The sequence below is a fragment of the Ursus americanus genome, chromosome 9 (genome assembly GCF_024610735.1).
Source record: "Ursus americanus isolate L20-20 chromosome 9, mUrsAme1.1.p, whole genome shotgun sequence".
Classification (NCBI taxonomy): domain Eukaryota; kingdom Metazoa; phylum Chordata; class Mammalia; order Carnivora; family Ursidae; genus Ursus; species Ursus americanus.
In genome coordinates, this window is record NC_142135.1 from 38,040,952 (window position 1) to 38,526,186 (window position 485,235).

The window sequence follows — 485,235 nt, forward strand, 5'->3', positions numbered from 1 at the left end:
TTTCCAAAGTCTCACTCTACCCAAGTTGAGTCCACAGGATACTTCAGTATTTTTCCATTCTATCTCTTAGTTTTTCTGCAGTTAATTTAAATGTATTTCTGTGACTTACCTTAGAAGGCTGATTGAGAGGGTCATGATGACAGTGAAGACTCCACGGCTCAGCCCCTTAGCTCACACATGGTGACTCTCCACACATGGTAACTTCCATGTTGTCTTTCTCACAGGGAAAGTCACCCTCAAGTGCTCATTACTGGATTAGAAATTGTAGAAAAACAAGTACAAAATCATATTTCCCTCCTACTGTCATGAGTAAGCCCCAGTTTACACAAATGGTAACACAACAAGCTCAGTACACTGGATTTTACATGGAATCTTCTGGTGTAATAACACATTTCTGATTTCATGAGCTCTAAGTATGTTGGTAAGAGAATCAGTTCTTGCCCTTACTCATTAACCTCCATGCTGGTAAGTTCTTTTTTTTTTTTTTTAAGATTTTATTTTCAGATAATCTCTACACTCAATGTGGGGCTTGAACTCACAGCCCCGAGGTCAAGAGTCGCACACTGCACTGACTGAGCCAGCCAGGCACCCCCATGCTGGTAAGTTCTATTTACCATTTCCTAATAGAATGTTTATGCAACTATTTCAAAAAGAGCCATTTTCAGTACTCAGAAAAGTTGGCCAAGTCTTTATGGGAAATTGGAACCGGCACATAAAACAAATAAATGATTGACTCAATTTTTTTAAGAACAAAATTACCTAGAAGAGAATGTGAAAGTCAATCAGGATGGGATGAACAAACAGAAAACCTTCCCTGACCTTTGGAAGTCAGGGAATAGTCAACAAACTGATTTAGGCAATTTCACTGTTTTGAAGGTTTCAAAGAAGACTGATTTCTGTTTGTTCAGCCACCATTTGGAAGTGCAAAGATCAAGGACATCGAAAGTGTTATCTGAGCTTTTGAATGTGTTTGTGAAATTGCCAATATGTCATGGAGGCATTTCTCGGAGATCTGCATTGTGGCACTTTTTAATCTGTGTCAGTTTGGCAGGTGCCATCTGATCAAGTGAGCGGCCCTTCCGGCACACCAAATGCCTTCCAAACGCCTTCCAAAGGCTTGCCAGAGAGAAAAGAAAACCAGCCATTTCCTGTGATTGGGAGTCCGAGTCAACCAAAGGGTCTATGATGACTTCCTGCGGATGTTTAGTCAGTCACTCCTGTGGCTGACAGCTGGTGCACGAAGCTTGTAGTCTACACTTCATGAGCAGCAGTATTCAGTCTTCAGAATCACAAAGGCGTCTCCAGTCACCCACTGTAGTAAGTGCTACTTCAATAAAGTTTATCCGAGGGAGTCAGTCCAGGGCTGATATGGTACCCCCATCATCAGGGACCCACACTCCTTCCTGCTTGCTTCTCTGCTGTGCGTGACTTCCACTCTCAAGTTCACTTTATGATCCAAGTCTGCTGTTGATGCTTCAACATTTCGGTAGGAAAGAGGATGGGAGGAGAAGAATGTGCCCATCCCCCTGCCTCCCTTTTAGGAGGCTTCCTGGAAGTTTTTTAGAATTTAGTCCCATGGCTACACCTAATGATAAGGTAGTTGGAGACTATAACCCAGCTAAAATTAGGGGGTCTGTTACCATAGCAAAGGTAAAATGGATTTAAAAGGACAATTAGCTAGTTCTGCCCCATCATCCTTCAGGACTCAGTTCAAATGTCCCGTCTTTAGAGAGAGCATCAGAGCCCACCCTGTCAACAGCAGGCCTTCCCTACTTATTCTTCACCACAGAACCTGGTCAGCTCCATAGATGTGATTTTCTTCTTTTGTTTACTTCTACTTTTTATATTCTTGCTCCTTCACTAGACCAAAGTTTGCTGAGTGTAGGGACCTTATCTGTCTTGCTCTTCACCTCCATACCCTAGTTTCTCACAGTGTCTGGCTCATGGTAGAAGCTTGATAAACATGTGGAATGAGTGAAAAAATCATGAATGAGGGTCCTTAACAGAGAAAACCAATGTGGTATCGAGGCTAAACATATAAGCTCTGGGGTTAGACAGCCTTGATTAAAATCTTGGCTCCACCTCTTATTTGTAACGTGACTGTGGGCAGTGACTTTACTTGTCTAAGTCTTGGCTTCTTTATTTGTAAAAATGGAGGAGGGTGTTTTTGGGAGAATGAAATGAGTTAATACATGTGAAATGTTACCTCTCTGCCTCCTGGATAACTAACAATAAAGGTTAGTCTTTATACATGAGCATAAAAATAATTATAATTTTTGTTATTATTGGGATCTATCTAGTCCAAAGACTCAAAGGAGGCATCCCAGAGGAAGATACCTTAGAGATGAGCCCAGGGGATAGGCAGCAGTTGACTAGACCAAAAAAATGATAAGGGGAGAACATCCTAGGAAGAAACAGAGGTCTTGGGGCAGGAAGTGATATGTTAGAAGAATTAGGAAAAAAGTCAATGCGGCCAGAGTGGAGAGAGGCAGTGTAGTATGTAAACTGAGACCAGAAAGGAAGATAGGGTTAGAACATGCAGGATTTTGTACTATGACCTTTATCCTAAGTGCAAAGAGAAACTACTGAAGGGCTCCAAGCAGGGGAGTGCAGAATCAAATTTGTAATGTATATGATGGGATTATTGCCCTTGAAAAAGTGGAAGAGACATGAGACCTCCCACGAGAACACACCAAGGAAAAACCATGTGAGTGCACAATGTGAAGATGACTGTATACAAGCTAGGAAGAGGGTCTTCACAAAGAATTGAATCTGCCAGCACTCTGATCTTGAACTTCCCAGCATCCAGAACTGTGAGCAATAAATCTGTGATTTAAGCTACCAGTCTATTTTGTTAGAGCAGCCTGAGCTAAGAAAACGTCCCTTATTTGTGGATTGGAAAACTTAATGCTCTTATCAATGCTACCCAGAGTGATCTACAGATTCAGTGCAATTCCTTTTAAAATTTTAATAGTATTTTTTTACAGAGATTAGAAAAATCCATCCTAAATTTCATATGGAATCTCAAGGGACCTCAAATAGTCAAAACAGTTTTGAAAAAGAACAAAGTTGGAAGTTTTGCACTTACTGATTTCAAAACTTATAAAGTTACAGTAAATCAAAGCGTGGTACTGCCATAAAGGCAAACATATAGATCACTGGAATAGAAAAAAGAATCTGGAAACAAACCCTCCTTTATAGATAGTTGAATGATTTTGGACAAGGGTGCCCAACTATTCAATGGAGAAAAGACAGTCTTTTCAATAAATGTTGTTGGAAAAACTGGGTATTCATGCTCAAAAGAATAAAGTTGGGCCCTTACATTACACTGTATATAAAATTGACTCAAAATGAATCAAAGACCTAAATGTGAAAGTTAAAACTATAAATAACATAATAAAAAATTATTATAAAAAAACTATAAAACTTTTGGAAAAAAAAACATAGGGGAAAAGCTTTATGACAAGAGATTTGGCAATGGTTTCTTGAATAAGACACCAAAGGAACACGCAACAAAAGAAAAAAACAAACTGGACTACATCAAAATTTAAATATTCTCTGCATCAAAGGATACAATCATCAGAATGAAAAGTGATCCATGGAATGAGAGAAAATATTTGCAAATCACACTTCTGATGAGGGGGTTATATACAGAATATATAAAGAACTCTTACAACTCAATAACAACAACAACAAAAAACCCAAACAATGTGATTAGTAAATGGACAAAAGACTTAAACAGACATTTCTTCAAGATAAAGACAAATGACTAATAAGCACATAAAAGATGCCCAGCATCACTGATCATTAAGGAAACGCAATTCAAAACCACAATAAGATACCATCTCACACCATTAGATGGCTACAAAACAAAACCATAAACAAAACAGAAAAACAAACCAAAAATACAGGGGGGGGAAAAAAGGGAAAATAACAAGTGTTGGTGAGGATGTGGAGAAATCAGAGCCCATGTGCACTGTTGCTGGGAATGTAAAATGGTGCAGCCGCTGTGGAAAACAGTATAGTGGTTCCTCCCAAAATTAAACATAGAATTACCATGTGATCCAGCAATTCCACTTGTGGGTTTAAGTACAATCTGGAAGGGATATTCATAAACAAATGATCATTGCAGTATTATTTACAATGGCCCCAAAGTGTGAAAAACCCAAGTGTCTGTCAATATTGATGGATAAACACAATGTGGTCTAAACATACAATGTAATATTATTCAGCCTTAAAAAGGAAAGAAATTCTGACCCATCCTACAACATGGATGAACCCTGAGGATGTTATACTAAGTGAAATGCCAGGCACAGGACAAATATTGTATGATTTCACTTATATATGGTACCTGGAGTAGCCAGATTCATAGAGACAGAAAGTTGAAGGGTGGTTGCCAGGGGCTAGGGGCCCTGGAGTAAGAGGATACTATTGTTTAGTTGGTACAGGGTTTCAGTTTTGTAAGACGAAAAGACTTCTGGAGATAGATGGTAATGATGGTTGCACAAAAATGTGGATGTACTTAATGCCACTGAACTGTATACTTAAAAATGGTTAAGATGGTAAATTTTACGTGAGGTGTTTAACCACTGTTAAAAATAATAAACAATAACTCTTGAATTAAAAAGAAATACAAATTATAATTAATGAATATCAAGAGTTTAAATAAAAAATAGTGAACATTTTTAATTTAAATTTTAAAATGTTTGTTAAATATTAATTTTATAAAAATAAAACAATTTGCAGTTCTAACATAGACTGTCCATCTAGTTGCCAGTTTAAGTTATGGATATTAGATTTCAAAAGTGTTATGCCTAGATCAACAGATACTCAAATTTATGAGGAATACGCATCATTTAATATTGCAGATATGTCACCATGTACAACTGTTGCGAATGCCACGAGTACCTTCCGAACCACAAATTGGGACACAATGAGAATCAAGAAGAAAATGCTCAACACTTCTGGGAAACAATAGCTCATTAGTGCCAGAATCTATTGCAATCGTGCTCTCTGAGAGGAAAGATTTGACAAGTTAATGAATTTGTCTTTTCTTCTTGAGTATTTCTGCTCCTCAAGTCTTCATGCTCTTAGGCAGTGTCTATGTTCACAACATTCAGATAGAGTCTTCTCTCAAAGGCGGGACCTGAGGAGCAGTGCTTCCTTGGAGCCTGTAAGTGGAGGCTTAGAGTCATGAGCCATGCTGTGCTAGCCCTGAGCACCAGATCCCTGGTGACTGAAACACCCATATATCCCTCAATAAATTTGTTGTTGGTTGTTTGTGATATGTGGGGCCCTCTAAAAGCACAAGGCCCCTCTTTCTTGGGCCAAAGCATGACACTGTTGTAGCCCCACTTGGTATTCCTTGAAATGAAAATGCTCCAGTTAGACTCAATCTATCTACACAGTGAAGGGTAGAAGGGAGGCTATCCGGAGAATTTGTCTGTCTGAGCGGGATATTCGGGTTTGAATTTTCTAGATTTCAGCCATATTTTATCAGCTCCATGACCTTGGAAAAGCTATTTATGAGTTGTATATCCAGGTTTTCTCATCTTTAAAATGGGGATTAAAATAGGACCTATGTCATTGCATTGAGTGAAGAATAAATGAGAAAATGCATAGAAAGTTCTTAGCAGTACAGTTGGCCCAGGGTGTTTATTAGTGGTAATGGTGAGGATGATTTGTATGACCAGGCAGATCTTGGGGAAAATTCATGTTCCATTACAGTTTCTGGGATAGACTGGCTGGTACTTAGAATTAAAAGAACTATTTGGATTAGGGTGTGACTTAATCATCAAGATCTGAGGCACAGCTAATGTTTTTTAAATCTGGAAAATAGAACAAGGCTTTCTGAGGTACCCTGAAACCTACGGATAGTTGTGTGGCTGCTTGAGCTGACCCAGAATGACGACCAATGATATTAAGAACATCAGGTTCTCTGAAGAATTTGAGCACCCTTGGATACGCTGCAAATATATGAGTGTTTACTTGTCAAGTTTCAGGGCCACAGGGAGGCCTCAATGTCCCGGGAAAAGGTCTTCGCTTGAAGTTGAGTGATTGATTGATTGATTGATTGATTGGAAGACCTGCTTTGATGAGAACTATGAGTGCTCCTCTCTCATTTTGTGAACAAAACTCCATAACAATTGCTTTTTGCCATTCCTCTGCTGAACTGTGGACATCTAAGGTAGAGAAAAGAAAAAGAAAAAAGAAAAAACTTCAAAGGTAATTTCTTTCCGCTCCAAAAACAGTCTTCGGTTTCCTGGTTTAACAGAGAATTGAGAAGTAAGCATGCATCATTTATTTCTATGCAAAAAACATTCTTCACTTCAAACGGCAATTAGTGATAACATTTCTCTCTTGTGTCGTGATGAGATTTTTATGCTAATCATCACATAGCAGTAAATTAATCATTTGGGCACAGTTAGAGAGAATGTATATTTCATGAGACAGATATAGATATCAAGATCTGTTTGATATTTACTCAAGGTAAATGGGAAGCATCTCGAATTATTACGAAGGGAGCACACTGAGCAAATAGGACTGTGTGGCGATGAAATGTATGCGGCGTAGAAGCATGAGGATTTTCAGAACACTCTTGGTGTCATAAGTGTAATTATCATGAGGACGGTGGAACACTCCGGGGAACCTAAACTCCCAATCACTCGCAGACACATCAGAACCCTCGAAGCCACATCTTAAAAACGTCAAGGGCAAAATCAGCAATCGACCTCCTTTCCCTGAATCCCCTCCTTTTTCTGTTGTAGAATTCACCCTTTTCACATTATACAATATTTAAATGGGTTTCTCTTCACAATTTGCACTTAAGTCTACTCAGCCAAATGAATCAGAAAAGCAACTTGACCCTGAAGTCAAATTGGAAAGCTGCTGCTTGCACGGGAAGTAGGCCACCACTCAAATGATACACCATTTCTTAGCAGATGAACAGTTCCTTTTACAACAATTTATGGAAAATAAGACAATTCTACTAAAAAATTCCTATAGCTATAGTTACTCAATAGCATGTGCTAGGCTCCTTGGCTGTCTGGTAGACCTAAGCAATTAGGATGTGCAGGTTGTCATGAGTTTTTTCTCATATTCCTTCTTCCACCCTCTTATTTTTCCAACTCCCAAGTACTTCTATATTATTGGTGTTACTGATAACCACACTCACCAACACACTCCCTTGCCTGAAAATATTCACGTTGTCTCCCAACCCGGCCCTTCTATACTCTTCCAGTAAGGCAGCAGTTAAGGGGATCAGTTAGGAAATGGGCCAATTCTGCTACCATTTGGCCCTATACAATTCTACCTTCCCCTGGGAAATAAACGACTCTCTGGGGGAAAGGCAAAGAGATGTAATAAGATCCACTTCCTAGGAGCCATTTCTAGGATATAGGCGATGGGCTCTGATAATTCATAGATGCCATTTATTTTTAATCTCGGTCTTTGGGCAGTTCATGAAATCCCTGAGAATTCCACATTCCCAAAATGGAATCAAGTAGTGAGAAAAGAATGCATCAAAATGTATAAGACATAAAATGAATATGGTTGTGTACATCGGACAGAAATTATTGACCTGATACTCACTTCTGACCAAGCAGAAGTAATAAGGATCAGACTTGTCTTTAGGTATTAAACAATTAAAAATCCAAATAAAATGTATGAAATAAGACAGTGGACATGAGGAAACAAAGGACAATGATACCCAAGAGACAGAAAACAAATGAGGTGAGCCCTGTGCTGGCCCTAGATTACTGCTGTAAGAGTTTCCAGTTGCAGTTCTGAGAAGGGAAACCCAAGCAGAGCCCAGCCCACCATGAGTTGAGGAGAGGGATCTGAATGTTTCCAGAAGGCCCAAGCAGCCTTAATTTTTTTTCTTTTGACTGTGAGTTCATATTTATCATAACTTTATCTATGGGAATTTCTCCAGACCCTCCACTCAGCACTTATTCAATAATGGTAATTTTCCTTCAGTCTTCAAATTTATTTTTAGTTCATCATGGTATTGAGGTCTCAATTTTATTGGAGGTTCTCTAGTATCCTTAATATGGCAGGCTTTGGGATTTGTCTACGGTACCCTGAACCCTGAAAGGTAGCGAGAATGGAAGTGAAGTTCACCACCTTCTGCAAATTTTCTCACAGAGAAAGCTGGTTTAATGTTCTATGTCTCCCTCTTGGTTCTTGCCCTCACTTAGTTTTTTGTCTAATATTCTTTACCTTTTAACCAGTTAACTCATACATTTAAGAAAGCACTTCTCAGATGGTATCCAGAACGTTTGGTTCTCAGTGTAAGGGTCAAAGTACCAGTTTGCTGCCTTGCCAGAAATGAAAGACCTACTGTGTCTGTCATTCCTTTTCATTACTACCATTAACAAAACTGACACTTTGCGTTCTCCTTCTGGAAATTCAATTACATGTATGTTAGACCCCTTGATAGCCAATTACATGTATATTAGACCACATACATATTAGATCGCAACTCTTGGAAGCTCCATTCTGGTGCTTGTTTGTTTATTTTCCTTCACTATTTCTTCCCTTCGTGTTTTGGTTTGGGCAATTTTTATTCAACTATTTTCAAGTTCATCTATTCTTTCCTCGGCCTTGTTCAGTCTGCTAATACACCCAACAAGGAAATGCTTCATCTCCGATATTATATTTTTTATTTTGGCATTGACATTTGACCCTTTTATAGTTTTCATCTCTCTGTTGAAATCCTCCTTCTTCTGTGCATACATGTAGTCCTAGATCTTTAATGTATCAATCGCAGTCACGCTAGAGTCCCCTCTGATAGTTCTAGCATCTGGGTTATCTTTTAGTCTGGCTCTCATTTGCTTTAACTCTTGACAATGCATTTATTTTTTTCTTGCAGTTTTTCAAATTATTTTTTTAAATTGAGTACTGGACATTGTGTGTGGAAAAATAGTCGGTATTATTCCCAGAATGGATGGGAATCAATGTTTTTGCTCTATTGGGCCCTGTAAGTATTATTTAGCCTCGTTGGGTCTCAACTGCATTAACAGCAAAATGGGAATAAGCTCCAACTTCATAGAAATATTATGTGAATATATAAAACATAATCATAGAAATATTGTGTGAAATATATAAAACATAAATGTAAAATATTGTTAACACTTACCTGGTGATAGACCTTAGTACTTATGTTTAATAAGGCAACTAGTTTATACACACTTGATTTTTATCTCCAAATGGTGATATCTTTTTTTTCTGTTAATTAAAAAAATTCATATTTGATTTTAAAAATTCTAGTGAAATGAAAATGTACAAATTAGAAAGCCAAATGCCTCCACACATTCAATTAAGACCATGCTACAATTGTGTATTCCTCAACTCCTTTGAAAAATAACATAAAAATTGGTGTCACTGTATTTGATTTAATGTTTATCAATACACACATAAAAACCAGAGTGCTTCCAAATATTTATCCAGTATTTACTTTCAAAGCAGAATCAATAATTTTTACAGGTGGTATAAAGAAAGGTCCCCACTGTGATCCCTACCATATTTTGACTCCATGTGGGGGTGGGGATCATTTCTTCCTCTAGAAACAGAGAATTTGGAAAGTATCAAGAAAGATAGTAACAAAGTATGAGAAAGTACTGTGCTTTGAAAATGGATCAGGTGAGATGAAATTGTTAGTTGCAGAGGGACTTCCTGGAGCTGCAGGCCCAGCATTCCTGGCCAGAAAGGACAAAAGTGCTTGCTTTCTTGTTCTTGCTAAGACCTGGGCAGCATTTCTTCCATGTCTGCAATGACATAAGAGACAACAGCCCAAACAGCGGCAGCCACATTCATCTGCTTTGGGTCCATGACAGTCATGGTGTCTCCATGGGAGTGATGGAAGGAGAAATATTTATAGAGATCATCAAGTAGACTGGCTCCTGGGGAGAAGAGAGGAAGAATTCTTAGTGAAGTATTTCGACAGAGATGGCCAAACAGCTGCTCAGAAACCATCGCTACTCTTCCCCACTTCACTCTTCCTGCTCCTACTATGCAGGTCCCAATGGCAAAGTCGTTACTTTCCCAGGCTCTCCGGCAGCACGAAATGGCCAAGTGAACACCATTCTTACTATTAGGATATGAGTGGCAGGCTGTGGGAGAGTTCTAGGAAAGCCTTTACTTTGCTGACAAGGGTCAGGAAAATGTCCTAGTGCTGCATTAAAAGTAGATGAAAAGTTTGGAGCTGCATGGGCCAAAAAGCCCACACACCCAAAACGGCCGAGTGGAAAGACAGAAGGAGCCTGGATTTAGAAAACACTGCTAGCCCACTGAACAGGCTCTACGTTGCCTGCTTCTGGACTATCTGCCACGTTAAAGAAAATAAACCTTTATTTGTTTAAGTAACTGATACAAATGTCCTATTTATTTATAAAAAGATAATATCTGCTTTTGTATCTGCAAGAGTACAAATTATGTACCTTCCTGGATACAAGAGAAAACCCACACTCCTTTGCTCAAGTTCTCTTCTCAAATCACTCATCTACTTCCCATGAAATTTCCCAACGACTCTAAGGGCCCCAGCAGGCATCTCTGCCCCACTTAAGAGCTTTCTTCTCTCCCTAGTGAAGCTTTCTCTAGCTTCCACCATGGACCATAGCTCTGGGGAGTCTCTGCCGTCTGTTAGTCATCCTTCAGAACCTCCGGGGCCCAGTTCATGGATTCCAACTGCAGTTCTTTATCGTCTGGCCGTATTAGCTTATGTACATACTGTCTTATTGTGAACTACAGAAGATTGCAGAGAACACAAATGCGTATCACGGATGGGTGACTATATAAAAAGTATGCGTATGCCCACAATCCAACGCGGGAAAAATAATACCGGTACCTTTGAGGCCCATTTTATGAGTTCCCCCACCCCCTGCCGATCTTTTCCTCCCTCCAGGGGTACCCACTTTCCCATTCTGCTTGTGTGTTAATCACTCTTCGATTTAAAAAAATAATGATTTTGCCGTATATTTAGATGGCATTACAAATAACTAACTAACTAAATAAATAAATAAATGTTTAACACTGTCTGCCTTTGAAACATATACACTAGATATATTTCTGTGACTTGCTTCCTCCGCTCAGTGTGTATAGCTATAGTACTTTCATTTCTTATTGTTGTATGTTATTTCATTGCATTTATTTATCCATTTTTGTGATGATGGACATTTAGGTTGTTTCCAGTTTTCTGTTATTATATGTTGCTAGCAGCATTCTCTAGCATCTAAATAAAGGAATGGAATTGCTGGGCTATACAGTAGGTGTGTGTTTAATTTTATCGTGTAATTCCAAAATGTTGCCCTTTCCAACGTGCATTTCCGCTGTCAGTATATGAGTCTTCCTCTTGTTTCACATCCTCTCTAGCACTTGCTCTTGTCAAGCTAATATTTGCTAATCTGGTAGGTATGAAATATTATCTCATTATGATTTTAACTTTAATTTTTAAAATTATTAGTGAGATTGAGCATGTTTTCTTATATGTATTTTTTGTCATTTATGTTTCTCTTTTGTGTAATGCTTTTTCATGCCTTTTGCCCATTTTTCAATTGATTTGTCTTTTCTTACTGATTTGTAGGAATTCTTAAAATATTTTAGATACTAAGAATAAGAAGTGTCTTAATTACGACTAGTAGCTTAATTACTACTGTTTTCTATTTCTTGTAATCTGGCAGAGCAAATTCTGTCACCTTCTCTTCCTTCCCCTTCAGGAATGTCTTACTATTCTCAACTGATCTTTCAGATGAAGTTTGGAATCATTTTAAAATTGTACAAAGAATATTTTTAGATTTTGATGGAAATTGTGTTAATCGACAAGTCAGTTTGGGGAAAACTCACATCTTTCTATTAGGATATTGTATTCTTATCCATGAAAATGTTGTATTGATATGTTTCCATTTATTTATTTATTTTTTAAAAAGATTTTATTTATTTATTCGACAGAGATACAGACAGCCAGCGAGAGAGGGAACATAAGCAGGGGGAGTGGGAGAGGAAGAAGCAGGCTCATAGCAGAGGAGCCTGATGTGGGGCTCGATCCCATAATGCCGGGATCACGCCCTGAGCCGAAGGCAGACGCTTAACCGCTGTGCCACCCAGGCGCCCCATGATATGTTTCCATTTATTGAAGTCTTCTGTAGCATCTTTATTTAGTTTTGTGATACAGCTTGCATACCTTTTTGTTAGTTTTCTTTTCTCCAAGGCTTATACTTTTTGTCGCTAATTGGAAATTATACATTTAAAAAAATTGCATTTTCTGTTTGTGGCTATCCATTTTTAGCATCAAGGATATATCTAATTCATAAAAAGGCAGGTGTTCCTTCTTCTGTACACTCTGGAGCAGTTTGTGTAAGATTAGAATGAATCACTTCCTGGTTTTTTTGTAGAACTCTTCACAAAACCATCTAAGTCTGATACTTTGCTTATGGTAAATATTTTAACTAATGATTCGATTTCTATCCTGGTTATTGGGCTATTGGGATTTTGTATTTCTTCTTGAATTAACTTTGGAAATTATATTTTTTAAGGAATGTGTGAGTTTTGCCCAAATATTCAAAATAATCAAAATCAAAATAATCAGCATGAAGTTATCAGGAATATCCTGTGTTTATCTCTGTTGATGTCTGCATGTATGGGAATGCACTTTTTTTCATTCTCCGTATTAGTTACTAATGTCTTCTCTCTTTTTTGTTCATCAGTCTTGCCAGCAGTTTGTCAGTTGTATTAGTCTTTTGGAAAAAAAAGAAAAAGACAATTTTTTTAACACACTCTACTATAGATTGGTTTTTCTTCCATTGATTCCTACTCACATTTATTGTTTCCCTCCTTCTTGCTTTGGCTTTATTTGCTTTTCTTTTTAACGTCTTGAGTTGCATGTTCAGTTTATTGCTTATCAGCTTTCTCTGTCTCCAGCATAAGCAAGAAGACTACAATCTTCCTCCTACTGCTGCTTTAGCTATATCTATATCCCACCAATTCTGAGCAGTATTTTCAAGGTCACTCAATTCTAAATAGTCACCAATTCCTGGTTTGATTTTTTTCTTTGACTCATAAGTTACAATGTGTTTTCTAATTTTTAAAAGTATGGGGGTTTCCTTAGTTATTTTTTCATTATTGATTTCTAATTTAACTTAGAGAATGCAGGCTGTATGATACAGATTCTTTTCATTCTATTGAGATTTTCTCTGTGGCCTATTGTATGATCCATTTTTATAAATGTTCCATGTGTGGAAAAGAATGTGTTTTCTGTGTGTTGTGTATATGTGTGAGATCAAGCTTGTTTCTTCAAATCGTTTAACATCTTACTGATTTATTGTCTATTTGAGCTATCAGTTTTGAGAGGGATATGTGAAAATGTCCCTCTGTGATTCTGTATTTTTTTTTCTTGTAGTTCCAGCAATTTCTTTTTTATATATTTCAAACTTACGCTATTGGGGCATACAAATTTAGAATTACAGCTTCCTGGAAAATTGAACATCTTTATTAATGTTTAGTTATTCTCTTCAGTTTTAGTAATGCTTTTTGTCTTGAAGTTAGCTTTTCCTAATATTTAATATAGCCCTACCTTCTTCCTTTACCCTAGTATGTCTTCTCCCATCATTTTACTTGCACTCTACCTCGCTCCTTATGTTTTTAGAGGTTTCACTTATGAAGACTTTAAAGTTGAATTTTAAAAATCTAGTCTAACAGTCTGAATTTTAACTCGACAGTATAATTTCTTTATGAAGACTGTGATTACTATTAAATTGAATTCATTTATGCCATCCTAGTTTTTGCTTTCTATTTGTTAATTTTGTTTTTTAGATTTGGTTTTTTTTCCCCTTTTCTTTCTTGCCTTCCTTTGTGTTGACTTACCCCCCCCCCCCCATCCTTCCTTTATTCCCCTCCTACTCTACTAGTTTGGAGGTTAGATACTTTATTTCAATTCCATCAGTGGAAACCTTAGAAATCATAGCTCACATATTTAGCCAAAGTTAATCAATATCTTACATAAGGACACTAGGGCCTCTTTATCTCCAGATGCACTCACTGCTCATTAAAAACCACTGTCCAGGGAAACAGGAATTGGCAGATACCCTCACACAAATGCCAGGCTCCAGAGTTTTCTTACCTCTATAAATTTTTGCTTTACCATTTTTCATCTCTGAGGAATTCCCTTGCTTGGCCTCACTAAGCCATGTATTATAGAAAGACAATTATCGTTTTACCCAAAATTATTTTTTGAGGGGAAGAATGTATCTACAAACTTCTGGTCTAGCATGTTAGCAGAGTTCTCTTCCCATAGTCCTCTACTTCCTGCCCTGTGGATTGGACCCTGTCCTTGTTCCTGACACCTTCATGGCCTCAGGATGCTGTCTACATTTTCTCTATCCCAACCCAAGTTTTTAAAACTTTGTGCCAAGGTCTTCCTCAGTCTATGTCCCCAGACTCCTTGCTCTGAAGTAGAATTTAGATTTCTCTCCATTCATATTTCACACTGAGTTCAGCTATGGTGCTATTAAACACAATGCAAGCCAGTGAGGCTAAAAAAAAAAAAGTATAAAAGAAAAACTCAACTCTCACCTCTGACAACTAATGACTCCAATGCCTGCCAGTAAATATCCAAAACCGGGTATATTAAACTGACAATGCCTATCAAACCCTTCACCCATGTGGAGGAGAGTTCTTCCAATTCCATGATTTTTCTTTCTAAACTAGTAAAACATGTTTTCTGTTAGCCCAGTGGCTCTGAAAAAGTGGGGTCTGACCATCCTCCCACCTGATAATGTAAAATCGTCAGTGAATGGGCTGGAGCTGAGGTCCACAAATATTCAGAAGGCTCGATCAGTTCAACTGGACAAGTACTTGAGTTCCTACAATATTCTAGGCAGTGGTCTAAGGACTGAGGCAGGCATAAAGGTGAAAAAGACACAGCTGCTGCTCTTAAAAGAGATAGCTTTTGACAGAGTGTCCACAAGCAATAATAACACAGAATGGACTGAGTGCCATGAGGAAAGGACAAAGAGAGCAGATGGCTCATGTAGCTGAATGACCTTCTTTGGCCCCTAGGCTAGGTCCCCTTGCTGTGTGCACTCCATACTTCTCTTATAATCTCCACCATCTTTTGTTATAATTGCAGGTTTGACATCGGATTTCCCCACTATGCTGTAAGCTCTCAGAAGGCAAGGCCTCCGTTTTGTTCTCTACTCTGTCATCAGTGTCTGTAACATAGTGCCAAGTAGAAGATGAAGGTGCATTTGTTGAGCTAATGAATGAAACTGGTGAATTTTATGAGTGAACTGGCCCTTGAAGGTGCTGTACCAGTCAGAGTTCTTGTCGGAAACAGATGGGATGCTCCAAATAGGTAACCTGGAGAATCTGGTGAAAGGACTATTTACAAAGAGTGCTCAGGGTTAAACAGAGCAGAAGAGATGCTGAAGCACCTAGGGCTGGCAACAAAGAGCGCCGAGCGCCATTACCACTCCCAGGCTTAGAAGGCAAAGAAAGCAGCTCTGGCTGCAGGAGAGGGTCACCAGAGGAGGCGTGGCTATTTGTAGAAGCCAGGGAATCAGTCAGTTTCCTGCTGGTGCCTCCCATATCCTATGGGGCCTCCCCATTGCCAAACCCAATCATAAGCCAGAGGGAAGGCGTGATTTGTTAATGCAGTCCATAACAGCCTCCAGGGCCACAATATAAGACAGTGAAAGGTGAGGATTGATACAGAGTGGTAAAAGAGAATTTTAACGTAAGTACTTAAGATGCCAACAGACAAGAGATGGGGCGCAAACATTCCAGGTGAAAGAGTACATCAGCATTCCAGTTTGGGTGAAGTGTGTATGGGGGGGTAACTTAGGTTAATTATTGGCAGATAAATTATTGGTAACCAGCTGTGGAAGGTCCTGAATATAAGGCTGAAAATAGATGGAATGTAGTTCATTGTACATTCATTATATGTACAATTGGTTCCCAAGAGCCCTTGGGAGCCATTGGGCAGGAAGGCAGGGAGACTAGAGTTGCACCTTAGGGAGATGCTCCAGAGGAATGTAGAGGTGGAGTTGTGTAAACACCACGGTGGTGAAGAGAAGGCTAGGGAAGAGGTATAGTCTGGGGGGCAAGTGACAAAGACCAGGGCCACATGAGAATATCCTAGTTTCTGAAATTCTCTAGAAAGCATATGGACGAAGATAACCAAAATTCCCAGTGAAAAGGCCAGAGGTCCATTTTAAAACCAGAAGATTCCTTATTCATGATCTCACTGCACACCCAGGAGAGACAAATCTGTGTGTTTACTTTGGTAGGAACAAGAAGCATTTGCACAGAAACCGTGACATTTTAGAACGAGCTGAAACTGGTGAGGAGCATATGCTCTCTGGGATCCAGAGAATGCAAATTCAGGTACAAGTTAAGGACAAAGTCAAGGAGTCCAAAGAGTGAAAGTCACCGAGGGTAGATGGAAGATGAATTAGAATCGTGTACACGAAGAAACAGGAAAGGACATTTCATTGCAGCAGACAGAGTATGGCTCACTTGGGGCTGTTTTCCTCCAATCCAGCGCTTCTTAAAGACACTGCATGATGGCTGACAGGAAAGGCTCCAAATTCCATATTGAAAAAATAGAAGCAAGATATACTTGTGTATGCCCTCTCCAGGCCTCTGAAATTCCCTTTCAGTCTCAGACTGAAAGAACTTGCCCTCCAGATGGGTGGGAATTTGGCCGCCTCCCCTCACCACTGGAACATTACAGAAGGCATTTCCTCAGAGAGCATCGAAGTTCCCACGAACATTTTATAAAACTAAAACAACTCCAGAAAATCCGATATTACCAGTGAGAATGCTGATAACCACAGGCAATAGAAGGTGGGCCTGCTGGCTGCCTTGCAGCTTTGTCTCTGCAATTCCGAGGAGACATTTTATCAGTGACAGCTACTGCTCTAAAAGTCCAGCACGGAGCGAGAGCCTGCATTTCAATTTCTAAGAGCACCTGACATGCTCTCATGGGTGGAGGGAATGTTAACTATCCCTGGGGATAAATTGCAGTCTCTTTTGACAGGTATATGAGCTCTGAACAGGGAATCATCAAATGCTTTTTAGAAATAGAAAGCTGGTAGGAAGGAGCCTGCTCTGAAGGCCAACATTCACCCCCTGGAAATAAACCAGAGCATTATTAGGGCAGCTCACTGTTAGGAAATTATTTCTAAAGGAGGTTTGGAATTTAAGGATGTGAAGACATATCCTTGAGATTGCCAGCCAAGAAGTTGGACCTATGGAGGGAGATACAGCTGAGAACACAGGGGTTAGAGTCAGACAGGCCTGGGTTCAAATTCAAACTCTTCTGCTTAATAACTGGGTGACTTTGGGTGACTCATAGAAGGCTTTTTAGCCTTAGTTTTCTCACTCATCAGATGGGGCTATTAAGATCTGACTTTCAAGGTTCTGGTGAAAATTAGTAGGCACTCAATTAATACTTATTACAGATGTTATAGATCCATAGGGATGACCCAATACATACACAGCAGCTTGATTAATTAAATGCAACTTAGAGGGACCTAAAATTCTAATTTAATAAGCTGAAATTCTGACAACTGTTTTTAAAGATGAAATACCTGGACCACGTCTATTCTATATGACCCCACCTTGAACTGGCTTGGATTATTGTTCCTTCTCCTCCTTCTCATCCCTTTCTCTCCTCTCCTCTCTGAATCTTTTCTATAAACATTCATCTCAGAAAGTATTTTCCAGCTGTGTGACTGGGTGAAGATGGTCCAGTGAATATTGTAAGAAATATCCAACCTGCCCCATCCTGTTCACAGCAGATTCCAATCTTCACAGAGAGATCTCAGTAATGACTGTGCTCTGTGCAGGATATTGGAACAAGACTGAATACCTACTAATTCCTAAAAAGATGGGGGGGCAAATATACAAAGATTCTCACAGCCTCCTCTTTTTGTAGGTTGACTCTCATTCATTTGTCATCAGTGGATTTTCATGTACACAAATTAAGCAATTCATGCAATGAGAAGTTTTTGAAAGACATCTGAAAGCTTTGAAAGTTTAAATTCAAGTCTGTTATTTCAGCACATACATTGGCTGCTGCAACGTTGCATGAAAGATGCACTAACAGGCAAGCAGCTGTGGAAAATCCATTTCTCCTTTATAAACAGATCTTGAACAGTCTGGGGTATGCAATTTAATTGCAATGGAATGTATTACAGACATTCCCCTGGTCATAATTGTGGGGTTAGAGAAGAATGTTATGGTCTTAACTTATTCCCTGCAAGAAAATGGTCCCTCTAGAATCTATAAAAACTGAAAAGACATTTAAACTTTAATTAAAATTATTTCTTTTAGCAACATTATCAATGAAAAACATTATTGCCAAAACAATTAGAAAATCAATTCATGGACTTTGCAGACATTTAATCTTCCTTTTCAAAAAGGGCAGCTTTATCCCTACTGTATTAAATCTCTTTGAAAATCAGAGTGCGAAGCAGTTAATTAATAGTTTCCTAACCCATAGCTCTCCAGAAGAGAAAGCAACTTCTAAGCAGGAAAGGAAAAAAAAAGAACAGGAAAGGAAAGGAAAGGAAAGGAAAGGAAAGGAAAGGAAAGGAAAGGAAAGGAAAAGAAAGGAAAAGAAAAGAAAAGAAAAGAAAAGAAAAGAAAAGAAAAGAAAAGAAAAGAAAAGAAAGGAAAGGAAAACACATCCCCAGTCAAAACTCCATAAAAAGTATTATAATTTTAGTTTCTAAACTCTTAATTTACCCAAGAATTGCCGAGTCTGTGCTGAAAAGGTTCAGGGCATAAGCCTGCACCTTCTATCTCTTTGTAAAGCTTGGATTGGCTGCTGGCATAACTTTGACCACATAGCTTAAGTCAACACCACCAGACCTGGTGAGCCTCCAGTTCCCATGTACCTGAACTCTATGATAATGATTCATCTTTCTATAACGTTGAAGACCTATATAGCAACCTCAAGACTAATTAATCCCTGCTGCACAAAGCTGGTACTACAGACTCTCCCACAGCAGGAATAACAAGGACACTATTTGTTGAGTGCTTCTTGTGTGCTTAGGGCTTTATGGAGATTATTTCATGTAACCCCGTGAGGGGCTGATCAACACGTGTCATTAACAGATGGAAAATAGATTTAAGGAACTTGTCTAAAGTCATACAATAGTAAGTGGTAGAGATAGGATTCAAATCCAGGTGTCTCTGATCTAAAAACCGTGCTCCTAACCAGTGTTCTGTACCTTCTCTCACTGTCGTATCCCAGGAATCTGTAACTACTTACTCCACAGTGGGAAACAATTTGCACAATTTATCCCGTTCATTGCTCTGGTCCCCCATACCAATTTCTGCCTCATGACATGGAGACAGAAATTCAAATAGGAGGTGTCCTGGACCATGAAAAAGTGAAGACTTAAATTATGTTCATACAGTGGGGAGCCTGGGACTACCTATCAGAAGATGAACAGCAGAGCACATCTGTCACCAAGTCCTCTGCTCTGTCTGGGCCACACTCTCATGGGCCTGCCAGTCCTCCTGAGAGTTCCTGGGCCATTCTATCTAGAATTCCTCCCCTCTGATCTCTCATTCTCCTCCTTTTCACTGTCTAAAAGTACAGTATTCTTGGGGTGCCTGCGTAGCGCAGTCATTAAGCGTCTGCCTTCGGCTCGGGGCGTGATCCCAGCGTTATGGGATCGAGCCCCACATCAGGCTCCTCCGCTGGGAGCCTGCTTCTTCCTCTCCCACTCCCCTGCTGTGTTCCCTCTCTCGCTGGCTGTAGCTGTCTCTGTCAAATAAATAAATAAAATCTTTAAAAGTACAGTATTCTTGTAACAGTTTCATTATTTGCTGCCTGTCTTTCCCATTGGAATATAAGCTCCACAACGGCAAGAACTTTGTCTTTTTGTCCCAATTCCCAATGCCCGGCGTGGAATAGAAGCTCAATAAATATTTGTTGACTCGCTAAATTGATAGATGAAAGAATTATTAAATATCAAATTGGACAAAAGTAGAGAAGAATATTGATTGGTTTCATTCTCTCTCTCTCTCTCTCTCTCTAGCAACTTTTGGTAAGTAAAGCCTGCTTTCTGGGGATTCTACTCTCAGCTCTTGCCAAGTAGGTTCTCATTACTAAAAACGTGTGATATTTCATATACAAGCTGAGATCCAAACGCTCTGTTCCGGGTTACACATATGTTCTTTACTTTTCACCACTGTTAGAGAAATCAACCACGACTTAGAAATAGGCCAGAAAGGTGGGCGGCACATCTTTTCCATGTCATTCAGGAGCAAAGTCCACCTAAAGATTTTCTAGGAGAATGTACTTAGTTTGACTCACTGCTTACTATTGATTGGGGTTACAGACTTAGTGAATTTATATTTTAACTCATAGATTTTTGTCTAGTAGAGATGAAAATGATTTCTGTCCTGAAGAACAGACAATCCTAAAGGTTACAATTTATTGGCCTCTAAGACATTAACCAGTTTTTTTTAATCTAATCTAGCAATCTTATCCTAATATTTCTTTATTAAATTGCATAGTTTCTTAAATGCTCTATCAATTGGTATTAATACCTACTGGCTTCCTTATTAATTAATTGAATAAAATTCTTTGATATGTGTTTATTTTATATTTGCATGAACATCATGATTTTACCTTTTAGAAAATTATAACTATTAATATAACTATTAATTATAACTATTAACCACCATACAAACCATAAAAGAACAATCGTATTCTCACTTCTCAAAAGTTAAGTTTCTCACAAAGTCATCATCTATAATTTTACCAATGAGCACCCTAATAAGCAAAAGCACCGAGCAAGCACTGATAGATATAAATATATATCTGTGTTTCTGTTTAATATTGGGCTTGTCCTTGACATCTCCCAACCCCTTAATATCCTTATTTCTCTCTTGAACTGCCTTCCACCTTCCACACGAGGGTCATGATTTTACCTTTCAGAAAATTATAATTTAATACCATCTACCCACAAACCTTAAATGAACAATCACATTCGTATGTGATAAGGTCCTTATCTTTGAGTTTATGATTTATGTGTGTGCGTGTGTATTTCTAGCTTCGTATAGAGCTGTAAAGAAACACTCATACCACCTGTCTTTCTCTCTGTTTTTGTAACACAAAATAACATCGGTACTACTTTGGGAGGGGTAATTTTGAATCTTCCTCATTTTTATATACTGGTTCCAATTTATTTTTCTCCCTTTGTCCATACAGAACTTATTATCCATTCTTCTTTCATGGCCCCATGTCAATAAGATTCCCACCTATCGGCGCCAACGTGATTCCTTGTAAATGCTTTTTTGCAGTTTCTCTCCACACTTGGGGAATGACGCCTACTAAGAAAACATCAGTAAAAATGGTTTCTGACAGAGAACACTGTCAGAACATTCAATGTATGTGGGTCTTGGACTTGGAAAGACTCTAAAGATTGTTTCTAGTATGGTATTTACAATGAAAGCCTTAAAATTATCCTGGGTTTTCCTATAATCATGCTCAAATGAACAAATTTTGATTTCTGGCTACAGATGCAAAAAAGTTACAAAGCTACTGTGCAGCAGAAGGCAGGTGTTAAGATACAAACCTTTGTCTCTGCTTGCCATCTCCCATTCTGTTGGCCAGCAGAGACAAGGGAATGAGACAGACTGGAAGTATTACGTGGACATGCTGTTCTAGACTTATTTTCCATACTGAATATTGATAATTCTGGAAGGCTGGTTGGCAGGAGTACTGCAGAAATGCCTGGGTGACATGGGAGAGCTGGAGCCCCAGTTTTGTCACCCACTGTTAAATGATTATGGTATTGAAGGCCAACTGGTTGATAGGAAGATGTCCGTTCATGAAAGCGGTCACAAGGGAGACTTTATGAACCCCTGACCAGTGATTCTCACTTCCACATGGCCAGGCTAATGGATTTATAAAATCCAAGCACTTAAACACATAGCTTATAGGGAAAAAGAAATCATGACTTTTGTAAGAGGAAGCTTTGGCTTCTTTACGCTCATTAAAAAGGTTAAAAAAAGAGGTTGTAAGCAAAGACAGAGGAGGTATTTTACCTATTCAAAGAACCTTTGATTAAACTATGCTACAACCAAAAAGGTTGGCTTGCTGTGGAATTGAATGTTTTGCTGTGCATAGAGAATGAACTGGCTATGAGACAAAGAAAAGAAGCAACAGGTATTTCTTAGCAAGAAAGTCCACCTGAGGGCTGGTATCATTATTTGGAATTGGAATCAGTCTTGAAAACCTACAAATGCCTTTCCATTTACACTGTGGATCTCCATTATCCCCCCAATAAGTAGGACAGGCTAAAATTGTACCTTTTAAGGTAGCGAATATAAATTCACAGCTGATTAAGCCATACTAGGTTTCAAAGAAATGAGGCTATTTGAGAGGGTACACTTAATAATTTTAGGTCATGTCAAGGTGTGCAGCCAAGGCCTCCACAAAATTCCTCCGGGGGCCATTGTCAGAAGCAGAATTATGGGCTGGATGGACCAAGAGTCTGCCCTGAGATGGGCTTTTTTTCATTTCTAGATACCGTAGTGTCAAGGTCACAAGAAGCTACACCATGGAAAACAGGAAATACATATATAAAATTAAGTTTTACTACTAAAAACAATCCCACCTGAAAAGAGGCTATATAAAATAAAATTTAAGTACTAATGAAAACATGTATCCTGTCCAGAAACCAGGGGGATGGTGTTATGTGAATCAATTTAGAGGTAGCTTAGGCCAATGAAGAAAATTAATCTGGGAGTGAGAGTCTCTTGATTTCTTTCTATTCTCCGTATTCATTTATGTGTCAGACAGCATAAATTTATCCAAAATAAGTGTGGTCATGATTTTGTACAAGACAGCAGGTTCAACAAAAAGAGGACAAACTACTTGGCTAATGCTGCAAAGTATTAGTGAGGTTTCCTCCACCTCACCTTCCAAGGAGAAAACAAGAATAGACACATAGTGAATGATTCTTGCCTCAAGCCATCATCCTTGAAAATGGAGCAAAATTAGACATTGACAGTTGTGAAAATTTTGGTAAATATTGGCTCAGTTATTGAGCTTTCATTTTATTTATGCAAATAAGCTTTTTACATATTGGCTTTCATTTTATTTATGCAAATAAGCTTTTTCTTTCTTGGTCACCCAAGAGGTTCCCATTTGGCAGTTAAATGCAGCCCCTTTAGTTGACTATCTGCTAAAAGGATGAAAATTTTTTTTACACAAAACCTTCTAAAATATAACTTTCTACAAATTATTATTCAGTGAAGGAAAAAATAAGCTAAACACGAAAAGCTTTGTGAATTCCAAAACAAAAGAAGCAAATGTGTAAGATGGAGCCTGGAAATGAATATGCTTTTAACGCAAACACATTTCACTTAAGGTAAAACATCAGTTCGAGGACTATCCTCATGAAAAGATCCTGGCCCATGGCAATCTGCTTATAGGGAATCTACAAGGCTGAGGTGCAAATTTAACATTTAAATGTAGCTAAATTTCCAATGCTTTTATGGTTGACCCTCATTAATGTAATTTTTAGGAAATTCTTATAATGAAGAAATAGTGATTATTCTCAATAGCCACCCAAAATATAATTATAGTACATTTGATTAAATGCTTCTGTGGTGAGATAAACCGCAATTTACACATTTCTGTGTGTTCCTTAAAAAAAAAAAAGAAAAAGTCCAAGGATGACAAAGGACACTAATGCTACTTTGTGGGGTAACATGTCATTAGCTCTTTCATCATTTATGCTCAAACTCCAGAATTATTGGATAAGGTAAATGGTGCCTGAGATTTGCTGCTACAGACCCTGAAATAGTTTCCAGCACAAAATTTATAAATAACACCAGGAGTCCTGCTGTTTCATCTCCTGAGTCATTTTTCTTAAAGCCTTTTGAATTCTTTTTTTTTTTTTTTAAAGATTTTACTTATTTATTTGACAGAGAGAGACAGCCAGTGAGAGACGAAACACAAGCAGGGGGAGTGTGAGAGGAAGAAGCAGGCTTCCAGCAGAGGAGCCTGACGTGGGGCTCGATCCCATAACGCCGGGATCACGTCCTGAGCCGAAGGCAGACGCTTAACGACTGAGCCACCCAGGCTCCCCAGCCTGTAGAATTCTTGACAAAGGTGAAAAGTATACTGTCCTTTACTAACTAATTAAACTGGTAAGAAAACCTCATTATGAAGGATATGGAACATGAAGCATGGATTTCTTCTTGTTTAATTTCATACAGAATAGAAACAATTGTCCAGTTATTATAAATAGGTTAAATGACTACTTAGGATCATGGTGACATTTACAATGTACTAAGCTTGCACTCATTGCTGCATAGTAAGGCAGCCACTAGGGATTCCGCCAAACATGACTTGGATATAAGACTATTGAAAAGAAGATCATAATCACGCATCTGATATCTATGGAACTCCTACTAAGTACCAAGTACCTTGCTAAGCTCTGGACAGACAACAGCGGGCATAACTAAAATGTGTCTGCTCTCACGGAATGTCATGAAACTTTCAATCTAGTAGAGCACATCCGTAGAAATAAGTTGACTAAGGCTACATCCAAAACTGCGTGGGATTCCGCAGATGAAGCTCAAAAAGGAAAAAGCCTCGCTCTCCCCAAGTTACTGACTTTAATGCAGTAAAGATTGTTTATGAGCATGCTGGAGGGTGGCACAGGCTCTCTCACGACGGGCATGGTGCAGAGACCGGGAAATAGCACTCCTAATTATCGTCTCTGGGATATTAGTTCTGTACAATGACATATCATTTAATGATGAAAAAGGTAACAAAATCGTGACCATAATCGTAGCCAGGATTTACTAAGTACTTTCTATGTTCCATGGCCTTAACTAAACATTTGACATTCATTATCTTATCAAATCATCATAATGATTCTCTAATTATTATTATCCTCATTTTACAGATGAATAAACTTCGGCTTAAAGGTTATGATGATGATTAGAAGCAAAGAGTCTGGTGAGAGGATCTGTAGACTTTTTTTGCCTTGTGCTGAATTCATCCCTTCATCGAAAGATGAAGACCACAGGACGAGGAGTCTCGGCCTCACAGAGCGGTGGGAAAGGGCAAGCCTATGAATCTGCCATCCCCCGACGACCCATGCCCACACAACCGCCCATCTTTTCTTTCCAGGTAACTTCTCACATGAACCTGTGTTTTTTGAAATTCCTTCTATTAAGTTCCATAATAGAATGTCTGACTTAACATATCACCAAAATTATATCCTTCCCTTTCTTCTAATTCAACCTTACATGCTTGGTAACAAATATCTGATCCCATTCTGCTTGTTTAGGGCAAAACTCACTCTGCCTGTGGTCAATGGATTCAGAGTGGCTACTGTCCCTCTTGACTTTTATTAGGATTACCTCTGTCTGGGGAGAAATGCCTTGTCTCCTTGAAAGCTTTCTTTTTAGGGAGAAATCTTCTCCAGTCTGTCAAATGCACCACATACCCAACAAGTTTGCTCCACTTTGGCTCATCAGAATTAAAAATTTTCCCAGCCCTGTGGGCTCTAGGAATTGTTCAGCCTTGAGCTCCCTGATAGCTGTTCTTTGCTGTGTCTTGTAGAATTTTAACCCTATACATGCTCAGCTCAATGAGCAATAAAGACTCAAAGAGAACCTCAATGAGGATTTCTGGATCTCTTTTTCTGTTTAGCTACCTCTCCTTTGGTCTTCTGTCCTATAAACATAGGAGCCTCAGACTCCCTGAACTCTAATCTCTGTCTTTGCAGGTTAGCAAGGCTACTGTGTAATGCTTGGGTTTCCCCTCCCTGGCCCATGGCTGGAAATGTGTCTCCAGGCAGAAAACTGGGGCAATCATAGGAGTCATCTTTTGTTTTCTTTACCTTAGGGATCATGGACCTCACTTTCCTATTGTCCAATGTATGAAATTAGCTCTTTGATGTATTTTGCAGTTTCTTAGTTTGTTTGTTTTAAATATTTTATTTATTTATTTGTCAGAGAGAGAGTGCACAAGCAGGGGGAGAGGCAGGCAGAGGGAGAAGCAGGCTCCTTGCTGAGCAAGGAACCCAATATGGGGCTCGATCCCAGGATCGTGGGATCATGACCTGGGCCGAAGACAGACGCTTAACCCTCTGAGCCACCCAGGCATCCCTTGTTTGTTTTTTTATTTATTTTTTATTTTTTATTTTTTAAGATTTTATTTATTTATTCGACAGAGATAGAGACAGCCAGCGAGAGAGGGAACACAAGCAGGGGGAGTGGGAGAGGAAGAAGCAGGCTCATAGCGGAGGAGCCTGATGTGGGGCTCGATCCCAGAACGCCGGGATCACGCCCTGAGCCGAAGGCAGACGCTTAACCGCTGTGCCACCCAGGCGCCCCCCCTTGTTTGTTTTTTTAAAAGCAGAGGACAAATCTAATACCAGTTCTCACTTATGGGCCAAAGCAGATACTCTTATTAGCTTCTTTTCAAAAATTAAAAAGAAGTTTTTGTTTTTTTTTTAAATTGAGGTGTAATTGACATACTTACTAGTTTCTTGAAAGTAGAAAATGTATCATAAAGTGCTCTTGCTCCTACGTTTCAGCACCTGACAGTTGCTTTACTCATCAATATAGCAGAGTGGCTAATAGCACAAATTATTGAGCCCAATTCACTGAGTTTGAATTCTGACGGGGCTTGTTATCGGCGTGTGGTATGAGGAAGGATATTTTACCTCTCTGTGCCTTGATTTTCCCATCTATAATATAGGAATAATCATAATTATAACTGCCTTTCAGGTTTGTTTGAGCTTCAATGGGCTAGTGAGGTAGAATGCTGCTTGGCATATAATAACGCTCAGTATGGTAGTTATTATTAATATTACTATGACTCATCACCAAAAGGCCAGTTAGCTTATTCCTGTATGACTGGTCCTTCCTTTTTTGAAATTTCATGCAGATAATCAGAGTGAGTTAGTCAATAAAATCATATACTATTGTTTCATTGTTATAAGAGAGAATCATGCACCCCATTCCTCCCAGCCAATCATGAGTAAGTAACATTAAGTTTCTAGGCTGAGAACAAAAGACATTGACAAAAGCTACATTTTAGGATGCAAGGGGATTAAAGTGCACCCTGCTTTTCATCTTTCCATCCAGATTAGCAATGAAAAAGCATATGCGTACTGCATTTCTACCAATCAGATTTTATTGGAACTGCACTAGTGGTTTTGCTAGATCAGTGAAAGAACGTGGCAGTGAATCAGCTTGTAAAGTGAAGACTCCTTTCATAGAGCAAAGAATTGCCTACTAATTTATCTATGCCATAAATCTGGAGTTTTGTACGTAGGGTCTGTAACGGGCTGCACCTGGGCTAGGGTCACTTTTAAAGATCAGGCTTGGCCTCCTTAGCTGCTTTCAGACACATTAAGAGTTGCTCCTTTAGGGAGATTCTCCCTGGAGCTTTGATGGAGTTCTTAGGAAAGAGGAGGTCCCAATATTTGCACTTGCTAGGCAAAGATTTGAGAATCACTTGTGCGTGTGCTTAACCAGCCTGGATATCAGTCATGCGTCCAAGAATCAAATACAAATTAAAGTTTTAACATAAACAAATATCTTTGGTATTTGCTCTGCAAACCAGCCCATGTGCTTCCACCACCACTGTTCTTCTGTCTGGGGAATAGTCCTTTCTTATATGCCTGAAGCCCACCCACCCCCCCCTCTGGATTAAAATGGCCAGCTGTCAGGTGACCTCAGCAGAGATGTTGGCATCATCTGAAGTTCATGTCTTGTAAATATTTAATGATAGTCTTCAGAGGATAAAGGGATAAAGAAGCAATTAAAACTCACACTCCTGACTGGATACTGTGATTAAATTCAATTCTGGCGCATTATTTTAGTTTGATGTAGTTCCATGGTGCAGGGGTCTGTATGCTCTCACTGATCTAAGTAATCCCCCACTGAGGTACACGAGAGATCTCATATCAAACAATAACAACACATCAGTCATCATTTCTGAATCATCCACCTTATGAATAATACTTTGAATAATCTTGCTTTTAGAAAAGATCAATGCTTTTGTTTTCTTACCTATCTTAACAGCATTTCTGGGAGGACAGAAGGGGTTGGACTTGTACTCCCCTGCTTTTAGAAATATGAGAGTCAGAGAACCAGACAGAGGGAATCATTTGCTTGAGATCATATAGTGACACAGAACGTAAGAGGAGCCTTGGACATTGGAGCACCAACCTGCACCCTTTCTGCGAGATCAGGGTTAGTGGAGCATTTTTGCAAGGGGCTAGAGACTACATATTGTAAAGTTGGCAGGTCATACAGTCTCTGTTGCAACGTAACTATTCAGCTCTGCTGTTGTAGCATGAAAGCAATCACTGGCAGGTTATGAATGTAATTGGATGAGAATGACTGGTTATGAGGACTCTATGTATATATACGTGTATGGGTGTGAGTGCTTTACAAAAATAGGTGGTGGGCCAGATTTGGCCTACAGGCCATAGTTTACTACCCTCATGCTAAAGTGTGACCCATGCTAAATGCTGCCTTAAGCTGTAGGGGCCACTGTGTAGGACAGCAGAATGTGACATTTGTGCATGCTTCCTACATTACCATGATCTTCATAAGAACCATGCTCTGTAGGCTATATGTGGCTTTCCATTTTGTGTAGGAGGAAACCGAGAATCTAACTCACTTGTCCAAGGCCACGTGGTCGTAAATGAAGCACGAAGATTATAGCACGAGTCTCCTGACTTCTAATATTTCTCTTCTGCCAGCTGTCCCATGGGAAACTCTTGCCAATGCTTGGCGTTTCCCGATGAGGACATTCTAGGACCTGGGGAACTGAATGGCTTGTCTGGGGCCAGTGGTCTGTTAGTAACTGTGCCAGGAGTAGACATACCACTTGCTGGCCTTTAGGCTAGTCTTCATGTGTAAACGTTTACATTATTGTGAACGTTATTGTGAACATTATCCAGGGGAAAAAAGTTGTAACTAGATAGAATGATGATATGTCCATTTCATGTGTATTTTATTCTTTAAATTCCCCGAAATGCTACTATTTCATAAATAATCTCTCTGATGTACCAAGTAGTATACAGGTGCTTACTAATAATTTTTGATTCACTTTATGTTTTTGACTAATTTTTAAATCCCAACCTGGATTATAAAAGTCTTATTGGCACATTGCAGTATCTTTTGTTTAATTTTATCTTTAATGCAGTCTGATGGTTACATCATCAATCGTGGTACTTAATTATTTACTCCAATCTAAAAAAATACCTGAAAGAGAAGGAAAATAAACTGATAAAGAGGACTCCTTCATTTTAATTAGCACTTTAAAATGAGTGGGTAGGAATCACTGTGATTTCTAGGGTCTCTGCTAGCTGTATCAGCACATGGTAGATGGTAAGGTGACCAACCATTCTGGTTTCCTGGGACTAGGGGCTTCCTGAAATGCAGAACCTTCAGTGCTAAAACCAGAAATGTCCCAGGAAAACCAGGATACACTGGTCACCCTGACTGCTGAATAATCTGTTTGAACGAAGTGACCACTGACTTTAACTCTGCATACCTGGAGATAACGATCTTCCTCTAGAATGAGGACTGGCGACAAGAATAGGAGGGTTGGCCAGCTTCTCAGAAACACTTGAGCATGGTAGGGCCTCATGGTTTTGTAGAGATCCAAACCTAACTATAGTAAAATATAGCAGGATATATATGAAAAAGCAGCCTATTGACAAATATAAATTAGTCTGTATTATTATTGCTTCTCATTAATGAAAATCACGTACGCTATGACTTAACCTAAGAAACTTGTAAGTAAAGACGGCCTTTAGCTCCAACCGTAACGGAAGGCATCTGCTCAACACAGAAAACTATCCACAAGCTACTGGTGATCATCAGTTTCTAGACTCAACAGGGCACCAGTCGCCAGCACGGGATTGACAGCAAGGCCGGGAGGTAGTGCCAAGTTTCCAGACTCTGGATCTGGACCGTCAGCCAAATGACACCTTCCCAAGATTTCTCAGGCCTCCTGCCATTTCTACCTTTCTCTGACAGCTCCGGTTTTGCAGATTTGGGCTGGCTGAGAAGACCTGCTCTGGATTTCCCAGCTTTGGGGGAAGGAGTTTCTGGTGGTCCCATTAGAATCCAAGTCCCTCAAAGGTTTCTTTGTTCCTGTAGAATTAACATTCCAGGCAAGGGGCTTCCCTTACATCACAGGTAGGAACCACTCTCCCTGCCCTGCAGAATGTTAAAAAGTAAATACTAGAAGGATTCACACAGTCCAGCAATGGAACAGTTGCTAACATACTAGCCAGGGTTAAAAACCACAAATGACTAAAAACTTTGGAAAAAGCAACATGAAGGGTTTTCAGACTTTTCCTACAGGAACACTCACGACTGAAAGCCTTCTTCTAATTTTCAGTTACATCTGGCGACTGTTTATTTAAGACCTTGGTTAGAAAATTCAGTTTAAATATGCATCAGTGAATTCTGTTGCCATTAAAGGCTGGCCAAACTCAGTAATGAGTCTTGGCTGGCTCTTATTTTAGAGTCTGAATTAGCATATGCAGCGGACAGTTCCCCGTCAGATCGTCCAAAGGAATTCAAACACCTAACTTCCTTAGGGATAGATCTACCCCTCTTCACGTACCCCCAGGCCACCACCAATCTGCAGTTCTTGAGACACAGATGTCCCTGACCCTTTTTCTCCATAATTCTTACTCTGGCCTTCACTTTTCTATTTCCTTGGTTGAGTCCATTACTCAAGCACATATCCTTGCCTTTCCTGTCTCTCTTCTTCCCTTCTGCTTCTTCCTTGACCCTCTCCCTTTCCAGTTTATCCTCTGTCAACCTCACCCACTTTTCTTTGTTATTTTATTCTCCTTTTAACTGTCCTTGTCTTTATTACCTAATTTCTCTTCCTCTTTTGCAATTTGTTCCCTGTTTTCCACTCGGAATTTCTTTAAGCATTTTAAAAAACCAATTATCACCATGTTGCTTCATTTTTAATAAACTTGATTTTTAAAGTGGCAACTCTGTTTTCTTAGTGTGCTATGGCAGAGAGGTAAAGACATGAATTGATTAGAGCTGGCTGAGATGGGCAACAGAAAGCCAGTCTGCAGCTCTGTGCCAGAATGAATATGGAGCAGGTGGCGAGGTGTATGAACACATACCTAGATCCAGTCTAGCACACACTGTGCTCGCCACATATATACAGCCTGTCTGTGCCCAGAGAAAAATCAGTTTCTCCTCACTGAATGTCAAATGAAGGCTGGTGAAGTCAGGTTCTGGTCAACTATTTTTCAAAAACATTTTTATTGAGGTATTATTGATATTTAACATTATATTGGTTTCAGGCTTATGACGTAATGATTTGATATTTATATACATTGCCAATTGATCGCTGTAATAAGTCTAGTTACCATCTGTCACCATATAAAGTTAACGTTTAGGATTTACTCTCCTGGCAACTTTCAAGTATGCTCTATAGTATTATTGACTATAGTTACAGGGCTCTACGTTACATCCCCGTGACTTATTTATTTCATACCTGGAAGTTTGTACCTCTCGATCCCCTTTACCCATTTTACCCACTCCCCAAACCTCCTTCCCACTGGCAACCACCATTCTGTTCTCTGTATCTACGGGTCTGGTTTTGTGTTGTCTTGTTTTGTTTGTTTGTTTTGTTTTTTAGATTCCACATATAAGTGAAATCATATGGTATTTGACTTTCTCTGTCTGACTTATTTTGCTTAGCATAATTCCCTCAAGGTTCATCCATGTTGTCACAAGTGGTAAGATTTCATTCTTTTTCATGGCTGAGTAGTATTCAGTCTATCTATCTCTATCTATCTATATTTATATCTATATATATCTATATATTTATATCTATACATATATTTCTATCTATATATTATTTCTCTATATCTCTATCTATATCTCACATCCTCATCCATTCATCTGTCAACGGACACTTAGGTTGTTTTCATATCTTGGCTATTGCAAATAACGCTGCAATGAACATAGGGGTATGTGTATCTTTTCAAATTAGTGTTTTCATCTTCTTTGGATAAATACCCAGAAGTCGAATTATTAAATTACATGGTAGTTCTATTTTTATTTTATTTTATTTTATTTATTTATTTTTTTAAATGATTTTTTATTATATTATGTTAGTCACCATACAGTACATCCCCGGTTTCCGATGTAAGGCTCGATGATTCATTAGTTGTGTATAACACCCAGGGTAGTTCTATTTTTAAATTTTTGAGGAAGCAGTATACTGTTTTCCATAACGTCTGCACCAATATGCAGTCTCAAAAACAGTGTGTGAGCACCCTCTTTTTTCCATATCCTCACCAACACTTGTTATTTCTGATAATAGCCATTCGAACAGGTAGTGGGGTGATACCTCATGGTTCTGATTTGCATTTCCCTGATGGTTAGTGTTGTGGAGCATCTTCTCATGTGCCTGTCGGCCATCTATTTGTATGTCTTCTTTGTTTTGTTTTTGTTTCTTAACGATTTTATTTATTTATTTGAGAGAGAGAGAGCGCGCACAAGCACAAGCAGGAGGGAGAGGGAGAAGCAGGCTCCCCACTGAGCAGGGAGCCCAACGTAGGACTCATTCCCAGGATCCTGGGATCATGACCTGAGCTAAAGGCAGATTCTTAACTGACTGAGCCACCCAGGCACTGTACCTCTCTTGGAAAAGTGTCTATTCAGATCCTCTTCCCACTTCTTATGTCAGATTGTTTGGGGGGCTTTTTGATACTGAGTTTTATGAGTTCTTCATAGAAAATTATATAAACCCTTATTAACCTCTTATGATTTCCAAATATTTTCTCCTATTCAAGGGTGTCTTTTCATTTTGTTGATGGTTTCCTTCACTGTGCAGAAGCTTTTTAGTTCGATGTAGTCCCACTTATTTATTTTTGCTTTTGTTGCCTTTGCTTTTGGAGTCAGATCAAAAATTTATCACCAACACCAATACTAAATAGCTCACTGTCTATGTTTTCTTACAGGAGTTTTATGATTTCAGGTCTTACATTCAAGTCTTTAATCTATTTTGAGTTAATTTCTGCAATGATATAAGACAGTAGTCTAATTTCATTCGTTTGCATGTGACTGTGCAGTTTTCTCAACACTGTTTATTGGAGACCATCTTTTCCCTGCTGTATATTCATATCTCCTTTGTCATAAATTAATTGGCCATATATACATGGATTTATCTTTGGGTTCTCTATTCTGTGCCACTGATCTATGTGTCTGTTTTTATGCCAAATCATACTGTTTTGATTACTATAGCTTGGTAATATAGTTTGAAATCAGGGAGCGTATGCTTCCAGATTTGTTCTTTCTCAGTATCTGATAAACTGTTTAAAGAGGACAAATTCAAAAATGGCACAGAGCTTTGTGAAATTTCTATGAAGTCCAGTTTCAGAAACATGAGTAATTAAGTCAGCTGAGGACAGTCCTACAGGGACTGTCTATGCATTGCCTGAAATACTCTGGAATATTCTCTAGATACCCAGACATTCTGCTAACATAAAATCTGAAAAACATAGGCCCACTAGCTAAAACAAAATTGCTTCAGGTTGATAGACCTTCAATAGCTTCCCTGAGTTTTCAGGAGGCTCAGACTCACACCTGCTAACATAGCTTTTGATTGCAAAACACAACAGTTGGGCAGTACAGGTAACAATAATTATCTCAGTAATTAGATTCTGTCATGCACTGTATGCTCAGGGCCCTGGGCTTTTGTGGAAATAGAAGAGGCACCTAGAGTATCTTTAGAGCACTTGGTCTCTTCCAGTGAGCAGGTTGATAATAAGCTCTTCCTGAAACAATGAGAAGGCAAATTGCTTCTCCTTTCATACCTCCTTCCTCCCCTTTCTGGCTCAGCAAATTTCAGTTGTGTTGCAGAATGGAAAAGAAGGGAGAGAGCTACAAATGAGGAGGGAGGATGGAAACTGTCCAGGAAGAAATCCAATTTCTGTCTTGTGCTCTGTGCATTTCAAAATGGAAATGCTACACTTATTAAAGTGCCCATTAAGCAAACAATGCAGGAAAACATGATAGGGTTTAGGAGGCTGGGAAGGAGGAGAAGAGGCAGGTCCGAGAGAGGGCATTGTTTTTAAAGGAGACTGCAAATGTTCAACCAGGGAAAAGAAAATGCCTGCACACACTTCATTGAAGAGTGAAGGAGTACATCACCTCAATACTGACAACTGGCAATAAGATCTCTATTGCAGCCACACAAAGATCTGCTGGTGTCCAACAAGACAGTGGAGAGTCTAGGTAATGGTGTGACTTCCACACAGTGAGTTTAATGCATCAAGGGGAGGTGTACTAAATACTTGATATATTGACTTGATGTGAAGAAATATATCAGATTTAGGACAGTAAACATGGTTACCTAGTAGTCAAAATAGGGACACAGAGAAGGGAGAAGAAAAAACATGGAATACCTACTGTGTGCCAAGTATTTCCATATACGCTGTCTCATTTAATCCCTAAAACACACTGATGCAGTGGGTATTATCAGGCTTTGTTCACAGATGAGGACAAAGGGCTCAAGAAGAGATGTAAATAACCCAAGTTCATACAGCTGCTCAAAGGCAGAGCCAAAATTTGAGGGCAAATCCCACATGGCTTCCACTCTGTCATTCTGCCTTATGAGAACATTGTCTCGGTACCTTCCAGAAAGGAAACCAACACTTACGGATCACCAACCATGTGCTAGCTACTTTGGAACATACTTGCACATTCTTCATCTCCTATAATTTCAGCTCCACCAACATGCAGACGATCTGACAGACAAACAGTGTGCAGCCTCTTCAAAAGACAATTCAAATCTCCACCACGGCAATTACATAAATCTGGTGCCTAGGGCTGGGAGTATTATGAAATCCCCAGCATCTGGCACCCCTCCTGAACTGGGAAGTCTCATTTGAAAAGCAGAAGAAAGGCTTTGGAAAGAAACGGGGTAGGAATCCACAAGAGATTTCTCAACTGTGAACACACTGCCTTCATGACGGATGCTTCTGTTGCCCCTACTGGAGCCAAGCAACACAGACATTAAGTACTTCTACACATGGAACGGTCCCAGCTCTTGAAGACAGGTCTGATTTTCAACAATTTAGAAAACAATGGCACAAGGACGTGTTTTTTAGTATCTTTAGCAGCCTGGGTGAGAAGCCACTAGACAAATTCTTTTCCCGGAACTCTGGGTGTCAGCGATGATTGTCCCTGGTATTTATTAAGTACTTGCCTAGTATGTACCAGGTGCTGTTCTAAGCACTGTTCTACCACTTCAGGTAGAGAGATTAGATGACTTGCCCAAGGCCTCCCGCAGCTGGGGATGGACCCCAGGGGTTTGCTCCAAGACATGTCCACTACGCTACTTCTACCCCAAGGAATTGGCAGAATTTTGTTGTTATTAAGAGGACGCACTGCTTATATTCTCCCACCTGTTATTTGCTTTATAGCCTACAATTTCATTCATTCATCTTTCTACTTCCCTCTAAAAATACATTGAAGTCCCTGTTCGTGTTTCTCCCACTGTAAAACAAAAACAGCGGCATTCTTTTACCCCATACTCCTCTCTAGCTACTGCTTTTTCTGTCTCCTCCCTTATAGCCAAACCTCCTGGGACAGTTTCCTTTCTTGCCATCTGTATTTCCTCATTTCCTACTTGCTTCTCAATCTACTTCACCCCCAGTATTCCCCTGAAATTGCACTTGCCAACCTCACCCTTCTGGTTTTTAAATCCAATGGGTGTAAGAGTGTTTTTTTCTGGGACGTTGGACCTGGTCGACCATCTGTCCTTCTTGAAAGACTTCCCCTGGCTCCTGTCAGGGGGATCCCCTCTCCTGGTTTGCCCTCTCCCTAGCTGCCTCTTTTCAGTCTTCTCTATATGTTTCTTTTCCTCTGCCCATTCTTTCATGTTCTCAGCCCTCCTCTCCTCCTGGACTGTCTAACCCACTACTGTGGCAGCATGACCATCGAATACTGATCACTTACACCCCCACAGTCCCAGTCCTCTCCTGAGGCCCAGACACATCTCAAACTACCTAAAGGATATTCTGTCTCTGCCCTCCAACCTGAAACGCCCTGTTCCCCACTTCTGTAAATGCATCACCGTTCTCCAAGCCTGAAACCTGGCCTCATCTTTTACCTTTTCTCCTCCACCTCTCATATCACATCACCAGGCCACAAAAATCGCCAGTTCACCCACCTTCTGCATCCACCCTGCCACTCCTCTTGCTGAGGCCATCAGCACCCCTGTCTTGTCTTCTTGCCTATTTTGGCTTTGCCCCTGTAATTGGTGCTATCAAAGCCACTGCCAGAGTGACCTTTCCAAACATAAAGAAATCTTTCTACTCTTTTACTTAAGCTCCCCTTTGCTAGAAAAGGTCCCTACTCCTTATCACAACTTAGATGAAAGTTGTGTTATGATAATGCCCTGCTTACCTTTTCAGCTTTTTTCTCACCACTCTCTAGCCTCCCGCTTTCCAAACACACCAACCTCTTTCAGTTCCTTACTGCGCCACGCTCTTGGTTTCTGGGTGTTCCTACATATGTCATTTATGGGAACCATCCCACATTCATGTCTTTCAGCTGACTTACGGGTAACTCTTACTAGCTCAAATGTCACTTCTTTGAAGCCTTCCCAGACCTCTAAAGCGTGGACTTGGTGCTCCTTACAAGTGTCCCTATAGTCCCCTGTACTTTTTAATAAGACAGCAGTTAGGACACTGTTTGGTAGTTGTCTCTTTGTGTACCTACATCTTCTAGTAAACACAGGTTTTGGAAGTAGGCACTGGTTCTATCTTGACTATTGGTGGAATTCTAACTCCTACCATAACGTCTCGTGGAAAAAAAATTTTAAAGGTATTAAGTATTTTTGAATGAGTATCTTGTAGGGGCTAGGAAGTGAGGAGAAAATGGAGTAGCATAACCAGGTGAAAGGATGACCAGAAGGGCAAAATAAGGAAGCGTGGGAAGGCAACAGTCCTAGGTACTCTAGCTCCCATTTTCCAGTATTACAGATGAGGGGTTTTTCCGGAGTCCAGTGAAGACAACGGGAATTGAAAGAGAAGACTCTGCTTTCCAGGTTGTCTTTCAGGATGACACCTGGGATAACTGCCCAGAGTATATGATGGAACAGACAAGGTTCTTGTTTGTTTTGATAGATAGCAAGAGAGAACAGAGGGAAAAAAAAAAACTTAGAGAGTTATTAACCCACCCCACCTTTTGTCTTGTTCAAGATATTTGCCAAATTTAAGCTGACCATTTCTTTGTCTCCCAGGGAAAATGAGCAGTCTGTACTGATGGCATGAGGGAGAGCCATATTACTCAGTGCTTTCCCACACACCCAGAGGACTGAATGCTTTAATATGTGCTCTTGAATGCAACTCAAGCTTTCAACTGACTGGTGAGTGATGAAACATGGTCTGAAGCAATTTATTGCTTCAAGGTGATGGCAGGAGGCTGATAGTGCTGGCTAGGAGTAGAGTGGCTCATTTTGAGCAAGGGATATAACAAAAGAGGTTCTGCATAGCAGCTGGCCCTCTGGAACAGGGCCACAGACATCTGGGGTACACCTGCCATTTAGGGAGCTCTCTTCTGCCCTGGGATACCCCTACTAATCTAGAAGCCCTGTAAACTAGGATGGGGGTCATCACCCTATTTGGGAAGATTATAATAATCCATAGGTGAGAATAGTTACTGAAGGATGAAGCAGCTGGGACAGCTTCATAGAGATACTGGCATTTATGCCAGGCTTGAAAATCTAGCTTATAGGAAGGAATAAGGGAAGACACTCCAAAGTAAGAATTCTCCCCATACTGTGGGGGAAAGGCATGGAGGAGGATATGAACAGGGTATGCCCAGGGAATAATGATTAGACCAGCTTGGCTGGAAAGGCAGGCTCTGGTCATAGAATATTGGAAGTTAAGACAGGACAAAAATACCCTGCAGTGTTCTACAGGTAAGATCAATGGGGCTCATTTACCCAGCTTCAAAAGGCTGCAAATAGCTATTTTTTATGTTGGAAAAGAAATCCAATAATTTGTATCACTTGCCACTATGAATCTGATAAAAAGCCTTTCCTGAAGACTGTAACAAATGGCTACAGGGGCCCTGCATTCAGCTGTAATATTATAATAGATCCCAGGAGAGTCAGATCATATCGATTTCATTGGGTCACTCGGCTGTCTGTACAGAAATCCCAGAGCCCCAGCTCCTTCACTGGGTTCCATTTTATTCTTTTTTGTATAGGTTTAGAGAGATTCAGCTCTAAGGAAGGCTACACTATCGGTGTGCAAAGATGATGGAGGCACAAGTACAGTCCTTAAGAAGCTCACATGAAGGGGAGATAAGATGCTCTAAGAATGCAGGGCAACATGTCAAAGAGAAGCATGAATGAGAGCATAAAAGTAAGAGACGGATGTAGAGCAACGGAACTCTCTGTTGGTGGGATGCATAGTGAAAAATGGTAAAACCACTTTGGAAAACGGTTTGGCAGCTTCTTACAAAGTTTAACATACCTCTACTCTATGACCCAGAAGTTTTACTCGTAGATAGTTTCCCAAGGGAAAAAAATGCACACACGCGCACGCGCGCGCACACACACACACACACACACACACACACACTAAACTTGTATAAGAAAGTACACAGTAGCTTTATGCATAAATTTTTAAAAAACCCAAAAAACAAACCCTGAAAAAAAGGTAAATGTGTATTTAACAGAAAAATGGATAAACAAATGGTGGTATATCCACATAATGGAAAATACTCAGCAATTAAAAACAATGAACTGATAAGGCCAAGAACATGGATGAAGTTCAAAGACAGGATGTAGTGCTAAAGAAATATATGGTGCAATACCCTGTGTTTTATTTCATTTATGTAAAGTTCAAGCATGGGCAAAACTAACCTCTGGTGGTAGAAATCAGAATAGTGGATGTCTCTGGAGATGGGAGTGAGGTTGAGGGTTGACTGGAAAGGAGAATGAGGAAACTGGGGTGATGAAAATGTAATATCTTGATTTGGGTGGTGGTTACCCAGGTGTACATGATTATCAAAACTTATCAAACTGGGTGCAGTTTACTGTATATGTCAATTATATATCAGTAAAACCATGAAAACAATATAGGAGTTGGGTAAAGGACAGCATGGCTTCGTGGAAATGCTACCTTGATCAGGCTTCATAGGGAGTGACCCTCAAAGAATGGCTGAGGGAAAGGCAATCTGGGGAGATGAAACAGAGGTAAAGGGTTAGGAGGTGGGAATTGTATTGTGGGTCTCAGGAAGGGCTATGTCAGCCATGAAAGGTATGCTGTGAGTGGGGATAGTAGGAGCAGAAAGTACTGACTACATATCCCATAAGATTCACCAACAAAGACAAGGCAGGAAGAATAATAACTTAAAGGGATTAAAAAGCCTAGGGAATATTTTTCTTTTCTTTTTTTTTTTTTTGGATTTGTTCATAGCTTGTTTGTAGGCCAAAGGGCAGAATCACTGAGGAAGAAATATTGAAGAGAGGAGATCATTTATAGAGTAAAGTTCTGATAGACATGGATAGTTCACACTTAGAAAGATGAGGGAACCTGTGACCTCTCTGTCAGGAGGGAAGGTGGAGGGCTGAGCAAAATTGTGAAGGTTGGGGGAGAAGAAAATCATGAGCTCATGATGGTTAATGTCTTCTAATGTCTCAGTATGGTGGGAGGAGAGATCATCATTGAAAGTGACAGAAGGGCGCCTAGGTGGCTCAGTCGGTTAAGTGTCTGCCTTTGGCTCAGGTCATGATCTCAGTGTCTGTGGATCGAGCTCCAAGTCAGGCTCCCAGCTCAGTGGGGAGTCTGCTTCTCCCTCTCCCTCTGCCCCTTCCCTGGCTTGTGCTTGTTCTCTCTCTCTGTCTCAAATAAATAAATAAATAAATAAATAAATAAATAAATAAGATCTTAAAAAAAAAAAGAAAGAAAGTGACAGAGGTAGGGCTGGAGCTTGGGGGGGCATGAATAAGGTTCAGAACAGGGTGCTATAGAAAATTTGAAAGGGGATTTTCCTGAGATGAATGGAAAAATTCTGAGAGTTATATAGCATGGGTTGATGAGGGAGATAATTACCCAGCTGGGGACTAGCAAGTCATGAAGAATGAAAGCACATGGTGGCTATTGAGAACATACTTGAAATGGGTCCTGGCTAGAGGTGGGGATGAGATGGGGCAGGGCCAATGGGGATTACAAAAAGGTCAAGGGTCTGGAAGTCAGGAAGGAGAGGAGCAGGTTCAGGAGGCATAAGAATCTTGGTAAGTACAAGGTAGTTTCTTCAGTAAAGGTTGTTTTATGGCTCAAGACGTTTGAAGGAGAGTAGTTCTGAAGGACGATGAGTTCCAAGGTACACTGATGGATGGGCTGAATGTGATGACGTTCAGCACTGGAAGTTGGATTCACTATGGATGATAGCAGAAGACTTGTAGTGAGGGACTGAGCAAAAGACTGAAGTCCTTGAGAAAATGTGGTGGAGTGTCCCCACTGACAAGTTTCTTTCTTCCTAGGTGAACTGGAAGGTGACCTGAGCTTTGGTTACAAAGTACTATTTTAAATACTATATTAATTGCTGTATTTAACTCTGTTTATTCTATGAAGTTAAAGATATTTGAAGGTATGTTTTAAAATTGATCTTAATCAATTCTCTATGAGTAACACAAAAGTGGTTTTCATCTTCATTTTACAAAGGGGGAGCCTTACACCAGTGCCCCTCTCCACAGCCTCCCTTTCAGTTGGGGTAGGATTCGGGTGCACAAAAGTAATTGCTGAAATCACCTGACTATTCAGAAAATGATTGCATTAGGCAAAGGGCACAAAATGTCCCAGGTTTCAGTATCCGAAAAGAAGCATCATGTTTTGACACTTAAAAAAAATAAAATTTATGAGAAGAAAGGAGGGTTTTCTTGTTCTTATTCATCTTTCCAATTCTTTCATTTTTTTAATTGGAAAAACTTCTTCAAGCTTTTAAAAATCAAAATTCTTATTTAGGGACTCCCAGACCCCCAAATCAAAAAGTATATTCAAAAGGCCAGTGGGAGCTTTTTGGTTTATCATGAGTCAGAAGGAAATGGCAGAACTGTATTGTGTATCTCTTGACAAAATACTGCCTGTCTGGGCCTCGATTTCCTCATGAAAAAATTATGCAAGTGAAGAGCTATACAATGTGGAATATAAATACTTAATGCACTAAAAAACAGTGAATCACCAGTGAGTCTTTAAATAGAAATTAAATTAACAACAACAACAACAACAAGCCAACTTTGACCTGAAATAGCACTCTGGCAAGGCATTCCTAATCAGGGATCTTCTAGAAGTGAGTGCTGATTAAAGAGATGAGAACTACATACCCTCCCACCACATCTGCTTCTTCAGCAGCATCAGCATCAGCATCACACACTGTGCCCTCCTGCCTGTGACCACTGAAGCACTAGTCAAGCCTACCCCACAGCCTACTTCCATACTTGTGTACTGGATCCTCTCCCCTTTGCCTGCTTAGAGAATTGCTTTAGTCACACTTTTCTCTTCCACATCATCTATTTCCTTCCTCTCCCCAATTTCCTCCACTGTTCTCACAAGCAAATAAACATGTTATTTCTCTAGCTCAAAAATCTTTTTCTCTACTCCATCTCCCCACAAGCTCAGAGAATATGTTGGAGGTTCCTTGCCTTTGGCTCATGTTTCAAAGGCCACATTCTAGTCCTTCTCTAGCCACACAACTCCCTGTGGGGTGAGGAATCTGTTGGGGTAAGAAGTGCTTACCCAGAGCTGATGGTCTCTGCATTGTAGACCACACTCTGGGCCCCCCACACCCCAGAGTTCTCTGCCCACATAGCCCTTAGACCCTTACAGCGTGTTCACAGTCCGCTGCACTGGGTCCATCTTCCCTAAGGTACACCATGCTGCTCATTTACACACTCCTAGGCCCCACTGATATTCCAGGGATGGCCATTTGTGGGTGTGTGGCCAGAGCTTGGGCACGAAGGCTGAGGTGTCCCCACCCGAGCACACAAAGCCCCTCATAGTATGGGACTGAGCTGGGGTTTGGAAGTGAAGGCGTGTGGTCCACAGGCCCTTTCCCTGTGCCATCAAGTAATGGCATGAACTCCAAAGCCCAAGAAGTCTATATCTGAGTCTGATTTTCTGGGTTCTTAGGAAAGCATATTTGTAATATAATAGAAGGAACACATCTTATTTAACAGTATTTTCAGCTTAATATTTAAATTTTACATACTGAAAATATTGAATGTAGGCCTCCATTTGTTCTTTTTCCCTGGACCCCATAAATATTAAGGGTACAACACTACCTTAATAACCTAAAAAAGGATTACTTTAAAAAATATTCCGCTTTGTGGTAAAATTCCAATAAAGAATGGTCTATAATCAATAGCTCCAATTTCTCTCCTCCTGTTCTCTCTTAAACACACTTGTATCACCACAGTCTATTGCACCATGCATTTGCTTTTCACCATCTATTAAAACTGTTCTTGTCAAGGTCACCCATAATTCACTTTGTTAAGTCCACTGATTGGCTCTCAATCCTCATTTTACTTGATGTTCCAGCAGCATGTGACACACAGATCACTCCCTCCTCCTCAAAGTACTTCCCTTGTCTTCAAGGGTTTCACTCTCTCTGGTTTACCTCCTACCTTAAGTGTCTTCTTTCTTACCTCTTAACTGCTTTCTCCTTTTATCTTATCTCCAACCTCCTAATGCCAGAATTGCCAGGTCTCAGTCCTTGAACCTCTTCTTTTCTCTATATTCACTCCCTTATGATCCATCTAGTGCATGGCTATGTTGTTGACAATTCCCAAATGATTTCTCCAGCCTACACCTCTTCCTTAGCTTCATACTCTCTGACATTTCCACTTGGATGTCTAATAGGTATCTCAGACTTCACATTTCCCAAATGAACTCCTCCTTTCCCAAACCTGTTCTAATCACAGCCTTCCACATCCCAGTTTATGCCAACTCCAGCTCCCAATTGCTTCGACCAAAAAACTTGGAGTCTTTTGGAATCATCTTTTACTCTTGGCAATCTATCAAGAAATCATATGGGCTCTACATTCAAAATATATCTTGAATAGGACCATTTCTCACTATTTCCATTGCTAGTACACCTTGGTCCAAGCTCCTGTCACCTCTTGCCTGGACTACTGCAATAGGTTTCTCACAGGTCTCTTTTGGTCTGTTCTCAATTAAGACACCAGTGTGATACCATTCAAATCTGACAAACCATGTCATTCTGCTCAAGACCCTGCAATGATTTCCCTATTTCACTAAGAGTCAAAGCCAAAGTCATAACTACTATTCAAAGCCCTATATTCTCTAGTCCCTGTTGCTCTGATCTCACTCACCTTCTCTCCCTTGCTCCTTCAGCTCCAGCCACACTGGTCTCTTGCAGTACCTGGAACATGCCAAGCATGTTCCTGACTTGGCATGTTGCTCTAGCAATCTGCTAGAATGTTCCTTCCCCAGTTATGTTTAACTAACATCCTCCTTCAAATCAGTTTAAATCTTGTCTTCTCAGAAATATTTATCCTGACCACCCTGTTTAATACCACAACCTGTCTCCATCCACCTCTGGCACTCCTGATTCCCCTTACTCTTCTCTATCTTTCTCTTTTCCATAGCACTTGCCACCTTCTAACATTCTGTAGTTTGCTTATTTATTATTTGTCCTTCCCATACCATCATCCAATAGTTTTCCTCAATGATGGAAATATTCTATATCTGCAGTGTCCGATACAGTAGCCACCAGCCACATGTGACTATCGAGTACTTCAAATGTGGACAGTGCAACTAAATATTTGAATTTTTAACTTTAATTAAATTAAATTTTTATTTTAATTTAAATAACCGCATGTGGCTAGTGGCCACCATATTAAGAACAGCTCTGGAATCTGAGTGCTATGAGAATAGGGAGCTTTGTCTCATTCACCAAGATCTCCTAAATACCTGGCAGAGTGTCTGACTCATAGGTACTTGATGAAAATGTGTTAATGAATAAATCATCAAATCAAAGCCCAACTTTTCCAAGGCCTTGCAGTCTATCGTTGGAAGAATTAGAGGCAGAACCCAGGAACTCATCCCTAAGGAAACCCACCACTTTCCCAGCATATTAAGGAGAGATCCAGAAGTCTGGACAGGTGCTTTCTGGCAGGCACACTCTGTAAGGAAGCACAATGTCTAATCTGTGGTTTTCCTGATTTTACAAACACATATACTCACGCACATAAATTAGGGAAATGAACAACCTCTCCTCCATGGAATCCAAATCTCTAGTCTCTGCCAATATGTAACCAACTTGGTTCATTTGTGGCTATCATCAGAATTCAGGACAGATGCTCTCCACACCCATGGTCTTACAAAGGAAGATATATATATATATATATATCTATATATATATCTATATATATATATATATAGTTCCAATATCCCTGTTCCAATAGTGAGGAAGATGAGGGAACATTTTGTCATTCACAGATGAAAAAGTTGCAGTCACAGAACATAAGGTTTTATGCAACTGCATCCTGGAAACCAAATAAAATTACCAAATAGCTATGGAAATTTATGTGGTTTTGGTAGAATGAAAGTATGATATAGGAAATTAAGTAACCATAGAGTGAATGATATTTTAAAAGCTATTTTGGAAATGAAATATAAAATCAATCTTATGATACCAAATCAGGAGTTTCAAACTGTTTTCTTCCAAAATCTTATTTTGAAGATCCCTAAAACCAATGTTTTCTGTTGTACTGAAGTAGTGAAGAAGTTACAAGTACTTTACTAAACTGCAATAAAACTAAGGATTAGGCAATATTCTGCCTGTATTATCTGCTTAGTTCCTTAGGTTCCTAATAAAAGTAGCAGATTGTTAAGTCTATAATTTCCTTTCAAATACTTCAGGATAGACTTGTCCACCAATGTTCACAGCAGCATTATTCACAATAGCCAGAAGATGGAACCAATTCAAATGTCCATTGAGGGGTAAACAGATAAAGCGTGGTATATATATATATATATATATATATATATATATATATATATACACAGTGGAGTATTATTCAGCCTTAAAAAGAAATGAAGTTCTGACACATACTACAAGATACGTGAAACTTGATGACATTTTGCCAAGTAAAATAAGGCAGACGCAAAAAGAAAAATATTGTATGATTCCACTTACACGAAAGTCCTGGAGTTGTCAAATTCACACACACAGAAAGTGGAGTGGTGGTTGTGGAGAAATGGGGAGTTACTGTTGTTATTGTTTTATGGGGACACAGTTCAAAGTTTTGGTTTGGGAAGATGCAAAGGTTCTGGAGTTGGATGGTGGTGACAGATGGCAATGTAAACTCCACAGAACGGCACACTTAAAAATGGTTGAAAGGATACGTTTTATGTTAGTTACATTTTACTACCACAAAAGAATATAGGTCAGCATGTGCGGTGTGATCATACGTGGCCATTACTCAGGGTAAGTAAGCTATAACCAGTTCCTGCCTTCATTCTAATCAAGAAAGCACAATGCAGGCATGGTCTTTCCGGTTAGCTACCGCACTCAGGTCTGCGTTTTCTGCATCTCAATCCACAAGCAATGCTTTGCTAATTAACATAACTGAAAGTCACCAATGGGTTTTTTTAATTGATGAAATTAGTAATCCGTTATGTAGCTTGGTAACTGTTAGAAATGGGCTCTCATTAGTGAAATCAAAAGTATTTGTTATATTTATATGTGGATTGGCAGAAATATTTTAGGGACACTCCCCACACTTGCTCCACAAAGACATAAGAATCCAAGTAGGCCTGTATCCTTTAGCCTCAGGGATGACAGTTTTGGCTAAATCCCTAAATAGTCCTATGCCCAGCCAGGAGCACTGGAAGATCCTGGGTCCCTGATGATATCAGCCACAAGGTTGACCAGATCCTGCCCCCTGGAATCTTCATGATGGCCCTCAGTGAATATTTTGTGCAAACTGGGGGTCAAAACACCTCAAAGTAGAGAGCTAGAACATATTCAAGTTTATAGAACTGGCCATATGAACTCTGTGTGTGTGTGTTTACTTGCTAATAAATGTTTACTGAGTAGATATTTTATATGTGGTAATATTTGCCTGAGATTTCTGTTCATTATAACCTAGTAGTGAAGTTATTAGCTAAGTAGGAAACCTTTACCTCAAAACTCTCCAGAGGTTACCATGACTTACCAAGAGACCCTAAGGGTCACCCATGACCAAATTAGTCCAGGTCAGTTGACAATCACAAACACAGAGGCCAGAGGGAAATTTCAGTGTCAAAGGACAGGGAAAACCAAACCAGAATCAGATTACAAATCCTGGCGATGCATAAAGATGGTAAACTCTAACATTTACCCTCCTCTCTGATTTTAGAGATAAAAAACCTGGGGCTCAGAAATCACTGAAGGATCTTCCCAAGTACAAATGCACTTCATAAGCAGAAACTCAAGGGAAATAGTATCATTATTTAAGAGTTACCAGTTGTTGTCCAATTATCATGTGCCATACCTACTACTAGGTGCTTTAACACAGGGTTGCTAATTTTCACAAAATCCCTGCAAAGTGAATGGTGCTGTCCTCAGTTTTCAGAGGAGGGATGAAAGTTCAGAGAGGTCACGCCAGCAGATGTGGTCAGTGCCCCGTTTATGGCCCCATCGCACTCAGTATTCCTCACTAGTTGTTGGCATCCTACTACAAACATTCCCCTAGGGAGGGGAGCAGACTAGAAGTCCTGGAGATAACGGCCCTGGCATCACCCCTTGGCTAATGATGAAACCTTCCCCCTCCAGGCTCGCTACCTGCAAGCACGTCCTACTGTTTCCCAGACCCCAGAGCTCACGAGCTAACAACACATTGCTTCTTAGCTCCCTTCTAGTCTCTGACTCATTTCCTCACTCCCCATCAGTGCTTCCTGGATTCACCTGTCGAATAAACTACCTGCCTCAAATCCTTGTCTCAGGGAATGTTTTCTGGGGAATACAACACCAGGTGATGCAGCTAGCAGTATTCTGCCAGGCTGCAGATTTCAACAGTGAACCCAGGGCCACCTGCGCTGGGGGATCACGCTGCTCTCTTTCTTTACATATTTGAATTGCATCTTCCTTTCTTCATCGGTAGAGATAAGACAGAAGTAAAAGGAGAGAATGGATGTTACAAAAAACATTCCTGAGTTTTCTGAATGGCTTGTTCAGTTAGTATCTCAAGGTCTCGTGTCCTCAGAGTTCACACTCACCACCCTGCATCATAGCAACATGGAACAAATCAGCTCGACGATGTTCAGTAACCTGATTAGTCAGTGGGGCAGGCCGAACAACAGCCCTCAATATGTCCACACTCTAGTCCCCAGAACTTTAAGTAAGGAATGTTACTTTATATGGCAAAGGAAACTTTGCAGATGTGATTGAGTTCAGAATCCGGAAAAGGAGAGATTATATTGGGTTACCTGGGTGGATCCAATGTAATCATGAGGGTCCTTATAAGAAGGACATAGAAGGAGCCAGGGAGGGAGGAAGGCAATGTAATAGGAAGGCAGGGATTAGACTGATGTGCTTTGCAGATGGAGGAAGGGGCCACAAGGCAATAGGAGGCACAAAAGGTAAGGAAATGTGCTTTTCCCCTCAGATCCTCCAGAAGGAACCATCCCTGCTAACACCTTAACTTCAGCCCAGTGAAACTGATTTCTGGCTTGGAATCTACAACTGTAGAAGAACACATCTGTGTTGTGTTAAGCTACTAAATTTGTGGCAGTCTGTAGCAGGGGCAACAGGAAACTAACACCGTCAGCAAAGCAGTGCTGGGGATAATAACAGCATAGCAGCAGATAATCTTCATTCCACCCTCACGATATCTACGCAGAGCGCAGGGCACTTTATTGGACCATTTAGCTTCGTTCCCCCAGAAGCCCCTTTGAGGAACACTGTAATCTCCTCACGTTACAGACGAGGAAGCTGAGATTTAGGGAGGTTCAGAACTTGCTTCGAATGGCACAGCTAATACCTGAACTCGGTTCTTCTGATCCCCCAAATCATGTTCCTAATAAAAACACCCAAATCTGAGTCCTTGAGACTGTGAGCAAAAGAGGCAAGTGAAAGGACACTGAACACCAGTGTTGCAGAGCAGCTGGCCTTCAATTACATGCTGGGCAGAGAGAAACAGCCCCATGCACAGCGCTGCTGCTGAACCCTGTCCCCACCGCTTTCCCCGCCACAGAGCCTCTTCCCTGTTCCCCTCCATGTTTCTGGGAAAGGGCAGCTGAACTCAAACAGTACTGCCGGTTGGACCAGGATAATTTAGTAATTAGGTGTTTTTGTTTCTGAGGTCTTCCTAGCCTCTAGGTTCTAGCAGAAGCGAGGCAACAAGACATTCCTCCAGGAATGGCTTTGAAAACCCAGAAAGAAACACATCCTTCTTACTTTTTTTTTTTCAGTTTGAGTGCACTTTAATTTTTAAAACAAACAAAAAGCTCAATGATCACACTGATTCTAAAAGGGAGCAGGATTTGACGGGTTCACATAGCTAGATAGAAGAGCAGGAAGTAGGTTTTACATACCTTTTCTTTAATAGCTAATATAAGATGAGCTATCAGTAAAGAGAGAGAGAGAGAATATGAATCACCAGTCAAATGAATAAATAATGAAATAATGAAGGGCTAAGTCAGTGAAGAAAGCAATACGTGGGAAGGGAGGCTGAGACATTACTTTCATGTAAGCCTTGCATCTATGTACTTTAATCATGTATACACTTGCAGGCCATTAACAGTGATAAGGGGGTTTCTTTGTTTGAAACTCGGTAAAGCCATCCTTTACTCCAGGATAGTCATAGTTTTCATTTTGCCTGTGCCAACTCTGACCTCCTGGTTTTGGCTTCTAGAACCCTATATGGCAAAGAGAATTAATGGCCAGATCAGACTCAGCTGGAAGGAACGTGTGACTGATTGGTAATGTCAGCTTCGGACTCAGAATAGGGGAGTTGTAGGAGTGCTGGCAGAGCGCACTGCCCAGATTTGTTTTAAGACCATGCCATCATCTCTAAAACTACATTCTATGACTATGCAATTTTCACTTCTGCTTCTTCAATAGTTTCTTTAACTGACAAACAGCAAATTTTACTTTTCACTTCTAAGCATACTCAAAAACAATGACTTTAATTTAAGAATGTATTTGAAAAGAAGTTCAAATCGATGTCTGTCCAGTTCTCTGAAGATAAGGAACATTACACGCACCAAGAACCATTAGCAACAATAAAGCTCTAACATTTCTTAACAACACAAGTGTGGTTGGCTATTACTCTAACCAAGTTTCTTTATCAACTCAGTGAATGAATGGACCTTTACTTCCCACATAATAATTCTGTGAAATGAATGCGTACAATTCATAATAATTTAAATCAATTACAAATTTAACTTTAAAATCACTTCTAAAACTTACTTGGGAATCTTAAAAGAATTTTTTCACTTGTTTTGAAATTACTCAATAAGCAATCGCTAGGTTTCACCTTTTTACCTGATCTTCCCAGGTACACATGGTAGGGCCATTCTGTGAACCATTTCCCACTCCAAGAAAACCACCAGAATCAAAAGGCTACCCTGAATATTGTTTTCATCAATAGTAATAATAATGGTAATAATAATAATAATACCATCTTTAAAATAGCTCAAGGGTGCAACTTTTTTACCTATCGTATCTACTTGATTTTTATTTAATATATATCCTATAGTATTATTCCCAGATTATAGATATTAACTGAGGTTACTGGATAAATGGCAGAGCTAGGACACAAATCCGAATAGTGTGATTAAGTCCGTTCTCCCATTCCTGATCTGCCTGCTTTCTGTTACCTCACCATATGATTCTCTGGCCCGAGTTAAACCCATTTCCCTACTGCACCATGATAACTCCCTCCTCTGCTGCTCCTCTCTACTTCTTCCTGGCCTGGTCTGCCTCCCCCTCGCCTCCACCTATTTGAAGGCCATAACTCCTCACGGCTCTGCTCAAGTGGGCCATCTTCATACATCTTCGCCATTCTTGCTGAACTCCGTCCACTCTTACATTTTTAATATTTATTGATATATTCCTCGATGCTGTTTGATGTCCATTCACCCAACAAATAATTCTTGAGGATCTACAATATGCCAAGTAGTGTTTAGGCACTAGAGATTCCATACTGAGTAAGGCTGCCTCTTGTGGGGTTTATGTTACAGCTGGGGTTCCTGCTTTACTATTCACATCTAGATTTTAAGGTCCTTTGCAATGGTAACCATGCTTGTGTTTTCTCTATGAAGGAACAATGTAATTTCAATGCTGTATAGCTTATCACGAAATTAATAAAGTGGTGCCCTGGTGGTGTAAGTATACAGGTAGCTAATGTCAGGGCACTAGACAGGTAAACTTACTTGATATACCAACTCACTCCATTCCCCCTTAATTTTCTCTCTTTGGGAAATCTACATTACCATTGAGTAAGGTACTTTTGGAATTCTCTAAGAGGGAACTTGTAAAGGAATTGTAAGGAGGAAATGCCTGGGGATTGGTTTCCTGTGCAAGATCCAAAATACCCATTTCTCAGGGATATGCCTGAAAGACCCAGCACACTTGGGAACAACATTTTAAGAGGTTTTGAATTATTGTGCTCATTAATATATTTTTCCTTCCTTTGATCTTTTCCTTGAGGACAACCAGAGCTGCTCTTGTAACATTTCAGGGGTGGTGAGAATTTAGAACTAGGAAAAACCACTTGCTCAGAAAAACATATTTTAAGACTTTTTACTATAACCAAAATGAATAAGGGTGGAGTTGAACTCACCAAAACATAACACCTTTCCCATCCAAGTCTGATAGGAAGTGATCAGAGAGTGAGTTTTAGGACTTCTTCCAGAGAATTCATCTTAGGAAATTTGGCATCTTGGGTGTTTTAAAAACTTGGTTTAAAAATACTTGGTTTCTGTGTTAAATTAAACTTATATTTAACAGGCCTAAGGCACAAAATTTCTCTCTGAATTTTGTACACTCGCACACAAAACCCCACGTTATTATAGAGTTTAGTTTGCATGTCTCCCTTGAGGAATCATGACATACCAACGGCTGTTTCTAGGACCCAATTTGCATAAATACCTCCTTTCCCTATTTGAGGTCAGGTGAAGGGAAACTTGGGACTCTTGCCAAGTCTTCTAATGACCTAAGATCAAACTTCCTCCAGAGGACAGAGAGATCCATTCACATAGCATAAGAGCTCACCTTGTGCCAAAGAACACTGTGAATTTGTGTCATACCTTAGAAAACAATCTAAAGAGAGTCTTAGTAATAAGCAGGGTTATAGCACTGGATAATGCTATTTCGATGTATCTCTCAAAATTAATTCTAGGGATGTTTCTCAAAGGTCTCTGAAAACACAGTGACCCTGGAGAAACAAGGAAAATTTTCGGCAGAGAGCTAATGTCTAGAGCTGGTGTGGAGAGGGGAATATGCCTTCTCTCTCAAGAACCTAGAAGCAGTCTGAAAGGGAGAAAGGTACTGGAGAAGGCCATTTGGAGTTGATGTTAGGACATGACATGGTAGGACTGGCCCCCACTACACTACATATCTTGAGAGTAGAGACTGTCTTGTCTGTGACTGACTCCATAGGACCTAGGACAGCAATTGCCTCATGGTAGAAATCCAATTAATGTTTTGTAGCTGAATTGGATGGAAAGCAGCTGCAGAAAGTCATGATTAAAAAAAAAAAGTGGGTCGTGCAAAGTTAGAAAGACTGTATTATTTGTGTATTTCCATCTCTCTCTCTACCAATCTATTATGAGACCCCATTGATATCTGAGAGGGGAGTAGGGAAACTTTAAAAATAAAATAACTGGAATAATGAAGAGGATAAAAGCTGTGACAGAGACAGTGCAACGTGTTCACCAAACCATTCTTCTCCTGGACACATAAGAAGGCTCTCCTAGCTCCTTTGCACCCAGACAGGGCTATGCAACTAGTCCTGGGCAATGGCATTTGGGCAGAGGTCACACATGCTAATTCAAGGGCTGGCTCCAAAAACCTCTCTTGTAATATTCCAAGTTTATACTCTCTCTGTGTCTCTCTGTCTCTGTATCTCTCTCAGTGTTTGGTTGACCACGTGCAGAGATTTCAATGGAAGACTTTGAGGGTCTAAGGCCTTAGGGCAGGCACAGAAGTCTGGTTACCTGAATAACTGCGTGGTACACAACATCCCCTCCGAAACACTGATCCCCACTGGACTGCGACATGAGTGAGAACTAATGTTGCTTTGTTAAGTCTTGAGATGAGATTGTTTGTTATAGCTGCCAACATTATATACCTTATAATATATATAATACAGAGGCCACTGGATTCTGTGTTAGTTACAAGGACATTGAACTCTGAGAGTAGGACTAGAAAATAGGGGTTACTAGAAAATGGGGGTAGACATTTGCATATGTATGTACTAAATCAAACACAATTTATTAAGCATTTTCCACATGCAAGATGTCAGATAAATAGCAATCAATGCATTGCAAAATGATTTTTTGTGTACTCATAAATTCAAAGAACAGAGAATGAAGTTGACATATTCACCGAGTAGTCATGTTGGAGTTGGCCACTTCCATTTTCAGGTTCCTTATCATTATTAACTATTTTCCCTAAGAAAATGCATCCAAAAAATAGTTCTTTACTAAAAAAAAAAAAAAAAAAGAACAGACTCACTGAGTAAAAGTACTTGAAGTCTCCTGAGAAATCACTTAGTAGAAGAGCCAAGCTCACCGGGCTATTTTCTGGGCAGAAGCAGCACAACTCTATGGTTTGGGAAAAGGGTACTGACAACTTTCTCAAGACTAGAACCACAGTGTCCAAACATGAGGTCTCAGAATAGCTCAATTCTCTCCCGGGATGTTAAGCTACATTAAAACAAAACAAAACAAAACAAGCAACTCAACTCATTGCCCAGGGAAGTGGGTACAGATAGAAGGCACCAACTACTATAGGAATGGACCAAGTTCTAGGAGGAAAGAGTTTCCAGAGGCGTACTTCCTTGATTCCAGAGATGCCTGCATGAGCAACCAAGGGATTCTGAACGATGAGGGATTACATTCCCCTACTGTCCTCCCTGCAGGGAAAAAGTCTCTGCCAAAGCCTATCATTTTTATTCTACTCCTTTGCCATAAAGCAAGGTAGTAAGAGGTCGTGGTTCGATTCCCTACAATTTTCCTTAAATCCCATCCATTCTTCATCCCTTGGCCATCTTCACCCTAGAGGACTCAACTTCTTGGGCACATAGTAAATGCCACCTCCTCCAAAAACCTTTCCCGAGTTTTCCTCAACCAGGTTTAAACTTAACTCTCTTTTCAATTTCTACAGCACTTGTAAATTCTATCCTTTATAATGTTTTGTCTAGTTATTAAGGTATGTTCATACCTTCTTTCCCTTTTTAGGTAGTAAACTTGAAGGAAGGGCTGTATTTTATTCAAAGACCGAATTCAATCACAAAGTCCAATTGACCCTTAAATAATGAGAGATGGGGGTTGCCAAACCCTCCTACAGTTGAAAATCTACATATAACTTTTGACTTCTCAAAAACTTTACTACCAGTAGTCCACTGTTGACTGGCAGTCAGTAACAGAAATGGTCAATTAACACATATTTTGTACATTATACATATTATGTACTATATTCCTATGATAAGGTAAGCTAGAAAAAAGAAAATGCTATTAAGAAAATCACAAGGAAAATACATTTACGGTTTTACACACACACACACACATACTCTATTTATAGGAAAAGATCTATGTGTAAGTGGACCCACACAGTTCAAAGCTGTGTTTTCAACAGTCAATTGTAGATATTTAATAAATATTTTGAATCGACTTTCCAGGCTGTCTCTCTCATAGAGTAATGATGGAATAAGGTTGATTATCAGGACATGGAAAATATTTTCCCTGTCTTTTTGTACTCTGGACTAGTACTCCATGTGTTCAAATCCTGGCTCTATTATTTATAAGTTATGTGACTTGGCTAAGGCACTTACCTCTCTCATTATTAGTTTCCTCACCTGTTAAATGGGATTAATGAGATTATATATGTAAAACATTTAGAAAGTGGCTACCATAAAGTAAGGATTCAGTAATTGTAATCACCATCACTACTAACCCCACCAAAATTTCACTAGAAAATGGTTGATGGTATTTGTTATTTTTAACAGGGAGAGCAAACCCAAATGCCTCTAGGGTCCAGACAGGTAATGTAAGCGAGTGAAATAAAGTAAAAACAAAATGGTTAAAGTTCAGAACTAGGTGGTAAGGAAAACAAGAGGCCAATTACTATATACATGTAGTAACATATAACATATATTACTATATATGTGTACATATACACACACACACATTATGATTAACACTATGTTACAGCCTTACTATGAGAATACACAGAATGAGTACCAAACAGCCATAATGATTGCTAACATTTCCTGGGTGAGCAGGTTAAGATGTTATTATATAAGCTGAGGCTTAGACTGTAAGTAGAAATTAGCTAGGAGGATTAGAAAGGCATAATGTTAGAAGCAAAAGGAACAGCATATAAAAGGAGGAATTGTGAAATAATTTGGTGTTTTGAAGGAACTTCTAGTAGGGTGTTATGGCTGGAGTGAAGGTCCACATGGAAATCCGGTCAGTGAGCAGGCTGCAGAGTTTGGCAGGTGTCAGGTCATGAAGGACCTTATATGCCATGATGAAGAGTTTGCCTAGAAAGCAATGGGATGCCACATTTTAAGAAGATAACTAGAACCAATGTACTAATGAGAAATTTTTAGTGCCTTAACTAAAGCAATAGAGAAAAGGTTTTATTCTGAAGGTAGAATTAGCATATCTGGGGATCAATTGAGTAGAAAGGGCTGAATGAGAAAGAAAGGTCTAAGTCAATGCAAAGCTTTCAGGCTGGTGTGAATAGGATGATAATGTGCTATTCCTAGAGATGGACTGGAGAGAGAGTGGGATAAAAGTTCAGCTCTGGGCATGCTGAGTTTAAGTACCTATTGGACATCCACATGGTAATGTTGACTATATGGATTTTAACACCTGGAGATATAGATTTGGGAATTTCTAGAGTTATCTTCTAGGAACACTGAACTGATTAAGAAGATAAGAGTCCAAGGATGACATCCTAGCACATACTAACACTTAAGAGACAAGCACAAGGAGAGAAACCTAAAAAGGGAGGTGCAAAAGGAGGGAAGAGAAGTGCACCAAAGCTAAGGAAGTAAAGAGCTTCAAGATGTGGGTGGCACTCAACTGTGCCAATGCTTCAGAAAAATCAAGTAAGGGAAGGACTTTGATTTGGCCAAAACCAAGTGAGTCCTTGGAAGGGTAGGTAGTCTTGATGGACTTCTCCAGGTAGAATTGACACCGCAGTACAAAAAGGAGTAAGTGGGAGGAGACATGCTCGGCTGCAGAGAAAAAGAGCTGGAGGGCCATGGAGTCATGTGAAGGTGCTTACATTTTTTTTTTTTAAATGGAAAAGACGAGAATATTTTATATTCTGAGGGGGAAATGTTAGTGAGGAGAGAAAGTTGAAGCTCTGGAAGAGAAATAATTGCTAGTTTGAGGGGCTTGGGAGTGTATAAGCTATAGGACGCAGAACATAGCCCTGGAGAAGACAGACATATATCCTATTATAGCCAAAAGGGAGAGTGGGAATGGCTGGATAATGGACTTTCCTCTCCTGAGCAAGGAAGAAAAGGGAAAGTGGGAGAATGAGGTCAGTGGTGATAGTCGGGGAGAGGAACTGACTGAGGACATACAGCAGGAGGCCTCATCAAGGGCCAGCTAAGGTTGGAGGCCATGAATTTGTACCAAATTACTGGTGTATGTGACTTTCTCAAGCAGCCTCAGGTGCCCAGTACAGATAAGGCAAAGAAGGCAGATGAACGAATTGATCCAAGATGTCTGGACATCAGAGGAAAAAACTCATGCTCATGAACTGTTTAGTGATTTCCTCAGCCTGAGATTTCATTATGAGTCTGAGCAATTTGCAAAACTGCAAATCATCTGAGATTTCCCCAAAGCCGTGTTGAATACTAATTTATCTAGATAGACAGTGTAACCTGCAAGGGAATTGGAGCCTTTAAACTCAATTCTCTCTTGACACTTGAGAAATGAATGGAGAATTATGTGTCCAATTCTTAATCCTTGGAGAGCCAAGCACAAAAGTGTTTTATAAGAGTTATCAGAGAAGAGTTTTGTTCTCAGAATGCTCATTCCGGAAAAAAAAAAAGAAGACGTTTTTTTTTTTAAAAAAAAAGGAGCAAGGAGGCTTTTACAAACCTCCAACAGGAGAAGGAGGGGCTTACCAAGGACATTGCCTACCTTTGTGAGGCCTCATACTTTATGGTACTGTAGGTATTGGTATGACAAGCCTTTAGATTTGAAGTAGAAGGCAAAGAAATAGTGAGCAAATGGATTCCCTTGAGGATTTCATATTCTGATTGGTGGTTTAACATCTCAGGAAGGTTAGTCCTTACAAAGAATACAGAAAGGAAGAGGGGCCACTGTCCTCTCTGCCCAGAGTAATAAGCATTAAGTGTGAGTTCAATCTCTAGAGTTGTCTATGCCACTCACATGCCTCAACTGGGTTCCTTCCCACAACTCTTGAGGAAGAATCCCTCTCTACCATTTCTGCAGAAGTGCCTGTTGGAAAAGGAATGTGCTCCTCCCCTCATACCCTGACTCCACTTTATGTTTATGTGAAAATGAACACTTCGTAGGCTAACCTTATGATTCTTTAGAATATAACCACAGCTGACAAGAGATTTCTGACAGATTTAAAAGGTAATGGATGTTAAAACTAAGTGTTGCACACAGATTTCTACTGAATTTTCATCCTACCTGTTTTCCTTTAGTTATGAACGAAGAAAACCTTCTGGAACATTAGATGCTTTTCTTCATAATTTCAGTATTATGTGTCAACATATGTGCAATACATACATAAACAAATAAATAATAAAATGGTAGGAATCCTGCGTTTTGTTGGTTATTGGTTCCAGAGGTATTCAGGATAACTGAAGCTTATCTGCAATGGTAGTAAGTTCAGATGGGCCTGCTATTTTGTATCCATTCATCCCCCCATCCATCCATCCATCCATCCATCCATCCATCCACCCATCCCTCATTTGAATAGACTTTGGCAACCATTTCATTCCCATTGCTCTTCCTTATAATTCCCCTAGTAACTCACTGTTTCATGGAGGGGAGTCTCTCTTCACTCTTCTTACAGTTCCTAAATCCCTACGTCTCTAATGTCTAAGTTCCTCAATGATAGGGACGTGCAATTTGAGATCAGATGAACTAATCATAAACAAACAATGGTAGAGTGGAAGATTAATCTTAAAAACAAACAAAAAAACAGCACCTACAAAGAGAACCTGAAATGTTCAAGAATCATACTCTACCTGGTCTGTCCTCCCTGCAGATAAGATTAAGATGTCCAGCCATAGGGTTCTACCCCTTCCTGAGAACAGCCAATCTAGAGCAAATCCCTGTTTCCATGGACCCTTCTCAAACCATGTCCTAACCCAAACCCAAACCCTTCAAGTTCTTTCTAACACATTTCTCATGGTGCATCTCCTCCCCAACTCCAATGAGTAATAAATCTGCCTTGTTTAACCACACGCATCTTCCTGATCTTTGACAAAACAGAGGTCACAGGGACTCTTGGGGTACCCTGTTCTGATGTGAAGTATGCATCGTGTTTGGACAGAATGAGGTGGGTAAGGCAATGAGAAAGGTTTCTCTAGTGAGGGTGGGCAAGGATGTTTCCTTTCAAATATTCTAATTCCAAAGAACCTCTGGAGAGCTTTCCCCCACTCAGCTTTCCCCCACTCCTCTCTCTTGCTTGAAGTCTTATATGGAGGCACCCACACACTGACTCATGATTGGGATGGCTTTTGTGGTAAACCTGACTTTTTATCCCATACCATATTCTAGGCCAGCTCAGCAGCTGTTTGTTATTTTCGGCAAGTCAAATATGGTTGACCTTCTAGGTTCTGAGTGTGGGAAATGCAAGATTTCCAAGGGTACCAGTTAGAGGGTGGTTAGGAAATGTGACATATAATCTGGCATCTCAATATCTTTACAAAAATGAATTGAGACAGGATGAAGGTAAAGTAGAAAGTTAAGGGGAAAGTCTCTGAGGAGCTGGTTTTACAAACCATCATTTAAAACTGAGGGAAATTATTATAAAACATAAGGAAAATGCAGAGTTTTCTATGGGTATTTGGTTTTTGGGAATCCATTACTTATATAACTATAGTACCGTGTAGAAAGTAGTTTGTTTTTACAAGTTGTGCCTCAATATTTGTCAGAGTCTTGGTATTGTGTGGGTAGAAGGCAAAGATGATTATCTCTACTCATACACTAGAAAACTGAGTCATGGTAATAAGTCTCCCAATACTGCAAAAGCTTCATCAGCAGGGCCCTGGAACTCACCCAGTTCTTCCCACTCCAGAACACTGTCAACATTATCAAACTGCTATTCATCCCAAGTAGGCTGGTTGTTATCCCTTTGGTTCTGAACCTGATAACGTTACTAAATCTGGGAAAACACTGCTAGATCATGTAATTCTCAGGTAATCACAGCAAGTAGTTGCTGTTTGAACACATGAGCAAGGACTCAGAATGTATCCTGTTCTTCAAAGGATGGCTCCTGGACTCCCTACATCTTAGTCATCAAGGAGACTTAAGAAAAATGAAGATTCTGGGTCCCACCCCAGATTTACTACATTAGTATTTCTGAGTATAGGACTCAAGAATCCATACTTTTAACAAGCATTACAGGAGATTCTTAATTATATGGTTGGAATACTACTGGTCCAGGGCAAGTAAGTGATTGCAAAAGGCCACTCAAAGTTTAAGAAAGCATCAACATCCCAACCCTCATCCTAAGTTGAGTTCAATACACATAAGGGGTAGTGTTGAAAAGGAAAAAGTGGCGAATGTTTCATTCAGGAATCATCAAGCAAAAATTTGAGAAGGAGCCCTCTTAGCTTTTAATAACTACAAAATAAATACATCTCCAGCAGAAAGGGATTTGATGTTTTTTTCAGATCTTGTAACAAAACTGCTGCTCTTACGCTCATGGGGGGGAGAGGGGGATCCCCTATGCCAACAGCAGATGAAAAGGATCTAGTAGACTGCTCTGATGTTAGAAGCTATGGCCTTAGGTCTGGTCTTGATTGAAGGGGAGACTAAGGACTAGATCCTGGATCATTAAAATTGCTTCTAGGGCTGTGCTTTAATAGGAAAGTAGCAAACATGTAGCAAGGGTAGAAGTAATGCGATTTACTTAGTAGCAATGGCTGCCTAGGTATCTTGACAGTGGTAACATTACAAACTATTATCTTTTTAAATAGAAGAGTTGCCTATAAAGGTTATTTCAAGCAGAGCTTGGACTTTTATATATTTTATAGCTAAGCTACATGCAATATAATCCTCTTCTTCCTATGTATGTAATAGTTTTAACCAAGCTGTTCTTTTAAGCTATCTATGGCTAAAATTAATCAAGTTTGATGAGAATCATGCTACAAACAGTCTGTTACCCTAAAGTATCATGTTTAAAACTACATCTTAGGTTCTGAATGCAAAAATCTCTGGCAAACTAATAAATGCCACACAAGGGAGTGAAGGGTCCTATGGTAACAAGAGTTAAGAGCTTAATCTCAATTATTCTCATTTTCACTATCAGGACGGATATTTCAGTTCTTCAACAATTGTATAACATTCGCAAACTCTGTACAATTGCATTCTGGGTTTTAAAAAGCCATTCTAGGTTATTCACTCTATAATAAGGTAGGCAAATTACATACAATTTCTCTTTACACAAGTCTCATTTGGGGCTTGAATGCAGCGCAGAGAACCAAACAGCACGCATTAAGTGAAGGCAATGAACCCTTTTTCTTCCTTTCCCCAAATGGTCATCTTGGACAGATGTTTAGAATGCCCTATAGATGTGTAAATCAAGGTGTATAGCTAATTATAAAATTAAATTCCACTGATCAAAGATGAAATACATACGTTTTTACCCCATGACCAGCTTGGCCACTAGTTTGGCAAAAATTAACTGTGCTTGCGTGAAATTTATTACCACTGCTTTCACTACTACCATTTCTTTTTCACCACTAACATTTTTAGGGCAAATACAGAGTATGAAATATTGTCAAAGAAGTAAATACTTTCTCTTCTGAAATCATATTATGAAGAAAAAGGGTGGAAAAAAGCTCATTTTCTCTTTTTCTTTGTTTTTAATTCGTTTGGATGTGAAATATTTAATACCTGGAAGTCAAATATCCTTTGACAACAAAAGAAATTTCCAATATGATCTTATAAACTGTGCTTGTATATCATCAGAATACAATAATCACTATAAGTATTTCAATTTAAAATGTGACCAAGTGCTCTAAATGTATCACTTCTTTTAAACCAGGTACTGCAAACAGGCACTTTTAAAACAAGGTACAGACTATGAATATAAAATATCCCACGTTAGCAATAACCTTTTGTGGTTTTTAGTGAGATCTTTTCAAATTAATCTTTCAACACTCATATTGAGAAATCCCAGTTCTTGTCAGTTCTCAAATTTAATGACAGCCTTTTGCATTCGTGATGTTGAGGATTAGAATAAGGTAATGATGCACACACTTGGCTAATGCAGTTTACCTTCAGTCCACAAAATTAATGCAACTGGATTCCTAGTGGAAAAGCTTTTTAAATTTAAAATTCTGTTTTGGATTTCTTAATTTACTATTCAAGATGTAATGCTAATTACCATTACAACAAAGGATTAAAACAAAGAGAAAAGCCTGTGTTACTCTCTTTGAGGTGGTGAGGACTTGCTAGTAAGGACTGTGGTTAGGCAGGGGTGAACTCGGAGACCTCAGCTGTAAGGCAGGGGTGAGAGGCAGCGATCTGAGTGACTGGCACCTGGGAAAGGAGTTCTCAGCCAGGCAGCTGCCTGCTGGAGCCAGGAGCCACAGGCTGTCTTGATTTCCCTTCCGTTTTTTCACAGTGCAACACCGTTCCTTCGGTCCCATGTAATTTGCAGCCATTATCATAGATATTAGATGTGGAAAGACTTGGCAGGTCACCTAATTCCCCAGCCCTTCGCACAGAATGCCCCTGTTGAATATGTATGAGGCAGTTGTTAGCCGGAGCCTGTGGAAACCAGGCTATTAGCACTCACGGTCATTTACCACTACCTGGGGGGCAAACAACATCAAAAGAGCCTTAAAACATAACTGTAAGTGGAAAAATAAATAATGAAGGAATGCCATATTCAAGACACTTGACTAAATAATGAGGTTTATGAAAAACTTCCATAGAAGCTAGATGACTCTTCTGTTTGGGCATCAGTTGCACAGGCTCCGCACAATACCTGAAAGCGGCTCTTTACTTCTGCGTAGGAAAGTCGCAAACAGGCTCTTCCATGCCAGACGCAGAGCGCGCTTCAAAAGCCAACCTCAAGGATTCCTGATCTGGGTATCACAAATTCAATTAATACAAGACGGCGCAGCGTATACTTGATTAACCTGAGACAACGTTCTTAGTATTCTTCTGGAACGGTGGGAGTTTTGAGACATATCAAGCTGGCTATGCAGCAGAAATTGGAGTGAGGATCTAGCATTAGTTGATATGTGGGATAATTTCGACACACATCCAGGTAAATCAGGCCCCAGGGGGATTTGTGTGTATGAAGCTGGGTGTAGGTGTCTTTGGTGAATCAGGCTGCAGTGATTGCAAAGCCTACATCAACTAAGAAGCTGCCACTCCTCGCTGTTCTCAACATAATCCCAGGGGTGTAGAGACAGCAGAGAAGAAAACAGGCTTGCAGTCAAACAGCTGGTTCAGAGCTGCAAGCACCACATACCAGTTAGGTACGTGCTCCCAGCTGGTTTTAGCCTCAGTTTCTTCCCTGTAAATACAGAAACAGTCATATCTACTCATACAGATATTAAGAGGAGAAGATGAAATCATGAATGTCATGCATTTGACACCACATGGGTCTTCAATAAACATTAGCTTCCCTTTCTTTCTAAGCATTCTATAGTTGCATTTGTATGTTCATTTCTAGAAGACTGACTTTTTTTAGGCATCCAGCAAAAATTTATTACAGGTAAATTTGCACGGCTCTAAATGCGATCAAATTCTCAAAATATTTCCAACCCATTGAACAGTAGAGCAGGTTTTGTAAGCGCCAAGCAATTAAACTTGCCCCCTTCACATACCCTTGAGTTTAACAGCAAACCAATGCAAAATTTAATGCTGGAGAAGAGGCGCGCTCATGCATCCTGTTTTCTTCATGTGAAGTAAGTGAGAGCCTGGGACCTAACAATTTCCTCTCTCCTGTAGAATTCTCCAACCTCCTCAAACTGCTCCTCTTCAATAAACACAAAAGAATTTGTAGATCACCTCCTCTTTTCTTCAATAAGGTCGTAATTCATTTTGGTATTAAGGATAATTAAGCATTACAACACACTGGATATTTGAAGATTAAGAAACATCATTAACCACTATGGGTGAAACTACCATTGACTTTAACCTTGTTCTCAACTTCTTTCTCTCCTAATTCATCTTTCATCCATTAGATAACTCCCTTCAGGTAGCTTTTCTAATAGAATTCATTTAATTGTTCATAATATTATAAAAAGTTAACAAAATTAATAAAAATTTAATAAATATTAATAAAATTTGGACAAAATTAATGCCCTAAAGCAAGCAGGACCTCTCTTTTAAATGAAAAAAAAAAAAAAACCAAGAAACACCCAAAAACTATGGTCACGCATACCCAAGGTTAAATATTTAAGTAAAAACCCAAAAACTATATTTAAGTAAAAACAGGTAAAAAGGTCAACATTTTGGATACTGCCAACTTTTTCAGGTGCTAAGATTAGAGAGATAAAATACCTGGTTAGGTGACTTATAGATTCAGCTCTACTTTTTGAGGTTCTAATACTTCCTGAATAATATGGATTATAGAATGAAAAATGCTTACAGGTCAGGAAGAGATCCAAAAGAAAGAGGGCATAACTTCGGAGAGGGTCCCAGGGACTTATAATTACATAGATAAATTAAATAGACATGTTGAAAAAAATCTGATCAAAATCTTGACTAAGAACAGGAGGAAATAAAACCAGAATTAAGCAATATTCAAAAAAACAAAATCCAAGAGAAGCCAAGAAATATGCTATTAACAAAAGAATGAATAAAAAATAAAAGCAATTTACGAGGAAGTTTGGTGGGTATGTAGAAGAAAGTCTTTGTGCTTATTCCTTGGCATGGTTCTTCCACAGAGTGCGGGCACACACACACATATACACACACGCACACACACCATGATAAGGAAAAGCAAAAGAGAATGACTAGTTCCTTCACAAGGTGCATAAACACGTTCTCAGGCAAAATTAAACTCTTTAGCTCCAGGACAGTTAAAAAGCACACACTTTGTAAATGGCCCTGAGGGCCTGTGACCCAAGGCACAGGGAAGCACATGCTATGATATGAATGGCATTGTATGTACCTCTGTAATTGTGAACAGATGTGGCATGCCGATAGACTAGGAATAGTTTCCACTTAACACATGTTTTTTGGTGGTTGATAGGATGGGAGTCTTGGAGAAATGAAGGTTTGATGAATGAGGCATACTGCTTAATTGTGCTAAACTGTTTAGTTCAAATTTTCATAAACAGATTCAACAGTTAAGAAATAGAAAACCTTTCCCTGATTCTCTCAAGGAAAAAGTAGGGAGGGCTAGGAGGGAAATGGAAGAGAGAAGTACAAGATTACGTTGCCATGGAATGCTTAAGCTGTATAAATCAGGCATTTGTGTGGCCATATTAATATTAGCAAAATTTGAAATAAAATTGGTAAGAAGACCAGATGTTTTAAAAATTAAGAAAATGTATTCCTTCAATTCCAAGATAGTCTCATCAGTTTGCTCCCTACATTTTAGTGATGTTGAAGTACCAATCTTTTGAACAATTTAAAGTTTATAGCTGACCTTTATTCATGTTTGTTTGATATAGGCAATTCTGTGCTCCTAAAAGGTAAAGGTTCATGAGTAGACTGCTCCTTTGTTAAAAACATCCCTGTTTTACACTGCAAGCAATTTTTAACTTCTGGAAATATTGGGCTTTTGGTTATGGAGTACTGACACTAGAAAAGGCATAGAAAGGTAATTCCTCAATTTTTAGGTAGATAGATAGATAGATAGATAGATAGATAGATAGATAGATACTATTTTAATATCGCTGTCTGGGATGAAGCTCCTTGCCAATCGAGAACACCTATCCAGTCCATATACCTAATCTGGAACTTGATGCTGCCCGTAAGTCAGAGTGCCATCTGTCCTTGGCCATGAGCCAGTTGGCTTTTACACATTCACTCATATAATCCTCCCACCAAGTCTTATCAACCCATAATCAATTTACTTTGGCTGAATAGGAACTGTAAAGAGGCCTCAAAATCCCCAGAAGTATCATTTGACATAGAAGAGCTAGTAATGCTATTAATATTTGACATTTTTCTTTTCACTTCCTTATCTGAAGTGTTGTACTATGTTCTGGTGAAGTGAGTCAGGTGCTTTCCTAAATAATGCCCTTGAACCAGTAAAGTAGCAGGGTGATTTACAGTGAATACCAGCAGCTCCATCACTCATTTATGTAACCACAAAGTAGGTGTGTTAAAACCGGAAGGTCAGTGAATACCAATAATACTGGTGTATCTTTTGCAATGTTTCCTAGGATATTCAAATATATGCCCAGTCATCCTCTCTACTGGATCTAAATACAGGAGAGCACGTTCATAGCAAGACCTCTTCAGTTAACGTTGTAAATATGAAACTATCCCCCAAACTGAAATTCCTTATTGAAGATCCAATGCGTCGAGTGTAATTGCCTTTCAAAGACCTTATCACTTATTAAATGCATTCAACTCTTCCAATAGTCCTGTGAAATATCATTGCCCTTATTTTACCCATCAGGAAACTGAAGGTCTGAGACGTTAAATCACAAGCACCCTTGCTATAAAGCGACGAGTCTCGTTCCTCTATCACGACACTTGTTGCCTCTCCACCACCAGGGTTAAGTAAGTGGCTAGAACAATTCAAATGTTATAGGGGGGTCTCTGGGCCTTTTGTGATTGTTCTTCCTCGCTGCCTTATTCTTGGATAACGTACACAGTAAAGTAGCTGTGGAGTGTGCCCCTATAAATAACTGCTAAGTTTTCCCACTCCTGCAGGTAAGGACAGACTGTGGGCTGGGAGTGGGAGAAGAGAACACCTCAGGTATGAGATAAGGTGGACTGCTGGGAATGTGACAGCAGTTTATCCAACTCCTCATCTGCCTGCCAACCTGAGTATCTCAGGTAAACTAGAACAGAGAGGCCAAGGAACGCTTTTGTTGTCAGAAAAGCATCTTATGTGGTCCATATATACAATGGAATATTACTCAGCCATCAGAAAGAACGATTACACAATATTTGCAGCAACATGGATGGGACTGGAGGAGATTATCCTAAGTGAAATGAGTCAAGCAGAGAAAAATAATTATCATATGGTTTCACTCATTTATGGAACATAAGAACTAGGAAGATCGGTAGGAGAAGGAAGGGAAGAATGAAGGGGGAGTAAACAGAAGGGGAATGAACCATGAGAGACCGTAGACTCTGGAAAACAAACCGAGGGCTTCAGAGGGGAGGGGGCGGGGGATTGGGATAAGCCGGTGATGGGTATTAAGGAGGGCACGTATTGCATGGTGCACTGGGTGTTATATGCAAATAATGAATCATGGAACATTGCATCAAAAACTGGGAATGTACTGTATGGTGACTAATATAACAAAATAAAAATTAAAAAAAAAAAAAAGGAAAAGCATCTTAGTGATTACTATGTATAGGTCAGGAAGTGCAGAGAGACTGGGTGTTTTAAACTCAAGGTATTTCTTTTTTGCTCCTGGGACCTTATTGCTGTTCTTCCTTATCTGCTGATAGGTCCTCAGATGGCAGAGGTTTTGTGCATTTTATGTAATTTGAATCAAGTCTCAGTAGTGAAAATGAAGGTGGTTATGTGTTCATCTGCACTTTGCCCTTCTTTCCATTGGAAGGACTGTACATCCTGACCACGGGGATGGATGTAAGAGCCAGGCTGGGTCACCACGATCTTCCCAGCTGAGCCGAATATAACAAGTTACTCTTCCGTGCATAAGAGGCTGTAGGGTGTAAGTCATGACTTGCCTATGGTCACAGGTTAGCCTCTACGAGGAGAGCTGGCTTGAGGGAATGAAGGCACCACCACAGAAATCAGAATAAGCACGAGAGAGACAGAATATGTGTCCTAATGGCATTCCAGTGCTGGTTCCATCAGACCAAATCCAACCCTACCCCTCTCGTGGCTTGCTTAAAGCTGCTGTTTTTGCTTCAGGTTGTCTAAGCTGGATTTCTGTCAGTTAGTACTGAAGAAGTCCAGACTAATGTAGACATTTTGCTTTAATAACTGAAATAATAATAGTGGCTTCTTGAGCACGAACATTGTACTGAGCATTTCACTTAGACTGTCTTTATTTTTTTCTTCTGTATAACCTCACGAGGCAGGTACTATTATTGTTTTTTTATTTATGAAGAAATTGAGGCTCCAAGAGGTTACATGACTTTCCTGAGGTTGTTCAGCAAGACAGTGGTAGAGCAAGATTTGAATCCATGTCTACACAGCTCCTAAATACATGCCGTTAATGTCTCCTGCAATTTTACGTCTGGAAGTGGTTCTCAATTCTGGCTGCATTTTGGAATCCTCTGGGGAGCTTCTAAAAACAGGTGTGCTCGTGCGCTCTCTTTAGGGTTCCAAGTTTGCACAAGTACAGCAGGCACCATTCACACAGAACACAACAGACTTGTGCTCTGGGAAGTCGGGGGGCCCTAGAGATGAATATGTTCTCAATAAATGGTGCTCCCTGGGCTTGTGCCACTGATGTGGTCCTACAGCCAGACCAATTAAATCTGAATCTTTGGGAGCAGGCCCCAGGTTGATATGATTTTAAAAGCTCCCCAGGTGACTTTGAAGTGCAGTTTAAGGGTGTGAACCACGACTCTAACCAAAACACATATCTTGGATTTATATGGGCTTTGACTGGGTCTACACTAGCACAGAATGAAAAATTAAAGCTTACGGTGGGGCAATTAAAGCTAATAGGACACGTGACTACAATTATCAGGATATCTCAGATAAAATCTGTCAGGAATAGTGAGTGTGGAATCAATGACCCTTCTGGACAACAGATCAATTTATATACTGCACTTTGTAGTACAGTGCTGACTAAAATCATTAAAGTGATATCTATAAATATCCTCATTCTTAAGTATGACATCAACAACAATTAATGGACTAACTCTTCAAAAATGTGGATTTTGTAAAGTTGTGTCCAGCAAACATTTTCATGCAGGTTTAAACTTTCCATAACCAGATAGTTTTGGGTATTGATGAAGGCCATGCCTTTTCTCTACTTAATATTCTGTTCTCTTACCTTCCAGGAGACTATTTCAGCTAATACAACAAGAAAGAAAGGAAAGAAAGAAAGAAAGAAAGAAAGAAAGAAAGAAAGAAAGAAAGAAGAAAGAAAGAAAGAAAGAAAGAAAGAAAGAAAGAAAGAAAGAAAGAAAGAAAGAAAGGGAGAGAGAGGGAGGGAGGGAGGGAGGGAGGAAGGAAGGAAGGAAGGAAGGAAGGAAGGAAGGAAGGAAGGAAGGAAGGAAGGAGGAGATGGAGGGAAGGAAGGAAGGAAGGAAGACTGAGGACATACTTCATAACTAGTCCTAAATAGGCAATAGCTCACTCAGATCTCAAAAGATCCATAACTAATAGATTTTACAGAGCTCAACTATATTTGATTTATGTTTTATGAACTGGAAAGACAATTAAGATAGCAAATGTCATATTATAAAAGAATCTTTAGTTGCCATGAATTATGCAATCTCACACTTTCTTATAAAAACAGGATAATAGGAATACTTAATTCACTGTTAGAAATCCCCATGAGGGGAATGTATGAGAATATTAGGTTAAGTGGTTGTTTTTTAACTTTAATGCTGAGCAAAGGAAGGATCTTAAGCCAACAAAGTTACCTGAAATAAGGAGTCTATTGTATACAATTGAGATATAACTTATTTCTAGAGTAAAAAGTCCTTATTCAAATCTGAATTCAATCTTACCCAAATCTCTTGAATTGTGATATTTTTCCTGTTCTTTTCATAATTCCATATTTATTAATCAAATGGATAAACATTTCTGGCAGAGCTCTTATAAGAAATTGATGAGCTGTCACAATACTCTAAGACTTACTTGACTCCAAGTATGTCCACTGACAGTCAGACTTCATTGCTGATACTGAGAATTCCAGTGCAACCAGTGTCAATCACATGTAATGTTTCATGTGACTACTCTAGGTCTCTCCAACAGGAAGGCTTAATTTGGCAAAACTTCAAGTAGCAAAACATCTAAAACAATTTCAAATTTAGTAAGAAATTGCTAGAAGACATGCAGACCAATCCATGAGATGTGTGATCTATGAAGCTAGGTTTTGCCTTAAGTCTCTCAAAGGAGGAGCATGTGGGTTAGATGGAACCTGCCCAGTGGCTGGGATTGAGCAAGCCCCATCATGTCTCACTTCTGGCTGCCCTAAATCCTCAGAATGGCATTCAGGTCCCAACTACGGTCCCAGGCACCTTTTCAGTTTTAGCTCTATTTCCTTATATTATGCTAAACTTCAGTCAAACCAGACTATTCATCATTTCAAGAACCCATTACACTTTTTAACCTATGCAATTTTGTTTATCTCCATCTTTTCACACGAAGGCACTCCCTCTCCATCCAACAAAATTTTATTGTTTCTTGAGATTCAGGCAAATTGTCACCTCTATTGTGATGCCCCACACGATTTAATGTCTCTTTTGCCTGAACTTCTACCGCACTTTGTTCTTCCTGTGCCTGAACACTCTCCTAACTCCTTAAGGATAGGGACGGTACCTTATGTATAATATTGGAATCAAATGGACCAATATCTTAATTCCGTCTTTTCCACTTATTAGCTTTGTCACTTTGGACAAAGGAAACCCATTGAGTCCCAATCGCCTCATCTGAAAAGTGGTTACAGAATAATGATGTATACTTCAAAAGATTCTTATAAAATTATGTGAGATAATGTATATAAAGCAGCTAGAATAACACTTGAGACAGAGCAGACAATACATGTTAAATTCTGTCTTTAGTCCTCTTGCCTGAATGTCATACAGTGCTTATTAGGTATCTCCTGAATGAATGAATGAATGAATGAATGAATGAATGAATGAAATTGTGAAATTGTCTGAGTCAGGTCTAAGAAGAAAGAATAGGCAATAGTATATCCTGAGGATTCAATAATGACACTCAGGTAATTATTTTAGTAAGTCTCATAATCATTCCTATCTGTAACCTTGTTCCTGATTAATAAAGAAAAATTATAAATAGGCATTTAAACATTTTGGAAATCAGTAGTTTGGGGTTTTAAGACAAAAATATGAAACATGGAAATGATATTACATTAAGGGTAATATGTACTGCTAAATACATTGTATTACATCTCCAGTGGAATATACACACTAAAGCCAGTCATGTAATAACAAACTTCTTTCAATAGTCATGCTGCTGCCGGTTGTGTGGTTCTGTAATTCTGAAACTACTGTGCGTGTGTTGCAGGATAAAGCAAATGAGTGCTTGTGCTGCTGCACTAAGGACAAGGAATTTTGGCAAGGGAAAAGGAGACATGGATATAATATCAGGGAGGTAAGGTACAACTTTGTAGTCCTGAACTTGAATTAGAAATATCATATAATTCATTACATACTTTTTCTTAGAGAAAAAATATACATATTTCCTAGTTCTATCCACTGAAAAGACCTAGAAACAATGACCAACCCACTAGCAATAAGCACACTTAATGTTCAGATTGTGGCCTCTACATACCATGATCTAGTAGAAGAAATTGGACTTTTTGGAGAAATAGCTGATTCCAGATCTGGGGAAGGAAATATAAAAGATGGCTAGAACACTTTGTCACATCACAAAGCTAGAACACAACAATGACTACCACAGTCAGGTTAAAACTCAGGAGCCAGCCTAAAAGGCTCTCGTTGGCCAGAGATGGGATAATTCGAACATAAAATTATACATAATTTTATACATAACAAAAAAGAATAGTTATTCTCCTAATCATTCCTAGTGGGGACACCTGCCTTAAAATCCACTAGTAAATAGCAATAGCACAAAATAATCCAACTAGTTATCCTTGGAGGATACTAGGGAACCAACTAATAAGTTTTAAAATAGGTAGGTAAAGGGAAAGGATTAACATTTATCCTGCCTTTCTTATACAAAAGTACCTCAGGGTGATCAGACAGTCAATAAGGGGAAAGTTCTTTTTTTATAGAATTATTTCAATTAATGATCAAAATTAATATTTTGCAATCCCAATGAAATAATGGATCTAGATAATAACCTTCCATGACCATTAACATCTTAAAAAGAGAACTACTGCTAATAGAAATAAAAAACAGCAAGTAAGAAGTATTCTTGCCAAAAAAAAAAAGGAAAGAAAAATCAAACTCGAATCAGATCAAGCCTTAGATTTAACTACCAATTCACAGGAAATACAAGGGAGAGTGAAAACATGTTAAATGATTCCATAGAAATGGAATTAGCTAAATCCAGACTACAGGGAATCCCAAAGGACAAATTACTTGGTTTCTGTAACCAATAAGCAGCAAGGAAGAAGAAAGATGAAGGTAAAACCAATGGATTAAAAAAGACCTAAGAGACACCAACCACATCAAGCGACTGCATTGTTTAAACCTTATTGGAATCCTGGTTTAAACAAGAAAACTGTGGGGGCAGGGAACAGTTTGGAGACACTGGAAACATTTGTAAACTGGCCCTGTATTGATTATGATATTAAGAAATTATTGTAAAATATTTCAGGAGGAACAATAATATTGCAGTTAGACACACACATATACACACACGAGTCCTTACATTTTAGAGATTGAAATTAAAATATTTACAAATGAAATAAAATAAGGAAGCATTTGCTTCAAAATAATAGATGTAGGACAGAGATTGGGTATGGATGAAATATTACTGCCCATGAATGAAGAATTCCTAAAGTGACGAATACATGGGAAGTCATTAGATTATTCTACTTTTGTATGTCTTTGATATTTTCTCTAATAAATTTTTAAAATCATGCTTTAAAATCAGCTAATATACCAGGCCATTCTGAATTTTATAGTCTCTAACACTTAAACTAGGGATAGACAAAGTTTACGTAGCTAAGAACAAGGGAACATATTTTGAAGTCCTACTGCCTTCTACTGTACTGGCTTTCATGTAATTTTAGGGTTTTTTCCCCTCAGAAAATTTCAATATAGCTTTATCCAGTTTTCCATGATGAAGTCTTCCTCCTTGTTTTCATGATTATTAAGTAAACCAACTCACAGTCAGTCCTTGATGGTGAGCATAAAGAGAAAAGGGGCCTCATCTTATTTTTGTATCCTCTATAATTTATATACAATATAGTTACCTGTTGAATGAAGTGTTATATAAGGAGTCAGTTAGAGTATCTGTAAAGTATTAAGTGAAATTGATGGAGAGTCAAACTCATGGGACAGGGAACCTAGAAATAACCCCGAGAGAGGCAATTAGTGAAGTAAAACTTTTCTAGGCTATGTCATTAGACGGCATGGGAAATAGTTGATAGAGAAATTTAAGTCATTTTGGGTCATTATAATACAGAAAATGGAGCAATAATTTAGTGTTCTCCTCTGATTTTCTAAAGTAATTGTTTCTAACCCTGAACTATTCCTCAAGCTGCTTTCTCACTCCCGGTCCTCTCACCGAGCCTGCCGCTTAAGTGTTAATGGGGTATCTGCCAGAATGAACTTGACGGACTCTCGTCTAAAACACTGTTCTCATCAATTCCCTCTTCCGCTGAAGACTTCTGATGACTTTGCATCAGCTACAAGAGTTTTTCACCTGAAACTTATGCCTCTTCTTCATCTGCCCCAGAGATACTTGACTGTTCTTACCACCCACTGCTCTCCAAGATGAATCCTCTGCTCAGTGAAGTTATTCTCCTAATCATTCCCAGTGGGGACACCTGCCTTGGTTCATACTATCTGTCACCAGAACTGCCCTTCTCTACTGCTTCTGTCCATTCTGATACTAGATAATCTTCAATATTCAGCTTAAGCTCACCTCTTCCACGCCTTTCCTGTCTTCCATCTTATGAGCTCCTGTAGTTTTTCTGCGTGTATTATTTATCCTGGTGCTATTCCAAAAACTCCTTTTTACTATGACTTAACTTTTCTTGTGAATCAATACATCTAGTCAGCAAACATTTACTGTGCCAGGTAATCTTGAGTATTGCGGGTATATAAGCATGAATAAAGTACTCTCTTGGGCCTCAATCCAGTTAAGGAGATAAAATACAAGGAATATTAACTTTAAAGTGAAAATGTGTGCTTTAAATAACAATTCAAGGCGACAATAGAAGAGACTTCATGAAACAGTGCGTGACTCACTGCCCAAAGGTATAAACAATGACTTCTTCGACCCCTAGGCAGTAGTCAGTGATACTGAGGGCATGAGCCAGGTCGGCAATGGCCAGATAGTCAATGGCTTCTATGGTGCTAAGCAGGTTTACTGCAAGGGGGAAGAACAGAACAAGCTTATTAGTTGTTGTGATGAGCAATTTCCAGTACTGCTCTATTGATGTGGATGGTATGCATACCTATCTAGCATGTAGCAGTCAAGGAATATTAAACAAGAGCTCTTTAAAAAAAAGATTTTATTTATTTATTTGAGAGAGAGAGAGCATAAGCAGGGGGAGAGGGAGAGGCAGGCTCCCGCTGAACAGAGAGTCCGACATGGGGCTCAATCCCGGGACCCTGGGATCATGACCTGAGCCGAAGGCAGATGCTTAACTGACTGAGCCACCCAGGTGTCCCTAAACAAGAACTCTGACTCACTCGAGTTAGAGGTAAGAGGCAGCCACCTTCTGTAATTCCTTGTATTACCCTTCTCTCTTTCTAATATCTTTCTTTGTTCTTGATTTTTTTGTTATAGCCTATCTCTTCCCACTTTCCTCTCTCCCTCCCCCGCCCACTACAATGTAAACTCTACAAGAGCAAGAGACCTACTAAGTTTTCTTTCATCTCTATCCTCAGTGTCTGGAACACCTGATTTCTACTAGGCACTCAAGCCACGCTTGTGGATGGGATGAAACTGCTCGCCTACTTAAAAGAAGACCACAGTCACAGACCAGAGAGTGCCCTTTTCATGTACCCAGTGGGGTAAGGTCTGCTCACCATGCAGCAATGATCTCTCCAGACATTACTGGCACAGAGTGTTTTCACCATAAAGGAGGAATCTTTTAATTAGGGACAGCAGGGGACATAGAACTGCTGTGCTGCACTATTCCATCTGGTGACTGGGAAACATATGAGTCCTGGGTCCAGAAACTCCAATTTACTTTACATTACCATTCCTACTTGTGTCCTGATCTTCTTCTTTCTTGGAACACGTTTGAAGAAAGGCCTTTGGAAATGTAGAAATGGAAAGTTTTAATTTAGTTCTGTCTAATGTCATATGAGGTATTAGACAGAAATAAGCAAGATGGAAAAATATGTGAAATTCTGAGTAATCTGCATATTTGGTACCTCAATATAGAGTCTGAACTATCATAAAAAGATGAAAGAAATTAAAATGTGATTTCAAAAACAATTCAATATGTGAGGTAAGAGGACAGCTCAATGAAACAAAGTTCTTTTTTTTTTTAAGATTTTATTTATTTATTTTGAGAGAGAGAGCGAGAGAGAGTGAGCAGAGGGAGAAGGAGAAGAAGGCAGGACTCAATCCCAGGATCCTGGGATCATGACCTAAGCTGAAGGCAGACACTTAACCCACTGAGCCACCCAGGTGCCCAAAGCAAAGTTCTTACTAAAGTAATCCTAACTTATAGTTATGGTATTAGAGTTTATAAAACCTCTTTCACATTATCTTACTCTTTCTACAACCCAAACCTTACCTATTCAGCATTTGATTCATGGACATTTTGTTGAGGGCCAGGCACTTCTTCTTAGGTCTGGGAATTTGGAGGAATTCACCATAACCACAAGAAAAGGCTACGTGCCACAAGGAGAGGGCGTTATGGGCGCATACCCAAGGGGCACTTACTGGAGCAGTAGGAGTCAAAGAAGGCTTGTGAGAGGAGGAGAACAAGTGGATGAATCCTGCATGAGTAGGAATTTGCTGTTGAAGAAGACAACGCAGGGTGCAGTGGCAAGGGAGAGTGAGAGCACAGGGTGCACCAGGAGCTTCGGTGACTGAGACTTGTTCTAAGAGGTGAGCAGAAAGGAGTGGGGAGCCATGAGACAGGAGGCTGCACAGCAGCCAGAGGGTGGAAAGAAAAAGGCCTTGAATTCCATGCCAGGAAAAGACATGATCCTCTGAAGACAATGGGGACACACTGAACAATTTTAAGCAAGAAGCAGAGATAATCAGATACTGCAGCTATTCTTAGTTGCGTACCAGTAGAAATCCTCATCTTGTTCCTAAGGAATCCCACTTTTTTCTCGTATATCAGGAGGCTACATTTTCAGTGATGACCGGGTTCTCTTCTAGGCCCAGAAAGTAGAATTGGGTCAATATAAGCCAATGTTGGTAATTCCACTCCACTGCCACTGCCTGATTCAGCCACAGACATATTTTACAGTTTTGGCCAATGAGACTATGGAAAAATCTGCTTTGCAGCTTCTGGGTGAGACTGCCTCACGATTCAAAAGATGGACCCATCAGGACATTCTCTCTCCCACTATTGCACAATGTGTGAGAATTTGTTGCTTAGAACAACTGCAGCTATCTTGGGACCAGGAGGCGACAAGCTTGAAGACAAAAGTCAACATGCTGAGGACGGCAAAGTGGAAAGATGTAAAGGACCAAGGTCCTTGATGTGGTAGATGACTAAATCAAGCATTCTGTAACCACCCATTCCAGAGCTCTTTTTAAGTGAATTTAAAAATCTCCTTACTGCCATTCTAAGTGGGGTCTTCTGTTTTATTTTGCAGGCAAAAGCAACCCAACTGATAGACTCATTTTCAATGTAGAAAGTTCATTTTGGAAGCAGTGAGCCAGATAGATGGAAGGGAACCAAGAATGTAGGTTGGGATGGTAGTAGGAAGCTGCCATAGGAAAGTCAGTGAATACTGATGAGACAAGGTCTGTGCGGTGGAAGAGAGTGAACAGGTTTAAGAAATAAATGAAATTCAGAGTAAATGGGACTTAGAGACCATTTTGATGTATGCTCTGGATGATTGTGTCGTTTCTGGATGGTTCTACCAGTCAGTGAGATAAGGGACAGAGGAGGAGAAGGAATGCACATTGAGGCTTGGTGGTTACCATATCTGTTTTGCATATAAGATAACCAAGTCTAACTCAGTAGAATGTAGAGTGTGTGAGAGTACAGATCTTGTCTATCTTCTTTACTACTGATTCCCCACTGCCGTACAGCAGATAATTAGTAAGAATGCTTAATAATAAATGAGTTCAGACATACAGATGACCAACAGACACAAAAAAGATGCTCAACATCATTCATCAACAGGCAAATGTAAGTCAAACACACAATGAGATATCATCCCACACCTGTCAGAATGGCTAGTATCAAAAAGATAAGAAATAACAAATGTTGACGAAGATGTGGAAAACAAAATCCTTGTGCACTGTTGGTGAGAATGTAAATTGGTACAGCCACTGTGGAAAATGGTATGGAGTTTCCTCAAAAAATTAATAATAGAAATACCATATGATCTAATAACTCTGCTACTGGGTATTCACCAAAGAAAATGAAAACACAAATTCAAAAGGATATATGCACTCCTATGTTTATGGCAGTATTATTTACAATAGCCAATATATGGAAGCAGCCTAGGTGCCCATCAATAGACGAATGGATAAAGAAGATGTGGGACACACACACACACACACACACACACACACACACACACACACACGAATACTACTTAGCCATAGAAAAGAATGGGAACTTGTCATTTGCAACAACATGGATGGACCATGAGGGTATTAGGTTAAGTGAAGTAAGTGAGGCAGAAAGACAAATACTACATGGTTTCACTGGTATGTGCAATCTTAGAAACAAAACAAATGAAGAAACAAAGCAGAAACAGACCCATAAATATAGAGAACAAACTGGTGGCTGCCAGAGGGAAGGGGCTGGAAGGATGGGCAAAATGGGTGAAGGGGAATGGGTGGTGCAGGCTTGCAGTTGTGGAATGCATAACTCGTGGAGATGACAGGCACAGCACAGGGAATATAGTCAATGGCACTGTGAGAGAATTGTATGCTGACAGATCCAGTGTGGTGGTAGCTACACTGTGGGGAGCACAGCAGCACATATAGACTTGTTAAATTACTCTGTTTGCACCTAAAGCCAACAGAACATGTGTCAGCTATACTTCAATTTAAAAAAAAAGATAAATGAGTGTGGCTGAGAAAAATTACATCATTTGCCTAAGATAGTACATGCAGTTAGAAGTCATAAAGCCAGAATACACACTCTAATTCTTTCCAGCACACTGTCCACCACACGCCAACCATATTAGAAAAAGGTTGACTCTCAGATTCCGAAGCAGACGAGGAAACTCTTATTGATAGATATGGAATCAGCGTGGGCTCACGCTCTCAGGTCATATTAAGAGAGTATCTACTTTTTCTATTAATGTATATTTTATAGAAGAGTTTCTAAAGAAAGATGTTCAAGAAGGATGCATGTGAGGACATCTGGAAAACATGGATTATATCTCATTGCTGACATATTCAGAGAGAAACAGACTCCTCTCACTCTCACCTGGAGCTCATAATTAGAGAATCAGGCTAAAAACTAAGATGGAAAGCCCCTCTGCTATCTGGAGTTTTCGAATAGAGACTAGCCTAAAGCCCTCTGAGACTACTCTAGTCATGCTCATGTTGTCTTTGAAACAGTCAGAGAACAACTGTTTCCCATTTTATGTAGGAGAACCATTAAATTACTAGAAGATATTCAGCACCTTCTCTCAGTCTTTATTCCTTTAAGACAAATAATCCTAGTTGTTCTAGCCTCCCTAATTTCTATCATTCTTCCAATATTTTTTCTGCCTTTATATCTCTTTTCTCAGCATCCTTTATTTTGTCCACAATCCTAAGGTGAGGGCCCCAAGCCTTGCTGAGAAAATATTTATTTCTGTGTTTGTTTTGTTTTCTCCTCTCATGTCAGATTTACAAGAATTTAAATGTTTCTCAAAATTAAACTAAGAACTATAGAGGAAGCAAAGTAGAAACCATTGATCTTAACCTCAAAGAACTGATCACTGGGTACTCCTAGTAATCCAAGAACAATATTAGTGTGTAATTCAAATGCCAGATTGTGGGATACAGAAGTGCTTTGGAAATTTAGAAAAGCAATAGGGTGTCATGGGCTATTAAGGAAGGATTCATGAACAGTGATGAATATAGAGTGAGCCCGAAGAATGTGTAGGATTTGGTGGGGAAGAATAAGAAGGAGTATGAAAGAAAGTGGCCATGGGAGCAGGTTGGGGTGTAAAAATACCTAAACAGGGAGTTTATATGGAAAATACATCAAAGATACTTGCCTTTAAAAAGCATCACTCTCAAAGCCTTATACTTCTGTAGACAGTTATCATGTCTGTTATGGACATCATCTAGACAGATGAAGGACAGCATCTCTCCTCTCCAAAGATGAACCCTTCTTCAATCAATCTACTTGGCTTTTATAATTAATGAAAATCATGTTGAATTTTAATTCTATCTGTGTTCTTAATTAGTATTTCACTACTGAGGACATACAGGACATGAAAAAAATTGGGGACCAGCCATCGGGCTACAGAAATTTGATAGGCCTAGGACACAATAGTGGCTCAATAAACATTTATTGAATCAATGGAGGAAAGGAAAGAAAAAGAGAAAGAAGGAAGGTCTGGTCTTCTTCTTTGGGGAATATTATTTCTCATTCATTTTTGAAAAGTTAGGTGAGCGGTTATGTAAATCATAACTTAATTAGTATTTCAAATTCCATCTTTAGGTTTAAGTTACTACAACTTCACGGTTTTCAGGAACACAGGGTATACAGCTGGCATATTTTTATTTTCTTTTTCTCTTTAACTATGGTTCTTCATCTTTTTCTAAAGCTTCTGAAATTTTCAATAGGTAATAAGAAATACAACATAAGCAGTTTCATTATTTCTTCCGGAAATTTTAAATATCAAAAGATAGTTCAATGGTAATAGGGGAGGACAGCAATAATTTGGTTCCATCTTATAGTATTCTAAAAGAAATTAAAAAGACTTCCAAGAAACACTAGCTGCAGTCTAAATGAACCACTAACTTTTTACAAACTTTCCTGATCTACAGAGGTACAGAGGGGAGTGGAATAAAGAATGTGAGAAGAAATAAGTAGTTATTTACAATAACAAACTCCTTTCCCCAGGGGTAAATTTTTCTGGAGCAGGAATGTACTGAAATCCTTTGCATAAGCAAGAGCTGAGTAAGACAAACATTTCAGACACTGCCATAGATTTGGAAGACCATCTCAGCATTCCAGACTCCCCTGTGTTGTTGCACGTTGTGGGAAAAGGGCCACCAGCCTTGAAAATAAAGTGGCCTGTTCTTAGGGTAACTTCTGCCCTTAAGAGCAGGATAGTCTTGGCTAGGTTATTTAGTCCCTCTGAATCCAATACTTCAACTGCAAAACAGGGATAATCGTACCTTCCTCTTAGGATGGTTTTATGGATAAAAAAGAGTGTCTGCAAAAGCTTCACAGAGTGCCTGATCAGTAACAGGAACTCAATAAATCGTAACTTGTATTAATTCTTAAGAAACCATAATGAGGCTCAAATTCCCCACTCCACTCCATTAGTTGGTGATCAGATCTGACCTTACCTCGGCAAGAGGGAAAAGGCCTCCCCACCTTTGTGAAGACAATCAAATCAACCTGCTAATTCCAAACAGAACTATTCTTACGAATATCTACATGGAAGGAATAAAGCTAGAGCGAATTCTCAATTATCCAATGCAACAAAAGCATGCAATCCCCGGGAGCAGGGAGTACCAGTTTCTTTGTTCTACTTGTGTTTTTGGTTTCAGCTCCTTCTCTGCGCCCCCCTTCTCCACTCCAGTTCACCCACAGTCTGTCAGTCTTTTCCTCACAGCTACCACCCTGCAAACTAACTCAGGTTTTCTCAATTTTTAAGGAAAAAAAATTAAAGGCTCCGGAAAAATCTAGAATTCAAACAAATTATTCCATACAACTTAAAAGGGCAAATTCCCTTTCCTTAGACCTTGATCATGATTAAAAATGATGGATATGTAGGGAGTCTCAGACATGTCCAGGTGAGGCACAGCACCATAAATGCAAATGCTGTTTGGAGATATTTCAAAATATGGTTAAAATGTACACACACCATTGAAGAGAATCTAGGTCCTTGTATTAGAATAAAGGAAAGCTCCTTCTATTTTTAGTTATGAAAGATCATAAAACTTGAAACCTAAAATATGCTTGAAAAAATCTACAACATCTCAAGAATAAGTTTTTTAAAAATCTTAAATCCCTGCAGGATGCTATTGGTGAAATCTACTTTGTAGGCTGGGGGAAAGGCAGTAGGGTGGATCTAGAGAGAGATGCTTTTCTTTTTTTTTTTTTTTAAACCTGTGAGATGTTTTGTAGCCACAGAAATGGTTCTGGAAACAGTAATGTTAGAACTACTGAAAAGGTAGACTCCTGTTGGCATAATACAAATACAGAAAAATGCACAAATAGATCCTTTAACGATACTTTTGATTATGGATATACTGAGGGAACAACTTCAGGTCATAGATGCTTAATATCATCAAGAACCCTTTCCCGTGGCCACTCTAGGCCAAATTTGTGAAGTAGTGTAAGTCTGTCTTCTTTAAGATTATTCTACTTTGCAGTCCTGTGACCTCCTGAGGCCTACTCCTATTCCATAAGTTCACCCCTTGCCAGGATTTGTCTTAAAAATATCAACCTAATAAATCACTGATCAGTGAAAATTAGTTTAGTCCAACCTCTTATAAGAGTCTGCATTAAGAAAAAAAAAAAAAACCCAACCCTCAAAGAATTAAGCTCTACTGGTAACATTTCAGATACCGTGGTATTTGGGTAGGGAATTATTTGGGTCAGAGCAGATTTCCTAGCACAGAACCCAAACTAGAAGCATATCAGTAGTAATAATTGCCTTGTACTCTATTTCTCAAATTTTGGTCATGAGATCACCATTTAGATACCTGTTAAAAAAATAACCAAAACCAAAAACAGATTTGTAGGTCCTATGCCAGAATCGTTAAAGCAGAATTTCTGGGAGTGAGGAACTTATAATTTAGAAAAAGAAGACAAATAGGTAAACAAACACAAATGAATAGTATTATCCCAAGTCTGGCAATCATCAGATTATACTTTATGGACAAAAGCTTAGCGTTGCCATGTATTAATTGGCCTATCGGTATTGCTGTGGCGTGTGTGAATAGCACTTTTATTTTAAATCATTAGCCGTCCCTGAAGAACACCGACTTCATTTTTTGGTCTTACCAGGCACTCCAGCTTGGATCCAGAAGTTAATGTCTGTTCCTTCTCCAGCCCTAAAGACCTGTGTGATATTGACAGGCTGCAGCAGGGTCATGACCTCCTCCACGATGGCCCTGGCCTTTTCACTGCCAGTGAATTGCAGCCCAGAGGGTAAGAAGGTTCCCTCATCAGACTCCATCACCAGGCTGTAGTTGGAAATATTTGCCTAAACAAAAGAGAAAAGTGTTTGGTTTGTTATCTGTTGCTCCTTTGCCTTCTCCTTGGGAACTATCAAGCAACAATAATCAAATGCTTTATCTCCTCGGCAGCTCTTGCCAAAACACATGCCGCTCTGCCTGACCTAGGGCCTGGTCTGCATGTTATCTAAGCGTTCTGAGATGCACAATTACTCATTCTGGGATTTGCCAAACTCAAGTTGACTTGGAAGGATTTAAAAAATATAATGAAAGAAAATATAAAGCCTCATATTGGAGTTACTCAATTATTTTCTACTAGCAATCATAGTCTTTGAACCAATTTTCTCAAATGCCTAGTGGGTACCGGGATACAATTCCTCCTACATGGGAGGTATCTCCAGATAGTGTTAGTCAAGCTCAGACAAAAGAAGGTATGCCCTGAGGACCTATTTCTCTGTACCTCTTTCCTCTAAATAGGTATTTGATCTTATTTTAATCGTGAGTTCTGCTGAAGCTTGTAGGCATCAAACGGACAGGTTTGTCCTGGGTTTCTGATGCTGTGGTCGTTCCATCTGTTGAATCTCCAGGGAGGGACGTAATAGGACAACATATGAAACCCTGCTCTCTCTGGTGTACAGCCACAGCACTGGAAACCCTGGCAACTCTGTGAGGCCACTACTTTGTACACTCTTTCCAAATAAAGTCGGCTAAGAAAGCACGCAGTGATTTCACATAGCCTCTATTGTCACTGCAAGAGCTTAGAAAATGAGATGCTGTTGGCCAGACTGCGCAACTAAATTGCCACACAGCCCTAAACTCACAAGTTTAAAGCCCTTAACATTGGCCTAACTCTCTGTTTCCCAGGAGCCATTCACTTCTCCAAGACTGATCAACTACCAACTACCAACTACCTAGCAGAGTTATTCCCAGGCTATTGTCGGACAGCACTGCTAATCATTCCTTATTCCTCACCTAGTACAAGTCAACCATAACATTTGTACAGAGCTTCCAGAGAAGTTTCACATTTGCAATCTCCTTTTATCTGCTTCTATAACCCATAAAGTAGATAAAGCCACTTTATGGTTATTGCTGTTTTACAGAAAAGGAACTGAGAGAGGTCAAGTGACTTGCTTAAAGTCACACAGCTGGTAAATGGTAGAGCTGGGTCTGGACTCCGCTGCTTTCCAGGACTCCATGCTGCCATCGCTAGCCTGGGACGGAGTGATAAGTAAGGCTTGTTGTGAATTCAAATGATTTTTCACTTACATAACAATTTGAGGGTCGCGGTTTTTTTGTTTGTTTTTTTCTAGAACGGATTCCTTTTTACAATGAGTTCCTAATTTGCCAGGGGAGTGTACTGTTGTTGCAAGGACAAGGACAGTGCTGGATTCTAAAGGAGGATGTTGCTGGCATTTATGGGACCGATGGGGTGGCCCTGGGATACCAACACGTTGTTGCTGCTGTTGTTAATGACCGAGAGAGTTAACAAAGCAGAAGTCTTCTCATATTTCCACTCTCGTTTCTAAGGGATTTCTGTCTTCATGGTGCTTTTCAGAGAGAGACCCGAGGCATTTACAATAGAAAGTGTCATCTCAGCGTGCAGCTGCGGCTACTGCCCCACAGCAGCGTCGTTTCAGCTAATTACATGTAAACTACTTGCACTGATGTCTCATGTTCAGGGCTCGCTCTCGTGGAACTGGCACACGGCCGCTAGGTCAGCAAGTTGACATGTCATTTGGCAGTCCTAGCCTTCTCCCTTTATATGCCCTGCTACTCCCCACCCCAAACTCGATTTCCCATAAAAAGGAGAATAGAAAACATTGCGATAATCTGCAAATGAAAATAAAATTGGATGATCTTGTATGTGAGGGTTCCCATACTGCAGGCAGATCCCATCCTTCCAACAAGAAAATGAGACAAAGCACTCCTAACCTTGCACTATTTAGGTTAAAGTGGGGGCAAGTTTGGCTGTCACACCCAACACTATTGAGCAGCCTGGACCCACTCTATTCTATTCTATGCTGGGCTACCAAGGGGGGAGGTGACTGGCTTTCTCCCTCTGTCTCCAAGTCATGTCGTCTTGGCCTCTGGCTTCTCCACCTGTAGAGTGGGACAAATACTCTTTTCCAAAGCTTGAATAATGAGCCCGTGCACATGGAGCTTTGAGCACCTTCAAAGGAAAGATCTTTGTGGGCCAAAGTGAAAGTGGTTGCACGAGTTGAACTTGCCAGGGCCCCTACAAAATGTGCATTAAGGAATTCTTGGCCCTCTTCAACTGCAAATAAGTAGATGTCCTAGGGACAGGGGGCTCTATAGTTTGTGAGTTTTCCTGTATAATGTCCCAGGACGTTGCTAGGAACGTAGAGAAGAATGTAGCTAAAGAAGCTTCTAAAGGTACGTATGGCAGCCAGTTTAGCAGAGAGATAAAGAGTATGGGCTTTGGGATTATTTGGAGTGAATGCGATCCTCAGATTTCCCCATCACTGGCTGTGCGACTTCATGCGGTCCATGTAAGCTCTCAGTTTCTTCTTCTATGAAATGGGTCTGATAATGGCAGCAGTTCCTGGAGTTGTAAGAAAGAGTTCATTGTAAAGCCTGGTGCATAAGTAGCACTTAATAAGGTTGTCCTTACCGGTCTTACTAAGCTTCTGGCCCTCTCAAACTGCTAAGGATGGCCTCCACGTAAACCAGTCAGTGAGCTGCTTACAATGATGATAGCAGGCATTTCTGCAGTGCTGCCTATGTGCCAGACTTTGTGTGAAAGGCTTTCCAGCTTACCCCTGTAATGCTCACAATCATTCTATGAGACACGTGCGATTATATTTCTCATTTCCCAGATGAAGCGATGGAGGTTTAGTAACATTACCTAACATTCCCGAAGTTACCCTGTTAGGAAGTGGAGCAGCCAGAATGCAAATGCAGAGGTCTGCCTCCCAAGGCCCGAGCTCTCAACCCCTCTACTACCCTGTCTGCTGAAGCTTTCTCCCAAGTTTCAGGCCACAAGTCCTCACTTTTAATTTTAAAACACAGGGACTGTACTTACATGTATAGTGTTTAAAATTATTTTTCATGATCATAATAGAAGGTCTACTTGGGCAGAATTTATCATCCCTGCTAACAAAGTAATTTGAAAAGTAATTAGGCAGAGGGAAGAGTAAACAAAACAAAAGCAAAAACAAACAACTCTTGCCCCACAATTTCCTTCCAACTAGGACTAAAAAACCTAAAATAATAAAACATCCTTTCATGCTGAATTAGACAGGATGTGCAGATGTCAGTAAACCAGAATTCTGGCGTAGGTAGAGACATGTTTAATTTCTATTCATGTAGAATTTTACTAGCTGCTGCTAACATGATGGCAGCATTCTATTGTTTTCTATTTATATATAAACATCTCCATATGTTTTCAATAAAGGACTAAGAAAACACACCACCCACCGTCCATGACACTCATTTATGGAGTCATTGTCTAATTGTTAGCACATGGTGAAGGACTTGGGAAAACAAAATGCCTCTGCACAAAGAAACCGGAATGAGTAAGCCAGGTCACTGGGCTGTTAGAACGGCTGCCTCTCAGGAATGTGTCCTTACAAACCTCCGTGTTCCTTACTACGCCATGAATTGCTGGCGACGCACTCAGTGCAGATTTGAAAAGCTGATTGTAGTTAGTGACACTCAACCATCTTAGAGCACGTAACACGATATTCGTCCTCCCTGTTTTCAGGGTGTAGAAAGACACCTGCTTCTAGAGACTGAATACTTTATTCCTGAGATAACCAGCACCAACTGAGAGAAGCCGTGGCTTATAGATGAGGAGGCCAAACCGTTCAGATAAGCTCAGGCAGTATTTGTAAGCCCCCACTTTGCTCTCGTAATAAAGAGAAAAATCTCTTTATTGGGAACCATGGGAACTGTCATTCATTACCATGTAATATATATAGTGCAATGAAGAGAAATGCTCCCAGGTAACCTGGGTCGGCATCATTGGATTAGGTCATATCTGCTCAGGGTTGAGGACTCAACTTTGTCTGGTGCTACAATCACATCCTATCACACTTCTTTTCTTTTTTCTGTTCTGGGAGGGTCAGGTTACTCTGCCAAAGGACAATTTGGTAACTATTAGCATTCTAATCTTGCAATGCAAGATTAGAAAGAAGGAAAATGTTTAAAATACACACTGCATGCTTTAAAATGCTTACTCCCTGATGTAAACACAAAGATGATGTTTGTGTTCTTTGATTTTGTAAAATTCCAGATGATTCTTCTTCAGAAATATAGACTCAAGTTCAACAACATCTCTCTCCCCAAATTTGGTTTCTTCTTCATTGAAAGCTTTTATTTTCTCATAACCTAGGTAACATGTCTTTGGTTTTTACCTAAATTGACACTGCAATCCCAAAATCAAATGAAGAAAAAAAGAGACTCCTAATCATTCGAATTCATCATGTAGCCTCCACTCAATCCTCAAAGAAGTAAACTCCATCCTGACAGAGGCCAGAAAGTCTCAGTACCACTTTCCTGCCCCATAAAGTTAATATTTTACAGATGATGGTGGTGATGCTGTTTGGTCAAGGTGGAAGGCTCAGAACAAGCTCTCAGAAGCACACCATCTTAGGATACCACGTGCCGAGTTGTTGCAATCATCTTTTCCAGCAGTGCCAGTGACCTTGGAATTCCCAGTTCACGGGGTGGAGCTGGAGCAGGGGTTTCTTCATAGAACTCCCACTCAAAGAGCTGTCATGATTGGATGACAGGCAGAGATTTCTCCCCGCTGTGCAGAGCCAAGGATAGGGTTGACTTTCTGGTCAGATCTCCCCTGAAGTTCAGCTTTTTATTTCTGATGGTCGCCAGTATGCAGTTTTGAACATCCCTGAGTACCCAAGGGAGGACCAGGAAAGGGATGATGACAAGATGGAAGGCCGTCAGTTATTTCTATCTGAGCGAAACTGGCTGCAGCGCGGGGGAATGGGCACTCCTGGGTTAGTGACATTACTACTAAAGTTGCAGACACCTAGTGTGGGTTAGCCACCGTTCTGCCTGGAGGCAGAAACAGAATAAATGGCTTCTGAAGATCCCTCTCCAGCCCTTTCATGCTCTGTGTACACACAGAAGGATTCTGTTGCGAGATGAACCTGTGTTTTCAGGCAATCCAATTTTTACAATGTCATTTGAAGCACTCTAGATCTCAGTGAATTCTCCTCTTGAGCTGGTTAAAGTCCATAGATAGCCTTTAAACTTACTGAAAATACATGATCCCTCCATAAATGTCACTATGGTAACAACAGTGAGTGGGAAGGCTGAAAATACGGCATAAACATAGGCTAAAAGAAATATGAATTTTATTTATATTACAGAGGAAATATGACTACTTTATTCACATTTCCTTTAGGAATAAAAAGAATGCAATATCTAGATTATTCGGTAGATAGACTTAAAAAAGGCTTCCATGGCAAGTTAATGTCAATCTCAGTTTTTAATTTTATTCCTGCATGTTGAAGCAACATAATCAATACTCAGAATCAGTGGGACTCAAGATCTCCACAAAGAAATTTTGATTCTTTTATTTTTTAAAAGATTTTATTTATTTATTTGTCAGAGGGAAAGAGAGAGAAAGAGCACAAGCAGGGGGAGCAGCAGGCAGAGAGAGGAGCAGACTCCCCGCTGAGCAAGGAGCCCGATGTGGGACTCAATCCCAGGACCCTGAGATCATGACCTGAGCCGAAGGCAGCTGCTTAACCGATTAGGCCACCCAGGCGTCCTGATTATTTTAATCTAATACATTGGTCAAGTATTTCATGCTTCCAGTTTTATATACATTTCAATACGCAGTCGTAGAAGAGAAATGTCCAACACAGCCAGCTTTGTGGAAGAAGCCTTCTCTGCCTTTTTCATTCTCTGTCCTTCTCCACCCCACCTTCTCATTGCATCGCCCTGTCAGTTTCTCCTCTTGTACCTACCACACTCCCATTCTTCCCCAGGTTCAAATGGAAGAATTTAATTGCCTAAATTAGGAAGCCTTCTTTCGGTTGACCTTTCTTCTTCAACACTGTTACGTGCTAAATAAACATAAAGACACGTTTCTTGTTTTTGATGGTGGTGTTTACTAGCCAAGACGGTGTTTTCCAGTTGACTTCTAATCCCCTTCTCCTGGCTGGGAAGACTATAGTGGCTTCTTTCAGACTTTCCCTAAGGATAACAGCTGAGTTCATCTTCTTATAAGTGGACAGGTTATTTGTTTAAAAAAAATACAGTGTTTTTTTTCTTGTCCTGAAAAAATAGAACACTCTATATTCTAGAGCACAGTACACATTCAATCCCGGGGCGTATCATATTCAAACACAATCATTAATTCCACTTTCTCCACAGCTTGTACACAAGCACTTACAATATTTTTGGATTATGACAATATTCTCATATGCTTTATTTGATCAAGCAGTCTTTACTAATAGTAAAGATGCTAAATACAGTTTTAGAAGTAATTTTTATAAGTATGCCTTTTTTTCTTTCTCAAAAGCATAATAGTGGGTCTCAAACCTCACCAAAAAACAATAATATGCAAATATGAGCTTCACAGCTTTTGGTCTACTCAAGTGACTTCATGCCCTACTTCTCCCCTCACGTTCCATTCCTAACACACCACACCCTTATCAAATGTGCTGGGCCGTTGCACTTTATTAGTTTTTTAAAGATTTATTTATTTATTTGAGAGAGAGAGAGAGAGAGAGAGAGAGCATGTGCACAAGCGAGGGGAGGGGCAAAGAGAAAGGGAGAGAAAGAATCTTAAGCAGACTCCCTGCTGAGTATGGAGCCCAATGTGGGGCTGGATCCCAGGATCCTGAGATCATGACCTGAGGGGAAATCAAGAGTCAGACACTTAACCAACTGAGCCACCCAGGCGCCCCCAATTTGTTTTTAATACCTGCCTTCTCCAGAAAGGATTAAAGACTTCCTATAAGAAAAGATCCTAATACCATATTTTATTTTATTTTATTTTTTTCCTAATACCATATTTTAAAAACAGTCAAACTCTCTGGAACCAAGAAGGCGAATATCACATCTGTGTGGCTCTCTGTCATATTACCAGCTTCAATAACAAAGCTCAGCACATAGTGGGTGCTCAAAAATGTTTGAGGAAAAAGAAAGTCTCAACTGGGCAATCTGACATGATAACCTATCAGCAATTTGAGGTTTATTATTTAGTTCTCGTTCGTGCTGGCAGGGTAATGGGGAAGATTGATGTATCACAGAGCTCTCATTATCTAGGAAAAGAAAGCAGCTCCTTGAGAAAAGCGCCAATCTCCCAGCATTCAATTCTAAGAGGAATTATTATGCGGCTCCTTATATGAGGAAAGTGAACAAACTAATAGAGTCTCCAATAACAGTTTTACGGAAGAGGCAGAAACACTTTTCTTGACATGATTTCCTACATATTGATCCTCAATTAAAGCAAAAAGCAAAATATTCAGCCGTATTTCAGTAAAGGTGTTTCTTCAGGAGCAAACGGTATTTATTCAACAGTTATTGAGATAGCAACAGGGCATAGGGTGACCATACATCCCTGTTTGCCCTGGGCAGTGCAGTTTATATCCTTTGTCTTGGTATGATTATTCAGAGCGCCCCCTTTCTCTTGCAAATGTTTCCTGGATTTAATAATAGACCGTACTGCCAACCTACCTACGAAGGAGTCTGTATATGCAGATGACACAGACAGGCTTGCTTCCTGACGAGAGGGCAGAGTTTCCCTGCAGAGGCAATAACTGGCTGCTGTATTAGATGTGTTGAGTTTTATGAAAGAGACACGTACAAAGAAGGGAGGGTAACTACTGGAAAAAACTGGGGAGAGACTGGTAGAGGAGGTGATGTTCGGCCTGAGTAAAGCCCCTCAATTGAAAATTCTCCCATTAAAACAGGGATCTTGTTATTAGTTTATTAGTGTACCTCCAGGGCCTAACCAAGAGGCATCTAATAATACTTGACAAATTAATAAATGAGTGAATGATACTGTTCTAAGTATCCAAATAATGTTGTCCTGATATGTAGCTTTCTAAGAGAGAAGCAGAGCTTAGGCAATCTCTAAAAGAATAAATATAAACATGTTCTACGGAGTATCCCACTCTCAAATATCGATTGTCCTTCCTAGAATTTTTGTAGCAAAACACTCAAGGTTGAAATCACTAGTGAGCATTAAATTGCAAATATTTGATGGAGTTGAATTTGACACTTGCTTACTCCTATAAATGCTTTCTTCCCTTGGCTTTTGGAACCTCAAATGCTTGGCTCTGCTCATGCCTCACTGGATACCCCTTCTCATTTTCTTTGGCTGGTTTTCCCATCTCCCTGATCTCTAGACGTTGGGGTGGTAAAAAAAAAAAAAAGTAGTCTGAAGGTTTCTTCTTTTCTCTACATACACTCACTCTGCTGGTGCTCTCATCACCTCATGGTTTTAAATAAATCTACATAGTGATGAGTTCCAGTCCATATTTCCACGCCTCTCTCCTGAACTCCAGACTCACCTCCAACAGCTACTTAGCATCTCCACTTAAATGTCTAATCATGTCTTAGTTTCCTATTGCTGCTGTAACAAATTACCACAAATTCAGGGGCTTAATACAACATACACTTATTCTCTTACAGTTCTGGAGATCATAAATCTGAAATGAGTCTTGTAGGGTTAAAATCAATGTGTTGGCAGGGCTGGTTCCTTCTGCAGGCTCTAAGGGAGAATCTGTTTCCTTGCCTTTTCCAGCTTCTAGAAGCTTCCCTCATTCTTTGGCTCATGGCTCCTCATCACATTGCCTTTTCCCTTCCTGCTTTTGTGATCACATTATCTTCGTTTGCCTTTGATCTTTTTGCCTGCCTTTTATGAGGAGGGTCCAACTCAGTAAACAGCAAATTCATCCTTCTAGTTGCTGAGTCTAAAAATTTTGACAACCCCAAATTCTTGACCCCTCTCTTGCTTTTACATCCCAAACGCAATCGATCAGCAAATTCTGTTGGCTCTACTTTCAAAATAGAAGTACTGTCTAATAGCTTCTCGCCAGCTCCACTGTTCTCAGCTGGTATGAGCCACTGTCATTCTTTGCCTGGAGTATTGCAATAGCTTCCTGTCTCCCTGGTTCAACCCCTGACATCCTTCAGTGTATTCTCTACACAGAAGCCATGGATGGATCTAGAGGGTATAATGCTAAGTGAAATAAGTCAGCCAGAGAAAGACAAATACCACACGATCTCACTCATGTGTGGAACTTAAACAAACAAACAAAAAAAGAGACAAACAGGAAAAAAACAGGCTCTTAACTATAGAGAACAAGCTGGTGGCTGCCAGAGGGGAGATGGCTGGGGGGATGGGTGAAATAGGTGATGGGGATTAAGAGTACACTTCTTATTATGAGTACGGAGTATTGTATAGAATTGTTGAATCATTACATTGTACACCTGAAATTAACACTGTATTTTAATTATACTTGAATTTAAAAAAATGTAAGTCTGATGATACTACTCCTCTTCTCAAGCCCTCCCTGTGGCTTCCATTTCACTCAGGCTAAAGGGCAAAATCTTCATATTTGCCAGTAAGGCCCCGGATGGAGATAGAGCCTTACCTTCCATAACTTCTCTGACATTACCTCCTATTAATTTCCACTTCACTTTCACTGCTCCAGCCACCCTCCATTCCTCAGTGATGCTGGGCGCCTGAAGCTTTTTGTACTTGCTACGTCCTCCGACTGTTACCCCCCCTTCCTCTCACTCCTTTCAGGGCTCTGCTGCAATGTCCTCTCCTTAGGAAGTCATCCTGACCATCTTAGACAAAGGAAGACCTCCACAACATCCCTGACAACACGTCCTAACCCCTTACTCTGCTTTATTCTTCTCTTTTATATCAACGATAAGCATTTATCGTCTGTCCCTTCCTGGAGTAATATTTGGTTCCTGATGGTGGGGATTTTTCTTTTGCATTTACTACTTGTGGTAGACTATCTAATGGCTATAAATCCTTCCCATTACTGTATATATGCCCCTTTTCAGTGTGGATTTGACACTCCTTTCATCAAGAAGCACAATCTTTTTCCTCACCCTCTGAATCTGAACTGGCACTGAACCTCTCTTTGGCCAATAGACTCTGGCAAAAGTGAGCCCTTGTGACTTCAGCGCATGGGCCATAAGAAGCCTCCCAGTTGCCACCTTGACCTTTTGCTGCCCTGAGACTGACTATATAAAGAAGGCTGGGCAAGTCTCCTTGAGACTGAAGTAGAATATAGAGAAAGCAGCCTAGCTGAGAGCCAGCCTCAGCTCCCATACATACAAGTGCAGCCATCCAGCCCACTCAGGCTGCTCTCTGAGGATGCTATAGCCTCGGTGACCAGATCAATCTGAAATTCAGATAAACAATAAACACTTTTTTAGTACAAGTGTGTTCTCTGTGATATTTGGAAGCCTGGAGGCTCCCTAATGACAGGGTGCCTGAAACAGCACCAAGAATACGTAACAGGTGCTCAACAAATACTTGTTGAATGAATGACTATCCTATATTACTGCTCCAAAGAAGGCTCGTGTGTTTATATATAATCTGGATAAGTGGGAAAGTTGGAATTTTATTTTTTAAAAAATTAAAGAGTCTGATTTGTAATATTGCCCATGTGTTAAATCATCCCATCTCTGCTAAAGTGGGTTAAGGATTATAACTATGAGCCAAAGCCAAAACTATTCTCAAGAAGCACCTTGTTATTTGCTGAAATACCCAGGTACTTGCTCAGTTGAATTCCCAGAATTCTTCACCAAAAGAATGGAAGAAATAATCTTGGCCAGGAAGAATCTGAGGAAAAGAGATACTACTTATTTGGTTTTATGATTGAAGAAGTCTTAAGTTGTCTAAGAATACTGAATTGAACCCAAAGAAGGTTGAACAAATTAGCCACAAAAACATCCCTATCCAACAGAATCAACTGATTTGTTGAATGGCATGGTGGTATACCCGATGGCTTGTAGGGGCTGGCGGTACAGTGGCCAGCACGGAAGGAGAGGAGAAGCAGAGACATCAGCAGTAGGAAGAGAACAGCTCAGAGACAGTGACTCTCATGAGGTTCATGAGGAGGGAGGGAAGAGGCCTGTGGAGAATGCTGACCCTGGGGACCAGAGCATCTCCAAGATGCCCCTAAGGGCACTATATTCCCTGAGCATTTATGTGGAGAAAATTCTATGACCAAGCCTACCTTTAGACCTCTCCCCTGAACTTCAGACTCTTTTACTAATTTGTGTACTTGACCGTTCCTTGTGACTGGCCAATATCTCAGACTTAACATTTCCCAAACTGAGCTCCTGATCTCTACCTAGCCATCACTCTATCCAACTCCTTCCATTTAAGTAGTTCAGGCCTCAAACTGGGGGGGTGGGGTCACACTTGACTCCTCTTTCTCTCACACTCTAAATACAATCCATCATCAGATCCTGTTGGCTCTTTCCTTAAAATACATCTGGTCCAAGCTACTGTTATCTCTCACTCAGAGAAAAATCACTCTTGAGGCCTGACATGATCTGGACTCCTTCATACTGATGACCTCATATCCTTCTACTTTTCCTTCACTGCATCTCTTCAAGCACATGGGCTCCTTGCTGTTCCTTGTACGCCACACGCATGCCCCCAACGGCACCTTTGCAACAATAACTCACCTTACCTAGAATGCTCTCTTTCAGATATCCACATAGCTCACTTCCTTGTCTTCCTCAGATCTTTACTCAAACACGATCACCTTGATGGAGTTTTCCCCGCTCTCCTGCAACTCAAACTCAAACCACTCCCACCCCACACTTCCTATCTCTGTTCCTTATCTTATTTTTCTCCCCAGCTGTCCCCTTCATCTAACATACCACTATACTTCTTTATCCAGTTTGTTTCACTCCTGATGCAAGAGGAGGGCAGAGTTTAAAGCAGTGCCTGGAATTCAGAAGGCTCCCAGTCAGCATGTGCTGAGTGAATGAATAAATATCTGTATTTATGTGTTTAAACACATACGTGTGTATATATGTAACTGTACACACTGCAAGCACATAACTGGAAGCTACTCTGGATGACCATAGTCACGGTAAAGATGGTGGTGATGAGGCCATGGCTGCTAGTGCTGGTGATAAGGCAAGAGCAGTTTTTCAGATTCTGGTTTGGTTTTTTTCATCTTCACAAGAAAGCACAGGTTCAACAACTAAAGTTGTAAGCTGAATCTTTAGTGAATATTTTATAAAGCTCTTAAAAAATATACAAGTGCTTTACAACATTCATTATAAACGCTAAAAAAATACTTCTAGGAAGACTGTATCGAGTGACAGTAATATAAAATGGCATTAGCTAAATACAAGTGAAACTTCTCCATTTCCTTCAGTCATGGAATAATAAGATATTCTTACTCTGGAAGTTGTGCAGCAAAAGCTGGCTCCTTCTCAAGGGGACATAGGGGCTGAATACATTCTTAGCAGACCCTATGTCATCATTATTTTACCATCAAAGATGAGAACCCTCAACATTTGAGACTTGCTAAAATAAAATGGCCATCATTCATAGGAGGAGAAAAGGATGAGCAATAACAACTGAATTGCCAAGTGGGTGTTTAAATAGAATTTTCCAGATATTAAGTAATTTTTAAAAGAAACCTTAAGGTTTGGTAGCTTTAGTACAACATAAGGATAATAACACACAGGGTAATCAGTAAGACTCAATTATAGAAACTAATAAATGCATCCTGGGACTACTTAGAGCTTTAACAATTGCTTTGCATACTTTGTAAGTTTTAAAGTATTCAGACAAAATGAAGGAAAAATAATAAACAGATGAGGCAATTTAGCTTTGAGAAGAGTTAAGATAATTTAATAGGTATAGTTTAGATAAAAGGAGGCTAAGGAATTATAGCGATTACAGAAAAATATCCAAGTAGGTACCCATACTGAGCTAAGGGAGGTATAGAAAAACAATTTTCCTCATCTGAGAATAGTAATAAGCAGCCTCAGTAATCACCTGAAGATAGAAGAGGAAAATACCTATGGTAGAAAATAGCACCAAATACGTTGGAAATAATTATTCTGGGAAGCCACCCAAGGACCACTGAGGGGAGACTGAACATAAGAAATGCTCAAGGTAAGTCAAATGAAAGCAGTCAGGTGCATAGCCCTCACCCCAAATTTCTCTTTGGATATCTGCAATCTTCATCAGGGTATCACTGGTGTTTGAAGGAGACACAGGTGATTAGGGTAACAATCCTGTGGGAGTTCAGTCTCAAAGTGGGATGGATACTACAATTCCCGCTTCAACAGTGATTGCCACTGGGGAGCTAGAGGAGGTGATGTACAGACACTAAAATGTTATTTGACACATTTCTTGGTCATTAAATGAAAGATCTCTTTTTAAATAGTTTTTATTTTGTTATATTAGTCTCCATACAGTACATCCCCAGTTTTTGATGCAATGTTCCATGATTCATTATTTGCATATAGCACTCAGTACACCATGCAATATGTGCCCTCCTTAATACCCATCACTGGGCTAGCCCATCCTCCCACCCCCCTCCCCTCTGAAGCCCTCGGTTTGTTTCCCAGAGTCCATAGTCTCTCATGGTTCATTCCTCCTTCTGTTTACGTCCCCTTCATTCTTCCCTTCCTTCTCCTACTGATCTTCCTATTTCTTATGTTCCATAAATGAGTGAAACCATATGATAATTGTCTTTCTCTGCTTGACTTATTTCCATTAAGTGAAAGATCTTAGGCAAGTTATATAATTACTCTGGGCTTCAGAGTACTCATTTGTAAAGTGGGGACAATAATAGTTATTTTGCAGGTTCATTCTAAGGTAGGCGTTCTTAATCTGGTATCCTTTGGGGATTCATAAATTTGGAGGTGGTGTGTGACTTAAATGGGAAAAAAATGCATCTTCATTTTCATTAACCTCGAACTGAATTATGAATGTAAGTAACAAACCAAGTAGTTAGTAGAAACTCACTTTGTCACCAATAGAAATCACAGATATTTTTATACCATGTTAGACTTGATGTAGAAATCTCAAAATAATCTTTATATTCATCACTATTTTGAAATTACAGTAATAATTAGATAATACTGCAAGATCTTATTTTATACATTTTTTAAAAACATGACTATATTATATTTACTTTAAAATTTTTGATAACTATTTTAATAAAATTGATATCCTTGTAATACTATGTATTAAAAAATATTTGAGAAGAAGTCCATGGCAGTGGCAGACTGCCAAAGTGCTCCATAGAACAAACAATTGTCACAAACCTCTGTTGGATAAGTGGTAGTTTTATTATTAAGGTAATGATGATGGTGAGGATGATGATTCCTGTTGTTGTTGTTATTATTATTATTTTATTATTAAGCTCACTAGAATTTGTCTGCCCTAGACATCTGGATTGGAGTCCTTGTTCTGTCACATAATTGTCATTTGCTCTTGGTGGCCGTTTAATCTCAATGAGTTTCATATCCTCTTCAACAAAGGAAAGACCTATCTAATAGGGCTTTTCTGAAGATTATATGAATTTACTACATGTATTCTAGGGCATACTATATATCAAACTATTCAATTCTATTGAGACTTTTTATTGTTATTGTCACCAAAAGAGTGAACAATAATTAGAATAGCCATATAAATTACCACCCAAATCAGGATGCCTTTGAGATGAAAGATCAATAATTATGGGAGGGCAATGTGTGGAAACTGGACTATGACAAGTAAATCAGAAACCAATATGCTATTTAAATGCTACTTTTCTGATGTTTTTGTGTGTCCTATTTTGCTACTATAAAATTCAACAGAAAAATCCCGATTTCCTTGCTTATAAGAATCACATTTTTCTCCTATTTTAACATTTTGGAAATTAGAAGGCATCTTGCTGTTGATACATTCCATAAGATACTTCCCAAATACCAGGCAAAGAAACTAACTGTGCCATGTATTTGTTGTCATTGCTTGCCCACGTGCAAATTTCATCACACAGAAAGGGCCTCTGGTAATTCATTTTACACCTTAGCTAAGTTATTTGCATTAGTATCAACACAGATCACTAAATTTTAAATTTGGGTCCCTGATTATTGATTAAAATTCTTCATAAAGTTTTGATGTATGCCAAAGATTGATTTTCACATGAGACAAAACGAAGGCAGTCGAAATCACCAAATCTTCAGATTAGATCCTAGAAGGTGCAGGGTTAGCAAAGCCTGGTATAACCAAACATGTATCTGGAGGCCCCAAGTAGGTCCTGAACAATTTGTTAAAGCTTCCTTAGTACCCAAAAATTGCTAGAAATGATACAGGAATTCAGCAAAGTTGCAGGATATAAAATCAATGCACAGAAGTCTGTTGCGTTTCTATACACTAACAATGAAACAGCAGAAAAAGAAATCAAGGAATCGATCCCATTTATAATTGCAAAACCCATAAGATACCTAGGAATAAACCTAGCCAAAAAGGTAAAGGATTTGTACTCTGAAAGCTATAGAACACTTATGAATGAAATTGAGGAAGACAAGAAGAAATGGAAAAACATTCCATGCTCATGGATTAGAAGAACAAATATTGCTAAAATGTCTATGCTACCCAGAGCAATCTACACATTCGGTGCAATCCCTATCAAAATACATCCATTTTTCATAGAGCTGGAACAAACAATCCTAAAATTTGTATGGACCAGAAAAGACCCCAAATAGCCACAGTAATGTTGAAAAAGAAAGCCAAAGCTGGTGGCATCACAATTCTGGACTTCAAGCTCTATTACAAATCTGTAATCATTGAAACAGTATGGTACTGGCACAAAAACAGACACATACATCAATGGAACAGCATAGAGAACCCAGAAATGGAACCTCAACTCTATGATCAACTAATTTTCAACAAAGCAGGGAAGAATATCCAATGGGAAAAAAAGTCTCTTCAACAAATGGTGCTGGGAAAATTGGACAGCCACATGAAGAAGAATGAAACTGGACCACTTTCTCACACCATACATAAAAATAAATTCAAAATGGATGAAAAACCTAAATGTGAGACAGGAATCCATCAAAATCCTAGAGGAGAACACAGGCAGCAACCTCTTTGGCCTCAGCTGCAGCAACTTCTTGCTAGACACATCTCCAAAGGAAAGGGAAACAAAAGCAAAAGTGAACTATTGGGACTTCATCAAGATAAAAAGCTTTTACACAGCAAAGGAAACAGTCAACAGAACTAAAAGGCAACCTATGGACTGGGAGAAGATATTTGCAAATGATATATCAGATAAAGGGCTAGTATCCAAAATCTATAAAGAATTTCTCAAACTCAATACCAAAAAACAAAAAATCCAGTCAGGAAATGGGCCAAACGTTGAACAGACATTTCTCCAAAGAAGACATACAAATGGCCAACAGATACATGACAAAATGCTCAACATCACTCATCATCAGGAAAATACAAATCAAACCCACAATGGGATCCCACCCCACACCAGTCAGAATGGCTAAAATTAACCACTCAGGAAACAACAGATGTTGGCTTGGATGTGGAGAAAGGGGAACCCTCTTACACTGCTGGTGGGAATGCAAACTGGTGCAGCCACTCTGGAAAACAGTATGGAGTTTCCTCAAAAAGTTAATAATAGAACTACCCTATGACCCAGCAATTGCATTACGAGGTATTTATCCAAGGATACAAACATAGTGATTCGAAGGGGCACCTGCACCCCAATGTTTATAGCAGCAATATCCACGATATCCAAACTATGGAAAGAGCCGAGATGTCCATTGACAGATGAATGGATAAAGAAGATGTGTTACACACACACACACACACACACACACACACACACACACACACACACACAAAGGAATACTACTAAGTCATCAAAAAGAGTGAAATCTTGCCATTTGCAAGACGTGGATGGAATTAGAGGGTATTATGCTGAGTGAAATTAGTCATTCAAAGAAAGACAAAAACCTATGATTTCACTCACATGTGGAATTTAAGAAACAAAACAAATGAACATAGGGGAAGGGAAGGAAAAATAAAATAAGATAAAAATAGACAGGGAGGCAAACCATAAGAGACTGTTAACTATAGAGAACAAACTAAGGGTTGCTGGAGGGGAGGTGGGTGGGAGGATGGAGTAAGTGGGTGATGGGCATTAAGGAGGGCACTTGATGTAATGAGCACTGGGTGTTATACAAGACTGATGAATCACTAAATTCTAACCCTGAAACAAATAATGCACTATATGTTAACTAACTTGAACTTAAATAAAGAAAACCAATAAGAAAAAAATTAAAGCCTTCCTTAGACTTTCAGGAGAAGCTTTATGGCTTTTAAAAATATTAAATTAAAAATAAAATGAAAAAAAAAGTAGCCAGATTGGAAATACAGAGAAAAGCCATATTCGTATTCATATTTGTATTCGATATGCCTCATAATCAGATGGTCAACCCTAAAGGCTCATCTTGAGCCCCTTGTCAAAACAAGGAGCACAAGTTACACAAAGTGGCCTCTCACCCTGATGCTGACACCTCGCCGCTGATGACCAAAAGGTATTTACTGCAGTGCAATCTTAGATTTGGACAGACTCTGATTGTAACTGCAAAAGTGTGAGTTATTGCTACCATCAGTTTAAGAAAACTGTACATTTAATATAGTTTTATTTTTCCTTTAAAGCTTTATAAATCCCAATTGCACTCCTTACAATTGATAATCCTTAGATCAAAGAAGTAAAGATTGAATTTCTTGCAACCAATCTCACAGTCACTCTTCAGTTACTTCTCCCCTCCCTCAGGCTCCGCCATTATTTTCTAGTTTAAATTTGAAAATATAATACTTGGCATTCTGTTGTTCTAGCTGAAAAGGTGTAAATGGTTGTGTTTTTTTAAAAGTAAAAGGAAGATTCTTTCACCACGATTCATGCATCTCCTGCTTGAGGCATGTTTAAGAAAAGAGGTATGCTCTAGACTGTTGTAGCCCCTGGTAGCCGTCCCCTTGACATACCCCAGGTTTCCCTGTCAGCAATAATTGACTCACATACATCTCACTACCCTACGTCAGTGCTCAATATCTGCTAAAAGAAGGTGGTATTATACTCATAAAAGTAGAAAGCATTTTTCACTTAATCAGAGTAGTCACAAGAGGAGTGCACTTCATTCCACTTGAAAATTTCAATATGAAAGTCCACAATTGCTGGCTCGTATGAAGACAATGTTAATTTATTACTTCACACATGTCACTTCTATATAATGAAATAATTAGCTGGGAAATTATATCTGCATTCTCAATATTTTTGTACAATAGGAGTGTCAGTATAATTAGGCATTAACTACAGTTTCTGGGAATTGAAGGTAGAAGCGTTGTGTACAGTTAATACTTTTTCCATCTTTATTTGCTCGATTCTTCACTTGGTGATTCAGAAAAAGTTGTTTAAATAGAGGCTTACAACGGAAGCCATCACTACACTATGCCTTATAAAGATAATTGCCTGAAAGACGAAAAGATAAAAATCACATGGGTGGTCACAGCCTTTCTGCCAAGCTCTTGTGGAAGCCAACAGGCTTAGTGCCTTAGGCTCCAACTCTTTGTTACACCCTTGAATACGTCTTTCATTTCTATTTCCTTTCCATTTCTGCTGTATTGGACTTCAGCAGGCCGAGCTACCCACAAGGAGCACCTCTTGATCATAGCCACCTTTCATTGAAGAAGAGCAAACACCAATCTATTTTGGCAGGTACAATTTTCCAACACACTCAGTAAACAGTTTGCCAATTAAAGTACTGACAAACTGAGCTCTCAATTTCGAAGAAAAGAACATGCTAAGGGTTGTAGATTATTTTATCTCCCAACCAAGGAAAGATTGAACTAGAGTCTACTTTCTTAAAAGCAAAACAAACAAAAAACCAGAAAAGTGTTGAATCATTTGTTCTTTGAGTTGAGTTTTGCAGATAATGCCCCTTTGGCAGTTCACAATTCATCTCCTGCCCCAACCCACTGATCTCTCCTCAGTGCGCTCACACTGAAACCCTTAAGGCAGATAGGATTAAGGGACACCACCCTTTGGAGACCTCACAGCTACTTTCTTTTATAAGGCTCCTCCAGTATCCTATGCTGCATCCTTAAATTTAGACACTGCTAAGTGGACATGGCCTGGAATATCCTTATTGTCTGATAATGTTAAAGAATATTGACCCAAGTAAAATCTCTGTCCTTTGAAATCTTTAAAAACAGCACAAGCAGGGATCCATCCGAGAGTATCTCTGTGCTTGGTTTATCAGGCCCAGTTACCTGGAAGTAGAAAGCTGAACTTGCTGTGTGGAGGCTCCATATATGTTTTCCTAGGTGGGTCTAAGCTCTACACATGTAGGGAATATACAAACGGATAAATACATACACTATTTCCATCTCTTGAGGATTAGAATTTTGCTCTTACTTTTCTTTTCTTTTAAGATTAGAAGCATTGGGAGATGTCCTGAGGTGATATCCCAGGGTGCCTCTGATCTGAAGACAATCTTTTAAATAGTGGAATGATCTTAACATTTATTTGTGTGAGAAGGCGTTTGATATCACTAAAAGTTCTCTTTGGATGTTTTTTGATTTTATCTACTGTCCAGCTAAAACTTTACTTAGAAAATGCCCCCAAGCTAAGAGAATATTATAGCAAAGATTAAAAAGTTTTTTTTTTAATCACTGTAGCAACCTTTAGACAGTTAACTTCAGGAACAAATACATATATTTATTTTTATACTCTCCAGAGCAAGCACCAATACAAAACATTGAGAATTACTGGTGATAGCTGATATCTGCATGATTATACAATATCATCTAGCCTTATACTTCAAAATGTTATAGAATGTGGTTCTCTGCTATGTATGTTTTTTTTTAAAGATTTTATTTATTTATTTGACAGAGAGAAAGACAGCCAGCGAGAGAGGGAACACAAGCAGGGGGAGTGGGAGAGGAAGAAGCAGGCTCCCAGTGGAGCAGGGAGCCCGATGCGGGGCTCGATCCCAGGACCCGGGGATCACGCCCTGAGCCAAAGGCAGCCGCTTGATGACTGACCCACCCAGGCGCCCCATCTGCTGTATATGTTTTAAACTAAGCATTCTGAAGTGGCTTCTCCATTCTTCCATTCATGTGTTCACCATAGCCACCACGCCTGATTTTATTGGTGTGTATGTACTTCAGACTATGACAAGTGGAGAGAGATATATATGTATATATGTACTCATATATATGTAAATCCTACATTTAAGATGGGCGGCAGAGAAGTACATGGTCACAGAGTCATTATGGCTGGTCTTGAGATAGAAAAGCTAGGTTCAAGTTCAGATTCTGTACCTCGTGGCTGTGCTGTGTAACATTAGAGATGTTCTTTACCTCCTGGGGCCTCTTCATTTTCATGCATAAAAAAGGAAAACAGTACCTTGCCTGGCAACTACCAGAGTCATTACTACTATCCAAGTCTGCGAAGGAGTACTCTTATTTATAAACGATCACGCTGATGCAAGAGATCACAATGACATCTTGTAAATAGTATGAGGTTGTTACAGATTTGTTTGGGAAACAGGATCTTCAAAAATTCTTAATGCTTTCTTTTCTTTCTGTAAGTCTATCCAAAAAGGTCTCTAGTACTGGATTATCAGCTCTATTAAAAGGAACAAATTACTTTCCCTTACATGGAAAAAAAAAAGGGCAATTTCACAAAGAACTTTTCCCTCCATTTACTATTACAGTCTCTTCCCTTTGACCTTTCCTAATTCAAATGACAAAACAGCTTGATTGCTTCCCATTTGGCTCTGCGGGGTATAATAAAGTATTTTCCAGAGCTTGGGAGAGGAAAAAAACCATCCAGTTATGCCAGTGATGGGGAAAGGATGCATGCCACACATTCTCCCACCTCTCGGTTAATGCCTTAATGCTGGGAGAGTTCCCCGAAATACATCTACAAGTATTTACTATAGCATTGCCTGTGATTTCATGGGGCGGTGCATCTCACTGGATGAGTTTTATTAAATGAAACTACAGAAATCTATAAAAGCCAATTATACTCCTGTTTTAACTAGTAATGGGAGTTTCGTCTAATCTCAAAATAGCTCATGCTATGAAACCATTTTAAACCTTTGTTGAAAGGCCTTGTTAAGCTTTTAAAATTCGAATTGTTGTTTATATATGTTTTGCCATGTGGGGCATAAAAGCCCTTTAGAAATTGATTCTAAGAACTCTCCTTTAAGAGAACTCTGAAACCAAAGCAGTTTAGACAAACTGCTGGTTGCTAGGGGTAACCTCAGCTTCTAGAATGAATAATCGCAAATGCAGGACAAGCACTTGATAAGAGTATGCAAGAGTGAGGTCTTCTGAAAGAAAATAAGGAATAAAAGCCCTAATCTTTGGGTTAGGAAAAACCATTATTCCAAGATCAACTCTATCAGCGGACAAGTGGCACATTTAAGACGCCACAGGACTTGGGTTAATACTTATAGGATGGCCCATTGGACTGCGTTCCACGGAGCAAGTCAGAGGACTATGGAAAGTCCTCCAGCTGTAGTCACAATGGTGTCCCGCAATTGTGCTTCTCAGTTCCCTGCTTGATCGTCAGCCCTGAAAGTAACATAGTTTTTGTCCCACCGATTGTGGCTTCTGGACACTATTTCTCAGAGAACAGAGTGAACTCACCACCCAGTAGTTGCTTTCCAGCATTGAGCTTGCTGGCAGCCCTGCCAGTTTTATTTTGCCCATTCATTCCTCAAGCCGTCTTTTTCAGACTATTCTTTGACAGTTATGTATTTATGACTCTAGCAGAAGGACCAAAAACCACAGCAGCCAGAAGTAGGGCACAAATGTCCAGAGGGGCTACTGATTATCAAAAGATATGATGTGCTGGGGGTCTCCTGGGAAAAGCCTCTCTCCCAGACAATAATTCAGGCTTAAAAATGAAATACTATAGGCAAATCTATGGATAAAACTAGGATGTGGGTATAAATCGTGAACGACAATTGTTAGGGATTAGGAAGAGAGTTGCTAAGATGTATTGGAGTGTTTGTTTCTTGAAAAGACCCTTCTACATGTACAGACTTTTAAAAAAATATGTCCTTCAAAATATATTTTTGAATATTATTGCATTTAGTTATCTTAATTAAGGGTTTCTGTTGTTGCTTTAAGAAATATTGGGCAAGTACGCTAACCCCTTCCTCCAACGAGGTTACTATCCTGTTGTGTGGCTCCTTGGCTGGCTATCACTAAGGCAATAGACTGACCTGCTGACGGTGTGTTCTGCTGGCAAAATACCTAAGGGGAAACAACTGTCACCTCTTGAGGCTAAGCTTACAAACAGTCCTATTAAAGCCCACTAAGACACATCTAAATGTTAGCTACAAGACACCCTCAATGTTAGAATTCCACTATGTGCTACAGACCTCTTTCACCAAAAGGTAAGACTGTGCGATTGGTGAAAAAGGCTTCAGAAGGAAGTTTCCTAAACTTGTTCCCCATAAGGGTTTAAAACAGGAGTCAGCAAATGTAACCAGCATGCCAAATCTGACCTGCTGCTTACTGTTGTTGTTTTTTTTCAATTTCGGGTTTCATTGAAACATAGCTATGCTCATTTGTCTAGTATTGTCTATGATAGCTTTGCACTACAAGATCATAGTTAAGTAGAGGGGCCATATGGCTTGAAAACCTAAAATATTTACTATTTGGACCTTTAAGGAAAAGCTTGCCAATCTTGGTTTAGAAGATGAATGGGAAGAAGACAGTCCCGGGCAAATTAAAATAGCGCTGGTGATTCAAAAGTGGTCTGCTGACTCCGTAACTTAGTAAGTCCCAAGCACATGTGATGGGACAATTTAGTTCCAAAGGCTCTGACCCATATAGGTCACTTGTGAGCCTAAGGCATGACACTTCAGTTCAGATTTGTGTGTCCCGGTGTGCCAAGCTGATTTCCTTAGAAAGCTCATGCACCAAATATGCTATGGGTCCTTCTGGGTCAGATCACGACCCGGTTGGCAATAGGAAGGCATTGAGGCAGAAACTATTTGTGCCTAGTTGGCAACCTCTAGTAAGCTGGAAAAAGAGGCCGGATGCAAACTGAAGTCCTTCTTCATGCTTTCAGGAATGAAGAATAAGTGAGATAAGATGTCAGCCATGATAAGTCACAACAAACCTCGGTGTTTGGGTACAATGTTCCCAGAACGAACCTTAAAAGTGCAGTTGCGTTATTTGGGTTACCGGTGGTAGCAGAGAAGTCAGGATAAGAATACCATTATTTACATGTATAGAGATCCAACCAACACTCAAGCCAAACTTCACTGTGATCTGAAGCCATAAGGCGTTATGGGATAAATATCGCCTCATGACTGTAGGCAAAGTCCTGCCATCCAATGAATATGGAAAGATTCCATTCTAGTTGTCACAGTCAGTCTTTTTACTTTAAACTATTCCTCTTCTCCTATATGGAAAAAATAATAAAAACCAGCTAAGAAAGAGCCTTCCTAAAGAGATATAGGAAGGAGGGGAGTCAAAGCCTACTCACATTCACAAGGTGACATGATGTGATTCCCTAATATCAAAGGGAATATTTTGATACTTCTGCCCAGGCTGACATGTATCTCTACATAACTACCGTACATACAGAGGACTCTAAAGCTCCACAGTCACAATGGAATTCCACCTAGGAGAATGCAAGCAAATACAAAAGACAGCCCTTTCCCTTTACTAAAAAAAAAATAATAATTTATAAATTCTAATAAGACTCCAAAGAACTCCCAGGTGTGCTGTAGAAATTATGTGAATGTTGGAACCACAAGGCTCTCCACGCCAACAATATACTGGGATAAATGAAATTTAAACCAATTTTGTGATGTGCTTGACCAACTAATGCAAATATCTAGGCGCTGAAAGAAAAACACGGGATACATAAAAACCCAGCAGTAACGATTCAGACAATAACCTCTGATTAGCACGTCTATACTGCACGGGACATTAACGATGGAAGAAAGGCCACGCTGGAGACACGGCGCAGACACAATTATGCTAAATGGGTATATCAGGTCTATTATTTTTATAACCGGAGCTGCAGATGAGCACAAAACTGTCCCCACTCTGGCCATGGCACCCCAGCTATCACTTTATAGAGAGGCAATAGGGCCGGTGACATAAAAATATCTAAGTACATTTGCGCAGATAACATAAAGAAGTCCCACAAGCATTTCTACCATCTCCCTTTATTTTAGAATGAAACATGAACCTGATGAGGGTTGGGAAGTTGGCAAGAACTCCACTACTAAAATAAGCTAGGACTTTCTTATTTTTATGTAAGAGGACATCTTGTTCCTCAGCATGACCACACAAGAAATTCCGACAAAACGTTATACACATTCATTTCAACTTTTTCTGCTTTAGAGTTGGTGAGAGTTAGGGTAAACGGATGCACTTAGAATGATCATATATCTATTCCCTCACTTAATAAAGCCTATTTAAAATATTGCCCTAATTAATGATTACCAGAACACAGCAGTGTTCATAATCCCTGTAATTCAATTGCCAGTAGTTTGTGTAATAAATCAGGAAAAGGTTAAAATATTTTTTATGCCAGAATAGAACATATCAATCTATTTTATTTGATTACCTTGTGTAATGAGGCTTTTTCAAGTCTAGATTACCTTACTCATTATAATTATGACAGATATTTTTGCTTAAAATGGGAAAGATTAAAAAATGTCAGCAATCTACTCGAGACTGTTCTAGGATGTTTTTTCCTCCTTTGTACATTTTGGGACATGAGCAATGACATTAGGCTCTCCTTCCAAGAGCAGAGAAGAGAATAACATGGTTCCCATGAAAAGCAGATTAGGCGAATGGCATCTGGACAACATTCATTTTATTCACTGATTTGAAAATTAAATAAAATCATATATAATATTTTCTAATTCCAAAGTTAAATTCTACTCTTCCAAAAGAATCTTTTTTTTTAATTTATTTATTTGACAGAGATAGAGACAACCAGTGAGAGAGGGAACACAAGCAGGGGGAGTGGGAGAGGAAGAAGCAGGCTCATAGCAGAGGAGCCTGATGTGGGGCTTGATCCCACAACACCGGGATCACGCCCTGAGCCGAAGGCAGACGCTTAACGACTGAGCCACCCAGGCACCCCATTCTTCCAAAAGAATCTTAAAAATTACTAGAGCACAATAATATCCTTCTATAGGTGGTGACATTCCCTTCTTAGTGAATGCAAGCTGAATTCAACTAATAAAGAAGTTCATATTTTTTTAAATATTTTATTTATTTATTCGACAGAGATAGAGACAGCCAGCGAGAGAGGGAACACAAGCAGGGGGAGTGGGAGAGGAAGAAGCAGGCTCATAGCGGAGGAGCCCGATGTGGGGCTCGATCCCATAATGCCGGGATCACGCCCTGAGCCGAAGGCAGACGCTCAACCGCTGTGCCACCCAGGCGCCCCAAGAAGTTCATATTTTTAACAAATAATTTCATCAATAAAGAATAACACAAAGGCATTCTATGCCATCTTTCTTCCCCTTTTCTAGAATAACCTATGTTCTGGGCATAAGAGAAATCTCCCTCCCTCAACTTTTTAGGGATCATTCTTGCCTAAGGCCCCCTTTTGCCTCCATTGAGTTCCAACAGCCCCCTACCTCCATGTGAAATCTGTAATCCTGGGAGTCAGCTTTAGTTATGAACAGAATGGCATTCCTATGTTCTGCTCTTCCAAGGGGTTTCTCTGAAATGAAATAAGGTCACTCCAACCATTAACAGCCCCACAAACCTCATGCAGGATAAAAGGGACTTGGGTCTCCTTTAAATCATAAGGCAGAACACAGAATGGAGGTGACAATCATACAGGAAGAAAGCAGGAGGGAGTGAGAGAATGCTGGCCATTAGAAGTGGAGGCAGGACTTTCCTTGGGACTCTGCAGAACTGTACCTTGAAAAACTTAAAAATATTACTCCCACAGGCATGGCCAGAAATAAAAAGTCTAACAATATAATGTATTGGTGGGGGGTGGGGAACAACTAGGACTCTCATAGCTTGCTGGTGGGTATCTAGCAAAGTTAGACATATACCTATCATATGACACAGCAATTCTACTTCTAGAAAAGAAAAGAAACGCATGTGTCCCCCAAAAGATTTGCACAAAATGTTCACAAGAGCCTTATTTATTATACCTAAAACTGGAAACAACCCAAATGGCCATCAACAGGAGAATGGATAAAGACGTTGTGGTCTGCTGATACAAAAGAAAAGTCTCTGTCATAGAAAGGGACGAACTACATGTACCAACATGGATGAATCATAGTACCATACCGTTTAGTGCAAGAAGCCAGACTCAAGAGTACGTACTGCATGATTTCATTTATAGGAAATTCAAGAACAGGCATAACCAAACCGTGGTGATAAAAATCAGCATTAATAGTTAGCTTTGGTGGAGTCAGAGGTTGATCTGAAAGGGAAGTTTCCTAGGTAACCAGAATGTTCTTGATCTGGGCGATGGTTACACAGGGGTGCACATTTGCCAAATATATTGAGCTATATACTTAAGATCTGTGCATTTCGTTACTGAATGCTAATTATATCTCAGTAAAACACTGTTAACATGAAAAACGTGTTACTTCCAAAAATCAATTATATAAAGTACAAGCAATATACGCATAAATAATTCTCAAGTCCTTGTGCCAATGTGAACAAAGAAAGTGGAAAGAACTTTATATCTGGAAGAGAACATTTTGCAACTTATCAAAATATGTGAAGTAGCATTTTTTTTTGTAAGAGAAAAATACGCATACATCCTTTATAGGACTTTCTGCTATGAATTGTTATGGGCATGCTGGATGAACCCTCAGGATTATTTCTATTCTAGATGACTCCAAAATATAGTAAGAAATTCATTTCCTGGTTGAATTATTTTACAAAGTTACTGCCTCCAAAATGCTCGTAGACCTTTTTGAGCCCAAGTTTGTTTTCTTGAAAAGAGTGTTTCAGACTTATTATAATAGAGTTGCATGTGAGTTTCAAAATTTATACACAAACCACAAATAGGCTGACATAGTTCACAACAATTTAGTAAGGCTAGCAATTATTATAATAATTTGGCTAAAAGTTCATTAAGAAGCATAATTATGAAGTAAAGATAACTATTAATCTGAATAAAATTTTGCTAATTAGTTTGGCAATAAGTTTCATCCTATAATTCTACATCACTTTAGTGTTATATTTTTCTATGAATATATTAATAAAAGGAAATTGTAAATGAAGATGTATTTACTAAGAAAAGGATAGTTAATATTACTTTTCATTTTATTCCCACAAAAGTGTAGCAACCCGTATCCATCAAAATAGCCTTCATAGAACTTCCGCTGTTGAAAAGATCACATGGAGAGGAAGAAGGAATGCATTCAGAGTAACAAAAGAAGGACTAATAATTTTCTGCATCCTGTTTTTATCAGTAAGTGATGCTATCTAAGTATAGCCAACTTGACTACTAAAGAAATACCTAATCAGAATGCCTAGAACAAAGGATAGCACGTGCACATTTGCAGTATTGCAATAATATCTTCCTGAAGACTACATATTAGCTCCAAGCAAAATTAATAAAATTATTATTTAGGTCATAAAAAGCCATAAAGAAATTGTTATATGGAAATAACCACATGAAAATATTTTATGGTTTTTATCATGTAGATTAAGGGTCAGAGACTTTTTTGGGTAGAGGGTCAGATGTTTAATATTTTAGGCTTTGCAGGCACATACAGCCTCTGTTGCATAGTCAGTTAACGATGTAAAGGACATTCTTAGCCTGAGGTCTGTACATGAACAGGTGGCAGGCTGGATTTGGCCTGCGGGCCACAGATTATTGGTCCCTTACTGATATAGATCACTAATAACCATAACTGTACCATAAAAATGCTAGGGAAATTATTTTAAAAGTTCAAATCTTTTATTTTTACAATCACCAAAATAGGTCCTCCCCAAATAAAAGTTCCGTTCCTCTTTGATAGCACCTACGCCAGAGCCAAAGGCATACCTCAGGTCTCAGTCCTCACCAATATAAAGGAGAGCAGCCTTCCCTTTTCTCCCTTCCTGATTACTCACTCAAACCCACGTATTCCTCAAGGTTTAGGTCTAGAGCCTTCCTCATGACTGACATGTCCTAGCCATTTCTCCCTTTTCGTAACTCCTTTACATCTGCTATGCTAAGCCTTTATAGCACTCTGCATCCTGTCAGTGACAGAATCCTTTGTAAAAGTAAGATACTTTTAGCAAATAATTTAGAACCCCATTATATATTGTTTGCTATACTAAATTTCTTATGGGTTAGTTTAAAGTTAATATTTAAGCAGAATGTAAGATCCTCATGGTCAAAAACTGACTTCTTTTATCCTTTCTTGCATTTTTCCCCTCTCATTCCCTTTCTTTCCTCCCTTTCTCCCTTCTTTCCATTCTTCTTTTCTATAGATTAGAAAGTATTCCACATTTTTAGAGATGTCTAGATAAGGCGTTGTATTTATTTCAAAGATAGAAATAGGGGTTGGAGAGTTAGAGAATGTTCTATGGGAAAGAGGGCATTTCAGTTCATCCTTGCAGAACATGCAAGAGGTGGAAAGAGGAGAATTCAAGGCAGAGGAATGGTATGATTAATGATATGAAGAAAGTCCAGTGTGGGATGCGTAAAGAACCGCTCTTTTTGGTCAGACTAGAGGACGATGGAGGAGAATGGTGGGAAACCATGGCATGGAGAACTATAAGGCCCAAGAAACTAAGCCGTTTGGGCTAGATTCTATTAGCACTGGGGAACAACTGAAGGTCTGGAGGCAGAGGGTTTATTTGAATTGAGCTGGGCTTCCAGAAGATTGACGATATGGTAGGTATAATGGAAAGCTGAACTAGAGAAAAGATAGGGGACAAAGAAATGAAGGATTCATCAAAAGCGACAGAATGTAGAATCAGTGGAGCTTTACCGTTTGTTAGATGTAGGTCGCAAGGAAGAGGAAGGAAGGCAAAGTGCCAGTGACACTGTGATACCTGGCAGTAGGGAGTACAATGCTGTCATTAATAGAAACAATAGAGAAGGAGTGGCAAGTGTGACAGAGATGATGACTGAACGTCTTTCAGGCTGGAGTGTCTGTTGTAGAGTAAATTTTTAATAATAGTTTACTGATCTACAGTTGTACTGCTGAAGATAATAGTGCCTTTTTTTCCCTCACAGATAATAATACTAGATCTTAGAATGGCATGCTTAATTGTATGTTTTAATTGTAAATAATATTACAACTTTGTTCTCAACAGAGTAAAGCATAGTTATTATATGAGATTCTCTCTACATCGTGAGGGTTGGGAGGGGAAGATAGACTTTAATAAATTGAGTTGAGGAAACTCAGTGTCTGAGACGCCAAAGGATCTCATTGTTGAGGTCTCATATTTACTTAGTGGCAGAACAAAGACCAGAACCTGTTCTCCTGATAGCCGTGGTGTATTAGTTTCTTATCTGAAGGGAGAAGGCAAAACACAGAGCCTTGGAAAGTTCAGATGTGGTACCATTCTATGCTCACACTTCGAAGTGTTTGGTAGGTATACTTGCAGGACGAGGAAGGATATATTCCCTTGTCTGCCATTTGTGGTTTAGAAGATATAGCATTCTCTTTAATATGAAATAGAAACTCCCATCAAGTAAATGTTTCCTGATGCCCTGTTCTTTTACTTAATTGTTTTCTTTCATTATTTTTACTTCACAAGAATTAAAACAATACAGTTATATAACTTACTCTATCCACCTAGTCCTAGCTTTCTCTTAGAGGTAACCATGGTTAGTGGACAATAAAGATCCTTTCAGACGTCAGTAAAGCAAACATAAGCTCTCTCTTTGCCTTTCCACATCCATTTCCAGAAGTGTCTCATAAAACCTTCCCACTCTTCCCCTGACCGCCAGCTGGATATGGACAGTCAAGGCAACACTGAGAGCCAGCGTGCTGAAGAGTCTATCCGCCGGGACCCCGGATGACTATGAGGAGCAAGCTCTCCTGGAGACTGGATGGCAAATGAGCAAGGAATAACTCCCTATTATGTTGAACCACTGGAATTGTAGGGCTTATTCACTTCAGCAGCTAGCACAACCTTCGTTAGATCAGAGGATCTCTTTGTTGTGGCTGGAGTGAACTGGACAGTGTCGGACTATTTTTGGCGTGCAAAAATGATGCTATAGAGAAGTTTAAGGACAATCTTCTCTGTTCTCCCTGGCTTGGCTCTTCTTGTTATATCTACTTCAGGTTAAACTCAGACGCTCCAGGAATGATGATGTTCTTGACAATGCCTTGTTTCGTATGTTAATCAGGAGAATACAGAATAAATCCTTTGAATTTGACTGTATCATATAAAGCAGGCAGAATGTTTTTTTAAAGGTGAGATAAAGAGCTATCTAAAAGTAAAAAGCCATGCTTCCCTTTCTGGAATTTCTTTCCATTCCTGAAAATGCAAAGCAGACCAGCCACCAACATATAGATTCTTGTATAGAGGCAACATGGATATTGTCAAGATAAACCAGTTCTGTTAATGTGATTGCACATCTTCTGGAAAAAAATGCATATATGTATTTCTCTGCCGACCTCCTAAAAGCTTAGAATCAAGTCATTTCCGATGGCATCCACGTATTTTAGTAGGCTACAGTGAAACCCAAAACCTTACAGAGGAATAAACCTTTCTTCAGATCTAAGGAATTTCAGTGGTTGAAGAAAGTTCAAGCCAGATCCATTGCAGTTTAAATCCAATTTCTTTTTTCTTGGAGAAGAGTATATTATCGAGAATAAATGTGCTTCAAAACAGTTCTCAGGTATTCTGTTTTTTATAGAGTCCAAGATGTATAGAATCTAAAAGTTCCTCCTTAAAAATAATTCAGTTACTCTTGTTGCCTCAAGATGAAGTGCGAACTTCTTTTTTTTTTTTTTAAAGATTTTATTTATTTATTTGACAGAGATAGAGACAGCCAGTGAGAGAGGGAACACAAGCAGGGGGAGTGGGAGAGGAAGAAGCAGGCTCATAACGGAGGAGCCTGATGTGGGACTCGATCCCAGAACGCTGGGATCACGCCCTGAGCTGAAGGCAGACGCTTAACCTCTGTGCCACCCAGGAACCCCTGAAGTGTGAACTTCTAAACATGGTGTATATATTCTTCTTGTTCAGGCTCTTGTTTACCTCTGACCGCTCTGCAGCTTGCGTTTCGGGCACCAGCCACTCTGAACCCCTTCAGTTTCCTCAGGGTGCTGTGCTCGCTTTACCTCCGGCCTTTGCAGGAACTGTTCTCACTACCCGATGCCCTGTCAACTCCTTTTCCTTAGTTTACTTCTGTTCGGTCCTCAAGTCTCTGCTTCAATGTGATTTCTTCCATGTAGCCTATCCTGACCGCTCTCCCAGGCCACGTTAGGCGAGCTTCCTGTCTCTGCTGTCCACACGTTATCAGAACACTTCGCACGTTATAGTATAATTGAAGTTCAGTGGCTGCTGTCCTTTAGATTGGAGTCTTGATAAGGTTAGGGTGAATCGTTAAATGACGCTAACCCTAGCACCTAATATGAAGCATAGTAGGTGGTCAGAAATATTAAGCGAAGGTTGCTGCATCTAGAATAGCTCTCATCTGGTGTGCTAGTCCACCACAACATATAGAAGCTCATGGTACCCACCCACCAACCACAGGACACTTATCTGGAATAGTCTTATTCCCCAGAATTACTTCAGAAGAACTGAAGAGGTCAAAGAGTTGAGCATAAAGCACGGTTTTCCTTTGTGCAGTGGTCAAATTCATGCGCCGGAGCTCCTTTCTCTTAAGCTCTAACTTACTGAAATAGGGTAATAGAGACCGACTCTGTAAATGATCCAAAAGGATATAAACACGATTCAAAAAAACAAACCTCTCTCTGATTTTGATAATGGAAGCTTGCCGATCTGTTCCTTCTAATCTGGAAATGCAGGACAAACACTCCAGCAGCGGCAGACCAGACCCTGCTCCTGTGCCCAGCCGTCGCTGCTCAGCAGCATACACGTCGATTTGAGAATTCCCCTCTGAACTAACATTTGACTTGCTCCAGTGTCTCTGTGCTTGTGCACTTTGCCGTCTCTCAGAGGTGGTTGTTGACATTAATCTCCCTGTCCCCAGTCTTAAATGGGATCTTGTATTTATAATCATGATCTTCCACTATCACCTTCTTGCCTCAAGCTTCTCTTTTGTCTTATTAAAATCAGTGTCAAACCAAGCCGTCCTCCACACGGCCAGGTCTGAGCTGCTGCCATTCCCACCGCCATTGTCAGCGCTCCCGCTGACTCAAGGACCCAGGACTTGGTTCTCAAACACTAGTGCTTCCAGACGATTTAGGGCATTGAAGTATGGGAGAGGGCTCCATGGGAAGAGGGAATGCTTACCTATTATTATTTCTCTGGCATACAAGAGTATAGCAGAACATAGAGACTTTAAGAAAATGGCAGCATGGCAGCTGGGATTTTTCTCAAGTCACAGACTGATGTAGAAATAGAGAAGCCCTCAGCCCCACACCCTCGGTTCACCAGTGCATTCTCTGCTATGGGACCGGATGAAGAACGCTTCTGCAAGGGGTGTTGGCTGGGGCTAGCCTACCAAAAAGTAGTGTTGAGAGTCTTTAGGACAACAGAGGGAAGCAGGGATGCTTTTGGTTTATTCACACTAACATTACATATGCAAATGCCCAGCAACCCATGGCTACTTTCTTACCTTGTGTGACTGGTAATACTGGAAGCCACCGATTCCACCTTGCTCCTCTGCAGTCCAGAGCACCAAACGCAGAGTCCTCTTTGGTCGTAGCCCTGGGAAAAATCATAAAGTAAGTGATCCTTCAGTTGATTTTAAATTTTTTAAAAATGGCAAGGCCCCTCATCTGTATTCTGGAGGCAGGAGGACATCAGAGGCACACATATTCATCTCCTGCTGATGCGATTCCGAGTGTGGCTGACACAGCAAGAAGCGCCCTCAGGGCTGATCTCCAGGGCAGGTTAATGGAGAAAGGGGTTGTGCAAATGCTGCCTTCAGGCCAGGAAGTGAGAGCCTCTAATCATACCCTGAACTGACGACCTGCCCAGCAGGACCCCGTGGATGGCCAAGGTCAGTGGAATGTTAGATTGCACATAGAAGATGCAGTTAGCAGGACTCTAGGCAGATCAGGCGGTCTTCCAATGATTAACTGAAACCCAGTCATTTGGCTCAACTTCCAGATAAGGTGTGTAGGGGATGGCCTCTTAGTCTCAATCCACAAGGATAGCTAGCTGCCCACGCTATCCTCGGTGATGTCATGGCTACGAAGCAGAGGTGATGTTGACGGCTACCCATGGTCATTCTCCTCTACTATTTGGAAATATGAGCTTATTCACTTAAGGTCAATGAAAACAAATGGAAGGCAGATGACATTTTACATACCTCATTACTTTACAAACAGCTTGATGACAATTTCATTGACTTGGGAAATACAATGTTGTATCTTGGAAGTTATTAAAGTTGTTTCCAGATCTGGCACATCTTGAACCATTTTTGAGTGAGTAGGTTAACCGCAAGGAAGTCAGTTTCTTAAACTTAAGAAAATGGGAACACAAAACGCTAAAAGTCCCATTTTGTGACCAAGAATTAATACCTGTTGTGATTTGGACCTTATAATGTCATTTCAGAGAAATAACAGTGACAGAAAAACAAGAAACTGGGCTTGAATCTTATTAAGAGGATCCATCCTCCTGCCTCACCACAGGGAGCCCCAGGGAAGGACCCTGAGTGGCTCTGAGATGGACCCACTACAAATCTCAAGTGTAAGCACATGAGGGCTGCCACCTGGGCACATGGCCTTCAAGGGAGCAGGCTGGTCAACTGCAGTCTGGAGGGGACATGCTCCTGGGGAACAGAGCGCGGACCTGCCTCCTCCCAGCACCAGCAAGGATTCTCCTTTTGTAGGCCTCGTGCTAAGAAGCTGAACAGGGGCTATGTTTTCCACTAAATTGAATATTGCTGTGAAGCCACTTTACACGTGAGCATTTTAACTTAATTAAAAGAGCACAGGTATAGGACGGAGGCTGACCCGAGTTCCCACTAAAGCCATAAAGCAAGACATTTCTATATCGAATTGTTCAGAAAATCCTATTCATGCTTTCTCCTAAGTCCATCTGGAACCCAGCTTCTCACCTCTGCTAGCACTTTGGTACAAACCCCACTGTCTTCTGCCTGGGCTGCTGTCACCCCCTAACTGCTCTCTCTGCAGCAGTCTCTCACCCCTGCAGCCAGAGGACCTTTGTAAGAGTGAAACTGGATCATGTCATTTGTCTGTTCAAAACTTCCCATAGCCAGAATGTAAGCTTCCAGAAGGCAGGGGTTTATGCTTCTTGGTTCCCTGTGATGCCCCTAGTGCCCAGCCTGTTTGGCACACATTAGGTGCCCAATAAATAGGTACCGAATGAATAAATGAATCCAAAGCTTGGTACATCGCTTAGAATAAAATTCAAAGCCCTCCATCACTTTCTTAGCCTCATCTCCTACAACTCCAGCTAGCTCACTCCCAGGCAAGCTGTTACAGTTGAAAAAGGTAGACAGGGGCTCCTGGGCGGCTCAGTTGTTAAGTGTCTGCCTTCGGCTCAGGTCATGACCCCAGGGTCCTGGGATCGGGCCCCATGTTGGGCTCCCTGCTCAGCAGGGAGTCTGCTTCTCCCATTACCCCTGCCCCATCCCCCCCCCCCGCTTGTGTGTTCTTTCTCCCTCACTTGCTCTCTCAAATAAATAAGTAAAGTCTTTAAAAAAAAAAAAAGGGCATGCAGAGCTGGTGAGCCCTGCAAACATTAGGCACTAGCTGTGTGACAAATGGGAAACTGATTTACCTGAAATTCAGCCTCCTTATCTGAAAAGCAGAGAGAATATTATTTACTTATTCTGTAACTATCTCATGGGATTATTGTGAGGATTAAATGAGATGTGATAATGTGGCATGTGATAGACATTTAATAAATAAACTATGAAACTACATAATGGATAGCCAGCCACAGAGCAATTTTACCCCTAGAGAGAAGGGGTATCTAAACACTCAGATAGAAAGTTCTTTCATAGGCATTTAGGTGCTGCTGACAAGGAATCCTGACATGCCCACTGCCTGCTCCAGAGTCAAACTAGCTGCTCACATTCAAAGCACAAATTTGTTGTGGGAAGACGTCTACTTAGTATATTTAAAAAATCACAATTTTTGGTTTCTTTAAAAGAAACGTGCTAATGCCGATTTAAATCAAATGACATTTTGCTTGCAACATAGAAGAAATCAGAAAGGATAAAGTACTGCAAATGAAGATTCTGAACTCTTTTTATCCATAAAAAGGAAAATAATGTACTCCCTTTTTACATCATCTCTGCACTTCCCAGCAAAACAGTACCAAATTGTTAAAATGATGGAATTCTCTCAATAAGGGTAAAGCACAGTTAGCACAGGTTAGAAAAAAAAATCGTTTTTTAAAAGCAAATGCCCTGAATATCCCTATAGATTTGGTGCCCCACCTGCAAATCATTATCGTCCAGGATGAGTCTCCTTCACATTTCAAATCAGCCAGATGGCCAATGATGTTATGTTAAGATAATAAAGAAGTAATCACTTCGAAACAAGGAATGCTAAGGCCTCCGAACAACAACAGTGTAGCTGTTGGTGCATAGCTGTCTCTAAAAAGACAAACGGAGCCTCCTTCAAGGCCTTGAGAAGCTCATTCCCGTCAGCACGGAACACCAGTGCCTGTCCCATGTCCAAGGTGAAGGGCCAGAGAGAGGGGTTAGGAAAGCGGTGGTCAAGCAAATGCTTGGCTGATCTCTGAGGTCTCTACTCTGATATTCTGGTTGTCTCTAAACTGAAGACAAATGCACGGGACTTCATTCAATGATTAGACCCTCAACCTAGCGTGGGGTTCGGGGTCCCCAAGCCACCTGAGTCTGCAGACGGGCAGTGTGGGGCACAGAAAGATGCTGGCCCTGAATCCGAGGAAGTGTTGTTTGATTTCCTGCTCTGCCTCTTCTGGCTCTGTGACTTCGGGCTAGTTACCTAATCTCCCTGGGCCTCAGTTTCTTCATCTCTACAATAAAGAAAATGCTCATTGCCTCATGGGATTGGTTTTTTTTTTTTTTAAGACTTTATCTTATTATTTATTTGAGAGAGAGAGGGAGCATGGGGCGAGGGGCACAGGAAGAGGGAGAGGCAGACTCCCCGCTGAGCAGGGAGAAGGAGGCAGGACTCAATCCCAGCACCCCGAGATCATGACTTGAATCGAAGGCAGACGTTTGACCCACTGAGCCACCAGGCGCCCCGCCTTATGGGATTGTTAAGAAAATTAAATGAAGTGAGGCAAATATATATTAAGCACAATCCGTGGCACATAGTAGGTTTTCAAGAATTGTTAGTTAGCTTCTTTCTCTATCGTCCCATACAACTTCTCAGTCTGTGCCAGTAATCACCAGCGAGATCTTGTGGGAAAGCCAGGAAAGAGGCGTAGTCCTCATTCCTCATCCTTAGGAACCGAAGAATATCTTTGTTTATTCAGAGTGTGTACTCAGCCAAGGGAAAAGTACAAATTTCATCTAACTTTGTAGAAAAACGCATACCACCTCTTTCAGTATGGAATGCCTCCTCATCCCAACATAGAGCATATCCACATCCAAGTAAATCGAAACAGGTTCTTCACTTTTTAAAAGTGAAGGCCAATCAGAATTGCTAGTTTCTGAATAAAGTCAAAGGGCTGGATAAATCTGAAAACTGAATCAAGCTGATGTAAGAATATCTATATTTACCATTTTTAAATGATACAGTTTATTGTGTATCTCAAATCCAAACTAGATTTAAAAGCTAAGAAAGAATTCGAAGTATATAAAATAGCAACAGCAATAATAAAGCAAAATCACCAAGAGCAACACAACACAGTGATAGGAGGCCAAACACAGGGCTTTCATTTTGCAGGAGAACTGGGGTAAACGAATAGCTCAGTAGCGATGCTGACTCACAACACTCGCTCTGGCTCCAGCTACACAGCACTGGGCCCTGGCAAGCACCGGAAAGAAAGTCTTAGAAATGGAGGTGAGAGGGACGACTCTGGCTCAGCTGTCCAGGGGTCAGGTCTCATTGAGCTTTTGTCAGAAGACAGGCAATTAATTCCCCGCTGGATGTATAGAAACGTCTCAGGGGTCTCTCGCCCTCCTGGGATTTCTATTAAGAACTCCAGATAGTGCAGCACACATTTTAAAGCATATGGTTTTCCTCTTTAAAAAACATAAACTGCTGATAATGTGTCAGAATTTTGTTTTGTTTATGAAATATGATACACATGCATTTCGCTTTCATTTTACTGAGGAAAGTAATAATGCTAATGGGAAAACAGTACCTAGGAGAAAAGGTCAAAACAATGTGGTTGGACTTTGTTTTTCATTATTATCAAACTTAAAGATGAGAAGGCTGAGAGGTGACTTTCATTAAACTGATAAACTGAAAAGGTCAGTTGATTGTCCTACACTTGCACCAAGGGGTCAAAGCAAAATAAACTCACATTAATCCTGCCTTGTAGATAGCTTTCCCAAATCACGAATTCTAACGAATGCTATTTGTTAACAATGTGTATTGACCCAAATGCTCATTTACTGTTCAGTTTCAGTCCCTCCAGAATTGTGAGCACTGTTCTCCCTTCTGTGACCTAACTTTGCAGAGAAAAGACAACTTTCTCTTACCGTAAATACTGTATACTTACTTTCCATATAAATGCACTAGTTCATAAATACACTTTTTGGCCAGCTCTCATTTATCAATAGTTCAGAAGAGTGCCTATACTTAGAGATTTCTATTCCTGCAATAAACCTGATTAATGTAATATCTGAGGTATAAAATAAATAATGAAATATTAGCAACAAAATTGAAGGAGAAGAGGCAGCAAGTAAGTGTAGTGGTTGGACACATGGTTTTGGGGTCAAGACCTATTTCTACCTTGGACAAGTTACATAATTTGTCATAAGGTATATAAGCACATTATCATTGTGTGGTTTTTTTTTTAATAGTAGGCATGGTTGGACATATCAATTATTTTAGTAAATAAATTGTAACTACTTTTTAGAATAAGGCAGGAACAGAAAGTCACTTTGAAGATCTTTTGTTCTTGAAAGTATTGCTTGGTATCTTAGTTATATAAATATAAAGCAATTAGGCACTTTGGGGGGGCACTGGGACAGGGCAATAAATTGGGTTTTTTAAAAAAATTTATTTAAATTCGGGGCACCTGGGTGGCACAGCGGTTAAGCATCTGCCTTCGGCTCAGGGCGTGATCCCGGTGTTATGGGATCGAGACCCACATCAGGCTCTTCCGCTATGAGCCTGCTTCTTCCTCTCCCACTCTCCCTGCTTGTGTTCCCTCTCTCGCTGGCTGTCTCTATCTCTGTCGAATAAATAAATAAAATCTTTAAAAAAATTTATTTAAATTCAATTTAATTAACATATACTGTATTGTTAGTTTCAGAGGTAGAATTTAGTGATTTAATCAGTTGCATATAACACCCAGTGCTCATTATTTCAAGTGCCCTCCTTAATGTCCATCACCCAATTACCCCATCCCACTATCTATTTACAAATGCACCAAAAACCATAAGATATCTAGGAATAAACCTAACTAAGGAGATGAAGGTTCTGTACTCTGAAAACTGTAGAACACTTTGAAAGAAATTGAGGAATACACAAAGAAATAGAAAAACATTACATGCTCATGGATTGGAAGAATAAATATTGTTAAAATTTTTATGCTACCCAAAGCAATCTAGGGATCAGTGCAATCCCTATCAAAATACCATCAGCATTTTTCACAGAGCTGGGACAAACAATCCTAAAATTTGTATGGACCAGAAAAGACCTCAAATAGCCAAAGTAATATTGAAAAAGAAAACTGAAGCTAGAGGCATCACAGTTCCGGACCTCAAGCTTTATTACAAAGCTGTAGTCATTGATATAGCATGGTACTGGCACAAAAACAGACACATAGATCAATGGAATAGAAAAGGGAACACAGAAGTGGACCCTCAACTCTGTGGTCAACTAATCTTCGACAAAGCAGGAAAGAATATCCAATGGAAAAAAGACAGTCTCTTCAACAAATGGTGCTGGGGAACATTGGACAGCCACATGCAGAAGAACGAAACTGGACCACTTTCTCACACCATACACAAAAATAGACTCAAAATGGATGACAGACCTAAATGTGAGACAGGAATCCATCAAAATCCTAGAGGAGAACACAGGCAGCAACCTCTGTGACTCGGCTGCATCGACTTCTTCCTAGACACATCTCCAAAGGCAAGGGAAACAAAAGCAAAAGTGAACTTTGGGGACTTCATCAAGATAAAAGGCTTCTGCACAGCAAAGGGAACAGTCAACAGAACTAAAAGGCAGCCTATGGACTGGGAGAAGATATTTGCAAATGACATATCAAAGGGCGAGTATCCAAAATCTATAAATAATTTCTCAAACTCAACACCCAAAAAGTAAATTGGCTTTTATACTCCATCTTGTAAGCTTCTACCTCTGAGTTATCAGGAGGAACAAACTGGACATTGGGCAGGAGGCAAATCAGTGTGTAAGAGGAGTCCAGGGCCTTCTAGGAGGAAAGCCCCAGTGTCCTCACCCGCACCTCCTTGGATTGGGAGCTGGGGATGAGAGGCCTGTTGGGTCAGGGCGACAATGACTAAGGTCCCGGGACAGAGAAAGTCCTGGAACAATTGAAATAAAGTGACCCTGATGATGGGAGGAGTCTGGGCTGTTACTGGGGCTTAGCACCGTCACCCAAGGTTCTAGGGGAAGGGCTAATTTCAGCCTCGCATGTGGCCAACCCCGGAAGCTCCTCCAGATCCAGCTACCCTGGCACAGAGGTTATGATTTAGGGAGTAACAGCTGAGGAGAGAGAGCTGTCATCTTGTTACCCCAAATCAGCACCACTGTGACTCAGGGGTACAAATAGTGCCATGCCGTGGCCAGATGGAACAGCAGTCACAGGTGGACCTAACTACAGGTTTCTGGGGGAGGACTGACCTATTCGGCCTCAGTAAAGTCCCAGGATTCATGGACAATCTGGAAGCAGTGGGAGGGACCTCAAGGGGAGATAACAGACTCCTTGCTAATAAGAACTATGGCGGTTTGAATGATTAACTGTAAAGGAGATTAAAGAGATGTGAACATATTTATAACCTGTGTTTGTGGAACAGGTCATAACAGTTATTAATTTCCATAATTCAAACGGAAGAGTCCTACCTCATTATAATGATTAGGATTCTTTTAGCCAGGAAAATCACCGTTAATCATTGCTGAAGCAGAAACACCAGGACTACCAGTGCGTGAGGCCATTTCTGGCCCTAACCGGTTTCCCACTCCCATCCACCGCTTCTGCCTCTTATCCTAAGCTCCGGTGACATCACATTTCCCATCCACCCCTGAAGACATGCCATGCTATCTCAGGTGTTTGGTCTTTTGTATATCCTTTTCTTCCTATCTAGAATGCCACCTCATTTTTTCCATCTGGCAAACTCCTATTCACTCAACAAAGCCCATCTCTAATATTACTTTCTCTGGGAATGCTCCCCTAACTCTAGGGCAAAGTTGGCTACTCCTTTCTCAATGTTCCTCTCGAACTTCATATTACCACTCTTTTCATTTTCTTTTTTTTTTTTTTTAAGATTTTATTTATTTATGTGACAGAGAGAGACAGCCAGCGAGAGAGGGAACACAGCAGGGGGAGTGGGAGAGGAAGAAGCAGGCTCCTAGCGGAGGAGCCTGATGTGGGACTCGATCCCGGAACGCCAGGATCACGCCCTGAGCCGAAGGCAGACGCTTTAACGACTGCGCTACCCAGGCGCCCCCACTCTTTTCATTTTCAACCACACTTAAATGTAGTTCTCCCCACAGACCATTAATTTCCTGAGACTGACTCATTTCTCCTTTTCCTCATCCTGGTCCAGGACCTGACAGTCAACAAACGGTGAATAAATGTTTATTGAATGAATGAATGAATGAATGAATGAATGAATGAATGAATGAATGCCTACATACATTAATGTAAGTGTAAATAAATTTAATTTAAATTTCATTTAATCTAGAGCGTATTAGTGCCTCCTGACTTTAGGAAGTTGGTAAGATATGCTCTTTTTTGTGGAACCAAAGCCCAGATAACACAAGTGAAACCACTCCAGTAGCCTAGAGACTTAGACATGCTTCAGCGTCAACGTTTGCTTCAGCTGCTATCACATTGACTTTTGCAGCATGGGTCTGGTGAAATGGAGTACAACAGCTTTTGTTGATCAAGTCATGAAATAAATACATTATGGTCAATAGAAATCTTTCCATCAGCTAACTGTTTTAAATTATAGGTATTTGTATTTTGAACTCCAAGAGTTCTCCCTAATTTTTTACTTAGATATTTTTTTCTGATTGTAAAAACAATATATATTCTTTTTAAAACTGAAAACTGGGGCGCCTTGGTTAAGCATCCGACTTTGGCTCAGGTCATGATCTCAGGGTCCTGGGACCGAGCCCCATGTTGGGCTCTGCACTCAGCAGGCAGTCTGCTTGTCCCTCTCCCTCTGCCACTCCCCCTGCTCATGCTCTTTCTCTCTCTCTTTCTCCCTCTCAAATAAATAAATAAAATCTGAAAAAAAAACACTGAAAACTAAGGAAAACAATAAAAAATTGGAAACAAAAACAATCTCTAAGCTTATTGCTATACTTCCTTATAAATTCTGTATGCAAATATGTATATACATACATATAAAAGTGATATTTTATATATAGTTTTATACTACTTTTTCCATTCAAAATTATGGCATATATGGCCTTTATCTACTATAATTAATAATCTTCAAGAAAATGATTCTTAATTGTTTCAGCTATTCTCTTATTATTGGACATTTAAGGTTTATAGCCTTAGGACAAGTTCTTAAAAGAAGAAATTTCAAGTCTAAATAGTATAAATGTTTTTAAGGCTCTTGAAAAATGTCATTAATGTCCTACAGATATGTTACCAATTTATACTCCCACCAGCAGTATGTAAGAATATTCACTTCTACTACTGTGGAATTTTATTCTATCTCCTTTGTTTTGATATGCGTCAATATGTTATATCTATTTTTCAATACTACATTCTAGTCATTTTCAGCCAAAATGATTACACACACACACACACACACACACACACTCAACCTGTAGTATTTTGTACTTTGATTGAGACAAATGTTAAGTTTATTTCTGCTGCCTGACTAGAGTTAAAATATGTGAATTTGTTTTTCTTATTTAAATTGTCTGGTAGTAGGTCTTTCCATCAGTATATTTCCAAGATTATGTTAGTATCACGTAGGGATCATAAGTCTGATGTAGCTGGCATCTTTAAACATACTATTTCTTCTTCCCTATCATTATTTAGAGTGTTTTTATCTGCAAGGAGAAATTGAGAAGCCTGGCTAATGATAAGATTTGAACTCTGAATCACATTTCTGTTAAGAGATCTACCCTACAAAAACATCCAATGGGGAAGAGTTAAACGCATAGTACAATATCTAAGAAAATGATGGTAAATCAAGTACAAGTACCAAGACTTCTCTTAACAAATTCACATTCATCAGTATGGTTCTTTAAACTTTATTTCTCGTGAAGATGGTAATGTGTGAGAAGAATGAATCTGTTTATACTTGAATCGGCGATTATCAGAAAGTAATACAGCTCCAACATGCAACGGAGATGAGGACATTTCTGGGATCCGCTTTCAATAGCAAACAGCAGACATGGAGCACGAGTTGTTTATAACGCAGGGCCCTCATTAAGCTTCTGGGAACTCTTTCAAGTGTTCCTTTTTAGGGTTATGGTGGACAGATTTTATCTTCATTTTTCAAGATGTTCTCTGTGTATAAAATTAGTTTGAGGTCACCTAAACTTGTTTTTGACCAATAATTAACCATAACTTTTATTCTTGGTTTCATTTAAGTTTAGGTTTTCAGGCCATAACACATTTGAGAGCATCAATACATTTTTTGAAATTAGTTTTGAACAACAACAAAACCCTCATCTTCTTGAGCACTACTCCACTCTTGGCTCCCAAAGTGATCAGCCAATGTCTCTGCTAAAGGAAAATCTCACCACGGAAAAAACAAGACCATCAAAACGTCCCCTCCTTTCCATTCCCACTGCACTGTGGCTACCATACTTTAAGCCCTTTCAATCACTGCAATCGCCGACTGTTTCCTCCCATTCTCTCTGTAAAACTGCCACCAGATTCATCTTTCTACATTACTGCTCTGAACATGTCACTGGCTTCATGAAAATCTTTAATCACTCCTTACCGTCTACGCAGTAGTCTGCCTCCGAACTCGTTTTGAACATGCGTCTCTATCAGTAACACAGTTTTGAGCATGCATTCATACATACGTATATTTATGTGTAAATGACACATACACAATACTGTCAATACACTTAATATATTAATTAGTAAAATGTATTTCCTTTTTTAGATAAAGAATACTTTCCTGTACCCAAATGATGATCCTATGGCGTGCCGGGCTTCAGAGGCCACTGGTCTATAACCTAGAGTCCACCGGCATTAATTAGCATGGCATTTGAGGCTTTACACAGACGAGTTCCAATCTGCCCTTCCAGACTTGGCTCCAGCTACTCCCCTTTCCAAAGCCTCAATTCCAGGTAAATCAGTCTCTTCATTTTCTTCCCATCTCTGTACTTTTCCTCAGACCCTTTATCCTGTCCCGTTTGCCCTTCCTTTTTCTCTTGACTTACCTATATCCCAACCATCTTTTAAAACCCAGTTCCAATTCCTCCTGTTCCACTCTCTCCTTCCTCTGAACTTCAACACTTCTATTTTCTGTTTCACCTATTTGGCAATTAATCACAATTAATGTACTTTCTGCTTTGGGTTTCCACACACAGCTCCTGGTAAATCAAAGGGCTCTATACATATTTGTTGATGACTGGATTAGCACACCTAATGGAAATAGTTGTAAGTTGCAATAAGACAGATATAGATTAGATCTATAAAAAGAACGTTTGGACGGAGAATATTTTTAAACATTAAATCAGTTACCAGTTACATTTGCCTAAGGGAAAGTAAAGCCTGGAAATAATTCTGGGCTTAGGCAGGTGGGGGACATGGAAGGAGGCCAGAATCTTTGAATCTCCGTTAGAGCTAGAATATTATAATTGATGCCTCTGCAGATACTGAACATATCCACAGGGACATGGGACTGGCATTTTCTCAAGAGAAGTGTTTGGCCTTCCAAGAGACGTGCTGTTTATCTCAAACATTTTTATTCCTCGGTTATGGAAAGTGTGAGACACATTTGTATTCTCCAGATAAAAGAAAACTCAGAGCAAACTCAGGGGTGTTTGCATGAAATTTCAATGCTTCAAAATTTACGAACCTTACACTACTAAGGTAATCGATTATTTGACCTTATGGAGCTTTTGCTTTTCTAGGTCATTGTGTCACATCTTATGTATAAAAGCTGTTAGGGTAAGAAAGAAATTTTATATAGTCTGTTTAAAGTATTTACGGGAGCTTGTCAAAATTTATTTCAGATCTCAGGGGACTGTCACCTTAGAAAGACTCCCCAGGTTTATCTGCTGCTCTCCTAGGGCTGAGCTTACAGGGTGTGTTTGGTGTCCGAGAACACTCCACTTCTGAAATGAAACCAAAGCCATGCAGTTATATGCTGAGTGTGGGAAGGAATGTGATGCCTCCATTCTCAGAACTTTTCCCAGGACCCCTGTCCTCAAACCTTAAAATCAAACTACTAGGTTTTTTTTTTCCCCCACTGTGTAGACACTTACGCTTCAAGAACATTATTTCCTGTGATAGTCTAACTTATTTATATTTAATTTCCATGTTTAACACTTATTAAAACATGTCATTGCTGTCCATCTTTTGATACACAAGCATACATTTAAGAATTATATTCTACAAAAGAAGAAACTAAAATTCCGTAATAGAAGTGAATATACAAATCAACAAATATTCAATTGGACTAACTGTGCAGAAATCAAAAGGATTAAATGACATAATCAAAGCCACTCAAAATATCAGACTCATTCATTCAATAACTTTCCCTGGTCCAGGAACTGAGGGATTTAGGACTGAGGAGCCCAGTCATGATCTTTGGACTTATGAAATTCACAGTCTAGAAGACAAAGACAGTAAGATACTCCCACATTATTCTTATCACCATTGCCATCACTATCATCATTGTTTTAGCACTTGGAATTCATCTAAAAAAACTGATCTTTTAAAAATGAAGTTATCATTTCTCTGGATGGAGAATGAAGTCGCTCCAGAGAGAAAGAGAGAGAGAGCGAGAGACTTGAACTGGGTTCAAAATAGAACTGGGCGGTAAGACAGAAGGGTAATGAAGGCAAGAACTACAGGAGAGCAATCACATCGTGGTACAGCATTTACAGCGTCACCCATGTGACTTTAGAGATGGACAACACTCAGGGCAAGCTGGGGGAGAGCGGACCAAGGTTTACTGGGCACTCGGTACTGTAGCAGACACTGTGCTAAGATGTTTCCAGATAATATTCCATATCATTTTAGAAACATTACCCTGTTTAATTCTGTGAAGCAAGTAATACTGCCTTCCCCTTTTACAAATAAAGAAACTTAATTTCTATACCTGAAATTAAGTCACTTGCCCAATACTACGCAACTAGAAAATGGCAGAGCTGGGATTCTAATTGCTCAAAATCCATGCCCAATCCATGCTTTCAACCACTTCAGGCTTTTGCTTTCCCAAGCAAGAAGCTGCACGAGAAGATCTGACTAGTCCTGTACCTTCTTCCACCTTTTTTTTAGGTGAAACTCTCACGTTAGAGAATATAATCGAACCAAACTACCGTATCTCTTCCTATTACTCAAAGGTCCATATTAGCACCTTCAAATTCCACCTAAAACTGTTCAATATCAAAAAGACAAAGTGGCAAGAATATTGCCTGTAGACAATGTGGTCAGTAGGGGTGGGAACTGGGACCAATGCAAAGAAGGACATTGGTGGAGATAAGCAATCAGATCCTAAGACATTCCAAAGCTGAACAACACTGGATTTCAGATTTACAGCAACAGGAACGACAAAAGTCTTGAACTGCTGGGTCTGAAAATCATCACTAACTTGAAATAAATAGGAAACAGAGAAGGAGAATAACTTATTTTCTATATAGGTTGCTGAAGACTCACTTGCATTTTGGGAACCTGAGCTCCAGAAATAATCAAATTGAATCTAAAAATTTATAAGCCTAGCATCCACTTAGACAAATCAACAAAATGCATTTTCTGTGCACAAAAATCACAGGGCTTCTCAAGAATCAGGAAAATATGATTATCAAGATTATTGTGCAAAAGAAGCTCTGAATGTAAATATATTAATTTTTGTGTCAACGATAAATCCTTTTGGAAAACACAACTCCCAAGGACATGCGGGGGTTTTAAGTTCTCCTACAGAAAAAGGATTTTTTTAAACATCCAGCTTTCAGTATTCTCCGCAGAGGGAGATTATACCAGAGGGAGAGACATAATTGAGTGTAGGAACAGATCTGGAGGGAGGGCAGAAAGGTGATCAAGGCGCAGATTGGTGGAGAGCCGTTACATAACAGCGCAAGTATTTACAGTTCCTCTGATGCTGTATTAGAGACAGCTGGCCAACTGGTGGGGCGGTAAAGCTGGGGGAGAGAAGGGAGCAGGATTTATTGGGTACTTACCACTATGCCAGACACTGTGCTAAGTTCTTTCCAGACATTATCTCACTTAACTTTCACAACAGTTCTATGATACCTGGAGTATTATGATGCCTGGGGGTATTATCCCCAAGTTACAGATAAGGAAACAAAGACTAAAAGAACGTAAGTGATTTGCTCAATGTCACGGAGCTAGTAGGTGCTAGAGGCTGAGTATGAACCCAGATTTTCTTTTACCCCAGTGTCCGTGCCTTTTCAACTAGACCACCCTGCATCAGGACCCCATACATTGAGAATATTCTCAGACACACGAAAGACAAAAATAATTAGGCAAATAGCAAAGGCAGAACCACTTCAATAAACAATGCAGAAGTAACTGAGTTGCTTTTTAATGAATGCTTCACAGTCGCCGTCCCGAGTCATCAGTGTTAAGTCATGGGGGTCATTGCAGAGGACAGGGCTTGTTTTCCACTCAGACCCCACCTTCTAACCCCTCCTCAAGTTTCCAGGGCAATGTCAGCCAGGAAAATGGGGATTGAGATAAACACCATGTGCGGGGAGGAAAAAAAGCAGTGTACGAAGATACAGAAAATCAAGCACCACCAGCCTGTTGCTTGTAGAAATCCCAGCAATTCTACAAATCCCACTGTGAGCAGCAGGCCTGGAGGCACCACCATCTTCACTCTCCCACACAGCACTCTGATAAAAGTCATCCCCTTCTGCTAGAATTTCGGAGGGCTGACTCTCTCACCTGGCGTTACCGATGGATGAGTGAGTGAAAGAACGAAAGAAAGAAAAGAAGGAGGGGAGGAAGGAAGGAAGGAAAATTAATGGAGAATTAAGAAGACCCAGGGAGCAAAATGACTAGGATATCAATGATACAGATATGATATAAACATTAAGTCCCATTTCAAATGATGAAACCCAGATGGCAACCTGTGTTTCTTTTTAAAGAATATACAGAATAAAGAACATCTTTTTTCCCATAGATAAGTAACTCCTTAAATAAAAACTGGTGACCATAAACGGCACTGTCACAAACTCAAGAAAAGATGTGGACACTTTACTCTGTCTCTTCCTGCACTTCTTGCCAACATCCCCCTCCTTGGGGAAGCCGTCAGCAAACCATACTTGCTCCTTAGGCCCTGCACTCACCCTCCACGATAAGGAAAAATCAAATGCAACATGGGGGAGACCACACAGAAGGAACGCTGGAACCTATCCAACATAGAATCGAAGAATCCAGAGAGGAAGATGTCCATCTGGCCTCGCTTTCTGCGGCATTGGAAGGTGCACTGTGGGTGCTAGACACTAGCACAGGGCTCATGTGGATAGAGGGCAAGAGCCCAGGGTTGATCTGCTGGGGCCTAGGGGTTGGCTGTGCAAAGGCTGCCAATACCGAGGGACTTGTATGTTAAGGAGGCATTGTGCGTAGGACCAGATTGTCTCCAAAGCCAAGAGACACAGAAAGGACAAGTGTGTGGCCCAGACCACAGAGCCAACCAGGTCATCATGTGAAGAAGCAGTCATGAGAGAAATACAAACCAGACAGACCTCCACGGGGCTGTGCTGATCCTGACACAGACAGGAGAACACCAACTAGAGAATAGAGATGTTTGATAATGTGGTAAAGGAAAAGGGAAGCTAGCATTTATCAAGTGCCTATTTTATGCTAAGGCAATATGCTAAGCACGTTCTATGCATTAGTTCCTTCAATTCTTCTCATTTGATCTTCACTGTAACACAAGGTTGCAGGCATTCTTATTTTTCCTATTGTATACATTAGAAAACTGAGGCTGAGGGAGGTGAAGCAACTCACTCACGGTCACATACAGTCATCCCCCCTTCTCTGCAGGGAATAGGGTCCAAGACACCCAGGGGATGCCTGAAACCACAGGTAGCACTGAACCCTCTATACACACTGTTTTTTCCTAAATGTACCCGCCTATCATAAAGTCTAATTTGTAAATCAGGCACAGGAAGAGATTACCAACAATAACTGATAATAAAATACAACGATGATAACAATACAACACAGTAATAAAAGTCATGGGAATGTGGTCTCCCGAAGGATCTTGTACCGTGCTCACCCTTCTTGTGATATGCGCAATGACAGACTGCCCACGTGGCGCGATGAAGTGCCGGGAGTGACACACACACCGTGACCACAGCAGCGCCAGGCTACTACTGACCTTCCGACGACACTCAGCGGGAGGATCATCTGCTTCGGGCGGCGGTTGGTGGTGGGCAACCGAAACCATGGAAAAGTGAAATGGCAGACAAGGGGGCTGTACTACTGCGCATAATGATAGCAGAAGCAGGACGTGAACCCTCTCGATCCTGAAGCCCACGGTTTAAGCCCATGTTCCCGCACAGGAGTCCCCGCGGTGAGCCCAGCGGGCGGGGGCTGACTCCCTGGGGGATCCAGCCTGTGAGAAGCAGGTGCAGGCAAGGGATGAAGTTGACAACAGGTGATATCATCAGACACGCACTCCCAGGACACCGAGCAGAAAAGTCCTCTCTGGCCAGTCACCAACTGAAAAGTGAGGAACTTAGTCCAAGGCAAGACCGAGTCTCTCAGCACTGGGTTTACCCTGGCCACAAGTCGAAGGTATATTTGTAGAAACAGACAGCCTAGAATGTCCAAGCATAAATCAACACATGATTACAGAGTCTACCGGGCAGTCGATCCCAGCTTCCCGGCTCTCCTTGGTTTGACTCACCACCATGTTGCTCAAGTCTATTTCTGTATACTTGCGGGATCGGTTGCAGAAAGCATCAAGTTGTCCTGAGCAAATAATTTTGTCTTTAAATTCTTCAAATGACAACAGGCATTAAAGAGGTTTTTAACGGCAAGTGTTGTCACGAAGAACCACCCCAGGACTGAGTGAGTCTGCAGTGGTCCAGCATGACCTGTTTCTGGTACGGGCTGCAGGCTGCCGGTCCTGTTAAACCCATTTTCCCTGATGGGCACTTGGCACCAAGTGGCCTGGAGACGACCTCCCCTGGGTGTCACCGACCCACCAGGACGTGGTCCTCTGCTGTGCCCCCGCCCCCACCACATCCTGGCCAATGTGCTGCCTTCAAAATCACGTGTCCCCGTTATTTGGAACATGCTGACATCGGGCACTCACATGAGGCAGCCAGTGCTTCGGCCGCCATTACCGCAGGCATCCCTGAAGCAAGTGTGACCAATGGCCAAGGGCACTGGGGCGACCATCACATAATCAGAGCAAGAACCGCCAAGGACAACATGCGCCACTTGGGTCTTTTGTCATTATTTGAATATTCACCCTGGATATGTGTTCCTGAAGTAATGTGGAGTGAAAATTCTCCCAGTCACTGGAAAAATAAATGTATTTTTATGATTATAAGGGGGGAAAAAAAGAGGTTTTTAAGAAATAGAGATGTCAGGTCATTTCCTCAAGGCTTAGGCTTTACAAGGACCTAAAGAGGGAGGACGGTTCATTGCCCAACCATACATACTAGCCACACATATGTTCAAGCCCTCTGTATGGCAACAATGTTGATTTATTCATTTGTGAGCCTTGAAGCTGGAGGACTCTGAGTCAACTGCCTAATCTAATCTTAGCTAGACTATTTTACTGTTCCAGTGTTAAATAACAGCACCAGAGTGCGTCTCCTCGTGCCTAACAGACCATGGGCATTAAATGTTAAATAAACAGGACTTATCCCAGTGTTTCACAGCCCACTTCTTTATAGTATTAAAACGGTTGCTTCATCCCCTTGAGTTTCCCAAGTAAGAAAAACAGCCTGTTCTTTATTATAAGCAATAACAATTTCCCCTCCCATCTAGAAACCCAGAATAAGGTTTATTTCAAGAATTAGATCACCTTAGACTGTGAAGCATAACTGTGTTCTGGCTGCCTGTGTTTTTGGGGAGAAATCACAATCCACTTTGAAAATTTACACACATTTGCCATTTTAGAAATAGTTCTTTGCTTTGGGTAAAAGATTCTTTGCATGAGTAAAGGATTTTTCTAAGGACAGTGTCACAGAGCCCCATGATTACTCCCATTTTGCTATGCTAATCATTATCTTCCATTACCAGGCTACAGACTGTCAGTTTTGAAAACAGCCTCTTTATGGAAAATAAAATATGAGTCAGGAGGCAAGCACGTTCTCAGTGGCATTTGCATGTGTCATTTTATTCTCCGCAGTACCTGTGGCATTTCTGCAGGGTGGGCCTGCTTTCATCAGCTGCCAAAGGCATCGTGAGAAGACACGAGCACTCAAAGATCTGGCTGGAAAAACACCACACAGCTTCTGTTGAAACAGTTGGAGGCTAAAAATTTAGGTGCATAGAAAACTGTAAAACTCCAAATGAAATGCAAGGTTGTTTCTCTCTTAATAGATGCCCCTCTCGTTGCAGAACCAGCTGGTAAGGACATCGGTATACTTGGGGCCTGTTTGGAGTTCGACAGAAAAAACCTCTTCACACAAAACTTTGGGAGGAGAGGGATGGGAGGAGGCAGGACTGAGACCTGGAGTACGCTATTTAATGACTGAGGCTAAATATGCTTTCCTCTGGTTTTCTTTTATGTTTCTTCATAAAGCATTTTTCATGCTTTCCTGCTATTTTGTAGCAGCTTGTTTTTCTCATATACTTAGGTTGCCAAACTAAAAAAAGCATCTCTGCCCCCATGTACTCCCTTTAGTTGAAAGACAAGTTTCAACTATTCCGCGCAGGAGAATGAGCCAGCAGCCTGCCCGAGAAGTCAGGTAACAAAAGGTTCCCTTGAGAGCCTGTCAATTACCAGGCCCGGCCACTCTGTGCCCAGAGAAGTCCATTCCCTGTGCACCTGGGTCCATCCTGGGCTGCCAGCAAGGTTGTTGGCACAACACATCAGGGATCCAACCAGTGTATTTACATTTTAATAAGTGTTTTGTTTGTATTACTTTTTCTTGTTTGTTTCCAGGGGTTCAAACAAAGGGAGAGACAAAATAATAACCAGCTCCCCATAAGGAAGAATCAGCTACATTTGGCTGAACTACAATTTGGACTAAGAAATCAGAGCTGGAATTTTTCAAATAGGACAAATATTTAGAAGGCGACAAATGTGCTTTGCGTAAATGTTATTTCCCTTGCACGTCTCTGTTCCGAGTGAGAGCAATTCCCTGCCGTCCTATTTACTGACTGTAACAGGTGTAGCTGGAGTAACAGATCCCTGTGAGGGTGTCTGCTGGATTCAAGCTCCTGACACCTTTCTGGGGTCAGGTTTGGGTAAATCTAAGAAACAGCAGGACATATATATGGGAAGAGAGTAAAAAAAAAAGCAACTCGATTCTTAGATGCTGTCACTCCCTATTCACTCTCACTTCTATCCCTTCAGCAAAGTGTACATCTTCTTGGTTTCAAAACTGCTTCCTCGCTTTTTTGGAAATTCTGAGAGCCTCTTTTTGACAACTGCAAATAACCTCTCAAAATACCACAGGTACAAGGATTTCAGACGGGTTGACAGTCTCAGCTGCCTGAAACCAAGGCCTCTGTTAGGCACTGCCGGCATTCTTTAGACTTTGCTTCCCTTGCCACGCATTTCTGGGGAAAGTATTCAGGATTCTACACTGCAGAGGGACTCCCTGGGATATCGGTGGTTATTGTCAGCACATTTCACGGAGCCTATGACATAGGCAATAACCTTTTTAAGTTCCCCATTGCTCGGTGCCGCAATGTGTGCACATATGGGGAATATATACCTCTGGGGTGGGGAGACTAGCCCTGAAGGACTACAGATTGAGATTTAATGTCCAGAGCAAAAACAACAACAACAACAAACAAAGCACAACTCTATATACTCACATTCACACATTTAGATGTCACTCCATTACACTTACAACCTCTTTGTTGTTTCATTTGTAACTAGTAACATTAATGTGCCGTTTACATGTCAAAGCCCATCAAGCGCCTTAGCATAGTTTAGGATTCAAGCTATGATAAAACTTTTCTTGCCATCTTCTTCACACTCTTAAATATTAGCTTAGGAGAAGTAGTCTTTGCTGGCTATTCGAAACAGATTTTATATCAGTCCATATGAAATGATCATAAATACTCAGTTGCTAGAGAAAAAAATCCCAAACCTTCCATTCAGGCCACGTTTGTGGAGACCTTTTCCCCAGTCCCATAGGAAATTACTTTGTATTTTTCAAAAAATAAATTTCCTTTTTCTCTTAGAAGAAATTGCATTAATCATGGAAATTTTAGAAAATATAGAGAAAAGAAGGCATAACCCTATTAACAAGAGATAATCTTTGTTAACATTTTGGTATTTTCCTTCAATTCTTTGACATGCTTTCAAATTTCTTTTAAGTTGTTCCATTATACATACACATATATGTGTAATATGTGCGTGTATATCTATATATCTATATTGATATAGACATATGACCCATCACACATGTATTTTTCATTTTACATTACAACCTAAATATTTATCTGTTATTTCACAGTCTCCCTAAAATTACATTTTTATTTGGCTGTAAAATAGTCCATTAGAACGAAGCACGACTTAACTGTCCTTCAGTGGTTATACTTTTCATTTATTTCCATTTAACATTACAAACGACATTATAATGACTGGTTTCAAACATAAAACTTTTTCAGATATTTGAATTTTTTTGAGGATAGGTTATAAGAAACAGAATTAGTCAAAGGGTAATTTTAAGGCTCTCGATATATATTGCCGAATTGCTATCCAAATAGTTGGTATCAAGTTATATTCTCATAAACAGTACCTGAACATGCCTTTTTCTTGTGCTCTTACCAGGAAGTATTCTGTGTTTTTAAATCACTAATGTAGAAAGGCAAAGATGTTACTTCATTGTTCGGAATCACATGTATTTGATTAGTACTGGAATTTAACATTTTTCAACTTGATTGCGAATTACATATTTTGAGCCTTTGCTAATTTATTTATTACTTCCTGGGGATTTTTCTTATTGGTTTGTTTGAATATTTTATGTATTAAGGATATTATTGATTATAATTTCATCAGAATTCCTTCACATATTTTGAATTAAATTCTGTGACTTCACTATCTGTCCTTCTTAATCCTCAGACTTCTTGCTAACATGTCAAAAGATGGCCTTACATTTCACATAACAAAAATGAATTAGGAGAATTAAAGAAAAAGATGTCAGCATGGTTAATTCCAAAATGTAATTTCATTTTTAGTATTATATATTCAATTTTACTGTTCTTCAACACATACCAAAATCCTTACTAAGTCTGAAAATAAAGACAGGTGCACATATCACAGGTCATAGTGATCACTGCTATCAAGAAAATAATATTATCTAGCAGAGGGATGAGGTGAAAGGTAGATGCTCCATAAATGTCCCCAAGAACCGTGAGAATTCTTCTCTCCCCACTTGGTCTGGCATTGTAAGAAACAGTACAATTTTAAAGGCCCCTTCCAAGCACAGGCTGTCAGTATGCACCCAGGCTTATCTCAGGCCTTTCTCCAACCCTTTAGTCATCAGATTCACTTGGCAAAGTGTGCAGATGACTGCAGGCTGAGCTAGGTAGCAGCAGGCTACCTGGGGAACGGAACCGAGGTAACTCCATGTTGGAATCTAGCGATAGAGTCTCAAAGTGCATCAAAGCTGGTTACAGCTGAAGGGGCCAAGACTCTCAGGCTTCAAGAGAAATATATAGGTGTGTATACGTACACAGAGTGTGTAGAGTCCTGGGAAGTAAAGTCGAAGAACTGCAGAACAATTGTATTCCTCCAAAACAAAAACTCCAGGTTAAGAAGAACTAAGCTGTGCTTTGAGGTGCTTCAAAAAGTTTTAACATGAATTTTCTTGATCTTCCCAAGAAATCGGTGTTTACGATTACATTAATTTTATCAATGCAGTAGCTAAAATAAGATAATTTCATTGAGGGGTCCCCAGTCACAGAATTTTTAACTTGCAGAGCAGAGGATCTAAGTCAGACCTATAGGCTGCAAGACTAGTCAACTCTGTGACCTCATCAATAATTACTAGGCTTGCTGTCCTCCTTATTCTCTGGCTGAATTATTGGCTTCAGTTTCTGAAGAAATTCTGCCATATCTAAAACCTTGATTCATGCAGAGTTAGCAGGAGACGACTTTTTCCCCTAAGGTCTCAGTGGAAATTTGGGAACAAATTGCTTCTTTGGTGGGTATGTTTCCTTATTCTGTCCTTCAATATGACCTCCACCATCCTCTCCTGATGTAGGAAAACCTCTGGGGAGAACTGCCATTGGGCAGCTACAATCAAGGAAGCTAGTCCATTGTCTGAAGGACTTCCTTGAAGACCAAGGAACTTTGACCTTCTGTGGAGTCATCCATCAGAAGCTCAAGCGGTCTTCTCATCCCAACCTTATAAAGTTCAAAAGTAGAACTGGCATCTGCTTTCAAGGGAAAGACATGAGAGTAGAGAGGAAATGCTCCTCTATTAGAATCCACGGAGTAGCTTGGGAAGACTTTGGAGTTCTGGCAACAGAAAATTCTTAGGGCTCTGTAAACGGCAAGTAAGTTCTATGCCTCTGGAGCCTTGAAGGGTTTTGGGTTCCCCAGAAACATATCATAGTAGGTAACCAGACTGGCTGACAGAGTACTTATGATTATGCACCTGAATGATGTTGGCCACGTGTGGATCTGAAAAAGTACAACATCTATAAAACAACCAATCACTGCGTAAGGAGGATCAGAATTCCATCAATGTCAATGTTCTAGAACACAATCTCACAGGAGAAAGTCTGCTGAGAAAGACTGCTGGGAGTCCCATAGCTTTCTTAAAGGCTTCTCTTTCTCAATAAAAAAGGTATCATAGAATAGTCACCAAGAATCTGGGCTCCGAATTCGACTGACTTAAAATCTAGGATGCACCACTGACCATACTAGTTAAAGCTACAGGACCTTGGGCAAGTGACTTCAGCTTCTCCAGCTAAGTCTCAGGGTCCTCATCTGGAAAATGCGGATGATGCAGTAGTACTAGCCTCACAGGGATATTATGAAGATTAAATGAGAAAAACCTTATAAACGTTTAGTAGATAGAAAACATCCCATAAAGATAAGCTATTGTTATTACAGCAGTAGTAGCTGCTGCTTTAAGTGCAGTCCTCTGTCTCATAGACAATTCTTACTTGTTACTCACAGAAAGTTTCTTAACAAATACAGTTTTGGGGTTGTCTAGTGAACAGTCAAAAACAGCAGCAAACTAAACTGAGTTGGAGGGCAACACAATGACTACATGAGAAGTGACAGCAGGCAAACAACTAAATCAATAAGGAAGAAAGCTTTCTTACAATAGAATGCAAGACTAAACCCCCGGTAATTAAGGGAAGCATCAGTGCCATTTCATATCTCCCCACTCCAAAAAGCAAACATTTTGTTCTTGATATTCTTTAGCTCCACCTAAATGTAAACATACGATGGAGTTTTTAAAATGTCATCTTGCTTGGCATCCTTTAAACTTTTTTGAACATGAATACTCATGCCTTGCCTTAATTCTAGAAAATATTCAGCAACTCTCTCTCTGTTCTCTCCTACTGGAACTATTTACTGATGTATAATAAAACTTCCTATTTTTCAAAATCATCAATATTTTCAATTCTTTTTTTCTTTCTTTTATACAATTTTCTAATTTACATATTACAGTTCATAAAGTCTCTCTTTGATGGCATTCTCACTTTGATTATTTATTCCTTCCGTTGAAATTTAAAAAAAAATCCAAATGACTATACGTTTGATTTCCAATAATTTTAATTGGTTTTCTTTTGTATCTGTACATTCTAATTTCATTATCACTTAGTTGTTATTTCATAAACACCTGTTCTTTTTTTTAAAAATGGATGCTATTCATTCTTTTATTTTTTGAAGATTTTAAACATACTAGTTTCTTATTTTCAAGTCTTTGCCACCATAATCATGCCACCCTATGATGACTGGGGTAGCGTAGCATGCTATTATAGATAAAAACTCAGTTGCTGCAAAGTATGAGACTGTTTAGATTGAAGGGAGAGTATAAACAGAAGAACGGAGGTGGTGCAGATTATATGAGAAAGCCACCATGGAATTTCCATTTTTCTCAAGTTGGATTTTAAAATATTGAGTGGATTAAGAAGTTGTGGTCCATATATACAATGGAATATTACTCAGCTATCAGAAAGAATGATTTCTCAACATTTGCTGCAACATGGACGGCACTGGAGGAGATAATGCTAAGTGAAAAAAGTCAAGCAGAGAAAGACAATTATCATATGGTTTCTCTCATCTATGGAACATAAGACCCAGGAAGATCGGTAGGAGAAGAAAGGGATAAAGAAAGGGGGGGTAATCAGAATGGGGAATGAAGCGTGAGAGACTATGGACTCTGAGAAACAAACTGAGGGTTTCAGAGGGGAGGGAGGTGGGGGAATGGGATAGGCTGGTGGTAAGGAGTAAGGAGGGCATGTATTGCATGGTGCACTGGGTGTTATACGCAACTAATGAATCATCGAGCTTTACATTAAAAAATTAAAATTAAAATTAAAAAAATAAAAAAATATTGAGAGAAAAATATCAAATTCTTTTAAGAAATAGGCTAGATTAGGACATAAGATAAATAGCTTGCTTTACAAATTCAAAATGCTAACTGTTCCCATTTAGTTTTCATTGTCCTTCGCTTAGCAAGAGTTTAAGGCTTAATACTCTTCTCATTGACTTTGAGTTGGATGGATGAATGAAGAATAGATGGAAGAATATTAAGTAATGATGAATCCTACAAATGGAAAAGCTCAGTCAAGTGAAATGATCATTAATATCATATCTCCTCAATTCCAAGAGCATATTTGTTTTGCAGCCAATGTTTCTGAAATTAGAACAGTCTTACGATCAATATATACATTCATCGAGAAAGTTTTTTTCCTTTAAAAAGATCTCATATGAAAGTTGCATCTTTGAAATAACGTTATTTGGAATTAAAGAAATAGAATATTTTAATATCATAATTTGAAAAGGTGTTACACACATGCACAAAAACAAAATGATAGCAACAATTTGGAAATTTCTAATTAAATGGGAGCAATAAAGACCAATCTCTAACTGAAATGGATAGGCTATATTATACCATAAAGTCAGCAAAACTCTGAGCATGGTCAAAACCAGAGGAAAATTAAATTATAGGTTTTGAACTCTTTGGAGGAAAATAATCTTTTCCGAGCTCCCTAGGGTCTGCCCATATGAGCAACTTTGACTCTTCTAGCTGAAGTGAATTTTCTAATAAACTAGTGGAAACATGTTTATGAGTTTATTCTGCCCAGCAAAGAGGACCTTAATCGGTACAGAAAAAACGAAAAGGGGATTTGTGAATGCTTTTGATCAAAACTGAGGTATCTCTGAGAGAAACTTTTCCCTTGAGGCTAAGAAAACATTTGAAGAGACTTTCCAAACAGAAGATCTCAGATAAAAGGCTGCAGTCCAGAATTAGGAGGCAGTCATCAATCCTGATTCTCCTATGCCCTAGCAAGACTAGAGGTGAGTGATGGGAGACCTGGGACCTTTAGAAAACAAGGCCATTGGCTCCTCCTGGTAGAACATTTCCAGATGCTTGGCCTACCTTATTTCATTAGTAGCAAACTAACTGCTTTGCTCTAGTCAATAAACCAACCAAGACTCTGGGGGAAAATGTTAAAGTCTTTCAAAAAATTGCCATTCAGTAAACCTCATCCAATGTTATGACCTAATTATTTAATAATTATTCTTTGGGAAAAGCTGGTAACATGGCATGAAAAAAATGGTCCAAAAAATAAACTGCGTATAAGTATAAGCAATTGGTTGAAAAGGAGCCAAAGAAAGAATTGTAAGGAACTGAATGCATGCAATACCAAGACATGAAGAACTCTACACATACAGTATGTATAGATATATGTTTGAACTCTAAGATAAATTTCCCTAAAGACTCATAAGATCAAATTAAATTCTAACTTAAATGTGTTAGGATAAGACAAATTTTATGTCTTGTCTGCAGGTAGCACACTGTGAAAATAAAAGCTGAACCTGGGAACTTATCAAGTAGAGAATCGTGGAATAATAAATACTTTGAGATGGAAAGGACTTTTAAGGTCATATAATCTAAAACATTTCCTGGTCTGCAAATCTCTTGTGCAACTCTGGGACCAAATGATCCTATAGGATCTGCTTTAATTTATTTTAATTTTTTTACCTTTAAGAAAATTAACATATAACGTTTTATTTGTTTCAGGGGTACAGGTCTGTGATTCATCAGTCCTACACAACACCCAGCGCTCACCACAACACATACCCCCAATGTCCATCACCCAGCCAATCCATCTCCCCTCCCCCCCCCAGCAACCCTCAATTTGTTTCCTAAGATTGAGTCTCTTATGGTTTTTCTCCTCTCTATTTTCATCTTGTTTCATTTTTTCCTCTCTTCCCCTGTGATCCTCTGCCTCATTTCTTAAATTCTGCATATCAGTGAGATCATATGATAATTGTCTTTCTCTGACTGACTTATTTCACTTACCATAATACCCTTTAGTTCCATCCACATCGCTGCAAATGGCAAGATTTCATTTTTTGCTGGCTGCGTAATATATATATATATATATATATATATATATATATATATATGTGTGTGTGTGTATATATATATGTATATATATATATACACATATATATATATGCCACATGTTCTTTATCCATTCATCTGTCGATGGACATCTGGGCTCTTTCCACAGTTTGGCTATTGTGGACATTGCAGCTATAAACACTGGGGTGCAGGTGCCCCTTCCGATCACTACATTTCTATCTTTGGGGTAAATACCCAGTAGTGCAATTGCTGGGTCATAGGGCAGCTCTATTTTCAACTTTTTGAGGAAACTCCGTACTGTTTTCCAGAGTGGCTGCACCAGCTTGCATTCCCACCCACAGTGTAGGAGGGTTCCCCTTTCTCCACATCCTCGCCAGCATCTGTCATTTCCTGACTTGTTAATTTTAGCCATTCTGACTGGTGTGAGGTAGTATCTCACTGTGGTTTTGATTTGTATTTCCCTGAGGCTGTGTGATGTTGAGCACTTTTTCATGTGTCTGTTGGCCATCTGGATGTCTTCTTTGCAGAAATGTCTGTTCATATCTTCTGCCCATTTCTTGATGGGATTATTTGTTCTTTGGGTGTGGAGTTTGATAAGTTCTTTATAGATTTTGGATACTAGCCCTTTATCTGATATATCATTTGCAAATATCTTCTCCCAGTCCATAGGTTCCTTTTAGTTCTGTTGACTGTTTCCTTTGCTGTGCAAAAGCCTTTTATCTTGATGAAGTCCCCAAAGTTCACTTTTGCTTTTGTTTCCCTTGCCTTTGGAGACGTGTCTAGCAAGAAGTTGCTGCACCCAAGGTCACAGAGGTTGCTGCCTGTGTTCTCCTCTAGGATTTTGATGGATTCCTGTCTCACATTTAGGTCTGTCATCCATTTTGAGTCTATTTTTGTGTATGGTGTGAGAAAGTGGTCCAGTTTCATTCTTCTGCATGTGGCTGTCCAATGTTCCCCACACCATTTGTTGAAGAGACTGTCTTTTTTCCATTGGATATTCTTTCCTGCTTTGTCGAAGATTAGTTGACCATAGAGTTGAGGGTCCACTTCTGTGTTCCCTTTTCTATTCCATCGATCTATGTGTCTGTTTTTGTGTCAGTACCATACTGTCTTGATGATTACAGCTTTGTAATAGAGCTTGAAGTCTGGAATTGTGATGCCACCAGCTTCGGTTTCTTTTTCAACATTCCTTTGGCTATTCAGGGTCCTTTCTGGTTCCGCAAAAATTTTAGGATTATTTGTTTCAGTTCTGTGAAAAAATTGATGGTATTTTGATAGGGATTGCTTGAAGGTGTAGATTGATCTAGATAGCATAGACATTTTAACAGTATTTGTTCTTCTAATCCATGAGCATAGAACGTTTTTCCATTTCTTTGTGTCTTCCTCAACTTCTCTCATGAGTATTCTATGGTTTTCTGAGTACAGATCCTTTGCCTCTGGTTAGATTTATTCCTACGTATCTTATGTTTCAGGGTGCAATTATAAATGGGATGGACTCCTTAATTTCTCTTTCTTCTGTCTCTTTGTTGGTGTATAGAAATGCAATTTATTTCTGTGCATTGGGTTTATATCCTGCCACTTTACTGGATTCCTGATGAGTTCTAGCAATTTTCATGTGGAGTCTTCTGTGTTTTCCATGTACAGAGTGAGAGTTTGACTTCTTCTTTCCTGATTTGGAAGTCTTTTATTTCTTTTTGTTGTCTGATTTCTGAGGCTAGGACTTCTAGTACTATGTTGAACAACAGTGGTGATAGTGGACATCCCTGCCGTGTTCCTGACATTAGGGGAAAAGCTCTCAGTTTCTCCCCATTGAGAATGATATTCTCTGTGGGTTTTTCATAGATAACTTTTATGATATTGAGGTATATACCCTCTATCCCTACACTGTGAAGAGGTTTAATGAAGAAAGGATGCTGTACTTTGTCAAATGTTTTTTCTGCATCTACTGAGAGGATCATTATGATTCTTGTCCTTTCTATTATTTACATAGTGTACCACATGGGTTGATTTGCGGATGTTGAACCAACCTTGCAGGGCAGGAATAAATCCCACTTGGTCGTGGTGAATAATCCTTTCAATGTACCGTTGGATCCTACTGGCTAGTATTTTGGTGAGAATTTTTGCATCCATGTTCATCAGGGATATTGGTCTGTAATTCTCCTTTTTGGTGAGGTCTTTGTCTGGTGTTGGGATCAAGGTAATGCTGGCCTCATTCCTTGCTGGCTATGGGTCTGTTCAGGTTTTCTATTTCTTCCTGGTTCAGTTTTGGTAGTTTATACGTCTTTAGGAATGCATCCATTTCTTCCAAGTTGTTTAATTTGTTGGCATATAGTTCCTCATAATATGTTCTTATAATTGTTTGTATTTCTTCAGTGTTGGTTGTGATCTCTCCTCTTTCATTCACGATTTTATTTATTTGGGTCCTTTCTCTTTTCTTTTTGATAAGTCTGACCAGGGGTTTATCAATCTTAATAATTCTTTCAAAGAGCCAGCTCTTGTTTTGTTGATCTATTCTACTGTCCTTTTGGTTTCTATTTCATTGATTTCTGCTCTAATGTTTATTATTTCTCTTCTCCTGCTGGGTTTAGGCTTTATTTGCTGCTCTTTCTCCAGCTCCTTTAGGTGTAGGGTTAGGTTACATATTTGAGACCTTTCTTGTTTCTTGAGAAAGGCTTGTAGTGCTACATACTTCCCTCTTAGGACCGCCTTTGCTGGCATCCCAAAGATTTTGAACAGTTGTGTTTTCATCGTCATTTGTTTCCATGAATTTTTAAAAATTCTTCTTTAATTCCTGTTGACCCATTCATTCTTTAGTAGGATGCTCTTTAGCTTCCATGTATTTGAGTTCTTTCCAACTTTCCTCTTGTGATTGAGTTCCAGTTTCAAAGCATTGTGATCTGAAAATATGCAGGGAATGATCCTAATCTTTTGGTACTGGTTGAGACCTGATTTGCAACCCAGGATGTGATCTATTCTGGAGATTGTTTCATGTGCACTAGAGAAGAATGTGTATTCTGTTGCTTTGGGATGGAATGTTCCGAATATATCTGTGAAGTCCATCTGGTCTGCTATGTCATTCAAAGCCCTTATTTCCTTGTTGATCTTCTGCTTAGATGATCTGCCCATTGCAGTGACGGGGGTGTTAAAGTCCCCTACTATTACTGTATTATTGTCGATGTGTTTCTTTGATTTTGTTATTAACTGGCTTCTATAATTGGCTGCTCCCATGTTAGGGGCATATTTACAATTGTTAGATCTTCTTGTTGGATAGACCCTTTAATTATGATATAGTGTCCTTCTTCATCTCTTATTACAGTCTTTGGTTTAAAATCTAATTTGTCTGATATAAGGATTGCCACCCCCACTTTCTTTTGATGTCCATTAGCATGATAAATGGTTTTCCACCCACTCACTTTAAATCTGAGGTGTCTTTGGGTCTAAAATGAGTCTCTTGAGGACAGCATATCAATGGGTCTTGCTTTTTTATTCAATCTGATACCCTGTTCTTTTGATTGGGGCATTTAGCCCATTTACATTCAGCGTAACTATTGAAAGATATGAATTTAGTGCCATTGTATTGCCTATAAGGTGACTTACTGTATATTGCCTTTGTTCCTTTCTGGTCTATGTTCCTTTTGGGCTCTCTCTTTGCTTAGAGGACCCCTTTCAATATTTCCTGTAGAGCTGGTTTGGTGAACACAAATTCTATTAGGCTCTGTTTGTCCTGGAAGCTTTTTATCACTCTTATTTTGAATGATATCCTAACTGGATAAAATATTCTTGGCTACATATTTTTCTTGGTTAGTACCCTGAATATATCATGCCCGTCCTTTCTGGCCACCAGGTCTCCATGGATAGGTTTGCTGCCAATCTAATGTTTCTACCCTTGTAGGTTACAGAACTCTTGTCCTGAGCTGCTTTCAGGATTTTCTCTTTGTCTCTGAGATTTGTAAGTTTCACTATTAGATCGGGGTGTTGACCTATTTTTATTGATTTTGAGAGGGGTTCTCTGTGCCTCCTGGATTTTGATGCCTGTTTCCTTCCCCATATTAGGAAAGTTCTCTGCTACAATTTGCTCCAATATACCTTCTGCCCCACCCCCTCTCTCTTCTTCTTCTGGGATCCCAATTATTCTAATATTGTTTCCCTTTATGGTATCCACTTATTTCTTGAATTCTCCCCTCATGATCCAGTAGTTGCTTATCTCTCTTTTTCTCAGCTCTGCTTTTAAAGAACCTCTAGCCATCAGCTGGCCCTTTCGTTTCCTTCATAGGCAAGTGAGCTGAAGAGAAGATCCATGCTTCATTACCTCCACACTCTCTTCTCTTTCTCACCTCAACTGTCTGTGACTAGCTTCCACTTTCCCTACTCTACTGAATCTCTTCTCATTAAAATCACCCAGAGCCTCCACTTGTTGAATCTATGAAACTAGTTTCTGTTCTTAACTTCTTGGTTTGTGTTTGGCAGTTTACACTGTTATCCAACCTGTTCTCTTTTCACATGCCTTGCTTATTCTTTACTACTTCTCTGGCTATTCCTTCTTGCCTTTTTCAAGGGCTTCTTTTCTTTTGCCCTTTAAGTACTGACCTACCTCAGATACATGCCAATAACACTTATTCTCTCACTCTGGATACTCTACTTGATCTGCCACATTTTCCTTGGTCCTGACCACCATCTGGATCCTAAAGACATATATATTTAGACTTTGGCTCAGAACTCTATTTGAGCCCCAGACTTAGATATTCAGATGCCTACTAGACATTGTCATTTGGATACCTTACAGGTGCTTCAAACTCAACATAATCAAACAGAATGCATTATTCTCTTCTACTTAAATTGGCTTTTCCTGTACTTACTCTTTTAGTAATACATTCAAACTGTATGCATATTTCTCTCACATAAATTGTCTTCCCTTGCATTTATTATTTTAAACAACCATCCATCACAACAGCCAAGTCAGAAATATGAGAGTTTTCTTAGATACTTTTCTCATATTCAGCCATTACAAAAAATCTCCTCCTCCTCCTCTTCCTCCTCCTCCTCCTCCTCCTCCTCCTCCTCCTCCTCTGTACCCCTCTTTTTTCTTCTTTTTCCTCTTCTCCTCCTCCTCATTCTTTTTTACTATTTGGGTCATAAAAATATTTATTAAGTGTTTGCTATATGTTAGGTACTCATAAGCTTTATAAATTTTTATCTCATTTAATTATCACAGTAACTGTGAAAACTATGAATTGAATAATTATTACTATCCATATTTTACAGATAAGATAATTGAGGCAGAAATTAGTTGGTAACTTCCCAAGTTAAGACAGCTAACAAGTGGTAGAGCTGGTATTCAAACCCAGACTGTATGACTCAAGAGCCTAAAGGTCTTAGCCACTGTGATGATTAGTTATCAATATCTGTACAGTTTAATTCTTCAACCTCTTTCAAATACGTCTCCTCTGTTCCATCCTTATAGCTATGACCATGTTTAGGCCTTTATCACTTACTGAACCAGACTCTAAGTTCCATGAAGGCCAGGATCATGTGTGTCTTTGAACATCAATGTCCCCAGTGCTTAGCATGATGATTAGCACTTACTATATTCTTAGTAAGTGTCCCCGAGGAAACAAAGTATTTTCACTATTTAAAAATAGGTAGATGGCCATACACTCTAGTATCCAAACAGAGAAACTTCTGAGATTGAAACAGGGCACTACCTATAATTACTCTGGGTCAATAGGAATTGGGACTGCTCCAGCCAAACTGAGACATATCATGACCCTAATAATTAGAATATCTGTGTATGCCAGATGGGTTTTTGGCAACTCAACACCATTTTCTCCTTCCACACTCTCCCTGGTAGTATAGGAATTAGAAGCCTGGGAACTACATTTTCAGGAATCTCTGCCAGCAGGGTTGTGGTGTTAGATGAAAACAATGAGCTTCATTCATGTAAGATTTCAAAGACAAAAGATAAATAGAAACCATCATTACTCCTTTGACGTGGGTAGTCACATGGGTCTTGGTAGATAGCATATGTGAGGTTTTGCCAACAGCTTCCAAATATATTCCTATAAATCACTCAGTTTAGTGCTGTGGGCAGCTGAAATCATTGGTGACTGTTTCCTGTAGCTCCTGTGCTTCTTGATTTTCTGATTACTAGTAGCTGCATCCCTGATCTTCTCTATCCCATGCCTTTCAAAGCATTAACTCTTTTTGCCATAGGCTCTAATTCCCTAAATTAAATCCCTTCCTGTTTGAAAAATCTAGAGTAAGTTCTCTTCTTATTGATACACTATGAAAGAATACATAATTGCAGAACCTAAATACATTAACTTTATGAAGAGGCACTAATCATCTGTTTCACACCTAAATGTATACATATTGGTTTTACTGTGTATGCATAAAGCATATTATATAAAATTTTACATATACACTTATTGTTTAGCTCATCTAGCTATTGATTGGATATTATTTAAATTAATAGACTCAATAGCAAAGACTAAGGATTAATGTCTTAAATGAAGAGAACAAAAATTTGTTGATATGTAACCTATTTATGCATATCTATCATTCCTTTGAATTAAAAAGATCTATATTTGTGAGTGAGTGATAATGCTTTTGAAATTTATAATTTATTCATCCATTGGACCTATGAAGACCAGGGTGAACATCATCATTTTCTTATACCAACATGTCCGATGATGCATAGGGTTGTACTAAAGTAAGCAAGAGTGGATATGAAATAGGACAGCAACTCTTGAATTTGGTTATCATCATATTTTCATATAAACTGATTAGCTTCTATTCAGCTCTTATTCCAGAAAAAAAATACATACACAAACCCACTCATGCAACACATTATCTTAAAACATTTATATTCACGTGCTTATAGATGTGGATGCATCGTATGTACTAGACTGTCACCTTTTCCATTTGAAGGTAATGTTCAATGGACAGACACTTATTTCCATCTCAGTGACTATGGTGAAGATGGGTTAATTTACAGGGATGATGTATAGTCAATGCAGGTGGCAGAGCTAGCCTACTCTATAGGCAACATTCAACTCCTGCCTGAATTGAGACATTCATCACTGTGTTCTGTCTATTCATGCCTCTGTCAACAAATGAAGGTCATGTTACTCCCTCCAATTTGTGCTATCAGGAAATGTGGGTACAGCAAGCAATCTGAAGGGTGAGTATGAATTGAGAGGAAGTACTTCTGGTGAGCTTTTATAGGACTCAAGTCTAATTCAGCCACTTTTCATTCAGGTTAATTTATGGAAAAGAAAAGGAAGAGAAAGAGAGTGGAAATTCACCTTTACTGAATACTTACTCTGGGCCAGATTCTGTGCTCAATAATTTCACATATTTCCTTACTGATTTATCACAACATCCTTGAAGAAGGAACTGTTATTATCTTTACTGTATAATAAGGGGGCCTGACTGTGTCACTTATTGTCTCAAAAACTTTGAGCAAAGCTTCTTGCCTTTCTCAGCCTTAGTTTTTTCACCTGCAAAATAAGAATAATCCCTGCCCTATATCTAGGCACTCTTCACACATGTAGTGATTGCTTTAACATTTTCCTTCCCTGCTAGACTACCAGCTACATTAAGCTTTTAAAAGCAGACTCGTCTAATGCCAAAGCCCTCTTTCCTCCAGGTCTCAGAGCCTACCTTAGAAGGGGCTTTAAAATACGAGCTCACCTAGACAATCTAGATCGTCCTCAGGCACGTGCTCACCCCCAGGCAGAAGCCACATTCAGTACAGTACCATTAGAAGCTTATCTTTGCCACTAAAAATACTCATACATCAAAGACCAAAGGGGAAAATTGCAGAAGAAAAGTGACCAGTGATGATAAGCAGAGAAGGTCATCTTGCTGTTGATGATTGCTGGCACACACACATCAAGGGACACAGAACAAACTTGAGTAAAGGTCAAACCCATCCACTTTGTGTGCCAGGTACTAAGGCTAGGGAAGAATCTACAAAGAAATATCATGAACTTTCAAAGTTACACACTTATGACCAAGGGTCAGTGGTCGGTCTCTGTGGATTCACTGTGGGCCTTTTGCCTCAGCTCCTTCTCAGTCATGGATAGTGAAGAATGGAAACCCAAACTAAAAATCGCCCCCTTCTATGGAACCTGAACAACACCCAAAGATACCAAGAATCATAATAACAGCTTGTAATGGCTTTAAACTTCTCCCTGTTATTCAGTCAATCAAGCAATGAGTACAGTGTATACCCTACAGGAGCTAAGTTCTGGAGATGTAGTGACAAACAAGACACAAAGAGACTCTGCCTCTGTGTAGCTGACAATCTCGCAGTGAAGGATATGTTAAAGAGATCATTATAGTATGAAGAGTGCCTAGATGTAGAGTAGGGATTATTATCCAAATTTAAGAGATGAGAATACTGAAGTTGGAATTGGTAAGGGGCTTTGCACAGAGTTATTGCAACAGTAAGTGGCACGGTTGTAGTCCAGGGTCTTTCTATAATGCTACACTGCCTGGCTGCCTGCCTGTCTCTAAAGACCCCTTTCTACGAAGGCATTCTGCTTCGTGTCTACTGAGGTTGAATATGGTTAATACAAACTAGGGTGGGAAAAGATTAAATAGATTTGATTCTCAGGTGACCTTAGAGTCTTTTGTTTTCTTGGCTTTAAACCATAGGGCTACTGTTTTAGGAGGAATTTTAAAAGGAGAAATTGTCTACGGATTGCACTATGATTCACATAAGCTCCTTTGCTTAGGATAACTACGGTCTTTATAAATTTCCATTAAAACGTCTATCCTCACTATACCGGTGAGTTTCCTAGCGGTCACTTGTCAGCTCTGTCTATGTTGAGTATCTACCATAATACCCATCCTGTGCATTCCATTCTTCTGAAAAGGGGAGCTTGAGATGAATCCGTGGGTCCCAAAACTATAAATTTGGCAAGACCTTTGGGACACTTTGATCTCAACAGTGATAGGAACTACCTCTCACTTGAATAGTCTCTGGAGGAAAGAGATAAATGGAAATGGCAGTTGATGCATGTGCTGGAAGTATCTGACCACTGGAGACTGATTCTGAGGAAGACCTGAACATCCGGGCATTTGAGTTCTGTGTGCTGGGCCTCTCTCTTACTTCTTCTACCTGCCCAGCAGAAGACTGTTCAACATGCCCATCAACAAGCTGGGAGTCATTATGTTCTTCACCAGGCAGGAGGTGCCAGGAGGACCACAGTGCAGAAGACAAAAACTTGGGACATTGGAGAGAATAACCTGGCTATGAAATTGAGACCAAACATGACACAGAGAATAAACACAAACCTGAAGGAGTCCCGAGACAGGAGAGGTTAATTTGGGCTGGAAGAACTACAGAGGCTTCACTTTGGAAATGGGCTGGGCATTGCGGGATGTGATCGGGTGGAGTAGAGGAGCAGGAAGAGAAGGGCACACCAAGCAGGGCACATGGCATCAGCAAGGGCGCAGAGGTGAGAGTGAGGAGGGTTTGTGGAGGACACAGGGGGAAGACCACCTGGTGAAGTAGGTGTGTCTTGGAGAGAAATGAGATTCAGCTGGTGTGTGCCCTGGGCCCTGAGTCAGAAAACATGGGTTCTGGTACACACTGTGACCTCTGTCCTTGCACAGGCCACATTCTCTCCGGTCTCACTTCATTCATGTGAATTATCATCATTCCACTAGATGATCTTTACAATCTCCTTCCAGCTGTAGCAACTGAGATCCCTTGATCCTCAAAGCTACTAGGGAGAAGGCATACATCTCCACTTGTGGCTAAAGGTCCAGGAGGAAACAGAACCAATGCCACAAAGAACAAACAAACAAAAATTCCTATTTTTTAGCACAGTTGAGACCCTCTAGAATTCCTTAAACCTGATGGAGGAAGTCTGGGTGGTTTAATGTTAGGTGCTGATGCTCACTATTATTTTCTCCCCAGGACTCACTGTCCAAGGTTGATGGTGTTTGAAAAAAATCTAGCTCAATGTTCATTTCTTTTCTGCTGCACACGCTTTTGAGATGGGAAGGCAAGCTTCAACAGTCACATCCTCTATAACAGGTCATGCACATTTCTTCCCTTAGAATCCTTTCCTCCTGAAGATGCTGCCTCACAGTCAAGGTTCTCAGAACTGGCCACTGCAGGGGCCTGCCTTCTATGGGCAGTGCTCAGAATGACAGGAATCACCTCTGCTTCCCAGGAGATGAGTGGGATGGCGGGAGCCTATCTTTCACACACGTAATTCACACAGCAGATAATCTCATCTGAGTCTCAATGCGGCCATAGCAAACATGACATCCTAAACGGACTTTTATATAAAACAAGTATTTTTGCAAAAAACTATTTTTATCTAGATGTATTTCCCTTAAAGAGAATAAATACATTGGAAAGTTCATTTTTAGAGACACATAAACCTAGGACTATATACACATGCTCATCAAGGAAAGCTTTTAAGATTTTGATTTTATTACTACTATGCAGCATCCTCAGCTCCTATTTAACTGAAGGAGGCACTTCTATTTGATCATTTTTATCTCCTCCCCTTAGCAAGTGTCTGCTTTTTAAATTGGCCAGCTGTTCTCAACAAGAAGCAGGATGACCAAAGTTTCCTTTTCCCGATCGTGTCTCATAAGGTTTTCGCTGCTAGTACTATTACTTCCACCATCGAATCATACAAGATTAATCTTCCGAAGTTTGTGAAGTCAACAACCAAGGTTTCGTCAAAGCTGGAACACAGCATCTGCACTTGGATGTTTCTCACGGTTTCAAGCAATAAATCACAGGGGGAGAGAAATAAAAAGGGATTTACTGAAATTAAATCATCTGCTTACAAATAGTACATGTTTTTCCCAGTCTGGAAGATTTGAAAAGAAAACAAAACTCTGGATGTGTATGTAGCAGACAGGGGAAAATGATCAGTCTTAAGTAATACACATATCAAAATTTTAAGACATAAGACTTGCATAGAGTAGTAGGAATATGATTTATTTAAAAATGTAATGGAATGAGAAAAGATAAAAGATGACTTTTCTTCTCTAGCCACCTTCCAGTAAGTAAAAGCAGGGGAAAGAGTATTTAAACTGCATCTGAATACAAAATTTGAGGACCGCTAAACATACCAGACCTACCCCGCAACTGAACTAGTGCACAGCAATCAGATCCAAAAGAAACAACAAAAAAATGTTTGAATCTCTTGGATGTAGATCAACTCCTCTCACACATTTTTGAATCTAAAACAAACCCTACATAGTTGCTGACAGACAGTGTGGAACGAAATATCACTTCAAAGATGATCACAGCAATTCACAATGACAGGACAACTCCCACCATGGGAATTCACTTCATGCCATTACGTTACTTTTTATAGCAATTGGAAAATTATGAAAAATGTGCCACTGTGACCACAACTAATCTCTCCACTTGAAAAAAATTATTATATAAAATCTGCCTTCTTCCAAAAGAGGAAATAACTGTCACTTTCAGCATGTGTCTGTCAAAGAGAACTGAATGCAGCTCACCTGGGAGACTGCCTAGGTTAGAGGAAGTGCTCTGAGTAGCACTGATGCGATGTTCGAGATGGAGCAAGGAAGGTCAAAAGAAAAATGAGTAAGTGATTAAAGTCTGAATGATTAACCTAAAAGGATAAAATCCAGAAACAGTGTAATGACAGTGACCAGATTAAACAGATGGAGATGTGGACCACCCGACTTTATGACATGCACCTCAAATGTCACTTCTCCCCCTGCCTGTGCTTCCAAGACTGGGCCCACTGTTGTCTGATTGTGTCTTTCTATTTTCTTTCTCTTTCTTCTTTCTGTTCCCCTTAGTCGTAGCTAGTAGCTATGCTTCCTTACCTGTCCTAGGTTTCTGTAAGAGATCAAGGGTCTCTATGAATGGATTCCGCACCCCCCCCCCCCACACACACACAGCGAAGCTTCCCCCTGGCCCTCTCACTTTCCTGGCCCACAGCACTTGCTCAGGGTCAGTTCTGCTAAACCTGACAGACACTATCCGTATTATCTTGTGTTGGGTGCTGGACATGCGGAGATTAAAAGTCATGCTAAAGAAGCCCAAATCTGACAACGGGAACGAGTACACATAACATGGAGGTGTGGTGAATAAGGAGAGATGAAAGAGTAAGGCATTTGTAGGGATCTGTAAGTAGCCGCAGCACGAAAGATCCCTGGATAGACAGAGCAGGTGCTGCCCCCTTGGAAGGATGTGAATGACCCGCGTGCGCCCACTTCACGTAAGACTCCTACTTGTGCCCATTCAGGGACCTACCTCCACTCCTTCCAGGCCACTGATTAATGCTGACCAACATCATTCCCCATTCCATTCTCCTTATCTATATTCCCCAGATTTAAATGTAGCAACCCTAAGTGTCCTTGCTAATATACCCACCCCTCACGGAATGACCTTTATTCATTATTTAAAAAAAAGAATAATACATGGGGGTAAGTCAGGTGAGTTATAAGGCTACAAGTGTGATTCACAAGCTTAGATAACAGAACTGCATTGTTTATCCCTCTAGCAAAGGCCATTCTAAAAATATGCTCTCTCTAACTTCATAAAGCAACAGAGATGGCGCCCCTCCTGATGACTTCCTTTTTACCCTCCCACTGTCACCCCAGGCTCTCTCTGTGATCAGTGCTCTGCCCACTGTCCTTCAAGGACAGGCTGGCTTCAGAATAAGCCCAGGTGTGAGTGTCATGAGGGACTCAGATTTGGAGTTAGGGATTTGTTTCTTTTTCAGTGCTGGGTGTTGGGGGTTGAGAGATGGGGGATGGAGGAGACCCGCCTAACAATTGCCAAGAAAAATCAGCAGAAATTTTCCCAAGGCCCTAGTTTGAAAGAATAAATAAATAAAAACCCATAGTGAAAAATCTGTACGTGAGGGCTGATTATGTAAGTGGCATTTACCAAAGCGGGGCAGAATCGCATTTGCTTTGATGGCCCAGGATTTTCTAATCTGATATGAAAATTGGGGTCATTTGTCAAAAGTGGCAACGAGATGATTCTGTGTGATCATCTCCCTGCTAGCCCAAATAACATCTTCTGAAAGCGTATAAATACCTGCGCCAGACCACTTATAAACTGCATTGCCAACCTGCGCAGAAGGCTGTGACTTGTGTCGGGAAGGGGACTTGCAGGGCCACAGTGCAGTTTCTGGACCAGCCAGCAAGAGCGATACCTTTAGAGAGAAAGGAGGTAGGCAGGAATGACTTCTCTTCTCTAGGGCCCTAATCCATAACTTTATGTCAGTGTTTCCAAACCTAAGATCATGCAAGGGGCTCGATGAGCCAATTTCAAATATTATTAAAAAATGTAGAAAAAAATATACCTTTATAAGTGAAATGGTTCCCTGAGCAAGTTAAATTGGCAAATTTCATTTCTTTGCTCTTGGTTGAAAGATCAAGTTGATACCATAACATTGCTCATCTCCTGTAAAATTCATTATGTTATAAAATTTTGCAATTGACAAAATTTGAAAATAAATCATTAGTTAATAATTTTCTTTTCAAAATCTTGCACAGCACATAAGTAAAGTTAAAATATGGAAACTTGATGGTATAATGATTGAGGGTCACTGGCCTTGGCCATTCATGATTTTCAGGATTTTTCTTCTCATCTCCTTCTCCATTATTCCCTGATACTGGACATCTCAGACAGGACCCCGCCCTGATTTTTCAGTTCTTATCTTCTCCAGATGTCAAGCATCAGGCTGAATGAAAGGCGTTTTGCTTCTTTAGAAAAGAAGTAGGACTTTGGCTGCTCAAGTTGATGCGAAGGGACCTTTTTCTCATAAAACTTACAGAAATGCTTAGAAAGTATGCATTTTCCCATCATGTAAATTTTATTAACAGTATGATTTTTTTTCCAGCTTTACTGACAAATAGTTGACACACATCACTGCATAAGTTTAAGGTGCACAGCATGATGGTTTGATCCGCATTTATTGTGAAATGATGAGGATAGGTTCAGCTAACATCCATCTTTTCACATAGATGTGATAAAAAGAAAACAAAGAAGAATAAAGGAGAAAAAAATTTCTCCTCGTGATGGGAACTCTTAGGATTTATTCTTTTAACAACTTTCCTATAGATCACACAGTGAATTTTAAAAACTATTGTTTAATGCAGAGCACAACTCAAAAAAGAGAAAGGAAGGGAAGAAGGAAGAGAGAAAGAGAGGAAGGAAAGGAGAGAGGGAGGGAGGGAAACAAGAAAAAGGAATGAAAAGAAAGAGGAAGACACAGATATCCCCAGACTTCAGAAACAATAAGGGAATTTAAGAGACAGCAGAAAGTAAGAGCTGATGCTACAGTGACCCATGAGATTTTAAAAACTCCAGGCTGAGAAAGTAACTGAAAGACTGGTCTAAGATCTCAGAAACCCAGAGAGATTAAGCCAAAACAAGTATAGATTTGCTGTGCAGGCACTTCCAGACTTCACTCTCTCCGTAAAAAAAGGACTCAATGAAGGAAGATAAGACCACAGTAAAAAAGTACACACACAAACTTTGCGTAATGACATATGACTTAAGCCATATGCAGTTTGAGTTAACAGTCAGTGGAAGAGACAAAAATAGAACAGTAGTTGCCAGGAACTGCGGGGAGAGGGGATTGGGGAGGTAGTGCTCAATGGGTTCTGAGTTTCAGTTTTGCAAGAAGAAAAGTTCTGGAGCAGGATGGTGGTGATGGTAGCACAGCAGTGTGAACGTCCTTCATGTTGTTGGACTATGTTTTTTAAAATGGTTACGATGGTAAGCTTTATGTGATGTGCATTTTACCATAATACAAAAATATTACAGAAATATGTAGCTAAATACAAGTAAATACTGGCTGTATAAAATAATAAAATTAATTTATCAGGGTCTTTTATATATAAAAATATGCAAATGAGCAAGTGTCACTATCCCTACTTCCTTTTAAAGAGTACAGAATGGAAGGGAGAGGGAAGAGTTACAGTGGAGGAAAATGATAAACACACCTCAGCCAGGTGATCAAGGTCAACACTATCAGGGATAAGTCATGTTGAGAGTACATATCCTTGATATGATGTGATGAGAATAGCACTTTACCTCTGTGATCTTCTTCCACAAAACCCATAACCTCAGTCTAACCCTCAGAAAAACAACCAACAAATTGCAACCAAGGGGCATCTACAAAATAACTGACCACTGTGCTCCTCAAAACTGTCCAGGTCAGCAAAAACAAGGAAAATCTGGAAAACTGTCACGCTAGAAAGAGTTTAAGAAGATATAACAAACTGAGGGCTACAGAGGGGAGGGGAGTGGGGGAATGGGATAGGCCGGTGATGGGTAGTAAGGAGGGCACGTATTGCATGGTGCACTGGGTGTTATACACAAATAATGAATCATCGAGCCTTACATCGGAAACCGGGATGTACTGTATGGTGACTAACATAATATAATAAAAAATCATTATATAAAAAAAAAATCACAATGGCTAAAAATAAAATAAAAAAAAGAAGATATAACAGCTAAAATTCACTGAGCAGTAATTATGTGTCAGGAACAGAATGAACTCATTTAATTACCATAATGAACCTATAGATAGATACTATTATAATCTCTCTCTCTCTCTCTCTCTCTCTATATATATATATATATATGGAAACTGAGGCATGGCACACTTACACAACTTGAAAGGTAACACAGCCAATAAGTGGCAAAGCCAAAATATATTAACCCAGTAATAACAAACTGGGGGAAGGTTTAGAAGTAAGGCATAATTTAAACACTAGTCAACAACAATATATATGATCGGAGAGGATATATTGGAGCAATTTATCATTGCTATATTATTTAATTCAGACAAACATATGTGTGACATTTTAATAGCAATGACTAAAAGAATAGAAAGTGTGCAAGTTTCCAAATAGCGGAGGGAAAGATAGGGAGAAAGTGAAAGAAAAACCAGTAAATCTAATTAAAAGCAAAAAAAAAAAAAAAAAAGAAAGAAAGAAAGAAAGGGAGAAAAAAAGAAGCAAAAATAGCAACCTTAAGAGAAAAAAAGTTAGAAAATGAGTAAAAGATAAGTAATCATGATACAGATAAGCAGAACAAAAACCCTTGTTAACTGATATTGTAAGGTTCAATATTTAAAAATCTAACTATATACTGTTTACAACAGCATCAACTAAAATACCATGGCCTACGTAAGTCAAAAATAAAGGAACAGAAAAAGAAAGAGTAACCAAAAGAAAGTTGGTTCCATGATATTAATTTAAGATAACATAGACTTGCATGGAAAAATCATTAATAAGGATAAAGGTCTCAAGGCTCAAAGCAACAAATTATATAAGCCTTAAATTATATAAGTCAAGCTGATGGAAATTCAAGGAGAAACCCCTGAATTTTAATTTACTCTCTCAAAAACATCAAGCACATAAAAAACTAGTAATGATACATTAGTTTTGAAAAACACAATTAAGAAGATTGCTCTAATGAACATATGTAGAATCCTATTCCTGGGGAAAGGAGGCTAATATATTCTTTTCAAGTCAACACAATACATTTTTAAAAAATTGACTATGTAATATTAACCAAAATTCTGTCTCAATGAATTCCAAAGAACTGGTAAACCATGCTTCACAAGCACTATGTAACAAAATTGGAACTCAATAACTCAATAATAACTTCAAATTTGGGGAAACTTAAAGAAAGCTATAATGATTTACAGAGCTAAAGAAGAATCATAATGAAATTTCCAACATATTTAATTGGATGGCCATTAAGGCACTATTTTAAGACTGTAGAAAGCAGTTAAACCAGTGCTTAGAGAGAAATGTGTGTTAGAAAATAAGACTGTCAGTTAATAAACATTCACTTCAAGAAGATAGAAGAGGGGCGCCTGGGTGGCTTGGTCGGTTAAGCATCTGCCTTTGGCTCAGGTCATGATCTCAGGGTCCTGGGATGGAGCCTTGCGTGGGGCTCCCTAATTAGTAGGGAGTCTGCTTGTCCCTCTCCCTCTGCTCCTCTCCATCTGTCCCTCTTCCTGCTTGTGCACTTTCTCTCTCTCAAATAAATAAATAAAACCTTTTAAGAAAAAAAGAAGATAGAAGAAATAAATAAAACAGAATAAACCCAAATACAGAAGAAAATAACATCACTTATGTAAATAAAAAACTATATGATACTGTTTTGTGATACACGCACTTACAGGATGATGTTAAAATAATCAGAACACTTGTTGCAACTACAGAGGAAGAAGAGGATGGATTGTGGAGAGGTACAAAACCGGCTTCAACTGTATTGATCATTTTTTATTTCTTTAAAATTAAGGATACGAAACAAATATTTGAAATTGTTAACATTTATGAAATCGGAGTGGAGGATATGCTTGTGTTTATTAGTCTACATATCTTCCAAATATTTGAAGTCTTTTTCAGTTAAAAAAAAAAAAGAGTGGGCAAAGAAAAATTTAAAGAAAAACATTAAGAAAAGGAAAAAATGAGATTTTCTACTTTTGTAAGTCGTAGGTAGGATCAGCCTTAGGCCCTTCATCTGTGCAAGGGATAATAGTAATTCCCACCTTCTCGACTCAATGAGAGCTGCCTATCCAGCACTTAGCTCAGAGGTCGGTCCAGTGTGCTCTAGAATGCTAACAGCCATCACTGTTTCCTCCTAGATTTGGAGAGTCTACTCTCATCTTCACATCAACTGCATGATCCTATTTCATTTACGTCCTAAAGCAAGGGTACTCACTGCTACTGTCAATTCTTAAAAAACAGACCCCCCCCCAAGCATCATACATTTGTAATTAGTGAATGGATGCTACGGTCATGAAATGTAGGACACTGATGAAGTGTTATCCTCCTGTAACCACTTTAAGGCTGCCTGTCTCCATATATCCGTAGTCACTTCTCGCCTGCAGGGCTCCATTTGAATCCCAAGTCAGTGAGGTGGCCATCATCAGTAGCAATCATGCCACTACAGTTTCCTTCAACATTACCTGCCCTGGATTTTTCCTCGTTGCAATTCGGATAGATATGTGTTTGTTTACATTATGTTTGATTCCTTTAACAGCCCTGCAAGCATATTGTCATTTATTTTGTTAATAAGGAAATAAGGCCCAGATAGGTCCAGTGATCTGCCAGAGGTAATAAGAGATACCTCAGAGGGCTGTTTTGAGGATTTAAAAAGGTCACGTAATGTAATTGACACATAGGAGACATTCCATAAATATTGGTTCTCTCCTCCCTTCTCCCAAGTGTTCAATTAATGTTTGTTGATATAACGTTCAATTAATGTCTGTTTATTATATTAAATAAAACTATAGGGCACAGGGTTCTTTTGGCATATATTTTGCATTTTTATCAAAGAGCTCTGCTTCATAAATCGAACCACTATTTTTTTACAACAATATATGGTAAAGTTCCAGAAAGGTAATCAATTAAAAAATTCCTCTAACTCTTCATTTGTGGCCAGAAATGACATGCAAATGATTTTATCTAAAATTATTCAACTATGAAAGATGAATTCACACTTTCCTCTTTCAGAAAAGGAGTAACTGCAGTACGAAGCACTTGATGAAATATTTCTTTGTTCTAACATGCTGCCTGAAACAAGTGAATTTGGGATGGCAAATGGATATATGGTCTATGGTGATGAGAACAGAAATATAGCCTTTGAAACGCTTCCTAATGATATTTTCCCACACACATTAATCATAGCAATAACTCAGAATAGTTTCAACTATATTTTAAATATATTCCTTTTAAAAGATGCCATTCAGAGGAAGAACAATCATACAAGCATCAGTGGTCATCGTCCTCAGTTTTCTATGCATGAGGATTTTCTGAGAATTCCTGGAAATTGCAGGGTTTTGACCATATTAAAAAAATAGAAAGATTTCTTGAGACCTCAGCCACCTGGGTAAATTGTTTTGTTTTTTTTTTAAAGATTTTATTTATTTATTCAACAGAGATAGAGACAGCCAGCGAGAGAGGGAACACAAGCAGGGGGAGTGGGAGAGGAAGAAGCAGGCTCATAGCGGAGGAGCCTGATGTGGGACTCGATCCCATAACGCCGGGATCACGCCCTGAGCCGAAGGCAGACGTTTAACCGCTATGCCACCCAGGCGCCCCAACACCTGGGTAAATTGTAAACAGTAAACACTAGATTTGATTCTTTGCTTTTCCCACCTTGATTTTCCCCCTATATTTCAAATAATTTACTTCGTAGTAGATTATGTTGCCCTCAACAGCTATTTCCTGTTTTAACTATTTTTTCTTTAGGTTTATTATACATCTTTGTATATACAGTGTTACTAGGTTAAGGACGTTGGCAGTGAGAACAAAGGGGACGGGAAAGATGAAGATCTCTCCTTTCCCATGTCCTGTGAGTGTTATTTTAATTCTGCATCGTATTTATGAAGCATCTGCTAAGTGACCTCTATGGCGATGAGAACAGAAGCAGCCTTACATACACTCAGGGATGGTGGCTACACTAGAATGATGGTTTCAGTTCGGCTCATTGGAATCTGCTGTTCTTTTCTTATGAGCACTACTCTGCTGTGGGGACCTCCCTGACCAAGCTAAACTATGCAACAGGATATAGTCAGAGACAGAGTCAATCCTCAGATTACACCCTCTGCTGCAATATCCACCCTTGTTGTTTTGGCAATTAGCATCTAACAATAAGAGTTGTTATTATTGATAACCTAGTGGGGGCCAGACACTGTCTAAATTATTTCAAATTATCCTATCAACTATTCAAGATTACATCGTTCCCATTGGAACATGAGATCTAAAAGATTAAATAATTTGTCCAACATAATACAGCTACTAAGTAGCATAGAAAGACTTGAATCTAACATACTCTTAACATGGAATATATGCTTATTCTGCTATACAGCCTGCCTCTCATTTATCTGCAGATTTTGAGTTATTTAAGGAGTAAGGAAGGCAATTGAAAGGGTTGAAAAGTCCATCAGACCTGGGTCCTAGTCTGGAGTTGCTGGTGTCCAGGCCACAGGCTGAATATCAGCTCATCAACAACGATGATCAGATATGAGGAGGGCATTAGGAGGATTACGAATAAGTAATCCAATAATAGTCCACTTCTCTCAATACTTTATTTAGCCTGTCATTGCTACCACATGCCTGGTAGACACTTTCCATTCCTAGAGCTTGATTTTGAGAATGTTCACAGGGCTCGAGGGGCCTAAGAATGAATTAAATTAAGCCTGGTCTCCCAGGACCATTTAAAAAATCCATTTAACCATAAAGGTCCAATCAGATGTTTATAGTATATTTTCTCGTTTCTTTGTTTGTGGACCTCTCTTTTTAGGCAAGTTTACTGGAACAGAAACTTGGGTAAGCCACAGTTTTTGCAAAATGCATCATTAGCATGATGCAGAGAAGTGTGTAGGCGAAGAATAATACAACATATCTGGAAACGCCATCACTTCCTCTTCGGTATATTTAGCATAGCGAGGTAGAAGCTGGCTTGTCAGCCCCACAGCAAACAAAATTTTCTTACTAACTCCAAAGCTGTGGTTTTCCAGACTCTCTATAGCTGGGATCTCCCCAGTCCATTTTCCTGTGTCTTCATTCTGTTCATCATACTTCTTCAAAAGTTAAAAGAGGACACCTACCTGGTATTTTTATTTTGGAAAGAAGTCCTACCACGTCAATCCCATGCTAAAGTTTTCAGGGGCTCTCTCTGCCTATAGCAACAACTCTTAACTTTAGTTTTGCATCTAGTGTCCTTGACAAGCTGACCCCGCCTTTCATTTGGCTCATTTCCAGCCAGTCCTCACTCACCTATTGCTCTACACTTAAAGAAACATCCTCCACTCCTCGAACTATGTACATTCACGAGCTCTAATTTTGTCCTTTCTTCTCCTACCTCCCACCCATTCAAGGCTTAGCTCAAATGTCTCTGTCCAAGTGAGGCTATTGCTGCCTGACTATGAGGTCCTTGATGGAAGGACTTCTATTCTATCCATTTTATTTGGCTGACATGAAAAAGGTGTTCAATATTTATTCCTGAAAAAGGAGATGTCCTTGTGAGCCAATTTGTGCAACACTGTGACGATACTCTTTTAATGAAGTAGCCTACGTTTTCCAGACTGTCCTGCCCTGGACTTCTATGGATCCCGTTCTTGGGTGGGAGGAAATCCACTGGGGCACTAAGCATACCATTATTAAGTCTTTCCGTAATCCTTCTTCTCCAGGATAAATAATACCAAAGCTTCCGATTCCTTTAACAACACCACATTTCTTAACTTTCTAAGGGCATGCAGGCCAAATCAAAGCAGATGTGGGGAGGAAGCTGAGCTCACTGTGGGGAAAGGGGCCCCCTGAGACTCACCTCTCTCGGCATTCATCTGCCATCCCTCCAGGCTCTTTGTTGGACAGGAAGGAATTGCTCACAGTTTGCAGGCCACTGGGCCTGGGTCTTGTCTATTTCTACACAGAAAGGGTATATTCTACCTAACTGATAAAATAATAACAGCAGTATTCATGCCAGCCTCAGGCTGTGAAATGACTACAGAACCTCCCATACCACATCCAAACTAAAAGGCGGAAGAAATTCTGAGTGATTCATTTTACTTCCTCTCATGGACATGTTTAGAAGATCAATCTACACCAGTTTGTCTTTTTACACATGCCAGTGAAAATGTCTATGTCGGCCGATGGGGTGGAAAGATGCTAAGTATTTTAGTGAAACTTATAAACATGATTAAATCTCAGGAAAACTTCTCAGCAATTCCCGAATGAAAAAAATATGTATCTGCTACAGGTCTTGTGGTAAAGCCAGACATGCCACTAGAGTAAATAACATATCCAAATAAAAAAATGAGCAGATCGTCCTCAAAACACCATGAGAAGAGGCCACAAATGCCAGTAAAGCTACTTTTAGAAGTAAAAAAGGAAGGAAGGAAGGAAGGAAGGAAGGAAGGAAGGAAGGAAGGAGAAAAAGAAAGAAAGAAAGAAAGAGAAAGAAAGAAAGAAAGAAAGAAAGAAAGAAAGAAAGAAAGAAAGAAAGAGTAAGCATATTTTTAGAGTCTAATTCTTCTACTGTTCTAGGTATTTGTGTCATTAAATACAATTATAAAAAGTCAAGACCAAAATTTATTCAGAAAAATAAAAGCAAACCACCATCTACACATTAAAATTCAAATTGATGAAAATGAAATTTAATGTTGGGAGAAAATATGTTTTCTTTAAGACTTAAAACAAGTTAATTTCTTAGCTCCACAGCAGATGTATTATTCCCCAAAGGTATTGAGGACCAGTGATTTTAAGAGGATACCTTTCCCAGGGCTATCAGTCTCCCTTCCTGTGTTCACAAAATAATTGCGGAGGAAGAGCATCCAAAGTAAGAGAAGGGAGATTTTGTGGCATGTTTTAAGATAAAAATCCCTTCTAGAAAAGAAAAATGCTACCAAATTCTGATTCCTTTGGGGCTATGGAAAAAACCTGGTAGAGAGCCCTTACCATATGTTGAACATTTCTGATAATACTACGTTCATTTAAATAAAACAGGCTCAGATAGCATGGATAAGAAGTTACTTGTTGGGGAGAGTTTGCACATGGGTACAAATGCTCTTCAAGAAGAAATACAAGAATAATCTCTACCATGCCAATTAAGGAAGCACTGAATGGTTCCATCCTCTCAATATTCTGGCAACCACAAGATCCTAAATACGGCCTAGAAAATCTAGAATGAAAACAAATCCAAGGCTATTTGTACTCAGTCCCATAAAGTGTACCTGAGCTTGTATTTTGGATTCTTCTTCGGTTCTGTCAACCCCAAGAATGCCCCCAGAGCAGTGTTTCCCAAAGTAAACTCTATCCACGAAGGTATATACTCTCCCAACGAATGTTTTTTGATGAATCAAGAAATTACCAAGAGGGAGTTTCTTAAATTTATTTGGCTATCAGACCTTTTTCCCCCTATATAACATCTCACTATCCTGAGGATCAGGTTTCCTAGAAACAGAATGGGCATGCTGTTCCAGGAAAATTGTATTAAAAATACATAGGAGTAAGGAGTCAGGCTGCCTGTATTCAACTTTTTTTACGTAACAGCTGTGTGATCTTGAGTAGAGTACTTAGCTTTCCTCTGCTTCAGTCTCCTCTTCTGTAAAATGGATATAACAAGTGTACTCACAGCTTGGAGCTGTCAAGAAGGAAAGATAGTATGTGCCCAGTGGAGTGCTTAGCACAACGTCCACCACATAGTAATATTTTGTAAGTGTTAGCTTTTAGAACTGTTATTCTACTCAGAGGCATGGCTAAGCCCCTGGGGGAGGTCCTTTCTGAGTGGGAGTGCCTTTCTAGTCTGGGCTGGTGCCAAGCTGGCTCCAGGGCTCTGGCTGTCTCTAGCTCTACCCCTTAGGTTTCCATTTCACTGGAAGCTGTTCACTTCCCTTGCCCAGTTATTCTGGATTGGACTTCCTGGGACTTTTCCAAGGGAGGCTTGACTGAGGAGAAGGAAATCCTCTTCCTGGATGGATGCCTCCCTCTAAGAGAGAATCCGCTGCTTTCCAAGTGGGTGCCTAAAGCTCTGACTACATCAAAGCCTCAGCACGCACGTGCTGTGCGCCCTTGTGTACCTCGGGGCCTGGAGGGCTTGATGACTCCTGCATCACTCTGCCTCCTTCCCACCTCTGCCCTGTTGTTCGTGTTGACACAATGTTTATCATAATGGTGATGCCAAGAATCTTTCTTTTGGCTTTTGAGGGTTTTTTTCCTGATTACTCAAATAATACCTTCTTATTATAAAAAAGATCTAATGTTATATAAAAATGTTAAATAAAGAGTGTACATTTCCCACAGTTTTGCAAATCCTCTCTTCCCCTACCATCCCAAGATTGCTACTGTCAACAATTTTCTCCTCATTTTTAATGAAGTGCAGGGCTGGAGGCTCTATACACTGCTGGGAATTCATCACTGTGCCCCTTCCACTTCAGGAATTTGTATTTCTCTTTGGAAAAGAAAGCTTCAATATTGGCCTTGTGAAGATGCCCTGATCCAGCCACACTGTCCTCGTCCCTCCCTTCACTAGGTGTCCAAAAGTCACTTGTACATACTTCAGTGAAAGAACTTAAAACAGTTTCATCGCAATTTTTGAATTCAACATCTCTCCCACTTTAAGGATTTTGGGGACCATGTCACATTCCCCTTTGGTACAAGGCATCTGGAACACGGACGTGCAATCCGGTGTACAATAAAAATTTGCTGAGCGAATGAGTGAAGGGATAGATAAATAAAATATTTTTCTAACCTACAGACTTTTGAGCCCTTATATAATAATCACAATCAGGACACTCACATTTAAATTTCTCTAGCAAGATGTTTCACATATATTCCAAATTTCGAAAAGTAAGTCGTGCTATTAATTCTGATTTTTTTCCTTTGTGTAGGCCCCCAAACTCAAAATTCCAACTTCACAGAAAATGGTAAAGTTGGAAGAATTTGGGGATGGATGGTGGTTTATTTTTCAAGTGCCAAGTGAACATTTTGAAGCATAGCATCTTTGGCCATAGGCTTTGTTCACTGACACTAGAACATTCCAGGAAATGACATTTCAAATAAACAGTTTCAAGTCCAGTAAACCACAAACACAAAGAAGTATTCACTAGCATTTCACAGCAAATAGCCTTCTGTTGACAGTTACTCAGGAGTGACTGATTATATTTGCAAAGCACAAATATCTCTTCTGTTAGATTAATTGAATATAGTTTTAGCTGATGGCCTGGGCAAAAGAGTGAATCCATTAGAATTGTAAAAGAAAAGAACAAAGGAGAAGAGATAAGAAGGATGAATCTTAGAACTATATTCCTAAATATCAGAAATCCTCGCTGGACCAACACTTCAAATTCATGAGCCCCACTGAGGGATTTTGACATGCATGCTGCATGACATATTGTCCAAGGAACATCAGCCAAAAGGAGTTACTTTTCATGGAAAAAAGACTGCCACAGAGCTTTCGCATTTCACCACTTAAACAGTTTGGGCTTATAGTAATATAATTGGGCTTAAGTAATATAATTATGAACCCATTTCCCAAAGTCCTATTTCTTGTTCAAGCATATCAGTAATTTTCAAACAGAACTCATATGTCACATGTTGGATCCAGTTCTTCACATTAAAACACATGGGCAATCTACAAATAGAAATCCACAATCTAATTTTAACTTTAGAATTAAAGAGTAAGACTCAATGGGTACAATCACAGGAAGTGAGGTACAGAGTGGAGACCAGGCATTTGACCTAAGCCAGAAATGGAGGCAGGAAGTGACAAGGAGAAAGTCAGATTCCTCAAAATTTAGTATGAAAGCAGAAAAAAGTGAAGGGGTCACTGGATTTCCATCATACAAGAGACAGCTGCTTAAATAGTAAAGAGAAAGCATTTACCATAGCAGCTGGACCTAGAGTTACATCAGTATAACTAACATATTCAGTGAGGAAGCAATATAATTACTATAAAAATTACCATCCCCCCTTACATAAAAACTATGGTACTGTCAGTGTCAGGTTTACTATATAATAAAAGTTAACATTTATTGAGTACTTGGGTTGGGTCGGGCACCTTTCTAACTACATTACATGAATAGACTATTCAATTTGCAAAGCAATTCTATGAGATAGGAACTATTATCATCCCAATTTCACAGATGAGAAAAATGAGGCACCGAAAGGCAAAGGCCACATGCTTAGGAAGATGCACGGCCAGGATATGAACTCGGGCAGTCTGGATCCAGGGTCCAATGCTTTTTTAACAGTATGCCATGCTGCCTCTTAACATCTTCTCAAAAGAAATCTTACTCTTTGGGGCACCTGGGTGGCTCAGTCAGTTAAGCATCTGACTCTTGGTTTCAGCTCAGGTCCATGGTCTCAGGGTCGTGAGATGGAGCCCCACATTGGGCTCCGTACCCAACAGGGAGTCTGCTTGAGACTCTCCTTCTCCTCCTTCCTCTCTCTCTGTCCCTCCCCCCAGCAGCGCTCGCTCTCTCTTAAGTAAATAAATCTTTAAAACAAAAGAAATATTACTTTTTATTTCAGAGTTTTATTCATATGTTTACATAGGTTTTCAGAAATCTATAGGAGAGTTGAGTCCTGAGTTGAAGAAGACTGGTTACTAGCTATCAAAAGCAACAGAAGTCAGTGTTGGAAAAAGATACTCAATTCACCTTTGCATGGTGTTACATTTATCTATGCAATTGAATTCAACTCAATTAACAATGATTTAGGGTCCCATGCTGAGTACTAAAAAGGTAAGATTCAAAGCCTAGAGAAGACACCACTTTTATTCCCATCTAGAGCAGATAAAAGACTCTGGAAGCTTACAGTTAAAAGAGATGAAGAAAATGAAGACCAGAAAGTTCAAATGACCTGCCCGAGGTCAAAAAAGGCGTTTGAGGCACAGAGGGACATAAACACCAATTCAGATGGGTCCAGTTCTCTTTTCGCCCTACCAGTCCGTTTCTAATCAAGCTGGCTGAACATACTGAAATAAAATTAACCTCCTAAATGCATATCTGGGCCCCATAAGGAAGAAGATGTTTGCTGCCTGTCTCATGTCTGGAACCCACTTCATTCTGGAATGAATGGATCACCAAGGGAATATTTTCAAGGGTAGGAGGAGAGTAGTCCCATATAAAGTCTCCCAGATCTTCTCTGAAGAATGTATGTTTTGGGGTTTTTATTTGCTGGATAACTCCTTTCTCTCAAACCTTAACCCAATTCTAAAGCAGACCTTGGAATTAGATGCGTACGGGCGCCCATATGAAAAGGCACGTGTGTACGCTCCAACTCTATTCTAAGGGTCTTAAGAAGAGAAGACATGCTTTAACCTTTCTGTATGCCCAGCTTTTACAAACTGCCTTCACCCAGTGCGTGTTTAGTACGGAAGTGAGGTCAAAAGCCTAAGTACCTTCAATGTAAGGTTTCCAATGAGTTTGCTTTCTTTCCCCCGCAAAATGGCCCTATATCAGGTCTTCTAGTGATTTTTTTATTAGATCATTTCAGTGGACCGATTTTATGCATTCCTCCACCACCAGCCCCGACCTGCCAAGGGACATTTGGCAACTTCTGGAGACATTTGTGGCTGTTACAACTTGAGGGGGATGGTGCTTATTGGCATCCGGTAGATAGAGGCCATGGGTGCTGCTAAACATTAGCATGAGACAGACCCCACGATGCAGAATTCTGTAGCCTCAAATGTCAGGAGTGCCAAGGTTAAGAGACACTGGCCTATTAAAAAAGAAAAAAAATGCATAACCACGTCTCCACCTCGCCGCTTTTTAAAACACAACTAAAACATAAACCAAAATGGTACACGGAAGATTTGCCCCAAGCAAGACCATTTCAGCAATCTACTGTTAATATGACCGATCATCTAATGGGCTTATTTACAGGATTAGAAGGGTTCATTAAACACTAGAAGAAAGGCAGGCATTTAAACGCATAGGTATTGAAGTAAGCAATGGAAAGCCTTCACCAAAGAGGATGTTCTCGTTTCCTAGATCTGAAGCGGAGGCATTCCATAGTTACGATACACAACATTCTGCTGATGAGGGATTTTATGGCCACCCCTGCTCTGACTTGATGTGGGACTCTTACTTCAGATTTTTTCATTATTTCTAACCTCACTTAAAATCTGCCTTTTTAACCAGCACACAAAGAGGAAATGCATGCTTTTTGTTCGCAAAGAGGGTCATCAAAACCACTTTCACTATTAGCTTTTCCTGTTAACGCCTGTCCACCTTCCTAATGTCTAGGTTCACCTGGAAGTTCCAGTTCTTCAGCCTGGATCCCTTATCGTGGGTAAAGAGATCGCTCCTTCAGTCCTGTGTAGCTCTCTTTGACTTCCGCCATGGAAAGACGGCTGCAGTAAAGCTTTCGTAACAGCCTGATAATGTCTTTAAGATGAGCAAGGAAAAGGAGGCAGGGAGAGCTGCTGACTTTTCTTTGCACTTGGTCATGGTTTCCTCACATAGTCTCTAGCTGATGTGGTTACATTTGCTACAGTTTTATGTGCTTGTTCATTTTCCCTGGTGGCTGATCATATTTGATACTTGGGATGTCTGGCATACGCTTGAATAAAAATTTCTTTCTTTAAGGGGACAAACTCATTCTTTCCTGAGAATCAACCGACAAAACACATATAGAACTTTGAACATATCACAGTAACTTATCTGTTCAGTATTTTGTGTGTTGAGTTAAACATGTCACTACTGAGATCCTCACACATTGGTTAACGACTTTCCAAATATTTACCAAGATCTTTGATAAGCGAGAGTGCTTCCCATGATATAAAGGCCCCACCGCCATCATCCATGGCGCCCTGCCCAACGTCCCAGCTGTCCAGATGTCCACTGACCAGTACAACCTAGGACAAATAATAAAAAGGGAAAAAAATAAAACTAAGCAGAAATGACATCAAAGAGGAAGCATTCACAGTCATTCCAAATACAGATATGAAACTTTTATATTTTCTTTTCTATTTTTACATCTTAAAAGATCTGTGTCATTACCAGTGGAAAACCTGGTAGAAGGCATTACAGAAGGGTTGGAAGCTCATCCTGATAGTAATAAAAATTCTCACCTAGTACTTCTCTTTATTAACATAACTTTGAATACTAAAGTAAAATGGTTTATTACTAATCAATGTTTGACAATTTATTACATGGCTTAAAACATAAGTGACATAAAATGGACCTCAAAACTTCAACCATAGTCTCAGCTGTCCCAAATTCTAGCAGACTTATAATAAACATGTGTTGGGTTGAATTCAAATGAAAAAGTGAGAACAATAATTACTTTTTTAAAAAAATGATTATGGTTTGTGTGTTATAAATCACTCTGGTGTTGAATAAATATACTGGAGTTACAAAGTAGAGTCTAAACAAAGAACTTTTTAAAAAAATTCAATTTACATTAGTGTTAAGTAAATCTACAGATTATGTTATAAATTTTAAATCACCATAGGTTTAAATTTTTTTAAAGAAACATTAGTAATTCTCTCCAGGAAAATATAAAACATATTTCAGTGAAACTAAACGTTATGAAAACATTTTAAATGAAGCAAGTAAAATGATGCACAATTAATGGGATATCCACATGGAAAAATTATATCTCGACCTCTATTTCACACAATATACAGCATCAAATCAGACGAATTACAAATCTAAATAAAGATGTTAGAGGAAAGCATAGAACAGTTTTGTCAACTTGGGGTAGGCAAAGATTTCTTAAACTGAATTCCAAAAGCACAAAGCATAAAAGTAAAAAATAATACACCGAACTTTGAAAAATAAGGAATGTCTGTTCATCAAAAGACCCCATTACATGAGTGAAAAGGCAACCCACAGAGAAGATATTTACAACACATATACACAACAAGGGAACTATACCCACATTATCTAAAGAATTCCTATCCAACAGTAATAAAGAAAGAGCCAATTGATAAAAACATGGGCAAAAGACTTGAAAAGACAACTCACAAAAACAGATATACAAATACTAATAATAATATGAAAGGGTACTCAGGTTCACTATCATCAAGGAAATATAAATTACACATTCAATACATATGCACCCAAATGACTCAAATAAAAAATGCAGAAAATGTCAAATATTGGCAAAGAGATGGAGTGGTTGGAACTCTCACACATTGCCCGTGTGAGTGCAAGTGCTTCCAACCACTCCAGAAAACTGGCTTCTCCTATTAAATCTGAACATACACACACCCTATGCCCCAACACTTCCACTCCTATATTTCCAACAGGAATGTATGTGTATATAAACTTTCACCAAAAGAGATGTACTAGAATGTTCAGAGTATTCATAATGCCCTCCTCCCCCTCCCCAAAAGGAAACTGTTTAAATGCCTGTTAACAGCAGAATGAATAAATTGTGTTGTATTGATTGATAGAACACCACACAGCAGTAAGAATGAAGAGACACAATACACGGTCAATGGAAATGAATCTCATAAAAAGAATGACAAATGAAAGAAACCAGACACAAAATAATATATCATGTATAATTCCAAGTATATAAAATACAAAAACAATCAGAAGAGGAGAATGGTGATCCAAGGTGAGAAGGGTTAGTGACATGAAGGGGGTACAAGGAGAGCTTCCAGGGTGCTGGTCACATTCTGTTTTGTGATCCAGGTTCCAGTTACACAGGTGTGCTGAGTTTGTAAGAAAGCTGATCTTGTTACACACTTAGGATCTGTGTACTTTCTCTGAGAAAATTACATATCAATAAAAAGCTTTCAAAAGTTAAGCGGACTGATGTCTATGGATAGCATGTAGTAAGCAAATCAAAGCTGAACCGATCTTCTTGATGAATGAAATAAAAATGCCCCATGATTTTGGGAAGCAGGATTTGGGTTCTGAAATATCCAGGTGACCCCCTGGCACTGCCTGCTTCCCCGAACAGCTGCAGGATCTCGCACTGAGTCTGTGTATACACACACACACACACACACACACACACACACACACACACACACACACAGATACACATACACAGACCTGGGCTACATGACTTCACTGTAATCAAAAACAAGTACAACGCCTTGTAACTAACAAGACTAACAAATGGCCATGTAATGAGCCCAAATGGATTGTTTCTAAGGAAAGGAAAAAAAAAAGAAGAAGAAAGAAGAAACCATGTTGCAATAGCAGGAAATTCTGATTCAGAAACTGGTGTAATCCCATGTGGGATGAACAAACCAATTAGTCAATGTTCTCACCATCCTCAGAGCCATTTTCCCAATGAAGTTAGAGTTTCAGTGGATTAAAAGTGTCAAAATGTGTTTTAATGAACTTTTTTCCAGTCACATAAGAGTGACTAAGTCAAGGCAGCTATTGTTTTATCCTTCAGAATAATAGAGGTTATTTTATAATCACACATCTTTATGTTTTCTAAAATGTCTCCATTATCCAACCCAGAATTATCGCTTAAATAATTAAAAGATGGGGAATATAGTTTTGAATGCTAGGAAACTAAATGATATCCCATAAGACAAGGTTTTTGGCACACTGCTAGAGAAGAATGGTTATAAACCATTTAGATTGTGAGAGCTTGTTTTAATATTTTTTTTAATTAGAAAATATATTGGGGGCCACCATGGGATAGCAGTTATAATTCTGATACAAAAACTAGATAATGACAATTTGGGAGCATTTCTGATGAACTTGAGCTTTCCTAATCGTAAGAGCTCTACTGTGAAATAATAGCGTACAAGGTCTCCTTTGTTACTGCAGCCTCACAGAGGATAAATCAGTAGAGCACACAAACTCTCCATGCCTCATGTCAGGGTCAGGCAGAAATGAACATTGCCTACAATACATTTGGATCTGATTTAGGAAAACGAAATAAAAACAGACTACCCAAAAACACAGAATGCTCCAGTTTCATGAAAAAGAATCACCTGATAAAAGAGGAAAACACACAGTCCCTTCACTCTCTCTGTTGCCTAATGTGGAGCCCTTGGCGCAACAACATGGCCTAGACGCAACAACATGGCCTAGATGCGACAGAGAAGTGGGACACCCACTTCGTTACCCATTTGTGTGCTGCTCCCTCAGCGGGCAGAGCACTGACCAATTCCCACCCTCCACCTTCCTCTTCACCACCATGTCTTCCAAACGCAGACAAGGGTAAAAATTAGTAAAACCATAGCAGCAGCAATGGCAGCCACACCAAAACCAATTAGGACGGCCAAAGGGGAACTGTGATGATGGGAAATGCAGTTTGTTGTTTGGGAGGCACACATTGGCCCTGACTACCAAAGACTAGGCCTTGGGGTGGGGGGTGGGGGTGGGAGGGGGAGAACCTAGCACGGTAGAGCAGAAATACACCGGCTGGAAACCCGCTATGATGAACAATTGAACTGGCGGTGGCTCACAGCCCCCTCCAGGCCAGCTGTGGGTCTGAGAGCAGAGATAAACCAAATCAAGGGCAGACAGAGAGCAGCCTCAAGCACAAGCCCCTTACTTCTTCGTAACTGGTGCATACGGAGACACTGAGTGCGGACAGATTTGCCTGACTCAAAGATGAGTAAGAACATAATCAAAATGGGACATGTGAAAAATACGCAGAACAAGGGAGAGAGAACAGCCTCAGAGCAAGCACATTCTTATGAAAACAAGCTAATACAAGATACTGGAGAAAATGTCGCATCTTTGGCATTCACTGCAAGCATTTAGTCAACAATTTGTATTGAGTTTCTATTCTAGGTCAGAGGTACAGAAATGGAAAAAATAAATATTCTATCTTAATGGCATTATTCTGGTAAGGGAGATAGACAATAAATAAATACGATATAATGGTAGTTTTAAGTGCTAGTAAGAAAAACAGGGCAAAGGAGGAAAACAGAGAGTGGTGGTGGCAGGGAGAGGAAAGATCAGTCTGCTTCCTCTTAAACTGGACGGCCGCAGGAGACTTCTGTGCCTGCCCTAACAGTGACAGAAATCTGGATAATCTACAAAATCATCACTTCTTAAGGCCCATCAGAGATCTCAGATTGTGATTCAGCCAGAGGAGCTAAATTCCAGAGAATAACAAGCTCACCCAAGGAGAGATGGCACACATGAACTGCTTGGCCTTTTGTGATGACAGGAGGAAGAGTTGACAGTGACAACAGATGGAGGTGACAGACGAAAGCAGGAATGAAGAAGACAAGGAAAATGTTTTAAAAATTCTGAAAAGGCGAATGTGGGCTAACGTGAGTGTTTAGAATCCCTGGGAACCTCCCATGTAAGGCACCAGAATACCCAATTTTAAAGCTCTCTTCCATTGGCCTCCCTGAGGCGCTCACAAGAATCCTGGGAGCAGGGCAGATGCCCGGAGAGAGCTTGCCTCAGTGGTGCAGGAGGGCAGATAGATGAAGACCAGGGGCTGTTGGGAGGCAGGCAGCAAACCCGAGCTGCTTCTGGGACCCTTCTCTCATAGGAAGCAGAAGTCATCTGCCCCCTGGGGAGAGGGAGAAAAAAACGGTCCCGCAGGGCAGTCCTGAGCAAAGGGCAGTAGCTAAGGGGAAGGGTAGAAAATTGCACTCCCACCCTGTACTGACACTAGGGAAAACACGTATGCCTCCGGAGGTCAGGGAACGTGCTCATGCCCACAGTCCTGCACCAATGCAAAGCAGAGTTCTGCGGCCACCGGGTAAGGGGCAGGGCGTCGGGTGGGCTACTTATTCCCACGACATATGGCAGAGTCTGGCTTCCACAGGGGCTGAGGGAGAGCAGAGATGTTGAGAAAGCTCCACTCTCGACCTCAGGCACACAGAGGGGCAGAAGAACAAGAGACTACCCTGTCCCCACCAGGGGCCTACGGTGAGTAACAAGCACCGCAGTAATAGCTTACAGCTCAGGGAAGGGCAAGAGCCCAGAGAGAAACACGGGCTGCGCTGCAGGCACACGGAGTCCGCTGAAAGCCGAGGATGAAGCAAGGCACCGGGAAAGCTCCTCCAGCAACCCAACCCCTACAGAGACTAAAAACAGTGTAGCAGCAACCCATGCCGGACAAATGCGAAGCAGGTGAGCACCAAAGGTAAGAACAGAAAGAATAAAATCCAAACCCAGCTCGGCTATGACAGATGGACTCACAGCCTCATACCAGTGGCTTGACAGAAGAGGCATAGTCACTTTTGGACTCACATACTACTCACGTCGGGCTCTGCTGTTCTCTTACATATGATACCCAGTATCCAATCAAAACCATGACGGATAAAACAAGAAATAAAACGATCCACTGTCAGGAAATACAGTATTTAATACGATACCATAGACCCAAATGGAGCCTGGAGATTTAAAATATCAGACAAGGACTTAAAAGTAATTATGATTAATATGTGAAAAATCTAGTGGAAAGGATGGGGAATTTCACCAGAGAGATGGAAACTATATTTAAAAAGTCAAACAGAAATGAAAAGTATAATTATGTGTAGATGAATTAAATACTTAAACGAAGTAAAAAATTAAAACTTATGTAAGAAAAAATATCTTCATGTCTCCAGGGGAGGGGGAAGAGTCCTTAAACAAGATACAAAAAATGCAAAGCATGAAGAAAAGATGCATGAAGTCAACTATGAAAACCGAAGACTTTGTGTTCATCAGGAGAAATCACAGAATGAGAGGAGTTGCTACAAGTTGGGGGAAGATATTTATTATACATATAACCAAAAAATGGTTTATATTCAAAGTATATAAAGAATTCCTACTATTCAAACAGAAAAGATGAGCAACACAACAGGCAAATGGAAAAAAGGCATAAATAGGCATTTCACAGGAAAGAAATTATGAATGGACACCAAGCATTTGAAAAGATGGCCACCCTCATTATTTGTCAGGGAAATGGAAATTAAATCCTCAACAAAATCCCACTCTGCACCTCTCTAACTGGAAAAAAGTTTAAATTTGACACTATGGAGTCCTGGCAAGGATGCTGAGCAAAAGGAATTCTCATCCACTGCAGGTAGGAGCAGAAAATTGTTAAACCCTTTAGGGAAACTATTAGGCATCTCCCTTTAAAATTTGAGCATATGTACATCTCACAACCCAACAATAGCACATTAGATGCATATGTTAGAGGAATTCCCGCACTTGAGTTCTTGGAGATGTGGGCCAAAACGGTCATACTGAAGCAATCACAAGGCCTCAAACTAGAACCAACCCAAATGTCCATCAACAGTAGAATGGATAAATAAATTGTGGCACAGTCCTACAATGGAATATTATAAAGTAGTGAAAATGACCTCAACCTACATCTATCAAAATAAATGAATCTCAAAACAAAAATATGGAAGCAAAGCAAACACAAAAAAGGAAATCACAAAAGAAAGAGAAGAGTATGATTCCATTATATAAATTTCAAAATTTGGCTGAACTAAAGAATATCATCTTTGGCAATGCATACAAAAATAGTAAAATCATGAAGAAAAGCAAAGTAATGGTAAGCCAAAATCAGGATAATTTTTCTAACAGATGGGGGTTGGAGCAGAGTGGAGGAGATGATAAGAGAGGGCCATACACAGATGATTCGAGTGGGCTTCTAAGACACTGGCAGTGTTCTTTCTCTGAAACTGAGTGGTTAGAACATGTGTAATCCTTTCATTATCATTCTTTATGCTATACACACACGTTAAATAAAGTCTTTTGCAAGTGTGCTATATTGAACAATAGCAAGAGTTATCAGAGATGTACCTGTGAAGGCATGGGGCTCAGATGGTTTTGTAAGTGAGTTCAAACAAACATTACAGGTCAGATATATCTCATTCTAATTCAGCTGTTGCAAAGCAAAGAAAAAATATGGAAAATGTCTGTATTGATTTACAATCATAATCTTGATTCTAAAACCTGAAAAAGATAGGATCCCCCTTAAAACCAACTAGAGATCAAAGATAAATGTAAAAATCAAAATACTTGTATTGAAAGTTATCGTGATAATGGCTCAATGGTCTCTAAATGCCCATAGTAAATGGAAGTTATATATATATACCAGATATGCTAAGAAAGGGCCACTATTGGCTCATACTTATCTTCTTGGTGTGCTTAGTTTTTAACATTCTGCATTTTAAGTTGGGAGTTGTGTAGGTGTTTATCTAAACCTGAGTTCTTACTGCTTGATCCTTAATAAACAGGATGCCCACTTAACTATGAAGCATGCTTCATTTTACAAATGTTTTTGCTCAATCAAAAACCAGAAAGACAACTACTCAGTGTTTTTATTTTTTGATTTTGTGATGTTTTGCTCTGCTTGCAGCTGCTTCAGTCTCTCAGTCTCATTTTATTTGGTATATTTTAAGAGGTAGAGGGAGGAGTATCGGGGTTGCAAAGTTCATGGCCTGGTGCATTTCCAGACACAGGAAATCCCCAATCCAATTTTCAACAACAAAAATCATTAGATAGTTGAAAAACATGACCTACAAAAAAGGGAGGAAAAAAACCTCTCATTATTTGGCCTTAGAGAAGAAGCCAAGAAGTGATCTAATAATGGGCTTCAGCCATGACAGGCCCATCTGTGGAGGGTATGAGCAGCAAAAGATACAGCAAGGGAACCAGTTCTGGGTTGTAGCGGTGACCGTGACGGTCATACACACGATCAAGAATTTTCTGATGGAAGGCTTTTGTAGAAGTTTAAACAAAAATGGCTAACAGGGGAAAGGTTATGGAAAATTTCATTCCTGGGAGGGTTTCTAAAACAGGATACATTCTTACGTCTTACATGGAAAGCTAACTACGAAGAGATAAAATCTTCCAAGGTTCCACCTAGTCCAATATTCCATGTCAGTTCTCAAGAATTCTTCTTCTATTCTAACCACTTTAAAGGGGGAAATTGTCCTTTGAGAAGTCTCCATAACCTCAACAGACTTTTCCCTGAGCATCTCCTAGATATTCTGGCTGCCAAGATCTTCCCACAATTTAGAATCTAAACACAGGTGGGCAGGCACTTCTCAAGAAATCCGTGTTTTCATAATCCTTGCCGGAGACAAAGCCTTGGCTTTCAGAGGACAGTTGCTGAATGTATTGTGCTATTGCTCAACACAGACAAAGGGGCTATGTTTGAACAAATATTGTCCTCCCCATTGAACAGACTAGGTGGTCTACAGAATAAAGCTAGGCTCCTGACCCACAGGGTGTATTCAGAGGCAATGCAGCGAACATCTGAGCTCCTTTTGAATTAATTTACATTCAAGCTTTATTTAGTGAAACTGTTGGGTATTGATTGTTTACAGGATACAGACTTCTTTCACAAGAAAATGAACCACCTGTCCAAATGCTCACCCATCACCACAGCTACTCCTGAAAGGAGCTGTTTCCATTCCTTGAGTGTCTCTTCTTACATGTGCAGGGCACTCAAATTGGCTTCATAAAAGAAAGATTGTGCCTGTTGCTAGTTGAATAGTCTGAGCACATTGCTAATATCTGAAGACAGGACAAGAAGGGCCTAATTTATCTGTGACTCACAAAAACCAAGTTTTAGGTAGATCTTTAAATGTGATTGCAGTGTACTTGGAAGAAATGGCTAAAACTCATTCGAGATTGACTTGTGGATCAGACACAGGAGAGAGTGTCTATGGAAGGAAATCATTCTGATTAAATGAAGGTAAGTGGCTTTCATCCAGAAGTCATGACTGGTTGCAACTGAAGATGATAATCTTTTAAGTGAAAGAACCATGTTCCTGAATCCCTTCTCTTTTGGCCTAAGCAACCACAGGATAAGTTGTCTCACTTGAAAGGATGGGAAGAGTAGAAAAGTTGAATGACAACACTGTATTTGAACTTCCGCAAGGGAGGAAAGGGAGACAGAGTTTAGGCAATTTCTGTCTCAATAGTGATCACCTTTCCTATGGTCAAATCCAACTATGGTACAGGGCACAGCTATAACTTCTCTATTCTGACAGCTATTCACTCACCACTATGTTCTAGGATTTTGTTAGACATGGCGCATAAGATTTAAAAATAAAAAATGGAAGCATTTGGTATTTTGGTACCAAATTTTCATTATTCAACTGAGACAAGCTAATAGAGTATCATCATTATAGAAAATAGAGGCCAAGGTGCTGAGAAAGAAGGAAAGAAAGAAAGAAAGAAAGAAAGAAAGAAAGAAAGAAAGAAAGAAAGAAAGAAAGAAAGAAAGAAAAGAGAAGGAGAGGGGAGGGGAGGGGAGAGGAGGGGAGGGAAAGGTAGGGAGAGGTAAGGTAGGGAAAGGAAAGGAAAGGAAAGGAAAGGAAAGGAAAGGAAAGGAAAGGAAAGGAAAGGAAAGTTAAGTTAGAATGAAAGAAGGGGGAGAGAGGGAGGGAGGAAGGGAAGGAAAAAGAAATCTTTTTTTTTTTTTTTTTTTTTGCCATTTAGGTTTAAAAACTAAAGGATCCTTTTTGGCCCCTAATGTTTTATAAAACCTCAGAAGCCTATGGGCTTAGAGTACTGTTTTTGATGTTTGTCTATTGATTGTGGAAACTTTCTCAATTCTATAACTTTCTGTGATCTTCTGAATGTTGTCTACAGAAGTCAATCTGCAAGATCAGCTGAAAGCTTCTGTCTATACAATATCTGCAGCCTCCAGCTCTGGACCTATTTGACGAGCCAAGAAAAGAAACTGAACAGCAGACCAGGGGTTCCTAACCAAATGAGTATTGTCACTTTGAAAAGCACAGTGAGGCTATACAGTAATTCCTCCTCTACCACCAGTTCCCATGAAGAATGAAGCAAAATGATAACTAGCACAAAAAAGAGGAGATGAAGTAGACAGATTAGAAGGCAAGAAGACTGCAAAGAAGCTTTGGCAAAGGCAGAGGAAGAAAGAAGAAAGTAAACCCAGGTCAAGATGTGAACGCAGGCTTATGTCCGGTTGCTGAGGCTCACATGACAAAATGAAGAGAAACCGCTTCACCGTGTGCTGATGAGCACCAGCTGGTGTCATCATGGGTGTGGCTAAGACTAGGTAAACTGAGAAATGGGAAAGAGGCTTTGAGAAATACTAACCTGCCATGATAGCCTGTATTTTAAATAACAGTTACATAAATTATTTCTACCGCAAACATCCAAGTTATTCTGTTAGCTCCTGCTTGCCAAGGCCTGGACCAGGTAACGGGGAGTCAGAAGTCAACCATCCCAAGTTGAAGACTTCGGCAGTGAACTTTGGCATAGCTGCACGGCTTCTAATGAGGTCAACACTTGAAGACAACTTTAATTTTGATGCATAAATTATAGCTTAAATAAAAGACAGTCAAATAATGTTATAGATGCCCCTAATAGAGGACTTTTCAAGATCTAATTTTTAGCTTCAGGACAGGGTGTCAAGAAACCAAGCTTACTTTGAAAGATTCCATGTTTTACAGGCAGCAATCCTGCTGTCCAAATACAGTGCTTCTGGCCTTTATTCCTCTCATCATAAGTCACTTTAGTTAACAGTCTCTGCATTGACTCTAGGAACATGTCAAATTTCCATTGGTATACAACATTTTATTTTCTTTAACTTTGTGCAAAAGAATACTATTTAGCCCTTTAACCCTGATTGGTCTTGTTTTCTATTGGAATTTTCATGTCCAGAAAAAAAGAATAGTTTTCTTAACTAGTATTATACCTAACGTAAAATGTTATGAGAGCCAGAGAAAAGTGTATGGTGTGTATATTTACCCAAAATGAAAATCTCTTCCTCTCCATTTAAAATATAATAAATTGAAACTTAACTTCAATATTCACAGTCAAATAACACATGTACATGAAGAAGAGAAGTAATAATTTTAGTCTCACAAGACTCAAAAGTCACTAAAAAGCTGATTAACCTCATAATGTTTGTACACCATGAATCAAAACAAATAATCTGAAAGTGATTTTTCCTAAGTCCAAACTAACTTGAAACATGGTCATGCTTTGCACAGCACAGAAAACTTCTCTTCCGCCCTCTTAAAAGTGAACTTCAAGGATAAGGAGTAGAAGCAGCCTCAATGTCCTAATGTTTGGTAATGGCAGACCTGCTGGACAGAAAGGGATAAAAATTGGCCCTAGGGACTCAGAGCCCATGAGGAATGACCATTAAAAATAATAATAATAATAATAATAATAATAATAATAATAATAATACAGGGTAATTTTCAGAACATAACAGAGACCTCAAACAATAATGAATAGTACAGCATTCTTCTCTCCAAAATGCAATTAATTGAAATGAAAGAACGTCATGATAAAAGAATGCTCAATGGATATTGTGACATTACTGTCACACTGCAGACTTAGATTTTTTAATGTCAACACTTATAAGATTACCCATGTTCTCCTAAATATTTTGGCTTGTCATGAGATTATATTCTTATCAATTTCATGTTGGTTGTAGCCATGTGTTTTGAATAATTAATCATATACCTTGGGAAAAGAAAGGAAGGAAGGAAGGACTGAAGGAAGGAAGGAAGGATGGAAGCCAGAAAGACTCTTTCCCCTCAATTGTGCATTTTCTAAAGACCCAAAATACTAATAAAAATAAATATTTATTAATTTAACTTGTATTTTATCAGCACAAACAGTATATTTTAATAGACTACAAAATTAGAGCAAGATTAAAAGAAATACAAAGTATAGTTCTCATGAAATTATATTTGTTGTAAGTGTTAGCACTTGTTTAACTTAAGTCAGCTCTGGTACAATCTCATACAATATTTCCATCAATACCTTGGAAACACACTTATGAATTCTAAGATGATAAAAATATAGGATGAATCCATCAATATGTTGGACCAAATAATCAAGACTCTAAAATATCATCCTGAAGCAGAAATAACAGCTTATAGCCAATGAGATAATTCAGCAGGGATAACTATGAAGGTGCACACTGCACTCTGAGATGGCGGGTTGATGGCAGTTCGTCTGGGGACAATCAGAAAATTCAGGTGGGCCTAACCATATTGAGTGAACAGTGTGTCTCAGCTACGGAAAGTATAAATAAGAGTTTAGAATCTGTTGATAGAAATATGGATTCTTATTATGTAAAGCAATACTCCCACTTTAATTAATCAATTACTTTTTTCCTCCCCCCCCCTTTTTTTGGTCACCCAGATACCTACGGAGACCTTCCAGAAAACAGACTGTGGTTGGAGAAGAGCTGTTAGGATTTCACAGTGTCTGGAAATAGCATTGTTTGAAGAGCAACTCCATGGAAAAGAGAAGGCTTCAAAGGGCTAGACGCTTCATCTATAAGAGGAGTGAACTTACTCAGAAGGTGTAACCAGGCCAGCAGGTGGAGGGCATATGCAGGTGGATTTCAGCTCAGCAGAAGAATAAATCTGAGCCGTTCAACAAGGGAACAGGAGTCCACAGAGGAGTAAGCTCAACAGTGTTCAAACAAAGTGGAAGGCACATCTGTCAGGTAAAGAATGGATCCCTGACCTGAGGGGGGACTGGGAACTGGGCCAGATAATGTCCAAAGGCACTGTCAGCTCTAAGATTCCATGATTCTAAAGGAAAAGTGGGCTTATCTTGGCCATTATTCAGTGAGAGCTGTTAATAATTTCTTGTAATACCAATATTTTTTCTACTATAAATTTCTATTATCATGTTTCCTCTTCAATTAAACTCAATAAAAATTTAAAGTTATATTTGTAGTAATATTTATTATTAAGGAAATATGACATACAAAAAAGGACTTTTTATGACTTAAAATTTGCCTTCTTGAATTGGAGCCATGCTGCATCGACTTCCATTGGAACCTAGTGGCATACTGTGGGAGGCATAATAATTACACTCACTGTCAATCTCAGCCTTTAGGGGTGGACTCCACAGCTTATAGTTTCCTTTGGTAAACGACGATGGACTGTCATTTCTTCATTTACATAAATGTTCTCAAAGTTATTTTTATTTTTTACATCCATGGGTGGAAAATTCAGTAAGTTCACCATCCCCATACGGTACTTCCTTTATCTCCCCTAAGATTACCTTCTCAAGTATATAATACATAAAAATCATGACTTTGTAGACATTTCTTTTTTTTTTTTTTTTTTTAAAGATTTTATTTATTCATTCGACAGAGATAGAGACAGCCGGCGAGAGAGGGAACACAAGCAGGAGTGGGAGAGGAAGAAGCAGGCTCATAGCAGAGGAGCCTGATGTGGGGCTCGATCCCACAACGCCGGGATCACGCCCTGAGCCGAAGGCAGACGCTTAACCGCTGTGCCACCCAGGCGCCCCGACTTTGTAGACATTTCTAACAAACACTTTTTTTCTTTGTAGAGTGAAGATTGCTACACTCATTATAATAGTGTCATCATACCATTTTGATGGTTCCTTTTAAACTTTCTCCAATTCCATTAGATTTTGGAGCTGTAACAATCAAACTTATAATGTATATATTGATAACATAACTTTTTGTGTACTATATAGAAACTATAACACCCTTCCTGATATTTCCCAGAATTTGCTTATTTTCTTTACTTGCATAGAATTAATTATATAAGTTAGGAAACCTACAATGTCTCTGGATTCCTTCTCAGGCTCCTGCGCTAGAATGACCTTAGGAAATTATGGCCAACGCTCTGCTTTTACACAGAGACGTGATCTGTCCAAGTGGCAGGACCTGAAAACAGAACCCAGGGCTTCCCACGCAGAGCTAAGCATTATTTTCATCACATCCCCCTGCCTCCTTCATAAAAAACAATGCAGAGACTGCTTGTGATTCCTTTTCTCTAATGCATTACCTTTTACTTGACCATGCTGAAAATTTATCTGCTACTTTTTGCCTACACACACAGTCTAAAGAGTTTTTTCAACAATTTATCCCTATCAGCTTGATGTGGGCAAGGTATTTAGCCTCTCTAAGCCTTGTTTCTCTATTTGTAAGGTGGGAATAATAACACAAACCCAACTTTAAAGTGTGTTATGAGAATGAAATGAGATGACATAGTAACTTCATCACTGTCATAGTCACTGGGCACAAAGCATGGACTCCTTCCATGGTGGCCATTATAGTACTGGTTACACCATAGTTACTGTAAGATAACCTCAAACACTGCAAGGGAAGTTCTCTCTAGGGAAGACTCCCTTGGGGGGCTGGAGAATATAGTAGATTTCACCCACACTGCTTTAGCGGGCACAGCTTTAGGCTGCTACGTGCTGCTAGCCTGAATTAAAGGGAGCATCAATCACAAGCACATGTTATTTAGAAATATGACAAATACTCTAAAAATGTTGTTTGGTGAGTCTAATTTAAAACAGCATGAACTTATCCTATTTGAAAACATTCATACACCAGGAAAGAGCTAAGTTACATTTTCATTTCAATAATAGGTTGCAAAGGGGGAAAAAAAAGTTATAGCTCAAGCAATCACAAACACACAGCCCTCCCTAAGAAACTCTGCAGTTACTAGGTAACCAAGTAGTGCCGGGTGAAAATGAATTCAGGTGTTTGAACTAGACCTTCCCATGCACCAAGGAGAGGTTTGTCCTGGCAGTGGCTAATTTAATAAATGATTCCACTGTTGATTGCTTTTCTAGAGCTGGCCAGACTGGTCACACAAAGGCTCTCTCTGTAGAATGACCTAGAATATAGGGAGAGAATCCAGAATAGAGTCTCGGAGAACACATCAAAGGCTGGCATATTTCATACAAAAATGAGAAGCTTAAGCCAGGGGGGAAAAAAAGCATATCCTGAGATAACATTTGTGCATAATCTCTGTGGAGAAGTTATGAAAATCGCCAAGAATAGGGAGTGGATGATAAAGGGCAGATAACAATTTTATGCTGTTATAGACAAATTGAAGTGTAGCATTGTTTAAAGATCAAAGAAAAAACTAAATGGCCTGTCAAAGAGCACTGTTTCATCTCTTTCAACTCTATACTCTTAACAATTGATGAATTTTAAGCTCCATATGTTCCTGCAGTAGTAGGGCATGTTTCAATCCTGTCTTTGCCCCTTTTCTTGTAAGAGTAGTTAAAATCATGGGCTTTAGAGGCTGGCAGGCCAGGATTTGAAGTCTACCTTACGAGGACCTTTCAGCAAGCTGCTTTGGTTCTCTGGGCTTCCATTTCCGTGTGTCTAAAAATGGACATTAACAACGCCAATAGTGTTGATATGATAACAACTGCAAGGAAAGGGCCCAATCCCAGTGAATATTCAGTCTATCTAGTTTCCTAACCCACCTTAGCACTTACTTATATGTTTTATTGTCATCAGAATGCCCAATTTATATGGTACCATTCTTAGAAAAAGTGGCTCTCTCTGTCAGTAATTCTCAAGCAAGGAATACACTCCCCTGGTGGTAGTAGGCTGGAAAGAGGAGATACGTGCAGTTTGAAAATAAAAAGCCTCCCATACCTGACTGATGCACTTCTACTGGGGAGAGAAAAGGAGCACGCCTTCCATCCTTAGCTCTCAGCTGAGAAATACCACACTCTCTCCTGATGGCAGAGACCTTTCTATTTCCTTCACATGTATTTCTCACAAGACTTGAAATACAGTAGAGAACCAACAAATCAACTTTGATTTGTTTCTGTTTAGTAATAAAATGATTCAGAATCAAGCTAGTTCAGTCCCTTAAAGAAAATAATATTAGTTTTTATGACCAATGCACAATCAAAACAAATTTCTAATTAATTACTTTGACCTCTACAATTCTAATCACATTAACCCATTAAAGAAATTTACTCTCAAATGCCGTATAATATAACTCCCTTTCTCTCAGTGATGAGTATAAACAATGAGTACATTTAAAAAAGATTAACTTTTAATGCATGCTTCAAAGGTCAGACCTATACAGAGCTATGGACAAAAAATTAGGACTAGAAATAAAGTAAAGCTTAAAAGTTAATTATGAGACTTCTGGTCACTAGGGTACAGCAAATTCTCATCTTCATGAGCCTCCTCTGTTCAAACATATGGCAATTAGAGATGAGTTAAAAGAAGTGAAAACTAAAAGTCTGTAGTTTGGCTCTAAAGACCAGATAAACATCTCTGTAGATGAGAGATGGATTTGAATCACAAGGCAGTGAGTGGGTCTAAAGTCAGGGGATCTGCAGGGCTTCAGATCTAGGAGTCGGCACTGACTGCTGGGCATTCTGTTCCCATAGGCAGAGAGAATCTAAAATCGCTTTGCTGGAGATAGGGGGACCTACGCAGGGTTAACTGTGTGAGAGGCTTGTGAGAGGAAGCTGAAAACAAACAAACAAAAAAACATGCCAAGAGGTACAGCTTTATAAAAAGTTTGAGCCTATGGAGGAGATACAGACAAAGACATGAATCAGAACCAGGCACTAAATCAAGCCACCCGCTGGCTTTGTATCAGAACATGTGATCTTCGTTATCACCATTGGCAATGGTGGCTGATACAACATAATAAAACCCGGTTCTGGACTGTCAATGTTGCAGGCCAGGTGAAGGCGATCACAAAACCTCCAGAGAGAGAACAGTGAGCCCAAAGGGAAAGAACACAATACAAACAATAATACAAATCGAATTTTAAAACATTTTACTCAAAACGAGTCAGCAAACCCAAATTCCAAAACATATGAAGAAGTATAGTGCTAAAGATGTCAACAAAATCAACAACTGGAATAAAAATTCCATTCTAGATCAAATTAATTTTATGGAAAAACTATATAACAATTTTTAAAATTATGCTTAGGGTGATCAAAGGACTAATATTCTAGAAAAAATTTATCTCAAGAAGAAATAAGAAAACCTGAAAATCTTAATAAACATTAAGAAATTCAATCAAGAATCAGAAGGTACTCTCTCTCCTCACACACACACACACACACACACACACACATACACACAACTAATCCACCAGACTCAAGAGGTTTTACAGGTAAATATTACCCAATATGAGGGAATAGAAAATCTTCAAACTAAGCCAACTCAAGGTATTATCTTAAGACCAAAACAAGACAAGGATAGTACAATAAAGTAAATTATAGACCAATCTTTTTTATAAATGCAATGCAAAATGATTAAACAAATATTAAACATGGTACAAAACTTCCTCCACTTTCAACAGATAAAATTAGAAAACAGACAATAAAGGTAAAAAATGGGCTTATGATTTCAGTCAATCTATATAATATATAAGGTGAATTTTTCATTTTTGAAAAAGCAAACATAAAAGCAAACAATATCCTATGTCTGGTCCAAAATGTGAAATATAAGTTAGTGATTCTCTATGAAAAACTAAAATCCACAACAACCCTGGTTATACATATGGAGGGTTCTGTGGATTTGTCCATGCAGACATGGCATTTGGAATGATCAATTCCAGCTTGTTGCCTAAAGATTAAACAATAATGTTGAGCAGAAAATGAGCCCATGGATTCATTTACTCCTGCTTCACTACCCATATCTGTAAAGCTTAATGGCACTGTACCCTAGCACCAGTTTATTTATTTTTATTTTATATATGCACATATGATTGCACTATCAGTGAAATACTCAACAATCTAAAAAACCAAAACAAAAGGAATAAAACAGAAATATAGGACTGTCTTCCATTTTGCCTTCTGAATCCAACAGAAGCCCTGAAGCAACAAGTGCCCGCCTGCCCACAGGTTTCTCCTTAGGAAAGTACCCTCAGGAATTCTCTCTGCATAGCATTGTTACGGCTCTTACCATGTATGTCAAAAGAAATGAGCTCTGCTTCCATGGTTACAAATAATTATACCAAAATCACTCCTAAGTCAAACTAATATAGATAATTAGACATGAGAGTAGCTCACCTTTGACTTGTCTTGGCTCTAAAACCAACTCAAAAGGGATTAGTTGCACTGGATGGCAAGAAGTTAGGGACACACAGAGAAGGGAACAGGGGAGTGTTGAGGAGGAAAAATTTACTCTACCCTTCAAGATTCTTCTGGCTGGCCTAAGAATTATATTGCATGAGATGGATTAAGAGGGAAAAAATCAAATTTAATTTTATTAGATACGATAGGGGAATCCATATAAACATGAAAGATTCCAAAGACTGTCAGGCAAAATGAGGTATAAATGTCATCCTGAACTGAGGAGAGGGGCTAGGGTCTGGGACTTCAAAGGGAAGGAAAGCAATTCACAGGAACATAAAAAAGTAAATGTTTGGTAAACAAATGTCTACTGGGCCACTTGGAAAAAATGGGACATAAAGAGGAATTTTAACAAGCAGACTGCTAAATTCCTCCCTGTCTACGTCCCCAAGTTCATATTATAATATAGTTATCTATAGTGATAGCTCCTTTCCTGGAGCAGGTCCTCTAAATTCTTAGGCGTTTAGGGGATGTGTCTCCCTGAATTTTTTGGGCTTTGATTGTTTTCAGCTCAAATAACCTGAATGCCCTGGTGGCACATCTTGGGGTGATTTGTTCTGAACCCCTACAGGAGGAAGGGGTTTCCTGTACCCTCTGGAATTCACCTTCATTCTTCTTTAAGCCTACTCTATAATGCAGTCTTAAAAGTATAGGGAATATTACTACACAGCTAAAAAGCAATTATGTACTTGCCATCCATATGTCCTCGTACACTTGCAGTAAATCACTATGTCATACCCATTCTATGTTCCACCAACTATCTATCTATCTATCTATCTATCTATCTATCTATCTATCTATCTATCTATCCATCCATCCTTAGATAAATACATTTGGTAAATGCCATCCTAGCATATACTGTTCTAGAGAAACCTGTTTAACCTTATCTTACGCAGTGTTTCCAAAATGTTTTATCCATTCCTTCAGCAAGCATTTATTAAACCACTATGTGACAGATGCCCCACTATGTATGTGCTTGGAATAAAGCAAGAAATTTGACAGACAAAGCCTCTGTTCTTCTGAACTTACATTCTAACTGGAGGACAGGTGATGACCATGTAAACAAAGATAACTCCAGACAGTGACACATACTGTGACAAAATAAAATCAAACGATATGTCAGAGAGTGGGAAGGGGCTCAGTGGCCAGGAAAAAGCCTCACCTTCAAAGGAAAGTTTGTGTTGAAACCTGAACGGTAAAAGCTGGCCAGGTGAAGATGTGGGAAAGAGAACTCAGCCAGAGGGAAGAGCTGCTGCAAAGACCCAGGGGTCAGAATGAGTTTGAGTGCTTAAGTCTTTCTTCACAACAAGCTGCGACACTGCTGCTTGTGCTCTCTCACTCACTCTATCTCAAATAAATAAAACCTTAAAAAAAAAAAACAGAATAGAAAATCAGGAAGCTGCATTTAGGAAATACCTAAGGGACCAGAAATAGTGGTTTAATTTGAATTTAGGAATTATAATGGCATGCTAACATAGGAAACCAAAGAAATTACCAAATGCTCATAAATCGATCCATCTGGAAATGATGATAATAATTCCCTTTCAAGTAGCGAAATGCAACATATTATATCTAGAAGTCCCAGGAAAGATTTAATGTAGCAAACTGAAATGCGATTTTCTAGAATTACTTTTCTAATCATAGACAGTCATCAAATAATTTTGTTTTGGAAACGAAAGTAATGCAAATATGTAATTGCTATAGAAGTCCTGTGGCAGGGAACCAGAAGGTAAGGATCATTTTTTTTTTTCTTTGAAAAAAGGATCTATGTACCAGTAAAAACTGGGGAAGAGATGAGCACTGATGATAAGATCAAATGGAAGAGGCCAGAGTTGGATGGCCAGGGGGTAGAAGCAGAGATAAATCTTTTCACAGTCAATTGGAAAACTAACGTCATGGATAGCAGCCCTGACGGGAGCACTGTGGGGCACTGGCAGCAAGAGGCTGGTCAGCACACTCCCAGGACTCCGCAGTGAGTGAAGGGAGCAGCCACTGCCTGACATAAGCCACTGGACATCCCCTGGCCCGACCACAATTCCCAGTGTCACAAAGTGATGAGCTGAGAGCAAATTTGGGAGAATCTGAAAGCAAACTAACAGTGTGGAGACCCTCCCCCAGAAGAGGACAGTGTAGGAGCATTCAGAAGCCAGTTAAGGAAGAATTCACCCAGGGCAACAGAACAAAATGGGGACAAGTAAACAAGTTAATGAGCAAGGTTGTGTTTTACATTTTAGTAAGAAATGGAATATGGTACCATTGCAACAGATTATCTTACAGAAATATATTGTAAGTTTCTTCAATTCCAAATCTTAAAAGAGGTGCTAAATTGGATATAAGCGCAAAAAATAACCATGCTGCTGGGTACTCTTTCATCTTGAGGAGAAAAACATGCTCAATCAAATAATTTATGGAATGGAGTGCTCTGATTAAATCGATTTCCTGATTAGATAGATTATATTTTTTAAATGCGGTTGTCAGTCTTTCTTACAGATATCAGCCATGATCGGTGCAACAGAAGAGATAGTCCTGAAGCAGATCTATGTATGTGTGTACAAAATAATTAAGCGTATTATAAAAAAAAATGCTTTGCAACACCAACAGACTATGGGCATTATGAAACATCCACAACAACAGAAATTTAAAATGAGATGATCTAAGGTTTATATTTCTTCCCAACATCCTCACAGATCTCCCCATACCCAGTTTGGAGATTTCTGTGCTTTGCCCACACGGACCCCAGAACTACAGCCGTGACCTCCAGGACGGAAGAGCTCATCACCTAATCCCTGGGACTTGGGAGTACTCCCTGGAGCGCTTTACCTCCTCAGGGGCTGAGGCCAGTGGGAGGAGACACTAGCTTCCTCACTGCTCTGAGCAATCCAGTTCTATGACCTCTGGGGGGCACTGAGGAGGACTTCTGCATCCAAGGACAGTAAACAAGTGCTGGTGTGGAAAGTGAGTCCCTTAGCCGAAGCCTACCACTGCAAGTAAAGGAGAAGTTTTTACGCCCTTTAGGGAATGCAAGCCTTTAAAAAGAGGAATTTGAGGTATTTCCCCACTACCCATGCCACTGGAAGAATTTTTAAAGTTGAAGAGCAAATATGTGAACACTGTAACCTTTTAGAAGTACAACTGTTTAAAGAGAGTATACTGGCAAGCTGCTCAAATATTCTAAAACAATGAGCAGCTTGACATTTTTCAAACAAATATTTTAAAACTCAGGTCCACATGTGCACTGGAAATTAACGCCATTTGTTCAACAATAATAGACTTGACTCATATCCACTCTCGTATGTTGGATTATATTTGCCGATTTCATTAAACCTTCAAAAGGTTACAGCTGGTTGATGTATGAAAAGCGCCACACCTCTGGAAGAAGGAATTGTGGACCAGTTCTTTTTTAACAAAACCACCCCTCAGAAAGAAATGGTAAGGCAGAGCACTCTGTTCCTTACTATCCGTGACTATGTATTTAAATGTTTATTATCTGTGGATTACTAGTAACGAAGCAGAAACAGATGGTCAAGAACAAACTTGGGCCTGAGAACATGGCAGATAGCACTGGGAACTCCGAGAATGGCCTGGAGACCGGGGCTCTTTAAGTACAGGGTCATAGAATGCAAAACTGGGCATAAACGTTAATGAGACCACTTTTGTACTCTTGGCTGGTCGGGCCAATGGACATTTTGATCATAGATAGGACTCTAGAATTCAGTACTTACCAATGCCAATTGTCTTTCTATCTGTTCTTTCTGAAACACTAAAAAAAGTCCTTGAAAGGGATTTCGCTAGGACTAACTCTAAGGGTTGTGTAACTCCAGAGAAACTGAAGCCATCCTTTAAATATGCTTTATAAAGCTACTTGAATCAGAGAAAACCTCATGACCATATTATGATCACTGTGGGTTAAATGAGGACTTCCATAATCATGACAGTAATTTCTGCAATAAGATCTTTAACAGTTACTAATGTACAAAATCTTCCAGCCTAAAAGGTTTAGTGACACAATAACTATTACACTGTCAAGTCCTGAGTGACAATGAAAGTCCTGGAATTAACCCCAATATGCATTAAAGCCTACAGCTACTGTGCCTTGATACATTTCTGAAAAACTTAAAAAAAAAAAGTTACACTTCTCACAAATGGTTGTGTTGTGCCCCTGTAATGCCCTTCACGTATTTATTTCCTTTCTCTTTTGAAAAAGAAGCTTCCTTGAGATCCCTCATTTTCTCAATGGTTTCGTTTTAACTTATACAAACCAAGAGGGCAAGACTGATGTTTTCTAGTTGTGCAAGTTATTCAATTTTCCTATGCCTTGGCTTCTTATCTATAAAAGGAAGATAATAATACTACTTAAATTGTGGTTATTCTGAGGATTAGCTGAATCTATGTCCATCAAGGAGGGCAAGGCCTGGACCATGGTAGTCAATTATAAAGGATCTGTATGACTTGTACTATTTCCGTGATTTATAAAGATTTATGAAAATAGGTTCAACCATGACACAGAGGAACTTTTCAAGTTCCTGATAATTTCCTGCCACGTCATTCGTCTCTCCTATCTAAAATTCCAGCCTAGGAATATCTCTTATTTTACACTGGATTTAATTAAAGGGCTTTCTGAAGGAGGAGCATATGGGTAGGTCTGGAAGGCTAGCAGTGGACTCCAGCTTTCAATCATTCAAACCACTAGACATTACATGAGTCTGACGGGAGCCTTCCAGAAGGTCAGATCTCTGGTAAATAATGTACCTAAAATCCTCTCAGATAAAGTTCAACGGGTTTAGATAAAAATACAGCACAGGAATTCCTGTAATGATGACATTACAAAAGTCATATTGAAAACCACTTCTTGAAGCAGAGGCAAAGCCCCAAAGGGTGTTTCTCTGAGTGTGGTCCCCAGACCACCAGCATCAGAATCGTCTGAGTGCCATCTCTGCAAGCACAGACTCCTGGACCCCACTCCAGACCTACTGGATCGGAATCTAAGTACGGGGCCCAGGAATCCACGTTTTTATGAAGCACCTAGATGAGTCCTGTGCAAGCTGAATTTCAAGAACCACTCCAGGAAATCTGACTCAGGTTATGGGACTGAGCCGCGAATCTGTGCTGTTGGTGATGGATGCTTTGCGTCAGTTAGAAGAACTATGGGATGGATGATCCCTGGCTTAAATGTCTTCTATCCCAAGGGTCCTTTTCATTTGCTTCATCCCTGCACCCTACTCCAGCCTCAATCAAAGAACTCAACTCTACAAATCGTACCAGGACCAAAGGAAGCAGCTGGGCAGAGCTGGCCACTCTGAGAACTTGGCTCCAAGAATACTGCCTTTGTAGGATTCCTTCCTCAACATGGCTCCTGGCAAGATGATCATATTTCCATTTACAAAACAACCATAGAGGTTTAGGCTAGATAGTAATGTCAGCCCCTGTCTTATAGGGATGAAAGAAGAGAATGGAATATAGAAAATATACCAGCTCATCGCCTTTTGTGGTTTATTTGTGAAATCAAGTTAGGCAGTCCTTGGAAGGACAATGCTATTTCAGGTTCTATTAACAAGAGTTGCCACGTTGTTTCTCTAAATTATAAATCAGTATATACCCCTCTCAGTTATTTAGATATTGCAAAGTAACTTATCTTCTCCAGAGAAAAGAAAAAAAAAGAGAAAGGATAAGGATAATAAAGCATTCTAGCACATATATCACCATTAAAGAAATTCAATATTTCAATAGTAGCTTGAATGGCTAAACATCTTCCTCCTTCAGTATTACCTGTCTTATTCTCCCTCTTTAGCAGCTCACTTTTCTTGCATGGCTGTATTTAAAAACAACAAAAATGATTACATTGGATCCCCAGGCGTGAGCACAGGACATGCCAGTGCACCATGTATGTGCAAAGATGTGGGACTGTGCTTACCCCACCCCTGTGAGGGGCGCAGAAGAGTACACAAACTTCCACTGCAGTAGTTTGAGAATCATGGTTCTCAGTTATGCTTTTGACGTCCCTAGTAGGAAGAGAAAAACATCACCTCTGGCAGGAGTGAAATAGGGCCCTGGAGTGACTTGGCAAATTCTCCAGAGTCCCACGGCATGCTGGCGGGGAAACCCTCAGCCCTGAGCCATCTCAATTGCTCCATCTACTCGACCACATACCGATGCTCAGTAACAACTCATTACTACTAATGGCAACCATATTGTCCACTGTTCAGATACACCGCCATGCCCTGGATAGAAGCCTACAAAGAAAAAGCTCTTTACAGAGTGTGAACTGGGGCAATATATGGGCAGCTGAAGTCTGAAGCTGATTTACATGCAAGCCAACCAGGACAAAAGATTAAAGAAACTAGGGACCCAGACAAATTCAGCTGAGCTCTGGAATGCAAATAAAGTTTACAAATGAGAAAGACATCAAGGTTATAATAGTAAGAGTGCAAGGCCAGCACAAGTTCAGCCAATCCCAGCAGCTTGTTAAAAGCAGTTCTCCCCTACCCTACTGAATGTGCTTCCGGATCTCAAAGTTACATAACCCTATCTGCAACAGCAGCTCGGCACTCCGTCCATTACCCACATTCCACCCAGCTAATTACCTAGCGCCAGACATGCTTCTATGGGAGAGGGCTGAGAGCAATTTTGTAAGTCCCTGTGTTTTCATTAATGTGAATTTCTCAGCTTTTCTAGGTCAGAGAAACACTGGGCGATTACAAGCTCCTACTTGCATGGAAGGGGAGGAAAGCATGCTGGCACATTAGAAGGAGCTAATGCCAGTTCCCAAGATTGGGGGAAAGAAGATGGAGTGCTTGGAAGAATGCAGAAGGTATTTTTTTTTTAAGTAAAATAAATTGATAGACTGCTTTATATTTCCTGAAGAAATCAATCAAGAGATCTTATAAGGTGCTCTGAGTATTAAATTACCAAAGAAGACTAACTCTAGAAATAGGAGGACTAGCTGTTGGGAATTCAACTCCATGTAGCTCTTCCTAAACTACGATGAGTGAAGAACTGAAAACTCTTTAGTTTCATTCGCTTATTATTCATTCGTTCATTCATTTAGCAAATACCTGGTAAAGCCTACCCACCCTAGAGACTGAGGTTGTTTTCTCCTCGGCATTCCAGAGACATCTGTCCATTCCTCACCATCCCATTTGCAAGGTACTTGCGAATATTCCTTGGTCTTCTCCACTAGATTTTTGGCTTGCCAGTGAATGAATACATAAAAGAAGGAAAGAAAGTTAGGGAGACAGATAGAGGGAGACACAATTCCTTTCAAAGAGCATGCAATCCAGTTTGTTGTGAAAGTCACGGTGGTCAGAAGTTTGGTGTAAAGGGGCCATGAAGGGGCATGGAGAACTGCTGGTTTGCTCTTTCCTCTCTGTGAGTAAACTCCTCCATATGGGACCAGCTCTAACCTTCAGCTGCTGAACCATAGTTTTCATGTGGAGCCCTCTCAGAATCACATTCATTTTAGAGCTAGAAAGAATTTCAAGATCCATTTGGCATATTTGTTTTCAATGCATCACCTACCTTTAAATATAGTTACATTGTGTCACAATCAGGGAACAACAAGACAAATCAAACAGGGTGGAACAATTTTTACAGAGAAAAGTTGAATTCAGTTTTAAGATAGCCAGGTTAAGAATGTTTGTTATGGTAAGAGAGATTTTCCCTGAGCTTTCACATGGCAACCCTGAAAGGGATATTAGTGGTAAAAATTAAAACGTCTGAAAATACCAAGCATTGGGGGGGGACAGGGAACAACCAGAATGCTTACGTACTTCTGGTGGGAATGTAAATTGGCACAATCCCATTGAAAACAATTTGGCATTACCTAGCAAAGTCGAAAATGTGTAAACCCCATGACCCAGAAATTCCACTCCTAGGTATATGCCCTAGGGCTATTCTTGCATGTATGTGCCAGGAGACATGGACCAAAAAATGTTCATAAGCAGCCAGCCCTGCTTGAAACAGCAAGAACTAGAATCAACCCCGAAGTCCATCAACAGTCGAATGGGGAGGTAAGCTGTGGCATAGTCACACAACGGGGTTTCATAAAACGTGAAAGTAAATGAGCACACCTGCATGCAGCAAAATGGGGGCTATGTTAAAAAAGAGAGCTAATTATAAAAGACTACGTACAATTAAAATGGTTCCATAAAGCTTTTTAAAGAGCAAAACCATATATACTATATTGCTTAGAGATACCTACATGGGAAAACTATTTTTAAAAACATCAAGGGATTAACACAAAAAATTCAGACTAGTATTTTCAGGGTCAGGGGACACAAAGAGACTGCCCAGGAAAGGAGCCCAAGGTAGAGGCCATGGGACTAAGTGATCTTAGGTTGAGAGGTGAATTTACAGATGATAGTTTCATTATTAGGCTTCACAATTACAGAGGTGATACATATTCTCCTTAAATGTACAAATTTTTAAAAATTCTGATATATTGCATGATGTAACACTGCATGGCTGTTAAAATAATTAGATCCATATGTACTGATAGGGAGAGATCTCAAGACAAATTGCTTATATTAATAAAAAAGTAAGACACAAAAAAATGCCATAGTGTAACTTCATTTCTGTAACAAGTTAGCAAAGAAACTAAAAGCTCATAAAACAAGATGGTAAGTATTTATTTGTACTGGATACCTCCTGTTTGCCCCTCCAGTCCAGCCTCCACCCTGCTCTCTGGCCAAGGAGGCTGACCTAGATGGACCGCATCAGTAAGTTCTCATGCCCCCAGCTTCCTGATGGATTCAGCCCATTGGGAGATTCAGCAGGGGAGTGGAAAGAGGAAGAAGAGGGAGGTCGGTGTGCTCATTCCCAGCTACGTCCCCTGGTCCCTGAGGACTGGCTGCAACCTTCCACCAAAAGTCTCAGTACCATCAGAGGGTCCTTTCTACAACACCTTCTCTGTGTCCACATTTCCACTTCCCCTCTGCGCCCTCTCAGGTCTCAGTGTAATAGACATGATCTCTCGTCATTTCCCTCCATCCTTCCCACACTTTATAAATAGTCCCTTTATTAAACTCAAATTATCCTCATTTAAATGCACCATCTATTTTCTGCTGGGACCTCAACTGACAAAATTATAGGTGGATATACAAGCATAGAAGGACTAGAAATATACACAAGAAAGGTTATCAATGGTTAACACTAGTGTAAGAAGCCAGAAGGAAACACTAATGTTTTGGCCTTTATCTTTCCGTATTGTATAACTTATTTCTAAGAGGCAAGTTTTCATGTATTATTTGGGCGAAACAAATTTTAAGAGTACCCCCAAAAATATTTTTTAAAAATGCAAAGCTGAGAAGCTGAAAGGAACAAATCCCTAATGCCCAGCACAGTCCCGGGCACACAGTGCGTGCTGATAAGGAAGGCTGACACTGTAATCCAATGAGCTCTAAGTTTAAAGGATTTCTCAGAAGCAAGGTTAGCATCTATGAAGTTACGACAAAGAGGGAAAAGGTAAGTACCTCCTAGAGTAGCTCCACAGAGGGTTCCCAGAGGTATAGGGAGTGGTGGTCCCCTCTGATACAGATGTGGGCAACAGCTGGGCTGTCAGCCTAGTTCCTGGCCTACGCGGTGTACCCATGGCAGAGGCCCCGGGCCCTCTGCAGGCTGAGCTGTGCCATGTTGTCTGAGCACGAGAACTGTACCTGACTGTGCTCGTACAGGTGTGTCTCCTACGGTCTGACAGGCTTCCAGTACTACTAGCTCTCTTTTTGGTACCCAGGGTCTGGATGCTTCTCTGGACTATGATCTTCGTGGTCAAGCCTTTTGACTACTGGACTGGACTCTATCTGGGCATCTGAAGCTGGGGTGGGGAGGTGCTCAACGGCACCTATCTCACCCTAACAGGTAGATTAAATCCAGTCCCAGATCCGCCCTCCCCCCCCAACCCTGCCCAATCTGGTCCACTCAGCCATAAAAAACAGGTCTGGCTAACTCAAATTGTCCTTCAAAACATGTCACTTCCTCTGATAAGCCTTTCATGATTCCTTGAGTTTGGGTTAAGTTCTCAAGTTTTCTCCTTCTTAAGTGGCCCATAGATGCTGTGTACTTTCTCTATCATAATATTGTTAATACTGTTTTGAAATGGCCCATTTATTTGTGTGTGTCTCTCATTAAACTGTAAGCTCTTTGAGGGCAGGAGTTAAGTTTTATCACTTCTGTATCATAAGGGACACTGACACAGAGTAGGGGGTTCATTCAATACTGGAAGGAAAACAGGAAGGAAGAAGGAAGAAAGGGGATGAGGGAGCCAAGGAAAGAGGAAGGGAGGGAAGGAGGGAGGGAGGGAAAAAAGACACCGCATGCTGCTAGACCCATAAATATGACAATACAAAATAGATCACGCTGTTTTGCCTGCTGTAATGACTTTTAAAGTCATGGATAACTCAGGAACCCAGGTAAAGATGAAGCCACTGATTCATCACATACCTACTGAGAAACTCCTCTCCTCCAATTGCTGTGCTAAGGGCCAACAATGTAATGGTGACAGAAGAAATCAGACTATATTTCCTTTCCCATCCCCATGCTTATATGGGGGGAATGTTTTGTTTTTAAAATTTCTGATGTTTCTAAATGTTTTGAAACATGTTCCAAAGGTCTCTCTGAGATCTTTGGAGAATTCAGATTGTTCGCTATTATTTCTACTAATTGTTGTCAGGCAAGGGATTTTGTGAGTGAGTTAACTGGCATTAGGTACAGCTATCAGAGACCTGCACTGGTTCCTCTGCACAGAATTATCTCGAGAATTCTTTGCCAAAGTAATGAAAATGAATGTTTAATGTTGGCCCCCTCTGTCTCTCTGATGGCCTCACAGAATTCTGTGGTATTTGAAAAGCACTGGGGAAAGTAAATAAGGAAAGTTTGGTGTTCCTTTTTTAAACACAAATGAAACCATTAGGCAAATGAGTCAGAAATCATATAAGAGAACATTAGAAATTAAAACAGACTTGAAAATATTTCTAAAAGACTTTAGGCAAAAATTCCATTCAATTCAGTCCAGAAAAACTGCAATAGTTCCACCACACTGAATGATGCTACCTTCTGACCCCTCCCACTCCTACCTCCTTCTAATATGTGACCACTGTACCGCATGACCTCACTGTATGAGAGTGAGAGAATGTACCACTTCGTTGTAACGAACAAGCCCTGAGTTTTCTCCAAGCACAGGAGAACTATACAAAAAGCCCATGAGAAGAAGAGAAAGAATACAACCACCACACAAAGTTATAATTTCCCATCTGACATTCACGACTTGACTTGGGCTCATGCGTGAGCTAAGCAGTACATGAAAAGAAAAGAGGTGGAACACATTGGGATGCACAGCTGGGAGGACAGTTAAATAGCATCAACTTTCAATTATCCACATGTGGTTAACCAGTGGAGACCTCTTCATCTCAGGCTGATTTCCTGCACACCCATCAGAACAAGATTTATAAGTGGACAGAGTAGACAATTTGTGCTACGGCTTGGGAGAGCCTGAAAAATCCTAAAATCCAAAATCTCCACCTTCTCCAACCCCCTGAGTGGTCTTTCCATGATACACAAAATTCCCATGTAATATGCATTAAAACTATGACGGTCCTTTACAACAGGAAAATGCTATCATGGATAAAACACCTTAAACTGTTATCAGTGTGTGGTTGGTGGTGTGTGGATGACGTGTGGCATATGCACATATACTAGCTCCATATCCATGTCCCCTGCCTTTGAAAACAGAAACTTGGTTTCCTCTTGCAAACCTCCTCTTTCTCACTCTTAGTCTGTGCTTTGGGCGAGACTGACCATGACTTATGGTTCTGGGGGTGGGCATCCTACCTAGTCCTGGACAATCACACATCTACAATGCCCCACCACAACAAAAGTAGACAAATGACTCCAGTCAAACTAATCAAAGTCCTATCTAGAACTTTTGCCAGAAAAAATTTCTCAATTTCTCTTGGGATGCTAAGATGGTAGGATATAAGCCTGGTGTGCAACAAAGGCCTTCTGGACACCACTTGTAGGCCATTTTCCTGAGAATGAATCATCATGAGAAAAGTAGAGCTTTGTGAAGGAGAGACAAACATCTGACATCTTCTAAAAACCTGGATTCAGCCCTACCAAAACTCTCCAGTTACACGAAGGAAGACATTTCTCTCTTATTAAACCAGTTTCACTAAGTTTCTGAAACCTAAAACTCCAAGGGTTCCTGATTAATACATAGGTATGGATGCCCTAATGTGAATGTATGGTAGAGGAACAGGCAGGCCACAGAGTGGAAGGGAAAGAACACAACTGGGGATCACAGAGATCTGTCTCTGTCCCTAAATGCTTAACCTTGGACATGGCCCTTCATAAAAAATAAGTAGGAGTTCTAACAATGAACCCTAAGCTCTCTTTAAGCTTTGACATACTATGATTATAGATATTCAATCTATATATAGATTTTGGGAGTGTGGAGGAGAGCCCGAAAAAGGCTGCTATAAATGGCACATTTTGCAGGCAAAGTGAGGTAGGAGTGGGGGGCTTGTTTAGCTGAGCTGACAGGAAGGCACGGACAAACGAAGGTGGGTGGCTGACAGGAAAATGAATGGTCATGCAGATGAACTTCAATGACTTGACAGTTTTGCCAGAATCAGCCCTGACTGTCAAAGAAACAAACTGAGCCAAAGTCAAGACCTTTGTATTATCCATTCTCCTCCAGGAGGAAGGCTGCCCCAGAGGTGAGGAGATGAAGGAAGCCTCTGTCATAACTGATGTGTGACTTGGCCCTTTTTGCTCCATTGTGCCCCATCTGGAATGCCCTCTTCACTTGGCTCTTCTGGCCTAAAGCCTGCCTGACCTTCAGCACCCAGTCGAGTCCCTTGTCCACACAGTCTTCCCATGTCATTGTATCACACAACAATCTCTCTGTTGTCCTTAATCCTAGGTCACTTGTTATGATTCTTCTCACTTAATTACTTAAAAAATAATCTCTCTGCAATGATGGGAGGTGCCCAGAGGATGCCAGAGAGCCCAGGCCCAAGGGAACTCAGCTTTACAGAAGTTGGCTGAGAACTTAGGTCTCTGGCCTACACATTCGGAGTTCTTCCCTCCATATCCACTAACGACACCTACACTACCTTCTCTTCATGTTCCTGTTGCCTTTTTACTGAATGTTCATTTTGACACTTCTCCCCCCCCCCACCAATTTCCTACTGAATGCCTCCTGTGTACCAGGCACTGCGCAGGCTCCTTATGAACATCCACAACCGTCACAACCACCTGGAGGTATACATCACCAGTATCCTTTTACAGATGAGCCACAGCGAGGCTGAGTGATCTGTTCAGAGTCACTTGTCCAGCTCCTGGCCAGAGCTAAGAATAGGAAGAGCAAGGATTTGGAACTAGGGTATCGAGCCGTGAAGCCATTCTTGTCCTTCTCTATCATCATCGTCACCACCAACATCACATTGCTATCACTGCTACGGCTTAGTAAGGAGTGGTCAATATAAAGACATTACCTAAAATTCTCCCAACCTTATGATGTCAGTATTAATCTGAAATGCTGACTTCCCCCAGGAGGCCGTTGCTGATACCACACCTCAGAGTAGGTTGGAGCCCCTCCTAAGTGTTTTCATACCACCCTGTGCTTTCTCTGCCTGTTTTCACATTTAGCTAATGGCTTGAGAACCCCAGCTTTCTGTCTCCACCGCTGAATTAGAAGCAACTTAAAGGCAGGGACCATGTCTTGTCAATTGCTTATTCTGTAAGTAATTGTTGCATAAATAAGGTTGACAAAAGTCCCCAAGAAGCTTTTGCTGACTTTACAGAACCATTTTCCATTTCAGCCTGGTCTCCACCATACTTTTCCGGAGGGTGCAGCCACTTAGAAGCAGAGCAAGAACAAACGGGCCTGGGGATGCCAATAACAGTGAAGGAAACAAGCATCTCCCTTTGGCTGGGGCTACACACTTGGCATTTCTCACCAAAGTCGGTATTTGTGACTTTCCTGAGGCCAAATCAAAGCCAAATCAAAGCTACTTTAAAGAGACAGATGGCAAAAGAGCATAACATCTGCCAGACCTTTCAAATCACCAATTCTTGGTGGCAAGAGCTTTTGGTGGCTCTTTGCAAACATCCGTGGGCCTCACTGAGCCATGCAGGAGTCTACAGTCTGTAAGTTAACAGAAATAATCTCTTTAATCTATTGTGGCAATTTTTGCAGGATAAACCAGTTGGAAAGAAACCAGTGGTTGCTGGAGAACAGTGTAAATATTTTCAGAAAGGCCTCAATACCCTCTTATGTGCATTCAGAATCACAGCATTTAACCCTTATTCCACAAACATCTACTTTCATGTGAGCAGACATTTGTCCAACAAGTATTATTTATCTATTAAGAATCAAGTACTCTCCTAGATGCTGGGGAGATAACGATGAACACACAAAACCTGGTATCTCAAATGAACGTTTTTACCCGGAAGAGGCTGCTTATAAGGCCATTTATACTCGCCAGGGTCAAAGCACAATTACTTTATCAGATAGACTGATGTTTCGTTTTGTTTTTTTGAAAAGCAGGACCACGAGGTAATTCGTGATGACTGGAAAGTCATGTTGGAGCCAAGTTGTGAAGAGTAGGGAAAGAACATCATGAGCTTTGCATGATTAAGTGATATTTAGAGCAACAATGACATTTAGTAAACTAGTTAGTTTACACAGTTAAAACGGATGAACTAGATATCCCAACATGGATTAAGTCTTTAAAAGTGTAATAATAATGTTGAATTAAATCAATTGAGTTGCAAAAGGATGTACTTTTTATGACACTACTTGTTTAAAAATTTAATACTAAAAATCAATAACCTAATTTGGGTATTGCATATGTAATAAAAACAATCAACATATGCATGGGAATGATATCTACAGACCTCAAGAAGTGAATTCTATGGGGAAGATACAGGGAAGATACGGGCAGAAATTTAACTATACCTATATTATTTTGTTTGCCTGCCTGCCTTTCTTCCTCCCTTGCTTCTTTCCTTCTTTTCTTTATTAAGGAAGAAACTGAAGCAAATATAGCTAATTGTTAATATCTGTTCAATCTGCAGAGTGAATATATACATGCTTGTCTTTTTCTGATTTTTTGTGGTTTTCTGATAAATTTAGGGAGATCCGGGTGGCTCAGTCGGTTAAGTGGCTGCCTTCAGCTCAGGTCATGATCCCAGCATCCTGGGATGGAGTCCCGTATGGGGCTCCTTGCTCAACAGGAATCCTGCTTCTCCCTCTGCCTGCTGCTCCCCCTGCTTGTGCTCTCTATCACAAATAAATAAAAATAAAATCTTTAAACGTAAATAAAAATTTAAAAAAATAAAAAGAATTAAAAAAAAAAAAGAAAGAAAGACTGAGTTTCGGGACTCAGTGTTAGGGACTGCTATATAGAAAATCCAGAATAAAAGATTTTGAGTTTCCCCCTGGGGAAATTACTGATTGGCTAGAGGGAAAGAGTCCACAGAGATCCATAAATATCATTCAGGGCAAGAGGACTAAACTCACACCAGGAAGATCTTGGTTCACTAGACCGAGTTCTACTCAAATCTTTCAGCAATCCAAGATGCAATCTGGCACTCTTCTCTCAACCCTGTCAAATGAGGCACCTTCTATTCAGAGCAATTTTTGCCTCAGAACTCCTTTTGGAGGTGGGAGAAATAGGGTATGTGGAGAGAGCAGTGGTCCTAAAAGTTTAAGGTACTCAGACTACTGCCTTGTTAGTCCCCGAGCTCAATGATACTAAGTAAGGGATAGCTGTAGGTGCTTCAAGTAGGGATTCGAGGCGAAGGAGGGGAGGATGTACAGAGCAAGCTAAGCCTAGGGCAGCCCCCTGTGCATTCCTCCTGCTACGTCTGCTCCTACTCTGAAGGCCAAGTATTACCCAGCGTGGGTGATCACAGGAGCTGTACAGGGCTCAGGAGATTTGGCTCTCCAAGGTGGTAGATAGAATAAGAGCAAAAGACAGACTAGGACTATAGTAAAAACAAACAAACACGCAATGGGATTGTACAAACAGTACGGCAATTTACCCAGGGCTACCATAAAAATGTAAGACTGAAACTTCGGTTCTGCCAAAACTTCTTTAGATAAGAAGGAAACATACTTGTCCTTTGTGGTGCAATAGAAAAGTTAAAGAGAAGAAAAAAGACAGAAATGAAACCATTTTACCCATTTCCTGTTCGAACCTAGCATGGCTATAAGGCAAAAAGGCCAGAACAGCATTGCTGAACTTTAGTGAATAGCCTCGATCCGTGTGATGCTCTTAAGTGCAAGTCAGTTACCTCTTATCCAGTAACATGATCTTTGCTTCAAAAAAATCTCTTGTGGGGAAGAGGGGAAGAGAGGCCAGAGGCCTGCACGTGCGTCTGATGAAAGGTCAATGCGGCCGTTGGTATGCACATAGTCACTGACAGAAGAAAGGGAGAACATTCTTGGGTTTCCTCTCTTCCCTCTGCCACCTGCAAGGGGACCACCTGCCAAGGGAGCTGAGGCAAAGGAAGGTTATAAGACTTAGCACATGATGTCCCTCTTTGCCCCATGAATACCTCTCTGTGGGACAAACATCTCCCTCCTCCTGGCAGTGTTGACAGATCCAGGTCCAAGGCGATATAAATCTGTCTGACATTCCAATAGCTCATCAGAATTCTTTCCTTATCTTGGAGTTCAGCCAGCTACAACTATCTCCATCCCTACCCTTTGCCAGGCAGTGAAATGACACATCTGTTTGTGCTCCTGTGAAGGGAGCTGGCACTGTCCTCTGCATTCTGCAAACTTGGAAAGTCTTCTCTGGGGGAGCCAGGGGGGCAATGAAGGCTTTCCAGCCAGACACTGGGAAATGGGGGTCTGCAAAATTATGCCTCCGGTTAAACAGATGGTTTAAAACTAAAAATCTCCAAAGAATACCATCCCTGTTACCAGAGATAGAACTTTTCGGTAATAGTGTTTGTGAGAATTTGATCTATTTAGAAATAGCCAAAGATCAAAGTTCTGAAAAAGCAATGCTATGGACTTCATTCTATAGTGGAGTTGGCAGGTACGATCAATTCTTTACTCCAAACAAACCCTGCGTAGATAAACAGGATTAACATTGCACTATCTCCAAAAAAATCACTCTAGAAAAAAAGAAATGTAACAGTTCTCTTAATTCCTCATCCATTGAAGATGTAACGAGTTATAGCTGCTAGCCATTTGTTGGGCTAAAGGAAACACGTGTCCTTCTTTGCTCTGTAACTTTCTGTGTATTTGAGTCCTTGGTCTTGGGCTCATGTGAAGCTGAGGGATTTTAAGGAGAGATGACACTGTGTTTTCCCTGTTCATTTCTACTGTGATAGAAACACCTATGGTTTCTCAGTACATTTCAGGAAACCTGGGTCTCCTTCTTGACCTCCTAACAGTGAGGTTCAGAAAGAATAAGCTTCTCCCCTCTTGGTTTCTGACTGTTCCAGCTGGGGATGTTTCTTGATATACCACCTGACCTGAACACACACACACTGAGATCTCAACACACAGAAAAGGCTGTTTTCAAAGCATAGCAATTTGTAAAGAAACTCACTTCTGGGACATAGACCTACTGAATACTGAATTCTTTATCTGCTTTTTTTCAGTCTGAAGCAAGCACAAGTAATTGTATTTGAGCATAACTCACGTGTGTGCTTACATACACACTCCTGGAAATAAGAGAATACAGTGAAAGTACATTTTCAACCCAAGCTCTACTGTGTAAGAACACTTAGGGGGGAAATTAAGTGTGTTTCAGAGAGATGGAATTGGCAAGAAGCCATGCTCTGAACCGGGGCTGAAGAAAACTATAGGAATATCCAACTGGATTTCTGAGATTAAGCCAGAGGAGTAACAAGAGAGGGGACTGCACTCCTGCTCTCTAGGAAACCTGAGTTTATTTGGGGCAGCATACAAGAAAGCTGAGAAAGATGAGCAATTTTGTTTAATCTCCTAAAGCAGATCGAAAGCGTCACAAGGATAACTTCTTTGCCGTACAACATGACTAAACGTCTTATCTTCCAGCATTGCTCCTAACCAATACAGAGCAAAACATTCCTCCAAACCAATACGATGGGTCTCATCTGCTCGCCAAGACTTTAGTAAGGCCTTCCTCATACCAATAAAATGAACGTTACACATTCTATTTCTTTCTCTCTTAAAAGAATCTCTCCAGGAAGTTTTGGTCCCCATCCCTCCCCAATGAAAGAAAGAAGGAAAGAAGGAAAGAAAGAAAGAAAGAAAGAGAGAGAGAGAGAGAGAGAGAGAGAAAGAAAGAAAGAAAGAAAGAGAGAAAGAGAGAAAGAAAGAAAGAAAGAAAGAAAGAAAGAAAGAAAGAAAGAAAGAAAGAAAGAAAGAGAAAGAAAGAACAGGCATCTGGGATTTTAAACTATCACTCATTTAAATCAGAATGATCCGTCATTCGAAAGCCTGCACAAACTCTTAATATAAATGCTTGTTAACAGTTCATTAGGAAGTCAGGTGCAAAAATAAGGTTGGAAGGGGAGGGCATCTTCTCACTGAGAATAAATTATAATAAAAATACAGTTTTAAATAATTTATAATTCCTTAAAAGCAACCTGGGTCAAGGCGTTCAGGTTTGGTTTGTTTCAGACTCCGCAGAAAGCCTTCAGGCCCTGGACTGCTCAAACTAAAATCAGATCCAAACCCAAGCAAATTGTTTCTTCGGATTCGCTGCTCTCAGACTTGGAGTATAATTTCCCTGCGTCAGGGTCTGAACTTGGAAGCCCATCTTGCAAGCAGCTTTCAGTCCGTGAACAAAGTTGAAGAGACCTCTGCTTTTCACTGGGAGAGTCAGTGATGTGGAGAATCTGGCGGCTCTTCAGAGCACAGCCCGGGTGGGTGCAGTCTAAACACAAGGCCATTTGCTGTCTGTTCTGGAACCGTTGAGCGTGGAGGTAAACTGCTTACCCGTGTTTGCCTGTTCAGACTACCATGGGCAGGAGAACCTGATTAAAAAGGCTGTAGCCGGCAAAAAGACAAACATCTGATAGACATGCCTCACTCACAAACCACAAGGCTGCCTCTCTATTGCGAAATACAAGGTCAGCATCTCTTTCTTTCTCTCGCAATCCTCTCTTATACCAAGGCCCAAGTGTTGGCTTTTTCTTAATTCGAAGTAGGCAGATATTAGACAGCTCACAAGAAAGGAACGTGAACCCCTTAATATTGAATTTCCTGACAATTGATTTATGCTACCATGCCAACGTTAACTCCATTTAATTTAATTGCTTTGGTTTACGTTCCTGTGAAAAGCACAAAGCAGGAAGGTTATTAGTGCATACATGCCCCAGGGTTTGGAGCTGAAGGAGCACTTTTCCCATACTCCCCGTCTTATGCTATTAGAAAATGCTTCCTGAGAGTAGCTGGGCATGGTCAACCTAAAATGAACTGAGTGATTGGTTGGTTGTAAAACACCATGATGAACTTGAGCTGGACAGGACCTGCTGGTCTGGCCCACAGATTTTCAATGAATGTGTCTGTTTTAAGGTGGATGCAACTGGGGGAGGGCGCAACTATTTCGTGGCATAACGTATACCATGGGATAAAGCATAGCGAGATGGAGAAATAAACCAGAATTAACCACCTGAGTGCAAATGTTGCTGTGCTGAAAACAGAGATTAGAAGGAATTCAGATCATTCCAGGGCTGGGTTTATTCGAAGGAAAGGAGGACCTGGGGTCTAAGCAGATAAGAGAGGATTGTGGAAATGTCTCAGCTAGCTTGGTTTCTGGAATATAAATTGCCTCTCTGACGTGCTTCTAGGTTGAGGTAAGTGGAATCATGTTCTAGTTCCCAGGAAAGAGTCCTTAGACCCCCTTACGTTCCCTCTGCTTGGACAGTAGTGAGTTTTCCACACTTCCTCAGCAGCACCAGCCCTTTCATAAGGATCACATCCCTACTGTGCCCTGGGGCCAGACCACCCCCTCACACTACCCCAGGGGGCATCATTCTTAGGGAATCAGGAAGGGTATGAATGCAACCCCTCAGAGCATAACAATGGGAATGGAGCCCCTGGAGCTCTGTGGCTTCCCTCTCCTTGAAGAAGTCTTCGAAAGCTATAGAAGGCCAGTGTGATCCAGAACTGCCCTTCCTGTGCTTTGTTTCCCAGAAAAACCTTTAGTTTTAGGGAACCACATGACCCAGCACTGCTGGACCAAGGTTCTGCAGCTGCATTGTGGGAACAGCAGGAGGGGACGCAACCTTGTTTATCGTCTCCGCCCCAAAAGTTATCAGGAAGTCAAACAGGTATCTCAATCAATCATTCACTCTCCCTTCCCCAGGTCTGCCTCCTTTTGAGCCATAGAATGACTCAGAAGGAACTCTGGGGAGTAATCTAAGACACCGCCCTCTGCCCTCAAGACAGTATATAAGTGAAGTCACATGAAAATATGTCACATTGAAAGCCTGAAGGAAAGATAGCACAACTTTATTCAGAAAACCCTTCCCAAAGTTTTCTCGTCATAACACTGCTACGTAAATTTCTCTGGTAGCTGAAGCCCACTTGGTCTTTTACTATTCCAGCCTAGAAACCCTTTAATGTAAGAAATGTGGCAGGTTAAAAAAAAAAACTTATTTCTAGAAATGAATATTGACTTTCAGATCCTCCTAGGAATCTGTACTTTTATTTCCAATAAGGTAGCCCAGGGCTCAATACATGGTTGGCATTCTTTAAATGTTTACTGAATGAATGATTTATTCAAACATTTCAAAACTTTGCTATAGTGGCAGAAACAGGAAGAATAGGTTGAAGCTAGAAAGAGACAGACTTAGACATGAACTGTTCGAACTACCCCAAGACTTGCATTGGAGAATGAGCTCCACATCACTGAAGGTAATCAAGCTGGACAACCAGAATGCTGTCAGAGCTATCTAGGAATTGGAAGGTGGCTGAGCTGATTGGATCCTCAGAGTAACTTGAACCAGAATACAAGGCCAACTACAGCAGTCTTTAAGAAGTATAACAAGATTTTCTGGGTCTTTAGAGAAGGGAGCAATCACATCCAGGCAGGGAGGTAGGTCTCTGCCTCAGCTGCATACTGTCACCACTTGAGCTTTTAAAAATAAAGAGACTTGAGGGGCGTCTGGGTGCCTCAGTCAGTTAAGTGTCCAACTCTTGATTTTGTCTCAGGTCAGGATCTCAGGATAGAGACTGAGCCCCATGTTGGGCTCCGTGGTCAGCACAGAGTCTGTCTCTCTCTCTCTCTCTCTGCTTCTCCCCCCACTTGAGCACAATCTTTCTCTCTCTCTCTCCCCAAATTAATTTTTTAAAAAATCAAGAGAATTAAATCTCACCCCCAGAAGTGCTGATTTAAATGATCTGGGGTGTGGCCTGGGTAAAAAGACCTTTGACAGCTCCCCAACTGCATCCCATTCCCCGAGATGCACTGAACTGGAAGAAATAAGAGAAGCTTCATTAAAGAAGGAGAAATTATGCCTGAGCCTTAAAGGTTGGGTAAGATTTGAAAAATGGAGAGAAAGACAGACACGCTCCTGATACAACCTCGTATATGTTTGATAAACACATATTATAAAGCACCCAGAAGTGAATGCAAAAAAGAAGAACAATTTACTAATTTTTGGTACAGTTCATGGGCTCTTGTTCTTAGGTATAAATTCCAAGTGGATTTCTTTCATGCATTCAATAAATATTTCCCATTTATTAGTCACCTACAGTTACTTTTGTCCTCAGCCCAGTAGTGTGGGATGTGTAGTACAGGGTTATACAAAAGGGCGGGTGGCTATGTTAAATTAAATCTGTACTTTTATATTAAAAACAAAACAAGACAAAAAAACAAAGTCAATTCAGTGATAAAGGGTTAATGAATATCTTTTCAATGGAGCCAGAGTAGAGGACATTTAAAGTCTGATGCCTGAGAAAGTATTAATAGCCATAGAGTTTCTTTCTTTTTTGGGTAGTTCAACAGTACCTAGTAAATTAAGCCCTGCAAACCAAGCACTCAATAATCAATCACTGTATCTAGTCTGGTTTTATATCCATCTTCTCTTCTCGGAAATCAAATATTTCTCTCCCAACTTTCCATGAAGAGTGTCGGCTTCCTAACACACATAATTAGGGAGTGAATGGGTGATAAAACAAACTGCATTAGCCATTAGAAGAGTTATGCTACATGGATGTAATCATTCTTCGTAAAATTAAAAAAAAATCATGGCACAAGAGTTGCAAAAATATTCTTTTCAAATGATAGATGATAAATCAAATGGGCATGATTAATGTCAGTACAGGGAAATTTGCAGTGGTGCTTTTGGTTGCAATATTTTTCTTGTCTGTATAAATCTGCTGAAAAGAGGTTGTAGGAAAAAGGGAAGCTATATATATTCAGGAAATGAGTAAGTCCAATTCTAAACATAGTGCTGTGTTCCTGTACGTGAAATAGAGTAAATGTTCACTCTGGTAAACTTTACTGGAAAATGGAAAACTCGCATGCATTTCCATTTCAAGCAGTTGGGACGGCCACAGAGGTTGAAGCAAATGCTTTGGCCACCCCACCCCACAGTCTGCAAGCCTACCTCTGGGTGCACCTGCAGTCCTGTTGAACAGAACCCGTTCATGACCCTGTCCTCCGCTTTTCCACCTGAGGGTTTTCTCTAGCACTGGAAGCCTACTAGGAGGCAACCCGGAAAAATGCCACGGATTTAATGCTCCCAGGGTAACTTCCAACCAAGGAAGACAACAGTCAGTAGATAAACATCCCAGCTTTGCCATCCTTCAGCGGGACAATTCTAAAACGTTCTACAGAGTTTCTCAAAAAAATCCCCAGCAGGATTGAGGCCAGGTGCCTATAGCAATTACCCAAGTCTTAAATATATCTTTTTTGGATTTTTTATCTTCCCTCTTTATCTCATTTTGGCTTCCTGGAACCACCTACCAAATTGGCTGTCCCAGCATATTATGGTCTGTTAAGTATTCACTTGGCAATAGAGATCACTACAAGGAATCTGGTTAAAATCGTTACAGATAAATAGTATCATTCTACTTAATCAGGAAAGAATGAAATATTGAAAGAAGCCTTTCAGGTTCAGAGAGACAATGTTGAAAGTTGTAGTATATTTCTACTTCTTTCTAAATAAAACAAAACCCTATTACATAGGGTCACGAAGAACAGGAAAACAATGAATTATCCCTGCCTCATGTTTCGGCAACTAGTCAGTCAAATAGTTTCCAATCCCGTTTGGCGGCTCAGGCTGAGTACATGGAATTCACAGCAGTCTATCCCCTTCCAAAGGAAAAAGAGAAACAAATTAGGGGGTTAATCCTTGCTGTCTGATGAACTCCCACTGTCCGAATCACATGCTGCTGAACAAACAGCTTTAAAGGCTCTGTTTGCAAAAAGCATTTTGATTATCGTCCAAAGCCCCCCCCCCCCCCCAAGCCCTCTACTTATGTCATCTTGTAAAACAGACAGTGGGGAAAGTATTAGGGGTTGAACCTGGTTGGGAAGAATGGGTTGTCATAGTTACTGTTTTATAAATATGGGCTCTGGACCAATTCCAATGCTGATCATACTTAGGAAACATCTTTCTAATTAGATGGCCAGAGAATTACAGTTACATATTCTGTGCTGTCACACAAGAATAGCGAAGGTCTCTGAAATTAAAACATTTAATTTAAGAGGATGAATTTTTAAATTATTGCTTCTCTTAGAGGGAAGAATAGGAGCATTCTTCATTTCTTGAAGTAAAATTTTTAAGGTGAGAAAAATATAATCTACATAAATGTCTTTAAATTGTAGTCTAAAAATAACAGAGAAGAAATCCCAAATCAAAGCTTTACTTCAATGTCCCCTTTCTGTCTAGTTACAATACTTCCACATATGAGCAAGCAGTTATCACTTTAAATAACTGAATGACTATGACCATAAACTAAGATTATATAAGACCAGTAATACCGAATCACTTACTATATTACTCTGAGGGCAGCTTTTGCAAATTTCTACAGACATTTTTCTAAGGAAGAGGGAGAACCTTGAAAGTTTAATTTGAGGATGGGGAAAGGTATATTTTCAATATAACAAAGAAATTACAGCATAATCTCATGGAAAGGAAAGGTCTCCCTGCCTCAAGAGCCAACAATTTTCTGTTCGGCCACATCTCTCCATGCTGAACACATTAGTTCCTACTTCAAAAACTGATGTCTAAACTTGGGCTCATAACAGGTACTCAAAATATATTCGCAGAATGAATGAACAAACTAAACATTGATCTAACCACATGGAATAGCTGGGAAGCAAAGACAAAAAAACAAACACACTACAACCACCACCACAATAGGGACATCAATATTCCATTCTTCACTCTCAGTGGAACAATGACAGAGAGCTGAAACACACTAGATTCTGGAAGGTGAGTAATAAACAAACATACTCTCTCTTCAGATTTGGCAAGTTTGCTGTTTTCTCCACTCCAGCATTAGGCAGAGAGCCACAGTTGCCTATGTTAACCTGTCAATGGTAAGCTGTCAAAACTATCTTATAACAAGTCAAGTATACAAACTACACCAGGAAGAACAGGTGCGTTCTCGACACTTCGGTAAAGTGAAAAGAGAAGGAGATTTAAATCAACTAGCCTGGCTTCAAACCCCACCTGTGCCCCGAGCAGCTAGGTGTGCGTATAGACTCTCTGAGTCCCCGGTTGCAACATCTGTAAAATGAAGTTAATAATAACACTTACTTTATAGGAGTGGGTGAGATTAAATGAAGTGTGCGAGAAGTGCTTTATAAACTACAAGGAATAAAGTAAAATCAGAAATTCCGGAGTAAATTTTACTCCTCAGTGCCAACTGTATTAGTTTGCTAGAGCCGCCTGAACAAGATACCACAGACTAGGGGCTTCAACAACAGAAATGTATTTTCTCACAGCTCGGGATACTGCAAGTTCGGTTTCTCCTAAGGCCCATCTCCTTGGCTTGCAGGTAGCCTCCTTCTCTCTATTTCTTTGCATGGTGGTTTCTCTGTGCACATGCACCCCTGGTGTCTCTTTGTGCGCCCCAGTTTCTTCTTCTTTGAATGACACCAGACATATTAGAATAGGGCTCATCCTAAGGGCCTCATTTTCACTTAATCACATCTTTAAAGACCCTATTTCCTTGGGGGCGCCTGGGTGGCACAGCGGTTAAGCGTCTGCCTTTGGCTCAGGGCGTGATCCCGGCGTTATGGGATTGAGCCCCACATCAGGCTCCTCTGCTATGAGCCTGCTTCTTCCTCTCCCACTCCCCCTGCTTGTGTTCCCTCTCTCGCTGGCTGTCTCTCTCTCTCTGTCAAATAAATAAATAAAATCTTTAAAAAATAAAATAAAGACCCTATTTCCAGACACAGCCACCTTCTGAGTTACTGGGGATTAGGACTTCAATGTATGAATTTGGGGGGAACAGACTTCAGCCCATAACACCTACTAAACATAAGTCTTAACATAAAAATGTGGTGAGGGGATGAGATATTGAAACAACGCTGAAGGCTGATCCGCTGCCTAATTAGCAGATTGCCAGAGTTAAATTATAGCCTTTGGAGAGAACAATATATTGTAATTGTTAAGAAAACAAGTCCATTACCAAATAACACATTTATTTACACCGATGGCCTCACAACATTAACAGCTAAATGGAGTAGCTAATGGACTTTAGATCATAAGAAATGATTCGTATAGCTGCGCTTTTCCTTGGCTGCTAGAACGCAATCTTTCAATTTAATAGGGCTTAGTGAAGAACGTACCCCTGCTCCCCAAGATGGCTAAATTTTCTTTGCCCGATCCCAATCCCCACCCCCCAATTTTTTTCACTAAACTTCTTCAAGTTATTTTAGGCAACCATCAAATACTTGCATGACATTATTTCCACTGTCAAATAGAGTAATATTTGTTGAAAGCTTATCACATTCCAGGCATTATGCTAAGTGTTTTACATACATTACCTTGTTTTATCCTCACATCACCCAGTAATGTATGTATTGTTATTACCCCAAATGCAGGACAGAAAAACTGAGGCTCTGAGAAATTAATGACTTACCCATTCGGTCAGCGAAGGAGCTAAGATTCAAGTTCAGCTCTAAGTCTAGAACCCACATTCTTAATTGTTACCTCAGTGGCTTTCTTATCTTAACCCTAACTAAACTTCCAAGTTAATTTCATCGCTAAAGTAATTAGTTGTAAAGGTTAGGCTATACCCCAAATCACAGCAAATCTGCACAGAAGGGATATTAAAGTATGAAAGATGTCTCTATCTAATTAGACAAATCCAGTTCTTTTGGCAATCTCCCAAATGACAGTATCCTCAATTTCTTACAATTCCTTTCCGGGTCACTCTGGAACACTGAGAGGCAGCACAGTTCCAGGACATAAAACTGAGTGAAAACTTGAAAATGTGAGATTCTAGTTCAGACCATTATCACTTAACTTCTAAGATGGTGTCTGCGCAACGGCAATGTGTTCCAGAAGTGTTAGGGTCTGTTCAGAGTGACTGTGGCAAACATAGTTCACTTCTTCTTAGATTCCAGAAGCATGTATGAAGTATACAACACACAGTCAGTGCAGTGCAAGGCTCACGGTGCCCCCACATTAGGTAGATGTGGCCCGTGCCCTAGATGGGCTCACAGTCTAGTGGGGAAAATGGACAGATGTATTACAATTACAATACTGTGTGGCAATGTGCATGGACAGAGGTACAGTCAGAATTCTACGGAAGCCAAGAACAACGTAACTTACTTTGCTTGGAGGACTCTGCCATTCCTTCTCCAAAGAGGTAACATGCACTAGTCCAGAGCAGGTCATAGGAAATGCAGCCCAGGTGCAAGACTTCTTGTTTAAGTTGGGGCTCCCTTTTCTTTTCAAAATCACCCCCATCCAAACAACCACAGTCTATGAAATGCAAACATCAACCCCATCTTTGAGGAAATGCAAAGACATCTGTGACACTGAATCACATGAAGTGACGGCACAAAGCAAATACAGGGATTTTTGCAGACTTGGCAGAGTAAATCAAGAAGAACCTATGTTCTCCAGATGGTATACCTGAGAGAACCAAGCTGCATGACTGCAGAGAACCTAAGGAAGGTACAGGAAGGAGAGGTACCAGCTACCTGGGAAGCAAGGTGAGACATAGGATTGAAAGCAGGAAATTTGCTTGAAAGTATTTATGAAAAGCATGTATACCCCCAGGTCTTCACTTCCTTCATGCTCACATAAGGGCCTGCAACCCACATTCTCCCAAGGCCAGCGAACAGACATGTAAATCTCACAGAAGGGGACTCAGAAAGGCTTGGAACTCGGTGACTGGACACAGTGGAAGGAAGGGTAATGCACCAATGTGAGAACAGGGGGATTAAGTGACAGCCTGCATAGAAAACAACAAGAGCCCCCGTCTCCTTTTCCACCCAGTTCCCACATACAAGTAGCCTTATTCCTGGCTCTGCATGCTTATTCTCAACAAAGTAGCCCAGAAAACAGAGGGTTCTGGGAGGTGAGGATAAGGAGTAAAAAGAACTGAAGGTTATCTTACAAGTTTGATCACATGGGGAAAAATGTGGGCTAGGTAAGAGCGATAAGTACATAAAATAAAGTAATGATTAATTCCAGGGTTTTCAAAAATTAACAAAAAGGTAAATAAACAGTGAATACTGACTTCATTAAAAAATTGTGGAGGCACCTGGGTGGCTCAGTCAGTTAAGTGTCTGACTCTTGATCTCATCTCAGGTCTTGATTCAGAGCTGGGAGTTCAGGCCCCATGGTGGACTCCATGCTGGGCGTGGAGCCTACTTTTAAATAAATACATAAATGGCTATAATGTGAAGAAATGGGTAAGGGGAAGGAGGTGAAATAAAGCTAATCCTGACCTACAATAATAGGAAATCAATGGGTAATGTTGAAACTTGACAGCTCGAGAGATAGCTTTAAGGCACATTACTCAGATGTATGGACATAAACAGCTAAGAGCTGGAAGTGCTGCTCTTGGGAAGCAGGTCAGGATGGAGTGGGAGTAGAAAGAGGGGACTGCTATTTTTATTCTAAGCCCTTCAGCACTATTTGACATCTTCAGCTATGTATTTATCCTTTGAGTAAATAAAAACATACTTTTAAAAATATAATGGTGTAAAACAACCCCATTGCAGAAGGAGGGGAGTAAGGTGTCCATCTAAGTAACACCGGAAACGAGTAGAGTCCATGAGGCTAAAGGTCAAATGAACTGCACTACAAGCACTGGCCTCCAGGTGAGGAAGCTGTTTCCCACAGGGGTACCAGTTACCAAATGCCGAAACAACAATACCTGTGTACCGGAACTGAACAATTAAGCACATGTAGGGACGCTGGTGGGAGCCAGCTTTCTCATTGTTGGGGTGGCAGGTTATGGGAAAGCAAGAGGACAAGGTTACAATGTGGTAAGGCATTAGAGCTGGAGACATCAGTATGAATTCCTGTTTAACTTAATATAGGCACAGACGATTACACATAGAATTATTAATAGATAATGCGCACACAAATGGGTTAGTGTACAAACCCACACCTCCTTGCTCTGTCAGCCGAGAGGATCTGCAAGCAGTGACACCCCAGGAATAACAAACATACCTCATGCCAGATCTTGGTTTTTCATGCCATTCTCCAATAAAAGAACTAGGGCTCCTTGGAGTAATGGCTGATTCTAGAACAAGGGCAGGAAATATGCAAGATAAACCTAGAGAATCTTGCAATGCGAGAAAGCAAGTGTTTAAACAAAAACAAATATAAAAAACACCACAATAATGGGAGTATGTCAAAGGGACACAGGAGCCAACTTAAAGAGCTCCCAATGGCCAAAGTAGAACAATCTGAGCAACAAAGTAAAGCAGTATTGGGTTATAACCCAAAATATAGGGTAAACATCCATGCAGCCATACTAATCAAATATATGATTGAACAGGTACATAGACAGACAGATAAGGGAAAATAGTCAAATCCCCCGTGCAGAAGAATTACAAATGATTTATGAGATACTCCACCCGTAAGGAGGTGGAGCGTAACTCATCAACTCTTTTTAAGCGTGGACTGCACACACTGACTTCCTTCCAGGGAACACAGTATATAAAGGGGGAACAGATTACAGGGAAGGAAACTGGCAAATACGACCTCAGCCAGATTTTCAAGGTCAATATCAACAGTGAGAAGTCATGTTGAGAGCATCTACCCTTGATGCGATGTGATGAGAAGGGCGCTTTACCTCTGTAGTCCTCCTCCCAAAAATATATCCCTCCGTCTAATCATTTGAAAAATGTCACACAAATTCCAACTGAGGGACATTCTATAAAATAGCTGATTGATACTTCTCAAAACTACAAAGGCCATCAAAACCAAGGGATGTCTGAGAATCTATCACACCATGAGGAGTGTAAGGGATGAGACTTCTAAATGTAGCATGGATTCCTGCGTAAGACTCTGAAACAGGAAAAGGACATTAGAGAAAAACTGAAGAAACGTGAATAAGATATGATCAACGTCAATATTGGTTCATCAATTATGACCAATGTGCCATATTAATGTAAGATGTTAATAATAACTGGGTGTGAGCTATATGGGAACTCTGCATTGTTTCCACAATAATTCTGTAACTTCAAAACTGTTCTTAAATAAAAAGTTCACTTTAAATAAGACTGCAAATTTCCATAATTTCTACTCTATCTCACCATTTTAAAATCACAAGTTTCTAAAACTCTTAGCAGAAATGAAGTGGTAAAAGGGAAAATATTACTTGGTTTAGCTCATATCCATGATTCCTTTGAATTCTAGAACTTTTGAAACTGTAGGCGACCACCTTCACGGTGCTGCACCCCATTGTGACATATACATGGGCACTAAAAGATGAAGTCTGTATCAGGATATTTTGTCAGCAAACAACAATCAACTCTGGCCAACTGGAACAAAACAAAGGGATTTACTGGAAAGATACGGGGCAGCTCACAGAACGAAGGTAAAACTACCCAACCAGTCTTTATAAAGGATGGGAAGCAGGAGCAGGGATCTCCTGCCTTCTCTTCAGAGAACTCCCTTGAGAGGAATCAGCTCTAGAACTTTTCCATTCTGGAGGAATTCTGCTAAAAGCTTCAATTCTCAGAACAGCAGATAAAGCAGATAACCCAGGAAACCAGCCTCCTCTATCACAAAGCTCTGTGGGGCCTCATTTGAATCTGTGACCACCTCCGGGCAGAGGGGAGGGGGAACATCTTAATTGGGATGCTACCTACCCTGCGTGCAAAGTGGGATAGAGTAAGTTCTCCCAAGTAGGTAGTGTCCTATTTCCAGAAGAAGGGGAAGCAGATGCTGGGTACGCCAGAGTATCAGCTGTCTACCGCAGTTGTCCCTTCAGGGAATTTACAATCCAAAGAAAAGGTTGACGCAAGCAGGACATTTCGACCCAAGCATAGAGGATGGAAGCAGCAAGTTATAAAGCAGAGATGGAATCAAGAAAGGCATCTTGGGGGCGCCTGGGTGGCACAGTGGTTAAGCGTCTGCCTTCGGCTCAGGGTGTGATCCTGGCGTTATGGGATCGAGCCCCACATCAGGCTCTTCTGCTATGAGCCTGCTTCTTCCTCTCCCACTCCCCCTGCTTGTGTTCCCTCTCTCGCTGGCTGTCTCTATCTCTGTCGAATAAATAAAATCTTTAAAAAAAAAAAAAAAGAAAGGCATCTTGAAGATCTGTCCTCAATCCTGGGAGTGAAGTGATGGAGGACATAGTCGAATAACTGTGAGGTCTTCTGGGAAAGGAGCATTAAATGAGACAAGTATGGAAAGACTCAAATGACTTAGATTTCATCAATGAGGAGAGGAGCCCATTTGGTCTACGTGGGTGAGTAGTGTGTTTTCTTATTTCCTCTTTTGCAAATCTTATTTTTAGAGTGATTTTTTTTTAAGAATATGTACAAATCCATGAATGGAGAGGAAAAAAGTACAATCAGTCATAGGCACGCTTGCAATAATCGGCTCTGGTTATTTTGGTGTTCAGCATTGCAGCTGCAGACTTCTAGGTGTACAATGTGCAGGGTCCCAAAGTCGGGAGTTACAGACGTTCAGGGAGCTTGTCTCCACCTCTCTTATTATGCCAAGGGCTGTAGACACAAGAGACATACTGAAAAAGAACCTTTCTAAGGCCCCAACTCTTTTTTTTTTTTTTTTAGCATTTTTAATTCCGGTTAGTGGGGTGTACTATACAGTGATTAAAACAATTCATACATCACCTGGTGCTCACCATGACAAGGGTACTCTTAAGGCCCCAACTCTTAAAAGTCATAGGCTCCTGCAGTGGCAGAAGGGAAAGGGCATTTGCAGGCATCAGTTAGCACTGAGCAAGGCAGTGCTAAGGACCACCCAACGGTTCCCCAGCAACGTCGTTCCTCTCCTCTTTCATGTCATGTGAGACAGGTAAGGTGGATAACCCGCGAAACCAGCATCCTGTATCACAATCCATCTTTTCTGATAACTTAGAAGATTTCCCTCTGATTACTCCATCAGTGGTTTCAGTGCCAAAGAACCAGCTGCAGTAAGTAATTTTTCCCATTTTTGACTGCACAATGGACCATAATTGGCAGAAATGCATCCCACAAGTCAGTCTCTAACCTACGATTTAGGCTTACATCAACAAATTCCTCCAAACTGCCAAGTGTTATTCCATCTGAGCAATTGCTTTATTCCTGGCACCCAAGCATGCCACTTCCTGTTCTATATGCTGGAGGTAGGGACCGTTTATGGCTAGTAGTTGGAGTCAGCAAACTCGGTTTGAAATTAGCCTGGTGGAATTCTGACCAAAAATCCCTTACTATAATTTTAAAATAAATCACCCCAAAATGACAAAGCAGGACCAAGGCTGTATTACCCTCACTAAAAACTAAGAAGTTTAATGGAAAGGAAAATGCCAAAGCTGCAGGGAAAATTACTATCACAAAAATCGTATTTCAGTTTTCTGAGGACAAGTCGATTATATTTCCTAAACCTGTTCACAGGACAGATAAAATGCCAGCCCCCCCCGCAGTGCTTCTATCTATTAATTTCCTACCGCCCATACGTGCTGTACGCTCTGCACACAGACCCCTGGAGCTCTTTTCAGGGCCCTGTTCTTGCCTTTTCACAATCTTGCTGCCATTACTGTAAGAGGCCCTAGGATGGAGCCATTCAAGGAATGAATCAAGGCTGGTTTTTTTCATATCCAGGTTGTAGTGAGTAACTACCACTGCCTTTTCCTAGCTATAAAGTCCTCCTTTCACAAAGCTAATCAAAACAAAAAACAAGTAAAAAGCTCAAACCCAAAGAGAGGAAAAGCTTCCTTATGACATGTTGAAGGTACTCAATACATGTTTGTCAAATTAATTTAAAAGTGAAAGTATAAGTGGCACTAATATAATCTGTCTATTGAAAAACAACTAAATTGTTTTGGCTGTGTGCCCCAACTTATCCACCAGTCTCCCAACGCACGTGTGGCACAATTATGTGGAGAAGCTTGAACACAATGAAAGGAAAGGGAATTATTTTCTTTAAAAGCCATTTAGAATCACTTTGTAAACCTAGCGTGTGTTGAGGCAGCATTATTCTGCAATTTCTTTTCAGTGCTGTTCAAGGGAATCATGTGGGTGTGTAAACAGCAAAGTAATGGCTGAGAAGTAAATGACCATAATACCATTTTTTTTTTTTTTGGTAACGTTTTCAGCAACCAGCAAGACTTCAAACTGAATAATAATTTATAAATAGCTAGACAACCAAAACCACTTCCCTTAAGTTGTCTTTTTGAAGTTTTGGAGGATGAGAGATGGGAAGCAGGACACTTAAAAATTACGAACAATATACTCTCCATCCTGAGTCACAACCCAGAGTCTTGGCTAGAAAGGAAATTGGAAAGTATCATCCCCTATGGCTTAAAAGCTTATGAGTGGGGGTCCAAGCCACTAAATTGAGAGAGTCCGAGCCATTTAATTTCCTCTTGGGACACCTCACCCTTGCCCCTTCTCCTTGCAAGAAGAGGGGTATGGCAAAGCTCCTTGCCCCTCACTGTCATTGGGATTAATATATCCACCACCTCGTGCTAGGGAAGCACGTGGAGTTCCCAGCTTGAGAGCAGTCAGAGATTTGCTTTCCTGGAAACAGCATAAGGATGATGTGGTTGGATCAGCAAGACTTCGGAAGCCAGAGCAACAAGCAAGAGACCATATATATTATGACCATTTTTTAAAATGCTGCCAGCCCCACCAGCAGTGTGGACAATGGCCCATATGTATGACACATCTGGAGCTACATGTGGTTGCCTGATTGCCCTGCTTAATGCTTCTGCATATTTAGTAGAATCAAAGGGTTGAATACAGAGTTTTCTTCATAGCAGGGAATAATGGTCCCTTTTCCTCAAGAACACCATTGCTTAAACGTTTCATGTCTAAGAGAAGAAGGGTGTATGCATACGGGGGCACATGAGCCCATGCCATGCGTGTGTGGTGGGAGCAGAGCAGCAAGGAGAAAGCACAAGAGAGAGCAGTCAGTCCGAGCTTCGCCAGGATTGAGGATGTCCTGATCCGATGAGACGTCTGTGTGTGGCAAGGCTTGTAAATTGTCTTCATCAAAGAGCTCCTGTTCCATGGCTGCTTCTCACACTGGGCTCAGAACAGCCCCATTTACAGATACAAAGAAGAAGTTTCAGAGGAGAGCATATGGAATCATTCTATGCAGCTAAGGCAGATTTGACCTTCCAGACTATTTAAAGATTCTAAGCCTGCAGCAATGTAACTGGGCTGTTTCTCTTAATACTCCTTTGAGGTAGGTCAGATTCTACTGTTTCCTTCAAAGAACTGGCAAAGGAATTCACATTCCTTTATTTTAGCATTAATTCTATAAAACTCAAAAAAAAAAAAAGCCTATATAAAGTCATGAATTTGGCTGGCACATGCTTGATTTAATACAATTACCAAAATATTATAACCTGTTTATATGCCCCTGAGTTCTCAAAAAGACCCTTATCTCTTAATGTACTTTTTCATAAGCATTTCCAGTCATTATTATTATTACACTGGAACTTGGAGATTTTTCTGACATAAAAAAAGGCTGGACTAAAACAAACAATATACTCACAGAGATGTACTTGGCACATAGAGGATATTTTGACGTTCATATGCAAGACAACAGAAAGAATGCCTTTCTTGCTGCCTTGCTCACAGTGAGAGGAAAAGAAATGAAAGTAACCTGAAGTGAAAACTTACTGACATCATAAGACTTGACTTCTAAAGCAAGGTACAGAGTGTTAAAAATAATATTTTTTCATTTCTTTCAATAAAATGAATATGTCTCACATGTTAAAAGAATCCTGAATGACCTTTGTCCAGCTCAAGCTTCTTAATGAGGAAAAAACATCACAAATGAATCAGTCATCTGGTTCTGGGGAGTGAGATCAGGCAAAACGCTGTTTTTGAATTACAGAACTTCACACGTGGCCACTCGTTTGATCCTCACAGCACTGGTGGTGGGTGGGTACCATTACTGTCACTTTACAGATGGGGAAAGCAAGGCTCAGAGCTCTTATGTGAGGTGACATGGTGAGGCTGCAGATCCAGGACTCAACCCCAGGTCTGGCTGATTCCACGGCCTGTGTTATTACCTTCCGAATCATGCTGCCCCTGTGCTGCTTTATAAACCTGGATTCAGTAAAATGCCCCCGGAAATAGCAGAAATAATGGGAAAATCAGACTAAATCGGGTTACATAGCAAAACCTCAGAATGTCAATATTTACATTTTAAAAATTTGCATGGTTTTCTGCACATGGTCAATATGAGGGTTTCTGAGATTAAAAGATTTAGTTTTATTGCCGGAAAGGACTGCTTTTCAGTAAGCCTGCTTATTATATGGTGGGCCTGGCGGCTCAGTGACACATGACAGGAGGAGCTTGGCATTACCCAAGGGAGACCGGATATAAGAGAAACTCATTGTGCTGTCCTTATCTCCAAGTATCACTGGCCGCAGAGTGAGGGACAGACAAAACCCATGGCCTAGAGGCTGGGAAAGTGCAAAGGGGACTCCTTGTCTGGATAAGACACTGGGACAAAAGGGCCAGCACAAGGCCCACTGACTCTTCTCTTGCTGAGCCCTCAGATGCCTGCTTGAGAGCAGGCACCAGCTTGACCCTTACTGGCCTGAACCTAGACTTGGCAGGAACAAATGACTCACATGGTCTCCTCATTTATGAGCTGCACTTTTGAAGTAGCAAGCCGCTCATTTGCATGTTGGAGCAAGGGCCTTTCCTGGATGCTGTACATTTTGTTTTCTTTTGGTTTGGTTCTGCAGCTCAGTGTGGAAACCCACTGTGGAAACCCACTGTCCCCTGCTCTACCTCTTTTCTCACCCAGGGGATCCTTCTGGTGGCTAGAAAACACATGGATCACTAAAACATTAACACAATTCAAGAAAACAGTTTTGCTCTTCCGGTAGCACCCTTGTCCTAAAGCATCCTACCAGCAGCTACTAACCTAGATAATAATTGTGATTGCTGTTTGCTTCATCTCTCTGTCCTCTGTCATATGTGCTGGTGTAACAGTAAGAGTCCACTTAGGACAGAGTGAAGCCCACACTCTGGAGTCTCAAGACCTGGGTTGTGGTCCTCACGCAATCTTCAGTGTGACCTCAATAAGATACTTGACCTTTCAGATATTGGTTTCCCCAACTGTAAAATAGGAGTAACGATGTGATTTCAATATGATTTCACCCACTGCACATTAAATGGGAATATACATCTTAAAAAGTATTTTACAGATTAAACAGTATTATACAAATGATAATTATTAGGGTTATTATTATACAAAGGTTCAATAGGTAACAAGGCTAGAGAAAGACAACAGGTGTAGACATGACCTAGTGAGAAAAGACCTTGGAATACACCGGTCTTGGAAGACTTTACTTCCAGCTCCCGTCCACTAGACGTGCAACACTGGGCCAGGCGTTCAACCTCTTTGACCAACACTTCGTCTGTCATAAATGTGAAGGGAAGGAAGGGAAGAAAACCATGCGCCACACATGGGATTTACAGGTTCTGTCTCATTTAGTCCAAACAGTAGGCTTCACAAGAAGTGTTATGATATCCACTGTGACCCAGGAAAAGAACCGGGACACTGAGGACTCAGGGAAAAGAATTCAAAGCACGCACAGGTGGCTCACAATTCAAACCCGGTTCTGCGGACTCCAAACTCATGCTCAACCTGATCAAGCACCAGACAAAGGAAGAGAAGTGACCATGGCTTTAATCTAGACGATTCCTAAGGGTTTCTTTTCATTCTAAAATGTTAGGAGTCTAAAACTGTGTAAGTTTTCCCACTTAATGAAAAATAAAAGCCTGAGTAAGTCAGAGCTACATACTCCTTCAATTTCTACATGACCTCCCTCCACAAATGTTTCCTTGTTATTCAGGGAAAGGCAGACTGGCTACTTGCGGGCTGATCATAGCCCCTTAGATGTCCACTCCCAGCTCTTCTCTGGGGGATGGACATGACTCATGTCATCGGGCTATTACTATTCATCTCTCTTCTCACAAAAACACTAGCCAATAACAGCAGGACAATCACACCACTGGCCTCTGATACTGTGAGAACGATCTGCCCACACATCCCCAGCTCCAAGGACACAGCTCCGTCTCACTAAAATGCTCTCGCTAAAATAAATGCTCAGTTTATAGCATGATACTTTCACGGTAAGTACATTGAGAAGAGAGAGAAAGCTGCTGAGGAATTCTTCTGTCTGACCAGCCAACGCTTGTAACAGAAGAAAAGCATTAGGAGAAGCCTGCCTGGCGTCAAGTACAAGGCCTCAAACTCCATTTTATTTCCACCGTTGCTGATGTCATTGTGAATTCCTGCTGCATTCATAATTAAGAAAGAAACAGATGGTAATGCTTAGGATTAAGCAATAAGGAGTGGCCACTAAAACAGTCGAGAATGCCAGCAGTTGTATATGATATCAGAGGGTTAGCTTACCATAACAAAGTTTTAGATCCATGGGAAAAGAGGAAGAGAAATTAAAGCCCTTTTTTACCTCATAAATCCATTCACATCACAGCTGTCCCCTTGCTGAAAGCACACTGCAGATCACAGGCAGAATCCTGGACACATGCATTGTTGGACAAAAAACAGGTCACATCTTGATTTTATTATAAATCGCTATCACAAGTGGCAAAACATAAAATCCAAGATGCAACATTCACCAAGCTATGTTGGTGAGGCCCTAGAGAATCACTAAAATCACTTGGGTGATGGGACAGGCCGAGGGTAGAGGGAAGAATTCCAGAATAATTTCAGAATACTGTGGGAACATGGCCGGCAGCCTAGATCTCCTGGAGAATATGAGGCTATTAAATTGTGTTACAAAATAAAAACAAACATCCCTGCCCAAAAATATATGTGTGTGTGTGTGTGTGTGTGTGTGTGTGTGTGTGAAAAACTGAAAAGAGAAATGGCTGCATAATCCTTCCAGTAAGACAAACTTCAATGACAATGTCAACTAGTTGTCAGAAAAGTAATCTATCTCCCATTTCCCACTTACACACATGAATGTTTCTGCCTTTAGTCATCTGAGCTTCCTGAACAATCTCAGTCCTCACAACCTTGCCTTCCAATTCTGTGAAGTAATTCACCTCACTGGAGTCACGTCACAGTGTCATAGGGATCCAGTTCCCATGGCAGGGAGGTCACTCTAAACCAACGTACCTATCTAGGCACAGCTCTTACTTGTACCCATCTGCTTGCATCCCCCTTAAAAGTGTCTGTCACCTGCCAACTTCCAGCCTAAGTCATTCATCTTGCAAGGTGCATGGCGGCCGAGTAGTTTCACCTTTGGAACATCCCAAGGCAGCTAATTATAAGACCTTGTTGTTTCACATAGCGCTATATATCACAAAATGACAAACTTTAGGAATCCAGAAATACATTGTCATGGTGGAACATTCTCTCCCTGACTTTCCCCAAGCCCCTAAAGAGAGGGGGAGGGAGGGAGGGAGGGAGGGAGGGAGGGAGGGAAGGAGGGAGGGAGAGTTTAAATAAAGAGGTAGTACAGAATAAAGAGAGTGCAGGGACAAGTGGAGCCTTGAGAATTATCAGTAAAAATGCTGAAAATCTGTGAACTCATTTTCTGCCTGGATGATCCTTAAGAAAACATTCTTAATGTTCAGAACCTCCGATTATGTGACAATAGTCACACTTGAGATTCATTATATCACAACTGTCAGAACAGCAAACGGAAGACAATTCATACTGGTATTTTTGCCGACATATTTCATCCAATGGCACCTTTATTAACTGTAGGACAGGGCTCTAAGTCTTTTCTCATGACCTTGCACAGGCTAAAGGAGGAGACCCCCACAATCGAGAAAAGGGAAAGACAACATCCACATTGCCCAGACTAACTCACAGGCTTAGATGGATACTAGGAATGACATGTGAGACAGGCTGGGAACAACACATCAAAGGAAACAGAGTACTCCACAGCACAGGCAGCAGCTCTGGCTAATTAGTGCAGCCACGAAAGGTAGTGATTGGCTCCACTTTCAAAGTTCCATATACCTTTCCTGTGGCAGAGACTGCTAGTTAGTCACCAACTCTGTTCTCCCCTTCATCGACGGCATTAATAATAGAGGTGTAGCTGGGTTTATTGCTATGCAGCTCGGCTACATTTCCCAGCCTCCCCTTCACTTAGGCATGGTGGTGTTTTTTAAGCTCACCAATGCCTTGTGAATGGATGTGATACGTGCCACATCCAGGTCTGAGCCTTGAGATGTTTCACATTCTCTTTCCCTTTCCCAGGTGACAGGCCAGCTTCTGCAACACAGGGATGACAATGCCCTAGGTGATAACAGAGCCACAAGATGGAAGGAAACTGTACCCTGAATGACCATGGGGGGCCGAGCTACTCAGGAGAAATGTACCACTCATGCCTGCTACCTGAGTGATAGATAAATTTATCTGTTACTTGAACCACTACATTGTTGATCTCTTTGTTACAGCAGCTAGATTTTAATTCATTCCCCAAATAGAAACAAAGTATATTATAAATATAAAATACATTAGGAATATAATTTATTAGTCAGTTTTTGTTTTCCTTATCTACTGGGCTCCCTCTATCAATCTGTCTTGGCAAATTCTCCTTCTCCATTACTCTGGAAGATCCTGTTTTCTAATAGGCACAGAGACATAACTAATAGCAGTTCTCTCATTTTGATATCCTAGAAATCTTTTAAAGGCTCCTAAGCAAATACAATAGCATATACTATACTATACTATACTATACCATACTATACTATATTATACTATGCTATACACTACTACACTATTCCACATATATGCATAGTACCTTCCATATGTATATTCCTGTACTAAGCACTGGGGATGGGAAGTGAGTTTACAGAAGCCCAGAACATGGACTTTAATTCATGAAGATTTCTATGGGTAAGTAATTAGCACCATCTCTTTTATTTTTTAATATTTTTTTTATTATATTATGTTAGTCACCATACAGTACCTCCCTGGTTTTTGATGTAAAGTTCGATGATTCATTAGTTGCGTATATAATGGGATAGGCTGGTGATGGGTAGTAAGGAGGGCACGTATTGCATGGTGCACTGGGTGTTATAAGCACCATCTCTTTTATCCAGTTTATGTTGAAAAGTTTTTCTGAGGCTTGCAATTTTGGTAGGGGAAAGTAACAATATTCATACTACATGGAGGGAATCTAACACTCAGAGGAGCTGATATAATTCCAAAGGAATACAAAGCTCTCTTCCAGGATGGAGTTCACCATCCTTCCTCTCAGCATCTAGGACAGGATTCTCAAAGCATGGTTCCTGGATGCTCATGTGAAATGAGGAGCCCAGGTGACCTCTCCATACCCACTGACTCAGAAATAGCTGCATTTTGGACACATGCTTCAGCTGATTTCCATGCAAACTAAGCAATGAACACACTTCATTCCGGCCTGCTCAGCAGCATCTTATTAGCTCATGAAAAAAAATATGCATTATAACATTTGATCTAATCATGACTCCATCCTAACAATCTTCCCCCAGGATTTTAACCTTTTATCTGTTCCAGTGCCCCTAATTCTTTTTCTAGTTTTTTATCAATACAGCCTAGCTTCTGGCAGCTACTATGATATTTCTATTTGGGCTTAGTTAGGTATGAACATTTTTTTTCTTTTCTTTGATTTGGATTAGTTTTTCAAAGGGAACTTCACAATATATAAAGGGAAAACAAAGCCAAATAACCCCCCAAACGAAGATTAGTTGGCAACTATAAGCTTGTCTTAGCTGGGAGAAAGCCCTGTTTCTCTTCAACTCAACCCTGTCTGGGGAACTCTGACCCAAGGCCCACCATTTGGACCAAGCCGCCTGTGATGCCCTACTTCTTCATGGACCTATCTCCTTCTTCTCAGATAGGTACCAGTAACACGGGAGACAATCCAATAGCCAGCTTCCTGGGGGTCAATGTTCCTTAGCTGTTCTTAAGCTGCTTCCACTTATATATCCTGTTCTCATAGCTACTGTGTTTCCACCCTTCACCACATGCTTCTGGGCCGCTGCCCACTCAGCACCTCACTGCACTCTACGGTCCTAACATCGAGGAGTATCATGCTTGGCAACAACCCTCTGCAGAACTCAGCTCCCACAGGGGTGCTGTGTTGCTCAACTCTCAGAAGCCCCGATCATATTCTGTTCCATGTGAACAGTGCCCATGAGTTCACGCAGGGCCAATAGCAGTACTGCATAAGGTGGGTCCTGAGCTGCGCATCAGAATGACCTGGGGAACCTGTTGCAGTTATGGATTTCAGGCCTCTGCTCCTTCCCTACTCTCCCTTGTCTTCCCTCCACCTGAATTGTGATGAGTAGGTCTGAGATGGGGCCGTTTTTAAAAAGCAGCTGTGGTGATTCTCATGATCAGTATAGTTTGGGAATAAATAATCTCACCCCACTCTCCCATTTTGCAGGTGAATGAACTGAGTCCCCAAAGGACTGGGTGACAGATCAAGGTCACACGCCACTGGTAAGCCACAGCTGCAGTCAGGTCCCAAAACTCATGACTTTCAACAAGGGCCTTTTGTCTTCATCATTTAAACCATAAATAGCAAAATCAAAGGAAAATTAAACAAAGACGACCACAAAAACATTAGTAGGAGGGTAAAAAGTGGTATGAGACATCTCAAAGTCAAATATGAAATGCAATTTGTATTCTCCTTTGCGTGGATCTCCTGTACCATGGCTTCCTTCCATGGCAAATATAGTCCTACTTATGCATGAACACAAAACTCTGGGGATGCCCCGAGGAGGGAAAGGTGGGAGAGAAGAGCTTTAGATCAAAGGAATAATTTTAAAGGAAACTTGGCTCCTCTAAGGACACCTATCAAGAAAGGTACTGAGGAAGAAGTCTGCTGGCTGCCGTGCGTTCAGGGTTGGGCTCTGCCAGGCAGACTTAGAGGACTTACCCATGCTGCTCCAGTACATAAAAGTGTGATCAAGGAGCCAGAGGGCCCATTTACTACTTCGCAGTGGGAGGCATTCTTGGCTTACAAGCACCCACAGTCCGCTACCCGGAAGCAGGCAGGCGGGCCCGGACGCTGTGAATCCCAGCAGCTGGCTCCACCACAAGTTGCTTTTGGACTAAATTAGGACAAAGGGAATAAGATGCTCCCCTGCCATATTTCCTCTCCATGTGGCACTTCCCTGCTCCAAGTAACTTCCCTTGATAAAGAAGTCTGCAGAAGACAGCAGAAGGTATCAGCCATGGGTGCAGGCCTCGGAGTTTGGCAGGCCTGGGTGTGAACTGTGGCGCTGGCACTCATTAGCTGTTTGGCAGGCACTTCACTGAATCTGTTTTCTACCTCAAGGGACTAAATGAGCGCGTACTGACCATTCAGGGAGGTGTCGGGCTTATACCTAAGCTTGTAGAAAATGGCGGCTCTCCTCACTGCTGGTAACGCGGAGAGGAGGGGGAGGCCTAATGGTCCGGTCGGAAAAGCAAACGCGATCTCCAATCAGTCTAATCAGGGAGAGAATACTCTTGCAAGGTTCTTCACTCCTACAATTCCCTCCTCCTTTGTAAGTGCTCGCGTTGTGGTAATATTAACTTCTTATTAAGCACTGAAACTTACCCATTAGTCATAAGATCAACTTCCACTCTATTCTAAATGCGTTTTTCAAAGAATCGATGTCCTTTTGTCATTCAACAAAGAAGTATTGCTGAGACATTGCCTGCTTCTCCATTTGTTCCCACTTTTTAGCCCAGGCCCACTTTCAGAGCTTGGCTTTAATGATTTTCTGGTGAGGGAGGTGGAATAAACCCAGAGCAGCAAGGGTTAGAAAGAAGGAAAGGGAGATTAGGAAGGATGTCGAGCAATGCCAAGTGAAGTATGACTATGCTGCCTCTCGCTCTGAGATAAACCACAGAGAGACACAACAGGTCCTCAGGCAGGTGAATCCATTTGACACAAAGGATGTTTCTGGATGTGCTAGAAGGAAAACCCGTGCCTCAGAGTCATATGTGAGATAGAGAAAAAATAAAGGGACTTATCTGGCCACTTTCAGCCTGTCTCTTGCTTTCCTCTGTCAAATTTCACCCCACAGGGAGTTAACACTCCTGCATTTCCAGAATGTACTATCCAGCTTCTTCCAATGCTTATAGGGCCTCATCCCAGGCCCCATGGTTGGGTGTGTCATGCAAGTACTGAAATGGCAAGAAGAGCCAGAAACTCCAAGCAGGGGACTGGCTGGTCAAGCAGCACAGTGACAGGCAAGGGCAAGGGCCCAATTCTCCCCAGGCAGGCTATCAGGAGGTTCTCTGGGCAGTGAATGCAAGAGGCAGGTGGCCCAGATGGATCTGAGGCGGCATATAAAATGTGTGTCTGATACGCCCATCTCCTTCCCTCCCCCAACAGATTCTGAACCAACCTCGGCTTTCCATCTAGATGCATAATATATAAGAAGCTGCTTCTTCAGAAGCAGGAGTGTAAGCACTAAGCAATATTCAGAAGAACGTGAACTTTGGGGAAAGACTGCCTGGGTCTGAAGTCAGGCTCAACCACGTAAGAGCCATCAGACACTAGACAACTTATCTGATCCCTTGTGCCTTAGTTAGCTCATACACTGAGAGGTTCAATAATAATAATAGCATCTACCTCACAAACTTACGGTGAGAACGAGATTACTTATATACACAAAATGATCAGAACAGCACCTGACACATAATCAAGTGTCATAATTAAATAAATATTTGCTATTACTAGGATTCTGTTCCACAGTCTGACATCTGACTTCCTAGGCTCTCTGGCTTGGACCCCCACCTATTTCTTTTCACTCAGCCTCCTAACTAAGCTGCCTGATCCTGAGACGAATTTCAAGAACTCAACCCTGTCTATCCCTCTTTGCCTTAACTGACCTTCCTCCTTCCATAGCTTGGATATCTGGTCTTGTTGATGTGTGGCTCTCACTAGCCCCCCTCCTTTCTCACCAGTCTCTCGGTCCTGGTCTGCTCATTTTGGTTTCTGCCATCCCTGGGATGACAAGTATGAAATTTTTGACATGTCTTGTTAGACAGTGCAAATACTACCAGGAGAGTCTTATGCAGGTCTTGGGACTCAAAGCTCTCCCAAAGTAAATAAAAATGGTAATTGGCTGTCTGACTACATCTCTCAAATCTCTTGAAGAAAGCCCATAGCTCTGCCACTTGGCACCCCAAGGCTGGCTCATTAGGAAGCTGCCGATGGAACGAGGGAGATCACTGGGACTCACCATTTCAGAGCTGAGTCACTAGTAGCTAATCCACACCCATGGGACGGTGGTCCCTACACAGAATGTGACACTACACCGGCACCTTAGTCCATGCAATGAAAGATGATCTTTCATTTGGATTCCAAGCTACTTTCCAATTCCCTTACTCCTCAACCCAATTTAACAATAAACTGCTGCATGGCTTAACACCACCAGAGTTAAATCTCTGTGACATTCAAAATGCAGTGGACACAGAGCAACTAAATCAAAGACATTAAAGGGACTCCTAGGCAAACCATTGTCAAAATACTTGGCAATAAATGTCCGCTATTGGTAGAAAAGCACAAGGAATGTGCAGACCTTTTATAGTGGTTTCTGCAGTTTCTCTTTGTGGTATTTTAATGTTGATAAGTCTAGCTAACCAAGATAAGTATTTTATTTTATGCATGAGTGAGCATACCACTTCACTACTTGCAATGCATCAGAAAGTTTTTCTACCTCTTAGATCAAAGAAGAGAAGCCTGGCAACAGTTCTATGGATTTTTTAGGAGAAAATCCAGTCCAATGCACTGTCTTCATAAAACCCATATACGAAGAAAGTCCCAGAAACACAATGTTATTGCTTGCAGCTATTACCCTGTATTGGTCCTTTCTTGCCCCATCTTTTATCTTCTCAGTCCAACTTTTCAGGCCCACAACTGCTGCAGCAACCAGTTGTGAACAGGCGTAACGGGACAGCATTTTGCCTCAGCCTTACCTGGCATGCCTCACTGTCTGCCCTTGGTTTTCTGTGCCTGCTTCCTGGGAAAGGGACAGGTACTCAGTCAGCTGTTCTGAGGCATGCACAAACCTGAAGATGCAAGGGAGTTAACACCTCATAAGGCAAGGCTTGACCCATGGGAATCAGGGAACCGATGGGTAAATTCTCTCTTTCATTACCTGGCAGACAGCTCTAGCTGGCTTCTCAGAGGGTCACAGTGGCAATGCATCCCAGGTGCTTACAATGGTGAGTAGCTCAGTCATGAACCCTTGGACTGGCTTTCCGTCCTTCGCAGTTTCTAGTCTTCCACTTTTGTCCCTTGGGATAATTTCTCAAAAACAAACTACTCATATGTAATCCCCATCTCAGGCTCTGCTTTTGAAGGGGAACCTAAACTAAGAAACCGCCACTGAAAAATTTCTCTCTCTACTATATCAACTTTCCACATTGGATTCATAATAATGAAAATTAATTTAAAATATTCTTCAAAGCCAAATGTATTATGATCATATAGAAGAATACCCCTTCTCACGAATGGCTCATGAAAAGACCTGCAGCCATCATTACAGATTGGATTCCCCGGAATCAAACTGCACCAGAGGTTGGCATGCACAATTTTATGCCCTTGGGATGAACACCTAACAAAGGGAGGGAAAGGATGCAAGAAGGAACAGAAGGAGAAGTCGAGTCGTAATGCACCCCAACAATGGCCTCAGCTGACCCCGCTGGCAGCTCTGAACTAAAATGGCTTGTCGGTTGTCACATATTGGACGGAAATAACTGGGCTTCTCTACCCCCTATGAATCAGTCATTGGATGTGGACCACACCAGGACAGGGCGTGACCTTGTAGGAGCAGCTCTCTGCCAGTGAAACAATCCCTGAAGGAGATGACAATGGAGGCCATCTGCTGAGTGCATTTCCAGAACCTGGGCCCATGAGTCCTTCCCCACAAGGAACCACTGAAGAGAGGGGAGGAGAAACTCAGCTCAGTAAGGAGAAAATTAGGAGATACATAAAGGCTGTTTCCAAATGTGCAATGAGCACTCATATGGAAGAATAAATGGGATTTGTCTGCTATGTTTGAATCTAGGAATGACTGTGGTATATCTACTTACAGGTAGGAAGATTTCACTTCAAAAGTGAGATCTTTCATAGAGGGAGTGCTACCTAAAGGACTGGGGTGTGTCAGTAAGGACTTCATGCAGGTGTAAACCAAAGTCTGAATATAGAGCAAATCCAAAAGAGAATATTAAGTTCCCTTCCGACCTTGAGATTCAATGATTCCAAGAGTCAGAGTAATGCTCATAACACAAAATTGTCACTTATGCATCATTCATAGGCAGCACTATCTCCCCTTAGGCACAAAAAAATAAATATGAAAGTTCTATTTGCCATAGCTTCATGAGGAAATAAAGTTGCTAAGCAATAGGAATACTGACTAGTGACTACAGACATTTCCCAACTTCCAAATACCCAACTTACCAACAAACTAATCTATCTATCTATCTATCTATCTATCTATCTATCTATCTATCTATCATCTATCTATCTATCTATCTATCTATCTATCTATCTATCTACATATATACATGCATGCCTTCTTACCTACCTATCTAGCTATCTGTCTATGTACCCACCTATTTCTCCTCCACTATTTGGCAGCAAATGAAACAGTCCAGCTGTACCCATAGTCACCTCGGAGCAACAAACCAGAATTTCTCTTGTGACCTGAGAGCAGGACACACCTATCCCAAGGCAGCTCAAAATCGACATATCTAAAACTCAATTCAACTTTCCTTTGCCTATACCCCACTCCAACCCATATTCCTTTACTTTGTTAATGGTGGCACTATTAACTCAGACATCACAAGACAAAAATGTCAGAATTCATGAGTTTTAGAGCCAGGCATATTTGATTATGAAACTGAGTTTTCCTGTTTACTATATAGACGTGAACAAGTTACATAAGCCTCTCTGAGCGTCATCTTTCTCAATTATATATCATTGGGATAATACCAACCTCATCAGGTTGTTTTGAAACAAGAGGGTTCTATTAGGAAGAAAAAGTACCAGGAACTGGAAAAGGACAAAAAAAGAAGGACCATCATTAAAGACAACATTATCTATTGTTAAGTTTTTGTTTTGTTTTGTTTGCCAAGTGTTGGCCCAAAGTATCTAGTCTTTTCCTCCATCACCCTAGACCCCTCACACCGATTTTCTCTTATCCTCATACCTTATTCTAGTATGCCTAATGCTATAAGATAAACAGTCATTTTCAGTCTCATGTCCATGTAGAAATGCATTCCAAATTCCAACCTATTTTTTGTACAACTGCTGGTAAATTGGAGATTATTCAAACTTGAAATAACAACAAAAAGTCAATTTTAAGTAGGTATGCAGCTGTACCTACAGCTTCTAATACTCTCTCTCCAGACCCCATACTGAAGATCAAAGATACATGCTTGATCAAAACTCCCCCAATAACTTCAAATCAGTGTTCCACCAGCCAGCAGGATCCTTTCTTTTTCCACCACAGCACCCTAATTCTCCCCACAACTTTTCATCAACTAGAATATACAAAGTCTTGATCCTAAGTTTCCTTAACACAGATGCCTCCTGGACATCTCATTTATAATTCTCTATATTCTTATTATCAAATCCAATATGCACTGTTTCACATTTTAAGTTCTCACCACCCACAGTGGAACATTTATTAATATGCTGGAGCAGCGCCATAACTCTATTCATTAAAAGAGGGATTTGGCCACTGGATGACTGGATGGCTATCCTTTTATAGACTAACATCCTTTTTACTCCCTCCATATCCCCCTCCAAACTCCTCATCCCCAAGAGGCTTGAGTTTCCTTCATACCATTGAGTTTTTTTAAGAATGAAGTATTGTGAGTTTTAACAAATGTTATGCTAGCGTAGCAGTGCGTCACTCCACAGTTCACAATCACCCTGATTATCTTTTGCTAATTCATCATTTGAATGGTTGGGTGTTCTTCTCCTGTACCGTCAATAATTCTGCATCTTATGCCTCCTTAGTAAAAAGAGTCTACTTTTTCCTTTCCTTCTTTAGGGGAAAAAAGAACCGTCCCTGAAATCTCAAAGCACAGTAACTATCATTCATTGGAGAACTACTCTGTGCCAAAGCTTTCATGGACAACATTTCACTGAATCCTCAGACCACTCTGCGAGGCATACAAACCCCATTTTTCAGAAGGTAAACCTGGGGCTCAGAGGTCCTGAACTGTGCAGAGCAACCAGATGAACGACTCATCCCCAACCTGCTCTGTCCCTGTGTGTTCCCTGCTCAAGATTCCAGTTCTTAGTAGTGGGAGTTGGCAGTCCACCACAAGCACAAATGTTGGGAGAGGAGCCATTCTCCAAGGAAGGAATACCGGGCAGACAAAAACACCTTTATCAAGCTCTGAAGCCTACATTAGAGGCCCCTTACCTTTCCCTTGCTTCTCTGCCCTAAATGTAAGAAAAAACTACTCAAAGTAACTCCAGATTTAAAAGAATGTTCAATCATCTCCAGAAGGAGAGTCAAACCTACTCTGCTTCAGAATGATGCACAGCCTCAAAATGGCACATTTTTTTTTTTGAGGTTCCCTTTCTGGGGTTTCAATAGTTTCCTAAAAACAAAACAAAGCAAAAACAGTCTTATTCACCACCCATAGCGCTAGTACAGGAACAACTATGTAAATAGAAATCATTCAAGGTAACTGAGAGGGTCTGCAATGTATAGTCACTGCCATGGCCCACACGTCTCCACCCTCATGAGTGGATAAAGAAGAGCACAGACGTTAAACAAGAGCGCAGAGCTTGAATCACGTGCTTCCTCTGCCCATCAACCACCCTCATTGTCCAGTGGGCATGGACAACGTGCCTAACTCTAAACTTTTGGTTCCCCATCTGTATAATGTGGAAAACAGAAGTTGTTTCATAGAGTTGTTTGGGGGATTAAATGACAAACTGGACGGTAAAATCCCGGACACGTGGTAAACACAAGCTCATAGTTATGATTATTGTTTTGATGGCTCACTTCTATTGGGAACTAATCAAGTTTCCTTGTTCTTATTGCTCAAAATAAATGGTTTTTCAAAATTACTTAATCTGCTGCTTTTCTCATTACTCTGGTTAATATATTTGCCTTTTTTGAATGCTAAAACAGGTTACTGGCACTCTGGAAGTGGAATCTTCCTTTTCAATAATGTCCTTAAAACACTGTCTTCTAATAAAAAGCAATGACAAAGTGTAATACTGCATTTAATATCTAGATAGTGTAGAATGTGGTAGAACACTGAGAAAAAAGCATTCATTCCCTTCCCTGTTGGAAACCGCATGGAGGATGTTTCACAGACTGGAAACCTACAACAATATTAAAGCTCTAGACCAGTTTCATCATTTTATTTTAGTTATTAGCTTCCACTGGTAGAGAAGGCAAACATTTTCTTTTAATCATTAATTCATTCATCTATTCATTTTTCTTTAATGCAAAAACCATTTTAGTGCATCAGTGAGATATAGATCACATCAATGAGATATAGATTAGTGACGAAACATTAGTATAAAAAAGACCAATGGAAGTTCTAAAGAGAGAAACTCATGGCTGAGGTGATTAGGAAAGGCTTCTTAGGGGAGGTGGCATTTGAGCTTGCCCTCGAACAATATCTGACATGCAACCACAACGCAGTAAATTTTTATCAAATGAATCATTCAATTAAAGTGAATAAATGAATAAGGAACGAGTAGGCCAGATTTCAACTAGTAGATACAGACAAGGGAATCAGTACGGAGAAGGCAAAGAAACCGAGACATGACACAAAACATGTGGAAGAGAGAAACTTCCAAGCTTGGAGGACATAGATTATCTGTGGGGAAAAGTATGACCAGTATAACATCTTGTAGATGCAAGGGTTTTTTGTTTGTTTGTTTGTTGTTTTTTCTTTTCTTTCTTTCTTTTTTTTTTTTCAGTAAGTGGGGAGTCACTGCCTATCTTAAGTAGAAGGTTGACAGAGGCATACTTCTGCACTGAGGCATCCCTGAGGAATCCTGGTCGGGTAGTGGTATACCAGACAGGAGAGGGGAAAGACTGGAACAGAGATGTTAAGATGGTATCTCTATCATCCACACAACATCCCCTGATGGCTAAAGAAGGAACAAGGTCCAGTTCTCTGATCTGCATTGAGTCCTATGCACTCGTAGCCAGGCCTACATCTTAGAGGCTTATTATAAAAATACACAAGTGGTAGTTTACAGTATAAACTCAAAGGGCCTCTGATATAAACACTGAGGGAAAATGGGAGAAAGTTCTGGTCAGAATAAATTTGGAATGAAATATTGTAATTTTGCAAAGAGATGAGGCATGACTAAGGAAGAACATGCATTAACTGGCCATAATTGCTGCTAAAAATTCACATGACATTAAATTAAGTTAGTTTAACCTTAAATTAAGAGTCAAGAATGTGCACAGAATAATAACGTTCTTCATCCAATCATTCATATTTAATTTAACTAACAGCATAACTATGACAGCACATTCGGCACATGGCCACACAGTGTTCTTAGAATGTTCCAAGGGCAGTTCTTTTGGCACAGAGAGAAACCATGTTAACCTCTTCCTAAGTTTCCCATTGATTATTATTTAAAATTACTCTGTTTTAGCAAAACCCATAAACAGTTCAAAAGACAACTTCAAAATTCCCTAGCCACATATTTATTTAGATGTAACATCATTTTTACTGAAAGATTCATGTATAATCAAAACATCTAATAACAGGTTAAGTAAATTACAGAATATCTATTTGTCAGAATAACTTACAGATACCAAAATTTCATTCCAAGGGATATTTTGCCTGATGTTAAACAAAAATCAGATCTGATACTATCTATAAAATATAGCTATATAAAAATATTCATAGAAGAAAACACAGGGAAGGAAATGCAGCAAGATGTTAACAGCAATTGTCTGAATTAGTTTGTTTCTAAGTAAAAAATTCTTTTTTTCTCTGTTTTTCAAATAAGCAGATAATAATTTTACATGAAAATCTAATTTAAGCAATAAACGCAGTCTTTCTACCAGGAGCTGCTACTAAGTCTAGAAAACAGTGGAGTTGGAACTGGGACACAAAGAGATTTCTGCAACCTAAATAAAAAGGTTCGGTTTATGGGCCTGCAACCTAAATAAAAAGGTTCGGTTTATGGGTGACACATGGGTAGCACTCAATAAATAGTCCATGAATGAGATATGGCATAGAATAACAAGTCAATTTGGGCAATTCTCTTTTTTAAGAATTCAGTTGGTTAGCAGGACGCCAAGCAAAACACATAATTGGTTATAAAATGTTAATTTCTACCTGATTGTTGCAGAAGAACTAGTGGAGTGAAAATCCTGGAGAAAATCCAGGTGTTCTTCATTAGCTATTTCTTGGCCCTACTTTTAAGCTTAAAGTTTTCAAAACACAGACCCAGACAATTTAGTGAAGGAACAACATAGGGAGGTGGCTATTTTGGATAAGCTGGACTCCCCTTTCACAAAGGATTTACACAGTACATTTTTTGTTTTAATTTTGAAGTAAATATTTCAAAGTTTTGATTGCTTTCCTGTCTTCCTAAATCACGCATATGCATCTTAATTCCTCGCAGACTCGTCACTCTTAGGGACATTAGTTGCTACATCATATGATATAGTAAGCTCTTAGTGAGGGCCTTATACCCTAAATGCTATGATTTTTGAGTTCCGAGTATGCCTTGTCCTTCATTAACAGTTCCTAAAATGTGCCTTGCTGTGGCATACTTTTTGCATACACTTTTCTCTTTGCCCAGAACACCTCCCAATAAATTCCTTGTCCATCTATTAAATTCCTGCTCATCTCTCTCACCTTTGAGAAGCCAGCTTTCCTGACAGCTCAGACACAGTATTCCTTGCCTAGTGGCTTAAAATAATAAATATTTATTACCTCACATAGTTCTTGTGGGTTAAGAATTTGGGAGCAGAGAAGCTGGGTGGTTCTGGCTCAGGGTCTCTTATGAGGTGTGGTCAAGATGGTGGCCAGGGCTGCAGTCATCTGAAGGCTCAACTGGAACTGCTGGATTCACTTATTGGCTAATATGTGCTGGTGGATAAGAGAAGGCCCCCAGTTTCTCATCACATGGACCTCTCCACAGGGCCGTTGAGTAACCTCACAATATGGCAGCTGGCTTCTCCCAGAGTGAGTGATCCACTAGAAAGGACAAGGAGGAAGCCACATGTTTTTTATGTTCTAATCCCAGACATCACCCACCATCATTTCTGCCACAGTCTGTTCATTAGAAGCAAATCACTAAGTATAGCCTACACATGGGGAAAGGTAATCTGGCTCAATCTTTTAAAAGGAGAGCAAAGAATTTGTGGACAATTTTAAAACCACTGAGATTGCTCTTACTGCATTATACAGTAATTATTTATTCAAACAATTTCATTTTTCAGGTTGCGTTTTAGAGCATCCTTAAAGCATTTGTTCTATGCTGCATTAAGTTTCAGGGCTCTGGACAGTGACTGCAGCAAGTTATAGAGAAATCGAACTTTGAATGTTAACTCCCACTTATTAGATGTGTGTCTGACTTGAGTAATTTACTTGAATCTCAGCTTCTTCATCTGTATGTATGTATGTATGTATGTATGTATTTATTTATTTATTTTACTGGTAGAAACCAACCCTGAGTTTTATTTTTATTTTTTTTATTATATTCAGTTAGCCACTGTATCATCATTAGTTTTTGATGTAGTGTTCAATGATCTATTAGTTAAGTATAACACTCAGTGTTCATCACAACACGTGCCCTCCTTAATACCCATCACCCTGTTACCCCCTCCCCTCTGAAACCCCCAGTCTGTTTCCTGGGGTCCATAGTCTCTCATGGTTTATCTTCCTCTCTGATTTCTCCCCCTTCCCCTATGGTCCTCCATGCTATTGCTTATGTTCCACATATGAGTGAAATCAAATGATAATTGTCTTTCCACTGCTTGACTTACTTCACCTAGCATAATCCCCTCCAGTTCCATCCATGTCGATGTAAATGGTGGGTATTCGTCCTTTCTGATGGCTGAATAATATTCCATCGTCTATATGTACCACATCTTCTTTATCCATTCACCTGTTGAAGGGCATCTCAGCTCCTTCCACAGTTTGGCTATTGTGGACATTGCTGCTATGAACACTGGGGTGCATGTGCTCTTTCTTTTCACTACGTCTGTATCTTTGGGTTAAATACCTAGTAGTGCAATTGCTGGGCCATAGGATAGCTCTATTTTTAACGTATTGAGGAACCTCCATACTGTTTTCCAGAGCGTCTGTACCAGCTTGCATTTCCACCAACAGTGTAAGAAGGTTCCCTTTTCTCCACATCCTTGCCAACATTTGTTGTTTCCTGTTTTGTTAATTTTTGCCATTCTAATTGGTGTACGGTGGTATCTCATTGTGGTTTTGATTTGTATTTCTCCGATGGCTAGTGACGTTGAACGTTCTCTCATGTGTCTGTTAGCCATTTGTATTTCTTCTTTGGAGAAGAAAACAGACACTTCCCGTTCATGTCTTCTGCCCACTTTTTGACTGGGTTATTTGGTTTTTGAGTGTTGAGTTTGAGAAGTTCTTTATATATCTTGGGTATCAGCCCTTTAACTGTAATGTCATTTGCAAATATCTTCTCCTATTCTGTGGGCTGCCTCTTAGTTTTGTTGACTGTTTTCTTTGCTGTGCAGAAGCTTTTAATCTTGATGAAGTCCCAACAGTTCATTTTTGCTTTTGTTTCCCTTGCTTTTGGAGACGTGTCGCAAAAGAGGTTGCTCCAGCTGAGGTCAAAGAGATTGCTGCCTGTGGTCTCCTCTAAGATTTTGATAGATTCCTGTCTCACATTGAGGTCTTTCATCCATTTTGAGTTTATCTTTGTATATGGTGTGAGGGAATGGTCCAGTTTCATTCTTCTATATGTAGCCATCCAATTTTCCCAGCACCACTTATTGAAGGGACTGTCTTTTTTCCATTGGATATTTTTTACTGATTTTTCAAAGATTAGTTGACCAGAGAGTTGAGGGTCCATTTCTGGAGTCTGTATTCTGTGCCATGGTCTATGTGTTTGTTTTTGTTCCAAGAGCATGCTGTCTTGCTGATCAGAGCTTTGTAATATAGCTTGAAGTCAGGCAATGTGATGCCCCCAGCTTTGTTTTTCTTTTTCATCATTCCCTTGGTGATTTGGGGTCTTTTCTGGGTCCATAAAAATTTTAGAATTGTTTGTTCCAGCTCTTTGAAAAATGCTAATGGTATTTTAATAGGGATGGCACTGAAAGTATAAATTGCTCTGGACAGGATAGACATTTCAACAATGTTTATTCTTCTAACCCATGAGCATGGAATGTTTTTCCATCTTTTTATGTCTTCCTCAATTTCTTTCATAAGTGTTCTGTAGTTTCTAGAGTATATACCCTTTACCTCTGGTTAGGCTTATTCCTAGGTATCTTATGGTTTTTGTTGCTATTGTGAATGGAATCGATTCCTTAATTTCTCTTTCTATGGTTACATTGTTAGTGTGTAGAAAAGCAACTGATTTCTGTGCATTGATTTTGTATCCTGCCACATTGCTGAATTGCTGTATGAGTTCTAGTAATTTGGGGGTGGAGTCTTTTGGGTTTTCCACATAAAGTATCATGTCATCTGCGAAGAGGGAGAGTTTGACTTCTTCCTTGCCATTTGGATGCCTTTTATTTCTTTTTGTTGTCTGATTGCTGAGGCTAGGATTTCTAGCACTATGTCGAACAACAGAAGTGACAGTGGGCATCCCTGTCGTGCTCCTGACCTTAAGGGAAAAGATGCCTCATTTCCCTATTGATAACGATATTCGCCGTGGGCTTTCATTGATGGTTTTTATGATATTGAGGAATGTTCCCTCTATCCCTATACTCTGAAGAGTTTTAATCAGGAATGGATGTTGTATTTTGTTAAATGCTTTTTCTGCATAAATTGAGAGGATCATATGGTTCTTGTCTGTTTTTTTTATTGATGTGCTCTATCACATTGATTTGCAAGTGTGCAAATCCCAGGAATGAAACCCACTTGGTCATGGTGAATAATCCTTTTAATGTACTTTTGGATCCTATTAGCTAGGATCTTGTTGAGTATTTTGGCATCCATGTTCATCAGGGATATTGGTCTGTAATTCTCCTTTTTGATGGGGTCTTTGCCTGGTTTTGGGATCAGGGTAATGCAGGTCTCATAGAAGGAGTTTGGAAGTTTTCCTTCTGCTTCTATTTTTTGGAACAGCTTCAGTAGAATAGGTATCATTTCTTCTTTAAATGTTTGGTAGAATTCCCCTGGGAAGCCATCTGGCCCTGGACTTTTTTTTTTTTTTAAGATTTTATTTATTTATTTGACAGAGATAGAGACAGCCAGCGAGAGAGGGAACACAAGCAGGGGGAGTGGGAGAGGAAGAAGCAGGCTCATAGCGGAGGAGCCTGATGTGGGGCTCGATCCCATAACGCAGGGATCACACCCTGAGCCGAAGGCAGACACTTAACCACTGTGCCACCCAGGCGCCCCAACGGACTTTTGTTTTGGGGGAGGTTTTTGATTACTGCTTCAATTTCGTTACTGGTTATTGGTCTATTCAGATTATCTATTTCTACCTATTTCAGTCTTGGTAGTTTGTAAGTTTCCAGGAAAGCATCCATTTCTTCCAGGCTGCTTAATTTGTTGGCATATAGTTGCTGGTAATAATTTCTAATAATTGTTTCTTTTTCCTTCATGTTAGTCGTGATCACTCCCTTTTCATTTGTGATTTTATTAATCTGGGTCCTTTCTCTTTTCTTTTGGATAAGTTTGGCCAGTGGTTTATTGATCTTATTAATTCTTTCAAAGAACCAGCTTCTAGTTTCGTTGATCTGTTCAACTGTTTTTCTGGTTTCTATTTCATTGATCTCTGCTCTAATCTTTATTATTTCTCTTCTCCTGCTGGTTTAGGTTTTATTTGCTGTTCTCACTCCAGCTCCTTTAGGTATAAGGTAGCTTGTGCATTTGGGACTTTTCTAATTTTCCGAGAGAGACTTGGATGGCTATGTATTTCCTTCTTAGGACCACCTCTGCAGTATCCCATAGGTTTTGGACTGCAGTGGTCTATTTTGGAGAAAGTTCCATGTGCATTTGAGAAGAATGAGTATTCTGTTGTTTTAGGGTGGAATGTTCTGTATATATCTATGAAGTCCATCTGGTCCAATGTGTCATTCAAAGCTCCTATTTCTTTATTGATCTTCTGTTTAGATAATCTGTCCAATGTTGAGGGTGGAGTGTTAAAATCTCCTACTATTAATATATCATCATCGATCTGATTATTGTGGTTAATGGCTGGCTTATGTAGTCGGCTGCTCACATGTTGAGGGCATAGATATTTATAACTATTAGATTTTCTTGTTGGATGGACCCCTTACGAATGATATAGTGTCCCTCTGGATCTCTTATTACAGTCTTTGGTTTAAATTCTAATTTGTCTGATATAAGAATTGCTACCCCAGCTTTTCAGCTTCTTCATCTTTAAAGTGAAACTGTAATAATCAGCCCTGTTGTCAGGATTAAATGAGATAATACAGGTGAGAATACACTGCAAACTGTAAAGTACTGCAGGGTATGTTTGTACTGGGCCAGCCAGAACAAACCACTGCAGGCACTGGGTCAGTACTACAGAGTCTGAATTCACTTCCTGCTTTACTTAACTGCCATGCAAGGGGCCCTTTACCATCTCTTTGCCTCAAAATACTTCCTGAGTTTGTAACATAGAGTTCTACACAGAATAGGTATTCAACAAGCATTTGTTGCTGCTGATAATAACGCTGACGGTTGTACTGGTTTTCTTTCCACTTAGGGTAAAACAGGAAACTCTTTAGATAGCAGTATCTCACAAACTAGAATAGAAAAAGACTAAGAAGTTCAGGATAATGAATTGTCAGAGTACAGGTTCCAGGATAGAATAAACTTGTGTTTACTCCTAGCTCTTCCATGCAGAAGCTTTGTGAACTTTGTGATCTAAGCCTCGGTTTCTTCACCTGTAACATGGGGATAACAGCATGGCTTACTTGACAAGGTCACAGTGAAAATTAAAGGAGAATATGCATGAGAAGCATCTAGAATACTGCCTGTCACATGGTAAGCACTCCATAAATGTGGATTATTATTCATCTTATGATTATTATTAAATGACTCCATCATTAATAAAAGAAAGGTGCTCAAATCTATGAAAGATGGCAAGTCCCATTTGCTTGCAAGTCCCATTTTGCCCACTAGGATGACTTATTGAGTCCCGGAAAGAGTACTCTCCAAGGACCGCCTTGTCTACCTGGGTGGCTATCTATCTAAAACAGCCTGTCTGGCTTGAGCTATTTCCATTTGCTGTCTTTATGAGCCCAGAGGCATGCACAGCTATGAGCACATTTCAGAAATTTGAAAAATAAACAATGAAATGCCTCATGCTTGCCACACATGTATTTTTCCTTCTATGATTTAGGTTGGCTCGTTCTAAGCCATAAAAAGTTTATAATAAGAAAGAAAAAAAAAAGAATGAAATTTGCCAGCTTCAAACTCTTTAACCCCACCCCCCAAAACTTTCCAACTCAAGGTTAAGATGTGCACAAATGTTCCAACCAATATGTTCATGAAAGATTTAATAATTACTTTGCTTATGAAAGTTTAAACAGCTGCTTAAGTTAGTAAAAAGGCTCCCACCCAGGCAAAAATAACTTGCTGTACCCATTAAGGAGGTTTTACAGATCATCAGACTACATATTCAGATGCAAGGCAAAACTGCATTTGCTATACAGCCCCTAACTAGTCAATTCTGTATGGCGTGATTTTGTTCACCAGGTCAATCAGGTTTTGTTTATTCCTTCAACAAGGTCTTGACAGCATCAACGTTAAAGCTGTTTCCAAAGGAACTGCTGAGCTTTTCAATAATTTATTTTTAAAACATATACATGTGGAAGAGGCCATTCATTTTTCTTTAGGTTATTTTACAGCATAACTCCATGAACACAGGGTTCGTTATCAGACAGATTTAGACATTATAGGAGGTCACATCACATTCCTTTACAAAAAGAATAACACTACTCTTTGGGCTTTCATACATACTACTCCCTCTGCTTGGAGCATTCCCCATCCCACCCCCACCCCCATAAAGTTTAGCTTGGTTAACTGCTTGTGGTTAACTACTTAACCACATTGAGGAATCAACTGGATCTCTCCAGAAAGGCTTCCTTGGCTTCCCTGACCAGGATGTTTGAGCCCCTATTATACCCGGAAATGAGCCCCTATTATACCACGTAGCTGCCGTACAATGACACTTACCACCTTCTACAGTGGTTACTTGTTTACTTACTTGTCTCTTCTGCCCCAAGTACTATGAGGGTAATGTGATACAGCCAGCATATAGTAAGAGCTCAATAAATTCTTGTAGAATTAAGAAATGAATTCCACCCAAACTGCACTTTTCCTTCTTTTTCTCCCCTGTATTCAAACTTTAACAACTTCTGCCAATTTTATTTCCTAAATATTTCCTGAATCCTTCTCCTCTTTCCCAACACTATGTCAACTGTCCCAGTTCAAGTCCTCCTATCTCCTAGCTGAATTTCAGTCTTTGCCCCTTCTAATGTACACAGTGGCCAGAGTGTACTAAAATGCAAAGCTCCTGCTAAAACACTTCAGAAACTTCCTATTGTCAACAGGACAAAACCCCAGCCTTGCACATGGCATGTTAAGGCTGTGCTCTGGCCTTCTGATGTGCCCCTCCTATTTCTCAACTCCTTGCTTCTGCATAAGCTCTCCCCTCTCCAGTAAAGGTCAATATATATTGAGGGTCAGAAAGGCAAAACGGCCTACCAAGAAAATGTAAGAGGTAGGATTTGAATTCTACTGGCTATATTTCTAACTACAGTGTTAAATGCTGCCCACTCGACACTATTGCTAACTGTCATGCCTGACACATACCGGGTGCTCAATAAATTTGTGTTGTATTAATGAGTGAACAGTTTTTTTAAATGAATATATAATAAACACCAAAACATAAGCTACCCAGTGACTCTTATGCCTCTATCCTACTGTTTCTCAAAAAGTTTGGGGAATATTACAAATATTTAAACTTTTTAAAATTCCCAGAGTATACTAACATAATAAAAGTTTAGGAAGTGTCACACACACACAAAAAAAAAGAGTTTATTTTACTTTTTCAGTAGAAGAGTTCCTAACTCTATCTGAACACAGAATGTTAAAAAACAAACAAACAAAACACTTACCAACACCGCTACTCTGTCAAATAATGAAAGGGCTCCCACTATGTCTTGTTATTATCTAACAGCATACAATGTGTGTACCAGCAGTCCGATGATAATCCCCAAGGTTTTTTGTTTTTTTTTTAATAATGTAATTTTAAGGCCGGAAATGACCTTTGAGTTTTCTCAAAGTCCCCCATTCTGTAGTTGAAGAATTGAGTGGGCCAAGGTCATTCACCTTATTCGTGGCAGAAATAAAACAGAACCAAGGCGTGGCAACACCCACGCTGTGTTCCTTCCATTATTCCATACCAGTGATTCTCAATCTGGGGTGACTTCTGTCCCAGACATTTGGCAATGTCTGGAGTTGTTTTGACAGTCATGGTTATAGGGTGTGGGGGAGAGGCCAGGGCTGCTGCTAAATATTCTACATCGCACAGAACAGACCCCACAACAAAGAATTATTTGGCCCCAAATGCTAATAGTGTAGATATTAAAAAACCCTACCCCCCCACCACACACAAAGAAAAAGTGAGCTATCCAGTTAACAAACTAGAGCTTTCATCTCAATGTTTCCCACTGGCCTGCACAGTGCTGCATTATATTTGAAATAATACTTCATATGAAACTGAAGTTGTTCTTTGAATCCATGAAAATAACTGCTATAGGAAAAATGCATGTATAGAAAAACAATTTCACTCATCAAGGCTTTATCAAAATGGGTTTGGATATTATCAACCAAAAAAAAAAAATCTGAAACACTATTCCACACAATTCCCTCAGAAGACTTCTGGAATATATTAACATTTTTAAAATACTGCATTTACTAGGTAAAACCTCAGAATAAGGCCTAGGAAATATCACTGAGGAGCAAAAGAAATGGGCCAGCCCCAAAAGTCAACACTAGAGAATCTGTTCTCAGGAGAGAGTCTGTCCTACAAGGTGCACTAACTCCCTAGTTTCAGGTCATTGGTCCCTTTGTCAGGTCAGTTTGAGCGCAACACTCCTTCTGTGTTTGCCTGTTTGTTGGAATGAAGTACCCTGGACGCATCATAAAGTAAAGCCAGGAAAGGGCTATTCGGCCTAATGGCAGGACAGGGTCCCCCCTACACTGGCATGATTCTGGGCTTGGAGGAGGCAAAACGTGTCACTGTGGGTTCCTTAGGAAGAGGGTAGCATTAATGTGCATAATACCCCTACTCTGCCGTTTTCACTATGGAAACTCAATAAAGTATTTGTATTACCATCATTTTTAAAAGCCTATGGTTAATTCAGTACTTAGAGCTTACGGCTGAATTATGCAATAGGGTTTCAAAATGTGTTAATGCTCCATCAATCACATATATACTTTTCTAGAGCTGAAAATCACCACACCTTGTCTATGGTTCTTGGGCCAAACGAGAAGGATTCTTTATGTGCTAACCACTTTTCTTTCACTGAAGTGCTGTGTATGAATAATGAGATATAAGGGGTTGTGCTGGGTGTTAGCACGGAAGAGTGTCTGCCGGCCACTGTGTGTCAGCCTACCCTCAAGTCACCCAGGACGTTTGATCTGCACGCAGAATAATAGAAATTGCAATAAACCCTCCTTCTTTTTAGAGCTAATTTCCACTGCAAGTCATTTGCACAGCATTATTTAACACTCTCTTTAGTGGGATACGGAGCAAGGTGGGGAGGATGTGTCAGACAAAAGTTAGTCAACCTAAACTATCAACCTACATAACCTAATGTTTATGGCACTGCTGCCATTACAGTAGTCCCCTCCTTATCCACAGGGCACACATTCCAAGATTCCCGGGGGATGCCTGAAACCACGGTAACATCGAGTCTTATTTATACTATAGTTTTTTTCTATACATACATACCTATGATAAAGTTTAACTTCTACATTCGGCACAGAGCCTAACAACAGTCACATAATAAAATGGAACAATTATAATAGCATGCTGTAATAAATGTGTGAATGCAGTCTCTCTCTGAAAATACCTTACTGTGCTGTACTCACTCTTCTGATGAGGATGTGTGAGGATAAAATGCCTACGCGATGAGCCGCAGTGAGGGCAATGAGGTAGGCACGTGACGTAGCCTTGGTTGCTGCTGCCTTGACCTTACTGCAGGGGGAGGAGCATCTGCTTCCGGACTGTGGCTGACCCCAGGTAACTGACCCGACGCAAGGCGAAACCGCGGATAAGGCAGGACTACTGGACTTATCCTTAAAAACAAAGCTGAGCGATCTTCAGCAAGTTTGCCGGAGTTGAGGAGAGCCGGACTCCCTCACTAGCCAATGAGAGAACGGTTCTTAGTTGGCATTTGAATCTCCATCAGACGTATCTTCCCCTCCTTCAGTCTCATTTTCTGCTCGCTTCTGAGCATTCATTTTCTGCTACATAATTTCCTCTTACCTATAACTGCCTCCCTCCCTCTACATCTCTTTTCCTCTGTCTTCTGCTCACCTCTGATTACTCACCCCAGTATTTATCTTTATCATAACCTTTATCTTATAGGGAACAGGAGAGGGGGTCTGACAGCAGGGAAACACCAGTTAGAGATCAGCATTTTAAAACAGCTCTGAGTTGCACTGCAAAAATAGGGGAGAGATTGGAAGAAGAAAAATCGGGGGGGGATGGCAAGGGCCCGAATTAGGACAATGATGACAGTAAAGGCAAGACGGAACAGACTTTTTTTTTTTTTAACATGCTGAAAGTAGACTTAATGGGATGTGGTGCCTGGCTGTAGGTCAGTGATAAAGAGAGAAAATGAAAACTAACGTGAAGTGCTTGAACCGTGCTGGCAGGTAAACATGGCTCCTTTCACAGAGACAAGAAACTAAAGCAGCTGATCAGGTTCGAAGGAGTTGAGGTGTTCAGGTTTGGACAATACAGAGCTGCCTTTAGGGGTGATGTCCAATATGTCAATGGACAATCAGTATTCTAAATGGGCAGAAGAACTTCTAGATTTAAAAGGAATTGAGCTTAAGAAAATTCTCCAACCATTTTCTCCTTTACCTCCTCTCTTCATTTTACTAAAACATAATATGTGTTGAGAAGCTGCTACATGCCAAGTCCTAGGATAGGCATTAATGAAAAGCAAGAAAAAAAGTAAACTGAGTGCCTGCTCAGGGCGTTAGCAAGCCCTGGCGGGAGATGACATAAGAGCACACAGTGCTGAGATGAGGGGAGGGTTACCTGAGGAATCTTCATGGAAGGGGCAGCATTTCTCAGGGATGGACTATGCTTTTTCAGGATCGTTAACTCACCTAACGCCCAGAGGGAAGAGCACATGCTTGCCGCTCCCCTGTGGTTTTAAGCAGACTCTGAGGCAGATTCCTCCCCTGTACTCATCCACATTCCTTCTGTGGAAGTAATACTGTGACTTCTTTGTGGGAGAACTTGTGTTAATTTTCTCCTTTGTGAATCTTGGTAACAACGTATTTATAACCAATGTCTGGAATGCTATGCAATGCTAGGGTAGAGGTAAAAGTTTAATCTGGAGTCTTGGGAACTCTCTGGAATCTACCCACCTAGAGAAGATGCTACCCCCACAGAATACAGATACTGAAGCACCTGGTGGAGATCAGGGTGCTTAAAATTCAGGCTGACCCAGCAATTCTACTCCTAGGCATTTACATAAAGAGAAATGAAGACGTAGGTCCACGGAAAGACTTACACAAGAGTATTCACAGAAGCTCTACTCAGAACAGTCAAAAACTAGAAACCACCCAAAGGTCCACAACTGCTGAACGGATAAGCAAGCTGTGGTATATCCATGCAATAAAATATCACTCAGCAGCAATATGAAGGGATGGACAACTGCTAAAACCACATGGATAATCTCAAAAGCGTTATATGTGAGTGAAAGGAGCCAGACTCGGAAGACTGCACTATGGTTCCACTTTCATGAAATTCTAGAGAAGAAAAAACTCTAGTTCTAGAAAGCAGATTAGTAGTTACCAGGGGGCAGGGGAGTGGAGGACAAGATGGACAGCAAAGGCACACGAGGTAAGGTTTGGAGTGATGAAAATATTCTCTATTAAGAGCGTTGTCGTGGTTACATTACTGCACACATTTTTCAAAGTTCAATGAATTGTACGCTTGAATTTGGTAAATTTATGTAATTATACTTCCATAAAGCTGATTTTTTTTTTTTTAATCAACCTGAGCTGAGGATTAGGCCCAAGCATTCCCATCCAGAAGATACCAGTGGCCCTTAGGAAGCTGTGTGAGCCAGCACTACCACAGCCTTCTGGCTGCTCCAGCCCCAAGAACTCCTTTAGCTCAGACCTTGACACGCCCTGGCTGCTTCCGACTAAGGCTCCCAATAACTCACGCTCCTCTGGCCACCCAGCCTAGGGATCAGAGCAGGCTGCTCACCCAGACAATGGATCATAGATAATCCTGACCCTTCCTGCCCTCGGCTCGCAGCCTTAACAATGGCAACACTTCATCCTGGAACTACTGACTGGGGAAAATACCTGGTAAGGATTATACTTTAAGGAGTCTGACTCCTTAGTACCTGGAATATAGACTCTGAGCTCTTCTGTGGTTATCAGGTTCCTAAAGGGCAAGGGGCTTGTTTGTTTGTTTTCTCAACATTGGAAACTAGAGTTTCTCTATAGCTATTTGACTCCCTATGGTCCTACTGAGATCTTGCTTTTCCATTATCCCTGTGGCTACAAGCCTAAGGCTGATGCATGCCTACATCCTGGATGTAATTTGGGAAGGAGGAAAAGAGTCCTGAACATAACACAAACCTTCACTGTAACAGAGCTCTCATGTCTGGGAGAGGTCCTGAGTTAGGACATGTACAGAAAATTTGTTTCTCCATCATTATTCACTTTTTCCTTCATCCCATTTACCTTTTTAAGCAAAATACAAGCCTGTAACTCTGGAATAACTTGATGTATACATGCTATTCTCAGAGTTTCAATAACTACTAACAGAGGAAATTTGCACCTGACACCTTATCAGACTGGTTTTTGGTATACTTGGTGTCATATGAAGTAAACTTCCATTCAGTGAGTGTCTGCATTGTAGCAAACACTGTGCTAGGCTGTTTGATGTGCGGGGCTAGTGGAGTCCTCACAATAATCCTGCTACATTACATATACCACGCCTTCTTTGCAGAAAAATTCTCAAAGACTCCGAGAATAAGTACCTTGCCAAACTTATTTAACCTTCAGCTAGCACAGAGTCTGAATTTACCTCTAGTATTATTTGATTTTCCAACTTTGCTAAGGAAAAAAAAATACTTCAGGAAATTACTGTGGTTTAAAACTTGGTTTAACATTTATAAGGTCCTGATTTTGAGTCCCTTCTCAGCCACTTACTAGCTGTGTAGACCTCAGGCACCTGAGTTTCCTTCTATGTTACTTTCCTCACCTGTAAAATGATGAAAATAAATCCTACTTCACTGAGTTTTGAAAGACTCAAATAACATAATGCACACAATGAGAACAGTAACTATTAGCTAGCGGTATGATCTCAATTGCCAACCTGGCTCCAAATGGAATAAATATCACACACACGCACACGCACACACACACGCACACATATGTGTGTGTGCGCACAGCTACTTAGAGGTTGAATTTCCACACCATGGATCCTATTTCACTCTTCAATTCATATAAAATTTTTGGTGGGAAACATATATGTATATAATTGTATACATACATATATATAAAGATCCTGCCTTCAATGAGTTTATAAGGACCATCTTTGTAAATTCATGTTCTCTCTTTGTCCAGCCATCTCTAAAAACTGATACTTGACCACAAAACCCTGCTCCCAGACAGCCCATGCACCTCCTCCACTCACCTGCTCTGGGTACTTGCTACCAATGATCTCTGCTACAGTGTTGAAGGAATCAGCATCTGGGTAGTTCTTTGCCCCCATCTTCAGCTGAATAACAATTCTGTTCCCACGAGAAGCCATTCTTGACATCATTTCTGCATCTTCCACTGTAATACAAGCTGTTGGGATTTTTGGCACACCATCCTGGTATTCCTGAATACCTGTGTGAGGACTTGAGAAAAGAAGCCACCAGGTTACCTTAAAAGTAGAAATGGACCAAAAGTATTTTTTTAAGTGTCCATATTTGGCATTTGACTCTCACTGATCTTTGTTTGCATATGAGAAATAGGACGGGTGGGCAATATTGGTTTATTTGCTTTTGATGTGAATTTTTCTTTTTGGTAAAAATAACTTAGAACTTCAATTTAATGATCATCCCATGGAAAACACTACATGAAATTTATTTTGGTAATTTGATGATCCTTTAAAGTCGCAAACTGCCTCAAACTCAAAAGAACATTAAGAGCGCCTTCATGACCAAGAGGTGAGTGAACACATGTGTTCGAGGAGACAAAGAAAGCTCGGAAGCCCATCAAGGCTATACTGCAGACGACCCACACATCTGGAAGAAAACTGCCCACATACATCCAGCTCTCTGGTCACGGCCTGGCTCTGGGGATACTCTCTTCCCACTCAAACACAGAGATCCAAACATGCAGCCCCGAACTGGTAGTAGAACACTTTGCAGGAAAACTGTAGAACAATGGGAAATATTGGTGTTTCCATGAAGAAAAGTGCTGAATAAACCCAGTCCCTGATTTCACTGCTACAAGAAAAAGAAAACTATGATAATTTTGGCACTAAAAAAGAAATATTACCCCAACAGTCAAGTTTTTCCTGGTAATTTCCAGATGCTTCTTAAATTACTAGAAACACTTGTAATTAAAGTTTCTATTAATCTAGTGTTGATTCAATCTCTATGCATGCTAATTGAGTTTATCAAATTCATTTTCTAAAATTGCTCTTTCAAACCGTCCCTTTTCGCTCCTGAGGTATGACTCCAAATCCTCCCAAACCACAGCTCCCTCGGGACCAAGCTGGCACAACTTCAGAGTGCGCACCACACCCTATCAGCCTATCCCCATCTTCTGTGAAGGTACAAGCTAACGGCCTCCCTTTTAACAGTAATTTTTCTTTTCCTATTTCCATGTTTGTCCAGGTTGCCTCATATTTGCAGGAAGCCCTGTCTTCTTCTCTCAGCCACAACACATTTCTCTCCTATAGATGTGACTCCAACCTCGACATGCATAAATATGATGATCCAGTCTTATCACTGCTTTCTTGGTGTGACTGCACTGTTGTGACAATATGTCTGGTGACTACTTACTTAGAGAAATTGCATAGCAAAATGATTAAGACTGTGGAGTAAAATCATCTAGGTTCAAATGGGGGCTCTGGCACTTATTGCTAATTGACCTTGGGCAAATTATATATACATGCTTCAGTGGTTTCATCTATAAATAAGAGCGATAATAATAATACTTAATTCACAGAGTTATTTTGTAGATTCAATCAATTTATACAAGTGAATCACTTGCCATGAAACATAGCACTCAATAAATGCTAAATATTTATTTTGTTAACTTGTCTATTACATTATCCCTGCAGAGAAAGTCTAATTTCAAATCCTTAGCATCATCTTAGCACACCCTCTATGAACATTTCTTAAATATCAGTCTTCATCAAGAGAGAGACAAACGACTTATAAACTCAAAAATTGTAATACAGAAACCCTGAATCTGAATCCCTGCTCTGGAATATACCTAATCCACTCTAACTTCAGGTTCAGGGTGGGCTATGGAGTCACATAACCTAGGTCAAATCCTGGTTCTACTATGACATGAAGCAACCCACATGAAACCTGTTTCTGAGTTTCCACATCTGTAAAGTAGAGAATAATACTAGTATTGACTTCATAAGATTGCTATGAGGATAAAAGATAGTATATATAAAGAATTTCAAACAGTATTTGGCATATTATAATTATTTAATAAATACTAGTTATTATTATTTCTTCAGTGCAATTTTTCCCTGAAAATTTCCCTGAGTTGGTAGGGTGATTAATGACCAAAAGTACTCTGAAACATGTAGGAAGACAATCCAAATATTTATTGTTCAGATTACCTTACATGATGTCTGGGATTCAACAAACTCTCTTTGTTCTCAGAATCTCTTACTCAAGAGGAGGTCAGTGTAACATTTCTCAACAGGCTCTTTTTTTTAAGTTTTTATTTAAATTCCAGTTAGTTAACACACAGTGTAATATTGGTTTCAGGTGTACAGTATAATGATTCAACACTTCTTACAACACCTGGTGCTCATCACAAGCGCACTCCTTAATCCCCATCACCTATTTAACCCATCCCTCCACCCACCTTCCCTCTGGTAACCATCAGTTTGTCCTCTATAGTTAAGAGTCTGTTTCTTGGTTTGCCAATCTCACTTTCTTTTCTTTCCTTTACCTCGTTTGTTTTGCTTAAATGATGTTCCTGAACAAATTTGTACCAATAAGTTACAGGTAAGTAAGTTGGACATGTACCCATGGCTCCAATGAGGAACCCAGCACTGAAAGGCATCTTCCAACTATGGTTCTGAATTCAAGATAGAAAAGCCTTTGTGATGGGGCGCCTGGGTGGCGCAGTCGTTAAAGCGTCTGCCTTCGGCTCAGGGCGTGATCCTGGCGATCCGGGATCGAGTCCCACATCAGGCTCTTCCACTGTGAGCCTGCTTCTTCCTCTCCCACTCCCCCTGCTTGTGTTCCCTCTCTCGCTGGCTGTCTCTCTGTCACATAAATAAATAAAATCTTTAAAAAAAAAAAAAAAAAAGAAAAGCCTTTGTGATTTGTTTCTGCAATTAAGAATGTCCTCCAGTAGTGCAATCCAGCACTGTTTAGTAGAAGTGGGCAGAATGAGGACTCAACACTTTTATCTAGAGTCCTGTACTTTCATTGCCAATTGTTCTATAGGGGATGACCAGCATTAAACACTACCTCCCTGCTCCCACTTATAACCCCACCTGCAATTTAACAATAGCAAAGGGTAAACTATAAAGGAAGCTGTAAAAAAAATCAAAATGATTATGTTTAAAAATTAATACCAATTCTTTAGAAACTCTTCCAAAAATTTAACTTACCCTACAAGGTCACTATTACTGATATCAAAACCAGACAAAGATATCAAAGAAAAGAAAACTACAGACTAACATCTTTTATGAATATAAAAGCAAAAAAAAAAAAAAATCCGCAACAAAATATAAGCAAACTGATACCAGCAACAAATAAAAAGGATTATACACCATGACCAAGAGGGATTTATCCCAGTAATGCAAGGTTGGTTTAACATCCAAGAATCAATCAATGTAATATATCATATAATAGAAAAGGACAAAAGCCACATGATCGTCTCAATAGATAGCGAAAAAGCATTTGACAAAAGCTAACACTCCTTCATGATATTAAAAAAAAAAAAAGGTATAGTAGTAAGAAATCATGGCACTGGTATAAGGATAGACATAGATCAATAGAATAGAATTTAAAGTCCAAAAATAAACCTTTAAAAGAATGGTCAGTTCATTTTCAACAAGGGTGTCAAAATAATTCAATGGATATAGAAAAATATTTTCAAAGAAACGGTGCTGGGCCCAACCAAATATCCACATGTAAGAGAAAAAAGAGAAAAAAAGCTATATATCACAACATATATAAAATATATATATATATATATATATATATATATATATATATATATATATACAAAAATCAATCACAGGGTGCACCTGGATGGCTAAGTTGGCTGTGTCCAATTCTTGATTTGGGCTCAGGTCATGATCTCAGGGTCATGAGATCGAGCCCTGAGTCAGGCTCTGTGCTGGATGTAGAGCCTGCTTAAGATTCTCTCTCTCCCTCTTTCTCTGCCCCTCCCCCACCTCCTTTCTCTCTCTAAAAAAATAAAAACAAAGATAAAAATAAAAATGAGGGGCGCCTGGGTAGCGCAGTCGTTAAGCGTCTGCCTTCGGCTCAGGGCGTGATCCCGGTGTTCCGGGATCGAGTCCCACATCGGGCTCCTCCGCTGGGAGCCTGTTTCTTCCTCTCCCACCCCCCTGCTGTGTTCCCTCTCTCGCTGGCTGTCTGTCACATAAATAAATAAAATCTTTAAAAAAATAAAAATAAATAAAAAAATAATAAAAATAAAAATGAAATAAAATCCTTAAAAAAAATAATCACAGACCTAAATGTAAGAGCTAAAACATTAAAACTTCATGACCTTCCTTGGGTAATGGAATTGTTCCTTAGATACAACACCAAAATCATAAGCAACAAAAGAAAAAATAGATAAATTGAACCACCAAAATTGTAAACCTTTGTATTTCAAAAGACACCATCAAAAAGTGAAAAGACAATGCACAGAATAGGAGAAAATTTTTGTAAATTATGTACCTGATAAGGCACTTATATCTAAAATATACACAGACCTCTTAAGAACTCAAAAATAAAATAGCTACCTAATTAAAAAATGGGTAAAGAATATGAATAGACTTTCTTCAAACAAAATATACAGATAATGAGCACCTAACAGGATGCTAAATATCATTAGACATCAGGAAAATGCAAATCCAAACCACAATGAAACGCCATTCATACCCACTAGGATGGCTATGATCAAAAAGGCAGAGAAAGTATTGCCAAGGATGTGGAAAAATTTGAAATCTTTGTACATTGCTGATGTGAATGTAAAATGGTGTAGTCACTTTAAAAACAATTTAACAGTTCCTTTAAAAGTGAAACATGTACTACTAGGTATATACTGAAGAGAAATGAAAATATATATTCACACAAAAACTTGCACACAAATGTTCATAGCAGCATTATTCATAATAGTCAAAGGTAAAAACAACCCTTATGTCCAGCAGCTCATGAATGGATAAATAAAGTGTACGTCCCTACAATGGAATATCATTCAGCAATTAAAAAATTATGTTCTTATACATGCTGCAACATGGAGGAACCTTGAAAACATTATATTAAGTGAAAAAAGTAAAAAAAAAAAAAAAAAAAGACCACATATTGTAAGACTCCACTTATATGAAATGTTTAGAATAGGTAAATCCGTAGAGGTAGAATGTAAATTTTACGTTGCCTAGAGCTGGTTGGGGGCAAGGAAAATGGGCAGTGAATGTTAACAGGTATGGCGTTTCTTTGGGAGATGATGACAATGTTCTAAAATTAGTGATGGGTGTTGTACAACTTCGTGAATATCAGCTCTCCTGATTCACCAGTTTGCTGCCTATAGATCTTGGGACTTCACAGCCTCCACAATCATATGAGTCAATTCCTCATAATAAATCTCTTCATCTATCATCTGTCTATCTACCTATCTATCTACTATCTATATCTATATATAGATATAGATATATCCTACTGGTTCTCTTTATTTCTAGAGAATCATGACTAAAACAGCCACAATGAGTCAAATTTCTTTTTATTTGCAGCCAAATATATTCCCAACATTTGCAATGACCAAAATAGCTAAATGGTGCATTACATATTTAAAAATTATAAATATTAATCTTAAACCTTTCTTTTCACAAACATACAGCTTCATATAAAATAAATAAATCCAAATCAAAATTACTGAAAGAAGCCATTATATCACTTAGCATTATCTATTCCAGTGCATGTATTGCATGGTGCACTGGGTGTTATACGCAACTCATGAATCATGGAAATTTACATCAAAAACCAGGGATGTACTGTATGGTGACTAACATAATATAATAAAAAAATATTAGTATAAAAAAAAAGAAGCCATTATAAAGGATTCTGGGAAGATAGTGAAGTAAACCTGCCCTATAAGAAGTGTTCAAGGGAGTCCTACAGGGTGAAATGAAGACACTAGACAGTAACTTGAAGCCATATAAAGAAATTAAGATCTCAATAAAGATAAATAGACAATTATAAAAGCTATTTTTATTGTAACAATGGTTTGTAGTTCCACTTTCATGTTTTCTAAATGATTTAAGAGACTAATGCATTTAAAATAATTATTAGTTTATTTGGGGACACATAATGTATTAAGATGTAACTTGGTGATATCAGTGACCAAAAAGCATGGGGATGAAGCTGAAAAGGATCAGAGTTTTTATATGTTATTGAAGTTAAACTGGTATAAATTCAAATTAAAGTCCTATAATTTAGGATGTTAAATGTAATCCCCATTGTAACCACAAAGAAATACTTCTAGAATATAAACAAAAGGAAATGAAAAAGAAATGTAAACATTCCACTATAAAAATCAGTTAAACACAAAAGAAGACAGTAATGAAGAGAATGAGGGACCAAAAAAAACCCTAAAAAACATAAAAAAAGCAAATAGCAAAATGAAAGAAATAAGTCCCTACTTAGCAATAATTACTTTGAATGTAAATAGATTAAAATCTCTAATCAAAAGGTGGAGATTGGCAGAAAGGATTTTTTAAATTATCTAATTATATTCTATCTACAAGAGACTCACTTTAGAGCTAAAGACACAAATATTTTGAAAATAAAAGGATGGAAAAAGATATTCCATGCAAATATTAAACAAAAGAGAATAGGGATGACTATACTGATATCAGACAAAATTGACTTCAAATAAAAAAGGGTTATAAGAGACAAAGAAGAACATTATCTATTAACGAAGAGGTCAATACACCAAGAAGATATTAACAATTATGAACATTTATGCACCTAATGGCAGTCAGCCAATATATATGAAGCAAAAATTGACAGAATTGAAGGTAGAAATAGACAGTTCTAGAATAATAGTTTGAGACTTCAATACTCAACTCTCAATAGTGGCTAGAATAACCTGTGACATACACCTGTTCATAAACGTTCTCCTCTTGAGTGGTCCCTCAGCATTTAGCTCTAGCCTCTAGGGATAAAAGCAAGTCCTAAAGGAGATGGTGTTTCAGAGATCTACTCGCCTCGTATCCACCCAAAACACACTTTTGTCCATGAGTCCCCTTGATAAACCATTTCTTATCAAACTGGACTTCTCAATCTTTTTCTTCAGTTTTATGTCTCCTTCAGCCTTTAGAAGTCATTTTGTGTATACTTTCCTTTCACAGAACAACCAGACAGAAGATAAGTAAGGAAACAGAGGACTTAAAGAACATTATTGTTTTAAAGCCACTAGATCTAACAGACCACTCTATCCAAAAACAGCATACACACTCTTCTCAAGCACATGGAATGTTTTACAGGATAGACCATGTTAGGCCACAAACTGAGTCTCAACAGATTTAAAAAGGTATATATATCATGCAAAGTATCTTTCCTGGCCACAACAGAATGAAGTTAGAAAAATGACAGAAGGAAAATGAAAAATCACAAATTTGTGGAAACTAAACAACAACACTCTTAGCCAGCCAATGGATCAAAGAAGAAATCACAAGGGAAATTATAAAATTTTTAGCTATGGATGAAAACAAAACCACAACATACCAAAATATATAGAATGCAGTAAAAGCACTGCTAAAAGGAAAGTTTAGAGTGATAAATGCTTACATTAAAAAACAGGAAAGATCGCAAATCAACCACCTATCTCTACAACTTAAGGAACAGAAATAGAAAAAGAAGAACAAACTAAACTCAAAGCTAGTGAAAGAAATGAAATAAAGTTTAGAACAGAGATTTTTAAAAAAAGATTGGAGCAGAGATAAATGAAACAGAGAATAGAAAAACAAAAGAAAAATCAATAAAACCAAAAGTTGGTTCTTTGAAAAGATCAACAAAATTGACAAACCTTTAGCTAGATGGACTAAGAAATAGAGAGAGAGCAGTCACATTACTAAAATCAGCAATAAAACTGGGGACATTACTACCAATTTCACAGAAACAAAGGATTATAAAAGAGTATATGGACAATTATATGCTAACAAGTTGGATAACCTAAATGAAATGGACAAATTTCTAGGAACACAAAACCTACCAACCCTATATCATGAATAAATAGAAAATCTGGTGATGGGTATTAAGGAGGGCACGTATTGCATGGTGCACTGGGTGTTATACGCAAGTAATGAATCATGGGACTTTACATCAAAAACTAGGGATGTACTGTATGGTGACTAACATAATATAATAAAAAATATTACTATAAAAAAAAGAGAAAATCTGAATACATCTGTAACTATAGTAAGGAAACTGAATTAGTAATCAAAAAATCTCCTGACAAGGGAAAACCCTGGACATGATGACTTCAAGGGCAAATTCTACCTAACATTTAAAGAAGAACTAACATCAACCTTTCTCAAACTTTTTTAAAAATTAAAGAGGAGGGATTACTTTCTAATTCATTCTATGAAGCCAGCATTACCCTAATATCAAAGCTAGGCAAGGACACTATGAGGAATAAACTATAGACCAATAACCCTTAGAAACACTGATGTAAAAATTCTCAACAAAATACTAGCAAACAACAGCATATTAAAAGGATTATACACCATGACTAAGTGGAATTTATTTTTGGAATTCAAGGATGGTTCAACATACAAAAATCAATCAATGTAATTTTCCACATGAACAGAATTAAAGGGGAAAATATGATCATGTTAAGTAGTGAAGAAAAAGCATGTGACAAATTCCAAGACCCTTTCATGATAAAAACACTCAAAAAACTAAAAATAGAAAGAAATTACCTCAATATAATTAAACCCATATGTGGAAAGCCCAAAGCAAACATACTCAATGGTGAAAAACTGAAAGCCTTTCCTCTAAAATCAGGAACACAGAAAGGATGCTAACTTTTGCAACTTCTATTCAATATAGTACTGAAAGTTCTTGCCAGAGCAATCAAACAAGAAAAAGAAAAGGTATCTAAATTAGAAAGGAAAAAGTAAAATTATATTTGTTCACAAGTGATGCAATCTTACATGTACAAAAGGCTAAAGACTCTGCACAAAAAAAACCTGTTAGAACTAATAAATGAATTCACCAAAGTAACAGGATACAAAGCCAACACATAAAAATCAGCTGTATTTCTATACATTAAGAATGAACAATCTGAAAAGGAAACTACAAAAACAATTCCATTCACAACAGCATTGAAAAGACTAAAATACTTAGGAATGAACTTAACCAAGGAGGTGAAAAACTTGTACAGTGAAAACTATAAAACATTGCTGAAAGCAATTAAAGAAAATATAAATGGAAACACATTCTATGTTCATGGATTAAAAGACTTACATTGTTAAGATGTCAATACTCCCCAAAGCAGTCTACAAATTCGATACGATCCTTATCAAAAAATCCCAAAGACATGTTTTGTGGAAATAGAAAAAACTATCCTAAAATGCTCAAGAGATGCTTAATAGCCAAAATAATCTTGAAAGAGAACAAAGCTGGAGGACTCACACTTCCTGGTTTCAATACTTACTACAAACTACCACAATCAAAATAGTGTTATACTTGCATAAAGACAGATGTTTAGACCAATGGAATAAAATAGAGAGCCCATAAATAAGCCCTTGACTATATGGGATTTTTGACAGGTGCAAAGACCTTTCAATGGGGAAAGAGCAGTACTTTCAACAAATGGTGCTGGGAAAACTGGATATCCACATGCAAAAGAATGAAGTTGGACCCTTATTTAACATCATACACAAAAATCAACTCAAAATGGATAAAAGGCTTAAATGCAAGATCTAAAACTATAGAACTCTTAGAAGAAAAATACAAGGCAAAAGCTTCATGACATTAGATTCCAATGATTTCTTGTAAATGATACCAAAGGCAAAGGCAACAAAAGAAAAAAAAGACAAATTAGACTTCATGAATATCAGAAAATTTTGTGATTAAAATACACTATCAAAAGTAAAAAGGCAACACACAGAATTAGGGAAAATGCTTGCATATCATATCCCCAATAAGGGATTCATATTCAAAATAATTAGAGAACTCCAAAAGCTGAACAACAAAAATCAGACAACCCAATTTAAAAGTGAGCAAAGACTTGAATAGGCACTTCAACAGAGAAAATATACAAGTGGCTAATAAGCCCCCCAAAAAGACGCCCAATCACTAATCATTAGGGAAATGCAAATCAAAACTAATGAGACACCACCTTACACCTATTAGGATGTCTACTATCAAAAAACAAAATAATAGATATTGGAAAGAAGGCAGAGAAATAGGAAATTTTGCACACTATAACAGGGAATGAAAAATGGACAGACTCTTTGGAAAACAGTATGGTGGTTCCTTAAAAAAATGAAAAATAGAATTATCATATGATCTGGCAATTCCACTTCTGGTCATATACCCAAAACAATTAAAAGCAGAGTCTCAATTAAAAGTAGAGTCTCAACCCATGTTCATAGCAGCATTATTCACAATAGCTGAAATCTGGAAGCCACGCTAGCGTTCAACTGTGGATGAATGGATAAACACAATGTGGTATATACATACAATGGAATATTTTTCAGCTTTAAAAAGGAAGGAAATTCTGATATATGCTACAACACAGATAAATTTTGAGGGCATTAGGCTAGTGAAATAAGGCAGTCACAAAAAAACAAACACCATATGATTCCGCTTATACAAGGTTCTTAGTAATCAAAATTATGGACGCAGAAAGTAGAATGTGGTTTTCAGGGGCTGGTGGGTAGTGGAAAATGAGAAGTTATTGTTCGATGGGTATAGAGTTTCAGTTTTACAAGATGAAAGAGTTATGGAGATAAATACATTATGAATGTATTTAATACCACTAACCTGTACACTTAAAATGGGTAAGATAAGGGCACCTGGGTGGCTCGGTCGGTTAAGCCTCTGCCTTCAGCTCAGGTCATGATCCTAGGGTCTTGGGTTCCAGCCTTGTGGGGAGTCTGCTTCTCCCTCTCCCTCTGTGCTCTCTCTTTTGGTCTCCTGCTCTCTCTCAAATAAATAAACAAAATCTTTAAAAAATGGGTAAGATGGTAAATTTTATGTCATTTGTATTTTAAAAAGCCATTACAGACATAAAATAAAACCCAATATTATGTAAATTATAGGGGAAAGTATACATACATTCCATGCTGATAGTACTGTTAATTTAATATTTCTAGAGTGTTATCTCCTAATATGTAGCAAGAACTATAAAATTTCTTACTTTGTTTATTCTATTTTGGAGAACGAACTCTTGGGCAATATTATAAAATGAGAAAAAAAACAATTTATATTAAAATACTTCCTGCAACTCTGTGTATAAATGTGAAAATCTAGAAACAATCCAGCAGAGGTAGCAGGAAAATGAGACTGGCAAGGCAAGTAAATGACCAAAAGCAATACATGGAAACATGTAGATGAAATAATGTTGAGTTAAAATAAAAGAACCGAATACCAAATGCACATGATAAAAATTGAACATGAATCTGGAGTGATATAAATTAGTAACCACTTGATTCTTTGAGAAACTACACTCATCCTGTTAGACTGTAATCACGTGAACTGCACAACATTACCAATAACCAAAATTAAATTCTTAAAAATCTATGCCGCAGTCTGTAAAATAACCCGGAAGCAAGCCTGAAGCTATCACAGTGGCAGTTTGAATCCTTGAAATACTAGGTCGCAGGCATTTGAGCACCTGTGGCAAATTAACAGAAAAATATCTGTTGAAATTTTCTTTTCTTCCACCATCAATTACGTGAAATACTTGCAGCTGAATCCTTCTGCAGCGCCGGCCCATCAATGTGCCATCTAGGCAGAATTACAAAGCTAATATTTTCTTGATGTCAATCGCATTTGTGTTCAAGGGCTCTTCCTGTGCATCTGGTAGTGTTTTAACTGTTTATTCACATTTGTGTACGTCTTCTCAGCCTCTGAGGCAATAGGTACATGTTTTAGTTTTCTAATCTTTAGAAAAATTGTATATGAAATCTCTTCCACAATGATATAGAGAAGCACGGAGTTAACTCTGAAAAGACTGCTGGCACAGATAGGAAATCAGCACTCAGTTATTTCAAAGGAGGAAAATAATGTCTACAAACAGCATCTGTGCATCATCATCAGTAAATTTGCTCAAATAAGACTTTTCCATAAAATAAAAAAGGATGCCCTGATCTTTGCTTTAAAATTTTTCCCCTTGGCCTTTTTAAAGCTCTATTTTGGTATTAGTTTTTTGTCCTTATTTTTAGGTACCACAAAAAGGTCTTTACTCAAGTAGTAGAGCCTTAAACCCTACAGATTTAAGGAAGTGATATTCTTTTTTTAAATCTTTTTTAAAGATTTTATTTATTTATTTGACAGAGAGAGAGACAGCCAGCGAGAGAGGGAACACAAGCAGGGGGAGTGGGAGAGGAAGAAGCAGGCTCATAGCGGAGGAGCCTGTTGTGGTGCTCGATCCCATAACGCCGGGATCACGCCCTGAGCCGAAGGCAGACGCTTAACGACTGCGCCACCCAGACGCCCCTAAGGAAGTGATATTCTTATCCCATGGGCCCCTAAAGCATAAGTCCCTCCATCAAAACTCACAACATACCATAAAGAAAAGTTAAACTTTCTGACAGAGCAGTCCATGGAACATTCCCCCAAACATGAATGATAACAATAACTAGCACTTACCGAACAATTGCTACAGGGCTGGTGGCGTTCCGAGTGTTTACATACATTAATTCATCTACCAGTCACTATAACCCTATGAAGTCAAGCACTCTTACTGTCCCCTCTTTACAGCTGAGGAAATTGAAGTACGGACAGGCTAAGCCATAGCCTCATAGCTAGAAGCTGACAAAGCCAGAATTGAACCCTGGCAGTCTGGCTGGAGTCCATCTTCTTCATTCATATAGAATCTATATTATATTGCCACTCACCACTCTAGGAACAATGATGATGATTTTGATGATGATGGTAGTGGTAATGATGATGGTTACCATTAACAGCAATCAAAACATTACTATCTATTGAATAGTTAAGACATATACCGAGCTAAGCAATTTCATTCATTACCTTATTTAATCTTCATATCCATTCTGAGATAGGTGCCCATACACCCATTTCTGAAAGGAACTGACAAATGCAGAGTTCATGAAGAGCTCAAGTGCTCTGGGCAAGAGAGAGTGAACTTTGAGACTGAACTCTTCCTTCCAGGTTCAAGGGAACCTATTCAAACTACATAGCACCTCTTAAGCTTTTATATTTCTTCTGATGGGCAGACTGAGAAAAATAATATATTGTGATGGAAAGCACTTGCAGTGTGCCTGACGGATAGTGTGTGACTTACAATGATAGTTATGACCATTACCACCCATATTTTACATACATTTCTATATTGAAGCATCACAGGGCATTGGAACTATTTATATATTTTATACCCATTACTCATCTTTTATCTATTCTAGACCATCAGCTCTATAAGAACAAAGACATTCTCTTTGTTGCTTTTGTCTACCCAGGGCTACAGCATAGTTTTTAGTCCAGAATATGTGCTCAGAAAACATAGAATTTTCTAACCTGTGGCCTCTGACACTAACTTTTGCTCATCATAATATTGTCTCCCTGAACTCTATTTCCAGTTTTCTCCAAACTTTACTATTTGTTGATCATGTATTATGGGTCAGAATCACATGGAGGTTTTGATAAAACACAGATCATTGGGCCCAACATCCAGAATTTCTGATTCACGAGGTGCAGAATGGGGCCAAGGAATATGCATTTCTAACAAATTCCCAGGTGATGCAGATATTGTTGGTGCCAAGTGTGGGAAAGTTCAAGCCTTCACCAGAAGAGTTTATTCAAACATAGGTGCTCGCCAATGGAAAAAGTGTATTCTCGACAGAGTATTTATTCATTGCTAGAGAATCTGTCACAAACATACATGGGTATGTTCTATGTGCAAGGCACGAATGCAGGTTCTATGAAAGAATCACCTCTGCTCTCAAGAAAGTGACATTATTTGGGGCAATATTTGTTTCATGAGAAGTGCGACTAGAGTTATGAACTTAATGAAAATAGTAACAAACCTACCCAAATTCACATAACAAAAAGGAGTGTTAGCCCTCCAAAGCTGTCACTGTGCGAAGCTGCACAGTTATTGCAGTAATTGCCCATTGCTCTATGCATTTTTGGCACTTTTTCCTCTAAAATTGGCTTCTGAACATTTTGGCAGCCTTCCAAATGGTCAAAATGGAAGCAAAATTAGGTATTTTAAAATTAGAATTGATTTTTGTAAACAGCCAAAATATGAACAAAAGAACAAATGATCTAGGGTCCAAAACCAAGATATGTTTTAAAATAATGAAACTTTTAATGTGTAGCTGACCAATTGGATCTGAAGACAATCTCAAAAAAGAAGTATCAGAAATGTTTACATCAATGGCACCTGTGTTAGACTATGTGTTTAGACTTAGAAGGTATTTACACAATAATGTTGATTAGATGTATATAGTCTTGCATATTTGTTTAAAATTATTTATTCCAACAGTATTTCTTTTAAAAAATGGAAGCAACCTAAAAGTTCAATGAGGAAATTGTAGTATAAATTACAGTATTCAATTTCAATGGAGTATTTTGTAGCCATTAAAATGTTAATTATGAAGTATATAAAACAATATGAAATTTTTGACATGGAGAAAATGACAAGGTCTTTGTAAACTATGACAAATGATATAAAGTTTTATGCACAAAGAATAGAAGGAAATATAGGATCATAGAAAAAATTTTAGATGGTAGGAGAAATGACAGCATCTTGTTCTTTTCAACTTTCTCATTTTCATACAACTACAAAATTTGGACTTAAAAAAATCTCTATCTTAAAGTTGCCATGGGTATTTGCCAGAGCAACAGAAAAATATGGATGAGGCTAATCATAAATATTGTGAGAATGAAGGTATAAATGCCTATATCTGTGTATGACACGAGTTATCAAATATGCCTAAAGTCAGCTACAGAAACACTTTGAAAATAGACGTGTAGGGGGAAATATTCCCAGTTGTCTGAGAATCTGAGGGGCTCTACCATGACCTGGCACAGAATTCATGAAAATGAAGGTGAGCATGGGTCCACTTGATAATCACAGGTCTAAGCCAGATTCCCAATCTAAATACAAAGGATCAGTGTATCAGTCAAGATGGGTGAAACTGTACTATAATAACAAATAGTCCCTACAATTGCATTCCTCAAACAATAGATTTTCTAATTTCAGCTTCTTTGAAGGTAGGATTGACAAATAAAACTGTAGGATATCTAAAGTGTACATTAAGATGATTTGATAATACATTGTGAGAGTATTCTTCTCATCTGGCTAATTAACATACCCACCACCTAACATATTTATCATTTTTAGTTTTGGTTTTGGTTGGTTTTGGTGAGAACGCTTAAGTTCTACTCTCTTCGCAAATATTAATTATACGGCACAGTGTTATCAATTATAGTCATTATGTTTTACATTAGATCCTCAGACCTTATTCACCTTATAGCTGAAAGTTTGAAGGCTTTTACCAGCCTCTTGATTATTCCCCTGGGATCCCCACCCGCCCAGGACAGGGCAATCACTTAGACGTTTCTTTTTTTTTTAAAACAATATATAAGTGATAACATGTAGTATTTTTCTTACCCTGTCTGGCTTATTTCACTTAACATAACACCCTCAAGTTCCATTCATGTTTTTGCAAATGGCATGAGTTCTTTCTTTCTCGTGGCTAAAAAGATTCCAGTGTGTGTGTGTGTATGTGTGTCTGTGTGTGTCTATCTAAACACCTATATTCATTCATCCGTTGCTGGACACATAGGTTGTTTTCCTATCTTGTCTATTGTGAATGCTGCTGCAGTGAGCACGAGAGAGCAGATATTTCTTCGATATCCTGTTTTCATATACTTTGGATATATGCCTCTAAGTGGGATTGCTAGATCATATGCTAATTCTATTTTTTATTTTTTGAGCTTGCACCAGTTTACATGCCCACCAACAGTAAATAAGTGTTCACTCTTTCCATATCCTCACCACCACTCATTATTTCTTCTCCATTTGATAATAGCCATTCTAACAGGTATGAGGTGATATCTCTCTGCAGTTTTAATTTGCATATCCCTGATGATTAGTAATGTCAAGTACCATTTCATGTACCCATTAACCATATACATATTTTCTGTGGAAAAATGCCTATTCTAGTTCCTCTGCACATTTCTAATTGCACTATTTGTTTTTTTACTATTGAGTTGTATATTCAAATTCTCTATATATTTTGATATTAACCCCTTATCAGATGATGTGTATGATTTGCAAATATTTTCTCCCATTCAATCAGTTGCCTTTTCATTTTCCTGATGGTTTCCTTTATGGTGCAGAAGACTTTTAGTCTGATGTAGTCCCACTCGTTCATTTTTGCTTTTGTTGTCTTGGTGTCTAGTTTGGTATCAGACATACCTCATAAAATGAGTCTGGAAGTGTTTTCCCCTTTTCTATTTTTGGAAGAGTTTGAGCAGGATTGGTATTACTCTTTTAAATATTTGGCAGAATTCATCAGTGAAGCTATCTGGTCCTGGCCTTTTCTTTGTTGGGAAGTTTTTGAGTACTGATTCAATCTTACTAGTAGTTGGTTTGCTCTAGTTTTCTACTTCTTCTTGATTAAGTCTTTGTAAGGTTATGTTTCTAGGAGCTTATCCATTTCCTCTAGGTTGTCACCTTGTTGGCATATAATTGCTCATAGTAGTCTCTTATGATCCTTCGTATTTGTTTGGTAGCAGCTGTAATGTCTCCTTTCATTTCTAATCTTGAGTCCTCTTTTTTTCTTTATATGTCTAGCTAAAGATTTGTCTATTTTTTGTATCTTTACAAAAGCACAGCTCTTAATTTCATCAATCTTTTCTATTCTCTTTTTAGTCTCTAATTTATTTCTGCTCTGATCTTTATTTACTTCTACTCGTTGATTTACAAATGGTCCCCAACTTATGAGGGTTTGACTTATGATTTTTCAACTTTACAATGATGTGAAAGCAATAGGCATTCAGTAGAAAATGTACTTCAAATTTTGAATTTTGATCTTTTTAAAGGCTAGGGATGTGTGGCCAACACTCTTGTGTTGCTGGGCAGCAGCAGAAAGCCACAGATTCCTGTCAGTCACACATTCATGAGGGTAAACAACCCATACACTTATAACCATTCTGTACCCATACAACAATTTTTTTCATTTTCAGGACAATAGTCAATAAATTACATGAGATATTCATCACTTTATCATAAAATGAGCTTTGTGTTCAATGATTTTGTTCAACTGTGGGCTACTGTAAGTGTTCTGAGGACATTTAAGGTACATGAGGCTAAAACTATGGTACTCAGTATGTTAGGTGTATTAAATGCAATTCGACTTACAATATTTTCAACTTATGCTGGGTTTATCAGGATGTAACCCCATCACAAGTCAAGGAAGATCTGTAGTTTGTTTTTCTTTTTCTAGTTCCTTCATGTGTAAACTTAGGTTGTTTATTTGAGATCTTTCATTTCTTAATGTGGCATTTATTGCTATGATCTTCCCTCTTACAACTGCTTTTGCTGCATCTTATAAGTTTTAGTATCTTGTATTTCTATTTTCACATGTCTCAAGATATTTTTTGATTTCTCTATTAATGTCTTCTTTGACCAATTGGTTGTTGAGTTACATATTGTTTAATCTCAATGTATTTGTGAATTTTTCAATTTTCTTCTTGTAATTGATTTTTGTTTTCATACCATTGTGGTTAGAAAAGATATCTGATATGATTTCAATCTTAACTTTATTAAGACTTGTTTTGGGACTAACATATGATTTGTCTTGGATAATGTTCCATGTACTGTTGAGAATAATGTATATTCTGCTCCTGTTGGATAGACTGTTCTGTAAATATCTGTTAAGTCCATCTGGTCTGACATGTACTAAATCCAATACTCCTTATTGATTTTCTGAAAGGTGGGTTGAAAAGGGGCACTGAATCCCCTACTATTATTTATTGTTATCTATTTCTCTTTTTAGGTCTGTTAATGTTTGCTTTATATAATTAGGTGCTTTTATGTTGTATGCATAAATATTTCCAAACGTAATATCCTTTTGTTGGATTGACCACTTTAGCATTATATAATGACCCCCTTTGTCTCATGTTATACTTTTTGCCTTAAGGTCTATTTTGTCTGATAATGGTATTGCTACTTCTGCTTTCTTTTGGTTTCCATTTACATGAAATATGTTTTTCCATCTCTTCACTTTCAGTCTGTGTGTTTCCTTAAAGCAAAAGTGAATCTCTTGTAGGCAACATGTAGTTGGGTCTTGCTGTTGTTCTTTTAATCCATTCAGCTACTCTCTGTCTTTTGATTGAGAAATAAGTCTAGGTACATTTAAAGTAATTATTCATAGATACAACCCTCCTATTGCCATTTTGTGAATTGTTTTCTAGCTGTTTTGTAATTCCTTTGTTCCATTCTTCTTTTGCTCTCTTCCTTTGTGATTCGATGATTTTCAGTAGTAGTATGCTTAGAATCCTTTATCTTTTATGTATCTACTATAGGTTTTTGGTTTGTGGTTACCATGAGGCTTACATAAAACATTTTATACTTATATGTCTATTTTGAGCTAGTAACAGCTTAACTTCAAATACATTCTAAAGCTCTACATTTTTACTCTTCTCACCCATGTTTTATGTTTTCAATGTTACAATTCACGTCTTTTTGCCTTGTGTATCCATTAACCAGTTATTGAAATTCAGGGCATTTTTACTTTTGTCTTTTAATCTTACTAGATTTATAAGTGATTTTCCCACCACCATTATATTAGAGTATTCTAAATTTAACTATATATTTACCTTTAGCAGTTGGATTTATACTTTTATATGTCTTCCTGTAACTAATTAGCACCCTTTCATTTCAGCTTGAAGAATTCCCTTTAACATTTCTTCTAAAGACAACCTAGTAATGACAAATTCCTTCAGCTTTTACTTATCTGGAAAACTCTATCTCTCCTTCAATTGTGAAGGACGACTTTGCCAAGTACAGTATTATTCTTTCTATACAGTTTTATTCTTTCAACACTTTGAATATATCATGCTACTCCCTTATTGCCTGAAAAGATTCTGCTGAAAAATCTGCTGATAGTCTTATTGGAGTTCCCCTGTACCTAACAATTTTTTTTTCTTTAACTTTGCAGATTTTAATTATAACGTGTCCCAGTGTGGGTCTCTTTGGATTCTTCCACAGAGCAACTCTCTGGGTTTCCTGAATCCAAATGTATGTTTCTTTCCCCAGGTGAGGGACATTTACAGTCATTATTTCTTTGAATAAGCTTTCTGCACCTTTCTCTCTTTTTTCTGCTTTTGGGACCTCTATAATGAGAATATTGGTCCTCTTGATAGTGTCCCATAAGTGCCTTAAGCCATCTTAAGTCTTTTTCTTTCACTTTTCTTTTTGCTGCTCTGTTTGGATGAATTCTACTACCATATCTTCAAATTCCTTGATCCTTTCTTCTGCTTGACATAGTCTGCTATAAAACTCTCTTTAAAATTTTCCATGCAGTTATTTTATCCTTCAGATCTGTGATTTCTGGTTTGGTGTTTTCTTATATTTTCTGTCTCTGTTTGAAATTCTCACTTTCTTCATAAATTGTTCTCCTGACCTCAGTAAGCATCTTCATGACCATTGTTTTCAATTCTTTATCAGGTAAATCACATCAACGTTTCATTATGGTCTGTTTCTGGAGTTTCACCTTGTTCTTTTGTTTGGAACATATTCTATTTCTTCATTTTTCTTAACTCTCTTTGTAGGTTTCTACACATTAGAAAAAACAGCCAACTTTCCCAGTCTTGAGGGAATGTTCTCATGTAGGAGATGAATCTTGTCATTTAACCCAGTCTGAGCTTTTGGTTGTCTCTCAAAACTTTGTGAATGTCCAAGCTACCATCTTTGTTCATAGTGGCTCTCAGTAGTTGAGGGTGTGCTAAGACTTGTCAGTGTTCCAAAGGGAGGATCTCAGTCAACATCTAGATGCAGGCTGATTGGAATTCAGACCCTCAGGCAGTCGCTTTTCAAATATGCAAATAGACTTCCTTCTGAGAAAGACTAGTAGATGAATTTTTGTGTCTGCAACCTATGTATTTAGCCCTGGGGAGATCACTGGTTAAGAACTGTTTCTTTGTTTGCCAATGTTCTGTGGGACTGGCAAAGGAGGCCCCACAAGAATAGAAGCTAAAAAAACAACGGAACAGATCAAGAAATCAGGAGCTTCTTCTTTGAAAAGATCAACAAAATTGATAAACCTTTATCCAGACACATCAGAAAGAAAAAAATGGAGAGAAAGAGAGAGGACTCAAATAAACAAAATCAGAAATTAAAGAGGAGAAATAACAACCAACACCACAGAAATACAAAGTATAATGAGAAAATATTATGAAAAATTATATGCCTAATAAATTGGACAACCTAGAAGAAATGGATAAATTCCTAGAAACATGTAACCTCCCAAAATTGAATCAAGAAGAAATAGAAAATTTAAACAGGTCAATTACCAGCAATGAAATTGAATCAGTAATCAAAGACAAGTCCAGGACCAAATGACTTCACAGGTTAATTCTACCAAACATTTAAAGAATAGTTAATACCTACTCTTTTCAAACTATTCCAAAAAATAGAAGAATAAGAAAAGTTTTCAAATTCATTCTATGAGGCCAGCAGTAGTCTGATACCAAAACTGGATAAAAACACTACCAAAAAAGAGAACTACAGGCAAATATCTCTGATGAACATAGATGCAAAAATCCTCAATAAAATATTTGCAAACTGAACTTAACAATACATGAAAAAAATCATTCATCAAGATCAAGTGAGAATTATTTCTGGGATGCAAAGGTGCAAGTGTTCAATATTTGCAAATCAATCAATGTGATACATCACATCAACAAGAGAAAGGATTAAAACCATATGATTATTTCCACAGATGCAGTAAAAGCATTTGCCAAAACCAACATCATACTCAATGGTGAAAAACTGAGAGCTTTTCCCCTAACGTCAGGAATAAGATAAGCATGTCCATTCTCACCATTGTTATTCAACATAGTACTGGAAGGTCTAGCCACAGCAGTTAGACAACAAAAAGAAATAAAAAGCAACCAAACTGGTAAAAAGAAGTAAAACTTGCACTATTTGCAGATGACATGATACTATATATAGAAAACTCTAAAGACTCCACCAAAAAACTACTAGAACTGATCAATGATTTCAGTAAGGTGGCAGGATATAAAATTAATATCTGGAAATTTGTTGCATTTCTATACACTAATAACAAAGCAGCAGAAAAAGAAATTAAGAAAATAATTCTATTTATAATTGTATGAAAAACAATAAAATACCTAGGAATAACTTAAACAAGGAGGTGAAAAACCTGTATTCTGAAAACTATAAAACACTGATGAAAGCGATTAAAGGCAACACAAATGGAAAAATATTCCATGCTTATGGATTGAAAGAACAAATATTGTTAAAATGTCCATACTACCCAAAGCAATCTAAAAATTTAATGTAATCCCTTATCGAATATCAACAGCATTTTTCACAGAACTAGAACAAATAGTCCTAAAATTTCTATGGAACCACAAAAGACCCCAAATAGCCAAAGCAATCTTGAAAAAGAAGAACAAAGTTGGAAGCATCACAATTCTGACTTCAAGTTATATTGCAAAGCTGTAGTAATCAAAACAGTATGGTATTGGTAAAAACAGACACATAGACCAATGGAACAGAATAAAGAACCCAGAAAGTATCCCTTAATTATATGGCCAATTAATCCTCAACAAAGCAGGAAAGAATATCCAATGGAAAAAAAGGCAGTCTGTTCAACAAATAGTGTTGGGAAAACTGCACAGCTACATGCAAAAGAATGAAACTAGACTACTTTCTCACACCATACACAAAAATAAACTCAAAATGGATTAAGGACCTAAACGTGGGCCCTGAAGCCATAAAAAATCCTAGCAAAGAGTACAGGCAGTCATTTCTCTGACATCAGCTATAGCAACATTTTTCTAAATATGTCTCCTGAGTCAAGGGAAATAAAAGCAAAAATAAATCATTAGGACTACATCAAAATAAAAAGCTTCTGCACAGAAAAGGGAACAAGCAATAAGACTAAAAGACAACTGACTGAATGGGAGAAAATATTTTCAAATGACATATGTGATAAAGGGTTAATATACAAAATATATAAAGAACTTATACAACTCAACACCAAAAAACCCCCCAAATAATCCAATTTAAAAATGGGCAGAATATATGAACAGCCATTTCTCCGAAGAAGACAACTAGATGGCCAACAGACACATGAAAAGATGCTCAACATCACTCAACATCAGGGAAATGCAAATCAAAACCACAATGAGATACCACCTCACCCATGTCAAAATGACTAAAATCAACACCACAAGAACCAACAAGTGTTGGTAAGGACGTGGAAAAAAAGGAACCCTCTTGCACTGTTGGGAATGTAAAGTGGTACAGCCATGGTAGAAAACACCAAGGAGTTTCCTCAAGAAATTAAAAATAGAATGACCATATGATCCAGTATTTCCACTATTGGACATTTACCCCCAAAATACAAAAAAACTAATTCTAAAAGATATATGCGCCCTTATGTTTATTACAGCATTATTTACAATAGCCAAATTACAGAAGCAGCCCAAATATCCATCAACAGATGAATGGATAAAGATGTGGTATATCTATAAATGAAATATTATTCAGCATAAAAAAGAGTAATATCTTGCCATTTGCAAAAACATGGATAGAGCTAGAGAGTACAATGCTAAGTGAAATAAGTCAGAGAAAGACAAATACCGTATGATTTCACTTATGCGAAATTTAAGAAACAAATGAACAAAGAAAAAAAAGAGACAAACCAAAAACAGACTCTTAATTATACAGAACTAACAGATGATTACCAAAAGGGAGGCAGATAGGGTGATAAGTGAAATAGGTGAAGGAAATTAAGATTACTCTTATAATGATGGGCACTGAGTAACGTACAGAACTGCTCAATCACTATACTGTACACCTGAAATTAACATAATGCTGTATGTTTACTGGAATTAAAATTTTTTAATTGAAAAAAAAAAAAAAGCAGGTCCCACTGGCCACCAGAGCCAGGCAATCCAAGGGTGTATCCTCCGGGCGGCAGCTGCAAAAGCCAGGGTGCCAGATGTGTACACACGCAGCTTCCAGGGAGACAACAGCAGCGTGGAGCAGGCCAGAGGGAGAACGCGAAGATGGTGTCTACTGCCTCGCGAGTCTCTGGGGAGGACTGCAGTCAGCCCCTAGATGTATGTTATATTTTAGAAGCCCAAACCTCAGCCAGGAGCTTGTAAAGGATGCAAACAGGCCTCTTTCAGGGAGATACTGAGAAATGAGCGTTTCCATCTACTCCCTGGTGCTGCGGCTGAGGTGGATAGCTACGGCGAGTCCTCACAAGCACTGTAGGAACAGTTTCTTTGCTATAGGTCTCATGTACACAAATCCTGTTGGCTTTTAGTGCTACGTATTAGGGGATCCTGTCCCTTAGGTGGAAGTCTTAAAAGCTGGGGACATTAGATGTTAGGTCCAAACACTTTGCTCCTCGGGGAAAAAGGTGGGAGTTACGCATTCGCTCCCAACTATGTATCACTCTGCCAGAGTTAAGGTTTATAGGGAGAGTGTGCCTGAGTCCTTCCTACCCATTCCCGTGAGGGTGTTTCCCTGTCTGGTAGGTAGGAGTCACTAAGCTAGCTTTTGAATTTCTTTCAGAGGGAATTGCTCCGTGCAGAGCTGTTGATTTGATGTGTATGTGGAAGGAGAGGAGTTTAGAAGCCTCCTGTTTTGGCATCTTTGACCAGAACTCCCAAGACACAGTTTTATTTCCTGCTCACATTACCTATCCATCCCAGTTCTTCGGGGTGCTCACCTTGGCCTCACCCTCACTTTGGGATCCAGATTAATGGAGCAGCCGCTCTCTGGAACACTGCCGGTTACTGTGGCAGAGGGAAAAGCACTCTGGAAGATTTCTCTCATCAATAATTAAACGTTCTGCTCACATCTCATTGGCTCGAAAAAGTCATATGTTTCACCAAAACCCAATGGGGCCAGAAAGTGCAGTGCTCTTTTATGTGTAGAAAGTGAACAGCCAGAACTATTTGGTGACAGGCAGTAATGAATACCATAGTGAACCAAGAGAGTCTCTGTGAAGACAAAGAGTGGATGCGCAGAAGCTTTTTATCTTGATGAGTCCCACAAGTTCATTTTATCTTTTGTTTCTCTTGCCTTTGGAGATGTGTCATGAAACATGTTGCTTTGGCCAGTGTCGTAGAGGTTGCTGCCTATGTTCTCCTCTAGGATTTTGATGGATTCCTGTCTCACATCGAGGTCTTTCATCCATTTGGAGTTTATCTTTGTGTATGGTGTGAGAGAGTGGTCAAGTTTCATTCTTTTGCATGTAGCTGTCCAATTTTCCCAGCACCATTTATTGAAGAGACTGTCTTTTTTCCACTGGATGTTTTTTCCTGCTTTATCAATGCAAATCACCATGCGACTGAGACTCAGCACCATAAAAAAATAGGAAAGACCAAATAAAGGATGGTAAAGTCATCACAAATAACTCTGCAGCCATTAAGCACCATATTTTGAAGGATATTTAATGACATGGAAAATGGTTAAAACATATTTTGAAATTGTGCATATACTCCAACCCCAGTAGTATATATGTAAATTTATGCAGCAAAAAATGACTCCAAAATCGATGAAAAAGTAAAAGAAGTGTGTTTTTTTTTTACCCTCCCAACTGGAATATAAAATGTCAGCTTTAATATTGCTTTATTCTTCTCTTTTTTTCTATTTCTTTCTCCCAGTATACCTTTCTAAGTCATCTTAAACTGATTAATAGTGATAAGTTAAGCAGATGGATTTTTCAAAGGATTAGACTCTGCTGCTGAGTTTTGAGGAAAAAGTGGGTGTTCCTCCACTCATTTTGAATAGTTTCAATTAATAATCTGGCTTTAAAAATTGAGAAATGAAACTTTTAGTTCCAAGAGAGAATACATTTGGGGGAAAGTAGAAAAGCTAGCAGAGGTATAAGAACCATTACCGAGGACTTAGTATTCACATGAAATTCCACAAAACAGGCTGAATTCTTATCATATGTCATGGAGAAAATAGGTGATGATAGGGAATAAGTCCCTTTAAGGCAGAAGGAATGAGGGTGAAGGGCTGTTGAACTTCTCGAGTATAATATTTAGTTGATGTAAAATACTTTCATCTGGTACTTTGAAGTAGGCAAATGTATTTCTTTACCACAAAGTCAAAGTATAAACAGGACATTAGTAGAATGGCATTTTATAAACATCTGGATAATGTATTCATAAGGCCTAGGCCTAAAGATTCAAGAATCACCTGGCAATAATTCCAAATCCATCACTGATTAAAACACTTTTCAAACATAAAACCTCTGGACTCGGTGTGGTTTCAGATTGCACTGGAACATTCCATAAGATTTAACCCACTTCATAAACATTATGTTGAGGTTCAGCCTTAAATTTAGAGTCTGAATTTTAAAAGGAAGGGGTAGCTAAAATCATCCAAAAATAGGTATGCCAACTCTAAAAAAAAATTAGTAATCAAATGGAAACTATTATTTCCATGTTTAGAGCTACGATTTAACTTTTGCAAGAAATTAAAATCTACTACTCCTTTGAACTACAAAAAAAAAATGCCATCAAATATCTAATCAATTTTCCGTATTTTGTTACTTTTTCAGGTAATTTCCACTTTTAAATAGCAAAATAGATGTAATTTTTCCTAGTTACCTTGCAAGAATATTATATAATCTAACAGGTGTCATATGATGGGAAATTTTCCTAAGCAACCTGGTGTAACGTCTTAAAACTGCCAACAGATTTGCTGAGCTTGTCATGAACCTTCTGCTTTTATTAAAAATAAATCATTCATCAAACCTGTGACTAAGCGCAATCATTAATTACCAAAATTTAAACATTTGGCTATCAGGTTCACTTTGGCAACCAAAATTTCCAGCTCACTAAAGGGAGCAAAAAGAACTCATGGACCGAATGAACTCATTCTGGCCACATGATCATGTAAATGGAAACATTAATAATATAATACATTATATTATAATAATACAATATTTGAAATATTAAGTCAACTCACAAAATGTCTTGGGTACTTAGCTAAGCCAGATTCTGTGCCAGATTCAGTGGAATTAGGCTATATCTGTGAGCAAAATAAATGCAATTCCTGTCCTCTAAGGGAAAAAAAATTTACACTTTCACAAAAATTTGCTGGGCATATATTTCCGGACAAACCTAATACCACCCTCAGGCTCTCCATTCCACTCTTCAGGACAGGCATTGCTCATATATTTATCCTTATATGTCTAGCACTTAGTATGCACACTGATATACAGTAGGCTTGTAATAAATGTTTGATGGATGGATGAATAAGATACAGGTTATTATTTCCAAGATGATGTCCATTACTAGGAGATGATGAGTTTAATAACAGACAACTTGAGTTTAGGAAAAATTTAACCTCTCCTCATCTGTGCTCTAACTGTTCTCAAACTCCATGGATCTATTTAAAATCGATATCATCTGAATTTCTAACTAAGTCTGACAAAGAGTCAGTCACACAACAACTCTAGAGAAAGCCCAGATTAAGAGGCAAGGGCATGTTGCAAACCCTCCAAAGTCAAGTGAACTGAAGTTGAGTGGAATAGGAATTCAATAAATGGCCACCCTCCGCAGGGTAGCATATCGACCACAAACACCAGCAAAGGTCCCGCTGGGCTCCTTTCACATGCACTTGTCAAGGAAAGAGACACCTGGGTATCTCAGCACATCATCTATGTGCTGCTCAAAACTAACTCAAAGCTAAGTGGGGCGTCCTCCTCCAGTCTCCCGCAAGACAGAACCAGCGCCATGGTGGCTCACTCTCAACGCCTGCCTCTCTAGTCCACAGACTCGCAGGGTCTCACTGAGTAGGAGAGCTAGCCTTTTGAAGTATTCACAGTGGATAGAGCTCAGCTGTCATTCAAGGAACTGTTGATTTTATGTTGAATCCTGGAGAGGCAAGGTCACCATATGAACCAGAGAGACCAGGGGTCAAGTCCATCTAGGACATTAACAGGATGACCTACAGTAGCTTTCATAACCAGGCTCGGCCTTAGATTTCTCATCTGTAAAATGGAGATAGTATCTAGCTCAGAGTGTTGGTGAGTCTCCAAAACAGCTTATACAAAATGCCGAGCACACCATAATTTAAAATAGCAGCCATCCTTATTATTCTACCTTCTGGAGCCACCAGCCTTCCTATCATCCAGGGGCCCAAGGCCCATATATTCCACATAAGCATTCCACTCATGCCTTCCTCCACAGACTCCACTCTCTGGAAGTGCTTCAATTGTTATTATTTTATTACTATTGCTATTGTACCAATAATAACATCCAACATTTGAATTGTCACTTAGAATTTACTAAGAAGGTTCTCATAAATTTAATTTACTTTTTACAAAATCATAAAAAGTGGGCATTGTTATTCAGATTTTAAAAACAAAGACACTCTGGCTCAAATTTAAGAAATATGTCCAATATCACACAACTAGCAATTAAAGGAACTGAAATGTGAACCAAGATTTTGCCAGTACCTACAATGAATATTTTATGGGGAAGACATAGTATCTCTCACTCCTCTCCCCATGCTATGCCTCATCTCCCATCCCATTCCTCTAAGTAGCTACTGGTGTTCATTTCTTTATGTTTAAAATTACAGAGCACACGTTAGATTTAGGATGAAGGCTTAAATATTCCTGAAATAAGAATTTACCCAAAATTCATTCAGCAAATATTTTAAGCACTCCTCTAGGTTTGGATGATATACCAGCAAATGTGCTATTTTGTTACATGGTTTGTGACTCTTTGGGTTTCTTAAGGTCTTGCACTCTGCATTGTTTCATCTTTGAAAACATGAAACATATAACTGTTTTGTATACTGCTACTCAGGTCAATACCCTGTCCAAGATACCTGTAACCTTTACAAACACAGCCCTACCCCTTTAGACAAGTTTCCATGGTCTGCAGCTTTCTCTTCTCCTGTTGGGGGGAAGAAAGGTTTTGGGTTGAGCCATGCATAAAGTCTCAAAGACGCTTCAGGAAATCAAGGAACCAGATAGCGATATCTTTCATCCTCTCCAAATGAGAGAATGTAGTTGGCAGATTTGCTGGTCCTGGAGAGTGGGAACTCGTGCAAGTAGACACACTAGGTGCTCAGCTGGGGGCAAGTCACTCTAGGCCTCCATCTCTAGAACAAGCTGGTTAGGAAGTAGGAAAGGAACAGTGCCTGCCTCCTTCCAATCCTTCATCTTGGCACAAACTTTCCTTTCCCTCACATTTCTCATTATTCCCCCCTTTAGCTATCCCCATAAATTTCTGGTATATATCCAGGTAAAAGTTATGCTGAGTATTACCAGTTATGGCCAGTTACTGGATGACCTCTCGTCACCAAGTCCAAAGATAATTATGCTTGCTATTGTAACATGTCAAATCCAATTTCTTATTATTCTTATTTGATGCCAATACCAAAAGCATTCATGAGTTCTCACTCTTCACGGTCCGTTGCTTAAGCAGCATGATCATCTGTTCAAACTTTAAAAACCATTAAGTGACTTTCCAACCAAGACCATTCATCCTCCGTGGAATTCTTTGGCAATTCTGTCACTGGGACACTTTGGTATGTATCTGCTCACTTGAGAAGAGCCTGCCCAAAGCTATAACCAAGCTTTAAAAGCAGAAAACAACCCTACGGTTTGGAATCGAAGTCCTCCCTGAAACATTCAACAAAAATAGCATTTTTATCCCTTAACAAACACATATAATCAATACAGTCTTAACTATGGGAAACCTGGAAATTCCTTTTCTTCTTGCACATTTCCTGCCAGGTGCAAAAGAAACAAGCTTCTCCAATTCAATCTCAACCCCTCTTTCTTTGACCCCTCACAGAGACCTCCCAGAGGGTCAGTTTTCAGTTTTTTTGCGCACATTTTTTTATACTCTTTCTACACTCTTCTCCCTTGGAAATTTCATACATTCAATTATCAGAGCTACTGAGAGGACCGTTACCCACTCCAATTCTATAATCTCCCACTCTGACCTCTCTTCTGGGCTCCTAATGCTGGTTGGTAATCATTTGACATCTCCACCTGGATTGGACCCCAAGCCAAAACATCATCCTCCTGCTCCAAACATGTTTCCTTTATATTCCTAATACTGCTGATGGCTTGAAATCCTAGAACCTAAGCTCCCATTCATTTTTTCCTCTGACTCTGAGTTGTCTAGGATTAGATTCTACTGCAAGTAACAGAATCTCAAAGTCTCAGTGGCTTCAATATAGTTTAATACTCTCTCATGGAGAGGTCTGGTAGAATTCAGTCTAAGACTGGAATGATCATCTGTTCCATGAAGTCTGAGACTCAGGCTCCTTTCAATTCATCCCTCCAATATTTCAAATGAGCCACTACAACTAGACCAAGACCAAAATGGCAGATTATCTAAATGATATAAAGTGATGGAAGAAAAGGTTGAGTGCCAGCCAACTTTTAGGTATGCCATATGATACTTCTGGCCAGAACACAGTCTCTTAGTTATACCTAGCCACAAGGAAAGTTGAGAAATATAGTCTTTATTTTAGATGGCCAAGTTTACAGCTAAATATCAGGGGTTTTATTACTGCGAAGGGGAAAAGAACAGATACTCAGGTGTGAGTAGCAGTGTCTGACACCATTTTCCATATCAAATTGTTCTAATCTTTTACACATTATTTCTACAATGAATCTGGCATCAGCACTGCTACCAGTATAAAATTTCAAATTCTAAACCTTAATCACACCATTCCCTAGCTAAAAATTTTCAATGGCTTTCCAATGCCTATATATAAAGTCTATATTCTTAAACTAGTTCCTTAAGACCATCCAAAAGTTGTCTTTTTCACAGGGTATTTTTTTCATTTTATCTAATACCATTACCCTAAATTGAGACAGCCTATTTACAATAATATTTGCTACCATTTATTAAGAGGCAGAGAGTTTACACAGATTATAACCAATCTTCACCACAAAAAAAAAAAATCAAAACACACACACACACACACACACACACACACACACACACCAAAACCAATATTATTATCCTCATTTTAAAGATCGGGAATCTGAGTTTGGAAAGGTTAGGTAGCATGGGCATAAGTAGAAGGAATTTGAAAACACTATGCGACCCCAAAGTACATTGTTTCTCTGCATGGTCCATCTCCCCCCTCTTCCCATTAAACATCAATAGTCATGAGACAGGTTCTCCTTCTTTATGGCTTTGTTCCTGCTGTTCCCTCACCAGTAATGTCCACATTCTCCGTCTCTGTTGAGATCCATCAGTTGTTGACATTCAAATCATCTTCCATGATCAGTTAGAAAACTATTCCCTTCATGAAAACTTCTCTGATTTGTTTACCCTCCTCCCCTCTACTCAATTCCCCAACAACCAGAAGTACTTTCTCCCTGAACAGCCACAATATTTTGTTTGAATTTTCTTTAAAGTCTTAATCATATCCTATTTTGTATCGTGATTGGGTATATACAAGCTTGTCCATCCTCAAGGCTTCTCAATCCGAGTGCTGGACCTGTGTGTTTGTCATGTGTATCCCCAGAGTGGGGAGCACGGGGTGCCAGGCATTCTGGGTAATCATCTAATTTTTGTTAAGTGAATTAATCTGAATTTAAACATATCAAGTTTGCTTTAGAATAGGCACACCTGTTTAAGATGTACCTCCATTCCCTGTTGAGCACATTCTCTGCAACAATTCTGATGCCAGAATTAGCAAAGGGAAGTGAGAATATAAAGAATTTATCACACCCCAGTGATATCTTCGTCATATCCTTACATCTTCAGGGTCACAATGTACTGATTGGGAAATAGAAGATCTTGTAAGCTAAGTGACCTAAGCAACCTTCCTCAATCCTTGTTGCTTTTCCTCCTTCTGTTCAAATTTTGTCCTCTCAGCTCTGTCTCCATTCCATTAACTTCTTGCCTCTTTCAGTGTTCTTCCCAATTTTCTGCTTAGTCTTAGTCATAAGATTCTAAGTTACTGGTAAAAAGCAGAGTACTTTCTCACACAACTGGTTGTACAATTTTGCTCCTAACTGTAGTATTTTTATTTGGTTTCTATTTTCTAAATTCTAAAACGTTTGTGCTGGCTTAAAAATCAATCTAGACAATTTTTATGATATAGTACCAACAAAAATATCACAGTCTTATTCATTTTCTATCACCAATGCAAAGCCCAATGGCTAATTCCTTGTAGGGTCTTAAGAACTGCTTAATGGAGAGTGAATAAATGAACGAATCCAGAACAGAGACTGCTTTATTGCTGACCCCTCCTCCACTATATTTCAAAGAATTAAACAACATCATTAAATCCTAATTCAATTTTCTTAATTCAAAATAAACAAGTATTTATTACCAGAAAACTCACATTGATAATCCATTTACTAGTTTTGAAAATAAGCACTACAGCTTTTTGTTTCAGTACAACAGAGAGTATATAAATGCTGCCTAAAGCTAAGTGTCTGCGAAAGAAAAAAGAATAAGGAATTTTCCTTTAGAATTTTAGGTTAAGTGTCCAGAGGCCTAAGACTTATCCTACCTCCTACCTATTCAGCCATGAGGTTAATTCTATCCTGGAGTGAAAGGAGACCCAAGACAACTACCCCAGCAGATCTACCCTATGCATTGGAGGAGCTCCTATAGGCTGAACACATTTGCACACCCCAAATTCACCAGCTCCAATCCTTCCCACTGCTTGATACCAATAAGTGCCTAGAGAAGGCTACCTTCCTGCTCCCCATACCTTGCCAAGAAAAGGAACTACTGGGCCAAAAAGCTTGAGGGGATCTAAAAAGGTATTCAAATACACTGATCAAACAATCCAAAGGATTGATGTTATAGCACGCACATGGGAAAATCAGTCACATGAATAAAGAGCAAGCCCTACAGCTTTGAAGCAGTGGCCAGTATTCTCTCAGTGCAGTAGCTAAGCTTTTCAGCTGGGAAATTGCCTGTATTGAAAATATGCTATTCTTGGTGATTTATTTCTTTCTACTGAATGTCTCCTCAGTGCCTACATCACTCCCCTGGTGTCTTATCGATTTTGTTGAACTCCATATTCCACTGCATGATCATCTAACATGTTGTAAAAGTACTGAACATATCCTCAGGAGGGCACTGAGGTCAGAGTGGCAAGGGCAACACAGCAGGTAAGCCCTCAGTGTGCTCAGTGTCTTCGAAAGAGTTAATAGGCCTTCACATGTTCCTAGGAAAACTATTTGGTACTAGGTCCAAGCCAAAAGATCAAACACAGACCTAAAAAGCATTGGTCCAGTAGAAAGGAAGCCTCAACTCTGAGATTCAAATTTAAATCATTTTGGAGAAAATTAGACAATCTCTATTAAAATTAAAAATCCATATTTTTCAATCCAGAAATTCCAGGTATTAATAACTGTCATAAATAAATAAATGTACAAACATGCATATACTAGATTTTTAATTGCAAGATTGTAAATAAAAGTGAAAAATTAAAATAATCTGTGTGTCTATAAACAGGGAAATGACTAAATAAACCATAGAAGATAATATGCCATGCAATGAAATAATCTGCAGAAGTTAAAAACAGTAAGAGAGAGTTCTACTTCTGGCTATAGAGTTGTTCACGGCTGGCCAACATTCCCAGTAAAATAGTAAGAAAAATCAAATAAACTATAAAAATCTTTTATTTAAAAACATTAGAGTTACTGAAGCAAAGAGGCCTAAAGAAAGTAAAATTCCAAAAAGAAAAGATTTCAGAGGTGCCCTAAGTCTATGCAGCTACCCTCAGGGGACACCTGCCACTCCTGAGCTGGCTCACTCTAGAGGATCAGGAAGACAGACTCAGAATAGGCCTGGGCAGAGGACAACCGCTGAGACTGAGAAACCAGCAGATCCTCTGGCAGCCATTTGAACCTCAGTAACAAAATGGGAAATTTGAGGGGTCCTGACCACACAGTTGGTCTCCGCAGCAAGTTATTTGTCAAGTTCTTTTTTTTTTTTTTTTTAAGATTTTATTTATTTATTTGACAGAGATAGAGGCAGCCAGGGAGAGAGGGAACACAAGCAGGGGGAGTGGGAGAGGAAGAAGCAGGCTCATAGCAGAGGAGCCTGATGTGGGGCTCGATCCCGTAACGCCGGGATCACGCCCTGAGCCGAAGGCAGACGCTTAACCGCTGTGCCACCCAGGCGCCCCTATTTGTCAGGTTCTGAAGCTTCACGGCACAACACTACAGAGCTAAGCCGAAATCTCCCAAAGGCAGACTAGAACTACTGCATTCCCTCAGTGCTGTGGATTCAAAGACCTACCAGGCTTTTGACTGAAAGCCCTGAAGGGCCATGCTCCAAAAATAGGGATAACCAGAAGTAGACTGAGACTTAATGAAACTGTAACCTATTCTGATCCAACATAATATATCATTGGATTAAGGTACTCAGGCCTTCAACTTAATCTGTGTAGCAGAGGAAAGATAAACCTCCGATGCTTCTACAGCTTTTCAAAACAATGTCTGGCATTCAAGCAAAAATTATAAGGCAAAGGAAGAGTTAAAAAAAATGACCATCAAGAGAAAAAAAAGAAAAAGAAAAGCTACGAAGTAGTATGTACTAACATAAAAAAATGTCTAAACTGAGTTGACAGAAAAAACACCAGACTACACATTTACATAACATTTGTATACATACATGTCATGCATGGAAAAGAAGTCTGGAAGAACACACATCAAACTCACATCAGTGATTCCATCTAAGAATACTGACGTGGATACAGTGCTGTTGGTGGGGAGAGTCAAGGAAAATATTTACATGTAGTGTTCAACTCTTCCTATTTTTAAAAGTAATTAGTTTTCAAAACTACTTAAATGTTTCAGTCACCTCGGAAGTAGAGAGATACGCATAGCTTCCTGCATTACAGGAAAGGAGGCACTTGATTACAACAGCTGGGGAATGAGTGAGCCAGCAACCTACTCACCTTGATAGGATAGAAGGAAAGAAGCTGGTAGGAGTACAGGGAGTGGGAGATCTCTTCCTCTTAACTACCCAGCAGTGGTGACTTTAGTCATACCCATTTTGCTAGTACAATTTTTCATCAGTGATCTTCACTTGGGTAGGAAACAAAGGAGTAACATTCCGAATATTTGGCCCTGCTGTGCAAAGAACTCTGAAGTTAAGCAAGGAATTGGAAACAAAGGGTAAACCCAAAGTAGGTAGAAGATTATCTGATAAAAGCAAACACAGACACACATACCAGGCTTGATGGGGCCTGCCACAAGCTGGAGAAAACTAATAATCCAAGAGAAACACTCAAAATTAGGAGCTGGGATAAAGTGTGCAGAAGGATACCTCGCTAGGCCTGGATTCCTCCAAGAAGTCAATATCTCCCTCTCCTGTGTTCTCACAAGACTTCCTATTTCTCTGATTAACTTTGGTATAGTCTTCCTTGAGATACGGTCTTCATGTACCATCTTTTGTGCACTCACCACTGAGGCCCCAGAAGACAGACACTGTGTCGGACGGATCTCCATATCCTGCCTCACTGCCAGCAGTGTCCTCCCATGGTCAGTGCTCTACACTTGTTTAGGGTCTAAGTCAAAATAAAGAGACTTCGGCGTATGGTGCTTATCAGCAAGAAAACAGTCAGGCACTCAACTTGCAGGGCATCACTCATTGAAAACAATCGGTTTTGTATTATGAATTGAGTTATCTCCTGTCTCCTTAGCATTATGCTAAGCTGTTTTTCACAGCAGAAAAATTGTCATGACTCATCTCTTCCTAGTCTGCTTTCTGATCAGCCTTGCTGTCCCTTTCCTCCTAAAGGTGCTAAATGGGTCAGCGATCTTGAGTTATGGGGAACACAGGGACAAGAAAAGTAACAAGAAGGCAAACCTTGAGGAATAGTTCCCGGTGGAGAAACACTATACAGGAAGCACGTAATAAATATTTATTGACTACCTGACAACCAAAAAGTCTGTTCTGGCTAAAACGTGGACAGTAGTTTGTAAAAGGACAACTGCAAAGTGTCGTGCTGCCAAGGCATTCCGTGCTTACTTCAGTTCGAGAAGGTTTTTCATTTTTCACTTTGATAGCTGACCAACAACCCAGGTAAAAATTTCCTCTAATTGTGCACCTTTATCTGAGGGAAAGACTGCTTAAGGGCAAACAAAGCTCTTTTGAAAATCTGTTCAAAGCAGATGCTGTGGAAGAAATGACTTCATAAGAGAAGCTCTAAATATGTTCCTTAAGTAGAGGAGGGAGGGTGGGGTTTTTTTGTTTTGTTTTTTAATAAACATGCAGATGCTCCTCAGATCCCTTTGGGCACTGCTTTCTGGCACTGCCTGTTTATTGGCCTAAGTTTATTCCCTTACAGATTTAATTCTTCCCTAGTGGCCTTGAGGCATGATCTGCTGCTAAATTTGCAGCAAGGCTGTGTGTGGGTTGGCAAAGCCATAGGTGGGCTTCCCATGCTTATTAACAACCAAAGCCAGGGGAGCATTTAAATTACAGGCCACAGGCACAGGCCCGTGGGTCTAGGTGTTGCTGACCTCCATGAAAAAGGAGGGGCTTTGTCAACTTCTCTCCTGGTCAGATTGCACAGATCACAAAACAGGGACCTAAGGTCCACCAGGAACCAAGCATGCCTTCTGGGCATGAGCATCCCATGGCTTCTGGGTACATATTCTCCTCTCAGAACTATTCAAAGAATATAAGAATTAGTCCTTGCTTTCACAGAAGTTACAACCTAGTGAACAAATGCAGCACAACAGAAAAACTAGAGATGTTTCCTTAACCACCCTACTGATCTTTTTCTCAACACAGAACTTACCAAAACCTGAAACAACTTAATTTATGTTTATTGTCCATCTCCTCCATCAGGATGCAGGCTGCATGCCTGTAGAGGGGTCTCTGTCTTGTTCTCCTCTCTATCTCAGCCTTAGGACAGGCCTGGTCCATACAAACACCTCAGTCAGTATTTATATATGCATTCATTCAATGCACCCACTATTCTAGACACTGAAGAAAGGGCAGTTCCTCAGTATCTGATAAGATAAGGTTATTTCTCTCACTGGGAGGAGACAGAAAGCCAAGAAATACACAATGAAATAAGATAATTTCCAATAAATATAAGTGCCATTAACAAAAGAAAATGTACGGATCAACCTTGAATCCTTTGTTTCCCTCTGTTCCCACATCCAATCCATCAGCAAGACCTGAAGACTTTCCTACAGAACAGCCAAATCTGACCACTGCCCACCATCTCCACTACTGCTACCACAGTCAGCTCTCATAATCTCTCACCTAGACATCTGCAACAGCCTTTTAAATGTCTGGTCTTCTTACTTCCATTCCTGCTCCCCATAATCTATGTCCCACCTAGAGGGTGGTGATTTCCTCACACATGAATCAGATTGTATCACTCTTCTGCTTAAAAGCCAATTCCATCAGGGTAAAACACAAGCTCCAAACCAAAGCCTAGTTTACCTTCCATAAAGATGTGGCTCTGTCAACCTTTATGCCAGCCAATCCCTGCGTCTCTAACCCTTGCTCCCCTCTGATCCAGCCACATCAGTTCCTGTCAGTGCCTGGAACAGGTTCTCCCTGTTGTTACCTCTGCCCAAGAGGCTCTTCCCCGAGGTCTCTAAATGGATAGGTCCTTCTCACCATTCAAATCCAAGAGGAATGTGATCTTCTAGAAAGGTCTTCTTTGACCAGTATAGCTAGTACAACTACTACTATGCCCAAATCAACACTCTACCACATTACCCTACTTTATTTCTTATAGCATTTATCACTATCAGAAATTACATTCTTTATTTGTTCTTTTAGTTTCTCTATGACCCCACTAGTGTGTAAGATGCATGGAAGTAGGGATTTTGTCTGTTATTCATAGTCATTTTTGAATCTCCAGTGCCTTTCATGGGGTAGGCTCTCAATAAATTTTTCTGAATGAATAAATGACAGCAGCTGAAAAGACTATTTTATTTTACTTTTTTAAAATTTTATTTTATTTAAATTCAACTTAGTTAACATATACTGTATTATTAGTTTCAGAGGTAGAGTTCAGTGATTTATCAGCCTTATACAATACCCAGTCAGTGCTCATTATATCACATGCCCTTAATGCCATCACCCAGTTACCCATCCCTCCCGCACCTCCCCTCCAGCAACCCTCAGTCCCTTTCCTATAGTTAAGAGTCTCTTATGATTTGTCTCTCTCTCTGGTTTCATCTTGTTTTATTTTTTCCTCCCTTCCCCTATGGACCTCTGTTTTGTTTCTTAAAATCCACATGTGAGTGAAATCATATGACAATTGTCTTTCTTCAACTGACTTACTTTGCTTAGCATAATACCCTCTAGTTCCATCCAGGTCATTGCAAATGGAAAGATTTCTTTTTTTTTGATGGCTGAGTAGTATTCCATTGTATATTTATACACCACATCTTCTTTATCCATTCATCCATCGATGGACACCTGGGCTCTTTCCACAGTAAGGCTATTGTGGACATTGCTGCTATAAACATGGGGGTGCAGGTGCCCCTTTGGATCACTATATTTATATCCTTTGGGTAAATACCTAGCAGTGCAATTGTGGGGTAATAGGGGAGCTCCATTTTTAACTTTGAGGAACCTCCATACTATCTTCCAGAGTGGCTGTACCAGCTTGCATTCCCACCAACAGCGTAAGAGGATTCCCCTGTCTCCGCATCCTTGCCAGCATTAGTTGTTTCCTGACTTGTTAGTTTTAGCCATTCTGACTGGTGTGAGGTGGTATCCACTGTAGTTTTGATTTGTATTTCCCTGATGCCAAGTGACGTGGAGCATTTTTTCATGTGTCTGTTTGTCATTTGTATGTGGTCTTTGGAGAAATGTCTGTTCATGTTGAAAGGACTATTTTAGACAGTGTCTAGGGACTGTCCCCCTGAGGAAGCAGTACACGAGTTAAGAATGGAATGAAAAATATGAATGAATGAATTCTTCACATAATTTAGAAGCTAACCTACCTATTTCCCAGAACCAGGCATTCTCCCTTCAGGGCTGGGTTTATTGTTTTTGCCCTGGATCCTTGGGCCTATGATAACACTATCAGCCTCCTTTTCCTGGCCCTTCTCAACAGCCACCAGCTGCCCAGAGATAGGAAGATATCTTAATGTGACTGACTGGAAGGATGGCTAAAATGGTGAATTTTATGTGTCAAATTGAGCCATGGGATGCCCAGATATTTGGTCAAACATCATTCTGGGTATTTCTATGAGGATGTTTCTGGATGAGATTAATATGAATGGGTCTCATCCAATCAGGTGAAGCCCTAAATAGAACAAAAAGACTCTCATCCCAGAATAAGAATCTCTCCTACCTGGTTGCCTTCATACTGGGACATCAGTTTTCCCCTGCCTTCAAACTGAAACATCAGCTCCTCCCAGGTCTGGAGCATGCCAGCTTTTGGATTGGAAACATATCATTGGCTTTCCTGGCCCTCAAGCCTTCAGACTCCTGGGTCTCTAGCTTGCAGATCTTGGGACTTAACAGCCTCCATAATTGTATGAGCCAGTTCCTTATAATAAGAAAGTAAATTATATATATAACACTTTTACTCGGACTTTAATTCCCCACCTTGTTTCTTAAAAAAAAAAGATACAACTTTTCTGGGTGATTCAATATTATACTCACGAACTTCCACCATTGTAGGTACGGCAATCTAGCTTTGTGGGTATACTTTAGCTCTCCTGTCTCTTCCTTTAAGTTCAGAATGTCCTCCATCATTCCTATGTCTGCTAATCTGATATGTCCTTAAAAATCAGAAATCTAGGGGCACCTGGGTGGCTCAGTCAGTTGAGCATCTGACTCCTGATTTTGGCTCGGGTCATGAACTCAGGGTCATGAGATCAATCCCCTGTCAGATTCCAGGCTCAATGGGGAGTTCTAATTGAGATTCTCTCCCTCGGCCCCTCCCCCACTTGTGCTTGCTCTCTCTCTCTCACCCTCTCTCAAATAAATAAGTAAATATTTTTAAAAAATCAGAAATCTAAACTTGTTTAAAATAATGTGCTAAGAATAGCCAACACAATATTGAAGAAGAACAAAGTTGAAGGACTGACACTATCCAACCTTAAGACATACTATAAAACTACAGTAATCAAAACTGTATGATATCGGTGAAAGAAAAGACAAACAGACCAGTGGAACAGAACAGAGAGCCCAGAAATAGACTCACATAAATACAGTCATCTGATCTTTGACAAAGGAGCAAAGGCAATACAATGGAGCATAGTCTCTTCAACAAAAGATGCTGTAACAACTGGACATCCACGTGCAAAAGAAAATGAATCTAGACACAAACCTGACACCCTTCACAAAAATGAGGGGCGCCTGGGTGGCTCAGTCGTTAAGCGTCTGCCTTCAACTCAGGGCGTGATCCCAGCGTTCTGGGATTGAGCCCCACATCAGGCTTCTCCACTGGGAGCCTACTTCTTCCTCTCCCACTCCCCCCGCTAGTGTTCCCTCTCTCGCTGGCTGTCTCTCTCATGTCAAATAAATAAATAAATAAATAAAATCTTTTAAAAAAAAAATTAACTCAAAATGGATCTTAGAATTAAATATTTGTGTTCATAGACATAAAATTCCTAAAAAATAACATAGGGGAAAACCTAAATGACTTTGGGTACAGTGATGCCTTTTAAGATACAATACCAAAGACATAATCTGTGATAGGATTGATAAAACTTGGCTTCATTAAAATCAAAAACTTCTGCTCTGCAAAGATAATATCAAGAAAATTAGAAGACAAGACACAGACTGGGAGAAAAAGGCATATCTGATGAAGGATGTTTATCCTAAATATACAAAGAACTCTTAGGGGCGCCTGGGTGGCACAGCGGTTAAGCGTCTGCCTTCGGCTCAGGGCGTGATCCCGGTGTTGTGGGATCGAGCCCCACGTCAGGCTCCTCCGCTATGAGCCTGCTTCTTCCTCTCCCACTCCCCCTGCTTGTGTTCCCTCTCTTGCTGGCTGTCTCTATCTCTGTCTAATAAATAAATAAAATCTTTAAAAAAAAAAAAACAAAACAACTCGTAAAACTCAACAATAAGAAAATAACTTGATTTAACGGTGAGCCAAAGGGGCACCTGGGTGGCTCAGTCATTTAAGTGACCAACTCTTGACCTCAGCTCAGGTCTTAATCTCAGGATGGTGGTTCAAGCCCTGCACTGGGCTCCACACTGGGCATGGAGCCTACTTAAAAATTAAAAAATAAACAAATAAATAAAGCCAACACCCTCCCCCCTCACCTCCTCCTTTCTCCAAAAAGAAGGGGGGAAAATTTAAAAATTAAAATGAGCCAAAAACCTTAATAGACACCTCACCAAAGAATACATAGAGATAGCAAATAAATATATGAAAAGATGACATCATATGTCATCAGGGAAATGCAAATTGAAACAACAATGAGATACCTTTAAATACTTATATTAGAATGGCCAAAACCTAAAACACTGACAGCACCAAATGCTGGCCAGGATGTAAAGCAACAGAAACTTCACTCATTGTTGGTGGGAATGCAAACTGGTACAGCCACTTTGAAAGGCAGTTTGGCAGTTTCTTACAAAACTAAATACGTACAACCCAGTAATCATGCTCCTTGGTATTTACCCAAAGGAGCTGAATACTTATGTCCACATAAAAACCTGCACATGGATGTTTATAGCAGCTTTATTCGTAATTGCCAAACCCGGAAATGATCAAGATGTGTTCCAGCAGGTGAATGGATAAACCGTGGTATCCAGACAATGGAGTATTATTCAGCGCTAAGAAGAAATGAGCTATCAAGCTATGAAAAGACATGGAGGGGCCTTAAATGTACATTATTAGGTGAAAAGAGACAATCTGGAAAGGCTACACACTGTAGATTCCAAGTTTATGGCATTCTAGAAGAGACAAAATATGGAAATAATAAAAAGAAAAGCAGTTGCTAGGGCTAGGAGCAGAGAAAGATGAGGAAGCGGAGCACAGAGGACTTTCAGGGCAGTGAAAATACATGGAATGATACTGTAATGGTGGTGATACGTCATTATACATTTGTCCAAACCCATAGAATGCACAACACCAACAATGAACCCTAAGGTCGACTCTGGTGAAAAATTTTACCATTCTGGGAAGTGATGTTGATGATGGGGGAGGCTGTGCATGTTTGGAGGCAGTGGGTACCTGGGAAATCTCTGTACCTCTCTTTCAGTCTTGTTGTAAATGTACAACTGCTCCTTAAAAAGAATTCAAAAAATTAAGTCCTTAATAATAACAAAATTAATAATAAAAATATGCTAAAGTTCCAAAAGCTCTTGGTGGGAAGAGCAGAAGTACAGTGTACTTTCTTGCCAGGTGGGGGCTGCGACAGCTCTGTGGAACTGCTCAGAGGCTGTTTCTCTGATTTCTACCTAAAATTGTTTATAAAACTTCAACCTTCAGATTGGTATGGCATTGTCAGCAATTGGTTTTGCCCAAACTATGGGATTCCTAGTACCAAGCACTTCTATCATTTCATAAAAATTAAATGAATAAATAATACAAAATTAAAGTAAATAAGTAAATTCTTTAAATAATAAAAAATAAAAGAGTGTGTTGTCCACACTATTCAGTACTTTATTTTTTTCACTCACAATAAGCCTTTTCTGTGAATAAGTTTCGTCACTGAGTTATCAACAACATCAAACTTCCCAAAACATGTAAACTCAGAGCCAAAGCTTACAGGCTAGAAAAATTAAAGGTTCTGATGTGAACCAAATATTGACCAAAACCAAACCAAACCAAAACATAACAAAACAAACCCTATGCCCAGCACTAAAAACATCTGCTTTGTTTATGTACCTAAAACATCATCTTGTACTGCTCTTCCAGAAGGTCTGTGAAGTGACCGGTAACAGTACAGTTTAAGGTTGAGGGAAAGAATTTCACTGCAAACATAAGCAAATAGCAAATGTCACATGAATTTCCAGTGTTCAGAGGAGAAATTCCGCCTGTGGCTATAAAGGTTGATCTCTCTCTTCCTGTTCTCAGGGTATGTTAAGAATATAATGATTCATAGATTAGAGCTTGCCACAGTGGCCTGGCCTTGAATTTTACAATGTTTTACATGGACCAAAAAAATCTCACGTTCACTAAATGCCTTCCCATGACACTTACGACCACAGGTTCCCTTTCAGGCAAGTAAGAATCCAAGATATCAATCTGTGTGGCAAAAGGGGGAAAAGGTTTAAGGACACTTCTGTTCATATCTTGGCAAGAATTGCCAAACTGTAGTCACAGTTGGGGACTGTCTAAAATGTCAAATTTCTTGCATCTTAGGTAACAGCCCTGTTTATTAAATAACTAGCAGGGCTCCAATTTGAGGCTTCTTTCCAAACAGGTCTGGGAAGCATCAGTGACAATAAATGTAAGTGACAGTAAATCAGCACTGGCTATCCTTTTGGGGAATGTATACATCTCATGCTGAGTCACTACCATTTCTGTTTCTGGGGAACTCAGAAGAAGAACTTCATTTGTATTTCAAGGTTTCTGTTTGGGTCAACCATGAACAAGTAAGAATAGGAATGAGAGAGAGAGAGAGAGACAGAGAGGCCACCTGGAACGTGAGCTGGGAGCCTGATAAGAGCTTCCCCAGTCATGCCATCTGGTGTGTCCTGGCACTTGTCATCCAAATTGCTGTTCTCCCGAACAAATTTAGTTTCCCCCAGACAGTTCAGCCTAAATGAGCTCATACTGTCTATCTGACACCTGTCAAAAGAAGAGTGAAAGATTTCTCTAAGCCCTGAATTGAAGAAGAGAGGGAGGCAGAGAGAGAGAGAGAGGTGAGCAGGAGCAAGGAAGAGGGCAAGGAGATGGGCTATGTGCAGAGCAGAAGCAGCTCTTTCTTGGAGGGCCAGCGTATTTTTATCTTCACCTATCAACCTCATGCCAGAAGGTGGGAAAAGAAGGAAAAGGGACCACTTCCGATCGTATTTGCTGAGAACAAATATGACTGAACACATGAAATATGAAAATAGTACAAACTACCTTAACGCCCACCTTGTATCATGGTTTGTTTTTTCGTGGTCGTTTTTTTTTTTATCCTGTTTGTTTTGTGTGGTGCTTTGTGTTGTTTTGAGTTCAGAAAGAAAGCAACAGCAGTGGAGAAATCTGATCTGCTTTTGACAGCACAACCAATGCTCTTTTTCCATCCCAGCTGGAGCAGGATTCAGTAACAGGCAAGGGCAAGTAGAGGAGTGATTTCATTAACTCAGTCTTGATTTTGAGGTTTGCATATCTGCAGATCTGTTTCTTCCTCCCTAGGTCTTGGGGAACTGCCAAAATGGGCAAAAGAACTGATGGTAATGGATCGAAGCTGCCACAGGGCAAATCTCTGGAAGGGAAGCTGTCATAAATAGTTGCCAGGAGGATACTGCCTGTGCCTCTGTCTTTCAAGTTGTAAGGTAACAGGGAATCAAATTTAGAAACTGTTATTTGCCACAAGAAGATACTGAATAAAGAGAAGGAGGAAAGAGACAAGACGGACGGGTAGGAGACAAATGAGCCTCACGGAAATACAACCAAGATGTCTTTCAAAATCCACCTTCCAAAGCAGAGGGTCCAAGACTGCAGAGGCCTCTTCGATGTCATTACTGCGGGTGTTAGGACATTTGTTGGTAGTTTCCTACCTTTTATTCTCCCAGCCTGGTCTCAGTTGGAACACACCGTTTGGTCTCTTTTGCAACCTTTAGTAACATGATCTTCCAAAAACCGTATCTATGTATTTTTTTTCTTTATTTCTAGTTCAATTATATCAAGACTATTAGTTCTTAAACTGGAAAACAGATAAGCAAAAAAAACCTTTTCCAAAATGTCCTATGATACAATCTTGATCGAGTTACTCAAATTTAAAATGTGTTTCAAGCTTCCTGCTTCCCAAGACTCTTGCTAAGGTTCAACCAAGAGGATAGACAGAAGCACAAATACTTAAAAGCTGCTGGATATATGTGAGCTCTTTTCTCTTCCTCTCTCTGAATTAAGAGATTACTAGAATTTATAGCAGAAAATCCAGATCCGTAATGGGCAGTATATAAGCATATGTCCGTAAACTTACGTTTTCTCGGAGAAATTATTCCAATTAAGATAAAAATCAGCATAATATCACAATGCTTAGTTGGGGTATTTATGAGCACCAGAGTTCCTTTCAAAAAATAGTCCAATGGAGCAGTATTTTAAATACTCCATGGTGCTATGGATACAGCTGGTGCTAAGCAACGTGAGGCACGTAAGCAGTGAAGATCTATTTCACAGCTTCCTTCCTTAGCAGGAGAAGGGGTGACATTTTGTCGGCCTCGCCTCCCTGGAGATTAAAAACCAAGCACCAGAGAAGGCCCGGCAGCTGACAAATAGGCTCTTCCCCTGCTGAGGAAAGGAAAACACAAAGCCTGTGGAAAGCTTACCTCTTGACAAGGTGAGTTTCCATTTCATGTGAGAATGTTCACGATACAGTTCACTTTGCTGAAAGTCCTATCAAAATGAGCAATGCCATGTGGCATTTCAGAAGCACACTGGGTATGCTAACTCTTAAAAACATCAACTGGAGTGGGTGGGAGGAGGAACCCCACAGCGATTAAATCAATGCATGCCTAAATCAATGTACTCATAATCCCAGGAGGCTGGGTGTAGTCTGATAGAGATCTGCCTAGGAGACTTGAGGGAAAGGAAACGTGGTATCGGAAGCTAAAAGACATGTGCCCTTGTTCTGCCATTAACTAGCTGAGTGACCTCAGCCCCAAATTCCTCATCTGTACAACGAAGGGGTGGAGCAGATGTTCTCTAAGGGGTCACCCAGCTCTAACATTTTTGAAATCTAGATTCTAAAAGGAAGTAGAAGTAGGAAGAAGATGCGTGTAAGAATTCCAAGTGCCAAACCACTAAAAACTGAAAAGTCCACCAAAATATGTATAGTGGTGAGAAGGAGGAGGATGGTGTTAACTACATCTGTGGATGCCTTACTAGGAGCCCAGCAGTGGTCTATGCACTTGACAGGTGTCAACTCTTGTAATCCACTCTGACTTCCTTTCTGTCATACTTCCCATCACACCGGACAACACTGGAATGTTCACAGGCATTCTGAGGATCCAGCCAAGAGGAAGTTGATTTGGGGTTGTATTAGTTTGGGTTTATGGGACTGTATTTATGCAATGCATAGTTGTCATTTCCATCCTGAAATGGCTCCCGGGACTACTGGTGTCATAATACAAAGGAGCAGGGCCAGAGGCCATCTCGTGCTAAGAACTATCCTGCAACAGCTGGCAATGAAAGTAGGGAGATAGTGGTAGAGACCCAGATGCTGGTCACTAGGAAAATTCTTCCAATTATCAAATCGTAAAACTGCAAATGAATGATTCAGTTCTCATCTACGCTTACTTTTTTTAAAAAAGACTTTATTTATTTGAGAGAGAGAGAGGAAGAGAGAGAGGGTCGGGGGAGGAAAAGAGGGAGAGGGACAGACTCCCCACTGAGCAGGGAGCCTGACAGGGGCACTCGATCCCAGGATCCCTGGATTCGAGCCAAAGGCAGATGCTTCAGGGACTGAGCCACCCAGGTGCCCCTCATCTATGCTTACTTAAAAAGGAAGTTCTTTCCTGCCAAGAACAGATTCAATAATTCAGCATATATTATGAACACAACTTCTAATTTTATATTTTACCTTTCCTTTTTGAGGAAGTCATGTACACTAGAATTTAACAGAATTTCTGTGTTTGTGGGGGGCAAACCTGTAGTTGTACCACAAACAGTGAGTGCACTTACATTCGAAATCACATGATTTATGTGTATCAACAATATTGGGTCTCATGGCAGCATATATAACATATTTGTCCTAATCAAGTCTGTCAATACCAGACAAAAGACATACAAAAACCATGATTTACTGAGAGAAAGAGATGTACTTTTCCATGGTGAACAGCCTCTTGGATTATTTAGGAATACAAATAGTGAAGAGTTAATCACCTTGAAAAAAGATTGAAATTTCTTATTGATTTGACACAAAATATTGACAGATATAAAGATAACAGAAAGTTGTAAGATGCCACTAAAGAGGAAATAGACACAAAACTCATTCAAATGTGGTGAAATCATTGTCACTATACAAGAAAGGGTATAATGTCCTGAAATCTTACTGCTCATACATGGAAGAAACTTAACAGCAGCTTTCCAAAATTGGACACAATCCTAAAAATGTATACGGTATTACCAGTAAAAAGCTGTAAACCTGAAATAAACTTTCCCAAACTATCAATAATAAAAACTACATTTCTATCCACTGTGCTGGAGGAAAGACTGAATTCTCTTTTTATTTGCTCTCTGGAAAATGTAATACAAAAGCATTGTCATATGAAAAGCAATCAAAGTGTAGGCAAGCAAAAAACCTAGAAAAAATACAGAAGCTTGACAGGTAGTTATTTAACAAAAACATTATGATATTTTTCTGAATTTTGTTATGTTTGTGTTATTTGGCAGCTTTCCTAAATTTGTAATTTGTTATAATTTTTGTTATTCTAAGTAAGTGTTGATTTTTATATCAAAATTTTTATTTGTACCTCCGTATTCTTATTCTTAAAGAGGCCCCCAAATTATGTAAGAGCCTAGTCCTATGAAACTTCGGTCCTCCCCTGGTCCAAAATATGCCAGACACTTAATAAATGTTTACTGAATGAATAAAATTGGAAAATGTTAAAAATTAAATTTTTCTCCTAGATGTCAAATATGTAATTTATGGAACAGCAACCAGGGTGGCAATTGACATTCATTCAGCTTTTAAACTATCACCGTTGACCTGCTAACCAAGGTTACCCTTTCGCAACCACTGATGACGCGGGAGAGGTGGAGTGGGTAGATAATTTACAGTGTTCTGTTCTCCACCTCAGAAATTAGGTAACCTCCTCCCAAAGAAGCATCCTTCCAGGCCTCTGCAAACCCACACTGAGACACTTATTTCTCCTGGAAAGGGCTCTTGGAAAACACACTCCTAACATCAGCTCTGCAGGGCAAAAAAGGAAAAAAAAATGTAGAGAAAATCAGAAGTAATTGCTGGATTTAAGATTTTTGCTCATTTATTTTAACAATTAACAGCAATTAGGTATGGGGCAAAGGATCTTCATTTGCATATGGTATACACTAGTAATGGTAAACTCTAAAAATAACTTCAGGAGTTATTACTCCAAAGCTCATGCTGCTAATGAGAAAGTTCAGAGGAAATGGTATTGATTACACCCTGCTAATTAGTTGGCTTATCTGAGATAGCTTGGGTTCCCTTGGATATAAAAGGTGAATTCCTTCCACTGCTTCAAATATTCAAGCTTATTGTGAAATACTAACTTTCACATGTATTAAGCACTTCGAAATTTTTGATGCTTTGTCAAAAAGAATAATGACTGTAATGAATTTTAATACATACGGTTTTAAAAATCCATGGAGTGATACTCAAAAACAGTAAGAGGAGGAAAAAGGTGAAAGCTCCTCTTTACGAAAGCAGGCCAATTAATAAACATGAGAGGAATCACTGAATTAGAAAAACATTTGCCACCAGCAATGTAATGACTGATTCAGACAAGAATCATTAACATCTGCTACCTTTTCATCGGGGGAAATTTTATTGGGGGACTTAAGATTCACAAAATCTCAAAGCATCTCACCATAATTACAAGGTATTCCCCCTAGAAATGTGAAAAGTGGCTTTCCAATGAAGAAATCCAGAGATGCTGCCTTAGACAAGTGATCACATCCAGGCTCACTAAGAAAGAAAACTGACATTATTTCCTTCTTTATGCGATGCAATAGGAGGGACGTAACATTATCCATATAGGATTCTTGCCAAAAATTATTAATCTGAATCTAATAATGAGGAAATAACAATTCCAAACTGAGAGACATTGTGCAAAACAGCTGCCTGTATTCTTCAAAAATGTCAATGTCGTAAAGTATTACAAAGGCTAGGTAAGATTTCAGATTAAAGGAGACTAAAGATACAGGACAACTAAATGTTAAGGACGTCCTTGATTGGATTCTGAAATTGGAAGAAAATAAAAAGCAGGGACGTTACTGAGAGCGAGGAACAACTGGAGCAATCTGCATATGGATAAACTTTGCATTATGTAACAATGTAAATTTCATAGGTATGATGAGAGTGACAACACTGCATTATGTTAGAGAAGGTTCTTGTTCTCCTGAAATACATGCTAATGTATTTCTGAGTGAGGTGTCTTCATGGCTACACCTACCTCACTTTCATATGATTCAGAAAAGGAGAAAGACAGAGAGAGCAAATGTGGCAAAATATTAAATAATAAATGTTGATGAAGGGTATATGAGTGAACACAGAAAGCAACTGATAAATTAGAATTCACTAACTTTAAAACTTTTCCTCACCAAAGACTGCTAAACCAAAAAACAAAACAAAACAACAAAAACAAGGAATAGGCAAGACGTCAACTGTGAGAAAATATTTGCAAAACATATATCTGATAATGCACTTGTATCTAGAATAAATGAAAAACTCCTACTACTCAATAATTTAAAAACAATCCAGTTGGAATGGCTGGGTGGCTCAGTTGGTTAAGCGTCTGCCTTTGGCTCAAGTCATGATCTCACGGTCCTGGGATCGAGCCCCACATCAGGTTCCCTGCTCAGCGGGGAGTCTGCTTCTCCTTCTCCCTCTGCCCCTCTCCCCAGCTCATGTGCGTGCCTTCTCTCTGTCTCTCTCTCTAATAAATAAATAAAATATTTTTTAAAAAATCCTGTTATAAAAGGGGGGAAAAGACAGGAGCAGACTCTTTCACAAAAGATGATTCAAAAATGACCAATTGTCACGTGAAGGAGTGCTCAACATCATTCGTCATAAGGGAAATGAAAATCAACATTTCAGTGAGGTACCAGCACACCCCCACCAGAACGGCTAAAATTAAACACTGACAGCCCAAATTTTGGTGAGAATGTGGATCAGCCTGAACTTTCACACAGGGCTGGTGGGAAAGTAAAATGGTACCACCTCTCTGGAAAAAGTTAGGCAATTTCTTATAAAGAGTTTATGAGTCATTTAATATTCTTTCAATTTTTAGCATAGATTGATATCACTCCCCCAAAAAAAAAGTTGGGGAAAAAAATCTGTGATACTTTAGAATGTGGCTTCAGAAAACAGACATGATTCAGTATGTATCTATTTCTGGTGGGTTCTCTATTCTTTTGATCTTAGATGGTTTCTTTAAATAATTATTCACTCGCAAATATCTCTCGTCAGTACCTGTCAGTGTCAGGCAATCTCCTGTGTACTGAAAATATAACAGTGTAGAAGAAGGATGCAATCCAGTCCTCATGGAATTTATATTCTCATGGGGACAAACATACTAAACAAGTAATAATAGGTAGATAGACAAAAGTTACCAAATGTTATTAGGATTCTGAGCATACAGAAGAGGTACTAGGTAAGAGAATTTGAGGGAAAATGCTACTCTACTTAGGATGGTCAGGAAAGGCCTTTCAGGGAAAAAAAAAAAAAAAAACCTTTCAGTTGAGATCTATAAATTGAAAGGAAGTCAGCCATAGAAAAAGCTAGGGAAACAGAATTCTAGACAAAGGAGGTCAATGAGTACAAAGGCCCTGAGGTGGAAAATAGCTTGGATAGCATTTAAAATAGAAACTTGCTGCATCTCCATCAGCTGGCCACCAATCGCTGGTCTGAGTCACCACAGCTTTAACACTTACATGCGAGAATAATTTCAAGCATTCAGTGTGAGGCCAGAGTGGGGAGAAAAGATAAAGAGCAGTTTTAAGCCAAAGACTGAAGGAGACGAGAGTAGTTCCTGAAATCAGGAGATAATCAGAACCAAGGTCTCTGGAGCCCACACTGTAGAGAATTCTGGAGTTCTGCTTTTTAAGATAAGTTAGTTCAGATCAAGCTACCTGCTCTGTCCTATCGTGACCTAATGATGACAATGACAATATTGACCATGATCAAAATAAGATGTCAATTATAATTCACTGAGTGCTTCCCATGTACGAGGTCCCATGTCTAGTGCTGATCTCATTCCATTCTGTTGACAACTCTAGAGGTAAACAGTATTCTCCCCACATTACAGATGAGGATACAGGCTCCCAGTGGTTAGGTAGTGTATGAAGGTGGGCCACACAACCTCTAAGTGGCCGAACCTGTGTTTGAATCCAGGTCTATCTGATTCCAAACCCCACAGTATACACTGTCAGCTTTGTTAGCCTCCAAAATGTCCCTAGTGGTACCTTCTGGTTGGCACTTTCTCCAGAAAGCTAAAGAAGCCAACAGGTCATTTGGATGCAAGAGGAGTCAAAGAGTTGTCTTTAGCTTTCATGAGAGAGAGAGGACAAAAGCACCCGCAACGGCGAAAGACTGACTAGAGGCTACTCAGGAGTCTTCTGATTCATACCCTACACTAGGCAGTTTCCAAAGGGAACTGCATAAGCAAACAACATTGTCATAATCCTGAAACCTGAAGTCAAAATGCATTAATTTCTTTTTACCACTAGAGAGTCAGGAAAACATGCCACGGTGATGTGATTCTTAAGCTTGTGCTTTCAATAATCAGAAAGCTGGAAAATAGAAGGTGAACATTTATATACATTTTAAAATTATGAATGCAAAATAGCAGCCAAGAACACATTTTTATATCAAGGTTATAAGCAGATGAAAAATGACAGTCAGTACTAGGAATGCAAACAGACCATTAATTATAGAAGCCGCACAAAGCACCAGAGTAATATGCAGTTTGCAACACTTTACCAAAATTTACATAACTATATAGTCTCCTCTCAGATTCCAGAGATTCTATTTTTGATAAGTAGCAATTCAAAAGGTTAGTCACCTCATCTATAGTATTACTCAACTTCTATGAATGTGAAATGGTGACACCTTGAATTCACATGTTAGCAAACTAGATAGGCTGCCCGTCACTCTTTATTCACTCATTCCAGCGCTACTGCGTGCCAGGCCTTGAGCATGGCCCCCGGGACACGACGATGATGAAGACACACAGTACGCCCCCAGGAGAACTTCCAGTCCAGAGACAGAAACGGACTAGCAAACACGTCACCCAGAATTTGGACAAACTAAACAGGTGGAGTTCAAATTGACAATATGGTGCTAGGTTGCAGAGTGCAGAGGGCTGCAATGACAACAGTAATAGCAAATAAATTATTTTTTTCTCCTCCCTCCTTTCTTCCTTTCCTTTTCTTCCTCCTTGCCTCTCTGTCACTCCACACTTCCCTCCTGTCCTTCCTCTTTTTGTCAATAAGTATATCCAGTCATTATTTAACAAGACTATACAACATTAGCACTTTACACGTATGTAAAACTATGTGTCAGGCAATACCAACATCTCATTTAAAACCGCACAAAACACCAGGAAGAAAGTAGTTATTTCCTCCCACTTTACAGATGAAACTGAGGCCCAGAGTTTACAGTTTGCCAAGGTCACACATCTGGCAAATGGCTAACAAAGATTCCAGAAGTGGGGGTGGGGTCAGGAGTCATTGCCCGATCCTTCCTATTCATTATAAGGAAGTGTGCCTTGTCACACCACCTGAAGCAATAATAAGATTTCGGTGATTAAAGAACATTTTGGAATTTCTAACAAAGGCCTTCTAAAAAGAATCTGCCTTTCAAAATCAGAGAGAGAGGAAAGAAAAGGATGATGAGAAGAAAAAAAAAAACCGCTGCGTTCAGTGTGGGTCTTCTCTGGTTCCCCCCTCGGGAGCACAGTGGCCCTCCACCTGCAGGAATGATGAGAACTGGCATTCTGCTTGATTACTGTGCATCTGTTACAAGCCTCAGAGCGAATGAAGCAAAAACAACGTAAGGCAGGAAAAGGACCTACTAATGGAGGCTGGCCCAGTTGCCTGGTTTTGAGTCACGGTGGTATGTATCTTCCTTATTTTGTAATCCCCAGCAGGCACATATGCCCCCCAAATTGCAACGATATTTCAAAACAATTTAAATCAAGCTTGATAGCTAATTATGCTAAGGTCACGCCAAAGAACCAAACCACCAGGACATCAAAAATGCAAGACGGTCTAAGTGTGAAGTAGCAGCATTAATTTTCTCCCATTAAAAAAGCAACAGGAGGTGGGGGGACAAGCTTTTTTTACTCTCTGGGAAGAACCGGTTTTCAAAAATCATCCAAAACAGACCTCTTAAGACATTTCACCTCTGCTCGGAACGTTTTAAGCTGGCCCTCTGATTACAAAAATGTTCATGTTAAATCTCATCAAGAAGCTTTCTTAAGATGAAGAATGTTTTATAAATTGTAATGGCTTTAATCAGAGCCTTCTTTGAAGCTATTTAACCCTACGATGTAGCCCAACCAGCGCTTCAATTAAGTCATTTATCGGCTCTGTATTAATTAAGTATCATTATAGGGATTGATTTATAGACTTTTTCACAGCTCTCTCACCAGATGGTATAACATTCTCCCTCTCCGACGCTCCATAAACATCACCTGGATTCACTCGTCTCTCTCTCTCTCCAGCTGAATGTTTAATCAGATCTCAGCCATCCTCAAACTGGATTGCTGCTCTTCCTCCCTCCTCTTCACTATCTTCTATTAACACGGTACATGAAGGCCAAGTGATATAAAACATAAACCAGGAGAATTTACAAAGCAAGTTCTAGCAACAACTCATCACCACCTCCATGCATTCTTACCCAGCGCGATGATGCAATTCTCAGTGAAGTGGAGGGAGAGCCTTTTGCTTCCTTAGCTGATTAAAACTTACGGTCTGTTCAATTATCTGGGGCAATGGAGAAAATAACTAGGAAAGAAAACGTGTATTTGGCAATGGGAGTACAACAGACAATTTGGCCTCAGTAGAGTTACCTTCTGAATTGCATTTTACTTGGGCTTATATAAAAATTACTTTGCATTCTTGAGCTCGCATGTTGAGAAGGCAGGAGTCCCAAAGTGTGCTGCATTGCAAGGAAGCCAGCCTAGAATTTTAAATTGCCTTGGGTGATCCAAAAAGTAGATAATAGAGAAATGGAAATGCTTACCTGTTCCCTGTTTTTTTCTTACAAAATATAAAAGCCAGGTTAATGGAACTTCCCACAGTTGCCTTAAACTCAAAATGTCTAAAAACCAAGCTGCTCATGTTGCCAGCAATCAGCTCTGTCTCCTGACCCCTCACACTTCTCATCATTCTCTAGTCACCAAGCTAGGTGGAGGGAAACTGGGAAACTTCCACAACTAGAAAGGGTACATCCCATCAACTAAACAGACTTGGTGGCTTATCCAATCCGTTGGCCTGCCTTATGGAACATACTAGATGTTGCCAGATCTGGTTTTTCTCTAAAAACCACAAACTCCTATTTCTATGTAATTCTCATGATTTTTAAATATTGGGCTGAACTGAACACAGATGCATCCCACGGTTTTTGATTCTTGCCTTACAGTAAATTTCGACCCTTCCTCCTGTTCCCCTTCAAATACAACCAAGTACTGATCACTTTTCCACACTATCCCTCTTTGCTGTCTCTCACTTTCCATTCCCACTGCCATCATTGATGCCCTCATTATTTCACATTTGCATTATTAGAGCACTATCCTGGCTTTCCTTCTCACAGCAGGCTATGCAGTCACCAGATTAATCTCTCTGAAACAGTAGTTCCCAAATTTTAACACGCATCAGAATCACCTGAAGGGCTAATTAAACCACAAGCCCCATCCCCAGGCTTTTTGAATTTAATGGGTCTCAGGTGGGGTCTGATAATTTGCATATCAACAAGCTCCCAGGTGAGGTTGATGACGGTGTTCCAGAGACCATCTTTAGAGAAACATTGCTCTAAAACAACTCTACCACATTCAATGATTCCCCATTTCCTCCACATAAAACTCAAAACTCCCCAATTTGGTAGTCTGGATTCTTCATAACCTGGTCTCTTCCATTCACCCCCAAATTACATTTCCCTGATCTCCTGTGAAACCTTCTGGCCCCGGCATACTGGTCTACTTAGGTTTTACCCAAGTGCATCATGCATCCCCACCTTGATCATGTGTAGAATGTCTATACACCCCCCTTCTCTTGCTCAAGTTCAACTTCTTTGTTGAGTGTACCCAAAATCTACATCCTCTATGTAGCCAGCCCTAAGCAGATTTCTGCTATCCCTTTAGACTCCAAAGCATTGGCTCTTCAGGTTGCTTGGTGCAATCCAAAGGGCATAGAATTTAGAAACAGAGACTCTAATTATGAATCCTAGTTCTTTCATTAGCTGTGTAACTTGATTATTTAAGCATTCTGAACCTGTTTCTCTTTCAGTAAAAGAGATACCAATTATCTGCCTCTATCGGATTGCATAAAGAATTAATTAAAACAAACTATTTAAGCCTTCAGAGATGCATAGTACAAACTAGTTGCTAAATAAATGTTCATTTCTTTCCTTCATTCCTTTCCCCATCACTCATTTAGCACTAAATATAAAAAGAGATTACATTAGTTTTATATTTTAAGCTTACCCTCCTCTCTTTTAGCCAGATAGAATATCTCTGAGGGACAAAAAACATGTCTAATTCATTTTAATAACCCTACGGCTTGGCAACTTCTGAGCACTGGTAAGCTCTCAATAAATATTTACTAAAAAACTAATTAATCTGGGAAATAATGTAAGACAAATGTTTCCTCTGCAGAACTTAAATTAAAAATTAATTTTATCCTTAAAATATCCTCCTATGACAAAGGCAAAAGGTATTTTACATACAGAAAACCTAAAAAAGATCTAATGAGAGTCCCAGTTGATACTTAATGGTGAACAAAAGAAAAGTCACCATAAAAAGCATCTCTGAAAAAAAAAGAAAAAAAAATCTCTTTGAAGTATTTGAGCACAAGAATACTAATAATGGCAATACAGAGCAATGACAACAATGAGCCTGGAGATATTGAAGGCAAGAAGTAACGGACGTTTTACAGATGTTTCTTAAAGACATCTGTCATGTAACCATGTGACTGTTGTATTTCCAAAATGGCTGACAAATACTGTTAACTGCACTGCAAACTGGTCAAATACAATTTCTGCCCTTCAGCAGATTCTCTGATTTTGAAGCTGAACAGAAACTAATTACAATTTATATTCTGTTCTCTAGTGTTGCTGATCTCTATGCTACTCCTAAACGGAATCCTGTGTCACCACCCCCACAGAACTATGTGTGAAATGTCTGCTAGAGAGAAGGGAGTGGTTTTAATCAATTAGCAATTCAAAACATCACTGTTCATGAATGTTGTGGCAGAAAAAAGATATTATCTGGCTTATAGGGCACCTGGATATTTTCCTTAAATACAGAGCAAAGTGCTCTAAAAATTCAAGTTGTTTTGAGCTTACTATACGGAGCCCACGCAGTTTGGTCAGAGAGCACTTAGAATCTGGTCACCTGGTTTGTCATAAAAGCCCTGCCATGACTGACTATACAATTCCAAATAAGTTCTTTCCTTCGACAGAACAGTTCCTGAGTGACTATTATGTAACAAACATACTAGATGATGGAGATATAGAAGTTTTAAATATATATAAATATACGTTTAAATATATTAAATATAATATTAAATATACACATATATTTTTTCATGTTTTTCTGGAACTTAGAGTGGAGTCAGGTGATTCGGATGGACTGGAGAGTTTACCTTTCACTGAGGGCATAAGGGCTGACCAAATTTCCCAGCCTCCACATAACTTCATTCTGGCCAGTGAGACGTGAGTAGAAGTGAGCTGTGCCTGTCCAGACCTGGCCATGGAAAACCTCCTGTTTGATTTTCGACTTTCTCTATCTTCTTACTTGCCAACTGGATGCAAAAGAGGACTCTGAGGTCTTAGAGGTGATGGTGTCACAAATGGAAAGGAGCAGAAGGCCACCTGCTGAACACCCTCTTGGAACCATTATGTGAGCAGTCAACTCCTATTGTGTTAAGTGACTAAGATCTGAAGTTGTTACAACAGCTGGTGTACCCTACCACACCACGAACCACAACTACCCCCGAGACATTATTATACAGAGTATGCACAGGATGATGTGGGAATACCAGAAAGAGGCGGCTCGCCTGGGCTGGAGTTAAGTATCAGGGAGGGCCCCCAGAAAAAGAAACACTTATGATGAATCTTGAAGGACAGTATGAGGCAGTGAGGAAAAGGATAGAAGGCTGCAAGAGAGAAAGCATATGCAAAGTCATGAAACCTCGAGGAAACGTGGTACGTCGGGAAGTGTGACTCCTGACCACTAGAATGCGGAGTGATGTTGGGAAATGGAGCTATTCAATATGTGTTTGCTGAAATGACTAATAAAGAGCAGAACCTAGGAGACATACTAATTATCAGAAATAAGGGAAGAGAAAAAAAAGTACTCAAGAACCATCTAACTTAAAAGGCAAAACAGATGACACTCTCTTCCCTGAGGGAGGAAATGCAGGATAAAGAGGTAAAAAGATGAGTTCAGTTTTGAAGAAAACGGAAGTGCAGATAGCTATGGAACATCCGAAAGATGTATCAGGAGGTGTTGGGATGTAAGGGCCTAGGGCTCAGGCAGCGGTAGGGGAAGGAGAGGTGGGTTTGAAAAGTGTCCCAGCAGAGATGGTGGCTGAAGCCACAAGCATGACAGGACTGCTCAGGGAGAATGTTCAGAGTGAGAAGCCAGGGAGACAGAAAAGGAAGAGGGAAAGTGGGAAAAGAGGGAAAGGGTGAGAGCAAGAAAGAGAAAAAGAATATGAGAAAGAAGTCGTAGAAGCCAAAGAGAAGAGATATTTAGGAAGCAGTCAACAGTGACAAAAGCTTCAGAGAGGGGAACTAAGATGATGGCCGGAAAAGTGTCTGTTATCCTTGACAACTAGGGCTGCTCTTTGTGACCTTCATAGGTTCCATTTCAATACTAGCAAAGCCAGATTAAAATGGTCTGCAGAGTGAATGATGGATAAAGAATTAGAGACAGGAACATAAAATACTCTTTAAGGAAAGTTAGCTCTAAGGAGCAACTAGCTACAAGTGGACAAAGAGGCAGAGTTTGTTTCACTCTCGTTTTATTTTTCAGGATGTAAGACTTAAACATGGTAATATGCTGAATTCTCCGAACTTTTATTTCTCTATCTGTAAAATGGGAATGATAATGTCCCTTTTGCAAGGTCCAATAAGTTGTCATAACAAGTAAGATGACACATGCGAAAGATTCTGAAGTAGTATGTAAAGGACAATGTTATTATGTATTTATAAATGTCAAAAATACAAGGTTATAAAAGTCAAGAGTCCGGTGAAATATAGTTAGCTATAAAAATCAATGAAAAATTATAATCCGTCTAGATCTAGAAATATGAAGAAAAAGAAAAGTGTCTTTTTAATATACACTAAAAGTCACTGACCCCAAATATTAGAAGCTAACAATAGATGTCTACATCTTAAGCTGGGCAAAATTTTTCTGGGCCTCCTAGGTTATAGCCTTGGTTTCCAGATGTCTTCATTATACCAGAAAAAAAATGTCAATTAACCCTGGCAGATTGCAGTATACTAAGTCATTTGGGAGTTTATTAGTCTTTTGAGTAGCAGTTCTTAAATAAATATTTTTGGCAATCACCCAGTTTCACAAAGCAATAGTCTAACTCCATAATTTAGATCTCATGACCAGTGAAACCATGGCGAATGGCCACAGCTTGCTGAGGAGTCTGTTATTTTAAGGGGCAATTGAGGTATTCTGGGAAGTAAGCTAGCCAGTTTAGGACTTCCCTTCTGGAAAGATTAACCATCCAAAAGAATATGGTCTAATGATTATTTCACTAGTCCCCAAACCTTTAGACTCTACAAAGAACATTATTTTAGCACTATGACATCAGTGGAACTAGTTTCTGTCTTATAAAACTTTTAAAAGTGGTTTTAACATGTCCCATCTTCCTCCCTGGGAAGATATCTTATCCACATAAAAGAAAAATGTCCCTTTCCTTTTTTTCTCGTGCTTTTGGACAACTCCCTTCTGACTTGGTTTCCTATGTGCTGGTATCCCCTCTCTTATATTATTTTCAAGGGTGCAGGGTGCTAATTAAGATCAAGCAGCGGTGTCTCCAGCTCCAAACAAAAATCGTGTAGAATAAATAAACTTTTCTTTACAATAGACACTAATCTGATCTTGAACCCAAAAAAACCCTATTTGCAATTGTTTCTTTATGCCATGTTCTCTTTTTTTTTTCATCTTTGGGAGCTCAGACTGTGACTAGAATGGTGCTTCTTTTATCCATGTTTATATCAAATACTTCACCCTTAATGTGTGACACTACCATATGTAGCTAAACTAGGCCAAATGTCTACAGGTCAAGTCTTGGAACTTTTATCCACTGCAATGCTAAATTTTATCCTAAGACTGAGGGTCAATAAAGCACTTCACAAGTACCTCAATCAGAACTACAAAGAAAAAGACGAAACTTATGTTGCCCTTAAATGCCACAAAATACTTACACAGACCTTTGCAGAAAATCAAGTATCTTTCATAAGTTCATCTCATTAATTCTCAAAGTAACATTGTAAATTTATAATTCTTCATCATTACTGATTCACAGAGGAGAATGCCAAGACCCAAGGAGTTTAAGAACATTCCCAAGGCCACATATGTGTTCGGGAGCAGAACCAGGTCTATATCCCAGATCCTCTGCTTCCTCCTCTCTTTCCACTATACCACAGACAACTCCCATCACGTTCCCCACTTTATTGTTATTTCACTTCTCTAGCAACAATGGGAAAAGGCCTGGCTTCCTCTGAAGTCATTAGGAATCTTTGATGAAACACAGACGTGAATTCAGTTCTCCCTCCAATGAAAATACATAACATATTGGTTACATAAGGAATGTTATGGGGTCATCGTGGATGTGGAAAGCTTTTTAAAAGAATGTACAAATAATGCTTGGAATCCTAAAAAGGCCAAAGAAGATGTTACAAACAAATGACCACATATGGAATGGGGGAAAATTCTGTAAACAATCAGTATTTTCATTTGAATGGTTTGTTTTTATTTCATAAGGGCCCCTCTTCCATGGACAATCCTGGTTTTTTAAAGAATTTCAAATGAATACCATGACCAACCTGTAGACAGAGAAGGAAGCCACTGAACGAATCAGGGACGCCAAAGCCCCGACTTTGGCAGCTTCCACTGCCCCCCGGACCCGGTACTGCACTGTCTTCGAGTAGTTGACGTAAGGCTGATTATAAACAACAATCTTCCCTCTTGCTTCTCGGGCCCTTCTCTGCAGTTCCTCGAAAGAGGTCACCACCAGAACTTCTGCCGTAATGCCTGCAAACAAAAGTCATACGGGATTAACTTATGGTTTCCGACCAGCCAGGTTGAATCGGCACACAAAAGGTCATACATGCTTTATCTGCTACATCTGACAAACTAGTCTGAGGACATCGAAGTCTTACAATGATCTGCCATGGGAGAAAGACTGCAGAGGTTAGCCAGTTTCCCAAGAGAGAGAAAAGGCATTCAAAATAATATGACGTATGACTCAGAAGGTTTTTCAACTCACTTGACCAGCTGGTACTAAATCACAAATTACTTGAAAAGATAGCTTTTTACCCCTTCTTTCCCACTCTAAGAAGTCATGAGTTTCACAGAATGACACTAATTATTTATAAAGAAAATGCACTTCAGAAAGCTCCCATTGGGATTAATGAAACACATATTTATCTTTTTATAAAATTATTTTGATATGTTGTTAAATAACCTTCATGGACAGCATACAAAGAATGGCAGTTCATGACGAATGTTCTTAGAAGCCAAGAATCTTCAAAAATCCAACTTTTGACAAATAGCTAATGTAACCTCTATCAAGAACTACAAAAAATCAGCTTGTTTTCTTTCCTCCTTTATACAAAACAGTCTTAAAGAATATGAAAACTTCCCATGCTTCTCGACTTAAAGTACTTGTCCATCTCCAAAACACATCGCTATTCTCCAGATAAAACTTCTGAAGATGTTGTGTAATTGTCCCATAATCCTGTTGTCTCATTTAGAAGAGACATGTCATCTTTCCTCCTATAAAACTGGCCCAGATCTTCCTGATTAGGGAACAGGGTTTCACAGCCTCCAAGAAGTCATTCGAAATTGCCAGACTCCTGAAGATCCAATTTGATGGAGCCATTTGAGTGACAAGGAGAAGATACTCAGCATCAAAGGCCAGGTGCAGTGACTAAAACTATGAAAAGAAAGTGGCCGGCGCCTACTGTTTTGTGGCTTTAGCCATGCAGTCATGAAATACGTCAGTAAAAACTGAAGTATCAACATGTATTTGGCATGCTTCCTTAATCTTGCAAAATAGAGAACTAGGTTTTTCTGGAAGGTTAACAGATGTCATTAAAATATTAACTGTTACTTGGAAAATCCTTTGAAAATGCACTGCAGGTATGAGAGAATTCTTGCTTTCAATACAGGCCTCATTGTAATGGACCCTTTGGGCTGGCTCCACTCCTCCTTCTGGTTCCCCTTTCTGGACTCAATTTGTACTTTTACTTTAAAGTGACTGGCCACAGATCTATAAGCATGTCTCCACCAACATTCAGAATTTAATTTATAATAAAAAAAAAAGCAATGTACAATTATAAAAAGGAAGCCACTAGCTTTTCCACATGATAAATACATACATATAAACATACAAGTAAGAGTTCAGCTAGACAGACTTTGAGATTCATAACTTTCTGAAACCTACCTTAATACTTGATTAGTGTTACTGTTGGCGTAATACAAGAATTTTGTTGATGGTTTTCAGTTGTTCATAATGAATAACAGATTCAAGGGTCCACCCAAGGCTGTCCCAGCACTGGGGTAATTTTGGCATCTGGATTAGAGCCACTAGAAATGAAGCTGGATTTCTATAAATTTTCATAGGTCGCTGCAGAATTAAAGTCATAGGAGGGTGGTACTTCACAATGGACTGTGGTACAAGTTCTTTTAACACATGAGAGTGTGACGGTGTCCTGAACAGCCAAAACCCATCCCAGACACCACCGTTCCCAATGCAAATCACTAGTAGAAGCTATAGGTCAAAACCTGTGACTGCAAACATGGAAGAACAGTTCAAATTAACTGGTTTCCTTAAAGCTTAGAGTCATCTCTGACTCTTCTCTCCTTCAGCTCCCACATCTAATTAATCCTCAAATACTGATAATTTTATGCCTTAAACATTGATTGAACCCAGGTCCTCTGTTCCACATTCTCACATCAGGCCCTCATTACCTCTGGACTGAGGGCCTGCTACGGCTCCCTCCTCTTCCACCCACCCACCACCACTGGTGCCCCAGGCTCCAGCCCAGCTCCCCCAAACTTCACCTCCACAGAGCTGCCTGAACTACCTGAACTACTGAGGTGTCAGATCAGCCTATGTCACCACCCCAGCCCTGCCCCTCTCCAGCTCTGCTGAAAACCTTCACTTTAACATACCATTCAAAGCCTGTCCCTCTCTACAAACCCAATCTCCCTTCTCTTCTAAGCTCCATCAAAAATGCACTGAGAGTTCCTGCTCTCACTGTGCCAGGACACTCCTCAGCATCTTTGTTCACATTATGGTACATCATGTCTTGTTGATCTCATTCTCCCAACTCCATCATGTGACTAACACCTACTTATCCTCCAGGATGCCATTTTAAGAATCTCTTCTTTAAGAAGCATTCCCTGGCCTCTGATCTCCTGTCTCATTTCCTCCCTGCCAGCCCCAAGAAAGGCTGGCTTATAAACCATCCTCCTCGGGGCTTTCAGAGTATGCTGGGCCTACCTGGGCACCGGACAACTGAAATTCTGCCTATTTATGACTCTTTCCACCACGTAAACTGTGATCTCAGGGACTGGGGCTATGTTCATTTTTGTTTGCATCTCCTGGGCCTAATATAGTGCTTGGCATACATGTAGGCAGTCGGTCAATAAACACTCCTTGAATAGCATTGCTCCAAGTAGGGTACCACTGACTGGGTCTAAAGCATTTCCATAAAAGTGCAATTTTACCTTTAAAGTTTGATAGCACTTCTCTCATAATAACTCAGCAGTCTGATTCTCTTACCACCCAGAGCACAGCTGCATAACAATAACCAAGCGAAAAAGGCCTTGGGGCAGTCAGAATAGGAATATAAATTCCAAGTATGAAAACTCAAGGACGTGAACATAAGCTCCTCTGCTCTCCGTTAGAGCCTCTCTACCCTTACTTCACACAAAATTCTAAATCTAGTATTTAAACCTATAAACCATGAAAAACAACAAATCAAAAGGGAGAGATATGGTTAGGAGCTGATAGTACCAAAAACCCCAGTGTCAGAGATAGGAACATGTAAAATAACAAACACTGACAGAAGTTTCTGCAGTGCTGGAGATGTTCTCTGTCTGTGCTAGTGCAGTAGCCATTACACACATACGGCTATCAAGCACTAAAAATGTGACGAATGTGACTAAGAAACTGAATTTTTAATGTCACTTACTTTCATTTGCAGAGCCGTATGTGAGTAGTAGCTACAATGCAGAGCTCACAACCACTGCGGACTCAGCCATTGTGGAGGCAAATAGCCAAAAGCATCCCTGTCGGCCCTGAGGACCCTGCTCCATGACAGCTCAGTAACTGACACGAGAGTCATGGTGATGACCAGCAGCCGTCACAGGCCAAGTGGACTGCATTCAGTATCCATCTTTTGGGAAGGCAGGGCATGGAGAAAAAGCATTTAAGGAAGATTTTTGCTCAAATTGAATAAAATAAAACGAGGCCACCGGGAAGACTTCACTCGTCTATATTAGTTGTGTTTTGACACGTTACACAAAGGAAATACTCATGTTCTCCTGCAAACCAGCATGCTCCTGTTCTTTCCCGTGCTCTCATCTCCCTTCTCCCCATTCTCCATTCTCCAAGAGAGTACATAAAAACCCCTAAGACCACAAAACCAGTGTCATAATCACACTAAGGCCTGCCCTGACCTCCCTATTCATAAGTGCAACCCACTCTCAGACTCCCTCTCCCTCTTCCCTTGCTTCATTTTTCCATAGAATTTGTCACCTTCCAGCTATACCTACTACAATCATGTAAGCTCCATGAGCAGGCAGAATTCTTTATCTGATTTATTCATTAATGTTACCAAAGTGCTTGAAATGGTGCCCGACACACATTATGTGAAACTCACACACACACACACACTATAATCACAAACACATGTACACATGCATATACGGAATGAAGGAAAAGAAACCAAAAAAGAAAAAATTAAAGCATAACAACACCCCATCCCTGATCACTCTCCAAAAAGGTATACTTTTCAAGGAACTTGTGTATTTCTGTGGGTCAGGATAATTGACAATAATAGCAATAAGAGCTATATTCGAGTATCTATTGTTTATACTAATGGCCAGAGAAATTGCAAAGTAGTTATTAGGAGGATACTGATATGCAGAGAAATACATTTACACAACTACTAGGTGTCGAAGCTGAGATTTGAATCAAGGATCACGCTCCTCCTATTAATTGCACTGCTATCTCCCTTCACACATGTACAATAGAAAGGCTCAGTATTTTCATTTTAAGGGGAATAAAGAGGAAAAATAAATAGGTATATAAAAAGTCTTGCTAAGTCACCACTTATTTTTCTTAGTCTACCCTGGATTTGACTCATAAATCAGAGTACTACTGTCACATTAGGTCCTGAACTATTAACAGAGGAGCTGGGAGGGAGACTTCACTCTAGGACAAGAGTCATCAGACTCTGTTAGAGTAATGAAAAGGATTATGATACTTAATTCTGAAGAAAACGTGGGACTGAAGCTAAGAATATTCACATTATAAAGCAAGTCTCTTGGCTACAGCTGATTATATCACAAAAACTGTAAAAATCCTCAGGTGCCTTTTTATTCTCCACACCTAATTTTTTAAATTGATCAATTTATTTTTTAAGCGACTTACCCTGAGCATAATTACTGCTGTGGTCTCCTTGCAGAGACAACAGATGCTGGCTGCTGTGGTGTTGGCTCAGAGATCATTTTTTCTATGAAGAATTTGATAAAGAGACTCCAAGCTTGGTATCTTCTAACTGGATTCACCCCAAGAAAAGTTAAAAATAGAAAGATAGTGAAGTGAGAATTTTTATAATGTCTTCTGTTATTAAAAGGAAAAGAAAAGACTACAAACAGAAAAACACGTCTCTGGGGCTCAATTCAATGTGGTATGTTTTAGAAAATTGATTCTGATTACAGAAGACTTAGCCTCCAAACAGGAAATACGCCAGCCCCACCCAAAAGGAAGCCTAGCTTCTTACTCTTATCACATAATCTTATGCTGAGTACACTACACAAGGTAACTAGGTCCAGTGGAATGGCTGGTTTTTCCTGAGCTCAGTTATGGAGAAGGGAAAATAGTTATTCTTGGAAACTCAGTGTTTTGGCCTGAAGTAGTAAGGAAATTGCAAATTCATGGCAAGATAGATAAAAGAACATCAGAGCAGTCCTTTTTGAGTGTCCATCTGTTTATGGAGAAAATTATAATTGTGCAATGTCCTTCTCATGAAAGAACAAGCCTTAAAGATTCAAATTCATTCAACAAATTTACAGCCCTCCTAGTAGATGTGGCTGCTTCATACTGGACATTGGGGGTAGCATGGATTTGACTAATTTTCAGCCCCTTCTTAAAAATTGGAAAATCTGGGCACCAAAAACCATAAGATACCTAGAAATAAACCTAACCAAAGAGGTAAAATATTTGTACTCTGAAAACTATAGAACACTTATGAAAGAAATTGAGGAAGTCACAAAGAAATGGAAAAACATTCCATGCTCATGGATTAGAAGAACAAATATTGTTAAAATGCCTATGCTACCCAAAGCAGTCTACACACTCAATGCAATCCCTATCAAATTAACGTCAGCATTTTTCACAGAGCTGGAACAAATAATCCTAAAATTTGTATGGAACTAGAAAAGACCCCAAATAGCCAAAGAAATGTTGAAAAAGAAAACCAAAGCTGGAGTCATCACAATTCCAGACTTCAAGCTGTACTACAAAGCTGTAATCATCAAGACAGTATGGTACTGGCACACAAACAGACACATAGATCAATGGAACAGAATAAGGAACCCAGAAATGGACCCTCAACTCTAGTCAACTAGTCTTCAATAAAGCAGCAAAGAATATCCAATGGAAAAAAGACAGTCTCTTCAACAAATGGTGTTGGGAAAATTGGACAGCCACATGCAGAAGACTGAAACTGGACCACTTTCTTACAGCATACACAAAAATAAATCCAAAATGGATGAAAGACCTAAATGTGAGACAGGAATCCATTAAAAATCCTAGAGGAAAACACAAGCAGCAACCCTTTTGACCTTGGCCACAGCAACTTCATACAAGACTTGTGTCCAGAGACAAGGGGGAAAAAAGCAAAAATGAACTATTGGGACTTCATCAAGATAAGAAGCTTCTGCACAGCAAGGGAAACAATCAATAGAACTAAAAGGTAACCTATGGACTGGGAAAAAATATTTGCAAATGTCTTATCAGATAAAGGGCTAGTATCCAAAATCTATGAAGAACTTATAAAACTCAACACCCAAAAAACAAAAAATCCAGTCAAGAAATGGGCAGAAGACATGAACAGACATTTCTCCAAAGAAAACATACAAGTGATTAACAGACACATGAAAAAATCATCAGGGAAATACAAATCAAAACGACAATGAGACGCCACCTGACACGGGTCAGAATGGCTAAAATTAACAACTCAGGCAACAACAGATGTTGGTGAGGATGCAGAGAAAGGGGAACCCTGCCTCCTACACTGTTGGTAGGAATGCAAACCAGCACAGCCACTCCAGAAAACGGTATGGAGGCTCCCCAAAAAGTCAAAAACAGAACTACCTTATGATCCAGCAATTGCACTACTAGGTATTTACCCAAAAGATATCAAAATAATGACTCAAAGGGGCACATGAACCCCGATATTCATAGCAGCAATGTCCACAATAGCCAAACTATGGAAAGAGCCCAGATGTCCATTGATGGATGAATGGATAAAGAAGATGTGGTGTGTGTGTGTGTGTGTGTGTGTGTGTGTGTGTGTGTGTGTAATGGAATATTACTCGGCCACCAAAAAGAATGAAATATTACCATTTGCAGTGACATGGATGGAACTAGAGGGTATAATGCTAAGCGAAATAAGTCAGAGAAAGACAAGTACCATATAATTTCTATGTAGTTAAGAAACAAAACATAAACATAGGGGAAGGGAAGGGAAAATAAAATAAGATAAAAACAGAGAGGGAGGCAAACCATAAGAGACTCTGACCTATAAGGAACAAATGGAGGGTTGCTGGAGGGGAGGTGGGTGGGGGATAGGGTAATTGGGTGATGGGCATTAAGGAGGGCATGTGCTGTAATGAGCACTAGGTGTTATATGCAACTGATGAATCACTAAATTCTACCCCTGAAACAAATAATACAGTATATGTTAATCAAATTGAATTTAAATAAAGTCTCTTAAAAAATTGGAAAATCTGGGGGAGAAAAGTAGGTAAACAAGAACTTTAAAAAGAGCATGGAATGTGACAAGTCTAAATGAATGTACAAAGTAAAATTTCACAAAATAATAAATTAATTCTGACTGGGGGAAATCTAGGAAGTGTCCTATAAGATGAAACATTAAATGAGGCTTAGAAAACTTCAATAGCCTGAAAATGAAGAAAAGGGCATTCCTAGGAGAAGAACAAGGAAGGGAAGACAAAAATAGACAAAACATCTATTCATTTACAGTGAATAGGAGGCTTCCTGCCAGGCCCCCAAACAGACAAGGAGACACTCTAAAATCTTCTAATTCTCAAACAAGATATTTATGGACCCCTATTCTCATTCTGTGAGTTCCAAGAAGGCAAGGAAAACAGTCTCCTTGAAAAAAATTTTCACCGGGAAAAAATATTAAAATGAGCTATTAGTTGAATGAAAGAAGAGCAAGAGGCAAAGTGCACCCCCAAATGATAGCTGCAGGTGTGTGACCCACCCTCTCCAAACTGTCTCCTGAGATCTGGCTCAAATTAAACCTGGTCTGGTACCTGGAGAGCAAGCCCAGACCTGACTTCAACAAAATCCATGGGCACAGCGAATTACCAGCATCTCTCGAGAGGCAGCTGTCTGGCTGATGGAGCATTGTACCACAAGCCGTCTTGCCACATGACACCTGAGGACGAGCCACAAGCCAAGTGACTGGTCTACTTTGACCTCAAAAATACAGAACTTACACATTTTGTTGTATAATGGAGAGCTACCCACCACAGGACCTCTGTGGTTAATTCGACCCGTCATGTAGCATACTCAAGTAGTACGGGAACCCAACCCTGCAACACACAATGGCAACAGTATGGAGCACAGACCAATCCTTAGCAATCCGACCACGGAGATCCCAAACTGCTTCTACTGGTCCGGCCACAGCATGAAAGGCAGTCACACTTTGGGGGCACTTTGATTAATTTTAGCAGTTATCACAGGGAGCCAGTTATAGTCTAAAACAGGAGGTGTACTGTGTTTGAAACACAGTTGCTTTGGTTGTCTTAAATATGGTTGCTTTGAAACCTGTTTGAACTCGGTTGCTTTCTCCTCAACCCCTGAGTATTTCCTTGTAATGGTGACCAGTGTGAGTGAGTGGGCACTTCCACAAAAAAACATTATTTTCTTAGACATCTGTGAAAATGAGCAGCTGGAAGGTCCTATGTACGTCAGTCAGCTTCCAGTGATATTTAAAAAGGAAAATCTACAGGTCTTAGTGATGGTGGGCTATGGAGGTGAGTTTCTGGCTGCAGTTGACTGAAACAGGACTAGTTATTGTAGTCTGGGGGTCATGGCTGGCTCTGCCGGGAAGGCGGGATCTGAGAAGGGAGTGCTAATAACTAGGGCAGGAAGCCAGGGAGGAGAAGAGATTAAAAACACAGAGCGAGGGAGAGAATGGCACAAGAGGAGGCTGGAGTTGGCAGGGTGACATCACATGGGAGCCCTGTTGCTGTAGTAAGGAATTTGGGTGGGGACAGAGAAGTCAGGCAAATTCAGAGTTACATTTTGAAAATACCACTAGTCTTAGAGTGATGGAAGGCTTGGAGGAGGCAAGGAGAGTATGGAGGGCTATTTAGGGGGCAACTGCCAAATTCTGGTTCAGAGCAGTAGTGGTTGGAGGAGGGCAGGGCAGTGGAGAGAAAGAAGACTGGACAGACCACTTCCAGCAAGAGTATGGAGGGGACGCCATTTACTGCGATGGGGAAATCGGCTTTATTGAGTGTTGTACTCCATAACCATATTGCCCAATCTATATAATGATTGCTTTCCCGGGGAAAGTTGTATGTAAACTGGTATTCAGTTATCAGATCACTCAAAACGAAGACTTTTTTTGTTTAATTTTAAGATGAATCCTACCTGTGAAACAACGACCTTCATCTAAAACTTCTTTACAATTTTTCTATTTTCTATACTACGTTATGCATTCTTCCGGATATGCTTAAAACAGGGTATGTCTTGCGGCACCTGCGTGGTTCAGTTGTTAAGCGTCTACCTTTGGCTCAGGGCCTGATCCCAGGGTCTTGGGATCGAGCCCTGCATCAGGCTCCCTGCTCTGCTGGACCCTGCTTCTTCCTCTCCCACTCCCCCTGCTTGTGTTCCCTCTCTCGTGGGCTGTCTCTCTCTGTCAAATAAATAAATAAAATCTTTTTTAAAAAAACAGGGTATGTCTTTATCAGTAACAAAAAGCATCCATTGTTATGTAAGCTGGCTTGAGTACTGGCTATAGAGCTCACTAGCCTTTGCTCATGAATAAGTTGCTTAACTTTTCCCAGCCTGTAAAATGGGATTCACAGTAATATTGACACCATCAGGATTCTTGCGAGTATCAAATGAGATGACAGAGGTAAAAATTGCTCTGTGTGCTATAAAGCAACATAAGACTAAAAGAGTAAGGTTTGTAAGGGTTCTGGACATGTATCAAATAGATATAAGCAGTAATTATCTGATTTATTTAAAACTTCACTTCAAAGTAATCACCAGGAATAAAACAAAAATGATGGCTATAACCAGCAAATACGGACCCTACCTGGCTCAGAGCAGAACTATCACACGTGACAGCTCCAGAGGCTATGTGGTTTCCTGTCAGTTTTGACTAAAGCAATCATGTAGGCACTGTATCATAAAGATGCCACAAAAAGCTGGGCAGAGAAGCTGGAGAGGTTTTGTGGGTCTACTTGGCAACAAAAAACACAGGGATGATGGAGGAATGTGTTGTGAGAGGAGCAGGGAAAGGACTTTTCAGAGAAGCATCAGAGGAACAGGACATGATAGAAAAAGATACCAGTGGCCCTGTCTAAAATTATACTGATGTTATATTGTATTATCGCCCCTCCCCTTTCCTGTAAGAGAATAACACATGCCAATCAATTGCCTTGTAAATTGCAGTGTCTCCCTTGGAAGACACCAACGCTGGGCTTGGCCATGAGATTTGCTCTGGCCAATGGAAAGTGAATGGGGAGGGTGTATGGCCACAGCTCAGCAGAAACTTAAAGAGTCACTGCAAGCTTTGATTGTCTTTTAAGAGATCTTTTCCTTCAGCCACAAGAATGACATGTCCCAGATGGGGACTTCTTCAGCCTGGATCCTGGAATGAAAAACATACTTGAGGCAGAAGCAAAGGTGCTACCAAGTTTATATATTTACACGCAAAGTGAACAAGAAAGAAATCTTAGGAGGGGCACCTGGTTGGTTCAGTGGGTTAAGTGTCTAACCCTTAGTTTCAGCTCAGGTCATGATCCCAGGATCCTGGGATCAAGCCCAACATCTGGCTCCGTGCTCGGCATGCAGTCTATTTGAGATTTTTCTCTCCCTTTCCCTCTGCCCTTCCCACCTCCTCTAAAATAAATAATTTTTTTTTTTAAAGAAACTCTTAGGAGGTCCAACCCACAGAAATTTGGGGGTTGTCTGTTACCACTGCAATACTGAGTGAGAGCTGACTAAAGTAGGAGCCCTGAATTTAAAGTTTCTATCAGAGCATTTCCTTATCTATAGCTGATGACAGATAAAATATAGAATGAATACATTTAATACCTTAGGGAAGACTGTTCAGTGAAAATTAGATAACTACTTTCTTCCTCCTATCACACATCAAAGTGGTCAAATGATCAACGCCAAACAATAGACAACCAACAAATCTGAAAAAGAATTTAGCAAGTGTCAGTGATTTAACACATGCAGACTAAATGACAAAGAATTTAAATAAGAGATAAACCCTAGAGATCATTAAAATACAGTCTTGGCAGCTTCAGTTAGCTAACCCACCTGATGTCACTTCTAAAGAAACAAGCAGCCCTATTAAATAATTCTATACACTTTCAATAGATTTCAATATTTCATATCTAAATGTGTTTTCCCTCTAAATTCCATCTCCAAAAACCAAGGGCAAAAATGATAGAAACTGGTGTGCTTATGTTTGTATCAAGTACAAAATAATGTTATTATAGTGTTATATCAGAGAGATAAAATAACTCTATGACAGCTTGGCATTCCAAAATGGGCTTTTTCATTTAGCTATGTTTTGAAATGTTAACTTCCTAGGCTGTTCTTAAAGAAGTAAAACTTGGAGAAAAAATACCGTAACAAAACAGAATTTTTGCCCTCAATAAGAAGAAACCTGACTCGCTTTCACAATTCAGTTTGACACAGCAATTTGCCACGAGAAGATTCTAGAGACATGATGGAAATATCAGAACCATAGGACTTATACATGAAAATTTCCTGAATGTTATTTATTAAAGTCCACTGGCTGGAAAGACATAAATCCAACTATCAATGTCAATCCCACTACAATTACAATTCAAAGCCATCATCATGCAGTTTAAGCAGGAGAGATTTAAGTACAAGAGCATTAACCACATTTCATTTGTTCAACATCATATACCATTAGGGAATTGCAAATTAAAAACAATGAGATATCATTACACACCTATTAGAATGGCAAAAATCTGAAACATGGACAACACCAAATGTTGGCAAGGATAAGGAGCATAAGGAACACTCATTCATTGCTGGTGGGAATGCAAAATGACATAGCCACTTTGGAAGGCAGTTTGGAAGTTTCTCACAAAACTAAACATAACTCTCACCATACAATCCAGCAAATGCACCCATTGGTTATTTACCCACAGGATTTGAAAACTTATGTCTAAGAACTACACACAGATATTTATAGCAGCTCTATTCATACCTGCCAAAATTTGGAAGCAACCAAGATTTCCTTTACCAGATAAGTGGATAAACTGTAGTGCTTAAAGACACTGGAATATTATTCAATGTTTAAAAGAAATCAGCTATCAAGCGATGAAAAGACATGGAGGAAACTTAAATGCATATTACTCAGTGAAAGTAACCAATCTAAAAAGACTATGATTCCAATGATATGACATTCTGGGAAAGGCAAAACTATGGAAACAGTAAAAAGATTAGTGGCTGCAAGGAGCTGGGGAGAGAGAGAAATGAATGGGCAGAGCACCGTGGAATTTTAGGGCAATGAAACTATTCTGCACAGTGCTATAATGGTAGATACATATCATTAAACATTTGTCAAAACCCATAGAATGTACAATACCAAGAGTGAAATCCAATGTAAATTATGGGTTTGAAAGATAATTTGTCAATGTAGGTTCATTAATTATAACAAATGCGCCACTGTGAATAGGATGTTGATAGTGGAAGAAATAAATCATCCACGTGCAGGGGGAGTGAGTATATGAGAATTCTCTATACTTTCCCTTCAGTTTTGCTGTGAACCTAAGCTGCCCTAAAAAATAAATTTTAATTCTAGTATAAGAAAGAAAAAAGAAAAGAAAAGAAAAGAAAAGAAAAGAAGAAAGAAAGAAAGAAAGAAAGAATTATATTAATTAAAAAATGTATAAAAATATATTTAAAAGAAAGTTTATTGCCAGTAAAGCCTGTAATCAGGAATGTCCCAATGGCAAAGGGAAGGCCTCCTTTATGTGGGAAAAACAGCATCTAGCATAGTATTAACCTCACACATTCGATCAACATCTATTGAGAGTTTAATTATGTGCTAAGAATGGTCCTAGGAGACCCAACAGATAGGACCCCTTCTCTCAAGGCATTTCAATAAATACTTGCCATTGGTTAATTTTGTTTCCATAATAATTTTACTCCCTGTATAAAGTTTTCTTACACATTTGAATCAGAATTTTAGAACAATTGTAACACTTGGGTTGCAGCTATCATGAATCTTTTTCCTAACTGCGAGATCAAAGAACATGTGGATTCTCATACTTGCAAGTGATAGAAAACCCCAATCGGCTTAAGCAAATTTCCAATTGGCTTAAGGAAATGTACTGGTGGGGCATCTGGGTGGCTCAGTTGCTTAAGCATCTGACTCTTGATCTCAGCTCAGGTCTTAACCTCAAGGTCATGAGTTCAAGCCCCATGTTGGGCTCCATTATACATATATATATATCGTCTCACCTGACCAGTAGAAGGGCTGGCCTCAGATAGTTCCTGGCTCTTGGTATTGCCCCCTTTCATCTTAAGAATCTGTGTGGTGCTTTGCCCCTTCACAGCTCTAGATTCTCCCAGACCTCATATCCTTATTATACTGCCCAAGGAAAGAGGGAGTGTCTCTTCCAGAAGTTCCCATGGGAAAAACAGAGCAAGCTTCATTTTTCAAGAAGCCCCAGGAAACAATTCTGTTTAAAACCATGTGTTATATGCCCACTCTGAATCCAAAACTATGGTCTTGAGGATGGGATGTGCCAAGTACCTTAAGCCAAGCAAGGCCCACCTCTAGACTTGGGTAAGGGGCCAATCCCACCCAAACCATATAGCTGGGAATGGGTGAAAGCCACCCACTCCCAAACAGAGGGAAAATGGATGCTGGGTAGCAAACAACAGATGGCCAGCACAGGGGATATCTCTTGATATTGTCACAATATGTAGTACAATGCTTTTCCCATATTCTGAATTCAATGTATGTTTGCTGTGTTTAATTAAATTGACCATATTTTTCATGATCCACTTTGGCAGAGTAAAGAGCCTCTCAGGCCATTCATCCCGAACCATTCAACAAAATGAATGGGAAGTTTTTGATGAGTTTCTAGAAGAGCTACCAATTAATGAAAAACAGGTGTCCATTTAACACCATTAATAGTTTATTAATCCATACCAGAAACTTAAGCAGAAATGCTATGTTAATAGAAACATCAATACAACAGAAATCCATAGTTTGCATGGTTCCCAAGAACCCATGTGGACGATTGATTAGCTCTGAACCATATCTGAGAAGTCACTATTTCATAAAACTTCATGATGGAAAAGTAAAAATTTAAACACTTGCAGGCTTCTCATCAAATTGTAGGGCAGGATTTTCAAATATTTAAAGAAAAAAAAATCAAGTTTGTCTATACTCAATATAAATCCAAGAAGTGAAACGTAATAGTTTCTCAGTTCAAAAGATTTGCATGAAACTGATGATAACAGGAATAACTATTATATGCGTGCTCTGACCAGGCACCATGCAAAGCTATTTACGTGCATTTTTCATGTAATCCTTATGCCCCTATGTGGTAGGTATTGTTGTTCCCATTTACTGAGGTGAAAACTGAGATTTGACCTATCAGAGTTTGGTTAGTTGCAGATCTGAGATTCAAACCCAGATCTATCTGATGGAAACTTTCTATCCCTAACTTGGAGAAAGGTAGAGAGAAAGCAACAGTCCTTCTAGTAATTGAGTCTAGTTAGCCATCCATATGTTTGTGTCTACAAGATGCCTAACTACCAGACATATGAACTATCTTAGAGACCGTCTCTAAGATTTTTAGCATATTATCTTACACAGCACAATGCACTTGCTAGCTCCTACACAGATTATAATCTGTAGACACAGAATAATTATTGATGAGTGACCCTTAAATATATAGCTTTATCCTTTCCCTCTTCATTTAACCTACTTTGAGAGTGTTCCTAAGACTGTCTTTTCAAGCAGGCTTACTTGGTGGTCACTTCAGAATAGCTTTAATTATAATACGAATACTGAGCAAACATTTATGTAGTTCTTATAGTATACCAGACACTGTTCTAAATGTTTTACTTACATTAACTCTTGATTCTCTCAACAACTCTAGGATATAGATACTTTCATAATCCTCATTAAACACAGGGTATTTTATTTATTCATAATTGCATTTTATTTATTTGTTTCCAACTTTATTACCAAAAGAATCTGAGGAGACCTATAAAAATACATTGAAAAAAGAAAAATAAGTCAATGAAGAGAATTCAGGTGTAGTAACATAATACCATGGTTAATATTCTAGAAGAAAATACATGTCATAAGTTTTGTGCAGTTGCTAGAGAGGACTATAAATTTAGCTATAAACTTCCTGGCAAACAAAGCAAAGAGTGAAACATAATTAGGCACAAAATAGAAATACAAACCAGTTGTCAGGAAAAGCACAAATTTACTAACAAAAAAGTTATTTTGTGGGTCATCATAAAGAAAATGCCATATGATATAATAGTAGACAAGAGTCCATTCCTACCACAAGTATAACATATGGGGACATTGTTCTCTTCCCTCATATCCTCTTTCTCTCTCTTTCAGTAATAGAACCTTTTAATACTGATGGAACATGACTACTTAAAAACAAACAACAACAAAAAAAAAAAAGACTCATTTTTCAACTTCTTTGTAGGTAGCTATGACCATGTTACTTATTAGGGAAGGCATGTCTTTATCGTCCTCTTGACTCCTTCCTGGTCACTCAAATGCAGATGGAAGATGCCATCTTTTAATGAGGTAGAGTTGAAAAGGAACATCGGGACAGGAGTCTGGGTTCCTAACCCATGGAGCACAATTACCTAGAATTTTATATGACAGAGAAAGAAACTTCAATCTTGCTTAAGCTACTGCTATTATTTTGAGCTTTCTATCATTCCTAACTAAAGAATGAGGGGGGACAGAAACCTCCTTCAAATCTGGGGATATTTAAACTGAGAACTGAAGGATTATGCTAAGGGTCTATCCACTAAGAAGAATGATGACAAAAGTACTCCTTCCAGAAGCCTTAAGGCAGGAGAACATTTCTGAGGAACTGAAGGAAGATCATTTGTCTGGAGTGTAGTGAGAAAGGGCAAACTGAAATATGAGACAGTCTGGGAAGAAGGCAAGGACCGTATCATGCAGGGCCTTGTGGGTCATGGTAGAGTTAAAATTTGTTCTATGGTCAGTGGAAGAATGCATGCAGCAAACAGTTGTCCCTCAAACATTTGTTGAATGAGTTTTTACATGTATATTAAAAGATAACTCTTTGTGATGATAATTTTTCTAGGCAGAAGGAGGTGGCAAGAGGCTTATGATAAAGAATACAGCTCTTGCTTTCAAAGAGTAGAGAAGGGAGAGACTTGAAGAGGTGAGACTGACTGAAAGGAAAGACCTAGACAAAGATGATGATGGCCTGGTCTAATTCATAGAAGAAATAAAGAAGGGAATGAATTTGCAATATATTTTAGAAATAGAATCAAGAGGTTTTGCTGAATGATTTGATGTGTAGACAGAAAGAAGGGTACAATGGGGGGGGAGAGAATGATTTGATGAGAATTAAAAAACAAAGAGTTAAAGTATAGATTCTCTATCAAAAACTTGGAGTGAATGTGTAGTCCATGTTGTCAATTCAAAGCAGGGCAATCCATATTGACGAGACAATTGATATCCTCCTACAAAATTAAGACTAAGAACACATGTCTGAATCCATGACCACCATACTACTACTAGTTGGTAGCCAATGAGCTCTGATTTTCTTCAGAATACAGTTGCTCAACACAGGCAAATAAATGGGTAATCAAGGCCCCACATGTACTGGAAAGGATCTAAAAGATATAGACATTTCCCTACCCTCAAGGAATTTAATATGTAAATACTTAACTAGTCTACAAATATATTAGCCAAAAAAATACATTCATATATTAATACATTAGCCTATAAAAGCATAAAAGTAAATCATGCTAAAAATGTGATTTGGACAAGAAGAGTTTCTGCTATCAGAGAATTCTCAGTATCTATAACTTCATCTTATCTTTGTTCCTACTCTCCCATCTCAGTAGGCATTGTCCCTCTTTTCTGAGTCAATCCTTCAACTTGTGCTCTGCTTTCCTAAAAAAATGAGTTAAATTAATTACCCATTCTGCTTCTTATTAAGCTGTACACTCTTTGGCAAGTCACTTAAGCTCTCCAAACTTCAGTCTCTTTATCTATATAATAAATTCACAGCAATGTTATGAGGATGAAATGAGAACATGTACTTGAAACTATTGTGTAAATTAGATAATATAAAAATAAAACATATTCCTTTACCACCTTCCCATTTCTCTACTTCCCGTCATGGGCAAATTATATGAAAGATCTATCTACTCCTTCCATTACTCACTCATTTTCTCTCTCTCCCTCTCCTTAGTTGCTACTAGCTTTATTGAGATTAAGTTGACTTAACACACAATTCACCCACTTAAAGTGTACCATTCGGTAGTTTTTAGTATATTCACAAAGGTATGCAACCATCACCACAATAAATTTTAGAACATTCCATCACCCCCAAGACAGACATCACAGCATTAGTAGACACACGCCATCCACGTGTCCCACCACCACCACCAATCTACTAATCTACTTTCTATTTCTATGGATTTGCCTATTCTGGACATTTCATATAAATGGAATCATACCAAATGCATCCTTTGTGACTGGCTTTTTCCACTTATCCTAATGTTTTTGAGGTTCATCCATATTTTAACACACATCAATATTTCATTCCTTCTTATTGCCAAATAATATTCTATTGTGTGAATATACTCTTTTTAAATCCCTGCAGCAGTTGCTTCAGGACTCATCTTTGTATTCCCTATAGCGAATCATATGATGCCTGTGAGGGCTGTAAGCCCCTAATATCAGCAATTACGTATTACTCATTTCTATACGAAAAGTATGTGCACCCAGCTGGCATAAAGCAGGTGTTCAATAAGTCTATTCAATGAATGAAAGAATGATAAAGATTTAAAAATCATTTATTGAAATAATTTATATGTTGAGGGCAAGATCTATATAAATGCACATATCTAGATTCAGATTAGTATATTTCATTCATTAACCCTTACATAGCCCTAATAACTAATTTTACAAAGCAAACTGACTGCTTCCTTCCAAGTAGCCTGAATTTCTTAACTTAGAATGAAAGCTCCTTTGGAGCATACATTCATCCATATGTCCCTTCACAGTTTTGCACCAAAAATCTTTGGCTTTCCAGCTTCTAGTCTTTCTAGTGAAAAATGCATTGTTTCCAAAATAGTCAGAATAATAAGGCACTTATTTGCCTTCACAGCACTCATAATCCACAGTCTAAGTGATAAAGTCCCTGTAGTTTTGTATTCCACTACCAGGGCAGGGGGGTGGGGGGTGGGAATAGAGCTTAAGGAAACCAATAGATTGATTTTATGTCCATTAAAAAATGAAAGCTAACTTAAATGAAATTGGGTTTATTGTGTGGTCTCATCCTTAATAATACGAAAATGTATTATTCATTCAAGAAGCACTTGATACCTGGGTAAGACCTAAAGAAAACTAAAAAAATAAATGTAAGACATTTCTTAGGCTGAAGTAACATAAATTAATTGGAAGTGATAAAATAATTAATCACATGCAATATATGGCTACCCAAATATCAGAATGAGGCCTGTTATAATGCCGATAGGATCCAGAGCAGGTGGACGTCAATCCCTGAAAGAATCTGCCCTGTCCAGTTGTCAAAATTAAAAGCCATTCACCTACAGGCTCTGCCTACGCAGGGCCTTGCAGTACGCCAGAGAATAACTGGAATGGTATGATGCATCTATCTGCTGTCTGAATGCCAGGGGTGATGAAAGTCCTAAGTACCAAGGTGAGCTGCTATCTTTCTAACTACCCCCACCTCATCCCCCACCTTCGGAGGCCAGTCTGACCACATATCCCCCAGGCCCTGTTTTTCATGGTAATTTCCTCAAGGACTCAAGTCCAGCCCCGAACACTAGACTGACAGTCCAGTGTCCTGAGTTTCTCACCTAATTCTTACTTGTCTTTTGGGATTGACTCCTTCTTCCAGAATCTAATACATCAGCTCCCAGAATACGTCCTGATCTATAAGTAAAACGACAGACTGGAACCAAGAAATGACACACTGTCTGAACAGAGTCACCTAGAGGAGCACTGTTCCCTTACCTTGGAAAGTCACCCTGGAAAGAGTATCAGTGTGGGCAGCACCACTGCTCTCTGTGTCCCCCCTGAACTTAGTGAGTTGGAATGCTAATTTCTGTCGGCAGTCCCCAGGCCTCACCCACTTCCAATCTTAGTTTTTTCTCTCCTTTCCCATCAGAAATGCCTAGAATATCTCTTGACCAGATAGAAGAATGGCTGAGCCACAATGAGGTTCAAGTTGGAAGATGGTAAAAGTTATGCTTAGTTTGGAGCCAAATTCCAAAGGCCTCCACCTGCCACCTACACTGAAGTATTTGGACTCTTTCCTATTGTCATTGTGGGAAAGTGGGGGGGGTGGGCAGTGGAGGTTTATGGTAGGAGAAGAACAAAAATGAAATCACAGCTTGTATTATAACCACGTCCTTCTGACCTAACCCCACAGGACCAAAATCACAGGAAGAAGTCTTTCACTCTATTTGAATGAGGGCCCAAATCATTGTCAGGCTTAATGACAAACATTTTAGCTTTCTTTAAGATGAGTATGTTGTTTCTTTCTTATGAAGAGAAGAAGTAACAGATACCAGCTCAGCTTGAAAAGAAAACCTTGAGAGGGACTCAGGATTTTCTAAAATCAAGCTCGGTTTTGTTTCTCTTGGCTGTTCTGGTAGCAACACTGTCCTTTCCTCCCATGTGAATGGTACTGCACGAGGCCCTTAGGATTTTACAAAAGATAGAGAAGACCCCATTCCTGTTCTCAAGGACTTCATTATCTAAGGATCCCTTCCAACCACTCTGTCATTCCCTGACCTCAACTGCCCTTACCCAGTTTCATGTTTGAACCTGAGACGTTTCAAACAGTCTGCCCAAGAGGAAAGATACTACCTCCCAATCACACTAGCATTTCAATCCCTCAAGCAATATTTTACAGCAATTACTTTCAAAAAGAGAAGTTCTTTATTATGCATGAGGCAAGAGACATAGACTAACCACATTTATTTTAATAAACAGTTATAAATTAATACATGCTGTTTAGTGAATAGACACACCATTTTTTAAAGTGCTTTTAATCCTTTTAAATTTTAATGTAAATTTAAATGTAATTAAAGATGAATGGCTGGGAAACATTTTTGCTATGGCATATAACCCAGTAAGGATGCCAAACCATCTTGAAAGCATATAAAACTCCGAGAGGTTATGATGCTTTTTTCTTTTTTTTTTTGGAGGGGTGGGGGTAGAGTGTAAACAGAAAAATATCTGTGTAAAAAAAAAAAGGCTATACTGAAATAAAGTAGTGTTCCTAAATGCAAATACTGCTACAGTAGAATATGGAAAAGAATGCATTTTGTAAAAATGTGATATCTCTCTTTGGGTACTCCAAAGAGAATTGCCTCATAAGAATATATAATGGTAAATGAAAATAAAAATCAACAAAGAAAAGGAGTTATTGGGTTAATATCCCAACTATCAGAGTCACTAATGTGGATTTCTAAATAAAGCCCATAAACAACCATTTGGTTTATATTCAAGTTCCTCTTCCTTTCCACTTACTCCCATTTACACCGTCACTCATGGGAAAATGCGATTTATGTAAAGTAAATAAGTACAAGTATTGGATTTATTCCCCAAATATTTTCACATCCTAACCAAAAACACATTTGGATAAATATCTATAAATGCTGCAAGAAGTTAGTGGCCCTTGACATATTTGAAAGGTTAAATCAACAAGGCAGTAAATGATTTTAAATTACTTACCAAGATTAGAACATAGGTTTAAATCACCTTGAAGTAGAAACACAGTTATTAATAATGACTATAATATAGACTTTTTGCTTTCTATTATAATTCTATCTCATAAATTTAAATATTTGCATAACATGCCAGTAAAATATTTCAGTATCTCTAACATTTTCTTGTCAATTTCATTTATTTTTTATCCTGTGTCTGAAAACAGTCATATTATCCATAATATTATTTTGATGAGTTCTTAATGTACCTCAAAATTTACACACTTAATTAGGTTTTATCCCATTTTGTTTTAAGCAATATCAATAAGGTTAGTAAAAATTAAAAATAATGACAAATCTAGCCAATTAGAGTGAATCAAGAGACTAGTGTTTATTCTGTTACCTAAAAATAAGACATAGTCCCCTTTATATAATCAAGGTAAAATATTATTTTTTAAAATGAAAACGTCTATGAAATGATGTAAAGAATACCACACTGATAACATTCTATAGGTCAGATTTTAGGACTTGAGGAAAATGGATCTTAGATACAGTGAAATTCTTTAGTCTTACAAAGTTCCAAAGACATCAGAAGACCTCCAAAGATCCAAAACATTTTATTAGCTTAAACTTGAAAGTTTCTGTGATAAATTATTTGAGCAGACTCCAACAATGAGAAGCAATTAAAATTTTATTTTGAAATGTAGCTTTGTTTATTTTTTTAATAAAGATTTATTTATTTATTTGACAGAGAGCACAAGCAGAGGGAGAGGGAGAAGCACACTCCCAGCTGAGCAGGGACTTGATCCCAGGACCCTGGGATCATGACCTGAGCCGAATGTGGGACTCAATCCCAGGACCCTGGGATCATGACCTGAGCCGAAGGCAGATGCTTAACTGACTGAGACACCCAGGCTCCCTGAAAAGTAGTCTTCTTTAAAAACAAAAAAACAAAACAAAACAAAACAAAACTTGGAAAACATTTCTCATACTTCTGTGTTAAGCTCTACTTGGTTTGTCATTTTAACATTTCTGGGTGCAATGTTTTCTATTAAGAACTTAGAGGACAAAGGGGCGCCTGGGTGGCACAGCGGTTAAGCGTCTGCCTTCGGCTCAGGGCGTGATCCCGGCGTTCCGGGATCGAGCCCCACATCAGGCTCCTCCACTATGAGCCTGCTTCTTCCTCTCCCACTCCCCCTGCTTGTGTTACCTCTCTCGCTGGCTGTCTCTATCTCTGTCAAATAAATAAATAAAATCTTAAAAAAAAAAAAAAAGAACTTAGAGGACCCAAAGATAAATAAGACAGGAGCCATGTCTTCAAAAATTTTACAGACTGGTTGGCAATTGCTTCCGTGCAAAATAACACAAGAGTGAATGGATTTGAAAAGTCTATAGATGTCTCTCACAAACAGAGGAAGCTCTAACTAGATGCCACAAGGAGTCAAGTAAACATGTCAATGTAACACTGAGGCTCCAGGTAAACAGTTGAAGGTGAACAGACTTTACCTAGTTGGTTTGGTTTGCATTACTATATCCTCGAGCTGAGGAATGACACTCTTCCAATGCTGTATGTGTCCAAACTGTGTTACTCTGTAGAGTACTTTCACATACATCTTTTTATTCATGTCTCACAACAATCCCATCCAGTGCAGAGAACTATTTCCCTCACTTTCTATCAGAGAAAACTAAGGCTAATACATTAAACAACTTGTCCAAAGTCACTCCAACCACTGAGATGCTGGGATTCTACCAGATTCCCTTCTTTTCCATTCTTTTCAATATCTCACTCTACCCCACCACAATTCCATGAGGCGCTCCCATTCATTCATTCTCAAACACTCACTGACCATCAGCAATGTGGTGGGCACCTGGGGTAAAAAGTGTGTAAGATATGGTGCCTTATCTCTAAAAGATTACCATCTTTTATGGAAGATAAATTCATAAAGAGCTAATTATAGTATAATCTGGTAAATGCAATGATAAAGCTGTCTTAACGTGCAGGGGTGAGGAAAAATCCAGGAGAGCCTCCTAGAGAAGGTGAATTCCAAACTGAATCTTCAAGGGTAGGTAGGAGTTTGCCAGGTGAGGGAAAGAGGAGGTGGGAGTCCCAGGGAGGGGCGGGGAGGAAGCTATTCCAGACAGGTATTGAGCATAAATGAACAGCAGCAAAGAGAGAAACAACAGGATGTATTAGCAAGTTTGGTGCTCTCAGAGACTAAGGCTCACTGCAAGAGATGAGGCTGAAAAATGTATTACTCAAAAGCTAAAACTGAAATATATAAACTATAAAGGAGATTTATGCTAATTTGTAATAGAATGTTCCTTTTTTCTCTTTCAACATTACATTTTCTACTTTTTCACAAGCAAACTATTTTTACCTACTTCAACTTTTTAATCAGCTTTTTACTGAAGTATAATTTACTTACAATAAAATTCATTAGTTTTCAATATACAATTCTTTGAGTTTTGACAAATACATATAGTCATGTAACCACCACCACAATCAACCTACAGAAAATTCCCATCTCTTCGGAAAGTTCCCTCATGCCTCTTGCCCTCAATCCCTCCTTCCCATCCCTGACCCCTGGCCATCAGTGATCTTCTTTCCATCACTAAACTTTCGTCTTTTATAGAATTTAGAACACATGGAATCACATGGTATGCAATGTTTTGTGTCTCTCTTCTTTCACTCAGCAGAATGCTTTGGAGATTCATCCATGTTGTGCTGTCCAACCAGCCTCCAATCCTCTGTGTTGCTAAATAGTATCCCACCATATGGACGCACCACACTGTGCTCATCTGCTCACCAAGTGATGGACATGTGAGCTGCTGCCAGTTTTTAGCTATTACGAATAAAACTACAGTGAGTAGTCACATACAAGCCTTTGTGTGGGCATGTGTTTTCCTTTCTCTTGGGTAAATATCTAGGAGTGGAATTGCTGGGTTTTATAATAAGCATATATTTAGCTTGATAGGAAACTGATTTCTAAATAAATTGGAACTGTGGGGCAATAATCGTTCCTTCTCATTAAAGATTCTTTTGGTCACACAGCCCAAAGCACTTCTCAGCTGTCCCGCCCAATTCATGAATTTGGCATCGTTAACCCAGATATGTGTACCCCTTGCAGTTTTCAGAGCATGTTCACATGCACGATCCTATTTTACCCTTCTAGCAACTCTGTAAGATAGTCCTGGTTGATATTCAGCAGGTAAGTGTCAGAGACAACCTTACCAGATGTGTATGTTATCTATCTGATTGGCTGACAGCCAAGCTAAACTGGCTGTCAGACATTCCAAATATCACTTTTGGAGTAGGTACTATAGGCCCCATTTGAAGACAAGGAAACTGAGGCTCAAAGAAGTTAAGGATCTTGACCACCATGAGACCTCAGAAAACATAAGGACAAAGGACTCCTACCTAGCACTTCTAAACTACTGTCTTTTCCATGTCTTGTGAGCACCACAAAGGAGAAAATAGATGGGTGCAGGGAATATTTGAACTATAATTAGATTAATAAAGAGGGTTCCTTTCTTCCCACAGACCTTGAGAAGAGTTTGTCCTATGATGTTCCCAAATTCAACTCTAGAAAATATTAGCAAAAATACGTTGAATTTCTCTCCCTAAAGAGGGACAAGAATAGAAAACAATATCAGAAATGCCAGAAGCTTCCATCTTTGAGGGGAGAGGGCGATAAGCCAAACTCTGTGATGACAAGGATCAGGGACTTTCCATGCTCTGTGTATCCAGGCTCATTGTGATCCCACAACCAACTCTGTCAGAGCCAGGCCAGACACCTGGCAGCTACAGCTCAACTATCAAGCCCCACTTCACTACTTCGTGAATTTTGTTTTTCTTTCTTTAGCTCAAAGAAAGATTCAAGTAATTTAAAAGGAGCTCTTTCCCCATTTTCATAAATAATAGCTATACTGCCACAATCTTACCAACCTTCCTAAAAGTCACTAACAAACATTTAGTTTGATAAAACTGAATAGAATACAAATGAGGACAAAATTAACAATACCTGGATCCAACAGCAACCCCAAGATGCAGTCATGGTCTCCACAGAGTGACTTGTAAAAGTAGCAACAGCACCAAATCCCCGCTTTCCAAGGCCATGGAAAGTGCATTTTTCTTTTAGGGGTGCGAATCGCTCACATATGTTCACCCTGGCATTGTCCCTGGTCCCAAGCTTAATATATTCAACTGTCTGACAACCCGAAACGGGAAAAGAGCTTTTCAAATCTAAATATAAACATACTTTATTTTCAAGGTTGATCTGGGTCTGAATACAATCTGTCCTTACAATTTAGTATCTAAGACTCATCCTATGTATCCTGGATCAGTGAGTCCAAAATTGAGCGTTGAAGAAACTACAGTTGTACTTACCTTCATGAAGCAGAAGTTTCTTGAGACAAAATTACCAGAAGTTATTGGATGAATGATCACCAAGATACATATAGTTTGGTGAAAAGAGCAAAGAGCATTAACTGTGCAAGTAGGAAAGGAAGGTTTCTACCCCAGACCACCATGGGAAGGATCCATGGACAACCGTTCAGAGTGGTTTTCTCTGGAAAAGGCAACAGGGACCAGGGGTCAGGGGTCAACAAATACTTACTTTCCCTTGCATTGCTAGACTTTCCCTTCATTGTGGTCATATATTAACACCCTCTGCCCCCGTTTCCCCATTTTAATAAGTCATGAATATGGTAATTACATAAAAATAGAGATAATATAAACATACTTCAATTTCCTTACATCTTAATACTTTGTCATCTTTGCTTCAGTTCTTATTTTCTTTAAATAAATATCCATAGATTACAAATGTGCAATGTTTTATCTTCCCCATCCCATTCTCTTTTTTCTCCAGAGACACTTATTATCAGTGGTGTTCAAACTGTGCATGTGTTTGTACCTTCAATACATATAAATGTATAAACATAGCATTACTTGCGTGTTCTTTAACATCATAGAAATTGTATGATAACTACCAATGTTTCCTCAACTCACTTTTTTAAATTCAGAGCTGTTTGTTAAAGTAATTCAGGCTGATCTGTGTAACACTGGTTCATCTATTTTAACTGTTTTCTAGTATTTCATTGTACAAACGTGCTCCAATTTATTTACTCATTCTCCCATAATAATAAGTTCTTATTATTACAAACAACTGCAATCAACACACATGTAGATGTCTCCTTCGAGACTGTGTGAGCGTGTCTGTAATGTGTGGGCCTAGACTCAGGATACGCTCATTTGCACAGGAGCTCTCAAGTGGCTGCAGCAGCCGCTCATTGCTCCATAGCACTTTGCTAAAGTCAAACTTTACAAGTTTTGTTAAATTTAAATATTATCTCATGTTTATTATATTTTCAATAAATATATAAGTAGGGGTGAGAGAAGGCGTATGGGACTCCAAGATGTCACCAAGGCCCAAAAAGACATACTGCTAAGCCAGTATCTCCAACTAAAAGAGCAGCAAATTCATTTAAAGCAGTGGCGGTCTCATCCCCTCATCCATCCCACCTCGCGCTAGTGATATCTGACTCCCCACCCTAAATCCCAGCCTGGTTCCATCGCCAGACATCAGTGCCCTGCTTAAAAGGGCTCTGGTGGCCACTCACATAAAATCCTATGGTTGACCCCATTGCCAGAGGTGGCTAGGATCCAGCCAGCTTCTAGACCCACCCGGAAGGTCATGGACAGCTCTATTACCAGCCCCGTTCAGCCAGGTTTCATTCCAACTGTGTCCTACTGTTGAAGGGAAATGAGAGAATGGCATCACTGCAGAAAAAATTCCCATGGCAACCAAGCGAGGTCATTGGTGTAACCGAATCTATATAAGGGTATGAGGGGAACAACTGACAGAGGTCCCAAGTTTCAGAAATCAATGGAAAAACTTCCACCTGGGACAACCTACAACGGGTGAGAGTCTGTCTCAGCAATTCTTTTTGTAACTGAACGAGACACACAGATCAATAACTGAATGGTAACGAACGTGATGATACCAACTGTTATCATGTAGCTTAGCAAACACTACATACAGGAAAAAAAAAAAAGACCCTAGAAATAACCGGAATATCCAATAATGAAGGACTCATACAATAAAATGCTATGTGCCAGGCAGTGAATGCTTTAAATGTATTACCTCATTTTGCCCTGACTCTAACCCTATAAGGTAAACACTATTACAATCCCCATTCTTGCAGAAAACAAAACAGGGCCTTTCAAATGTTAAATAATTTGGTAAAGGGTCACATTGTCAATTATGGATTAAATCAGGATTCACCCTCAAAGTCAGGTTCTGAACAACTGCTTTATATTCTCATTAAAAAGAGGAGAGGGGCACCTGGGTGGCGCAGTTGGTTAAATGGCCGACTCTTGGTTTCCGCTCAGGTCATGATCTCAGGGTCCTCAGATTGAGCCCAGCATCGGGCTCCGTGCTCAGTGAGGAGTCTGCTTGTGGATGCTCTCTCTCCTTCTCTCTCTCTCTCTCTGTCCCTCTTGCCCTCTGCCCCTCTTCACTCATGCTCTATCTCTATCTCTAAAATAAATAAATAAATAGATAAACCTTTAAAAAAAAAAAGAGGAGGAATATTCACAATACATTGTAAATATATATAAATATTCAAATCCATAGAAAGAAATAGCATATGCATATAAGCAAAAATGTTCATAGTTCTTACTTTGGGGCAACAGAACTTCATATGAATTTCATTTTATTTTCTACTTGTGCTGTTCTTTATTTTTCAAATTTCTACATTTGAAAATAAATATATTACTTTCCTAATCAAGAAAATATTATTTTAAGACACTGTATGAAACTTACACTTCCCATTTGCCCATCCATTTGCTATTTGGTTTTTGTTCAGAACACAGATATTATCCATAGCTCCCACAGATGAGTGCTTAATAAATACTCTTCAAGATGAGAATAACATGTAAGTGCGCTCTGAGGGCAAATGTCTTATTCCATGAACTAGAGAGAGAATCAAGAGCCTTCTCAGAAAACAAAGCGCTGAATGTTTTGTGGTAATCTCCCCCAAATTAAGTAGAGAAAATGCTCTTTAAGATAAGGTTCAGGAGCAGCATAATACGGTAGTCTGAGTTTTGTAAAAACAAAAACACATTTTGCATATTAGTTCTGTCACTAAAAGCTGCATTAGCTTTCAAGTCATCTGGACCATAGGAAGACTGACAGAGATAGGTTTTGAAATGGCAGCATAAAGGAGGAGAGGAATATTAGTAGGCAATGAGGCTAACCGTTGCCTGGGAAGTGGACATTGGCAATTACTTCATTGATCCCATACAACTGAGAGAGTATGAACTGTTTTTTGGTTTATTTGATGCTTAAAAAATCAAAAAACTAGATACCTTACTCAAAAAAACTCAGAAATCCTATCAAATACGAATTATGCTAACAATAATATCTGTAAGTACCATAGAAGCTGACGCCAGAGAATTTTTGTAACTTTGACCTGGTCACAGTAGTTAGTAGCAAAGATTAGAATCCAAAACTCTTCACGCCTAGTTCTCTACGCTTCCACTAAGAGATGCCAAATGAGGTGACCGTCTAACACCTCTACCCTTCTCCCCTCACCCTAGAAATAACGTTTATCCTAAGAAATGTAAGAACATGCGAGATGGCCTTAGCAAGGTTTTTTACAGTCTACCTTTGTACCTTTCCAGGCCCATCACCATCCTCTTCCATCTTCTCACCATGAACCTGGCTCCTCCAGTCACTAGGCAAGTATGTCTTATACTTTCACATCCTCATACCTTTGCTTGTCTTCTTTCCTGTCCTGAATATACCCTTTCTCCCTTCTTAGCCTCGGGGAATCCTTCATCCTTCCGTGTCATGTTCCTCTGAAGGCTTGTTCAACCCCCAGAGAGAACTAACCCGCTCCTCCTTGTTCCCATTTTACACCAGTCCTGGTTTGATTCATCTGTGTATCATCACCCCTAACCCTGTGCAGGGCATACAGTGGGTGCCAATACAGTAACCAATTACCAAGCATCAGTTAAGTGGCCAGTGTTGCCTTAGGGGCTGGAGAGACAGAGACTATAGGCATCCTGTGTCTGAATCGGGCTCACAGTACAGTGATTTGATACAGCAGTAAACAGGAATCACTGTTGCGGCAGCATCAACAGAGGATTCAATAGTTTATAGAATTGAACTGAAGAAAATAAGAAATGTTACATGGGTGCAGTCAGTGATCACTCTGGTCCACTGTTAGCACTTTGTGGCATTCAGGGATGTTGCATAAGAGAAGATGACTGTTTTCTATGGAATCAACCTCAAAAGATCAGTGTATTCAAACTAACCCTATTATCTACTGCCTTCAGCCAACTTCCCTCCCCAGCCTTTCTCTCTGTGATATCACTATGGTTTTTCTAAGACCCAGACTTTAAAGCTTTGTAATCTTTGGTTACTCCCATTCCTCATCTCTCATATCCAAAATGTATTAATTGATCTTCATTTAATAATATTTGGTTCTCGATTTCTGAGATCATTACTCCTCCAAACTATTAGTCCCTCAAATCTGAATTCTCTCTGGTCTTTCTCCTTTCCCATCTATTTGTCACAGAACCAAAAGAATGTTTTCCAAAAAACGTTTATCCAAAAATTCCCCTATTTGTAAGTGTGCAGTAGTTCCCACTAACAATAAATCCAACCTGGCCCTGTCCTAGGTTTCCACCATTATTCAGACATCATCTTCCCTCCAATGTGTCATCTATATGCACCTTTCAGAAATGCCCTATACATTCCCTTGTCAAGTATATGTAATAAGTAATGATCACCAACAAAATGTACTTCTCAAGTTCTTCTTGGGAGAATTCCTATAGAATGTGGTTCCAAGGAAAATCTGATCATTCTTAAGCCCAATGGCAACTAACAAGGGTTAAATACAATTTAACCAATCTTGATAATTTCACCCTCAATTTCCTTCAGAAATACTGGATGGATGTCATCTGGTCCCAGTGGTTTGCTGATCACCCACTTTGTCAATCAGGAAAACCTCTAAGCTGTCTATTTCTAAAGAAAACAAATTTTCTTAATGTTTTCCTCAGAAAAATGCTTCAATTTAATGATACAAAGCTCTGAAACTTCCTGGAAATTTCCCATGCAATTTTTCAATACAAAGGAAATCAAGAATGTAAGGAGTCCCGTAAGACTTTGGCCTTTGAGCTCCCCTGGAGAAATCAAAGCACCTTCTGTTAATTGATATTATTGATGCATTTTCCCAATAGCCATCAAAATGGCACTGATTCTTAGGAAACCATTTTCAATGTGAAATTCATCACAAAATTTTTCTTTACTGCTATGAGTACAAAATATGTACTCACCAGTTTGCTTCAGGGACTGTAATTCTCAGAATACCATGGGGCTGTCAAAGAGGACTTTTACAGACTAAGAAAAAGATAAAAGTTTCAATGAAATTCAGAGCAATAATCTGACATAGCTGCAAATACAGCAGCTCTGGACTACCCTGTGGGTGAGGCAAGAACCAGAAACTAGGAGGCAGAAAACAAAAAGAGACAAAAAAGAGAGAGTCCAAACCAAAGAAAGAGACAGGGAAAAGAAAGGGAGATAAAGAAGGGAACAGAAAGAAAGGCAGAGATGGTTAGTAGAGAGGTACAGAGAAAGAGAGAGACAAGCAGACTAAATAACAGAGACACAAAGAGAAAAAGGAGAGACAGAATTCAAACTATGAAGAAGAAATACTTAAATTTCCTAGTTCTACGTGATTAAGTTCAATGCTAATTATAACCTTTTGATTACTGAACACATTTCTTAAATTCACGCACAACATCAGTTATCAAAAACCTATAGTTATTAACCAGTGATATTTTCTGTTAGGAAAAAGGAATCGGAGAGATTTGCTAAAGAAAAGGAAAGAATGAAATGTGAGCTGGATAAAATACCTGGATCCAACAACCCACATTATTTCAGCAGTAAGTCTACAGAGCACATCATCCATACTTGCAGAATCTCAAAAGAAAACCTCTTCCTGGAAGATTTTTCTTAACATTAAACATTGAGAATATCACTAATGTGATCTAAAGGTCCGACTATACTAAAGGCTCTACAAAGCAAATGAAAAGAGACATCAGCCCTGCCTCCAGAAGCTTTGAAACTAAGAAGACAGCAATGATAAAGATAAATATTATATGAAAACTAAAAACACTAAGTAAAAAGTCAGGATTTCACATTGTATAAGCATAAATCTGAGTGAATGTCATAAGATTATGGGGGAAGAAGAAACCAGGTAACGTTTAAAAAGTAAAAGAGAAGCAGCTTTCTTTTCTCTTGGAGAAAATGACCAATTAGCCAAATATCTACCTTAACTTCATGCCTCAAGCGGCAAGTCGATTTTTGTTTTTAATATCAAATGCGGAGTGCTGGGTTAATTACACTCCTTAATTCAGAGTATACCATCATCATTGGCCTATTCAAGGCAAATCTCTTTTATTTGCTTGTTTTATTTTTTTTATTATGTTATGTTATTCACCATTCAGTACACCATTAGTTTTTGATGTAGTGTTCCACGATTCATTGTTTGCGTATAACACCCAGTGCTCCATGCAATACATGCCCTCCTTAATACCCACCACCAGCCTATCCCAATCCCCCACCCTCCTCCCCTCTGAAACCCTCAGGTTGTTTCCCAGAGTCCATAGTCTCTCGTGGTTCATTCCCCCTTCTCTTTACCCGCCCCCCTCATTCTTCCCTTCCTTCTCCTACTGATCTTCCTATTTCTTATGTTCCATAAATGAATGAAACCATATGATAACTGTCTTTCTCTGCTTGACTTATTTCACTTAGCATAATCTCCTCCAGTCCCGTCCATGTTGCTGAAACTTATTTATTCTCTTTTAACCCCATTCCTCATTCCCACCTCTGCCCCACATCCTAAGTGGACAACCATTCTAAGATGTTTTTTGTTTATATGTCTTCTTATAAGATGTGAAATATTACTCTGTGTGCATGCAAAATTGTATTTATATCTATGCAAATGTATTATGCATTTCATTCTATTTTTTATTATTTTTACTCAGCTTTATGTATGTAAGATCCATCCATGTTGCTATTCATATATTAGACTGTTGATTCTGACTTCTGTAAAACATTCCCTGTAAAACATCCACCATATCTTACATGTCTACTCTCCTAGTGAGGGACCTCCAGATGGACACTACCCCCACAAATAAGGCTATCATAATTATCTTTGTGTATGTACCCTTAGATAACTCAATGACAATTTCTTTGGGAAATGTACCAAGGAAGTGAATTACTGGGTCATTGAGTACGAAAATATATTTAAGTTGGCTGAATACTACCAGTATATTCTCCAAGTTGATGGCACCATGCTCCATGCCCACCAATCAGTGCATGAGGGTTTCTGCGTCCTCCCAACCCCACCAACACATTTTACATCTCTGTTGTAAAATTATTTCATTATTTTTAAAATTTTCATTGTTCTGATTACTAATGAGCCGAGCACTCTCTATACACATGTTAGCTTTTAGGGTTCCTCTTCTTTAAATTATTTATTTAGAACCTTCGCCCATTTTTCTATGAGTGTTACTGTCTTTTTATTGTTGATTTCCAATAGTTCATAACGTACATATTAATCTCATAACAATTTCAGACAGTGTTAAGATCTTCTCCCATTTTGTCATCTAACAGGTTTCATTATGGTATCCTTCCTTGTAGAAATACTTAATTCTGATGCAATCAAATTCAGTAATGTTTTTGTTTTATGGTCTGTGCTTCTCAAGTTGTGTTTTTGTGAGAGTGTGAAGGCACATAGGAGATAGATGTGTAAGTCCCATTCTTAAGGGAACATCTAAGAGGAAAATAGAAATACCTGGGAGATGTGGTTAGAAATACCCACCATGAGGCAAGGTGAAGAGGAAAGTCTCTTGGGAAGGCATGACTTGGGGGAGGGTTAGGAAGGCTCTGTCACATATCAGCTGTGAGACCTTAAACAAAGTGCTAAACTTCTCAGAGCCTGTCATCTGTAACATGTGAACAATACCTAGCCCAAAAGACAATGTAAGTAACAGAATCTGCACAGTGACTAGTGTATAAAAGGCATTCAATAAATGTGAGTCCCTTTGCCCCTTCCTCCTCATTCCTACTCCCGTCATGATGCAGAGAGAAAATGTGTAATCTCTAACACTTTGGAATTGGATCCTTCAGCTGATCCTATACCTGCAAATTCCAAGAATCAGGTTCTCTAGAACACTTTTGCTCACACTGTGATTAGATAGCAGACAAAGATTAAGCCCTGAAAAAAAAACTGCAAGTCCTACTTCCCTGATGAGACCAAAGGAGGAGAAGAGGACAGGCGCAAATAACTAATTATCTGATGATGGGGCCTTGTGCACAAATTAGCTAGCACTTCACTAAGAAATGGATCAAAATTATTGGCTACGGAATGTCTTCCTTTGGTAGATATGCTAAGAGTATGCAGGAAGGCTATTTTAAGTTCCTATGAGATGAATACAATAAGAGTTTGGAATATGCTTAAACTGCACTTTTCTAGACTTTCCAATCCATGCTGCTTAAATTTGCAGAAAGAATAGACTGAGGCAAACAATCTAATCATGATTTGACTGATGTTCATTTACCCTTCTCTTTGCTATGTGCCTTTCCTTTGGATGCTCACCAAAACTTATTGCTATTTGGATATGACAGGGACATAAAAGACATATGGAAACCACATAGGGCTAAAGGAAACTTGTTTGAGTATGAATACATTTTTAAATATTACTTTTAAATATGTGATATTTCTCCCAATCTATTCATCAGATCAATGGGTATTTAATATGCATCTATTACATAACAGGCACTGAGCCTATTGCTAAAGGACATACCAAGGTAAGATGCAGCTTTTACCCTGGAGGAGGTCACAGTTTCTCAGCAGAGAGGACCATGTAAACAACTGACTTCAATAAATTGTGATCATTGCATTCTATAGGCAAAGTGCTAAGAGAATAGAGATGAAAAAACAATTAAGTTTAAGGTTTGGATTCAGGAAAGACTTAAAGAAAAGATCCATTTTAAATGAGTCTTTAAAAACGAGTAGGAATTCTCCAAGCAGAGAAGGGTTGGGTTGGGTTGAGTTAGAAATAGGGTTAGCCAGAGGTCCAGGAAGCAGCTTTTAAGGCAAATTGGTATGAACATGTCGAGGCAAGAGCAATTAGGCCCATGTAGCTGAAGCATAAGGTGTGTGGCTAGGGAGGAACTAGACATAAGCCTAGAAACACAGCCTGGGGTCACTTTTTAAAAGGTTGTAAGAATTCGAAGGATACCCTGAACAATGAAAAGATTTTAAGGAAGGGAGTGGCATAATGAGATCCATATTTTACAAAGACAACTGAAGCAGCGGTATTGAAATGGATCAAAATGAGACTGGGGTCAGGAGAATCACTTAGGAGATGATTATAACACTAGTCAGGAGATGTTAGGTCCTGAAATCTGATGCGACAGTGAGGATGGAAAAAAGGAGTCATGTGTGACATTTTAAGACTTGGTGACCAACAAAATGTTGGAACAAGATAAATGGAAAGACTTAATTCATTCAACTAATATTTCTTGAAGCTTTTCTGTGCATGAGACATCATGCTAAGGAGTAGGGCAAAGTTTTTCAACTTCAACACTATAGGCACTTTGGAATGGAAAACTATTTGTTGAGGGGGGGAAAGAGGCCTCTTCTATACATTATGCGATGTTTAGCAACATTCCTGGCTTCTACCCGCTGAAGGCAAGGCAAGCAGTACCCCGTCTCAGTCACAACTACCAAAAATGTGTCCAGACATTGCCAAATTTCCCCTGGGGAGCAAAACTGTCCCCAGTTGAGAACCACTGAAACTGGGATCTCTAACGCTAAGAGGCTTATTATCTAGCAGAGAAATGCTTATGATATAAGCATATATAGAGTACAGGAAAAGCAGAAGGGAGGAAGAGGTCAATAACTGTTTGGGGATGAGCAAGCATAGAAAAAGTCTCCACAGAAGAGGCATTTGAGCTGAATCCTTAAATATGGGCATTCCAGGCAGAGAATAAAAACATGAAGGCAAGATACCACCTCAGACTTTAGATTTGAGGCTCCAAGCATGGGTGCCTGGGTGTATGATAACATCATTAACGAATATGAGAAACAAAGGGGAGATAGGATGATGAGTTTGTGGGACTTGTAGAACATCCAGTAGTCCTTGGAACTGCAGATAGAAGTCAAGCACATATATGTACAATTAAAAGTCATAAGTATACAGGAAGTACCTAAAGCCATGGGACTGGATCGTATTACTTAAAGAAAATGTTTATAGGCAGAAACCTTTGAAAACACCAACATTTAAGATGAGGCCTAGGAAAGAGAAGCATCCAAAAGGAAACAGCAGAATAGATGAAGGAGAGAACCCACTTTAATTTATATGGCAAACTTGACAATCAGCCTAGAACATTTCTCTTCAATCCATCAGCATGCCAAAGGAGACATGCCCCCTATTTTTTTTCACGATAACTCTCCTTATATTCTTTTTAGTCCTTTTAAAGACACTACAATTCATTTGCTACAGAGGATCAAATTGCTATTGGTGGTATTATGCGTACTATATAATCAATAGGTATCTTTTTTTTTTACTTGTTTATTTATGCAAAAAAGAATTCATATCATTTTGTTATCAAAGAGGCATAATGAAATGAGCATTGTGTTAGATATGAAAAATTGGCTTTCAACATCCATTCCAACCTTATTTATTTATATATGTATTTTTTTAAATAAGATTTTTTTAATTCTTTTTTTTTTTTTTTTAAAGATTTTATTTATTTATTTGTCAGCGAAAGACAGAGAGAGAGCACACAAGCAGGGGGAGTGGCAGGCAGAGGGAGAAGCAGGCTTCCCACTGAGCAAGGAGCCTGATGCAGAACTCAATCCCAGAACCTGAGATCATGACCTGAGCCAAAGGTAGGCACTTAACCCACTGAGCCACCCAGGTGCCCCTCCAACTTCCTTTAAATGTGTTTTTCTGTATATAAAGACTAAAAACCTAAAAACTAAATTTCTTCCTACAGCTACGGTCCTAGAAGTAATTAAAGTGTCACCACTTTTATGCACTTGAACAAGATCTGGAAGGCAGAATTAGGTGAACGCCTCTTTCTACTGCTTCTACTATTTCAGAGGCAAGCACAACTGTGCCAATGTCTTGATTTCCTACAGCAACTTCTTGATAAAAGCCATTGCTTAATCTAAGAAAAGCAACAGAAGTCTTGGTAGCCTCGTTCTACAGAATGGTTCTCAAATTCATTCCTGAGAAGCTCAAGTTACGAGGAAGTCTGCATTATGAAAACAATTTAAAACCCTATAATATATCCACATGTGCTCTAAATTTAAACCCCGGTAGAGTAGTTCCACAACTAAACATTAACTGCTAGTCAATTCTGCACACTAAGCCCAGGCTAGTGCTGTCTCTACCTCTCTCCCTCCCACTCCTGAATCACCTCCATGAAGAAAATCACGAAATACACATACTTTGACATGCCTCAGCAGAAGTACCGATCAGCACACTCAGCCCAAAATCTAAGTCCCAGTTGACTGGATTCTTAAGCTTGTAAGTGCCGTTTCAAGAGCAAGACACCCACCAGTCTGCAAACCATGAAGCTGATGTTCTAAAGCTGTGTAAACTGAGCTAAAGAACTCAGTTTCTTAGAGCACTTTGATAGGGCAGAGGGAGCATAAATTAGTCAATTTTGCTGTTTTACAGTCTTTTAACTATACTCCAGGGACAGCCAGCCTTCTGCAAAAATGAGAAATAAATAAGTTCTTAAGAAGAAATGAAAAAGGAGACAATGAATCAATACAAAGCATTTCAATAGCTTCAAAAAATCAATTTGAATCAGGTGACAAAGAATTTAGATCTTTATTATGTAATGAGTTCCTATATATCAATTCGAAAACCCTTAAAGTACCAATTGAAAAGTAGGCAAGCGATATTCACAGATAATTTATAGAAGAAAAATACAAGTAATCAATAAATAAATGAAAATATTAGTTTCACCAATAAGTAAAGAAATACAAAATAAAATAATAGTGAAATATCATTTTAAGCCGATCAAAATGGCAAAGATTAGAAAAAAAAAACCTAATGCATATGAAGACACAGGGATTAGAGATTAAGATACACTGCTGACAGGACAGTAGATGTGTACAATTTTCTGGAAAACAATTTAACAAATATACCAAGAGCCTAAAATATCAGTATTTATATTAAAATTTGAATAATTAAATATACTATTTACATTGTATTATAAATTTATATTATAATGTTATATAAATTCTATTGTATTAATATTTCACATAATTAAAAATATTTGGACAAAAAAATGGTTTCTAAGAATTTATTTCCATTTTTTATATCTATAGGAGTAGTTTCAAAGTTATTTTTTGCCACCCTCTTAAGACTCCCTAGAATATCCTAATCATTCTTCTCTTTCTGATATTCATCAAAAACATAAAAAATCTTTGAAAATCTATTCTTACTTCTGTATTACAGGGTCTGTGTAGTTATGTTATTTGAAACAGTAGGAAAAAAAGGAAGAAAGAAATAACCAAGATTCCAATAGGAGGGGTTTGGCTATGTTATTAATTGTATATTTGTGTTTTTTAACCATTAAAATTTATTTCAAAGAATATTTATTAATATGTGGTAAATGTCCACCATATATGGCATAAAAGGACACAAATATATGTAGTTTCATCTCAGATTTATAAAACAAAAATATGGGGTGCCTGGGTGGCTCAGTCAGTTAAGCATCCAACTCTTGGTTTTGGTTCAGGTCACCATCTTGTGGTAATGAGATTGAGCGAGCCCCTGTCAGGTCTGTGCTCAGCAGGGAGTCTGCTTGAGATTCTCTTCCTCTCCCTTTCCCCTGCCCCTCCCCTGCTCACACATGCATACATGCACGCTCTCTAACATAAATAAATGAATCTTTAAAAAATAAATAAAATAAGACAAAAATATATGTGCATATGGAAAAATCAGAGAAAAATTAAAATGTTAACAATGATTCTGGGAGAAAAGATCACAGACAATTGTTATTACTTTTATATTTGTGTACATGTTTTCTATAATGACCAAGTATTAGTTTTAAAATCAGAAAAATCTAAGCAAAATACGATGGGTCAACAACATCATTGATAATTAGAAGGAACCACTATTTTTTTATTACTACAAGTGAATAATATTCTAAGGAAAGACCTACCTAAAATAATTCACTGTTCCTCAAACATTGAATGAATAACTAATAAGCACTGAGTACGGTGCTAGGTGCTGAGGATAGAGAGATGGATAAGATTCAGTCCAGTTTTTCAGGAGCTCCCAGGAGCTCCCAATACAATATGCAACATACAATATTTTGGGAAAGCCCAGTACCTCTATAGAGATGCCAGTCTCCACAGAGGACTAATAAGTACTCAGTGATTTGCTGTTTGGGGTTCAGAGACTATATACCGAGACCTACCGAGTTACGTCTACAGAGGAAGGGTTAACAACACTCCGCCCAAGTTCCTCTTTCTTGCCCATATATCAGCCTTTCTTGGATTTGGCTGCTGGTTCTCATTCTTTCAGTCAGTCCATTTAAATCTTATGTCAGCTGTTATCTCAGGATTGATTTGAAATTATACTTTTGTCCTGTCTTACTTCTAAGTTTTGCTCAGTATCTTCATCTTACTTGGCCAACTTACATCTGTCTTCTTCCACTTCTCCATAGATAACTCACAGAGCCCTAACCCTGACACACAAATAAACTAACATTCACTGTAATACTCAACTCTAGAATTGGATGGTTAAAAACAATCACCTCTGGTTTTATAAGGAATCTACTCCATAGCATATGCCTGGGAGAACCCCCGCTCTCATGAACTTTAGCTTCACTGATCCGTTGTGGATTCTTAGAAAAATCACAACCTTTTCAATCTGGAAGAGACCTTACAGATTCAAATGTCAGACATCTCTCGTCTTTTTTTTTTTTAATAATTTTTTATTATGTTATGTTAGTCACCATACAGTATATCCTTAGTTTTTGATGCAATGTTCCATGATTCATTATTTGTGTATAACACTTAGTGCACCATGCTATATGTGCCCTCCTTACTACCCATCACCGGCCTAGATATCTCTCATCTTACAGGTGACGAAATTAAGGTCCATAGAGATTAAAAGACTAGACCAAGGTCACACAACTAGTAGGTGGCTAAACCAAGGACACAACATGGGTTTCCTAAGAGATGAGCACCGCAGAGCACTACCTGCATATAGAGGTCCCTTCATGTTGGCTTCACACTATCTCCTGTGGGAATTTTTCCATACCTGGTTCAGCCTAACTCTCCAGTATCCTCCAAGCTGAAAATAGCCAGACAACTGTTTATCTACTTTGAGCCCCATGGAATAAGGAGTGCGGTGAAAGTGAGTCTTGGAACACTACAATAGATTCTAGTGAGTAAAATTCACTTCCCCTGGGTTTTGAAGGCCCCAGGAGCAATCAGTAACTTGGCTCAGTTTTCAGTACCAGGAGGATAGCCAAGGAAGATCAGGCCCAGCCACAGAATGAGAAATGAGGATAAGAAAGAAACAGGAATGAGAAAACATGTCCAAAAAGAAAGTGCAGACACCAATATATTCTGCTGTCACAGTACAGGTATCAGCAGCTTTTGAGACAGATCTGTTTCAGTCAGATGGCTAAAAAGGAAAACCTTATATAAGTGAAAAGAACGTTAAAGTATTTGCATGTGAGGCAATATAGTCTAATAACTAAAAGCACAGACTCCTGAGTTTGACAGTTGGCCTCTTGCTAATTGTATAACCATAGGCAAACTACCTCACCTCTTGGAGTCTGGTTTTCTCATCTGTAGGAAAAAGGGCTAGATCTTTTAAGATAGTTGGAAAGATTAAAAAGGAAAAAGAAGTTATACATAATCTGGTGCCCAATACGGATTACTGAATAACAGAGGCAACTAAACAAAACTCCTGGTTGACACTATAGAACCCAGGCTGAGGGGTTCCCCTAATATCGCAGAGGTCACCTCTTCATGCAGTCTCAGAGAAATCAAAACAGACTACCCCAGTGGTACTTCAGAATGGTGCAGGGAGAAACCTGGCAGATCTGTCCTCTACAAAACATTTAACTGAGAAAAAATATTTTTTTAAAAAATCACTTAAAGTCTCGAAAAATTGTCTTAAGGGTCTAAAGCAAATGGAGAAACATTCATTCAAGAAAACTACTATATCTGAGAATAATGAGAGTCTATAGCATGCGGGCCATAACCTCCTTCTTCCCCCATCCCCAGTTCCATGTTATAAAAACACTATTATGGGCACTCCACTCCAAAAGGGCTGAGGCCCTATTCCTCTACCCAGCCCCAACTCATATGGTAAAAATCCTACCCTAAGTATAGCCACCAATAATATTTGGATCCTGATCCAAGACAGATCCTCTGTCTGTCTCAGTTTCCTCATAGGCAGAGGCCCCACGCTGGGAGAGGCAAGCTGAGAAGACCAGGAGCTACCACCCTCCCCTTCTAGCACCTGCTAAGGATATCACTCTGGGAGAAAAACGCCATTATCACTGTGCCTAGTTCCTGGGAAGTAGCAAGGTTCTTCCAGCAAAGAGGCAAGCAAAGAAAAGGAAGAGCTTTGCAGTTCTTACCCAGGACAGTGACTGTATTTGGAGCAGAACATAGAGAATCCCATGCCTAAGGGTGTTATTCAAAACAATGGACAGCTTGGAAAAAAACAATTAAAGGAGTGCTAGAAAACAACTAAAGGAGTGCTAGAAGCTTCATGATACTGCTAGTAACAAGCAAAATGGCAGAGCAATCCAAAGTTTAACAGAAAGAACCAAGAAAAGAAACAACCATGAAAAGCCTTCTTGGGATCACAGTAAACCCTGGTGACTGGAAAAGCTATGCACGTGTTCCTACTCAGGAACAATCAAAACAGGACCTAGGTCAGATTGAAAAGTTTTCCCAAGCTGCACACAGATCCATCAACAAAGGGCAGAAGCATCACTGGCATAAGAGGATTACACACAAACTCTGACCAAACGCAATCTGAATAATAAGCTATTCTGATACAGAGGAAAATACCGTTAAGCAAGATATAATAAAATCACCTGGACCCCACAAGGTGGAAGAGTATGTGCATGCCCAAGGCATGCTGATGGTAGAGAGAACTTCCAAGCTACTAGATTGTAGCTGAACTTGGGGCAAAAACATAAACTCCTTAAGTTTTAATAACAGCCCCCAAGTCATATGTACATCCAACAGTAAAGGGGGAAAATATAACTGACTAATGAGATCTGTGTAAACCTTTGACCAATAATTAGTTTATGGGGATCCAGGGCTGACTCCTAGTGAGCCAGACTAGAAGTTAAAAAAGGAGAAAAAAGCACTCTAAACAGGGACATCAGAATCTGTACACTGTGAGAGAAACTGACTTTATAGAGTTAGTATAACCAAATCATTAAACAAATAAAGGGCAAAGCAAACAACAAAAACAACATCAACCTCCATCAGGCAGGAGAGGGAAAGGGAGAATCAGTATCAAGAGTTGCCAGAATATATTATTTTAAATGTTCAGTTTTCAACAACAAAAAAAATGAGACATGAAAATAAATAGGAAAGTGTGACCAAAACATAGAATAAAAAGCAGGCCATAGAAACTGCCTTTGAAGGGGCCCAGTTGTAGGATATATGAGAAAAAGACTTCAAAGCAGCTTTTATAAATATGTTCAAGGAACTAAAGAAAACCATACTTAAAGAATTAAAGAAAAGTATGATGACAATGTCATAGCAAATAAAGAATATCAATAAAGAGACAAAACTTGCAGGAAAAAAATTCTGAAGCTGAAAATTATAACTGAAAAGACAAATTCAGTAACGGGCTCAACAGTATATTTAAACTGGCAAAAGAAAGAATAAGTGAACTTGATGATAGACTGATACAGGTTATATAACCTAAAGAATAGAGAGAAAAAAGGGGGGAAGAAAAATGAGCAGAACCTCAGAATAATGTGGGACACCGGAAATTGCACCTACATACTCCCAGTGGAAGGACCAGAAAAGCAAAAAAGGGTAGAAAAATATTCATAGAAATAATAGCTGAAAACTTTCCAAATTGGTTTAAAAAAAAAAAACAAAACTGACACATCCATGAAGCTCAACAACCTCCAAGCAAGAAAAAAGCAAAGAGATCCACACCTAGATACATCAAAGTCAAACTGACGAAAACCACAAATGAAAAGAAAATCGGTAAGAGCACAATGACTCATCCCATACAAGGGAATCCCAATAATATTAACAAGTGACTTCTAATCAGAAACGGCAGAGACCAAAGGACAATGGACGACAAATTCAAAGTGCTGAAGGTAAAAAATTGTTAGCCAAGAATCTCATATGCAGTAGAACTGTGTTTCAAAAATGAAAATTAAATAAATAAATAAGAATGGATGAAAGGTTGGAGAATTTTCTGCTAACAGACCTGCTTTGAGAAAAAAAAAAAAAAACTGAAGAGAATCCTTCAGGCTGAAAGCAAGTGACACCAAACAGTAATTTGGATCCTTAGCCTCACAAAAATAAAAATACTTCTAAGGAAATACTGTATAACCATATGCCAACAAATTACACAATTTAGGCAAAATGAATAAATTTCTAGGAAGTCACAAACTACTAAAATTGACTTGAGAATAGAAAATATGAATACATCTATAACAAGGAAAGATATTAAGTTAATAATTAGCGATCTTCCCACAAAGAAAATCCCAGGACCAGATGGCTTGTGAATTCTACCAAAAACTTAAAAGAATTAATACCAGTCTTTCACAAACTCTCCCAAAGAACAGAAGACCAGGTAGTACTTTCCTACCAATTATTTGAGTACAGAATTACCCTCATACAAAACCAGATGAAGATATCACACACATGCAAAATAAAACTATCGACCAATATCCCTTATGAGTATAGATGCAAAACTACTTGAGATAGTACTGGCAATCTCAATTCAGTAATATATAAAAAAAGATCATATGTTATGACCTAGTGGGATTATGGCTTCTCTGCCATATGAAAACAGTCCATGAACAGTCCAAGACTGACAGCTCACTAGTGACTAGCTATATATCCCTGATCTAGTCATTTATATTGTCTGATGAAGCTGAACTAGGGTGCTGATAAGTAAAGGTAGAAATTCACCCTGGGTAATTCCTTGCATTTGAGGCCTCCGGTTCTGTAAAAATAATTAAATCAATTCCATGTGTAAAGATCTGTTCCCCATTTCATTAACTCTAAAAATTTCTGTACATTGAGGCTGTTTGGAGGAAATTACAGTTTCTCTATCCTATACACATTTATCTCAATGCTCTATAGAATGAAACTAATGGTATACTAGTTACAAATTAGTAAGCAATAGGGCTGATAAATATCATGGATCAATAGTTGTAGATCTTCATTTAAAAAGTGACCCTACACAATAAACTTTCTTTCAGAAAGAAAGGAAGGAAAGGAAGAAGGAAGAAAAACGAATATAAGAGTAGAAAACTCATTACGCCAATGGAATGAGAAATGATTCTATCGTCCATCTTATCACCTAAATTATAATATGAGTCATTCATACTGTAATCACCTATGTTCCATGACACTGATTTTATAACGTACACAGCAAATTAACTTGAAAAGACAAAGGATACCTTCTGGGGGAGTCCCAATGCTGCTGCCAAGACCCAAAATAGCCATCTTGTGAATCCTTGGCTCCAGCATCACAGCAGATTCTTCTCCCCTTTCCCAGTGGGGTATTTTGACCGGCTCCAAGTGGACATTCTCCAACCCATCTTCCTGCAGGTTCTGGTACATGATTTGGATGGCTTTTTCCAGGCTCTTGGAGCCGCTCGGTCTGGGTCCAACAGTATCAACCAGAAGTGCCAATCGCTCATAGGATCTGTTCTGAGCTTTACCATAAACAGCAAGGTTGATGATTGCTTTAGCAACATCTCCATAGCGGGCTACTTCTTCTTTTATTTCTTGAAAAGTCCTCTGAGAGTTGTCATTCTTATATATCGCTTTCCCAGAGTTCAGCGAGAACAGGTGAACAACACCAACAAACGTGAAAAGAAGGAACTTCATTGATTCTTCCCGTTGGTTTTCTTCCTAAAATAATCTATGAAAGTAAGAAACATGTTTTAGGGGGAAAGAATCTCATAGCTATCTGCCATAACCCAGGGATTGGGTTTTCAAACCCAGGGATTTGCTTTTCAAATAGGAGTCCCCTTCCCTTCTCAACCACTGCCCAACTTCCACCATCAAATTCAGGCAACATAACTCCCAGGAATGAAGAAGTATAAAGAGGCAATGATTGGCATAATAGGCAGTATTTATTAAAACCACAGAATCGCATGTTACCTAGTGATCCAGTTTAAAATATGCTAAAAGGTTAAAGTAAGACAACTAGGAAACAGAGAAAGAAAGAGTGTTAGCAGTGTGGTGGTTAAAATGGTAGGGTTAAAACCATACTGTCTGCTGCCCCTCCCTCTAAATAGAATATGATGGGATTTAGAGTTCTCTGTACCTTATAGGCTCTTTCCTCTCTGCCTACTGAACTCGTCCATTGAGGATCCTGCAAATATCATCTTTTCTTGGTGCTTTCCCTAATGCCACCTGCTACAAATTTAATCCTCACAACAACTCTATGAAACAGTTTCTTAATACTACTTTTGTTTTATAAATAAGAATTCCAGAGTAGCAAGAGATTAGGTGACTTGCCATAGACCCACAAAGGATTTCTCACTCCAGAGTCCATGCTCTAAACAATGCTACTTTAAGGATGATCTGAGGACAAATGCCAGTCCACAGCTGTTTCTCACTAGTCTACAGTGGATACAGACATTAAGAGGAAACACATCCAGTGCTGTGCAACAAAGTAGCCAATAGCCTCATGTAGTTATTTCAATTTAAATTGACTTAAACTAAATAAAATGTTTAGTTTTTCAGTCCTACTAGCCCCATTTCAAATGCTTAATAGCCACATGTGGCTAGTAGCTCCCATACTGGGCAACACAGACATAACATTTCCATCATCATAAAAAGTTCTATTGGATAGCATTAATTTAGACATCTTTATAATCAGCTGACTAAATTTGTCAAATATAATGATTTAAAAATGGTGCTTCTCTTTGTATGTCTCTTTCATTTCATTTTTCTAATTTACTGCTGATCTATTTTGCAAAAAGTATCAGTCTGCAACAAATTTGAAATTTTAAAAGCTAGGCTTTCACCAAAAATAATTTGAGAATCACAGTAATAAGCTACTATATTATAGGGATAAATTCCAAATTCAGCCAGTATACAAGGCTTTCAAAATATGGCTCCAACTTTTCCCCCTCTAGAGCACACAAACGTTTTCATTCTTTTTTAAGTTTGTTTTGTTTTGAGAGAGAGAAAGAGAGCACAGGAGCAGGGAGTGGGAGGGAGAGAAGCTTAAGCAGGCTCCACACTCAGCACAGAGCCCAACACAGGCTTGATCTCAGGACCCTGAGATCATGACGTGATCTGAAATCAAGAGTCGGATGCTTAACCACCTGAGCCACCCAGACACCCCACAAATGCTTTCATTCTTTTTCTCAGTCTCTCTTTCTCTCTTCCCCTTTTCCTCTCTTTCTCTCTTAAACACACACACACACACACACACACACACACACACACACATCTTAGGGAAGCTTCTAGATACTGTGGCTAGCCCAAATTGAGATGTTTTCTAAGTGTAAAATACAGACCTGATTTAATCTTTAAAATCAAATACTTCATACTTAAGTACGAAAAAAACATAAATATTTCAGATGTATTAGGTTAAATAAAATATAACATTATTCACCTGGTTTTTATGTTTTAATATGAAATTTGAAATTTTTAACTTCATATTTATATTTATATTGAACAGTAATGCTCTAGCTGCATTGAACTTGACACTGTTCTTCCAATACCCAGGCCGTTTCATAACTCTGGATCTCAACATATTTTCCTTTTCTTTTCCTGCAAGACCCTTCTCCTCACCCTATTCCTCTTTTTCTGACAAATCTTCACCCATTCTTTAATGAAAATGCTTTAACAATCACCTCTTCTTTGGAGTCTCACCAAATACCACTCCGGAGTTATGTGCACCATTTTCCATGCTTCTACCATAATTAACAATATTATCAACTAAAATATTTGTTTGTAAATTTGTCTCTCCTACTCTTGAAGTCGAGTAGGGTAAATTATTCATCATTGTACCTTCAATCATTGTATCTGCGTATAAACACTCAGAACATTTTCATTTAAGGAATGAATGAGCCCTTAATCTCTCTAGATCTTAGAGTACTTGCCTTGCCTCCTTTACAAAGAAACTGAAGGAATAAGAACTTGCTATCATATTTAAAAATATTTTGAAAAATTATAAAAACTATACATTGATGTTGCTCTCCTTTTTATTGTAACTCTTTATATGCAAGGTTCTTGGTTTCTATACTCACCATTACTGATGCTTGTTTTTAAAAGCTAAATTTTATTAAACCATGAAAATATTTCACCAGATTGCAATTTATTCTTCAAAGTACATTCTTTCAATGTGGTCTTGGTGCAAAAAAAGAAGAAAAGGTCAATGACACATCTATCAATTAACACTAACCACAAGTATCTACTTCTCATTAAAAATTCTCTAAGCAGGGCGCCTGGGTGGCACAGTCGTTAAGCGTTTGCCTTCAGATCAGGGCGTGATCAGGGCGTGATCCCAGCGTTCTGGGATCGAGCCCCACTTCAGGCTTCTCCGCTGGGAGCCTGCTTCTTCCTCTCCCACTCCCCCTGCTTGTGTTCCCTCTCTCACTAGCTGCCTCTCTCTGTCAAATAAATAAATAAAATCTTTTAAAAAAAAATTCTCTAAGCATCCCTTAAACATTAAATATTCCATAATATCTTTCTAGTGATGGATTAGAATCTTATAATGGCAATATTGTGGAGATACAGGAGAGCTTAGGAATCCCTAGTCCCTACCCTTCTTTTGCAGAAACAGGGCCTGTGCTGTGATTCCTAGATAGCAGATAAACCAGCAAGTACAATCAAACAGGTAACTGCACCAACTAGTGCAGACTTCCCAGAGGATTACAGATTGTTTTCTTATAGGAAACTGTATGCATTTACATATAATAGAAATTCAATGAAGGACACCCAAATGCAGTCTGAGAAGCAAACGACTATAACAAAAACTATGTACTCAAACAGTCTCATATATAGAGTAGCACCAGAACACAGAGAAGAACAAAAGAAAGCATGAAAAGCTATAGAGAAGACATGACATCTCAAGACAGACTCGAGTAATGGCTCCACAGGCAGAGAAGGGATCACTTTCAGAGGGACAACTGGGACATCATCCCTAGGCTACATTCTGGTTAGAAGATATGTTCAGAAAATAAGGGTCTGCATCTAACATTTTTACATCTCTTTGCATATATGTCAGTTGAATTAATAGAAAACATGCCATTTTGATAATAATTCTTAATGCCTGCTAGCATGGTCAGTTAAATTAATTTTGACACTAAAAAATGATGTAATTACTTTAAAACATAAACCAGTATCTTTGAGAGTTGTTCTTAATAACTTAACTACACTTTATCTTCAATCCCACAAATGCAATAAATACTTATTTTTAAAAGTAGTTTAATTTAAAAGATGATAGATTTGTTCCCTTTCAATGGATCAGTTTTTCCCTGAATGTAATACCAGTACTTTAGAAAGTTTACTAAGATCAAAGGCACAGAACTACGTAAGAAATCACCTAAAACACCTGACATAAGTAAACACTAAACAAATATTAGTTGATTCTAAACCTGGCTTTCCCTAGAACACAATCTGAAAATTACTGATGTAATTCTTGGCTAAAATGCATAATTATATATCTCTCCAGTAGAACACTGCAAGAGTCTTTTATTATTATTCTTTTTAGGAAGGCACATTAGCCCAACTAAGATATGTTTTCATTAATAAATAGTAGAACATAATATTTATTACTAACAGTACATAGTTGGAGAGGTAACAAAAATGGAAGAAAATATTGCTGTATCGCATTCCACTTATGAAAAACACTGTAAATATGTAATTTGTAGTTTGTAACTTAAAACCAAATAATGTAATCCAATATATAATTTATACATTCCTAGCAAGAAATAGAGCTTTATAATAAAAATTAAAATAGTGAAATACAGAGACAGAATAAAACCAAATAAAGGCCAATATAATCAAGGACAGCTTGAGGAAATATTCTCCCAATTCACACATGCAAGGTCACCATACACCAAAAAATTCATTCTGGACTTGGAGTCAATTCAAAAGAGAAGAATGATCAAAGGCACCAGTTCATTTGCATGAAAGAATCAAAAAACACCCGCCCTCCTCAGTGTGAAAAGACATAGGCCAAAAGTAGAAATAGTTTGGTGTATGAAATCAAGAAGGGTTTTGATAACACAAATAAAGATTTACTCACTAAATCTTTTCATATTAGTACTAGGGAAGAGTCCTAGTAGCTCACAGCTAATTTTGGGAAAATCAAAATGTACAGTTTTTCACAATGAGTGATAAACATGTGAATAGTTCCCTCAACAGAAGAAAGAATTTGATAAAATCATGAATGATGCAATCATTGGAAGTTATTTTAATCTACCAAAAAGCACTGGCTCCACACTGACCCAAGCAAAGTTCCCTGAGGGTCACTCGGAGGATCTGCTGGCCTGAAAGACCTAGTCTGCCCTGGCTCAGATATACAAATATCCCTACACCATCATTTCAGTGAAATAAAGTTAAGCAAGCTAGAGTAGTATTTTTTTTTTTTTACAACCTGCAAAGAGAGAAAAGAATTCTATGGTGATCAACAAAGACAAGTAGTACTACTCATTTCAAACATCTCCTTTTTATTAACCGTAAAAAGTGTTCTGTTTTGGGTCATAACTTCATCTCGCCATTCATTTACCAAAAATCTATTGATCACCTACTGAGCACTGAAGACACAAATGTGTGAGAGAATATCCACACCCTCAAAGAGCTACCAAGTATAAATAGGAAGACAGAATGTAAAAATCCCTGTAACTAGGGCAGTTACAAGGTTCTGTGAGAACAGAGGAGAGGAGGGGATGAAGAGGCCAATGCCTGAGTTGAGGTTTCAAGGGTACTGAAGGGCATGTGAAGAAGGTGGGAGTGGCACTGAAGAAAAGGTAACCCAACACGGGAACAACCCAAGCAAAGACACAGTGGCTTTACAAAACATGGGCTCCGGAGGAAAGGGCAAGTAGTCGGGGGTAAATAGTGGACGATACAGTAGTAACGGGGTCCGACTGAGATCTACTGGTGAAGCTCCAACATATAGGGAGCAAAACGCCCCAGGGTGCTGAACAAGGGATACAAAGAACGTTTCCCATCCCTCAGGCAGCTGGAAAAGGAAGGACGCAAGGAAGGGAGGAAGGGAGGGGAGGGAAAGAAGGAGGGAGGAGAAAAAAGGAAGAAAAGTTTGTTTGTTTTTTTAGTTTTAATTCAATTAGCCAACCTACAGGACATCACTAGTTTCAGATGTAGCATTCAACGATCCATCAGTTGGGTACAACACCCAGTTCTCATCACACCACGTGCCCTCCTTAATGCCCATCGCCTAGTTACCCCATCCCCCCCACACACCTCCCCTCCAGCAACCCTCAGTTTGTTTCCTATAGTTAAAAGTCTCTGATGATTTTTCTCCCTCTCTGATAACTTCCCACTCTGTTTTCCCTCCCTTCCCCTACAGTCCTCTGCCCTGTTTATTTCACGTAAGAGTGAAACCATATGATAATTGTCTTTCTGTGATTGACTTATTTGCCTCACCATATTACCCTCCAGTTCCATCCACATCGATGTAATGGTAAGTATTCATCCTTTCTGATGGCTGAGTAATATTCCATTATATATATACACCACATCTTCTTTATCCATTCATTTGTTGATGGATACCTCTGTTCTTTTCTTTCTGATCTTCACTACCTCCCATATCCTCAGCACAGAGAACGCATCCAGATTCCACCTCAGGGCAAGGATAGCATATGAAGTTCCTCAAAATCCTCAAACACACCACTACTTATTACTATCTGGTTATTCCTTGGAATTTTCACTGAGGGAAAAGTAACCCACGCTTACAAAAGGTGCATTAGTCAAGCAATTCATTTATAAAAAAACTCAAGATTTTCTTCCATTTAAAATTCCTAAATACTCGTAGCCTAAGTGACAAAAAAAAATCTAGTGCACTCTTGAACAATTACAGGGCATATGAAATATCTAAACTTAAACTGCACATTTTCTAAAAATACTGTTTATTTTTTATACAAAGGTTGAAGTCATTGTTCCTTTACTTGAATTCAAACTATAAAAATATTAAATATTATACCCTTCAAAATCTTAAACAACTATTTTTAAACCCATGCGGTATCATGCCTTTGAATTCAGAAAGTTCTATATTCAAAGGAAATTGGGAGCACTATTTGACAAAGACTTGCTTTTCATATATTGTCTTCATGATCCATAGTTACAGATTATCTTTTTCATAAAAAGAGATAAAGTTCTTTATAATGTCGTTTTCTTTCTTTTTTACTTAAATCTGGAAGCAAACTGAAGCAAAACCAACTTTTCTCCTACTGTGAATTATTTTCTCTCTAATAATAGGTTTATATGTTGAGGAAACAAAACAAAATCCTTTGCTTCTATTTCTAAATATTTTTCCTAGAATAATATTGCTTAAAAATGTCTCAGGCTATGACAGAAATGCCAGGATGAATAGACTAAGTGAAGTGGAAAGGGACACGATGAAAAGAGAATGAACTGAAAGACAGAAGGAGTAGGATTTAGGGACTGAGGCTTTCACTGATTTTTAATTGTGTCACTTTTTTCTTCTGAAGACTGAATATACTACCTACATGAAAACTTAAATATTTCCCCTAAACTTTCCATTGCTGAACAGAGCTCACTGATATAAATTTAACTCTTAGTCTCATTCTAGAGCATGTCACAGACATAAAGACCAGAAATTCTAAATGCTGGCAGAGACAGTGGCACATCGAAGCTCACTTTCTGACTCCTGCTAACATGCCTAGATTTATAATGATTAGCCCTTTAACCATCTTAAGGAAGATCATCCTTTCCTTTATTAAATTCAAAATTCACACAGTGCCGGGCTTCCATTTTCCATAGCTGATATTACAATTATTCATTCAATCATTCAAGAAAGCTCATTGAGAACTTATGACATGTCAGAACTATGCAAGAATTTGGAGAAGACAGAAAAATAAGCAAGACTCAGTTCCTGCTATTGGCAGGCACTATTAATTATCTATTCCATAGCCATTCCCCCTTTTTCTTGCTAACCAAAGTTCAATTTTGTTTGAAATGCAAAGTGTCCGGCCTCATTCATCTAAGCCAGTTGTTCTCAATATGGATGGTGCTACCCCTAGGAGTCGTTTTTGAATGTGTGGTGGGGGAGGGAGCATTTCTGGTTGTCATGAGAGCGTGGGGGTCCTATTAGTAATTACTCGGCAGGGGTCACAGATAGTAGACGGACTGTGACACAGGGTACAATCCTGTATACTAAGAACTCTCTAACATTCCACATAGATTTTTTTTTAAATGTGAAAAACCCATTATGTGAACCTTAAACCTAACTGTATTGTATGTACAAAAGTAGTTTTTTTATAGTTTTGATGCAAGTTAACTTCTTCAAGAAGCAACTACCATGTATATCCAGGGAGGACTATGCTTTATTTTCTTCAGAACTTTACTGTGGGCTGGTCCTCATCTCACCAAAACACTCATGACTACGCCGCTTCTGGTCCTGGAAACACCACCACCACACCCCTGGGCCATCTATGCTGTCACATTCACCACGCAAGCATCCGACTACTTCATTACGTTTAGTGGAGTCACGCCTGCAAATGTACATTTTGAAGTAGTTTCTTAGAAATTACTTTCCTTTAATTTCTCCTCTACATTATAGTTAGGATAGCATACTGATTTAATCAAAAATGTACATAAGCAGGTTATCTGTGATGCTTCTTCAGAATAATAAAACAGGTACCATAAATTATTATTTTTTAAAAAGGAGGGATTGCATCTAATAGGATAGTGAACTAGTGGTTTAGGTGAACTGGACAATTTTTTTCCTCACTCTTCCAGCCGACCTTGCAGCCAGAGGAGGCCTGTGACCCGGTTCTATCCAAAGAGACTCAGACAGAAGCCAACGACAAGAAAGTGGCCACAATTCTAGAGCTGCATATGGCACTTTGTGACCATGCGGGCAAGTCCAAGACAGCTGGTCCTGGCATCACTGAGCAGCTGAACCAATACCAGCACCACCAACTCGTCTGTTAGGTGAGGAAAATACACTCCACTTGTTTCAGCCACTGTTAGCTGGATTTTCTGTTCACTGAGCTGTGATACATTTCCAACTGCTATACTATTTTATGGGCTTCTTGGGGGTCCATAATTAAATATATTTTTTATACTGATACCATAAGGAAGGTCCAGGATCTGGCCTACAGTCTACCTAGATTTCCCACATGCACCTGGATTCTCAATATTCAACATCAAACTAGAATCTTCCCTTCCAAACCTGTTCTTCCTTTGTTGTCTGCCCTACTCAGTAAGTTAGAAACTGCAGTGTATTATTGGATTCTTGCCTCTCTCTCAGGGAGAACAGGTGAACAGTTGGCAAGTTCTGCCTGTAATTCCACCTTCAAGTTCTTTCTTGACTAATTTCCCTCCTCTCCACCTTATCATCACTCCCCTGGCTCAGAACCTCATTATCCTTCATTTGAAACACTTTTTCACACATATCCTTGCCTTAGAGCCAGGTCCCTTTCCAACCCATCTTCCTTACTGCCACCAGAATTATCTTAAACCTAAATCGAATGACTCCTTGGCTTGCAACATCTGTTTCCCCACTGTTCGCTGTTCAGTGTTATGGGTATGGCAGTCTTCAAGATCATTCCCTGCTGTTCCCCCACCCTGACATCAAAGCCCCAACAGGCTGTGTATCAGTCCTTGATGTCACAGAACACTCTTTATGCCTCTCTGATTTTGCTCATGCTATCCTTCTGCTAAAGTGCCCTTTCACTGGTGCCTGGGTGGCTCAGTTGGTTAAGCAACTGCCTTAGGCTCAGGTCATGATCCTGGAGTCCCAGGATTGAGTCCCGCATTGGGCTCCCTGCTTGGCGGGGAGTCTACTTCTCCCTCTGACCCTCCCCCATCTCGTGCTCTCTCTCTCATTCTCTCTCTCTCAAATAAATAAATAAAATCTTTAAAAAAATAAATAAATAAAGTGCCCTTTCACTCTTTCTCCATTTGGAGAAGTTGCAGTCATAACAAGGTCCAGCTCCTCAGTCTCCAGCTCCCAGGCAGGATTACTCGCTGCCTTTTCAACAATGCATTGTATGCTCCATGTTTTTGTGTCTGTCACCCTGCTGGACTATATATCACTTAATAGCGATAATATTTTACAGTTATAAAATTCACCAAGCATGTTTTCTGCAAGGAATATGTTTTATTTATTTTGTATACTAAGCAAATAGCAAAATTCCTGTCAATAAATATTTATAGAATAAATGAATAAATTCATCAAACAAGTAGTTATATTTCACAACATAAGTATATGGCTCTGATTCATCACTTTCATGATTACTTTTCCTGCATCGGACATGAATTTGCTCCTTTAAATTGTAGCATATTCACAAGTTGCTTTCATAAAGGGAGTCAAGAGACCCAGGACTAGGTCTTGGCTGTCCCTCTCTAGATGTATGACTTTGAACAATGTATTGGAAGTCTCTATGTGCAAAATAAGGAGTTGCATACCAGCTCTAATAGTCTACTACGGATTTTCTTAAATTTTTAATAGGAGTCACACTTTTCTTTGCACTCCATGATAGCACTTGACTAAATCACCTTATACCAAACACTTAATCGGGTCATATATAAAAACCACTACTCAGTCTACCATTTTGTCTCCTCCTACTAGCCAACTGAAATTGAACTCACAAAAGTCATTATGGATGCCCTTGTTCCTAAATCCAATGAAAACATTTCAGTTCCTATCATACGTGACATCTGAAACATTTAACTCTATGAACAGCCTCTCCTTTTCCAAATACCCTTCTTCCTGTATCTAACCCTTCCCAACCTTTTTCTGTAGGGTCTCTTTTCTCCATCTCTCCTTCAAAGCTTTTTTTTCCCTATGGCTCTGTCCTTGACCCTCTTCTCCTACTACATATTCTAACTGGGAAGGTCATCCACTTTAAGGCTTCATTTACCACGCATGGCATGAGCTCAGCTATAGGTTAATAAGCTCTCTGAGTTTGGATGCCCACAGACACCTCTAACTCAGCGTATCTAAACCCTTCTTATGACTTTTCCCCCAAGTCAGTTCCTCTCCCTGAATGCCCACTCTTGATGCATGGCATTTCTACCACTGATCATCTGCACCATTTGGGTCATCTCACCCTCTTTTAAACCCTTCAGCCACTTGAGTATTAAGTGCTATCAAATTTAAGTGCTAAAAAGCCCTCAAATCTACCTTTCCCCTCTAAATCTTCCTCACCAGCTTGGTTTCTGGCCATACTACCTTAACCTGAACCACCACAGCAATCTCTGAACTCATCTCTACCTTTCCCCTCTAAATCTACCTTTCCCCTCTAAATCTTCCTCACCAGTTTGGTTTCTGGCCATACTACCTTAACCTGAACCACCACAGCAATCTCTGAACTCATCTCCCTGTCTCCAGCCTCCTCTCCTCCCATACATTCTCTTTACTACACTGGCTGTCTTTCTTCAAAATATTTATATTCGAAATGTATATCTCTCCCACTAAAATGGGGACTCAATGTGGGCAGGAACTGTGTAGAAGCCATCTTTGAACCTCTAGGATCTAGCATTGATCTGACATTTAGTAGGTACTCAATAAGCATAGGCAGGAAATGAATTTGTTTGGGAAAACTCTAAGAGCTAGCAGGCATATGGGTTGGGGAGGAGGAGTGAATGTACATTCCAGGCTGAAGAGTAGCTCTTCTCTCTTTATAATTTAAAGAAAAGTGCTTAGTAATATGTACTGTCTTGAGCTTAACCTTTCTGTCTAAGCAGATAATTCCCAGCCATAAGACTATTTCTTCTTATAAGCATATGTGTCCTCATTGGCACCTAATTTACTGCTTTTTAGAGTAAGCGTTCAGACTTTATTTGTTCATATTAGTTTTCTAGTATCTATTTTTCACATGATGGGGGACAGGAGGGCAAGATAGAAAAAAAGGAAGAGACCAGAGAAGAACCTTTCCTCCCACTGTACCTTCAGTTATACCCACTAAGAAAAAAAAAAATTACATAGAGTTTGAAATCTTTTGAAAGTCCCTAGTAAAAACTGGTGAAATGTGAACGAGATTTTCCCAATGGCAATTTCCTGGTTTCGATATTCTATAGCCACAGATGTGACCATTGTGGGAAAGCTGGCAGAAGGATACAACAGGATCTCTCTCTTTTTTGTGACAATCTATAAGTCTATAATTATTTCAAAATAAAAAGTTTGAAAAAAAAGACCTACCTACCAGACTCCTTTTTAAGCATTAAAAAAAAAAAAAAAAATCATAACACTTATTTGTACTTCTGGGGGAAAAAAAAATACAAGAGTGAACCAGAACTGGTCCAACTCCAAAATAGGGAGAGGAGTGTTCAGGCCCACTTCTCCTACCATCTTAGACTAGGATTCACCTGTATCCAATAACTTTGCCATTATTTTTCTAACAGCCAAGATAACGAGGCTTCATTTCCAATGTCTCTGACTTTGAACATGTCATCCTAAATAAGGTATGGGCATCATAGAGAAAAAGGAGGAGGACTGAAGGAAGAGAGACAAATCCTAACAGCCAGGCAAAGAAGCCAGTACGTGATACTCCATTTATTCCCACTGGTTCTGGAAGTCAGTACAGCGACAGCAGGTTATTGAGGTGATGAGAGGAGGGTAAGTAGTAAACTGACAGGTAGTCCCCTTCCCAGAAGGAACTGTAGGAATTATAGGGGTGACAACTTGCTGGGAGAGGCTCACCAAGAGACCCCTCTCCTCCCACCCGCCATATTGAATCATTCATGGCCAGACTCTATAGATCTCAGGTGATCTTCTCTCTCTTGTCCCTCCTTGTGTCCTGACATTTTACTGTTTACCAGTGAGCAGTTTTTGAGTTTGCCTTCTAAAAAAATTAATTGGGCTCATTCTACTAATACTTTTTCCGGATTTCTTTATTCCTTTCAAGTTTCTTGAGTGTATAAAACAACGCAGCCTAAATTCCTACTGTTCTTTGTAGGCATATTTGTTCACATAGCCAAATGTAACTGACTTTTGACCTACATCATAATGGGACTGAGAGAAATAAATATAAAGTTCCCTTACATGCTGCTTAAGTGAACAATATGATTAAAATTCCAACAAATGAAATCAACCATAAACCCTAGGACAAACTTTGTATCCTTGGCTTGCATAATCTGTACTGAAATTCAAAGAGGCTGTGAGACTGTTCTTGGTCCCTTTGTTAGCTGAAGATGCCAAACTGACCATGAGGGTGGATGCCTTTGAGACTAGGGGTCTGATCTGTGACTCGGCCACATGCATACACGCCTGCAGTCAGCAGCCATATGAAGCACATACGATCAATAAAAACACAGATAAATCATGAAGAATGCAGCTTATATGCCTTGGAGCCAAATACAAAGTGGGTAACCCTAGACATTTGCAATTCTGAGGCCCTATGATCCAGGAGAACCAAAAAAAGCGATGAAAGGAAATGGGATTGTAGCCTCGTAAAGTTCTAGTTTTCCAGGACTTGGACCCCCAACATAAGAGTAATAGGAAGTGTTTTATTTCTGCCAGTAAAAGCAGCAAAGCATTTGTCTTCGATCTGGTGATATTAAAAAGCTATTAAAAGGCACGGCAGCCTCTTCCAGAGGCAGGAGAGAGAATATGGTCTTCCTTGAATCAGACAAAGTGCAGAAATCTTCCAGAGAGTCAGCTGCAGAAAACTATAAAGCTAGAGATATATAGATTTAATTACCATTCACCAATATAGGGTTACAGTAAGCTGACTGTATTAATGTGTTTTTATTGCTAAACAGCATGTTTCCCCCATGTATCTTCCCCTGAACTGGTTAATAACAAGTTCCAACGAACACTCTGGTAGAGATATTAGTAATTTCCTTTGGAACATGCCTTTCAGTTTCCCTCACTTTAGCCAGGCTCCCCTATCCCATAAACACAAAAGCAGAAAGACCCTCAATGAATCTTGCTGCAAACGCAATTTCTGTTACAGCCCAAGCCAGGGAGGCCTGTTCAGCAAGTCACTTACTGCAAAATTTGCTATTAAACCTGTCAAACAGACATATATGAAAACACCGCTTCACTAAACAGCTGTTAAGTTTCATGAGCTTAAAAAGGAAATACCATCTAGCTATACACTGTTAACTCAACAGAGATTCACCATTCAGGTTTAAAATCTGATACGCGGGTACACTGTTCCCCAAATCCTAACATTTGCTCTCTGCTACGAGATGGCTGACACATAGCAGCATTAGCAAACACCGGCTGAGAGCACACACATACTTCCTTCACAGCAGTGCGAGCTAAGCTCCCTCCTTCCGCGTGGGGCGTGCGGCATCTGTTGCTTCGGGCTCTTGCACAGGAAAAAGAGCATTTCTCAACGGTGTCAAGGGGAAATGAATGCACTGATTCCTCTCTGTCCCAGTGGTCAGACATTAATCAAAGGTGCCAAAAGAAAAGAGTTAAGCCAAATAGATTCACAGTAATGGAGCTAAAACAATTATTCAAAGTGCTTAATCAGTCAATGTAAAATAAAACCATTGAAGCACTACATCAGTGAACAGCCAGCAACATTATCCTGGGGGGAAAGAGCATTCATAAAACAAGTTTTCTAGGAAGTGGAGAAAGCAAGGTGATACAGCAAATGCTTGACAGCAGGAAATTAAAAAGGGGACCTAAACAAAATAAAGACGGAATTAGGGAGACACTTAGGGAGAGACGAGCACGGAGTGTGGAGCAAAGGCCGTGGCAGAAAATGCACCCCAGTCCAGAAGTGAGGAGGAAGGAGAAAAGAGCTCACAGAGGCCCAGGGACCGGCAGAGAGTGCTTTTTCGTAAAGGGCAATTTCTAAAATTCAAAAAGCCATTTTTAAGAAGAGAATCCCATTCATCAAGAGATGAGGTGTATGATTTAAAGGATTATGAAGATAGGTTTAAAGGAAAAGATTCCTGGATCCCGGATAGAGACTGCAGACCAAACAGGGAGAAGAGAACTGGCTTCCCTCTGGGGAGAGACAGAAAAGGCTTAGGAGGAGGACAGAGAGAAATCAGAAGAATCACAGCTTATCTCAATTTTTGTGACTTATTTCCCAATCTCTCACTCGAAAGATGAAAAGCCCATCGTCAGGTCACCCAAGTCATTGTGATGGGAAATGAGGTGAGGAAACACTCAGTTTGGAATAATCACCCCCTAATTGCCTAGAGGTCTACTAAATCTGTGAAGGATCGGCCTATTTCCTCAATGTAGTGTGTTTGATTTCCCTCCAGAGAATGCAGGAAATTGTAGCCTTTGAAACAGATGAGAAGTTTTGGATAACATCAGATTCTACTGGAAAGCCCCGGGGAATGAGTCGGCAACTCGCAGCCCGCACCACGGTGTCTGATACATTTAGTAGCAGATGAGGGGAAGTTTGTTGTGACAGCTGTGCGGAAAAAAGTCTGAAGGTTAGGTGGGTTTGCAACATGAGAAGGTGATCTGGGTTCGGAAAAAGCAAAGCCATCTTCAGAAGAGCTCACAGAAAAATGAACAAAAGGAAGCGCAGAGCAGGTGGGGGAAGCAGAGCGAGCCCGGCTTGTTGGGAAGTTCTCTGCCCTGTTTCCCTGCATCGGGAGTGCCTACTGCCCGGTCTGAAGACACCCCCCCCCCAAAAGCAGTTGCACCATGCGCTTTTAGAGCGGTTAGGCCTGCCCAAGAGTGGGAATATCGTACCACTTGCAAGATCCACAGATACAGAGCAAACTTTTATACTTGAAGATGATTTTCCTCTCTTCTGTCCACCTGAGGACTAAGGCGATCTTCTCTCAGACGGTGGCTGCTGCCCGCCCCTCCCTCATTCGCGGGCCACGCTGCTGCTTTTTCCCACACAGCACCCCCCCCCCAAGCTGCGCGTGTCCCCCTGGTCTTCTCTCTCCTCCACCGCCTGCTCACAGGCAGGACATGAAACACCTCATGCTGCACCCGCCCAGCATCAGAGGGAAAAGACCCTGACGAATTGGAAGCAGGAAGATAAACGTGGAGTGACAGAGATAACAGCTGAAACCCTCTAGAAGTGACCTCTGTGTAGCCTGCTCTGGAAGTCATGTTCCTCCTTTGACGGAGGCAGGAGGGAAGGAAAGAGGAAGAAAGCCAGTATGGACCTCTGCCCTAGCAAGTGACTGGGCTACGTGCTTTCATATAGCAATCATCTGACTCAGTCCTCATAAGCAGCCATTGAGGGGTAGGGGTACTTCCAAAACGGAGGCTCAGAGAACGTGATTTGCTCATGGACAATTGGGTAGTAAGAGGCAGAAGCCTCTCCTTCACTTCTTTGAGGAGCAAACGCTAAGGCACCCTTGGAAAAGCCTTGTCAGACCCTCATAGTTTGGGTTGGGGGCCCCCTCGTGTGACTGTATTCTAGGTACTTCCTCCACGGTACGTAACACTCGGCATTATAACTGCCTGTTTATTTCTCGTCTCCGTCTCTAGACTGAGGGCTCACTGAAGGCAGAGGCAACCTCTTCAGCACGCCTCCGGTCTCTACGGGCTCCAAGAATGCTGGGCCGGAGAGGAGAACCCACCATCCCATGCTGTCTCTGAAGAACACTGCTTGGAATTGTAGTTTCACCAAGTGCTTAGTGAGATGAACAAGATTAGTTATGAAGACTACACATCTCCTGCTTTCGAGCTCAGACTCTGCGGTCTCCGTGGTTCTAATGCCGCTCTGTGGCACCTAGTTATGGACTCGTAAAACAGGGTGTTTAAATGCAAGTGGCTCTACAGCTCTGTAATACTTGCTATTCCCTGGTTGAAAACGAATGTTGGTTTTTTTCCAGGTTCTTTTCTGTAAAGTAATGAGAAACCCGGGTAAGCCCTGCTTTCTACTCTCAGAATCCCACAGACACCAATTATTCACACTCAATGTCACAACTTCAAAATGTTTAAGATGCTCTGAACTTTAGTGGGTTCTTTCTTTCAGAGATGGGAACAAAAAGAGAGCCAAATTACCTTAGCCCGTGTTTTTGGAAGTCATTATGGTTTCTGCACCATAGAACCCATGCAATTGTTCCAGCAATCCTGTTCCAATGCCTGTTTCCAAAGTAGAAAATACATGACTTGACCACCAGGAATGTCTGTACTAAGTCCAAGTGCACAGCAGAGTAGCTCTGCCTCGGCTGTTACCCCGAAGCCCCATCAGGTAGCAAAGTCTGATCAACCCAGAAAACCAGCAAAAAGAAGCCAACCAAACAACTAAGTCCAGATTGCAGTAAATCTGCTTCCAGTTATTTTTCTCTCTTGTTCCAAACACATCTAGGTGTGGGCTCTAATAAAGGCTTGTGCAAAAGCTGATTTTACTGAATGCCATACCCAATGGGGAGAGCAAATTGTGGACTTGAAAAAAAAATAGCCTCTAGCAACTAGAACCAAGCTGGACATGCATGTAAGGTACTGAACTCCATGGAAAAAAAGCTGAGCCTTTCTCAATTTGTTTTGGCGTTTGTGTGGTTCCATGCTGTATTTTAGGGCTACCACCACTGTGGGAAATCTCTCCTTGGTCTGCTGACTGCCTGGATTGGGCTTGTCCTAAAGTATACAAGAAAAATGGTCCCTCCTATGCTGCTGAGGTAGTAGAAATTCAAAAGCTGAAGGCTAACCCTCTTGTATTTTTTCACCTTATTCTTTAATTCTTCATACCTTTAGTCCAAATACTTTCAATAACATTTTTAGCAGAGTTATTGAGGTATAATTAACATAAAATAAACTATATATATATGTCAAATATGCAATTTGATAAGTTGATATCATACTGAAAGTATGATCCATAAAGGAAAAATTGATAACTTGGACTTTAATTACTTTTTAAGCATTTTTCCTTTAAAAAAAAAAAAAACTTATGCACAACACCTATACAGAGAACAAATATAAGCACAGCTCCTTTTGAAGGGGGCAGGGATCCTGGGTACTATTTCCTTAGTCCCCTCATCACCTCCCTTTGTGGCTTCTAAGCTGTCTCTGTAAAACACAGGGCTACAGATAAAAAGTAGAAACCACTGGATTTTATTAACAGGATGTTTGTATCTGCCCAAAATAACCGCTAACTTTTGTTGAGAGGCTATGTACGCATTACATAATGTGATAGATACCTTCTTGTATTTTGTTCTCTTTTAATTCCATTAAGTGGGTATTATTTACATTCACACATGAGGAAATTAAGGCTCTTACAGCCACAGCTGGAATCTGAACCCAGTGCTGACCCACCCAAGACCACACTCCTTTGGGTTCCAATGTTCAGGGACACCATACACACATTGCCTTGGAACCAAACATAAAAGACAAGAACTTGCACTTTCTGTGGACATAAACCACTTGTACAAAGTAACTGTCAATTCTAAAACATGAAATTCTTATTTCCCTAGAAAAATAAACTCCAGCTAAAATAACATATAATAAACATCCAGGATATTCTTCCTATAAAGCCATGCCACCATGTGATAGTGCGATAACCTCGCTATAGAGCAAATGGCTTTGGCAAGGCCCTTCTCCCAGACACACACATACCTTTCTGCTATCAAGAACAAGTGGCACGTGGGGGTCTGCAGCTAGCTGATAAATTCCATTTGTTTAAAGGTCTAAGTAAGCCAGTTAACTTTGCAGCATTCAGAAGAGGGGTGCAATAGCAAATTGGTTATGAATATATTAATGTCACACAAACAATAAAGAGCCAGAGCCTTGATTAGGCCCAAGGTTTGATGCTATTAGTGGAGGTAACAGTTACAATAATATCTAATCTTTATCAAGTCCTAAGGACCTTAATATCATGTTACCTCATTTGATCCTCACAACAACGCTGTGATAGATGGAAAAGAGGCTTAGGGAAGATAAATGACAAGGTCAAGTTCAAGTAGTAAATGAGGGGCACAGTCACGATTTGCACCCAGATCAGTGACTACAGAACAAGTTCTCTGAACTACTGCTGTGGTCTACCTCTCTTAAGAGAGAGGAAGGGAAAGAAAACAAGAAAACTCTCCAATCTCTTCTTTGTAACCTTCCACTCCATTCCCTGGGGCAGGGCACTCAATCCCCTGCTCATCTCACAGACCCTATAGAAGGGGTCCGCCAGTGGAGAAGCCAGTGCAGGACTGCAGGGGAGGAAAATGAGAGGTGCTGGGCAGAAGGTGCAGAACGCCCAGGCTCCTGGAGGTGGTGAGTCACACCTGTGAGGCACTTGGTCTGCATGCAGTTTATCTACGGCTGATGGCACCACAGACTTCGGGCTGGTTTGTGCATATCAGGGGCAGACATGCGGCTTTCTTCCCCTGAGTAGAAAACCCAGTCAAGCCAATCTTCCTTGCTCAAAACCACCTCAGACCAGGAAGGCCTTAGAAAGAACGGGAAAATGCTTGTCACCCACGACTTATGCACTTGGGCAACAGGGAACTGAAGACTTAGAAGGGATGTTTTTACCCAAAAGTCCCTAACAGCTGCTTATTCCCTATGAAGTTTCAGGCAGAAGCCTCAGCCACACAACAGTTTAATTGACACATATCCTAACTGAGACTTTTATAGCTTTAGTTTTTCTTGTTAGAAGATTTTGCCTCTCTCAGACATAATTACAAGTTCCATATTTTTGCCCTAAGGCTAAAATGTAAATCATTTCCTGGTATACCACAACTTCCCAGCAATGACTATATAAGGCAAGGCGGCACAGCATTTAAAATTAAAAACATCATTTTCCTAAATGTGTGTGTCATTATGATGTTTACCAGTGTGTTTTGCTGGTTAAGTCGCGGTCCCTATGTACTTCAGTCAAAGGCCTGCTGGCATTGTGATATAAGTCTAGCAATGCAGCCTAAAACTTGCAGTTTTCCTTCTCTTTGGATTCTCTTATGAGCTCCTTCATAGAGTACTTTATAGGACTCCAGAACATCGACTATAATGCCTTTTATAACCAGCAGGGGCTAAATTCATCTCTGTTGGTTAAAGTCCTACTTAGGCCCCTGAGAAATACTTCTCATTCGCTCTTAGAATATCATCACTGACAAGACACGGGTAAAAATCCTGACTCTTCCACTTACAAGTTTGTACAAATTTCTTCACCTCTCTGAATCTATTTCCTCTTCCATTAAGTGGGAATGATAATATCATATGTAAAGAGTTCTTGCAAAACAGATTTCAAATAGCCACTGGGCATATAATAGTTGCTCAGGAGATGTCCATTCCCTTCACCTACTCTGCCCTTCTCCATGCAGCTCCCATTCCTGCCCATGAGAGTAAGCCCCAGACCTGTTAAGAACCACAGGGAGGAGAATGGAGTTTGTAATCACAGCTCAGGAAATCATAAGAAATGGAACAGGCTTTTAAAAGCTATGCTGGCTTGACCAGCCTCATAGGCTCAGTCCAAGAAAGCAACGAGGAAGTTAAGCAGCTAGGAGTTTGGATTATGAAATCAAGGAAACTTGGGCTCAAACTCTAGCTGCAACCTTGACCAGGTTACCTAACCTCTTTATTTTTTTTTTTAAGATTTTATTTATTTATTCAACAGAGATAGAGACAGCCAGCGAGAGAGGGAACACAAGCAGGGGGAGTGGGAGAGGAAGAAGCAGGCTCATAGTGGAAGAGCCTGATGTGGGGCTCGATCCCACAACGCCGGGATCACGCCCTGAGCCGAAGGCAGACGCTTAACCGCTGTGCCACCCAGGCGCCCCTACCTAACCTCTTTAAATTGCAGTTTCCTCCTGTGTAACAGGGGGGATAATAGTAGTGGCCTGCTTTGCAGGGTTAGGAAGAATATTAAATGACAAACTGTATCTCAAATGCCTAGCACAGTAGCTGGTATGTTGCAAATACTCAATGTTAGTGATAATTTCCTGTTACTAACAGCTATAAGCAGCATGCCCTTGTCTTACGAGCTGAAGACATGGCTTCTAGTCCGCATGCTGCCCTTAGGCACCACGTTACTTTGGACATGTCACTTAAACGTTCTGCACCTCAGTCTCCTCATCCACAAAATGGAATGGGAATAAACTCCACCATCCTTCACAGCACTGTTGGGAGTATAAAATAAAATAATGGGCATAAAAGCACTCTGTGAAAGACACAGTGTAGAAATTTTAGAAGATGCTATTATTACAATACAAATTGTTGTAGAAATGCTAATGGACGCTAATTATAAGGTTCTTAAGTTCATCCAAAAAGCAAGTTGATCTGAACAGGGCTTAACTGAGTGAGGGAAAAAAAAAAAAAATCAACCCAGAAGCATCCATTAGTCAGGAAATCACACTTCAAAGAAGGGTTTTAATGCATCATACATATTTATGTGGTCTATTTCTGACTTTGGAATTCAACAGCCCATTTTCCTAATACTAAAATCTCTTCTTCTTTCACTGGAAGTTTTTGGGCAAAAGGCAAGAAAGGAAACAAGAGAATAAGTTGAGCCCCTTGAAGGCAGATTAAACGTAGGACAGGGATGGAGCAAGGTGAAGGAGCCCATCCAGTGGGGTTTTAGAGCAGCATACTTATTGGCTTGGTCCCAGGACACGTGACTAGGTAGCACATTATTTCCCCCACTAAGAGACTAGGAAGCAAGGGGATGAGGTCACCATAGTAGGTGTCTGGATTCCAAATTCTCCTTAGAAAATATTACTCAAACCTTGTCCTTTTCCAGGGTGTAGCTTTGGTGGAAGAACACAGGAGTAGGAGCTCATTTCCATCCCCTTCACAAAGCTGACCAGCTTACCAGTACATATGTATTGAACATCTACTATTTAGGGAATACAATGAAGTAAGACTGAGCTCCCAACCTTCAAGGAAGTGGCTCACAGTCCAACTGTTGATAAAGTACCTGAGATCATTATCAGTGCAAGTGGGCAAGTAGTAAGAAAGGATGTAGAAGCAATAAGGAGACTCATAATGGACTTCTGGGGTAAAAAGGTTGGAAAAGGACAAAAAATGAGTTAAGTGAGAGAGAATTCAGCCCCTGAGCATAAATTAAAAACACAAAAATAAACACAAAATATGAAAAAGCAAAATAACAATAATAATAATAATAACTAAATAGAAAACCAAAAAGCCACCTGAGACGCCTAGCTCATCAAATTCAGGAACAGGCTAATGGTTTAACTTCTTAACATGGCAGCAGGCTAGATGTGCATCACAGAGATTTTCCTCACTTCTCATGCTAAAAACCACACACACACATACACACACAAGACTGGCAAAGTGCAGAAAGATCAGAAGGAAGAGCCATTCACTGTGAGTGTAAAATTTCCATTTAGTACAGCACCAGTAGGAACAGGTTAGGAAGTACCTTCTTAGACCATACATCATGTATTTCATCCTCACAACCAGACAGAACGATAGTACCCAAAAATGTAGGAAAAGATCTTAATCACCCCTAGAGTCTACACCAAATTTTAGAACAAATTTCAGAACCCAAGGAGTTGCAGAAATATGGTGAGCAGCTCCACTTTTATGGGAACTCTCCTGCAGTCATGGAGTCCTACCGAAATCAGCTGTCCTGTCCTATAAGCCCTGCCTACTCGACTTTGGCTGAGACCTCAGCTCTCCCAATTTAGCAAGATAATGAATAAAGGTGAAAGAACAGTTTTTTATAAAAAGCTTTATAAATATGAGTAAAGACAAACAGAGCTTACATTCTAGAGGACATGTGAAAGAATATTTAGTATTTTGTGCTATTTTAAGTAACTGCAAATCGTATCTAACCTTAGAGTTTTAAAAAATACAAGGGCTTAATTACGAGGATATTAACTATAATCCTAATCTGCTCAATCTATGATAGATAAGTGCCTGTTAGACATAAAAATAAGAAATAAAGGAAACATCAAATTAAATTTTTAGGTTAAATCTGAGTAGAACATGTGAACAGTAAGTAGAGTGAAAAATAATTCTTGGTTAACAAGACAAAGCCTGACTAGATCTCACTGAGTTCTCTCTCAAGAATGAAAGGGTAGAAACAGAGCCAACAATGGGATTATGAAAAAACAAAACAAAACAGAAAATAGATAACACTCTGAAACCTCAAAGAAAGAGAAACTTCTAAAAACAGTTTTCTACAACAGGTGAAAAATTAAACCATATCTTGTCTTCATAAAGATGAAAAAGATCACTACCTCTGGGAAACAAGATCAGAGCACAATAATTAGAAAACAAACTGGAAAAAGAATTGGCTAAAATATGAAAATATAAGGAAATCCAAAATGTAATCAGGATGGATTTTAAAAACATATTAACAACAATGAAGAATAGGATGAGACTGGAGAAAACAGAATTTGTGACAGAGCAGTGCTTCTCATACTTTTAAGTGCACACGGATCATTTAAGGGTCGTGTTAAAATAGAAATTCTGATTTAGCAGTTCTGGAATGGGGCCAAATTCTGCATTTCTAACAAGTTCCTGGTGACGCTGGAACTGCTCGTCCTATTGACCATATAGACAGCACACATACAGAGAACAAGGCTGAAAAATTCTCCTCGAATACAGAGAAACAAAAGCTACGAGAAGGAAGATGGTAGGTAGGATGAATATAGAATACATATCCAACCTATTAGAGATATGCTTAGGAAAAAATAAGATTAAAAACAATAATCAAATAAAACTTCTCAACTTAAGAAGAGGAGACAAAAATGAAGAGACAGTGTTCCAGGTTGTGTGAAAATTACTGAAAGAAACATACCTAGATAGATTTCTGAATTTCAATGGGATAACACACACGCTCAAACACACAGATCCAGGCCACAAAACAACTGCACAAAGGGAAACATGGAGTGAAAAGGGAGGAATGGAGCAAAAGGATGATCTGAGACTTTCCCCATACTACACATTAGGAACCAACAAGTGTCAATTTGTAAAGAGATTGTAAGGAAAAAAAAAATCTGTGCCCAAAGAATCTGACACTCAGCCAAGTTACTCTGCATGTCCCAGAGCAAAAGAACATGATTTTTCAGGTGTGAATGCGCTCAGCAAAGATCTGGACACAGCCATACTTCCTAAGAGTATTAAAGACATTCTGACTGCAGGTCTAATCAAAATTAAGAACTGATGATGAGGAAAGTCACAGTAATAAGGGGCTGGTAGTCAGCATTAAATCCAACTCAATCCTGTTTGCAAATGACAAACTTGAAAGAAAATAAGGTATAAACCCATAGACTGAATCAAGCTATCCCAGGAAAAAGTATAAAAAAGACAGAGAGGATGTCATTGTAGATGCAAAACATGAAGGAATTCAAGGCAAAAATTATTAAATAGAAAAAAGATCATTTAATATTGAAAAAATCTACAATGCAGACTTCCAGTTCAGGAAGCAGTCTGATTACTCATATATAGCTCTTCTCTCTTCTGAAAATCCACTGAAATAACAATTAAAAAAAAAAAAAAAACAAGAGAAAGCAAAAGCAGAAAATAATTGAAGAAATAATAGAATAAAATCTTTCAGACCTGAAGGGATATCAGTCTTTAGGTTGAAAGAGTCTAGTAATGTTCACCAGGATGAATATAAACAAGCATTTCTAGACACATTTGGCAAAACTTGGAGTACTGAAATTAAAAAGAAAATCTTAGAATCTTCCAGAAGGAATACTTCAAGTTACCTAGAAAAAGAAATTAAGCTTGGCATCAGACTTTTTACCAGGAATGGTACATGCTAAAAGACAAAGGAGCAATGCCTTCACATTGCTAACAGGAAATTATTTTAAGTCTAGAATTCTATACATAGCAAAATATTAGTCAGGCATGCGGTCAAAATTATAACATTTTCAGAAAAGCAAGGACCAGAAAGTTCACTACCAATGTGCATTTTCTATTTTAAAAAATCACTTTTATAGGTACTACAGGGGTTGGGGGGGTAGTGAATAAAAAAAAGAGTACTATACAGGATGTGAGAAAGAATGGAACGAATCCAGATGTGGCATGAAGAAAAATCCCAGAATGACAGCTCTAGACATACCGAGAAATAAATAGGTCAAAACATACTAAAGCATTCAACAAATAGTATGACTAACAGTTGTAAGATATTAGTAATATGATGGAAAGGCATGTGTTTCTTTTTGTCAAAAGAAAGATAATTAGAAACTCCAGGAAAAAAAAAAAAAAACCACAAACATTTTCCAAGAACAGCCCAAAATATGAAACAAGTTAAATCCTGGCCTGAGTCTGAGTAATAAATGGGATATTAAAAGAGAGAGAATCCATTTAGCCTTGACCTTTGGCTCATTCCCCTTCCAGGGGCATAAGTGCTGAATTGCATTACCTTCTCTATGTATCCAATATTCCTAGCAAATACACAGTGAATATTTATATCACTGTTGTATTAAAATGCTGTCTATCAGCTTTTAACTTTCAGAGTCAACCTGCAGACGAAGTATGGAGGATTTATCATAACTAGAGAAGAGAATGCTCGAAACCTTGCTCACGTAAGAGTGATAACAGAGCTAACAGAAGTAGGATGGTAGAGAAAGAGACACGAAAAGGATATTGACTGGGAAATTCATTTCCCCATCTTGAATACCAAAGAGCGAAAAAAGTGTTCTAAGTTGATGAATCAAGAACTAGGAGTTTAAGTATTTTTTTAAATTATAAAGGATATGAAAAAAAAATTGGGAGGGATTTGAGAAGGAGAGGTAAGGGTATATTTAATTTTTCATTTTGAAGAAGCATAGATAATATCTACAGTTACTAAATTAATAATAAATTAAGAATGAAAGATATAAACATATTATTTAGAGTTACGAAAATAACCACCAGAAGAAATACAAATAGTAAAAAATATTCAAAAGTAATTACCACTGAAGGGTGAGATTACAGCTAGGCAGTATGAAGAAAGATTTTACTCTTCATTTGATGTCCTATACTTCCAGGTATAGGTGTTAGTTTTAGGATTTTTTTTTAAAGAACTAAAAGTTACAATCCAGAATACATATGAGAATCATCAAATTTATAAATATTATGGAATAAAATATAAAACAAAAATTATCAATAATATAAATAAAAATTACAAAAGCTCAACCTGAAAAGGGAACTAATCTATCACTTTCTACAATAATAGATCAAGTAAGCCACAATAAATAAATATTATTTTAAATTAATAATTATGTACCTTCTGCCTTTAGAGATGATACATTTTTATATATCTATGAAATATTACAGTATAAATCATAGACTACATTTTCTAACCACAATGCAATAAAAGTAGAAATTAATAACAAAATAATCTCAACTCCTATGAAAAAGAGTTTTAAAGCCACTCTCCTATTACCATATCAAATGAGAAATTTAAATTAAAAGTAGAGCCTATTTAAACCTAATGAAAATAATAATAACTAAGTAAAAATGTAAGCATTCTTGACAGAGCTATACCCAAAAGCCAAATCCGCTTAGAGAAGATCTAGAAGGAAAGCCAGGGGACCTTGGAACCAGGGCTGCCTTCCAGTGTGGCCCGCGTAGACGGGAGCAGGGGAAGGAGGGAGACTTGGTTTTTCTCTGTGAGTCCTTTTGTATTCTTTGAATGTTGCACCACACGCATGAAGGACCACAAAATACATAAGTATTTTTAAATCAAATTGATAAACTTATTTTCATTACTAGCCAAGAATTTTGTTTTAAATGAACCAATCATGAGGCTACAAAAGAAAGAAAAAACAATGGCAAGCAAAGCAGGAAGAATAAAATGAAAATCTAAGCAGAAAACTAATAAATTTTAAAACCATAAACGATGAGTAGGTAAGTAGATAAATAAGTAAACAAGTGGAACAGGTGATAATTTGGGAAAAGACTTTTAAATTGACAAAGTTTTGACAAATCTAAATAAAAAACAAAGAAACAAAATTAGAAAAGAGGTAGGAAATAAAAGAGTTCATCATTGACGAAGCGCCAAGCACTGTGTGTCAAGCATTTGGCACAGAAGGTCTCATTTCATTTTTTTTTTACCAACAGATAAGTCAATATGTCTTAATAACTTAAGAGAATTTGACGCACAATTACATTTAAACAAATTGGAAATCTAAATAAAGTGAATAATTTCTAGAAATACTGATTAATAAGATTGATTCAATGGAATAGGAAAGCTGTATATCCATTGAAGACACTGCAAATGTTACCACGGGATAATTTGCTAACCTGGTTCTAGGCCTAGACAATGCTATGGACAAGGCCTTTCGAGTTTTCAAAAAGCTGATTACATCCACACTGCATAATCTATTCCAGAGCTCATAAAATTATGAAAAGCTACCCCAGTTTACTTTATGAGGTTAACATATATCTGATGCCAAAATATGACAATGACTAGTATATTCCAAAGAGATTTCTGTGGAAATTACCATCACTTTCTGAGGAAGGGTAGTCTATTGTGGATTAGTTTGGAAAACACTCTCAGAGATTTACAGCATGTATTAGTCTCTGAGAAGCCAGAAGCAAAAAAACGTGTTTAAATATTTTCATCTGCCTTTCTCAAATGCATCTGACCACAGAACTATATTTTTCCTCATAATATTCCTTCTTAGAAAACACCTCAAGAAATGGTACTCCAGAAAAGATTCATTTATGGATATAATGTGAAAATGCTAAATAAGGAACCAGTCAAATTAAGTCAAAGTATATTAAAATAATAAGCCAGCACAATCAAGTAGGGATTACCTCAGGAATGCAAGGATTACTTAATATTAGAAAATATATTAATATAACACATCACATCACTAGGTCAAATAAGAAAAGCACATAATTATCAAAAAAGGACAAAAGGTCACTTGATAAAGTTCAACATCTTTTTCTGATTTATAAGCCTCTCATAGTAAACTAGGAAGCAAAGTAGATTTCCAAATCTCTCTTAGACCAATTGCCAATACCTCTTAGCAGCAAATTACTGAAGATGCTCTCATTAAATTCAGGAAGAAGGTAAGGATGTCCAGGATCACAACTAACATTCAAGTAAAGAAACAAGACATATAAATATTTGAAAAGAGGATAGAAATTGTTGACTATTTGCACAAGATGATAAAAGAGAACCAAAAATCTAGTACAACTAAAATATTGGCTAATTATAAAACCTATATCCAAGATTCAGTTTTCTATATACTAGAAATAATTAGTTAGAACATGTAATGAGGGGAAGATCCAATTCACAATAGCTATAACCTAAACTTAATAATAACAATAAATAAACTATAAATTACTTAAGCAAAACATTGAGAGATGAAACAGAGAAGAAAATCTAAACAAATGGAAAGATAAAATGTGCCCTTAGAGGGGTGGAAAAAATAATAGAAAATGTCAATTATTCCCCCCAAAATCTACATTTTTAACATAATGGCAAGCATCATATACGGCAATTACTGTGTGTGAAGATAGGTTTTTTTTTTAAGTAAAACCAGTGGAAATAAACCCAAATTAGATATCAAACTGTATTTTAATCCTTTAATAATCAGAACAGTATAATGCTGGTGTTAAGAATCAACATTTCAATGCAACAAAACAAATAGGCATGAAATATGGCTTTGTATCTATTTAACTTAATGTATGAGAAAGTACATAAATGGTTTGTGCAAAACCTGCTAAGTATTCTGGGAGGGGGGGAAAAATGATGATCTTACTTCACACCACACGAAAACAGATTTAAACTAAATTTTAGAATTAAATGAAAATATGTTTTTGAGGCAGAATGGGTAAATATTTGCCAGATTTTAGAGAGAAAGAATTTTCTAAACCTAATAGTAGTGGAAGGACTCACAGGATAAAATGATGGAATGATATGGGATCATGAAACCTTACTCTCAAAACCTTTAATGAAATTAACAAAAAAAAAAAAAAAAAAAGAATGACCAGCCAGAAATAATCCAGCAACACTCAAAGGAAGGAACACGATTTCAACCAAGGAAGGGGTGTAACCTCATATGACAGTGACTGAAAACCAAGGAAGAAGGAAAGATCCCAGGAATCAAAAAGCAGGTATCCCATGGTAACAGTTATAGTGGAAAATCAATGAATTAAATTCAGAAGTGTCTCCCTAATATTAGCTACTACTACCAAGATGGGAGTAAAGCTGTTTGCCTACTCACTCAGTCATTTAATATGCTAAAATACACATTACATTTATTCCAGTCCAAGCACTATTCATTCCATCTGGAAAATACCAGTCTGAAGGAATTATCCTTTCTATAGGTAATCGTTTTGAAAAAAAAAAAATTATTATCCCCATATAACTCAAGTATTTTATGTTTCCTGGAGAAAATGTGTTAACATCAAGATAAATCAGAAGAAAAAAATCTCTGGGGTGCCTGGGTGGCTCAGTCTATTAAGTGTCTGCCTTCAGCTCAGATCATGATCCTGGGGTCCTGGCACTGAGCCCCACATTGGGCTCCCTGCTCAGTGGAGACCCCGCTTCTCCCTCTGCCTCTCTGTCCCCACTCATGCTCTCTCTCTCTCACTCTAACTCAAATAAAAAATAAAAAACAAAAATCTTGAAAAAAAAAAAAGAAAAGAGAAGAAATCTCTCAGTGTATAATTCCCAGTACTTGTTTGGTGTCAATGTACATAAATACATCTATATTCTAAAAAGTAATCATAATCAACCTGTGGTCTCATAGACAGCTTTTAACAAAATTGACAGTATATTATGTACTTCTTTCCTTTTCCATAAATATATCTCTATATCATTTGAATGCCTATATAATATTCCCCTGTATAGATGAATCAATTTGTTTGATCAGTTCTCTGTTTTGGCGCCTCCAGATGGGATCCAAAAAAAGGTCCTTATACAAACATCTTGGTACATTCATCAGATTATGTCATTAAGAAAAATTCTTATAAGTGGAATTAGTAAGAAAAGTCAATATAACCTTGAGGATTTTTAATACACACTGCACAGCTGCACTTTTGAAAGGCAGTACCAATTTACACTTCTGTCCTAACAGGGCCACGCTCCTGTGTCCCCTACCTGAGCCAACCCTGGGACAAAAACACTTTCTTGACTACTGTATCCTTGTATTTCCTTTCTTCTCAAGTTCTTTTTTTTTTTTTTTTTAAGATGTTATTTATTTATTTGACAGAGAGAGACAGCCAGAGAGAGAGGGAACACAAACAGTGGGAGTGGGAGAGGAAAAAGCAAGCTCCTAGCAGAGGAGCCTGATGTGGGGCTTGATCCCAGAACGCTGGGATCACGCCCTGAGCCGAAGGCAGATGCTTAACGACTGTGCCACCGAGGCGCCCCTCAAGTTCTTTACCAGATCCAAAGTAAGCCTCTTTCACAGTCCGGGGTTGCATACTGGCAGAAGAGTACCCCTTCCAAGCTGTAGGCTTCCTTGTCCTTCTTACATCTAGTCCTAGGCCTTCACTGTTTACTGACCGTTCATTTAAGCCACTTTCAGATCGAAATGAAAGATCAAAAATTCCTGAATTCTCATCCGAGCTGATTGAGATATCAAAGCATGGGCCGGAATCCAGGTTTGAGACAGACACAAGTCTATTAAACTAAAAATGATAGTTCCAAGCTTTTCAAATAGCCATCATCACATCACTCTCGATATATGAATTTTTCTTGACTGCTCTTTGATAGAGTTGAACTACTTCCTGAGCAAGGAGAGAAGCCACATCACCTGGCCACTCTGTTATTGCCAAATGGGTACATATAAGAACTTGTGTTCTAGGTACTACAAATAAAGTAGGAAGGATAAGTTTCTTGAGAACAAATACCTAATTCAAAATAAGGTTTCATTTAACATCAGTTATTGAACATCAACTCTGCATCCAGACCCCACAGAGGCCTTTAAGTATAAGGTTGAATGAGCTATAACTTAGCAACAAAGAAACATCGTCATCATCATCACCATCTTCAGTTCAATATGAATTGAAGAAAGTACAGACAAATATCCCAGGTAACATGGCTAATACAGAGGACAGAGTAGTCGGTTTTATCCGTAGGGTCAGAGAAGGGCTCTCAGAGAAGGTAACAACTCCACCAGATCTTGGACAATGAGTAAGAGCTCTTCAAGAGGAGAGGCTTCAGAAAGGCATCCCAGAGAGAGAAACCCCAAGGACACAGGCCCTGCCACTAAGCACTGTTCACAAACAACACCGATCAAGGTACTTCACTGTTTCAAACAGAGCGTGGCAAGCTGTTACAATCTGCTGCAAAGAATCTTTTTTCTAAAGAAATATATAGACTAGATTTAATTGTGAATTATTCTTGCACAAATATTTCTTTCATATTTGTTTTCAGTTTTCTAATAGCAAGAAGTAGCCACAGTAAAAATACACAAAAATATTAAATAAAAAACTCAAGGAGCCAAACTAAATCCATACTTGTTTTCTTTATTAATAAATGCTTATGGCTTAATGTTTTAGCACATTTTCTGTGAATATGATTGTCCCTGGATCCAACAACTGAGTAAAATGTAAAGCTATTTCATATTTAAAACAAAAACCAAAAAACAAAAAACAAGATGACTCTAGGCAATCAGCTACCTGCACCAGTTTGAGAACCAAAGGATTCCTGCATGGATGAGGGTGAAAAGCTAAAACTCCAAAGACAAGTGGTGTCGCAATACTTGAAAAGGTCTAGTAAGACATGTTGAGAAATTCACTGTTTTGTAATACAAAGAAATAACATCAATTGTGTGAGGGACTTAGTGTTTGTTACTCACTAAATTAAAAAAAAAAAAAAAAACCCTGATGATAGCATAAAAGATGGACTTGAATGAAAAGAGATCGAAGGTTACTATAGCTATGCTGAAAAGAAACAGGACCAAAACAGATGAGCTGGGAGAAGCAGGCATAAATAATGAAAATAGTATATTGTCATCACATGCTAATTAGTTGATTTCTGGCAAATTTAAAACAACTAGAGTCTTTGATATTAAAGAAGAGTAATTGGTTATGGGCAATGGGTACATAAAAATACGCTCAACATCTCTAATCATCAGGGAAATGCAAATCAAAACGAACATGAGATATCATTTCACACCTGTTAGAATGGCTATTATCAAAAAGACATAGATACCAAATGCTGGCAAGGATGTATACTATTTGAGGGAATGTAAACTGGTGAAACTATTATGGAAAATAGCATAAGAGTTACTCAAAAAAATTAAAATACAACTATCATATGATACAGCAATCCTACTTCTGGGTATATTATCCAAAGGAATTAAAATCAGAATCTTGAAGACATATCTGTATTCCCATATTCACTGTAGCATTATTCATAATAGCCAAGACATGGAAACAACCTAAATGTCCATAGAAAGAAGACTGGATAAGGAAAATGTAGTATTTACATCAAATGTAATATTATTCAGCCTCAAAAAAAGGCGGGGGGGGAATCCTGCCGTTTGTCACAACATGGATGAACCTGGAGGACATTGTATTAAGTGAAATAAGCCAAACGCAGAAGAACAAATACTACATGATCCCACTTATATAAGGAATCAAAAAATAGTAAAACTCATAGAAGCAGAGAGAAGAATGGTGGTTGCCAGGGGTTGGGGGAGGAGGAAATGAGGCAGTGTTGGTCAAAGGGTCAAAGTTACAGTTATGCATGATGAATAAGTCCTAGAAATCTACTGTACCACATAATGCCTATAGTTAACAATACTGTATTGTCTACTTAAAAATTTGTTAAGAGGGTAGATCTAATGGTAAATATTCTTACCACAAAAGAAGGAAGGAAGGACGGAAGGGAGGGATGGATGCAGGAAGGAAGGAAGAAAGGAAGAGGAAGGAAAGAAGGGGAGAAGAAGGGAAGGAAGAAAGAAAAGGAGCTAGCAAGCAGGAGGAAAATTTGGAGGTGACGGATATGTTTATAGCACTGATTATGGTGACGGTCCGACAAGCATATACTTATCTCCAAACCATCATATTGTATATATTAAATATATACAGCTTTTGTTATATAAAAAAATGTTTACACACACACACAAGAGTAAAGAAATTTCTACCAAATTAAATCCATAATTGCTCTCTTTCTTTGTCTTTCTCACTCAGAGTCATAGGACATGCAGAAGTAGAAGGAACCTGAGAGATTCACTCACCCAGAGGTGCTCAAGCTTTAGGGCACATACTTGGTCAACTTATTGAAAGGCAAAGAACTGAGTGCCAATCCCACAGGTTCTACTTCTGTAGGCCTGGGGTGGAGTCCAGGAATTTAGACTTTTAACAAGCAGTCCCGGTGGTTCTGATATATGTGATCCTCCAAAGACTGTATTCCAAGAATCATTGATCTGGTGCAAGCCCCTCAAGTGTCAGGTGAGAAACCTGAGGCCAGGAAATGAAAGTGATGAATCTAATTTCAAGAAGTCTCAGAATTCGAACCCCGAGCACCCAATTCCAAGTAATCTTTACACTACACAAGACGGACTGCCCAAAACAATCCAAAGGTCAATGTGGGCCAACGAGGTGAAACCAAAACAACTGATCTACAGCAACAAGGGGTCAAATTCTGAAAGCAAGAATTTTTCTTGGGTGTTTTTTTGGTCTCATGCATGCAGGGGACAGGCACATTCACCTCAGTAGTAGGCCCACCTCAAAGTGTGTTCACATGCAGTAGGCTTTGAGTAGCCTTGGGTGGTCCATTTAAATAATGAGCTCAGCCAACTGCAAAGATACCAAACCCAGGGATCCGCCATGTCATGTAACTTAAACCCCAAGAATCAGAAACTCATGGGAAATATTTTGGAACACATTTGGCTGTTAGAGCTATAGAGCTGAAAGATGATAAAAAAAAGTGCTGACTACTTACCAATTCACAACCTTTTTATGCCTCAGTTTCTTCATGTGTCAAAGGCTATAATGAGATCTACCTGACCCACCTCAAAGCAGTGTTCTAGAAGACAGTTGTGAAATTGCTTTCACAAGGGTTAATAGGACTACTCAAAAGTAAAGAATGGGTAAAGTCCTTTTTCATATACTTCAACTGCCACTCAGATACTTGGAAAGGTACAGGTACAGGAAGAGAGGCACAGGTCAGTAGAAACATCTGGAAAAATTATGTTTCAGGTGGCCTTTAAAAGAAGGGGAAGCAGTTACTGATGGAGTGGCAGTGAGGAAAAAGAAAATTAGGCGGACAAAAGCAGAGTGCACAGGGGGGCAAACTGATGAGACTACTGACAAATTAATTTTTTTTATTCTTATAGGTTCTTGGCCTTCACAAGGCAGAATGTACCAACAAAGCAAGAGACAGAGGAAATACCTTTATCTCCCCAATGTAAGCTGGCTACTTACTAAAAGCTATCTATAAAATAATATTTCAATTTTAAAAAAATTGTTTAAATCAGGTATGGCTTTATTGTTAAGATTTTTATTATGAGGACGTATGTTAATAGTAAAGTCTCTCAGCTTTTGCATTTCTTGGCTCCAGCATATCAAATTAATGAACCTTATGCTGCAGTCATGTATCCACTCTATAAAATACACATGACTTGTTTTTCTCCTACCTAAACAGGCCAAGTCAACTTGCATCAAGTCACCATCAAACAGCATTTTATTAAGCCCCCACCTGTACACATCATATAACACTGCAGTGAGTTAAGGAGGCTTAGCGAAGAAAGGACAAGTTCACATCGCAGCCACTTTCAAAAAGTAGGGAGAGTTTAGAAAGGCATATACTTGTTAGGCTTTGGCACAGTTTCAATGAGGTGATGGAAACTGAAATAGACCTTAATGGTCATATAACCCAAGCATATGTTCTGAAGTACAGTTCCCACTCAAAGTAAAATTCCCACTACAGTAGTCTTGATGTATGCCTACCTTATCTCTGATTGGAAATGCCCAAAGATGGGATATTCATTACCCCAAATGATAATTCATTATATTTTTTTATTAATTTTAATTAGAAGAGAATTCTTCCTTTATTTGGTATTTAACAATGAACCTCCCTGTGATATAATTCAGTGAACAAAGCAAGAGTTTAAGAATCAGACAGAATTGTGTCCAATTCCCAATTCTGCCATTTACTGGTGGTTTGGTCTTGAGTATCTTCTTCAAGCTCTCTGAGCCTCAGTTTCCTCACCTATAAAATGAAGATAACCTCAGTGGTTTGTGAAAGGCATTTAGCAATTCACCTGGCACATAATAGTTGTTCAATGAATAAAGTATTATTCCATTCACTCGTTCTAGCTCTGTTGTTTGCTGCTAATGTTTTAATCCCCCTTTTATATGCATGCAATAGTCCTTTAAATATATGCTGATGGTGAACTTCTTCTTCCTGACACTGTTCTTTACCCTGCTAACCATCTCCAGTTTCTACATCATTTTATGGTACCATTTAATGCCAAGCCACTATGTTGTTGGGGTCATGGGGACAGTCCAACATAATGGGCTGTGGTGGGTGATTGGGTGATTCAGTGACTGTGACATCTTTCAACCAAGGGATATGATAAATTCAGACCAACACTTCACAGTTGAAACCATTACAAGATGGAAGAAATTTATTCAATATAACATTTATCACAATCAACGTAAATGGATTTAAATATCTGGTTAAAAGACAGATATTGTCAGACTGGATTAAAAAATAAAGGGACGGCTGGGTGGCTCAATCAGTTAAGCGCCTAACTCTTGATTTTGGTACAGGTCACGGTCTCGGGGTACTGAGATCAACACCCACGACAGGCTCCGAGCTCAGTGGGGAGTCTGTTTGAGGATTCTCTCCCCGCCTCTCCCTCTGCCCCTCCCCCTGCTCATGTGTGTGTGCTCTTTCTCTCTCTCTCAAATAAATAAATCTTTTTAAAAGTACTAAAAAAATAAAAATAAAAAACAAAATACGACTCTATGTTATTTGCAAGGGATACATCTGAATCTTAACACACAAAAATGTAAAGTTTATGAAAAAGATATATCAAGAAAACACTAATCAAAAAACTGGTAAAGTTATATCAACATCAGACAGAATAGATTTAAAGGCAAAAGAATTACTGGATATAAAGAGAATCTCTACATAAAAGGCTCAATTCACTAGAAATACATAACAATTTTACATGTATATGCACTTGATTACATGGATTCAGAGGTATATATAGCAAACATATGTCTGAACTACAGAAAAATGGAAAATGCACTTATAACGGAAGATTTTCTCTCCTCAGTAACTGATACATCAAGCAACAAAGAGGAGAGGATCAGTAATGTTATAAAAATCTGAACAATACAAAAAACTTGAAACAATGCAGCCAACAACTTGAGAGTACACATTCTTTTCAAGCACACATAGTTTATGAAAATTAACTACATTCCAGGCCATAAAATAGATCTCAACAGATTTAGGATATGTGTACTTCAAATACCACATTATCTAACAACAAATAGCTAAATTAAGAATCAGTAGCAAAAAGAACCATAAGAGGAAATTTTATGCTTGAAATTCAAAAACACACCTCTAAATTACCCATACATTATAAAAGGATGAAAATTTTAAAACACTGAAAGATCAGAAAAATACTATTTTTTTATGATGATTTTTTATTATATTATGTTAGTCACCATACAGTACATCCCCGGAGAAAAATACTATTGATCAAACTTTGTGAAATGCAGCTAGAGACAGATTCATAACTTTGAAACAGTGAAGAATGTATTTAAATGAAGTTTTAAAAAGGAGACTCCATAAAGATTGATTAATTTACTATATTAAAATAAATAATTTTTGATCCATAAAAAGGATGAATGACTGAAAAAAATGCCACAAACTGGGAAAATATATTAGCAATACAAATACTATCCAAAGAGATTAGAACCTACAATATATAAAAATCTCAAAGAATCAATGAGAAAAAGATGAAAAATCTAATGGAAAAATGACAGTCACTCAACAGAAGGGGAAACAGGAATGGTGAATAAAAAAGTGAAAAGAGGCTTCCCTTCATTAGTAATCAGGGAATTACAATTTAAATCACAAGATACCATTCACACCACAATACAGGCAAAAACGAAAAGCCTGATAATAAGTACAGGAGAGAACATGACACAAAAGAAGAATTCCTACACCACGGGCAACAGCGTGAAGCGACAGAACCACCTTGGAAAACACAGTTCAGTATTACATAAAGTTGAGCCTGCACGTACCTGTGACCTAGCACTTCCACAACCGCATGCGCTGTACGAGGGGCAGGGGAGGTCGGGGGCAAGAATATGCTTATTTTACAAAGCTAAGTTGAGCATACTGTGATCATCATCGCAGGGCCTGGTGGAACTTAACCAGATTTATCAGTAATCTGCCAAAGAAACAGCCCCTTAAAAGCTACACTAGAAAATCTTCACAATGCGCAGAAGCTGGAACACTTAGCCATACTGATAAGAGGTTCTGCAATGCTGGGAAGCCTCCTAGAGCTACCAAACTGCTGGAAACAACAGGCGGGGCACCTGCATTTATAGATTCAGCTGGAATTGACTGAAGGCTTACTATATGCCAGGTCCTGAGTCAGCCTGCATGCACAAAGGTCATGAACCAGGAAGATGTAGTTCTCTTTTCTTACGAAGCTTACTTTGGTCAAGACAGATAATATATTAAGACTACACAAATAATCATGTAGATAAATTGTGATAAGTGTGATAAAGGAAACATAGTGATAATATGAGAACACAAAATGGGGACCCAAGAGTCAAGGAAGTTAAAGAAGGTGTTCCTGAGGAAGTCATATTTCACCAAAATGACAAAAAGAAGTTAGCCAGGGAAAGAGAGAGGGCAAACAAGTATTGCAGATAAAAATAAGAGGTGTATAAAAAGCCTGACACAGGAAGAGAGAAAAGCATAGCACAGTAAAGAGGGAAGTGGTGTGGGACAGACAGGAGCCAGATCATACAGGGCCTTGGAGGCCACCATAGGATTCTGGACTGTTCTAAAGGCATGGGCGGTTGTTAGAGGATCTTAAGTGGAAGAGTGGCCTGCCCAGATGTGCCCTTCACCACACAGGCTGCAGTGGGGCGAATGGACCGCGGGGGACCTCCAGAGGGGTGTGGGGAGCCAGCTGGAGGCTGCTGCACAATCCGGGGAGCCGTGGCCTCCCTAAAGAGACGGGGGTAGAGACCGCAAGATGTGTTCAGACCCAACAGAAGTGAGCGAAAGACACGACTGGAGAAGATGTGGGGTGAGGATGAGGAGATGAAGTGTCGTGAATAACTCCCCGCCTGGCGTGGACAACTAGTCAGTGTTATTGAAACAGTACTACACCCAGCCGTAGGCGTTGTAACTCTACTCCGTAGAGGTGTACCGTGTGCCACCTCTGAAGCCAAACGTGGCACGCCTGTCAGCCACAGTTACTGAATCAAGGAACACTGAAGGACAAGGGAACTTGGGGAGAAAAATCATTTAGATTTAAACATTGCTCACAAGGAGGACAGTCTAATTAAAACTCAGCATAATCTCACAATTCTCTATTCTTCTTACTCAGAAATTTTCTAAGCCTATGAACATGGGAGTCAGTAGCCACATTTAGCGACTGAACATGGGAAATGTGGCCACTCCAAGCTGATATGTGCTGTGATTGTAAAATAAAGCCCAGATTTCAGAGACTAAGTATAGGAAAAAAGGAATATGAGATATCCCCTTATCCACATTGATTACATGATGAAATAATATTTTAAACACTGAATTAAATAAATATATTACTGAAAATTTATTTTACCGGTTTCTTTTTCTATTTTTAATGTGACTACTAGAAAATTTAAAATTAGGTCTGGAATCCATGTTATTGTCCCATTGGACAGGGTCGTCGTAAGAAATAACTGTACCATGTATTCACTAAGTAATGATGGATTGAAAGAGTTCACTGTTAAAACTGGTGAAAGGGAAATAAGATAAGCCTGAAACCGAAAAGTCAGGGGCACAATAAATTAAGTCACTTGTTTTTTGTTTTTAAAGATTTTATTTATTTGAGAGAGAGAGAGAGAACACAAGCAAGTAGAGTGGCAGGCAGAGGGAGAAGCAGGCTCCCCACGGAGCAGGGAGCCCGATGTGGGACTCAATCCCAGGACCCTGGGATCATGACCTGAGCCAAAGGCAGCCACTTAACCGACTGAGCCACCCAGGTACCCCTAAGTCACTTGATAACTGAACACGAAGTGAGGAACTGAAATCCCTATACTCCACAAATTTCACTTCTTACCAATACTGAGAACAGTCACAAGTAGGCAGGAACTGAGATGTCACCAATGTCTTCTTGTCTTTGGCAGGAATGAAGGGGACTTTTGAATGTCCTGGCAAAGGGGAGGTTTAAAGGGGATTTAGTGATGTTAAAGTAAAACTTAATTAGGTCCTATCTTCAAAATAGGTTTGAAAAAGAAGGCCTGCACTGAGATTTGAAGGGGGTCTGTTTAAAAGACTCTGTACACCACTCCGCCCCACCCATCAAATCTGGACTTGAAATCCTGAAAATGCCTTTGTTAACATACGCATTAGTTGGGGTTTACAAGGGACTCCTTTTGAAATGTATATACTCCTATACGGGTAAAACATTGAATCCTATCAGTGATTAATCTCTCTCCTATACCTTGATCTGAGCTATTTTAATCAAATTCTTAGACAACTTACTAACATTGAGGCATTTTTTTTAAAATATAAATTTTCAAGGCACATAGGGGTCCTACTCAGCAGCTGGAAATGAGTAGAGGTGTGCTGGAGAGCAGGAAGATAATACGAGAAAGAGACCACTGACGAGACAGCACCACAATTTTGCTGGAATTTGCTTTGGTCTCAACTCCAAATTACAAAAAAGAGATTTCACTGTCCCAAATAACCAGTTTTCACTGTTTCAGTTCATGGGAATTTTTTAAATTTTCATCTATTAGATGGAAATTAAAAATAAACCCACATGTTTCAGATAATAATTTGTGAATAAAATAATTCAAAAAAATTTTTTAACAGACTAAGATAATCCACATTTAGTCCACCAAACATCCTACTGGCCCAAACACCTACACTTGTGTGCCATTCTTATATTTATCAAGATGCCATTAGGGAAAGAATGCTTCTCTGGAAGGTTCTTCACTGTAAGTACTGAGGAAACTAAAAAGCATTTTTCCTTTTGTAGAGGTCAGGGGTGTGCAGAGAATACCATGTGGAAACTGATGCCAGCTTTGTAAAGGACAAACAGGAAATACCACCTGTGCCATGTTTAGACTTGAATCACTGGTTTATCATTGAGACAGGACCAAACCCAAATGAGTCTTTTCCTTTAACAGATTTTAGACACCTTAGATTTGTGTATTCTACTCAAAATTATTCAATTACAGATCAGACCATCTAACTCTGTAATTCCCCAAGCCTCTGACTTCTCTTGTCATCTCTCTGGGCACCTCTAGCCACTTCACTGCTTACTAATGTCTGAGTGGGAAGGAGGAGGGGGAGGAAGTTAAATTCATATCGGTCAATTTCACTTCTTAGCAACACTGTAAAATAGTCACAAGGGAAAAAGTGAGGTTTCTATATTACCTGGAATTTGTTTGACCATATGAGAATATACCAAAATAGGAAAGAATATGTTTATGTTTTTTCATGCCCGCTTAAAATTCCATTGTTCTTTTAAAAAAAATTGAAACTCAAAAAAATTCTCAGTCACGAACCTGTATCTTTGATCCACAGAGAACTTCTTCCCACCTCAACCCCCCAGCCTAAACACTATCAGCATTATTATGGACCCTCATACCACTTTTATATAGTCATTCACATGAAAATGGACTTTGCCTACTGCCTCTCCATCCATTAGCACAGTACATCTGAGTTACAGAGCATTTCCTGAGGCATTTCATGGAAGCTCCTGGCTCTTCATCACTCAGCAGTGAACAACTCCTTCCCAACCCCATCTCTTCTTATGATGCTACAGGTCAATCAAGAATTTTAGATCCATCATGGGTAGAGGGAATCTGGGTTCATCCTGCAATACGGGTGCAATATAAAGGTAACTAAAGATTCCAGATTAAACCAAACCATCAATCCCTCCCCAAAATGGATCTGAAAGCTTACAGTGGCCTCATGGACAGCCTGAATTATCTAAGGAGCTAACCTCTACTGAGAATACATTATTTTACATCCAACTTTGTTCATTACAACTTGTGAGATAGGTATTCTCTCTAATTAAGAGATAAAGGAACCAAGGGTCAGGGAGTTTAGGTATACTTCTCCAAAGTCACACAGTCAGTTAAGTGACACAGCCAGTGTTCAAATCCAGGTCTAGATGGTTAAAATCCAGTAAACTCTAGATAGGCTATTTTGTTTAATAATACTCCTCTTTGGAGCTCAGCTATATGAAGATGCTGCCATAGGGAGGAAATGAGAGATCTGGAAGAAATGGGTAATGGAGATGCAAGATTGTACCCAATTAGGAAGGTTTCAGGACTACCTTAACTAAAGAACCTCCACTTTTATCTTTTCTGTGCATTGGGATTCCATAAGGTTTATAAGAGGAGGGGAGAGAACTGAAGACATCTTTTTTTTTAAAAGGCCAAAGTATATACAGTTTTTGCTCTAGGTCAGTGGGTCTCAAATGTAGATGCACACTAAATCACCTGGGGAATCTAAAAACCCAGTTGCCATGGCTGCATTTGAGACTAATGACATGGGAATTTCCGGGGACAGGACACAGGTATCGGTAGTTTTTAAAGCTTCCCAGGTGATACTAAGGTGCATCCAACTCTCAGAACCCCTGCTCCAGATTGAGAATGCTAAGGATTAAGTTAGTTTTCCAAAACACCTTTAAGGTCAGAAAAGATTTTATGGGCCCACTGACAAACACCAGTCTTTTGAGGGAAAGGGGAAAAGAGATGAGCTGAACCCTCTCACTGTTTGCCCCCTTGTCCTGAGCTGCCTTCTTTAGCTGCTTCCTTCTTCCTAAATCTAATCTCCTAATGTCTGTCATCAGCTTCTCCCAAGACACTTGGTCCTCTGCAGTTGTCTCTTTCAAAATTAGGTTCTCTCCAACCCCAAGAGAGATGAGCAGACTTCAAGAAAGAGCAATCTCAAGCTGTCAGGCCACAGGGAATTTTCTATGACCTTCTCATAACTTTTGTTTCCTTTCATTTTCCTGTCTCTCGGTTTTAACTTGTTTTATTCAGGATACACTATTCAGAATACATACCCAATAGGATCATTACATCCTCAAGCTCTCTGCTGTGGCCTAGCAAAGAGGAAAAAAAGTTGCCTAATTCTTTCCAAAAAGACTATGGCCTGGTGTGTTCACATGACTCTGCACCTGTCAGCTCGAGCAAGGAATATGGAACACTCCTACCACCTTTGTGTTTATCTCCCTCATTCTCAAAAGCTCTCCATGTATGGGGTCTCCTGACTGTTGCCAATCCCCAGACCCAAGGCCATTTTCAACATCAATGCAAAACATCAAAACTTATCACTGCAAATCAGACAAATCCAGAAGATGAGACATAGTATAGGCCAACTGGCTTATCTCCTCAACAAGTCAATGTCACATGTTCTCTCTCTCTCTCTCTCTCACACACACCTATAAGCAGGGGTGAGGAAGGACTGTTCTAAGCTAAAAAGAAGCTTAAGAGACATAACCATATGAAATGCATTGACTTTGATTAGATCCTAAATTGAACAAAGTAGTTGCAGAAGACATTTTGGAGACAACTGAGAAATCTGAACATGGACTAAGTAGCAGATGATATTAAGGAATTACATCTCATTTTAATAGGAGTGATAATAGTATATAGTAAGGCAAGAAACAGTCATATATTAAGAGAAATATGTAGGAGCACCTTAACATTAGCAAAAAAAATGATGTAGCAAGTATGGCAAAACGTTGACAATTATTAAGTCCAGATGATGTGTATATTGATATTCATTATTAGATTCTCATTACTTTGAAATTTTTCATAACACAAAATAATTGCAAAAATTCTCATCTTTGGAAAATAGGTACAGCTAGAATTGCCCTTCCTATAATGAAGAATTCCATAGGAAAACATTCAAGAAATGTGAAAGCAGGGTGTGCAAATACACAGGATGTGTAAGACAGCCATAGGACAACTGTGTGCGATCCTAGACCCACACACAACTCTCTCTGCCCTTTCATTCATCCTGCATGACAAGAGAAAATTGTCTTAGCGTGCATATGCATGCTTCACACCTAAAAAGGATAGTCACAGAGTTCTACCTTGGCCCTGGAGGTCCACCCCAGCTCCATTAGCTATAAGATTCCCCTTCACTTCCCAGACTTCTTGGAAGCCATTAGTTTCTGCTGGTTACTTACAACTCATATGCCCAGAATACTGGAATATTTCAAGTGATGCAGAAGTTCTCCCTACATGTAGGTAATATAGGTGCTGAATCGCTTACCACACCCAGTAGGACATGTGCTTCAGGTTCCTTTTCCCCTACTGATGAGGGATTGGCTCACTCTCTAATCCAATCCTCCTTGGACTGTGACCATACATTTATTTCCCAGACTGGCTGAACCTGGAATCCCTCCTTGAGCTAAGCTAACAGACCTTTTTGGGGATGAAACACACAATTCTGTGCTCATTTGCACCTTGCTCTAATGAAGTCCACTAGCTCAATCTCACAGACGTGGCACAGCAGCAGGGCTGGCTCTGAAAATACCTATGTCTGATACTGACTCAAGAACAGAGAAAACAGTGATTTATGAAGTGTTTTTCTTGGTTTCCCAACTTGATACTGACCACATCCACCTGCAGAATGTGCCAAATAATCCCAAGGAAAGCAAAGGTTTTCCATTTCAAAAAGGCTAAGCCCAAAATGCTCAAATGCCTAAAATTTACAAATCAAAAAGTACTGAAAATTTCTAAGATGGTAAAAGGTTGAAGACCTTCTTTTTTTTTTTTTTTTTTAAGTTAAAAAAAAAACCTGCTCTTTAGTCCACCAGTTTATTAGAATAAAGGAGGGGGAAGGAATCCAGCTTCAAATTAAATTGGGGCCACCTGATTAATATTAGAGCAAGATCAAGCAGAGAAACCCTAACGTGCAAACAAACAGGTTTGAGAGTCAGTGCATAATAAAATGCTGGCCTCTTGTCATACTTACTTTTTCAATAGTTAAAAAAAATCCTTCCATCTAACATTTCTTTTCTACTAAAATTATGAAAACAAATCAGGCCTCCAAGCACCAACACTTGGCAGAAGCACTTAAGGCAAGCAGTGATGCAAAGACTAAGTAATCAGACACTGGCCTGCCTGCTCTCAACATCAGATCACTTGGAAGTCAAGGTCAACCTGACAGCCCTTTCGATGAAGTGTCCCCCCAGGGAGTGGGTGATGCCTTGGCAGGAACAGCCCGAAGGGGGCTGAAACCAGGCCATAGCCAAAGCAAAAGGCAGACAAGCCAAAGTTTGAAGCAAAGGTCACAAAAGAATGATCTGTGTGCCGCATCCAGGGCAAATATATTTTGTTTGGCCTGCCCAGTGTTTTTCCAAATATCAAATAAATCCGTGACCCAAAAAGGTCAGGAGATTTCACATAAAAATTTGGACATGTCCCATGAGAAGAGGCTACCCCGTCATTAGATCACCATAATCCCACTTCTCCGAACTTGGGAAAAGACCAGGAGTCTGGAAGCTAATGAGCCCCAAAAGTTACTTTTCCATAACATTTAGCTGCAAGCTAGGCATCTGGAAGCCAGAAAGCTAGCTGAGATGTAAAAGAACTGTCAGGACGCAAGCAGTTAGGAAAATCAAGATGGCAGCACCACAGAACACAACAGTGAGACTAAACCTGAAGTGACACTGAGAGAGCTTTTATACCTTATGTCAGGAACAGGAACTGCTAACCAGACGAATTCAAAATTCTGTCCTGTAGATGTCTTACACAGTGGTTCTCACTCCTTGAGGATACTAGAAAAGTGCCCACATAGAGATGGGGTAATGAAAGAGGGACTAAGGAGGTTTCCAAAGCTAGCCCTCTTCAACCACAGCAGCAACCTTTATGTGTTTTATAAATTGGTCTTCCTTCCAAGATTTCACTTGTTGAAAGGATTCCATTGCTTAAACAAAATAAGGGGAAGGGGGCTTAAAAACCACCACTCTAAATAAGAAAACTCCATTAATAGGATAAAGTTTTCAATCTACGTGTAAGGTTCATAAAAGGATCTCAGGGAGATCATTTAGGCCATTTAAAACATTGCTGTAACTGGATGTTATACGCAACTAATGAATCGTTGAACACTACATCAAAAACTAATGATGTACTATATGCTGGCTAATTGAACATAATAAAAAATAAAGAATAAATAAATAAAATAAAATATTGCTATTTTTCATTTAATTTGCATGATTGACATATTCTTGGAAAATAATGTCAACCAAATATTTAAAATGAAATCCATTTTTAAAAACCAGTGGACCCAAATTTTAAAAGAAAGTGGCTCTTAATTTTTTTTATTTAAAAAAAATAGCTATGGTTGGGGTGCCTGGGTAGCTCAGTCGGTTAAGCCTCTGCCTTTGGCTCAGGTCATGATTCCAGCTCCTGGGATCAAGTCCCATGTCGGGCTCTCTGCTCAGCAGGAGCCTGCTTCCTCCTCTCTCTACTGCTCCCCCTGCTTGCACTCTCTCTCTGTCAAATAAATAAATAAAATCTTTTTTAAAAAAAAATAGCCATAGATAATATGTAAAAAATGGGCATGGCTATGTACCAATAAAAATTTATTTACAAAAACAGACAGCAAGCCAGATCTAGCTGTAGTTTTGTCAAACCTGACTACAGACAATTAAACCTTCCCTTTATGATCTCTGGAAATGTGCCTAGAGAGGTAAAGACTAAGGAACAGCAATAGCTATCCTGTATATCTGAAGAGCAGTTATATAAAAAAGGGAATAAACATGATCTCCTGTTTATTCATTCATTCAACAAATATTAATTGAATACGTATGTATGCACCAGACATTATAACTACGCACTGTGGATACAGCACTAGATAAGACAGGTAAGATCTCTGCCTTTACTGAGCTAATTCCCTGTGGGAACAAGGAAAAGAAATAGGAGAGCGTATGCTCTCTACTAAGGTGGCATATGGAGCATAAAGCAAGGGCCTCCATCCTGGTATAGGTCTTTCAAAAAAAGTTAGTCTTTGTGTTCACCAAGTAAGGTGGGAGTCAGAGAGTGGGGATTCCAGACAGAAGAAAATAAATGTGCAAAGGCAAGGAGGCAAGTAACACCACCGCACATCTGACCAACTATAAAAGATCAGTATGACACGCACAACTGTTCAAGATAAAGTGAAACAAGCCACAGCTAAAGAGGGAGATAGGACACAAATCATAAAGGGAGGCCTGTGAGTCACTTTAAAGAGCTTGAACTTTATCCTGAGGGTAATAGGAGGCCTACAAAGGTTTCAAACAGTGAAATGACAAAAAGAGATTGGTGTTTTAGCAAGTTCACTCCGGAGGTTGTGTGGAGGCTGAAGGTAAGGAGACCCATTAAAAGGTGGTTGTTGTAATCCTAATAGGCTGATTACCACCTGTACTAGCTATGGACAGAGATGGAAAAAAGTAGAGGGAGGACTTCTGCTTCTAAAAGAATTCAGAGACAGTGGAGTTAGTGGTACAGAACCAAGCCTCCCACCAAAAACGGCCATAGAGCCATAAAACTGGACAAAACTTGACAATGATTTTCAGGCAATGGGAAAGAGACAGTAAAAGACAGCAATCTCTCAAAGAAGAAAAACTCACAAGGTGACACCAATTGCCCAGCTTTTTGCCTAGGGACAACTTCCCAACTACAGCGAAGTGAGCTAGAATTCAGGCACAACAGGCTCACTGAACTGAGAAGGCAGAGTCCTGAGTTTGAAGAGATGGAATCTGGCAGAGAAGAGGCAGCTATACAATGAGGAGCTGCAAAGTCTCTGTGGGTATCCCCTGCAAGTCCTTGGCTGAGGGCTGGGCTACACACACAGAGTGAAACTATGAAACCACCTAAAGCTTCCCAGAAAGTAGCTGCTAAAGGGCTGAAAAAAGAGCAAAAATAATAGGGTTTGGGCATTGGTGGAGGATATTTGCAGTTTGGTACAGCCAGAGGAGGAAAAAAATCTCATTAACACCTCATTAATCCCCTGGGCATCCAGCAGAAACACCAGAAAGGCTTCACCTTAGGAACGGGGACCACCTCTAGAACAGCCTTTCTCAATAGGAGTGATATCATCAAAAGGGTGAAAATTAGTTCCAGGAAGGGAGTAGAAAGAAAGAAAAGAAAATCTTAGAAACTACACAGTACACAAACAGATAAATAGTTACCTCTGTGGTATTGATCTTGGAGGGTGGGAGTTAACGATTGGGGGGTGGTATGTCTAAAAAGTCTCCTGAGAGGATAATTATGAAAAAAAAAAAAAGATTGAAAAATACTGCTCTAGAGTACAAACTACTCTGGACCCGGGGCAGAAGCACCTAAAACTAAGACTTGATGAGATCTTCAGAGGAAGCAGAATTTGTAATTTAAGTCTCACTAAGTTAAAGGGACTTTGGCAACACACAGAGCTTTCTACAGAATCATTTCAGCAAAGGATAATCCAAACTTATCCAAGTTCAGGGTGATTAACTGCCTTCTAAAAAAGATTACTTTTCAGAGGAAAATATTTTCACAGGACGATAACAGGTCACAGTGTCACAGTGTCTAAAATGTATCACCTACAATATCTAGCATACAATAAAAAATTGCTATATCTGCAAAGAAAAAGGAAAATGGGATCCATAGTTAAGAAAAAGTAACCAAAAGAAACTGATCCCAAGATAGCCCAGGTGTTGGGTTTTCCAGACAAAGACTTTAAAATCGTTACTATAAATATTTTCAAGGAATTAAGAGAAGATATGCTCAGAGAATTAAAGGAAAACATTGTCTTCATTTAAACAAATGAGAATTATAACAGAAAAATGTAAACTATAAAAAAAAAACTATAGGGGCGCCTGAGTGGCACAGCGGTAAGCGTCTGCCTTCGGCTCAGGGCGTGATCCCGGCGTTATGGGATCGAGCCCCACATCAGGCTCCTCCGCTATGAGCCTGCTTCTTCCTCTCCCACTCCCCCTGCTTGTGTTCCCTCTCTCACTGGCTGTCTCTATCTCTGTCAAATAAATAAATAAAATCTTTAAAAAACAAAAAAAACTATAAAAAAAATATTTAAATTCTATACCTGAAAAGAACAATAACTAAAACGAAAAAAGCGGACAGACCTGAGAGATATTTTAGGAGTTATACATTCAGCATGTTCAATAGTGGTGAATGAATATGGAGAATAAAGTAAACAGGACTACCAAACTTTTGCTCCGTGGTGTGTGCTATCTCTTGAGATAGGTAACACCCTACACAAAGCAGGTTTACATTGCTCCAAAAGTCAAAACCAGAGGGCAACTGTGTGGAAATGATAAAGAGCTAGATGACAGGATGACCGAACAACTAGAGTATGCAACAATGCAACTGATTCTGTTGCTAAGTAGGGAGTACCCTTCATAGGAAACCGCTGGCAGAAAACAAGTGAATTATAGATTCTATAGAAGAAAATAATACTGTATGGGATAGAAGATTGGACTATGTATCATATAAATTTCCTTTCAAAGTTAAATTTCTATTGTTCTTGAATCATTATGAGACCCCTGCACTGCAATACATGAAATGGATATAGGCTCAGCAAATAATGTGAAAAAGATGGACAGGGTTTAGCCCACCCTTCCACTAAATGGCTCCATATTTAGGAGATGTTATAGTAGGTAGAATAATGTCTCCCACAAAGATGTCCAAATCTTAATCCCTGAATCTATGAAAATGTCAGGTTACATGGCAAGGGGGAAGTAAGATTACTAACCAACTGATGTTAAATTAGGGACATTATTCTGGATTACCAGGTGAGCCCTGTATAATTAAAAGAGTCCTTAAAAATTGAAGTAAGAGGCAAAAGAGGGCAGTCAGAGGGAGATGTGACTATGGAAGAACGGGACAAAGAGGTATAACATTGCATGAAAATGGAGAAAAGGGGCCACGAATCAAGGAATGTGAGCAGCTGCTAAAAGTTAAAAAGGTCAAGGAAATAGATTCTTCCCCAGAGCCTCCAGAAAAGAAAGCAGCCCCGCAAACACCTTAGCTTCAGCCCAATGAGACCTGTGCCAGACTCCTAGCCTACAGAAGTATAAGATAATAAAACTGTGTTGTCTCAGCCAGTAACATTATGGTTTTTTATAGCCACAACAGAAAGCAAATAACAGTTTTCCAGAACTGTGCTAATATAGTAGTCACTATCCACATATGATTACTTAATTAAAACAAAATAAAAATTGAAATTCAGCTCCTCAGTGACAATAGCCACATTTCCAGGGCTCAATAGCCACTTAGCCTAGTGGCCACTGCACTGGACAGTGCAGACAAACACTTCTATTATTGCAGAAATTTCTATTGGACAGCACTGATCTCTTCAAAGTCTCTCCTCAATTATACTTTAAGGCCTATAACTTTGTGGAGGGCTATTTTTAGAGCTATAAGCTTCCTTTCATTTCCTATATCAAAAGTAAAAACTATATATTTCCAGGAGGAAATAAATAAAATACCATAGATATAACTAAATCAAATCAGTTCTGAGCCCCCTATAGGAACAGAAATTCCATTCTGGCTTTACTGAGTCAAGCCATGGGCTTTATAGAAAGTATTTTCATTGAGCTCAAAGGCTTTTTACTTCAGTTTTCTCCTACATTTATGGCTATTCCAGAAGGTTATGGTTGTAAGAAATAGGAAAATTGAATAGCAAGATCATTACTGAAATTTAAAATTTGCAAAAGTGTAAAAGGATATAAGTAATGACTATTGAATAAAAAAAAAAGTCAAAATCATTTCCTCCTCTATAACTTTTCTGGGTTTTATTCATGGTACTAATATGATGAAACCTGAAGATGTAAAGCAGTTAGTGTCAATGAATAAGGTCATGTTATTCAAAATTATACTACTGCTTATGAATCATAACTTCCCATTTTAATATTAAGCTGTCATTTTAAATGTATGCCTTCAAATGTTTTAAAAATTGGTCTTCACTCATGTAGACAGAACTTCATATTCACCTTGGTTTGAAATCAGTGAAATTTTATTTTGTTGAAAGTCTCTCTCCAGCTTAGCCCCTATTTCACCTAGGCTTTCCACCCTGATACCCTCCATGCACTCACCTCGGCCCTCAAGAGCTAGGTCCTACTCTTGATCCAGCCACATGCTTTTCCCTAAAGCTAACAACACGTCCAGTCATCCAAGTCACTTGGAGATGAGAACTATAACAGGCAACACAAAAGATAACAGACACAGCCTGAAAAACACATACCTGGCTTAAAAGAACAGAGTCATTGGATCAAAATCAGGGACTTAAGAAAAATTCCACAGGTCAAGTAGGCATAAAGTTCCTCAGGTCAAGATCAAACAATAAGTCTTGAGAAAAGAAAATTCCGGCAGCAAAGATCATGAATTAAAGCAGAGTCCAGGAAACAAGGACTGGATCACCAGCTGACAGCAAGGCTTCAACATGATAGTTGTTTGTTTCAGCCCGGGGAAAAAGACCCAGTTCCCAAACACAGGGATGGCAGACAAAGGAAGCACAGGCACCTGGCAGGAATGAGTAATGGCAGGAGGAGAGGAGAGCCCACCGATCTTCCCATGCTGGTCACATTATCATTAGATCCATTACCAAAGAGAATACAGAGACCTCCTTACCAAAGGTAAAAATAATAGGAGATGGAATAATGGACTTCAGAATGGAAAATGGGAGAGGAGAGTTGCTAATAATACAGAAATATTATTAAATCCTAGTAAAATCATACCTGAAATTATGAAACATGCCCCTGGCGTTCTCTGGGCAAAGGAAAAAAAAAGGGATTGAGACAAAGTTAGGGGGAGTGACAGTAAGCAGTCAAAAGGGAGAGGGAAAAGGGGGAAAGAGCTTATTAGTAGCCCTAAGCAGGCCAAGCTCCCAACTGGTGAGATAGACACCAAATTCTCTGCTGCAGCAGCTTCTGGAAATAACTTCTAGAAGCCACAGGTCTCAGAGCAGGAGCAAATCCACGCAAAGACACCACAAATGAAGAATGTAGATTCCTCTGCCTCTTAGAAAGTTTCCCGTCTGCTAGCTGATACCTGGTATTGCCAAAATGCGGAAGCTCCAGAGTCTCTGGTCTCCCACACAGAGAAGCTATGTGAGGGGAAAGCTGCTTTCTGTTCTTGCTCACCTTCCCTAGAGAGGATCTTTATTCCCACTCAAACACAGACATACCCATGCCGACAAAGCAGTCAGTGTGCTAGGTACTAGGGTTTCAAGCATGATTGTAAAAGACAAGATCTCTGCTCCCAGACACAATAAAAGAAAAAGACAAGAAAATTTATGATTAAAACATGATTAAATTGAGTCCTAATAGAGAGAGGTGCTCAAGGTAAATAAAATTATCTTTGGGCAACTGACAACAAAACTGTTTAGAGAGGCCACAGAAAGAAGCATAAATAATTTAGCCTACTCTGCTTTTAATTAAGATTTTGCCCTATCCATCCTTCTTTATCAGGTCTTTAAAAGGTGAAGTTCCTCAAAGCTCAGACAGAACCCTCTTTTTTTCTTAACTTTATACCCTCTCCCTAGACAATTTCATCAATGCCCATGATTTCAAATACTCTCACCTAAATGTGTATATCCATCTCAGACCCCAAAAACAAGTATATCTCCGCTGTCTACTTGACATCTTCAAGTGAATCTTTTATAGGTACTTTGAATTCAATGTTTCCAAAACTGAACACCTGATCTTCAAGACCACAAACGGTGACGCCATTCACACACTCAGGTGTCCCGCTTCCATCAGCAAGATTGATATCTTGTTTAAAGTTCCTTAGCCGCTTCCCACTGCTCTTAGGATAAAACTCCACATCCCCATATGGCCTCCTAATCCCTGAATGTCCTGTCTTCTCCTACCTCTGTAGGTTCATCTCATGCACTCTCCTACTCTTGAACTCCAGATACGCTGACTTTATCTCACACACTCCAATGCGCCCTGTTTTATCCTGATCTCTCTGCCTGGAATACATCTTCCTTACCAGCTTTAGTTAATTCCCACTTCTCCACAGTTTGACTCAATCAGTATTTCCTTAAAGACACATTCCTGATTTCCCACACTAAGTCAAAATCTCTAAGAATACAGTTCATAGCATTATGATAATTATAATTAAATAAGAACAAACACTTACTAAGCACATACTATTGGACCAAGCATGATAGGTGATGGGGATTCAGCAACAGGAAAGACAAACAAGGTCTCTACTCTCTTAGAGCTATATACTTGACATGAGGAGAGACAGACGATACGTAAATGACAAAAAAGCAAGATAATTTCAGATAATAAGTAATATGAGGACAACAAAACAGGTGATGCGGTAGCCAGTGCTCAACAAACAGTAGACAATCAACCAGAAGGCAACTTGAGAAAACCTGCTTGCTATCCGAGTTTCATGGCTTACTTAAAAAGAAAGAAACTATTGATTCCCAGGTCCATTCATGTCTTTCTTAAGATTCAGAATTTTAGACTAGGTTATCTTGTAGGTTTGAAGATTTCATTCACTCATTCATTCAATAAGCATTTACTGAGCGCTGCCTCCTTGCCAGGCACCATGGAAGATTCTCTGTACAGGATTTTATGAATTGAGGAAAGAAAATCTGTGTGGTGACAGTGCTCAGCAAAATGACCACATTACTTGGAAAGATAACTATACATCTAGACAAAGTTATGTGGCAGGAAATACTTGTTATCATTTTTGCTAGAAAAAGATAGACAGCTGCATCTTATTATTCATGGCAGTTACATTCTATAAAGTCACTGCAAACAATGAGAGAAAATTGAACCATGGCTTTTCGGGAAATAGAAGGTGAGGTTCCTGCGAAACTCTGATCACAACATTTTTGTCAACCTATCAATATATAACCTTGCTTTTTATGTGTGTTTCTTTTAAAGACACCATATTTAATATCTATTGGTTCATTAACACCGAACTCACAGCCAACAGCGCTATAATTCATGCCCGAACAAAGTTTATCTAACACATGTACTTTCTATGTAGGGTACATCGCAGTCTTCTTGCACCGCAGAACACTAGCCAGCACGTCACACTACACTTTAACATCATTAAACAGTAATCACCCCAAAGGGTACAAAAATATGTCAGTAAATAAACCAGGAAAAAGATACTTGCTTACAGTATGAGTGAAGAGAGAAGGAAGAAAAGAGAAAAAGAAAGTGTAATTCTTGGGATTGAAACCTGGTTCCACCATTTACAGGCTGTATAATCTTAGAAAAATTACTTTATGGCTCCATGCCTCAGTTTCCCCTTCTCTGAAATGAAGATAATATTACCTATCCTGTGGGTTTACAGTGACGATTAAAACAGTGAATACAAAGAAAGTATTCGGTGAAGTGTCTGACGCATAGTAAGCGCTATCTAAGTGTTGACTATCAAAATAAACAAGCATAAAGCCCTGGGAGATTGTCTTAACCTTCAGTAAAAGTATGTGATGGGTGTTCAATACCCACAGCTATCATTCATCTTTCTCCTTCTTCTTCTCCCTTTCCCTCCCCAAACCTTTTCTTTTTCTTTACTGAATCCTTCTTGCCTGCCTCGGACTCCCTGGAGGCCCACACAGGATGTTGGAAGGTCCCTCTCCCTCAAAGAGCTTACTGACCTAGAGGCAAGCAGCTTTCATTCCAGAATTAAGACGACACTTCCTTCAAGTGCAGACCCAACAGCTTCCGGAATGAACATCTCTCCCTGCTGGACACCCAACCAGCTTCAGTAGAAGGAGCCTTCATGTTAACCCCGAAGCTCTGCAACAACTGCCCCTTTCCATGCTAGCAAGGGACTAGACAGTCGCCATCTTGCCAGCACGACTTCAGTGTTCAGTGGGTCACCAAACAAGCAAGCCTCCAGACAAAGTAAAGAGAGAGATGAGGAGCCAGATGAGAAACTGACAATGCCAAAGCTGGAGCTTCTCAAAGCAAACCTCCCACGTGCATGTCCCAGCTGGAGACAGTGGAGAGGAAGTTTGGGCCAGAGCCAATGAGTAGAAGGGAAGAGATACAATGGCCATTGCGCAAACAAAAGCTCTTTGGGTTGGGGACGGAGAAGGCTCCAGGAGCAGTAACACCCAGGCTAGCCCCAAGGGCCAGGGCTTTAGCTGGCAACATGAAAGTCCCCTCCTGCCAAGGTTGCCAAGGAACGCTCTCAGAAGGCCAAGAGTATGTTTTTCAGGGCATCTTCTCAGTGAAATGTGTGTGGCACATTTTGAAGCTGGCAGAATCCCTGCCTCAGATCTCCTCTTTGGAGCTTCCTCATCTTTCTGATCAAGACAAGAGGCCCTTTTTCATGGTTTTCATAGTATTAGCTTCCAGTTAGATACTTTCAAACTTCCAAATTAAGCAGAAAAATGCTTTGAAAATATATTGCCTTCATCAAGAAAGATAGTTTGGGACTTAGAAAACATCAAATACTTACCAATTCAACACATCTAACGACTGCAAACTACATTTGATAGCTACATTGTCCATTAGTTCTTAATTTATCAGATCTGTCTCCAGTCATAATAATAGTCACTCCCCCTTTCAAGGATCTGTGCTGCAGGCATCACACACAGTGCAGACACATCCAAAAATTTATTTCATTTAATCCTCCCCCAAACCCCTGAGAGGTTGACGTTACAACCCATCTCCATTTCACAGTTAAGGAAACTGTGTGAAAAATAATGTGCCAAAAATCATGTGGAAAGTAAGTGACTGAGCAAGGACCCAAACCCAAGGCAGTCTGACTCTAATATCTACATGTCCTAGTGTATTTGTATATAACCAGGTAATTGTACAGTCTGCACTCAGTGGGATACAAACTTGAAATGGATGTATTTTTCCCAGTCCCTCCTGCCACAGTGAATCATACTTTACTGCTCCTTAATAACATGTGGATAGACTCTACAACTTCCCAATCACGTTCAGTTATTAGAAGAGTGCCATTCCAGTATTTAAGACTCAAACCCATTTATTTGTTAAATTCCAGTTCTGCATCCAAGCTCTTCTCCTTCCACATCCTCAGGGCTGGCCCAGCTTCAGGTCGGGGCTGAGAGGGAGCAGGAGCCCTGGTCGGCTCTTGCTCCTCTCCCCACCCTCTGGTGAGAGAGGAGATGTGCTCAGGGTCCAGTGTGCCTCCTCCCTCCTCCATCTTCCAGGCTAAAGTCCGCCAGTGTGTTGGGAGGCTGAGAGCTGAGAGGTGGCAGGAGCTGACATATAATACCGGCTGCCCGCTTGCTTCCTTTCTAGCCAGATCTGGTTTTCCTCTGCTTCGCTAACACAGAAGGGGGATGCGGTTTACCTGGAGGGATGTGCTTCACTCCATCTCCGTCCGTGACTGAGAATGCCCTCAGAGAGAGGGCAACTGTGTTTCCATGTTGTCTCTGCCAGTGGGCCATGCCCTCAGCCATCTTGCCAAATGGGTCATCCCCTACTAGATGTCACCTGATCAGGCCTAAAACTCATTCTTCCCATTCTGCACTCTTTACTTCTCCTGTGGAGCCACAGAAACCATGAAAATCCTTTTCCAGGCCTTTCATGTGGGGTAGGGGTATTCCCTCTGTCTTCCTAGACACCTTACCCTGGGGCCCCTTCTCTGTCAGCTTTAGCGGACTACCAGGGCCAGGCGAAGAGCAGGCCCCAATTTCACATTCCCATATGCCCTGACACCAGCAACCCCTGTCAACCTCTCTCCTTCCTTCACCACACTTGGCTCCACACGAGACCAATGCTAACACCCAGAACGGCCTCTGCCGCTTCATCTCTACCCAACATCTAGCTAGGGGTGAGAAGCCATCTCCTGTGACACCTCGAGGCTCTTGTCCAGGAGTCCACCGTTCATGGGGCTTTGAGGTAGGCAGGAAGCGAAGGGACAGAAACACTGTAACTTTTGGCCAGATGGTCAGCAATTCACAACTGTAACAATGTCTTCCTTCTCCTCTCTACCCCATATCTTCTTTTATCAGATGAGAAGGGAAAGGGAAGGCACAGAGTGACAGTGTAGTTAGTGAGAACTGTTTGACTAGCTCTTACTGAGCTCTGGAGAAGTATCTGACCCCAGTTATTTGTAGCTCACTTTAAAATACAGGGTGCTTTTGTGTTCTATCTCTGTCAAATAAATAAAATGTTTTTTAAAAAATTTAAAAATAAATAAAAAACGGGTGCTTGATACCTCTTTGTCAACACCTGCCCAGGCTGGAGGGGAGAGCCACTACTCAGCTCCTGGGGCTGTCACCATGCAGGGATGCACACAGCGTTGCCCATCGTCCATTTTCCAAGTGAAACGGGAAACGTGTTCACCACTAGCGCTGTAGACGCTCGTTGTCACTGTCATGGTGCTTCTCCTTTGCTTGCTCCCCCCGCAAATGCTTTTTTTTTTTAACTCAATGATTCTTGCATCAAAACTTTAATAATCAAATAAATTGAACCCAAATTTTCCCTTAATATCTCCTCAGTCTCTATTCTCTGCCAGAATTCATATCTCTCAAAAGATTAAGCCTCTCCTACACATCAGAGCACAGAAGAGCCAGACTCCACACTGTGCTGGTTTTCAGACGTCAAGGCTGTGCTCTCCCCTTCTCTGGTTCTCACTCAGAACCACCTGCTGAAGGAGCCATCCAGAGGGAGAACGTCCTTTCTCTGCCAAGTAAACTCAGTCTGACTTGTGCCCTTGGCCCAGTCCCTGGCCACCTTCTCCAGTATTTTGGCACTCCCTACCCTTGCATCCGTGTGCATACTCTGCTTCCTCCCACCCTCTCAGCCAGTGGGTACAAGCCCTCTCTGCCTGCAAGCAGAGTTAACCTGTCTGGATCGCCTGCATGGCTTTCTAGTCGCTATCTGCCTTCCATTCACTATGACACTTTTCAATAGGCTCCATTTCCTCACCACGCTCCTGCTCCTCAATTCTCCGCACTACAACATGTAGTGCTCTCCAACCAATCACACACCCACAGCGCTGAAACTGTTAGCAAAAATCAGCAACTCCAAGTCGCTAAAATGCCCTACTTCACCTCTCTGAGCTAGCGGTTTTACAGGTCAAACCATGCTTCTGAAAATTTGCTCCTACTTTAGCCCCGGTGACACCAATCTATTCTAGGTCTCCCACCTCTGGTGGCTCCTTCTCTGTGTTCTTAGCCAGCTCTTCTCTGCCTCTTTTACTTCCTCAGTCCACTTCTTTTTTTAACATTGTTAAGACCAAATCTCACTACAGAATGAATGGTGGCCCTAACTGTAGAGTACGGTAAAAACTCACAGGCTATGGAAGGCTCTCTCCTTACAAAGACCTAGAGCTTTATTCGGGAAAGTCGGATTACGCACTTACAAGCAGGGGTGCAATCTTGCACGTCTACTGAAAGCCCACAGCAGTCCAGCCAGACCAGACCATTCACCTGGTGTTTCAAGCTTGTCCTAGGTACATTTCTGCCTTTACCAATGTCATTCTCACTGCTGGAATGCCCTCTTTCTCAATCACATTGCACCCAGCCTTTAAGATTCAGCTCAAGATCCATTTCCCAGAGACAACTCCAGCCACGGAAATCTTGCCCTTCTCCAAAACTGTAGCCTTATTAATAGTATCACAGCCTTGCATCTAATCATACATAATTGTGTGTTTTAATAAAACCCAATTCTTTCAATGGTTTCCAAAGGAAATCCACTCAACAAATTTTCATTGTGATTTCTATGGTCTTACTGATATTTATAGAGTAATGAGGAAGGGTTACATTACATGGAACACAGCATTTCACAGGATAAATCCCCACTTGGCTTGCCTCTCTCTAAAAGCCACCTCTCATGCCACCATCAATGACCTTCTTGACCTTCTTGCCTTTAAGATCCATCTTTCTTTCAGAAATCTGAGGACCAGCCAGGCCTTGAAGGTGGTAACTCCTTCCCAAGCTTTTCAAAGCATCATCTTAAGAAAGTCATTTTTCCCAGCAAAGGAATTCTCATACCAGTTACCAAGATGACTCTACTTTGTTTTTTGTTTTAATTAATATTATTGTTCAAATATAGTTCTTGAGCCCTCGATTAAATTTTAAACATCTAACGAAATACTAATGATACTAGTAGTAGCAGCAGCCAATACTCTGACACCCCTAGAACAGTGTTATTCACAAAGGCAGTGCTTGTAAATACCTGTTGCATAGATGAAGAGAGGTCACACACACACACACACACACACCGCCAGGGAAGTGAGTTTGAATAGGTCCCTAAAACGTTATGTGTGCATCCTAACCCCCAGAACCTATGAGTGCGAACTTATTCAGAGAAAGGGCCTTTGCAGATACAATTAAGGATCTTGAGATGAGGTCATGTTGGATTACATGGTGGGCACTAAATTTAATGACAAGTGTCCTGATAAAAGACAGAAGAGGAGAAGACACAGAATGCAAAGGAGAAGGCCATGTGAAGACAGAGCGACTAGGAGTTATGCAGTCACAGGCCAAGGAAAACCTGGAGCCACAGGAAGTTGCTAGAGACAGGATGACTCTTCCCTAGGGTCTTCAAATGGAGCAAAACGCTGCCAGCTCCTTAACTTCAAACTTCTGCCCTCCAGAACTGTGAAAGAATAAGTTTCTGTTATTGTAAGTCACTGACTTTGTGGTAAGTTATTACAGCAGCTCTAGGTAACTAATACAAGCTGCTTCTGTGTATTTATTCTTCCATTAGGAAAATATTCCCCCAGAGGTTGTTATATACCAAATAGACACTGTGCGAGGCATTTTAGATACATAAAGATCTTGCCTTGAAGAAATATATATTCCTAAAGCAAATCTGGTTACTCCCTGGATTTAGGGTGTCAGTTGCTAGCAGGACATTTTATTTTGTGTTTCATAAAAGACCACAGATATAGTTATACCTTTATGTCATGAGAACAGGACATCTTAATACAGCTGTAGAGACATAGGTGGAGAGAGGACTCTAGGCCAGCCTTTCCTAATTCCTGTTATTATCAGGAAAGACCATAAGAGTCTGAACAAGTCAACAACTAGAGCATCTGAAAGAGCAGGGCACACATCATTACCCCTACATTAGACATGTTAACTTTGTGTCACAGCTCAAATAGCTCAAATAGGGCTGCAGGAAGATATCAAAAGAGAGCACCTGTGGCTATAGATCTGAGACAAAACCAGCAGAGGGCCATTCACCAAACTATCACACCCTAATAGGAAAAACTATCCCTTTTTTGGAATAACGTTTCCAGGTGCATGAGCTGACAGCAGGAGATTTCTTGGACAAACCTTGGCACAAAAGAAAGCAGGTAGCTGGAAATGAGTAACAAATCACACGCACATGCTGTATTTTCAGAAAGCCGCAGGCAAAGGAGTGGGAAGGAAAGTAAAAGCTAAAAACTCACACTCACACATAAACCCCATGTCATAAAGACAACTGCTATTTTGTCTGGAACACAGACAGCATTGATTCTTGTCCCCTATAAATCTTGTACAAATAGCTGTTCCAGAAAGAGCATGTCTCATTTAAGGCAACTCTTAAAAAGGAAAAAATATATATACAAGCCACAAGAAGAGGGGGGAAAAAGGCACAGGAAGAAAAGGAGGGGTATACAAAAAATACTGCCACAGAACAGATAAAAACTGTTGCCAAGCACGATGCCATGAAATAAAAAACAAGCATATGCCTCTATGAAACAAAAAATCAATGTAAACATACAAGAGCTCAAATAAAATAAAGTGAAGCAATAGAAAGAGAAGACTTAGGTATCAGCAGGGTCCATAAATAGAAGAGAAAAATAAGGCCATCAGAATGAAGATCATATTAGAGACAGCCCAAAGAGACTAAATATTGCTGAAAACAAAATAAGGACCATGAAGGACACAAATGAGAAAAATAGTCAGAATAAAATGTAAATGACTGAGTTAAAAGTGATTACAGCAAAAATAAAATGTTTCAAATAATTACAGCAAAATGATACACATGAAAGTTAGAAAATGGAAATCAAACATATGCATAACTAATATCTCCAAACAGCATAATCAAAACAATGAAATAAGATTAAATCCATCATTTCCCCCTGTCTAGGGAAAAATTTTCAAAGAAATACATTAAGACCAAGTATTTTATATCCAATAAAACAGTTGTTTGAGTATAATGACAGCTGACAAACATTTTTTGAGCATGCAAGAACCAACCCAAAGAATTTTATTCCGTCCTTCCCCTTTACCATCCCCAGAAGAAACTGCTAATACGTGAGCTTCAGCCAATTAAGAAATGAAGGAGAAAACTCTGGCTAAAATAACTAAGAGTAGTACTGAATTCACAGTATAGTAAATCCTAGACCAAAACAAATATACAAATTATGGTTATAGGACAGAATGGATATGTTATGTACACCACATCTTCTTTATCCATTCATCTATTGATGGACACTTGGATTGCTTCCATAATTTGGTTATTGCCAATAATGCTACAATAAACATAGGAGTGCATATAGTCTTTCAAATTAATGTTTTCATATTCTTTGGGTAAATACCCAGTAGTGTGATGACTGGATCATAGGGTAGTTCTATTTTTAATTTTTTGAAGAACTTCCCTACTGTTTTCCACAGTGGCTGCACCAGTTTGCACTCCCACCAACAGTTTCTCCACATCTTTGCCAACACTTGTTGGTTCCTGTGTTTTTTATTTTAGCCATCCTGACAGGTGTGAAACAGTATCTCATTGTAGTTTTGATTTCCATTTCCCTGACAATGAGTGATATTGAGCATCTTTCATATGTCTGTTGTGGTACCACAACATTTATGGCTGAATAATATTCATATATATTCATATATATTAATATATTCATATATATGAATATTCATATATATGAATATTATTCAGCCATAAAAAACGAAATCTTGCCATTTGCAATAACATAGATGGATCTAGAGAGTATAATGAGAAGCCAAATAAGTCAGTGAGAGAAAGACAAATACCATATGATTTCACTCATATGCAGAATTTAAGAAACAAAACAAATGAACAAAAGAAAAAAAAGAGACAAATGTATTCATATATATATATTCTAGGTATGTCTCCTCTGACAAGGGAAACAAAAGCAAAATTAAACTACTGGGACTACATCAGAATAAAAAGCCTTTGCACAGCAAAGGAAACCATCAATAAAATAAAAAGGCAACCTACTGAATGGGAGAAGATATTTGCAAATGATACATCTGATAAGGGGTTAATACCCAAAATATATAAAGAACTTATACAACTCAAAATAAAAAAAACAAATAACCCAATTAAAAAAATGGGCAGAGGACCTGAATAGACATTTTTCCAAAGACATACAGATGGCAAACAGACACATAAAAAGATCCTCAACATCACTCAACATCAAGGAAAAATGCAAGACAAAGACATATACCATACAAATATCAATACCATATGATTCACTCACATGTGGAATTTAAGAAAACAAAACAAATGAACAAACAAGAAAAAAAGAGACAAAAAAAGTCTTAAATACAGAGAGCAACTGGTAGTTGCTAGAGGCAGGGGGTACAGGGGTAAAATAGATAAAAGGGGATTAACAGTACACTTATCTTAATAAGCACTGAGAAATGTATAGCATTGTTAATCATTGTATTGTACACTGAAATTAATATGACACTAAATGTTAATTATACTTGAATTAAAAAATAAAAAAGGAGAAATTAATAGAAATAAATTTGAAATTAATGAATTAGAAAACCAGAACATACAAGAACTAATAAGTAAATCTGAGAGCTGTTTCTTGAATGGAGGGAGAGGGGGAATAGAAAAGAAAACCTTTAACTTGCTAAATTTCTCTAGGAGGAAAGAAATAAAGGTGGGGGGAAAATCACAGAAACAGAAGAAATTAAAAGAATTCTAAAACACCTCTTTGCTCATTCATTGTTAATAAATTTGAGAACTATGATGAAATGGATTATTTTCTAGGAAATCCCAGATGAAATTGAAAATTTAACAGGCCAATGTCCATAGGAAAAGTAGGACAAATTGTCAAACATTCACTCCCACTGAAATACTAAAGCACACAGTTGGTTTCGCAAGGGGAATCTTGCCAAATCCTTAAAAAACAGATAACCCCAATGCCATTCAAAGTGTTTTAGAGCATAGAAAAAAGAAGGAAAGCCTCAAAATTATCTTTATGAAGATAAACCCCAATAAAGATAACAGAGAAAAGTACAACCAAGAAAATTAAAAGATCATCTCCATAGATTATGAAAAAACTTTTGATAAAATTCAACATCCTTTGTGACAAAAATTTTTATCATATACTATATTAAGAATGAATGGGTTTTCTCTTAGCATAAAACATCCTTATTACATCTCAAAAGTTATCATATTATGCCTAATAAAAATACTATTAATATTCTACTAAAGTCAAGTTAAAAGATAAAGATGTCCACTACAACAACCATTAATTTTTTGGAGGTTTTGGTAATATTAGACATTAAAAATAATAAGGTATAAAATTTTAAAGGATCTGGTAAAATTATCATTATTTTCAGGATACAGGACTATGTAGCTGGACAACACAAGAGAATCAACTGAAAAACATAATAAGAGAATACATTAAAGTGGATGAATATAAACATAGTATAGTTAATAAACATAATAAACACTGCTACTATATATATTTATATATATAGTAGATGAGTAGCAGATATAGTAGCAGATGTAAAGGATTCATAGATTACATTTAAAATAGGAACCACAGCGCCTGGCAGGTTGAGTCAGTTAAATGTCTGACTCTTGATTTCAGCTCAGGTCATGATCTCAGGATCCTGAGATCGAGCCCCAAGTGGAGCCCTGTGCTGGGCATTCTCTCTCCCCCTCTCCTTCGGTCCCTTCCCACCACCGCTAGCATGTGTGTTGCACTCACTCTCATAAATGATATAGATAGATAGATAGATAGATAGATAGATAGATAGATAGATAGACAACCAAAAGTTATAAAACAGCTAAAAAATGTATAATAAGAAATACATATAATCGGGGGCGCCTGGGTGGCACAGCGGTTAAGCGTCTGCCTTCGGCTCAGGGCGTGATCCCGGCGTTCCGGGATCGAGCCCCACATCAGGCTCCTCCACTATGAGCCTGCTTCTTCCTCTCCCATTCCCCCTGCTTGTGTTCCCTCTCTCGCTGGCTGTCTCTATCTCTGTCAAATAAATAAATAAAATCTTTAAAAAAAAAAAAGAAATACATATAATCGATATGAAGAAAACTCTTAATTGTTACTAAAAGACACACAAGAATTTAACAAATGAGAAGATGAAGCATGGTCAAGAAAATTAAGATATTATAGATGTCAGTTCTCCCTATATTTTTATCTATAAACTTAACATGATCACACACACACACACATACACACACACACACCCTAGCACTGTTTGAAACTAGACAAATCGATTCTGAAGTTCACAGGAAAAATAAACAAGCAAGAATAGCCAGGAACATTTTGAAAAAGAAGACAAATGATCAAGGATTAATACTGCAAAATATTAAAACCTGCTGCAAAGCCATAAAATTTAATATGATGAGTTATAAATGTGTGAACAGACAAAAACATCAATGATACAGAATAGAAAGTCCAGAAATAGATTCAAATACAGTTAGAAATTTTAAATGTGATAAATGAATTTGAATCCCATGGAAAAAACGTGAAGTATTCAACAAGTGGTATGAAAACAAAAAACCTCATAGCTAAATGGGGAAAAAATATAAGTTGGATCTCTATATCATAACTTCCACCAAAATAAATCCCAGATAGATCAAAGATTTAAATGTAAAAACCATTAAAATGTTATAAGAAAACAAGAAGATTTTTCAAAAATATTTCCAGAATGGTAACAGATTTTCTAATTATATCACAGAACTCAGCATCCATAGAAGACTGATAAAGTTGACTAAAATAAATAGAAATAAAAAATTTTTCATAGCAAAAATTAAAAAATGTCAACAGACAAATCACTAAGAAGCAAAGAAAAATATTTACAAACCATAAAACACTGGGCTAACTTCATAAATTCATTAAGAACTCTCACAAATCAGTAAGAAAGGGCCAATAATGCTTTAAAAATAGAGACAAAAGATATGAACGGACAGTTCACAGAAAATACAAATGACTCATGCTTAGGAAAAAATGCTCAACATCACTCATGAGAGAAATACAAATTAACACAGAGTACCACTTCCCTCCATCAGACTGCTACAGATCGTAAGGTTTGGTACACACTGTGGTGACAAGGGAAAGGGGAAGTAGGTACAATTACATATCACTACTGGGACTGGTGTACAATTTCTGTGAGAGCAGTCTACATATATGCATGTACTTTTTAATATACATATATATTATTTATTTATTTATTTATTTGAGAAAGAGATTGAGCATGACTGGGGAGAGGGGCAGAGGGACAAGCAGACTCCCCGCATGAGCAGGGAGCCCGATGTGGGGCTCCATCCCAGGACCCTGAGATCATGACCTAAGCCGAAGTCAGATGTTTAACTGACTGAGCCACCCAGGCACCCGTACCTGCACTTTTTAATACAAAAATCCCTCTTCTAGAATTTCTCCTACAGATATATCCAGACAGAATGATTTACATACAAAGATTTTCCTTGTTATATGGCTCGTAATAGCAAAAGTTTGAAAAAGCCTAAATGCCCTCGTATAGTAGACTAAGTAAATGATGGTACATCCATAAGGTAGAACACCAAACTATTAAAAACGAAGTGCTCTCTATGAACAAATATTGAACAGCTTCCAAGATGAAATGTCAGAAGAACAAAATAAGGTGCAGAACAAAATGTATAGTAAGTTACCTTTTAACTACAAACAAAGAATATGCTCTTTCTTGAAGAATACATAAGACACTGAGAATAGGAGATGCCTCTGAGAATGGGAGGTGCTTTGGTGAAAAGTAATTCAGCAGCTTGGCTCAAAGGGGAAGAGGGAAACTTACATTTTACTATACACACTTTTTGAGTGGTATCTCGCTTGCACATATGACCTCAAAATTATAAAGACTATAAAGGCTTTCTTTTCTCTGACTCATGTATCTTCTCAAATTCTCAACAAATATGCCCTTAGTGTTTATTCTTCTGAAGAAGGTGTAACCTTTGTGGGTACTCTTGTTTTGTTCAGGGGCAGGCAGGATAAATTCCACCTTTAAAGGTATCAGTGTTTCAATTTTCAGTGTGATTACAATCTCTAGGAGGGAAAAAAAATAGACAACACTGGCTCTTTTTAAAAAGTCCTTTAAATCATCTCTGTTCTTAAGCAAATCGGTTGCCAAACATCAAAAGGGGTTTTTTTTCTACCTTTACATCCAAAGATAAACTGTTTTTCAAAGGCACTTCTTATTTTACTAAAAACAAAACAAAAATCAAGATTCCCAAAGTTTTGTGGGATACAGTTGTATCAGGGTATGAAGGGAATGCCTCCTTCAAACAAAAGAAAAAGAAGGATTTTGTTCACGTTTTGCTTGAACCTCTTTCTTCTTGAGAACTGCTATGCCAAGTTTCAACCTGAAAATATGTGCCTGTGATGAATGTGCTGACAGACCTTTATCTAGAGAAATGTGAATCTAATGCAGTAATTCTTAGCCAGGTGCGTTATTTTATTCATTATTTTAAAGTCTACACAAGCATCTCTTAAGGAAATTTATACCCTTAGTAACACCAATTCAGAGTGATATAAAAGTGTACTCAGGTCACGAAGTCTTACACATTACAGAATGCAAAACTACACTATTCAGCTATGCAGATCTGACTTCAGTAAGATATAAATAAGTGTGACTATTAAAGTTTCAATAAACCCACAAAAATGGTTAAAGCACATCATCAAGGAAAGGACAAAAAGCTCAGAAAATACGTGTTTTTCAGTCCTGTCTACTTCTCAGACTCCCTTCCTCTTCAGAACCTTTTCTGTTTCCAGCTGGTTTTGCCAGCAGGAGGAACCCACACTGTAGAGCCAGCTTTGGGAATTCTGCAATGCTCAAAATTTTAAGATACCACGCTAATGGTTGATTATGTTGCATTATCTACTAAAACAGATGTCCTGTGATCGGTTTCATTGTTTTTATCCAACAATTATTTTAGAAACAAGGCTGTTTTTATTACAAGACTAGATCTCCGGTGTCTCTACCTCCACTTTCTTAAAAGTAATAGAAAGGTCTTGTCAAGGTGTTGTAGGTTTTTTCCCTCTAACCACCCTTTCCCCCAGCCGCAACCCTGACTTATCATTTCCTTGGAATTGCTTCAATATGGTATTTGAGCTGCTTCCTAACTAGCAAGGCACTGTTGTGCTCATACCAAAGCTATCTGGTCATATTCCGTTGTTTCCCCGCTTAGGGCCCTCACACTGCTCTCCATCTTGCTCAGAGTAAGAGCCTAAGTCCTTAGAGTAGTCCATGAGGCCCCTGCCACACTCAGACTTCACCTCTACTCCTCCCTCCCTCTGCTCCAGTCACTCTGGTCTCCACACTGACATGCAATGTTTTCACCTCAGAATCTCCGTACTAACCATTCCCTCTGCTTGTACACTCTTCCCCAGAGGGAATATAGTGCCTTCAAAGGCTCTGCTCAAAATGCACATCTCACTGAATCCTTCTTTGACAGCCCTATTCAAACTGGCGATGACTCCCCTGAGTCTAGCAGTCCTTTTCCACCTTCCTTGCTTTATTTTTCTGCATAGAACATGTCACTTCCAAACATACTATAAAGTTAATCTACCCATTTGCTTATTGTCCATACTTCCAGGCTTGAATGGAAACTCCCTGAGGCCAGGAGTTTTCATCTGTTTTGCTCTCGGCTGTGTCCCTCGTACATAGGACACTGAGAAGCACATGGTAGGTGCCAGGGTTGCTGTGTAGCACCAGGCAGTGTCCCACATGACCCCAGAGGACACTATTCAGTCTTGGAGGGGTGCAATGGTGCAGTCCTGTCAAGGCACTCAGCATTTGCTAACTACCTGCTTTGTGACCTGTAATACAGCAGCTTTCTGACAATCTGAGAAGTCCATGAAGCTTTATTTTTGCCTCCTTTTTGCTTTTATGGTTTCGTTTTTATTACATAGTAAACTGGTGTTGGATACTGCATAGAAAGACAATTACCTGATTCTAGAAAAACAGAAATCTTCATCTATTTCACCCAAATCTCTAAGAATTCCTTTAAACCATGAGATCTGATCGGATCTTTTTCTGCCAGATCCCTGAAAACTGTATTGGTGAATTGTCACTCTGGTTAAAATTGAGTTGTGGGGGGCGCCTGGGTGGCTCAGTTGTTAAGCATCTACCTTCGGCCCAGGGCATGATCCCAGCGTTCTGGGATCAAGCCCCACATCAGGCTCCTCTGCTGAGAGACTGCTTCTTCCTCTCCCACTCCCCTGCTTGTGTTCCCTCTCTCCCTGGCTATCATTCTCTCTCTGTCAAATAAATAAATAAATAAATCTTAAAAAAAAAAATTGAGTTGTGGTTCTTCAAAGAAATTCTACAGGCAAATTAACTGACAATTAGGAAAAAATCTAAAATGCTAAACATTCATATATTCCATAAACATGAACCAACGAAAAGTTGGCAAGAATTTTCTTTTTTTCTCAATTTTTGGAGATGAGCTGCAGATTCTTCATATGATTCTTCATTCATCCCAAGCACTAGGATTACTTGGAAGAATGTTCTTTTAAATGTAATCCATTACAACAAACCTCAAATTGATAGGTTCCTTCTTGCAGCTGCCAAACCTTAGCTAGGCCATTTGTTTTTCTTTTGTTTTGCATAATTCACATGGATTTGACAGTACAATGGTTAGTACTGTACTGAAGCTACATATCCTGAGAAAGGATATTCTTCTTGGCAAGTTAAGAGCTAAATAGGATTACGAGTACCACTTTTATGCTCTCGCTCTTACAATTTATCGTGTAACATTAGAAATATTTGAAGAGAGTTATGTCCATTCCCTTAGACATACTTGCACGTGCTTTTCACACACACAACACTTTAGTTTGTATGTACTGTAAATCTTATGCTTCTATATTCCTAATGCTCTGTATTCCTAATAGTTCCAGCCACCATAATGCTGAATATAATGCAGAAATTCTGAATAAGTATTTGTAGACCAGTGTGTCATTGGTGGACAAAAAGATTTAAGATTATCAACAACAGGAAAGGGAACTACACTAAAGTATACTGCGTTTTCTTAATTACACTTTTTATTTTGAGATAATTGTAGATTCACAAGAGGTTATAAGAAAGATACAGAGAGATCCAAGTACCCTTTACCCATTTTCCCCCATGTGACATCTTACATTCTTACATCTATGGTACAATGTCAGAACCAGAATACTGCCACCGGAACAACTGAGATACAGAACATTTCCATTCTCACAAGCAACCCTCATTTTGCTCTGTTACAGCTGTATCCACACCCCCCCCCCACTACCACCTCTTCCTGTAATCCTAGCAAGCACTACTGTCTTCCCCATTGCTATAATTTGTCATTTTAAGAATGCTATATAAAAAATAATACAGTATATAACTTATGGTTGGCTTTTTTCATCCAGGTCATTGGCTGTATCAATGGTCTGTTCCTATTTTGCTGAGTAGTATCCCATTGCCTGGATGTATCACAATTTGTTCAGCCATTCACCCATTAAAACATGGCTGGGTTGTTTCCAGTTCAGGGCTATTACACACACAGGTGTTATGAACATTAGTGTACAGCCTCTTGTATGAACATAAATCTTCATTTCTCTGGGATATATGCTCAGAAATACAACTGCTAGATTGCCTGGTATTTACATGTTTCGTTTTTATTTTTTTAAAGACTTTATTTATTTATTTGACAGAGAGAGCACAAGCAGGGGGAGTGGCAGGCAGAGGGAGAAGCAGGCTCCCTGTTGAGCAGAGAGCCCAATGACGCAGGGCTTGATCCCAGGACCCTGGGATCATGACCTGAGCTGAAGGCAGACACTTAACCGACTGAGCCACCCAGGAGCCCCCATGTTTAGTTTTTTTTTAAGAAATTATCAAACTCTTTTCCAGAGTGGCTGTAACATCTTACATTCTCATCAACAATGTATGAGTGATCCAGTTTCTCTACACCCTTGCCGGCAGTGTTATTTATTTTAGTCATTGTGATAGGTGTATGGTGCTATCCCATTGGTTTTAGTTTGCATTCCCCTAATGGACAATGATGTAGGACTTTCCAGGTGCTTATTTCCCTTCTGTATATCTTATGCAATAAAATGTTTCTTCTTTGGTCCAAGTTCAAATTGGACTGCTTGCTTTCTAACAGTCAACTTTTCTGAGTTTGCATATTCTAGCAACCAGTCCTTTGTTAGATAGGTGATTTGCAAACACTTTCTCTCAATCTCTATCTTGTCTTCTTATCTCATTGACAGGGTCTTCCACAGAGCCAAAGGTTTAAATTTATTTAATCCAACTTGTCACTTTGTCTTTTTAAGGGTTATGCTCCTGGTGTCAAGTCTAAGAACTCTTCATCTAGAACCTACATCCTGAAGACTTTCTCTTGTCTTTTTCTAAAAGTTTTATAATTTTACATCTCATATTTAAGTCCGTGATCCATTTTGAGTTAATTTTCATATGACATGTGAGACTTAAGTCAAGGTTCATCTCTTGCTGATGGTGTCCAAATGCTCCAGCACCATGTGTTGAAAAGGCTATATTTTCTTCATTGCACTGCTTTGGCACCTTTGTGGAAAATCAGTTGGACACATTTACATAGATCTATTCTGCTCAGTTGATCTATGTGTCTATCCTTCCACCAACATTACAGAGTCTTCATTATAATAAGGCTTGAAATCAAGTAGACTGATTCTTCACACTTCATTCTGATCTCTGGGTAAAAGCATTCGGTTTTTCACCGTTAAGTAAAATGTTAGCTGTAGGTTTCTGTGGCTGTTTTTTATCAAATTGAGGAAGCTCCCTTCTATTCCTATCTTACTGAGAGTTTTAATTGTGAATGGGTACTGAATTTTCCCAAATGCTTTTTCTGCATCAATTGATAGAATCATGTGATATTTCTTCTTTGGAATCATGTGATATTTCTTCTTTAGTCTGTTAATATGGTAGATTACATTGATTTTCAAACACTGAATCAGATTTGCATCCCTGGAATAAACCACCCTTAGTCATTGTGATAGTTCTTTTTCTATTTTGTTAGATTATATCTGCTAATATTTTGTTAAGAATTTTTGTGTCTATATTCATGAGGGACATTGGTCTCTTTTTTGTACTGCTTTTGCCATTTGGCATCATAGTAATACTAGCTTCACAAAGTGAATTGAGAAATGCCCCCCCTTTCTATTTTCTGGCTTAGATTATATAGAATTGGTGTTAGTTCTTTTAATATTTGGTAGAAGTCTCTAGTGAAACCATCTGGAGCTAGAGATTTCTTTCTTGGCAGTTTTCAAATTATAAATTCAATATCCTTAATCACTGTTGGGTTATTCAAATTATTTCTTTCAGGCTGAGTAAGTTGTAGTAGTTGTGTTTCTCAAGGAATTGGTCTGTTCCATCTACACTGTCAAATTTATGTACATACGAGTTGCTTGTAGTAGGCCCTTATTGACTTCTTGGTGTCTGCAGTCGGTGATTTCCTGCTTCATTCCTGATACTGGTATTTGTGTCCTCCTTTTTTTCCTCTGTCTGACTTGCTGGAGAATTGTCAATTTTATTAATCTTTTCAAAGAACTAACTCTTTGTTTCCTTAATCTTCTCTATTGTTTTACTGCTTTCAGTTTCATTGATTTCTGCTATTACTTCCTTCCTTCTCCTTGCTTTGGGTTTATTTTTATTTTATTTTCCTAGGTTCTTTCCTAGCTTATATTAATATTAAACTTTTCCTCTTTACTAATGTATTCATTTAGTACTATAAATCTTTCTCTTAGCACTGCCTTAGCTGTGTCCCATGAATTTTGACATATTTTCATTTTTATTCTCTTTGATATCTTTTTTATTTCTTTTGAGACTTCTTCTTTGACCCATGCATTATTTAGAAGTGTGTTGTTTAGTTTCCAAGTGTTTGTAGATTTTCCTGTTATTTTTCTGCTATTCATTTCCATTTTGATGGCATTATGGTCAAAAAAACACATTCTGTAGGAGTTCAATTATTTTAAACACTTTGAGGTTTGTCTTGTGGCCTAAGATATGGTCTATCTTGGTATAATTCTCCGTGGGCACTTCCCCCCCTCCGCTCCATGGTCACTTAAAAAGAACAGTTTTCTGCAGTTATTGAGTGATGTGTTCTATAAATATCTATTAGATCATTGTGGTTGGTGGTGATGCTGAGTTTTGCTATACTCTTACTGATTTTCTGCCTAATTGTTCTATTAATTGTTGAGATAAGGATACTGAGGTATCCTTTGAATTTATCTGTTCCTCCTTTCATTTCTACCAGTTTTTGTCTCACAGGTTTTACAGCCGTTTTGTTGGTACCTACACATTTAGAATTGCTGTATCTTCTTAGTGGATTAACTCTTTTATCATACGTCTCTCTCCGTCTCTGATCATTTTCTTTGCCCTGAAGTGTACTTTACCTGATACTAATAAAGCTATTTCTGCTTTTTTCGGTTCATCTTTGTAATGATCTAGTCAGTTCTCATTATTTATGGATTCCATATTTGCTAATTTACCCACTCGCTAAAACTTATTTGTATCCCAAAAATCAATACTTGCGATATATTTGCAGTCATTCATGGACATGCACAGAGCAGCAAAATGTTTGAGTTACCTGACACACATACTCCCAGCTAAATTCAAACAAGGCAACACTCTGCCTTCTTGTTTCAACTCTCAAGCTAAAAACAGAAATGCTTTTCACAATCTACTTAGTACCACATTTTTCCCATTTTTGTGCTTTTTGTTGGTGATTTCACTGCGTAACATGGCCTTGAGCATAGTGAAGTACTGTTTTCGGCTCCCGAGAGCAAGAAGCCTGTTGGTGCCTTACAGAGAAAAGGTGTGCTAGAATGAGACAGGACTCACAGTGCTGTTGGCAGTGAATTCAAAGTTAATGAATCAACAATATATACCCAATAAAGTGTCTTTAAACAGAAACACACATAAAACAAGAATACATATTGACCAGTTGACAAAAATGTGAACAGAGGCTCACAGGAGCCTAACTCTGTATTTGTCCTAGGAGCAGTTCGGTATTTGCTAATTCAGCGTTCACAGTGATTTAATTAGCTACCACAAATAAGGAGAATCAACTGTTTATGTTTTCCCATCCTTTTATTTTCAAATTGCATATGTCATTATATTTGAAATGAGTTTCTTATAAACAACATATAGTTGGGTATGTTCTTAATCCACTCTGGTTTTTAGTTGGTATATTTATAGTGTTTACTTAATGTAATTATGATATATTAGAGCTTAAGTCTTCTATTTTTTTTTTGGTTTTCTATTTTTCCTCTCTGTTATTTGTTTCTCTATGTTTTTTTTTTTTCTGCTTGCCTGTGGGTTACTTGAACAGTTTTTAGAATTCTACTTAGATTTATCTGTAGTGTTTTTGAGTATATCTCTTTGCATAGCTCTTTCTAGAGGCTTCCCTATGCATCACAGTACATATATAAAACATCGTAGTCTACTGGTGTCATCACCTTACCAGTTTGAGTAAAGTACAGAAAACTTACCTCCTATTACATACATCCCTTTGCCCTTCCATGTTTATAGTATAATTTTCTTAAATATTTTATCAACATATATCTAGAATCACATTTAGAGAGTATTATAATTTTCACCTCAACACAATTCAGTAGGATGATCTCATTACTGCTGGCAATGGTGACAGTCCTGACTTTCCACTAGATCTCCTCTAACACCATGCCATCAGGGAAGAGGTAGGGTGCATTATTTTCAGCCGGGCCATAATTCCAAACTCCCCACACGGTTTCTACTGACTCCAAAGGTGGGGGTGGGGAGGCTCATTAATGGGTGCTAGATATATGAAAGTCCTGGCTCCCTACTTCGTCTTCCCTGACACCACTCTGGCAGGGGTGTTGGGATACCCTGTAACAGCCTTGTGAATCTAAGTTACTCACTCAGTTTCTGTTGGTATGGGTCACTGTGGAGCCATGGGTTTTTTTCTATAGTATCTGACTGGAGTTGAATAGTTACTTTCTAAGTTTTCTGTCTTGACAAACTATCCCCTTCCTGGTCCACTGGCTACAGAGAGCAGGCTTTTGTTAGGGATTTATTTATTTATTTATTTTGTCTACATTCACTGGCATTTCCAAATTGCCAGCTTTTTCAGCTCCAAGTCTGAGGTATATGATGCAAAAAGAAAACCCAAGGAACTCAGGTCCCAAGGTCCCTAGCTGGTCTGCCTTCTTCCTTCCACCTTTCAGAGTGGAAAAGTACATCTACTCCATCTTTCCAGAACTGTAAACTTTCCAGCATGTCAATTTTAAACAACACACTGTTTAAAGTACAAAATTTTCACAAAGCAAACATGAGTGTCAACACCACCTCCCTGCATGCTTCATTTTTTTCCTGAATATTACCTCCTCTGTGAATCCTTTCTAGAACTATCTAAGTCAAAATTAATTACTGCTTTCTTTGTGTAACCACAGCATGGCATTTACTTTTCTGTAAAGCCTACAGTCATCCAATGGTGCGACCACTGGCCATGTAAGCAAAGCAAACTGAAGATGAAGTCCACATCAGATTCATGTTTGGACTCTCAATGTCTGAATGTCTACGAGTACGCATGTATTACAGTAACTCACACAGTGTGGGGAAAGTAGTGGAGACCCAGTAAATATCTGCTGACTGAATAAGTGAACAAATGAACATTTATTTAGCACTTGCCCATATGTTCTGGAACTCAAGAAGGGTTTGTTAAATCAGACTAAATTGTTTCAGCATCTGTCAGTCTAATCAATCCACAATGATTTCTTCCCAAGAGGAAAAGAAGCCCACAAAGTATATCCAAAGTGCAATTATTGCAGATTATTACTTTTTCCCAATTAACAATTAATTAATTAGCAACTATTTATTTAAAAACTACACAATCAGAACCATGCATGGTACAGAAGAAGTGCAAGTCAAGATTCCTGTCCTCAGAAGCATAAAATATACTGTGGAGACCGAAAGATAAGCAAAAATTAAAGAGTGAATAAATCAGTGAAAATGAACTATAAGAAAAAAAAGAAAAAGGGTGATCTGGATCATTAAAAAGGACTTTATAAGAGAGGCAGGACTGCTGTCAGGCTTTTAAAGATAATTATGTTTTAATTGACTGAGAGGAAAGCAAAAAGAAGGGTATTTCAGTTCTGGGAACAGTAGAAAGATACAAAGATAGAAATGAACTCGGACAGAGAGGAATTCACTTAGAGGGGATATGGCTGAAAATCAGAGTTTTGAAAATGACTCAGTATTCACACAGCACAGAAGAAATAAAGAAGTCATCATCATCTGAACTATATTACAGTTTACAAAGATTTTTCAAACATGCATTTTCTCATTGAAGCCACCAAATATCTTTGATGAAATACAGAGTGAAACATGGAGTGACTCGAATTTAGGTCTTCAGACATTCACCCTTCTGCCGTGTACACACCATTCTCTCTGGGTAATGTTCAAATAACTGGGGGGTTGATCTTGGGGGTGGGAGTGCTCTTTTCCCAGTGAGAGAAATCTGCCAATATTTTAAAAGACAGATTGAAAGGAAGAGACTAGAAAGGTAATGAAGAGCCTAACTAGAAAGGCAGTGGCAAACATGGGGAAGAAAGGAGTAAATCTAGGAGAGCTTTCAGAAAAAGATAGATGATTTGACATAACGGGAAGGAAGAGGGCCAAAAAAAAAAAAAAAAAAAAAAAGCTAAGGTTTCTGTTGCCGGCATTGAGGAAAATACTGGTACCTAGTCAAGGGGATCAGAAAACATAAATGATAAGTTTATGTTTAGATACTGAATTTCAAGAACTCTATAGGTTTCTAAAAAAGCAGGAAAAAAGAAAGACATTAAGGGGTTCCTGGGTGGCTCAGTCAGTTAAGTGTCTGCCTTCAGCTCAGGTCATGATCTCAGGGTCCTGGGATCAAGCCCTATGTGGGACTCCCTGTTCAGCTGGGAGCCTGCTTCTCCCTCTCCCTCTGCTCCCCACCCCCCAGCTCGTGCACTTTCTTGCTTGCTCTCTCTCTCTCAAATAAATAAATAAAATCTTTAAAAAAAAAAGAAAAAAGAAAAAGAAAGAAAAGACATCAAGCCAAGGAGCATTGCACGTTGTGCACTGAGAGCTCTTAAACAAAACTAACCTGTCTGGAATCTAGAAGCCCAGAGCCACTTTTGAACTGGTCACCTCAACCAAGATGGCTACAGGCACATCATAGTAGACTATGGTAGCTATGGTTTTTGACTTCTCAGCACACTTCCCCATTTTCTGTTTTCATTTTCTTTAAGGTCATCCTCCCTGATCCCCACACTCTGGTCTAAGTTGATTGTCAATCACAGTACCATTCCTCATCCCACACTCTACACCCAAACTACAGAGACAGAATGGTCCAAGTAAGGCCAATCAGAATCTTCAACGACATTGATATATGGCATATCAACTACATTTTCCTATTTTCTGTATTCTTGATGCTCTGACATCCTGGGCTTCATTGATCAGGAGGAACTGCCCCTCCCAAGGTTAGCTGATTCTTAGAGTTTCTGGAGAACACTCCTTTCATATGTAAACCAACCAACTTAAACCAATACTCTCAAACCATCTCCACTATCTAACTCTCACATGCTCAGCCAATATTTCCCTGTCCTAATCAACCCAGGGCCAGGGACCAGACAACTTGAGACAGTTCATATACCTGAGAGCCCACTGAAATTATTCAAACCAATCCCAAGCCTGTTTACTTTGTCTCACCCATTCTTTCTCACCAAAACTACAATAAAGGCTTTTGCACATGCTTTCCCCTCACTCCTTCTGCCTCCTACCTGACCCTGGTGCTTCCCTGTGTGGTTCCACATGGCATGGCATGCCCCTCCTCTTGGGAAATGTAACAAAATATCTTTCCAATGGCAGTCATTTCCTGATCTGATGACTCTTCACATCTGAATAATAATAAAATATATTTTAAAACATATGGATGTTGCAAATAAGAGTTGTTTCAACACAGAACTGGAAGTCCTAGCCACAGTGATTAGGCAAGAAAAAGAAATAAAAGGCATCCAAACTGGAAAGGAGGAAATAAACCTGTCTCTATTTGCAGATGACATAATATTATATATAGAAAACTCTAAAGACTCCACACACACACAAAAAAAAAGTCATCATAAATGAATTCAGTGAAGTTGCAGGATACAAAATCAGTACACAAACTCCGTTGTATTTGTATACACTAATAACAAAATATCAGAAAGGGAAATTAAGAACACAATCCAATTTACAATCGCATCAAAAAAATAAAATATCTAGGAATCAATTTAGCCAAGGAGGTGAAAAATCTATCTATTGAAAACTACAAGACATTCATGAAAGAAACTGAAAAAGACACAAACAAGTAGAAATATATTTCATGCCCATGGGTTGGAAGAATTAATATTGTTAAAATGTCCACACGACCCAAAGCAATACACAGATTCAATGCAATCTTTATCAAAATTCCAATGGCATTTTTCACAGGAAGAGAACAAACAATCCTAAAATATATATGGAAGTACAAAATATCCCAAATAGCCAAAGCAATCTTGAAAAAGAAGAAAAAACTTGAGGCATCGCACTCCCTGATTTCAAACTACATTACAAAGATATAATAATTAAAATAGTATGTCATTGGCATAAAAACAAACACAAATCAATGGAACTGATGAGAGAGCCCAGAAATAAAATCACACATATATGGTCAATTAATTTACAACAAAGAATCCAAGAATATACAATTGGGAAAGGGTAGTCTCTTCAATAAATGGTGTTGGGAAAACTGCACAAAGAATGAAACTGGCCCACTATCTTACACCACGCACAAAAATGAACTCAAAATGGATTAAAGACTTGAACATAAGACCTGAAACCATAAAAGTCCTAGAAGAAAACAGGCAGTAAGCTCCTTGACATGTCTTGACGATGATTTTTTTGAATCTGACACCAAAAGGAAAAGCAACAAAAACAAAAATAAACAAGTGGGACTATATCAAACTAAAAAGCTTCCACAAAGCAAAGGAAACCAGCAACAAAATGAAAATGAACCTACTAAATGGGAGAAAATATTTGCAAATTACATATCCAATAAGGGGTTAATATCTAAAATACATAAAGTTTTCATACAGCTCAATACCAAAAAACAATTAAAAATTAATTAAACTAATTTAAAAATGAGCAGAAGATCTGAGTAGACACTTTTCCAAAGAAGACATACAGATGACCAAGAGGTACACAAAAAGATACTCTACATCATTAATCATTAGGGAAATACAACTCAAAACCACAATGAGATACGACTTAATACCTGTTAGAATGGCTTCTATCAAAAAGACAAAAATACTCGCCACTATTATTCAACATAGTACTAGAAGTCCTTGCAACAGCAATCAGACAACAAAAAGGGATCAAAGGTATTCAAATCGGCAAAGAAGTCGTCAAAATGTCTCTCTTCGCAGACGACATGATATTCTATATGGAAAACCCAAAAGAAGCCACTCCCAAACTATTAGAAGTTATAGAGCAATTCAGTAACGTGGCGGGATACAAAATCAATGCTCAGAAATCAGTTGCATTTCTGTACACAAATAACGAGAACGAAGAAAGAGAAATCAGGGAATCCATCCCATTTACAATAGCACCAAAAACCATACGTTACCTTGGAATTAACTTAACCAGAGACGTAAAGGACCTTTATTCTAGAAACTATAAATCACTCTTAAAAGACATTGAGGAAGACATAAAAAGATGGAAAGATATTCCATGCTCATGGATCGGAAGAATTAACATAGTTAAAATGTCCATGCTACCCAGAGCAATCTACACTTTCAATGCTATCCCGATCAAAATACCGAGAACGTTTTTCAAAGAACTGGAACAAATAGTCCTTAAATTTGTATGGAACCAGAAAAGACCCTGAATCTCCAAGGAACTGTTGAAAAGGAAAAACAAAGCTGGGGGCATCACAATGCCGGATTTCGAGCTGTACTACAAAGCTGTGATCACAAAGACAGCATGGTACTGGCACAAAAACAGACACATAGACCAATGGAACAGAATAGAGAGCCCAGAAATGGACCCTCAGCTCTTTGGGCAACTAATATTTGATAAAGCAGGAAAAAACATCCGGTGGGAAAAAGACAGTCTCTTCAATAAATGGTGCTGGGAAAATTGGACAGCTACATGCAAAAGAATGAAACTTGACCACTATCTCACACCATACACAAAAATAAACTCCAAATGGATGAAAGACCTCGATGTGAGACAGGAATCCATCAAAATTCTAGAGGAGAACATAGGCAGCAACCTCTACGACATCAGCCAAAGCAACCTTTTTCATGATACATCCCCAAAGGCAAGAGAAACAAAAGATAAAATGAATTTATGGGACTTCATCAAGATTAAAAGTTTCTGCACATCCAAGGAAACAGTCAGAAAAACTAAGAGGCAGCCCACGGAATGGGAGAATATATTTGCAAATGACACTACAGATAAAGGACTGGTATCCAAGATCTACAAAGAACTTCTCAAACTCAATACACGAGAAACAAATAAACAAATCAAAAAATGGGCAGAAGATATGAACAGACACTTTTCCAATGAAGACATACAAATGGCTAACAGACACATGAAAAAATGTTCAAAATCATTAGCCATCAAGGAAATTCAAATCAAAACCACACTGAGATACCACCTTACGCCAGTTAGAATGGCAAAAATAGACAAGGCAAGAAACAACAATTGTTGGAGAGGATGTGGAGAAAGGGGATCCCTCCTACATTGTTGGTGGGAATGCAAGTTGGTACAGCCACTCTGGAAAACCGTGTGGAGGTCCCTTAAAAAGTTAAAAATTGAGCTACCCTATGATCCAGCCATTGCACTACTGGGTGTTTACCCCAAAGATACAGACGTAGTGAAGAGAAGGGCCATATGCACCCCAATGTTCATAGCAGCAATGTCCACAATAGCTAAATCGTGGAAGGAGCCGAGATGCCCTGCAACAGATGACTGGATTAAGAAGTTGTGGTCCATATATACAATGGAATATTACTCAGCAATCAGAAAGAATGAGTTCTCAACATTTGCTACAACATGGACGGCACTGGAGGAGATAATGCTTAGTGAAATAAGTCAAGCAGAGAAAGACAACTATCATATGATTTCTCTCATCTATGGAACATAAGAACTAGAATGATCGGTAGGGGAAGAAAGGGATAAAGAAAGGGGGGGTAATCAGAAGGGGGAATGAAACATGAGAGACTATGGACTATGAGAAACAAACTGAGGGCTACAGAGGGGAGGGGGGTGGGGGAATGGGATAGACCGGTGATGGGTAGTAAGGAGGGCACATATTGCATGGTGCACTGGGTGTTATACACAAGTAATGAATCATCGAGCCTTACATCGAAAACCGTGGATGTACTGTATGGTGACTAACATAATATAATAAAAAATCATTATTAAAAAAAATAAAAAATAAAAAATAAAATAAAATGGATCTTACTTTCAAAAAAAAAAAAAAACAAAAAGACAAAAATAACAAGTGTTGGTGGGGATGTGAAGACAAGGGAACCCTGGTGCACTGCTGGTAAGAAAGCAAACTGGCATAAACACTATGGAAAACAGTATAGAGTTTCCTCAAAAAATAAAAATAGAACTACCATATGATCCAGCAATTCCTCTTCTGAGTATTTATCCAAACAAAACTAACTCAAAAAGATAGATGCATTCCCATGTTCACTACAGCATCGTTTACAATAGCCAAGATATGGAAACAACCTAAGTGCCTACTGAGAGATGAATGGATAAAGAAATCAAGGTGTACATATACACAATGGAATATTATTCAGCCATAATAAAGAATGAAATCTTGCCATTTGCAACAGCCTGGCTAGACCTCAAGGGCATTGTGCTAAGTGAAATAAGTCAGACAGAGAAAGACAAATATTATATGATCTCTCTTATATTTGGAATCAATCAATAAAACCAAGATCATAGATACAGATAACAGACTGTTGGTTGCAAGAGGCAGAGGTGGGAGGGGGGAGAGAAATGTGTGAACTCTCTGGGTTTTGTTTGTTTGTTTAGTTTAAATAAATGAAAATCAATAAATTAATTTAATTTAACTATATTTTAAGAAAAGAACCTCTCCTTGCTAAAGGATGTGAGCTCAAATGTGTTTCTATCACTGGGATTTGTTTTTTAAATGTTCCTTTTATGCTTACATTAGATGCCTCCAAGATCTACCAGAGTGGATTTTTTGGTTATTATTCTATCACCCAATTGCTTTTCTTACCCAACTTAATCATATTCAGTGTCTCTTTACACCTAGTCCTAAACCCTGTTTTTGTCTTCTATAACCAGATCTACATTCTCAAATGCCTGCTAGGTATCTCCATCTGCAAATGTTTTCAAAGCCTAACTAAATTCATAATCTCTTCTCCCCAAGGTCTTTCCTTCAGGGTTCCCTATTTCTGAAATAGGGAATACAAATCTTCCAAACTCGGTGGGCAGCCTTGACTCCCAATCTTCCTCCCCCAAAATTCTGCACATTGATCTACCACTGTACTTTTTCTGTCCTATCTTAGGGCAGCCCTTATGGCCTCCCTCCAAAAAACCAGGAGAAAGGGGCTCTGCTTTCTTGGTTCTTAGAGCCTTCTACTCATTTTCTTCCTGAGGATAGTTTATTTGAATTTTATGTTTGCATTTCTGTCTCTGACAGTAGATCATGATTGCCTTGAAAGGAGCTTTGTTTATGTACCTATGTATTCTGATTTCCTCCATATTTCAGTGTTTGGAATCAAAAAGATGCTGAATAAATGCTGTTTGAGTTATTTGCATTAATTGCACTAACCACAGTAAATGCGATGGCAAATGAAGACAATGCAAATACGATTTTTAAAACAGGATTTTCTTGAGTCTTCTGATTAGTAAAAAATAACAGAGAAGTCCAATGAGTGGGTTGGTGATAAAAAATGGTATAAATATATGAAGGAATAAAAATCTGAGGAACTTAGTAGTTTCCTAGATTGATGAAAATAAAATAAATTTAGAAAATACATGTATTTGAAACTTCAAATTATTGGAAGGAAATTATAGTATTTCAACCAGACTACACTGAAGACTGAACATTTACAATAAATTGTGTTTTTAAAATTATACTTGACAGGGTGCCTGGGTGGCTCAGTCGTTAAGCATCTGCCTTCAGCTTAGGTCATGATCCCAGGGTCCTGGGATCAAGCCCTGCAGCAGGTTCCCTGCTTGGCAGGAAGCTGCTTCTCCCTCTCCCACTCCCCCTGCTTGTGTTCCCTCTCTCACTCTCTCTTTCTGTCAAATAAATAAATAAAATCTTTAAATAAATAAATGATAAATAAATAAAATTATACTTGAGAAAAGGTAAAATAAAGTATTCATGTGTGGGGGGAAAAGTTGTTTCCACTGAGATTGCTAGGATGTGAATCTGGAGCTTTAGGCACCCATTTTGCCTACTGTATACTGAAAGCCTATCTGCAGAATGAAACCAAGCAGGACAAGCTAAGCTGAAAGATAGACAATTAGGGATAGAGATGGACCCATATTATATCATTTGTGTCCTGGATCTAGCCATGCCTAAAGCCAGCTATATCCCTGAACTTTCCAGCTATGAAAGTTATAAATTCTTTTAGTTTTACCTCATTTTAGTTGGATTGCTTTCACTTCCAACCAAATGTCCTTATTCAACATCACCAACCTTATCAACTTCCCCAAAATCATCTCTTAACTTAGAAAGAGGATTTCCCTTTTTCTGTTAATGAAATCATAATTGCCCCTATCACTCAGGCTCAAAAGTACAAAAGCAACTGTGTATTCAGTCAGCCACTAAATTTCATCATTCTATTCTCTTACATCACTTCCTTTTGTCCCTACCAATAAAATTTTCACCACTTTAATTCTGGTCTTCTTTATTTCTCTCACTTAGCAATAGTGTTATACATAGCACATCTCAATTATCACCTTCTCTTTGAAACCTTTTCTTATCTTCCCTGACCAAAACATCCCCCCGCCCCCGCTCTGCTTTTTCCTCTCCCTTTCTGCCATTCTTCAACCCCATTCTCCTAGAACCATCTTGAGTCAGCTCAGGCATGATCATTTCCAGGATGCTGTTCCTGACTTGACTTCTCTTCTCACAGGTAGGGCTGAATGTCCTCTTCAGTGATATCAGGACCCTCCCCTTACCTCCTTCAAAGTTTACCACAGCCTAAGTCAAAATTATCCACATCATGTCACTAGTCTTAAAGCTTTTCAAGGGAAAGATCAATGTCAAATGGATTATCTGTCCAGTATATAGTAGAAGCTCAATAAATGCTTCTGAGCTTTTAAAGTGAATTGTGTTTCCCTCATCCTTGTGTCTCCATCATATAGTGCATGTGCAACACAGAGTAGCAGCCAGATTTTGTTGTTGGCTGGCTAAGAGAAGAGTCTTTGGCAATAGGCTGAATGTGTCCTCCAAGAAATTCAAATGTTGAAATCCTAACCCTAATGTATGGTACCAGGAGGTGGGGCATTTGCAAGGTAATTAGGTCACGAGGGTAGAGCCCTCATAAATGGGACTAGTGCCCATATAAAAGTGGCACTAGGGAGCTCTTGAACCCTTCTTTTGCTATATTGAGTACACAATGAGAGGTTGGCAGTCTGCAACCCCAAAGAGGTCCTTCACCAGATCCCAGCCATGCTTGCACCCTGATCTCAGACTTCTAGTCTCCAGAACGGTGAGAAACTAATTTCTATTGTTTATAAGCCACCAGGCTACGGCACTTTGTTACAGCAGTCTGAACGAAGACGCCTTCTCATCTCCAGTCTGACTGTGATTCTATCCACTCAACTCACCATTAAAGATTAATCTTGGCTCACAACCTTACTTGGTGGTGATTCCAATAATGCTTTCATTAACACCCTAGATTGCCTTTGCCTTTCCTCCTCACTTACTTGCCTATCCCTCAAAACCAGTTTTGAATTTTCCCTGTGCTTGCTTGCTCCGTAATACCAGCATCCACATTTACCTAATCATATCATATGTCTCCACTATACTCTAAGGTTGCCTGATCTCAGCCAGGTGCTCTGCATTGCTCGGCAACTCTTATATTTATCTTCAGCTGACCCCTATCAAATTCCCCATTGCAGCTGCTACAGAGTTTTTCCACTCTCCTTAAGCCCCAAATTCCGCCCCTACTCCCCACATGCTCAGCACAAGATCTCCTCTTCCACATAACTCGGGATACAATGTTACAACCATGAGATGGCTTGGCTTTCTTCATCCTCAACTCAAAATTTTTCTATCCCTTTACACAGCCCTTCTCAGCTCATGCTCCAGTGAAAGAATTGCCCACCCTCCTTTGCAAAGCCAAATTCTCTATTCATACTATACCAATTATTTAATTTTTCTCCCTCTCTTTGGCTCCTTCCCTTTACCACACAAGAATGCTTAAACTTCTTCTGTCTAAAGAGTATTTCATTATTAGCTAATGTCTGTTGAGCACTTACAATGTGGCAGTGCCACTGGAAGCAGTTCACAGCAATCATTTTTACTTAATCTTAACAATAACCTTTGATGCTTTTGGTAGCATATCCCCTATTTTACAGATTAAGAAACTGAGGCCAGTATTGGGAAATTTGCTTAAGGTCACACAGCTTTCTATTTCCGTATACAACTTGAACTTTTCTAACAAATGATCTAAATTTAATTCTTCTCCCTTCTTTCCTTCCTTTCTTCCCCTGTGTTTCTACATCATAGCTCCAAAACCTTCACTGCCGGATCAATCACAGCGACTTAAGGGTAGGGACATCAGCACACTGCACGCACAGACACACACAACACCACTATTAACACTCCTTCAAAACAGACTCGTTGAAATGTTGAAAAAATAAATCCAGCCCTTAGGAGAATTATATTTAAAAAACAAAACACCACATAGCAGCAATGCCCTTTTCTCTTTCTCTCAGCTGCTATCACTTTTATAAATTTTCAAGCACCAAGAGTTTAGAATTGTGCAAAAGAAACGAAAGCACTGAGGAGGTTTTCCTGGGTTTGAGAAGCACTCATAGCCTCGGTATTTTTCTTCAGTCACTTAACCTAATCCCATGGTCCCGAGCTTGGCAGAGTCTCCACGGCTTTCAAGAAGAATTCTGTCTGAACAAGAGGGACGAGATCAGGTCCAGAAAGGAAGAGCACACAACAGTATCAGCTGAAGTGCTTCCCCATCAGAAAGGCCAGGCTGACACCGGGTCAGCTGAGGAAACAAACATTTCTTCCATTGACAAGTGTTTAATTGGACATTTTGAAAATCTAATGTCATGTATGCAGATGCAAATGTTTGAAGAGTTGTTTACAGTGTAGTTTGTGCCAGACAGGCTCCAATGCCAAGCCAGCACACAGCCTCCCATTATTCTGCTGGGCTCGGCTTTTAAAGATGTTTCAGGGCTCTCTGAGCCTTGTAAATTTCCACATCCACAGGCTTATCTGTGTTTTCAAAGCACAGTCCTTCTTCCCCCTTCCACCCCGGTGAGTAGACATCAGTCCTCCTCCCGCCAATCTCCGCAACTGCCTGTCCTGGTTCAGAAAAGGCTTTGGAGAAATGATTTGGCAAGTGATTACTCCAGCTCTAGACAGTAGAGTGTTGAAGTTTTAGTCGTTTTTGAAAAACTAACAAAAAGAAAATGCCAGACTCTAGATCCCTGCCGAGAAACCAGGTCTTAGGTGATGCAATCATTCCAAGAATTATTAAAAAATAAAAATCCTGTCACTTGTTTTGCATTTGATAAGCTTATTTTTTATCCAATGGTCTTCACTGTATAAAAAGCCATAAAAATTATGATCATTTACTAATGAGTTCACTCATTCATACTACAAACATTGATTGATTACCTACTATGCTCACAGCAACGGCAAACATTTCAGATATATAGAAAGAAGGAATATGTCATCCTTGGCCTCAGGAAGCTAGTGAAAGAGGAAGGCAAATGACTATCATACAGAAGGAAAGAAATTTTCATGTACTTACAATAAAGTCATGATAAAGTACTGAAGGATTATCACAGGAGAGAATGAGGAAGAAATAACAGAGAAGATGGTATTTCAGCTCAACCTTATAGGACACATTAATTTTCATAGCTGTATAGTGGGAAGGGTATTTCTAGTCAAAGAACAACCATGAGCAAAGGTCTGAACAATTATAATTTCCCCAGAAACGATAAGAAGTCTAGGGAAGCTGGGGTGTTATAATGCACTGGGGAGAAATTGAAATACACACACATGCACACAACAAATGTATTTCCGGTCCCCTTTCACACTTACTGATTCAGGACCTACAGTTAAGGAGCACCTAGGAATCAGTATTTTTTAAAATTTTCCCAGGTCATGACGTGCACTCAGGATGAGACTGGGTACAACACATACAGAATACATGGAGAAATATAGGAGGTGTTATGGGCTGAACTGTGCCCCACCCCCCGCCCCCGCCACCAAAATGTGTATGTAGAAGTCCTGTCCTAATCCGGTACCTCAGAAAATGACTCTATTTGGAGGCAGGGCCTTTAAAGAGGTCATTAAATTAAAATGGGGGCATTAAGGTGGGCCCTGGTACAATCTGACTGGGTCTTTATAAGAAGAGACTATTCGGACACACAGACAGACCAGGGATATGTGTGAACAGAAAAAAGACTGTGAGGAAACAGCGAGAAGATAACCAACTGCAAGCCAAGGAGAGGGGCCCGGGAAGAAACCAAACCTGCTGGCACCTTAATCTCAGACCTCCAGCCTCCAGAACCATGAGAAAATCATCTTCTGCTACGTAAGTCCCCCAGTCCGCGGTATTTGTGATGGCAGCCCTAGCAAACTAACACAGTAAGTGAAGAATGCACCCAGAAATATATTTAATGCCAGATTTTTAAGAACCTTAAATGCCATACTAGGTGTTTAGATTTTGTTCCACAGACAATTTCTCAAACCTTAGGTCTTTCAAGGAGGGAAGTAATACGACCCAGCCTATGATCCAACTCTTGAGGCAGCATGGAGGATAAAGTGGTTTAAAAGATTCTGCCTGGGCAAGGCAAGAGACAATAAGGGGTATGACTAGGGCAGTGACAGAAAGGATGGTGAGAGGGGGGAGACAGAAAAATTTAGGAACTATAACAGGTAGACATAAACAGCATTTGCTAACTTAGTAATTTTGGAGGATGAGGAAAAGGGGAGTTAAGGATAACCTCCCAGATTTTGAGCCCGTTTTGTACCCTGTATTTCAGACACATCACATTACCTATAATCCCATTGATTGAGGTGCCATTAACCACAAGACAAAACACAGAGAGAGCATATTTGGGAATGAAACTGCTGATGAGTTAAAAACCAGAGAAGAGAAATCAGAGAGAATTCAAGTGTAGAGATGAAGCTCTCTTGAGTACAGAGGAGCTCCTTAAAGCCACAGGGTAATGAGAGCATTGCCCTCACTTCCAATTTCAGCCCCAAAACGTAAAAGCTTGAAAGTCATCACCCCTGTCCTTACCACAATAAAGGAAACTGAACAAACTGAAAAGCATCAACTTTCCTTGGGCCTAGCAGGGAACTAAGGATGCAGAGTAAACCACCACCTTAAAATCTGAAGAGACAGGTAAACCCAGAGACAGGTAAAGCCCAGACCAGCTTACCTGGAGCAGAAGCCACTGGAGCCTTAAACTGGTAAGAATACCTGCGTGGTAATGTTGACAGAGTGCTGGACACTGAGTCTGGACTACCGTGAGAGTGAGAAACACCTCAGGCCACCGTGCGGGTCAGGTTGAGGGCACCGGGGATTCCAGCAATCTTAGAGAATCATAAGACAACTATGACAAAGGAGCAAAGACAGAAGGGAAACTAAACTACCAATCAATATAACAATAGTGGCTGATATTGACTGAGCACTTCCGGTGTGGCAGGCCTGTCCTAAATGTTTACATTTCTTAAGCCCACAACAAACCTACAGAAAAATGCATTATTTTTTCTATTGCTGCTGGAACAAATTACCACAAACTTGGTGGCTTAAATAAAATAAACCTATTAACCTACAGTTCTGTAGGTCAGAAGTCCAACATGGGAACCCCCCCCCCCCCCAGGTAAAAATCAAAGTGCTGGCAGGGCTGCATTCCTTTTGGTGGCTCTAGAAGGGGATGTTTGCCTTTTTCCAGCTTCAGGTGGCCACCCTCATTCCTTGTCTCATGGCCTCCTTCCACCATCTTCAAAGCAGACAATATTGCATCTCTCTGGCCAGTCTTCCATAGTCACATCTCCCTAACTCTCTGACTCCTCTTCTGCTCCTTCTTCCACTGGTAATTGGGCCCACCCAGATAATCCAAGATGATCTTTCTACTTTCAGGTCAGATAGTTAGCAATCTTAATTCCATCTGCAACCTTAATTCTCCTTTGCCACATAATCTATCATAGTCATGGGTTCCGGGGAATAGGGCATGGACACAAGCAGTTATAATCATTATTTTCATGTTACAAATGAAGAAAATGAGGCATAGAGAGCCTATGTAATTGGTCCAAGGTCACACAGGTGTTGCTGGCAGAGCTGAGATTTAAACACAGGAAACTGGCCCATATTCTCAACCATTAAACTCTAGAGAACATGGGTGCTACTGAGTGATTTGTTTAAGTAGTAAACTCTAAAATTTAGAATGAGTAGGTAATGAAATGTCAGAATAGTGCAGACTTCCAGGATTTGCCCTCTGCGTCTCAAAGAGCTTAACTGGGGTTGGCGACCCTCCATAGATTCTCTACTCTTCCTATGGCCCCGGGTTTTCTGTAAACTTTAGTTCAGAAAAGCTAGTGAAAAGAAAAACCCTGTTAAAAAACAGCCAAATGTTTGAGACAGTAAATTTTGCAATATAATACACATGGCATTGATGATTTACAACACTTAATCAAATGTAACAAGTGCATCTTTGGATTAGACATGGATAACACAGACCCGATATATTTTGATAATGGTAACAGAATCTCAAAATGATGTTCTGGGCACAAAAAGGACATGTATATACGAAGGTGGCAGATGACTACATGAGTGCCTTGACAGCACCATGAAAGAAAGAGGATGTTTTCTTTTTGTTGTTTCAACCTAGTCCAAAACTAACTGAAAACAGAGGCACTAGGCCAGCAGGACTCTAGAATTCACTGAAATCTTCATTTGACTTTTTTTTAACAATCTTTCATAAATGTTCCAAGGAAGAAATGAATTTTCTGCAAATAAGAGATTTTATATATATATATATGTATATATGATAAAAATAAGAGAGACCTATATAATGTGCACATATATACATCACACACATATATATTCACATATAAATAACTGTATTATCTTATTAATATTAAGAATGTCATATTATTGGAACTTCCTATATCCCTGTTCGTCCTTATGAATTATATTCTTCAACTTCATTAGTTACATTATTCAAATCCTACCATTTACCTTTTGTGCCTATTTCGTTTGCCCTGTAACAACAGATCTTAAGGTATTCCTATAAACTGGTCATCTTCTCGCACTTCTGACAATTTCCTTTATATATTTTGAGAGTAAGTATTTTTAAATGCTTGGCCCATAAAAAGTCACAACTATTCTGTCTTCCTTACAGATTTTATCTTTCAATAACATAAAACAAGCCTGGATCTAGTGTTAATACTCTTTCCTTGGAATTATAGCTGATTTCATTTTAAAAATGATGTAGAATTTAAGGCCCATAAGAGTCTCTGGTTTCCCTACCCTGGCCGATTCTGTTTACATTTACATTCACGACTGCCTCTTGTGGGTCCCACCATCACACCAGGGCAGTGCCAGTGCTGGGCTTTTCTATTTCCCAGCTGAGCTTCACCCTACCCAATGTCCTATTTGTCCATGCTTTGTAAGCAGTAAAGGTAGCTAGATGGATTTAACTGCAAATCATTATGTACAATGGTCTCTAATGATTAAGGGATCCAACTCCAGTTCCCCATTTCCATACACGATACTCAAATTAGAAAAGTCTTCAACATATAATACAATCAACATAGATGTAGCTTCCTGCAGATGTGTCTTGCTTTAAGCAAACCCCATATTTGAAAGTCTGGATTTCTCTAGACAAATATATTAAGGAGTGATTAATTGTTCACTTTATAAAGGGGTTATTTGCCTCATGAAAGATTTAATTATTAAGACATATTGTAGATTCTCTTATTGCATTGAAAGTATCATTAGATTTCTACAAATATTCTCTATATACAATCCTTCATGACCATCCCCACAGTATATAGCAGAATTGGTGCTAAAGATACTTTCTATCACTGCCTCATCCTGAGAAATCTTGGCTTTGTTGGCCTTCAAATATCATCTGCTTTACTTTTACATGACGTGACACAGTTAGGGGGTGGAGGGGACACACTATAAAAGGCCAGGGTTCCAAGGCAAAGCAAGGCTCTGATACAACAGACAGAGCAGCAGACTGGAAGTCAGAAGGCTTGGAGCTCTTGCCAGCTAGCAGAGCTGAGGCAAACTACAGCCTGCTTAATACTCAGATTTTTAAGTTATAAAAGAAAGGTAATAGTGCCTGGCTGTACCTACTTTTCAGGGTTCATATAACAATCAAATGTAAAAATTCTTCTTAAATATAAGGTGCCATGCTAATGTAGTCTTTTTTCCAAGCAAGTCTAATACCACAACACTAAGGGAACACTATATCAATCTCCCTTTTTCTTTGTTAGCAACTATTGGTCATAGAACTCATTAAATGTTCTGAGAGTTCCTCCTAATCATTATCCTTTTCATTTTATCTTACTCTACCTCTTTTATTCTTCCCTTAGTTCAAAGTCTCCCAACACTTTCTCTGCAAAGTAAGATCAAACCCTTTGCCCAGCACCTCTGAACAATCTCCTATTTGTCTCTTCCTGACAAGCTGAATAAGAGAAGAAACCAAAGCCTGTGATATTCTTACCATTAAAGAAATACAGTTATTTGGAAGAGCCTGCTCAAATTTCTTCTCTATATTCCAAGTCTGCCTACACCTGTGTCGACAGCGATCGGTCCTCTCTGCTACACTCCTGCCATTTGCTTACCTGCGTTCCTTTGAACCACTCCTGTCTATGTCACTCTATTTCGGTTTCTTTTGGTGGCTTATAGTAATCCCTTACGCTTTGAGTGTCCAACTTCTTTTCCTTCACTGGAACTTACATAAGAATTGGAGTTCTAACAAACACATGAAATGTGATGCAATGGTCATTAGCCAAGTCCAACATGGTTTTCTTTTTCCTTCTTTTTAAGAGATTTATTGAATTGATTTTTCTTTTCAGACTGAGGACCAGTGGCAATGCTTGGCAGGTCCCAACTGTATGATGTCGCAGTGCAGCTACAGTCAAGGCTGTACACTAGGAGTCTCCCCTGGATGTCCCATAGTTGTCTCTACTCACTGCTTTTCTCTTGAAACCTCCTCGTCATCTTATATTGATTAGTCTCTTTAGTGGCATCTGCATTCTTCCAGCCAAGCAAATCCCAAACCTCAGAATTCTTTTCGGCCCTATTTCCCATATCCAGCTGGTCATTAAATCCTGCCCTCTCTACTTCCTGAATATCTTTCAAACCTGTGCTAGTTTAGACCCTTCCCCTATTTCATCTGGGCTATAGCAACGGCAGCCTCATGGTCTTCCAGCCTCCTGGCTTTTCCATCTCCAGTTCCTCCAAAGCATTATTGCTGGAGCTATTTTCTAAAGAAAATCCAATCATAAAACTCCTCTGATGAAAAACTCTGCTTAAAAAAAACTCTGAAACAGAGTATCCACGCTGTGATAAAATCTAGATAACATGGGGCGCCTGGGTGGCGCAGTCGTTGGGCATCTGCCTTCGGCTCAGGGCGTGATCCCGGCGTTCTGGGATCAAGCCCCACATTGGGCTCCTCTGCTGTGAGCCTGCTTCTTCCTCTCCCACTCCCCCTGCTTGTGTTCCCTCTCTCGCTGGCTGTCTCTCTATCAAATAAATGAATAAAATCTTTAAAAAAAAAAAATCTAGATAACATGGCCCCACCCTCACACGATCTCTCTACTGAGGCCACACAGAACTCCCATCTCTCCCCAGAGAACGCCACGTTCATCCTTGCCAGGCCTTGCCAATGTAGTTCTCTCTGCCTGGAATGCCCTTCTCCCTCCTCTTGGCCCTCAGGCTTCAAAATCAAGGTCAAAACTCACCTGCCTTCTGAAGTCTTCCCCAGCTCTAACCATATCTCTTTGCTAGGAGAACGAATGCCCCCACTTTAACATCACCCTATAGGGCAGTTATCTGCAGAATGGTCACTTTCCTAATTAAAATCTGTATCTCATTCATCTTAATCCGACACACAGTACACACTCAATAAATGGCCACCAAAATTAACATGTGCTAAATAAAATAATAACTAAAGAAAAAATTCCAGAGACCTAGAAGCACACAGGTCCTACTTTTTCCACTGCATTAAAGGAACAGGGCCTAGGAGTAAAGAGAAAGGACTAATAATCTGACTGAGGCAAACACATGAATGGGTTGTTTGTTTTTAAAAGCTAAGTGGTTTAGGGAGGGTAGGGGGAGAGGAAAGTACATTTTAAAGCTCTAGCTCCAGGGCAAGTAATAAAAATTGTTGCTTTAATGTTTTTTTCATAATATTGTGAGCAATGGGAAGGTCTATTCTATCACACCAGCCTTCAGGGCAGAAAGTTTCAGCCTCCTGAGCTAAATCAAACTGGCATGTGCTCTCAGTTTTTCAAGCGGCCACCATAGGTCTCTGCCTTCCATGAAGCTAAACTTGACTGACAAAGAAGAAATAAAATAATTTTCCACTTATTTTATGGGCCCCTCTTTTCTTCTTTTTGTTCTCATCAATTACTTATAAGGGTCCTGCAATCTTATCCCTGGATTACAGGGATAGAGCTGTTGTACTTTTCCTGCAATAGGAGTTGTTGTTCTTATAAAGGAGGTTGGGAGGCAAAGCCTTAACAAGGACACAAAGCTAGCCCGGGAAATAATAATGCTCTGTACTCACAGTCCAAAGCTCTTAAGCTGATGCTAGCTCTTGATGTCACCCATTTTACACTCCCTAAATTGGTTAAGTCTGAACATGTTGAAAATTAGGATGCATGTGCATTTAGGTCAATGTATCAGAGTCTACCAGAGTCCCAGTGGAATTCAATAATTTTCAAAATGATATAACAACCAATTCTCTATAATTCAGTCTTAATCATTCCATCCCCAAGCCCCCATCCTAAATTCATTTACCCACAATGCCCCAGAGTTATATATACATATCCCAGAACATACACAGAGACCTCATTTTCTAACATGACACAGACTCTCCTAGCAGAGACTGCCTATGTTTCTGGCAGAAACCCTGACTCCAACTGTCTATATTTTGAGTACTTGACTTTCCCATTTTCCAAGCAGTTTCTACTTAGGAAGGTTGAATGGGAATCACAATACTATCTAGCTCTTAGGTTTATAGTAAGGATTAAATGGGGTAATATAAATAAAAAAATTAAACATAACAGTGCTTGCTGCATGGTCAGTGACCCATAAATATCAACTTTTGTTACATTCCATGCCTGAACAACACATGACCTCATAAATGGCTCTTTGGGAAAAGAGTTCAAGAAAGTTGGTCTTTTTCACCAAGTACCACTTTTGGCCCCACTTCTCCCAATAGACTTGAAATAACTGAAGTAGGTAACATTAATTTTATTTTACTTAACACGTTTGGGACTTTGTGTTTGTTAAATGTAGCATGCAAAAAATATTTTAATATGTTTGTAAAATGACTTTTTAAGTGCCATTAAAAAAATCTCTAAGGCCCTTCCAGCTCCAAAATGTTGTGATCTATAATAACTAATTTCAAATGCATGCAAATTAATAGTGATATAATTCCCCAGATACACTGGAGATATATGGCACTGTCAGTCTGGGCTGCACTGGAAACAAGTTAGACCCAGGCCCAGGAGCCTCCGGCAACGCGGAGTAAAGTCTTGCCTCTCCTTCTCCCCACCAGCCAGCCAGGAGTCTATTATTCTCTTCTTGAACCCCCAGATCCTTTTGCAACAGATGCGGAGAAGAATAAGGAATAAGCTGTAATTTGCAGAGAAGAAAGTAGGGCCAAGATTCTACAGAATCCCAAACAGACAGGCTGAAGTGAGCAGAATTCCATGAAGTCACCTACATTTCACCTTTGACCCCTGATGAAAGAGAATCCTAGAAGCCTAACTCAGGAAAGGGCCCCACCAACCCTCCCTCATCTTGGGAGATTAAGAAACTGAGACCTACAAAGATCAAATGACAAGTCCAAAGTCATCTGGCTTTTCTGGAACTCAAGTCTGGGAACCTAGAGAACTGATGCAGTGACCAATAGTATTAACCAGACTCAGCCTATGTTACTTCCAAAGCATCCGCCCAGGCAAATGTCTCTCATTTTCCTCTCTGGGCTACATTCAGCCTTCTTCAGCCACTCACTAATCAGCCAGTACCTATCTCAGGAAAACAAACAAGATTCTTCACAAACTTGAATTCAAGAGAAATGTCTGATTTTACAAACAAGTTACTAAAATCAGAGTCATGCGTTTCTACCTCTAGATTCACCCTTATCTTACAGAAATACAGTAAATAATATTACAGTGACGATGATTCTTCAAAAGTCCGCAGCAGAAAACAAAACACAAGCAAGAAAAATCCCCGGCGTATTTTAATCAACGCATTTACAAAAATCTACCCAAACTGGAAATATGAGGGGGCGCTTCCGGTGATTATTTCCTTAAAAACAGTATAAAATAAAGTTCCTTCTAAGTGAATGGCTCGATTTACGAGAGTGCAACATTAGCACAACTTTTTGGAAATCAACCCACCAGAAGATGAGCTGTAGTACACCCGTCTTCCCTGCCTGCACTGTATTCCTTCCTAGGCTGGCATGCACCTACTGAGTGTCCACTCATCAGTTCTGTTTCGCGGGCACTGGCCCATGCCTTCCACGGCTTAGGGAGCACCACCGAGTCCCTCCCGAGCCAGCCAGGCTCTGCCCTCGTGATTAGGAGTCTGAGCGGAGCCTAGGCGCGCACACCAAAAGCGAAAGCACAAGGTAAACGGCGGGAAAACAACTCCAAGGAGCTCGGATAAAGCGCCCTGGAGGCCTAGGGAAGAGGGGCGCCCGTTGCAGACGGTGGAAGGGCAGCCCCGCGGCCTGCGGGAGGGCGCCGCTCTGGGCAAGGCCCCGCCGCCGCCGCGCCCGCGGCACTTCCGCAGCATCCTCCTCCATTCCGACGCCGGCGCTCGGCTTCCCGTTTCTGGGCCCGGTCCTCCGTCGTCACGGAAGCCGCACGGCCCGCGCGTCCCCGTGGCCTCCCAGCCCCGTCCGTCCGTCGCTCCCACGAATGGGCGACTTGCAAGGCCATCCCCGGGGCCCGCACCCGCTCAGCCCGCCCGCGGAAAGAGCCCGGGCCTCGACCCCGCCGCCCGCGGGAACGGCGGGCTGAGGCGAACGCACCTGTGGGGCCTCTTGGCGGCGGCGGCGGCGGCGGCGGCACCCGGGGCCAGACTTGCGGCCCAGCTTTCAGGTGGCGGCGGCCACACCCCTGACGCGCCCGGAGCCCTCCGCGCCGTCTGGTGACTGCGGCCCTGCCCCCACTGCGCCGCGGGCGGAAAGGCTCGGCGCTGCCTGCCGAGGGGCTGGGGGGCACCGGGGTCGGGGGTGCGGGGGGCACGGCGGCCGGGACTCCGCCTCCAGAACGCCAGGGGGCCTCGGGCTCAGGCGACCAGAGGGCCACAGGTCGACCGGATGGCTCCTCACCTTCTGAGTTCTGGCGCCCGTCGGAAAATTGAGAGTCACAGGCTGGGCCCTGCGCCCCTAGCCCCTGCTTGTTTATAGAGGGACGGAAGAGACTCAGGAGCCGCCCTCCCACCCTGGCGGGTCCCCACGGCCTGGGGTTCTGGGCCACCGGGTGTTTCGGAAAGTGTGTAGCCTCAGGTAAGGCGAAAGACGGCAGAGGCGACCTGTGCTTTGATGAGTGGCTGTGCAGGTAGGGAAGGACGGGGCTGTGAGGCTGAAAGGAGAACGTGACGGGTTAGGGCCTGTCTCCGAGCCTGGCAAACGAAGGCTGGAACCCCAGGCTTTGCTGTCAAACGCTGATTATTAAACCGTTATCCCCCCTCTCCCAGGCCTGGGTGGCTCAGCCAGTTCAGGGTCGGCCTTCAGCTCACGTCCCGACCCCAGACTCCTGGGATGGAGTCCTGCTTTGGAATCCTGCTTCTTCCTCCGCCCGCCACTCCCCCTGCTTGTGCTCTTTCTCTGGCAAATAAATAAATAAAATCTTTTAAAACAACAACAACAAACAAACCAACGTTATTCTCCCATTTGGCCCGCTGCAGGATTGCTAGAGAGGTGGTGGGGTTAGTCGTGCAGGGGATAACCCAAGCTGCGAGATCAGGGTGAGTCGATTCTCTTCCGTTTATGCATTATTTGTCAGAGGGTGCCCAGGAACAAAAGACACTCATCTGAGCACCTGGTGTAGCTTATCTCAACAAGTCACACGCATTCCTGGTCACAGAGAGTGTGCTCAGGTATTTTCAACGTATTATGTTTTGATAAATTTGAATTTCTTTGTTTAAGCACACTCTTATCAAATACAAACAGTTATCTTTGTGAAACACAGAGCAATTCAGGTCTCTCATAACCAGAAAAAAAAATCTTTTAATAAAAAATAAAAGAGAAAAACGACATGCTCACTGGGGGAAAAAAGTGTAAAGCATGCAATGTCCATTTACCTATATACGCATAACCCTTAGTTAATAATCTCTGTGAACTTTTATTAACCCTGTTGCCCGTGGAATAAAGTATGAACTTTGAGACATTCAAGGTTCCTAGAAGTTCCTCACAATGTGATTCTGACCCACTCTTGCGGGTTCATCTCTGTGGTGCTATATCCAGCCTCATTGAATTACTTTTTTCTCAAAACTATCTGGGGCACAGGACAAGTTTTTATTCTTTTCAATCAGTCATGGACTGTTATTTTTGTAAGATGCAATTAAAAACTTGCTACAGAGGCGCCTGGGTGGTTCAGTGGGTTAAGTGGGCAGACTCCTGATTTGGGCTCAGGTTGTGATCTCGGGGTCCTGAGAATCTGCCCCCCAACCTGGGCTCCGGGCTCAGTGGGGAATCTGCTTGAGGATTCTCCCCTCCCCCCTCCCCCCTCCCCCCTGCTTGCTCGAGTTCTCTCTCTCTCTCTCTCTCAAACCAATTAATCTTTAAAAACTTGCTAGAAAAAGTGGAAATAAGGCACAAAAACTACAAGCCCCAGTTTTCATTATGAGTGTACAACAAGTATACAAGTGTAAAATTTGTTTTCTTCTAATTTCTAAATGGTTACTCTCAATATCTATATTTATCTCATTGTGGACCAGTAAGAACAGTTCACAGATTGGCAGTGATCATCACACTTTAAGCGGCACTGACTGCTGTTCTTTAAATGTGTCAGATGCTTTTCAACTTCTGGACCTTTTCTCATGTTACTCCTTTAGTGCTGATCAAAGTCCTTCTCATTCAAAGTTCATCTCATAATGTAATAGTAATAATAACTTAATGTTTATTGAGTGCTCTATGCTAAGACTTTTCATGCATTAACTGTGAATTTTTATCAACCCTATGAGCTAGGTATTATTATTATTATTATTATTATTATTATTATTATTATTCCTGCTTTAGCAAGCAGGACATTGAGGATTAAAGAAGTCAAATCACACAACTAGTAAGGTGCAAAGTTAGCATTCTAAACTGAGCCAACCTGATTCCAGAGCCCATGCAGTCATCCACAATGCTGGCCCACCTTCATGAAACCTCCCATTTGCTTTGGAGTTAAAGTTAATCACTCCTTGCTTGTACTTCTACAATATATTTTTCCCTGTTGGTTTTCTTTCACATCTGTTTCCTACACTAGGCTTTAAGCTTCAGAGTGACATTTGTGATATTTGTGTAACTCTAAGGCTCTTAGTGCTGCTTTCTCCAACAGGAACATCCTTTATGCCCTCAATTCTGCTCATAACAACCCCTGGAAAGCAAGCTTCTCCTTATCTTTTTATTACCATATCTTTTGTGCTTACTTCACGTTATAATTATTTATGTCTGCATCCCCCGTTAGATCACAGATACCCAGGACATTCAGGTATCATGTCAAAGATATTTGTATTTATTTAATTGAACTAGCACTTCCAAAGCACTTATGATATGCCAAGTACTGTTCTCAGAGCTTTACAATCTCATAAACAGCCCTATAGAGTAGGTATTATTTTATCACCATTTAACCCAGGAGGAAACTGAAGCACAGAGAAATTACTAGTAAGATACTAGCAAGCAGCAGAGTCAGCATTCCCAAGCCAGGTAACCTGGCTCCAGACTTGATTTCTCAACCATCGCATTGTACTGATTTTCCATTACACCAGGTGGTCTTCCTGCTGAAAACACTTCAATGCCTTTCTACTCCTCTTAGGATAAAAGTGAAACTCCTTAGTAGAGCCTTCAAAACTCTGTGTGGCCTTCGCTCTGCACCTGCCTCTCCCACCAAGCTTCCCAGCCCCCTCCTAGCCACACTTGTTCACTTTCCTTTGCTCCTGAGGTTCCTGCTCTCTCTGACCACAGCACATGTTCCTTCGGCCTGCAGTGCTATTCCCTCACCTTGTTCCTTCCTCAACCCAAAATCAGCCTTTAGATTTTTAGCTCAGGAAAATCTTCTTAGACTAGGGCAAATATCTTCTGACACATTAAAGCATTTTTTGTTTTTAACATAATTATTTTATGTTGTATATGTGAATATTTGACTAAGGTCAGTCTCCCCCTTTGAACACTGTAAGCCCCAGGATGGCAGGAACTGTCCGATTGCCCCACCTTTATATCCTCAGCGGCGACAATGGTATCTGACCCAGAGTAGGCAGTGAATAAATATTCACTGAAGAAATGAAGAAATGAAGAGTGTTATGAAAACTTTGGAGGGTCACAGTATTGTGCTGCTTAATGTTTACCAACCAATTAAAAAAAAAAAGACCTGATTTGTACCATTTGCCAACTTCTATGGCATAAATACTCCCTCCATGGCCAATTTCGAAATGCCAATATGACATCACGCAACACTGAAGCAGGAAGTGATGTGAGCAATTGGCTTTGACGGGTTGTACCAGCTGGCTCCAGCACACCACCGGATGGGCCCCAGAGTAGTGGGGCAGAGACTGGTGCACAGAGCCCAGGAAAGCTGCTTAGGGATCGAAGCTGGGATTTGAAATACGAGTGGAAGACAGGTTTGGGAGGTAGACACATGTGTGGAACAGACTGACAAGGCGTAGGGGGGTGGAGAAGGAAAGGAGAACGTTCAGAGGGGCTGACACGTCCATTGGAAAAGAGTGTTGTAAATCTTGGTAAGGTTCAGGCTTTATCCTTATGGGAGGCACCAAACTGGCTTAAGTGGGTCTGTGGTATGGTGAAGTTAGCATTTTGAAGAGCTTGCCGCTGAGGATATAAAGGTGGGGCAATCAGACAGTTCCTGCCACCCTGGGGCTTACAGTGTTCAAAGGGGGAGACTGACCTTAGTCAAATATTCACATATACAGCACTATGCCGACCAAATGGGTCGGGCATAGTGTAGCCACCCAGAGAAGAGATGCTGATGAACAGAATCAGGACAGAGATGAAGAGACAGTGTGGAGGGAAGACTATGAAAGAGAGCCTGGAGGAGGTTTCAGAAGGTGGGACCCCACATCCCAGAGAAGGGAACCAACCACACAAGCCAGTGTGCCCTGCGCTGGGGGCCTGGGGGCTGGCCTTGATGATAAGCAGAGACTTTAAAGACAGGGAGACAGGGCGTGGATTCTGAGTTACCCACTTTTTAGCTGTGACTGGTCATTTAAACTCTCTGGGTTTTCAGCTTTCTTCTCTGCAAAAAAGGAAAAGAAGAGTACAATAAAAATACCTCACATGACAATTCTGATGCTACAATGACAAAATGGATGTCAAGGTAACTGATGATGTGTGGCACAAAACAGGTATACAACATATTGTAGAAATTTAGCAAGAAAGAAAGAAATAGGAAATAAGTCAGGCACCTCCTGGTTTATATGAGTGGTCTTCAAATGTGAATACGTGTTCCCTTGGGAAAGCTGAAAGGACTTAATGGGGTGACCAATAATATCATCCAAACTGAGATAGTTAGAGAGTGACAGGGGGCACTCTTAATAATTACACCAGGACAACAGGAGCGTGCGGTCATCTTAGTACTCGAGTACTTTCCAAGAGGCAGACAGACACGGAGTTTTAAGTCACCAGTTTCAAGATCCAGAACCTCAAAGCTCATATTGTCTCCTTCCAAACGTTGATTTGCCTGAAAGGTGTCTTTTATAATTGCCTTTCTCCTCCTTTCCAAAAGAAAAAATTCCTCTCACATACCCCACACCTCTCCAAAATGCATTGCCCTGAGGGAAAAGTCCCAGAAGCCAAGCTAAGGGGCGTTTTGATATTTCCTTTAAACAAAGTTGCAGAAACACCTGTGACTCCCATGTATCTCACGAAGATTCATTTCCAATAGCTTACATTTATGTTCAATATTTATTAAATTGTAATATATTTGTATTTTAACAAATTATTAATAAATCATAAAATTTAAATTAATAAATTTAATAAATTATATTTAATAAATATTTAATAAATTATTCCCCATTTAATAAATTTTATTTTAATAAGTATTTTAAAAATTTAATGAATTATAGTTTAATAAATTTCATTAAAATTTATTTTATTAAGTGTGCAATATATTTATATTTAAATAATTACTATCAGTAATTAGAATAATTCAATTCAGAGAAAAAATTATAGCACAGGAAATTTTTTTAAAGTTTTTATTTAAATTCCAGTTAGTTAATGTACAGTGTAATATTCATTTCAGGTATACAATTGAGTGTTTCAACACTTCCGTGGTGTTCTGTGGAACACCTGGTACTCATCACAAGTACACTTCTTAATCCCCATCACCTGTTTCACCCATCCCCCACCCACCTCCCTCTGGTAACCATCAAGTTTCTTCTCTATAGTTGAGAGTCTGTTTCTTAGTTTGCCTCTCTCTCCCGTCCTTTTTTCCCCTTTGCTCATTTGTTTTGTTTCCTAAATTCCACATGTGAGTGAAATCATATGGTATTTGTCTTTCTCTGACTTATTTCACTTAGTATAATACACTATAGCTCCAACCACATCATTGAAAATGGCAAGATTTCATTCTTTCTTATGGCTGAATAACAATACTCCATTGTCTATATATGCTGCATCTTCTTTATCCCACGTCATTTGATGGACACTTGGGCTGTTTCCATAGTTTGGCTGTTGTTGATAGTGCTGCTATAAACACTGGGGTGCATGTATCTCTTTGAATTAGTATTTTTCTATCATTTGGGTAAATACCTAGTAGTATAATTGCTGGGTCATAGAGTAGCTCTATTTTTAACTTTTTGAGGAAACTCCATACTGTTTTCCAGAGGGCCTGCACCAGTTTGCATTCCCACCAACAGTGCACAAGGGTTCCCTTTCTTCCACATCCTTGCCAACACCTGTTGTTTCCTGTGTTGTTGATTTTAGCCATTCTGACAGGTATGAGGTGATATCTCATTATCATTTTGATTTGCATTTCCCTGATGATGAGTGATGTTGAGCATCTTTTCATGTGTCTGTTGGCCATCTGTGTGTTTTCTTTGGAAAAATATCTGTTCATGTCTTCTGTCCATTTTTTAATTGGATTACTTGTTTTTTGCATGTTGAGTTTTATAAGTTCTTTATATACTTTGGATACTAACCCTTGTTTGGATATATCATTTGCAAATATCTTCTCCCATTCTATAAGTTGCCTTTTAGTTTTGTTGATTATTTCCTTTATTGTGCAGAAACTTTTTATTTTGATGAAGACCCAATAGTTTATTTTTGCTTTTGTTTCCCTTGCCTCAGGAGACAAATCTAGTAAGAAGTTGCTAAGGCCCATGTCAAAGAGGTTGCCGCCAGTGTTCTCCTCTAGGATTTTAATGGTTTCATGTCTCATATCTAGGTCTTTAATCCATTTTGAGTTTATTCTTGTGTTTGGTGTAAGACAGTGGTTCAGTTTCACTCTTTTGAGTGTTGCTGTCCTGTTTTCCCAGCACCATTTGTTAAAGAGATTGTCTTTTTCCCATTGGATATTCTTTCCTACTTTGTTGAAGATTAATTGATCACATACTTGTGAGTTCATTTCTGGGTTTTCTATTTTGTTCCATTGATCTGTGTGTCTTTTTTGGCACCAGTACCATACCATTTTGATCGCTACAGCTTTGTAGTATAGCTTGAAGTCCGGGTCGTGATCCTCCAGCTTTGCTTTTCTTTTTCAAAGTTGCTTTGTCTATTTGGGGTCTTTCGTGGTTCCGTACAAATTTTAGGATTGTTTGTCCTAGCTCTGTAACATAGGAACTTTTTTAAAGTAAAATTTATACGTGTATTTTTTATTGTGGAGAAAAAGTATGATAGAGCAATCAACAAAATATTGTGAAGCATAAAAACCAGGGGGATAAAATTCTGGATGAGGGTCATTAGGTTGGAAAAACAACTTCATGGAAGGAAAGGAACAATACAAACTTTTTGACTATTAAAAAGAGTTTTTCAAGAATTTTTTTCACAAGTAATGGTATTAACCATTAGAACTTACATTCTACAGGATACATTAGAAGAGTGATACAGTGGCACCTGGATAGCTCCGTCAGTTGGGCCTCTGACTCTTGATTTCGGCACAGGTCATGATCTCCAGGTTGTGAGATCAGGCCTCCTGTGGGGCTCTGCCTGGCCTGGAATCTGCTTAAGATTCTCTCTCTCCCTCTCTGTTTGCCCCAACCCCCACCCCCACTCATACTTTCTCTCTCTACTCCCCTCTAAAAAACAAAAAAAAAAGAAGAGTGAGAAAAGAGTTTTATTTTGAAACATCAATATTTACAACATGCTGGAAACTTTATTCTTTGCAACTATTAACCTTACAATGAAAATTATAGAAGTAAATCTTTTTTAAAAAATGTGCCAGGGACTATATGAGCAAAAACATTTTGAACATCGTGGGTTTACATGACCTAGAAGTTAAAGTCTACCTCTGCCATTTATTAGCTGTGTAGCCATGGGCTAGTCATTTAACCTAAGTATGAGTTTCTTTATCTATAAAATGGGAAATAATAAAACCTACTTTGCAGATTAGATTGAATAATCCTTGTAAAAATTCCTAGCAAACCTGACACTCAAGCTTGGGACACAATAAATGTTACTCGGTGGTACTCAATAATAGCTAATACTTTCTTGATACTATATGATAAACACTGAGCTAATGCAGTTTAATGTTCACATGATTCTATGAGGTGCATTTCTATGAATCATAGATGAGTAAACTGAGGCACGGAGCAGTGTCTTTTTGCTTTTCAAGTACTTTACCAAACAACTGGTTAGCGATAAAGCCATCATTCAAAATCAAGTAGTTTCACTCTAGAGCCTTCCCTTGAAACCACTGTATCTTCACTTTTCTTCCTTAGAGGCCCCCCTTGCACATCTCAGCAACCTGAGTTACTACCGGGATTGAGGAGTAATTCTGTATTTGTAAGTGGAACTGTTCACGGTGCTAGGGTCCCTTCTTACCATTTTTTCTCATTACTGACTTTCCAACCCTTTGCATATCACTGCACGCAACAAAAATGTTATCTTTAGGGCATTATGGGGTGACGGATTGAGGCATTTCATTGGCCAGCCAAGTAGTTTCAGTTTCCCCACGCCTGGCTTGACCACCCTGAGGGTCGAATAGAATCTGTGCGTCCACGTACCTGTAATTCATCCCGGGCACTCAGTACACCAAGGCACGCAGGTTGGGAAGCTCTACCATAGATACAGCTGAAGTCTATACTCTCTTTTTCCTTTGACACGGACTTGCAGGAATAGCTGATGGGTCTTTATTTTGCCAGTTATCCTTATTAGCTTGGCAATATAGAAAAACGTTTCTTTGTCAAAGTAGGCATTACCAGAATACCACAGTTAAAGAGAGTGTTATAGTCAGATGCTGTCCCTCAACTTACAAAAGTCAGCATTACCTTTGTTAACAAGAAAAGCACAGGCCCCAGATGGAGTCATTTAATGCTAGGCTAAGTCACCACTCCAGGGCTTCACACCTAACCTAAGGGCAGTTTCAACCTCTACTAGTCTTGACCAGTCAGGAATTTTCTGCTCAGCACAAAGAGGTCCTCTTTATCTCACTGCTCAAAAGGAAGATGAATTAATCTGCATGATAAGACTCCCTGCCTTCTCCCTTAAGGAAAGATGAAGGTGCTTGAAACAATCCTTTCTTTTCTTTTGCTAATAACTTGCTTACCCTACCCTCTTTCCTGTAAAAAAACAAAAAACAAAAAACAAAAAACAAACAAAAAAAAACCCTTCCCATTCTGTGCAACTCCTCCGAAGCATCTCTCTGCTTGCTGGATGGAATGCTGCCTGATTCATGAATCACTTAATAAAGCCAATTAGATCTTCACATTGCTCTGTTGGATTCTGTTTTTTAATACCCTGATCCTTCCAAGAATGCAATATGAAGCATTGCTTATTCTCTTTCATCATCCATTCCTAAGTACTGTCTTAGTTATGTGAAAAAAGAAATCTACCTGAATGCAAATGGCTGAAACTTACACGGAAACTCTTACCTTGTCAACTAAGTTTGAATCCCATAAGGGAAAACACGCACACGTCATTGTAATTAAAAGCAATAGAAGATCAATGGATTTTTATCATATTTCTCCATTCATATACACCAGTTTTGATTTAAGATTGTGTTAAATAGTATAGGGGCACCTGGCTGGCTCAGTCAGAAGAGCATGTAAATTTTGATTCTGCGATTATGAGTTTCAGCCCCACATTGGGGGAAGAGCTTACTTTTTCCTTTTTTTTTCTTTTTTTTTTTATTATGTTATGTTAGTCACCATACAGAAGAGCTTACTTTTTAAAAAAGACTGTATTAGTATAACGATTCTGAAAGTAAGTGAATGCCAAATACCTGTATGTAACTCAATGAATGTTTGTGAACACACCTATAAAATCAGCACACAGATTGAGAAACAGTATTACCAATACCACCAAAAGCCCTTCTCATATCCCTTTCCAGCCACCCATCCCCGTAAAGATATCCCTTAGACTGACTTCTCACACTGTAGATTAGATTTAATCATTTTTGAACTTTATATAAATGGCATCATACAGTTCCTGTTATTTAGTGCCTGGCTTCTTTCATTTAAAAATATGTTTGATGGCATAAAGATAGATGTATAGACCAATAAAACCTAATAGAAAGCCCAAACTTAAGTCCTCACATAAATGGCCAAATGATCTTTGACAAGGGTGCCAAGACCACTCGGTGAGGAAGGACAGTGGCTTTAACAAAAGATGTTGGGAAAGCATCCACATGCAAAAGAATAAAAGTGGACCCTAACCCTATACCATATACAAAAAATAACTCAAATGAATTAAAAACCTAAATGTGAGACCTAAAACGATAAAACTCCTAAAAGAAAATACAAGGGAAAAATTTCATGACATTAGGTTTGGTAATGATTTCTTGGATCTGACACCGAAAGCACACAGAACAAAAGCAAAATAGATAAATTGGACTTCATCAAAACTAAATACTTTTGTACAGCAAAGGACATAATCAACAGAATAAAAATTTCTCCCTACAGAATTGGAGAAAATATTTGCTAATCATATATCTAGTAAGGGGCTAATATTCAGAATATATAAAAACTACAACTCAACCAAAAAAAAAAAACAACTAGATTTAAAATGGGCAAAAACTTGAACAGACATTTCTCCAAAGATAATAAACAAATGGCCAATAAGCACATGAAAAGAGGCTCACATCACTAATTATTAGAGAAATACAAATCAAAATCACAATGAGATACCACCTCACACCCATTAGGATGGCTACTATTTAAAAAAAAACAAAACAGGAAGTAAGAAACGTTGACAAGGGTATGGAAAAATTGGAACTTTTGTGTACAGCTGGTGGGAATGAAAAATGGTGCAGCCACTATAGAAAACAGTATGGTGGTTCCTCCAAAAAGTAAAAATAGAACATAGGAGCCAGATATCCCACTTCTGGGTATATATCCAAAAGAACTGAAAGTAGAGTCTTGAGAAGATTATTTGCACACCCATGTTCATAGAGACATTACTCACAAGAGCCAAGAGGTGAAAGCAACCCAAGTGTCCCATCGGTGGAAGAATAAATAAACAGAATGTGGTATGTACATACAAGGGATATTATTCAGCCTTAAAGGGAAAGAAAATCCTGTCACATGGTACAACACGGATAAACCTTGAGGACCTTGTGCTTAGAGAAGTAAGTCAGTCGCAAAAAACCAATACTGTATGATTCCACTTATATGAAGTATCTAAAGCAGTCAGACCCACAGAAAGTAGAATGGTGACTGCCTGGGGCTAGCTGAAGGAGGAAATGGGGAGTTGTGTTTAATGGGTATAGTTTTTCAGTTTTGCAGGATGAAAAAGGTCTGGAGATCTGTTGCATAACAATGTGAATATCCTTAACACTACTGAATAGTACTTAAAAACGTACACTTCAAAAGTTTTATGTTACATGCTTTTACTACAATTAAACACCTAAAAATTTTTAAATGTTTGAGACTCATTCATATTATTGTGCATAACTAGGATTCATTCATTCTCATTGCTATATATATTCTATTATATATTCCACAATATATTGTCCATTCTGCCGTTGGTGGGCATTTGGAAAGTGTGTAGTTTGTGGCTATTGTAATTAGTGCTATATATAGCATTTTAAAATGCGGAAAATAAAAACCTGTCAGATTTTTAGAGTTTAGAAGGCACTCATAGAGGACTCATAATGATTTTAAATGTGTTAAAATATTCTCCATCCTTGCTCTCAGCTTGTGTGGCCGATTGCTAACTTAAGTTCTCCCCTTGGATATCTAATACACATTTCAACTTATCATGTCCAAATCTGCTTTGCCTGCAACCTTCTTCACATCTGTTGGCAACTCCATCCTTCTGGTTGCCCCAGAACAAATTTTGGTAACATCTTGACTCCTTTCTCTCACACCCACATCCAAGGCATCAGTAAATAATGGTGGCTCTACATTCAGAATTTATCCGGAATCTGACGACTTTATGTTGTCTCCGCTGTTATCATATCACACTGCCATCATCTCTTGCTTAGATTATTGTAATAACTGTCTTAGATAGTCTGCGTTTGGCAGTTGCCCCTTCCCATCCTTTCCCCCACCACCCAATCTATTTTCATCATAGCAGCTAGAGGGACCCTGAGGCATTTTATATTTTCCAGTGATAGCCAGAATACTTCCCATCCTATGTACTCTTTAGCAATGTGACCTTGCCATCCCCCAGGCAGAAGAGGAATCTAAAACGCCTCTTATAAAATCTGGGCTAACCTCTGAGACGTGCTTGAACAATAGAATGAGGCAAAAGTAACATTCTGGGACTTCCATGGCTGGTTCATGAGAATCCTCACAGCTTCCACTTGGCCTCTGGGAATGCTTGCCTTTGCAGTGCTCCCCCAACGTCCATGTTTGAGAAACCCAACCTTTATGAGGCTGTTCCAGCCAATGCCTGAGCTGAGGAATCAACAGCCAGCATCACCTGCCATCTGACTGGAGACCTCAAGGAAGAGCTGCCTAACTGTGCCCAGTCAATTCACAGAACCATGAGAAATAATAATAAATTGTTTTGAGTCACTAAGATTTGGGGTGGTTTGTTATGCAAACCATGATAATGGGAACAGGACCTTTTACAGTGAAAGTCAGATAATGTCATTCATCTGTTCAAAACCCTCCAGTGTCTTCTCATTGTGCCAGAGTAAGAGCCAAAGTGTTTATTATGGCCTGCAAGATACTGCGTGATGTAGCCTCCATCTCTTCCTCCCTTCTCCATGGTTGCTTGGCTCCAGCCCCACTGCTTTCTTTCTTGCTACTTCCTAAACACCCCTGCTTTAGGGACTTTGCTCTGGCTGCTCCTCTTCTGTAGACATCTTGACCAACTCTCCTCGCTCACTTTCTTCAAGTTTTTGCTCAAATCTCATCTTCTCCATGAGGCCAACTCTGACCACCCATTTAATACTGCAGCCAGCCCCTTCCTCACCCCAGAGAGCCCAAATACCCTTGCCCTGCTCTACTTTTTTTTTTTCCCATAGCTAACACATAATGTGCTAACACATTATCTAATAGTATTTAATTATGTTATCATATACTGTCTGAAAGTTCCTCAAGGACAGGGATTTTTCCTTTACTCCTTTACCTACTATAGTCCCATCACCTAGAACAGTATCTGACACAGAGTAGGACTCAATAAATGTCTGTATTGTTTGTCCTAATAATAGCTGAGACTGAGCTGACCAAGGTAGCCATGAGGGTAAGGTAAAGTGACTAGCAGAGCCATGTTAGAAGAGATAGGTAAAAATAAGTAGAGGGGAATGGGTTACTTCTGGAATCCGAGTCACTGCCCATTCCGCCATTTCTAGCAGAGAACAGCTATAGGGCAGAGGCCGCATTTGGAAGAAAGCATTCAGCTCATGTAAGAAACCCAAGATGGTAACATGTCACATAAATCAAAGCCAACATATGAGTTGAGCTAACCTCCATTATAATGCTGTTCCTAATTACAGTGAATCGAAGCCAAATAACACTCCCCAAAACTAAATAAATATATAATATACCAGGTGGTGGCCCTGTTTTCCAACACCAGAGTTTCAAATGAACTGCCGGGTATTTGTTTTGAATGTGCTGTTCTGCAATTATCTGATTAACAATTCAGTTTTCCCAGAATTACAGGACCAAATCCACTTGTTTTTTTTCTTGGTATTATTGGTCATGAAATATTACTTACTAGGCCTTTAAAATATAGTTAGAGTTTGGTATCCTTTAAAATATTAGCCCCCAAAAAGGTAAACTTGACTCTTCAGGTCAACAGAGTATGAATTTCATATTGTCTATAAACATATAGATTAGAACAGTAAAAGGCATCACAGAAGGAAAGATATATTTGAGTGCTTTTAAAAAAATTATACAGCTTTCATATTTGAAAAAAAATCATGAAATACAAATGACTAATAAACAAAAAAATATTCAACTTCACTGGTAATCCAAAAATGCAAAGTTAATTATGATAAATCTTTTCATGCAAGGTGGCAAATATATTTTTAATGCTGACAATGATGTGGGCTTTCTCATACATTGCAGATGAGAATATGCATTTGCAGTACGTTTCTAGATAGCAGTTTAAAAATAAGTACAAAAAACAGCCCAATATACAAAGATATTTTAAAATGTATATTTTTTTATTAACGCTAGCTGCTGAAACATTGACCCAAAAATGAAGTATAATGCCTCAAACAAAACAGAAGTATATTTCTTGTTCATGTGATGTTACTGAACTATTTCAGGTCTCATTGTGAGTGTGTATGTGTGTCTGTGTGAGTGTGTGTGTGAGAAAGAGAAAGAGAGGGAGAGAGATGGAGGGACACTGGGAGGGAGAGATGCTCTACACAATTATACAGTCATTCCGGAATCTAGAAAATAATGGATCCTTGGCCAGATTCAATGGAGATGTCCAGGGGTCATTCTGCAGAAGAAGAAAGAGTACAGAGAAGTGTGCGTGTAATGTTTTATGGGGATGCCTGGAAGTAACTCACATTCCTCTGGATAGAACTCAGCTATGTGGGCACATTTCACTGCAAGGGCACTGGGAAATGTAGTTGTGTGCCCAGGAAGAAGAGACAATGGGTCTGTTGAAAGCTAGCAGTCTTTGTCACACTCTTTTACCTAATAATGTACTTCTGGAAGTCTATCCTAAGGACACCAAAATTAAAGCAGGTTAATTTAGTATAACGAAATGCCAACAATACATCATATGACTAATAATACCAAATAGCTCGTAAGTTTCAGTACATCCACTTAGTGCAATATGCAGCAATTTACTTACAAATAATTTTTCATAACATGCACGGAAAATATCAGCATATAATTTTAAATTAAAAGACTTGAGAGGCCATATTTATAGCTGTTCAATTATATAAGTATATATTTGTCATATATATAATATATCTTCCCCTAAAGAAGGATATGGTTAAGTAGGCAATATATTCATTGCTGTGTAATATTCCTCTTAATATTATGTTTACAAGGATTACAATTTAAAAAATGCTTCCTTTATAATATTAAAGTCTAAAGCAGGAAAAATGCTTTATGTGATTTTAACTATGTAAAAAATAATCATGAAAAGCATGGGATAAAATGTACCAAAATGAAACAGTGGTTGACTTTGTGTGATGAGATCAATGTGTTTATTTCTTCTTTTTCTGTGGATGAAATGTCCATTTTTTTTTCTAGAAATAACTTTTATTACTTTTACATTGAAAACATTACCTTCTCAAACAGACTTACAAGTGAGAGTAAATACTTTAATAAAGTTGAGTCTCTTCTGGAAAGTGGATGATGACAATCCTCGAAATGGAAGTTAGGGCTGCCCTGTGTCCTCCGCCCCTTAGGAGAGAGGTGACGAAGGGAGAAATCTCTAGTCATTGCCATTGTCTCCCTGAAGGGCTGGCTGGTTCAGGAACCCTTGAACATGGCAGTACAGGGAAGCATCAGTGACTGGTGCTGAGAGATTCCCCCAAGTGTGGGAATAAAGCCTCAGCTGTAAGCACTTTGCTGGGGCCTCTATTCTATACTTCCCTATCCTGTTCCTGTGACAAGGGGTGGTGGTAATTGAGAAGCACAGGAGAGTGCCTGGCTTTTCCCCGTTGTGAGCAAGGAGTCTAGCTGCCTTACCTGACTGCACAAAGACTGCTTGTTTCAGTAGAATAACAACTAGACTAACTCTCAGAAGACATGCGCGGTTCCAGCTCTAACTCCAATTCTAAACTGCTTGTAGTCCTCCACCGGACCACAGGGCCTCATGCCTCTGTGCCTTCACTTCCCTAACTTCTGGGAGTACTGCTGGCTGACAACCAGCCCGCAGCCATTAGCCCTATTCCAGAATTTCCTTCCTTGCATGTTTCCTTATTCATTGAGTACTTCCTTATTTTTTTTTAGCACAAAAAGAGGGTGTGATGCATTAGAGAAATGTGGAAGAAATTGTAAGAACACTGGAATTGAGTGGCTGGGCTCAAGCAATAGACAGTGGTCGAGAGTGATTAATGTATAATCAAAAGCTAAGCGTGGAAGCCAGACCACTCCTGCGGTGGCATTTAAAGAGGCTTTCATCACCTACACAGGAGAGCAGAAAAGGCTGATGACCCTCCTTAATCACTATAGGAAAGCTTCAAAGCCAGTAAAATTCTCAATTTAGGCAGGTCTGATTAGGACTCTGGATGGCCTGTGCTGGATTTTGTGTGGGAATAAGGTTGTAACCCAAAGCCGATGCAGGATCTGGCTAATATGTACCAGCAGGAATTCAGAAAATACGGGACTGTCCCTAAAGATGCAGGATCAGGGAAGGTGGAACATAGAGATGAATAAGGGATAGTTTGTCTAGTATGGTAGCACTTTCCGCTGACACGGGATTTAACACCTGGCCATGACCTCAGGAGATGATACTAATAGGCAGCTACGTTCGCTTTTTAGGAATCTGGGGAAAAGTGACACTGCACACGAAAGGAAATGCAAATGCCAGAGCTGCCAAGGCAGATGGTGGGCAGGGGAATGGATCAAAAGTCCAGAGAGATTACCAGATAGACACCAGAGATTACCAGATAGATACACAAGATAAATTACCAAACGCAGGAAAGACCACCAGCCAACCATTTATCGCCACAGTAAGGATGCACCGATGCTCTTATGAGCTCAGCAGTAGCTACTGTCTGCGGCCAAGTAGGAGGCGGTGTTAGAGAATCAAGCTCCTAAGAGGGGTGATAGAGACTCAAGGTAACAGTGACCAGGCAGCAGTGATTAAATGTCAGAAGAAGGTGGGTAGAGCCATCATCATGTAGAAATTGTGGCACAATGTTAGGCACAGAACAAACCACACGGGAAATGGATACTAGAGAATGATTCGAATTAGTTGGGCAGAGAAGGAAAACAGAGGGAACTGAGTACACAAAGATGTGGAGGGGTGAAACAGCATTGGAGACGCAGTGTAATGGGTGTGTAGAGGAGGAGATGCTGTGGACAGTCAGGCAAGGATCAGATCCAAGACTGTTTAGAGGTCAAAGTGTGGACTTTATTATAAAAGCTACAGGGCGCCATTAAAGAATTATATAAGCAAAATGATGGTTCCTGTAATCCCAGTTTTGGGACAATGCAATCATATTTCCATAGTAGCTATAGAAGTGTTCTAAAAGATCACCTCAATCAGCTGTTGATGTATAGCAAACCAACTCAGTGTCATAAAATAATATTCACTTATCCTTGCTCACATGTCTGCAGGTTGGCCAGGCCTATGCTTGGCTGAGCGTGGCTGGCTGCTCTGCTTCATTCCGCAAACCTAACTGGGCTCAGTTCCTTGCTGTGGGGTCGGCTGAGATTTGCTCCATTCAGAATGAGCATACATGGAGCAAATCTGAGCCCCGGGTTCAAGGGGAGGCACTACTGAGCAGGGCTTCTTCTCATCCTCCTTGGTGTAGTTGACTCTCCAGGGCATCTCCTTCCCATGGCAATGGCGGAAGCCATTGCAGAGTACAGGTGGAAACTGTGATGTCTCTTAAGACTGAGGCTCAGAACAGGCACATATCTGCCCACATTCCATTGGCCAAAGCAGGTCAGATAGCTGATTCCAAAGTCAAGAGACAGGGAAGTACATTCTGCCTCTAATGAGAAGAACTATAAACTCACTTTTAAAGAGTGTAGATACAGGGAGAGATGAAAAAGTGGGGTTAATGATTCAATCTACCATAGAGGTCTTTTCAATACATAGGAGCTGCATAGTATAAAAATCTATATCTCTATCTATCTATCTATCTATCTATCTATCTATCTATCTATCATCTATCTATCTATCTATCTATCATCTATCTATCTATCTATCTATCTATCATCTATCTATCTATCTATCTATCATCTATCATCTATCATCTATCTATCTATCAATCTATCTATCTATCTATCATCTATCATCTATCATCTATCTATCTACCTACCTATCTCAATTGTGGAGCCAGACAGACTGTCACTTAATAGCTCCATGGCTTTCCATGAGTTATTTAAAATTCTTCAGACATCAGTTCATCTACAAAATGTAGATTGATGCCTCTCTCACCTTATAACTGATGGTAAGTATTGTCTGTGATAATGTCCGTGGGTGTGCACTTTGAGCATCAGTACTAATTAGGACCTCTCTGGTAGTTATATCTAGCGCGCCATGACTCTATTAGTAAAAACTACGTAGACGGAGATCAACAGTTGGACTTCGGTGCTGCAAAGTCACCATATTGGAGAGAAACAAAAATCCAGGAGAACCCAGAATGTATGCCCCAAGATGTCTATTAACAACCCTCTGTTGGCAACTCCAGCTATTTGTTTTTGAGGAAAGATGTATCTACCAAAAGAAAGGCCAGCCTTTTGCTAATATGTGTTTGGTCTGACAGTTCTTTTACATGTTCACTTCATTCTTTGGCAGCTTGAATTTTTGGCTCATGAATAAGAGGGGTATTTACCCCAGAAGGGTCTAGGACAAAGCTGGGCAGGAAGGACGCAAATGCAAAAAGCACCTCCTGGCATTGCTTTAGAGTTGTTCTCCCTGAGTCTGCAGCTGCTGCCCTGTCCAGATGGCCTCCCTTGGCCGAAAGATTGTGCCAAAGACAATACCCAAAGTGCTCTTATTTATCTTCTCAGATTGAGACAAACTGGCCCAACATTACACAGCTCTTTGAACCCAAGCCTCTTGAGTCCCACAATGATGCTCTTTCTCCTGCTGGTATAAACTAGATAGGCAAAAGGCTAAGCTGCTGTATAAAAGACACCATAAAATATAGTAGTTCCAATAATACTGACATTAATTTCTCTTTCATATAGTCCAGAGATGGGCAGGCAGTCTAGAATGGGTTAGAGGCTGTGGTCCCTATGGACTTCCAGGAATCCAGGTTCTGCCTTGTTTTTTGCTCCAACATCCTCAAGCAGCCCTTCCCAATGGAGTTTTCACAAAAGAATTAAGTTTTAATGCTTTAAAGCAGCCATTGTGCTAATGAATTAACTTTTTTCCTATGTATTTAGAGTAGTATAGCTTTGTACCATCCTTGGAATAATGGAGATAAGAGTTACTTAAGTCATTTTCTATAAGGCTTAATTCCCTTACAGGAATCCAGTTGAGATAGGCTGCTAGAGTGTGGTTCTTATCCTGTGGTTGAAGCTGGACCCCAGCACCATATCTGCACATTCCAATCTATGGGAAGGAAAACAAAAGAAGTGAAAGCGGAGATTCTTTAAACAACGTAACCTGAGAGTTGTGTACATAACTTCTGCTCACACCTGATGGGCCAGAATATAATTTCATGGCCAAATCTAGTCACAGAGGTGCTGGGGAAATTAGTTTCCAGCTTGGCAGCCATATGCACAGCTAAAACTTTTGGGGATTCTATTACTAATAGGAAGGAGGATGGAATAAACAGGGAGATAATTATCAACCTCTGCCACATTTGACTATTATTCTCTAGACAGTAAGTTTCATGAGAGCAGGAACTGTGTCTCATTCACTAAGGACAAATAAGTAAGTATATTTTTTCTGTATAGTATCTAGTACACAGAAGACACTTAATGATTTTGATTGAATTCCATTTACTTATATCACAATAAGGTAATCCAGAGGAGTGTCTTAAGGTATAATTTTCAAAAGACCCAGACGCTAAATACTTCAATGAATACTTATGTAACATTTTCTTCTTTGTTGTGAGGGATGAGGGTAATCTTGATTTGTTCCGAGTTAAGTTTTTCTTCGTTAGTTTTAATTTTTGATTCCTTTGACTTTCCAAATCTTCAGGATCATCTTGTAGACTTTCATAAGCCTGAAGAAGAAAACCTCTCCTCAACTGGGACACAAAGATTTTAGGATATGACAGTTATGTGGAACAAGGAGCTGATATTTGTAAAAAGCACATTAGAATGGTGCCTGACACATAATGAGTGCTATATAAGTGTCATAGATGATAGAAGATAGAGAGATGGATAAGTGGATGGATGGATGGATGGATAGATGGATGGATGGATGGTTGGATGGATGGAAGGAAGGAAGGAAGGGCAGAAAAAAGGGAAGAAATACTCTGAGAAACATTTCCTCCATATTTTGGAATAGATTATAACATTTTCTACTAAAAGCAGAAACAGTCACTAGGCCCCTATGGTAGGAAACATCTCACCAGAGACCTGAAGATTCATTTCTTTGCTAGACTGACCTTGGATGTACTTTGCCTACCACATGTGCTAGGGTCAAACTAACTGCTTACTGGTCTCTTAGGGGAACACTACAACGACAAGCAAAAGTGGGCCAGAGTGGACACTGGTTTAGCAGGACACTGGTTTAATAGGGCCCGACTCAGAAGGAGGCCTGTGCCACAGCAAGAAATTCTAGGATGTCTTATAGAATCCTCAGCCCAGGAAAAATAAATAAATAAATAAAAATAAAAAATAAAAATAAAGAATTCTCAGCCCAGGGGTGCCTAAGTGGCTCAGTCAGTTGAGCATCCAACTCTTGATCAGCTCAGGTCTTGATCTCAGTTCAAGATCTTGAGTTCAAGCCCTACTTTGGGTTCTGTGCTGGGCATGGAGCCTACTTAAAAAAAAAAAAAAAAAAAAAAGGAGTCCTCAGACCGGCCTTCTAGGGTCATTCTCCTGCATATTAGAGATAATCTAGCACTCAGAATTTGCTGCCCATCTAGGGATCCTTTCCACATGATTCTGATACAGTTGTGCCCAGCCCCTGCCAGAAGCAGAATAACCACTCAGAGTATGCCGTCTTCCTGACCATGTGATTGATTTATGAATGGATATATGACTCAAACTATTCCAGAGTTGTCCTTAAAATTTAGCAGAGACAATGGAAGAGAGAGGGGAAGTTCTGGAGAGACAAAGGAAAGTGGAAGTTGGCTTATTCGCACAAAAACAGACACAGAGACCAATGCAACAGAATAGAGACCCCAGAAATGGACCCTCAACTCTATGGTCAACTAATCTTTGACAAAGCAGGAAAGAATATCCAATGGAAAAAAGACAATCTCTTCGATAAATGGTGCTGGGAAAACTGGACAACCACATGCAGAAGAATGAAATTAGACCATTCTCTTACACCATACACAAAGATAAACTCAAAATGGATAAAAGACCTCAAGGTGAGACAGGAATCCATCAAAATCCAAGAGGAGAACACAGGCAGCAACCTCTTTGACCTTGGCCACAGCAACTTCTCTCAAGACACATTTCAAAAGGCAAGGGAAACAAAGCAAAATAAACTTTTGGGACTTCATCAAGATAAAAAGCTTTTGTACAGCAAAGGAAACAGTCAACAAAACTAAGAGGCAATCTACAGAATGGGAGAAGACATTCGCAAATGACATTTTAGAAAAAGGGCTAATATCCAAGATCTATAAAAAACTAATCAAACTCAACACACAAAACACAAAAAATCCAGTCAAGAAATGGGCAGAAGACATGAATGGACACTTCTCCAAAGAAGACATACAAATGGCTAACAGACACCTGACCTGAAAAAATGTTCAACATCACTAGCCATCAGGGAAATACAAATCAAAACCACAATGAAAAACCACCTTACACCAGTTAGGATGGCCAAAATTAACAAGACAGAAAACAACAAGTGTTTGCGAGGTTGTGGAGAAAGGGGAACCCTCTTACTGTTGGTGGGAATGCAAGCTAGTACAGCCACTCTGGGAAAAGTATGGAGGTTTCTCAAGACATTAAAAATAGAACTACCCCATGACCCAGTGATTACATTACTAGGTATTTACCCCAAAGATACGGATGTAGTAAAAAGGAGCACATGCACCCCAATGTTCATAGCAGCAGTGTCCACAATAGTCAAACTGTGGAAGGAATGGAATGGACAATGGATAAAGAAGATGTGGTCCATATATACAATAGAATATTACTCAGCCATCAGAAAGGATGAATACTCACCATTTGCATGGACATGGATGGAACTGGAGGGATATACTAAGTGAAGTAAGTCAAGCAGAGAAGGGCAATTATATGGTTTCATTCATAAGTGGAACATAAGGAATAGAGCGGAGGACCACAGGGGAAGAGACGGAAAACTGAATGGGAAGAAATCAGAGAGGGAGACAAACCATGAGAGACTCTGAACTCTGGGAAACAACCTGAGGGTTACAGAAGGGAGGGGGTTGGAGGGATGGGGTAACCAGCTGATGGGCATTAAGGAGGGCATGTGTTGTGATGAGCACTGGATATTACATGCAACTAATGAGTCATTGAACACTACTTCAAAAACTTGTGATGTACTATATGCTGGCTAACTGAACATAATAATAATAAAAAAAGAGCGGGCAGGAGCTTGGGGGAAAAAAACGAGTTATATTGATAGAATCAAAGAAAAGGGGTGGGGGGAAGTTGCCCTATTCGAAAACATTTCTCCTAGCCCTAGCAAGGTCATATGTGGTGTAAAAATGTAGCCAGACCAAAGAGGGAGGCAGAGTTGAGCACACAGCAGAAGGGAAATAATGATATATTTGAACCGCATGATCCAGCTGTGCCTGAAGCTAGCTTGCCCCTTTCAGCTACATGCACCAATACATTCCCATCCTTTAGTTAAGCTTATTTGAGTTAGAATGTCTATCATTTGCTTCCAAGAGAGTTCTGATTTACAAAGTCCCTGACTTGGTTCGGTTACCCTAACAGCTCCTACAGTTCCAGGATGACCAGACTGCTGAGGACATAAAAACAGATCCTACAGTTATGTCCCAGTGCTTCAGAAAATTCCTCCATGTTCCATTTTGTACTTTCTACTCAAAACCCTCTTATTCTGGTTCCTTATGTCTATTCTTATCCTGTTTCTGGTACCTGGATCTCTTTGGATCAATACTTCATGGTCCATGGAGCCAGACCTTCCATTTCAATCTCACCTTGAATGTAGTTCCTCCCAAAATCCTGGACTGCACCCTTTTTATCCCATGGGCCAGTGTTTCCAACCTCTGTGTCCAGCCCAGGACCCCTGACCCAGACATCTCTCCCAGAGCAAGAGACACTGAGTCACTTTCTTTCCTTCAGTGGGCCCTGCAGGGAATCTTCTGGGTCCCCTTGGTACATGCTCACTTTCTTTTGATATTGCTGTCCTTGGCTTTAATTTGCTATTCAGGAAACCCAAAGATCAAAACCTCCTCTCTAGCCCTCCAAAATATTCACACTGTTTTCCTCATATTTGGTAATAGGGAATTTTGATGGGAAATGATAAAAAAGAATAAGCTTTTCTAAAGAGGTTAGTCACTCAAATAAGGAAGCCCTAAAAATCTAGATTGCATAAAACACTCTGACCACACAAAGAAGAATGTAAGACTTTTAGCCTTATGGGAATATGTCCCTATAATGGGCTCAATTGCATCCCCTCAAAAATTCATATGTTGAAGTCTTAACCCCCAGTGCCTCAGAGTGTGACTATATTTGGAGATAAAAATCTTTAAAGAGGTAATTAAGTTAAAATGAGGTTATTAGGGTGGGCCGCAATCCAGTATGACTGGTGTTCTTATTGGAAGAAGAAAGTAAGACACAGATACACAGAGAGAAGATGAGCTGAAGACACAGAGAGAAGACAGGCACCTATAAGCCAAAGAAAGAGGTCTCAAATGAAACCAGCCCTGGAGACACCTTGATCTTGAACTCCTAGCCTATAGAACTATAGGAAAATAAATTTGTGTTGTTTGAGCCACTCAGTCTGTGCACTTTGTTATGGTACCCCTTGCAAACTATCACATTCCCCTACTAGTTATTAGTAAACTGGCATCTCTCCTCATCAAATCCTTTGGGAAAGAACAATAGGAACCTCTTGCTGGCTCTTTCTCTCAAAAAAATATCCACAGAAAAGAAACCCATGGTATTTGTGGAATTACCACTAAACACTTACGATTTATCTAGTAACTAAGGAATAGATCTGGGGTCTCAGTCACTGGTGAGAGAGGAAGTTAGTGGTAAAGTGATAGCATTCTTTCCCTCCAGAGTCAAGGACAGTCCCTCTTCCTCTGCTTTCCCTTCCTCTCTTCTTCTTGAGTCATTTGTGCGAAACCTATTAGATGGAGCTGAGCAAGCAAAGTGTGTACGTTGGGGGTTAGGGAAATAATAAGCTACGGTGGCCCCGAGCAGAGTGCTAGAAGCTGAGTGGAAGGAGGAGGGTATCCATATAAGGGCTGAGCCTAGCGCAGGGTAGCCTGACTGAGAAGAGTGAGAAGAGCGTTTATGTAGGTGGGCTCCTGGTGTGAAGAGTTGACACTGAGCAGGGTAAGGTGAGTCTCCATGTGGGAGGGGGACCCCATGTGGGGTATCAGTAGCCAAAGCAAGGTGAGGAGGGTGTCCCTTCCCCATGGGGATTTAACCCAGTGTACACAACGAAGTCTGAGCAGAGTGAGGAAGGCATCCCTATGGCAAGGTGGCTCAGCGTGGTGTCAGAGGACTAGAAGGATGACGAAGGCATCCACATGGGGGCAGGAAGGGGGGCACTGGCATGGTATGCTGGAGCACCAATGGGGTGAGGAGGATGCCCACAAAAAAGGCTGGGGTGGTGTGAGGTGGCAGGGCTTAAGCTGAGTAAATGGGGCATCCATGTGGCAGGTCAGCCCAATGGGGGGTGTTGGAGCCCAAGTGGTGTAAGGAAGGTAGAAGGAAAGAGGTTGGTTACATAGGGGTGGGTTGATTCAACAAATAAATATATTAAGAGCAATGAGAGCTAGCACTCTCTCATTGTCGGAGAAGGAAATTACAGATATGAAAAGGGGAAAACTGGAACTCTGTGGCAATTGGAGATGATGATGTGAACACAAGGGTTTCAAGATGGTGGATGATAGATGATAGATAGATAGATAGATAGATAGATAGATAGATAGATAGATGATAGATAGATGATAGATATTGTAGACAGATAGGCAGATACTAGACTTTTTTAAATATAAAGTGTGCATCCACACACCTGCACATACCCCAGCTCTGTGCACGGAGACGATCCGGGAGCAGCGATACTCCTACAGCAATAAGCACACTGAGTGCATAGATTTTGGTTCCTAAACACTATTCTCCACCAACAGACATAAGGGATTCTTGGATAAATGGCGCCATATAAGCCTGATACTTCTTTTTGTACCAAAAACTACAAAAGTGATCAAAGAATGTAGAGACATGTCACATCCAAAGGACACAGAAGCCAGCGTGAAGGGACTCCCACAAGCCAGACAGGAAACAACATAAGCATGAAAATAAAGATAGTAGCTGATTACGACCCATTAAATAAAACAGGAATCTCTGAGTCCACACTGCTACGAATAAACAGCAAATAACAATAGCAGATGGAATGGGGCATCAGTCATGGCAGAAGCTTACTCTCACCTACTTCGGAAAAGAAAATCAAATTATTTGTACTGCAAACTTTCTGCAAATTTGGGATCCTTTCCAAATTAAAAAAAACAAAATAATAAAGTTCAGGAATGCAGGACAACTGGCTCAGTCTCTTCAACACATTTGTGTCATGAAAAAAGGGATAGATTAAAACAGGCTTATGGGACATAACAGGCAGATGCAAACATGGTCCTGGATGAGATCCAAGTTTGGAAAAACAGTGATAAAGCACATTTTGGAGACAATCGGGGAATGTAAATATGGTTTATTATTAGATAAGATGAAATGTGTTGAAATGGAAAAGTGGAGATCATCGATCAGAAAAGGGGGGAAAAAGGCAGGCAATAAAAGAGAACAATAGTATGTATCACATGATCTCATTTTATGGAAAAAAGGGAAATACAAATAAAGAAATACAAATAAAGTCCTGGAAGGATAAATACTTACCTTAGCACTGGTACTCACAGAGGGGTGGGAATACTTTTTTATTTTGTGATTTTCACTTGTCTTTATTTCCTTTTTTTTTTTTTTTTTTTTTAAAGATTTTATTTATTTATTTGACAGAGATACAGACAGCCAGCGAGAGAGGGAACACAAGCGGGGGGAGTGGGAGAGGAAGAAGCAGGCTCCCAGCGGAGGAGCCCGATGTGGGACTCGATCCCAGAACGCCGGGATCACGCCCTGAGCCGAAGGCAGACGCTTAACCGCCGTGCCACCCAGGCGCCCCTCACTTGTCTTTATTTCCTAATATATGACAATGTACGTGCCCTGGTTCTGTAGTAGTAAAAGTAGTAAAAGATATTTTTTTTAAAGATTTTATTTATTCATTGGAGAGAGAGAGATACACAGAGAGCACACAAGCAGGGGGAGAGACAGAGGGAGAGGGAGAAGCAGACTCCCAGCTGAGCCAGCCGGGGAGCCTGATGTGGGGCTCAATCCCAGGACCTGGAGATCATGACCTGAGCCGAAGGCAGACACTTAACCATCTGAGCCACCCAGGCACCCCAAGATAATTTTTAAAAGTAAAATTTAAATAACAGAATTGGAGGAAGAGTCAATGGAATCGGTGTTCACAACCTTGAATAACTCACAATTGTATCAGCTGGGACATGTTGATGTTACAGAAACATCTGGGCAAAGTCTTGAAGTAGGAGCCTAGGGTCCCTAACTCTGCTATATGTGTCTGAGAGGTGCCAAAGGGGCATGGATGGCTATATCTGTCCATTTTAATGCCATATAATTAATGCCTCATTTTAATGCCATATAATTTTAATGCCTCAGTTATCTCACCTGTAAAATGGGTACTAATATGCTGCCTCAGAAGATTATTGGGAGTATTACATGAGTTAATATATTTGTTAAATGTTGAATAAATTATTAATAGATACCAACACATCTCACTTATACAAATACAAAATTTGTGATCATCTCTGGTTTTTGTTTCGTAAAGAAAATAACGTTCATCTCTGTTTTTTGCTTCATAAAGATATAGCCTCTCCGTTCGGATTGGAACTTGGTACAGCAGTCCCCCTTATCCATGGGCGATACATTCCAAGACCCCCCACAATGAATGCCTGAAACCATAGATGGTACCAAATCCTGTATTTTGTGTTTTTTCCTATATACACATACCCGTGGTAAGGTTTAATTTATAAATTAGGCACAGTAAGCAATTAACAACAGTAATAAATAATTAAAATAAAATAATTGCAATATACATAATAAGCGTTATGTCAATGTGGTCTCTCAAAATATCTTACTGTAGTGTACTCACCATTCTTCTTTTGACGATGTGAGATGATGCAATGCTTACGTGATGGAATGAAGTGAGGCGAATGACATAGGCATTGAGACATCACGTTAGGCTACCATTAACCTTCTGATAATACATCAGTGGGGGACCACGTGCTTCCAGATCAGGGTTGACCATGAGTAACTGAAACCACGAAAAGTGAAACCATGAATAAAGGGGGACTACTGTATTTATTTTATGAACTCTTATATTGTACCTTCTGTATGCTAGGCACTATTCTAAGTGCTTTACAAATAATAAGTTTTTAATCATCATAATAATCCTATGGACAGGAGGGTAATCCTATCACCTTCCCCATTTTATAGGTGAAGGAAGGGAGCCACAGAGAGATTAATTAACTTGTGTAAAGTCACACAGCCAGTAAGAGGCAGGGACAGAATGAGAACTAGGCAGTCCAAACTCTCAGTCTTAACCTCTGGGGCCGCTCTTATCAGCACATAACCAAGTACAGGAGAGAGCTCCAATTTATAGATCAATGGGTTTCAAAAAGTTCACTTGTAAGCTTATGTTTCAAGTTCTAACGCATTTTCCACCAAAACAATATTACAAATTAGGTTTGGTTCCTAAAGCCAACCTATCTAAATAGACCAAATTTATTTAACTCCCAACATGGCTGACTCAGAACAGCTATGGCCTCGACATCCTGTCCCTCTGGGCAGAGGGTGGTGGATAGGTTTCATCTTCTGACCGAGTTTTAATCAATTACTTGTGGCTACAGGCAGCACTGTCTGGAGAAGAATTCCGAGGCTGGCCTTAGCAGGAGAGCATACTGGAATCAATCAATGGTGTCTGCCATGAATGGAGAAGTAGGAAGAGAGGCCCCAAGGCTGGGCATTTGCCATCCCTGCTTCAGATCCTTTTAGACCCTGACACGAAGCTGGAAGCTAAGGGCTGCAACCTGCTCTCTGGACACTTCTCAGTCTTGAGTTCTGAGGAGCCCAGGGAATGGGGGAAGGGGTTGGGGCAGGAATTCTGAGAGCAGAGGGGGAGGCAGAGTATGCCCGGGGCTTCTGTGACAGTGTAGGAAGGTCTGGTGCAATCAGTGGCTAGGGTGGGGCTCCTCTCATGGGGTGACAACAGCAGAACGTAGTCGAGTATTCCTGTGTCAGCCCACGTCCTTCTTCACATTCAGGCATCACCCCCTTGGTCCACACACCAGCAAGCATAAGGGAGGCAAGGCTTTGACAGCGTCTAGTCTCGTGGCACTTCAAGAAGTTGTCCGAACGGTTAAATGACTCATTCTAGGTCACATGGTGAGGTCAGAACATCTGTCACGAGTTATATATAAAAGCAATGTCAGAGCAGAATGAAAACGAGTACGTACAACCCAGCAAGACGATCCCACAAACCACCAACTTACGTACAGGACGATTAAACTAAGGTTTGGGATGGGCGGATCCTCGTTCCTACTGGGGAGGTTTTCCGAGAGGGACAGTGGAATGTGAAGTGGATTTTGCATGTGGTTTGCCGAGGACCTATTTCTCAGGATAAACTAGAAAACGTAAGTCCATAAAGCTGAAAGTGAATCCCAAGCTCAGTTGCATTTGAGAGACGACGGCAGCCCAGCAGGCCCACACGACGTCGTGTCCGCTCTCGAAGGCACTTCGCAGTTGCGGCAAGAGCACCGTTGGAATAAAGCCAGGCAGCTTTAGAAGCAGCCCCGTCCCTTAGACGTGGATGACACTGCCAAGAGCAAAATAAAAAAGGGCCATTGCCTAGCTTGGCATCTGGGTCCTGCAGCCGCCAAATCATATCCCATAACCGGGCCAAGTAACCCGCGGAGAAACTCCCAGCGAGAGGCCCAGCGGCCCAGCAAGCTAGAAAACTGCCTGTGATGTAGGCAGCAGCGGGTTCCAGTTCTCCAGTGTCTGCTGAGGTTGCCAGGCGACTTGAACAAGTCAGTACAAAGATTTCTGCTCCTGTCTTCTTGTTCATGAGATGGGCACTTCACCGTAACATATGTGTGTGTGTGTGTGTGTGTGTGTGTGTGAGAGAGAGAGAGAGAGAGAGAGCGCAAGCAAGAACAAAGAGAGACAGAGAGGGCACTAGGAGATGATGATAAAATGAACAATGAAGCTTTTTTCCCAAATTGTCCAGAAGACAGGGTCCACAGGATTAAAGAAACTAAAAAGAGGGGTAGGAAATAAAAAGAAGACTCTGGTCACTTCTAATCCCTTCTCCCACTAGGACAGGGACGGTAACACAGGGACTAAAATCCCACCCTGCAGCCAGAAATGTCCTGCCTGCTCCGCGAGGGAGAGAAAAGGAAGCAAAGCAAAAACTCTGAAGAGTTGGCCAAGCCAGGCAGAAGCTCCCACCTGCACATCTGCCTTGGGCTTTTCTTCTTTTCAGATTGTTGCAAGAAAACAGATGGCTGCAGAAGCCTGAATTTTAAATTTATGAATGGAAATTTGAACAGATGTTAGCAATCACGATGGCATATAAGAATTTTTCTCATACCATGTTTACAGCCCAGCCTCCGTCACATAAATGGGAGAGAGGGTCATAAAAAGGGTAGTTTTTGATCTCAGGACAGCATGGATCCAGCGTGGTGATTACGTGGCACAGTAACGGAAATGTTGAAAGAACAAAGAAAGAAAACACTAATCAGCGCCCTGTATAAATACTAAATATTTATCTACAAAATTATAAAATGTATCTGCAAGAAAACCATTAACCCATAAGAGTACTTTCTGTGTTTTAAGTAGGTGAAGTTCAAGCCCGGGGTTTTAACAAGTATCTGTGAATGCCTGCTTACTGAAATTCTGTTTAGGCTTTTGCCATCATATAGGTTGTTTCATTTTGTTTGGTTTGGTTAAAAGTCCCCAACATATGGGGTCTTACTAGATTTCAGAGACGAATTGAATCAAAGGCTAGTCAGAGAAATCTGTCTGTGTGTGCATGCATCTATCACCCAGGGCTAGGGACGGGGTCTGGTCCTAAGGGCAGGTGGGGCGCGGCGAAATGAATCAAAGTTGACCTAGGTCCTCAACATGCTTAGAACGGAAGATAAAATCAGGCTGGAACAAGGTATATGTTGAAGGTTACAGGAGTGAAGAGAAAATGTTAGGAGTTAGTTGGACCGTTAGGTAGTCAGGGCCAGGGTCCCCAACAAGAAAATATGGAGTCAGAACAGCTAAGATAAAACAGCACTAACATCCCGTTTTGCAGCTTAGGACCGCACTGGCATTTGCTTTGCAGCCTTTGCAGAAATGACTTCTGCAAAATGTCCTAAGATAAAACAATGAACCACAAAGCATTTGTCACCATCACGGGCAAGGGACAGTTAAGAAATAAGCCCCCCAACATCAGCAAAAAAACCTCCATCAGCATGTAGACATTAACCGAAGGGGTAGACCGAGACGTGACCAAAGCCATGATTGGCACGACTCAGCACACTCCAACTGCTTAAGATAGTTCCCCAAAAGGGGTCATAAAACCCCCTAACCTTAGAAAGTCCAAGGGCAACTCTCACGGGCCTCCCTCCCTCCCCGGGAGCTTTATACTCTTGCTCAATAAACTTTGCTTTGCTACCACCACTCTTCGTCTGGTCTACCTCTTCATTCTCCGAAGCGACATGACAAAGAACCAAGGGCACTAAAGGCAGAGAATTCCCGCAACGAAAGGAGTGAGGTTGACTGGGGACTGAATAATGACAGTGGTTTCCAGTATCCTACGGGAAGAGTCTGGAGCTTGAGGCCATCTGGGAGAAGAGTGTCACTAAGGGTTTGTTAGCAATTCCCTCTGGCTACATCTTCAAAGGATGGGGTGGCCCTAAAGTTGGAAACATGGATCATATTACGTTATCAGGTTGTCTTGTATAAATGTCGGGAAGCCAGGTATTATACATTCACCTGGATTTCCAGACCCTGTGGCCATCTTGGCTCTCCGGAATCCCATCCCTTCTTGCCGCTTCCATCCACGATGATGGTCTCTCCTCGAGTACTTGAGGAACCTCACGAGTCGGCCTGCTTGTGCGTTGGCCCATGTCCACCAACCATAACCAATCTATCCTCAACACGATAATCAAAGCAATCCCTTGGAAGCAGCAGTTCTCAAAGTGGGGTCTTGGACTAGCTGCAGCAGCTGCACCTGGCAAAGTTGGTGGAAATGCAAGTTCTCGGGTTCTGCCCACCTACAGATTCAGAAATGCTGGATCCCAGAAACCTGGTTGTTTGTTTTTTTTAAGATTTATTTATTTTAGAGAGAGAGAATGAAAGAGAGAGCCCACGAATGGGGAAAAGAGCAGAGGGAAAGAAGCCTCAGACTCCCCACTGAGCGCAGAGCCCGACTTGGGGCTCGATCCCAGGACCCTGAGATCAAGAGTCAGCCGCTCAACTGACTGAGCCACCCAGGCACCCCCAGAAATGTGTGTTCTAACAGCAGCTCCTGGTGATTCTGATGCCTACTAAGGTTTGAGAATGAATGGTAAGCATAGGTCAGATCATATCACCGCTAGCTCAAAGTCCTGTCATCACAACGGCTACCAGGTCGTACATACACCATCTGGCCCACGGATCTGTCACTGACCGCCCACCACTCTAGCTCGTTTGCTCCTCTGCCGCACAAGGCCTTGGCACTTCTTCCTTCTGCCAGGAAAGCTCCCCAGGACCCCAGAGCGCCTCCCCGACCTACCATGGCTCAATCCCCTCACCACCTTCAAGCCTCTGCTCAAACATCTTTTTGTTAACACATTGCACACTGACTGTCTGTCTCTTCCCCCTGGAACGTAAGTTCCTTGAGAGCAGGGACTTTGTTCTGCTGGTTCCTGTATTCCCCAAGCCTGGAGCCACGCCTGGTACAGAGTGAGTGCCCAGGAATCACTTGGTGGAGGAACGAGGACATAATTCTGTATGGGGGTTCCACCAGATGCCAGACAACGTGCGAAGGGCATCGCCTCACTGAATTCCCACACACCAGTGCACTGGATGTTCTCTTTGTTTTATACACGGGAAAAAAAGCAGTAACATACTAGAAAAGGAAAGGCCCGAGATACGTGTTATCAGAAAAGGGACCTTCATGATCCCCAAATTCCAGGTCTGCCATGGAGCCAAGTCCATCTACGTTTTGTATCCTCTTTCCTGCTTTTGCTCGCAGTTGGTCTAGACAGCGGAAATGCAAGCTTACTCTGGCATTTACCTAAGCAGAAAGTAATTAAGGAGGCAAAAATCCTGCTTTCAATGACCCCAGGCCAAGGCTACAAATGGGAGGATTATCGTTTTAGTTGCTGATATTTTCCTATTGTAAACACAGATAATAGAGATATTTCCCAAATATTCAAATAATTCTTACTCCTCTGCCCAATTACTTTTTTCAGTTTTAAAAACAGTTCGTACTGTATGTTAGGACCTGCTAGAAGTGGATGCTTTAATATGCTTATTAATTTGCTCACAAATGAGCTATGGTGCATTATGGGGAATTTCCCCTCTTGCACTGAAAGATGGTGTTCCCTGCTAAGTACCTAAGAAAATGAAAACCCAATTCTGTGACCAGCACTGAGGGGTGAAACTGGTAATAGTTCCTCTAAGAAGCGAGACTGTGCTGGAAGACGGACCTGGAGCCACCCTTCTTCACCTACCTACCTCTCCAGCCGATCTCATCTGGACTCAGGACTTGTAACACCATCTACCTTCCCTTCACTCCTCTGCCATCCGTCAGGGTCCGGGAAGGAAACTAGAGCCCATGCTGGGTAATGCAATAGAGGGAAGTCAGTCCAGGGAGTTAGTTATGAAGATGTTGGAAAAGCTACAAGGGCAAACCGGGGAAGGCAAGAGAATCCAGAGAACAGTAACGGCAGGAAGCCGCTCCCTCCCTAAGGCTGGAGAGATGGGGGAAAGTGGGGTTCATGAGAGTTAAGGAACAGTGGGCGCTGGGAACTTGAAGGAGAGTTGGTCCAGTGGAAATTCAAACCATTGAGCAGATATATCAATGCTAGAGATGCCGCCCAAAGCTGGGAGAGGGGCAAGTACCCTGGCTTTTCCCTTCCTCCTGACCTCTAGTCTTCTGCCCGTAACCTCTTGTTGGCCAAACTTTCCCAGAAGCCAGTTGGCAAGGAAGCCTGTGAAACATCGTTTGCGTGGGGCATCGCTTTCTCTGCCCTCCACCTTCCACACAGAGCAGAGCAAAGAAGGAAATGAGAGTGCCAACAGGCAAGGGGTGGACACTATTCTTAAGTTACTATCTGCAGCTTAGACCGCTTCTGTGATTTGCATTCAGTTGTTCACCTGACATCTGCACTCGAGTGTCTGATAGCTCTAAGTTAACATGGACCAGAAGAAACTCTTATCAGCCAGCTCCTGATACTCCCCTTCTCAGAATGTAACTCACTCCGCTTAGCCAAAAATATGGATGTCTTCTTGGATCCCTTTCTTTCCTTACTCTCTACTCCTTCCATCCTCTCAGCAAGACCTGCGGATTCCACCTCCCCAAACAATCCCTCTCCAGTCTTCTCTATCTCTACCATTACCACCTTAGGCCAAGCCATGGTCATTTCTCCTCTGGGTAACGATGATCCCCTGAATGACCATGCTACCCGCCTCCTGTGTCTCTTTATAGTGCACTGTCCAGGGGTCAGGTGCTGAAGCTCTTGAGGGCAGGTGTAAGGAGTCAGGGCTTCATTCAAAGTGCTGTAGGAGCCACCGAAGAGAGCGGCATGAACTAATCTGTATCGTAAAGAAATCAGCCCAGCTTCATCGTGGGGATAAAATGTAAGTGAACAAAAGTAGAGGAAGGAAGACCAGTAAGGAGGCACTTATGCTTCTCAGCTGTTCTTACCCTACCATTTCTACCATGGTCTTCTACTAAGGTCCAATACTGGCCTTGTCACAGACCTTCCAACATGCCAAGCTCCTTCCCTGTTAGGGGCTTCCCACAGCCTGGAATGCTTGTCTTGATTTTAGCACAACTGGCTTCCCATCATTCAGGCCTTCCCCTCTCAGAGATCTTTCCTGACCAGGTTGTGGTAAGTATAGCTGTTCACCAATACGCCATCTCTCTCCCTACAGGCACGAGTAGGATTGCACCCCGCTGCACACTGGAAGTCAGGTGTGGCCACATGACTTGCTCTGGCAAATGAAGTGTGGGTGGAAAGTAACACATGTCACTACTGGGTAGAAACCTTACGAGCCACTGTTTTCCTACCATGATTTTCCTTCTACCACCACGACTGGCAGTGTTCCAGATAACAGGTACTCCACTGACCAGAGACCGGGGCTGAGGATGGTAATTCTTCACAGCAGAACTCTGCCAACCGACAGACACGTGGCAGGAGGAAGACATAAATCTTTGCTGTTGCAAGTTGCTGCGACTTTGAGGTTGTTGCAACAGCGTATCTAGCCTAGCTGGGCCATATGGTCCTTCAGTCCCTTAGCATCAGCCCGCATGATGTCCATCCTGGAAATTGCTACCAATTGGCAATTCCTACTTGCTAGTTTTGTTTCCTCTACGCACCCCTCTCCAAATCCCACAAAAGCGGGAGCTCTGTCTAGCTCATCACTGTACCCCCAGCTTCCAGAAGAGTGCCCAGTGCATACTCAGTAGGCAAATATCTGCTGATTAAACCTCTGAACCCTTGCACATATGAGCATTGCTTGTTTGAATGCTACTTTGCTAAGGCAACTAGAATGAATGGATCTTGTGCTCACAGAGGGGAAAGACCAAAGCCTATAGCTTCACTCCATTTGTGGATTAGAATTATTGCTTGGGTCACATATATACCCTTCCAGCTAATTCACAGGAAACCAAATTGCTCCCAAAGCCACCCAATTCCTTGGTCAGAAAAAGCCTTGCCAAAAATCATATGCAACAGATACACAAAAAGGAATGAAATCCTAGAACGATAAATCTAAGAGTGAAGTCGCCCAAAATTAGGAGACAGAGTGGGACAAAATTCATTTTGATAGTTTTTTTACCACTAAATGGCACAGTTTTTCATTCCCACGCCAGGAGCGCCTGGGTGGCTCACTTGGTTAATAAGTGTTTACCTTTGGCTCAGGTCATGATCTCAGGGTCCTGGGATAGAGAGCTTCACGGCAGGCTCCCTGCTCAGCAGGGAGTCTGCTTCTCCCTCTGCCTCTCCCCCTGGCTTGTACTCTCTCAAATAAATAAATAAAACCTTAAAAAAAAAGTTTCCCATGCCTGCTAAAGTGGATTTCCCAGAAATAGCCAAATCTCAACTTTCACTATTGTAATAAAATATCAGCTCTGAAAACACCTTCATGGTTACTCAATTCAGACTCCATTTATCACCTGGCTTGGTTAATTTTAATTGAAAACTCGTTAGGGTCTCACTGACGCCTGCCAGAGGTTTAGAACTTTAGAAATTCAAGTTAGAGATTATGTTGCTTAAAGTCACTGCCTTTTAAAACCAAACGTATTAAACACTTTTTCTACCATCCATTACATAATCATAATAAAGTTGTAAACATGATTGTCACTATCAAATTCACCCTGCAATATTTTTAGGTTTTATATTTTTGCTCCTCACTTAAAACTTTCCCATGTCTAAGACGCTGAAGAAGTAAGCTCCTAAAACCAGGAAGTTGTTATTTACTGCTCCTATTTTTGCAGGACCCAGCACCCTTTTGCAGGGCATTCAAGTTCCTTTGGGAAACCAGAGTAAGGTAATTATGTTCTAATTTAGTCTCCTCGACCCTATACAGACAGACTATAGCCTCAATAAGGGTCTTTTGTTTACTCTGCAGACATGATTACCAAAATACCCTTTCACTAAACATTCGAACCAAAACTATCAACTTTTAATATGAATAAATGGCAATTTCTGCTATCTTGTCCAACCTAAATTCAATTGTATTAACCAGGTCCTAATCCTGAAGTTCAGGTACTCTGCACCTGCAGCTAAAACTTAAAAACCCCACACCACGAGCTTATCCCACTTTCCCCATCCGCTGAAAATGGGGCAGTCTGAATATTCCACATCCTTCAAACACAAAGCCATATTCACAAAAAGGAAATCATTTACATGTGGTTAAGGAAACAGAAAAATTTTCACATTGGCTTTAATGTTTATATTTTACCAAAATTTTCCTGAATTCAGTAATCATTACTAATACTTCTTATAGTACTATTTACTGCATCTTAAAAAAAAAAAAACTAAGCAGAAAACATACAGTTGAAGAAAACTGGATGTCAGTCTATACAATGATTTTTTTTACTTTCAGCATGACAGACTTTATTTTGGCACTTTAACAAATATTTTGCTTTACAGCAGTGACAAAATATTTGCCAGAAACTTTCTTTTCCTGGCAGGGATATTCCAAGCAGTTGTTATTCCAGGAACTGAATTTCACTATGCTTTGCACAGTTAGAGGTATACCCACTACATTCTTAACCTCTGTAATCGAGGGATATTGTGCAATTTTAGAAGGTGCTAGAACTTCCTTTTAATCACTCCAAAGTGGATTGACTCTGTAAGTGATGGGACAGGAATTTGAGAATTAAGGCCATTAAGCATTTAAGTAAACACTGTTCCGAGTGCTGCTTAAATTTTTTTTTTTAATGAGTTATGTGGCAATTCCAGGGAACGTTCTCTAAATGAAGTATTCATACTTTATTAAAAGTACATTATGCATTGAAAGGGTTGCTGTTTTTGCGGTCTTCTTCCTACTTTGGCGGCTCACACATTAAAACAAAATTTATGGTGAAAACAGAAAAGGAAATGTTGTTAGCAGAAAATACCCAGGCAGGGTACCCTCAGACTTCCATCTCCTCCTGCTTTGCGGCAGTCTCAATCCCCGGCAGTGAGGCCCTCCTCTTACCGCACACAGCCCCCCTGCCCTGCCTTCCTTCCCTAGGGTGAGAACTCTGGCATTCCATCTATTGGCTCTTCAGTGAAGCTTCAGGAGAGATCTGGAGCAGTTTCC

General features: G+C 39.6%; 1 protein-coding gene across 4 annotated transcripts; it reads right to left on the bottom strand.

Annotated features, from left to right (window-relative positions):
* Nucleotides 1-9,429: 9,429 nt before the first annotated feature.
* On the bottom strand, nucleotides 9,430-448,571 carry CPQ (carboxypeptidase Q). 4 transcript variants are annotated; one of them, XM_087864711.1, is made up of 9 exons: nucleotides 448,418-448,571; nucleotides 354,092-354,558; nucleotides 310,459-310,666; nucleotides 251,188-251,395; nucleotides 168,556-168,667; nucleotides 113,703-113,794; nucleotides 80,789-80,990; nucleotides 70,081-70,132; nucleotides 9,738-9,902 (listed from the first exon to the last, which is right to left on the bottom strand). In XM_087864711.1, the coding sequence occupies exons 2-9, from the start codon at nucleotides 354,522-354,524 to the stop codon at nucleotides 9,887-9,889; spliced, it is 1,323 nt and encodes a 440-aa protein (XP_087720837.1). In that variant the 5' UTR covers nucleotides 354,525-354,558; nucleotides 448,418-448,571; the 3' UTR covers nucleotides 9,738-9,886. The 4 variants fall into 4 exon arrangements, with proteins under 4 accessions (XP_045661857.2, XP_087720837.1, XP_087720836.1 ...); XM_087864712.1 differs by lacking the exon at nucleotides 9,738-9,902 and adding an exon at nucleotides 68,561-68,576; XM_045805901.2 differs by lacking the exon at nucleotides 70,081-70,132 and having other exon boundaries at nucleotides 9,430-9,902; nucleotides 448,418-448,570.
* Nucleotides 448,572-485,235: the final 36,664 nt, after the last annotated feature.

What these genes read in the sequence shown, in the direction of transcription:
- CPQ (XM_045805901.2), bottom strand. Translation starts at nt 354,524, where the DNA reads ATGAAGTTCCTTCTTTTCACGTTTGTTGGTGTTGTTCACCTGTTCTCG. An exon ending in CTCGCTTATCAAAGATCTTG is followed by an intron (nt 113,795 to 168,555) that starts GTAAATATTTGG and finishes GATTTTTCCCAG; the next exon opens with GGCTACGACCAAAGAGGACT. An exon ending in AGTATTACCAGTCACACAAG is followed by an intron (nt 80,991 to 113,702) that starts GTAAGAAAGTAG and finishes TCTTTTGTTTAG; the next exon opens with GCAAATATTTCCAACTACAG.